This window comes from Lacerta agilis, chromosome 2, assembly GCF_009819535.1.
Source record: "Lacerta agilis isolate rLacAgi1 chromosome 2, rLacAgi1.pri, whole genome shotgun sequence".
NCBI lineage: Eukaryota > Metazoa > Chordata > Lepidosauria > Squamata > Lacertidae > Lacerta > Lacerta agilis.
Genome location: NC_046313.1, coordinates 118,030,992 through 118,435,025, shown reverse-complemented (window position 1 = coordinate 118,435,025; position 404,034 = coordinate 118,030,992). Strand labels below are relative to the sequence as shown.

Below are 404,034 nucleotides of genomic sequence, written 5' to 3'. Positions count from 1 at the left end.
GCTGGCATGAGCATTATAGTTAAGCATTTATTAGGCGAACATGAGGACAAAAGAAAGCATGCGTGCAGTCACCTCCATGTTCGGAAAACGAAAGAGAAAGTACAGACTGAGGAACGGAAGTTCCCAGCAGCACACTGGAACACTATACAGACATGTGACAAGCTCCCATCCTCAGTCTGTTGTTAAGGTGGAATGGGAATTACAACACAAATGCCATCCTTAGGCTTTTCAGAAGGAAAGGCGCTGGCTTCCTCCCGATGGCCCTAAGAGTCTTCCAGACAAAATCTCTAGCCCAACTCTTGTATGGCTCTCAATTAACCCTTCTGCTAATTTCAAGATCCTCGAAATCGTACAATCAAATTCTTAAGATCCTTATTTGGTACCCCAAAGAGTACACCTAATTCAGTGTTAAGGCAAGAGGCAGGACTCCCCAGAGTGGAATTAAAGGTATGGGAACAAGCAATATCCCTCTGGCTGAAAATCCATTACAACCCAAAGGGATTGTTACCTCACTTCCTGGCCACAGTCCCCTATCCCCCCTGGCTTATGCAAATAACTAATAAGATCAAACAAATTGGCCTAAACCCAGAATATCTTCTTAACGGAACTTTAAATAAGGCAAAAATTACTATCTTATTATCTAACTAATATCACTAATGAAGCCTATAGATGGGCCTTCTCTAGAGCCCATTTCGAGACAATGCCTTCAGCAGTGCTGTATGGCAAATTTATGACGGCTCCAATGCATGCGCGTCTCTGCCCCTGCGTGTCTAGCAAGGTAGAATCCGTTACTCACATCCTTTTATTTTGCGAATTCTATAGTGAAGAACGTGCTCGATATATTTTACCCCTTTTAACAAAATTTACACCCTTACAACACTATTTGGAATCCTCCCCCGAAATTTTACGAAAATATCTTCTGGAGGATTCTTCAAGTCTAGTATCAAATGATGTGGCTAAATTCTGCACTTTAGCTATTGAGAAGCGTAAATCTCTTTTATTGAATAACACATTGTAAACATCTTTTGTGTAATTGTTTTATCTCTGGTGACGTTGGTGCCGATTTTTCTCTGTTTGGTTTTATGATTTTTTGTACTACTGGCTTTTGCCGTAATAAAACTGACTGACTGACTGATTTGGTGACAGGAGAAATAAAAGGGGCATTTAGTGGCATAACCAGGAAAGGCTCTGTTCCCAGCTGCACGTCTTGCATGAGGAGGGAAGGGGGCACAGGGAAGAAGGGGCTGTTCCAGAGCATCTCAAAGCAATGTGCGGGGGGGGGGGGACGGGACGGTGACACAAGTGTGTGTAGAATGCTGTCCCCAAAAGACACAGGGGAGAAACAATATGGATGAGTATAATGTGGAAGGAGGTTCAGGCAGGTCCCTAACCGAGAGTGCTAAGGGTCAACTTCCTCCAAATCCACCAGCAGGAGCCACCTCTGGGCCCTGAGGGTGGGAAGCCTCCCTCCACCTTTGCAACTGGACATGCTCCTAGGAAGTCCTCCTGCCAGCAGAGCACAATGCATATTATTGAAGGGCTTCTGGCTTGCTTCTGATCTGAATGGCGGTGTGATCTGTGTTATCTTAACAAAGGCAACCGTTTTGTGGCTGTTGTCCAACCGGTTGCTGGCTGTGCCCCAATCCATAAAACAGTGTTGGGGAGGCTGTGTCTAAGTCCACACCTTTCTTTTTTGGTGGGGAGGACATAGTTGGGAGGAAAGCAATGTAATGACAAGGGACCAGCCTTTAGGGTTGTCTTAAGTTCCTGCTCTAAACCCCTTCCCGGGAAGAGGCTTTTCAGAAATTGGGGTGGTGGGGGTCGTCTTTCGCTGGCGCTGCCAGGAATTGTACCCATGAATTAATCACTAAATAAATAAATAAATAAATGGGAATACTGTATAGAGTTTGCTGGCTGGGAATTTCTGTTTGCAGGGAGGTGGGGGAGGCGGATCTCCTCCCTCTCCCCCTCCCTCTGGGTCAATGAGCTCCGCTTCCTAGAGAGGCAGGAAATTTGTTTTTTTTTTGGGGGGGGGAGACTATTTGGAGGGGAGGGGTCTCCATCCTCCTTCCCGGAAGAGAAGCGGACTTGGAGAAGAGGAGAAAGAGGTGCCGCATATTGGGGGGTTATTTGGAGTTGGGGGGGGGAGAAGGATTTGCTTTCCCTCTTCCTGAATCTACAAACAGGGCGGCTGGGAAAGGAGGCGGGAGGATGGGGGGAGGGAAAGGAAAGCAGGGAGGGGCTCCGCCCTTTAACTGTGGAAATCAGTGGGGAGGGGGGGCTGGATGCAGGCCATGCTTTTGCAAAGTGGGGTCCTCCTCCCCCAGGAGGGCTTGCATTTGAAGCGCAGAGATCAAGCGAGGCTCCCATGGTGGGGGGAGAGGAGGGGGGCGAAGGCACTTCAGACAAACAACAAAAGGGTGCCCCCCCCCCAGTGCAACTTAACTACAAAGGGATTTGCAGCCCCACCCTGTGCATGTTGACTCAGAAGTCAGTCCTTCTCAGAGTGGCAGCCCCATTTCACCTAGGGATGCTCCTCTCTGCTTAACAGCTTCCATCTCCCTTCTCACTCCTGCCCCCCTCCTCCCCCCCCCGCTCTACCTCCTGCATCAGGGGAGGGCTGAGCTCCTCCAGGACCCTGATATGCCCCCCCCTCCGAAATCTGCTGCTGAAGCCCCTGCCTCAATGGGGCGGAGATCGGGAGGGCAAGCAGGGGAGAGGAAGTGGAAGCAGCTGGAGAACAGAGTCATGTCTGGATTGGGAGAGAGGGAGGAGATTTCGAGTTGGGGGGGGGGGTGAGAGATGGACAATGTCAAGGGAAATCGGCCCCCAGAGCTTCCTGAGTAAGAAAGATGCTGATGTGAGAAGGAAGGGGGAGCCCCCCCCCCCCAGCTCCCCTTTCAGAAATCCTAGTCTGGCAGCTTGAGGTTGTTTTGTTGGGTTTCCCAAATTGTGTGGTGCAGTTGGGGAGGTATTTGTGTCCCAATACTGGAGGGAAGAGGCTCTTTTCCGATTTCCTGAAGCATGAAAAAGCACCTCATCAGTTTCCCTCCTACTTGGCAAGGGAAATGGGCCCATGGATGACAGGATTTAAATCTAATCAAGGTCTTAAAGGTTAAGGGACCCCTGACCATTAGGTCCAGTCATGTCCGACTCTGGGGTTGCGGCGCTCATCTCGCTTTACTGGCTGAGGGAGCCGGCGTACAGCTTCCGGGTCATGTGGCCAGCATGACAAAGCCACTTCTGGCGAAGCAGAGCAGTGCACGGAAACGCAGTTTACCTTTCTTGCGCTTTGACGTGGTTTCGAACTGCTAGGTTGGCAGGAGCAGGGACCGAGCAACGGGAGCTCACTCCGTCCAGGGGATTCAAACCACTGACGTTCTGAACAGCAAGCCCTAGGCTCAGTGGTTTAACCCACAGCGCCACCCACATCCCAATCAAGGTCTTAGGAGCCCTTTAAAAAGCTTCAAGGCAAAGATTGGAGAAATTAAATACATGCCCCCCCCCCCAGCTGGACTTGGGGGAAAGAGGGTGTGTGTGTGTAATTTTTTTTTATTTCTAAAAAAAGGCTTCTCCAGCTATCCTCTTGGGACTTTGTCAGAAAGGAGATTCAAAGCACCCAGGGGTGGGAGATCTGGCCTGTCTTGCAGGATTGCTGAGGGGCTTTCTCTGCTGGTGCTGCCAGCCTCACTCCTGCCTGGCCTCATCCCCATCCAGGTTGCCAGGAGGGCTTTATAATACTGTAGGTGATCCAAAGCCCACCACCTGGGCAATACTCACACAAGAACCCTGCAAGGTGAGCCAGGATGAGAGCCTGTTTCGTGTTTGGAACAGGGGTGGAGACACTTATCCAGCCTGAGGGCCACATTTGCTCCTGAGCAGCCTTCCAGGGGCCACTTTCCATTGATGAAATGGGCCAGAGGCCAGAATTGGTGGGGCTATGGAGCAGGGTGTGGAACCTCAGACCCAGGAGGCAGCTGGGAAGCATTGGAAAGAGGGCGTGGCACTTGGGGGCCAGAGAGAGAGAGAGAGAGGACTTGAGGGCCAATTTAGTCCCTGGGTCTGAGGTTCCACACCCTGCCGTTCAGGTGCTGCACTTACACCAGGGAGACCCAGTCTCACACCCCCATACTCAGGAGGGATGTGCTGTGCCCAGTTTGGACCCCCTGATTATTTCTCATCCTATCCTTCCTCTCACTGTAGGGAAGATAAAAGGGCACACACACACACAGGTTCATAAGAGGAAGGACTAGGGGGCCATAAGCCACTGAACTTCATATCTCTGTCCCCTAAACTACAATCCATAGTAGCGCATAGAGTGGGTGGCTGTTGGGAGGAAAGGAAAACCGAGGTCTGCAGAGGTACTGACCGTAATGCTTTTTGCGAAACTTTGTTAAGAGTTTTGGATGTGATCCTAGAACTTTACAAAGCAAAGCTGAATGTCCCCCTAAAAACTCAGGCAGCTTATAGTATTATAAAGTTCCTGTAGAAAGGAACCAGTACCAATGCCTTTGTAATTAGAATTTATGGGTATTAGTTTATTACTCCTGGTATTTGTAATTTGTAAAAGGAATGCTATCTGTGTAAATGTCTCCCACCCTAAATAAATCTGCCTTTCTGTGAACTGCGGTATATAAATTCAATAAAAATAATTATTATTATTATTTCTGCATTGTGCTCCTTAAAGAGCTGCTCCCTGAATTGAAGTGCATCTTGTCAACAGCTGAGAGAGTCCCAGAAGTGGCCCAGTTTACGCCTCCTCTTCCTTTGAATCGCCTAGAGCCAGCACAATGTTCTTTGAGAAAGCCTCTGAACGGTCTCTTCTTAGAGGTGGAGTGGAAAGAAGAGCCAGGCAGCTTTCTCAGGTAGTGAAAGGGCAACGGGAGGAAGAGGCACAGATGGGACAACCCAGCTTCTCTCTGTGTTGAGTCAGGATGGTGGGCATCTAAGAGAAGCTCTGTTTTCTTCCTCTTCTTCCAGGTCCTCTTGAACTTTGAGGAAGTGGCTGTGTTTTTCACGGAGGAGGAGTGGGCTCTGCTGGATCCAGGCCAAAGAGCTCTGCACAAGGAAGTCATGGAGGAGAATTATGAGATGGTGGCCTCTCTAGGTAAGGGAACATTTTTATTCCTCCTGGCTGTTAGACGTTGGAGGTGTGAATCTGCTGTTTGAGCCGTTTATTCATGTGGTGTCTTCTTCTTTGGCGAATCCTCGTAGCCAAGTCTTCCAGGAACACCATCTTAACGGTGTGTCCCTAGGTGACTGCGGAGTCCAATTCTGGATCCATACATCCTTCTACAGTGGGGACATAGCTTTCCGGGCAGTAGTTAATCACAGTGAGGTTTTGCCAAATGTGCTTTCCTCTTACCTTGTTTCTCCATTTCATCCTGAGTTTGTGCTTCTTCAAAGTTCATGACGTCTTTGATAAAGCCTATTCTCCAGTAGGAGCCAAATTTTCTGTGCTTATACTTCATTTTTATTTACTGTATTTGCCTTGAAAGCGTCTTTAAATCTCTTTTATTGTCCACCAGTATTTCACTTTCCATTCTTAAGTTGGGAATAGAGTAGTTGCTTTGGAAGATGATAATCAGGCATCCGAACAACATGACCAGTCCAACGAAGTTGATGTTGAAGATTGTAGTTTATAACAACTCTGTACTTTTGTCAGTAGGTAACGCTTCATAAACTTATATTGTGGTATGAATTTCCCCCTAAACCCCATGTAAAATCTACAGAGAGACTCACAAGTTAATAATGGTGGCATGAGCTACTATGGTATGAATTCGCAAAAAACAACAACCCTGTGTATAATATACAAAGAGGATTCATTGGGTAATAATGGTGCCATGAGGCTTCCTGGGCCATGTCATTTATTAGCTTTTAATGGGCCACCAGATAATTTGCTCTTTACATCACAAGATTAATACTTTTGAATATTTTTACAGTCACATGTGACATAAACAGCACTTCTGTTTATTTTTTTCCGCATAGCAGAGTCTCTGACACTCAAGTCTGAACTCATCTCGTCGCTTGGAAAACAAACATACAGGGATGTTGTCCTGGACCAATTGAGAGGTACATACTTCCACTTTGCTGTGAGATTGTAATTTTGTATGTCTGCTTTCAGTGTGTAGGAATATAATTAGAGCCCTTTTGGATAAAAACGTGTACAGTTGGTTGGAGGAGTGCCTGGCGTGCTCTGGTCCATGAGTAAACGACTAAACAACAACAACAACAGTTGGTTGGAATGTATCAGTGAGATATTACAGATCAAGGAAGGAGAAATCTGAACACAGAGGCATAGCAATTTCACATGAGGGGGAAGATGGGGAAAGTGTGTCTCTCCAGATGTTGCTGCAATACAACTCGCACCATCCCTGGTCATTAGCCATCTTTGCTTGGGTTGATGGTACTCCAGATGTGAGTCCAATCACATCTGGAGGGCCTCACCTCGGCATAGAAAGTTTCTCTTGGTGCTCAGGGTTACATGGGAGTTGAAGGTATAACTGGATACTAAATGCTTTTGTACTGGATACTAAGTTCTCTTGTCCCTTGAATACCTAACAATATTCTCTTTCTGTCCCACTTTAAACCAGGTGATGGAGAAGGCAATCAGAATTTTGATGGGCCATCTGTAAAGTACTTCAATGTGAGTGAACACCTTAGAACACATCTACAAACTAACACAGGAAAGAAACCCTTTAAATGCAAGGAGTGTGGAAAGAGCGTCAGTGAAATAGGAAAGCTTTTTCTACATCTACGAACTCACACAGGGGAGAAACCATTTAGATGTATGGAATGTGGAAAGAGCTTCAGGCGGTGTTCAAACCTTATTATACATCAACGGACTCACACAGGGGAGAAACCATTTAAATGCTTGGAGTGTGGAAAGAGCTTCATTTGCAATGGGAAACTCACTGTGCACAAACAAAGTCACACCGGGGAGCAACCATTTAAATGCAAGCATTGTGGGAAGGGTTTCAGTGAAGGTGGAAAGCTTAGAAGACATCAACGAACTCACACAGGGGAGAAACCATTTAAATGTATGGATTGTGGGAAGAGCTTCAATGAAGCTTCAAATCTGACAGTACATCAACGAATTCACACAGGGGAGAAACCCTTTAAATGTATGGAGTGTGGACAGAGCTTCAGTCACTATGGAATACTTTCTACGCATCAACGAACTCACACAGGTGAGAAACCATTTAAATGTATGGATTGTGGGATGTGTTTCATTCAGAGTGGAGCTCTTACAAGACATCAACGAACTCACACAGGTGAGAAACCATTTAAATGTATGGATTGTGGGAAGTGTTTCATTGAGAGTGGAGCTCTTACAAAACATAAACGAACTCATACGGGGGAGAAGCCATTTAAATGTATGGAGTGCAGAAAGAGCTTCTGGGATAGGGGAAAGCTTACTGTACATCAACGAATTCACACAGGGGAGAAACCATTCAGGTGTACGCTGTGTGGCAAGAGCTTCAATCACAATGGAAATCTTATTGTACATCAGCGAACTCATGCAGGAGAGAAACCATATAAATGTATGGACTGTGGAAAAAGCTTCAGTGAAAATAGAAAACTTACCGTACATCAACGAACTCACACAGGGGAGAAACCATATAAATGTTTGGAGTGTGGAAAAAGCTTCAGTCGGAAAGGAATTCTTACTGTACATCAACGAACACATACAGGGGAGAAACCATATAAATGTTTGGAGTGTGGAAAGAGCTTCATTTGTAGTGGGAAACTCAGTGTACACCAACAAAGTCACACCGGGGAGAAACCATTTAAATGTATGGAGTGTGGAAAAAGCTTCAGTCGGAAAGGAATACTTACAGTACATCAACGAACTCACACGGGTGAGAAACCATATAAATGTTTGGAGTGTGGAAAGAGCTTCATTTGTAGTGGGAAACTCAGTGTACATCTACGAACTCACACAGGGGAGAAACCATTTAAATGTATGGATTGTGGGAAGTGCTTTAGTAAGAGTGTAACTCTTAGGAAACATCAACTATCTCACAGAGAAGCAACTGTTTAAATGAAAGAAGTGTGGGAAATGTTTGAATTATAATGGAGTTTTTTAATATACATCATTGGAGTCTCACAAGGGAGGACCCATTTAGACATATGGAGTGTGCTTTGTTTTCAACACATATTTCACTTTGTCCCTCTTATCAATAAACTGATACAGGGAAAAATCAATTGTCAATGCATGGAGTCTATTTGATGTTCTGGTGTTTCTATGGAACATTGTACATATATGTATTAAAGCAATGAAGGTAATGTCTCATAATAATTAGTTTAATGAAAGATACAATATACTGTTGGGGATGTGCAGAATGTGACCCGTGAGTGAAGTAGAGCATGACAGTGCTGTTTAGGAAGCAGGATTGGCTCTGGAATCCTAGAACTGTCGGGTTGAAAGGGACTCCAAGGGTCATCTTGTGCAATTCCCTGTTATAAGAACAGCAGCATTAATGGTGGTTCTGTGTGAGTCGCCCAGTCAGCCTTATAATCAAAATGAATGCCTCTGCATTTAAACTACTTAACGAGCTGAATGGTGTCTCCACTTATCACCCACTTATACGCTCTCCATGTAAGACCGTAATTTCTAACTTATCCAAATGTAGTACAAGTTTGTTACCTTCCCAGTAAGGTGGTCGCTCTCAATGCATTCCCCCACACAGAAGGTTTCAACCTGGTTTCTCAGTGCAGAGGAGCCTCGGATCTAATCCATCACACTATTTCCTCTTCCAAAAACGTATGTGAACTCCCCTGGCCAGGTTGCCTGGCAATGAACCATTCCAGATCACTCTGCCAAAACTCATGTGCAGTTTGGCAAGACCGACTCCAGTGTCATTTCTATAGGAGTCTTTAGAATGTAACGGGTCAGAGAAACGTTTAGGCAAGGGGTCCTCAGTGTCCAATCCTAGCTCCCTCACAAGCTCAAGATTGCCCTTGCCCACTCTTGCATTAAAATCACCTGCCATTAACAAGTCAGTGGTGTGGGATTCCAGTTCTAATTCCTCAAGAGATAAAGTGAGTTGGTTTGAGTAGCCCAATAGTTTCTGCTTGTTAGGGCAAGGAGGAATAAATACATGAAGTATGATTAGGACTAAATCTTAAAAACCCAAAAGAAATGCCTGGGAAATGTTATCCCATGTCTGGAGGGGAGTCACTTTAAATTTAGTCTCCCTTGCACAAATAAAGGTTAATCCCTAACGGGCACATGATGTTGGATTTGTGGGCTAAAAGGGAATATGATTTTTATCCCTCCAAACAGATTTCATAATGAGCCCACCTTTCTTCTAATAATATGATATCCAGAGACTCAATAACACCAATAATAATAATAATAATAATAATAATAATAATAATAGGTGGCTCCCAACAGAATATTAAAAACATCAAACATTAAAGACTTCCCTAAACGGGGCTGCCTTATGATGTCTTCTAAACATCAGATAGTTGTTTCTTTCGTCACAGGGCAGGTGCCACTACCGAGAAGGCCCTCTGCCTGGTCCTCTGTAACTTTGCTTCTCGCAGTGAGGGAACTGCCAGAAGGCCTTCGGAGCAGGACCTGAGTGTAAAGGCTGAACAATGAGGGTGGAGACGCTTCTTCAGGTATACTAGGCCAAGGCCATTTAGGGGTTCAAAGGTCAGCACCAACTCTTTGAATTCTGCTGGGAAACGTACTGGGAGCCAATGTAGGTCTTTCAGGACCGTTGTTATATGGTCTCTGCAGCCGCTCCCAGTAAACTTCACTGGCCTTTTCCTTCCATCCTGCAATGTTCCAGGAAAGGATCTTAATCGCCTGGAACTTGGAGTCACTTGACAGTCAATCAATTTCAGTGAGCTGATCTAGACAGTTATCCATGGCATAGTAGACATTGTGTGAGAGTGTGTGAGCTTTCAGGGTGAATACATCTACATCACAGGATGACTGTTGCACTCATCCGGGACTTAAACACGGTCTCTGTGTAACGTGGTATGTATCAGGTTGCAAATCAGGTCTGTCTGTCTTCGGCTTCCAGGCAGGATGGGAGTGTTTTCTCCTAGATGGGAGCCCTTGACAATAAATCTTCCTTTTTAATGAGCCGAAGTTTGTTGTAATTGCCAGAAGTAAATACAGATGCTAGCTATTGCTTTCGTTTTCTGCTGCAAAACGCTGCTTTGAAGAAGAAAGGAAAATGACTTAAACACGCAGCTGAAGTGTGCTGGACTTTGTGTGTTTCACAGCAACAATGCCTGTGGTCATGAAGGATTTTTGCAGCTCATGACTCTGCGACGCTGCGTTGTTAACTTTAACATTAACACTGAACACGTTGCCCTTGCCCCTTTGGCTATTCCTAGCGGTCAAGAATCGAAAGTTTTTGCTACAGCACTTCTCCCCCACCAAATCAATGAGGTTATTTGCAGCAAAAGGCTGAAGTGCACTTAATTCGTGCCTTGGTTCAGTGGGTGGATCCTTATTATGCAGGGCAGTGTTGGAGGTAGCGCACACTATGAAGGGCTCCTTAGTTTGAAAGCGAGTGATGCATGTTGTAGGCGCAGCTTCTGATTGGCTGACTGGCCAAGGAAACAATGCCAACAGCCAAAGAGGACGTTCGGCTTCCAAAAAACATTCACAAACCAGAACGCTTACTTCCAAGTATGCGGCATTCAGAGGCCAATTTGTTCGTCAAATTTGGGGACCAAGGTACCACTGTCATTTTTTTTAAGGGTTGGTGTTTTCTTTTGGGTGGGGGTTGTTTTAATGTGTAGTTGTTAAAGTTTGTATTGTATTTATTTTTATTTTGGTATTTTGTTAAGTTGTTTGATTGAGGGAGGAGTGGGCCCCTGCCAGCAGAATAGCTGGGTCAGTTCCACTAGGACATCCAATCTCAGGAATCGCAGATAGGAGGAGGAGTTACGCCAGTGCCAGACCATGTCAATACCAAGGAGGCAGGTTTTGTCATTGTTTGAAGACTATCCGTACATCGTGCATGTAAGAAGGTAACAGTGTTCTGTGTCTTCATTGTTTCTTGACAACAATGGGAGTTATGGTGCTGCTGCTATAATACTAATCTGTCAGGGAGTGGGCAGAGGAACAAAGGTGGAGACTGACTCCCCAGCCTGACCCTTCCAGGGAGCAGGAAGAGGAATCCAGTATAGATTTACAACAGGGGTTTGAGGGAGGTCTCAACTCAGAGGCAGGTGAGGGGGAAAGATGGGAAATCATGGGAGAGCCAGAGCAACACCTGGCTGACACGTTGTCACTAGAAAGCATCCATGATGGTGTATCTCCCAGAACCCGGCGAGCCTTGAAAGTAGGAGAGCAGAGAGCTCAAAGACAGTGGGAGACATGGGGGCGGAGACAATGCTATTCTCCAAGAGGCTGGGTTTTATAACCCCTCTCTGTAAATACCGAATAAATAAACACACAATAGGAAATCTGCCCTTGTCTTTATACTTTCCTGGGCAACAGCCGGGAGTCGCTGACAGCATCCTGACATAATCTTACCAATCTGCTTCCAAAGCAACACTACCAGTCTCACACTAGTCTGTTGATTTAAAGTGTGAACTCGGACTGGAGCTCATTACTGTGAGTGTCCTTGTAGATTTTGTGTAGTTCTTCTGGAAGTTGTCCACATGAGCTGGAAAGCTGCCTGGCTCCCTCGACCCGAAAGTGGAGATGAGCACCACATGCCATAGTCGAATTCGGCTGGACTTAACCGCCCAGGGGTCCTTTACCTTTTACCAATATATAAATCCTGAATGCATTTCTATAGCATCCTCCACCCCTATTTCTGGCTTGCTGTACATCCATCATCACCTTCGATCTACCGTGCAGTGGAAATAAGAGCTAAAACCGGAAGCCTGAGAGATGGGAGCCTCTCCTCTCCCAGGGGGTCCAATGGTTTGATTTGGTATAATGCATAGTCCTGCATTTCCGAGGCAACAGCTGACCTGAACCATGTAGGGGGTGGGGGAAGTGGACACCCCCTTTTCAGAGATCCCTCTGTCGAAGAACTTGGAGGAGTAGCAGATTCCTCGCCAGGAGGGAGAAGCCAAGGCAGCCCCAGGATGGAGATGACACTCTAAAACTCCAAGTCTCTCTCTCTGTCTCCCCGCTGCCAAAGTCCTGCTGAGCTTCCCACCCCTCCCCGCTTGCTTCCATTCTTCCCTCAGCCCCCCAACCTCCTCATCCACCCACCCCATCTGCAGGGGCCTCCCAAGACGTTCAGGGATGGGGCAGAGAGAGGAGGGTCTCTATCCAAGCCTCTCTCCCGTCCTTTAACCCTTCCATGAACTCCCTCTCTTTCTCTCCCCCACCCAACTGGCGCCTCTACCTGACCTGAATTGCAGGATCCTGGTTCGAGTCAGGAGGGGGTCTCCCTCTCATAGCTGGGAGCCAAAAAAGGGGTACAACTGCTCTGCCACTGAGCTGCGCCCCTCCCGCCCCAGAGTGGCTGGGGTACAAATAATAAATAAATTATTATTAGCAAGCTCAAGTTCAAACACCAGCCCCTATTTTTAAAAGGCACCCGTAATGACGACAGTGGACTACCCTTTAAGGTTGTCGTAAATCACTCTTCCAAGCCCCACAAACTCCGGTCTACTTTGCAGGGCTGTTGTAACGGGGACACCTTACCCCACGGCCCTGCCCCCCCCCCAACATTGGGAAATGGGTGTGGAAATGACCGGACCCCCGCCTCCCAGCAAGGGATTAAAAGAGATAAAAGGGGGGGGGAAATGTAAGCTGTGACACTTTCGTGCCCCGGTGGACTTTTCCGGAGGTCGGAGGGGGGGGGGGCGTCTCTTTCCCTGCCGTCTCCGGGGATCGAACCTGGGACCTTCTCAGGAAAGAAACAGAATAACTGGTTTGGAAGGAGGAGGATTTGTGTCTTCTGGGAGGGAGGCGTCACTCATTCCTCCCCAAGGGTCAGTGAGCTCCGCTTCCTAGAGAGGCAGGAAAGTTTGGAGGGGGGAGGGGGGAGCCAAGGTTGGAGGGGGAGGGGCCTCCATCCACATTCCCAGAAGAGGAGCGGGTCTGCAGAGGAGGAGGAGGAGGAGGAGGAGGAGGGAGAAAAGGTGCAAAATATATCTATATAATGTGGGGGGGGGGGGAGAGAAGGATGCGCTTTTCCCACCCTTAATCTGTAAACAGGGCAGCTGGGAAGGGAGGGCAGGATTTGGGGCGAGGGGGGGGGGATGAAAGGAAGTAGGGGAGTGCTCCCCTTCCCCCTTCTTTCTGTGGGTCAGTCGAGCGGGGGAGGGGCTGATTCAGGCGCTGCTGGGACAAAGGAGCCCCTCCCGCAGAGGGGGCGCGTCCTTGGAGACCCCCCAGCCCTTTGTATTGCAGGAAAGGAGATCGGAATAGAAGAGTCATGAGATGCTCAGCTGCCCTGCTTCTTCCCCCCCCCCCGGCGCTTTTGCGGGAATGAAATGGGAGGCCCTCCCCCAAGGGCTGGACTTGAACCCAGGCCCCAGTTCCGCGCCCCTCTGCGAGTCCCGGGTTCCCCCTGGCAGGAATCCCTGGGGCGCCGCGATCCTGGCTCCGCGCCCCAAGGGTTAAAGGAGGCGAGAGAGGCCTGGATAGGGACCCCCCCTCTCCCTCCTCGCCCTCTCCCTGCTCACCTGGTGAGGCCCCTCCGGATGGAGAGGTGGGAGCCCTTGGGAGGTTCAGCCAGCCATGGGGGGGGGTGCCTCTGGACAAAGGGAGGAGGGCAGACGAAGTTGGGGGGGCCGAGGGAGGGAAGCCATCTTGGAGAAAGAGAGAGAGACTTGGGGGCTGCCTGCCTTGACTTCTCCCTCCTGCCCAGGAATCTGCTTCAGGAGTGGACCAGGGAGATCCCTGAACAGGAGGCCCGATCCACCCACCCACCCTCTCCTCCCTTGAAGCTCAGTCCTTGCCCTGCCTTAAGTCCCAGATCAGCTGCTGCATGGGGCGCTGGGGGCTGTTATAGCCAGTCTAACCATTGGGGGAAAGAGGACAGGGAGGATGCCCACTTTATTATTTCCGCCCTCTGAGGCTTTTGTCATCTACAGTCTTACTCACATGCCTGTGTTTCTGTGGAGAAGCATCGAAAGGGTTCCTGCCCAGAGATAACTGTGCCCAACTCCTTCTCTCCATTCCATCAGGATTATTGCCACTATATCAGATCTCTTAAATCTGTGGGATTTAAGGGATTGGGAAGATTGTTAGGGAAATGTGTGGGGTTCCCTTCCTCCCAGCCTGTGTAATTATTACTACAATTGTTTTTTTTATTTATTTATTGAATCTATTAGTTGCTTTCTCTTGCCCATGGCAGCCCAAACTGACGTACAACCAATTACAGGTAGGTAGCTGTGTTTGGTCTGCCAAAGTCAAAGCAAAATAAAAAAAACTAAGTTTGTTCTTGGTATGAGCTTTCATGTGCATGCATGGTATTTGAAGAAGTGTGCATACACACGAAAGCTGATACCAAGAAAAAACTTAGTTGGTCTGTAAGGTGCTACTTGAAGGAATTTCTTGTTTTTTATTTTGCTTTGACTTACAACCAGTTGTTGTTGTTGTTGTTGTTGTTGTTGTTGTTGTTGTTGTTGTTGTTGTTGTTGTAGTGTTCCACGGTGAGACTCCAAGGTCTTATTAGCCATGTTTCCTGTATTTTGGGGGCAGAGAGAAGGCTGTTCTCAGGGCCAGCTCCACCCTCCGGCAGCAGATGTAGAGAGGGGCAAGGAGGGGACTGAGCTGAGTGTCACTTGGCCAGTCCTGATTTAACCCTCTATCCTCTCCTCCAGTGGAAGGTGCTGTCCCATTGCCAGTGTCCAAGACTCAATACAGCAGCCTCTGGAAGTCAATGGTGCAGGGTGATTTGGGAATGTGAGCAGTTGGCTGGACTGCATCAGGAAGATGTTGGAGATCATGGAAGAAGGAGGAATGGAAATACAGATATTCAGCATTTTCAGAAGAGGGGGAAGAAGGGGAAAGTGCGTCCCACTAAATTAGACTCCCATAATCCCTGGCCATGGGCCATCCTTGCTCGGGCTGGTGGTAATTCGTGTCCAACCACATCTGAAGGGTCAGAGATGCCTCACCTCAGCATAGAAGGTTCCTCTAGGGCAGTGGTGGTCAACCTTTTAGAGACCTAGTGGTGGTCAACCTTTTAGAGACCTAGGATACCAAATCCCACGTATTTATCACAAAGTGTCGAATGTTTTTGACCTTTTTTGGGGTGGGTGTCACTGCAGTTCTCGCCACTGCTGCCTGCCTGCCCTGCCCATGATCTGATCCTGGTGTGGTCCTCCCTGTCTTCCTCCCTCCCTCCCTCCAGCAACGTCGCCATGGCAAATGGGTGAGGCTGGGTTGGGCCTGGCGTGCCCTCCTAGCCCAGGTGCCCTCCTAGACCAGGCAGGTGAGGCCTGCGGAGGATTGGAGTTGGGGGGGGGGAGCTGGGAACTACCACGCAGCATTGAAAAAGTGCAGGAAAAAAATCATGAGGGTCAAATAACGAACTCTGTTAAACCCAATCAGAAACAGACCAATCGCAGAACACAATCGCCGGCTACTAGCATCCACAATCGCCGGCTACTAGCATCCACTTAAAAATAAGTTCCGGATGCCTGCAGTTGCGTGGGGAGGAGCGGGAGCACAAATGGAAAAAACAACAAAACCACAGTGCCGATAGTGCAAGTGCCAGCAGTGAGGGTTACGTGTGCCCACTGTGCACGCGTGCCATAGGTTCGCCACCGCTGCTCTAGGGCTCAGTGTTATTTGGGGGTTGGTGGATCTTAAGGGCTCTTGAGAAATTTCCCAGGGATTATGATTGGTATCCTGACCATAACACTATAAATGCAAGGTGCCCACACTCAGCTGGGGGTCGAGGGTTATTGTGCAGAGCATGAAGAACTTCATGATGGACCTAGGACCCTGATGAATAGTGAGCAGGTTCAGGGACATAGAGCAGCTCCCTTTCCTGTGAGAAACCACTTTTTATAAAAAGTAAACCACACAGTTCAACCGTATCCTGAGATAATGCTGGTTCATTAACGATTATTAAGGGTTATGAAAGGCTGATGATGCATAACCATTATTTACCATTATTTCATTTGCCTTTCCTAAAAATTTGGAACATATGGAGGACCGGAGAGAATGTATGAGATGATTAATGTGTGTAATTTTCCTCTGTTCTCTTCCTAGAAAACAAATAGGATTTTCTCCCCGTTCCCCTGGTCGAAAGAAGACAATGCAGAAGGCAGTCAGAATTCTGGTGGGCCATGTTCAATAGGAATAACGAAGAAACCATTTAAATACATGGAGTGTGAAAATAGAGAGGATAAACCATTTGATAGCATGGAGTGTGGAAAGAGATTCACTGAGAGAGGAACACTTAGAAAACATCAAGAGACTCACACAGGAGAGAAACCATTTAAATGTACTGAGTGTGGAAAGAGCTTCATTCACAGTGGAACACTTAGAATTCATCAACGGACTCACACGGGGGAGAAACCATTTAAATGTATGGAGTGTGGAAAGAGCTTCATTCACAGTGGAACACTTAGAATTCATCAACGGACTCACGCAGGTGAGAAACCATTTAAATGCATGGAATGGAGAAAGCACTTCACTTATAGTGGAGACCTTAGAATTCATCAACGGACTCACACGGGGGAGAAACCATTTAAATGCATGGAGTGTGGAAAGAGCTTCACACGGAGTGGACACCTTAGAAATCATCAACGGACTCACACGGGGGAGAAACCATTTAAATGTATGGAGTGTGGAAAGTGCTATAGTCAGATTGGAACACTAAGAAAACATCAACGGACTCACACGGGGGAGAAACCATTTAAATGCATGGAGGGTGGAAAGAGCTTCATTGACAGTGGAACACTTAGAATTCATGAACGGACTCACACCGGGGAGAAACCATTTAAATGTATGGAGTGTGGAAAGTGCTATAGTCAGATTGGAACACTTAGAATTCATCAACGGACTCACACGGGGGAGAAACCATTTAAATGTATAGAGTGTGGAAAGTGCTATGGTCAGAGTGGATGCCTTAGAATTCATCAACGGACTCACACAGGGGAGAAACCATTTAAATGCATGGAGTGTGGAAAGAGCTACAGTCAGAATGGATGCCTTAGAATTCATCAACGGACTCACACAGGGGAGAAACCATTTAAATGCATGGAGTGTGGAAAGAGCTACAGTCAGAGTGGATGCCTTCGAATTCATCAACGGACTCACACAGGGGAGAAACCATTTAAATGCATGGAGTGTGGAAAATGCTTCAGTAGGAGTGGAAACCTGAATTTACATCAACGGACTCACACAGGTGAGAAACCATTTAAATGCATGGAATGTGGAAAGAGCTACAGTGAGAGTGGAACACTTAGAATTCATGAACGGACTCACACAGGGGAGAAACCATTTAAATGCATGGAGTGTGGAAAAAGCTACAGTCAGAGTGGACACCTTAGAATTCATCAACGGACTCACACGGGGGAGAAACCATTTAAATGTATGGAGTGTGGAAAGAGCTACATTCAGAGTGGCGACCTTAGAATTCATCAACGGACTCACACGGGGGAGAAACCATTTAAATGCATGGAGTGTGGAAAGTGCTTCAGTAGGAGTGGAAACCTGAATTTACATCATCAGACTCACACAGGAGAGAAACCATTTAAATGCATGGAGAGTGGAAGGAGCTTCAGAGTGGATGTCTTACAAAACTTCGACAAACTAATACAGGGGAGAAACCATATAAGTGCTAGGGAAGTAGATAGAGGCGAGGTCGGCAACCCCCGGCCCATGGGCCAGTTGCAGCCCACGGACGCCGTTTTACCCGCCCACAAGCCGTTCGCCAAATGAGCTGTCCGCTCAGCAAGCCCTCTGTGCGTGGTGTGGGGACTTTCCAAGCAGCGCCAAAAATTGATTCTGCACATGTCCAGACACAGAAAATCGCTTCTGCGCATGCACGATTTTTGGCGTCTGGGCATGCACAGAAGTGGTTTCCGGCAACACGGCATGCTCAGAAGCGATTTCTGGCATTGCGCTGGGCATGTCCAGCTCACAGACGCTCTCCGTGGGCTTGATCCGTCCCATGGCCGGATAACCTTGCCGACGCCTGAGATAGAGGTTCAGTTATAGTGGAAGTCTTAAAAACCATCAAAAGACTCTGAGGTTTAAGAGCTGTAAAGAGTGGATACTCTACTGGCCATCAATTAACTCAAAGAGGATAAATGTTTTAGAAGGAGGGTGGAATCTGCTTTGGTTATTGTGAAACGCTTTTTAGAGTGTAGAACCTGTTTCTCTCCAAGTTGACACTTTCTTTCACATCAGTAACAGGAAATCAATCTTAAATGCATGCAGCTTATGTGAGCTTTTGTTGTTTGTATGTAATGCTGTCTAGACATGTATTTCAAGTAATGAAGGTGACATTTCACCATAGTAAGCATAATATAATATTTAATATACGGTTGAAAGGGAGGAGGAGTGTGTGAGCAGGAGTGTAGGAAGGGGGGCGTAGGGGGCTTTCCGACCCAGGTTCCATAATGGAGGGGGTGGCAAATTATCAAGGAACAATTACTGCCCTACTATGGCGGTTCATAAAAAACTTTGTTTTGAAAATGCCTGCTCCAAAGGTCTTATCTTAGTATACTAGGGATTATATATCAATTTTCATGCATATTGGTTAATATCTTGACCCTCCTCCACCAAAATAGCTGTTTACTTGGCTGTTTTCCTATGTCGTGAAGGCTGAAATTTCATGGGAAGAGAGTTATATTACATTAATTCCAAAAGGTGATGCTGATTTAACATTAATGTTTTATTACAGATCAATTGCACTGCTCAACACCGATTATAAAATTTTTGCCGACATCTTGGCACAATGATTTAAAGTTATCCTCCAAGAGATAATCTACAAAGACCAGGCAGGGTTTTTACCCTGCAGTTTTAATTGAATTTTAAATTTGTATTTTAATCTGTTATTTTAAATTGATCGTTTTTATGTTTTTTGTTGTGATTTTAATTGATGTTAGCCGCCCTGAGCCCGGTTCTCTGGCTGGGAAGGGCGGGGTATAAATAAAATTATTATTATTATTATTAAGTCATTTGCACCAAAACGTACGACACATTATTAATATCATTGAATATCTTGATCTTAGGATCGACAAACCAGCTGTTCTTATGCTCCTTGACGCTGAGAAAGCGTTCGATAAGATATCTTGGACCCTTATGAAGGAGCTAATTAAACAAATGGACCTTGGTGATATATTTTGTAAATCAGTAAATGCCAACAGACAGAGGGCCTGTTTAATAATTAACAGGACAATTACGGATAGCCTCCCAATCAGTAAAGGCACCCGACAGGGATGTCCCCTTTCTCCTTTAATCTTTATTTTGATTATGGAAGTGCTAAATAAACAGCTCAGAGAGGACCCCAACATTAGGGGAATTAGAATAGGAGAAAGAAGTTACAAGATAAAAGCCTATGTGGACGACCTGATTTTAACAACTGAAAATCCAAATGCCAGTATTCCCAGAGCTATTGAAATAATAAATGAATATGGAAGTCTGGCGGGCTTTAAAATAAATAAAACACAGAAAAAGCTGTTAGGGAAGAATTTAACAGAAAAAGATATTGCGATATTAGAAAGAACTACAGGGCTTAAGATGTGTCAGAAAGCGAAATATCTAGGAATGTGGATTAGTTCAAAAAATATAAACCTATACCAAGACAATTATCCCCTAACTTGGAATAATATTAAAAAAAGCATAGTGAAATGGGACAATCTCAAATTAACATTTCTAGGTAGAGTAGCTACCATAAAGATGATGGTGATTCCTAAGCTTTTATTTTTGTTTCAAACGGTGCCAGTACTGGCTGGGGATGCAAGATTAAAGGAATGGCAGAGACATATTTCAAGATATCTGTGGCAGGGTAAGCGACCTCGAATTAAGCCCTTAACAAAGGTCCTTCCCGCATCCAGCCCAGATCCAGATGCTGTAGCTCCCCTATTGTTTTTTCACCATTAATTTCCACACTTAGCCACAAATAAAAAAGAATAAAAATAGTAAATCCCTCCCCCACCCCCAGTCCCCATACAGCAGCTTTACAGCGTCCTACGTTCTCGAAGCGACTGGCATGAGTTTGGCCAAACTGCGGGAGACTGTGGAGGATAGGGGTGCCTGGCGTGTTCTGATCCATGTGGTCACGAAGAGTCGGACACGACTGAACAACAACAACACGTTTATATTTCATAAATTCGTTGTTTTACAATACATTCTCAAGTGAAATCAGTGGAAAGTGTAATGAGCCATTTTGTTGTTGTTCAGTCGTTCAGTCGTGTCCGACTCTTCCTGACCCCATGGACCAGAGCACGCCAGGCATGCCTATCCTTCACTGCCTCCCGCAGTTTGGCCAAACTCATGTTTGTAGCTTCGAGAACACTGTCCAACCATCTCATCCTCTGTCGTCCCCTTCTCCTTGTGCCCTCCATCTTTCCCAACATCAGGGTCTTTTCCAGGGAGTCTTCTCTTCTCATGAGGTGGCCAAAGTACTGGAGCCTCAACTTCAGGATCTGTCCTTCTAGTGAGCACTCAGGGCCGATTTCCTTGAGAATGGATAGGTTTGATCTTCTTGCAGTCCATGGGACTCTCAATAGTCTCCTCCAGCACCATAATTCAAAAGCATCAATTCTTCGGCGATCAGCCTTCTTGATGGTCCAGCTCTCAGTTCCGTACATTACTACTGGGAAAACCATAGCTTTAACTATACGGACCTTTGTCGGCAAGGTGATGTCTTTGCTTTTTAAGATGCTGTCTAGGTTTGTCATTGCTATTCTCCCAAGAAGCAGGCGTCTTCTAATTTCGTGACTGCTGTCACCATCTGCAGTGATCATGGAACCCAAGAAAGTGAAATCTCTCATTGCCTCCATTTCTTCCCCTTCTATTTGCCAGGAGGTGATGGGACCAGTGGCCATGATCTTAGTTTTTTTGATGTTGAGCTTCAGACCATATTTTGCGCTTTCCTCTTTCACCCTCATTAAAAGGTTCTTCAATTCCTCCTCACTTTCTGCCATCAAGGTTGTATCATCAGCATATCTGAGATTGTTGATATTTTTTCCGGCAATCTTAATTCCGGTTTGGGATTCATCCAGCCCAGCCTTTCGCATGATGAATTCTGCATATAAGTTAAATAAGCAGGGAGACAATATACAGCCTTGTCGTACTCCTTTCCCAATTTTGAACCAATCAGTTATTCCATATCCAGTTCTAACTGTAGCTTCTTGTCCCACATAGAGATTTCTCAGGAGACGGATGAGGTGATCAGGCACACCCATTTCTTTAAGAACTTGCCATAGTTTGCTGTGGTCGACACAGTCAAATGCTTTTGCGTAGTCAATAAAGCAGAAGAAGATGTTTTTCTGGAACTCTCTAGCTTTCTCCATGATCCAGCGCATGATCCATTTTAGACTGGCTACAATATCATCAGTTACATGAAATGTTTAAAAGGGACAGGAATTTTTTTTGGGGGGTAGAAAGCTCACTATCTGAATAAAAGCTGCTACAAGATAAAAAAACAAACCTTGTGATAATGGTTGAAGACCCTATATACTCACTACCGAAAGTATTAGAAAAAATACAGGAATTTGGACAGGTATCACATTTTAAATTGAATAAAAATAAGACTAAACTCTTAGTGAATAATGTTTCAGAGGAAGACAAAAAGGAGATGCAGCATGAGGCGTGTGTGTGTTAAATATTTGGGAATATGGTTGACAGCTAAGAATATTAATGTATTTAAAGATAACTGAAAAATACATAATTCCTTCCAGTAGCACCTTAGAGACCAAATAAGTTTGTTATTGGTATGAGCTTTCGTGTGCATGCACACTTCTTCAGATACACTGAAACGGAAGTCACCAGACCCTTAAAAAGGTAAAGGGACCCCTGACCATTAGTTCCATTCGTGTCCGACTCTAGGGTTGCGGCGCTCATTTTGTGTTACTTGCCAAGGGAACCTCCGTACAGCTTCTGCGTCCTGTGGCCAGCATGACAAAGCCGCTTCTGGCAAACCAGAGCAGCGCACGGAAACGCTGTAACCTTCCCACCGGAGCGGTACCTATTTATCTACTTGCACTTTGACATGCTTTCGAACTGCTAGGTGGGCAGCAGCAGAGACCGAGCAATGGGCGCTCACCCTGTCGTGGGGATTTGAACCACCGACCTTCTGATCAGCAAGCCCTAGGCTCTGTGGTTTAACCCACAGCGCCACCCGTGTCACCACCAGACCCTTATTTGGACAGAAATAAAAAGGATATTAGAAATTTGCAGAAGGATGAATTTATCATTATATCTCAAGATTTATCTGGAGAGGGAAGAAACCAAGAATAAAACATAAATTACTAAGACTTATTAGAACAGAAAACACCATGGTGGCTTTCCCCATTAAAAGCAATATCATTGAAAAAAGTGAACATAAGGAGAGAAAACATAACAGGCTGTTACAATATTTTCAATTAAACGAAACTTTAAAAAATGATAAAAAGAAAGGATTTAGTTATGATGCATCAAAGTTTTAGAGAGAAATAGTAGAAGATAGTACAAAATTACTGTCAGAAACGTACAATCTGCTTCTGGAGTAGAGCACCAAAGAGGAATAGGACATATATGTTATGATAAAATGGGCAAAACATCTGGAACATAATAGACAAATGACAGACTGGGAAAGGCTTTGCATGAACGTTTGGACCGAAGGCTCCAAAAGACCAGAATAAATTGTTTATGTATGCTACAATGGCTGCCTGGATACTGTTAGCCCAAAGATGGAAAGAGGAAGAAGTCCCAACCAAAGAAGATTGGCAAACCAAGTTAATGGACTATGCTGAAATGGCGAAACTAACTGGAAAGCTCATAAATCAAGATGACAAGTTTAAAAAGAATGGGAAATGTTAATTATATGTTTGCAAAAGTATTGTAAACAGTTTAATATATTGGCAGGATTTTAAGAACACGTGTAATGGTAGAGATAGTATAGAAAATTTGTGGCGGGGGGGGGAGAAGAACTTGGAGTAGAAATGTTATGCAGTTGAAAAGGAAATCTAAAGAGCCAGGGGAGGGGCAGGGAGGGAAGTCACGGGATTTGGAGAATTCTATGTTATGGATTTGATATTGTTTTTGTGTATGTTTTTTTTGTTTTTGTTAATTGTTTTTACTTTTGTTATTCTTGTAGAAAACTGAATAAAAATATAAAATATAAAAAACTTTTATCTAAAATGTACAACTGCACAAGGAAGTCATGGTGGAGAATTACTCAACAAATACCTCCATGATGATGTCTTCTCTTCTCATGAGGTGGCCAAAGTATTGGAGCCTCAACTTCACGAAATTAAAAGACTCCTGCTCTTGGGAGGAAAGCAATGACAAACCTAGACAGCATCTTAAAAAGCAGAGACATCACCTTGCCGACAAAGGTCCCTATTGTTAAAGCTATGGTTTTCCCAGTAGTAATGTATGGAAGTGAGAGCTGGACCATAAAGAAGACTGATCATGGAAGAATTGATGCTTTTGAATTATGGTGCTGGAGGAGACTCTTGAGAGTCCCTTGGACTGCAAAAAGATCCATCCTTAACGAAATCAGCCCTGAGTGCTCGCTGGAAGGACAGATCCTGAAGTTGAGGCTCCAATACTTGGGCCACCTCATGAGAAGAGAAGACTCCCTGGAAAAGACCCTGATGTTGGGAAAGATGGAGAAGGGGACGACAGAGGATGAGATGCTGTGGGAGGCAGTTAAATGCAAGGAGTGTGGAAAGAGCGTCAGTGAAAGAGGAAAGCTTACTCTACATCTACGAACTCACACAGGGGAGAAACCATTTAAATGTATGGAGTGTGGAAAGGGTTTCATTGAGAGTGCAACTCCTCTTGTACATCAACAAACTCATACAGGGGAGGAACCATATAAATGCTTGAAGTGTGGAAGGAGCTTCATTTGCAATGTGAAACTCACTGTGCACAAACAAAGTCATACCGGGGAGAAACCATTTAAATGAAAGCATTGTGGGAAGGGTTTCAGTGAAGGTGGAAAGCTTACAAGACATCAACGAACTCATACAGGGGAGAAACCATATAAATGTATGGAATGTGGAAAGAGCTTCAGTGAAGCTTCAAATCTGACAGTACATCAACAAATTCACACAGGGGAGAAACACGTTAAATGTATGGAGTGTGGGCAGAGCTTCAGTCACAATGGAATACTTTCTATTCATCAACGAACTTACACAGGTGAGAAACCATTTAAATGTACAGATTGTGGAAAGTGTTTCATTGAGAGTGGAGCTCTTACAAAACATAAATGAACTCACACAGGGGAGAAACCATTTAAATGTATGGATTGTGGGAAGTGTTTCATTGAGAGTAGAGCTCTTACAAAACATAAACGAACTCATACGGAGGAGAAGCCATTTAAATGTATGGAGTGTGGAAAGAGCTTAAGTGAAAATGGAAAACTTACTGTACATAAACGAACTCACACAGGGGAGAAACACGTTAAATGTATGGAGTGTCGACAGAGCTTCAGTCACAATGGAATACTTTCTATTCATCAACAAACTCACACAGGGGAGAAACCATTTAAATGTCTGGATTGTGGGAAGTGTTTCATTGAGAGTGGAGCTCTTACAAAACATAAACGAACTCATACGGAGGAGAAGCCATTTAAATGTATGGAGTGCAGAAAGAGCTTCATTCATAAAAGAATAATTGCTGTACTTGAACAAACTCAAACGGGTGAGAAATCATTTAAATGTATGGAGTGTGTGAAGGGTTTCATCGAGAGTGGAGCTCTTACAAAACATCATCGAACTCACACATGGGAGAAACCATATAAATGTTTGGAGCAGGGCCGTCTTAAGCGGATCGGCCGCCCTGGTGCAGCTATCCCTCCGGCGCCCCGCCATGCCGCCTCTCCGCTGCCTCCCTCCCGTGCTTGCTGCCCCTTGGGAGGGGGTGGACGAGCGGGTGGATGAGGGGCGTGACGCTGGATCGGCGCGGGGCTCTGTGCGCCCTTCCAGTGCTTTCAGGACGGGAGGCGAGGGCGGCCGACATAAGGGTTATGAAAGGCTGATGATGCATTACCATTATTTAACATTATTTCATTTGCCTTTCCTAAAAATTTGGAACATATGGAGGACAGGAGAGAATGTATGAGATGATTGATGTGTGTAATATTCCTCTGTTCTCTTCCTAGAAAACAAATAGGATTTTCTCCCTGTTCCCCTGGTCGAAAGAAGACAATGCAGAAGGCAGTCAGAATTCTGGTGGGCCATGTTCAATAGAAATAACGAATAAACCATTCGTTATTCATCTGTTTCAGTGTATCTGAAGAAGTGTGCATGCACACGAAAGCTCATACCAGGAACAAACTCAGTTGGTCTCTAAGGTGCTACTAGAAAGAATTTTCGATTTTGTTTTGACTATGGCAGACCAACACGGCTACCCACCTGTAACTGAATAAACCATTGAAATACATGGAATGTGAAAATAGAGAGGCTAAACCATTTGATAGCATGGAGTGTGGAAAGAGATTCACTGAGAGAGGAACACTTAGAAAACATTAACAGACTCACACAGGAGAGAAACCATTTAAATGTATTGAGTGTGGAAAGAGCTTCATTCACAGTGGAACACTTAGAATTCATCAACGGACTCACACGGGGGAGAAACCATTTAAATGCATGGAGTGTGGAAAGAGCTTCACTGAAAGAGGAAAACTTGCAATTCATCAACGGACTCACACGGGGGAGAAACCATTTAAATGCATGAAGTGTGGAAAGCACTTTCGTGAGAATGGAGACCTTAGAATTCATCAACGGACTCACACAGGGGAGAAACCATTTAAATGTATGGAGTGTGGAAAGAGCTTCATTCGCAGTGGACACCTTAGAATTCATCAACGGACTCACACTGGGGAGAAACCATTTAAATGCATGGAGTGTGGAAAGCACTTCACTTATAGTGGAGACCTTAGAATTCATCAACGGACTCACACTGGGGAGAAACCATTTAAATGCATGGAGTGTGGAAAGAGCTTCACACGGAGTGGACACCTTAGAATTCATCAACGGACTCACACAGGGGAGAAACCATTTAAATGCATGGAGTGTGGAAAGCGCTTTCGTCAGAGTGGAGACCTTAGAAAACATCAACAGACTCACACAAGGGAGAAACCATTTAAATGCATGGAGTGTGGAAAGAGCTTCACACGGAGTGGATACCTTAGAATTCATCAACGGACTCACACAGGGGAGAAACCATTTAAATGCATGGAGTGTGGAAAGAGCTACAGTCAGAGTGGACACCTTAGAATTCATCAACGGACTCACACAGGTGAGAAACCATTTAAATGTATGGAGTGTGGAAAGAGCTTCATTGACAGTAGAACACTTAGAATTCATGAACGGACTCACACAGCGGAGAAACCATTTAAATGCATGGAGTGTGGAAAGTGCTACAGTCAGATTGGAGCACTAAGAAAACATCATCAGACTCACACAGGAGAGAAACCATTTAAATGCATGTGTGGCGATCACACAGGGTCCCCGGTCGTTTAACGGACTATTGATCCCTGTGCCACCACGGCGCTTCGCTGCCACCAACCAGGATCCCCTCCCTGGTAATAACTGTCACAGTCAGGGTGCAATTGTAAACAAAATAACAAGTGTTTATTTAAAAACTTCAACAACTTAAGATATTGGTTACAACCCTGTCCTAATCCTACGCTCACCACTCTACCTCACCACCAACCCTCACAATCAACAACCACCCACCAACCAACTCCCTCAATCAACTGCCCTTCATCAACCTCCCTCTTAACTCCCCGCTCTCTAACTCTAACTGACTCCTTCAGCTGCCCCTAGCTCCTCCCCCCTCTGTTTATTGGACAGCCTAGGGTCAGCCACTTAACCCCTTACTCACTCCTGCTCATATGTATTCCCTAGGAAGGGCAAACGCCACAGCATGTAGTGTGGAAAGAGCTTCAGAGTGGACATCTTACAAAACATTGACAAACTCATTCAGGGGATAAACCATAAGTGCTAGGGAAGTGGATAGAGGAGAGGTTGGCAACCTCTGGCCCATGGGCCAGATGTGGCCCACGAACGCCGTTTTACCGGCCCACGAGCTGTTCGCCAACTGAGCCGTCCTCTCAGCTGTGGGGACTTTCCAAGCAGCGCCGGAAATTGCATCTGCGCATGTCTAGATGCAGAAAATCGCTTCTGCGCAGGCAGCATTTTTGGCGTCTGGGCATGCACAGAAGTGGTTTCCGGTGCCACGGCATGCTCAGAAGCAATTTCCGGCATTGCGCTGTGCATGTCCAGCCCACGGACGCTCTCCGTGGGCTTGATCCGGCCCATGACCGGATAACCTTGCCGACACCTGGGATAGAGTTTCAGTTGTAGCTGAAGTCATAAAAACCATCAAAAGACTCTGAGGGGTAAGAGCTGTAAGAGTGGATACTCTACTGGCCATCAATTAACTGAAAGAAGAGAAATGTTTTAGAAGGAGGGTGGAATCTGCTTTGGTTATTGTGAAACGCTTTTTAGAGTGTAGAACCTGTTTCTCTCCAAGTTGACACTTTCTTTCACATCAGAAACAGGAAATCAATCTTAAATGCATGCAGCGTATGTGAGCTTTTGTTGTTTGTATGTAATGTTGTCTAGACATGTATTTAAAGTAATGAAGGTAACATTTCACCATCGTAAGCATAATATAATATTTAATGTACTGTTGAAAGGGAGGAGGAGTGTCTGAGCAGGGGCATAGCAAGGGGGGGCGTAGTGGGCTTTCCGACCCAGGTTCTATAATGGAGGGGGTGACAAATTATCAAGGAACAATTACTGCCCTAGTATACTAGGGATTATATATGAAATTTCATGCATATTCGTTAATATCTTGACCCTGCTCCACCAAAATTCAAGCATAGATGTGAAAATTATAGTCTTGCCAGCCTCTACAACCTGCATCATGCTCCACAATATCTATCAAACCCCTCTGTGGCAACTTTCATGTTGCAGACTGGCAAGACTATAATTTTCACATCTATGCTTGAATTTTGTCTGCCTTGGGACCTTTATCTGTTTTATGTGGATCTTGTGATACATATTGACACATGTTGATGTCATACATTTGCAGTCGAATAGTTGTACCCATGTATTATTATGTTTGAGTTCTACATTATATCTGTTTATATGTAAAAATGATGGGAAATTGAGATTACTTTATCAGCCGGTTACGATCTTTGTGTGTTAGATATATTTGGTGACAGCAACTAAGGAGGGCACAACAATCCCTGCTGATATATGGGAAGAGCATTATAATAGGTTGTTCAGGGACCAATGGTATCCCGCACCCCTTGACATTTCCTTAGATAATGATGCGCCATGGCCCCCTATATCTGAAGCTGAAATCACTTCACTAATTCTACAAATGAAATCTGGTAAAGCTCCAGGAAGTGATTTCATTGTGGTTGAACTTTTGAAAGCGCAAATAAATTGGTGGGCCCCGATCCTTGCAAACCTATTCTCATATATAGACACAACAACGCAAATCCCTAAAGATTGGGGCCTGGCCATAATTGTTCCTATATTTAAAAAGGGCAATCCCTCTGATCCATCTAACTATAGACCAATTAGTCTGCTGAATGTGATCTGCAAACTTTACACAAAACATCTATGTCTAAAACTGTGTGAATGGTTAGACCTCAATGACTTATTAGAAATTGAACAAGCAGGATTTACACCCGGACGTTCCACCATTGACCACTGCCTAGTGTTAGATTACTTTGTTTACAAATATGTGAAATATTGGAAAAAATCATTGTATGCGGCCTTTGTGGACTTAAAAGCAGCATTTGATTCTGTATCTAGGGGTAGGCTCTGGGCCAAATTGGCCAATATGGGTATTAACAGAAGGCTGTTACTTCTGATGATTAAACTTCATGAAAACAATACCCTCCAGGTAAGACTCGCACAGGATGGCAGACTCTCTAGAGAAATCCCAGTGCAAAGAGGAGTTAGACAAGGATGTTTATTAGCCCCATTTTTGTTCAACATCTATGTTAATTCCCTAATCACATGCTGCCATGAAATTGACACCCATCCCCCCGTGTTTTCCAGTGGTAGAAAAGTACCAGTTTTAATGTATGCGGATGACGCCGTCCTTCTCTCGCAAACCAAAGTGGGCTTGAAACGCGCCTTAGGGACTTAGGGAAGTTTAGCGACCAATGTAACACTGAATTGTTAACAATTAACTTTGCCAAAACCAAAATTGTACATTTCTATCGCTCCTTTAAGAAAGACAATTGGAGTATGAAGGGAAATGACATTGAACAAACTAAGATCTTCCAATATTTGGGCATAACTTTTTCTTATAATGCCAAATTGACAACACACGTGACTACATCAGCTATCTCAGCAGAGAGAAGCGCAAGTTGTTGTAATTTGTCCAGGGAAACGGGAACAACGGGCATGCTCCCTGCTGGCCCAAACACCCCCGGCCGAACTGCCGGTCGAACTTCAAAGCCCTGGAACAGCAGCAGAAAGCCAGGCACTCTTTCTATCCATTTAGCAGCAGAAGATGCACCACAGAGGCTGGCATGAGCATTATAGTTAAGCATTTATTAGGCGAACATGAGGACAAAAGAAAGCATGCGTGCAGTCACCTCCATGTTCGGAAAACGAAAGAGAAAGTACAGACTGAGGAACGGAAGTTCCCAGCAGCACACTGGAACACTATACAGACATGTGATAAGCTCCCATCCTCAGTCTGTTGTTAAGGTGGAATGGGAATTACAACATTCTCCCCCTTTCCATGTAACCTTAATCTTTGGCATTAGACACCAATTGTAATTTCCGAACATACACCTGAAGTTGTTCTCTATTAACTACCTTAGACAACAAGTCTGCAGGAATCTCATTACCTGGCATGTACGACACCTGAATGATTCCTTTTCGGATACACTCCCTTGCACGATGTAACTTAATCTGCAAGTACTTGGTTCTTTGTTTGCAACTCTCTGAATTAAGCAAAGCCAAACAAGACCTGTTGTCTTGGTATACTTGTACAGGACAAGTCACATTGACTCCGATGTCCTTGAACAGTTGTATTACCCATTCACAGTCCATGAGTGAAAATGACAGTGCATTTAGTTCTGCCTCACAAGAACTTAAACTTACTGTCGACTGCTTCTTGCACAGCCAGTCAAACAGACAGTGGTTGTACACATAGCATACTCCAGAAGTGCTTGTACCATCTGTGGTGTCACTTCCGAAACTGGCATCTGCAAAAATTTCAAGTCCTCCAGTCTTCTGACTGGTGAATCTCAATCTGTAATGCATTGTCCCTTTTAAGTAGCGAGCTACGCGTTTCAAAGCTTTCCAATCCTGGACTGACGGATTGTTAGCATGTCTGCTGAGCAGGTTAGTGCTCGCAGCAATATCAGGTCTAGTGCACCTGGCAATGAAATTTAGTTTGCCCAGAATGCATCTATACAGCGTTATGTCAGGAAACATCTCAGCCTTTTCATCTCTTTGAAAACCTGTTACCATTGGGGTATCCACAGGATTTGCATCAGTCAATTTAAGTTTGTTTAGCACATCGGTGATTTTCTGAGTTTGGTGAACCAGAAAATTACCTGTCTGGTCCTTTTCAACATGCAGAGAAAGGTAGTTGGATACCTGGCCAAGATCCTTCATCTCAAAGTGTTGTTTAAGTTGTGCTAGAGTGTTATGATATACCTTTTGATCTTTCCAAAACAACAAAAGATCGTCGACAAAACATACACAATACAGTTTGTGTTGCCCCTCCCCTTTCACGAACACACACGGATCTGCCTTTCCCTGGTGAAAACCAAGAGAGAGCAATGTCTCTGTAAGTTTGGTGTTCCAACATCTGGCACTCTGCTTCAAACCATACAGGGACTTCTTAAGTTTACAGACCATCCCTTTCTGAACTTGCACTCCATCTGGTGGAAGTAAGTAGAATTCTTCGTCTAGAATCCCATACAAAAATGCTGTATTCACGTCATGGTGGGAAACGTGAAGTTTCTCCTCTGCAGCAATATTGAGCATGAGTCTTATACTCTCATATTTGACTGTGGCGGAATAGGTTTCATTATAATCTTGACCTGGTACTTGGGAAAAACCCCTGGCAACCAACCTGGCTTTATGCCGCACAATCTTTCCATTTTGATCGGTCTTCGCCTTAAAAACCCATTTACTCCCAACCAGTCGCATCCCTGGAACTACTGGAACCAGTTCCCAAGTTTGATTCCTATCCAAAGAGTTAAGCTCATCATCTATGGCCTTAAGCCATGGCTCAGCATTCTCAGGGGAGAGTTCTTTTACCTCCTGAAAACTCGAAGGTTCCCATACCTTCTTTGAGCTACCAACTACAGCAGTAGCTGTGCTGGCCAGGGGCGTCGCTGGGGAGGGGCGGTGGGGGCGGTACGCCCCCAGTGACAGGGTGAGCAGCGGCGGGTGGGGGCGACCCCTCCCGCCACTCCCACGCGCCGCTGCGCCCTCCGTCACCCCGGGAGCAGCAGCACACGGATGGGGTGCTGCCGCCGCTTTTTTTCGGCGGGGGGGTCGACCAGCGAGGGGGGGGTGTCGCACTTGTCACCCCCTCATCGCTGGTCACCACCCCCCGCCGAAAAAAACCGCGGGGGGGGGCGGGAAAGGAAGCAGAGCAGGCGCGTTTAAGCGCCGCTCTGCTTCCTTTTCCCCTTTCCGCTGCTTTTTTTCGGCGGGGGGGCCCAACCAGCGAGGGGGGTGTCACGCTTGTCACCCCCTCCTCGCTGGTCACCCCCCCGCCGAAAAAAACCGCGGGGGGGGGGCGGGGAAAGCCTGGAAAGGAAGCAGAGCAGGCGCGTTTAAGCAACGCTCTGCTTCTTTTCCAGGCTTTCCGCCCGCTTTTTTTCGGCGGGGGGGGGCCGACCAGCGAGGGGGGCACGCTTGTCACCCCTTCCTCGCTGGTCACCACCCCCTGCCGAAAAAAAGCCTCAGAAAGGGGGAAATCCCCCTTTCTGCATACACGTGCGTCGTGACGTCACGATGACGTCACGACGCACGCGTCGTGCCCCTCCCCCAGGGGGGTGCCTCTGCGCTGCCGCCGCCCCCAGCAGCGCAGAGGCTAGCGACGCCACTGGTGCTGGCAAACTCCTCATCAAACCTTTTAGGCTGTTTGCCCTTCGTGGCGCTTTCTGATCGGCGCATCAGACGCAAGTCTTCAACCTTCACCTTCTCCTTCTCCTTCTCCTTCTTAGGAGAAACACTGCCAGTGGTGAACAGTGGTTCTTCCAATTCAGCATCAGACTCATCTGATGGTCTAATCGAGGCTTTGGCACTCTGGTAATCTGCTGTATCGCTGTCACTATCAGCAGCACCAGCACCTCCCACTGAATCGGAATCTGAAACCTGATCATCATTCTCAGTTTCCTCTGCTTTCTCAGTGTCAGGATGACTCTGAAAAATCCCCACATTGTCCCCCCACTTGGCACAATACTCCACACTCCTGGTGAATCGCACTGTTTTTGTGTCGGGCATGTAAACTCGGTATGCACCTTTCTCATACCCTACAAATATCCCATGTACACCACACTTTCCGAGCTTGCTGCTCTGTGGAGTATGTACCCACATATCAGAACCAAAGATTCTCATGTGCTTGACAAAAGGCTTCTTGCCAAACATCCTTTCATAAGGGGTACATCCTATGGGTGTAGACAGCCTCCTGTTGTAGGAATAAACAAAATGTGCTAGAGACTCTGCCCAATACGCTTCTGAAAGATTTGCATCATGCAACTGAGTCTTCATACCCTGTAGCAACGTCTGGTTTGCTCTTTCGCAAATTCCATTTTCCCATGGGGATCGTGGACAAGCGAGATCATGTTGGATTCCCTTCTCAGTCAGAAAAGCTTCAAACTGCTGAGAAGTGAATTCCCCTCCTCTGTCAGTAAAAAGACATTGTATTTGCTTTCCATGGGCATTTCTCAACCAAGCATAGAATTCCTTGAACTTGGAAAATGCATCTGACTTTTGTTTGAGCAAGTACACATGAATGAATCTAGAGTAAGAATCAATCAAAACCATAAAGTACTTTGCTCCACCAAGAGAGGGCGCTAGTGGACCAACTAGGTCTGCATGGACAATCTGGTAGGGTTTTGAAGCCTGCCTACCAGATACCTTGCCCTTAGGAGCCACCCTCACTTTGTGCTCTGCACACGATTTGCACTTCATGTAGAATTTACAGGGCTTAATGGTTAGACCCTCAACTACTTCTGGCATTTTGGTCAGCGTCTGCCAGGACATGTGACCAAATCTCCTGTGGTGAGTGTGTATACAATCTGCATGGAGAACTTTGTTAGCACTCGCAACACAACAAGAATCATCATTCTGCACATTGTCAACATCATAAGCAATTTGAAATAAATTGTTCATATAGTCAGCACGCAAGAGTTCCTCATCGTCCTTGCTGATGACGCAGAGGCCCTTCCTAAAGAGAACGTCGAAATTCTTCTCTGTGAGCTGGGGAACACTCAGTAGGTTCTCAGCTGAGTCAGGAACATACAGTACATTGGTGATAGTTGACTGCAAACTCCGGAGTTCCACCTGGCCTTCTCCAGCAATCCGGATCGAAGATCCATCGGCCTGATGTATCTTGCCATCCTGTGGCTTGCAGGAAACAAACAGTTGCCGATCTTTGCAGATGTGGCGTGTCGCTGCAGAATCCACAACAAATCTGCCTTCAGTCTTTGCAGTATCTGTTCGTGCACATTCTTTGACCTTCGGGTCCCCGTCTTCTTGCCATCTGCAGACTTTCGCTTTTGCTTGCCCTTTGCCTTGGGACAAAATCGTTGGACATGGCCTTGAATTCCACAGTTCCAGCATCTCACAGCTGATAAGGCCTTAGCGCCCCCTGGTGGCTGCAACGCTGTACCAGACGACGTGGCTGCTTGCTCCCCCTCAAGTGGGCAATCAGGAGCTGCTGCGTTGCGTCGATCATATTCATTCTGCAGGACTGCAGTTACTTTGGCTGCAGTTAGCTCTTGTGCAGGAAGGGTTGCCAACTGGCTGGCTATCGCACTGTAGCTTTGATCCAAAGAGTCCAAAATCAATACAGAAAATAAATCTTCTGGCACATTGAACCCTCTGTGCACCAATTCCTGTCTCAGTCTTAATAACTCCAAGATATGGGCTCTCACATCACCCCCTGGGTCAAGCTTTTTAGTGTGCAGCTTTCTGAAGTAGAGAAGCACAGACCCCGCCTCCTTCCTCATATGGGTGGTCCTTAAGGCTTCCCACATCTCTCGAGCAGACACTTTGCCATTTATTGTTATTAGCTCCTCCGGAGATAGTGATGAGACAATCAACCCCATTGCCTTCGAGTCAGCTGATGACCATGCAGCAGTTACAGGAGTAGGGGCTGTGTCTTTCACAGTGTGCCATACTGCATGCCGTCTTAATTGAGCTTCACAATAGACTGCCCAAGTCTGATAATTCTGTCCGTTTAATTGTGGACAGTGGTTTTCCCCCATCGCTCTATCAGAAAGATCCATTCCTGCTTTCACTGCACACTTCAGCCAGCTAGAGGCTATTTTACAGCTTCACTATCTCAGCAGATTTACGACCTGCCTTCCTCCGGCCTTAATTACGCTTGGCACAGACATCAAAGTCTTCTAGCCGCCGACCGGGATTCATGCTTGTTTCGCTCCTCCACATACCTCTGTTTCAGTGCTGTGAATCTGGGCCCGATAACCCAGTTGTCCAGGGAAACGGGAACAACGGGCATGCTCCCTGCTGGCCCAAACACCCCCGGCCGAACTGCCGGTCGAACTTCAAAGCCCTGGAACAGCAGCAGAAACCAGAGACCTAGCTTCAGAAAGCCAGGCACTCTTTCTATCCATTTAGCAGCAGAAGATGCACCACAGAGGCTGACATGAGCATTATAGTTAAGCATTTATTAGGCGAACATGAGGACAAAAGAAAGCATGCGTGCAGTCACCTCCATGTTCGGAAAACGAAAGAGAAAGTACAGACTGAGGAACGGAAGTTCCCAGCAGCACACTGGAACACTATACAGACATGTGATAAGCTCCCATCCTCAGTCTGTTGTTAAGGTGGAATGGGAATTACAACACAAATGCCATCCTTAGGCTTTTCAGAAGGAAAGGCGCTGGCTTCCTCCCGATGGCCCTAAGAGTCTTCCAGACAAAATCTCTAGCCCAACTCTTGTATGGCTCTCAAATTAACCCTTCTGCTAATTTCAAGATCCTCGAAATCGTACAATCAAAATTCTTAAGATCCTTATTTGGTACCCCAAAGAGTACACCTAATTCAGTGTTAAGGCAAGAGGCAGGACTCCCCAGAGTGGAATTAAAGGTATGGGAACAAGCAATATCCCTCTGGCTGAAAATCCATTACAACCCAAAGGGATTGTTACCTCACTTCCTGGCCACAGTCCCCTATCCCCCCTGGCTTATGCAAATAACTAATAAGATCAAACAAATTGGCCTAGACGTCCGGCGAGGACGCCATGCTGGGCGGTCGTGGGTTGTTTCGGTAGCGAGGCGACCCAGGCCAGCCCGGGGGTTGGAGCCCTGCTACCGCACAGCGGGGCTCCGATAAGCCGTGGGAAGAGCGTCCCACGGCTTGGGCTCTCCAGCGAGCCCACTATGGCGCTGAACTCTTCTCCCGATCCCCTTGTAAAAGGGGAAAAGGAGTGAAGAGTCCACAGCGTCGGGCTGTGGAGGCATTGCCCCAACCGGGCGGCGATGCGGCGGCTGCCGCCTGCATGAGCGCGTCGTTCTACCTGTTTTGCATTTAAAAGAAGGAAACTGGAGGCCGTGAGTACGAAGTTAATTGGCTTTAAAATTTATGGCATTTGGCACTCCAGGAGGATCGTAAAAAAGGAGCCCGTTCCTCCTCCCTTTGCTGATCGGAGAAGATAACATTGTTGTGAGCTGCTGCTGCAGTAGTGGATACAAAGTTTCTATGGAACTTTTAACAAGTGAGACTGGTTGAATCCCCGTTGGGGGAATTAAGAGTTCGGAAATATCTCTTTTTGGAAAATGATGGACTGCATTCTTTTTACCCTGACCCGGGGGAAAATGGCGGCTGAAAATTATAGTTGAAGATGGAAAAGTACTGAAACTTGATACCCTATGCCTACTTCTACCATGCTTGGTTTCGTTTTTAAACTGGCGTTAGACTCTGAATTGACTCATGAACAAAGGATTATTCTTTTGAAATTAGAACTGTTAAGCCAGAAATTAATTTTGCTGAACCAGGATCTTGAGGAAAAGTTATATATTACAGGAAAGACCTTTGCTAAATTGGAAAAAAATCTTGCTGGGGAACTTGAGGAAATTTTTGAGAAACAAAGTACAGTGACTGCGCAACTCCAAGAAGCTGAAAGACCCTATTGGTGTGAGAGACCTAGGGTTGGAATACAATTTATATCCAATTTCTGGGGTGGGAGCCCGGAAATGATGGGCAAAAGACTTGTGAAACTACAATTTCAAGATGAATGCAACTGTGAAATGGAGATGCTGGAAGATGAAGATATGAGTTTCCTGGAGCCCCCTGCAAGGATATTTATGGACTGTGTCTGGTCTGTTGGTTTCAAAGGAAAAGAGGACATTCTGGGTAATGTTGTGGTAAAAAGATGGAGAAATGTCGGGGAAGCGACCCCGAGATTGCGAAGGAAAATGGTTAGAAGAGGGATAGGGTGAGATTATTTAAAATATAAACAGGACGGCTCACCATGGTACCCTGAAGTCAGTGTGTTAAGAGTTTAAGATTTTGAACTAGTGAAGAGATATTGGACATGTTTATTAGCATCAGTTTAAGAAAATAAGATGTAAGATTGGAGCTAAGAAGTAATAGGTTATATCATGAAGTTAAAAATAAAAATTAAGAAGTTTGTTGGTTATTATGAACATTATATGTAATAATTGAACATTAAGAAGTTTGTTTAGATAATTTTGATGATTTTAAATTTATATATGAGAAGTTAGATGTAAGATTGGAGCTAAGAAGTAATAGGTTATATCATGAAGTTAAAAATAAATATTAAGAAGTTTGTTTGTTATTGTGAACATTATATGTAATAATTGAATATTAAGAAGTTTGTTTAGATAATTTTGATGATTCTAAATTTAAAGATGAGAAGTTATCAAAGTGGATTGGAATTGGAAACAAAGGAGAGAGGACGGGGGAAGTCATTTAGTAAGATTTGAAACAAGAAATTTTTTATTTTTTTTTAAGATGAATAAGAAATATTGGTGTTTGTTTTGTTGTATTTGTTGTTGTATTGTTGTTTTGTTTTGTTTGTATTATGTGGAAAACTAATAAATTCTTTGTAAAAAAAAAAACCACAAACAAACAAACAAACAAATTGGCCTAAACCCAGAATATCTTCTTAACGGAACTTTAAATAAGGCAAAAATTACTATTACTCAGAGACTTCATGATATCGAATTACAAGAGAAGTATAGATGTTTAAAATCTTGGCCTAACTTTGCAGCGGCCCCTTATCTAACTAATATCACTACTGAAGCCTATAGATGGGCCTTCTCTAGAGCCCGTTTCGAGACAATGCCTTCAGCAGTGCTGTATGGCAAATTTATGAAGGCTCCAATGCATGCGTGTCTCTGCCCCTGCGTGTCTAGCAAGGTAGAATCTGTTACTCGCATCCTTTTATTTTGTGAATTCTATAGTGAAGAACGTGCTCGATATATTTTACCCCTTTTAACAAAATTTACACCCTTACAACACTATTTGGAATCCTCCCCCGAAATTTTACGAAAATATCTTCTGGAGGATTCTTCAAGTCTAGTATCAAATGATGTGGCTAAATTCTGCACTTTAGCTATTGAGAAGCGTAAATCTCTTTTATTGAATAACACATTGTAAACATCTTTTGTGTAATTGTTTTATCTCTGGTGATGTTGGTGCCGATTTTTCTCTGTTTGGTTTTATGATTTTTTGTACTGCTGGCTTTTGCCGTAATAAAACTGACTGACTGACTGATTTGGTGACAGGAGAAATAAAAGGGGCATTTAGTGGCATAACCAGGAAAGGCTCTGTTCCCAGCTGCACGTCTTGCATGAGGAGGGAAGGGGGCACAGGGAAGAAGGGGCCGTTCCAGAGCATCTCAAAGCAATGTGCGGGGGGGGGGCACGGTTACACAAGTGTGTGTAGAATGCTGTCCCCAAAAAGACACAGGGGAGAAACAATATGGATGAGTATAATGTGGAAGGAGGTTCAGGCAGGTCCCCAACCGAGAGTGCTAAGGGTCAAGTTCCTCCAAATCCACCAGCAGGAGCCACCTCTGGGCCCTGAGGGTGGGAAGCCTCCCTCCACCTTGGGAACTGGACATGCTCCTAGGAAGCCCTCCTGCCAGCAGAGCACAATGGGTATTATTGAAGGGCTTCTGGTTTGCTTCTGATCTGAATGGCGGTGTGATCTGTGTTATCTTAACAAAGGCAACCGTTTTGTGGCTGTTGTCCAACCTGTTGCTGGATGTGCCCCAATCCATAAAACAGTGTTGGGGAGGCTGTGTCTAAGTCCACACCTTTCTTTTTTGGTGGTGATAGGGAAATTTACCCGCCACCACCTTCCCCCACCGCTATGCCTCCCCGGTAGCGAGTGCGGGACTCGTGAACTCACTAAAAGCCCGACGATGAGCGGGCATTCTTTCCCCCTTTTTATGTCCATCTCCCTACACTTCACATGTCGCACAAGCACCACATAAAACCCTCGTGATGAAGGGTTCCCCAAAATCCCAATTTGCGTTCCGAAAAAGCCTCTGGAAAAGCGCTTCTGTCAAACAGCGCTCCGCTGGTCTCCATTTTCTCAATGAACGGGAAACCCACCAATCAGGAGCATGCATCCAGCTCAGCCTGCAAAATGGAACGTTCAGGTCAGCTACTATGATTCAATCATCACCTTCACGCTTGACTGAACACTAAGTGGGTTTTGACAGGCTCCCTGCTGGGAGAACAATGGAATCGAAACCAAAATGTAACCAGTTGAGGAAACTATTAATTATAACTTGCAACAATGTATCAAATGGACAATTTAGACGCTGGGTGGCCCAATTTTGACAGCTCGAAGTATTTATTATTGTAAAAATCCACAACTCCTGAACGCAGTGTCCGATTTGCTTGGTTCGGGTGTCTATTTGCTCCTTGTAAAATAACCTTTTTAACCCCTCAGTCCCCGCCATCCTCCGATCATCAGAAGTATATTATTTCAATACTGCATAATTTTTGGACTCTCCACTTATTGGCTTTCATAATCCCCTAAGCAGCGAGTCACGTCCGCAGGAGGAGATGCCCCCTCCCGATAATCCAGTCAAGCACCCATCCATCAGCTACCATGGCAGCAGACATCCTCCTAGGAGCTTTCTATTGTCCTGACGCAGAAGAAACCTTCAATGTGTATTGCACCCACCCTGGATCCATTCACCGGTTCCTGCCATCCTTCCTGATATGCAAAACTTGTTTTTCCCCTATGTAAATTTTACTGTAACCTCCTCTCTCCCCTCCCATCTCTGACGTTTCTGTGATGTATTTCGCTATGTATTCTGGGCTATCGCGGGAACTTTTAAAAGTCCAGGACACCCTTTGTTCGGGGTTCGGATCCTCCTGAACCTTGTTGCGCAATAAACTCCTTTGCTTTTGCTCCAATCTCCGGCTGGTCTCCATTGCCTCCGCAGCGAACCACGGGCTTCCTCCGTAGGACCGGGAGCTGAGCCTTCTCGACCCGGTAATTTCCGTAACAGTCTTGGTGCCGAAACCCGGGATCTGCGTTCTCCCGTGGTGGCCGGGGACCCCATCGAGTCTTCAGCCGGCATCGGGACCCTCTTCTCCCGTGGAGACCCCATCGGACCTCCGGCCATCCTCCGGGCGGTAATTGCAGGTCCCAAGGGGAGCCAACCGGGGAGCAAAGGCAAAGCTCAGCCGGCTTCATCTTCAACGATCCAGCGGATCGCAGTGGAAGACGCGTAAGTATAAATCCAGTGCACTGGTGTATGTGGGAAGGGGGGAGGAAATCCTGGCAACCGCAACTCTGCTTTCTTACCTATCAATTCTTGACTGTTTCTTGGTCTGTCCAGTGGACCACTGCTCGACTCGAAAAGGGGAGTTCTGAGCTCTATCTCTTTTCCTACAATACCCAGTCAGCCGCCCCGTTAGCTGGTCTAACGAGCGCAAGGGACTGGGCTCTTTTTCTACTTTGCCAGCTGCCAAGGGGCAAAGGACTTCTCTGCACTATCCCAGACCTCAGCCGCCCCGGTCGGGCCATGTAAAACACGCTAGTCGTGCGTGAGCCCGCTTCCGAACGCAAGGGAGGTTTTTCCGGACCGTTTAAACTCTATCCAAAGGGCTGCCCGATCTGGCACTGCAGTGGCAGGCGTCCAGTAGGGCTCCCTTCCTTAGCTGTTGATGATAGGTAGGAGGTTGCCAGGCGTGGGGTTATTTTGCACGGGTGGAAATGGGAAATGAGAAATAGGAATAGTGAGAAGAAATAGTGAAAAGAGGAACACGGAAGAGAAAGGAAGAGGAAGGGAGCTCCAGAAAAAAAAGAGGAAAGGAAAGAGGTAGTTTAGTGTAGATCCCCCTGGTCAGCCGCCCCGCTAGCCGATCTAGTGAACGCAAGGGACCAGGCTAGATTATTGCAACGTTGTGTATTATTTGCTGTTAGAAAACCCCTCTGTCCCACTCCCCTTTGTGAAATTCCCGTTTTACTGAGATATCTCTCCCCTCCCTCTTTCCAAAACCCCAGGTTCCTCTTAAAACCAAGGAACAATGGGCGCCAAGGCTTCGAAGCCCAGTCGTACTTCCGCTGGGAAGAAGGCTTCTTGCAAGCCTTCTTTTGCCCAGCCGGAACCCGACTCCCCCCTCGAGTTTGTACTAGATCACTGGAAAGAGATTCCGGGCTCAGAATTATTATCTAGGCAGAAGTTGCAAGAACTCTGCGAAAACACCTGGCCATCATTTACTGAAAAAATGACATCTGAACTCCGCTGGCCACCGGAGGGATCCTTCAACCAGGATCGTTTGAATGCTCTAAAGAAGCACTTACTTGAGGAAAGACCCCGCCAATTGGACTACCTAAAGGCTTTTGAGGTCGTATACCAAATCCTCACTACTCTGAAGGATTCCCCGGCTCTCCAGATGCCTATGATAAAACCTCCTAAGAAAGCCTCTAGGAAACCCAAGGGAGGTCCTGCACCGCCCCCTTATGAGGATCCATCGGACGATGACTCTATGGATCAGGCCATGGCGCTATACTATAATAGACCCAGACAAGCACCCACAGCTCCCCCTGCACAGAATGATGTCCCTGGGCAACATAATCTCCCGGGACCCGAAAATGATGCAGACCCGAACAATCAGGCAGGAGCTCAAGGCGGGCAGCTAATAGTCCAACCCATGGACCAGGAAGAGATAGCCACAGTATCCAACGACCAAATGGAACCTGACCCGGTCTTAACGCCGGTCAGTGACCACGCTGCTTATACTCTGTCGCCCCACTCCAATCCTCTTGAGAACGTGGAGGGCATGACCACCCGCTCTATGGTGCAGACTGCTAAGGACCTTGCCATTCGCATCCAGGGTGCCTTTTCGCCATCTGCTTCCCGGCAGCCAGTAAAGGGAAAGGCTAAAGGGAGTGGGGGAATCAATCACCAGGCGACCTCCTACCAGATGCCCCTACGTGCCTTCCCCATCCCTCCTGCAACTCCGGATGGGGCCCCGCGGATGATTTACACCCACCAGCCCTTCCGGACTGCAGACTTAGTAAACTGGGCAAACGTGATGCCCTCCTTGAGGGATGACCCTGACAAGTGCCACCGGCAAATCGCTACAATCTTCTCTTCCCATCACCCTTCTTGGACGGATGTCCACGTACTCTTAAATGCCCTATTCAATGAGGCTGAGAAGGCTGACATTCTCAGTAAGGCTGAAGAAGCCCTAAACCAGGAAAACTACCAAGAAGGAAGACCTCAAGGGGTGGAGGCCCTGACACCTAGGGATCTCCGTATTGAACCCAACCCTGCTTGGGACTTCAATACCCCTAATGGCGTCTGGTGTCTGAATCTGTTTAAAAAGGCCATCTTAGACGGCATTAAAGCTTCAGGACAGCGCTCCATAAACTGGACTAAAGTTCAGACTGTGATCCAGGGTCCCAATGAACACCCGTCGGACTATTATTCGAGGTTGGTGGCGGCTATTAAAACCTGGGGCGGAATAGACCCCGAGAATCCGCACCATGATATAATAGTAAAAGGTTTTTTTAAAGATCAAGCAACGCCAGACATTCGGAAAGCCTTAAATCTCCTGGTTGGCTACGACGGAAAAACTTTTAGCGAAATATTGTCCATCGCCAAGTCCGTCTTTAATAACCGGGACGAAAAGAAAAAGAAAGACACCAAGGCTGAGGATGAGGCAGTGCTTGCTCTCAGCATGGAACCCCCTTACTTCCCAACCCCAGGATTCCCGGCAAGAGGGCGAGTCAGAGGAAGAGGAAGAGGAGGGGGACCAACCGCGAATCCAGCAATGCCACGACCTTGGGGCCCCTCTACTGGCCTTTGCTATCTGTGCTCCCAGCCAGGGCACATAAAACGAAATTGCCCATATTTGTACCCGGGGAGCCCTTGGGTTGAAGCCACCACTCGCCCAGCCCCTGAAGGAAATCCGCCCTACGCAGCCTTTCCTCAGCACCCACCTAGGCACCAAGGGTACATCAACCAACAGATGGTGCAACCTCCTCCACCAGGAAACTGGCCTCCGCAAAGTGCCCAGGGCCCAATGATCCAGCCAACTACTGGATCACAACCATCAGCACCCTTCAGTGCTCCTCTGCCAGTCCAACCAACACCCCAATCTGCTCAAACCCCTGCTTCCGAAGCTAGAAGGAACCCAGCTAACCCATATTGACAATCAACAGGGGATCTCACCCAAGCCCAAGCCATCTGTCCCGTGTTAGCTCTATCTCCAGAAGATCCCGTCTGTACTATTGAGATAGACGGACACCCCTACTCCTGTCTCTTGGACACCGGGGCTACTTATTCAACTTTAACCAGTAGCCACCTTAGACCCGGAGAAGAGACTAGGAAAGTAATGGGTTTGGATGGGATACCCCGCACCTGCCCTCTGTCACAACCAGCAAAGGTTACTTTGGGACCCTTATTGGCCGAACATACTTTCCTCCTTACCTCTAGCCCAGTTAACCTGTTGGGGCGAGACCTCTTGTGCAAACTAAATGCCACCATTACCTGTTCCCCTGATGGCATCTACTTACATATGCCAGATGAGTCAGTGGCATCTTTCCAGGGGATCTTGCAAGAGGCTAGAGATGAGCGCCAATTCCCCGACCTTCCTTTGGAATTGGAGCAGGAAATGCCACCCTGGTTGTGGGGGACCGAGTCTACCTCTGTGGGGCTTTTAAAGTCAGCAACCCCAGTGCGAATCTCCTTCAAGACTGACCAACCATATCCGTGCGCAAAACAATACCCCATACCCCCAGAAGCCATTGAAGGACTGACACCTATGATACAGGACTTTTTGGAACAAGGAATATTGGTTCCCTGTGCCTCCCCTTGCAATTCTCCGATACTCCCCATTAAAAAACCGGGAGGTGAAGGAGCCCCTGTGCGCTACCGCTTTGTACAGGACCTTCGGTTAATAAACCAATTTGTAATACCCCGGCATCCGGTGGTGGGAAATCCAAACTCCCTCCTAAATGCAGTTCCACCAGATACCACATGGTACAGTGTAGCTGACTTGTGTTCTGCATTCTTCAGCATACCTGTTGCCCCGGAGAGCCAATTCCTTTTCGCATTTACTTGGGGACCTGGCCAATTAACCTGGACCAGATTACCCCAAGGATATGTGGAATCACCGGCCATCTTTTCAGCAACCTTGCACCGCGACCTCCAGGATGTCAATCTCCCTGCAGGCTCCTCCTACTTGTTATATGTAGATGATATACTCATTTGTTCTAATAGTGAGGAGGCGTGCAGGAGAGACACTAAATACCTCCTTATACAGCTAGCCTTTAAAGGGCATAAGGTGTCCCCCAAGAAACTTCAATTCTGCAAACAGGAAGTCAAGTACCTTGGGCACATCCTTGGGATTGGAACCAGAAGCCTGGCTACCGATCGCGTGGAAGCTGTCGCCAAGATACCCTTACCCCAGACTAAGAGACAGTTGAGGGGGTTTCTAGGAATGTGTGGGTTCTGCAGAGATTTCATCGTAGGATACAGCCAAATTACCAAGCCCCTCTCTGCAATGACACGCCAGGACCACCCAGATAAACTGCAATGGTCAGAGGAAGCCTTTGCCCAATTTGAACGGCTGAAAAGGGAGCTCCGATCCGCCCCTGCTCTAGGGTTACCAGACTATCGGTTACCCTTTAATCTATTCGTCCATGAGCAAGAGGGAGTAGCTTCTGGGGTCCTAACCCAATCATTCCGGGACCGACAAAGACCTGTAGCTTATTACAGTCTCCAATTGGACACCACAGCAAAGGGATCCATTAGCTGTCTAAGGGCAATTGCTGCTGCTGCCATTTTACTCCAGAAGGCACAAGATACAGTACTAGGACATGAGATCGTTGTGCACGTCCCACATGCAGTAGCCACCCTGCTGACTCTCAAAGGAACTCACCATTTCTCAAATCCCCGCCAAAACCGGTACGAAGCTCTCCTTTTAGCCCCGTCGAATGTAACCATAAAAAGGGTTAACTCTTTAAATCCAGCTACCCTTCTCCCACTACCCGAGGATGGCACCCCGCATCACGATTGTACCCAAATAGTCAGACAGGCGGAGAAACCCCGTGAGGACTTGGACCATCTACCCCTGCAAAACCCAGACCTCATCCTATATACCGATGGGAGCTCAAAGATCGTAGAAGGGGAACGGAAGACGGGGTACTCTGTGGTGTCTGATTTCGAAGTGGTGGAGGCAGAGCCAGTAAACCCCCAGTATAGTGCTCAAGCTGCTGAGTTAATTGCACTCATCAGGGCTTGCGAGCTAGCAGAGGGACAGCGAGTGACAATCTACACCGACAGCAAGTACTGCTTTGGTCTAGTCCATACCACCGGACAAATTTGGCTTCAGCGAGGCTTTCTTACCGCCTCAGGCTCCCAAATCTCCCATGCTGCCTTAGTGGAGAGACTCCTAAATGCTATCCACTTACCAAAAGCTATAGCCGTAGTCCATTGCAAGGCACACACTAAAGGAAGGGATCCTGTCTCAAAAGGAAACAGACGGGCTGATCAGGCCGCCCAGACAGCTGCCCTTCAGGCCATAAGCGAAAGCACCCAGTTCCAATGTATCCAACTGCCTGCCGAAATTGATTTCAGCCTAATGTATGATGGTGCAGGGAAACAGGAACAGGACATGTGGGCATCCATCGGGGCAAAGCTAACCAACGGGATATGGTCCCTGCCTGATGGAAGAATCATTATTCCTAAGGCTTGGACCCCTAAATTTGTTAGAATCCTACATCAACAAACCCATTGGGGAAAGACCAGGCTCATAGACTACGTCCAAAGGTGCTGGTATGCCCCGGGAACTGCCATGGCCGCTACCGCAGCAACTAAGAATTGCCTTACATGTCAGTCCTTCAATCCCAAGAGGGAACCAAAACGTCCACCAGGGGCTAGACCATGGGCTTTTGTCCCTTTTGAGAGTCTGCAGCTCGATTTTATCGAACTACCCCCATGCCAGGGGTACAAGTATGCCCTCATCGTAGTAGACCAATTTTCCTCTTGGGTAGAAGGGTATCCGGCTAGAAGAGCCACCGCTACAGTCGTGGCAAGGGCCCTTTTGCAGGAGATTATCCCGAGGTTTGGGGTCCCACGCAGGCTGGACAGCGACAGGGGGACCCATTTCACTGCAGAAGTGGTCCAACAGATTGCCAAGGCTTTGGGAATCAAGTGGGAGCTACATACTCCTTACCATCCAGCGTCATCAGGACAGGTGGAGCGCATGAACCAGGAGGTAAAGGTACAGCTTGGAAAGTTATGCAACAGCACTGGACTCAAATGGGTGAATGCGCTGCCCTTAGTGCTCCACAACATAAGGAGTGCCCCTACAGGACCCTTAAAGCTCTCTCCTTTCGAACTATTGTTTGGTAGACCCCCCCCTGTGTACAATACACAGTTTCCCCTCTCTGAACTTGACCTGGGGGAAGCGGAACTTACCACTTATGTGATTCAATTCCAACAACAATTACGCCGCCTCCACCAGTACGCGGCTGTAGAGGGCCAGAACTTACCAGCTGATATGGCAGTACACTCCTTCCAACCTGGGGATTGGATCCTCACCAAGGTATACCCAAAAGTGCCCCTGCAACCCACCTGGGAGGGCCCCTTTCAAGTGCTCCTCGTCTCACCCACTGCTGTTAAAATTGGGGAGAAGAACTCCTGGCTACATCATACTCGATGCAAGCTAACCCAACCCCCTCCGGACAATTTTGAGAGTGGGGGGGAGGACTATACGTTTGATAAACCCCCTTCTGCTCCAGACTCCTACATCGACGACCAAGATCCCGAAGAACTACAGACCGGACCTGATTCGGAGCCACAGGATCGGGCTCTACAGACCGGACCTGATTCGGAGCCACAGGATCGGGCTCTACAGACCGGACCTGATTCGGAGCCACAGGATCGGGCTCTACAGACCGGACCTGATTCGGAGCCACCGGATCGGGCTCTACAGACCGGACCTGATTCGGAGCCACAGGATCAGGCTCTACAGTCTGGACCGGACCCCGGTGCCACCGAGTGGACATCGGAGCTCGTACCGGACGGCATCCGACTGCGCTTGAAACGCAATTGATAGATCAACGCACCCCAGCATCGCTCCCCAGTTCCTGTTCACCGCACCCCAGCATCGCTCCCCAGTTCCTGTTCACCGCACCCCAGCATCGCTCCCCAGTTCCTGTTCACCGCACCCCAGCATCGCTCCCCAGTTCCTGTTCACCGCACCCCAGCATCGCTCCCCAGTTCCTGTTCACCGCGCCCCAGCATCGCACCCCAGTTCCTGTTCGTCGTACCCCAGTTCCTGTTCACCGCGCCCCAGCATCGCACCCCAGTTCCTGTTCGTCGTACCCCAGTTCCTGTCCATCGCGCCCCAGTCCCTGTGCCACCGTTCCCAAGTCTCCAGACATCGTTCCCGCCTGTGTTTTCGGACTTGCCGCCATTGACAGCTTTTGACAGCTGTTTGACAGCTCTCCGTGTTTTCGGACTTGCCGCCATTGACAGCTTTTGACAGCTGTTTGACAGCTCTCCGTGTTTTCGGACTTGCCGCCATTGACAGCTTTTGACAGCTGTTTGACAGCTCTCCGTGTTTTCGGACTTGCCGCCATTGACAGCTTTTGACAGCTGTTTGACAGCTCTCCGTGTTTTCGGACTTGCCGCCATTGACAGCTTTTGACAGCTGGTTGACAGCTCTCCGTGTTTTCGGACTTGCCGCCATTGACAGCTTTTGACAGCTGTTTGACAGCTCTCCGTGTTTTCGGACTTACCCCATTGACAGCTTTTGACAGCTGTTTGACAGTTTTCTGCCTTTTCAGAATTGCCGCTACTGAAAGCTTCTGACAGCTATTTGACAGCTCCCCGTGTTTTTTCGAACTGGCTGTCGTTTGACAGCTTGCCTTGGACAGCTTACTTCGACAGTTTTTTTTTCCTAAAAAAAATGAACCCCATCACGATACTCTTCCTTTTCCCTTTCCTGGGCAGGCCCCTCGCTTGGACCTCTGAACACTGCCCTGGAATAATGACTGACTACCAATACCTGGACTTCCACCTTTTGGAACAGGGTGGAAAGCAAAATCCGGACCGGATTGGGGATTTTGACTTTTGCCTTCCCGAAAGCAGGACTCTGTTACGCCACTCACTGGTCCCCAAGATGAATGGGACACAGCAGTGGGAACTGTTTGTACGCTCCAAGGACTATAGGAGGCTGGGCTCAGCCTCCGTCATCCTAGATCAAGGGAGGTATCGCCTTACCTGTGTCAATGGCTCATACCTCCTCTTTAGCCATGGAGAGGTATCCAAGAGCCCTAATTGGACTGAAGTGCAGCAAGGTGGGGGCTCCCACACTTTTACTGACACTTCTTCTTCCCCCACGCAAAACCTCATTTTTGGGTTTCAATGTACCCGCCTGGTACCACCGCCTTCCAGACCCCTGATCCAAGGTATCTGCCTGAGACGTTTCTGTTGCTTATGGGACCTGGGTCCCACTAAGGACTGGAAGGGCTCTGACTACCTGGAGGGCTGGTATCACCCCATCCTGCCCTCAGACCCACCAGTTTGGGATCACACCGGACCCCTGCGATGTGGAGGAATTGCCAAGACAGCCTCCCTGTTGAACACCACTGATCCCCTTCACCCTGTTGGAACGGCTCCACGTCGCCTGGCTGCAGACTCTTCCATCCCTGAGCCAGACTTCCTCTCATCATGGGATCAAAACTCCTTCATCCAACTCCTTGGCAAGGTGGCCAAGGAGACAGAATACCCGAACTGTTGGATTTGTGCCCATGCCCCAAGCCACCTCCGGCAAGGACTTCCCCTGGTTCCTTTTGCAGTCACCCTGGAACAGCTCCGCCTAGGAAACGTGGCTTCATGGAACCTCACTGCCTTAAACCTTACCCACCAGTATCTGTATCTCACTGGTCCTACCCACGGACCCCTCTGCCGTGTTTTCTCTGGAGATGGTGCCTCAGTAGGGACTAGTTCCTGTGACACCTCTCTGGAAATTCACGAGAATGGACAAGTGACTGTTAGTACCCAATCAAAATCACATTTGGTCACTGACCTTCCCTCAGCCTGGGCACTGGCAGTAGGTGCCAATCCAGTGGACCAGACCTCGCGCCCCAACATCGCCTTCCTCCACAGCTTCGCCTCTGGCAGACTCGGGACCGACCTAGCCGGACTGTGGTGGATCTGTGCCCACCGTGCCTACCGATGGGTAAGCCCCCACATGTCTGGCTCCTGCTACCTGGGGTACATCGTCCCAGGGGTACGCGTCACCCAAGACCTACCTACTGGGAGACTGCGGAATAAGCGGGAGGAGCAAGCCCTCTCCGACCTGTCTGATGTGGCTGCAAATGGAGAGACCTGGGGAAGAGCCCTATTCCCAGCATACGGCGCCGGTTCAAACCACGTCGATATCCTGAGGCTCACCGATGTCCTCCTCAAATTCATGCGGGAGGCTGAGCAAATCACGGATTCGCTGACCACCGAACTCTCACAGGTGAGACAACTTGGAATTCAAAACCGAATTGCTACGGACTTTTTATTGTCGGCGGAGGGCGGGACTTGTGCTCTGATTGGCTCCGAGTGTTGCACATATGTGACAGATCAAACCCTGAACATTACAGGACATTTGAACAACATCCACCGTCTGACCTCCACTTTGCACGACATTCAACATGAAGGAATGTCAGACTTTGATCTTTGGAGCTGGTTGCCCAACTTGGGGTGGGCGAAACAACTTTTAAAGGGTATTTTTCTGGTCATCATAGTAATAGTGTTGTGCATGTTAGTGCTTTGTTGTATCTCTCGTTGCTGGACCCCATGCTGTTCTTTGACCCGCTGTCCCTTAAACCCACCTTCCTCCTCCATGTTTCCCCTCCGGGCTTACTATCATGGCCAGCCCACCTTCCCTGAATACGTCCAGTTAAGACACCTGGGGGAAGGTGAGTACCAAGTTACGGAGGTGTAGGTGTGGAGAAAAGGATTTGTGGTTCTGCGAACCAGATTACAAATCTTATCTCCAAGTGCGGGACTGATAGGGAAATTTACCCGCCACCACCTTCCCCCACCGCTATGCCTCCCCGGTAGCGAGTGCGGGACTCGTGAACTCACTAAAAGCCCGACGATGAGCGGGCATTCTTTCCCCCTTTTTATGTCCATCTCCCTACACTTCACATGTCGCACAAGCACCACATAAAACCCTCGTGATGAAGGGTTCCCCAAAATCCCAATTTGCGTTCCGAAAAAGCCTCTGGAAAAGCGCTTCTGTCAAACAGCGCTCCGCTGGTCTCCATTTTCTCAATGAACGGGAAACCCACCAATCAGGAGCATGCATCCAGCTCAGCCTGCAAAATGGAACGTTCAGGTCAGCTACTATGATTCAATCATCACCTTCACGCTTGACTGAACACTAAGTGGGTTTTGACAGGCTCCCTGCTGGGAGAACAATGGAATCGAAACCAAAATGTAACCAGTTGAGGAAACTATTAATTATAACTTGCAACAATGTATCAAATGGACAATTTAGACGCTGGGTGGCCCAATTTTGACAGCTCGAAGTATTTATTATTGTAAAAATCCACAACTCCTGAACGCAGTGTCCGATTTGCTTGGTTCGGGTGTCTATTTGCTCCTTGTAAAATAACCTTTTTAACCCCTCAGTCCCCGCCATCCTCCGATCATCAGAAGTATATTATTTCAATACTGCATAATTTTTGGACTCTCCACTTATTGGCTTTCATAATCCCCTAAGCAGCGAGTCACGTCCGCAGGAGGAGATGCCCCCTCCCGATAATCCAGTCAAGCACCCATCCATCAGCTACCATGGCAGCAGACATCCTCCTAGGAGCTTTCTATTGTCCTGACGCAGAAGAAACCTTCAATGTGTATTGCACCCACCCTGGATCCATTCACCGGTTCCTGCCATCCTTCCTGATATGCAAAACTTGTTTTTCCCCTATGTAAATTTTACTGTAACCTCCTCTCTCCCCTCCCATCTCTGACGTTTCTGTGATGTATTTCGCTATGTATTCTGGGCTATCGCGGGAACTTTTAAAAGTCCAGGACACCCTTTGTTCGGGGTTCGGATCCTCCTGAACCTTGTTGCGCAATAAACTCCTTTGCTTTTGCTCCAATCTCCGGCTGGTCTCCATTGCCTCCGCAGCGAACCACGGGCTTCCTCCGTAGGACCGGGAGCTGAGCCTTCTCGACCCGGTAATTTCCGTAACAGTGGGGAGAAGATAGTTGTCCCCAGGTGACTGCTCAGAGTCCCTGTAGGGCTGCTTTGGGAGGGAGGGAAGCACTCTTCTCTGGTTCCTCTCAGGCAGCAAATGTCTCCGGCTCCCCCCTCCCTCAAGGCTGCCTCCATCTCTGCGCTGCAAAAAGGGAAGAGTCCCCCCCATCAGCCCTTCTACTCTTCTGATCCACAGACGGAATGGGGAGGGAAGCCCTTCTACCTTTCTCTCACTCCCCAGCCCCCTCCCCCTGTTTAAAAAACATGTTTCCTCTCTAGAAAGCAGAGCTCATTGACCCAGGGGGAGGAATGAGTGGCCATAAAGGGATTCTTGCCACACAAACCCTCCCAGAAAACATAATTTTCCTTCCCTCCAAAGCTCTATAATTCCAATTCTTTCCTGAAAAGGTCTCAGGTTCCATCCCCGGCAGCGGCCCAGGAAAGACCCCCCATCTCTGAAAAGACTCTTCCTTGGGGCATGACACAGGCTGCCCCAGAAGCCCTTCCATGCTAGCAGCCACTATGTGCTCCATCAGCAGAAACAGTTTGCGTAAAGTTTATTTTCTCCCTGCAGCAGCCTTTGTTCAACCTTAACAAAGGTCCTTCCCGCGTCCAGCGTAGATCCAGATGCTGGAGCTCCCCTATTGTTTTTTCACCATTAATTTCCACAATTGGCCACAAATAAAAAAGAATAAAAATAGTAAATCCCTCCTCCAACACCCCCCCCCAGTCCCCATACAGCAGCTTTACAGCGTCCTACGTTCTTGAAGCGACTGGCATGAGTTTGGCCAAACTGCGGGAGGCAGTGGAGGATAGGGGTGCCTGGCGTGCTCTGGTCCATGGGGTCACGAAGAGTCGGACACGACTGAACGACTGAACAACAACAACACTTTGCTGAAAGAGAATTATATGAAAATGATGTACCAGTGGTACCTAACCCCAGTCAAATTAGCAAAAATATATAGAACAAGATCTAATAAGTTTTGGAAATGTAAAGAAACAGAGGGTACGTTTTATCATATGTGGTGGAAATGCAAGGTTGTCAAAATAAATTGGGAAATGATTAAGAATGAATTGGAAAAAATGTTTAAAGTAACCTTTGTTTAAAAACCAAAAGCCTTTTTATTAGGTATTGTAGGACAGAAGGTTCCAAAAGACCAGAATAAATTGATGGCTGCCTGGATACTGTTAGCCCAAAGATGGAAAGAGGAAGAAGTCCCAACCAAAGAAGATTGGCAAACCAAGTTAATGGATTATGCTGAAATGGCGAAACTAACTGGAAAGCTCAGAAATCAAGATGACAAGAAATTTATAAAAGAATGGGAAATGTTAATTATATATTTGCAAAAGTATTGTAAACAGTTTAATATATTGGCAGGATTTTAAGAACACGTGTAATGGTAGAGATAGTATAGAAAATTTGCAGCGGGGGGGGGGGGTGGAGAACTTGGAGTAGAAATGTTATGCAGTTGAAAAGGAAATCTAAAGAACCAGGGGAGGGGCAGGGAGGGAAGTCACGGGATTCGGAGAATCCTATGTTATGGATTTGATATTGTTTTTGTGTATGTTTTTCTTTTTTGTTTTTGTTAATTGCTTTTACTTTTGTTACTCTTGTAGAAAATTGAATAAAAATATTATAAAAAAATAAAGATAAACTTTTATCTAAAATGTACAACTGCACAAGGAAGTCATGGAGGAGAATTACTCAACAAAGACCTCCGTGATGATGATGATGATGATGATGGCATTAAGATTGTGTCAAAGGTATCCTTTTTTTGGAGATGCATTTGATTAGACACCAATGGAATGTGAGGCGTTCTGATAGATAAAGCAATGGTCCATATGTTATTAATCCAAGTCTCTATTGTTTGTGAACAGAGAGCAAATTAATTCTTTAGATTGAAGCCTAGAATATGGGGTCAAATATTGTTATATTAAGGCAAAGGCTGAAGGAGGGCGGATAGATTGTTTAGTGATTTCAGCGATCAGATAAAAAACTTTCCCCCAGAAGGTGTGGACCAGGGTACACTCCCACCAAATAGGAAACCGAGCTCCCTCTTTTTACAAAAGGTTTTGTTGTTGTTGTTCAGTCGTGTCCGACTCTTTGTGACCCCATGGACCAGAGCATGCCAGGCACACTTATCTTTCACTGCCTCCCGCAGCATCTCATCCTCTGTCGTCCCCTTCTCCTTGTGCCCTCCATCTTTCCCAACATCAGGGTCTTTCCCAGGGAGTCTTCTCTTCTCATGAGGTGGCCAAAGTACTGGAGCCTCAACTTCAGGATCTGTCCTTCCAGTGAGCACTCAGGGCTGATTTCTTTAAGGATGGATAAGTTTGATCTTTTTGCAGTCCATGGGACTCTCAAGAGTCTCCTCCAGCACCATAATTCAAAAGCATCAATTCTTCGGTGATCAGCCTTCTTTATGGTCCAGCTCTCACTTCCATACATTACTACTGGGAAAACCATAGCTTTAACTATACGGACCTTTGTCGGCAAGGTGATGTCTCTGCTTTTTAAGATGCTGTCTAGGTTTGTCATTGCTTTCCTCCCAAGAAGCAGGCGTCTCTTAATTTCGTGACTGCTGTCCCCATATTAAAAGACCCCCGCTTCTTGGGAGGAAAGCAATGTAATGACAAGGGACCAGCCTTTAGGGTTGTCTTAAGTTCCTGCTCTAAAACATTTCCCAGGAAGAGGCTTTTTCAGAAATTGGGGGGTGGGGGTGTCGTCTTTCCCTGGCGCTGCCAGGTATTGTACCCATGAATTAATCACTAAATAAATGGGAATATAGAGTTTGCTGGCTGGGAATTTCTGTTTGCAGGGAGGGGGAGGCGGATCTCCTGCCACACCCCCTCCCTCTGGGTCAATGAGATCCGCTTCCTAGAGAGGCAGGAAATTTGTTTTTTTTTTTGGGGGGGGGAGACTATTTGGAGGGGAGGGGTCTCCATCCTCCTTCCCGGAAGAGAAGCGGACTTGGAGAAGAGGAGAAAGAGGTGCCGCATATTGGGGGGTTATTTGGAGTTGGGGGTGGGAGAAGGATTTGCTTTCCCTCTTCCTGAATCTGCAAACAGGGCGGCTGGGAAAGGAGGCGGGAGGATTGGGGGGGGGGAGGAAAGCAGGGAGGGGGGGCTGGATGCAGGCCATGCTTTTGCAAAGTGGGGTCCTCCTCCCCCAGGAGGGCTTTCATTTGAAGCGCAGAGATCAAGCGAGGCTCCCATGGTGGGGGGAGGGGAGGGGGGCGAAGACACTTGAGACGAACCAGAAAAGGGGTCCCCCCCAGTGCAACTTAATTACAAAGGGATTTGCAGCCCCACCCTGTGCATGTTGACTCAGAAGTCAGTCCTTCTCCTTTCAAAGGGGTGGCAGCCTCATTCCACCTAGGGATGCTCCTCTCTGCTTAACAGCTTCCATCTCCCTTCTCACTCCTGCCCCCCCCCCAGGCTCTGCCTCCTGCATCAGGGGAGGGCTGAGCTCCTCCAGGACCCTGATCTACCCCCCCCCCTCCGAAATCTGCTTCTGAAGCCCCTGCCTCAGTGGGGCGGAGATCGGGAGGGCAAGCAGGGGAGATGAAGTGGAAGCAGCTGGAGAACAGAGTCATGTCTGGATTGGGAGAGAGGGAGGAGATTTCGAGTTGGGTGGGGGGTGAGAGATGGACAATGTCAAGGGAAATCGGCCTCCGGAGCTTCCTGAGTAAGAAAGAGGCTGATGTGAGAAGGAAGGGGGAGCCCCCCCCCCCAGCTACTCTTTCAGAAATCCTAGTCTGGCAGCTTGAGGTTGCTTTGTTGGGTTTCCAAATTGTGTGGTGCAGTTTGGGAGGTATTTGTGTCCCAATACTGGAGGGATGAGGCTCTTTTCAGATTTCCTGAAGCATGAAAAAGCACCTCATCAGTTTTCCTCCTACTTGGCAAGGGAAATGGGCCCATGGATGACAGGATTTAAATCTAATTAAGGTCTTAAAGGTAAAGGTAAAGGGACCCCTGACCATTAAGTCCAGTTGTGTCTGACTTTGGGGTTGCGGCGCTCATCTTGCTTTACTGGCTGAGGGAGCCAGCGTACAGCCTCCAGTTCGTGTGGCCAGCATGACAAAGCCACTTCTGGCGAACCAGAGCAGCGCACGGAAACGCCGTTTACCTTCCCGCCGGAGCAGTACCTATTTATCTACCTGCACTTTGACGTGTTTTCGAACTGCTAGGTTGGCAGGAGCAACTGGAGCTCACTCCGTCCCGGGATTCGAACCACTGACGTTCTGAACAGCAAGCCCTAGGCTCAGTGGTTTAACCCACAGCGCCACCCACGTACCAATCAAGGTCTTAGGAGCCCTTTAAAAAGCTTCAAGGCAAAGATTGGAGAAATTAAATACATGCCGCCCCCCCCAGCTGGACTTGGGGGAAAGAGGGTGTGTGTGTGTAATTTTTTTATTTCTAAAAAAAGGCTTCTCCAGCTATCCTCTTGGGACTTTGTCAGAAGGAGAATCAAAGCACCCAGGGGTGGGAGATCTGGCCTGTCTTGCAGGATTGCTGAGGGGCTTTCTCTGCCGGTGCTGCCAGCCTCACTCCTGCCTGGCCCCGTCCCCATCCAGGTTGCCAGGAGGGCTTTATAATACTGTAGGTGATCCAAAGCCCACCACCTGGGCAATACTCACACAAGAACCCTGCAAGGTGAGCCAGGATGAGAGCCTGTTTCGTGTTTGGAACAGGGGTGGAGACACTTATCCAGCCTGAGGGCCACATTTGCTCCTGAGCAGCCTTCCAGGGGCCACTTTCCATTGATGAAATGGGCCAGAGGCCAGAATTGGTGGGGCTATGGAGCAGGGTGTGGAACCTCAGACCCAGGAGGCAGCTGGGAAGCATTGGAAAGAGGGCGTGGCACTTGGGGGCCAGAGAGAGAGAGAGAGAGGACTTGAGGGCCAATTTAGTCCCTGGGTCTGAGGTTCCACACCCTGCCGTTCAGGTGCTGCACTTACACCAGGGAGACCCAGTCTCACACCCCCATACTCAGGAGGGATGTGCTGTGCCCAGTTTGGACCCCCTGATTATTTCTCATCCTATCCTTCCTCACAGTGTAGGGAAGATAAAAGAGTACACACACAAACACACACACACACAGGTTCCTAAGAGGAAGGACTATGAAGCACTGAACTTCATATCGCTGTCCCCTAAAGTACAATCCATGTTAGCGCATAGAGTGCTGTAAATATTTCCATCTGCTCCGCTTGGATGGGACTTCTGCACCCTGATGCACTCCAGATAGTGCTTTTCTTCCGACTGCAAATTCTGCACTTAATTTAGGAGTTTATCTTATTTTCTTTATTCTAAATATATCAAAAGGTCAGAAACTGCTTTCCTGGTTCGGAGGAAAGGAAAACCGAGGTCTGCAGAGGTACTGACCGTAATGCTTTTTGCGAAGCTTCATTAAGAGTTTTGAATTTGATCCTAGAACTTTACAAACCAAAGCTGAATGTCCCCCTAAAAACTCAAGCAGCTTATAGTGTTATAAAGTTCCTGTAGAAAGGAACCAGTACCAATGCCTTTGTAATTAGAATTTATGGGCATTAGTTTATTAGTCCTGGTATTTGTAATTTGTAAAAGGAATGCTATCTGTGTAAATGTCTCCCACCCTAAATAAATCCGCCTTTCTGTGAACTGCGGTATATAAATTCAACAACAACAGCAACATTTTCTCCATTGTTCTCCTTAAAGAGCTGCTCTCTGCATTGAAGTACATTGCAACAGCTGAGAAAGTCCCAGAAGTGGCCCAGTTTCAGCTTCCTGCTCCTCCGTCCTATCAACTGGCAACACAATGGCCTCTGAGACACCCTCTGAACAGTCCCTTCTTATCAGTGGAGTGGAAAGAGGATCCAGTCAGCTTCCTCAGGTAGGGAAAGAGCAACGGGAGCAGGGAGGAGGGAAGAGGCACAGGTGGGACCACCCAACTTCCCTCTGTGTTGAGTCAGGATGATGGGCATCTAAGAGAAGCTCTGTTTTCTTCCTCCTCTTCTTCCAGGCCCTCTTGACCTTTGAGGAGGTGGCTGTGTTTTTCACGGAGGAGGAGTGGGCTCTGCTGGATCCAGGCCAAAGAGCTCTGCACAAGGAAGTCATGGAGGAGAATCGTGAGATGGTGGCCTCTCTAGGTAAGGGAACATTTTTATTCCTCCTGGCTGTTAGACGTTGGAGGTGTGAATCTGCTGTTTGAGCCATTTATTCATGTGGTGTCTTCTTCTTTGGCGAATCCTCGTAGTCAAGCCTTCCAGGAACACCTTCTTAACGGTGTGTCCCTAGGTGACTGTGGAGTCCAATTCTGGATCCATTCATCCTTCTACAGTGGGGACATAGCTTTCCGGGTAGTAGTTAATCACAGTGAGGTTTTGCCAAATGTGCTTTTCTCTTAGCTTGTTTCTCCTTTTAGTCCTGAGTTTGTGCTTCTTCAAAGTTCATGATGCCTTTGATAAAGCATATTCTCCAGTTGGCGCTCTTGCAGGCCAGTGTTTCCCAATTTTCTGTGCTTATACTTCATTTTTTAAGATTAGCCTTGAGAACATCTTGAAACCTCTTTAGTTGTCCACCTGTATTTCCCTTTCCATTCTTAAGTTGGGAATAGAGTAGTTGCTTTGGAAGACGATAATCAGGCATCCGAACAACATGACCAGTCCAACGAAGTTGATGTTGAAGATTGTAGTTTATAGCAACACTGTACTTTTGTCAGTCGGTAACTCTTCGTAAGCTGATATTGTGGTATGAATTTCCCCCTAAAACCCATGTAAAATCTACAGAGAGACTCACAGGTTAATAATGGTGGCATGAGGTTTCCACGTCTACATCATTTATTAACTTTTAATGGTCCACCAGATACTTTGCTTCAAAATATTAATACTTTTGTATATTTTTACGGTCACATATACATAAACAGCACTTCTGTTTTACTTATTCCACATAGCAGAGTCTCTGACACTCAAGTCTGAGCTTATCTCCTTGCCTGGAACAGAAAAATACAGGGATGTTGTCCTGGACCAATTGAGAGGTAAATACTTCCACTTTGCTGTGAGACTGTTCCTTTATATGTTTCCTTCAGTGTGTAAAAGGTAAAGGGACCCCTGACCATCAGGTCCAGTCGCAGACAACTCTGGGGTTACGCGCTCATCTCATTTTATAGGCCGAGGGAGCCGGCATTTGTCCGCAGAAGCTTCCGGGTCATGTGGCCAGCATGACTAAGCCGCTTCTGGCGAACCAGAGCAGTACACAGAAATGTGGGATGAATTCCCACAGAAAACCTAAAAAGGGGAAATCTGGTCTGCATCATTAATTAGCCACCAGATACTTTGTGGCCTTTGCTTCAGAAGTTTAATATTTTTGTATATTTATAGAGTCCTATAAAGTAATATCTCTGGTTACAAACCGTCCTCCTCACGAATGCTTCAGGTTACGAGCTCCGCTAACCTGGAAGTAGGTGAACCTGGTTGCGAACTTTGCTTCAGGATTCGAGCGGAAATCGCCACGTTAGTGAAAGCGTGCCTCAGGTTAAGAACAGTTTTGAGTTGAGAACAGACCTCCAGAACAAATTAAGTTCATAACCAAAGATACCACTGTATTACTAATACGCGAGTTATGTTTTACTTATTCCTCATAGCAGAGACTCTGACACTCAAGTCTGAACTCATCTTGTTTGGAACTGAAAAATACAGGAATGTTGTCCTGGACAAATTGAGTGGTACATACTTCCACTTGGTTGTGAGACTGTACATTTGTATGTCTCCTTTCAGTGTGTCAGGATATAAAAAGAGTCCTTTGGATCAGAACGAGGGCCCATCTTTTCCAGCATCCTGGTGCAGGTTTAAGTGATGTGTACAGTTGATTGGAATGTATCAGCAAGAAATTACAGATCATGAAGAAAGGAGAAAACTGAATACAGAGGTGCAGAATTTTCACAGGATTGGGAATATGGAGAAAGTGTGTCCCTCCAGATGTTGCTGCACTACAACTTGCACCATCCCTGGTCCTTGGTCATCTTTGCTTAGAGTCCAACCACATCTGGAGGACCATAGATGCCTCACCTCAGCATAGAAGTTTTCTCTTGGTGCTCAGGGTAACATGGGAGTTGAAGGTATAACTGGATACTAAGGGTTCTTGAGGCTATTTTCAGATTTCCGTTCCTTTCCTAAAACTTTAGTACATAGGAGAGGGAGGAATGCTGGAGATGTTAAAGTAAGAGAAGGTCTTGCTGTGTGTTAAGCTCCCTGAATACCTAACAATATTTTCTCCCCCGCCCTTAAACCAGGTGGTGTAGAAGGGAATCAGAATTTTGAGGGATCATCTGTAAAGTATTTCACTGCGAGTGAACACCCTAGCACACATCTTCAAACTAACACTGGGGAGAAACCCTTTAAATGTATGGAGTGCGGAAAAAGCTTTAGTGAAAATGGAAAACTTACCATACATCAACGAATTCACACCGGGGAGAAACCATTTAGATGTATGGAGTGTGGGAAGAGCTTCAGACAGTCTTCACACCTTACTGTACATCAACGAACTCACACAGGGGAGAAACCATTTCAGTGTACGGAGTGTGGGAAGTGCTTCAGTGAGAGTGGAAGTTTTACTCTGCATCAACGAACTCATACAGGGGAGAAACCATATAAATGTATTGAGTGTGGGAAGTGTTTCAGTGAAAGTAGAAAACTTACTGTACACCAACAAATTCACACAGGGGACAAACCCTTTAAATGTATGGAGTGTGGGAAGAGTTTCAGTCAGAATGGAAGCCTTACTGTACACCAACAAATTCACAGAGAGGAAAAACCATTCAGATGTATGGAGTGCGGAAAGAGCTTCAGTCAGAGTGGAAGCCTTACTATACATCAACGCAGTCACACAGGGGAGAAACCATTCAGATGTATGGAGTGTGGGAAGGGCTTCAGTCAGTGTTCACACCTTACTAGACATCAACGGACTCACACAGGGGAGAAACCATTTAAATGTATGGAGTGTGGGAAGGGCTTCAGTCACAATGGAATACTTACTGTTCATCTACGAACTCATACAGGGGAGAAACCCTTTAGATGTATGGAGTGTGGGCAGAGCTTCAGTCACAATGGAATCCTTACTGTACATCAACGAACTCATACAGGGGAAAAACCATTTAAATGTATGGAGTGTGGGAAGGGCTTCAGTCAGTGTTCACACCTTACTATACATCAACGAACTCACACAGGGGAGAAACCATTTAAATGTATGGAGTGTGGGAAGAGCTTCAGTCACAATGGAATACTTACTGTACATCAACGAACTCATACAGGGGAGAAACCATTTAAATGTATGGATTGTGGGAAGGGTTTCAGTGAGAGTGGAGCTCTTACAAGACATCAGCAAACTCACACAGGAGAGAAACCATTTAGATGTATGGAGTGTGGAAAGAGCTTCAGACACACCTCACACCTTACTCTACATCTACGAATTCACACAGGGGAGAAACCATTTAGATGTATAGAGTGTGGAAAGAGCTTCAGTCGGTGTTCACATCTTAATATACATGTACGAACTCACACAGGGGAGAAACCATTTAAATGTATGCATTGTGGGAAGAGTTTCATTGAGAGTGGAGCTCTTACTAAACATCAACGATCTCACACAGGGGAGAAACCTTTTAAATGTATGGGTTGTGGGAAGTGCTTCAGTAAGAGTGTAACTCTTGGAAAACATCAGCAAACTCACAGAGAAACAAGTGTTTAAATGAAAGTGTTGAATCTATTTCAATTATAATGGAGTTCTTAAGCAACATCTATGAACTCTCACATGGGCGAACCCATTTAGATATAGGGAATGTTCCGAGTTTTCCCCACAGAGTTCACTTTGTGCTTCATATCAACAAATTCATATTGTGGAAAATCAGTTGCATGGAGTATATTTGATGTTCTGGTGTTTGTATGGAAAGTTGTACATATTTGTATTAAAGCAATGAAGGTAATGTTTCACAATAGTAAGTATGATAAAGATACAATGTATTGTTATGGATGTGCAGAATGCGACTCTGGAGTGCTCATTGAGAGTGAACATGTTCTGAGAGTCTGTTGATATTTGGTCATTGGCAGAGATAGTTGGGAATGGAGAGTTGTGAAAAGTGGAGCATAACAGAGGTGTTTAAGAAGCAGGATTGGCTCTGGAATCCTAGAACTGTATAGTTGAAAGGGACTCTTAAGGTCTTCTAGTCCAGTTCCCTGTTATGAGAACAGCAGAATAAACCCCATTTTTATAATTGCAATAAAGGAACAATGAAACACAAAATGACTGAAAAGTAATCATTAAACCTTGCTGCATTGTTTATATTTTATAAATTCATTGTTTTACAATACCTTCTCATTCATGGCTTCATTAATGGGAAAGGGGATAAAATCCCTGGTGGCAACCAGAATAAAGCAGGTGTTGAGGGCAACAACCAATATGGGGAGGGAAGGTGGCACAGGGAAATGTGGGCATTGCCAGTTGCAGGAGAGTCATTTCCCTGTGGAGAGAGGAATCTCTGTGCCCAAGTAATTGGCCCATCTTTCAGAAATTGAGATGATCTGGCAGATGTGCAAATCTATTATGAAGCAGCCTGCATGAGTTGGTTAAAAGAATGGATTACATTGGATAATGCAGACATACTGGACCTAGAAGGTCATAATTTAAAATTTTGCTGGCATACATGTTTATGTTATGGGGAGTTTAAACACCTTTACGGCTATCTCCTATTGAGGCTATTAACAAAAAGAGAGGTAATATGGATAGACAATGGGCAACTTACATGGGAGTGTAACTTACAGGCCCATCTTTCAGAAATCTGTAGAAAGAGCAGGTGTACAGGAGGCTGAAAGCAGAGTTCATCTGGAACTGCTCTCCCTCTGCTGGCAATGAGCATTTGCCCATGACATGATGCAGCCACAGCAGGTCCTGGAAGCGGCCCACAGTTGGACTTCACCCCCCAAAGGCCCCCCCCCCTCCATCACCTCCTGAGACAGACAGATGCCAACAAGGTCTCTTTGCCTGCCAAGATTGCACCTGGGACCTTCTTCAGCATGCAAAGCATTGAATTCGAGACCTTTAAAAAAAATCCTTTTTTTCCAAATACAGCTTTGTCCACTGCCATAACATCACAGAATGATCACTCCAATCCTCAGTCCCACATCACGGCCATGTTGGCTCTCACAATACCCTCAATAGGAACCCAACTACCGATCTGCTTGGCTATACATTTCCAATCACTATATCCCCACCATAAATACCTCCATGATGGGGATGATGATGATGGCATTAAAATATCGTGTGGTTCTTCAATAAATGGAGACCAGATTGTGTCAAAGGTATCTTTTTTGGAAATACCTTTCATTAGACACCAATGGCATGTGAGGCATTCTGATAGAGCAATGGTCCAGATGTTATTAATCCAAGCCTCTATTCTTATTTAGAGGTTTCTTTCCATCGTTGGGCAATAACTGTAGTCTAGCTGCTGTGAACAGAAAGGAAATTAATTCTTTAGATTGAAGCGTAGAATTTGGGATAAAATCTAGTTATAATGAGACAAGTGCTGGATTAGGATGGATAGATTGTTTAGTGATTTTGGAAATCTGATAAAAAAAAACTTTTCTCCAGAAGACATGGACCACGGTACACTCCCACCAAACGTGAAAATAGGAATCTTGAGACCTTCTGCATGCAAAGCAACTGCTGTACCACTGACTTGCACCTTTCCCCCCAATAACAGAGCCTAACTTTCTCCATCAGCTCCCACTTTTAAAAAAAGGAACTGTTACCCAAATTTATTGAAATTTATCAAAACCATCACAATCACTCCTGCAAATGTCCCTACAAAACATTTCATCAACCAGTTTCCCTATCTCTATTCAAAGGGCCTCCTCCGCTGCAGATTTCCAAATGTAACAATTCACTGATAAATGTATCTATGTACTGGCTCACTGGGAAAACTTTACAAAGTCATATAAAATCGCTCCAGTGTTGGATTTGCCCCATTCTGTTCAGGAAAGGAATGGGAGTCTGGGACCTGGGCAGAGGCAGCCGTAATTCCTGGAGCCTGAGACCACATACTCAGCAGTCTCCTTGCCTGGCCGATAATCGTTTGGCATTCTGGCTCCTGGGTGGTAGCCATATCAGAAACAAGGTAAACCCGACCAGAGTTTTTTAAGGATCTTGGTCAAGACAAAAGGGTGTGATTAACTTGACCGGGAGAACAAGAACATGTACATCAGGCATGTTGAACAGGTCGGTCACGATCGACCTGTCGATCGTGAGACGCCATTGGTTGATCGCTGTCAATCACGGGACTTTTAATGATCTGCACGACCCACAAAACAAAACAACAGAAAATGTCCGCGGGACCCTTAACGATTAGCAAAAAGAAAGAAAGAAAGAAAGAAAGAAAATATGCTCAACAACTTTGGTTTCCCCCCAAAAAGCTCAACAACTACCTCAACAATTTTGCCTGTCAATGACAACAGGTAGATCACAGCTAGAATTTTAGTTACAGGTAGGTAGCCGTGTTGGTCTGCCATAGTCGAAACAAAATAAAAAAAATTCTTTCCAGTAGCACCTTAGAGACCAACTGAGTTTGTTCTTGGTATGAGCTTTCGTGTGCATGCACACTTCTTCAGATACACGGAATTTTAACACTGTGAGTAGATCACTTTTTCTTGGGAGTTGGACGTACCTAATGTACATGTGCATGCACACGAAAGCTCATACCAATAACAAACTTAGTTGGCCTCTAAGGTGCTACTGGAAGGAATTTATTATTTTGTGTTGACTATGGCAGACCAACACGGCTACCTACCTGTAACTAAATAATCACCTTTGTTTTACTTAATGGGAGTGAAGTGCAGGTCAAGGGAGGGATGGAGGCAAACCTTCTGCCAGAAGACCCCTCCCAGGTTATGATACAGCTGTGATGTATGTATGTATGTATGTATGTATGTATGTTGAGTGCAAAAAGGGAAGCTTATTTAAAAAGAGAGCTTCTTCCTGCTTCTTCCATGTGGTGGGTGGAAGTCCTGTTGCAACAATAAAAATCCCAGTAGGAGGCTTTTCAGAAATCGGGGTGGGGGTGGGGGGTGTCGTCTTTCGCTGCCGCTGCAGGTAATCGAACCCATGAATTTCTCCCCAAATAAATGGGAATATAGAGCTTGCTGGCTGGGAATTCCTGTTTCCAGGGAGGGGGAGGCGGATCTCCTGCCACTCCCTCTCCCTCTGGGTCAATGAGCTCCGCTTCCTAGAGAGGCAGGAAATTTGTTTTTCTTTTTTGGGGGGGTGGGGGTGGGGGAAGACTATTTGGAGGGGAGGGGTCTCCATCCTCATTCCCGGAAGAGAAGCGGACTTGGAGAAGAGGAGAAAGAGGTGCCGCATATTGGGGGGTTATTTGGGGATGGGGGTGGGAGAAGGATTTGCTTTCCCTCTCCCTGAATCTACAAACAGGGCAGGTGGGAAAGGAGGCGGGAGGATGGGGGGGGGGGAAGAGGAATGGAAAGCAGGCTGGGGCTCCGCCCTTTAACTGTGGGGATCGGGGCAGGGGGCTGGATGCAGGCCATCCTGTTGCAAAGTGGGTTCCTCTTCCCCCAGGAGGGCTTGCATTGCAAGATACTTTTTGAAGCGCAGCGCAGAGATCAAGCCGGGCTCCTATGGTGGGGGGGGGGAGGTGGGGGGCGAAGACACTTGAGACGAACCAGAAAAGGATGCCCCCCCCCAGTGCAACCTAACTACAAAGGGATTTGCAGCCCCACCCTGTGCATGTTGACTCACAAGTCCGTCCTCCTCCGTTCAAAGGGGCGGCAGCCCCATTCCACCTAGTGATGCTCCTCTCTGTCTAACAGCTCCCATCTCCCTTCTCACTCCTGCCCCCCTCCAGCCCCCCACATCGCTCTCTCTAGGCTCTGCCTCCTGTGTCAGGGAGCCGGTCTGGGCAGGGGGGGGGGAGGCGGAGCTCTTCCAGGACCCTGATCTGCTCCCCCTCCGAAATCTGCCGCTGAAGCCCCTGCGTCAGTGGGGCTCCTAGTAGAGGCAGCTCCATGGGGGGAGATGTGGAGGGCAGGCAGTGGATGATGTGAGAAGGAGGCAAAAGGAAACAAGGATTTGCTTCTTGGGAAGGGGCTGCCCCCCCCCCATGTCGGCAGAGTGGGGAACAATGGGGGAGGGTTTTCAGTACTGTTTATGAGTCCCTGAAGTGGAGGGAAGAGGCACATTTTGGATTTTCTGGAGCTTGAAAAAAAAAACCCACACCTGATCGGTTTCCCTCCTGCTAAGCAAGGAAAATGGGTACATGAGTGGCAGGATTGAAAAGTAATAGACAGGTTCAGGTCTGTGCTCACAAGGGGCCAGTTTTGACCCTCCAGGTTATCTTTCACCCTGTCCTATCTCACAGAGTTGGGAAGATAAAAGCCAGTGTGGTGTAGTGGTTAAGAGCGGTAGACTCGTAATCTGGGGAACCGGGTTCGTGTCTCTGCTCCTCCACATGCAGCTGCTGGGTGACCTTGGGCTAGTCACACTTCTCTGAAGTCTCTCAGCCCCACTCACCTCACAGAGTGTTTGTTGTGGGGGAGGAAGGGAAAGGAGAATGTTAGCCGCTTTGAGACTCCTTCGGGAAGTGATAAAGCGGGATATCAAATCCAAACTCTTATTCTTCTTCTCCTTGCTTTGAAGTACAGCTGAGAGAGTCCCGGAAGTGGCCAACTTCACAGCTCCTCCGAATCACCTACGGGCAGCGCAATGGCCTCAGAGGCACCACCGTTTGGGCCGTCTCTTCTTATCAGTGGAGTGGAAAGAGGAGCCAGGCAGCGTCCTCAGGTAGGGAAAGAGCAATGGGAAATCAGGTAGGAGGAAAGAGAGGCAGGTGGGGCGACCCGGCCTCCCTCTGTGTTGAGTGGGGATGGTGGGCATCTAAGAGAAGCTCTGTTTTCTTCCTCCTCTTCTTCCAGGCCCTCTTGACCTTTGAGGAGGTGGCTGTGTTTTTCACGGAAGAGGAGTGGGCTCTGCTGGATCCCGGCCAAAGAGCTCTGCACAAGGAAGTCATGGAGGAGAATTATGAGATGGTGGCCTCTCTAGGTAAGGGGACATTTTTATTCCTCTTGGCTGTTAGACGTTGGAGGTGTGAATCTGCTGTTTGAGCCATTTATTCATGTCATGAAGGAGAAACATAGGAATAGATTGCTGGATTAGGCCAGTGGCCCATCTAGTCCAGCATCCTGTTCTCACACTGGCAAAGCCAGATGCCTGTGGGAAACAAGCAAACAGGATTCGAACACACCACGACCTGAAGCAGTTCGGCCAGGGAATCCTTGGTGCAGCGGGGAGGTTGGTACAGGTACATGTACTGTACTGCCCCTATTGCCCAACTTCTAGAACATGCACTCAGAAAACTGGGTCCTCCCAATAGGATGCCTGGTGCAAACTAATGACTTCCTAAAAATCACTGTAAACCCCCCTCCCCGCCCGTATGACCTGGGTTGCCGCGTGCAAGAGAAACCTGGTGGACAAGCAGCAGCAAGCCCAGGCCGATCTGCTTCATCCAACCAAGTCTCTTTTACACAAGCCAGGTCAAGTCCTCCATGCACGATCAAGTTATGGATGGCAGTGGTCTTCTCAATCAATGACCTGGCATTGCACAGCAGCGCCTTCAGGTCATATGGGTCTCCGTTGCTGATTCCAATATCCTTCTGGTCAAGACCAGACCCAGAGGCAGGAATAGTATTCAAACAATGAGTTAACCTGCCTCCTCGGTAATGACATGGTCTAAGACAGTGGTGGCGAACCTATGGCACGCGTGCCAGATCTGGCACGCAGAGCCCTCACTGCTGGCACATGCACCATCTGAGCTAAGCCCTAAGGGCACCGCACCCACCTATGTTCTGGCCTGGGGCGCCGGGCGCCTGCTCTCCACGCTGCTCCCCACGCGTGTCAGTAGTTGGGCACTTTGTGATAAATAAGTGGGTTTTGGTTTACAGTTTGGGCACTCGGTCTCTAAAAGGTTCGCCACCACTGGTCTAAGACATTACCAAGAGGAGGCAGGAGAAAATGGACTGCAGAAATCTAGCACTTTCAGAAGAGAGGGAAGAGGGAGAAAGTGTCCCCCCCCCCCAAGATGTTGCTGCACTGCAACTCCTATCATCCTGGCCATTGGACGTTCCTGCTTGGGTTGATGATAGTTTGAGTTCAACCACATCTGGAATGCCATAGGTGCCCCGCCTCAGCATAGGTGGTTTCTCTTGGTGTTCAGTGTTACATGGGAGTTCAAGGTGGAACTGGATACTAAGAGACAATTTTCTTATATATATCTCTATCTATCTATCTATCTATCTATCTATCTATCTATCTATCATCTAAATCTTATTTCCCATTTTCATTTTTACACTTGAAACAATAACAATGCTTCCAATACAAAACACATAATTGATATTGACTCACCTTCCACTCCTTCCATGGTTCATTTTGTTAATTTATTTTCCACTACAAATTCTAATCTTCCCCATATATTATTTTATCTCAGTTTTATATCTCAGTATTCTTACTGCTGAATTCATTCTTTAACTGTTATATTTTTAATGTGTTTACAGTAAGTTTCCAAAATAATCTACAAAGCATTTTCAATCTTTTTCAATCAGGGTCTCAGCCTGCGTACCAGATGGAGCTGGTAGACAGCCACCCTGGACACAGAATTAACCTGTGCCTCCATGGATAGCTGTGAGTCCAAAATGACTCCCAGGCTGCGCACCTGGTCCTTCAGGGGCACAGTTACCCCATTCAGGACCAGGGAGTCCTCCACACCCGCTCGCACCCTGTCCCCCAAAAACAGTACTTCTGTCTTGTCAGGATTCAACCTCAATCTGTTAGCCACCATCCATCCTCCAACCGACCCTACCTGCCTGTGGATTGTCTCGCCAGAGTGGTGCATGCTTTAGTTATCTCCCGCTTACACTACTGCAATGCGCTCTACATGGGGCTGCCTTTGAAGGTGACCCGGAAACTACAACTAATCCAGAATGCGGCAGCTAGACTGGTGACTGGGAGTGGCCACCGAGACCACATAACACCAGTCGTGAAAGACCTACATTGGCTCCCAGTACGTTTCCGAGCACAATTCAAAGTGTTGGTGCTGACTTTTAAAACCCTAAATGGCTTCGGTCCAGTATACCTGAAGGAGCGTCTCCACCCCCATTGTTCTGCCCGGACACTGAGATCCAGTGCCGAGGGCCTTCTGGCGATTCCCTCACTACGAGAAGCCAAGTTACAGGGAACCAGGCAGAGGGCCTTCTCGGTAGTGGCACCCATCCTGTGGAACGTCCTCCCACCAGATGTCAAAGAGAAAAACAAATACCAGACCTTTAGAAGACATCTGAAGGCAGCCCTGTTTAGAGAAGCTTTTAATGTTTAATGTTTAATAGATTATTGCATTTTAATGTTCTGTTGGAAGCCGCCAGATGGGTGGGGTATAAATAATAATAATCCTCCTCATCATCATCATCATTGAAGATTTCACTTGTTCATTCTTTATCTCCGATTCCAATAACATCGTGTACATTTCAGACATCACTTTAACATTACAACTTAACATGTCTCTCAAATTGTGATGCTTGTTCCCCTTTTTAAATATTTAATTCAAATGATGATATTGTAACCATGTTGTTAACATTCCTGGTAAATCCTTCAACTCTTTTAATTTAAATTCTCTACCCTCCTCTCTTAATAAATTTCTATAAGTTGCCCAATTTCCCATCATATTTTTCTTTTTCACCGCTATGGCTTCCAAAGGTGAAAGCGTGGTGTTTTAGTTCCCAATAAATTTTTATATCTATCCCATATTCTATACAATTTTTTCCTAATTATATGGTTTGTAAAGCCTTTATGTACTTTCACCTTTTCAATGCCACAGATAAGCATGGCAGCCAAAAATATTATCATGGCCTTCCAAATCTAAAATATGTGTATTCTTCAATAGCAACCATTCCTTCAACCAGCACAGACAAGATGCTTCATAATATAATACCCGGCAGGGAGAAACCTTCTCTATCTTTCAGTTCTATCAGTATCTTATATTCTCGTTTTCCCCCCTTGCCAGATATATTTAGAAATATTTTTTTGCCATATGTTGAAGCAATCTGTTTTGCAGATCATCAGCATTTCCAATCTTCTTCAAATACTTTTTTTTATCTTGATCTCTTATTCTATTTGTCAATCTTGCCATTTCTATATATTATATTAATTCATCTGCTATTCCTCCTTTGTTGGCATCCTCCTTCCACTTCTGAGCATACACCATATGTGCTGCTGTAGTTGGGACACATAAAAAGAGATCTATGATCCCTAGATATACTTGCATCTATTATACCTAAAAGAAAAGCTTCTGAAGTTTTAACAAAGGTGCTCTTAAACATTTTTTTCCAGCTCATTGAATATCATTTCCCAGAAGTTCTTAACCGTTTTGCATGTCGACCACATATGATAAAAAGTAACTACTTTCCCCTTACATTTCCAGCAGGTATCTGATTTAGTCTTGTACATTTTAGCTAATTTACTCAGTGTCAGCCACCACCTATATATAATTTTCATAAAATTCTCTTTTCAGTGTGCAACCTGCTGTAAATTTAAAATCTTTTTCCACATCTCTCCCAAGCACTTATCTCCACATTATGACCTATTTCTCATGCCCACCCATTATTATAATATTCTCATCCAAATAATCAAACAACTTCTCCTTAAAAACCTGTTTTTTTCTCTCTCATTTGGTGCAAAGACTCTCACCAAGAACATTCTTTCTCCTTCAGCAATTGCCTGTACCCTGATAATACTTTCTTGGTTATCTTTAAATAATTGTTATGGTTTCAAACCTTGTTCTATATGCATTAACACACTTCTCTTTTTAGTTTTTCTGAGGTTATAAACTCTTCAACAAATATTTTGTTTACTAATACTCTGCTGTGCTGAGTTGCAATATGTGTCTCCTGTGCTAAGAGACTATTTTCTGGGATTATTTCCTTTCCTAAAAATGTGGTACATAGGAGAGGGGAGATTTTTTGGAGGTGTTGAAAAAGAGAAGGTGCTGATTGGTCTTGCTGTGTGTTAAGTTCCCTTGTTCTGTTCCTTGAAATCCTAACAATATTTTCTTATCCCCCTCTTTAAACCAGGTGATGGAGAAGGCAATCAAAATTTTGAGGGGCCATCTGTAAAGTACTTCAGTGTGAGTGAACACCTTACCACACATCTACAAACTAACACAGGGGAGAAACCCTTTAAATGTATGGAGTGTGGAAAGAGTTTCAGTGAAAGAGGAAAACTTACTGTACATCAACGAATTCACACCGGGGAGAAACCATTTAGATGTATGGAGTGTGGGAAGAGCTTCAGTCAGTGTTCACACCTTACTATACATCAACGAACTCACACTGGGGAGAAACCTTTTAAATGCATGGAGTGTGGAAAGAGCTTCAGTGAGAGTGGAAAACTTACTGTACATCAACGAACTCACACAGGGGAGAAACCTTTTAAATGTATGGAGTGTGGGAAGAGCTTCAGTGTAAGTGGAAAGCTGACTATACATCAACGAACTCACACAGGAGAGAAACCCTTTAAATGTATGGAGTGTGGAAAGAGATTCAGTCAGTGTTCACAGCTTACTATACATCAACGAACTCACACAGGGGAGAAACCATTTAGCTGCATGGAGTGTGGAAAGAGCTTCAGTGTAAGTGGAAAACTTACTGAACATCAACAAACTCACACAGGAGATAAACCATTTAGATGTATGGAGTGTGGAAAGTGCTTCAGTTGTAGTGGGAGCCTTACTGTACACCAAATAACTCACAAAGGGGAGAAACCATTTAAATGTATGGTGTGTGGAAGGTTCCTCAGTAGTAGGGGAGCACTTAAAAAACATCACTTAACTCACACAACAGATAAACCATTTAAATGTATGGAGTGTGGAAAGAGCTTCAGTGAAAGTTCACAATTTTCCATACATCTACGAACTCACACAGGGGAGAAACCCTTTAAATGTTTGGAGTGTGGAAAGAGCTTCAGTACAAGTTCACAGCTTACTATACATCAGCGAACTCACACAGGGGAGAAACCTTTTAAATGTATGGAGTGTGGAAAGAGATTCATTGAAAGTGGAAAACTTACTGTACACCAACGAATTCACACAGGGGAGAAACCATTTAGATGTGTGGTGTGTGGAAAGAGCCTCAGTAGTAGTGGAGCGCTTACAAAACATCAACTAATTCATGCAGGGGAGAAACCATTTAAATGTATGGAGTGTGGAAAGTGTTTCAGTGAAAGTTCACAACTGATAATACATCTTCAAATTCACTCAGGAGATAAACCCTTTAAATGTATGGAGTGTGGAAAGAGCTTCAGTCGGAAGGGAGTCCTTATTGTGCATCAGCGAACTCATATGGGGAAGAAACCATATAAATGTTTGGAGTGTGAGAAGAGCTTCAGTTGTTGTGAAAATCTTAATTTACATCAACGAACTCACACAGGGGAGAAACCCTTTAAATGCCTGCATTGTGGAAAGAGCTTCAGTAATAGTGGAAACCTTACAAGACATCAACGAACTCACACAGGAGAGAAACCCTTTAAATGTATGGAGTGTGGAAAGTGCTTCAGTAATAGTGGAAACCTTACAAAACATCAACTAACTCACACAGGGGAGAAACCATTTAAATGTATGGAGTGTGGAAGGAGCTTCAGTGAAAGGGGGAAACTTACTGTACATCTACGAATTCACACAGGGGAGAGACCCTTTAAATGTATGGAGTGTGGAAAGAGTTTCAGCGAAAGTGGAAAACTTACTGTACATCAACGAGCTCACACAGGGGAGAAGCCATTCAGATGTCTGGTATGTGGAAAGTGCTTCAGTCGGAATGGAATCCTTACGGTACATCAACAAACTCATATACGGGAGAAATCATTTAAATGCATGGAGTGTGAAAAGAGCTTCACTAAAGGTTCACAACTGATCATACACCTACGAACTCACACAGGGGAGAAACCCTTTAAATGTTTAGAGTGTGAAAAGGGTTTCACTTGTAGAGGAAGCCTTACTGTACATCAGCGAACACACAGAGGGGAGAAACCATATAAATGTTTGGAGTGTGGAAAGAGTTTCATTCGAAGTGGGCATTTTAGAATACATCAGCGAACTCACACAGGGGAGAAACCATTTAAATGTATGGAGTGTGGGAAGTGCTTCATTGAAAGTGGAGCTCTTACAAGACATCAACGAACACACACAGGGGAGAAACCATTTAAATGTATGGAATGTGGGAAGAGTTTCAGAGAAAGGGGCAAACTTACTGTACATCAACAAATTCACACTGGGGAGAAACTGTTTAAGTGTTTGGAGTGTGGAAAGAGTTTTAGTCAAAATGGACATTTTATAAGACATCAACAAACTCACACAGGGGAGAAACCATTTAAATGTATGGAGTGTGAGATGTGCTTCAGTGAGAGTGGAACACTTACAAAACATCAAGAAGCTCACAGAGAAGAAACCATGTAAATTGAGGGAGTGTGGGCAGTGTTTCAGTTAAGGTCATCTATATACTCTCACAGGGGAAAACCTATTTAGATGTTTGGAGTGTGTCTAGTGTTTACTTTGTTCTTCACATCAACAAGCTCATATCAATTGTAAATGCGTGGAGTGTTGATGTTCTGGTTTTTGTATGGAAATTTGTACACACATGTATTAAAGTAATGAAGGTAGCTTCTCCCAATAGTAAAAATAATGAAATATGATGTACTCTTAGGGATGTGCAATGTGTGAATCTGGAGTGCCATTGGTGAGTGATGACTGGGCAATAATAGGCCCTTTAGCATCAAACAAATGTGGTCTTCTCATTTTTTTACTGGAAAATCCTCTTCAAGAACAGGATGCACTTTCTAATTTGTGCACCCTGTTCCTGATTGACAACATTCACTGCCTGGGACTGTTACAAAAATGTTAGTGATTTTGTATTAACTTTAAAACCAGGGAAGGCCAATCCTGTTCCAATAGCAGCAATCACCACACAGTCATTCCTCCCTCTTTTGTATGTGTGAAAAACCTCTTCATACACAAAACTCAGACAAATTTTGGCTGTCCTGTCCTGGTTGCTCTACAGTTCATAAACCTGGACTTTTATTGTCTTCAAGGCTGACAGCGTATGAATCAATATGGCTGACTTGACCCAACAACCCTTTCCCCTCACAGACGCAAACAAAATTCACTACAGCCCCCACTTAAGGCAACCAACCATGGCCTGGGCCACCCAACCACTCTCACCGCCAATGAAATGTTAAAAATAGAGAGAACCTACTCACGTGATGCTGACACAACAACCTTGCACATATGCTGTGTAAAAGAACCAGCGTTTACTACCCCCTCTCTCCGCCTCTTTCTCCCCCCTACTTTATACTCTATAAAACATTTAATGTCTCACATCGAGTATAATATAATATATAAATCTTTATTGCGGTCCAAAGACCCGTAACATAGATTCAGAATAAAATACAGATTGATACAGACAAGCCCCCTGGGAGAGGAAGACCGAGACGATATTTGTTCAGTCTTGAGTATGATGATCTTTGATACGTATGACTACCGAAAGAAACTTTGTGATATCATCAGACTTGTCCAGAAGATATTTATTATAGTAGGCTTCAGATTTACCTGGCTGATTTGCCAGTAGGGGTTTAATCAATAGATCTCTACCTTGCTCATATTGTCTGCAATGCAGTCCGATTTGCCTCATACAGTCGACGTCCTGAGTGTGGATTTTATCCACGTCTTGTGCCCCGACTGGGCCAGTCTAGAAGACTGGAACACCTTCAGCTCAATCCGGATAACTGGACTCACAACTGTGTGTTATGAGCACCTTCATTAACTTCAGAGGTCTAATAAATGCTGTGGCTACATTAACTTGAAACAGTTCTTCTTTATTTCTACAAGCTACAATATATACAGATTATACAGCCTGTATGGCTAAGTTCCTTCCACACATCTTATCTACAGCAGAGAGATAGAATAACAACTGTCTGTCTGACCTGTCTGAACAAGACATAGCACAGAGAAGTTAAATAGGGAGATCAAAGACTCCGTTCCCTCCCCCTTCTCTCAGACCACAAGTCATACGATTCTCACAAAGGTAAATGTAAAGGTACCCCTGACAGTTAAGTCCAGTCGCAGACGACTCTGGGGTTGCGGCGCTCATCTCGCTCTATAGGCCGAGGGAGCCGGCGTTTGTCCGCAGACAGCTTCCGGGTCATGTGGCCAGCATGACAAAGCCGCTTTCTGGCGAACCAGAGCAGCGCACGGAAACGCCGTTTACCTTCCCGCTGGAGCGGTACCTATTTATCTACTTGCACTTTGATGTGCTTTCGAACTGCTAGGTGGGCAGGAGCTGGGACCAAGCAACGGGAGCTCACCCCGTGGCAGGGATTTGAACCGCCGACCTTCTGATCAGCAAGCCCTAGACTCTGTGGTTTAACCCACAGCGCCACCTGGGTCCTCACAAAGGGAGGGGTGAAATGCTAACACCAAGAACATACACAGAGCCTATTCTGATAAGGGATGCCTCTCAGTCTGCCACTTACCACTTCTGATGGAAATACATTTAATCTGGCTTCGGTAAAAAGACGCCGATAAAAGAGAAATGGCCTCATCTGATCAGGCAAACTGAACCGGTCAGGTTAATTTGGTCAGTTCTTTTTTTCCTTGGATTTACAGTCCCTACCAACTCCATGTGTTTATGTTATCTATTTTTGAGTTATTTAGAGTGATGCAGTGGTTTCATCCTCAAACCTCAATGATGAAGTAGACTCCACATACAAGACTTGAAGATTAACATTTACTTCTCAGGGTGACAACAACTGAGCAATTTGTATTATTCATATATATATATATATATATATTAAGCCTAAAGCAATGTGTTTCTTTCCCTTGAGCCCAAGAGAGGGTTTGGTCTTTTTGCTTTCAAAAACAGCGTATTTAGTAGCAATGCATTAATCCAGAGGTTTGAGTGCTGGCTCCCTTGACCAATTTCCTTCTTTCTGTGGCTGAGGAGCTGAGTTATGCCCCACCCCTTGCCTGCAGAGCTGGTAGCCTCTCACCCCTTTTCAAACACCCTTGTGCAGTGTTCCCTCAGCCTCCTCTCCCCTCTCCTTGGGAGTCCTCTGGGCAGCTATTGCTGCTGCCAGGGGCATAACAAGGGGGGGACAAGGGGGCGGGCCGTCCCGGGTTCCATAATGGAGGGGGTGACAAATTATCAAGGAACAATTTTTTATATTTTTTAATGCCTGCTCCGAAGGTCTTAACTCACTATACTAGGGATTGTATAGCTATATATGAAATTTCATGCATATTGGTTAATATCTTGACCCTCCTCCACCAAAATAGCTGTTCACTTGGCTGTTTTCCTATGTCATGAAGGCTGAAATTTCAGTTTAGAGAACACTTACTGTTCCCAACCCTAACCCTGTGGAAAGCCATGTAATTGGACTTTAATTTGATTTTGAGATGTTTTTAGGAGGTAATTTAATTATTGTTTGGTTTTATACCAGTGTTATGTATCTGATGTTAGCCACCCTGAGCCCGACTTCAGCCAGGGAGGGCGGGATATAAATAAAAGATTTATTATTATTATTACTTGTTATTATTCCTTTGTAAGAAAATATGAAATAACGTAAAACCATTTTTGCAGGGGGGAAATCAATGGGGGGGTTGACAAGAAATTTTTCGCACCGGGTACCACCTGACCTTCCCATGCCTGGGGGGGGGTTTGACAATTATTATTTTTTTTGCCCCCGGGTACAAAGTTACCTTGCTACGCCCCTAGCTGCTGCTGCCGTCTCTGGGCTGCCCCCGCCCCCAAAATAGGTGCCTCCTCACACTGCCCCTCAGGGGCCTGGGAAGGAGGTGCTCCCAGCCTTAGTGGCCCAACAGAGACTGGCCAAAGGTGAACGTGAGGCCAGCATCTTACCTTGGGAGGCAGCAGCGGGTGCTGCTGGGCCTGCATGGCGGAAATGCTCCCCTTCAGCTCCCAGCAGGCCTTGCACACAGCAAGCACAAGAAAGGCCAGGGTGGTGCCTGCCTGTCTCCCACTTGTCTGTCCATTCCCAACCACAAGGACTGGTGGATCGGCTGGATGAGCTACCATGACTGCTTGCTTGCATGCTCTGAGGACGCCTCAGCTCCTGGTACCCAGCACCCCCTGGCCAGCCGAAGAAGCGCCATTCACCAACAGAGCTTGTAGCCAGGGCTGCTGCAACAAACAGCTGTGCAAGCCTTTGGGAGGCAGAGATGCGAGAGGGCATCAGAGGAGGGAGGGAGGGAGGGAAGGAAAGAAATAATAATAATAATAATAATAATAATAATAATAATAATAATAATAATAATAATAATATTTTATTTGTACCCTGCCCATCCAGCTGGGTTTCCGCAGCCACTCTGGGTCGATTCCAACAAAGATATTAAAGGAAGGGAGGGAGGGAGGGAGGGAGGGAGGAAAGAAAGAAAGAAAGAAAGAAAGAAAGAAAGAAAGAGGGACAGAGGCAAGCGTGGCACCCCTGACCATCCTTCAAGGCACACTGGTTGAAAACCACTATCCTAAGGAGTCTGGCCAGGCCTTCTCTCCTGACAAACTCCAACCTTCTATGCAGGAAGGAGATTGCCTCTACAGGCTCCCAAAGGAAAGATTCTCCTACCTCCTGTCTCTGCCCTCAGATGGTGCTTTTCTAGCTTGGGGCAAAATGAAGAGAAATTAATAATGATAATGATGATTAATAATAATAATAATAATAATAATAATAATAATAATAATAATAATTTATAATTTATAATTTGTTTATTTCATAAAATTCCTACACTGCTTGATTGTAAGAAGAAGCAGCACAACAACCTCAAAGCAGTACATGAAAAAGATAAAACTTTAAAATTATCAATAAGAAAAAATAACAAAAATAATGTGAAAATTTTCAAAAGTTTATATGACAATAGACCGCAAGCAGGTCAAAACTTGCATTAGCTTCCTAAGCATCTGGGCAGGCGTGTCTAAACAAGCTGAACAGTCACTGAAATAGCACAGTGCCTCATGTCACGAGGCAGGGAGTTCCAAACAAAACCTCGTAACGTAAAACAATTTCAGGCACCACAAGAGTGTTGTTTCTACACTCTGGTTTATTCTGTTCTGGTTCTTCCATGTCTAGTAAACAGTTGAGTTGCTAATGAATCTGAATCAATCTAGACTGTTTCTCCACCTGTGGATTCTTTTGTGTGAAGTAAGTTTGCTGCTCATATTTCCCTCACTTAAGAGTTAGTTATCTGGTGTGAGTTCTCAGTTGCAAAGTTAGGCCAACAATCTCACTGAACCTCATTCCACACTTCTTACGTTTTCATTGTATCTCCTTGGCATGGGTTTTTTTTTAATGTAGAGACTCTTGAGAGTCCCATGGATTGCAAAAAGATCAAACTTATCCATCCTTAAAGAAATCAGCCCTGAGTACTCACTAGAAGGACAGATCCTGAAGTTGAGGCTCCAGTACTTTGGCCACCTCATGAGAAGAGAAGACTCCCTAGAAAGAAACCCTGATGCTGGGAAAGATGGAGGGCACAAGGAGAAGGGGACGACAGAGGATGAGATGCTTGGACAGTGTTCTTGAAGCGACTGGCATGAGTTTGGCCAAACTGCAGGAGGCAGTGGAGGATAGGCGTGCCTGGCGTGCTCTGGTCCATAGGGTCACGAAGAGTCGGACACGACTGAACGACTGAACAACAAGGACACCCCCAATACAGAAGTGCTTTCCACAATGTAGGCATTCATACAGTTTCTCCCATGTGGGTTCTTTGTTGGATAGTAGGTGCACTCCTACAACTGAAGCTCTTTCTACACTCCACACATTTATGCTGTTTCTCCCTTGTATGGGTATTTTGAGGCACAGTGGTACCTCTAGTTACGAACCTAATTCATTCCGGAGGTCTGTTCTTAACTTGAAACTGTTCTTAACTAGAGGCTTGCTTTTGCTAATGGGGCCTCTTGCCAGAGCTGTCAACCTTCCTTTTTTTGCATTGGGAAACAGCCATAGCCGTCACCTTTTCCTTTTTTGCAATGGGAAATGGCGCTGGAATACAGGAATTTCCCGCAAAAAAGGGGAAGTTGACAGCCATGCCTCTTGCTGCCGCTGCACCGCTGGCTCACGATTTCCGTTCTCATCATGGGGCAAAGTTCTCAACTCGAGGTTTGTAATCTGAGGTGTTTGTAACTAGATGTACCACTGTACAGAGAGAGTGTGATAGAGACTGAAGTTCTTGCCACATACCATACATTTAGAAGACATCTGAAGGCAGCCCTGTTTAGGGAAGTTTTTAATGTGTGACATTTTAATGTACTTGTAATCTTTGTTGGAAGCTGCCCAGAGTGGCTGGGGAAACCCAGCCAGATGGGCGAGGTACAAATAAATAATAATAATAATTATAATTATAATTTAAACAGTCTTTCGCTTGTAAGGGTTGTTCAATGTGCAGTGGGTTCTTTGATGTAAAGTAAGGTGGTGATTCAGACTGAAATTCTTTGCACACACCATACAATGAAATGGTTTCTCCCCTGTGTGGGTTCTTCGATGAGCAATAAGGTTTCCGTTCTGGCTGAAGCTCTTTCCACACTCCATACATTTAAATGGTTTCTCCCTGGTGTGAGTTCTTTGATGTGCAGTTAGGTTTCCGCTCTGACTGAAGCTCTTTCCACACACCACACATTTAAATGATTTATCTGCTATGTGGGTTCTTTGATGTGCAGTAAGACTTCCGCTCTGGCTGAAACTCTTTCCACACTCCATACATTTAAATGGTTTCTCCCCAGTGTGAATTCTTTGATGTGCAGTTAGGTTTCCACTCTGACTGAAGCTCTTTCCACACTCCGTGCATTTAAATGGCTTCTCCCCGGTGTGGGTTTTTTGATGTAAAGTAAGGACACTCCTAATACGGAAGCGCTTTCCACAATCTGTGCATTCATATGGTTTCTCCCCTGTGTGGATTCGTTGATGTTCTGTAAGTGCACTCCTACAAGTGAAACTCTTTCCACACTCCATGCATTTATGCAGTTTCTCCCCTGTGTGGGTTTTTTGAAGTACAGTGAGATGGTGATAGGGACTGAAGCTCTTTCCACACACCATAGTTTTTAATGGATTCTCCCCTATGTGGGTTTTTTCATGTGCAATAAGGCTTCCACTCTGGCTGAAGCTCTTTCCACATTCTATACACTTAAATGGTTTTTCTCCTGTGTGGGTTCTTTGATGTAAAGTAAGATGGTGATTGAGACTGAACCTCTTTCTGCACACCATACATTCATATGGTTTCTCCCCTGTGTGGGTTCTTTGATGTGCAATAAGGTTTCCGCTCTGGCTGAAGCTCTTTCCACACTCCATGCATTTGAACGGTTTCGCCCCTCTGTGGGTTTTTTTATGCTTGACAAGGTTACCAGCACTGCTTAAGCTCTTTCCACACTCCATGCATTGAAACGCTTTCTCCCTTGTTTGGGTTCCTTGACGTAAACTAATGCTTCCACTCTGACTGAAGCTCTTTTCACACTCCACACTGTTAATTCTTGTGAATTCTTCCTGTGGATTCAGTGATACATGGACATCAGTGTCCTGAGTAGTAAGGGATTTGGTTTTCCAGTTCTTCAACACATTTCCTACATGCTTTTCAGGTGATTGTTGATTTACAAATGTCTCTTTCTGTGCTTCATGCCTCACATTTTCTACAGACACCACAGATGGCTCCCCATAATTCTCACTCTTCTGCCCATTACCTGTTTTGAGGGAGAAAAAGAAAATGCCATTCAAATTGCAAAGCAGAGACTCTCATTATGGATCGAGCCCTGTTATCCGCCTCTCTGAGTTTACCATTTTCAAGCATGCCCCCCTCCTTCCTTCCCTGCCCAGCTGAATCTGAAGTTAGCTCCTGAATATGCTCCTGAATATGAATAAGTTGTCTCAAGACAACAACACTAGTCCCTTCCCGCTCCTCCTCAAACTTGCTGAGCTGTGTCTGCTCATCTCTCCCCTTCCTCAGAGCCCCATCCAACTGGATCTTATCCTTCAACCCAAGTGATGAAATACAAAATAGCCAGACACTCCTAGTGCTACTGCAAAGGCAGGGAAAGGCAATATCTTATCTCTCCTGCTGAGGGATAGCAGAGGGGACACATGGACCCAACAGAATCCCCCTGGCGCCATGAAGAGGTTCTCAGCTCAGCGGCACTACAGAGGATGTTTTAATTTGGGGTGCATCTCAGCATATGGAAGGGAAACCTCAACCTGGAGGCCATCTCTGCTCTTTAGAAGAAGACCCTGTGTGGACAACATTTTGCAGTTGAGAGTGGCTTGCCTGTACGCTGTGGGGCCAGAGGCATTTACAACGAATGTAAATGCAACCTTTGGACAGGAGCAGAGTTTCCGCATACCCTTCTCTGTCCTCCACCCAGGCTGGCAAGAACCCCCATCAGAATTCAAGGAAACAACCCAGCCAGACAAAAAACACTCTAGGAAGATGGGAAGCAGGTCAGGGCCTGGGGAGAAGAGAGTCCCAAGGGCCAGTTGGGAGAGGTGTGAAGGCTGCATTTGTCCATCTGGTCCATTTAATCCAAGAGCCCCACAGGGGCCAACTAAATACTGATAGGAAGTCCAGAAGCAGGACAAAAAGGCATCAGGTGTCTCCTTCCTCTCTTCCTTGGCCCAGTATACCTGAAGGAGCATCTCCACCCCCATCGTTCAGCCCAGACATTGAGGTCCAGCGCCGAGGGCCTTCTGGCGGTTCCCTTCCTGTGAGAAGTGAGGTTACAGGGAACCAGGCAGAGGGCCTTCTCGGTGGTGGCGCCTACCCTGTGAAACACCTTCCCATCAGATGTCAAGGAGATAAACAACTACGTGACTTTTAGAAGAAATCTGAAGGTAGCCCTGTTTAGGGAATTTTTAAATGTTTGATGTTTTATTGTGTTTAATATTCTGTTGGGAGTCACCCAGAGTGGCTGGGGAAACCCATCCAGATGGGCGGGGCATAAATTATTTATTAATATTAATATTACTGGAGCACAAACACAACTAAGCCCATACCTGTTGAAGTTTCCCCTTCTTTGGGGTCCTGGAGGAATGAATCTTGTCCTTCTTCCCAACAGGAACTGAGGTCTGATTCTGCCAAGGAAAGAGTTAATATTAGCTACTTTTGGCCACAAAACATCCAGCCCTATCAAATCAATCTGTATTTTTGATCGCAAAGGCAAAGAGGAGGGATTGCCATGTGCAGATCCTATAAAGACACACAACATGCGCAAGAGTGGGCCTTGTGGTTCCCACTGCCACAAGGGATGTGCGTGTGAATATATGGATGCTGCTTCAGAGAGCAAAGCTGCAAATATTGCACATACAAAAATAGAAGGACCCAGAAGGCTATTCTTAAGTTATTCCTACTCTGCATGAATAAATGGCACAAAAGAGTGGATTCACTCCTTCAATGCCTAGCAGCCAAGAGGGATAAAAATGTGCCCTTACCTAGAGAGGCCACCATCTCATAATTCTCCTCCATGACTTCCTTGTGCAGAGCTCTTTGGCCTGGATCCAGCAGAGCCCACTCCTCCTCCGTGAAAAACACAGCCACCTCCTCAAAGTTCAAGAGCGCCTGGATGGTCACCAGATTCTGGAAGAAGAAGAAAATATAACTTTTTAAAGGTCCCTTCCTTACTTGATACACAAGCAAGCGTAAACTGGGCCACTTCTGGGACTCTCTCACCTGTTGCCACGATGCACTTCAAAGCAGGGAGCAGCTCTTTGATGTGAACAATGGAGAAATACAGATTCATTTAGGGTGGGAGAAATCTAAACAGATGGCAGACCTTTGACACGTGAACAAATATTAAGCAAAGCTAGATAACATCTGGAACTGGTTAAATGTGCCTCAAATTACACATTTTCTAACGAACCAAACAGGTACTTCGCATGCCTCTAGACTAGACCATGGGTGGGCAAACTAAGGCCCGGGGGTTGGATCCAGCCCAATCGTTTTCTAAATCCGGCACACAGACGGTCCTGGAATCAGCGTGTTTTTACATGAGTGGAATGTGTGCTTTTGTTTAAAATGCATCTCTGGGTTATTTGTGGGGCCTGCCTGGTGTTTTTTACATGAGTAGAATGTGTGCTTTTAATTAAAATGCATCTTTGGGTTATTTGTGGGTCATAGGAATTCATTCATTCCCTCCCCCAAATAGTCCGACCCCCCCCGCAAGGCCTGAGGGACAGTGGACCGGCCCACGGCTGAAAAAGGTTGCTGTCCCCTGCTCTAGACCCTGGACCCTTACCTCAAAGTTGAAATTCTAATTACAGATACCAATCCAAAATCCAAACACGTATTATCAAAAAACTAAAACGATGGTGAAAACGAAACATCCTATGTACCCCAACTTTGGAATTGTTAAAAAATGTTTTTTAAAAAAGAGATAATAATGCCAATTTTGAGCTTTAAAGAACTCATCACCTTTGTTTTAGTAGCTGCTTGACAAATCATTGATCAGAATTGGAGATCTCTGGAACACTTGCAGTTATCACAATGGAAACAGAAAATCTGGACGATTGGACTTTCAGAAAAACTGACAATGGTAGCTCAGGCATTATTTGGAAAAAGTTGTGACACGTACTCTGTGTTTTCCCACAGAGACACACATTGGGAGGATGCTTTGATAGAGAGTTTTTTTATGTTTGTTATGTTCAACATTTTGAAAAAAACAAAACTTATACAATACATATATATTTATTTAAAGGGAGGGGAGAATCAGGGACCAGTCCAGGGACTGCAAGGGAGAGACAGGGAACAGGAAGAATGTCAAACTTCACATAAAAGCTTTAGAAAACCATGTCTTGGTCTTTAGGGGACATTTAGCCTGGGTTTGCCCAGTCACTTGGGTTTGTGAGGTTTCAGGATCATATCCAAAACCTCTTAATGAGGTTTCATGGAACACCTGCCTCTCTAGGAAGCAGGAGGGGGGGGTTGGCAGGAGATTTCCCCCTCCCCTCCCTGCAAACACAAATTCCCTTTCTTCCCCCCAAAAAGCTCTATTTCTCCATTTGCTTTCTGAGAAGGTCCCAGGTCCAATCCCTAGCAGAGGCAACGAAAGAGACCCCCCCTCCCAAAAAAACCTCATGTGAATGAAGGTTGCACAGTGTGACATTCCCCCATCTCTCTTAACCCCATGGGAGAAAAGACCCCTCATTATTACACCTGTTTACAAAGGGAGGCAGGGCTGTGTCTAAGGGTGTGACCCCCCCCCTTATAACAGCCCCTCAGAGCAGCAGCCTGGTGTCCTTAGGCCCGTTTTGCCAGAGGGGTTTTGAGCAGTACCTTACGACAGCCCTAAAGGGTAGTCCAGTGTCATTATTATGGACAGCTTTATTTTTATTTTTTTAAGGCAGGGTCCTGGAAGTTGGGCTATGCTATTAGGGGAGGGGGGGCGTAGCTCAAGGGCAGAGCAGCTGCTTTGCATGCAGAAGGAGGTGCCTGGTTCAGTCTCTGGTATGGAAAGGGGACCAATGGCTTCAAGTGACAAGAAAGGAGATTCCGACCAAATGCAGAGAAGACAGTGGCAGCTTGTCCGCTGGCTGGCCATCTGTCAGGGATGATTTCGCAGGGGTTGGACTAGATGACCCCCGGGGTCCCTTTCCAACCCCACGACTCCTCAGGGCCAGCCTTACCATTGGGCAGCCTCAGGTGGTTTCCTCAGAGGGCAGGATCCGGGGAAGGTGCAGCAGACTGGAGGAGAAGAGGAGCAGCAGCAGCAGCAGTCCGGGCGGAAGAAGCTGAATGACCAAGACGCAGCAGCTTCAATGGGCTTCCAGCTTCCGGCTCCCCTGATTGGCTCGCCGCCGCCTCTCGGCTCTTTTCTGATTGGTTCTCTTTTTTCGCGGGCGTCCATTCATTGTGTGTTCCCTTCCTGCAGCGGCAACGCGGAGTCACTTTTCGCTTTGCAGAGAGACGCGGGTGTTGCGATGCTTAACAGACAAACACTTACTCAGAAGTAAGCCCAGCTGCTTGCAATGGTGGCGGGGACCGGAGAGGTTTCCCAGATTTATATAGGCTTTTTTTGGAAGCAGTGCCTTTTCTCAGAAGTCAGCCCAGGTGATCGCGATGCCGTTTCGCTTCCAGGTAAAAATGCACGAGCGTAAAAGCCAGACTTGGGATGCGTGTCTCGCCGCTGGTCCCAATGAAGGGAGACTCACTGACACTTCTCGGCATTCTTCTGGTTATGGATCTCCTTTCCCAAGATTATTTTATTCCAAATCATAACGTGTTCCAATTACTGTGTCAGAAATACTTCATTTTGTTTTAGTTGGAGATCCCTGCATTGCAGGGGGTTGGACTAGATGACACTTGGGGACCCTTCCGGTTCCATGGTTCGACTAACTCCTCCAGTTAATTGGGGCGGGGGAGGGGCAGTTTCTCAACGGAGCCCCAAGAGCAAGAGGGCAAGAGGCAGCTAGTCACGTCCGGTTCCCATGCGACCACAGGCAGGAGCTGCTCTGCAGTCGTAGCTCTATGGTTAGGCAGTCTCCAGGCGGGGTGGGGTGGGGGGCTCAGAGGATGGGAAAGGAAACCAGGAAGGGGAGAAGAAGAAGAAGAAGAAGAAGAAGAAGAAGAAGAAGAAGAAGAAGAAGAAGAGTTTGGATTTGATATCCCGCTTTATCACTACCCTAAGGAGTCTCAAAGCGGCTAACATTCTCCTTTCCCTTCCTCCCCCACAACAAACACTCTGTGAGGTGAGTGGGGCTGAGAGACTTCAGAGAAGTGTGACTAGCCCAAGGTCACCCAGCAGCTGCATGTGGAGGAGCGGAGACGCGAACCCGGTTCCCCAGATTACGAGTCTACCACTCTTAACCACTACACCACACTGGCTCTCAGAGAGGACCAAGAGGTAAAGAAGCAGAGTGGTGGAAGGGCAAATATATAAAACTGCAAAATCAAGGCAGGTGTCAGTCAACACTGATGGCATTCTCCTATGACTGCCAGTAATTACGGCCAGCTGATGCATGTTTTGGCCTAACGTTGCCTGCTGTTTTGTTCCTTCTGCTTTCAGAATTTCATGTGCTTAAATCAGGCCGTTGCAGAGCCAGGCAGAGGTCCGGGCCAGGTAGATAATGTGGCCCTTTTTTCACAAAAGTTATGCTGACAAATAATTTTATTTCAAGGCTTGAACCGTATCTGCATATAAAGACAAAATGGAAAATATAGATATACAATAGTGCTTTTTTAAAAAATACATAGGGAAAAGGATTGTTTTAAGTATTTACATTTAAATAATGGTGAGCGATTGTGAATATGCTGACCGAGGCTCCCCTTTGGAATCGGAGGCCCGGGCCAAGTGGCCCATATAACACACACACACACCCCCCCCCCGTTTGGGCCTGGCTTAAATTTAGCAAATATTTTAACACCCCCCCCCCCAACAAATCTTTACATGATCAATCTGCACTTCCTTCGATTTCCCCCTCCCACTCCTTTCTGCAGTTACTTATTTTATATATTTTTTCTACTGCACCTCCAATTCAAACCCACTTATTAATTTCCCTTTATATTCCCTTTGTTCACCTCCATTTGGGGCCTTCCTTTCTTGATAATGTAATGAAACGCTAGAAGGCCACAGCCCCCATCAATTAGAAAGGAATATAATGTGGGATATTTAGGAGGAATATTGTGGCATTTTAAAGACTTGGCACATTTAAGCCCACTTTGCCAAACTGCTGTGTGCAGCTCATGAAGCCTACAAATGTTTGCTTCTTTTATGCCTTAGTAGCGTTAAGTCTGACACCTCTTTGTTGTTTAATTGTGATGAATCTCTAATATTGGAGTACCATTAGCTGAATGTTACACAGGAAAACACTCTCAAAAGGACGTGACGCCCATCAGGGGAGAGTGATCCTTACACTAATCTTTTAATATTTCAAGAGATTCTCAAATTCTGGATATTAAAAAGGAAGGTCTGTCTGGGTTGGACTGGATGGCCCTTGTGGTCTCTTCCAACTCTATGATTCTATGAAAAATGCATTGGCATTTACATAGTTTGCCAGTAGTAATGTATGGAAGTGAGAGCTGGACCATAAAGAAGACTGATCGCCGAAGAATTGATGCTTTTGAATTATGGTGCTGGAGGAGACTCTTGAGAGTCCCATGGACTGCAAAAAGATCAAACATCCATCCTATCCATTCTGAAGGAAATCAGCCCTGAGTGCTCACTGGAAGGACAGATCCTGAAGTTGAGGCTCCAGTACTTTGGCAACCTCATGAGAAGAGAAGACTCCCTGGAAAAGACCCTGATGTTGGGAAAGATGTTGAGGACCAAACTATGGTTAATACAGGCAGAAAAACCACCTCCAGGCCCAACTACAACACCAAGTCAGAGAAAAGAATCAATTGCAGAAGGGGACACAAAGTCTGAATTAACATAAATTTTATTAAAAATGAAGAAAGAGATGAGGGAAGGAATACAGAGGCTGGAACAAAAAGCGGATTTTAATACCGCAGCAGTCACAAAATTAACAACAGAAATTAAAGAATTGGAGAAAACAGGACAGTTACTATAACTGAAATCCAAAATGTAGTTAAACCAGGGAAGTCGCTGTGGAGAACTAGCCCAATGCCAGGTAGGGGTTAATTTTTCTGACAGTTAGAACCCTCAGGGGCGGGCTTAGCATGGGTATAAAACACCCCTCCCAGTGGGCAGTGAGGCAGTTAAGTGCGGGGAGTTAGAGTTGGAGTTGAGCAGTGTGAGTCAAGAGATAGAGCTGGGAGTTTAGAGTCTTAGGTGGATGTTAGCAGAGAGGATAAAGAGATTGTGAAACGCATTGTTATTGCTATTTAGTTAACATTTAGAGGTATTAGGCCGGTAACATTTTAGAGGTATTAGGCCGGTATAGGACAACTGTTATAAGCTTATTGAACAACCGTTATTTTATCAGCAACCACAAGCTTTGTACGCAATAAACATCTTTTTAGTTCACAATATCCTCGTCTGTGGTGAATGAAGTAAGCAGGATCCAGCTAGTAGTCTGAAGGGCTGCTGCTGGGAACTGTTTGTCGTTGGTGCAGCACTCATAGACCGTAAAACGTCCGGGGGTGGGCTGTATAGGGCGAAGGGCCCGCGACATTAAAGTGGTGGCAGCGTCGGGACGAAAGATAGTCTTAAAGTGGTGGTCACATTGAGATCAAAGATCTAAAGTGTTGGCAAGAAGTGCCAAGGTACAAGAAGGATTTAAGAGTGACGCATTGTGTGAAGTGTGAGGCTTAAAGAGGATTTAAGCAAACTTCAGTGAGACTCTACAATCTAGTCAGGAAGGGGATCGCATACACCTGGAAAGGGAGAAGGGGAATTCAGAGAGGAATTACCTGGCCCTAGGGTGTGGTGTGATAGCGCCTAAGACTGTGAGATTGTGAGAGAGTTACAAAGATACTTTGCGTTTGAAACTATTTCAGGCAGAAAGGTTTATAGTGAGAGGTCGGAAAAGTACGCTGGACAAAGTGCACTGAGGTAACTTTAGGCGTGACTTTGGACCTAAACTGTGGAAACTAAGCCTGGAGAAATAGTTTAACTGAAACATCCTTGATTTAAGTACAGAAATAATACCACCAAATAAATAGAAAATGCCACCTAGGAAGACGAAAACAGCTCTTAGGGACTCACAAGTAGAAAGCTCTGAAGAAGAAAATGGGGTTTCCCAGATTGAGGAAACCAGTACTGAAACAGTTAACAAAAATCCTGCTGAGGGGACTAGTTTTAAAGCCTCAGAGGAATTTGAAAAATGGAAACTTGAGAAAGAATATAATTTAAAATTCGAGCTAGCGAAATTACAAGCTGAAGCAAAAGAGAGAGAATTAAAGTTACAAGCTGAGGTAAAAGAGAGAGAATTAAATATTGAGAGAGAGAGAGAAAGAGAGGCAATGGCCCTGAAAGAGAAAGAAATGACCTTAAAGTTACAAGCTGAAGCAAAAGAGAGAGAACTGAAAGAGAAAGAAATGACCTTAAATATTGAAAGAGAGGCAATAGCACTGAAAGAGAAAGAAATGACCTTAAATATTGAGAGAGAAAGAGAACGGGAGGAAAGAGAATATTTATTAGAAATGAAAAGACTTGAATTATCAGCTGTAGATAATAGAAACAACAACAATAGTTCCACACAAAATCCTAGCAGGGTGGATTTAAAAAGATTCCCTGACTTCAAAGATAAAGACGATCCTGAAGCGTTTATCATTTCTTTTGAGAGGGCTTGCGAAGATTTTGAAGTAAAAGATGAGGAGAAAATGCAAATACTGAGAGCGCGTATTAGTGGAACATTAACAGAGATTTATTCTCAAATGCCATCTGATCAATCTAAAGATTTTGAAGCATTTAAACAGTTGGTTTATGTCAGATTCGGAATTACTGCAGAACAACTGAGACAAAAGTTTAGAACAATAAAAAAAGTGCGTGAGGAAACATTTGCTCAACTAGGAGCTAAAACTACAAATTATTTAAACAAGTGGCTAGAACAGGAGGGTGCTGATTCTGTGGCGAAAATAAAAGAGGTGATCGCATTGGAACAATTTTATGACACGATTAATAGTCATTTGAAGTATTTAATTAAAGAAAGACGCCCTAAAACCATCCTGGAAGCTGCTAACCTGGCAGATGAAATAAATGAAATCCGAGAACACGCTTATGATGCCCCAAAATATAAGGACAAACAGTGGGAAACAAATAAGTTTAAGAGAACGCAACAGCCCACAAAGTTTACCACAGAAACTGCCAAGAAAATTTTTCCCGCCAATGCAAATGTTCCCCATAACACGCCTATGACAACGGGGGGGACTGAGGGAAAAGTAAATAAATATAGTGAGGGTAAAAGGCCTGAATTAATCTGTTGGCAATGTGGGAAAAAAGGCCATAGACAACTGGACTGTAGAACTGAACTCAGAACTAGGAGTGCAAATACTATTCCTCAGAAGCAGACATATTGTGTCCAAACTGTGGAGACAGAGCCAACTGCCAACATGGTTGCCACGGCAACCGAGGCCCAGTCAGAGGCTGATGAGTTACCAGAGGCCCAAGTTGTGAGGTGCTATATAATTCAACAAGATGACATGCTATTACACAAAACAGGAGAAGAAATTTGGGTGAATGGTAAACAATATAAAGGCTTAAAAGACACAGGGTCTCAGATTAGTATTGTACATCCTGATTTGTTAAAGCCAGAAGACTTTATTAAAGGCAAAACAATCAGTTTAAAAGGAATATCAAAACAGCCAGAAATCTTGCCAGTCGCATTAGTTAATCTGACATATAAACAATGGTCTGGAAAATGGCAAGTAGCAGTTTCACCAGAAATCCCAGCTCCAATGTTAATCGGGTGGGATCTGCTTGACCATGTACAGAGTGCATTTGTAATAACTAGGGCACAAAAACTGCGACAGTTACCTCAGGAGGAAAGGCCTGATACAATTGCTGAACTGACACAAGATACAAGTATAATGCCAGTTACAAATAGTCAAGCAGCTAGTTTTGCAGCCAAGCAGAAACTAGATACAGATTTACAGAAATATTTTCAAGCCACAGCCGTGAATACAGTATTAACCCCTGAAAGCCCGGAGCGGTTTATAGTCAACAATGGGTTGCTATACAGGGAGATTCTTTTAAAGCCTAATAGAGGGGGTAATGAGATCCACAGGCAACTGATAGTACCTACTGAATTCAGAACCAAGATAATACAACATGCACATGGCAGTATCTTTGGAGGTCACTTGGGAATCACCAGAACCAAACAAAGGGTGTCCCAAAATTTCTTTTGGCCTGGGATGGGCAAGCAAATAAAGTTATTTTGTCGAACGTGCCATACTTGCCAATTACAAGGACATGGGCAAGATAAAACGAAAGCACAATTATGCCCCTTGCCTATAATTTCCCAACCCTTCCAACGCTTAGCAATAGATATTATTGGACGACTGCCAAAAGCCAGTCGCAGGGGACATCATTATTTATTGACTATTGTGGATTTTGCGACTAGGTATCCGGAAGCGATTCCATTACGAAACATAGAGACTGAAACAGTGGCTTCAGCTCTAATAAGTTATATGTGTCGGCTAGGGTTTGCAGAACAGATCGTGACAGACCTTGGAGCCTCATTTACCTCTAAACTGATGCAGCGTTTGTGGGAGAGGTGTGGGATAAAACATATCACCAGTACCGCTTATCACCCTCAGACGAACGGCTTGGCAGAACGTTTTAATGGAAGCCTGATAAGAATGCTGAGAGCATATGTAACGGAACATCCTCACGATTGGGATGACAATATACAAGCCTTATTATATGCTTATAGATCCATACCCCAGGAAAGCACGGGTTTTAGTCCCTTTGAATTATTGTTTGGGAGAAAAGTCAAGGGTCCCCTAGATTTATTAAGATTTAATTGGGAAGGACGGCCGGTTGGAGATTCGGAGAATGTAGTTGATTACCTATTTAAATTGCAAAACACTCTCAAACGATCACTAGAACTGGCAGGAGAACATTGCAAGGTTGCTCAGCACAAACAGAAAGTTTGGTATGACAAAAAGGCACGTGTGAGATCTTTTGAGCCAGGACAGGATATTTTATTAATCAGACCAGTAAAAGGGAATAAGTTACAACTGACCTGGGAAGGTCCTTTTAAAATCATTTCAAAAATGAATGATGTAAACTATATAATTCAATACGGTGAAGGCAGGCGGGTCGTGCATGTGAACATGATAAAGCCTTATTATAAAGCAGAAGGGTGGTCATTATTTGCTATTAAAGAAGATCCCCAAGACATGCCAATACCTTGTTGGGAAAGGGAGAAGAAACCCTGTCCAATAACTGACATTAAGTTGGACCCCCAACTAACGCAGTCCCAACAAGAAGATGTAAAACAAATTTTGACACACTATGCACCCACGTTCAGCAATAAACCAGGTATTGCTAAAGGGGTAATGCATCAGATTGATACGGGCGATGCCAAACCCATTGCATTGGCTCCGTACAGGATTACAGGCCATTATATAAAGACTGTAACCGAGGAAGTTCAGGAGATGTTAAAAGCAGGCATTATTGTTCCTTCGAGCAGTGCATGGGCAGCCCCTGTTCTTTTATTAGATAAGCCCGATGGAACTATAAGATTTTGTCTGGATTTTCGCCGTCTTAACCATGTGACAAAATCAGATGCCTATCCTATGCCTAGGCTCGACAATTTAATCGAGAAAATTGGAAGCTGTAAATACATATCTAGTTTGGACTTAACAAAAGGATACTATCAGATTCCAATGCACCCAAAAGATAGGGAAAAGACCGCTTTCAGAAGTCCTATCGGTTTATATGAATTTACAGTCATGGCGTTCGGTCTAAAAAACGCACCAGCCACTTTCCAACGCCTCATGGATAAAGTTTTAAATGGGTTATATGACTTTACAATTGCGTATCTTGACGATATCGCCATATTTAGTAAAACTTGGGAGGAGCATAAAGGGCACTTAAAAATAGTGCTACAAAGAATCCAAGAGGCAGGCCTAACCATCAAGGCGGCAAAATGTCACATTGGGGGCAGTTCTATCAAATATTTGGGTCATATGATTGGGGATGGGCAGATTAAACCCTTATCTGCAAAAGTAGAAGCCATTGCGACCTGGCCGAAACCCACAACCAAGAAGAAAGTGAGGGCATTCTTGGGACTGGTGGGGTATTATCGTAAATTCATCCCCAAATTTAGTGAAATAGCTGCTCCTTTGTCTAGTCTGACAGGGAAAAAAATAACAGACCCCATCACGTGGACAGCAGCCTGTCAAACTGCTTTTGACAAGCTGAAGAACGCACTGATATCCCAACCAATACTAGCTACACCTGATTTTGGCAAGCCATTTACGGTCTACACTGACGCGTCTAATGATGGACTTGGCGCTGTGTTATGCCAGCCGGGAGCTGAGGACGAACTACATCCGGTCGTCTACCTCAGCAAAAAGTTGTTGCCTCGGGAGAAACATCTGTCGACGATCGAGAAAGAGTGTTTGGCCATCATCTGGGCTCTGCAACGTTTAAAGCCGTATCTGTGGGGACGAACATTTGAACTTTGTACGGATCACTCACCGCTGATCTGGCTACGATCCATGAAGACCAACAGCAAGTTAATGAGGTGGGCATTAATCTTGCAAGACTTTGATTTCACCATCAAATCAGTAAAAGGAACCCTGAACATTGTGGCTGATGCGTTGTCTCGAAAACCAGGGAGCCACGGCTGATCCGAAGACAAGACATCACCACAACGATATTGCATGTCACTGGTACTATGTAATATTGCATGTATATAATGTTCACAACCATATGTACTTTTACTGAAGATGTAACTGTTTATGTTATAGATAGGTAATATAGGTAAGAGTTATAAAATGTATTGTTTATGTTAATGTTTAAAAATGTTGTTTGTATCAGAGGGATACTTTGGCTAGTAACTCCTCTGATACAAACCTAAAAAGGAGGGAGGTATGTGGAGAACTAGCCCAATGCCAGGTAGGGGTTAATTTTTCTGACAGTTAGAACCCTCAGGGGCGGGCTTAGCATGGGTATAAAACACCCCTCCCAGTGGGCAGTGAGGCAGTTAAGTGCGGGGAGTTAGAGTTGGAGTTGAGCAGTGTGAGTCAAGAGATAGAGCTGGGAGTTTAGAGTCTTAGGTGGATGTTAGCAGAGAGGATAAAGAGATTGTGAAACGCATTGTTATTGCTATTTAGTTAACATTTAGAGGTATTAGGCCGGTAACATTTTAGAGGTATTAGGCCGGTATAGGACAACTGTTATAAGCTTATTGAACAACCGTTATTTTATCAGCAACCACAAGCTTTGTACGCAATAAACATCTTTTTAGTTCACAATATCCTCGTCTGTGGTGAATGAAGTAAGCAGGATCCAGCTAGTAGTCTGAAGGGCTGCTGCTGGGAACTGTTTGTCGTTGGTGCAGCACTCATAGACCGTAAAACGTCCGGGGGTGGGCTGTATAGGGCGAAGGGCCCACGACAGTCGCCTGACCCCGATGGGATACCCTTTGAACTATATAAAAAAACTTGAAGAGATATTGATAACACCATTAAAAAATAGTCAATAATATTCTTAATAAAGGAAAGATGCCAGAATCTTGGAATGATGCATATGTGATTCTAAACAAGGAAGTGACTTAGAGATAACCTACAATTACCAATATCTTTGCTGAAAGGGATGCGGGTGGCGCTGTGGTCTAAACCACAGAGCTAGGGCTTGCCGATCAGAATGTCGGCGGTTCAAATCCCTGCGACGGGGTGAGCTCCCGTTGCTCAGTTCCAGCTCCTGCCAACCTAGCAGTTTAAAAACATGTCAAAGTGCAAGTAGATAATTAGGTACCGCTCTGGCGGGAAGGTAAACAGCGTTTCCGTGCGCTGCTCTGGTTTCACCAGAAGCAGCTTAGTCATGCTGGCCACATGACCCGGAAGCTGTCTGTGGAGAAACGCCGGCTCCCGCAGCCTATAGAGTGAGATAAGCGCCGCAACCCCAGAGTCATCTGCGACTGGACCTAACGGTCAGGGGTACCTTTACCTTTACCTATCTTTGCTGAAATCTATGCAGGCATTTTAGCAGATAGATTAAAAAATGTACTAAAAGATACAATTCATCCAAACCAGGTAGGATTCCTTCCAGAATGCCAGATTCAACATAGTACCAGGAACACCATCAATATATTAGAATATCTGGAGTTCAAAAATGAAAAACAAGCAGCCATGATGCTCACAGATGCCAAAAAGGCATTTGATAATATCTCATGGAGCTTTATAAAAAAAAATACTGTATATTCGGTACAGTGGTACCTCGGGTTACAGACGTTTCAGGTTACAGACTCTGCTAACCCAGAAACAGTACCTCAGGTTAAGAACTTTGCTTCAGGATGAGAACAGAAACCGTGTGGCGGCGGCACAGCAGCAGCGGGAGGCCCCATTAGCTAAAGTGGTACCTCAGGTTAAGAACTGTAGATAAACATAATGGGCTGCGGAGAAAGGTTTGAAAGAGGTATAGAATCTATCTACTCTACACAAAGGGCGAAACTAATAATCAATGGCAATATCATGGATGGCATTGAAATCAGGAAAGGTACGAGACAAGGGTTTCCCCTATCCCCCCCTTTCATTCACACTAGTGCTAGAAACCTTGCTGAATGAATTGAGAAAAGAAGAAAGAATAAAAGGTATCAGAAAAAACATACAAAATAAGAGCATATGCGGATGAAGTGATAGTGACAACCGGAAACCCCAAAGAAGGTATCCCATTGGCAATAGAGATAATTAATGAATTTGGACAATTGGCAGGACTCAAAATTAATAAAAAGAAAACCAATTTATTAGTTAAAAATATGCGTTCAGAGGAAAAATCGGAATTACAGGAAATTACTGGCTTAGAAATTAAGAAAAAAGTAAAATATATGGGAATTTGGCTGTCAAATAAATGTAATAAACTATATCAAGATAATTATGTTAAGTAAGAGGGACCTGGAAATCTGGAGTAGGCTCCATCTCTCCTTTTGGGGCAAAATTTCTGTAATTAAAACAAGTGTTTTGCCAAAATTGATGTTTTTGTTCCAAACCATCCCAATTTCGGGGGGTATGAACAGCTTTAAAAACTGGAAAAAGGATATAGCAAGATACATTTGGAATGGCAAAAAAACCCAAAAATCAAACACCAAATCTTAATATACCAAAAGGAGAGAGGATGTGGAATTGTATCACGCGGCAGCCGGGTTAGTGTGGATCAATTCTCCATTCCCAATTCTCTCTGCAAAGACCAAATATCAACGGAGTCTCAGCACATGCTCACTCACAATGAGCACTCCAGGGTCACATTCTGCACATCCCTAACAGTACAATATCTCTTTCATTATACTTACTATTGAGACATTACCTTCATTGCTTTAATACATATATGTACAACTTTCCATACAAACACCAGAATACCAAGCATACCACAAACACACTACCAGCACATATTTCCCTCTATGGGTTTGTTGATATGAAGCATAAAGTGAACTCTGTGGGAAAAACTTGGCACGCACCATACATCTAAATGGGTTCTCCCCTGTGAGAGTTCATAGGTGTTTATTAAGTGCTCCATTATAATTGAAACACATTCAACACTCCTTCTACTTAAACCATTGTTTCCCTGTGAGTTTGCTGATGTTTTCTAAGAGATACACTCTTACTGAAGCACTTCCCACAACCCATACATTTAAATGGTTTCTCCCCTGTGTGAGTTCGAAGATGTATAGTAAGGTGTGAACATCGACTGAAGCTCTTCCCACACTCTATACATCTAAATGGTTTCTCCCCTGTGTGAATCCGTAGATGTGTTGTAAGAGCTGAACTCTGAATGAAAACTTTCCCACACTCCATACATTTAAATGGTTTCTCCCCTGTGTGAGTTCGTAGGTGTAAAGTAAGGTGTGAACCGTGTCTGAAGTTCTTTCCACATTCCATACATTTAAATGGTTTCTCCCCTGTGTGACTTCGTTGATGTAAAGTAAGCTGTGAACACTGACTGAAGCACTTTCCACACTCCATACACCTAAATGGTTTCTCACCTGTGTGAGTTCTTTGATGTACAGTAAGTATTCCACTGTGATTGAAGCTCTTTCCACACTCCATACATTTAAATGGTTTCTCACCAGTGTGAGTTCGTTGATGTACAATAAGTACTCCACTCTGACTGAAGCACATCCCACAATCCATACATTCAAATGGTTTCTCCCCTGTGTGACTTCGTCGGTGCACAGTGAGTTTTGCACTACAAATGAAGCTTTGCCCACACTCAAAACATTTATATGGTTTCTCCCCTGTGTGAATTCGTTGATGTAAAATAAGGCTTCCACTTTGACTGAAACACTTCCCACACTCCATACATCTAAATGGTTTCTCCCCTGTGTGAGTTCGTTGATGAATAGTAAGTTGTGAAGACTTGCTGAAGCTATTTCCGCACTCCATACATTTAAATGGTTTCTCCCCTGTGTGAGTTTGTTGATGTCTAGTAAGGTTCCCTCTTTCTCTAAAACACTTCCCACACTCCATACATCTAAATGGTTTCTCTGCTGTGTGAGTTCGTTGATGAATAGTAAGTTGTGAAGACTTACTGAAGCTCTTTCCACACTCCATACATTTAAAGGGTTTCTCCCCTGTGTGAGTCAGTTGATGATTTCTAAGCACTGCACTATTGGTGAAGCTCTTTCCACACTCCATACATTTAACTTGTTTCTCCCTTGTGTGAGTTCGTTGATGTCTAGTAAAGTGTGAACACTGTCTGAAGCTCTTTCCACAATCCATACATTTATACGGTTTCTCCCCTGTGTGAGTTCGCTGATGTCTAGTAAGATGTGAACACCGTCTGAAGCTCTTTCCACATTCCATACATTTATACGGTTTCTCCCCTGTATGAGTTCGTTGATGTACAGTAAGTTTTCCTCTTTCACTGAAGCTCTTTCCACATTCCATACATTTATACGGTTTCTCCCCTGTGTGAATTCGTTGATGTACAGTAAGTTTTCCTCTTTCACTGAAGCTCTTTCCACACTCCTTACATTTAAAGAGTTTCTCCCCAGTATTAGTTTGTAGATGTGTGCTAAGGTGTTCACGTACACTGAAGTACTTTGATGATGGCCCTTCAATATTCTGATTGCCTTTTCCATCACCTGGTTTAAAGTGGGGGATAGGAAAATATAGTTAGGTATTCAAGGAAAGGAACAAGAGAAATTAACACACAGCAAGACCAATCAGCACTTTCTCTTCTTTTAACACCTCCTGGATTCCTTACTCTCCTACGTACCAAATTTATAGGAAAGGAAAGGAAATCTGAAAATAGCCTTAATAACCCCTATTATCCAGTTCTACCATCAATTCCCATGTAACACTGAGCACCAAGAGAAACCTTCTCTGCTGAGGTGAGGCATTTATGGCCCTCCAGACGTGGTTGGATTCTAAGTACCATCAACCCAAGCAGAGATGGCCAATGACCAGGGATGGTGGGAGTTGTAGTGCAGCAACATCTGGAGGGACAAACTTTCTCCATCTTCCCCATCCTGTGAAAATGCCATGCCTCTGTAATCAGTTTTCTCCTTCCTCCCTGATCTGTAATATCTCACTGATACATTCCAACCAACTGTACTCATCACCTAAAGCTGCATCAGGAGGCTGGAAAAGATGGACCCTCGTTCTGATCCAAAAGGGCTGTTTTTATATTCCTACACAATGAAAGGAGACACAGAAGTACAGTCTCACAGCAAAGTGGAAGTATGTACCTCTCAATTGGTCCAGGACAACATCCCTGTATTTTTCTGTTCCAAACGACGAGATGAGTTCAGACTTGAGTGTCAGAGTCCCTGCTATGTGGAATAAGTAAAACAGAAGTGTTGTTTATGTCATATGTGACTGTACAAATATTCAAAAATATTAATCTTGTCAAGTAAACAGCAAAGTATCTGGTGTCCCATTAAAAACTATTAAATGACATGGACCAGGAAACCTCATGCCATCTTTATTATCCTATGAGTCTCTGCAGAGAGCAAAACCAACCCCTGTATATGGCATTTATTGACCTAAGGCATCCGACACTGTAAATTGTAAACAGGGTTGTGTTATTGCCCCAACTCTATTCATTATTTTCATTGCTATGATCCTACACTTTGTCGAAGGGAAACTCTCCACTGGAGTAGAAATCATATATCGAACAGATGGAAAGCTCTTCAATCTAAGGAGGCTGAAAGCAAAGAGTAAGGTTAGCGTAACTTTCGTCATAGAGCTTCAGTATGCCAATGACAATGTAGTGTACGACCTCCAAACCATCCTAAAAATCTTTGCAGAAGTTTATGAAAAGCTTGGCCTATCACTCAACATCCAAAAAACCAAAGTGCTGCACCAGCAAGTATAAAATAACCCCTCTGCAGCGCCACAAATCCAACTCAATGGTGTAACGTTGGAAAATGTTGATCACTTCTCCCACCTAGGCAGTTATCTTTCCACAAGGGCCAACATTGCCTGAGCTCTGCGAGTGCAGCTTTCTCCTGATTGAAGTGCAGAGTGTTTGAGGGACCGGGACATTGTACTACCACCCTTACTATATGCTTGTGAAACATGGACCGCTTATAAACGCCATCTCCAACTCCTCAAAAGATTCCATCAATTTTTTACATATAACTTGGGAATGCAGGTGAACTAATATCAGTGTACTGGAAGAAGCAAAGATCACCAGTGTTGAAGCAATGATTCTTCAACATCAACTTCGTTGGACTGGTCATGTTGTGCGGATGCCTGATGATCGTCTTCCAAAGCAACTACTCTATTCTGAACTTAAAAATGGAAAGCGTAATGCTAGTGGTCAACAAATGAGGTTTAAAGACTGTCTCAAGGCAAATCTAAAAAAATGTAATATAAACACTGACAACTGGGAAACACGGGCCTGCGAGCGCTCCAGTTGGAGAACAGCCTTTACCAAACGTGTCATGGGCTTTGAAGACACTCGAACTCACGACGCAAGGGAGAAACATGCTAAGAGGAAGGCACGCTTGGCAAATCCACACTGTGATCAACTCCTGCCCAGAAACCAATGTCCCCACTGTGGAAGGACATGTGGATCCAGAATTGGCCTCCACAGCCACTTACGGACTCATTGTTACAACTGTGCTTATTAAAGACAATCGTACTTGGCTAAGAGTGATCGCCAAAGATGAGTCTCTTTGTATATTATACATAGGTTTTTTTTTGTGAATTCATACCACAATATCAGCTTATGAAGAGTTGCCTACTGACAAATGTACAGCATTGCCAGAAACTACATCGTCAACATCAACTTTGATGGAATGGTCATGTTGTTCGGATGCCTGATTATCATCTTCCAAAGCAACTACTACTTAAGAATGGAAAGTGAAATACCAGAGGACAATAAAAGAGGTTTCAAGATGTTCTCAAGTCAAATCTAAAACAATGCAGTATAAGAACAGAAGATTTGGAAACACTAGCCTGTGAGTGCTCCACTTGGATAACAGCCTTTACCAAAGGCTTCATGGACTTTGAAGAAGGACAAACTCAGGAGAAGAGGGAGAAACAAGCAAAGATGAAAGCACGTTTGGCAAAGGCTGACTGTAATTACCAGTAACTCCCGCCTGGAAACCTATGAACCCACTGTCAAATTATGTGTGCATTCAGAATTGGACTGGACTTCCATGTTCATGGAAGACAATCTTACTCAGCTACGAGGGGTCACCAAAGAAGAAGACACAACATGAATAAAGGCTCAAACAGCAGATTCACAACTCTAATGTCTAACAGCCAGGAGGAATAAAAATGTTCCCTTACCTAGAGAGGCCACCATCTCATAATTCTCCTCCATGACTTCCTTGTGCAGAGCCCTTTGGCCAGGATCCAGCAGAGCCCACTCTTCCTCCGTGAAAAACACAGCCACCTCCTCAAAGGTCAAGAGGGCCTGGAAGATGAAGAGGAAGAAAACAGAGCTTCTTTTAGATGCCCACCATCCCCGCTCAATACAGAGGGAAGCTGGGTTGTCCCATCTGTGCCTCCTCCCTCCTCCCTGCTCCCGTTGCTCTTTCCCTACCTGAGGCAGTTGCCTGGCTCCTCTTTCTACTACACCTCTGAGAAGAGACTGTTCAGAGGGTGTCTCAGAGGCCATTGCGTTGCCAGTGGAAAGGACGGAGGAGAAGGAGGAGGGATAAACTGGGTAACTTCTGGGACTCTTTCAGCTGTTGCCACAATGCACTTCAATGCAGGGAGCAGCTCTTTAAGGAGAACAATGCAGAAGTGATAACAACTACTACAACAACAACCCATTGAATTTATATTCCACCCTATAATTGGAGTTCTCAGGGCGGTTTACAGAAAGGGTATTTTGGGTGGGAGACGTTTACACAGATAGCATACCTTTTAGAAATTACAAATACCTGATGTACAGATGGTATATAACACCAGTGAAACTAGCTAAAATGTACAAAAAAACCCAAACAAATAATAATCAATGTTGGAAATGTAAGGAAAAAGAAGGTACGTTTTACCATATGTGGTGGGAATGTAAAAAAGTAAAAGACTTCTGGGAAATGATTTACAATGAAATTTTTAAAAAATGTTGAAATATAAATTTGCAAAAAGGCCAGAAGTTCTATTACTTGGTATTGTAGGTACAGAAATTCATAAGAATGATAAAAATTTGTTTTTATATGCGGCCACTGCAGCAAGAAAATACTAACCCAAAGATGGAATCAGGAGGATGGACTATGCCGTGTTGGCGAGACTAACGGGGAAAATTCGGAACCAGCAGGACCAGACTTTCCTGAAGGACTGGAAGAAATTTCTCATGTATCTGAAAGACAATTGTAACCAATTAACATCGCTTGTAGGGATAAGTTTTGTAAGGAAGTTTTGTAAGGAATTTTACCAATTATTGTGAAAAGGATTAAGAATAATTGATGTAGGATTTGGACTTATAGCAATAAGTATAGTGATAAACTGCAAATTTAGAAAGGATTTTAGAAAACTGTTAGAAGGGGTTGAAGGAAGTCTTAGGCTGTGATAGCCAAATATTTGTTATAATAATAATAATAATAATAATAATAATAATAATAATAACAATAATAATTTTTATTTATACCCTGCCCTTTCCAGTTTAAAAACCGGGCTCGGGGCGGCTAACAGCAAATATAAAACATTGATTAAAATGCGACTTAAAAACAACATAAAATGCAGCATCAATATCAATAAAATTCAAAAATTCAGGGGTCATGGGGGGGGGGACAAACCCAGTCAGTAGACATAAATGATCACCAGGGCTAACTGGCCAGGTTGGTCCTACTAGGGCCAGCAAGGAGACCAGGGAAGAATTTACCGGTAAATGTGGGGTCCCAGAAAGGGTTTCTTCATATTAGTGAAAAGGGAAAAGGGAAAAGAGGATCAGGCTAATTCAAATTTGTTATGATGTTTATGAGTTGTTATGCTGGAAAATATGTGTAAAATCCAATAATATTTTTTTTTTTAAAAAAGAAATTACAAATACCAATATTAGTAAACTAATACTCATAAATTCTATTACAAATGCAAAATCCAAACACATATTATGAAAAATATAGGAAATACCCCAACTTTGGGATTGTTAACCATTTTTATAGATGAAAATGCTGATTTGTGATATCAGGGATTCATTCCTGTTGTTTAGTAGCTGCTTAGCAACTCATTGCTCAAAACTGGAAAGCTTTGGAACATTTGAGATTATCACAATAGAAACAGAAAGTATTGCCTTTTGGTGTAAGTATTGTGTGTGTGTGTGTGTGTGTGTGTGTGTGTATTCTTATTACAAAGGCAGAGAACTAGAAGGGCTTAATCTTTTCTACAGGAACTTTATAATACTATAAGCTGCCTCAGTCTTTAGGGGACATTCAGCTCCGGTTTGCAAAGTTCTAGGATCAACTCCCAAAATTCTTAATGAAGCTTGGCAGAAAGAATTACGGCCAGTACCTCTGCAGACCTCGCTTTTCCTTTCCTCCAAACAGCCACCCAGGAAACCAGTTTCTGACCCTTGGATACATTTAGAATAAAGAAAATAAGGGAAACTCCTAAATTATGGGAAGAATTTGCAGTCAGAAGAAAAGCCACATCTGGAGGGCCCCAGGGTGCAGAAGTCCCATCCAAGTGGAGCAGTTGAAAATATTTACAGCACTCTATGCGCTAACATGGATTGTACTTTAGGGGACAGAGATACGAAGTTCAGTGGCTTATTGCCCCTTGGTCCTTCCTCTTAGGAACCTCTGTGTGTGTGTGTGTGTGTGTGTGTGTGTGTGTGTGTGTGTGTATGTGTGTACCATTTTATCTTCCCTACACTGTGAGGAAGGATAGGATGAGAAATAATCAGAGGGTCCAAACTGGCCACGGGGCATCCCTCCTGAGCATGGGGATGTGAGACTGGGTCTCTGGTGTAAGCCCAGCACCCGAACTGGAGGGTGGGGAACCTCAGACCCAGGGGCTAAATTGGCCCTCAAGTCCCCCATCTTTCTCTCTCTGGCCCTCAGGAATTTCCCCAGCGCCACACCCTCTTTCCAACACTTCCCAGCTGCCTCCTGGGGGGGCTTTTGTGTGGCTGGAAATAATCCCTGGAAGGCAGGAAGCTCCTGGGCAAAGCTCAGAGTCAGCTCCATAGCTCCACCAACTCTGTCCTCTGGCCCTGCCCATCAATGGAAAGTGGCCCCTGGAAGGCTGCTCAGGAGCGAATGTGGCCCTCAGGCTGGATAAGTGTCTTCACCTCTGTCCCAAACACGAAACAGGCTGTCATCCTGTCCCACCTTGCAGGGTTCTTGTGTGAGTATTGCCCAGGTGGTGGGCTTTAGAAGACCTTTAGTGTTATAAGGCCCTCCTGGCAACCTAGATGGGGACGAGGCCAGGCAGGATTGAGGCTGGCAGCACCAGCAGAGAAAGTCCCTCAGCACCTCTGCGTTGGGCCAATCCTGCAAGACAGGCCAGATCTCCCACCCCTGGGTGCTTTGAATCTCCTTTCCGACAAAGTCCCAAGAGGATATCTGGAGAAGCCTTTTTTGGGAAAGAAACAGCATCAAAATCTGCACAGGGGGGAGATATTAATCTCCTCCCCCCCTTTCCCCCAAGTCCAGCTGGGGGGGGCATTTCTTTAATTCCCCCAGTCTTTGCCTTGAAGCTTTTTAAAGGGCTCCTCAGACCTTGATTAGTTTCAAATCCTTCCATCCATGGGCTCATTTCCCTTGCCAAGCACTGATGAAGTGCTTTTTCATGTTTCAGGAAATCGAAAATGCGCCTCTTTCCTCCAGTTTTGGGGCACAAAAGCAGCACAGCAAACCCTCCCCAACTGCACCCCCCTAATATGGGAAACCCAACAAGGCTCTTTCCTTCGTGCCAAAGCAACCTCAGCCTCCCAGACTAGGAATTCCCAAGAAGCGAATTCTTTTTTCCTTTTGCTTCCTTCTCACATCAGCCTCTTTCTTACTCAGGAAGCTCCGGAAGCCGATTTCCCTTGACATTGTCCATCCCTCACCCCCCACCCAACTCGAAATCTCCTCCCTCTCTCCCAATCCAGACGCGACTCTGTTCTCCAGCTGCTTCCACTTCCTCTCCCCTGCTTGCCCTCCCGATCTCCTCCCCATTGAGGCAGGGGCTTCAGCAGCAGATTTCGGAGGGGGGGGGGTAGATCAGGGTCCTGGAGGAGCTCAGCCCTCCCCTGATGCAGGAGGTAGAGCCTGGGGGGGGGGCAGCAGTAAGAAGGGAGATGGGAGCTGTTAAACAGAGAGGAGCATCACTAGGTGGAATGGGGCTGCCACCCCTTTGAACGGAGGAGGACTGACTTCTGAGTCAACATGCACAGGGTGGGGCTGCAAATCCCTTTGTAGTTAGGGTGCACTGGTGGGGGGCACCCTTTTCTGGTTCGTCTCAAGTGTCTTCTCCCCCCCCCTACCCTCCCCCCCCACCATGGGAAGCTGCCTTGATCTCTGCTCTGCGCTTCAAAAAGGATCTTGCAATGCAAAACCTGCTGGGGGAGGAGGACCCCACATTGCAACAGGATGGTCTTTATCACGCCCCCCACTGATTCCCTCAGGGAAAGCGCGGCGCCCTTCCCTGCTTTCTTTGCACCCCCCCAATCCTCCCGCCTCCTTTCCCAGCCGCCCTGTTTGTAGATTCAGGAAGAGGGAAAGCAAATCCTTCTCCCTCCCCCCCCCATCCCCAAATAACCCCCCCAACATGCGGCACCTCTTTCTCCTCTTCTCCAAGTCCGCTTCTCTTTCTGGAATGAGGATAGAGACCCCTCTCCTCCAAATAGCCTTCCCCCCCCATAAAAATCCCCTTCCTGCCTCTCTAGGAAGCGGAGCTCATTGACCCAGAGGGAGGGGGAGTAACAGGAGATACGCCTCCTCCTCCTTGCAAACAGAAATTCCCTTCCCGGCGGGCAAGCTCTATATTCCCATTTATTTGGGGAGAAATTCATGGATTCCCAGCAGCGAAAGAGGACCCTTTAACAGCAAAAACAAAATAAAATAAAAAATTCCTTCCAGTAGCAGCTTAGAGACCAACTGAGTTTGTTCTTGGTATGAGCTTTCGTGTGCATGCACACTTCTTCAGATACACTGAAACAGAAGTCACCAGACCCTTATATATAGTGAGAGATTGGGTGAGGGGTATTACTTAGAAGGGTGGTGGGAATGGGTGATCAGCTGATAGGTGTGGAAAACCTGTAGATGACTCTTAACGGCTGCAATTAGTCTTACAGGGAAAGGCAAGGGGTGAGATGGCTAAAGATAGCTTTGTTATGTATAATGAGATAAGAATCCAATGTCTTTGTTCAGACCAGGTTTCTCCATGGTTTTAAGTTTGGTGATTAGTTGCAATTCAGCCACTTCTCTTTCCAGTCTTTTTCTGAAATTCCTTTGTATTAAGACAGCTACTTTGAGATCTGTTATAGAATGTCCTGGGAGGTTGAAGTGTTCTCCTACTGGTTTCTCTGTCTTGTGATTCCTGATACCAGATTTCTGTCCATTTATCCTTTGGCGTAGGTTTTAGCCTGTTTGTCCAATATAGAGAGCTGAAGGGCACTGTTGGCATTTGATTGTAATACACAGTGTTGGAAGATGAGCAATTAAATAGTCCTGAGATGGTATGTTTGATGTTGTTGGGGCAAGTAATGGTGTTGTCCGGGTTTATGTGGCAGCAAAGTTGGCATCTGGGTTTATTGCAGGCTCTGGTACCAGTGTCCATGTCGAGGAGTCCTGTTGTTGTATTATTGTGGGTGAGGAGTTGTTTAAGATTGGGTGGCTGTCTGTAGGCGATGAAGGGTCTTCCTCCCAGAGCTTGAGAAAGAGAACTGTCATTGTCCAGGAGAGGTTGTAGATCTCTGATGATGCGTTGTACTGTTTTAACTTGGGAGTTGTATGTGATTACTAGTGGTGTTCTGTTATTTCCTTTTTTGGGTCTGTTTTGCAGCAAGTTCTCTCTGGGTATCAGTCTGGCTCTGTTGATCTGTTGTTTAACTTCATCAGGTGAGCAACAGGACCCTTGAACGCAGGACCAAAGCCAAACCCCCAAAGATGGGCAAGGTGGGGCATTTCTCTCCAGGGAGTGTCACCCCCCTAGCTTCCTGGGATATGGCTCATGGTCAATCAATAAAAGCCCTAACACCAGGGGTGCATTTTGAGGGGTTGTTGCTGGGGTATGCTGAAGGACCAGAGTTTGACACTTGATAAAACAACAAAGGCAGAACAAAACAAAATGCACATCTCAATTATTATGGGACCTTCCTGCCAAGTGCAAAGCATAGACCCTCACTGAGAGAACGTTGCTCCCAAAGTGCCAGAATACCATAAGTAGTTTAGTAAAAGAACACAAGATGTACTATTATTGTATAATATCCCATGTCCGCCTATATAAAGTCGTACCATGGATCTCAAATGCCCTGGAACTCGGACGTTTTGTCTCTGAACACCACAAACCCGGAAGTGACTGTTCTGTTTGCAAACGTTGTTTTGGAACCTGAACGTCCGAAGGGGCTCCCAGGGCTTCTGATTGGGAAAGTTCAGCATCCACGCAGAACTAGGAGGGAGAGTGGGTTTTTCCCCCCATGGGAACTGGCGGGAGGGGGGAGAGGGAGGAGGGATGTCATTGTCTCTCTTCAAAACAAAAATAAAAAAATTCCTTTCAGTAGTGCCTTAGAGACCAACTAAGTTTGTTCTTGGTATGAGCTTTCGTGTGCATGCACACTTCTTCAGATACACTGAAACAGAAGTCGCCAGGCCTTTATATATAGTGTGAGAGAGGGGAGGGGTATTACTCAGAAGGGTGGTGGGAATGGGGGATTGGCTGATAGGTGTGGAAAACCTGTTGACGACTGTTAACGACTGCAATTGGTCTTACCGGAAAAAGCAAGGGGTGAGATGACAAAAGAAAGCTTTGTCGTGTATAATGAGATAAGAATCCAATGTCTTTGTTCAGACCAGGTCTCTCCGTGGTTTTAAGTTTGGTAATGAGTTGCAATTCAGCAACTTCTCTTTCCAGTCCCCTATTAAACCAGAATCCCTCCTATTAAGTATTGTTGTCAAAGAAGTCCCAAGCAAACTAAGAGAGGTCTTTCTGTACGCCACAGTGGCAGCACGAATTTTAATAGCAAAAAGGTGGAAAGAACCAGAACCACCTTCGATTAATAGAGTGGCAGAACAAACTGCAAGAGTTTGCCGAAATGGCTCAGTTAACTAACAGTCTGAGAGGTGGATCAAAACAAAAGTTTCAAGAAAATTGGGCTAGATATATAATATATATTATGCCAGCTTTTCAGTAAACTTGGAAGTAGAAAGAACAATATGAATTGAAAATTGGGTACCGGTTGATATAACAGTGTAATAAAGATATATAAGAAGACACTCGAATGTGTTGAACTACACTCATAGGTACGAGTGAAATATATGGTTGGGCTTGATAGGAAGTCGGATGGGTTTGGGAAATTTGCTGGTATTGTTTTTTTTTCTTAATTTTTGGTTCTTTTTGTCTTTTTCCTTTCTTTCTATGTCATTTCCCCTTTGCTTAATTATACGATATTTTTGTTTATTTTATTTGTATTATTACTGCTGTATTTGTATTTTCCTTTTACAAGTGTATTGAATTTGGAACCTGTTAGGGGTATCAACAAAATTAAGCAGATACAGTAATTGTAATTGTTTCTTATTTTTAATTTTTGTTTGTCCGGAATGTTTATTGTACATTTATGGTAAATACTGTAAATCTGATAACTGAACAATAAAAAATTTCATATTAAAAAAAGAAAAAAAATAAGAAAAACGCATTCAAATCAAGTAGCCTCACTCATTTCTAGGAATCTCTCCCTCTGAGACATAACTTAATCTCAGGAACCATGCAGTCAAAATTACAACCATCTTTGGCAGCACCTACATCTGCGAACAAACTTTTTCCCGAATGAAACATCTGAAATCTCCAACCAGATCCAGACTAACTGATGAACACATGCATCACTTGTTACGACAAGCAGTGACAAATATGAAACCGGATATTGACCATCTCATTAGCCAAAAGCAGGCCCATACTTCCCATTGAAATACTTACAATTTTACATTGATTAAAATCATTTTTCAATTTAAATATTGTATTTCCCCCCTATTTTTGTGCACTACAAATAAAATGTATGCAGTGTGCATAGGAATTCATTTATTTATTTTTCCAAATTATAGTCCGGCCCACAACAGTGGCTGAGGAACAGTGAACCGGCTCCCTGTTTAAAAAGTTTGAGGACCCCTGCTCCAGATGAGCTCTGTCTCCTATACTGCCTGCTCTTTCTACAGATTTCTGAAAGATGGGCCAATTAAGGGGGCACAGAGATTCCTCTCTCTGAAGGGAAATGACTCTCCTGAAACCACTGGCAATGCCCACAATCCCCTGTGCCACCTTCCCTCCCCATCCTGGTTGTTCCTCTCAGCACCTCCTTTATTCTGGCTGCCACCAGGGATTTTATCTACTATGCTGTTAATGTAGCCATGAATGAGAAGGTATTGTGAAGCAATGAATGCTTAAAATATAAACAACATAGGACGCTTTAAACATTACTTTCCAGTATTTCTGCGTTTTCATCGTTCCTTTATTGCAACTATAAAAATGTGATTTAAGCTGCTGTTCTTATAACAAGGATCCAGTTACAGTTAGGTAGCCGTGTTGGTCTGCCATTTTGTTGTTGTTGTTCAGTCGTTCCCAACTCTTCATGACCCCATGGACCAAAGCACGCCAGGCACGCCTATCCTCCACTGCCTCCCGCAGTTTGGCCAAACTCATGCTAGTCGCTTCAAGAACACTGTCCAACCATCTCATCCTCTGTCGTCCCCTTCTCCTTGTGCCCTCCATCTTTCCCAACATCAGGGTCTTTTCCAGAGAGTCTTCTCCTCTCATGAGGTGGCCAAAGTACTGGAGCCTCAACTTCAGGACCTGTCCTTCCAGTGAGCACTCAGGCCTGATTTCTTTAAGGATGGATAAGTTTGATCTTTTTGCAGTCCATGGGACTCTCAAGAGTCTCCTCCAGCACCATAATTCAAAAGCATCCATTCTTCGGCGATCAGTCTTCTTTATGGTCTGCCATAGTCAAAACAAAATAAAATAAGAAATTCCTTCCAGCAGCACCTTAGAGCAGTGTTTGCCAACCTTGGGCCTCCAGCTGTTTTTGGACTACAGCTCCCATCATCCCTAGCTAGCAAGGCCAGTTGTCAGGGATGATGGGAGTTGTAGGCCAAAAACACCTGGAGGCCCAAGGTTGGCGAATACTGCCTTAGAGAACAACTTCAAGAACAAACTTAGTTGGTCTCTAAGGTGCTACTAGAAGGAATTTTTTTATTTCATTTCGTTATAACAAGGAGTTGGACTTGACTTTTGGAGTCCCTTTCAACTCTACAGTTCTAGGATTCCAGAGCCAATCCTGCTTCCTAAATACCACTGTCGTGCTCCACTTTTCACAATTCTCCACTCCCAATTCTCTCTACCAAAGACCAAATATCAACAGACTCTCAGAACATGTTCACTCTCAATGAGCACTCCAGAGTCGCATTCTGCACATCCATAACAGTACATTGTATCTTTGATCATACTTACTATTGTGAAACATTGCCTTCATTGCTATAATACATATATGTACAAAATTCCATACAAACACCAGAACATCAAATATACTCCATGCATTTACAATTGATTTTTCCTTATATGAGTTTGCTGATATGAGGGACAAAGTGAACTCTGTGGGAAAAACATGGCAAACTCCATAAAACTAAATGGTTTCTCCCCCATAACAGTCTGTGGTTGCTTATTAAGAACTCCGTTATAATTGAAATACTTTCCACATTTCTTCAATTTAAACTGTTGCTTCTCTATGAGATCTTTGATGTCTTCTCAGAGTTCCATTCCCATTGAAGCACTTCCCACAATCCATACATTTAAACGGTTTCTCGCCTGTATGAGTTCGCTGGTGTCTTCTAAGAGATCCATTCTCACTGAAGGACCTCCCACAATCCACACATATATACGGTTTCTCCCCTGTGTGGGTTCTCCAATGTATAGTAATTTGTGAACACCGTCTGAAGTTCTTTCCACACTCCTTACATTTAAATGGTTTCTCCCCTGTGTGAGTTCGTTGATGAATTCTAAGATTTCCACTACAACTGAAGCTCTTTCCACACTCCATACACCTAAAAGGTTTCTCCCCTGAGTGAGTCCGTTGATGAATTCTCAGATTTCCACTACGACTGAAGCGCTTCCCACACCTCAAACATTTAAATGGTAACTCACCAGTGTGAGTTCGTACATGTGCTGCAAGATCTCCCCTCTGACTGAAGCTCTTTCCACAAATCATACACTTATATGGTTTCTCACCTGTGTGAGTTCGTTGATGTTTAGTAAGTGTTCCATTGTGACTGAAGCTCTGTCCACACTCTATACATTTAAATGGTTTCTCCCCAGTGTGTATCCGTTGATGGATTCTAAGAGTTCCACTCTCACTGAAGCTCTTTCCGCACTCCATACACTTAAAAGGCTTCTCCCCTGTGTGAGTTCGTTGATGTATAGTAAGGTGTGAAGACAGTCTGAAGTTCTTTCCACACTCCATACATCTAAATGGTTTCTGCCCTGTATGAGTTCGTTGATGTGTTGCAAGAGCTCCACTCTGACTGAAACCCTTCCCACAAATACATTTAAATGGTTTCTCCCCGGTGTGACTTTGTTGGTGCACAGTGAGTCTCCCACTACAAATGAAGCTCTTTCCACACTCCAAACATTTATATGGTTTCTCTCCTGTATGAGTTCCTTGATGCAGAGTAAGGCTTCCACTGGCACTGAAGCACTTTCCACAAACCATACACTTATATGGTTTCTCACCTGTGTGAGTTCGTTGATGTCTACTAAGGATTCCACTCTGACTGAAGCCCTTCCCACACTCCATACATTTAAATGGTTTCTCCCCAGTGTGAATCCGTTGATGTCTTCTAAGAGTTCCACTCGCACTGAAGCTCTTTCCGCACTCCATACAATTAAAGGGTTTCTCCCCGGTGTGAGTTCGTTGATGTACAGTAAGTTTTCCAGTTTCAATGAAGCTCTTTCCGCACTCCATACATTTAAAAGGTTTCTCCCCTGTGTGAATCCGTTGATGTATAGTAAGGTTTCCATTGTGACTGAAGCTCTTTCCACACTCCATACATGTAAATGGTTTGTTCCCTGTGTGAATTTGTTTATGTACGGTAAGGTTTCCATTTTTACTGAAGCTCTTTCCACACTCCATGCATTTAAAGGGTTTCTTTCCTGTGTTAGTTTGTAGATGTGTAGTAAGGTGTTCACTCACACTGAAGTACTTTGCAGATGGCCCCTCAAAATTCTGATTGCCTTCTCCATCACCTGGTTTAAAGATGGGGACAAGAAAATACTGTTAGGATTTCAAGGAACAGAACAGGAGAACTTAACATGCAGCAAGACCAATCAGCACTTTCTCTTCTTTTAACACCTCCAGCATCCCTCCCTCTCCTATGTACCACATCTTTCGGAAAGGAAAAATATGTACCTGAAAATAGTCTCAAGAACCCTTAGTATCCAGTTCTACCTTCAACTCCCATACCAATAACAAACTTAGTTGGTCTCTAAGGTGTCAGACCTACACGGCTACCTACCTGAATCTTCAACTCCCATGTAACACTAAGCACCAAGAGAAAACTTCTATGCTGAGGTGAGGCATCTATTGCCTTCCAGACGTGGTTGGATTGTAAGTACCATCAACCGAAGCAAAGATGACCAAGGACCAGGGATGGTGCAAGTTGTAGTGCAGCAACATCTGGAGGGACACACTTTCCCCATCTACCCCAGCCTGTGAAAATGCTGCACCTCTGTAATCAGTTTTCTCCTTCCTCCATGATCTGTAATATCTTGCTGCTACATTCTAACAAACTGTACACATCACATAACCTGCACCAGGATGCAGGAAAAGATGGGCCCTGTTCTGATCCAAAAGGGCTCTTTTTGTATTCCTACACACTGAAAGGAGACATGTGGGTGGTGCTGTGGTCTAAACCACAGAGCCTAGGGCTTGCTGATCAGAAGGTTGGTGGTTTGAATCCCCGTGACGGGGTGAGCTCCCATTGTTCGGTTCCAGCTCCTGCGAACCTAGCAGTTCAAAACAATACAGTGCAAGTAGATAAATAGGTACCGCTCTGGCGGGAAGGTAAACGGCATTTCTGTGCACTGCTCTGGTTTGCCAGAAGCGGCTTAGTCATGCTGGCCACATGACCTGAAAGCTATCTGCGGACAACGCCGGCTCCCTCGGCCTATAGAGCGAGATGAGCGCCGCAACCCCAGAGTCGCCCACAACAGGACCTAATGGTCACAGGTACCTTTACCTTTACCTTTTACACACTGAAGGAAACATATAAAGGAACAGTCTCACAGCAAAGTGGAAGTATGTACCTCTCAATTGGTCCAGGACAACATCCCTGTATTTTTCTGTTCCAGGCGAGGAGATGAGTTCAGACTTGAGTGTCAGAGTCTCTGCTATGTGGAATAAATAAAACAGAAGTGTTGTTTATGTCTTATGTGACTGTACAAATATTCAAAAATATTAATCTTGTGAAGTAAACAGCAAAGTATCTGGTGGCCCATTAAAAACTATTAAATGACATGGACCAGGAAAGCTCATGGCACCATAATTAACCTGTGAGTCTCTCTGTAGATATTACATAGGTTTTAGGGGGAAATTCATACCACAATATCAGCTTATGAAGAGTTACCTACTGACAAAAGTACATAGTTGTTATAAACTACAATCTTCAACATCAACTTCGTTGGACTGGTCATGTTGTTCGGATGCCTGATTATCGTCTTCCAAAGCAACTACTCTATTACCAGCTTAAGAATGGAAAGGGAAATACTGGTGGACAACTAAAGAGGTTTAGAGACACTTTCAAGGCAAATACAGTAAATAAATATGCAGTATAAGCACAGAAAATTGGGAAACACTGGCCTGCGGGCGCTCCAGTTGGAGAATAGGCTTTACTAAAGGTGTCATGGACTTTGAAGAAGCACAAACTCAGGACGAAAAGGAGAAACAAGATAAGAGGAAAGCACATTTGGCAAACCCTCACTGTGATTAATTCTCACCAAGAAACCTATGTCCCCACTGTGAAAGGATGTATGGATCCAGAATTGGACTCTACAGTCACTTAACGGACACACCGTTAAGACCGTGTTGATGGAAGACAATCTTATTCAGCTACGAGGGATCGCCAAAGAGGAAGACATGACATGAATAAATGGCTCAAACAGCAGATTCACACCTCCAACGTCTAACAGCCAGGAGGAATAAAAATGTTCTAGTTATCTCCCGCTTGGACTACTGCAATGCATTCTATGTGGGGCTACTTTTGAAGGTGACACGGAAACTGCAATTAATGCAGAATGCGGCAGCTAGACTGGTGACTGGGAGTAGCCGCCGGGACCACATAACACCGGTCCTGAGAGATCTGCATTGGCTCCCAGTACGTTTCCGACCACAATTCAAAGTGTTGGTGTTGACCTTTAAAGCCCTAAACGGCCTCGGTCCTGTATACCTGAAGGAGCGTCTCCACCCCCATCATTCAGTCCGGACACTGAGATCCAGCATCGAGGGCCTTCTGGCGGTTCCCTCACTGCGAGAAGCAAAGCTACAGGGAACCAGACAGAGGGCCTTCTCGGTAGTGGCGCCCGCCCTGTGGAACGCCCTCCCATCAGGGGTTAGAGAGATAAACAACTACCTGTCATTTAGAAAATACCTGAAGGCAGCCCTGTTTAGGGAAGTTTTTAATTTGTGACTTTGTATTGTATTTTGGTATTTGTTGGAGGCCGCCCAGAGTGGCTGGGGAGACCCGGCCAGATGGGCGGGGTATAAATAATAAATTATTATTATTATTATTATTATTATTATTATTATTATTATTATTCCCTTACCTAGAGAGGCCACCATCTCATAATTCTCCTCCATGACTTCCTTGTGCAGAGCTCTTTGGCCAGGATCCAGCAGAGCCCACTCCTCCTCCGTGAAAAACACAGCCACCTCCTCAAAGGTCAAGAGGGCCTGGAAGAAGAGGAGGAAGTAAACAGAGCTTCTCTTAGATGCCCACCATCCTGACTCAACCCAGAGAGAAGCTGGGTTGTCCCACCTGTGCCTCTTCCCTCCTCCCTGCTCCCGTTGCTCTTTCCCTACCTGAGGAAGCTGCCTGGCTCCTCTTTCCACTCCACCTCTAAGAAGAGACCGTTCAGAGGGTATCTCAGAGGCCATTGCGTTGCCTGTGGAAAAGACGGAGGAGGAGGAGGCGTAAACTGGGCCACTTCTGGGACTCTCTCAGCTGAGATGCACTTCAATTCTGGGAGCAGCTTTTTAAGGAGAACAATGCAGAGATGATGATGATGATTATAGTTTATATACCGCCCTATACCCGGATGTCTCAGAACAGTTCACAGAAAGGCAGATTTATTTAGGGTGGGAGACATTTACACAGCATTCCTTTTACAAATTACAAATACCAGGAGTAATAAACTAATACCCATAAATTCTAATTACAAAGGCATTGGTACTGGTTCCTTTCTACAGGAACTTTATAACACTATAAGCTGCTTGAGTTTTTAGGGGGACATTCAGCTTTGGTTTGTAAAGTTCTAGGATCACATCCAAAACTCTTAACAAAGTTTCGCAAAAAGCATTACGGTCAGTACCTCTGCAGACCTTGGTTTTCCTTTCCTCCGAACCAGGAAACCAGTTTCTGACCTTTTGATATATTTAGAATAAAGAAAGTAAGACAAACTCCTAAATTATGTGCAGAATTTGCAGTCGGAAGAAAAGCAACATCTGGAGTGTACCAGGGTGCAGAAGTCCCATCCAAGCGGAGCAGATGGAAATATTTAGAGCACTCTATGCGCTAACATGGATTGTACTTTAGGGGACAGAGATATGAAGTTCAGTGGCTTATGGCCCCCCTAGTCCTTCCTCTTACGAACCTGTGTGTGTGTTTTTGTGTGTACTCTTTTATCTTCGCTACACTGCGAGGAAGGATAGGAGGAGAAATAATCAGGGGGTCGAAACTGGCCACAGGGCGTCCCTCCTCTCCCTGGTGTAAACTGTTATGGAAAAATCCAAGTACGAGGCTACTCAAACTACCTGAGGAGAAATAAAAGGAGTCCAGCCAAAGATCAAGTTTATTGCGCAATAGTTTCAAGCCAAGACAGAACAAGACTGAACACCATCGTTTAGGTGACCCCCCCCCCCAATTCCATAACAAAGCCCAGCACCTGAACTGCAGGGTAGGGAACCTCAGACCCAGGGGCTAAATTGACCCTCAAGTCCTTTCTCTCTCTCTCTCTCTCTCTCTCTCTCTCTGGCCCCCAATAATTTCTCAGCGCCACACCCTCTTTCCAACACTTCCCAGCTGCTCCTGGGGGGCTTTTGTGTGGTTGGAAAAAAATCCCTGGAAGGCAGGAAGCTCCTGGGCAAAGATCAGAGTGAACTCCATACATAGCTCCACCAACTCTATCCTCTGGCCCTGCCCATTAATGCAAAGTGGCCCCTGGATGGCTGCTCAGGAGCCAATGTGGCCCTTAGGTTGGATAATGGTCTCCACCCCTGTTCCAAACACGAAACAGGCTCTCATCCTGGCTCACCTTGCAGGGTTCTTGTGTGAGCATTGCCCAGGTGGTGGGCTTTGGATCACCTAAAGCCCTCCTGGCAACCTGGATGGGGACGAGGCCAGACAGGAGTGAGGCTGGCAGCACCGGCAGAGAAAGTCCCTCAGCACCTCTGCGATGGGCCAATCCTGCAAGACAGGCCAGATCTCCCACCCCTGGGTGCTTTGAATCTCCTTTCCCCAAGAGGATATCTGGAGAAGCCTCTTTTGGAAAGAAACGGCATCAAATTTGCGCAAGGGGGAGAGATTAATCTCCTTCCCCCCTTTCCTTCAATTCCAGCTGGGGAGGGGGCATTTCTTTAATTCCTCCAGGCTTTGCCTTGAAGCTTTTAAAATGGCTCCTCAGACCTTGATCAGCTTCAAATCCTGCCACCCCTGGGCCCATTTCCCATGCCAAGCAGGAGGAAAACTGATGAGGTGCTTTTTCATGCTTCAGGAAATTGAAAATGCGCCTCTTTCCTCCAGTATTGGGGAACAAAAGCAGCACAGCAAACCCTCCCCAACTGCACCCCCCCAACATGGGAAACCCAACAAGGCTCTTTCCTTTGTGCCAAAGCAACCTCAGACTCCCAGACTAGGATTTCTGAAAGAGGAGCTGGGGGGGGGGCTCCCCCTTTCTTCTCACATCAGCCTCTTTCTTACTAAGGAAGCTCCGGAGGCCGATTTCCCTTGACATTGTCCATCTCTCACCCCCCACCCAACTCGAAATCTCCTCCCTCTCTCCCAATCCAGACGTGACTCTGTTCTCCAGCTGCTTCCACTTCCTCTCCCCTGCTTGCCCTCCCGATCTCCGCCCCACTGAGGCAGGGGCTTCAGCAGCAGATTTCGGGGGGGAGCATATCAGGGTCCTGGAGGAGCTCAGCCCTCCCCTGATGCAGGAGGTAGAGCGGGGGGGGAGGAGGGGGGCAGCAGTGAGAAGGGAGATGGAAGCTGTTAAGCAGAGATGCGCATCCCTAGGTGGAATGGGGCTGCCACCCCTTTGAACGGAGGAGGACTGACTTCTGAGTCAACATGCACAGGGTGGGGCTGCAAATCCCATTGTAATTAAGTTCCACTGGGGGGGGGGCACCCTTTTCTGGTTCGTCTCAAGTGTCTTCGCGCCCCTCCCCTCCCCCCACCATGGGAAGCTGCCTTGATCTCTGAGCTTCAAAAAGCATCTTGCAATGCAAACCCTCCTGGGGGAAAACAAAATCGAAAATTCTTTCTAGTAGCACCTTAGAGACCAACTGAGTTTGTTCCTGGTATGAGCTTTCGTGTGCATGCACACTTCTTCCTCCTGGGGGAGGAGGACCCCACTTTGCAACAGGATGGCCTGCATGATCCAGCCCCCCCACCCCATTCCTACAGGGAAAGAGCGGAGCCCCTCCCTTCTTTCATTTCCTCCTCCCCCCCCCCATCCTCCCGCCTCCTTTCCCAGCCGCCCTGTTTGTAGATTCAGGAAGAGGGAAAGCAAATCCTTCTCCCACACCCCCCAACTCCAAATAACCCCCCAATATGCGGCACCTCTTTCTCCTCTTCTCCAAGTCCGCTTCTCTTCCTGGAATGGGGATGGAGGTCCCTCCCCTCCGAATAGCCTCCCCCCACCAAAAAAAAGAAAAACAAATTTCCTGCCTCTCTAGGAAGCGGAGCTCATTGACCCAGAGGGAGGGGGAGAGGGAGGAGATCCGCCTCCCCCACCTCCCTGCAAACAGGAATTCCCAGGCAACAAGCTTTATACAGTATTCCCATTTATTTAGTGATTAATTCATGGGTTCAATTCCTGGCAGCGCCAGGGAAAGACGACCCCCACCCCACCCCCAACTTCTGAAAAGCCCCCTCCTGGAAAGCGGTTCAGAGCAGGAACTTAAGACAACCCTAAAGGCTGAACGACTGAACAACCTGCGACGAACCTTCCTGCCCGCTACCCCTCTATTACTAAGTGTATTATTTCTGGCAAATAGAAGGGGAAGAAATGGAGGCAGTGAGAGATTTCACTTTCTTGGGTTCCATGATCACTGCAGATGCTGACAGCAGTCACGAAATTAGAAGACGCCTGCTTCTTGGGAGAAAAGCAATGACAAACCTAGACAGCATCTTAAAAAGCAAAGACATCACCTTGCCGACAAAGATCCGTATAGTGAAAGCTATGGTTTTCCCAGTGGTAATGTACGGAAGTGAGAGCTGGACCATAAAGAAGGCTGATCGCCGAAGAATGGATGCTTTTGAATTATGGTGCTGGAGGAGACTCTTGAGAGTCCCATGGACTGCAAGAAGGTCAAACCTATCCATTCTCAAGGAAATCGGCCCTGAGTGCTCACTAGAAGGACAGATCCTGAAGCTGAGGCTCCAGTACTTTGGCCACCTCATGAGAAGGGAAGACTCCCTGGAAAAGACCCTGATGTTGGGAAAGATGGAGGGCACAAGGAGAAGGGGACGATAGAGGATGAGATGGTTGGACAGTGTTCTCAAAGCTACCAAGATGAGTTTGGCCAAACTGCGGGAGGCAGTGAAGGATTGTGCCTGGCGTGCTCTCGTCCATGGGGTCGGACACGACTGAACAACAAATTATTTTCTGAGGTGTTTGGGGTCACTTTTTCTATCCACCCTACCTCGATTCTTGAGGTCCGTCTGTGTGAATAATCCCCTTTTATTATAACTAGGGATAACTTAGTAACGGGGTTCTCTTGTCCAGCTGTCGTGGCCTGTTATACACACACACACACACACACACACACACACACACATATATATTGCTCTGGGCTCCTGGGTTGAGAATACCTCTCAGCTCTATACCTCTCTCTAAGAGCGGTAGACTCGTAATCTGGGGAACCGGGTTCATGTCTCCACTCCTCCACATGCAGCTGCTGGGTGACCTTGGGCTAGTCACACTTCTCTAAAGTCTCTCAGCCCCACTCACCTCACAGAGTGTTTGTTGTGGGGGAGGAAGGGAAAGGAGAATGTTAGCCGCTTTGAGACTCCTTCGGGTAGTGATAAAGCGGGATATCAAATCCAAACTCTTCTTCTTCTTCTTCACTTCCTCATGAGCATCCATATATGGCTTGACCAAATAAATGCCTCTTTTCTCTTGGCTCAACCAAAACAAGTTTCAGAACATCATGTTTCGCGTATTTCATTAGTTCATCAGCTTAGTTACATCTAGAATATAAACTCTTTCAGTATAACCGACTAATCTGCATCCTATCCTAGCCTAACCACCACTATCCTGGCCCCACACCCCTCTTCTCCCTGTCTCCACACACACCCTCCCTCTTCTCAACTGCCAAAACCGCTGTTCCCTCCTTTTAAACTGGGGATCGCCCCACCCCCAAAGGATGAACTGTCTCTCAAAATGAAGGTGGCTTAACTCTTTCTGCGCTGGGATATCATACCTCCTCCACCCCACCCTAGGGCCAATCCGTCACAGCCTCCGCCCTCCAGCCCCGCTAGCAGTGCCGCCCTCACCCACTTCTTCTCAAGCAGTGGCGCAGCACTGCCATCAAGGGAGCCCTGGCGCCAACAGGAGGCTCGCCGATGGCCTCCCCGTATCCGTAGCCTGGCCCTGCCCGGCAGAGCACGAGGGGCGCCAGAGGGATCTTCACGCCAGGGCACCAGATAGGGTTAAGACAGCCCTGTCCACACCTTCTGGGGGGAAGCTTTTTATCTGACCCCCAAAATCACTAAACAATCTATCCGTCCTCATTCAGCATTTGCCTTAATATAACAATATTTGACCCCATATTCTAGGCTTCAATCTAAAAAATTTATTTGCTTTCTGTTCACAAGCAATAGGAGCTTGGATTAATAACATATGGACCATTGCTCTATCTATCAGAACACTTCACATTCCATCGGTGTCTAATCAAAGGCATCTCCAAAAAAGATACCTTTGACACAATCTTAATGTCAGCAGCAGCAGCAGCAGCAGCAGCATCACAGAGGTATTTGTCGAGTAATTCTCCTCCATGACTTACTTGTGCAGTTGTACATTTTAGATAAAAGTTTTTCTTAATTTTTTTGTTATAATTTTTTTATTCAATTTTTCAACAAAAGTAACAAAAGAAAAAAAAAGAAAACATACACAAAAACAATATCAAATCCATAACATAGGATTGTCTAAATCCTGTGACTTGCCCCGCCCGACCCCCGGTTCTTTAGATTTCCTTTTCAACTACATAACATTTCTACTCCAAGTTCTTCTTCTTCTCCCGCCCGTTACAAGTGTTCTTATAATCCTGCCAATGTATTAACCTGTTTACAATACTTTTGCAAATATATAATTAACATTTCCCATTTTAAAAAAAATTTCTTGTCATCTTGCTTTCTGAGCTTTCCAGTTAGTTTCGCCATTTCAGCATAGTCCATTAACTTGGTTTGCCAATCTTCTTTGGTTGGGACTACTTCCTCTTTCCAACTTTGGGCTAACAGTATCCAGGCAGCCATCGTAGCATACAAAAACCATTTATTCTGGTCCTTTGGAACCTTTGGTCCTACAATCTATCTATCTATCTATCTATCTATCTATCTATATCTATCTATCTATCTATCTATCTATCTATCTATCTATCTATCTAAAAATGTTCCTATTGTGTGCGCAACGGTTACCACCTTGCTCCGTAACCGCTGGACCAAACAGCATCAAATTAGGACACAGCGTTCTCACTGCAACCCTGCTGGAAAAAAATGGATAAAGATCCAAAAAAGACAGTGGTGGGGATTACAACACAAAGAAGAAGCTCAATGGCAGAGCAAGCACAAGAACTAGACCTCCGAGAATTAATTCTGAGTCTGAAAGGCGATATTGGAGAAATAAAACAAGACATCACAGAAATTAAAAAAGAAATGAATGCGATGAATGATAGGTTTAAAGGATTGGAAGGGATGATAGAAAAAATGGAAGGGAAATTGGAAGCAAATGAAAAAGAAAAACAAGAAATTAAAGAACACTTGAAAAGAGTGGAGGAAAAGACTACACAATCTGAAAAGTGCATACAAGACATTCAAACTAAAAACCAAATAACTGAAAATGCTGTGAAAAAACTCTTCAAAGAGAAAAAAGAATGGAAAAAAGACTCAGAAAAAATAAAGAAAGAAATGGAAGAACAGAAAATGATACAGGAGGCAACACAGGATGCACTAGCTATGATACAGATGCAGTTGCGCGAAAAACTTTGAGATTTAGAAATATAGCAGAAAAGCAAAATGAAGAAATAGAGGCAAAAATAGTGTGTGAGCTGGCGAAATGGCTGGAACTAGAGGAACAAGAGGTGGAAATACGTATAGAAAAAGCCTTTAGGGTTAACTCAAAAAAAGCAAAGATGAACAATTGGCCTGGAGACTGTTTAGTGACATTTACAACTTTGTGGATGAGAAATAAAATCTTACAAACAAAAGGAAAGAGGAAATTAAAGATAGATGGAGAAGAAATAATAATCTTAAAAGAAATCCCTCCCAGGCTGATTCAAAAGAGAAGGAACTATCAGTTTTTAACTAGAGCCTTAAAAGCCAAGAGAATTTTCTTTCGTTGGGAATATCCAGAGGGACTGTTGTTCTCGTTCAAAGGAAAGAGAAGAAGGTTTGAGACTGTGTTGGAAGCAGAAAGGTTTTCAAGAACTTATGCACAGGAACTGGGGGGAGGAAAAATAAAATCTGTCAAAGAACAGCGACACAACCAGGAGGAAGAAGAAGAAGAAGGTATCGCAGAGACCGACGCAGGAGAGGAAGTAGAAGAAGAGGAAGAGGAGGGAGAGCAAAAAGACTGAACTGCACAACGCAATCACATACTCAGATCATCAATCCACACCATTAATTGAACAGTATATTTTAAAAGCTGGGTTGTCTTGTTTTTTATTTATTTATTTGTATCTATTTGAGTGAATAAACATGAAATTAAAGTCGATCTGTTGGAATGTAAACGGTTTGAACAATAAAAAGAAAAGAAATAGGATAACCCACACATTAAAAAAGGAAGGTTGGGACATCATTTGTCTCCAGGAAACGCATGTAAATAAAAAACATGAAAGAGTCTTAAAAAATGATAGATTAGGATTAGAATTTATTTCATCACACCCAAGTAAGAAAAGAGGGGTTGTGATGTATGTAAAAAGTAATTGGGAACCAGAGCTAGTCTGGAATGACAAGGAAGAACTGTAATAGTTAAAACATTAGTAGAAGGGAAAAGATGGTTCTGGGTTGGTATATATGCACCTAATGGGAGTAAAATTGCATTCTTTAAAAATCTGGAAAAACAATTAATGAATTATGTGGGAGAAAGGATAATAATTATGGGAGACCTGAATGGAGTCATCAATCCTGAATTGGACAAAACAACTTCAAAGGAAAAAAAGGAATATAAATTACCGAAAATATTCTCAGTAATGATGGGAAAACTTGATTTGGTAGACGCATGGAGGTATAAATTTCCCATAAAAAAAGAATTCACCTTCTTCTCAAATAGGCATCAAACCGCAAGCAGAATAGACGGTATTTGGATACCGAAAGAGCTGTCATTAAATATACAAAAAATAGAAATTGGACGTCAAACATTTTCAGACCATAACCCAGTAACAATGATACTGGATGAAGAAAAACAAGAGAAAAATAAAAAATGGAGCTTAAATGTGTTCTTATTAAATAACAATAAAATTAAAAAAGGAGCTCAGGAAGTCATGAAAGAATTTTTTGAATTAAACAATAATGAAGAGGTAGAATTAAAAACAGTTTGGGACGCGGGGAAAGCAGTGGCGAGGGCCTACTTTATTCAACAAAACGCCATAAACAAAAGAAATAAGGGAAAAAAACAAAGCGATTCTATTAGAAGAAATAAAAACCAAAGAAAATTTTTTATATAAAACTGGGGAAAAAGAAGTAGAGCACGAATTAAAAATTCTAAGAGCACAATACCATAAGATTATAGAGCAGGAAATGGAGCAACAAATTCAGATCTGGAAATACAGAAATTTTGAATGGGCTAATAAGCCCAGCAAATTATTGAGCTGGAAAATTAATAAGAGAAGGAACGAAAGGTTAATAAATAAGATTAAATCAGAAGGGAAAACTATAAATAAGACAAATGAGATTATGAAAGTTTTTGAAGAATATTATAAGGTTTTATATCAAAAGGAAGCATTACAGGATAGGGATATCAAGGAATTCTTGACTAAACACAAATTACCAAAATTATCACAAGAAAAAATTAACATGCTGAATAAAGAAATCACCCTATCAGAAATAAAGGAAGTAGTTAAAGACATGAAGAAAGGGAAAGCACCAGGACCAGATGGTTTACCAATGGAGTATTATAAGAATTTAGAGGAAGTGATATTAATACCAATGAAAGAATTAATGAATAACAGTCTTAGGAATGGGATAATACCAGCATCATGGGAAGAGGCATTGATAATGCTTATACCAAAACAGAACACTGATTTAGAATCCCCTCAAAATGATAGACCAATATCATTGCTAAATTGCGATTACAAAATCTTCACCAAAATATTAGCCAACAGACTAAGTAACACATTGGATGACCTAATACATAAAGATCAAGTAGGTTTTGTCAAAGGAAGACAAGCTAAAGAAAATATAAGAAACATAATAAATATAATGGAATGTCTAGAAAATAATAGAAGGAAACAAGCTGCAATACTGTCTTTGGATGCAGAAAAGGCTTTTGACAGGGTCTCATGGCAATTCATGAAGAGAGTACTCAAAGAAATAAACTTAGGAGAAAATTTTGAAAGGGCAATTGAGACTATTTATGACAATCAAAAAGCAAGGTTAATAATTAACAAGTTGACAGAAAACATAAATATAACAAGAGGGACGCGGCAAGGTTGCCCCGTCACCACTCCTATTTATAATCGTCTTAGAAATTTTACTAAAAAACAAAAGGGATGATGATAAAATAAAGGGGGTGGTGATAGGAAAAAAGAAGCACAAGATCAAGGCTTTTGCCGACGACATACTTATAACAACGGAAGACCCTTTGAATAGCATCCCAAATGCATTACAGGATATAAAAGAATACGGCAAACTTGCAGGCTTGAAAATAAATTTTGATTAAAAAAAAATGCTCGTAAAAAATTTGGAGGATAGAGAAAAGAGAGAATTACAAGAGCTATCAGGTTTAAAAATTTCTAAGAAGTTAAAGTACTTAGGCATCCAAATAATGACTAACAGCTTAGATCTGGCAAAAGAAAATTATGGGGGGAAATGGAAACAAATAAGAAATAAATTGGAACTATAGTCCAAATTAAAAATCTCATTATTAGGTAGAATATCACTTGTTAAAATGGGGGTATTATCCAAGATGAATTACTTATTTCAGAACCTACCACTGTTAGGAGGGACTGGCTACTTCAAAGAATGGAAGCAAGACATCACCAAATTTATTTGGAATGGTAAGAAGCCACAAATTAAATATAAAAACCTAATTGATCACAGGGAAAGAGGAGGGTTCGGGCTACCGGACCTAGAGCTTTATCATGATGCGGCAGCATTATATTGGATTAAAGATTGGATAGAGTTAAAGAATAATGATCTATTAGACTTGGAGAGCGATGGATTAGGTTTCAGTTGGCACTGGTATCTTATGAAAGAAAAAATAAACAAACAAAATGTATTTATGAATAATATGAATAATATTATTAGAAAAGCATTGTACAGAGTTTTGGTCCATTGTACAGAGTTTGGTCCTGTGTCCTTTTGGGGACAGCATTGTACACACACTTGTGTCACTGTGGCCCCCCCCGGCACATTGCTTTGAGATGCTCTGGAACGGCCCCTTCTTCCCTGTGCCCCCTTCCCTCCTCATGCAAGACGTGCAGCTGGAAACAGAGCCTTTCCTGGTTGTGCCACTAAATACCCCTTTTATTTCTCCTGCCACCAAATATATCTATGCACAATATATCTATAAATCAAAAGAATAGATGAGGGTTTCAAGATTGCCTTGGGCATATAAGTAGGTGCTTTCAGTCTTTCTGTGTCTTCATGGTTCCATTATTGCAATTATAACAGTGGGGGGTTATGCTGCTATCTAACAGTACATTAAATATTATATTATGCTTACTATGGTGAAATGTTACCTTCATTACTTTAAATACATGTCTAGACAACATTACATAAAAACAACAAAAGCTCACATAGGCTGCATGCAATTAAGATTGATTTCCTGTTACTGATGTAAAAGAAAGTGTCAACTTGGAGAGAAACAGGTTCTACACTCTAAAAAGCGTTTCACAATAGCCAAAGCAGATTCCACCCTCCTTCTAAACCATTTCTCCTCTTTGAGTTAATTGATGGCCAGTAGAGTATCCATTCTTACAGCTCTTACTCCTCAGAGTCTTTTGATGGTTTTTAAGACTTCCACTACAACAGAACCTTTATCCCAGGCGTCGGCAAGGTTATCCGGCCATGGGACGGATCAAGCCCACAGAGAGTGTCCGTGAGCTGGACATGCACAGCGCAATGCTGGAAATCGCTTCTGAGCATGCCGTGGCACCAGAAATCACTTGTGCCTATGCCCAGACACCGAAAATTGCGCCTGTGCAGAAGCGATTTTCTGTGTCTGGACATGCACAGATGCAATTTCCGGAGCTGCCCGGCAGGCGGGCAGCTCGTGGGCTGGTAAAATGGTCTTCTCCCCTGTGAATCCGTTGATGTTTTCTAAGGCGTCCACTCTGAAGCTCTTTCCACACTCCATGCATTTAAATGGTTTCTCTCCTGTGTGAGTCCGTTGATGTTTTCTAAGGTGTCCACTCTGACTGTAGCTCTTTCCACACTCAATACATTTAAATGGTTTCTCTCCTGTGTGAGTCCGTTGATGTTTTCTAAGGTGTCCACTCTCACTGAAGCTCTTTCCACACTCCATGCATTTAAATGGTTTCTCCCCTGTGTGAGTCGGTTGATGAATTATAAGTGCTCCACTGTCAATGAGACTCTTTCCACATTACATGCATTTAAATGGTTTCTCCCCGTGTGAGTCCGTTGATGTTTTCTAAGGTTTCCACTCTGACTGTAGCTCTTTCCACACTCCATGCATTTAAATGGTTTCTCCCCTGTGTGAGTCCGTTGATGTTTTCTAAGGTGTCCACTCTCACTGAAGCTCTTTCCACACTCAATACATTTAAATGGTTTCTCCCCTGTGTGAGTCCGTTGATGTATTCTAAGGTGTCCACTCTGACTGTAGCTCTTTCCACACTCCATGCATTTAAATGGTTTCTCCCCTGTGTGAGTCCGTTGATGTATTCTTAGTGTTCCACTAGTAGTGAAACTCTTTCCACATTCCATGCATTGAAATGGTTTCCCCCCCGTGTGAGTCCGTTGATGAATCGTAAGGTGTCCACTCTGACTGAAGCTCTTTCCACACTCAATACATTTAAATGGTTTCTCCCCTGTGTGAGTCCGTTGATGTATTCTAAGGTGTCCACTCTGACTGTAGCTCTTTCCACATTCCATGCATTTAAATGGTTTCTCACTCTTGTGAGTGCGTTGATGAATTCTAAGGTGTCCACTGTGACTGAAGGTCTTTCCACACTCAATACATTTAAATGGTTTCTCCCCTGTGTGAGTCCGTTGATGTTTTCTAAGGTTTCCACTCTGACTGTAGCTCTTTCCACACTCCATGCATTTAAATGGTTTCTCCCCTGTGTGAGTCACTTGATGAATTATAAGTGCTCCACTGTCAATGAAACTCTTTCCACATTCCATGCATTTAAATGGTTTCTCCCCTGTGTGAGTCCGTTGATGTTTTCTTAGTGTTCCACTAGTAGTGAAACTCTTTCCACACTCCATGCATTTAAATGGTTTCTCTCCTGTGTGAGTCCGTTGATGTTTTCTAAGGTGTCCACTCTCACTGAAGCTCTTTCCACACTCCATGCATTTAAATGGTTTCTCCCCTGTGTTAGTCGCTTGATGAATTATAAGTGCTCCACTGTCAATGAAACTCTTTCCACATTCCATGCATTTAAATGGTTTCTCCCCTATGTGAGTCCGTTGATGTTTTCTAAGGTGTCCACTCTCACTGAAGCTCTTTCCACACTCCATGCATTTAAATGGTTTCTCCCCTGTGTGAATCCGTTGATGTTTTCTAAGGTGTCCACTGTGACTGAAGCTCTTTCCACACTCAATACATTTAAATGGTTTCTCCCCTGTGTGAGTCCGTTGATGTATTCTAAGGTGTCCACTCTGACTGTAGCTCTTTCCACACTCCATGCATTTAAATGGTTTCTCCCCTGTGTGAGTCCGTTGATGTATTCTTAGTGTTCCACTAGTAGTGAAACTCTTTCCACATTCCATGCATTGAAATGGTTTCCCCCCCGTGTGAGTCCGTTGATGAATCGTAAGGTGTGCACTCTGACTGAAGCTCTTTCCACACTCAATACATTTAAATGGTTTCTCTCCTGTGTGAGTCAGTAGATGAATTGTAAGTCCTCCACTCTGACGGAAGCGCTTTCCACACTCTATGCATTTAAATGGTTTATCACCTGTGTGAATCCGTTGATGAATTCCAAGTTTTCCACTCTGACTGAAGCTCTTTCCACATTCCATGCATTCAAATGGTTTCTCACCTATGTGAGTTTGTTGATGAATTCTAAGTGCTCCACTTTCAATGAAACTCTTTCCACATTCCATGCATTTAAATGGTTTCTCCCCTTTGTGAGTCCGTTGATGAATTCTAAGGTGTCCACTGTGACTGAAGCTCTTTCCACACTCAATACATTTAAATGGTTTCTCCCCTGTGTGAGTCCGTTGATGTTTTCTAAGCTTTCCACTCTGACTGTAGCTCTTTCCACACTCCATGCATTTAAATGGTTTCTCCCCTGTGTGAGTCCGTTGATGTATTCTTAGTGTTCCACTAGTAGTGAAACCCTTTCCACATTCCATGCATTGAAATGGTTTCTCCCTCGTGTGAGTCCGTTGATGAATTGTAAGGTGTGCACTCTGACTGAAGCTCTTTCCACACTCAATACATTTAAATGGTTTCTCCCCTGTGTGAGTCCGTTGATGAATTGTAAGTTTTAATTTCTCAGTGAAGCTCTTTCCACATTCCATGCATTTAAATGGTTTATCCCCTGTGTGAGTCCGTTGATGCATTCTAAGGCTTCCACTTTTAGTGAAGCTCTTTCCACACTCCATGCATTTAAATGGTTTCTCCCTCGTGTGAGTCCGTTGATGAATTCTAAGGACTCCACTATAAGTGAAGCGCTTTCCACATTCCATGCATTTAAATGGTTTCTCCCCCATGTGAGTCCGTTGATGAATTCTAAGGTGTCCACTCTGACTGAAGCTCTTTCCACACTCCATGCATTTAAATGGTTTCTCCCCCATGTGAGTCCGTTGATGAATTCTAAGGTGTCCACTCTGACTGAAGCTCTTTCCACATTCCATGCATTTAAATGGTTTCTCCCCCGTATGAGTCCGTTGATGAATTGCAAGTTTTCCTCTCTCAGTGAAGCTCTTTCCACACTCCATGCAGTTAAATGGTTTCTCCCCCGTGTGAGTCCGTTGATGAATTGTAAGTCCTCCACTCTGACGGAAGCGCTTTCCACACTCTATGCATTTAAATGGTTTATCACCTGTGTGAGTCCGTTGATGAATTGTATGTTTTAATTTCTCAGTGAAGCTCTTTCCACACTCCATTCTTTCAAATTGTTTTTCCTCTCTCTTTTCACACTCCATGTATTTAAATGTTTTCTTGGTTATTCCTATTGAACATGGCCCACCAGAATTCTGACTGTCTTCTCCATTGTCTTCTTTCGACCAGGGGAAGGGGGAGAAAATCCTATTTGTTTTCTAGGAAGAGAACAGAGGAATATTACACACATCAATCAGCACCTGCTCTTATTTTAACATCTCATACATTCTCTCTTGTCCAAATACCAAAAGATTTGTTGCTAAATATACAAAAAATAGAGATTGGACCCCAAACATTTTCAGACCACAACCCAGTAATGATAACACTTGATGGAGGAAAACAAGAGAGAAACAAAAAATGGAGCTTAAATGTGTTTTTATTGAACAATAATAAAATCCAAAGAGGAGCCCAGGAAGTAATGAAAGAATTTTTTGAATTAAATAACAATGGAGAAGTAGACCTAAAAACTGTGTGGGACACGGGGAAAACAGTGGTGAGGGGGTACTTTATCCAACAAAATGGTGTAAACAAAAGAAACAGAGAAAAGTATAAAGAGACCTATTAGAAGAAATAAAAAATAAGGAAAAAACCCTATATAAAATGGGTAAAAAAGGAATAGAGCTTGAAATAAAAATTCTAAGAACACAATATCAAAATATGATAGACCAGGAAATGGAGCAACAAATCCAATTTTGGAAATATAAGAATTTTGAATGGGCCAATAAGCCCAGTAAATTATTGAGTTGACAAATAAACAAAAGAAAAAGTAACACATTGGATTAAGTAACACATTGGATGATTTAATACATAAGGACCAAGTAGGCTTTGTGAAAGGAAGACAAGCTAAAGAAAATATAATAAATATATTGGAATGCCTAGAAAATAATAGAGGAAAACAAGCAGCAATATTGTCATTAGACGCGGAAAAAGCATTTGACAGGGTCTCGTGGCAGTTTCTGATGAGATTATTAAAAGAGATAAACCTAGGAGATAAATTCGAAAGAGCAATTAAGACCATATACGAGAGTCAAACAGCAAGATTAATAATTAACAGTGAATTGACAGAAAGCATAAACATAACCAGAGGGACATGGCAAGGCTGCCCCCTGTCACCACTCCTCTTTATAATTGTCTTAGAAACTCTGCTAAAAAACATAAGAGAAGATGAAAAAATAAGGGGTGTGGTGATAGGGAAAAAGAAACATAAGATCAAGGCCTTTGCCGATGATATACTCATTACAACGGAAGACCCTTTGAATAGTATCCCGAATGCACTAAATAAAATAAATGAATATGGTAAACTCGCGGGCTTGAAAATTAATTATGATAAAACAAATATGCTTGTGAAAAATTTGGCAGATAGAGAAAAAAGGGAGCTACAACAGCTTTCTGGGCTAAAAATTTCAAAGAAAATAAAATATTTAGGCATCCAAATGACGATTATGGGCTTAGATTTGGCACAAGAAAACTACGTGGAAAAATGGAAGCAAATAAGAAACAAACTGGAGTCATGGTCTAAATTAAAAATATCCTTACTAGGCAGAATTTCAATAGTCAAAATGTCGGTATTAGCAAAAATGAATCATTTATTTCAGAATTTACCATTGTTAGGAGGGACAAGCTATTTCAAAGATTGGAAAAAAGACATCTCCAAATTTATATGCAATGGCAAGAAGCCTCAAATCAAATATAAAATATTAATTGATCACAGGGAAAGAGGTGGGTTTGGGTTACCGGACCTAGAACTGTACCACGATGCAGCAGCGTTGTCCTGCATTAAGGATTGGATGGAATTAAAAAACAATGATTTATTGGACTTGGAGAGTGATGGGCTTGGATTTCGATGGGACTGGTACCTTATGAGGGGGAAAATAAACAAGCAAAATGTGTTTATGAATAACCCCGCCCCTGCCCCAAATCCCGCCCTCCCTTCCCAGCTGCCCTGTTTGCAGATTCAGGGGGAAGAAAAGCGCAACCTTGTCTCTCCCCCCCAGAATATATATATTTCTTTTGCACATTTTTTCCCTCCTCCTCCTCTGCAGACCTGCTGAGGAGGAGGAGGGAAAAAAGGTGATGCAGTGTGATGCAGCAGCTAAAACAGTATGATGCAGCAGCTAAAAAAGCCAATGCAATTCTGGGCTGCATCAATAGCAAGGGAAGTAATAGTACCACTGTATTCTGCTCTGGTCAGACCTCACCTGGAATACTGTGTCCAGTTCTGGGCACCACAGTTCAAGAAGGATACTGACAAGCAGGAACGTGCCCAGAGGAGGGCAACAAAAATGGTCCAAGGCCTGGAAACGATGCCTTATGAGGAACGGCTTAGGGAGCTGGGTATGTTTAGCCTAGAGAAGAGAAGGTTAAGGGGTGATATGATAGCCATGTTCAAATATAGAAAAGGATGTCATATAGAGGAGGGTGAAAGGTTGTTTTCTGCTGCTCCAGAGAAGCGGACACGGAGCAATGAATTCAAACTACAAGAAAGAAGATTCCACCTAAACATTAGGAAGAACTTCCTGACAGTAAGAGCTGTTGGACAGTGGAATTTGCTACCAAGGACTGTGGTGGAGTCTCCTTCTTTGGAGGTCTTTAAGCAGAGGCTTGACAGCCATCTGTCAGGAATGCTTGGATGGTGTTTCCTGCTTGGCAGGGGGTTGGACTGGATGGCCCTTGTGGTCTCTTCCAACTCTATGATTCTATGCTCCTCTTCTGGGAATGTGGATGGAGGCCCCTCCCCCTCCAATCTTGGCTCCCCCCTCCGGGAAGAATGAGTGACGCCTCCCTCCCAGAATACATAAATCCTCCTCCTTTCAAACCAGCTCCGTTATTCTGTTTCTTTCCTGAGAAGGTCCCAGGTTCGATCCCCGGAGACGGCAGGGAAAGAGACGCCCCTGCCCCCCCACCTCCAAAAAAGTCCACCGGGGCACGAAGGTGTCACAGCTTACACCCCCCCTTTTATCTCTTTTAATCCCTTGCTGGGAGGCGGGGGTCCGGTTATTTCCACACCCATTTCCCAATGGTGGGGGGGGCCGGGCCGTGGAGTAGGGTGTCCCCGTTACAACAGCCCTGCAAAGTAGAGCGGAGTTGTGGGGCTTGGAAGAGTGATTTACGACAACCTTAAAGGGTAGTCCACTGTCGTCATTACGGGTGCCTTTTAAAAATAGGGGCTGGTGTTTGAACTTGAGCTTGCTAATAATTATTTATTTATTATTTGTACCCCAGTCACTCTGGGGCGGGAGGGGCGCAGCTCAGTGGCAAAGCAGTTGTACCCCTTTTTTTGGATCCCAGCTATGAGAGGGAGACCCCCCTCCTGACTCGAACCAGGATCCTGCAATGTGCTCTGCCAAAGCAACGTCAGCCTGCCAGACTAGGATTTCTGAAAGAGGAGCTGGGGGGGGGGGGGCTCCCCCTTCCTTCTCACATCAGCCTCTTTCTTACCCAGAAAGGGAAAAGGGTAAAACGCGGATCTAGACGGATCCTCATGGATCCTCCACATTTTTACAAATAACTCCAAAAAATTTAGTGTCAAATCACATCTAGAAGCCACGCCTACAGTCTGGAGTATAAAAAACGGGAATCCAACACTTTGCTGCACTGTAGCACCACAAAAACATAGATCTGAGGCATGGATCCACATGAATTCATATGATTTTTATATTGAAACAAAATAAAACCACCATGATACTCTACACCAAATATTAATCTATAGGCAGCACCCAAAAAATCACGTTTCCACTATTCCGTGAGGCCGCAATGGCGCAAAAACATGGTTCCAAAGCACGGATCCTCACGGATCCTCACCCTTTTTGCACTGGGCCACATCAAACTCACCGGCAAATCACACATCATAGCCAGGGGCACAGCCTGCACCAAGAAAATCTCAGATCCACTGCTTCCTGGCGACACCACGGCCCAAAAACGTGGTTCTGAAGCACGGATCCCCACGGATCCTCGCCCTTTTTGCACTGGGCCACATCAAACTCACCAGCAAATCAAACATCATAGCCAGGGGCACAGCCTGCACCACAAACATCATGGATCCACCACTTCCTGGCGACACCACGGCCCAAAAACTTTCTGAAGCGCGGATCCTCACGGATCCGCACCCTTTTTGCACTGGGCCACATCAAACTCACTGGCAAATCACACATCATAGCCAGGGGCACAGCCTGCACCACAAAAAACACGGATCCACAGCATCCTGGCGACATGGTGGATCAGAAATGTGGTTCTGAAGCACGGATCCTCACGGATCCTCACCCTTTTTGCACTGGGCCACACCAAACTCACCGGCAAATCACACATCATGTCCAGGGGCACAAAACACAGGTCCACGGCATCCTGGCAACACCATGGACCAAAAACGTTGTTTTCAAGCACGAATCCTCATGGTTTTTGCATTGGGGGACCCCAAATTCACCCTTAATTCAAATATATTGTACATAACCACAAATCTAACCACAAAATGCATGGATCTACTGCTTCGTGGTCCTGCCCAGATGCTGCCCTGGATATAATGGCCAATATTTAGGTCTGTGTGCTGGGATGCAGGAAACGGAGTCGGCTGAATCTCAATCCATTAAAGATGGGGGTCCAATGGCTTGGCCGGAATGATTTTGGTTTGGTTTGCCAGCTCCCAGCTCTTGATGGTGCACAATAGTCACCTGTACCCGCCATCAGGAGTCTGGGTGTGATCCTGGATGCTTTTGTCTCTATGGAGGCACTGGTCACAAATTTAGCCAAACTGGCATTTTAAAATCTTTACAGGTTAGGCAATTGGTACTGTACCTGTCTCTTTCCAACCTAGCCGTGGTGATCCATGAAGCAGTCACCTGCAGTCTAGACTACTTTAACTTGCTCTACGCCTGAGCCGGGGAGGGCGGAGTATAAATGTGATAGATAGATAGATAGATAGATAGATGGTAGACAGACAGACAGACAGATAGATAGATACGCAGGGCTACTCTTGAGACTACTCTAGAAACTCCAAATGGTCTAAAATGCAGGTGCATGAGTTCTTACTCGGACTTTGTGGAGAGCCCACATTCAGTTTGTGGTTCATCAGCTGGATTGGCTCCAGGTGGAGTATCAAATCAGGTTCAAGGTTTTGGTGCTAACCTTTAAAGCCTAAACAGTCTGTAACCTTTCTTATCTGAGGGAATTATCTTCCAATACACCCCCCAAAGAGCGTGACGCTTATCTAACAGCAACCTACTGGTGGTCCCTGGCCCAAAACATATCCAGCTGTCCCAACCAGAGCCAGAGCCTTTTTGGTGGAACACTTTGTCTAATGAGACCAGGGCTCAGCGCAATGTATCTCAGTTATCTCACTCGCTGGGTCATCACCTTGTAGTGGCGAGTGGGCTTGCACATTCCTATGGCCCTTGTGAGCGACGCAGGGTCACCCAAGGCAGTAAGGTCAAAGGGAAGGAGCTAGACAAAGAATGATCCAAGAAGTCCTCAACGGCAGAATAAGCGGATGTAAACAAGCGGTATGTTACAATGGCTGTGAAGGCAGATGAAGGCTGCAGCAGATAAGATCTACCAGTTTGTCATGACTACTCATGCCATTGGAACAGAGCCCTACTGCAAAGACACTGCGTTGGTCATTGTGCACTGATCTACACACATAAAACAAATTCACGCACAGGCATCTTCCAAAAACCCAACCCAAACCCCCAAAGTCCCATGGTGATTGGCAAATGGTAACGGGGGCAGGATCATGAAATCTGGAAGCCCCTAGTCATGAACTGGCACATGGGCGGTAGATACAGATTCAGTTGTTCTGACTCAAGGAACGAGGAAGTTGAGCAGCTCTGCAGCTGTATTCATGACTGAGCAGCCCTTTTAGGATCCACTCTGCTCACCCCAAAAAGGGGGAGGGGCTAGGAAAGGTGGCCTAAACATAGTCTGCTTCCCCTTTTCCCTGTCTGGATTACTGCACCCAGTGAGGTCACCACCCAGTGGTTGTAAAAGACAATCCAACTTTGGAACATGGAACATACGGACTTTGTCAGATAATACAGATAACGAGCGTCCTGAATACAGAACTGCCATCATTGCAAGAGAGCTGCAATGTTTTAACATCAATATTGCAGCGCTTCAAGAGATTCAAAGAGCAGGCGAGGGACAGCTGAAGGAAGAAAAAGGAGGCTACACATTCTTCTGGAAAGGTCTATCTGTACAAGAACCTTCAATACATGGGATAGGCTTCGCTATCAAAAACGACCTTGTGAAGCTCCTGTCAGAAGTCCCTACCAGCATTACTGAGCAACTCTCAACCCTTCAAATAAAGCTCACCAAAAACCAACAGGCTACTATTATAAGCACTCATGCACCAACACTGGATGCTGATGAAGACATGAAATAATTTTTTTACTCTCAGCTGGATACCATCCTATCAGAGACGCCTAAGGAAGATAAAATTATCCTACTGGGTGATTTTAATGCAAGAGTTGGGCGAGATTTCGATCTGTGGCCTGGGACTATTGGGAAAGAAGGAGTTGGCAACAGCAACCAGAACGGAATTTTACTTTTGATGATATGTGCAGCGCACAACCTTGTTATTACCAACACACTCTTTTGACAGAAAAATAAATGGAGGCATGAAAGTCTTCTTCACCATCGCTATCGCCACTTGGTAGGCTTGACGTTGAGCTCTAACCAGTGTCAGAATGAGTTTTCTGCCACCGACGCTCTAGCTGTCTCAGCGACCGTTTCCTCACCCTCAGCTCTGGAGAAAACCATGGGGCTGTCCGGGCTCCATGCAATCGGAGAGGGCGCTTCAGAACCAGAAAGTCGATAGCCCTGGTTAACTCCGCATTCCAGCGGGCCACCAGGAAATCAGATGAAAAGCCCTCAACATGGGATAAAGCATCCCCTACCACTCTCTGGAAACCATTTGGACCCATTAAGTGACAGGGGCGGACCATCCAAATCGGTCCCACCTCCCTGCAGAGGGGAAGGGTTGCGGAGAAGTCCAGTTGCACCAGGAAGTGATCCGACCATGGCACTTCTTTTGTTTTGCTTTTACTTAATGTCAGATCACCAGCATCCATAGAGGTGAGCACCAGATCTAAGGCATGTCCGTGACTATGAGTTGGGCCAAACTTATTCAGGGACAGCTCCATGGAGGCCATGCTTTCCACGAAGTCCCGAGCAGCCCCTTGTAAGGTCGTGTCGGCATGGATGTTAAAATCCCCTAGGACCACCAAACTAGGTGTCTCCAGGAGAACATCCGCCACGACCTGACCTGAAGCAGCTTGGGCAGGGAATCCTTGGTGCAGCGGGGAGGTCGGTACACCAAAAGGAATCCTGTACTGCCCCTATTGCCCAACTTCCAGAACATGCACTCAGAGAACTGGGTATTTCCAGTAGGACACCAGATGCAAGCTAGTGACTTCCTAAAAATCACTGCAACCCCCCCTCCCCGCCCACATGACCTGGGTTGCTGTGCATAACAGAAACCTGGTGGACAACCAGATGCTAAGACAGGCCCATCTGCTTCATCCAACCAAATCTCTGTTACACATGCCAGGTCAAGTCCTCCATCCACAATCAAGTCAGGGATGGCAGTGGTCTTATGAATCATTGGCCTAGCATTGCACAGCAGCACCTTCAGGTCGTGTGGGTTTCCCTTGTTGAGCACAAATATAACATTGAATCACAATGGTACAAAATAACTCAGCAAGCTGACATTCATAGAATCATAGAATCAGAGTTGGAAGCAGAGGTGTAGAAAGCCTCTGGGGCACTAGGGGCAGCATTGCCGTGGAGGCACCCCCTGGGGGCGGGACGTCGTGACGCTATGACGCCATGACATGATGCATGCGTCAGGACGCATGCGTCAGGACCCGCCGAGCGAACGCCAGCTCCTGTGGCTTCCCTGTCTGTGCTGCTTTAAAAATCCGGGCATGCGCAGTCCATCTCAGCCGGCGCTGCTGCTCCGGGGCGACCCGCCAAGTGAGCGCTGGCTCCTGGGGCTTCCCCACCCGTGCTGTAGCAGCACGGATGGGGGAGCCCCAAAAGCCGCCGATCTCGCAGGGCAGCCCCATAGCAGCGGCGGTGGGTGGACCCCGGATGGGCCGCAGGGCACAGCGGCTTCGCTCCGCGGCTTACTCCGCGCCACCGGCGGGGCGGGGCTGGCCCAAGTGTCACCCCTGCCCTCCCCTGGAATCTGGGGCAGACCGCCCCCCCGCCGCCCGTCTCTACGCCCCTGGTTGGAAGAGACCACAAGGGCCATCCAGTCCAACCCCCTGCCAAGCAGGATACACCATCAAAGCATTCCTGACAGATGGCTGTCAAGCCTCCGCTTAAAGACCTCCAAAGAAGGAGACTCCACCACACTCCTTGGCAGCAAATTCCACTGTCAAACAGCTCTTACTGTCAGGAAGTTCTTCCTAATGTTTAGGTGGAATCTTCTTTCTTGCAGTTTGAATCCATTGCTCCTTGTCCGCTTCTCTGGAGCAGCAGAAAACAGCCTTTCTCCCTCCTCTATGTGACATCCTTTTATATATTTGAACATGGCTATCACATCACCCCTTAACCTTCTCTTCTCCAGGCCAGCTCCCTAAGCCGTTCCTCATAAGGCATCATTTCCAAGCCTTTGACCATTTTGGTTGACCTCCTCTGGACACGTTCCAGCTTGTCAGTATCCTTCTTGAACTGTGGTGCCCAGAACTGGACACAGTACTCCAGGTGAGGTCTGACCAGAGCGGAATACAATGGTACTATTACTTCCCTTGATCTAGATGCTATACTCCTATTGATGCAGCCCAGAATTGCATTAGCTTTTTTGGCTTCTGCATCACATGGTTGACTCATGTCAAGTTTCTGGTCTACCAGGACTCCTAGATCCTTTTCACATGTACTGCTCTCAAGCCAGGTGTCACCCATCCTGTATTTGTGCCTTTCATTTTTTATTTTTTTTTGCCCAAGTGTAGTATTTTACATTTCTCCCTGTTGAAATTCATCTTGTTTGCTTTGGCCCAGTTCTCTAATCTGTTAAGGTCATTTTGAAGTGTGATCCTGTCCTCTGGGGTATTAGCCACCCCTCCCAATTTGGTGTCATCTGCAAACTTGATCAGGATGCCCTCAAGCCCATCATCCAAGTCATTGATAAAGATGTTGAATAGACTGGGCCCAAGACAGAACCCTGTCACTTCTCTCCAGGATGAAGAGGAGCCATTCATGAGCACCCTTTGGGTTCGGTCAGCCAGCCAGTTACAAATCCACTGAATGGTAGCCTTGTCCAGCCCATATTTTACCAGCTTCTTTACAAGAATATCATGGGGCACCTTGTCAAAGGCCTTGCTGAAATCAAGATAGGCTACATCCACAGCGTTCCCTTCATTTATCAGGCTTGTAATTCTGTCAAAAAATGAGATCAAGTGAGTCTGACATGACTTATTTTTCAGAAACCCATGCTGACTTTTAGTGATCACAGCGTTCCTTTCAAGGTGCTCACAGACCGTTTGCTTAATGATCTGCTCTAGAATCTTTCCTGGTATTGATGTCAGGCTGACTGGGCGGTAATTGTTTGGGTCCTCTCTTTCCCCCTTTTTGAAAATCGGGACAACATTTGCACTCCAGTCTGCTGGGACTTCGCCTGTTCTCCAGGCATTCTCAAAGATTACTGCCAGTGGTTCTGAAATCACCTCTGCCAGTTCTTTTAATACTCTTGGATGTAGTTCATCTGGCCCTGGAGACTTGAATACATCTAAACTAGCCAAGTATTCTTATATTACCTCCTTACTTATCCTGGGCTGTGTTTCCCCTGCTGAATCATCTGCTCCGTATTCTTCAGGTTGGGCATTGTTTTCTTTTTTGCAAGCAAGCCGCGGAGCGGGGCCGCTCCGCCCTGTGGCCTGCCCGGGACCCACCCACCAGCGCCACTATGGCGCGGCACGCATGTGCTGTGCGTCGCACTCAGTGATGGGCCAGCGCCAAGAAAAACCTGAAGAAGAAGAAAAAGGAAAGGAAAGCAGCACAAGCGGCTGCTTCCCTTTCTTTTTTTAGGAAGGGAGAAGAAAAGCGTGTGGCGGCCAAAGAGCAGACTGCGCTCCATAGCGCATGCGCCATGACGTCACCGTGACGTCACTATGCATACGCTACAGAGCGATGCCCCCACCCCCAGAGGGCGCCGCTTGGCTTGCCATCCCCGGCAGTCAAGCGGCTCGGTACGCCGCTGGGCATGAGGACACAGGCAGGCACACATTAGCAACTGTGTTGCTCACGCAACTTGGGGCTGGGGCTGGCCAGCCTTTATCTGCCCCGAGGCATAGGGCAGCCCTGATCCTCCGGTGACTTGCCTCTCCTTCTGGCCTGGAGGCAAGCACTCCTCCTGCAGGAACTTAACTCCCTTTGCCTCTCTGCCCTGAGCCTCTGCAGCTCAGGAGAGGCTGGTGGGTTACCGGACCCAGGGGCAGCCTCAGCTTCCCCTGACGGGGCTGAGAGTGGAGCAACTGCAGGCAATGGGTCCTCCATCCCATCAGGAGCCAGAGCAGACTCCGCTGATACCTGCACCTGAGGATCCAGTACAGGTGAGGACCCTTCAGACTCAAGCCCCAGCCCCGGCTCAGCTGATTCTGGAGACGGGGAATCCTGTGCATGCTGGGATACCACAGGTTCAGCATCCGAGTCTGAATCCCAGGCCATCACATTGGGTTGCGAATGTGATCCATGAGGGAGGCACGTTCGCAACCTGCAGCATTTGCAACCCGCAGTGCCATGTCTGCGCACGCGCGTGACGTGATTTGGTGCTTGCACATGCACGTGACGTCATTTTGTGCTTCTGTGCATGTGCAAAGCGCAATTTAGTGCTTCTGCGCATGCCCGAGCGCCAAAACCCAGGGTTCGGGGCGGTGTGCAACCTGAAATTGTGCAACCTGAAGAGGCTGTAACCCGAGGTATGACTGTACCATCAAAAGAACATTTTTGTACAGTCATACCTCATGTTACAGCTGCTTCAGGTTATGTGTTTTCAGGTTGTGGACTGCGGGAAACCCGGAAGTAACCGAACGGGTTACTTCCAGGTTTCGCTGCTCGTACATGCGCAGAAGCGCTAAATCGCACTTAATGCCTGCGCAGAAGCGCCAAATCACACCGGCGCCCGCGCAGATGCAGCGCTTCAGGATGTGAATGCTGTGGGTTGCGGACGTGCTTCCATCACGGATTGCATCCACAACCCGAGGTTCCACTGTACCAGTTTAGTTTTAGGGCTTAATTTGCAGTGGATTTTATTCCTTATTCATAATTGTTCTCATTGCCCCACTGTAACCTGTTCTTAAAATTTTTGCATCCATTTTGTCATACAAGGTTTTGCTTGTTTGGACTTGGTGTCATATTTGAGTAATAGTTTATAAATTTTACCCAAAAGGTAGACCTCTGTTATGATGGACTCAAATTTTGTCTTTTCAATGATTGAACTGTCTTTCTTGAATCTGGATATTAGTTGAGAGTAAGCAAACAGATTCATATTTCTTCTCTTCTTTAATACTTCAGCATGAATTTGATCTGTTCTTGAAGACGAACCATATCTTGGTACAATATATAGTTGTACATTCTCCTCTTGGCTCTAATAAAAATGTTCCGGTGGTCACATTAACAGTGCAGGTGAGGGTATTTTTGTGTTTAATGTGGTGCAACTCATGATTTTTGTGCTGCAGGTTGTGCCCGGGGCTATGATGTGTGATTTTCCGGTGACTTCTGGGTGGCCCAGTGCAAAAAGGGTGAGGATCCGTGAGGATCCGCACTTCAGAACCCCGTTTTTGGGCCGTGGTGTCGCCAGGAAGCAGTGGATCCGTGTTTTTTGTGGGGTAGGCTGTGCCCCTGGCTATGATGTGTGATTTGCCAGTGAGTTTGATGTGGCGCAGTGCAAAAAGTGTGCGGATCCGTGAGGATCCGCGCTTCAGAACCACGTTTTTGGGCCGTGGTGTCGCCAGGAAGCGGTGGAGCCGTGTTTTTTGTGGTGCAGGCTGTGCCCCTGGCTATGATGTTTGATTTGCCAGTGAGTTTGATGTGGCCCAGTGCAAAAAGGGTGAGGATCCATGAGGATCCGCGCTTCAGAACCCCGTTTTTGGGCCGTGGTGTCGCCAGGAAGCGGTGGAGCCGTGCTTTTTCTGGTGCAGGCTGTGCCCCTGGCTATGATGTGTGATTTGCCGGTGAGTTTGATGTGGCCCAGTGCAAAAAGGGTGAGGATCCGTGAGGATCCGTGCTTCAGAACCATGTTTTTGCGCCATTGCGGCCTCACGGAATAGTGGAAACGTGATTTTTTTTGGTGCTGCCTATAGATTAATATTTGGTCTAGAGTATCATGGTGGTTTTATTTTGTTTCAATATAAAAATTATATGAATTCATGTGGATCCATGCCTCGGATCTATGTTTTTGTGGTGCAGAACCCCGTTTTTGGGCCGTGGTGTCGCCAGGAAGCGGTGGATCCGTGTTTTTTGTGGTGCAGGCTGTGCCCCTGGCTATGATGTGTGATTTGCCGGTGAATTTGGTGTTGCCCAGTGCAAAAAGGGTGAGGATCCGTGAGGATCCGCGCTGCAGAACCACGTTTTTGATCCACGGTGTTGCCAGGATGCCATGGATCCATGTTTTTTGTGGTGCAGCCTGTGCCCCTGGACATTATGTGTGATTTGACGGTGAGTTAGGGGTGGCCCAATGCAAAAAGGGTGCGGATCCATGAGGATCCGTGCTTCAAAACCAGGTTTTTGGGTCGTGGTGTCGCGAGAAAGCCATGGATCCCAGATTTTTGTGGTGCAGGCTGTGCCCCTGGACATGATATGTGATTTGACGGTGAGTTTGGGGTGCCCCAATGCAGAAATCATGAGGATCCATGAGGATCCGTGTTTTTTAACCAAGTTTTTGCACCATTGTGGCCCCACAAAACAGTGGATGCATGGTTTTTTTGATGCTGCATATAGACTGAGATGTGGTCTACAGTATCATGGTGTTTTTTTTTTCATTTGAATGAAAAGATCATATGAATTCATGAGGATCCGTCTAGATCCACCTTTTACCCTGGACCCCCAGAAAGCTCCGGAGGCCGATTTCCCTTGACATTGTCCATCTCTCACCCCCCCCCACTCGAAATCTCCTCCCTCTCTCCCAATCCAGACGCGACTCTGTTCTCCAGCTGCTTCCACTTCATCTCCCCTGCTTGCCCTCCCGATCTCCTCCCCATTGAGGCAGGGGCTTCAGCGGCAGATTTCGGGGGGGGGGGGTAGATCAGGGTCCTGGAGGAGATCAGCCTTCCTCTGACGCAGGAGGCAGAGCCTGGGGGGGGGGCAGGAGTGAGAAGGGAGATGGAAGCTGTTAAGCAGAGAGGAGCATCCCTAGGTGGAATGGAGCTGCCACTCTGAGAAGGACTGACTTCTGAGTCAACATGCACAGGGTGGGGCTGCAAATCCCTTTGTAGTTAAATTGCACTGGGGGGGGGCACCCTTTTCTGGTTCGTCTCAAGTGTCTTCGCCCCCCCTACCCTCCCCCCCACTATGGGAGGCTTCCTTGATCTCTGAGCTTCAAAAAGGATCTTGCAATGCAAACCCTCCTGGGGGAGGAGGATCCCATTTTGCAACAGGATCCAGCCCCCCCCAATGATTCCCACAGGGAAAGGGCGGAGCCCCTCACTGCTTCCTTTGCACCCCCTATCCTCCCGCCTCCTTTCCCACCCTCCCTGTTTGTAGATTCAGGGGGAGGGAAAGCAAATCCTTCTCCCACCCCGCACCCCAAATAACCCCCCAATATGCGGCACCTCTTTCTCCTCTTCTCCAAATCCGCTTCTCTTCCGGGAATGAGGATGGAGACCCCTCCCCTCCAAATAGCCTCCCCCCACCAAAAAAAAGAAAAACAAATTTCCTGCCTCTCTAGGAAGCGGAGCTCATTGACCCAGAGGGAGGGGGGAGGGAGGAGATCCGCCTCCCCCTCCCTGCAAACAGAAATTCCCTTCCTGGCAGGCAAGCTCTATATTCCCATTTATTTAGTGATTAATTCATGGGTTCAATTCCTGGCAGTGCCAGGGAAAGACGACCCCCCCACCCCCACTTCTGAAAAGCCCCCTCCTGGAAAGCGGTTCAGAGCAGCAACTTAAAACAACCCTAAAGGCTGAACGACTGAACAACCTGCGACGAACCTTCCTGCCCGCTACCCCTCTATTACTAAGTGTATTATTTCTGGCAAATAGAAGGGGAAGAAATGGAGGCAGTGAGAGATTTCACTTTCTTGGGCTCCATGATCACTGCAGATGGCGACAGCAGTCACGAAATTAAAAGACGCCTGCTTCTTGGGAGAAAAGCAATGACAAACCTAGACAGCATCTTAAAAAGCAAAGACATCACCTTGCCGACAAAGGTCCGTATAGTTCAAGCTATGGTTTTCCCAGTGGTAATGTACGGAAGTGAGAGCTGGACCATAAAGAAGGCTGATCGCCAAAGAATTGATGCTTTTGAATTATGGTGCTGGAGGAGACTCTTGAGAGTCCCATGGACTGCAAGAAGATCAAACCTATCCATTCTCAAAGAAATCAGCCCTGAGTGCTCACTAGAAGGACAGATCCTGAAGCTGAGGCTCCAGTACTTTGGCCACCTCATGAGAAGGGAAGACTCCCTGGAAAAGACCCTGATGTTGGGAAAGATGGAGGGCACAAGGAGAAGGGGACGACAGAGGATGAGATGGTTGGACAGTGTTCTCAAAGCTACGAAGATGAGTTTGGCCAAACTGCGGGAGGCAGTGAAGGATTGTGCCTGGCGTGCTCTCGTCCATGGGGTCGGACACGACTGAACAACAAATTATTTTCTGAGGTGTTTGGGGTCACTTTTTCTATCCACCCTACCTCGATTCTTGAGGTCCGTCTGTGTGAATAATCCCCTTTTATTATAACTAGGGATAACTTAGTAACGGGGTTCTCTTGTCCAGCTGTCGTGGCCTGTTATATACATATATACATATACATACATATATATATATATATATATATATATAATATATATATATATATATAATATATATATATATATTGCTCTGGGCTCCTGGGTTGAGAATACCTCTCAGCTCTATCAGTTCTGGGGCTCTCTCTCTCTTAGATTCCCCCCCACTGCGTCAGTTAGCTAAACCCTTTTAGTAACTGTGTAGCCTTACCGAGGTTTCTGCCCTTTTGCCCCTCCTGAGTGAAACTCCAAGACACAAACTATCACCCTGCAGGTCAGTTTTGCCTTTCCCCGAGTTCACCAGTATGGTGTAGTGGTTAAGAGCGGTAGACTCGTAATCTGGGGAACCGGGTTCGTGTCTCCGCTCCTCCACATGCAGCTGCTGGGTGACCTTGGGCTAGTCACACTTCTCTAAAGTCTCTCAGCCCCACTCACCTCACAGAGTGTTTGTTGTGGGGGAGGAAGGGAAAGGAGAATGTTAGCCGCTTTGAGACTCCTTCGGGTAGTGATAAAGCGGGATATCAAATCCAAACTCTTCTTCTTCTTCTTCACTTCCTCATGAGCATCCATATATGGCTTGACCAAATAAATGCCTCTTTTCTCTTGGCTCAACCAAAACAAGTTTCAGAACATCATGTTTCGCGTATTTCATTAGTTCATCAGCTTAGTTATATCTAGAATATAAACTCTTTCAGTATAACCGACTAATCTGCATCCTATCCTAGCCTAACCACCACTATCCTGGCCCCACACCCCTCTTCTCCCTGTCTCCACACACACCCTCCCTCTTCTCAACTGCCAAAACCGCTGTTCCCTCCTTTTAAACTGGGGATCGCCCCACCCCCAAAGGATGAACTGTCTCTCAAAATGAAGGTGGCTTAACTCTTTCTGCGCTGGGATGTCATACCTCCTCCACCCTAGGGCCAATCCGTCACAGCCTCCGCCCTCCAGCCCCGCTAGCAGTGCCGCCCTCACCCACTTCTTCTCAAGCAGCGGCACAGCACTGCCATCAAGGGAGCCCTGGCGCCAACAGGAGGCTCGCCGATGGCCTCCCCGCACCCGCAGCCTGGCCCTGCCCGGCAGAGCACGAGGGGCGCCAGAGGGATCTTCACGCCAGGGCACCAGATAGGGTTAAGACAGCCCTGTCCACACCTTCTGGGGGGAAGCTTTTTATCTGACCCCCAAAATCACTAAACAATCTATCCGTCCTCATTCAGCATTTGCCTTAATATAAACAATATTTGACCCCATATTCTAGGCTTCAATCTAAAAAAATTTATTTGCTTTCTGTTCACAAGCAATAGGAGCTTGGATTAATAACATATGGACCATTGCTCTATCTATCAGAACACCTCACATTCCATCGGTGTCTAATCAAAGGCATCTCCAAAAAAGATACCTTTGACACAATCTTAATGCCATCAGCAGCAGCAGCGGCATCACAGAGGTATTGTCGAGTAATTCTCCTCCATGACTTCCTTGTGCAGTTGTACATTTTAGATAAAAGTTTTTCTTAATTTTTTGTTACAATATTTTTATTCAATTTTTCTACAAAAGTAACAAAAGTAAAAAGAAAAAGAAAAAGAAAACATACACAAAACCAATATCAAATCCATAACATAGGATTCTCTAAATCCTGTGACTTGCCCCGCCCGACTCCCGGTTCTTTAGATTTCCTTTTCAACTACATAACATTTCTAGTCCAAGTTCTTCTTCTTCTCCCGCCCATTACAAGTGTTCTTAAAATCCTGCCAATGTATTAACCTGTTTACAATACATTTGCAAATATATAATTAACATTTCCCATTTTTTAAAAGAAATCTTGTCATCTTGCTTTCTGAGCTTTCCAGTTAGTTTCGCCATTTCAGCATAGTCCATTAACTTGGTTTGCCAATCTTCTTTGGTTGGGACTTCTTCCTCTTTCCATCTTTGGGCTAACAGTATCCAGGCAGCCATCTTTTGGTCTTTTGGAACCTTCGGTCCTACTATCTATCTATCTATCTATCTATCTATCTATCTATCATCTATCTAAAAATGTCCCCATTGCGTGCGCAACGGTTACCACCTTGCTCCGTAACCGCTGGGCCAAACAGCATCTTGCTCCGTAACCGCTGGGCCAAACAGCATCAAATTAGGACACAGCGTTCCATGACCACCAGAGAAGAATCTGGCAAAATTAAATTTCAAAAAAACCACACCTGATATACCTAAAATAAAGAAAAAACGCAAAAAAATTGTCGCACACATTAGACATCACCAGCAAAACAGCGCCCTCTAGTGACAGCTATACTGGTACTGCAGATACAAAGCTAAAAATTGGCACCACTATTACATGTCACAACTGCCACTGCAGCTAATACAGCTTCCCCCTGGCAGAGCTCTGTCGGGCCATTTGCAATATCGCAAACTGGTAATTGAAAGGAGGGGGCTGAAAATAGGGTAATTGAAAATGGGGGGGTTGCCACAAGAGGGTAACTGAAAAGGGGGAGGGGGAACGGAAAAGAGGGTAATTAAAAAGGGGGGGGCGAAAAGAGGGTAATTGAAAGGGGGGAACGGAAAAAGAGGGTAATTGAAAATGGGGGCCGAACTGAGGGTAATTGAAAACGGGAGGGGGCGAAAGAGGGTAATTGAAAACGGGGGGGGGTGAGAGAAGGGGCAGACCGAAATTGAACAGATGTGAAATTGAACTGATGGTCATGGAACGCTGTGTCCTAATTTGATGCTATTTGGTCCAGCGGTTACAGAGCAAGGTGGTAACCGCCGTGCACGCAATGGGAACATTTATATATATACTAGCTGACCCTGTTCAACTTCCGTCTGCCCCTTCTCTCCCCCCCCCGTTTTCAATTACCCTCTTTTCCGCCCCCCTTTCAATGGTTTGTGAAGTTGAAGCAGAATAATATGGCAAATAAAATTTCCAAAAAACAGCACCTGACATACCTAAAATAAAGAATGAACGCCCCCCCCAAAAAACGGCACCCTATTACACGCCACCAGCAAAAGCACTGAAGGCTCCAACACCACCCAATAGAAAGGCGGATCGCCCGGCAGAGTCACAACTTGCAGCCGCCAAAACAAACGGCTCACCTCCATTTGCAGCCTCTGAGGCGGAGGCTTTCAGGCAGCTTAAAAGAAGTAAACAAAAAACACAAACACCTTCCTCAGTACCTAATTATCCTCAATTATACTATCAGTTAAAAAAAAAGAGGCTTGCGTCCGTCCGTCCCCCGCCCTCCTCCAGAGCCACAGCTTACACCCACCACAATTAAAAAAGACTGATGCTTCTCTCATGGACAATTGTATGTTGCATGCTCCAGAGTTGGAAATCCACAAAACCTACATATCTACACAAACGATGGCACTACAAAAATGTAGTCTACCATCAAGTCCTATAATACAATTAAAAAAACAACAACAAATACAAGCAACTACAAAAATATCAAATTAAAAAAAACCACAGCAACGTGTGGCCGGGTCAGCTAGTACCTAATAAAAAGGCTATTGGTTTTTAAACAAAGGTTACTTTAAACATTTTTCCCAATTCATTCTTAATCATTTCCCAATTTATTTTGACAACCTTACATTTCCACTACATATGATAAAACGTACCCTCTGTTTCTTTACATTTTCAACACTTACTAGATCTTGTTCTATATATTTTTGCTAATTTGACTGGGGTTAGGTACCACTGGTACATCATTTTCATATAATTCTCTTTCAGCAAAGTACATGCAGTAAATTTCGTATCTATCTTTCAAAGCCTTTCCTGTCTATTTTGTTCCAGATGTTTTGCCCATTTTATCATAACACATTTGTCCTATTCCTCTTTGCTGTCCTACTCCAAAAGCAGATTGTACGTTTTTGACAGTAATTTTGTCCTATCTTCTACTATTTCTCTCTGAAACTTTGATACATCATAACTAAATCCTTTCTTTTTATCATTTTTAAAAGTTTCATTTAATTGAAAATATTGTAACAGCCTGTTTCGTTTTCTCCAACATCTTCAAAACCTTTAAATTGATTACCCATTTCTGTTAACAGCTCTATATGTCGGCCAGCTTGTCCTTATGTTCATTTTTTTCAATGATGTTGAGCCACCATGGTGTTTTCTGTTCTACGAAGTCTTTGTATTTCTCCCAAACTTTTATCATGACCTTCCAAATCTAACAAATCTACATATTTTAAAGTTATCCAATCCTGGATTCAGCAAATGCAAGATGCTTCATAATATAATCTTAAATCTGGTAGAGAGAAACCTCCTCTATCTTTGACATTTATTAGTAATTTATGTTTTATTCTTGGTTTCTTCCCTCTCCAGATAAATCTTGAGATATAATGATAAATTCATCCTTCTGCAAATTTCTAATATCCTTTTTATTCTGTCCCAAATAAGGGTCTGGTGGTGACACGGGTGGGTGCTGTGGGTTAAACCACAGAGCCTAGGGCTTGCTGATCAGAAGGTTGTTGGTTCAAATCCCCGCAACAGGGGTGAGCGCCCGTTGCTTCGATCTCTGCTCCTGCTCACCTAGCAGTTCGAAAGCCTGTCAAAGTGCAAGTAGATAAATAGGTACTGCTCCGGTGGGGAAGGTAAACGGCATTTCCATGTGCTGCTCTGGTTCGCCAGAAGCGGCTTAGTCATGCTGGCCACATGACCCAGAAGCTGTACGGCGGTTCCCTCAGCCAGTAACGTGAGATGAGCGCCACAACCCTAGAGTCGGACACGACTGGACCTAATGGTCAGGGGTCCCTTTACCTTTTTAAGGGTCTGATGATTTCTGTTTCAGTGTTATCTGAAGAAGTGTGCATGCACACGAAAGCTCATACCAATAACAAACTTATTTGGTCTCTAAGGTGCTACTGGAAAGAATTTTGTTTACATAATTTTTCAGTTATCTTGAAATACATTAATATTCTTAGCTGTCAACCATATTCCCAAATATTTAACACACACACACACGTCTTATGCTGCATCTCCTTTTTGTCTTCTTCTGAAACATTATTCACTAAGAGTTTAGTCTTATTTTGATTCAATTTAAAATGTGATACCTGTCCAAATTCCTGTATTTTTTCTAATACCGCATTTTTCACTCCATAGGGCGCACCGGACCATAGGGCACACCACATTTTTAGAAGAAACCCAGAATTTTTTTTCTTCTGGTTTTCCTCCTCTAAAAGCCGTTTTTTTTTGAGGATCAGCTAAAAGTTTAGCAACTTTTTTTGCAAAGAGAAAAGCCCTGGGTTTTTTTGAGAATCAGCTAAAAGTTTTGCAGCTTTTTTGCAAAGGGGAAAAGCAAAGAGGAAAAGCCCGTTTTGGAAGGGCTGATGGGGGGGACTCTTCCTTTTTGCAGCACAGAGATGGAGGCAGCCTTGAGGGAGGGGGGAGTCGAAGACATTTGCTGCCTGAGAGGAATCAGAGAAGAGTGCTTCCCTCCCTCCCAAAGCAGCCCTACAGGGACACTGAGCAGTCACCTGGGGACAACTATGTCCTCCCCACCAAAAAAGAAAGGTGTGGACTTAGACACAGCCTCCCCAACACTGTTTTATGGATTGGGGCACATGCAGCAACAGCTTGGACAACAGCCACAAAACGGTTGCCTTTGTTAAGATAACACAGATCACACCGCCATTCAGATCAGAAGCAAACCAGAAGCCCTTCAATAATACCCATTGTGATCTGCTGGCAGGAGGGCTTCCTAGGAGCATGTCCAGTTGCAAAGGTGGAGGGAGGCTTCCCACCCTCAGGGCCCAGAGGTGGCTCCTGCTGGTGGATTTGGAGGAAGTTGACCCTTAGCACTCTCGGTTGGGGACCTGCCTGAACCTCCTTCCACATTATACTCATCCATATTGTTTCTCCCCTGTGTCCTTTTGGGGACAGCATTCTACACACACTTCCGTCACTGTGCCCCCCCCCCGCACATTGCTTTGAGATGCTCTGGAACGGCCCCTTCTTCCCTGTGCCCCCTTCCCTCCTCATGCAAGACGTGCAGCTGGGAACAGAGCCTTTCCTGGTTATGCCACTAAATGCCCCTTTTATTTCTCCTGCCACCAAATATATCTATGCACAATATATTTATAAATCAAAGGAATAGATGAGGGCTTCAAGATTGCCTTGGGCATATAAGTAGGTGCTTTCAGTCTTTCTGTGTCTTCATGGTTCCATTATGGCAATTACAACAGTGGGAGTTATGCTGCTGTTGCTACAATATTAATCTAACTCTGCTTCCAAAGCGACACCCCCAGTCTCAGCTCCACTTTGTGCAACTCTCCACCCCCAGATACAAACATTTCCACCATGCACCAAAACCAGCTCACTCTCAGTCCATCCTCATTCAGAAGCAACACTCCAGACTCACACACTCCCCCTCCCTATCTAACAGTACATTAAATATTATATTATGCTTACTATTGTGAAATGTTACCTTCATTACTTTTAATACATGTCTAGACAACATTACATACAAACAACAAAAGCTCACATACGATGCATGCATTTAAGATTGATTTCCTGTTACTGATGTGAAAGAAAGTGTCAACTTGGAGAGAAAAAGGTTCTACACTCTAAAAAGCGTTTCACAACAACCAAAGCAACTTCCACCCTCCTTCTAAACCATTTCTCTTCTTTGAGTTAATTGATGGCCAGTAGAGTATCCACTCTTACAGCTCTTACCCCTCAGAGTCCTTTGATGGTTTTTCAGACTTCCACTACAACTGAACCTCTATCCCAGGCGTCGGCAAGGTTATCCTGCCATGGGCCGGATCGAACCCACAGAGAGCGTCTGTGGGCTGGAAATGCACAGCGCAATGCCGGAAATCGCTTCTGAACATGCCGTGGTGCCAGAAATCACTTCTGCGTATGCCCAGACACTGAAAATTGCGCCTGTGCAAAAGCGATTTTCTGCGTCTGGACATGCGCAGATGCAATTTCCGGCACTGCCCGGCAGGCGGGCAGCTTGTGGGCTGGTAAAATGGCTTTCGTGGGCCACATCCGGCCCATGGGCCAGAGGTTGCCGACCTCTGCTCTATCCACTTCCCTAGCACTTATATGGTTTCTCCCCTGTATGAGTTTGTTGATGTTTTGTAAGACGTCCACTCCGACTGAAGCACTTTCCACACTCCATGCATTTTAATGGTTTCTCCCCTGTGTGAGTCCGTTGATGAATTCTAAGTTTTCCACTCTGACGGAAGCGCTTTCCACACTCCATGCATTTAAATGGTTTCTCCCCCGTGTGAGTCCGTTGATAAATTGCAAGTTTTCCTCTCTCAGTGAAGCTCTTTCCACACTCCATGGATTGAAATGGTTTCTCCCCCGTGTGAGTCCGTTGATGAATTGTAAGTTTTAATTTCTCAGTGAAGCTCTTTCCACACTCAATGCATTTAAATGGTTTCTCCCCTGTGAGTCTGTTGATGAATTCTAAGTTTTCCACTCTGACTGAAGCTCTTTCCACACTCCATGCATTGAAATGGTTTCTCCCCTGTGTGAGTCCGTTGATGAATTCTAAGTTTTCCACTCTGACGGAAGAGCTTTCCACATTCCATGCATTTAAATGGTTTCTCCCCCGTGTGAGTCCGTTGATGAATTGCAAGTTTTCCTCTCTCAGTTAAGCTCTTTCCACATTCCATGCATTTAAATGGTTTCTCCCCCGTGTGAGTCCGTTGATGAATTGTAAGTCCTCCACTCTGACGGAAGCTCTTTCCACACTCCATGCATTTAAATGGTTTCTCCCCCGTGTGACTCCGTTGATGAATTCTAAGGTGTCCACTCTGACTGTAGCTCTTTCCACACTCAATACATTTAAATGGTTTCTCCCCTGTGTGAGTCTGTTGATGTTTTCTAAGGTGTCCACTCCCAGTGAAACTCTTTCCACACTCCATGCATTTAAATGGTTTCTCCCCTGTGTGAGTCCGTTGATGAATTCTAAGATGTCCACTAGTAATGAAGCTCTTTCCACACTCCATGCATTGAAATGGTTTCTCCCCTGTGTGAGTCCGTTGATGAATTGTAAGGTATGCACTCCAACTGAAGCTCTTTCCACACTCAATACATTTAAATGGTTTCTCTCCTGTGTGAGTCAGTAGATGAATTGTAAGTCCTCCACTCTGACGGAAGCGCTTTCCACACTCTATGCATTTAAATGGTTTATCACCTGTGTGAGTCCGTTGATGAATTCTAAGGTGTCCACTCTCACTGAAGCTCTTTCCACATTCTATGCATTCAAATGGTTTCTCCCCTGTGTGAGTCCGTTGATGAATTCTAAGGTCTCCACTCTGACGGAAGAGCTTTCCACATTCCATGCATTTAAATGGTTTCTCCCCTGTGTGAGTCCGTTGATGAATTCTAAGGACTCCACTCTGACAGAAGCGCTTTCCACATTCCATGCATTTAAATGGTTTCTCCCCTGTGTGAGTCCGTTGATGAATTCTAAGGTGTCCACTCTGACTGAAGCTCTTTCCACACTCAATACATTTAAATGGTTTCTCCCCTGTGTGAGTCCGTTGATGTTTTCTAAGGTGTCCACTCTCACTGAAGCTCTTTCCACACTCCATGCATTGAAATGGTTTCTCCCCTGTGTGAGTCCGTTGATGAATTGTAAGTTTTAATTTCTCAGTGAAGCTCTTTCCACACTCCATGCATTTAAATGGTTTCTCCCCTGTGTGAGTCCGTTGATGAATTCTAAGTGCTCCACTGTCAACAAAACTCTTTCCACATTCCGTGCATTTAAATGGTTTCTCCCCTGTGTGAGTCCGTTGATGAATTTTATGGTTTCCACTAGTAGTGAAGCTCTTTCCACACTGCATGCATTTAAATGGTTTCTCCCCCGTGTGAGTCCGTTGATGAATTCTAAGGTGTCCACTCTCACTGAAGCTCTTTCCACACTCCATGCATTTAAATGGTTTCTCCCCCGTGTGAGTCCGTTGATGAATTGTAAGGTGTCCACTCTGACTGTAGCTCTTTCCACACTCCATGCATTGAAATCTTTTATCACCTGTGTGAGTCTGTTGATGAATTGTAAATTTTAATTTCTCAGTGAAGCTCTTTCCACATTCCATTCTTTCAAATTGTTTATCCTCTCTCTTTTCACACTCCATGTATTTAAATGGTTTCTTCGTTATTCCTATTGAACATGGCCCACCAGAATTCTGACTGTCTTCTCCATTGTCTTCTTTCGATCAGGGGAAGGGGGAGAAAATCCTATTTGTTTTCTAGGAAGAGAACAGAGGAATATTACACACATCAATCAGCATCTGCTCTTATTTTAACATCTCATACATTCTCTCTTGTCCTCCACATGTTCTAAATTTTTGGAAAGGCAAATGAAATTATGTTAAATAATGGTAATGCATCATCAGCCTTTCATAACCCTTAATGATTGTTAATGAAGCAGCATTATCGCAGAATATGGTTGAACAGTGGGGGTTACTTTTTTTATTAAAAGTGGTTTCTCACAGGAAAGGGAGCTGCTGTATGTCCCTGAACCTGCTCACTATTGATCAGGGTCCTAAGCTCATCATGAAGTTCTTCATCCTCTGCACAATAATCCTCGACCCCCTGCTGAGTGTGAGCACCATGGATTTATAATAAAAAAATAATTTATTATTTGTACCCCATCCATCTGGCGAAATTTCCCCAGCCACTCTCGGCGGCTCCCAAACAAATGTTAAAACAATACAGCGTTAAATATTAAAAACGTCCCTAAACAGGGCTGCCTTCAGATGTCTCTTAAAATTAGGATAGCTGCTTATTTCTGGCTACTGGTTTTGCCGTGAATCGTGTTCAGGTGTAAACTGGGAGCTGCTGAGCTGTCGGGTCAACAGCTGGAGAAAGGGGGGGCTGCGTGAGGCTAGACGCACCCCCAAACAAGGTAGGGAAGGCAATTCCTACCCGAACTGTTGGCGGCGCTGAAAAGGAACCTGGCTCAAAAGGAACCTGGCTGAGGAGGAGTCCTGAGCACTAAGACAAAGAGACGATCGTACTTACCAGTTTGGAGCCTACCCCCGGAGCGATCACGACGGTAAAATTCTGTTTTGTAATGATTTTATCTTAACCTTGAGTGGTGGTCAGAACTTAGAAAGAAGACAGAGTATAATGCTAAGAACTGCCACCTGCTGATCAAAAAGGAAACAGAAAGGTCGAACGGAGAGTGAGAAGAGGGTGCAGCGGGAAGGGGGAGAAGTAAAGCAAAATAAGGGAGAAAACAAATAAAAAGCACCTGAGAGAGGGACCTATAATACATCTTGGAAGAATAAGCTATATAGACGAAAGAATAAGGGAGCCCCCCTACAGCATTTGCAAATTACAAGCAGGCTTATAAGAATTGGGTCGGAAACGTGGTTGCCAGAGGATTATTGCTTGGAAACGCTAAAGAGGAGGAAAGTACCTGGAAGGAGATAAAAGAGGGCATATAAGAAAGAAAAGAGGGGAAAGAACCGGCAGGAAAGCGAGAAAATGGCGGAGAGTGTATAGATAGAGTGACTAAGCAAGTAGAGGGACAAAGAAATGGGAAGTGACACCTGGAAAAGGAACAGATAACAAAAAAGAAGAAAGGAGTTTAACTGTGAAATTTAACTGTGGAACTAATGACATCTAGTGGCCTCACTAAAAATTGCACATAAGAGACATATAAGTTACAAATTAAAATTGGAGCCAAGCGCCATTGTGGGGTGGAAGAGCGTATTGCAACCCTGCTGGAAAAAAATGGATAAACAGCTGAAAAAGATGAACACTGGGATTACAACACAAAGAAGAAGTTCAATGGCAGATCAAACCCAGGAATTGGACCTTTGAGAATTAATCCTGAGCTTGAAAGGCGACATTGGAGAGATAAAGCAAAACATCACAGAAATTAAGAAAGAAATGAATGAGATGAATGATAGATTTAAAAGACTAGAGGGGAAGATAGAAAAAATGGAAGGAAAATTGGAAGCAAATGAAAAAGAAAACCAAGAAATCAAAGAACACTTGAAAAAAGTGGAGGAAAAGACTATACAATCTGAAAAGGACATACAGGACATATGAATTAAGAACCAAACAACAGAAAATGCCATGAAAAAACTCTCCAAAGACAAAAAGCAAGAGAAAAGGGACTCAGAAAAAATCAAGAAGGAAATGGAGAAACAGAAAATGATACAGGAGGCAACACAAGATGCACTAGCTATGATGCAAATGCAATTGCGCGAAAAAACATTGAGATTTAGGAATATTCCAGAAAAACCAAATGAAGAGATAGAGGCAAGGATGGTGACTGAGTTGGTGAAATGGTTGGAATTAGAAGAGCAAGATGTGGAAATGTGCATAGAAAAGGCCTTCAGAGTTAACTCAAAAAAAGCAAAAATGAATAACTGGCCAGGAGATTGTCTCGTGACATTCACTATGATATGGATGAGGAATAAAATTTTACAAACAAAAGGAAAGAAGAAGCTAAAAATAGATGGAGAAGAAATAATAATTCTAAAAGAAATTCCTCCCAGACTGATTCAGAAAAGAAGAAATTACCAATTCATAACAAAAGCCTTAAAAGCCAAAAGAAGGACTGTCATTTTCTTTTAAGGGAAAGAGAAGAAAGTTCAAGACAGTGATGGAAGATGAAAGATTCCACAGGACTTATGCACAGGAACTGGGCGGAAGCAAAATAAAAACAATCAAAGATCAACGACATAACCAGGAAGAAGAAGGGAATGCTGAGTCAGGCGAAGAATACGAGGAAGAAGAGGAGGAAGAGGAGGGAGAGCAGAGAGACTGAAGAGAACCACGTGAACTACATTTCTTTGAACAGCTTATTCTTGTTTTTTTTTATATTCCTAACAAATTTAACGTATTTATATTGTAATTAATAAACATGAAACTGAAGGCTATCTGCTGGAATGTGAACGGTTTAAATAATAAGAAGAGGAGAAATAGAATAACTCATACTCTTAGGAAACAAAGTTGGGACATTATTTGTCTCCAAGAAACTCATATAAATAAAAAACATGAAAGCGTATTAAAAAATGACAAACTAGGATTAGAATTCATCTCATCCCATCAAAAAAAGAAAAGAGGGGTTGTAATGTATGTAAAGAGTAAATGGGAACCCGAACTGGTCTGGGATGATAAAGAAGGTAGAATAGTAATAGTTAAAACCGTAGCAGAAGGGAAAAGATAGATCTGGGTTGGTGTATATGTACCTAATGGGAGCAAGGTTGCATTCTTTAAAAAGCTGGAAAAACAATTAATGAACTATGTGGGCGAAAGGATAATAATTATGGGAGATTTGAACGGGGTTATTAATCCGGAATTGGATAAAACAATAGATGCAAAGGAAAAAAAGGGAAACAAACTACCAAAAATATTTTCGGAAATGATGGAAAATTTTGATTTGGTAGATGCATGGAGGCATAAATACCCTGTCAAAAATAATTTACTTCCTTTTCAACTAGGCACCAAACAGCAAGCAGAATTGATGGAATCTGGATACCAAAAGATTTGTTGCTAAATATACAAAAAATAGAGATTGGACCCCAAACATTTCAGACCACAACCCAGTAATGATAACACTTGATGGAGAAAAACAAGAGAGAAACAAAAAATGGAGCTTAAATGTGTTTTTATTGAACAATAATAAAATCCAAAGAGGAGCCCAGGAAGTAATGAAAGATTTTTTTGAATTAAATAACAACGGAGAAGTAGACCTAAAAACTGTGTGGGATGAGGGGAAAGCAGTGGTGAGGGGGTACTTTATCCAACAAAATGCTGTAAACAAAAGAAACAGAGAAAAGAATAAAGAGCACCTATTAGAAGAAATAAAAAATAAGGAAAAAACCCTATATTAAACGGGTAAAAAAGGAATAGAGCTTCAAATAAAAATTCTAAGAACACAATATCAAAATATGATAGACCAGGAAATGGAGCAACAAATCCAATTTTGGAAATATAAGAATTTTGAATGGGCCAATAAGCCCAGTAAATTATTGAGTTGACAAATAAACAAAAGAAAAAATGAAAGATTAATAAATAAGATTAATTTAGATGGGAAGATTATAAATAAAACAAATGAAATTATGAAAGTGTTCAAAGAATACTACAAATTATTATATCAAAAGGAAGTGATACAGGATAGTGATATTGACGAGTTTCTGTCAAAGTACAAATTACCTGCTTTGTCATCAGAAAAAGCCAGTATGTTGAATAAAGAAATTACCCTATTGGAAATGAAAGAGACAATCAAAGAAATGAAAAAAGGGAAAGCACCAGGCCCAGATGGGCTACCAATTGAATATTATAAGTGTTTGGAGGACATTATACTGCCACCACTAAAAGAGTTAATGAATAATAGTCTTATGAATGGCACAATACCAGCATCATGGAAAGAAGCGTTGATAACACTAATACCGAAACAGAACGCAGACCCAGAATCACCCAAAAACTACAGGCCAATATCGTTGTTAAATTGCGATTATTATTTTTTTGCCAAAATATTAGCCAATAGATTAAGTAACACATTGGATGATTTAATACATAAGGACCAAGTAGGCTTTGTGAAAGGAAGGCAAGCTAAAGAAAATATAATAAATATATTGGAATGCCTAGAAAATAATAAGAGGAAAACAAGCAGCAATATTGTCATTAGACGCGGAAAAAGCATTTGACAGGGTCTCGTGGCAGTTTCTGATGAGAGTATTAAAAGAGATAAACCTAGGAGATAAATTCAAAAGAGCAATTAAGACCATATACGAGAGTCAAACAGCAAGATTAATAATTAACAGTGAATTGACAGAAAGCATAAACATAACCAGAGGGACATGGCAAGGCTGCCCCCTGTCACCACTCCTCTTTATAATTGTCTTAGAAACTCTGCTAAAAAACATAAGAGAAGATGAAAAAATAAGGGGTGTGGTGATAGGGAAAAAGAAACATAAGATCAAGGCCTTTGCCGATGATATACTCATTACAACGGAAGACCCTTTGAATAGTATCCCGAATGCACTAAATAAAATAAATGAATATGGTAAACTCGCGGGCATGAAAATTAATTATGATAAAACAAATATGCTTGTGAAAAATTTGGCAGATAGAGAAAAAAGGGAGCTACAACAGCTTTCTGGGCTAAAAATTTCAAAGAAAATAAAATATTTAGGCATCCAAATGACGATTATGGGCTTAGATTTGGCACAAGAAAACTACGTGGAAAAATGGAAGCAAATAAGAAACAAACTGGAGTCATGGTCTAAATTAAAAATATCCTTACTAGGCAGAATTTCAATAGTCAAAATGTCGGTATTAGCAAAAATGAATCATTTATTTCAGAATTTACCATTGTTAGGAGGGACAAGCTATTTCAAAGATTGGAAAAAAGACATCTCCAAATTTATATGCAATGGCAAGAAGCCTCAAATCAAATATAAAATATTAATTGATCACAGGGAAAGAGGTGGGTTTGGGTTACCGGACCTAGAACTGTACCACGATGCAGCAGCGTTGTCCTGCATTAAGGATTGGATGGAATTAAAAAACAATGATTTATTGGACTTGGAGAGTGATGGGCTTGGATTTCGATGGGACTGGTACCTTATGAGGGGGAAAATAAACAAGCAAAATGTGTTTATGAATAACCCCGCCCCTGCCCCAAATCCCGCCCTCCCTTCCCAGCTGCCCTGTTTGCAGATTCAGGGGGAAGAAAAGCGCAACCTTGTCTCTCCCCCCCAGAATATATATATTTCTTTTGCACATTTTTTCCCTCCTCCTCCTCTGCAGACCTGCTGAGGAGGAGGAGGGAAAAAAGGTGATGCAGTGTGATGCAGCAGCTAAAACAGTATGATGCAGCAGCTAAAAAAGCCAATGCAATTCTGGGCTGCATCAATAGCAAGGGAAGTAATAGTACCACTGTATTCTGCTCTGGTCAGACCTCACCTGGAATACTGTGTCCAGTTCTGGGCACCACAGTTCAAGAAGGATACTGACAAGCAGGAACGTGCCCAGAGGAGGGCAACCAAAATGGTCCAAGGCCTGGAAACGATGCCTTATGAGGAACGGCTTAGGGAGCTGGGTATGTTTAGCCTAGAGAAGAGAAGGTTAAGGGGTGATATGATAGCCATGTTCAAATATAGAAAAGGATGTCATATAGAGGAGGGTGAAAGGTTGTTTTCTGCTGCTCCAGAGAAGCGGACACGGAGCAATGAATTCAAACTACAAGAAAGAAGATTCCACCTAAACATTAGGAAGAACTTCCTGACAGTAAGAGCTGTTGGACAGTGGAATTTGCTACCAAGGACTGTGGTGGAGTCTCCTTCTTTGGAGGTCTTTAAGCAGAGGCTTGACAGCCATCTGTCAGGAATGCTTGGATGGTGTTTCCTGCTTGGCAGGGGGTTGGACTGGATGGCCCTTGTGGTCTCTTCCAACTCTATGATTCTATGCTCCTCTTCTGGGAATGTGGATGGAGGCCCCTCCCCCTCCAATCTTGGCTCCCCCCTCCGGGAAGAATGAGTGACGCCTCCCTCCCAGAATACATAAATCCTCCTCCTTTCAAACCAGCTCCGTTATTCTGTTTCTTTCCTGAGAAGGTCCCAGGTTCGATCCCCGGAGACGGCAGGGAAAGAGACGCCCCTGCCCCCCCACCTCCAAAAAAGTCCACCGGGGCACGAAGGTGTCACAGCTTACACCCCCCTTTTATCTCTTTTAATCCCTTGCTGGGAGGCGGGGGTCCGGTTATTTCCACACCCATTTCCCAATGGTGGGGGGGGCCGGGCCGTGGAGTAGGGTGTCCCCGTTACAACAGCCCTGCAAAGTAGAGCGGAGTTGTGGGGCTTGGAAGAGTGATTTACGACAACCTTAAAGGGTAGTCCACTGTCGTCATTACGGGTGCCTTTTAAAAATAGGGGCTGGTGTTTGAACTTGAGCTTGCTAATAATTATTTATTTATTATTTGTACCCCAGCCACTCTGGGGCGGGAGGGGCGCAGCTCAGTGGCAGAGCAGTTGTACCCCTTTTTTTGGCTCCCAGCTATGAGAGGGAGACCCCCCTCCTGACTCGAACCAGGATCCTGCAATGTGCTCTGCCAAAGCAACGTCAGCCTGCCAGACTAGGATTTCTGAAAGAGGAGCTGGGGGGGGGGGGCTCCCCCTTCCTTCTCACATCAGCCTCTTTCTTACTCAGGAAGCTCCGGAGGCCGATTTCCCTTGACATTGCCCATCCCTCACCCCCCCCAAACTCGAAATCTCCTCCCTCTCTCCCAATCCAGACGTGACTCTGTTCTCCAGCTGCTTCCACTTCCCCTCCCCTGCTTGCCCTCCTGATCTCCGCCCCACTGAGGCAGGGGCTTCAGCAGCAGATTTCGGAGGGGGGGGTAGATCAGAGTCCTGGAGGAGCTCAGCCCTGCCCTGATGCAGGAGGCAGAGCCTGGGGGGGGGCAGGAGTGAGAAGGGAGATGGAAGCTGTTAAGCAGAGAGGAGCATCCCTAGGTGGAATGGGGCTGCCACCCCTTTGAACGGAGGAGGACTGACTTCTGAGTCAACATGCACAGGGTGGGGCTGCAAATCCCTTTGTAGTTAGGGTGCACTGGGGGGGGGCACCCTTTTCTGGTTCGTCTCAAGTGTCTTCGCCCCCCTCCCCTCCCCCCACCATGGGAGGCTTCCTTGATCTCTGAGCTTCAAAAAGGATCTTGCAATGCAAACCCTCCTGGGGGAGGAGGATCCCATTTTGCAACAGGATGGCCTGCATGATCCAGCCCCCCCCCCAATGATTCCCACAGGGAAAGGGCGGAGCCCCTCACTGCTTTCCTTTCCTCCCCCCCCCCAATCCTCCCGCCTCCTTTCCCAGCCGCCCTGTTTGTAGATTCAGGGGGAGGGAAAGCAAATCCTTCTCCCACCCCCAACCCCAAATAACCCCCCAATATGCGGCACCTCTTTCTCCTCTTCTCCAAGTCCGCTTCTCTTCTGGGAATGTGGATGGAGACCCCTCCCCTCCAAATAGTCTCCCCCCCCAAAAAAAGGAAAACAAATTTCCTGCCTCTCTAGGAAGCGGAGCTCATTGACCCAGAGGGAGGGAGGGGGGGAGGGAGGAGATCCGCCTCCCCCATCTCCCTGCAAACAGAAATTCCCTTCCCTGCTGGCAAGCTCTACATTCCCATTTATTTAGAGAGCTGTTGGCACTTGTTATGAGGTTACCAGATTTTTTTCAATGAACCCCGGGGACACTTTTCAACTTCACGGGATTTTGTATGGGGACTGGTTTGTAAATCCGGGGACTGTCCCCCGGGAGACGGGGACATCTGGTAATCTAAATTTGATAGCATACACAATGTTAGAAGATGAGCAATTAAATAGTCCCGAGATGGTATGTTTGATGTTGTTGGGGCCAGTAATGGTGTTGTCTGGGTTTATGTGGCAGCAAAGTTGGCATCTGGGTTTATTGCAGGCTCTGGTACCGGTGTCTGTGTTGAGTCCTGTTGTAGTATTATTGTGGGTGAGGAGTTGTTTGAGATTGGGTGGCTGTTTGTAGGCGATGAAGGGTCTTCCTCCCAGAGCTTGAGAAAGAGAACTGTCATTGTCTAGGAGAGGTTGTAGATATCTGATTATGCCTTGTACTGTTTTAACTTGGGAGTTGTATGTGATTGCTAGTGGTGTTCTGTTATTTTATTTTTGGGGTCTGCCTTGCAGCAAGTTCTCTCTGGGTATCAGTCTGGCTCTGGGAAAGGGTTTAGAGCAGTGACTGAAGACAACCCTAAAGGCTGGTTCAGTGTCATTTCAATGTGTACCTTTTGTAAAAAGCGGAAACTGATGTGGTCCACGCCATCTGGGGGAAAGTTTTTTGTCTGACCTCCAAAATTTCTAAGCAATCTATCTGTCCCAATTCAGCATTTGCCTTATAATAACCACATTTGACCCCAAATTTGGGGTCTATGCTTCAATCTAAAGAATTAATTTCCCTTCTGTTCACAGCAGCTAGACTACAGTTATTGCCCAATGATGGAAGGAAACCTCTAAAATAACAATAGAGGATTGGATTAATAATACCTGAACCACTGCTCTATAACATGGGTGGCCAACTCCCAGGAGACTGTGATCTACTCACAGGATTAAAAACTGACCTGGGGTTCAGGTCAAAGTTGGTGATCTTTTTTATGGAGGAGGGAACCCCACTTTTTTGGGGTTCAGGTCAAAGATATTTAGCTGTTTTTAGGGGAACCAAAGTTGTTGAGCTTCTTTAGGGGGAGCCAGTGATCTACCAGTGATCTGCCACAGACGTCCAGTGATCTACTGGTAGATCATGATCTATCTTCTTTCAAACTACAAGAAAGAAGATTCCACCTAAACATTAGGAAGAACTTCCTGACAGTGAGAGCTGTTCGACAGTGGGATTTGCTGCCAAGGAGTGTGGTGGAGTCTCCTTCTTTGGAGGTCTTTAAGCGGAGGCTTGACAGCCATCTGTCAGGAATGCTTTGGTGGTGTTTCCTGCTTGGCAGGGGGTTGGACTGGATGGCCCTTGGGGTCTCTTCCAACTCTAGGATTCTATGGTTCTATGATTCTACCTGTTGGACATGCCTGCTCTATAAGAACGCCTCACATACCATCTAATGGGGATAGGCAAACTAAGGCCCGGGGGCCAGATACGGTCCAATTGCCTTCTAAATCCTGCCCGTAGATGGTCCGGGAATGAGCGTGTTTTTACATGAGTAGAATGTGTCTTTTTATTTTTTTGTTTGTTTGTTTATAAAGTCTTTATTGAAAATTATATCAAAACATACAAATAAAAAACAAGCAAATAAAAATTCCAAACTTAACTAATGACAAACACGACAAAACAAATCATAAACAACCAAATACTTCTAACAAACACTCTAACAAAAGCAAATAAATCAAACTAAACAAACCAACATACATACATTCAACACTCAATCCTATCAAAATCTTAGACTTCCACTTGTCGTCCTCTCAGGTTATTTAGTTAAAACATTTCGTTACTGCTTTCCATTACCGCTAAACCTATATGTTTGGCGGATCATTTTATTATATATCCTCCTTTCTTATAAAATAAAATAAAAAATCCTTTCCAGTAGCACCTTAAGACCAACTAAGTTTGTTCTTGGTATGAGCTTTCGTGTGCATGCACACAAAAGCTCATACCAAGAACAAACTTAGTTGGTCTTAAGGTGCTACTGGAAATAATTTTTTATTTTATTTTGTTTTGACTATGGCAGACCAACACGGCTACCTACCTGTAACTCCTTTCTTATGCATCAGTAAGATACATGGATTATGGATCCAGGTCTTTAAAGTGGGGCACTTTTTTTTTCATATATTCGCCAAATTTTCCCCAACTTTGACAAAATTTCTGATTGCTACCTCCTCTAATTTGGCCAAATCTAAATAACTAAATAGTTTCTTTTTCTTCTAATAAATCTTTATACTTCCCCCAGTTACCTTCTGGATTTACCTTCTTCACTGTAATGTTTTCAATGGGTGACAACCATCTGGGTGTTTTTGGTTCGAGGAGGTTTTTGTGCTTTCCCCAGACTTTCAAGAGGGATTTTTTTTAATAAACCCTTTATGCACCTTCACTTTATCTTCCCCCAAATAGGAATGCCATCCAAATTTATTTTCGTGGCCCTCCAAATCTAATATTTCGTGCTTTTCTAGCATAATCCAGTCCTCCAGCCACAGAAAACAAGCAGCATCATGATATAGATTTAGGAGTTTGCTAACACAGCTGTTGCAAATATAGCTGTGGCTAGTAATTCAGACCAGGATTTAGAACCTGAGGTCTTCAACGGGGTACAGGGTTTGTCCTCAAAGGACACAAAACCATGCCCGAAGGTTGCAAGGGTCAACACTGTTTCCTCAGACCAAGGCAGACTTAGAGCTCTAATCCCATGGAAGGAAGGTAACCAGAGGTACGAACTCATCAATCTAGTTGCAGGGAGTTCCAAAAGTGAGTATACTATACAGGAGTATACTATGTGTATGACAACTGTTTGTTTATGTCACTTAATGCTGCCCTTACGTATGCAGCATCGGTTACCTAAAAATGCAGCCGCACAGTTGCCACACCGCACGGAAGGGGTGCCGGGCGATCGCGCCCGCCATCTTGGGTGGATATTGCGCAATCCACCCAAGATGGTGGGCGCAATCGGCCAGCACCCCTTTTGACCGGCGATTGCGCCACGCCGCGTTTTAAGGCTACAGCGGGCGAACAGCAGTTCCGGTCAGAAGCGGTGCCGGTGATCGCGGCCGCCATCTTGGGTGGACATGCGCAGTCCACCCAAGATGGCAGGCGCGATCGGCCGGCACCCCTTTCGACTGGCACCGCGCAACAGCGCGTTTTAAGGCTGCAGCCTTAAAATGCAGCGCAGCGCGGCCCGATGCCGGTCAGAAGCGGTGCTGGTGATCGTGCCCGCCATCTTGGGTGGACTGTGCATGTCCACACATGCGCAGTCCACCCAGGAGGTTGTGCACACGTGATGTCATGACACATGCGTCGTGACGTCACAACGCGCACACGGGGAGGGGTGCATTTCAAGTTTGCCGCCCCGGGCGGCAGATTGGCTCCCTCCGCCCCTGGTCTGCTTGCTACACTTTCCTGGTGACTGTTCCTCCCAACTCCATAGCCAGCTAATAAGAAGAAACCCCCAACTCTTGCAAAACAAGGGTTGAAAAAGACAGGACTTGAGAATATACAGCTTTGATGCTAGGTTCAATCCTCTAAACTCTTTGTGTAAGGCTGGGAATGCCCTCTATCTGGAGAGCTCTCAGTCAGTAGATAGTACTGAGCTACAGGGTTCAGTTTCCTGTATTCTGAGTAAGCTTCACACACACTTATCTCACCCCTTCACCTGCCCAGTATCTTGGCCCCAAATATTCTGTGGCACATGAGGTATTTTATACATCAAACTTACCAGGCACAGTGGAGTAAATAACACCACGCTGAGCCTGACTGTGATATTTACATTATTGTTAGGTAACATTGAAGGGGGTGTGAGGGAGTCACTTGGACTCTGGAAAGAATAGGCATAGATAACTGTAGTTCTGGTAATTGTTAAGGGAGAAAGTTCTCCTCTGAACTTTATGGGAGCAGGTGCAGAGTAGGGGGAAAACATGTTTACTCAATACACTGAGGTGGATCATGGAGGGAGAAAGGTGAGTTTGGCTAACTTTTATTGACATCAGAAGAGTTCTGAAACTGGATCAGACCAAGGGCCCACAAATTCCAGCTTCCAGTTCTCACAGTGACCAACTAGACGCCCCAAAGGGAAGCCAACAAGCAGGAGATGAGGACAGTGCCAATTCCATATATGTGATTCCCCAAAACCTGTACTCCTAGGAATCCTACCTCCTCGAAATTAGTCTGAACCTCTGTTTTTATTTTTAAGATTTATATACAACTTTATTGTAAACACACCCTCCAAGTGCTTTATATAAACCAACAAAAATAATGAAATTGCAATAAAAGGCAAAGTTACAGGTGGGTAGCCATGTTGGTCTGCACAAAATAAAAAACAATAAAATTCCTCCCAGTAGCACCTTAGAGACCAACTAAGTTTGTTCTTGGTATGAGCTTTCGTGTGCATGCACACTTCTTCAGATAACACTGAAACAGAAATCACCAGACCCTTATTTGGACAGAAATAAAAAGGATTTTAGAAATTTGCAGAAGGATGAATTTATCATTATATCTCAAGATTTATCTGGAGAGGGAAGAAACCAAGAATAAAACATAAATTACTAATAGATGTCAAAGATAGAGGAGGTTTCTCTCTACCGGATTTAAGATTATATTATGAAGCATCTTGCAGTTGCTGAATCCAGGATTGGATAACTTTAAAATATGTAGATTTGTTAGATTTGGAAGGTCATGATAAAAGATTTGGTTGGTATGCATATTTATGATATAAAGCTCATACCAAGAACAAACTTAGTTGGTCTCTAAGGTGCTACTGGAAGGAATTATTTATTTTTTATTTTGTAATAAAAGGCAAAGTTAGGAACAGATGCTTTTAAAAATCCAAAGTGTAATTCAAATAAAAAGTTAAGCTAAAAATGGATGTAAACACATGTCAGCTTCTACTTGTGTCCATAAGCTTCCTGGAACCGAAACAACAGTTCTATCAGTTGCTGAAAAGAATACAGTAAAGTTGTCAATAGGCAGGGGGCTCCGAAGTACATGCGCTGCCAGGGGGAAAGATCAGTGACTTACAAGTGCTGGTCTAGTATATATGGCAAGTCTAACATTGCCAGTTCCACAGTTTAAAGCAGCTGAGAGGACGTATGCAGGGCATGGCGACTGCTTAAGTTCGTGAGGTGGTGAGTCCTGGGACCCTTTTGATTACACATTCTTGCAAGGATGGTTGTCCGAAAGCAGGCACACCCCAGTTCAGTAAAGCACAAGCATATATTCCCTTCAACTGAGCGCAAGTTCCCTGCCCTGCCTCCCCATTGGTTGGGGGCATGTGAGGAATGAGCTGAAAGGGTTATACTCAGCTCAGCAGTTGCGTCCAGCCCACAGGGGAAATGACATTGTTCATTCTGTGTATGTAATGTTACTGTTGTATTTCCCAGTTATTCGTTCCGTTCTGTGTTTTCACGGAGCGGTCAGAGGCGAGGATGTCTGTTCTGAGTTTGTTCTAGACGCTTTCCAGACGCTTTTTGCAGGAGGTTGCTTCCGAAGAAGGCTGCGTATAACTCTGCTGAAATCGAAAGCAAGCTAAGCTGCGCAACAGAAGGTGCCGGACGCCATACTCCAGAGATTTATGGCTTGTGGACGTGGGGGCATGCAGGGTTCACAGCCTATCATGACGGCCTCATTAAAATACTAAAATCTTCGTCTCTGTTGACATCTCTCATTCCTCTGAATTCGGAGACCGCCATCCTTGAAGACTTTTGTCCTAATAAGGAAGCAGGTTCCTATGCTCTTACACATTTATTTAGTGATAAAGCCACATCCTTTAGGCCTACAGAGTTCTAACCCTGATGAAGCGCCACCCTCTTTTCGGGCGTTCTGACCACAAGCTTATGAAGATGGGTTTCCTGTGTTTGTATAGTTTCCTGTTGTTGTCTAGCTTCTTATGCGACCCCTTGGCCTTTTGAAAAGGCAAGTAAGCAACCTTTTGGCCCCTTGAAAAAGCAACATTTTTGTAACTATTCTTCATAATTTCCCCATGTTTTTAGTTGTCCTTATTTTTTATAAACAAACCACCTTGGATAAATTATTATTATTATTATTATTATTATTATTATTATTATTATTATTATTATTATTATTTTCCCATAAGACCTTTTACTGATATCTTTTATGTAACTAGTTTAATATCATTTTTATTCTAATTTAGCTAAGTTCATTTTGTACTTTAGCAATTCAGTTTGCAACTTCTTAAGCAGCTTATGAAATCCTGCTATGGGTCATAAACAGTTTAACTCCAGTTGAGATTGTGGCTGGGACTTCCAACTGTACAATTTTATGATATCCCTCTAGAGCTAAGGATCAAATGCCATGTTTAGTTTTTTCTTGTCAGGTGCTCCTTTGTGTTCAGATCAGGTCTCAGCACAATAATGTAGCACTTGGGGATGAAGATACATCCCAGAAGCCCAGCACTGGAGGCCAAGATGGAGAAGACCTGCACGGCTACCATGTATTTCCCCTTGGTGCTCAGGTAAGTGGGAACAAAGGACACCCAAACGCTGCAGAAGACCAGCATGCTGAAGGTGATCAGCTTGGCTTCATTGAAGGCCCCAGGCAGCTTCCTTGCTAAGAAAGCCACCGTGAAGCAGATGGCAGCCAGGAAGCCCATGTAGCCAAGGGCAATGTAAAACATGGCAACAGAACCTTCGTTGCATTGGACAATTATCTCTCCAAGCTGGGAGGTCAGGTCAAAGTCTGGGAATGGAGGAGAGATACCCAGCCAGGTGCTGCAGATGAGAACTTGGACACTGGAGCAGGAAATGACAACAGAGTTGGCCAAACTCTTCCCCAGCCATCTCCTCACCTTGTTCCCTGGCTTCGTGGCCAGGAAGGCCATGACCACAGTGATGGTTTTTGCCAAGACTGAAGAGACAGCAACTGAGAAGATGGTGCAGAAGGCTGTTTGTCGGAGAAGGCAGGTCACTTTCCTTGGCCTCCCAATGAAGAGGAAGGAGGACAAAAAGGAGAGCAGAAGAGAGATGAGGAGGATGTAGGAGAGGTCCCTGTTGTTGGCTTTGACTATTGGAGTTTCTTTGTATTTAATGAAGATTCCTAACACAAAACCTGTGGTAAAGGATAAGGAGAGAGCAAGGGAAGCTAGGAGGCTCCCCAAACATTCTTCATAGGACAGGAAGGTCAACAATTTGGGGACACATTGATCTCGGTCCTCATTTGGATGCTGATCTTCTGGACATTTGGTGCATTCATCAGCATCTGCAGAGAGGAAAACACACTTCAGTATCCTCACATCAGTCACACACCAAAATTTGCTGATATCACTATGGCATTTGATAATTGACAGGTTGGCAGCAGCACCCAGCTGCTGTTTTTCACCATGAAAAATTAAGATCTAGTGCAAAGGGCAGAAATAATGATGAACCCCTGGATTAGACAACTGCGGGTTAAATGGATCAATAGGCAGCTTCTTGTCATGTTTTAATATTGAGAAACAGATGTGTTAAGCCCCAACTTTATTCGTAATATATTGTAATAATTCTATTTTTCCTCCAAGCAACTTGGAGGAATATAATTGTGCAGTACTACCTCCATTCCCGAACTGCTGGGACGTCTCAGAAATCGTCAGGTGGTCTCCCTGGCCCAAGTGCTGACTGACTCCATGGCTGGACAACAACCCTCTGGAGGCCACAGTTTTGGTGAACCCAATACACCCTGGCTCTCTTGCCCACTTTCCCCTCATCAAGACATTCCTAAGGACTAGATTCACTGACTTGCAATACTCCCTGCAACATTGGACGTGACCTTTGAATGCCTTTGAATACTAGTTGCTGGAGATCACATGGGGGGTGGGAGGGCTGTTCTTTCTATGCAGAAAGGGCTTTCTTATATCCTTGTGTTTTCTTAGGAGTTGCTTTTTATTGATGGATGGATGGATGGTTGGATCCTATCCATCGGTAAAACTAAATGGCTGATGTACTGGAAACCAAAATGATGAATGGGAAAACAACAATATAAAAACCACAAGACAAAATTCCGTAGGGGAGCTACCATAATTAAATCCTGAAAAATTCTACAAGTCTCAGCAGATGGGCAAATTAAATTTTACATGGACAAAAAAATATTCTGGTGCTGTGGGGACATTATAGGCTGGCAATAGGTGAAACATCCTTGAAGAGGGCATTTCATTCATGGGGTGACATTTCCAGTGTTGTTGTTTTTAAAAAGAGGTGCCTGTCAGGGCATAGTCTGAATCAGCGAATTGGGGAATGCATTCTCAGGCAGATCAGCTCCTCTCTGAAGAGGGAGAGACACAGACAGTGAGCAGATTACACAAGAGTTACCTAGCTATGAGATAATGGAAAGAGAAACAGAATGGAGGGAATAGCCAGCAAGGACGTCATAAGAGAGTGTGGGGTCCCTCCCTCCCCACAAACTAGGAGGTCCGTCCATATTAGAGAACAAAGAATACAGCAAGAGTATAACTGCTCATTAATTATGGTTATTAACATCTTGGTTTGACTGGCTCAAATATTTGCCCCATCCTCCCATCAAAGGCCATTTTCTCTGAGATCCTCTCCTACCTTCCTGAGTGGAGATGGTCCCTTCTGAGCAGGGAGAACAATCATAGCAGCATGGGGGCTTCCCTTCCTGGACTTTTCTGGAATGTCCAGGGAGACAGCTTTCTGTGCATCTTGAACGAGGCACCATCTAGGCATAAAGAGAAAATTGAGCACTAAGGAGAAAGTGATAGGTGAATTTGTAATTTTGGAAACAGATACGGTAATAGAATTTTGGAAGGATCTCGGAGAGGAGATATTTGCTTCCAATAACATCAGGTGACCCCAGGCTCTATTATGGGCAGTTACATTTTTTTGCAGAGGTGCATAGCAGAGAAATCTTTCGGTGCTTCTTCTTCCCCACCCCCACTGCCTTGACATTGATATTTTATGTTTAACAACAAACAGGAGCATGGAATAAACCATAATATGCACAGCAATAAAAATCCTCCATCTGTTGCCATCACATCTGCCAGCAGAGACTTTGGTGTTGCTTCCAAAGACTGCACCTAGAGCAGAATTTAATGCCCAATTTGCTTGTGTGCCATGTCTCTGTGCCCAAGCAGATGTGTAATACCTTTCTATACTCCAGCCTTACCCAACCTGGTGCCCCTCAGATATCTTTGCACAATACTGGCTGGGTTGCATGGGAGTTATAGTCCACAATATTTGGAGGCACTAAGTTGGGGAAATGTGTTCTGCTCTGCTTTGGAAATTCTCCTATTTACTTTGAATTTAAATACATGTTTAGTCAAGAGCAGGATCCATGAAACTCAGTGGAACGTAGATTCAGGAAAGCGTCCAAATGATTGCAGACAAAGCCTCATATGTACTATTCTAAATGTTGTTCAAATACATTCAAATACATTTGAAATGTTGTTCAAATATATAAAAGGATGTCATATAGAGGAGGGTGAAAGGTTGTTTTCTGCTGCTCCAGAGAAGCGGACACGGGGCAATGGATTCAAACTACAAGAAAGAAGATTCCACCTAAACATTAGGAAGAACTTCCTGACAGTGAGAGCTGTTCAGCAGTGGAATTTGCTGCCAAGGAGTGTGGTGGAGTCTCCTTCTTTGGAGGTCTTTAAGCAGAGGCTTGACAGCCATCCGTCAGGAATGCTTTGATGGTGTTTCCTGCTTGGCAGGGGGTTGGACTGGATGGCCCTTGGGGTCTCTTCCAACTCTATGATTCTATGATTCTATGATAGCAGATGTCATAGCTAATAAAATGACAGATCCAATTTTTCCTACATTCTTGAATAACTTGGGCCATACAATTGCTTCTGGGTTAATGGTGAACTTCAGATTTGAGGACTTTAGTCTCTCTATTCTCCCAATTTTCACTCTATCATGAGAGTTATTAGGAAACAGCACCCAATTCTCAATATCGAAGTCAACGGCCAGTGCCCCATTCTCATCCAAGTACTGTCCATCAGCTGAAGTATTAGAGTAGAACTGGACTTCTTTCAAGAAAGGATGAAACTAGAATGACAGAGGAAAATCCAGCAATGAGTACGCAGGGCTGAATTATGGAACATGGTTTCATGTTCTCTCTCCATCCTAATCTTCTCTAAATAAGAACCAGCATAATTTCATATATTAGGGTCTGGAAACTAATTGGCAGCAAATGTCTTTGGACCAGGATCGATGTAATATGCTCAAAAAGTGTTGTCCCGGTGCGCAACGTGACTGCTGAATTTTGAATCTTCTGAAATTTCTGAACTGTCTTCAGAGGCAGCCCTACATATAATGCAGGTGTGTGGTTTTAATTGGAAGATAAAAGCTTGCGGGACTTCCGGTGGAGCTGCGGCCATCGTGAGGAGCGCGGAGAGACCCTTCTGGGGTCCCCGAGCGTAATTAGGAGGAAAGGGGGTCGAGCAAAGGCTGTGCGGACCCAACTACTTCAAGGGGGGCTACCTTGAAGTTCAGTGCACCCGGCAGTGTCATTTGCTGTGCTCCCAAAGCCAGGGTTTTTTGGAAAAAAGGACTTTGGAGAAGGGAGCGGAGGGCAGACACAAGACGGGGACATCGTACCCTCCTAACGACGCGAAGCCTCGAGCTCCAGATGAAAAGCAGCCCGCTTCCAAAACAGTAAGATCGGAGAAATAAAGAGTTTGGTGGGTGTTTGGAAACCCGCAGTTATAGTTTGGCATTCGGCATTTTGGTGATCGGGACAAATGTAAGAGGCGTAAAGAGGGAGTCCGTCTCTACATTAGCGTGAAAATGGCGCTCGGAAAAACTGCGCAAGATGAACTAAAGACAACGTTCCTGTGAAAGTGAGAAAAGACTCTAAAAAACTCCTCGGTAAGTTACCATCGGAGCCGGGGGGTTGTGAAGATCAAAACGGACAGTGATATTTAAAGTTTAAGTTATAAAAGGCTGCGGAGATCTCGTAGAGGGGAGGAGAAGAGCGAAAGTTTCCTTCTCGCTTAGTCATCTGTTTGATATCGGGCTTTTTAAACAAAGGCTAAAGCAGAGGAGACAAGAGGGGTCCCGATTTGGCCGAGAGACAACGAGGGGCGGACTGGTCTGTAGAGACTGTGAGAGAGCATGCTGAGAACCCCTGAAATAGCGTATTGAGGGAAAAATCTGTCTGTAAAGTTTTTCCTTGCTGGAAAGAAAACCCCCTATACAAAAAGCACTAGACGGGCGAGCGGAGGATTTAGGAGGGGAGGCATCAGCCTCGTGGATTACAAACATCGGCTGAGGATTATCAGAAAAGACTGGCGGACTTTGAGGAGACTGGCGGACTTTGAAAAATATAAAATTAGCAGCTAACCTCCGGGCGAACTGAAAGACCGAGGGAGAACGGGGGCGGAAAGAATCGGAGGCTGAGAGAAGTTAAGAAGCTAAGGAGCTGCGTGGACAAAGGGCCGGCTTATTGGGGGGGGGATCTTTCTTTGCAGGTTTGGATCATCGCTTTCTTTTCATTTTTAAAAAACGAACTGTGACTGGTAAGATTGGTAAGAACTCCTGGACTGCTAGGTTGGATTTGGGACTCGGACTTTGATTGATAAAACCTCGGAATTAGAGCGCGGAGACTGTATTTTGGAAACATAATATCGAAAAGGGAAGCCTGGTTGAAACAAAGAAAGCGAAAGTAGCGGAGGGTTTGCGAGAACAAAGAAACTGAAAGTAACGGTGTGGGAGGGCTCACCCTACTGTATATTGTATAGCGTAGAGAAGCGCCATCTATAGGGGGGGAAAGTGGTTGCACTAAAAAGTATAAGAACGGAATTGTGCAAAAGAAAGCCCCCTGGTGGGGGAAAAAATAAGTACAGGAATAATAAATAATAGATATAAATAGCAGGATGAAAGGGCATAAAGGAAGTGCAACCCCAACTGAAAGAAGGACTTCGAAACAGGAGGAAGGAAAAGAGTGGGAGGGGCTATTAACAGAAATTAAAAAGGAAATAAGGCAAAGTGAATTGAACATTGAAAAAAGGTTGGAAGATTTAAAAGAGTCAATGGATCAGAAATTTGATAAGGTGGTAGGAGAGTTAACAGAACAAGTGAAAGAGCTATCAACGAAGTCCAAAACAATAGAAAGCACAGTTAAGAGAATACAAAAAGAGGTAAATCAATCAAAGAAAGAGACAGAGAAGGTAAAAGAGGAAGTGGTGGATGTGAATAAGGTACAGGAGGAAATGTTGGATAAGTTAGCTTTGCTCGAACTCAGACAAAAACAATTGAATCTTAAATTCCGGGGAATCCCTGTGGAAGCAAATGAGAACATCAGGCAAAGGCTGGTGACAGAATTAGCAAGATGGCTGGATGTAAAACAAGAAAATTTGGAATACTCTATTCTAAATGCTTTTAGAATAGGAGTGAAATCGGCTAAGGCCAGAGCAAAGAAACTACCAGGAGATTGCCTGGTGATGTTTAATTCATTGGATATAAGAAATGAAATTTTGAGATTAAGTCACACCCAGAAATTAATAATTGGCGGAAGGGAAATCTTTATCTATAAAGAAATCCCAACGAGATTTTTACAAAAAAGAGATCCATACCGCCTATTAGCAGGAATCTTAAACAAAAAAGGAATAAGCTTCAGGTGGGAATTCCCGGAAGGATTAACTTTTTATTTCAAAAATAAAAGGTTCAACATAAGAAATGAGCAGGAGCTGAAGAAATTTACGAGAAGATACCCGAAAGAGTTAGGATTAGAGGGAGAAAAGAAGGAAAAGAAGAAAAGCAAGGAGGAATTGGAGATACCGGAAGAAGGAGCAGTGGGAGGAGAAGAAAAAGAGGAAGAGGAACAAGAACAGGAAGAAGGAGAAGAAGAAGAGGAAAGTGACCAGGAGGAGAAGGAAGAAGAAGAAAGCGAGGAACAAGCAAAGGAAGACAGTGTAAATACTTAAGTAGTTTTAACGAGAAATTTTCTCAAGGACATGACTCTAAGAATTGAGTCATGGAATGTAAACGGTTTAAACAATAAATACAAAAGAAATAAAGTAGAACACGTTTTGATTAAGAAAAATTTGGACATTGTATGTTTGCAAGAAACCCATATTTCAAAAAAACATAAGAGAGTTTTGATAAATAAGAGGTTAGGCTTGGACTTTGTAACGGCAGATCAAAAGAAAAAACGTGGGGTGGTATTTTATGTAAAACAAAAATTGGAACCTAAGCTGATCTTTAAGGACGAAGAGGGAAGAGTGGTGATGGTACAAATTATCTGGCAAGGCGAAAAAAATCCTGCTGGTGGGAATATACGCACCAAACAATAAAAAATCAAAATTTTATAAAAAATTAGAGGATAGCCTGACGGAATATTTGGACCAAAGAATTATTCTCTTGGGAGACCTAAATGGTGTAGTGGCCCCAATACTGGATAGAACAATAAGGAGACTAGGTTCCAATGAAGGCAAATTACCAAAGTCATTTTTTACATTAGTAGAAAACCTAAGTTTGAGAGATGCCTGGAGGGAGAAACACCCAAATATAAAACAATATACATACTATTCGGAGCCTAACCAGAGTTCAAGTAGAATTGATTACATCTGGGTATCAAATGCTGTAATGCTAAGAGTAAATAAGGTTGAAATCCAACCAAGAACCATGTCTGACCATAATGCCATATATATGGAGATGAAAGGAGAAGGTGTCAGGAGAAGATGGAAAATGGACGAGAGTCTGTTCTATGACCAAAAGGTGGTGGATAGAGCAAAAAGAGCAATAGCAGAATATTTTGAATTAAATGCTAATAAAGGAACGGATTCAAATGTGGTGTGGGACGCCAGTAAGGCGGTAATGAGGGGCTTTTTGACATCGCAAAATATCATTAGAAAGAAGGAGAGAGAAAAGAAAAAGAAGGAAATTATAAAAGAGCTGGAGGACAAGGAAAAACAACTGGTAAAGAAACCGAAAGATCAAGAATTAAAGCAAGATATAAAAATGTTACAAATTCAATTTGATGCGTTAATAAATCAAGAATTAGAGTGGAAATTAAAATGGTTGAAGCAAAAGAATTTTGAGTACGCTAATAAGACTGGGAAATTATTAGCGTGGCAGTTAAAAAGGAGATTAAATCAGAATATTATAAACAAAATCAAATGGAAAGATAAATTGACCGAAAACCCAAAAGAAATTAAACAAGCATTTCAAGAATTTTACGGTGAACTTTACAAAAGGGGAATCGAGGAAGAAGAGGAAATGGATTTATACTTAGAAGATAATAAACCAAAGAAAATATCAAAAGAAGACCAAGAGCAATTAGATGCAGAAATAACGGAGGAAGAATTGAAGGAAGCAATTAAAAAACTAAAGATTGGAAAAGCTCCGGGCCCCGATGGCCTAACGGCAAAATATTACAAAGATTTAGCACCACACTTGATACCTGCTATGCTGGAAGTAATGAATAAGACTCTAATGAATGGACGAATCCCAGATTCATGGAAGGAGGCATTTATTACGGTGATCCCAAAACAAGATACCGATTTGACAAATGTTAAAAATTACCGGCCAATTTCGTTGTTAAATCTTGATTATAAATTATTTACGGATATTTTAGCTCAAAGATTAAAGAAAACATTAAATAAGCTGATACACAACGACCAAACTGGCTTTTTACCCGGCCGCCAAATGAAAAATAATATAAGAATAATAGTGGATATGATTGAATATTTGGACCTAAAAATAGATAAAAAGGCGAAGTCCAAAACAATAGAAAGCACAGTTAAGAGAATACAAAAAGAGGTAAATCAATCAAAGAAAGAGACAGAGAAGGTAAAAGAGGAAGTGGTGGATGTGAATAAGGTACAGGAGGAAATGTTGGATAAGTTAGCTTTGCTCGAACTCAGACAAAAACAATTGAATCTTAAATTCCGGGGAATCCCTGTGGAAGCAAATGAGAACATCAGGCAAAGGCTGGTGACAGAATTAGCAAGATGGCTGGATGTAAAACAAGAAAATTTGGAATACTCTATTCTAAATGCTTTTAGAATAGGAGTGAAATCGGCTAAGGCCAGAGCAAAGAAACTACCAGGAGATTGCCTGGTGATGTTTAATTCATTGGATATAAGAAATGAAATTTTGAGATTAAGTCACACCCAGAAATTAATAATTGGCGGAAGGGAAATCTTTATCTATAAAGAAATCCCAACGAGATTTTTACAAAAAAGAGATCCATACCGCCTATTAGCAGGAATCTTAAACAAAAAAGGAATAAGCTTCAGGTGGGAATTCCCGGAAGGATTAACTTTTTATTTCAAAAATAAAAGGTTCAACATAAGAAATGAGCAGGAGCTGAAGAAATTTACGAGAAGATACCCGAAAGAGTTAGGATTAGAGGGAGAAAAGAAGGAAAAGAAGAAAAGCAAGGAGGAATTGGAGATACCGGAAGAAGGAGCAGTGGGAGGAGAAGAAAAAGAGGAAGAGGAACAAGAACAGGAAGAAGGAGAAGAAGAAGAGGAAAGTGACCAGGAGGAGAAGGAAGAAGAAGAAAGCGAGGAACAAGCAAAGGAAGACAGTGTAAATACTTAAGTAGTTTTAACGAGAAATTTTCTCAAGGACATGACTCTAAGAATTGAGTCATGGAATGTAAACGGTTTAAACAATAAATACAAAAGAAATAAAGTAGAACACGTTTTGATTAAGAAAAATTTGGACATTGTATGTTTGCAAGAAACCCATATTTCAAAAAAACATAAGAGAGTTTTGATAAATAAGAGGTTAGGCTTGGACTTTGTAACGGCAGATCAAAAGAAAAAACGTGGGGTGGTATTTTATGTAAAACAAAAATTGGAACCTAAGCTGATCTTTAAGGACGAAGAGGGAAGAGTGGTGATGGTACAAATTATCTGGCAAGGCGAAAAAATCCTGCTGGTGGGAATATACGCACCAAACAATAAAAAATCAAAATTTTATAAAAAATTAGAGGATAGCCTGACGGAATATTTGGACCAAAGAATTATTCTCTTGGGAGACCTAAATGGTGTAGTGGCCCCAATACTGGATAGAACAATAAGGAGACTAGGTTCCAATGAAGGCAAATTACCAAAGTCATTTTTTACATTAGTAGAAAACCTAAGTTTGAGAGATGCCTGGAGGGAGAAACACCCAAATATAAAACAATATACATACTATTCGGAGCCTAACCAGAGTTCAAGTAGAATTGATTACATCTGGGTATCAAATGCTGTAATGCTAAGAGTAAATAAGGTTGAAATCCAACCAAGAACCATGTCTGACCATAATGCCATATATATGGAGATGAAAGGAGAAGATGGAAAATGGACGAGAGTCTGTTCTATGACCAAAAGGTGGTGGATAGAGCAAAAAGAGCAATAGCAGAATATTTTGAATTAAATGCTAATAAAGGAACGGATTCAAATGTGGTGTGGGACGCCAGTAAGGCGGTAATGAGGGGCTTTTTGACATCGCAAAATATCATTAGAAAGAAGGAGAGAGAAAAGAAAAAGAAGGAAATTATAAAAGAGCTGGAGGACAAGGAAAAACAACTGGTAAAGAAACCGAAAGATCAAGAATTAAAGCAAGATATAAAAATGTTACAAATTCAATTTGATGCGTTAATAAATCAAGAATTAGAGTGGAAATTAAAATGGTTGAAGCAAAAGAATTTTGAGTACGCTAATAAGACTGGGAAATTATTAGCGTGGCAGTTAAAAAGGAGATTAAATCAGAATATTATAAACAAAATCAAATGGAAAGATAAATTGACCGAAAACCCAAAAGAAATTAAACAAGCATTTCAAGAATTTTACGGTGAACTTTACAAAAGGGGAATCGAGGAAGAAGAGGAAATGGATTTATACTTAGAAGATAATAAACCAAAGAAAATATCAAAAGAAGACCAAGAGCAATTAGATGCAGAAATAACGGAGGAAGAATTGAAGGAAGCAATTAAAAAACTAAAGATTGGAAAAGCTCCGGGCCCCGATGGCCTAACGGCAAAATATTACAAAGATTTAGCACCACACTTGATACCTGCTATGCTGGAAGTAATGAATAAGACTCTAATGAATGGACGAATCCCAGATTCATGGAAGGAGGCATTTATTACGGTGATCCCAAAACAAGATACCGATTTGACAAATGTTAAAAATTACCGGCCAATTTCGTTGTTAAATCTTGATTATAAATTATTTACGGATATTTTAGCTCAAAGATTAAAGAAAACATTAAATAAGCTGATACACAACGACCAAACTGGCTTTTTACCCGGCCGCCAAATGAAAAATAATATAAGAATAATAGTGGATATGATTGAATATTTGGACCTAAAAATAGATAAAAAGGCGACCCTGATTTTTATTGATGCAGAAAAGGCGTTCGACAACGTATCTTGGCAATTTATGTTAAAGATATTAGGAAAGATGGAATTTGGGGAAAAATTTATAAATGGAATTAAAGCCATCTATTCGGACCAATCCGCAAAATTAATTATTAATAGTGCATTAACAGAGGATGTCAAGATAACAAAGGGGACAAGACAAGGTTGTCCCATATCCCCACTTATATTTATTTTGGTTTTAGAGATCCTGGCAAATAAAATAAGAGGAGAAAAAGATATCAAAGGAATAAAAATCGGGAAGAGAGAATTTAAACTAAAGGTGTTTGCCGATGACCTTGTGATTACATTGGAGGAACCACAAAGGAGTATGGAGAAATTGTTGAAGGTGATAGAAGAATTTGGGAGATTGGCTGGTCTTAAGATAAATAAAGGGAAAACCAAAATGCTAACAAAGAACTTGAGCAAGGAGGAGACCGAAGAGTTGCAAGAAGTATATGGCATTATGGCAACTAAGAAGATTAAGTACTTGGGAATTTGGCTCACTCCAAAAAACATAAATCTGTTTGGAGACAATTATGTCCCGATATGGAGAGAAATCAAAAAAGATTTAGAAACATGGAGCAGATTAAAGTTGTCCTTTTGGGGAAGGATAGCAAGTATAAAAATGAATATTCTACCAAGAATATTATTTCTCTTCCAAATGCTACCCGTGGTTAAAGGGACAAGCCAAATCAGGGAATGGCAAAAAACATTATCAAAATTTGTCTGGCAGGGAAAACCGCCCAGGATAAAACATAAACTATTGGTGGACAAAAAGGAGAGAGGCGGTTTTGGACTGCCTGATTTGAAAATATATTATGAGGCGTCATGCTTGATTTGGATTAGGGAGTGGATGTTACTAAAAAATAAAGAAATTTTGGATTTGGAGGGATTTAACAACAGATACGGGTGGCACTCATATTTGTGGCAAAATAAAGTAAAAGTTCACAAAGAATTTTTAACTCATGTGTTTAGAAAGCCACTATATGAGGTGTGGGAGAGGTATAAAAGCTTATTAGAAAGGAAAACTCCCAGATGGTTATCCCCAACGGAAATTTTGACGTTAAAAAAAATCAACACCGAAGACAACTGGATAACATATGAAGAACTGCTAGTAGACACGGAGAAAGGATGGAAAATTAGACCTTTTCAGCAAGTGGCAGATAAATTTACAGGTTGGATTCAATACTTTCAAGTAAATAATTTATTTAATGAAGAGAAAAGAAAGGGAAATTTTGACAAAAAGAAATCTAAATTTCAGGTGGAAATACTGGAGGGAGGCGAGAAACTGTTATCTAAAATGTATAATTATTTGGTGGAGTGGTACACAAAGGACGAGGAAATAAAAGAAGTTATGATTAAATGGGCCATAGATGTAGGACATAACATCCAGATGGAAGCGTGGGAGAAATTATGGAACCACCATTTAAAATTCACTGCTTGTACGTTATTAAAAGAAAACATCATGAAAATGATGTATCGCTGGTATTTAACTCCAGTGAAACTAGCAAAAATGTACAGGAAAAATAATAAGAGGTGTTGGAAGTGTGAAAAAAAAGATGGAGAATTCTACCATATGTGGTGGGCATGTGGAAAAGTTAAAACATTTTGGGAGACCATATATAATGAGCTAAAAAAAATATTCCAATACACATTTCCAAAAAAACCGGAAGCTTTCTTGCTGGGGATGGTGGGAAATGAAATCAAAAAGAGAGATCAAAGATTTTTCCTATACGCAACCACCGCAGCAAGAATCCTGCTAGCCCAGAATTGGAAAACATCAAATTTACCAAAGGTAGAAGAGTGGAGAAGGAAGCTATTGGAATATTTAGAAATGGCTAAATTAACAAATAGAATAAGAAATCAGAGAGATCAGCAGATAGATGTGGATTGGTGTAAATTCCTAGAATATTTAAAAGACAATAGAAATGTGTAATTCACTTACAGGTGTGACGAAAACTCTTGCAAAACAGCAGAAGGGAAAAAGGAAAATTTAGAAGAAATATTTTGAATGATATAATCAGATAACATTAAAGAAAAGCGAACGAATGAGGTATCTTGGAAAACTAATGTAGAGGTGGAGGGAAGTCAAGAAACTCGGCAGAGTTTAAGCTAGTCAGCAAACCATATAATATGACAAAAGTGTATATATTTTTTGTTCATTTATGTGTTTAGTTTTGTTGTTGTTTATTTGTTTTTAAGATGCAAAACAATAAAGAAACTGTTAAAAAAAAAAAAAAAAAAAAGGAAGATAAAAGCTTGCAAGAGTATTCCTGTCTAATGATAGTCTAATGTGGCAATGTATAGTCCTAGTGTGTTTATTACATTCTGTAAAAAAAGTCAGTCCCAATATTCCTATTAGATTTAGATTCTACATGTTTAGACCTTTTGTGGATTCCCAAACTATACAGTGTAGGAGGTTGCTAAGAAGTAGTCTTTAACTGCTTTAAAGCCCTAAACGGCCTCAGTCCCGTATACTTGAAGGTACGTCTCCACCCCCATCGTTCAGCCCGGACACTGAGATCCAGCGCCGAGGGCCTTCTGGCAGTTCCCTCATTGCGAGAGGTGAGGTTACAGGGAACCAGACAGAGGGTCTTTTCGGTAGTGGCACCCACCCTGTGGAACACCCTTCCATCTGATGTCAAAGAAATAAGCAGCTATCCTATTTTTAAGAGACATCCGAAGGCAGCCCTGTTTAGGGACGTTTTTAATATCTAACACTGTATTGTTTTAACATTCATTTGGGAGCCGCCCAGAGTGGCTGGGGAAGCTCAGTCAGATGGGCGGGATACAAATAATAAATTATTATTATCATCATTATATTGAATCAGAGAATTGATCCGATGAGCTCCACATCTTTTTCTATACTTTGCTGCCTTTGAAGTCAGTCTGTAAATTGTTTCCTGCAAATTATTGGATGACACTGCTGTCTGCAGGAATATACCACACTGAATCTGTGGACTTGACCTGCCATACAGTGATGGGCCAATTCTGTTGTGCTCCACCTGTAACTTGTGTAGAATTCCCGTCACCTGGGAACCTGGATGGGAGAAGCTCTGATGGATTTCTACCAGCAGGTGAAAACAGTGTCAATGGCCAGTCAGTGGTCTGTCTCGGTGCAAGACAATTTCTGGTGACTGTGATCCCAGAGGTTTGTGTGTGGGGAGACGATGACAACAACAACAAATTGCAGTTTGCAAAATGAAAACGACATACCTGCCATGGCTGTAGCTTTTGAAGATCCAAGCTGCCTCCACCCACAATCGACATCCTCTTTGACCGGGTTGAATATGCAGCATTTAAGGCATGAGCCACAGTTTGGATACTCAAGTAGTTCACATAGCTGTCTTGGGACAGGATTCTTTCAATCTCTTCCTGGGGCAGCATCTTCACATTATCCTTCTCTCTGCATTTGGTCATACCTCTCACAGACAAGGCATGCTTTGAATATGAACAATCAAATGCTTCTTCTGAATACTGTTGACTAGTCAAGGACATTGGCTCATAGTGGTCCTTCTTCATACTTTTTTTGGTCTTCATTACAAAGGACAAAGAGCCATGGGTATACTTAAGGCAGTCAATATCACGTAACAACATTTTGTTCTGAAGAAGTGTGGTTATCCAGACTTTCCCCCCAGTTTGTATCCTTTCGAGTAAGGACTGTACCTCTATGATTATGTAAAGTCCAATTTGAGAGTCTGCAAAGTAAACAAATACATTGACTTGTCTCCACATTGCAGGTGCTTCATGGGGTATCCATAGCCAAGTTTCTCGTTGTACTCTTTGTGTGAAGGCAACACAAATTTCCCTTTTGTTCATCAGATGTGTCAAGGTACTCAGGAACCTTTCTCCATTGTCATTGTCTGGAGCAAAGAGGCCTACCCACGTCCACCTGAAATGCAGGAGAAGTTGGACTATCCCTTGGTGCTGCATTTCTTGGTTTGGGGCCATTTGGTAGACAAAAGGTGACTGGAATTTATCAGTAAGAACAAAGCCATAACTGAGCTGGTGAGAAAAAGGGAAAGAGAATGATGGCTTGTGTGTCAGGATTTTTCCATATCCCCATAATGTAATAGAGCGAAAAAGGGAACCTTACAAAAGAAACTACAACTGAACAAATAAATTTGGCATCAAGAAGGGGGATAAAAAGGAAGCCCCCTATTACTTGGTAAAAAGTACACTGCCTGGACTATCAATAAAGGAGAAGGAGGGGATGAAAGCTGAGGTTAAAGAATGAGTTAAAAAGCAAAAGACAGAGAAACCCCCTGGAGGAACAGTTAAAGTGAAACTGTGTAAGACAGCGGGTGTACTAGACACAATACAACAGAATACCCCAGAAACAATGTCCCCAGGGGGAGGAAAGAATAGGTGAAGCAAGAAAGTGATTCAACATTCTTGGGCCCAGTCTTAGTCAACATCTTCATCAATGACTTGGATGATGGGCTTGAGGGGATCCTGATCAAGTTTGCAGATGACACCAAATTTGGAGGGGTGGCTAATACCCCAGAGGACAGGATCACACTTCAAAATGACCTTAACAGACTAGAGAACTGGGCCAAAGCAAACAAGATGAATTTCAACAGGGAGAAATGTAAAGTACTACATTTGGGCAAAAAAATGAAAGGCACAAATACAGGATGGGTGACAGCTGGCTTGAGAGCAGTACATGTGAAAAGGATCTAGGAGTCTTGGTAGACCATAAACTTGACATGAGTCAACAGTGTGATGCAGCAGCTAAAAAAGCCAATGCAATTCTGGGCTGCATCAATAGGAGTATAGCATCTAGATCAAGGGAATCCTAGAATCCTAGAGTTGGAAGAGACCACAAGGGCCATCCAGTCCAACCCCCTGCCAAGCAGGAAACACCATCAAAGCATTCCCGACAGATGGCTGTCAAGCCTCCGCTTAAAGACCTCCAAAGAAGGAGACTCCACTACACTCCTTGGCAGCAAATTGCACTGTCGAACAGCTCTCACTGTCAGGAAGTTCTTCCTAATGTTTAGGTGGAATCTTCTTTCTTGTAGTTTGAATCCATTGCCCCGTGTCCGCTTCTCTGGAGCAGCAGAAAACAACTTTTCACCCTCCTCTATATGACATCCTTTTATATACAGGTGGGTAGCCGTGTTGGTCTGCCATAGTCGAAACAAAATAGAAAATTCTTTCCAGTAGCACCTTAGAGACCAACTGAGTTTGTTCTTGGTATGAGCTTTCGTGTGCATATTTTGGTATCTGAAGAAGTGTGCATGCACACGAATGCTCATACCAAGAACAAACTCAGTTGGTCTCTAAGGTGCTACTGGAAAGAATTTTCTATTTTGTTTTGATCCTTTTATATATTTGAACATGGCTATCATATCACCCCTTAACCTTCTCTTCTCCAGGCTAAACATACCCAGCTCCCTAAGCCATTCCTCATAAGGCATCGTTTCCAGGCCTTTGACCATTTTGGTCAATACCACTGTATTCTGCTCTGGTCAGACCTCACCTGGAATACTGTGTCCAGTTCTGGGCACCACAGTTCCAGAAGGATACTGACAAGCTGGAACGTGTCCAAGGAGGGCAACCAAAACACATGAAAATTGCCAGGATCATGGAAGGAGGAAGAAGAAGAAGAGTTTGGACTTGATATCCTGCTTTATCACTACCCAAAGGAGTCTCAAGGCGGCTAACATTCTCCTTTCCCTTCCTCCCCCACAACAAACACTCTGTGAGGTGAGTGGGGCTGAGAGACTTCAGAGAAGTGTGACTAGCCCAAGGTCACCCAGCAGCTGCATGTGGAGGAGCATAAGTCTGATTCCAAAGGGAACAGAATCAACAGCTAGTAAAACAGCTATTAAAAACTACAGACCCATTTCACTACTCAATAACGAAATCTTCACAGACATCTTAGCAAGTAGATTAGACTTTCCTGACAATGAGAGATTGGTTGGTCAGATTAATGGAGTATGTGGAATTGGACAAGCTGACAGGTCAGATACCGGTAAACAAAACAAAAAATTAAAAATGATTGGAATATATTCAAACAATATTTTAAAGACCATTATGGAGAATTAATTTTTTTGACTCGTTTAGAATACCTCCTGTAAGGAAAAACAAAAACAAAAAACAAAATAACAATAATTTTAAAAAGGAACTAGGTTACTGGATGAATGGCTGTATTAGGAGGGGCAGTCAATTAAATAAAATTGAGGACCCAAGTATGAAGGGGAAGGAAATCAAATATAAATGCATTACAAATGAATCAAATAAACAAGTATGCATTTTTCCTTCCCCCCCATATTAGGTTTTTAAAATATATGTTTAATTACAGCAAAATTAAGTTGTTAAAATGTGATATGATGAATACATGTCTAAAGAAACCAAAAACCAATAAAAATGAACTGGGGAGGGGACACACAGTTTTTTTTTTTTAAAAAAGCAATTTTTATACCAATTTATGGCAAAATTCTCTATGCAGTTAAGAAAGGTTCAATAAAAAACAACCAAGAAGGTAAAGCACTATAACCAAATTTAATTAAAATGCCTGCTGAAAGATAAGTGTTCAGTAGGCCTTAGAAAGAAAGGAGGAAAGGGGCTTGTCTGTCCTCAACTGCAAGGGAGTTCCATAACCCTTCATACCCTCCAACATCTGGGAGAAGAAGAAGCTAAAGAGTGAACCCGACACAAATCCTAAATCAGCTGAGTGCTGATTTGTTTGCCTCCTTCCAGCAACTCCTGCAGCCAAGCTTGGGCCAAATGTATTGTTCTGCTTTCCTTTGGAGCACAGCAGTGAGGCTGAGAGGGAGGTCTTGATGTCTTGGCAGGACCTCCATACCCACTGCTTAAGCTTGTGCACTGTGGAGGTCACTTTGATACTGCAAACACAGTGGTTTCACTTCATCCCAGAGGCTCACTCCATTGTCTTTCAAGACAGACAGATGCCAACAACAACAGAACAACAACAACTAGGTGGCTAATGTTGCCAGGTGTGTTTCACTTGAGCCAACTGATTACCTGTGGGATCTTGTAGATGCCCAACATGCTTGCAATGTGCCTTGAGATGTCAATTTCACTCTTTTCAAGAACAGCTAGCAGCCTTTTCGGTTTCCCACAACTGTAGTTTGGAATATTGATTTTCCCACCAGCAAGCAGGTCTGTCATGCACTCAGAAGTCAGTCTTCCCTTAGAATAGGTATCATAGATGCTGTAGCCCAGGGTGATGTTGGGTAAGATCCTGGGGTTGTGGTTCATATCCCGGACAGCAAGGGAGAAGGAAATAATGTGTGAGTTCTTCCTATCCACAAAGCTGTGAAATAAGTGTGTCACACAGTTATTCAGTGAAATGAAAGTCACATTATTATTATTTTTTTATTAATCAAAGCAACTAGGAAAAGAGGCGAGGAAGTAGAGCAAAGTGAGTCAGAGGTCTACCTGTACTTGTACCTGTACCTGTACCTGTGTCAGCAGAATTTTTTTCCAAGGGAGGAGGATGGAGGAAAGACCGGAACACAAATCAGCCTCATTTCTGATGACCTACCAAAATTCCCTTGAGCCAAATTGACCCCACAGCCTACATTGCAAGTGACCAAACACAGCAGACATTTACAGTTTGCAGGTGCATAGAATCTGTTGTGCATGGAGAAAAGAATTGTGTTCCCATTTTATTTACTACAGAAAACCTGCAACTCAAACACACCCCATAACACTTCCTAACCTTTAGAAAACAAGTTATGCTTTGGAGAACAGTGGAGAATATATAAAAGGATGTCATATAGAGGAGGGAGAAAGGTTGTTTTCTGCTGCTCCAGAGAAGCGGACACGGGGCAATGGATTCAAACTACAGGAAAGAAGATTCCACCTAAACATTAGGAAGAACTTCCTGACAGTAAGAGCTGTTGGACAGTGGAATTTGCTGCCAAGGAGTGTGGTGGAGTCTCCTTCTTTGGAGGTCTTTAAGCGGAGGCTTGACAGCCATCTGTCAGGAATGCTTTGATGGCGTTTCCTGCTTGGCAGTGGGTTGGACTGGATGGCCCTTGGGGTCTCTTCCAACTCTATGATTCTATGATTCTAACAGCACATATCAAAACTACTACTAATTCCATGAAACACATTATAAATTGCTTTGAAACATGGTTGCCTTCCAACTGAAAAGACACAAAGAACTCTTTGAATAAATTAATGAAATGAAATGAAAATGTTCAAGGTTATCAGAAAACAAGTGTATCATGGAAAATGGAGAGTAGGTAGGATGCAGAAATACTGCAAACTTACGACTCAAGTCTGCTGACAGGGGTGCTGGAAAAGGTGAAAGGATATTGAATATTAAAGTATCTTGGAGATGTGACTCCACTAATGAGGTAGTCTGTAAGCCGGTAAAAATTTGAAGCCAATATTTGCTCCTTGATTGGATTCAGTGGGCATTTTGCCCTCAGCTGCATCCCGTAGGTTGCTAGAGGCAGCAACACAAGCAGTGCTATCATTCTGGCTCTACCTGCTACACACCAAACACTAGCTGCTCGTTTTAATAAGCCCCAAATTCCTGCAAACCAGAGATTGCAATTAATTGACAGATACAGGGAGGTGTCTAGCTCTGGTCTCAGAGCTGAAGGGTGATGGTTCAGTGGTGGAGCATCTCTTTTGCACCAAGAAGGTGAGAGGGTGCAATCTCTGCTCCCTGTTGCAGGCAAGGCTGAGGATGTCCCCTTCCTGGAAAGCTCGTCCGTCTAAATTACTGATGTAGAAGGCAGCATCATACAGATGTACCTTCTCATTTCACCTCCTCTATGTCTTTGCCCCCAGGATTTTGTGGCACAATATATATTTTATACATCCAACCTTTCAGGCACAGTGGAATAAAAAACTTTCTGCTGCCCTTAATTACGATATTTACCTTATTGCTCCCAAAGGCAATATTCAAGTGGTAGGGGGGGGGGCTACCTGGACTCAGGAAATAATAGAAATAGATCACTGTGATTCTGATGATTGTAAAGGGAAGAAAGATCTCCCCTGACATTGCATAGGAGCAGGTGCAGAGCAGGAGAAAACATGTTTACTCAATTGGCTGCCCTGGATCATCAAGGTTAAAGGTTACGTTGGCAGAACCTGATTGACATGAAAAGAGCCCTGAGGTTGGATCAGGCCAAAGGCCCACAAAGTTCCTACCTCCAACGGAGGAGCGATTGCAAGAGGAGGTCAACCAGGATGGTCAAGGGTGTAGAAGCCGAGCCTTATGAAGAACGGTTGAAGGAGCTGTGTATGTCTAGCCTGGGAGAGAGGAGACTGAGAGGAGATATGATAGCCATCCTCAAATATCTAAAGGGCTGTTGCATAGAGGACAGAGCAACCTTGTTTTCTCCTGCAAGGTAGGACTCAAAGCAATAGCTTCAAGTTGCAGGAAAGGAGATTCCCACTAAGCAGATGGAAAAAACATTCTGACAATAAGAACTGTTTGACAGTGGAAAGGTCTCCCTCATGAGGTTGTGGGCTATCCTTCCCTGGAGGTTTTTAAGCAGAGGTCAGAGGGCCATATGTCCTGGATGCTTTAGCTGACATTCCTGCAATGCAGTGGGTTGGACTAGATGACCCTCGGATCCCTTCCAGCTCTAAGATTCTATGATTCTATGAAATAGGCCTAAACAATGAATTCCAAAACCCAACGAAAGTACTAAATCTCTCAATAAAAGACCCAGAGAGGGTGCATTGCAGCTATTTGATTAAGTCCAATGATTGTTGTAGAAGCCATTAAGTCCCAGCTGGCCCCAAAGGTAAGTTATGCATTGCTGTGGTCCTCCAAAACCATGCCAGAGACCACCTGTGCCATCTCAGTCCATGGTGCCACTGGGCAATAGTGTGGTTGATACACCATCTGCATCCCCTATAGGTCTCTCCAGCCCAACAAATAAATTCCAAAAACTAGACAAATATTCTATGGACAAGTGCAGCAACATCCAGCCCTTTGAAGCCCCATTCAAGCTTTTATACAGTATCCCAATGAATTTGGTGAGGCCCAACCATCTTACACATCCAAGTTGTTGTTTGTATACTGTCTATCATCCAAATATCACAGGGCAGCTCACAACATAAAAATCCAAAAGGGGAGTTCAAAATAAGGTGTGCCAAGTTCGACCCAACATTATGGGTGCCCACTGTGCACTGGTGATGTCACGTGTGCTTGTGATATCAAACACCATCTCCTCAAGCAGGAGGGTCCGACATCTCCAATGTTGGACCATCCTAATCTGCCCACCATTCTTCCTCCTTTGTGCTGAGGTAATGGCCACTGGTCCCATCACCTCCTGGCAAATAGAAGGAGAAGAAATGAAGGCAGTGAGAGATTTTACTTTCTTGGGCTCCATGATCACTGCAGATGGTGACAGCAGTCATGAAATTAGAAGACGCTTGCTTCTTGGAAGAAAAGCAATGACAAACATAGACAGCATCTTAAAAAGCAGAGACATCACCTTGCCGACAAAGGTCCGTATAGTTAAAGCTATGGTTTTCCCTGTAGTAACGTATGGAAGTGAGAGCTGGACCATAAAGAAGAAACAGGACGAGAGCTCAATATAAACTGACACATGGAAAGCTACAAATGCATTTCCAGAGAGACAGATTCTGCCCAGGTGCAGCTATTTCTGAAAAGGAGACAACCGGTTGACTTGAAAACACGTGGTTCTATACTTTCAAATTGCCCTTATCAAGCACAGTTTATGATATTAAATTGCTGGCAGAGTAATGAGGAAATGCCTACATGAGGCCATTATCACATGCATCCTGATATTCTACAGATGACACAAAACTTTAGCCAAGTTCTCTTATTGTCCGAGTCTGACAAATTTAATTTTCCAGAGACCACTCATCTCCTATCTGACTATCTAAAATCAATGTCCATGTCCTTCCCAAAGTTAAAACTTCAGTCATGTCATTCTGTGCGTACCTGTAGGAGTGTTTCCACCACCATCGCAACACCTGGACACTGAGGTCCTCCTCCAAAGGCCTCCTTCTGGTACCCTCACTGCCAGAAGAAAGTTACATGGGACCTTCTCAGTTGTGGCGCCTTACCTGTGGAACTGCAAGAAGATCAAACCTATCCATTCTCAAAGAAATCAGCCCTGAGTACTCACTAGAAGGACAGATCCTGAAGTTGAGGCTCCAGTACTTTGGCCACCTCATGAGAAGAGAAGAATCCCTAGAAAAGACCCTGATGTTGGGAAAGATGGAGGGCACAAGGAGAAGGGGACGACAGAGGATGAAATGGTTGGACAGTGTTCTTGAAGCTACTAACATGAGTTTGGCCAAACTGCGAGAGGCAGTGAAGGATAGGCGTGCCTGGCGTACTCTGGTCCATGGGGTCACGAAGAGTCGGACACGACTGAACGACTGAACAACAACAACCTGTGGAACACCCTCCCCGCTCGGATGTCAAGGAGTTAAAGAACAAAATAACTTTTAGAAGACAACTGAAGCAACTCGGTATTGGGAAGTTTCATGTTTTATTATGTTTCAATATCTACTGTAAGCTAGAGAAATAAATATTTTATTATTGTTGTTATTGTTATTGTTATTGTTATTGTTATTGTTATTGTTATTGTTATTGTTATTGTTATTGTTATTAGTAGTAGTGTCAGATTCCCATAAGTCCTTTTACCGATATCCCTTATGTAGCTAGATTAATACATATTTTTTTCTAATTTAGGTAAATTCATTTTGTACTTTAGCAATTCAGTTTCCTACTTCTTAAGCAGCTTATGAAATCCTGCTATAGCCAATATGCAGTTTAACTCCATATGAGATTCTGGCTGGGACTTCCAACTGTACAATTTTATGATATCCCTCTAGAGCTAAGGATCAAATGCCATGTTTAGTTTCTTCTTGTCAGGTGCTCCCTCATGTTCAAATCGGGCCTCAGTATAATGATGAAGCATTTGGGAATGAAGATGCAGCCCAGAAGCCCAGCACTGGAGGCCAAGATGGAGAAAACCTGCACGGCTACCATGAACTTCCCCTTTGCGCTCAGGTAGGTGGGAACAAAGGACACCCAAACACTGCAGAAGACCAGCATGCTGAAGGTGATCAGCTTGGCTTCATTGAAGGCCCCAGGCAGATTCCTGGCTAGGAAAGCCACTGTGAAGCAGATGGCAGCCAGGAAGCCCATGTAGCCGAGGGCACCATAGAACATGGCAACAGACCCTTCGTTACATTTCAGGATTATCTCCCCAGGCTGCATGTCAGAGTCAGGGAAAGGAGGAGATGTCCCCAGCCACATCGTGCCAATGAGAACTTGTACACTGGAACAGGAAATGACAATGGAGTTGGCCAAACTCTTCCCCAGCCTTCTTCTCACCCTGCTCCCTGGCTTAGTGGCCAGGAAGGCCAGCACCACAGTGATGGTTTTTGCCAAGACTGAAGAGACAGCAACTGAGAAGATGATGCAGAAGGCTGTTTGTCGGAGAAGGCAGGTCACTTTCCTTGGCCTCCCAATGAAGAGGAAGGAGGACAAAAAGGAGAGCAGGAGGGAGATGAGGAGGATGTAGGAGAGGTCCCTGTTGTTGGCTTTGACTATCGGAGTTTCTTTGTATTGAATGAAGATTCCTAACACAAAGCCTGTGGTTAAGGATAAGGAGAGAGCAAGGGAAGCCAGGAGGCTCCCCAAACATTCTTCATAGGACAGGAAGGTCAATAATTTGGGGACACATTGATGTCTATCTTCATTTGGATGCTTATCTTCTGGACATTTGGTGCATTCATCAGCATCTGCAGAGAGGAAAACACACTTCAGTATCCTCACATCAGTCACACACCTAAAATTTGCTGACATCACTATGGCATTTGATAATTGACAGGTTGGCAGCAGCACCCAGCTGCTGTTTTTCACCATGAAAAATTAAGAACTAGTGCAAAGGCCAGAAAAAATTGTGAACCCCTGGATTTGACAACTGCGGGTTAAATGGATCAATAGGTTGGCTCAGTATAATGGCAGCTTCTTGTCATGTTTCAATATTGAGAAACAGATGTGTTAAGCCCCAACTTTATTCATAATATATTGAAGCTAGAATAATAATTCTATTTTTCCTCCAAGCAACTTGGAGGAGTATAATTGTGTGGTACTACCTCCATTCCCGAACTGCTGGGATGTCTCAGAAATCATCAGGTGGTCTCTCTGGCCCAAGTGCTGACTGACTCCATGGCTGGACAACAACCCTCCGGAGGCCACAGTTTTGGTGAACCCAATGCACCCTGGCTCTCTTCCCCACTTTCCCCTCATCAAGATATTCCTGAGGACCAGATTCACTGACCTCCAATACTCCCTGCAACATTGGAGGTGACCTTTGAATGCCTTTGAATACTAGTTGCCGGAGATCACATGGGGGGTGGGAGGGCTGTTCTTTCTATGCAGAAACGCCTTTCTTATATCTTTGTGTTTCCTTAGGAGTTACTTTTTATTGATGGGTGGATGGATGGGTGGTTGGATTTGGAAGACGTTCCACCTATCCATCAGTAATTTAGCATCAAAATATGAGGAATTAAAAGGGATAAAGGAAAAGGAGAGAGAAAATAACTGGAAGTCATTTAAGGATTATATCAAATTACATATTGAAAAGGCTGATCTCTTGGCAGAGTTGTAAAGGCTCGAGTAAATGGGGGAAAGAAGAAATAAAAGTAGATATAAGGGCATGCACATAGAACAAGGAGCAAATACAAATTTTGTAATGGGGAAGTTGAGAAGCAACCGGGGGGGGGGAGAGAAATCTCCCAGGGAGGGGGGGAAGGGGAATGAGTGTAAAAAGGATGTGAGATGTATGTTTTTGTCTTTGTCTATGTAACTTTTGTGTAATTCTTTTTTTTTCTATTTTTGACTCTGTAAGACTAAAAAAACATAAAAGGTTTTTTTTTTTTTATTAAAAAAACCTGTATGGGTGATGTACTAGAAACTGAAATGATAAATGGGAAAACAACAATATAAAAAGCACAAGACAAAATTCTGTAGGGGAGCTACCATAATTAAATCCTGAAAAATTCTATGAGTCTCAGCGGATGGGCAAAGTAAATTTCCTTGTGCTGTGGGGACATTACAGGCTGGCAATAGGTGAACCCTCCTTGAAAGAGGGCATTTCATTCATGGGGTGACATTTCCAGTGCTATTTTCTAGAAAAAGAGGTGCCTGTCGGGGAATGGACTGAATCAGAGGATTGGGGAATGCATTCTCAGGCAGATCAGCTCCTCTCTGAAGAGGGCGAGACACAGACAGTGAGCAGATTACACAAGTTACAGGTAGGTAGCCGTGTTGGTCCGCCATAGTCAAAACAAAATAAAAAATTCCTTTCAGTAGCACCTTAGAGACCAACTAAGTTTGTTCTTGGTATGAGGTCCATCCGTATTAGAGAACAAAGAATGCAGCGAGACTATAAATTATAAACTGCTTTTTAATTATGGTTATTAACATCTTGGTTGGACTGGCTCAAATATTTGCCCCATCCTTCCGTCAAAGCCATTTTCTCTGAGATCCTCTCCTACCTTCCTGAGTGGAGATGGTCCCTTCTGAGCAGGGAGAACAATCATAGCAGCATGGGGGCTTCCCTTCCTGGGCTTTTCTGGAATATCCAGGGAGACAGCTTTCTGTGCATCTTGAACGAGGCACCATCTAGGCATGAAGAGAAAACTGAGCACTAAGGAGAAAGTGATGGGTGTATTTATGCCTTTGGACACAGATAATAGAATTTTGGAAGGATCTTGGAGAGGAGATATTTGCTTCGGATAACCTCAGGTAACCCCAGGCTCTATTATGGGCAGTTACATTTTTTTGCAGAGGTGCATAGCAGAGAAACCTTTTTCAGTGCTTCTTCTTCCCCACCCCCACTGCCTTGACATTGATATCTTACATTTAACAACAAACAGGAGCATGGAATAGACCATAATATGAACAGCAATAAAAATCCTCCATCTGTTGTCATCACATCTGCCAACAGAGACATTGGTGTTGCTACAATATTCAGATAGCACCAAGCTGAGGGAATGTGTTCTGCTCTGCTTTGGAAGGTCTCCTATATACTTTGAAGTTTTATACATGTTTACTCAAGAGCATATTCCACTAAACTCAGTGGGACTTAGCTCCAAGGAAGCATCCACAAGTTTGCAGTCAAAGCCTCATATGTACTATTCAAAATGTTATTAGAGCATAGCAGATGTCATAGTTAGTAAAATGACAGATCCAATTTTTCCTACCTTCTTAAATAGCTTGGGCCACACAATTGCTTCCGGGTTAATGGTGAACTTCAGATTTGAGGAATTTTCTCTCTCTATTCTCCCAATTTTCACTCTATCATGAGAGTTATTAGGAAACAGCACCCAGTTCACGATATCAAAGTCAACGGCCAGTGCCCCATTCTCATCCAAGTACTGCCCATCAGCTGAAGTATTAGAGTAGAACTGGACTTCTTTCAAGAAACGATGGAGCTAGAATGACAGAGGAAAATCCAGCAGTGAGTAAGCAGGGCTGAATGATTTTATGTTCTCTCTGCATCCAATTCTTCTCTGAATAAGAACCACTTTATCTCTCATTTGGAATCATCTGACCGTTCCAGATTATTAGACACCCTCAATCTGTTTCATTAATTTTGGGGGTATCGAAAATCAACATTATTACATATATTAGGAAAGGTTGATTTGGAGGATAGATCAGTGAGGCTTTGAGTTTAAACCCTACGTTGGGCAAAAGATCCCTGCATTGCAGGGGGTTGGATTAGGTGACCCTCATGGTACAGAAAGAATAGTGGTTCACAACATAAAAACACAATATAAAGGTACAAACCAAATGATAAAAAAGAACACACAACCCCCCAAAACCAGTAACAACTCTTCTCCAACCCCTCAACCAAACACATTTAAAACGGGTATAGGGCGTTAATCAGACAAGGGCCAGAATGAAGAGGAACAGTTTTGCATGGAACCAAAAGCTGAATAGTGGAGGTGCCAGCCCAACTTCCCTGAGGAGAACATTCCATGAATTGGGAGCCACTTCAGAGAAGCCCTGCTCTTGTGTTGCCACCCTCTGGAGCTCTTGAGCAGGAGGCACACAATGAAGGGTCTCAGATGATGCTCTCAGGGTCTGTGTAGGTCTATATGGAGAGAGATGGTCCTTGAGTTATTGTGGTCCTCAACCGTTTAAGGCTTTATAGGACAAAGCCAGGACTTTGAATTGGGTGTGGAAACTAATTGGACAGAAGTGTGGCTGGACCAGTATTGGTGTAATATGCTCAAACAGTGTTGTCCCAGTGAAAAATATGATGGTCGAAGTCTACATCTGTTGAATGAGAGAATTGGTCCAACGAGCTCTACATCTCTCTCTATGTGGTGCTGCCTTTGAAGTTAGTCTATAATTTGCTGCCTGCAAATTATTGGATGGTACTGCTGTCTGCAGGAATATACCACTGAATCTGTGGACTTGACCTGCCGTATAGAGATGGGCCAATTCTGTTGTGCTCCATCTGTAACTTGTGTAGAATTCCCTTCCCCTGGGAACCTGGAAGGGAGAAACTCTGATGGACTTATGCCAGCTGGTGAAAACAATGTCAATCGTCAATCAGTCAATGTAGACAATACTGACCAGTGTTCTGGTTACATAGATTCCGATGATCCTATCATGGTGATTCCAGAGCTGGGACAATGAATTGCATTTTGCAAAAGGAAAAGGACTTACCTGCCATGGTTGTAGCTTTTGAAGTTCCAAGGTGCCTCCACTCAAAATTGACATCCTCTTTGACCGGGATGAATATGCAGCATTTAAGGCCTGAGCCACAGCTTGGATACTCAAGTAGTTCACATAGCTGTCTTGGGACAGGATTCTTTCAATCTCTTCCTGGGGCAGCATCTTCACATTATCCTTCTCTCTGCATTTGGTCATACCCCTCACAGACAAGGCATGCTTTGAATATGAACAATCAAATGCTTCTTCTGAATACCGTTCACTAGCCAAAGACATTGGCCCATAGTAGTCCCTTTTCACCCTTTTTTTGGTCTTCATTACAAAGGACAAAGAACCGTGAGCATATTGGAAGCAGTGAATATCACATAAGAAAATTTTGTTCTGAAGACCTGCAGTTATCCAGACTTTCCCCCCAGTTTGTATCCTTTCGAGTAAGGACTGTACCTCTATGATTATAAAAACTCCACTTTGAGAGTCTGCAAAGTAAACAAATACGTTGACTTGTCTCCACATGGCAGGTGCTTCATGGGGTATCCATAGCCAAGTATCTTGTAGTATTCTTTGTGTGAAGGCAACACATATTTCCCTTTTGTTCATCAGAGGTGTAAAAGTACTCAGGAAGCTTTCTCCACTGTCATTGTCTGGAGCAAAGAGGCCAACCCACGTCCACCTGAAATGCAGGAGCAGTTGGACCATCCCTTGGTACTGCGTTTCTTGGTTTGGGACCATTTGGTAGACAAAAGGGGACTGGAATTTATCAGTAGGAAGAAAGCCATAACTGAGCTGGTGAGGAAAGCGAAAGAGACTGAAGGCTTGTGTTTCAGGCTTAAGATGGGATACTTCTATGTGAAAGATGCTGATAGACTTAGTGCAAACCTCGCCATTTTTTGGACGTAAAGCAATATTTATTAAACTTTAAGCAATTATTATATTGACTAATGGCAAAATTCTCTATGCAGTTAAGAAAGATTCAATAAAAAGCAATCAAGATGGTAAAACTCTATAATCAAACTTCAATTAAAATGCCTACTGTAAGAAAAGAAGAGAAGAGAGGAGAGAAGAGAAGAGAAGAGAAGAGGAAAGAAGAGAAGAGGAAAGAAGAGAGGAAGAGAGGAGCAGAGAGAAGCAAAGAGGAGAGGAGAGGAGAGGAGAGGAGAGGAGAGGAGAGGAGAGAAAAGTTTTCAGTAGGCCCTAGAAAGACAGTAGGAAAGGGACTTAATGTTCTCAACTGCAAGGGAGTTCCTTCATACCCTCCAACATCTGGGAGAAGAAAAGGCGAAGGAGTAAACCCTACACAAATCCTAAGTCATAAAATCATAGAATCATAGAGTTGGAAGAGACCCCAAGGGCCATCCAGTCCAACCCCCTGCCAAGCAGGAAACACCATCAAAGCATTCCTGACAAATGGCTGTCAAGCCTCCGCTTAAAGACCTCCAAAGAAGGAGACTCCACCACACTCCTTGGTAGCAAATTCCACTGCTGAACAGCTCTCACTGTCAGGAAGTTCTTCCTAATGTTTAGGTGGAATCTTCTTTCTTGTAGTTTGAATCCATTGCCCCGTGTTCACTTCTCTGGAGCAGCAGAAAACAACCTTTCACCCTCCTCTATGTGACATCCTTTTATATATTTGAACATGGCTATCATATCACCCCTTAACCTTCTCTTCTCCAGGCTGAGTGCTGCTTTGTTTGCCTCCTTCCAGCAACTCCTGCAGCCAAGCATGTGCCAAATGTCTTGCTCTGCTTTCCTATGATACTGCTAACACAGTGATTTGACATCATCCCAGAGGCTCACTCCATTGTCTTTCAAGACAGATAGAAGCCAACAATAACAACCAGGTGGCTAATGTTGCCAGGTGTGTTTCACTTGGACCCATTGGTTACCTGTGGGATTTTGTAGATGCCCAACATGCTTGCAATGTGTGTGGAGATGTCAAATTCAATCTTTTCAAGAACAGCTAGCAGCCTTTTCTGCTTCCCACAGCTGTAGTTTGGAATATTGATTTTCCCACCAGCAAGCAGGTCTGTCATAGAGTCAGAAGTTAATCTTCCCGCAGAATAGGTATCATAGATGCTGTAGCCGAGGGTGATGTTGGGTAAGAGACTGGGGTTATCATTAATATCCCGAACAGCAAGGGAGAAGGAAATAACATGTGAGTTCTTCTTATCCACCCAGCTGTGAAAATGAAAGCCACATACTTTTTTTGTAATAATCAAAGCAACTGGGAAAAGAGGCTAGGAGGTAGAGCAAAGTGAGACAGAGGTCTACCTGTACCTGTGTCTGCAGTATTTTTGCATGGGAGGAGAATGGAGGGAAGCAAAGTCAACATTTATAATTTGAAGTTGCATAGAATATGTTGTGCATGGGGGAATGAATTGTGTTCGCATTTTATTTACTACAAAAAAACTTGCAACTCACACCCCAAAACTGTTCCTACCCTTTAGAACTGTCGTACCCTTTAGACTGTCGTTAACAGTCATCAAGGTTTTCCACACCTATCAGCCTATCACCCATTCCCACCACCCTTCTGAGTAATACCCCTCCCCACTCCCTCACTATATATAAGGGTCTGGTGACTTCTGTTTCAGTGTATCTGAAGAAGTGTGCATGCACACGGAAGCTCATACCAAGAACATACTTAGTTGGTCTCTAAGGTGCTACTGGAAGGAATTTTTTATTTTATTTTGTTTAGAAAACAAGTTATGATTTGGAGAGCAGTACGTGTCAAAACTACTACTAATTACTTCAAATACATTATAAAATGCTTTGAAACATGGCTTTAAATTAATGAAATGAAATGAACATCTTCAAGTTTATTCAAAAAACAAGTGTATCACAGGAAATGGAGACTAGTTAGGAAACAGAAATATATCAATGCATCATTACTTACGACTGAAGTCTGCTGACGGGGGTGCTGAAAAAGGTGAAGGGAGTTTGATCACTAAAGAATCTTGGAGATGCAACTCCAGTAATGAGGTAGTCTGCTAGCCGGTAAAAATTTACTGCCAACATTTGCTCCTTGATCGGATTCAGTGGGCATTTTGCCCTCTGCTGCATCCCATTGGTTGCAAGAGGCAGCAGCAGAAGCAGTGTCATCATTCTGGGTCTATCTGCTAAGCTTTGCTTGTTACTGTTATCATTCTGGATCTACCTGCTATGCTTTTCTTGTAGCTGTTCCGCCCAACACTAGTTGCTGGTCTTAATAAGCCCCAAATTCATGCCAATCAGAGATTGCAGTGAATTGACAAATACAGGGAGGTGTCTAGCTCTGGTCTCAGAGCTGAAGGGTGATGGTTCAGTGGTGGAGCATCTCTTTTATACCAAGAAGGTGAGAGGGGGCAATCTCTGCTCCCTGTTCCAGGCAGCGCTGAGGATGACCCCTTCCAGGAAATCCAGTCAGTCAAAATTTCTGATCTAGGGGGCAGCATCACACAGATGTACCTTCCCACCTCACCTGCTCTATGTCTTGGCCCCAAGGATTTTGTGTCACAATTTATATTTTATACATCCAACCTTTCAGGCATTGTTGGGGTGGAAAAACTTCTTGCTGCCCTTAATTGCGATATTTACCCTATAAGTCCCAAAGGCAATATTCAATGGGTGGCATGCGGGCTACTCATTCTCAGGAAAGAATAAAAATACAGTAGATCACTGTGATTCTGATTATTGTTAAGGGAAGAAAGATCTCCCCTGACACTTTATCGGAGCAGGTGCAGAGCGGTAGAAAACATGTTTACTCAATTGGCTGCCACAAATCTTCAAGGGTAAAGGTGACTTTGGCAAAACATGGTTGGCCCACAAAGTACACCATCCTGTTCTCACAATGGCCAACCAGGTGACCCAAAGGGAAGCCCACAAGCCAGAGATAAGAGCAGAACTTCCCCTACATGCTATTTTCCAACAGAAGAGCAATAACATATCAATTAACTCAATTGGAAGAGAAGGTCAACTAGGATGATCAAGGGTCTAGAAGCCAAGCCTTATGAGCAGGCACCCCCAAACTCCAGATGTTTTGGGACTACAACTCCCATCATCCATAGATAACAGGACCAGTGGTCAGGGATGATGGGAATTGTAGTCCCAAAACATCTGGAGGTCAGAGTTTGGGGGTGCCTGCTTATGAGGAATGGTTGATGGAGCTGGGTATGTCTAGCCTGGGAAAGAGGAGTGAGAGGAGATACAATAGCTATCATCAAATATCTGTAGGGCTGACATATGGAGAATGGAGCAAGCTTGTTTTCTCCTGGAAGGTAGGACTCGAACCAATGGCTTCAAGTTGCAGGAAAGGAGATTCCAACTAGACATATGGAAAAACCTTCTAACAGTAAGAGCTGTTTGACAGTGGAACGGTCTCTCTCAGGAGGTTGTGGTCTCTCCTTCCCTGTAGGCTTTTAAGCAGAGGTCGGAGGGCCATCTGTCCTGGATGCTTTAGCTGACATTCCTCCATCGCTGGGGGTTGGGCTAGATGACCCTTGGGCCCCTTCCAACTGTAAGATTTGATGATTCTATGAAATAGGTCTACAGAATTAATTTCAAAAAACCAACAAATGTACTAAATCTCTCAATAAGAGACCCAAAGAGAGTACATTGCAGCAACCCAATCTTGAATTCAAGTGTGTGCCCATTTGAGTAAGTCCAACGATTGTTGTGGAAGCCATAAAGTCTTAACTGGGCCCAATGGCAATTTCTGCATGGCTATGGTCCTCCAAAACCATGCCAGAGACCACTTCTGCCAGCTCAGTCAGTGGTGCCATTGGGCAATAGCGTGGTTCATACACCATTGACATCCCCTATCTGTCTCTCCGGCCCAACAAACACATTGCAAAAACTAGAGAAATTTTTGTAAATGAAATAATGTTTCTATGGACAATTGTAGCAGCATTCAGCCCTTTGAACCCCATTCAACCTTTTATCCAGTATCCAGAAGAGTTCGATGAGGCACACCCAGCTTACGCATCCAAGCTGTTGTTGTTATTTATTACACGTAATGTTCTCAGGCAGGCAAGCAAGCCCTGAAAAGAAGTAAGGACTCTCTGGCAGTTTTATATTATATTTATTTACAAAAAAACACACCCAGAGCACGACTTCTCGCCCTCTCGCAATGACGATAGTTGGTCAGTTTGAATCTCTGCCGCTTTCACAGCAGGAAGGACGCCAAATTTCTGCCCTTCCCTTCTTGCCCTTCCGTTGTCCTCAGACCTTATCCAGTCTCCTAGAACAGGGACTGAGAGGCTGGCTTTCCCCCTCCGCACTTCCACTCGACACACTCTCAGTCCACTGCTTATCTGCTGATTGCCTAGCAAGGCTTCTTGAGAGCTAATAGTGTCTTCTTTGGGAAGAGGGGTGAAACTGCCCCTTCTCAGCTCTGTCAACCAGCTCTCATCTCCAGAGTCGGTCCCTCTCTCACTTGGCTCAGTTTCTGAGTCTGACTCTTCTCCCACACTCAATATCTCTTATGTAGCTCATCACCTTGCCGACAAAGGTCCATATAGTTAAAGCTATGGTTTTCCCAGTAGTAATGTACGGAGGTGAGAGCTGGACCATCAAGAAGGCTGATCGCTGAAGAATTGATGCTTTTGAATTATGGTGCTGGAGGAGACTCTTGAAAGTCCCATGGACTGCAAGAAGATCAAACCTATCCATTCTCAAGGAAATCAGCCCTGAGTGCTCACTAGAAGGACAGATCCTGAAGTTGAGGCTCCAGTACTTTGGCCACATCATGAGAAGAGAAGACTCCCTGGAAAAGACCCTAATGTTGGGAAAGATGTAGGGCACAAGGAGAAGGGGACGACAGAGGATGAGATGGTTGGACAGTGTTCTCGAAGCTACTAACATGAGTTTGGCCAAATTGCGGGAGGCAGTGATGGATAGGCGTGCCTGGCGTGCTCTGGTCCATGGGGTCACGAAGAGTCGGACACGACTGAACAACTGAACAACAACAACAACTTATGTAGCTAGTTTAATGTCATTTTTTGCTAATTTAGCTAAGTTCCTTTTGTACTTTAACAATTCAGTTTGCAACTTCTTAAGCACCTTATGAAATCCTGCTATGGGTAAAGAGCAGTTTAACTTCAGTTGAGATTCTGGCTGGGACTTCCAACTGTAAAATTTTATGATATCCCTAGAGCTAAGGATCAAATGTCATGTTTAGTTTTTTCTTGTCAGGTGCTCCCTCATGTTCAAATCTGGCCTCAATATAATAATGTAGCATTTGGGAATGAAAATGCATCCCAGGAGCCCAGCACTGGAGGCCAAGATAGAGAAGATCTGCACGGCTACCATGAATTTCCCCTTGGTGCTCAGGTAAGTGGGCACAAAGGACACCCAAACACTGCAGAAGACCAGCATGCTGAAGGTGATCAGCTTGGCTTCATTGAAGGCCCCAGGCAGCTTCCTGGCCAGGAAAGCCACTGAGAAGCAGATGGCAGCCAGGAAGCCCATGTAGCCAAGGGCAATGTAAAACATGGCAATAGAGCCTTCATTGCATTGGACAATGATGTGTCCAAGCTGGGAGGTCAGGTCAAAGTCTGGGAATGGAGGAGAGATCCCCAGCCAGGTGCTGCAGATGAGAACCTGGACACTGGAGCAGGAAAAGACAATGGAGTGGGACAAACTCTGCCCCAGCCATCTCCTCACTCTGTTCCCTGGCTTTGTGGCCAGGAAGGCCAGTACCACAGTGATGGTTTTGGCCAAGACAGAAGAGACAGCAACTGAGAAGATGATGCAGAAGGATGTTTGTCGGAGAAGGCAGGTCACTTTCCTTGGCCTTCCAATGAAGAGGGAGGAGCACCAAAAGGAGAGCAGAAGAGAGATGAGGAGGATGTAGGAGAGGTCCCTGTTGTTGGCTTTGACTATCGGAGTTTCTTTGTATTTAATGAAGATTCCTAACACAAAGCCTGTGGTTAAGGATAAGGAGAGAGCAAGGGAAGCCAGGAGGCTCCCCAAACATTCTTCATAGGACAGGAAGGTCAATAATTTGGGGACACATTGATCTCGGTCCTCATTTGGATGCTGATCTTCTGGACATTTGGTGCATTCATCAGCATCTGCAGAGAGGAAAACACACTTCAGTATCCTAACATCAGTCACACACCTAAAATTTGCTGACATCACTATTGCGTTTGGTGATAGACATTTTGGCAGCAGCACCCAGCTGCTGTTTTTCACCTTGAAAAATTAAGGTATAGTGCAAAGGCCAGAAACAATTATGTACCCCTGGATTAGACGACTGTGGGATCAGCTCCTCTCTGAATAGGGAGAGACACAGACACCAAGCAGATTACACAAGAGTTACCTAGCTACCAGATAATGGAAAGTGAAACAGAAGGGAGAGAACAGCCAGCAATGACGTAATCTGAGAGTGGGGGGGCCCTCCCTCCCCACAAACTAGGAGGTCCATCTGTATTAGAGAACAAAGGATGCAAAGGATGCAGAGAGGAGGAGGAACTTCCCATTGGCGCCAGGATGTTGTGCGGGGTAGAAGGGGGAGGATTTAGAGTAGCCAACTGCTCTCCTTGTGGAAGGATGTGGATCTTTGCTTGCAACCAGATGGCTAAATAAAAAGAGTATAAATTATAAACTGCTCATAAATTCTTGTCTGTGAAGTTACCAAAGGGAAGAGAGGACTGTCCACACCTGACAGTGCCGGAACTCACCATGAATGCCTCCATTGTTTTCTGAGAATGCCAATGGTGCCCACATGACAGAACTGGCTATTACCAACATCATGTTTGCACAGGCACAAATATTTGCCCCATCCTCCCATCAAAGGCCATTTTCTCTGAGATCCTCTCCTACCTTCCTGAGTGGAGATGGTCCCTTCTGAGCAGGGAGAACAATCATAGCAGCATGGGGGCTTCCCTTCCTGGGCTTTTCTGGAATATCCAGGGAGACAGCTTTCTGTGCATCTTGAACGAGGCACGGTCTAGGCATGAAGAGAAAATTGAGCACTAAGGAGAAAGTGATAGGTGAATACAATAGTATTACAAATGGCAATAGTAGGATAACAGTTAACAACAAACAGGAGCACGGCATAAACCATCACACGAAGATCAAGTCCTCCATCTGTTGCCATCACATCTGCCAATGGAGACATTGGTGTTGCTTCCAAAGACTGCTCCTAGTGCAGACTTTGGTGCCCACTTTGCTTGTGTGCCATGTCTCTGTGCCCAAAGAGATGTGGAATACCTTTCTATACACCAGCCTTACCCAACCTGGTGCCCTTCAGATATCTTTGCACAATGCTGGCTGGGCTGCATGGGAGTTGTAGACCACATTATTTGGAGGGCACCAAGGTGAAGAAATGTGTTCTGCTCTGCTTTGGAAAGTCTCCTATATACTTTGACATTTTATACATGTTTACTCAAGAGCATATTCCACTAAACTCAGTGGAACTTAGCTCCAAGGAAGCATGCACAGGATTGCAGTCAAAGCCTCATATGTACTATTCAAAATGTTGAAACAAAATAAAAAATTCTTTCCAGTAGCACCTTAGAGACCAACTGAGTTGGTTCTTGGTATGAGCTTTCATGTGCATGCACACTTCTTCAGATACCTGAAGGAGTCTCAAAGCGGCTAACATTCTCCTTTCCCCTTCCTCCCCCACAACAAACACTCTGTGATGTGAGTGGGGCTGAGAGACTTCAGAGAAGTGTGACTAGCCCAAGGTCACCCAGCAGCTGCATGTGGAGGAGCGGGGATGCGAACCCAGTTCACCAGATTACGAGTCTACCTCTCTTAACCACTACACCACACTGGCAGATGTCATAGCAAATAGAATGACAGATCCAATCTTTCCTACCTTCTTAAATAGCTTGGGCCACACAATAGCTTCTGGGTTAATGGTGAACTTCAGATCTGAGGACTTTTGTCTCTCTATTCTCCCAATTTTCACTCTATCATGAGAGTTATTAGGAAACAGCACCCAATTCACGATATCAAAGTCAATGGCCAGTGCCCCATTCTCATCCAAGTACTGTCCATCAGCTGAACTATTAGAGTAGAACTGGACTTTTTTCAAGAAACGATGAAGCTAGAAGGACAGAGGAAAATCCAGCAGTGAGTAAGCAGGGCTGAATTACGTAACATGGTTTCATGTTCCCTCTGGATCCTAATCTTCTCTGAATGAGAACCACTGTATCTCTCATTTGGAACCATCTGACCATTCTAGATTATCAGACACCATCACTCTGCTTCAAAATTTTGGGGGGTGACGAAAATCAACATTATTACATATACAGGTAGGTAGCCGTGTTGGTCTGCCATAGTTAAAACAAAATAAAATAAAAAAATCTTTCCAGTAGCACCTTAGAGACCAACTAAGTTTGTTCTTGGTATGAGTTTCCGTGTGCATGCACACTTCTTCAGGGATCCTATCATGGTGATTCCAGATATGGGACAACGAATTGCATTTTGCAAAAGGAAAAGGACATACCTGCCATGGCTGTAGCTTTTGAAGTTCCAAGGTGCCTCCACCCACAATCGACATCCTCTTTGACCGGGTTGAATATGCAGCATTTAAGGCCTGAGCCACAGTTTGGATACTCAAGTAGTTCACATAGTTGTCTTGGGACAGGATTCTTTCAATCTCTTCCTGGGGCAGCATCTTCTCATTATCCTTCTCTCTGCATTTGGTCATACCTCTCACAGACAAGGCATGCTTTGAATATGAACAATCAAATGCTTCTTCTGAATACTGTTGACTAGCCAAGGACATTGGCCCATAATAGTCCTTCTTCATCCTTTTTTTGGTCTTCATTACAAAGGACAAAGAGCCATGAGCATATTGGAAGCAGTGAATATCACATAAGAAAATTTTGTTCTGAAGACCTGCGGTTATCCAGACTTTCCCCCCAGTTTGTATCCTTTCAAGTAAGGACTGTACCTCTATGATTATAAAAACTCCACTTTGGGAGTCTGCAAAGTAAACAAATACGTGGGCTTGTCTCCACATGGCAGGTGGGTCATGGGGTATCCATAGCCAAGTATCTTGTAGTATTCTTTGTGTGAAGGCAACACATATTTCCCTTTTGTTCATCAGAGGTGTAAAAGTACTCAAGAAGCTTTCTCCACTGTCATTGTCTGGAGCAAAGAGGCCGACCCACGTCCACCTGAAATGCAGGAGGAGTTGGACCATCCCTTGGTACTGCGTTTCTTGGTTTGGGACCATTTGGTAGACAAAAGGGGACTGGAATTTATCAGTAGGAAGAAAGCCATAACTGAGCTGGTGAGGAAAGCGAAAGAGACTGAAGGCTTGTGTTTCAGGATTAAGATGGGATACTTCCATGTGAAAGATGCTGACAGATTTAGTGGAAACCTCGCCAATTTTTTTGGAAGTAATCTTATTAAAAAATGAGCAATTATACAGATTAATGGCAAAATTCTCTATGCAGTTAAGAAAGATTTTTTAAAAATCAAGAAGGTAGACCTCTATAATCAAACTTCTGCCTGCTGTAAGAAAAGTAAAGAAGAGAAAAGAGGAGAAAAGACAAGACAAGACAAGACAAGACAAGACAAGACAAGACAAGACAAGAGAAGAGAAGAGAAGAGAAGAGAAGAGAAGAGAAGAGAAGAGAGGAGGAGAGGAGAGGAGAGGAGAGGAAAGTTTTCAGAAGGCCTTAGAAAGACAGTAGGAAAGGGGACTTAATGTTCTCAACTGCAAGGGAGTTCCATAACCCTTCATACCCTCCAACATCTGGGTGAAGGTGTAAACCCTTCACAAATCCTAAATCAGCTGAGTGCTTCTTTGTTTGCCTCCTTCCAGCAACTCCTGCAGCCAAGCTTGTGCCAAATGTATTGCTCTGCTTTCCTTTGGAGGACATCAGTGAGGATTAGAGGGAGGTCTTGTCGTCAGGCCAGCACAGGACCAACGTACCCACTGCCTAGGCTTGTGCACTGTGGACGTCATTTTGATACTGTCAACACAGTGGTTACACATCATCCCAGAGGCTCACTCCATTGTCTTTCAAGACGGACAGATGCCAACAACGACAACCAGGTGGCTAGTGTTGCCAGGTGTGTTTCACTTGGACCCATTGGTTACCTGTGGGATCTTGTAGATGCCCAACATGCTTGCAATGTGTGTGGAGATGTCAAATTCACTCTTTTCAAGAACAGCTAGCAGCCTTTTCTGTTTCCCACAGCTGTAGTTTGGAATATTGATTTTCCCACCTGCAAGCAGGTCTGTCATGGAGTCAGAAGTCAGTCTTCCCTCAGAATAGGTATCATATAGGCTGTAGCCCAGGGTGATGTTGGGTAAGAGACTGGGGTTGTGGTTAATATCCCGAACAGCAAGGGAGAAGGAAATAACATGTGAGTTTTTCTTATCCACCCAGCTGCGAAAAGAGTGTGCCACACAGTCACCCTCAATTCAGTGAAAATCAAAGTCACATTTTTTTTTGTATTACTCAAATAAACTAGGAAGAGAGGTCAAGAAGTAGAGCAAAGTGAGACAGAGGTCTACCTGTACCTGTGTCTGCAGTATTTTTGCAAGGGAGGAGTATGGATAGAAGACCAAAACACAAATCAGCCTCATTTCTGGTGACCTACCAAAAGTCCCTTGAGCCAAATTGACCCCCAGGCTGCATTGCAAGTGACTAAGCACAGCAGACATTTACGGTTTGCAGTTGCATAGATTTTGTTGTGTACGGGGGAAAGAATTGTGTTCCCATTTTATTTACTACAGAAAGCTTGCAACTCAAAAACACCGCACAACATTTCCTACCCTTTGGAAAACAAGTTATGCTTTGGAGAGCAGTACATGTCAAAACTACTACTAATTACTTAAAACACCTTATAAAACACTTTGAAACGTGGCTTTTCACCAACTGAACAGACACAAAGAACTCTTTAAATGAATTAATGAAATGAAAATTTTCAAGGATATCGGAAAACAACTGTATCACGGTAAATGGAGTGTAGTTAGGACGCAAAAATACATCGATGCGTCATTACTTACATCTCTAGTCTGCTGACAGGGGTGCTGGAAAAGATGAAAGGAGGTTGATCATTATAGAGTCTTGGAGATGTGACTCCACTAATGAGATGGTCTGCCAGCCAGTAAAAATTTGCAGGCAATATTTGCTCCTTGATCGGATTCAGTTGGCATTTTGCCCTCAACTGCATCCCGTAGGTTGCTAGGGGCAGCAACAAAAACAGTGTTATCATTCTGGGTCTACCTGCTACGCTTTCCTTTTAGCTGCTCCACCAAACACTAGCTGCTGGATTTAATAAGCCCCAAATTCTTGCAAATCAGAGGTTGCAATTAATTGACAAATACAGGGAGGTGTCTAGCTCTGGTCTCAGAGCTGAAGGGTGATGGTTCAGTGGTGGAGCGTCTATTTTGCACCAAGAAGGTGTGAGGCTGCAATCTCTGCTTCCTGTTCCAGACAGGGCTGAGGATGTCCCCTTCCTGGAAAGCCAGTTAGTCTAAATTACTGATCTAGGAGGCAGCATCATACAGATGTACCTTCCTCATTTCACCTCCTCTTTGTCTTGGCCCCCAGGATTTTGTGGCACAATATATATTTTATACATCCAACCTTTCAGGCAGCGTGGAATAAAAAACAACTTCCTGCTGCCCTTAATTGCAATATTTACCTTATTGGTCCCAAAGGCAATATTCAAGTGGAGGGGTGGGGGCTACTTGGACTTAGGAAAGAATAAAAATAGATCACTGTGATTCTGATGATTGTAAAGGGAAGAAAGATCTCCCCTGCAACTTTGTAGGAGCAGGTGCAGAGCAGGAGAAAACATGTTTACTCAATAGGCTGCCACAGATCATCAAAGGTAAAGGTGAGTTTGGCAAAACATGGTTGGCATCAGAAAAGCCCTTAGGTTGGATCAGACTGAAAGGTGGTCCTGAGGTATTGTGGTCCTCAGCCATTTAAGGTTTTATAGGTCAAAGCCAGGACTTTGAATTGGGTCTATGCCACAACACCAGCAAGAATTTTGATAGCTAAAAACTGGAAGACAGAAGAATTACCATCGATAGAAGAATGGCAGATGAAAATGATGGACTATGTGGAGCTCGCTGAGATGACCGGGAAACTTCGTGACCAGAGGGACGACGCGGTGGAAGAAGAGTGGAAGAAATTTAAATTGTATTAAAAAAAAATCATTGTATGATTGAAAATTAGATATAATTTGGAAGAAAAGTTAAACTGTAGATTTAGAGTTTGGTTAAGTCTTTAGGAAGTGTGAGAGAATGAGTTAAGATATTAGTTAAGATTAATGAGTAGGTATTTTTATAGTAAAATAAGATTTTGCAAGGTGTATAGAAATTACTAAAGATGATTGACAAGGAACGCAAGAAGGGGAGATGTGAGGAAGTCAATATACAGTGTAAAGGATAGAAGTTAATGATAGTAATAAGTTTTTTGTTGTTTTTATTGTAGGTTTGTTTTCTGTATGGTTGTATTGTTTTGTATGTTTGATTTTGTTGTTGTTATTTATAAAATTTAATAAAAAATTTTTTTAAAAAAAGACTGAATTGGGTCTGGAAGGACGCTTAGTGGTTGCTCATGAGTAACACTCCAAGGCAAAGAACTTCTAAAAACTATGTTCTTTATTGTGCAAGCTATGTACAGCAAAGCAAAGTCTCAAGCGTCCATCTCAGTGCTCAGCAGTGTCCAGGAATGAACTCTTCCGGTTTTTCTTCCAGCAGAAAAGCCTCGGAACTCTAAAACCCCTCCTCCTTCCCTCCTGTGACCGACCACGTAGCGTGGGAACCTGACCTCTATCTCTGCTTTCCCTGTGGTGTTGAGGCTCTCTGACCCCTTCTGAGCCCCTGCATCGCCTTCCTGTCTCCCCCTCTCCTTCCCCGCCTGAGGAATGCGAAGGGACGTGGATCCCTGTACTCTAAATGCTCCTGCGACGGCGGCCGTAGTGGGGAGGGGGTTTTCCTGACAGACTGAATTGGGTCTGGAAACTAATTGGCAGCAGGTGTGATTGGGCCAGGATCAGTGTCTTATCTTTGCACCCGTGCAAACAATCCAGCTTCACAGCCCGAGTTTCATCCTACATGCAGAAACTTACAAAGATAGTTTTCTGAAAACAAATGTCCAATAACCCCAACGGGGGGGTGGGGATATGAAATTTAATTAGGATTAACAAAGAAACATTATAAAGACGAGACAAGCTGCAGATAACATCAGGCTGGTAGTGGATTTGATATATTTAAACAGGAACAGTGAAGATTTAGCTATAATATCTCTAGATGCGGAAAAAGCTTTTGATAAGGTCCACAAACTATATATGGAAAAAGTAGTACAAATATTTGGTTTTCTATTAGACTTTATAAAATGGATAAACATATTATATTGCTCCCCTACATCTAGTGTTAAGACAAACCTTTCACATTATCCAGAGGTATTAGGCAAGGCTGTCCACTTTCGCATTTGCTTTTTAATATCTGTTTTGAGCCCCTGGCATGTACTATTAGACAACATAAGGAAATCTTTGGTGTAATTCATAACTCACTTGAAAAAAAATTGGTAATGTTTGCAGGTGATATTCTTCTGTTTATCACGAAATCTCAAAGTTCTGTTCCAATATTAATGCAAAACTGGTCCAACTTGGAGTTGAAGTTAATAGGAAATATCTTTTTGGTTCAACCGTTTAAACCAGGCATTGGCAACCTCCGGCCCATGGGCCGGATGCAGCCCACGAAGGCAGTTTATCCAGCCCACGAGCCGCCCAGTCACCAAGCCGCCCACTTGGCAAGTCCCCCGTGCGCTGTGCTAAACCGGCACGGCACAGGGACTCGCCGAGTGGCGCTGGAGACCCCGAAAATCACTTCTGCGCATGCGTCTGGGCTTGCGCAGAAGCGATTTCCAGCACCGGGAACATTTGCTAATAAAGAAATTATGACTGAGGAGGCCCCCCCCTTGTGACATGTGTGGCATGTGGACTCCATGGCACCCTCAGAAACCCTCCTTAGCACCCACCAAGGCCCCCTGACCCTCCAATTTTTAAAAAGTTTCCCCCAAATCTGTAAGTTTTTAGAGTGTTTGTTTTGGCAGTTGAGGGGTTGTTATTATTTATTTATTTGGCCCTTTATTTTTCACCACTGTAAATTTGTTATTTAGATCAATCCATATAGCTCACAGAGTACACATTTGTTATTTTTTAAAAAAAATGCTCCTTTATACCTTATGGGGTATCCATCAGCCCGTATAGAGTCCTTATGCAGGTAGGAGAAAATAAGAGGCCAACCAGAGAATATTGAGAAGCAAAGCAGCTAGTAACCCTGATCTTCCCCTTCATGGATCACTGCCTTGTCGTGGCGAAGGGGCTTGAATTACTCAGGGAAGCTATGGACAGGTCAAGATGGACAGGTCATAGTGGAGAGTTTGGACCAAACGTGATCCACCTGGAGAAGGAACTGGCAAGCCGCTCCAGTATCCCTGCCAAGAAAACTCCATGGACAAAGACAACAGGCATATAAAAGATATGACGCTGGAAGATGAGCCCCTCAGGTCGGAAGGCGTCCAACATGCTACTGGGGAAGAGCGGAGGACAAGTACAAGTAGATCCAGAGCTGATGAAGCGGCTGGGCCAAAGCCGAAAGGACGCTCAGTTGCGGATATGCCTGGAAGCGAAAGGAAAGTCCAATGCTGTAAAGAAAAGTATTGCATAGGAACCTGGAATGTAAGAACCATGAACCTTGGTAAGCTGGATGTGGTCAAAAATGAGATGGCAAGAATAAACATTGACATCCTGGGCATCAGTGAACTAAAATGGACGGGAATGGGCGAATTCAGTTCGGATGACTTTCATATCTACTACTGTGGGCAGGAATCCCGTAAAAGAAATGGAGTGGCCCTCATAGTCAACAAAAGAGTGGCGAAAGCTGTACTGGGATGCAATTTCAAAAATGATAGAATGATCTCCATACGAATCCAAGGCAGACCTTTTAACATCACAGTAATCTACATCTCTGGGGTGTCAGGGCTCCTGTTGCAGCCCACCTGGGATCAGGATGCGACCCACCAGTTGAACACCAGTGACACAGGACATGTCCTAAAAAGCCCAGGGAAGGCGTCAATGCTTTGGGGGATCTTTATCTGGTGTTTCCCCTCCTCCCCCTATTCTGTGTGTTCCTTGTAGAAAGAGTCGTCCAGCTCTTCCTCCCCTTGGCAAGAGTCTCCAGGAGGGAAATGACCCCCCAGAGTGGGGTTTGGGAGAGGCGTCCCTTCTGGGGCCAAGGCTTGTGCAGGGACATCTCAGGGACTGAGAGACAAGGCCCAGCCTGCTGTGTAATATTATACCTGACAGTTGTCAAGGTATCTTTAGAAAAGAGATAGTAAAACAGGATATTAAAATGTTGTAAATGCAGTTTTCAAAGATAATAAATCAAGAAATAGAGCGGAAAATTAAATATTTAAAACAGAAACCATTTGAGCAGGCTAATATCTAGTGAAATGGGGTAATTTAGATGAAATGAAAAGATACCTAGAGGGCAGTGGTATTAGATAAAATGACAATTTTCAATGCACCAGTGACAATGACAGAATCACAACAAGCAATCTCATACGCAAAACCTTTGAAAGCACCTGGGCCTGATGGTCTCTTAGCAATATATTATAAGAAGTTGCAGGATTAGCTAATACAACTATTAAAGGACATTATGAAAAATGACTTTAAATACAAACAAGCTGCCAGAATCCTAGGAGAATGCTTATAATGATCTCATTATAATAATTTATTAGTTATTTTCCCCCCTCCAAATCTCGCTGGGTTTCCTAGTTTATATAACTTTGATTTCTAAACAAAATCGAAAATTCTTTCTAGTAGCACCTTAGAGACCTTAGAGACCAACTGAGTTTGTTCCTGGTATGAGCTTTCGTGTGCATGCACACTTCTTCAGATACCAAAATATGCACACGAAAGCTCATACCAAGAACAAACTCAGTTGGTCTCTAAGGTGCTACTGGAAAGAATTTTCTATTTTGTTTTCGACTATGGCAGACCAACACGGCATGCACACGAAATCATTTCTGATTTCTAAACAAGACAGGGATCCTGAGCAGCTTTAAAATTATTGATCTATATCTTTGGTGAACAATGATTATAACCTTTTTGAAAACATATTAGCAAATAGGTTGAAACTGGTATTACAGGAGGTAATCCATCATGACCAGGCTGGATTATTGCCAAAAAGACAAATGAAAGATATGGAGAGGTTTGGCAGTGGCTGAAATAATAGCAATATTGGACCAGATCCAGTGCAGATACTGCTGAGCTGGATGGGCTCAGTCTAAGGCAGCTTCCGGTGACCCCTTTCCCCCAGGTGAAGGGCAGCTCATCCGGGGGAGCTGGGGGGAGGAAGTGGGTGTGGGGAACCTTCTCCAGCAGAAGGACCACTTTCTATTCTGGGGAACCTTCTGGGGGCCACATGCCCATGGTGGGCAGGAGCAGAGCATCAAATACCAGTGTAATGTTTTCGCAGGAGACTAGTCTTTGCACAAGCTCACCCTCCCCTCTCCATCCTCCATCAAAGCAAGCAAGAAACATGATTGAAGGACAAATCCCAGCAGGGCAAAGACTCTGAAGGAAGGGGCAACACAAGGCTGGGAAGAGTCCCAGGGGCCACATGGAAAGGTTTGGGAGGCCACATGTGAACCCTCCTCAATCCAGCTCTCAGGCTCCCCCTCAGGGCTTGAAGGACCAGCATGCAGCCCTTGCAGTCTGACGAGATTCATGGTTTTTCCCAGGGGCAACTCAGGCTCCTCCAGGGAGACTCAAAACACAAATTCTCCAGCACAGAGGTGCAAAGAAGTAAAACCAGGTTGCCATAACTTGCAATCAATAAGCGGAAAGGGAAACACAAAAAGAAACTTTCCCCAAATGACAAACAGAGGTGGCACACTGTTGTTCTTGATCTGTGACTCCTCCCATCCACCTTCCAAGGAGGTTTCCACCCTCTGAGCATGGGCAGAGGGCAACTGGCAGGAAGAACAGAGCTTCTCCACATCCCAGGATCCTGATGGAGCAGCCAAGTCTAACTGATGAGTCCTGCAGGCAGAGGAGAGAGAGACAAGCCCATCACTGTGGGTTGAGGAATGGGGAGAAAGGGGGAGAAGAATCCCTGGCAAGATTTGGGGTGGGGGACACTCTATATAGAGCCGCCATCAGAGATTGTGAACTACAATTCCCATCGCCACCAGTTATGGGACTGGCAGGGGGGTCACTGAGGAGGGAAGGAGGCAGCGAGAGGGAGACTTGGCTGGCTTTGGCAGTGGAGAAGAGGAGGTTCAGAAGAGACCAAGGAGATCTGCCTTGCTCAGATATTTGGAACCACGGACCCTGGACGAAAAGTAGCCCCCAGACCAAATGCCAGCCCTGGTCTCTTCCCTTGGTCTCTGCTAAGGAACTTTGCTTGACAGTCTCCCAGGTGGGACATTCCCCTTGAGACCCACTTCCAGGACATGGCATTGGAGTGTGTGCATCAGGGGATGGATTTATTCATAGAAAGCCCCCTCCCCTCTCTTCCAAAGGGTCTGTGGCTGAAATTAAGCCATGGTGGGGGGCACAGCAAGCAGCCAGGAGAAGGGGGTTGGGGGAGAAGGAGGAGGATGGAAGAGCAGAGAGGAAAGTTACCTGTAGGCTGAGGAACAGTTCGCCCTGGGAGAGAGAGAAAAAGAATAGAAAGATTCAGTCAGCATCAGATATCCCCTGACATAGTTTCTTTGGGAACAAGCCCCCCCCCCCCCGATCAAGATAACACACACAAGGCACAGCTAGGTAACCCACCCACCCCTCATTCTGTTTTATGGAGTATGAGGGGAGAAAGAAGAAAATAAAAGGAATTAAATGTTTTGCAGTAAGTAATTGTATGTTTTGCAGTAAGCTCGGAGTTTCTTATCTGTTTAGTATGGTGTGTGAATATGGTCTAGGACCGTAATAAATCCAATTCAATATGAATCCTTACTCTGCTCAAAGGCTTCACAGCCAGAGATGTTTTTGAATTTCTCCCTCATATGTTGGAAGGAGGTTTAGGTCTTAATCTACAGATTTAAACCTCAGACCATCTCCATAAAAGCTGAGGCTCCATTTGAGACACCAAGAGGGACCTCCTAGGAGTGGAGAAGGAACAGACCCCTCTCCAGAGCCTCTGCCTAAGAAGAGGAGGGGAGCCTGGAGCCCAATCCAGCCCCTCTCAACCGTCCCTCTCCCCCCGGCACCCATCCTCACCTTTCTTGTTCTTCAGGTAAAGGGCGAGTCCCGTGGCCCCAAAGACCAGCCCCAGCACAATCCCCACAATCCCCGTCCACATCTTGCTCCTGGCAGAGTCCGACTGGGGCTCTGAAGGAAGAAAAACAATTCAATGAGGAAAAGCAGGCCTGGGATCAGCCCCCGGAGGGGGGAGCAACCTTGACCCAGGCATGTCCCCCCACTCCCTTGGACAAGAGATGGGGAAGGTGGGTCAGGGCTGGGAAGGCGTCCTACCCCATTGCACCGTGACGGGGCCTTCGAAGCTGGCGTGCTCCACCTGGCAGGTGTAGACGTCTCCACGTTCCGGCTTTGTCTCCAGCATCACCTCAATGTGGAAGGTCCAGTCCCCGTTCCGGATGAGGTCCGTGGTCCACACTTTGGGCTCCTCCTTCCCGTTCTTGAACCACTTGATCTCGATCCCCGCAGGGAAGAAGCGGCCCACGTTGCAAATCAGCAGAGTGTTGTGTGGTGAAGATTCATCGTTGTCTGTGGGGGTGATCTTCACCTTGGGCTGGACTGGGGGAGGGAGGCAAGGGAGATTGGGAAGGAAGGCCAGAGATTTAGGCAGGGAGGGACCTAGAGGCTTCAAGTGAGGGAGGAGAGGCGAAGGAGGGACCCTCTCCCGCCATCCCACTAGACAGTCCAGGTCTGTAGTTAACTGGACTAGCCAGGGTCTTAGCCCTGAGTGAAGCGGGGGGGGGGGGAGGCCTTCCTCCGACCACAGCTCCCCTTCCCCTTTCCCCCGTCTGGTCTGTTTTTGGAACTGTGTGAAAGAGAAAAAGTTTGCTCTCCAAAGAAAGTTGAAAAATGAATGTTTTCTTTCTTTCTCTTTTTCTTCCCTCAATGCCTCAGAGATAAATTAAAAGTGGTGCTTGTATGTTCTCGTTCTCTTTCTCTCTCTCTCTCTCTCTCTCTCTCTGTGTGTGTGTGTGTGTGTTTGGAGCTAAAGGACAACATACATGGTTACATGTGAATACATAAGGACGGCACTGCTGCACACAATCAGCTACAAAAACTGAGTCCTCTTTATACTGAAAACAAAATACCTGCAATGAAAGAAATGTGATGCTGACACACAAAGCACTTTGTATTTATCCCTTCCTGCACAGTGGTACTTTGGGTTACAGACACTTTTATTTCATTATTTAAAGCCTTAAACTGCAAGCCTTTACTACTCAGAAGTCCCAATGAATTCAATGGAGCTTACTCCCAGGTAACTGTGTAAAGATTCTGCGGTCTTATACAGTGGTACCTCCGGTTACGAACTAAATCCATTCCAGAGGTCCGTTCTTAACCCAAAATCATTCTTAACTTGAGGATACGTTTTCACTAATGGGGCCTCCTGCTTCCCCCTCGCATCCCGGGGCAAAGTTCACTACCAGGAGCAGCTACTTCCGGGTTAGCGCAGCTCGCGTTCGTAAGGACAGTACATTACCTGAGGTTCCACTGTACTGCAATCTTAAGCATCTTTACTCAGAAGTAAGTCCCACTGAGTTAGCACTTACTCTATAGTATGTGCCTGATCATTATCACAGTTTCCATTATTTTTATTATTCTTATTATATACAGTCATTATATTTCTTATTATATACAGTCATTATATTTCTTCTTCATTATAAACTTAGAGTTTTTTTCCTTTTTTCCTAGCAAACAGGATGCTATCCAGAATTTGCTGTACAGTATCCTTTACTTACAGTATAATGGTCTACTCAGTGTTTTCCAAACTTGGGTTGCCAACTGTTTTTGGACTATAATTCCGATCCTCCCTGACCACTGGCCCTGCTCGCTAGGGATGATGGAAGTTGCACAAAAACAGCTGAGGTTCTTGTGCCTTTTAGTGCTGAGTGGCAGGCAGAAATTCAACAGGTTAAGCCCTTTTTCTCCTATGGAAATGCAATTATTGGGAAAGTTTCACCTGTCAGACATTTGTGTGTGTGTGTGTGTGAGAGAGAGAGAGACCGCCAATTTATTTTTGGGCCCTTCACTCCAACTGAAAAACAGCACATCAATTTGTGCATGATATAGAGCAGATGTTATGCAAATCCATACACACACAACCTGCCCAGCACCAAGTGATTATAGTAATTTTTATTTCAATATGTTTTTGATTTAGGGATGATCCCTGGAGAACGGGGGATGGGGGAGCTGGAGGGGGTGCCTGGCAGCTGAAAATAGTAATGAGTTGGTAGGAGGGAAATGGACTCTGTTTATAATAATTATTATTTAATCCTTCATGTATTTGATTTGGAGATTGTGGGGTTAATTTCTTACCATATTCCCCAAAGTTAAAATCCGGACAAAGTTGGGGTTTTTTGGAGGGAACATATCCCACCCAAAATTAAGTTCTTAGGCTTTTTTGGGATTTTAAAAGCATTAAAAAAATCACCCTACTTGCCATGCACCCAGATTTTTCCAGACATTTTGCTGATTCGGACCATTTTGCACCATTTAAACATCCCAATTCCCCAGGCATGTCTGGGAAAACCCAGACGTGTGGCAGCTCTACCTGAATCCATGTCAGGTGTGCAAGAAATATGCTAAGGTGTCACAGTTAAAAATTGAGTGATGTCCAAATAAGATCATTTTGTTCTTTTGAAAAGTTCAGGGTTTCTGTTGGAATCGCGCTCTCTCTCCTCCCCCTGAAAGGCTGCCAATTCCCCCTTGCAGCCCCCCACTCTAATGTAGTCCAGTGCTGGACTGTGTCCTGGGTTCAAATCCCCCCTGGGCCGTGAGGCTCACTGGGTGTCCCTGGCCAGCCCCTGCCCCTCAGCCTGGCCCCCCTCACAGGGTTGTTGTGGGGATGGGATGAGCAGAGGGAGAACCACGGACAGAACACCATCTCCAGCTCCTTGGGGGAAATGGTGGGAATGCACAGGCAGTAAATGAAATAAATACTGCCATTCTGTGTTGTAAGCCGCCCTAAGACCTACAGGTATAGGGTGGGATACAATATTAACTAATAATTAAAAAATACATAAATACATAAATAAACTAAGGCAGACACCCTCCACATTGCAATAGACGAAATGGTTTATGATGCTTCCAGGGACCACAGTGATAGGGAAAAGTCACAGCCGTCACCTTCCCCCACCGCGAGGCCTCCCTGCTAGCGAGTGCGGGACCATGGAATCGACGGAACCCCCCGACGATGAGCGGGCACCCCTTCACCCTGTTCTGGACTTCCCCACACACACAAGTTGCACAAGCACCCACATAAACCCTCGCAATAAAGGGTTCCCCCCAAAAGTCCCGATTTATGCTGTAAAAAGCCTCCGAGAACGCTCCTGTCAACGCGTTACTCGCGCGGGCCATTTTCCTCAATGAATGGCAACCCTCCAATCAGAAGCATGCATTCCAGTCTGCAAAATGGAACGTTCAGCTCAGCTACTCAACACCTTCACGCTTGACTGCACGCTAAGTGGATATTGACAGGCTCCCTGCTGCGAGAACAATGGAACCGAAACTACATTGTATCCAGCAAGGGAAGTTATTAATTATGACTGGATACAATGTAGCGACTGGACAATTTAGACTCTCGGGTGGTCTGTTTGACAGTACAAATGTATATTATTGTAAAAATCCATATCTTTGGAACGCAATGTCCGATTCGCTCGATTCTAGTGTCTACCATCTTCTCCTTAGGAGAAGACCTCTCTATCCCCTCAGTCCCCTCCATCCTCCGATCATCGGAAGATTATTATTCTGATACTATATGATTTTCTGACTTCCACCTCAGTAGCTTTCATAATCCCTTAGGCGAGCAACCATGTACGCATCCAGGTGCAAGAGGAAATGCCCCCACCCGAGTAATCCACCCAAGCACCCACCGATCAGTTGCCATGGTAGCAGACATCCTCTCAGGAGTTTCCCTATTGTTCTCTCCCAGTGGAAAATCTGAATGTATATTGTACCCACCCCAAACCCATTCACCGGTTCCTGCCATCCTTCCTGATATGTAAAACTTGTTTACCTGTATGTAAATCTTACTAGGACCTCCTCACTCCCCCTCCCTTCCCTGACGTATCTGTGATGTATTTTGCAATGTATTCTGGGCAATTGCGGGAAGTTTTAAAAGTCCATGACACGCTTTGTTCGGGGTTCGGATCCTCCTGAACCTTGTTGCGCAATAAACTCCTTTGCTTTTGCTCCAATCTCAGGCTGGTCTCCATTGCCTCCGCAGCGAACCACGGGCTTCCTCCGTAGGACCGGGAGCTGAGCAGCCTCTGCCCGGTAATTTCTGTAACAACAGAAACTCCTCCTGCCTCTGCCTCTGGAGTGGGGCACCAGGAAAGCCCCCCCTTCCTCTCTCTGAAAAGAGGGGGGAGGGGGAGCAGGCAGCGACAGGGGCTGGGAGGAGGGGAAGTCCTGGGTCCACCCCACGCCCCCCATTTTGGGATCTTCCGGGGCCCCGTTTCCCATGGCGCCCCGCCTCCCCGATTCCGGACTCACCGCGCCGGGCCTTGGAGAGGGGCTCGAGGACCCCGTAGTTGTTCCGGCAGAAGAGATCCACGTAGGACATCTGGCCCCGAAGGAAGTCCTTGTCCTTGTTCCAGCTCTCGACTTGGGACTCCGCCAGTTCAGCCACCGCCACGTACTTCCCTAAGTCGCTGTCGAAGTAGGTGAGCTCCTGCCGGTCGAAGAACTGCCTTTCTAGGTAGCGGATCCGCTGCGTCCCGTTGGAGAAGTGGCACTCGCCCTTCCCCTGGTACAGGAAATGCTCTGGGGGGGGGGGGGAGAATGAAAATGGGGAGACTTCCGGTACCCAGTTGCCTTAAAAGGAACAGCTCCCCTGATAGCCAGCTGCCGGGAAGGAGAGAGATGGTCTGTCTCTCTCGCATTTTCTCTCTCTCTCTCGTGTCACGTGATCCCATGGCGGGGAGGGGGGCGGAGGCTGAGCAGGGAGACCCCCCCCTTCACCTCCTCCCAAAGGAAAGAGAGAGCGGCAGGAAGGCCATTGTGGAGAGGGAGCCACAACCTCCAAGACCCTGGACCCCAAAAACGTAGCCAAGATTAGGGGGGGGAGAACCGAGCTATATGCTAATTTAATTTATTTATTTAGGGGGGGCTGCTGCTCATCGCCCCCGATGGCTACTCCCATGCTTATCTCCAGTTTTTAAAAAACGTAACCCTCCCTCCCCCAGTTTATTGCCCTGCGGCTGAAAGAGGAAATGGTGGGGGGTGGGAGAGAGACCAGGAAAAGGGTGAGGTGCCCAGGAGGGAGGGAGACGCTTCTCTGCTCTGAAGGGGACTTCAGTGCAACCCCCCCCCCAACGAGACTCTCCCTCTGCGGGGGACCCGGTTTCACTTTCGCTTTCCCTGCCAGAGCGCAGGAAGCGACGCCTGTTCACGCAAGAGCCCATTTCAGCACCCTGAAGACCCCCCCAAGGCAGGGTGGGCAGTGGGCAATGGGAGAGGGGACCTGACACGAGGGGGGGGGAGTTCAGGGTCCCCAGAGCAGGGAGGCCTTTGCCCCAGTTTCGCTCCTAGTTTCATGGGCTGCCCCCCCCACCAATAAACATCAATAAAAATACATAGCAAACTGAGGTTCTCCTCCTCCTAACAAAAGGCTGCCCCTCCATAACAAAAACCCTGGCTATGCCCATGCCTGGGTTTCTTACTGATGAGAAGAAGCAGAGGAAAGGTATTTTTATGTGTTATGTGGAGTCATTTATAGAGTTAATAATTGGTGATGGGATCTCTTGGAAATGATGGGAGATAAATGGACTAATAATCATGAGGAAGTTTTTGAGAAGCAGCTGAGGAAGCACTCAGGGGCAGATTCAGCTGTGCTACCCGCTCGCCCCCCAAAAAGTCCCCTAGGGCTGCCCGCCCTCAGCTGTCCTGCAGGAAGACTATTGAATGTGTTAATATTGTGGTTTTATTTAAAAAAATCAATTGAATGTTATTTGTAAGCTGCTGGGTAGAATTTTAATCCTGAAAGGTAGGATATAATTAGAATCATAGAGTTGGAAGAGACCACAAGGGCCATCCAGTCCAACCCCCTGCCAAGCAGGAAACACCATATAGAATCATAGAATCATAATTAAGAAGAATCACCCCCGTGGAAACAATTATTCTTCAACATCAACTTCACTGAACTAAACCATAACTTAGTTGGTCTCTAAGGTGCTACTGGAAGGAATTTTTTTATTTTTTATTTTGTTTTGACTATGGCAGACCAACACGTCTACCTCCCTGTAAACGGCTACCCACCTGTAACTGAACTAAAAATGGAGAGCATAATGCTGGTGGTCAACAAAAGAGGTTTAAAGACTCTCTCAAGGCAAATCTTAAAAAATGCAATATAAACACGGACAACTGGGAGAACAGCCTTTACCAAAGGCGTCATGGACTTTGAAGACACCCGAACCCCCCCCCCAAACCTATGTCCCCACTGTGGAAGGAGGTGTGGGTCCAGAATTTGCCTCCACAGTCACGGACTCACTGCTAATACCGTGTCCATGGAAGCCAATCCACGAGGGATCGTCAAAGGAGCCCCACCGATGGGGGTCCCGCTAAGCGGAGTCCCCTCTTCCTTCTCCCCCATTGCAGGATCTTTGCTCACCTGGAGGCTCCTCCACGCCCAGCCCCTCCGAAGCGGAGACCACCAGCGCCCCCATCCACAACAGGAGCCCCCAAAAGGCCAAAGGCGCAGCACCGGAGCCCCCCATCCTTCTCTCTCCTTCGCCCCCTGAAGACTCCGAAATGGGACTTTCTCCGCTCAGCCCCGGGGGAAACTCCTGCCCAAGCCCCGCCCACTCCACCTCTCCGCCTTGCGAGCGTCCAATCCGCTTCCGAGATGAGGCAGCGTCATCAGTCGCCAGGCAAGAAACTCCTGGAAAAGATCATTATCTCGGGTTCTTGATAGATCTGCAAGTTCCTCTTTGCCTTCTCAGCTTCTGATGTCTCCATCCTCACGTGGAAATAAATATCTTTCCGGAAGCCGCCCGGAAAATGGGGGGGACTGCAGTATTTTTGCAAGGGAGGAGTATGGATTGAAGACCAGAACACAAATCAGCCTCATTTCTGGTGACCTACCAACAGTCCCTTGAGCCAAATTGACCCCCAGGCTGCATTGCAAGAGACTAAGCACAGCAGACATTTACGGCAGTGTTTTTCAACCTTTTTTGGGCAAAGGCACACTTGTTTCATGAAAAAAAATCACGAGGCACACCACCATTAGAAAATGTTAAAAAATTAACTCTGTGCCTATATTGACTATATATAAAGTAATTTTTCAATTTTTCCCACGGCACACCAGGCAACATCTCGCGGCACACTAGTGTGCCACGGAACAGTGGTTGAAAAACACTGATTTACGGTTTGCAGTTGCATAGATTTTGTTGTGTACGGGGGAAAGAATTGTGTTCCCATTTTATTTACTACAGAAAGCTTGCAACTCAAACACACCCCACAACACGTCCTACCCTTTAGAAAACAAGTTATGCTTTGGAGAGCAGTACATGTCAAAACTACTACTAATTACTTAAAACACATTATAAAATAATAATAATAATAATATTTATTATTTGTACCCCGCCCATCTGGCTGGATTTCCCCAGCCACTCTGGGCGGCTTCCAACAGAAATCAAATACAAAAATATCAAACATTAAAAACTTCCCTAAAAAGGGCTGCCTTCAGTTTTTTTCTGAATGTCAGGTAGTTTTTTATTTCCCTGACCTGTGATGGGAGGGCGTTCCACAGGGCGGGCGCCACTACCGAGAAGGCCCTCTGCCTGGTTCCCTGTAGTTTTGCTTCTCGTAGTGAGGGAACCAACAGAAGGCCCTCGGCGCTGGATCTCAGTGTCCGGGCTGAATGATGGGGGTGGAGACGCTCCTTCAGGTATACAGGGCCGAGGCCATTTAGGGCTTTAAAGGTCAGCACCAACACTTTGAATTGTGTTCGGAAACATGGCTTTTCACCAACTGAACGTCTGTTTAAATAAATTAATGAAACGAAAATTTTCAAGGATATCGGAAAACAAGTGTATCCCGGTAAATGGAGAGTAGTTAGGATGCAGAAATACATCAATGCATCAATAGGAGTATAGCATCTAGATCAAGGGAAGTAATAGTACCACTGTATTCCGCTCTAGTCAGACCTCACCTGGAATACTGTGTCCAGTTCTGGGCACCACAGTTCAAGAAGGATACTGACAAGCTGGAACGTGTCCAGAGGAGGGCAACCAAAATGGTCAAAGGCCTGGAAACGATGCCTATAGATGGCACTTTACCCCAGAGAAGTTGGCAAAAATATATGGAACAAATTCGGGTAAGTGCTGGAAATGTCAAAATGAAGAAATGGGATTTTGATGGAACCATGCTCCACTAGCCCCTATCCAGGCAAAACAGCCTCCAGCAAAGTGCAGAGCAGACCTATGGATCCCAGCATGTATCTATATGGGAGTTGGAAGTGCGTCTGCATATGAAATGGTTTGAATTTTATTAGGTTCATTAGCAAAAAAAAAAAAACCCTTTCACTGCAGAGTCCCAAGGTCGGCTACAGCAATAAAATACCGGTATGCACCTTTAAAGCAAATTAAAACTGTTCCAACCATAAATATGTGGATAAAAACCTTTCCCAATATATAAACAACGTAATGCGGAATTGTTGTACTTTATAATCATATAACTGTGTCCAGTTCTGGGCACCACAGTTCAAGAAGGATACTGACAAGCTGGAACGTGTCCAGAGGAGGGCAACCAAAATGTCAAAGGCCAAAAAATGATGCCTTATGAGGAACGGCTTAGGGAGCTGGGTATGTTTAGCCTGGAGAAGAGAAGGTTAAGGGGTGATATGATAGCCATGTTCAAATATATAAAAGGATGTCATCTAGAGGAGGGAGAAAGGTTGTTTTCTGCTGCTCCAGAGAAGCGGACACGGGGCAATGGATTCAAACTACAAAAAAGAAGATTCCACCTAAACATTAGGAAGAACTTCCTGACAGTGAGAGCTGTCCAACAGTGGAATTTGCTGCCAAGGAGTGTGGTGGAGTCTCCTTCTTTGGAGGTCTTTAAGCGGAGGCTTGACAGCCATCTGTCAGGAATGCTTTGATGGTGTTTCCTGCTTGGCAGGGGGTTGGACTGGATGGCCCTGTGGTCTCTTCCAACTCTATGATTCTATGATAACTGTAGATTTCGAAGGGACCACAACGGTTGTATGGGAAGGGAGTAGTAGGTCTTTTAGCGGGCGGATGCTGAACTCATATTGAAGCCCTTTCCACACACCAGACATTTAAACAGTTTATCCGCTGTGTGAGTTTGTTGGTGCTTTCTAAGAGTTCCACTTTCAGTGAAGCCCTTTCAACATTTGGTACATATAAAAAAAGCTTGGTTTCTCCTGCTCTGGAGTGTAGGAGCTGAAAGAAGGGGGGGGGGGACATTTCTCAATACAAAATTATAGAACTACAAAAACATCAGAGGGATACACAATTAAAATAGGACAGCACTAGTAAACCTCATAAAGGAGGGAGAAAGGTTGTTTTCTGCTGCTCCAGAGAAGCGGATACGGAGCAATGGATTCAAACTACAAGAAAGAAGATTCCACCTAAACATTAGGAAGAACTTCCTGACAGTAAGAGCTGTCCAACAGTGGAATTTGCTGCCAAGGAGTGTGGTGGAGTCTCCTTCTTTGGAGGTCTTTAAGCAGAGGCTTGACAGCCATCTGTCAGGAATGCTTTGATGGCGTTTCCTGCTTGGCAGGGGGTTGGACTGGATGGCCCTTGTGGTCTCTTCCAACTCTAGGATTCTATGATTCTATTCTGCCTTGGTTAGACCACACCTGGACTACTGTGTCCAATTCTGGGCACCCCAATTTAAAAAGGACATTGACAAGCTGGAATGTGTGCAGAGGAGGGCAACTAGGTTAATCAAGGGTCTAGAACAGGGGTCCCCAAACTACGGTCCGTGGGCCGGATAAGGCCCAGAGGACTTGTTTATGCAGCCCATGGCAACCCCCGCCACCTGTTGCCGCTGCCCACTCTTACCGGCGCTGTGCGGCTGCCCCCTTCCGGGACAGAGGAGTACCAGAAATAGCTTGTGCGCATGTGCGTTATTTCCAGTGCACATCTGGGTCGGAGGAGGCCTGTGCACATGCGCACAAGCTATTTCCAGTGCTCCTCTGACCCCCAAGTGAGCCGGAAATAGCGTGTGCGCACGTGTATGGGCGCGTGCTCCCCCGCCCTCCGTGCGATCGGCGCTGGAGACACCAGCCCGAGGCGTGGTAAGTTTGCTTTCCCCTGGTCTAGAAGATAAGCTTCATGAGGAACGGTTGAAGATGGTTTTTAAAATATATATATATTAAATTTTATTAAAAAAACCAACAATCAACAAAAACCAACAAACAAATACAAAACCATACAGAAAACAAACCTACAATAAAAACAACAAAAAACTTATTACTATCATTAACTTCTATTCTTTACATTATATGTTGACTTCCTCTCATCTCCCCTTCCTGCGTTCCTTGTCAATCCTCTTTAGTTATTTCTTTACATCTTAAAAAATCTTATTCTACTATAAAAAATATCTAATCATTAATCTTTTCTAATATGTTAACGCATTCTCTCACAATTCCTAAACACATAACCAAACTCTAAATCACCAGTGTAACTTTTCTTCCAAGTTATATCTAATTTTCAATCATACAATAATTTTTTTAATACAATTTAAATTTCTTCCACTCTTCTTCCACCGTGTCATCCCTCTGGTCACGAAGATTCCCAGTCATCTCAGCGAGCTCCATATAGTCCATCATTTTCATCTGCCATTCTTCAATCGTTGGTATTTCTTCTGTCTTCCAGTTTTTAGCTATTAAAAGGTTGAAGGAGATGGTTAAGCCTGGAAAAGAGGAGACTAGGAAGAGATATGATAGCCTTTTATAAATATCTGAAGGACTGTCACATGGAGGATGGAGCAAGCTTCTTTTCTCCTGCTCTGGAAGGTAGGACTCGAACCAATGTCTTCAAGTTGAAAGAAAGGAGATTCCAACTTGGCATACGAAAAAACTTTCCGACAGCAAGAGTTGTTCGACAGTGGAAGTCTCCCACGGGAGGTTGTGGATTCTCCTTCTTCGGATATTTTTAAGCAGAGGATGGGTGGCCATCTGTCATGGATGCATTAGCTGAGATTCCTGCATTACAGGGAATTGGACTACATGACTCTTGGGGTCACTTCCAACTATACATTTTTTTTATTCTATTGTCTGTGTGAATTCGTTGATGTCTTCTAAGTGATCTACTTTGAGTGAAGCTCTTTCCACATTCCATAAATTTAAATGGTTTCCCCCCATGTGAGTATGTTGATGTCTTCAAAGTTTTGTATTCATGGAGAAACTCTTTCCACATTCCAAACATTTATATGGTTTTTCAACACTGTGAGTTTGTTGATGTAGTCTAAACTTTCCATTTTTGTGAAGGCCTTTCCACACTCCAAACATTTAAAGGGTTATTACCTTGTGTGAAAGGGACGCGGGTGGTGCTGTGGGTTAAACCACAGAGCCTAGGGCTTGCTGATCAGAAGGTTGGCGGTTCGAATCCCCGCAACGGGGTGAGCTCCCATTGCTCGGTCCCAGCTCCTGCCCACCTAGCAGTTCGAAAGCATGTCAAAGTGCAAGTAGATAAATAGGGACCGCTCTGGCGGGAAGGTAAACGGTGTTTCCGTGCACTGCTCTGGTTTGCCAGAAGTGGCTTTGTCATGCTGGCCACATGACTCGGAAGCTATATGCCGGCTCCCTCGGCCAGTAACGCGAGATGAGCACCGCAACTCTAGAGTCATCCACGACTGGACCTAATGGTCAGGTAGTCCCTTTACCTTTTTTTACCTTGTGTGAATCTGTTGATGCTTTCTAAGATTTCCACTAGTAGTGAAGCTCTTTCCACACTCCAGACATTTAAAAGGTTTCTCGCCTGTGTGAGTTCGATGATGTACCCTGAGGTCTCCACTCAGACTGAAGCTCTTTCCACACTCCATACATTTATATGGTTTCCCCCCTGTGTGCGTTTTTTGGTGTCTTGTAAGCTTTCCACTTTGACTGAAGCTCTTTCCACATTCCATACATTTAAATGGCGTCTCCCCTGTGTGAGTTCGCTGATGTGAAGTAAGGTGGGCACTCTGACCAAAGCTCTTTCCACACTCCATACATTTAAATGGTTTTTCCCCTGTGTGAGTTCGTTGGTGTCTTCTAAGCATTCCACTACTAGAGAAGTTCTTTCCACAATCCATACATTCAAAGGGTTTCTCACCCGTGTGAATTCGATGATGTACCCTGAGGTCTCCACTCAGACTGAAGTTCTTTCCACACTCCATACATTTATATGGCTTTTCCCCTGTGTGAGTCTGTTGGTGATTTCTAAGATTTTCACTAGTAGTGAGGCTCTTTCCACACTCCAGACATTTAAAGGGTTCCTCACCTGTGTGAACTCTATGATGTGTATTAAGCTGTGAACCCGTAAGGAACCTCTTTCCACACTCCATACACTTAAATGGTTTTTCCCCTGTGTGAATAAGTTGATGTCTTTCAAGTTTTGTATCCGTGGAGAAGTTCTTTCCACACTCAATGCATTTAAAGGCTATCTCACCCGTGTGATTTTGTTGATGTTTATCAAACATCCCACAGTCACTGAAGCTCTTTCCTCTCTCCATAACTTTAAATGGTGTCTCCTCTGTGTCAGTTCAGTGATATGAATGTTAGTTCACTGACTAAAACACTCTCTGCATTCCGCACATTGAAATGGTTTCTTTGTTATTCCTAAGGACATTTCAGATGCCTCCACCCCCCAAGTCTTCTCCATTGCTTGCTTCACAGTGGGGGGGGGGGGAATCCTGTTAGGGTTTCAAAGAAGAGAACAAAGGAATGTTACACACATCAAGTGCAAATTGTTAAGGTCTCTATGTTCTAAATTCTTAGGAAATGAAATGGAATAATGTCAAATACAGTGGTACCTCTGGTTAAGTACTTAATTCGTTCCGAAGGTCAGTTCTTAACCTGAAATTGTTCTTAATCTGAAGCACCACTTTAGCTAATGGGACCTCCCGCTGCCGCTGTGCTGCCAGAGCACGATTTCTGTTCTTAACCTGAAGTGTTATTTCTGGGTTAGAAGGGTTCTTAACCTGAAGCACATGTAACCTGAGGTACCACTGTAATACTAATGCATCATCACTCTTTTATAATCTTCAATCTCCATTAATAAAGGAGCATTGATTTAGAATGCAGTTGTATTGGGGTTGCCTTTTTAAACAGATAGGAAAGGGATCTGCTCTCTGTCTATGAATATGCTCTTTATTTCTCAGGTGCAGAATTGCTAATGACATTCTTTATCCTCTGCATAATAATCTTCCACTCCTAGGTCACCTTTAAACCCTTTCAACCTCTAGACCTTTATTAATCACCTGCAGTGTCTCCATGGACGTACCCAGGGGGGTAGGGGGGGAACTGCCCCCCCCCGAAGCAAAAAAAATTAAATGGTTATCGGCAGCCTAAAAGGAAACAAAAGCTCTCCTCCTGAAAAAAAGCTCAACAACTGCTCTTTCTCCCCCTCCCAAAATCTCAATAACAATTGAGCTCTTGCCTGAAGCGCAGCTAGCCACTGTGTGTGTGTGTGTGTGTGTGTGTGTTGCGCCGGCTGTTTCCCCCTCCCTCATGCCGACCATAGCTGTCAAGTTTCAGATTTGAAAATAAGGGATCAGCAGTCTCACCTATCCCGGGGACAGTCACATGTCAGTGATGGGCGGAGCCAGAAGCAAAAGTGGGCGGAGCAGCAATGTAAACTCCAAGCGGGCTGGGGCTCGGAGCGGAGCAAAGAGGAGGGCAGCCAGCAAAGAGGAGGGCAGGCATGTGCTCCGCGTGATGGAGCCCCATCGTCTTCTTGTCTGATCCCATCAAAACAGGACAGGAAGCAGCAGCTGCTCAAAGGCAGCCGGGCTCCGCCCGCCAGCTAACCGTATTGGCCGGCTGAGGGGCTCGGCGGCAACAGATAGGGGCTGATGCAGGGGGGGGGAATACACCCCCCTGTAAGCACAGGAAGCGGCTCCCACTTGCTTTGAGGGCTGAGGCTTTTCTCTCCAAGTAGGCGAGGTCTTCCCACCCAGTCCCTGGCCAGCAGGGGAGGAGCTGCTTCCATTAAAAAGGGGAAATTTAAGGGAAATAAAAAATAAGGGAGAGCAGCGGGAAACTGCTTGAAATAAGGGAGAATCCTGGGGAAAACGGGATACTTGACAGCACTGATGCCGACAAAGAGCTAGCGTGCCTATCAGAGATTGTGCTGGCAAGTTTCTGAATTTGCCGGGAATCATCGTTGCAAGGGAGCTTGGGAAACTGAGTTCCCTTGCATGGTGAGTAGTTCCTTTGTGAGGGCTGAGGATCCTGGGAAACTGAGTTTTTCAGCCATTTGGGGCTTTCTGTTTGGGGGGGGAGTTTTTCTGTTTTTTTGAAGCTGTTTTTGTTTGCTGTTTACATAATGTGGTCAGTAATCAAATAATTCAGGATTTTGTGTGCTCTTGCTTTCCAGTGCTACTGCTTAGAAAATTAATTAAAAGGAATAAATATTTTTTAAAATAATCATTGTGCATTTTATGTTATCAAAGAGGGTAATTGAGCCATTGGTGCTTCAGCTTGTCCCAGGTTCCTTTTGTGGGGCAGGTTCCAGCCTCCATTGGGGGTGGCACTGTTTTGCAGCAAGGTTTGATTTCTAGGTGGTTTGCCTGCTTTTGTTTTAAGTTCAGTTCTGAGGTTTGCTACTGCATTTGCTTTTAGCTTTTTGGTTTACTTTGGAGGTAGTGTGGTGTGGGTACAGTTGTTTGGGCGCCATATGTGAAATCGAAGGCCTAGCACGCATCAACTGGCTCCTCAGATCTGTGTAAACTAGTTAGCTGAGTTGGTTTTCCTTGTCTGGGTGTTTTGTACCTCAAAGGTTGTCACACTTTACAAAGCAGGCAGTCTTCTGTCTTGCTGAGTTAGTTTTTAAATCAATTATTTCAGAAGGTCTAGACCCTAAAAAAAGCTCAAAAACTAAAAACGAACCGAACCCCAAAAAAGGTCAACAACTTTGAGCTGATACCCCCAAAAACGGGGGTAGGTCACTGCCAGATTTTAATTCTGAAAGTAGATCACAGTCTCTTGGGAGTTGGCCACCCCTGGTATAAGACATGTAACTAGAATAAAAAATTAAGAAAAAATTCAAGCAAATAATTGTAATAACTACCGTAATAAAGCACTGCTATAATTATATATAATTTCCCTAAAATTTTGGTTTCATTCGCCTTTCCGTGCTGAAATGTCACAACCTGAACGACCATGGCTTGCCCCCCCCCCCCCCAGTTTTGATCCTGGGTATGCCCCTGAGTGTCTCAACTGGCCTCAGAAGGTCCATAGACTCCATTTTGGAAGCCCAATCCATTCTAGGGACTGTCGTATGGCCTTTTCACAGAACCAGTGACAAGGCTTGTTGACTGCGGGCAGCAGGATGTGTCTCCTGGTGCTCCAACAAGGCCACTCATAACTCTGAGGTAAAACCAGGGATATTTCCACCAGAACAGATTGGAAACGTAATTGTAAAGAAGAAACCAATCTTCAAACCAGGTTGATTTTCCCTGGTTCCATTTCTGAGCCTGTATTGTGACTCAGAACCATAGCCACACTCCTTTCTGGAATATCCCCTAGAAATCTTCTGGAATATAAAGCCAGACACTTACAGATAAATCATCCAGACCTTCATTTAGTGTGGGAACCTTGAATTTTGGTTAATAGCTGTACACAACTCTCCCAGATTTGGAGATACTGTAAGATCATCTCTAACTTGTTTTTTGCGGAATTTTTGAAGGGCCTCAGCAGCTACGGGGGAGTTGCGGTTAAGGAGACAAGGTGAGGATCCAGCGAGTGGGGGAGGCGCACCAATCAGGTAAGCGAGCAAGGGAGCCCATTGAAGAAGTTGGGGGGGGGGCGATTCAAGAAATCCAGCCGCAAAGTGGAGTCTGCCCTGCAACACAGGGTTTGCATTGCATGGCCCACTTTGAAGTGCAGAATCCAGCTGGGGGGGGGAGGCAGAGACATTTCGCTGCCTGAGAAGAACCAGAGAAGGGCTCTCTCTCGCCCCCCCCCCTTAATCTTAGATGCAGATGCAGCCTCTCAGTCAATGTGTTATGTATTTGTGCACAATGAGAAGCGGGATCGACTCTGCACCAGGGGTGTAGCAAGAGGGGCGAGGGGCCGCCCTGGGCAGTGCCCTGCTGGGGGTGACACTTCGGGTGGTGGCCCTGCAACCCTGGGGGGCTTTAAATTTAAAAAAAAAAATCATTTTTTTTTAAAAGGCTATTTTCGGTACTGCCGGGGTGGAGCCACAGGGGTGGCCAGCGAGGAGGGGTGTCACCTCCCCTCGCTGGCCACCCCTGCGGCTCCGCCCCGGCAGTGCCCAAAATAGTCCCCCCCCTTCCAGCGGCTTTTTTCACCATTGGCTGGCTTGTGGAGCCGGGGCAAGGAGAGGGGTGAGCCAGCGAGGAGGGGTGACCCTCTCCCTGCCCCGACTTGCGCTCCGCCGAGGGAGCCCAGGCGGCGGCTTCGGGTGTCTCATGACGCAGGCACACGCCGCGATGCCCCGCCCCCGGGGGCGCCTCTTGGCTTCCCGCCCCGGGGCAGCCGAGGGGCTAGAAACGCCCCTGCTCTGCACCGCCATGGAAGCCGATGGGATTCGCAGCCCCATCCTATGCACGTTTCCTCGGAAGTCAGTCCTACTCGGCTCAAAGGGACTGCAGCTTGCCCCCCCCTCCCCAAACAAACCTTTGTTCTTCGTTTAGCCGATGGCCTCTTTCTGAGCGTCCCCTCCAGGACACCTTTGCTCACGAGAAAGGCGCTTTTCGCCTGCCTGCCCCCACGCAACGCCCTATAAGCAACTCCTGAATTTTGGAAATCGCCGTCTGAGAGAGAGAGAGAGAGAGAGAGAGAGCTTGGAGACGCTTTGCATTTTGGGCACATATGATAGCAACCTTATTATTGGAAACATTCAACATCTCCTTCTTTGGAGGTCTTTAAGCGGAGGCTTGACAGCCATCTGTCAGGAATGCTTTGATGGTGTTTCCCGCTTGGCAGGGGGTTGGACTGGATGGCCCTTGTGGTCTCTTCCAACTCTAGGATTCTATGAGTCTATGCTATGAGCTGCATCAGGAGAGAGGCGGGTTCAGGAGCCTACCTTTACCATCGAGGGGGGGGGGGGGCGCGAAACAGCTGCACCCCCACCTCCCTTCATTTTGGGGGCGGGGGCGAGACTTCCGCCCGTCACCTGTCCAGCAGCAGCTTCCTTTCCTGCTCTCTACCCAAGCCCCCAACCCACTTGGCATTGCATCCCTCTCCCCCCCCCGAAAAAGGGCGCTGCCTGCACCCTAAGGCGCTTTGCACTCACCCGACGGCTTGCAGGAGGAAGAGCGGGGCGCGGCGGGAAGGGGCGGGCCACTCGGGCTGCTTAAGCCACGCACCCCTACCCTAAGGAAGTGGTTGGGCAGAGGGGAGGGTCAGTATCCAGCATCGCCTGCTCTCTTGCCCCGTAGCTCTAGGCGCTTGCAATCCGTGGCTTTAACCCTCTAGGCAACAAGTCTGCAAATTCGGCTCCGGGGACGCGTCTCTCTTATTTGCATTGCAAGGGCCGTCTGAATGAAAATGAAATGCAAGCCTACTAGGCTAGTTTTCTCTTAATGCGCGCGGATGCGCCGTGCATGTAAAACTGCGCGTCGGGGCAGCGACGGCTGCAGCAGAGGAGGACGCGCGGAGCTCGTCCAAGTGGCCAGCGGTTCCCCTGGCCAAGACGTCCAACAGCCGCGTGTGAGTGAGGGACGATGGACGACAAGCACCACATTGGTTTGTCACAGAAGCAGTAGTCCTGGGGTTGCCACCCTGGAAGAAGATGGGGGCCCCCATCTAGGGGTCCCTGGCGGTCGAAAAGGGAACCCGAAGTGCTGCGACTAAACGCGTGGAAAGTCCCCCGGGTTTGGGGTACGGGGAGCAAAAAGACCCCACGGGTGGTTTCAGAAAGGGGAGGAGGAGGAGCCTGCGGAAATGACCGGGAGAATCCTTAATCTGAGAGAGGACGCGGTGGAGAAAGAATGGGGAAAATTTAAATTATATTTAAAAAAGTATTGTAATATTTAAAATTCATTGTTTGTAAAAGAAGGATAGGCTGTCAAAGTACAATTTGAAGTAAATAATAAAATTTTTTAGGAGATTATAAGGTAGAGAAATAGATTTAGAAATTGTTTTAGATATAGTTTTTTGTAGATTTAAAGTGATTAATTAGAAGAATGAATAGTGTTTATAAAATATGTGATAAATGTTAAATTTGGAAGTTACGTGAAATATTCTTAAGGGACGTAAATAAGGGGAAACAGGAGGAAGTCCGTAAAGATGATAAGAAAATAGAGATTGTTAGCAGGATGAAATATTTTTTGTAGTTATTTTTATAGATTTTTTTTCTTTTTTTTTCTTTGTTATTGTTGTATGGTTTTGCTTTTTGTTTTTTCTTTGTTGAGTGTGTATTTGTTGTTGGTTTTGGAAAAATACAATAAATATTATTTGGGGGGGGGAAACAGAAATGGGAGGAGGAGGAGCATGATCCGTGGGCAACGACCCCTTCCCCTCCCATTCCCCGCCTTTAAAATGCGGAAAGCAGTGAGGGAATAAAGAGGTAAACATGCCAGGATGGCGGGGAGGGGGGAGGGAAGTGCAAGGGACCCACCCCACCCCCCACCCCGGCCGCAGACCCCTAAAAAGCTCCTTTCCTGGGACCCACCGGCAGGGGCCCTTCATGCAGAGTCAGGCCATTGGAGAGGAAAGAGCAGGAAGGAAGTTCTGGAGGGGACCTTTGTTTCTGGAATCTCCTTCCACGAAGTAGCCAGAACCTCTTCCCCCCCCCTTCTATTTAAGTGTAATTTCATGAGTATCACAGAACCGTAGAGTTGGAAGGGAGCCTGAGCATCATCTGTTCCAACCTTATATTCAGTTGCCCCTTCTTCTTTGTCGACCCCTCTTAACCGAGGAAGATGGTCTTCCATAAACCCGGTCTTACCGGTGTGTTTTGTAAGTGACTGTGGAGGCCAGTTCTGGATTCACACATCCTTCGTAATCTGGGGAACCGGGTTCGCTTCCCCGCTCCTCCGCATGCAGCTGCTGGGTGACCTTGGGCTAGTCACACTTCTCTGAAGTCTCTCAGCCCCACTCAACTCACAGAGTGTTTGTTGTGGGGGAGGAAGGGAGACTCCTTCAGGTATTGATAAAGCGGGATATCAAATCCAAACTCTTCTTCTTCTTCCATAGTGTGGACATAGGTTTTCAAGCAGGAGTTGATCACGGTGAGGGTTTGCCAAATGTGCCTTTCCTCCCTGAGTTCGAGCATTTTCATAGTTGTCCCATATGGGGACCGAACTTGGGATCTTGGCATTTTCAGCACAACCCTCTAACCCAGTGTTTTTCAACCTTTTTTGGGCAAAGGCACACTTGTTTCATGAAAAAAATCACGAGGCACACCACCATTAGAAAATGTTAAAAAATTTAACTCTGTGCCTATATTGACTATATATAAAGTAATTCTCTTGAATTTTTCCATTTTTCCCACGGCACACCAGGCAACATCTCGCGGCACACTAGTGTGCCGCGGAACAGTGGTTGAAAAACACTGCTCTAACCAATGGAGACGGAGTCGGAGAGAGATGCTGCATCAGTCCAGAAATATGGGCGAATGTTGTCCTGGAATTCCTTTCCAGATTTACTGTATATATATTAGAACGTATGTCTACCTGCGCTTATACAATTGGTTAGAATGCGCCTGGCAACCTAAGATGTGTTGAACCCAATACATAACAGTTGGAAAGGTGTAAATCCGTCACTGGAGTGATTTTATATGAATTTCTAAACGTGTTCCCATGGAGCCAATACATAGATGCATTTATCAGTGAACAGTTACAGGTAAAACAAAATAAAAAATTTTTTAAAATCCTTCCAGTAGCGCCTTAGAGACCAACTAAGTTTGTTCTTGGTCAAAACAAAATAAAATAAAAAATTCTTTCCAGTAGCGCCTTAGAGACCAACTAAGTTTGTTCTTGGTCAAAACAAAATAAAATAAAAAATTCTTTCCAGTAGCACCTTAGAGACCAACTAAGTTTGTTCTTGGTCAAAACAAAATAAAATAAAAAATTCTTTCCAGTAGCACCTTAGAGACCAACTAAGTTTGTTCTTGGTCAAAACAAAATAAAATAAAAAATTCTTTCCAGTAGCACCTTAGAGACCAACTAAGTTTGTTCTTGGTATGAGCTTTCGTGTGCATGCACACTTCTTCAGATACAGGTAGGTAGCCGTGTTGGTCTGCCATAGTCAAAACAAAATAAAAAATAAAAAGAATTCCTTCCAGTAGAACCTTAGAGCAAACTTAGAACAAACTTACCCTGTTTCTCCTAAAATAAGACATAGCCATAAAATAAGCCATAGCAGGATTTCTATGCATTTGCGAAATATAAGCCGTTCCCCAAAAATAAGCCATACCCCGAAAATAAGCCATAGTGATGCGGCACCTCCCATTAAAACAGCCTGGAGAGGCGTGGCTATGCAGCGTACCGATGCGACATGGTTAAAATAAGACATCCCCTGAAAATAAGCCATACTGTGTTTTGTTGAGCGAAAAAAAATATAAGACGGTGTCTTATTTTAGGAGAAACACGGTAGTTGGGCTCTAAGGTGCTGCTGGAATTATTTTTTTTATTTTTTATTTTGTTTTATCAGTGAACACAGTTACATTTGAGAATGTGCAGCTGAGACTCTCTGTCTTTGTCTCATTTACAGGTGGGTAGCCGTGTTGGTCTGCCATAGTCGAAACAAAATAGAAAATTCTTTCCCGTAGCACCTTAGAGACCAACTGAGTTTGTTCTTGGTATGAGCTTCCGTGTGCATGCACACTTCCCACCAGGTTATACTCCCTCACTATATTTAAGGATCTGGTGACTTCTGTTTCCGTGTATCTGAAGAAGTGTGCATGCACACGAAAGCTCATACCAGGAACAAACTCAGTTGGTCTCTAAGGTGCTACTGGAAAGAATTTCCTATTTTGTTTTGTCTCATTGTGCGCTGTAAATAAAACACGCTCTATTTACAAGCAAAATATTTAAATAGCTACCTTTCTACCAGCTGGATGGGGGGGGTGCTCGGAAAAAGGCTAAAGGACACTGGACTCCATGTTCCGGGGGGGGGGGGAGTCCCTTCCCACTATATTTCTAGGTCTCTGCTTGCAGGGAGAGCAGGGGGCAATCTCCTGTCCCTGTTCCTCCCCCTGGGTCAATGAACTCTCTTCCTAGAGAGGCAGGAAGTGACGGAGGAGGGCGGGAGGGGGCAATGTTGGAGGGGTGGGGTCTCCATGCGCATCCCCGGAAGAGAAGGAGGCCTGCAAAGGAGAAGGAAAAAGGTGCAACATTTGGGGGGGGGTTGATTTGGGGTGCAGGGAGAGAGAATAATTTGATTTGCCTCCCCTTGAATCTACAAACAGGGCAGCAGGGAGGATGGGGGGCATGAAAGCAAGCAAGGAAGGTCTCCCACCTTTCCCTCTGGGAACCAGGAGAAGCAATCTGCAAGGGGGGGCTCCTCTCCCCCAAACAATTTTTGCATTGCAGGATGAACCCCAGACCCCTGATCTGCAGCCCCCTGCCTCAGTCGGGATCATGAAAGCATGGGAGACAACTCATAGGGTCCCATGCCACCCCCCAGGATATTTGGGGAGGCTGCCCCCAAAATTTTATTCAAGTTGGCATCCCTGTATGGGGGGGGAGATATGGAGGGTGGGAGGGAGTCTGCCTTGGTGCAGGGGAAACTGCCTTATATTAAGGGGGGGGGGTTGCTGTGTGACTTTTTTTTACCCCCAGAGCTTGAGAACAGAGTCTTCTCTGGATTGGGAGAGAGGGAGGAGATTTCGAATTGGGGGGGTGAAAGATGGACAATGTCAAGGGAAAATCGGCCTCCAAAGCTTCCTTAGTAGTATTGTAGTAGTAGTAGTAGTCGTAGTAGTAATTTTTTATTTCTACAACGCCCATCTGCCTGGGTTTCCCCAGACACTCTGGGCGGCTTCCAACAAACGATTAAAAATACATTAAAACATCTGATCTGCCGCCCCCTGCCTCATTCGGGATCATGAAAGCATGGGAGCCAACTCAAAAGGGGCCCGAGGGGTCTGATGGATTAATCCATATATCCGTACTTATATTCATATGTATGAATTTATGGGGAATTAAAGGCTGACCACGGAACTCCGATACCAGAGGGAAAACGGACTATGAGAATGGAAGAAATATTTAGGTAGTTGTTAAAATGTGTTGTTTTTTTATATATTTGAAATTGGAATCGGAAGAAATATAGGCCACAGCACAACAAAGTTAAGCGAAGATAATAATAATAATATTTATTATTTGTACCCCGCCCATCTGGCTGGATAAAATAGGTTGAGATGTGTAATTTGATGTTTTATTTGATAAAAATAAGATTTTAGATTCAAGATATGTTGATAAGAATAAGATTTAAGGTATAACTGTAAGATTAAGATTAGATGTAAGAAAGTAGATTTTACAATGTTAGAAAGTTACTAAGGAAGATTAGAAATGAACGCGCAAAAGAGAGGATGTGAGCAAGTCCCAAGTTTAGGATTATAAAGAAGATTAGGATGAGGAATTAATTGTTTTGTCTGTGTGTATTTTGTGGAGCTTGTGTAGTGTTTGTATTTTGTGTATTTTTATTTTGAAAATCCAATAAATTCTTATTTTTTAAAAATAATTAAAAAAATAATCCATATATCCGGACTCACAACTGCTAGCTGTGAGCACCAATAAACAGATGAAGTTCAGCTCCAGAGGTTTGGAAGCAATCCTTTTATTTATAAGCCATATATATATATATATATATATATATATATATATATATATATATATATATATATATATATATATAGACTGTGTGAGTTTCAGTCACCTAGCAGAGATGAGAACGCATTTTATCTCAGAATACTCTCCTCAGAACTGACAGTTAAGAACAGTTAGGAATAACAGTTACCAAGTAAGCTCCTCCCCCTCTCCCTCCACTGAGTCAGGAGATTGACAGAAAGGGAGGGATGAAAATGCTAACAGGGTCTCCCCCTCCCCATAAGATATTTGGAAGAGCTGCCCCCAATATTTTATTAAATTGGCATCCCTGCATGTGAGGGGGGAGAGATATGGAGGGTGGGAGGGAGACTGCTTTGGTGCAGGGGAAGCAGCTGGAGAACAGAGTCATGTCTGGAATGGGGGAGAGGGAGATTTCGAGTTGGGTGGGGGGTGAGAGATGGACAATGTCAAGGGAAATCGGCCTCCGGAGCTTCCTGAGTAGCAGTAGTAGTAATTATTATTATTATTACTGTATTATTTCTATGGTATTTATTTATTTATTTATTTCTACCCCACCCGTCTACCTGGGTTTCCCCCAGCCACTCTGGATGGCTTCCAACAAAAGATTAAAAATACATTAAAACTCCCCTAAACAGGGAAAGAGGCTGATGTGAGAAGGAAGCAAAAGGAAACAAGAAGTTGCTTCTTGGGAAGGGGGAGCCGCCCCCCCCCCCCAGCTCCCCTTTCAGAAATCTTAGCCTGGCCAGCTGAGGTTGCTTTGGCACAAAGGAAAGAGCCTTGTTGGGTTTCCCATGTTGGGGGGTGCAGTTGGGGAGGGTTTGCTGTGCTGCTTTTGTGCCCCAAAACCTTAGGAAAGAAACGCATTTTCGATTTCCCAATGCTTGAAAAAGCACCTCGTCAGTTTCCCTCCTGCTCGGCAAGGGAAATGGGCCCAGGGACGGCAGGATTTGAAACTGATCAAGGTCTCAGGAGCACTTTAAAAAGCTTCAAGGCAAAGACTGGAGGAATTAAATAAATGCCCCGTCCCCAGCTGGACTTGGGGGAAAGAGAGGGGGGGATCAGTTTTTGATGCTGCTTGTTTCCAAAAAGCGGCTTCTCCAGATATCCTCTTGGAACTTTGTCGGAAAGGAGATTCAAAGCACTCAGGGGTGGGAGATCTGGCCTGTCTTGCAGGATTGGCCCAGCGCAGAGGTGCTGAGGGACTTTCTCTGCTAGTGCTGCCAGCCTCACTCCTGCCTGGCCTGGTCCCCATCTATGTTGCCAGGAGGGTCTTATAACACTACAGGTCATGGGTCGGTAAACTAAGGCCTGCGGGCCGGATAAGTCGGCAAACTAAGGCCCAAGGACCCTGCCTGAGGAACCTGCCGCCTGCTCAGTCCGTCTCCACACTAAACCAGCCCAGTGCGGTGCAGCGTGGCGGCGCACTGGCGTGCGGGGACTGACTTCCGCAACAGGCATGCTGGCGGCTTCTGATTGGCTCCAGGAAGCTCCCGCAGTCAATACGAAGCCGCGGACGCCTCTAGGCGGGCAGCTACGCTAGCCAATGCAAAGCCGCGCCGGATTTCCTCAGCATGCGTGCTCCGGGGCTTTGGATTGGCCAGCGTCACGACCCTGGAGGGTGAGAGAAAGAGAGAGAGGACTTGAGGGCAAATATAGCCCCTGGGATTGGGTTCCGCAGCCTGCAGTTCGGGAGCTGGGATTACACCTGGGAGACCTGATTATTTCTCACTATACCTGATCTAAAGCCCACCACCTGGGCAATGCTCACACAAGAACCCTGTAAGGTGGGCCAGGATGACAGCCAATTTAGTGTTTGGAACAGGGGTTGAAGGGGGGTGACTTTAGGGGCAATTTAACCTCTAGGTCTGATGTTCCCCACCCTGCAGTTCGGGTGCTGGGCTTACACCAGGGAGACCCAGTCTTACATCACAATGCTCAGGAGGGATACCCTGTGGCCATTTTCGACCCCCTGATTATTTTTCATTCCGTCCTTCCTCACAGTGTTGTTGTTTAGTCGTTCAGTCGTGTCCGACTCTTTGTGACCCCATGGACCAGAGCACGCCAGGCACGCCTATCCTTCACTGCCTCTCGCAGTTTGGCCAAACTCATGTTGGTAGCTTTGAGAACACTGTCCAACCATCTCGTCCTCTGTCGTCCCCTTCTCCTTGTGCCCTCAATCCTTCTCAACATCCGGGTCTTTTCCAGGGAGTCCTGCTGTGTTGCTCAGCAGCTACTAAAACAAAGGGAATGAGTTCTTAATATCTCAAATCAGTGTTTTAATGTATCAAAATGGTTAACAATTCCAAATTTGGGGTGCATGGTACATTTTTTTACTAACAATTTCATATATTTTTCATAATATGTGGATAATATATGGATTTTGCATTTGTAACTAGAATTTATATTAGTTTATTAGTATCGGTATTTCTAATTTGTAAAAGATATGCTATCTTTGTAAATGTCTCCCACTCTAAATAAATCGGCCTTTCAATGAGCTGCTCTCAGACCTCCAGGTATAGGGTGGCATATAAATTCAATCAATAATAATAATAATAATAATTTCTGCATTGTTCTCCATAAAGAGCAGTTCCCTGCTTTGAAGTGCTTCGTGGCAACAGCTGAGAGAGTCCCAGAAGTGGCCCAGTTCACGCCTCCTCTTCCTCTGCCTACTCCTTTCCACTGGCAACGCAATGGCCTGTGAGACACCCTCTGAATGGTCTCTTCTCAGAGGTGTAGTAGAAAGAGGAGCCAGGCAACTGCCTCAGGTAGGGAAAGAGCAACGGGAGCAGGGAGGAGGGAAGAGGCACAGATGGGACAACCCAGCTTCCTTCTGTGTTGAGTGGGGATGATGCGGATCTAAGAGAAGCTCTGTCTTCTTCTTCTTCTTCTTCTTCTTCTTCTTCTTCTTCTTCTTCCAGGCCCTCTTAACCTTTGAGGATGTGGCTGTGTTTTTCACAGAGGAGGAGTGGGCTCTGCTGGATCCAGGCCAAAGAGCTCTGCACAAGGAAGTCATGGAGGAGAATTATGAGATGGTGGCCTCTCTAGGTAAGGGCACATTCCCCCCCCCTTGGCTGTTAGACATTGAAAGAGTCAATCTGCTGTTTGAGCCATTTATTCATGTTGTGTCTTCTTCTTTGGCTAACCCTTCTATGTTTTCCACGAACACGGTCTTAACGGTACATTCGTAAGTGACTGCGGAGTCCAATTCTGGGTCCACAAATCCTTCTATGTTGTGGACATAGTTTTCTGGGCTGGTTATTCCCTTCCATCCTGAGTTTGTGTTTCTTCAGGTTGTAGTTTATAGCTGCGCCGTACTTTTGTCCATGCAGTGGTACCTCTGGTTACGTACTTAATTCGTTCCGGAGGTCCGTACTTAACCTGAAACTGTTCTTAACCTGAAGCCCCACTTTAACTAATGGGGCCTCCTGCTGCCGCTGTGCCGCCAGAGCACGATTTCTCTTCTTATCCTGAAGCAAAGTTCTTGTAAGGTTTTCAATTATTGCTCATGAGTAACCAGTCTGACGCTGTGGTTTCTAAAACTAGGCTTCTTTATTGTGCAGATATATACAGTGTAGCTCCAAAAGTACGCCTAACTCATCCTTCGGCAGAGTCCTGGAATGGCCCCTTCCGGTTCTTTGCCCAGCATAAAAGCTGTGGGATGCGGAACCCCCGCCTTCCCCCTCTGCGTCCTCCTCCCCCTGCACAAGTGGGGAGACGGAAGAGGTGTCTCACCTCCAGTCCCTGCTTGGTGCGAGGGCTCTCCTTCCCTATCAGAGCCCTGACTCCTACTTCTCCCTCCCGTCTCTCCCTCCCCACTAGAGGGATCACTGCCTTCCTCAATGGATGAAGATGAATTGCTAAGCAGTTGGGGCGGGGGCTCGCGATAGTGAGAAAGCCCTGGCAACCCTTTTCCTTGAGGTGAGGGCAGCTCCCAGACAGTTCTTAACCTGAAGCATTATTTCTGGGTTAGCGATGTAACCTGAAGCGTATGTAACCTGAGGTACCACTGTAGGTAACTCTTCAGAAGCTGATATTGTGGTATGAAGTACCCCAAAAAACCTACAAAAAAAATCTACAAAGATAATCACAGGCTAATAATGGTGGCATGAGGTTTCCTGGTCAACGTCATTTATTAGCTTTTGATGGGCCACCAGATACTTTGCTGTCTTTGTTTCACAAGGTTAATATTTTTGAATGTTTTTACAGTCACATATGACATAAACCACTTCTGTTTTACTTATTCCACATAACAGAGACTCTAATACTCAAGTCTGAGCTCATTTCGCTTGGAACAGAAACATACAGGGATGTTATCCTGGACCAATTGACAGGTAGATACTTCCACTTTACTCTGAGACTGTACCTTTTATGACTCCTTTCTGTGTGTTGGAATATAAAAAGAGCCCTTTTGGGTCAGAACAAGGGCCCATCTTTTCCAGCATCCTGGTGCAGGTATGGTGATGTGTATAGTTGGTTAGAATGTAGCAGCAAGATATTACAGATCAGGAAGAAAGAAAAATGAATACAGAGGCGTGGCATTTTCACTGGGGGGGGAGAGGTGCTGCACCACAACTTCCATCATCCCTGGCCAACTTTGCTTGGGTGGATGGTACTTAGAGTCCAACCACATCTGGAGGGCCATAGATGCCTCACCTCAGCATAGAAGGTGCTCAGTGTTACATGGGAGTTGAAGGTAGAACGGGATACTAAAGGTTCTTGAGCCTATTTTCAGATTTACTTTCCTTTCCTAAAAATGTAGTACAGTGGTACCTCGGGTTAAGAACTTAAATCGTTCTGGAGATCCGTTCTTAACCTGAAATTGTTCTTAACCTGAAGCACCACTTTAGCTAATGGGGCCCCCCCGCTGCCGCTGCGCCGCCAGAGCACGATTTCTGTTCTTATCCTGAAGCAAAGTTCTTAACCTGAAGCATTACTTCTGGGTTAGCGGAGTATGTAACCTGAAGCGTATGTAACCTGAGGTACCACTGTACATAGCAGATTGGTCTTGCTGTGTGTTAATTTCTCTTTGTTCTCTTCCTTCAATACCTAACAATATTTTCTTTCCCCCAACTTTTAACCAGGTGATGGAGGAGGCAATCAGAATATTGAAGGACCATCTGCAAAGTACTTCAGTGTGAGTGAACACCTTAGTACGCGTCTACAAACTAACACAGGGGATAAACCTTTTAAATGTATGGAGTGCGGAAAGAGCTTCAGTCAGAGTGCAAGCCTTACTAGACATCAACAGATTCACACAGGGGAGAAACCATTTAAATGCATGGAGTGTGGAAAGAACTTCAGACGGTATTCAAACCTTACTAGACATCAACAGACTCATTCGGGGGAGAAACCCTTTAAATGCATGGAGTGCGGAAAAAGTTTCGCTTATACTTACAGCCTTAGAAATCATCAGATAACTCACAAACGGGAGAAACCATATAAATGTATGGATTGTGGAAAGGGTTTCAGTAATAGTAGAAATCTTAGAAGACATCTACGAACTCATACCGGGGAGAAAGCCTTTAAATGTATGGATTGTGGAAAGAACTTCACTGGGATTGGAGTGCTTAGAAATCATCAACGGACTCACACAGGGGAGAAACCATATAAATGTTTAGAGTGTGGAAAGAGCTTCAGACAATGTTCACACCTTACTATACATCTACGAACTCACACAGGGGAGAAACCTTTTAAATGTATGGAGTGCGGAAAGAGCTTCAGTGAAAATGGAAAACTTACTATACATCAACGGACTCACACAGGGGAGAAACCTTTTAAATGTATGGAGTGCGGAAAGAGCTTCAGTGAAAATGGAAAACTTACTATACATCAACGGACTCACACAGGGGAGAAACCCTTTAAATGTATGGAATGCGGAAAGAGCTTCATTGAAAATAGAAACCTTACCGTACATAAACAAATTCACACAGGGAACAAACCATTTAGATGTATGGAGTGTGGAAAGAGCTTCAGTCACAATGGAAACCTTACCATACATCAACGAACTCACACTGGGGAGAAACCCTTTAAATGTATGGATTGTGGAAAGAGCTTCACCGGTATTGGAGTGCTTAGAAATCATCAACGGACTCACACAGGGGAGAAACCATATAAATGTTTGGAGTGTGGAAAGAGCTTCAGACAATGTTCACACCTTACTATACACCTACGAACTCACACAGGGGAGAAACCTTTTAAATGTATGGAGTGCGGAAAGAGCTTCAGTGAAAATGGAAAACTTACTATACATCAAAGGACTCACACCGGGGAGAAAACCATATAAATGTTTGGAGTGTGGAAAGAGCTTCAGTGAAAATGGAAGTCTTACTGTACATCAACAAATACACAACAGGGATAAACTATTTAAATGTATTTCTGGGATGTGTTTCAGTCAGAGTGGAGCTTTTGCAACACATCAACAAACTCATACACTGGAGAAACCTTTTAAATGTATGGTGTGTGGGAAGGGCTTCAGTCACAATGGAATACTTACTGTTCATCTACGAACTCACACAGGGGAGAAACCCTTTAAATGTATGGAGTGCGGAAAGAGCTTCAGTCACAATGGAACACTTACTGGACATCAACGGACTCACACAGGGGAGAAACCCTTTAAATGTATGGAATGTGGAAAAAGCTTCAGTCAGAATGCAACACTTACTAGACATCGACGAACTCACACAGGGGAGAAACCCTTTAAATGTATGCAGTGTGAAAAGAGCTTCAGTCAGAGTGCACACCTTACTATACATCAACGAATTCACACAGGGGAGAAACCATTTAGATGTATAGAGTGTGGGAAGGGTTTCATTGAGAGTAGAGCTCTTTCAAAACATCAACGAATTCACACAGGTGAGAAACCATTTAGATGTTTAGAGTGTGGGAAAAGTTTCATTGAGAGTAGAGCTCTTAGAAATCACCAACGAACTCACATGGGAAAAACCATTTAAATTGTATCATGTTGATTATGCTGTTTTAAATGTGTATTTTATATTTTACTTCACTTAGGAATGTTTTTATAAATGTTTTAAGATCATTATTTTGGGTTAACTTTGTGTTAAGTATGTATGCTGTAGTTGACCTGCTTTTGAAATCTTTAAGATAATATTTTCGTTTCCTGTTAATAACAACGTCTGGAGTGTTAGAAAACATCAGCAAGCTCACAGAGAAGTAACTGTTTAAATGTAAAGAGTGTGGAAAGTATTTCAATTATAATGGAGTTCTTAATAAGCACCTACATACTGTTACGGGAGGGACGCGGGTGGCGCTGTGGGTTAAACCACAGAGCCTAGGGCTTGCCGATCAGAAGTTTGGCGGTTTCGATTTTCCCGCGACGGGGCGAGCTCCTGTTGCTCGTTCACAGCTCCTGCCCACCTAGCAGTTTGAAAGCACGTCAAAAGTGCAAGTAGATAAATAGGTACCGCTCCGGCGGGAAGGTAAATGGCGTTTCCATGTGCTGCTCTGGTTCGCCAGAAGCGGCTTTTTCATGCTGGCCACATGACCTGGAAGCTGTATGCCGGCTCCCTTGGCCAGTAACATGAGATGAGCGCCGCAACACCAGAGTCGGACACGACTGGACCTAATGGTCAGGGGTCCCTTTACCTTTACCTTACTGTTACGGGGGACAACCCATTTAGATGTATGGAGTGTGCCATGCTTTCCCCCCAGAGTTCACTTTGTCCCTCATGTCAGCAAACCCAGATAGGGAAATATCAATTTTAAATGCATGGAGTATATTTGATGTTCTGGTGTTTGTATGGAATGTTGTACATATATGTATTAAAGCAATGAAGCTAATGTCTCATAATAGTAAGTATAATGAAAGATACAATGTACTGTTAGGGATGTGCAGAATGTGACTCTCGAGGGCTCATTGAGAGTGAACATGTGCTGAGAGTCCATTGATATTTGGTCTTTGGCAGAGAGAATTGGGAATCAAGAGTTGGGAAAAGTGGAGCACAACAATGGTGTTTAGGAAGCAGGGTTGGGCATATGTGGTGGCATTGTGAAGAAATTGAAAAAAATTGGAATAAAGTCTTTGAAGGAATTAAAAAAATCATATAATATAATATAGGAAAAAAATCCGGAACTCTTTTTATTAGGGATAATGGATGAACAAATAACAAACAGGACGAGAAATTATTTTTATACATGATTGCTCCGGCGAGAATCCTGATTGCCATGTAATGGAAAAGAAAGAAATATCAAAATTGAAGAATGGCAGGAAAAAATATTTATTTTTATATATCTAGCTAAATTAACAGATTCAATCAGGGGACACAGCAACCAAAAATTTCAGAAAAAATTGGGGGAAATTCGGAGGTTATTTGAAAAAACAATGCCCCAAATTGAAGTCGTGGATGCATTTCTAAATATTCTGTACTGAGAATAATTAAGTAGTAGTAATAATAGTTGGAAGAGAGAATATGGATATAAGAATTATTACAGTAGCAAAGATAGAAGATCTAATAACCTGAGAGGACGGCAAGCGGAAGTCAGTGGTTAGGATTGGAGGAGATAAGCGTGGAAAGACTTGCAAGAGAGATGTAGGAGAGTCGACATAAATTTAGAAGGAGTGGGATCGTGAATATAGGTCAAAAATTGTTTATATGTTTTAATTTATTTGTAAGCTAATGGCTTCATTGATTTTTGATGTGTTTTATAGATTTGGATGTCTTGTTTTTTATTTCATGTCAATAAAGAAAATTATTTTTAAAAAATAAAAAAAGGAAGCAGGATTGGCTGGAATCCTAGAACTGTAGAGTTGAAAGGGGACTCCAAGGGTCAAGTCCAGACTCCTTGTTATAAGGAACAGCAGCTTAAATCACATTTTTAATAGTTGCAATAAAGGAACAAACGAAAACACAGAAATAGCTGGAAAGTAATGTTTAAAGCATCCTCTGTTGTTTATATTTTAAGCGTGTCATTGCTTCACAATACCTTCTCATTCGTGGCTTCATTAATGGCGGAGGGGATAAAATCCCTGGTGGCAGCCAGGAAGTAAAGGAGGTGCTGAGAGGAAACAACCATATGGGGAGGGAAGGTGGGCACAGGGGAATGTGGGCATTGCCAGTGGTTTCAGGAGAAGCCATTTCCCTGCAGAGAGAGGTGTTGGGTATTAAGCAGTAACACAGGCAAGATGTTTAATATAGAGTATTGTGTTGTATTCAGACCTTCTTTGAATGTACAAGTTACAGCGGGAACTGCAATCCTCTGCCGGATTGGTTTCCATGGGAGGGAATCCGTGCCATTGGTTCCCGCCAAAATGTATCTACTCCCTACTAGATGACTGTTATTATATAAACCCCCAGTTTTCTCCATTCCTTGCTGGCTCTTCCCTGTTTCCGAAATAAAGAGATGTTGTACCTGATTCTTGTGGTTGTCGTTCAGATCGTGTCCGACTCTTCGTGACCCCATGGACCAGAGCACGCCAGCACGCCTATTCTTCACTGCCTCTCACAGGTTTGGCCAACTCATGCTAGTAGCTTCGAGACCACTGTCCCAACCATCTCATCCTCTGTCGTCCCCTTCTCCTTGTGCCCTCCATCTTTCCCAACATCAGGGTCTTTTCCAGGGAGTCTTCTCTTCTCATGAGGTGGCCAAAGTATTGGAGCCTCAACTTCAGGATCTGTCCTTCTAGTGAGCACTCAGGGCTGATTTCCTTCAGAATGGATAGGTTTGATCTTCTTTCAGTCCACGGGACTCTCAAGAGTCTCCTCCAGCACCAGAATTCAAAAGCATTAATTCTTCGGCGATCAGCCTTCTTGATGGTCTTGCCTGATTCTTGCCTCCAGTTATTAACAACACAACAAGAGGAATGTCTGTACGCCTGTAGGAGGCTGGGTTGATTTCTTCGCGCAAAGTGTATCTTGAAATGCAAACCTGTTTTTAGAGGAGGGGAGACAACTCCCCCCCCCCCATTGAAGCTGGATTCCCTGGATCAAGCTGCCCCACCTGCAGATCCCCAGAGTAAAGTGTGGGGAGGGGAGACTTTTCATGTCTTCATCTCATCCCCACTCCCAACCAAATCTCCCCTCCCGGTGGTTGAATGTTGTGCAACCTTACACCCCTCGCCTCTTTATCACTGCACCCAGAGAGGCCCCCCCCCGTGTCTCCCACCCCCCTTTTGGCTGTGGGGAGAAGACCACTGTGAAGAATAATATCTGCAGCAGAAATTCTCCAGCAGAGACTTTGCCTCTTAGGGGCGGGGTGAGGAGGTCTCTCTCCCCCCTTCCAATTTGCGGTAACTCAGTGGATGTATAAATAAAAACTATAAACAAACGTGCTCTATTTACAAGCAAAAACATTTAATAGCTACCTTTCTATGGCAGGACAAGGGGTGGGGAGGGGGTCATGGTCGGGAAAAATTGAGGGACATTGGGCTCCATGATCTTGGGGGTGGGGGGAGTCCCTTCCCACTATATTTCTAGGTCTCTGGCTTGCAGGGAGAGCAGGGGGCAATCTCCTGTACCTCCCCCTCCCCTGGGTTCAATGAACTCGCTTCCGAGAGAGGCAGGAAGTGACGGAGGATGGCGGGGGGGAGGTAATGTTGGAGGGGTGGGTCTCCATGCACCTTCCCCGAAGAGAAGGAAGTCCTGCAAAGGAAGAGGGGGAAAGGTGCGACGTTTCTTTTTTGGCGGCGGGGGGGGGGGCAGATTTGGGGTGCAGGGAGGGGGGGTTGCTTTCCCTCCCCCTGAACCTACCAGCAGGGCAGGAGGGAGTGGGGAAGGATGGGGGGAGATGAAAGGAAGGGAAGGGCTCCCCCCTTTCCCTCTGGGATCCAGGAGAGGCCAATCTGCAAGCGGCTGCAAGGAGGGGGGGCGCCTCTCCCCCAAACAGGGATTGCTTGCAGGATTGACCCCAGACCCCTGATCTGCAGCCCCCTGCCTCAGTCGGGAATCATGAAAGCATGGGCGCCAACTCAAAAGGGGCCGTGAATTTCAGTTACCTAGCAGACATGAGAACGCATTTTACCTCAGAATACTCTCCTCAGGAACTGACAGTTAAGAAAAGTTAGGAATAACAGTTACCAAGGAAGCTCCTTCCCCCTCTCTCTCCACTGAGTCAGGAGATTGACAGAAAGGGGAGGGATGAAAATGCTAACAGGGTCTCACCCTCCCCATAAGATATTTGGAAGAGCTGCCCCCAATATTTTATTAATTGGCATCCCTGCATGTGAGGGGGGGAGAGATATGGAGGGTGGGAGGGAGTCTGCTTTGGTGCAGGGGAAGCAGCTGGAGAACAGAGGCGCCTCTGGATTGGGGAGAGTGAGGAGATTTCGAAGTGGGGTGGGGGGAGAGATGGACGAAGTCAAGGAAATCGGCCTCCGGAGCTTCCTTAGTAGCAGAAGTAGTAGTAATTTTTATTTCTACAACGCCTGGGTTTCCCAGCCACTCTGGACGGCTTCCAACAAAAGATTAAAAATACATTAAAACATCAGTCATTAAAACTTCCCTAAACAGGAAAGAAGCCGGTGTGAGAAGGAAGCAAAAGGAAACAAGAAATTGCTACTTGGGAAGAAATTGCTACTTGGAAAGCTCCCCTTTCAGAAATCCTAGTCTGGCAGGTTGAGGTTGCTTTGGCACAAAGGAAAGAGCCTTGTTGGGTTTCCCATGTTGGAGGGGGGTGCAGTTGGGGAGGGTTTGCTGTGTTGCTTTTGTGACCCCAAACTTTAGGGAAGAAGTACATTTTCAATTTCCCCTGCTGTGTTTCCACCGCTGAATCATCTGCTCCATATTCTTCAGGTCGGGCATTGTTTTATTTCTTGGAGAACTGAGACAAAGAAGGCATTGAGGAGTTCTGCCCTTTCTCTGTCCCTGTTCGCATTTCACCATCTTCTCCTCTAAGTGACCCCACTGTTTCCTTGTTCTTCCTTTTGCTACGGACATACCCATAAAAGCCCTTTTTATTGCTTTTAACCTCTCTAGCAAGCCTGAGTTCATTCTGTGCTTTAGCTTTTCTGACTTTGTCTCTACACGTGCTGGCTATTTGTTTGAATTCCTCTCTGGTGGTTTCCCTCTTTTTTTTTTTGTACATATCCCTTTTAAATCTTAACTCAATTAAAAGTTCTTTAGATAGCCACCCTGGCTTCTTTAGGCACCTTCCATGTTTCCGTCTCACTGGTATTTTCTGAAGTTGTGCATTTAATATCTCCCTTTTAACAAGCTCCCAACCATCATGAACTCCCTTCCCTTTTAGTCCATGGGATTTCACCCAGCATTTCCCTAAGTTTTCTGAAGTCTGCTTTCTTAAAGTCTAGAATTTGAGTCTTATTATGCTTGGTTGCTCCTTTCCGCTGTATAATAAACTCCAGTAGAGTATGGTCACTCACACACTTAGAGAAGCTCTGTTTTCTTCTTCTCTTCTTTCTTCTTCTTCTTCTTCTTCTTCTTCTCTTCCAGGTCCTCTTGACCTTTGAGGAGGTGGCTGTGTTTTTCACGGAGGAGGAGTGGACTCTGCTGGATCCAGGCCAAAGAGCTCTGCACAAGGAAGTCATGGAGGAGAATTATGAGATGGTGGCCTCTCTAGGTAAGGATGCATTTTTATTCCTCCTAGCTGTTAGATGTTGGAGGTGGTACATTTGTAAGTGACTGTAGATTCGAATTCTGGATCCACAAATCCTTCTATGTTGGAGACATACCGTAGTTTTCTGGGCTGGTTTTGCCCTTTCGTCCTGAGTTTGTGTTTCTTCAGGTTGTAGTTTATAGCAGCGCTGTACTTTTGTCCATAGGTAACTCTCCTTAAGCTGATACTGTGGTATGAAGTACCCCCCAAAACCTACAAAGCTTTTAATGGGGCGTCAGAAACTTTGATGTCTTTGTTTCACAAGATTAATATTTTTGAATATTTTTACAGTCACATATGACATAAACCACGCCCATTTAACTCATTCCACATAGCAGAGACTCTGATACACAAGTCTGAGCTCATCTCCTCGCTTAGAACAGAAAAATACAGGGATGTTGTCCTGGACCAATTGCTCTCCACTTTGCTCTGAGACTGTACCTTTTATGACTCCTTTCAGTGTGTAGGGATATAGAAACAGCCCTTTCGGATCAGAACGAGGGCCCATATTTTCCAGCATCCTGGTGCAGGTTTAGGTATGTGTACAGTTGGTTGGAATGTAGCAGCAAGATATTACAGATGAGGGAAGAAGGAGAAAAATGAATCCAGAGGTGTGGCATTTTCATGGGGGGGGGAGGTGGCGAAAGTGTGTCACTCCAGATTTGGCTGCACTATAACTTGCACCATCCCTGATCATTGGCCATCTTTGCTTGGGTTGATGGTACTTAGAGTCCAACCACATCTGGAGGGCCATAAATGCCTCACCTCAGCATAGAAGGTGCTCAGTGTTACATGGGAGAACTGGATACTAAAGGTTATTGAGCCTATTTTCAGATTTACTGTACTTTCCTTTCCTAAAAAGGTAGTACAAAGCAGATTGGTCTTGCTATATGTTAATTTCTCATTGTTCTCCTCCTTCAATACCTAATATTTTCTTTCCCCCAACTTTCAACCAGGTGATGGAGGAGGCAATCAGAATATTGAAGGGCCATCGGCAAAGTACTTCAGTGTGAGTGAACACCTTAGTACATGTCTACAACCTGACACAGGGGAGAAACCTTTTAAATGTATGGAGTGTGGAAAGAACTTCAGATGGCGTTCAAAACTTAGTAGACATCAACAGATTCACACAGGGGAGAAACCCTTTAAATGCATGGAGTGCGGAAAGAGCTTCAGTCAGAGTTCAGGCATTACAAGACACCAACTGATTCACACAGGGGAGAAACCCTTTAAATGCATGAAGTGTGGAAAGAACTTCAGACGGTGTTCAAACCTTACTAAACATCAACAGATCCACACAGGGGAGAAACCCTTTAAATGCATGGAGTGCGGAAAGAGCTTCAGTGACAGTGCAAGCCTTACAAGACATCAACAGATTCACACAGCGGAGAAACCATTTAAATGCATGGAGTGCGGAAAGAGCTTCAGACAGTGTTCAAAACTTACTAGACATCAACGGACTCACACAGCGGAGAAACCTTTTCAATGTATGGAGTGCGGAAGGAGATTCATTGAAAATAGAAACCTTACCATACATAAACAAATTCACACCGGGAACAAACCATTTAGATGTATGGAGTGTGGAAAGAGCTTCAGTCAACATGGAAGCCTTACAGTACATCAACGAACTCACACCGGGGAGAAACCCTTTAAATGTATGGATTGTGGAAAGAGCTTCACTGCGATTGGAATGCTTCAAAATCATCAACGGACTCACACAGGGGAGAAACCATATAAATGTTTGGAGTGTGGAAAGAGCTTCAGACAATGTTCACACTTTACTATACACCTACAAACTCACACAGGGGAGAAACCTTTTAAATGTATGGAGTGCGGAAAGAGCTTCAGTGAAAATGGAAAACTTACTATACATCAACGGACTCACACAGGGGAGAAAACATATAAATGTTTGGAGTGTGGAAAGAGCTTCAGTCACAGTGGAAGCCTTAGAATTCATCAACGGACTCACACAGGGGAGAAACCCTTTAAATGTATGGAGTGTGGAAAGAGCTTCAGTCGCAGTGGACATGTTAGAATTCATCAACGGACTCACACAGGGGAGAACCCTTTAAATGTATGGAGTGTGGGAAGAGCTTCAGTCAGAGTGCACACCTTGCTGTACATCAACGAATTCACACAGGGGAGAAAACATTTAGATTTATGGAGTGTGGGAAGGGTTTCATTGAGAGTAGAGCTGGTGGTGCTGGAGGAGACTCTTGAGAGTCCCATGGACTGCAAGAAGATCAAACCTATCCATTCTCAAAGAAATCAGCCCTGAGTGCTCACTAGAAGGACAGATCCTGAAGTTGAGGCTACAGTACTTTGGCCACCTCATGAGAAGAGAAGACTCCCTAGAAAAGACTCTGATGTTGGGAAAGATGGAGGGCACAAGGAGAAGCGGACAACAGAGGATGAGATGGTTGGACAGTGTTCTCGAAGCTACTAACATGAGTTTGCCCAAACTGCGAGAGGCAGTGAAGGATAGGCGTGCCTGGCGTGCTCTGGTCCATGGGGTCATGAAGAGTCGGACGCAACTGAACGACTGAACAACAACAACAACAAGAGCTCTTAGAAATCACAAACGAACTCACACGGGAAAGACCATTTAAATATTATCATGCTTATGATAATATTTTATTCTTTTAATTATGCTGTTTTAAATGTGTATTTTATATTTTACTTAGCTTAGGAATGTTTTTAAAAATGTTTTAAGATCCTTATTTTGTGTTAACTTTGTGTTAAATATATTCAGTAGTTGACCTCCTTTTGAAATCTTTAAGATATATTTTTAAAAGGTAAAGGTAAAAGGACCCCTGACCATCAGGTCCAGTCATGTCCGACTCTGGGGTTGCGACGCTCATCTTGCTCTATAGGCCAAGGGACACAGACAGCTTCTGGGTCATGTGGCCAGCATGACTAAGCCACTTCTGGTGAACCAGAGCAGCGCACGGAAATGCTTTTTATCTTCCCACCAGAGCGGTCCCTATTTATCTACTTTCACTTTGGCGTGCTTTCGAGCTGCTAGGTTGGCAGGAGCTGGGACCGAGCAACAGGAGCTCACCCTGTCACTGGGATTCGAACCGCTGACATTCTGATCAGCAAGCCCTAGACTCTGTGGTTTAACCCACAGCGCCACCTGGGTCCCTTAGTTTCCTGTTAATTATGTTGCTTTGACTGTATACTTTATATTTGTCTTTTTTCAGAAATGTTTGATTCTGGATTGTATCATTGATGTTTTAATATGCTGTAAACTGCTTTGACATTTTTCTTAAAATGTAAAGCAGTATAGAAATGAAATAAGCAACAACAATAACAACAACAACAACAACACAACAACAACAACAACAATGTATATTTGATGTTCTGGTGTTTGTATAGAATGTTGTACATAAATGTATTAAAGCAATGAATGTAATGTCTCATAATAATAAGTATAATGAAAGATAAAATGTAGTGTTAGGGATGTGTGGAATGTGACTCTCGAGGGCTCGTTGAGATATTTGGTCTTTGGCAGAGAGAATTGGGAATGGAGAATGGAAATGGGAATATGGAGCACAACAGTGGTCTTTTGGAAGCAGGATTGGCTCTGGAATCCTAGAACTGTAGAGCAGCATAAAGCCCATTTTTATAATTGTAATAAAGGAACATTGAAAACACAGAAAGACTGGGAAGTAATATTTAATCTACCCTGTGTTGTTTAATTTTATAAAGTCATTGTTTCACAGTAGCTTCTCTTTTTTATAATATTTTATTAATTTTCCAAAAATAAAACAACCACAATACAAATTCATAACCAGACATAGAAAAAATGACTTCCCTCTAGCCCCTTCCCTGGTTCCATTATTTATCATCATACCACATGTCCACTGTAAATTTTAAAAAGAACTGAAATTACTTGTTGCCCATTCATAATATTACAATTCTAGAATCCTGCTAATGTATTAACCTGTTTACATTGCTTCTGTAGTTATGCAATAAAGTCCTTCCAATGTTCCTTCAATTCATTCTTCCTCTTAGTTTCATTGTAAACTTTGCCACTTACCGGTAATCATATTCCATTAGTTGGATTTGCCTTTCCAATGTTGTGCTAGCAATATTCATGCGGCCGTAGTTGCATAAATAAAGAAGTCCTTTTGTAGTCCTGGTATGTCCACTCCAATAATACCTAGTAGGAAAGCTGGTTTTTTCAACAAAAGTTATTTTAAACTTTAAATTTTTGAGAATTCTAAGGAAAAACCATCTTCCGCAAAAGCTGCTGCTTGCCTTCTATCACTGTGCCATTGAGAGCGTGCTGACATATGGTTTATGTGTGTGGTACGGAAGCTGTGCTTCTCAGGATAGGGGGTTATGCAGAAATAATACAGCAGAGAGCATTATTGGCTGCTCACTCGCCACCTTAGAGCAAATGTATAGCACCAGGTGCCACAGAAAGGCACTGGACATAGTAGGAGATCCATCGCACCCTGGTCACTTTTTCTTTGAGCTCCTGCCATCAGGATAGAGATACAGGACAATGAAGGTGAGAACAAGCCATCTCAGGAACAGTTCTTCTCCAGAGCAATTTAAGCCTTGAATGGAAAGTCTGTACTTTGAAGTCATTTTATTTTACTTGTTATATTGTATTGTACTTTTTTAATTAGTGTTTTGTAGTTATTTTAAATTTATGTGGAGAGCCTTATCTGAGTGGATAGAGCAAGCAAGTAATTTCGTTGTCCCCGCAAGGGGACAATGACAATAAATATTATCTATCTATCTATCTATCTATCTATCTAAACATCTTCATTTCATTATAAATCATTTCCCAATATTTCTTTACAATTTTACAATCCCACCAAATATTGAAAAATGTCCCTTCTGCTGATTTACATTTCCAACACTTAATGTCTTTATTTGTGTACATTTTTGCTATTTTTACTGGAGTTAGATACCATCTATACATCATTTTCATAGAATTTTCTTTAATCGTCACACATGCTGTAAAATTCTATCAGTCTTCCATAATTTTTCCCTTTCCTCCTGCATATTGTGTCCCACATCTTAATCATAACTGACTTAACCTCTTCATCTTTCATTTCTAATTCCAGCAACAGATTGTACGTTTTCGATGTTAATTTCCTATCATTTTCTGTTATTTCTCTCTGAAATGTTGAAGTTTCATACTGAAATCCTTTCTTTTTATCATTCTTAAATCTTTTTTTTTTCAAATACAGCTTTGTCCACTGCCATAATATCACAAAATGAGCACTCCAATCCTCAATCCCACATCATGGTCATGTTGGCTCTCCCAATACCCTCAATAGTAACCCAACTACCCATCTGCTTGGCTGGACTTTTCCAATCACTGTATCCCCACCATAAATACCTCCATGAGATGATGATGATGATGATGCCATTAAAATACCCTATTCTTCATTCAAGGGGGACCAGATGGTGTCAAAGGTGTCTTTTTTAGAGATGTCTTTAATTAGACACAGATGGAGTGTGAGGCGTTCTGTACGGTTCTCCACCTCCTTTTTCTTCCTCTCAACAACCATCCTGTGAGGTAGGCTGGGCTGAGATGCAGGGACTGGCCCAAGGTCTCCCATGACGGGATCTGAACACAGGTCTCCCCGGTGCAACACAGGAGCCACTGCAGCACCTTGACTTGTGATTAAGATGTTTTGATAGGCTTCCCAAGTCCAACCTTTTCTCGAAAAGCGCAGAACAGCAGCCCCAATGCACAGGAAGATGCTTTCTGGTGCTGTCAGGTCTTTGGTCCATCAAGGCCAGGTTTGTCTTCACTGCTGACAAACATGAACTTTGTGCATGCTCTGTTTTTGGGGAGAACCCATATTTGTAATGATTTGGGTGGTCTCTCAGTTATGACGCCTGAAGTTTTAAAAGGGCTCCTGTCCTCCTTGCAGGGGCAGAGAGACTGCTTGCAACAGATGCAACGAAGACCAGCATGCCTTGCTTTCTGTAACCTGCTTTGCTTTCCAGCTGACCATAGCAGACCTTCCAAGGGGGTTTGGCTGCAAAGCCAACCCAACACTTTTACAACAACTGCGTGTAATAGTATCCCTTCTCATGTGAGCAAGCCAGCCGAGATACAGCCCCTTAGGCTCTTTTCTGCTCCAAAGCAAATTTCCAGTCATGCCTCAGAGTGCACAGGCACATTTTAGAGGGCCCCCCCCCAAAAAAAATTCAGTGTACAATCAACAATTATACTTAACAGGGAAGAGCCTTTTTCTGGTTCCTCTCCGGTAGCAAAATATCTTCGCCCAGCTTTCCCTCACCCAACGTGAGGCTGGGTTGATTTCCTTGCTTCAAAGAGGATCTTGAAATGTGTTTAGAGGAGGGGGAGATCCCCCCATTGCAGATGGATTCCCTGGATCAACCTGCCCCACACTGCAGACCCCCCAGAGGTAAGTGTGGGGAGGGGAGACTTTTCATGTCTTCATCTCACCCCCACTCCCAATCAAATGTCGTGCAACTTTACACCCCTCCCCTCTATCATTGCACCCAGAGCCCCCCCCCCGCCTCCCACCCCCCTTTTGGCTCTCTGCTGTGGGGAGGAGACCACTGTGATTATTAGTATCTGCAGCAGAAGTTCTCTCTCTGATCTGGCCGGCAGATACTCCTTGCCTCGTAGGTTGGGGGGGGGTGAGGTCTTTCTCCCCCCTTCCAATTTCCGGCAACTCGGTGGATTTATAAATAAAAACTATAAATGAAACATGCTCTATTTACAAGCAAAACATTTAAATAGCTACCTTTCTACTGTCAGGAGGGTGGGGGGAGGGCACAGGACGATATAAGGTCGGGGGGGGTGATGGTCGGAAAAGGCTGAGGACACTGGGCTCCATGATCCTGGGGGGGGGAGTCCCTTCCCATTATATTTCTAGGTCTCTCTTGCAGGGAGAGCAGGGGCATAGCTGTCAACTTTCCCCCTTTTTAAGGGAAATTCCCTTAGGATCAGAAAAGGGAAAAGTTGACAGCTATGACAGGGGGCAATCTCCTGTCCCTGTCCCTCCCCCTGGGTCAATGAACTCTCTTTCTAGAGAAGCAGGAAGTGACGGAGGAGGGCGGGAGGGGGTAGGGGCAACGTTGGGGGTGGGGTCTCCATGCACACCCCCGGAAGAGAAGTCTGCAAAGGAGGAGGGAAAAGGTGCAACATGTTTTTTTTTGGGGGGGAGATTTGGGGTGCAGGGAGGGAGAAGAATTTGCTTTCCCTCCCCCTGAATCTACAAACAGGGCAGCAGGGAGTGGGGAAGGATGGGGGGGTGAAAGCAAGGAAGGTCTCCCCCCTCTTTCCCTCTGGGATCCAGGAGAGGCAATCTGCAAGCGGCTGCAAGGAGGGGGGCGCCTCTCCCCAAACAAAATTTGCATTGCAGGATGAACCCCCCCCTGATCAGCCGACCCCTGCCTCAGTCGGATGAATGAATGAATGAATAGTCTGTATTACGGTCAGAGACCAGAAAACCTCAGTCGGGATGGTGAAAGCATGGGAGACAACTCATAGCAGCCCCAGGGGTCTTCTCTCCCCTTCCCATAAGATATTTGGAAGAGCTGCCCCCAATATTTTATTAAATTGGCATCCCTGCATGGGGGGGGGAGATATTGAGGGTGGGAGGGAGACTGCTTTGGTGCAGGGAACAGAGTCGCCTCTGGATTGGGAGAGAGGGAGGAGATTTCGAGTTGGGGGGGGTGAGAAGTGGACAGTGTCAAGGGAATGGTCTCCGGAGCTTCCTTAGTAAGAAAGAGACTGATGTGAGAAGGAAGGGAGGCCCCCCCCCAGCTCCCCTTTCAGAAATCTTAGTCTGGCAGGCTGAGGTTGCTTTGTTGGGTTTCCCATGTTGGGGGGGGGGTTGCAGTTCGGGGGTGGGGTTTGCTGTGCTGCTTTTGTGCCCCAAACTCGAGGGAAGAGGTGCATTTTCGGTTTCCCGAAGCATGAAAAATCACCTCGACAGTTTCCCTCCTGCTTGGCAAGGGAAATGAGCCCATGGATGGAGGATTTGAAGCTGATCAGGTCTAGGAGCCCTTTAAAAAGCTTCAAGGCAAAGACTGGAGGAATTAAAGAAATGCCCCCTCCCCAGCTGGACTTGGGGGAAAGTGGGGGGAAGGAGATTAATCCCCCCTCCGGCGCAGATTTTGGTACTGTTTCTTTCCAAAAAGAGGCTTCTCCAGATATCCTCTTGGGACTTTGTCGGAAAGGAGATTCAAAGCACCCAGGGGTGGGAGATCTGGCCTGTCTTGCAGGATTGGCCCAGCGCAGAGGTGCTGAGGGACTTTCTCTGCCGGTGCTGCCAGCCTCAATCCTGCCTGGCCTCGTCCCCATCCAGGTTGCCAGGAGGGCTTTAATAATGTAGGTGATCCAAAGCCCAGCACCTGGGCAATGCACCACAAAAACCATGCAAGGTGGGCCAGGATGACAGTCAGTTTAGTGCTTGGATCAGGGGTGGACACCATATCCAGCCTGAGGGCCACTTCGCTCCTAGCCTTCCAGGGGCCACTTTCCATTGGGCAGGGCCAGAGGACAGAGTTGGTGGAGCTATGGAGCTGACTCTGAGCTTTGCCCAGGAGCTTCCTGCCTTCCAGGGATTTTTTCCAGCCACACAATTCCTTCCAGGAGGCAGCTGGGAAGTGATGGAAAGAGGGTGTGGTGCTGGGAAATTCCTGAGGGCCAGAGAGAAAGATGGGGACTTGAGGGCCAATTTAGCCCCTGGGTCTGAGGTTCCCCACCCTGCAGTTTGGGTGCTGGGCTTACACCAGGGAACCCAGTCTCACATCCCCATGCTCAGGAGGGATGCCCTGTGGCCAGTTTGGACCCCTTCATTTTTCTCATCCTCACAGTGTAGGGGCAATTAAAGGGTACACACACACATGCACACACACACACACACAGGTTGCTAAGAGGAAGCACTAGGGGGCCATAAGCCACTGAACTTTGTACCTCTGTCCTGTAAATTACAATCCGTGCTAGCACATTGAGTTCTCTAAATATTTCCATCTGCTCCGCTGGTGTAGAGCTTCTGTACCGTGGTGCCCTTCAGATGTTGCTTTTCTTCTGACTGCAAATTATGCCCATAATTTAGGAGTTTCCCTTATTTTCTTTATTCTAAAAGTATCAAAAGGTCAGAAACTGGTTTCCTGGATGGCTGTTCGAAGGAAGAAAAAGCGAGGTCTGCAGAAGTACTGACCATAATGCTTTCTGGAAGCTTCATTAAGAGTTCAGGATTTGATCCTAGAACTTTACAAACCGGAGCTGAATGTCCCCTAAAGACTGAGGCAGCTTATAGTATTATAAAGTTCTTGTAGAAAGGATTACATCCTTCCAGTTCTGTGCCTTTGTAATTAGAATGTATGTGTATTAGTTTATTAGTATTGATAGTTGTAATTTGTAAAAGGTATGCTATCTGTGTAAATGTATCCCACCCTAATTAAATCCATCTTTCTGTGAACCGCCCTGAGACCTCCGGGTATAGAGCAGTATATAAATAACAACAACAACAACAATAATAGTAATAATAATTTTTGCATTGTTCTCCTTAAGAGCTGCTCCCTGAATTGAAGTGCTTCTTGTCAACACCTGAGAGAGTCCCAGACGTGGCCCAGTTTATGCTTCCTCCTCCTCCGTCCTTTCCACTGGCAACGCAATGGCCTCTGAGACACCCTCTGAACAGTCTCTTCTTAAGGGTGGAGTGGAAAGAGGAGCCAGGCAGCTTCCTCAGGTAGGGAAAAGAGCAACGGGGGCAGGGAGGAGGGAAGAGGCACAGGTGGGACAACCCAACTTCCCTCTGTGTTGAGTGTGGGGTGATGGGAATCTAAGAGAAGCTCTGTTTTCTCTTCTCTTCTTCTTTCTCTTCTTCTTCTTCTTCTTCTTCTTTCTTCTTCTTCTTTCTTCTTCTTCTTCCTTCTTCTTCTTCCAGGCCCTCTTGACCTTTGGGTGGCTGTGTTTTTCAACGGAGGAGGAGTGGGCTCTGCTGGATCCAGGCCAAAGAGCTCTGCACAAGGAAGTCATGGGGAGAATTATGAGATGGTGGCCTCTCTAGGTAAGGGCACATTTTTCTCCTCTTGGCTGTTAGACGTTGGAGGTGTGAATCTGCTGTTTGAGCCATTTATTCATGCTGTGTCTTCCTCTTTGGCAACCCCCGTAGCCAGGTAAGGTGTCTTCCATGAACATGATCTTAACGTGTGTCCAATTCTGGAGCCACACATCCTTCCACAGTGAGGACATAGGTTTCCAGGTGAGAGTTAATCACAGTGAGGGTTTGCCAGACGTTTTTCCTCTTGCCTGAGTAGGTGCTTCTTTCAATGTCATTGATGCCTTTGGTAAAGGTTATTTTCCAATTGGAGCGCTTGCTGGCTAGTGTTTCCCAATTTCTGGTGCTTATACTGCATTTTTTTTAGATTTGCCTTGAGACCCCGCCTTGAAACCTCTTTGGTTTTTTGTTAAGATTTTCTCGATTTACAAAAGGTGTTGGCATGTCTCTCTCGTATTTTTTTCCGTGTAGCATTTTACAAATCAGATTTGGTTGTTGAGACATCAGGGAGGAACGGAGGAAAGGAGGTGGGTGGGATGGGGGGGATGAGAGAGGTGGGGTTACGATTTTTCTATTTTCCTTGATATGTGTAGGGTTTGGTGTCAGCGTTGATTGTGTAAGTTCTCTGTTGTTCGCTTGAAACCTCTTTTGTTGTCCGCTGGTATATAATTTCCATTCTTAAGTTGCCAATAGAATAGTTGCTTTGGAAGACATAATGAGGATCCAAACAACAGGACCAGTCCAACGAAAGTTGATGTTGAAGCTTGTAGTTTAAAGCAACACTTGCCAGGGATGTCACGTCCCTCCCCAGAGTGACTCCAGGGAAGAAGGTGGGGGGGCAGGATAGGGAGGGTAGAGTCTTGAATCCTGCCTCACACTGAGAGTGATGGAAGTCTCTCCCATCCTGGAATGCAGGCTATAAAATTCCCAAGACAGCACAGGGCAGGCAGAGCCTGCTTCAGAGCAACTCCCACTGTAAGATTCGGCTCAAGAGGAGAAGGAGGGGCAGGCTGTCCCCGAGTCTCCTCGGAGGTAGGCAGAAGAGTAGAGTAGAGGCGCAATGCCAGCCAAACAGGAGGTGGGTCAACCGGTGGAGGATATCCTGCTGGCATCGACAATGTCATCAGGTGGGTCCAACTGTCTCATCGGAGAGGACTGAGCTGGCAGGCTCGGACTGAGCTACTGTGTAAAAACTCAATAAATATAAGAGTAATAAACCTGCTTCTGCTTTACATATTCCACATAGCAGAGACTCTGATACTGAAGTCTGATCTCATCTCCCTCGCTTGGAACAGAAAAATACAGGGCTGTTGCCTGGACCAATTGAGAGGTACATACTTCCACTGTGAGACTGTACCTTTGTAGGATCAGAACGAGGGCCCATCTTTTCCAGCATCTTGGTGCAAGTTTAGGTGATGTGTACATTTGGTTGGAATGTATCAGCAAGATATTGCCGATCAGGGAGGAAGGAGAAAACTCAATACAGACGCAAAGCATTTTCACTTGGGGGAGAGATGGAGAATGGGCCATAGATGCCTCATCTCTACATAGAAGGCTTTTCTTGGTGTTCAGTGTTACGTGGCAGTTGAAGGTAGATCTGAATACTAAGGTGTGGGAATACATTCCGTGGGTATCTTTGAACCCGCAATTATTTGTATTGGGTTAATATCAATAATGTGCACTATTTAATGTATTCTTCCAAATAGAACTGAAGTGAAAGCAGGGCTCAGTAGGCGTCTTGCCACTGAGATCCTCCGCTTAGAACTTTTTGGCTTCAAAGGTTTGAACTTGTTATTGATCAGTTAATCTGCTTCCCGCCTTTTTTAAGGGCAGCAACAGCAATTGTGATTGGTACAAGTATTGATCAGACGTTGCTCCTTCGTTGTCAATAAAAGGCTGCGGTCCCCGCTTTAGGCAGATAGTCAGGATTGATCAGTTGTTAGGTAGTCAGGTTTTTGGGAACGGGTGGTTGGGTTGGTTGGGTTGGAAGCGCGTGCAGAAGGTAGAGAGGTTAGCTTGTGGAAGATTTGGCGGTAAAGGTTTAGTTAGCTTTAGCTTTAGAATAGGATAGTATTGCGGAAGAATTGGCGGTAAAGGTTTAGTTAGTTATAGCATTGCGGAAGATTTGCGGGTATAGAGTCAGCTAGCTTAGCTAGTCTTAGGAAGTAATAGCCTATGCGGGTTAGCCAAAGACATCAAAAGAAACAGTGGTTGTCTGTCTTTTATTTGGGTCTTTAATTTAATTTTTCGTAGTTTACTAGCACTCTTGCTTGGCCGTAGTTTTGACCACCTTATTTTGGGTACAGTACTTAAGCGAACAACTTAGGAGGTCGCAAGTGCCTGCAGGTACATCTACGAGGCACCTTTTTGTCCGAACTACTCCACGCACCTTCAGAATCTAGCCTGGCGGACAACGGCGCGGCGGTGTGAGTTTAAGCTCCGGAATTATCGGCCATCCCGCTCGCAGGCTTGGCGGCGCCCATGCAAGGACGCATGTGAGGCGCTGGCCGCAGACCCCCAGCAACTGGTATCCCGTGTGTAGTTGACCCTGCCCTACACGCGGGAGGCTCCAGCAAAGAATCCACTAAGGGTTTCAGGCTATTTTCCGATTTCCCTTCCTTTCCTGAAACTAGTACATAGGAGAGGGGAGGGATGCTGGAAGTGTTAAGATAAGAGAAAGTGTTGATTGGTTTTGCTGTGTGTTAAGTTCTCTTGTTCTCTTCCTTCAATACCTAACAATATTTTCTATCCCCCACTTTAAACCAGGTGATGAAGGAGGCAATCAGAATTTTGAGGGGCCATCTGCAAAGTACTTCAGTGTGAGTGAACACCTTAGCACACGTCTACAAACTAACACAGGAGAGAAACCCTTTAAATGCATGGAGTGTGGAAAGAGCTTCAGTAAAAATGGAAACCTTACTGTACATAAACAGATTCACACAGGGAACAAACCATTTAGATGTGTGGAGTGTGGAAAGAGCTTCAGACAATGTTCACACCTTACTATACATCTACGAACTCACACAGGGGAGAAAACCTTTTAAATGTATGGAGTGTGGAAAGAGCTTCAGTGAGAGTGGAAAACTTACGATACATCAACGACTTCACACAGGGGAGAAACCATTTAAATGTATGGATTGTGGAAAGAGCTTCACCGAGAGTGGAGGGCTTAGAAATCATCAACGGACTCACACAGGGGAGAAACCCTTTAAATGTTTGGAGTGTGGAAAGAGCTTCATTCGTAGTGGGAAGCTCACTCTACACCAACAAAGTCACACTGGGGAGAAACCATTTAAATGTATGTGTGGAAAGGGTTTCAGTCATAGTGGAGCTCTTGCAACACATCAACGAACTCATACAGGGGAGAAAACCATTTTAAATGTATTGAAATGTGGAAAGGACTTCAGCGAAGCTTCAAAACTGACCATACACCTACGAACTCACACAGGGGAGAAACCCTTTCAATGTTTAGAGTGTGGACAGAGTTTCAGTCACAATGGAACACTTACTAGACATCAACGAACTCACACGGGTGAGAAACCATATAAATGTACGGTTTGTGGAAAGTGCTTCAATGCCAGTGGAAGCCTTACTTTGCATCAACGAACTCATACAGGAGAGAAACCATATAAATGTTTGGACTGTGGAAAGAGCTTCGTTTGTAGTGGAAGACTCACTGTGCACCAACAAAGTCACACCGGGAAGAAACCATTTAAATGTATTTGTGGGAAGGGTTTCAGTCAGAGTGGAGCTCTTGCAACACATCAGCGAATTCACACAGGAGAGAAACCATTTAAATGTATGGATTGTGGGAAGGGTTTCAGTGATAGTAGAACTCTCAGAAGACACCAACGATCTCACACAGAGGAGAAACCATTTAAATGTATAGAGTGTGGAAAGGGCTTCAATGGAAATGGAACTCTTAGAAGACATCAAAGATCTCACAGAGAAGCAACTGTTTAAATGGAAGGAGTGTGGAAAGTATTTCAATTATAATGAAGTTCTTAATAAGCACCTACATATTGTTATGAGGGTGAACCCATTTAGTTTTGTGGAGTGAGCCATATTTTCCCCAGAGAGTTCACTTTGTCCCTCATATCAACAAACTCATATAGGGGAAAACCAGTTGTAAATGCATGGAGTATATTTGATTTTCTGATGTTTGTATGGAAAGTTGTACATATATGTATTAAGGCAATGAAGGTAATGTCTCATAATAGTAAGTATAATGAAAGATACAATGTACTGTTAGGGATGTGTGGAATGTGACTCGATGGTTCATTGAGAGTGAACATGTGCTGAGAGTCTGTCTTTGGCAGAGAGAAATGGCAATCAAGAGTTGGGAAAAGTGGAGCACAACAGTGGAATTTAGGAAGCAGGATTGGCTCTGGAATCCTAGAACTGTGAAGTTGAAAGGGAGTCCAAGGTCTTCTAGTCTAACTCCCTGTAAAAAGAAGAGAATAAATTCTATTTTTATAGATGCAATAAAGGAACAATGAAAACACAGAAAGACTGGAAGTAATCTTTAAACTATCCTACGTTTTACAATAGATTCTCTTTTTATAACATTTTACTAATTTCCCCAAAATAACAAAAAGAAAACAACCATAATATAAGTTTCATAGAAAAAATGACTTCTCTCTAGTCCCTTCCCTGGTTCCATTATTTATCATCATACCACATGTCCCATTGTAAATTTAAAAATCATTGAGATTACTTAATGCCCACTCATATCATTACAAGTAGTTCTAGAATCCTGCTAATGTATTAACCTGTGTACATTGCTTCTGTATTTATGCAATAAAGTCCTTAAATTCATTGTCATCTCTTCCTCTTAATTTCAATACAAAATAAAATAAAAAATTCCTTCCAGTAGCACCTTAGAGAACAACTAAGTTTGTTCTTGGTATGAGCTTTCGTGTGCATGTACACCTCTTCAGATACACGAAACCTCATACCAAGAACAAACTTAGTTGGTCTCTAAGGTGCTACTGGAAGGAATTTTTTATTTGTTTTGTTTTGTTTTGACCATGGCAGACCAACACGGCTACCTACCTGTAATCTTAATTTCAATGTCAATTTTGCAATTTCAGCATATTCCATTAGTTTGACTGCTAGGACTCCTTTCCAATGTTGTGCTAGCAATATTTGTGTGGTCGTAGTTGCATAAATAAAGAAGTCCTTTTGTAGTCCTGGTATATCCACTCCTATAATGTTGTTGTTCAGTCGTTCAGTCGTGTCCAACTCTTCGTGACCCCATGGACCAGAGCACGCCAGGCACGCCCATCTTTCACTGCCTCCTGCAGTTTGGCCAAACTCATGCCAAAGGAACCGGCAAGCCATTCCAGTATTCCTGCCAAGAAAACTCAACGGACAAAGACAACAGGCATATCCACTCCTATAATACATAGTAGGAAAGCTTCTGGTTTTTTAACAGAAGTTATGTTAAATATCTTCATTTCATTATAAATCATTTCCCAATATTTCTTTACAATTTTTCAATCCCACACATATGGAAAAATGTCCCTTCTGCTGATTTACATTTCCAACAGTTACTTTATTTGTGAACATTTTTGCTAATTTTACTGGTTAGATACCATCTATACATCATTTTCTTGAATCGCCACACATGCTGTAAATTTTATCTGTCTTCCATAAATTTTCCCATTCCTCCATCTGCATATTGTGTCCCACATCTTGTACCCATTTAATCACAACTGGTTTAATCTCTTCATCTTTCATTCTAGCAACAGATCGTACATTTTCAATTTTAATTTCCTATCATTTTCTGTTATTTCTCTTTGAAAAGTTGACGTTTCATACTGAAATCCTTTTTTTATCATTCTTAAATATTTCATTTAACTGAAAATATTGCAACCAATCTGTTACTTTCTCTCTATACGTAGCCCATTCAGTGTTCATATTTAATTTTCCCCCTGATACTGCCTCTAATGGGGAGAGCCACCATGGTGTTCTTTGTTCCAATAATCCTTTATACTGTATTCTTGCCTTTTCATACCGTAAGTATGCATGCCAACCGAATCTATTGTCATGCTCTTCCACATCTAATAAACCTGTATTTTTTAATTTTATCCATTCCTGATTCCAACAAATGCATGAGGCTTCATAATATAACTTCAGGTCTGACTGAGAAGCTTCCCCTCTGTTTGATGTCCGTTAATAATTTGTATTTTATTCTTGGCTTCTTGCCCTGTCATATAAATTTCAAAATATCCTTTTGCCAATCATTGAAATGTGCCATATTATTACCGGGATTGAATGGAATAAAAACAACATTTTGGGCAGTACCTTCATCTTAATAACTCATATTCTTCCTAACAAAGAAAAGTTCATCCTATTTATTTATTTCCAGGTTTTTTCATGTATATATATATTCCTTGGTGTTAATCAAATCCCAATTTATTTGACTTTGTTGTGAATATACCTATTTCTTGTTGAATTTTTTATTTATCATGTTTCAGGATATTTTTAACTATAAATTTTGTCATGTTTTTATTGTGTTTGAAACCAGCAAGTTGTTCAAACTCTTATGTATAACCTATTTGAGTTACTCCAAGGGTCTTCTAGTCCAACTCCCTTTTAAAAGAACAGCATAAAACCCATTTTTATTATTGCAATAAAGGAACAATGAAAACACAGAAAGGCAGGAAAGTAATCCTTAAACTATTCTACGTTGTTTATATTTTATAAATTCACTAGCTGACCCGGCGATGCATTGCTGTGGCTCATTTTGTGAAATGTAAAAGGAAGATGTAAAAGAGAAAGCGCATGCCTCACCACAGCTTCTCCTGTTGAACTCCTGTGGTGTGATTTGTTTGCCACCCCCTCACTCTCCCTGGTCACCCCGAAACTCTGTTGCTTACTGTTGTATAATTGCAAATGGCGCAGCCTGAGGCAAGGAGTTGTCATGGCAGCGGCAGTTGAAGTGTGTTCTGGCCACTCCCCCGCCAGCAGCCTATTGGCTGAGCTGACCTCAAGTTCCGCTCCCCCTCCCTCCCTGTCTATTGTTCTATAGTGTGCTGCATTTTACGCCCACTGGAGGGCGCTATGTTTCTGTACAAAATCGCATTTTTAGCTTTGATAGGTGTGGTTTTTCTTCAATGTAAGTACATAAGATCCTTCCCATATGCCCAAGGAATGTTGTGTCCAAATTTGAACGGAATTGGTCAAGCGGTTACGGAGCAAGGCTGTCGCATTCATGCACCCAGCTTGAATATATATATTCAAGGGGAACAACCAATATGGGGAGGGGAACAACCAATATGGGGAGGGGAGGTGGCACAGGGAAATGTGGGCATTGCCAGTGGTTTCAGGGGAGCCATTTCCCTGTGGGGAGAGAAATCTCTGTGCCCCCATAATTGGCCCATCTTTCAGAAATCCGTGGAAAAAGCAGGCAGTATAGGAGGCTGGGTTGATTTCTTTGCTTCAAAGAGGATCTTGAAATGCAAACCTGTGTTTAAAGCAGGGGGAGACACCCCCCACCTTTGCAGTTGGATTCCCTGGATCAACCTGCCCCACACTGCAGACCCCCAGAGGTAAGGTGTGGGGAGGGGAGACTTTTCATGTCTTCATCTCATCCCCATCCCAACCAAATCTCCCCTCCCTTCTGGTAGTTGAATGTTGTGCAACTTTGCACCCCTCCCCTCTTCATCATTGCACCCAGAGGCCCCCCCCACCTCCCACCCACCCCCTTTTGGCTCCCTGCTGTGGGGAAGAGACCATTGTGAATTATTAGTATCTGCAGCAGAAGTTCTCTCTCTGATCTGGCCGGCAGAGACTCTTTGCCTCGTAGGTTGGGGTCTGCAGTTGAGGTCTCTTCCTCCCCTTCCAATTTCCGGTAACTCAGTGGATTTATAAATAAAAACCATAAATGAAACATGCTCTATTTACAAGCAAAACATTTAAATAGCTACCTTTCTACTGTCAGGATGGGGGGGGAAGGGCACAGGACGGATATAAGGTCGGGGGGGGGGTTATGGTCGGGAAAAGGCTGAGGGACACTGGGCTCCATGATCCTGGGGGGTGGGGGGAGTCCCTTCCCACTATATTTCTAGGTCTCTGCTTGCAGGGAGAACAGGGGGCAATCTCTTGTCCCTGTCCCTCCCCCTGGGTCAATGAACTCTCTTGCTAGAGAGGCAGGAAGTGACGGAGATGGGGGGGGAGAGGCAAATGTTGGAGGGTTGGGGTCTCCATGCACACCCCCGGAAGAGAAGGAGGCCTGCAAAGGAAGAGGGAAAAGGTGCAACATTTTTTTGGGGGGGAGGGGTGATTTGGGATGCAGGGAGGGAGAAGAATTTGCTTTCCCTCCTCCTGAATCTACAATCAGGGCAGGAGGAAGGGGGGAAGGATTGGGGGGGGGTGAAAGCAAGGAAGGGCTGCCCCCTTTCCCTCTGGAACCTGGAGAGGGAATCTGCAATCGTCTGCGAAAGGGGGGGGGTTCCTCTCCCCCAAACAAGGTTTGCATTGCAGGATCCTCTTGGAAGCATAGAGATCAACCAGACTCCGGTGGGGGTGGGAGAGACATTTTGCTTCCCAAGAAGTACTATCAAGGGAAGTAATAGTACCACTGTATTCTGCTCTGGTCAGAACTCACCTGGAATACTGTGTCCAGTTCTGGGCACCACAGTTCAAGAAGGATACTGACAAGCTGGAAGGTGTCCAGAGGAGGGCAACCAAAATGGTCCAAGGCCTGGAGACGATGCCTTATGAGGAACGGCTTAGGGAGCTGGGTATGTTTAGCCTGGAGAAGAGAAGGGTAAGGGGTGATATGATAGCCATGTTCAAATATATCAAAGGATGTCATATAGAGGAGGGTGAAAGGTTGTTTTCTGCTGCTCCAGAGAAGCGGACACGGGGCAATGGATTCAAACTACAAGAAAGAAGATTCCACCTAAACATTAGGAAGAACTTCCTGACAGTGAGAGCTGTTTGGCAGTGGAATTTGCTGCCAAGGAGTGTGGTGGAGTCTCCTTCTTTGGAGGTCTTTAAGCGGAGGCTTGACAGCCTTGATCTGTCCTTCTAGTGAGTACTCAGGGCTGATTTCTTTGAGATCAAGATGGTAAAACTCTATAACCAAACTTCAATTAAAATGCCTGCTATAAAAGAAGAGAAGAGAAGAGAAGAGGAGAGGAGAGGAGAGGAGAGGAAAGTTTTCAGTAGGCCCTAGAAAGACAGTAGGAAAGGGACTTAATGTTCTCAACTGCAAGGGAGTGCTCTAAATATTTCTATCTGCTCCGCTTGGATGGGGCTTCTGCACACTGGTGCCCTGAAAATTCTGCCCATAATTTAGGAGTTTCCCTTATTTTCTTTATTCCAAATGTATCCAAGGGTCAGAACTGGTTTCCTGGGCGGCTGTTTGGAGGAAAGGAAAAGCGAGGTCTGCAGAGGTACTGACCGTAATGCTTTCTGTGAAGCTTCATTAAGAGTTTGGGAGTTGATCCTAGAACTTTACAAACCGGAGCTGAATGTCCCCTAAAGACTGAGGCAACTTATAGTTTTATAACGTTCCTGTAGAAAGGATTGCATCCTGCCAGTTCCGTGCGTTTGTAATTAGAATTTATTAGTATTAGTTTATTAGTATTGATGTTTGTAATTTGTAAAAGGTATTCTATCTGTGTAAATGTCTCCTACCCTAATTAAATCCATCTTTCTGTGAACCGCCCTGAGACCACCTGGTATAGGGTGGTATATAAATTCAATCAGTAATAATAATAATAATAATAATAATAATAATTTCTGCATTATTCTCCTTAAAGAGCTGCTCCTTGCATTGAAGTACATCGTGGCAACAGCTGAGAGAGTCCCAGAAGTGGCCCAGTTTCCTCCTCCTCCTCCTCCTCCTCCTCCTCCTCCTCCTCCTCCTCCTCCTCTTCCGTCCTTTCTACTAGCAACGCAATGGCCTATGAGACACCTTCTGAACAGTCTCTTCTTAAGGGTGGAGTGGAAAGAGGAGCCAGGCAGCTTCCTCAGGTAGGGAAAGAGCAACAGGGCAGGGAGGAGGGAAGAGGCACAGATGGGACAACCCGGCCTCCCTCTGTGTTGAGTCAGGATGGTGGGCATCTAAGAGAAGCTCTGTCTTCTTCCTCTTCATCTTCCAGGCCCTCTTGACCTTTGAGGAGGTGGCTGTGTTTTTCACGGAGGAGGAGTGGGCTCTGCTGGATCCTGGCCAAAGAGCTCTGCACAAAGAAGTCATGGAGGAGAATTATGAGATGGTGGCCTCTTTAGGTAAGGGCACGTTTTTATTCCTCCTGGCTGCTAGACGTTGGAGGTGTGAATCTGCTGTTGGAAGTGAGAGCTGGACCATAAAGAAGGCTGATCACTGAAGAATTGATGTTTTAGAATTATGATGCTGGAGGAGACCCTGAGAGTCCCATGGACTGCAAGAAGATCAAACCAGAGAGCCAGTGTGGTGTAGTGGTTATGTACAGTTGATTGGAATGTATCAGAATTCCCTGTGGAACATCCTCCCAGCAGATATCAAGGAAATAAGCAACTACTATACTTTCAGATGTCATCTGAAGGCAGCCCTGTTTAGAGAAGTTTTTAATGTTTAATGCTATGTTTTTTATTTGGTTGGAAGCCACCCAGAGTGGCTGGGGAAACCCAGCCAAATGGGTGGGGTATTATTATTATTATTATTATTATTATTATTATATTATTATTATTATTATCAAGGGAGGGAGGAGAAATCTCAATATAGAGGAGTAGCATTTTCACAGGAGGGGGAAGAAGGAGAAAGTGTGTCCCTACAGATGTTGCTGCACTACAGCACCCATCATTCCTGTTCATTGGCCATCTTTGCTTGGGTTGAGGGTACTTAGAGTCCAACCACATCTGGAGGGCCATAGATGCCTCACGTCAGCAGAGAAGGTTTCTCTTGGTGTTCAGTGTTACACAAGAGATGAAGGTAGAGCTGGGTACCAAGGGTTCTTGAGATTATTTTCAGATTTCCTTTCCTTTCTCTTTTAAGTTCTCTTGTTCTCTTCCTTGAATACCTAACAATATTTCCTTATCCCCTACTTTAAACTAGGTGATGGAGAAGGCAATCAGAATACTGTAAAGTACTTAAGTGTGAGTGAACACCTTAGAACACACCTACAAACTAAAACAGGAGAGAAACCCTTTAAATGTATGGAGTGCGGAAATTGCTTCAGTCAGAGTGCAAGCCTTACTAGACATCTACAAAGTAACACCGGAGAGAAACCATTTGGATATATGGATTGTGGGAAGAGCTTCAGACAAAGTTCAGACCTTACTGTACATCAACGAACTCACACAGCGGAGAAACCATTTAAATGTATAGAGTGTGGAAAGGGCTTCAGAGATAATGGAAGTCTTACCATACATCAACGAACTCATACGGGGGAGAAACCATTTAAATGTATGGAGTGTGGAAAGGGTTTCATTGAGAGTGGAGCTCTTAGAAAACATCAACAAATTCACACAGGGGAGAAACCATTTAAATGTATGGAATGTGGGAAGGGTTTCATTGAGAGTGGAGCTCTAACAAAACATCAACGAATTCACACAGGCGAGAAACCATTTAAATGTATGGAGTGCGGAAGGAGCTTCAGTGAAAATGGAACTCTTACAAAACATAAACGAATTCACACAGGGGAGAAACCATTTAGATGTATGGATTGTGGAAAGAGGTTCAGGGATAGGGGAAAGCTTACTGTACATCAACGAATTCACACCGGGGAGAAACCATACAGATGTATGGGGTGTGGAAAGAGCTTCAGACTTTGTTCACACCTTACTATACATCAGAGAACTCACACAGGGGAGAAACCATATAAATGTATGGAGTGTGGAAAGAGCTTCAGTGAAAATGGAAGTCTTACCGTACATCAACGAACTCACACGGGTGAGAAACCATTTAAATGTATGGAGTGTGGGAAGGGTTTCAGGCAGTGTTCATACCTTACTATACATCAAAGATCTCATACAGGGGAGAAACCTTATAAATGTTTGAAGTGTGGAAAGAGCTTCGTGCGTAGTTGGCAACTCATCGTGCACCATCAAAGTCACACCGGGGAGAAACCATTTAATTGTAAGGATTGTGGGAAGGGTTTCAGTGAAGGTAGAAAACTTACAATACATCTAAGAACTCACACAGGGGAGAAACCATTTAAATGTGTGGAGTGTGGAAAGAGCTTCATTTGTAGTGGGAAACTCACTGTACACCAACAAAGTCACACTGGGGAGAAACCATTTAAATGTTTTTGTGGGAAAGGTTTCATTGAGAGTGGAGCTCTTAGAAGACATCAGCGAACTCACACAGGAGAGAAACTATTTAAATGTCTGGAGTGTGGAAAGAGCTTCAGTGAAGCTTCAAAATTAACCATACATCTACGAACTCACACAGGGAAGAAACCCTTTAAATGTATAGAGTGTGGACAGAGCTTCAGTCACAATGGAACACTTACTAGACATCAACGAACTCACACGGGTGAGAAACCCTATAAGTGTATGTTTTGTGGAAAGTGCTTCAGACAGTGTTCTGACCTTACTCTACATCAACGAAGTCATACAGGGGAGAAACCCTTTAAATGTAAGGATTGTGGGAAGGGTTTCAGTGAAGGTAGAAAACTTACAGTACATAAACGAACTCACACAGGGGAAAAACCATTTAGATGTTTGGAGTGTGGAAAGAGCTTCAGTCAGAGTGCAAGCCTTACTAGACATCAACGAACTCACACGGGGGAGAAACCATATAAATGTATGGAGTGTGGGAAGGGCTTCAGTGAAGGTGGAAAACTTACAAGACATCAAAAATCTCACAGAGAAGCAATTGCTTAAATGAAAGGAGTGTGGAAAGTTTCAATTAGAAGAGAGTTCTCAATTTACACCTACTGTCTGTCACATTATGCAATGTGCCAAGTTTTTCTCATAGAGTTCACTTTGTCCCTCATATCAAGAAACTCATAGGGAACAATAAATTGTAAATGCATGGAAAGTATTTCATGTTCTGGTGTTTGTATGAAAAGTTGTACATATGTATTAAAGCAAATAAAATGTCTTATAATAGTAAGTATGATGAAAGATAATGTACTGTTAGGGATGTGCAGAATGTGACTCTGGGGGTGCTCATTGTGAGTGAACATGTGCTGATATTCCGTTGATATGTGGTCTTTGGCAGAGAGAGTTGGGAATTGTGAGTTGTGAAAAGTGGAGTGTGACGGAAAGTTTGTTTTGCTGGGCAGGTGGGGTCACCAAGTGTTTTCTTTTTCCCTGCCAGCAAATGGTTAACGAATGACTGCTCCTGCTTGGCCAGGGTTCCAGGAGAGGGAGTTGAAAAGGTGAGGTTTTAGAGAAACTGGTTTCAGGTGGGGAGATAGGTTGGGTATTGGGAATGAGAGGAGAGAGTTGGTTCTGGGTAGAAACATCCACTCTGAGGAATATTTCACAAGCTAGAGAAAGAAGTCTCTGAGCTTAGGGTGAAGGACAGTGTGTGGTGTCCTGTGAGAGTAATAGGCCAAGAATTAACTGGGGGCTGAGCCAGGAGAAGTAGAAGCTGGAAAGATACAGTCATTTTGTTGTTCAGTCGTGTCCGATTCTTCGTGACCCCATGGACCAGAGCACGCCAAGCACACCTATCCTCCACTGCCTCCCACAGTTTGGCCAAACTCATGCCAGTCGCTTCGAGAACACTGTCCAACCATCTCATCCTCTGTCGTCCCCTTCTCCTTGTGCCCTCCATCTTTCCCAACATCAGGGTCTTTTCCAGGGAGTCTTCTCTTCTCATGAGGTGGCCAAAGTACTGGAGCCTACTTAGGTCTCATTCCAGTCTACTTAGGTCTCATTCCAGTCAGGAGGGGAGATTTTTCTATAAAAAGAGAAGTGTCTCAAACCATTTAAGAGGGGTGTGGAGATGCCTTGGGTCTGTTGCTTGGAGTACCTCAGGGATAGGGTTGTCAAAGGAGTGTGTACCACCTTGTTTAAGAACCAAGGTACTTAAGTCCAAATAAACCAAAGGTTTGATTTAGACAAGAGAGAAGGCCTGGCAAAAGAAACATCTAAATTTGAAAAAGAGCTGACTCAATAAAGGAAAATATACTTCATGAATATACAGCTACTTATTAGAATGGGAAGCGAAAGAGCGAGTTAAAGCTGTAATGGTGAGATGGGCACAAGACCTTGGATATAATATCTACATGGAACAATAAGAAAGATTATGGAGGGAGGATATCAAATTCACGGCGTGCTATGACCTCAGGAAAAGCGTTATGCAAATGCTATATAGATGGCACCGCACTCCAGCAAAACATGCTAAAATGTACAAAGGTAGATCGCCAACCTGCTGGAAATGTAAAAAAGATACAGGATCATATCTGCACATGTGGTGGAACTGTATAGTCAGTCATCCGTAATTTTGGGATAAACTATATAATGAATTTAATTATTTAAATTTACATTCAAAAAAAGACCAGGAGCCTTCCTTTTAGGAATAATGTCAACGGAAATTTTAAAATATATAAGAGCGTTGCTCGTGTATGGGACAATGGCAGCCAGAATATTAGTGGCAAGGAATTGGAAAAATGAAACAGCGCCCACGATAACAGAATGGCAGACGCTTATGATAGAATACCTCCAGCTGGCTAAGATGATGGGGAGAGTAAGAGGGCTTTCCAATCAGAAAGTACCGGTATATAAAGAATGGAGTATATTCAATGATTATATAAAAACTTATTGTTCAAATAAAAATCTCCTCGCAGAACTAAATTGATTCTTGTAAAGTACAATGCATAAATGTTTACCTATTGGAGTGTATGAAGATAAATCAAGATAATAGACGACGGTGCGTTAAAGTGTAAATAATAACATTAATACAATGAGAAGAATTGGGAGTCTTTTTATTCAAAATTTAATATCTGATTGTATAACAATGCAAACTTTTTTCTTTATATTTTTTCTTCTCATTTCCTTTGTTCGCCTTCTCCCTTTTTCTTACTTCTATGTATGTATATATATTTGTGTTTTAATCCAATAAATTTGGATAATTGTGCTTAAAAAAGAAAGAACCAAAGTACTAAGCGGCAACAGCTGTGCAACAACTGAGAAAGAACTGAAGTGAAATAACTGGAAATAAACTGAGCATTTACCATTTAGTCGAAAAATCTGTGACATCTACCTGAAGTGAAGCAACCGAACATAAGCAACTGAAGTTTAAAAGAAGCTGCGCTTGATTAGAAGTCCACAACATCAGTTTGATTTAGTATAAATATGATTAGGTGAACGGTTACCTGAAATAACATGATAACCTGAAGTAACCGTTGTTTTAACCCCTTTGTGTCATAAACTTCCTTTGTTTAATAAAACCTTTCTTGTTTGTTTGAGCAAATGCTGACTGAGCTGTTTAGGAAGCAGGATTGGCTCTGGAATCCTAGAACTGTAGAGTTGAAAGGGACTCCAAGGGTCATCCAGTCCATCTCCCTGTTATAAATTCATTGTTTTACCTTACCTTCTCATTCATGGCTACGTTAACGGCAAAGTGGATAAAATCTGTGTTGGCAGCCGAAATAAAGGAGGTGCTGTGGAGAACAACCAACATGGGGCGGGAAGGTGGCACAGGGAAATGTGGGCATTGCCAGTGGTTTCAGGAGAGCCATTTCCCTAAAGAGAGAGGAATCTCTGCGCCCACGTAATTGGCCCATCTTTCAGAAATCTGTAGAAAGAGCAGGCAGTACAGTGGTACCTCTGGTTGTGAACAGGGTCCATTCCAGAGCCCCGTTCGCAACCTGAAGTGTCGTATCTGCGCATGTGCACGATTTGGCACTTCTGCGCATGCGCGTGATGTCATTTTGCGCGTCTGCGCATGTTGCGAATTGCCGAACCAAGAAGTAACCCGTTCCGGTACTTCCGGGTTCGGCACGTTCGTATCTCATGATGAACGCAACCTGAAGCGATCATAACCAGAGGTACGACTGTATACCAGGCCGAAAGCAGAGTTCATTTGGAGCTGCTCCTCACTCTGCCGGCATTGCGCATTTGCCCATGGCATGATGCAGCCACAGCAGGTGCTGCAAGCTGCCCACAGTTGGACTTCACCCCCAAAGGCCCAGCTCCTGCCAACCTAGCAGTTCTAAAGCACACCAGTGCAAGTAGATAAACAGGTACTGCTGTGGCGAGAAGGTACATGGCGTTTCCGTGCGCTGTGGCTTCCGCCACATGACCCAGATAGCTGTCTGCAGACAAACGCCGGCTCCCTCAGCCTGAAAGCAACCCCATAGTCACCTTTGTCTGGACTTTACTGTCCCGGGGTCCTTATTTTTTACATATGCAAATGTTTCAATGGGTTTTACACATGCAACTCTCCCAGGCAAATTTTGTTGCATTCTGAGTCGCTTTGGAATGCCTAATTATTTGGAATGCCTAATTATAAATGAATTATGAAAACAATTCATAATTCAGCCCCCTACCCCTGCAACCTTTTGCACCCCATTAATTATATGCAGTCATTAATAGGCCCATCCCCTGCTCCACTGCATCTGGAAGCAACTCCAGCCAGTGTAGACCATACCAGATGAATCACTCAGCCCGCTTCAGCCCACTCAGAGGCCCAAGATGAGCCGAGGAGCGATTTTTGAGAAAGATTTGGCCGCAGAAGCAGACGACATCACATGGTTTAATTCAGCATTATTGCACAAAACTGACAACGCAGAGAGGTTCTGTTTTGTTTTGTTTTTTGTTTTAGTTGAAAGGAAATGCTCTTGATACATGCCAGGCACCGTATATAATATCGCGTCCTAATATGGACCCTTGCTGTCCTGCAAAACCCACCTTCACCAGGCATCTACACCTCTCCTCCATGTAGCAGGATTCGAACTCACTGGAAGTCTATTCATTACGGGCGACCTGTTATTATTACGGAGGTGGCGGACTCTCCTTCGCTGGAGGTTTCTGAACATAGGTTGGAAGGTCTACCTGTCACGGATTCTTTAGTTGAAATTCCTGCATTGCAGGGGGTGGACTGGATGACTCTGGGTGTACCTTCCAGCTCTATGATTCTATGGTCCTTTTATTAAATCCAAGGTGCCAGCTCCGATCGGAATTTGTTGCCCACGCTCAGCTCCACCAGTGATGGGACACACACGTTCTGAGCATCACCGCAGTTGGTCCTTTCATGGAAACTCTGGTATTTATTCCTTTAATTCAGCAATTTAGTTAATGTGGGAACAGCTGCAGTTTCTAAGAAGTGTTGTCTAGGGTTGGTCAAAGAAGCTGTTTTGACACTGGAACGGAACCCCTCGGAAGGTGGTGGACTCTCCTCTCTTGGACAATGGCTCGATGACCCATCTGTAGCAAATTCCTTGGCAAGGGATTGGACTAGATGATTTCTGGGGTCCCTTCCAACTCTAAACTTCTGCTTATTTAATTAGTTCATCTGTAGTTCTCTGGGAGGTTCAACAACATAAATTAGAGGGAGCCGTGTGCTTTTCTCCCAAAATGAAGCAAGGGGTTGGGGCTCAGGACTCGCAGGATCCTACCCCGTGTTGATGATCTGGTGCCGTTTAAGCTGGATGCTCTGATAGACGGGATCCTGACCCGTGTGGATGATCTGGTGCCTCTTCAGCTGGATGCTCTGATTGAAGCACACCCCGCACTGGGAACACTTGTACGGCTTCTCCCCCGTGTGGATTCTCTGGTGTTTGATAAGGTTGGAGCACTGGCTGAAGCTCCTCCCGCACTCGGAGCAGCCGAAGGGCTTCTCCCCGGTGTGGATCCGGAGGTGCACTTTGAGGCTCCTGCTGTGGCTGAAGCTCTTGGGGCAAACCGAGCACTTGTAGGGCTTCTCGCCCGTGTGGATTACCTGGTGTGAGCTGAGGCTCCTGCCGTGGCTGAAGGTCTTCCCACACTGCAGGCACTTGTAGGGCTTCTCCCCCGTGTGGATCTTCTGGTGGGAGCTGAGGTAGGAGCTGTGGCTGAACTGCTTCCCGCACTCGGCACACCGGTAGGTTTCCTCCACCATGTGGGTCCTCTGGTGCTTGAGGAGGTGGACCTGGTGGTTGAAGCTCTTTCCGCACTCGGAGCATTTCAAGGGCTTCTCTCTGCTGTGGACGTAGCGGCGCTTCCCTTCAGGACAGGATCCCTCCAGGATCGGGGTCTCATCCGCCTCGCCCCCTTCGAACGCAAAGGCTTTGGCCCCCCACTTCTGCTTCTCTTCGGCTGCCCTTCTCTGCCCTTTGCACTCTTGGCGGTCCTCTTGCCCGTTACCTGAGGGAACCAAAACCAGAAATTCAGTCAGGGAAGAGAGCCTGATGCTTAACACTGTTTAGATCAACAGAGCAGAAAACATTTAATGGGGAGGCAGAGCCAGTGTGGTGTAGTGGTAGACTCGTAATCTGGTGAACGGGGTTCGCGTCTCCGCTCCTCCACATGCAGCTGCTGGGTGACCTTGGGCTAGTCACACTTCTTTGAAGTCTCTCAGCCCCACTCACCTCACAGAGTGTTTGTTGTGGGGGAGGAAGGGAAAGGAGAATGTTTAGTGATAAAGCGGGATATCAAATCCAAACTCTTCCTCTTAAAAAGGGGGGGGAATGTGGCTTTTTTGGGGGGTGTGTTATTGGGTTATTGTTTTTGGTTTGTTTTTATATGGTGTGGTCTTGTTTGTGAACCACCCCGAGACCTCTGGGTATAGGGCAGCGTATAAATCAAATTATTAAAAAATAATATAACATAACATAACATAACATAACATAACATAACATAACATAACATAACATAACATAACATAACATAACATAACATAACATAACATAACATAACATAACATAACATAACATAACATAACATAAATAGACTTGGAAGGGACCCCATGGGTCATCTAGTCTAGCCCCCTGCTATGCAGGAATCTCAGCTAAAGCATCAATGACAGATGGCACTCCAACCTCTGCATAAAAACCTCCAAGGAAGGAGCATCGCCCCCCCCCAAAAGTCGTCCATTCCAGTGTTGAACAGCTCTTACTGTCAGAAAGTTATTCCTGATGCTTAGTTGGAATCTCTTTTCTTGTAACTTGAAGTTTGAGTCCTACCCTCTGAAGCAGGAGAAAACAAGCTTTCTCCGTCTTCCATGTGACAGTCCTTGAGATACTTGAACCATACAGATTCAAATCATACATACTGAATCGTACAGATAGCTCAATTAGTAGAGCATGAGACCCCTCAATCTCAGGGTCATGGGTTTGAGTCCCACGTTGGGTGAAAGATTCCTGCCTTGCAGGGTGTTGGACTAGATGACCCTTGCGGCCACCTCCAACTCTAAACATACCCAGCTCCCTAAGCCGTTCCTCATAAGGCATCGTTTCCAGGCCTTTGACCATTTTGTTTGCCCTCCTCTGGACACGTTCCAGCTTGTCAGTATCCTTCTTGAACTGTGGTGCCCAGAACTGGACACAGTATTCTGGAATACTGTATTCTGGAATACCACAGTTCAAGAAGGATACTGACAAACTGGAACGTGTCCAGAGGAGGGCAACCAAAATGGTACAAGGCCTGGAAACGATGCCTTATGAGGAACGGCTTAGGGAGCTGGGTATGTTTAGCCTGGAGAAGAGAAGGTTAAGGGGTGATATGATAGCCATGTTCAAATATATAAAAGGAGGTCATATAGAGGAGGGAGAAAGGTTGTTTTCTGCTGCTCCAGAGAAGCGGACACGGGGCAATGGATTCAAACAACAAGAAAGAAGATTCCACCTAAACATTAGGAAGAACTTCCTGACAATAAGAGCTGTTGGACAGTGGAATTTGCTGCCAAGGAGTGTGGTGGAGTCTCCTTCTTTGGAGGTCTTTAAGCGGAGGCTTGACAGCCATCTGTCAGGAATGCTTTGATGGTGTTTCCTGCTTGGCAGGGGGTTGGACTGGATGGCCCTTGTGGTCTCTTCCAACTCTAGGATTCCATGATTCTACAATTCTATTATGCTATGGTCTCCTCTCAGTCTCTCCTCTTCCAGGCTCATAGCTCAGTGATCAAGGCACCTGCTTGGCATGCAGAGGGTCCCAGGTTGAATCCCCAAGGACATATCCATGGAAAGGCAGGGAGACACTCCCAACCTGAAATCCTGTTTTGAGGGTTTCCCAGAGGCACCTGGTTGATCACTGTGAGAACAGGATGCTGAACTAGTTGGGCCACTGGCCTGATCTAATTCCATGTCTCTTCTTATGTTCCTATGCATTTGTCGTTCATGGAAGTTGAAGACATTATTGAGGCAGGGCTTCCTTTTGCAGAAGCCGTGCTGATTCATCAGCAAGGCTTGTCCTTCGGTGTGCCTGATAAAAATTACTTTTACTCCATTCCTCAAAGTCCGTTCCTAAGATTGAAAAGCTTAGTCCTGAAAACAGCAGGGCCCAACTCACAAAATGCTGGAGCTGCAGTGAGATTTTCCAATCTCAGCGACAGATTTTGAGGATCTGGGGCAAATGGTGTTATACTATGCCTGTAGAAGGACCAGTCTTGCTGATGAATCAACGCGGCTTCTGCAGAAGTAAATCCCGACATCTACGAACAGCTAACGTATCGGAACATAAACGGGGGCTTGAAACTTGGTCAGTGAATGAACTGGATCAATGAACAAGGCAAAGAAGGGGCCTCACCCAGAGAGACCAGATTCCCAGTGTTCTCCTCCACGGATCCCCTGTGCAGAGACGCCTGGCCTGGTTCTGGAAGAGTCCTCTCCTCCCCCATGAAATGAACGGACATCTTCTCCAAGGGTGCCGGACCCTGATTTAAAAAGAGAGAAATAAATAAATTCAGAAGATAATGCAATTGCCTACAAACAGATAGCGAAGGTGGAGGGCGGCTGGACTTTCTCCTGCAGAATCTGTGGTTTCAAAGAAAGACAATGCTATTTCCTCCAGGCCCAGAGAGGTGTGAGGAGACTGAGGTGAGAGGGTGTCCTTGCCCCCCCCCCCAAATCCAACCCCATACCTACCTGTCCTGGTAACACAGGAGCCACTTCCAGCCAGCTGCAAAGAGAAGGCGTCAGAGGAGGAACCCCCAGCGCCGTCTCCCCGTCTCTGAGAACGGTTGCACTTTCTACGGGGAAGACGTTAAAACGTTAGAGCCTAAGGATGGAATCCTGATCTCACAGCAAGCGACCCTACCTGAATCCTGGGAGAGACGCTGTCAGTCAGTGCAGACACTACTGAACTACCATATTTTTCGCTCCATAGGGCGCACTGGACCATAGGGCGCACCTCGTTTTTAGAGGAGGAAACAAGAAAAAAAAATTTTTTTCTGGTTTTCCTCCTCTAAAAGCCCTGTGTGTGTGTTTTTTTTAGGATCAGCTAAAAGTTTTGCAGCTTTTTTTGCAAAGGGGAAAGCCCTGTTTTTTTGAGGATCAGCTAAAAGTTTTGTAGCTTTTTTGCAAAGGGAAAAGGCCTGTTTTTTTGAGGATCAGCTAAAAGTTTTGCAGCTTTTTTTGCAAAGGGGGAAAAGCAAAGAGGAAAAGCCCCATTTTTATGGGGTTCAACTCACATTTCTGAAAAATCTTAAGGAAAGGGAGCCGTTTCTACAGTTTCCAGACAGATAATCTAATCAGCCAGTCACATGTTGCTGGGGAAACAAACAACCTCCCTCTGCAGCACATTCAACAATGGAGGGTGGGGCTGAAAGGGAGCCGGGACTCTTATCTCTCTCCCGATCTCTTGCTGATCAGCTGCTGAGCGGGTCCTTTCAACACCCCCTTTTCTCTTTGTAAAATAAAAAGCACAATCTGCTTTTGGCCCCTGGGAAATTCAGCTCCAGGGACCACCATTCGTTCCATAAGAAGCACAGATATGTCCCCTTACTTTTTAGGAGGAAAAAAGTGTGTCTTATGGAGCGAAAAATACGGTACATGGACCAAGTCGTGATAAGACAGCTTCCGTTTTTCTTTCTATTTGGAAAGGCTCAGTGGGAGAGCATCTGTTTGCATGCGGGAGGCCCAAGGTCTGATACCTGGCTGTGGCAAAGTTCCCTAAAACCACCAAGAGCTGCTGCCAGTCAGAGTAGACAGTTCTGACCAGGGGAAACTTGGCAGGAGGCAGCTTTGCGCGTTCAACAGAACTGTCTCTCCTCCTACGAAAATCAAGGGGAGCATTTGTAGCAGTTCATGTGAGTCAGGAACAACCAAGGAGGGGGTCATCCATGGGGGGGTCCTTACCCAGGGAGGGGGGCCCTCCGTCTCCCTCCTGCTTGATCCACCTGAAGAGCAGTCTCTGTGCGGTCTCCGGCGGATGCTCCTTGGTCCCTGGGAAATCTGTGGCCCCTTTGGCTAGCAACCCCTGCAGCTGAAAAGGGCAACGAGCCCGGGGGGAGAGAAGGGGCAGGGGAGGGGAGAGAGATTTGGAAAGGGAAAAAAAATATTTATTTAGTTATTTATGAAAAATATGTACCCACCACCACTATTGATCAGAATTGCACGTCAAACCGTAACAAAAATGCCGACATCAGCTAACTAGCGTAGAAGTCTGTAATTCTTAGCTTGCCTTCCTAGGCCTGGTGGAACAGAGGATTTTCAAGCAAATGTTTTAAGAGTTGAAATGGGAAGCAGCCTGCTGACTCTCCAGTGGCAGAGAGTTCCACAGGCACTCATCCGGTGACGCTAAAGGCTCGTGTTTTTGTTGTTTTCAAATGAGCCTCACCAACTGGAGGGATGACCAGTGATGCTGCTGCAGATGACGTCAGTGATGGAGCTGAGATATAAGGGTTCAGAAGGTGATCTCTAAGGTTTGGGCTTTGTAAATTAACACAGGGAACTTGAACCTGCCTTGGTAGTAGATGGGCAGCCAGTACTCACAGAATAGTGGAGCTGGGAGGGACCTCGAGGTCCGTGTAGTCTCCCCTACAAAGCATGAATCTCAACAAATGGTTCCCCATCCAATTTGAAACCATGCCGGACCCTGCTTAGCTTTGCAAATGTGCTAGCAGATTTCTTGCGGTGCCACTGAGGATTTTATTATTATTAAAAGGAATGACACGCTGTCTTTCAAATATGAAGACAGTTAAGTATGACATTCAGGCAGAACGAGGATAAAAGACTTATTCTTGATTATCAATTGCAATTCATATTTATTCTTATTATATGAAAACCACCCTGAGATCTTTTGATGAAGGCTGGTATAAACAATAAATATTATTATTTTTATATACTTTTCAAATTTATACATTTCATTAGTTTTATAATCCATTTAACATTTCAAAATTTGACTTCCTTCCACCTCTTTCCATGGTTCCTTAAATTTATTTTTTAATATCATCTGCATATCCAATTTCATTTAACTTGTTCATTTAATTATCTACTGTAAATATATACTCTTATATAACTGCAGGTTATTACAATAATCCTGCTAATGTTTTTATCTGTTTACAATTTATCTGTAAATACTCAATCAACCATTTCCATTCTTTTATTTAAAAGTTTGTTATCTTGATTTCTTATTCTTCCCACAAGTTTCGCCATTTCTGCATATCCCATAAGTTTTTGTATCCATTCTTCCTTTACTGGGACTTCTGCTTCTTTCTATTTTGGGGCAAGTGAAAGAGATTTCACTTTCTTGGGTTCCATGATCACTGCAGATGGTGACAGCAGTCACAAAATTAAGAGACGCCTGCTTCTTGGGAGCAAAGCAATGACAAACCTAGACAGCATCTTAAAAAGCAAAGACATCACCTTGCCAACAAAGGTCCGTATAGTTAAAGCTATGGTCTTCCCAGTAGTAATGTACGGAAGTGAGAGCTGGACCATCAAGAAGGCTGATCGCCGAAGAATTGATGCTTTTGAATTATGGTGCTGGAGGAGACTCTTGAGAGTCCCATGGACTGCAAGAAGATCAAACCTATCCATTCTCAAAAAAATCAGCCCTGAGTGCTCACTAGAAGGACAGATCCTGAAGTTGAGGCTCCAGTACTTTGGCCACCTCATGAGAAGAGAAGAATCCCTAGAAAACACCCTGATGTTGGGAAAGATGGAGGGCACAAAGAGAAGGGGACGACAGAGGATGAGATGGTTGGACAGTGTTCTCGAAGCTACTAACATGAGTTTGGCCAAACTGCGAGAGGCAGTGAAGGATAGGCGTGCCTGGCGTGCTCTGGTCCATGGGGTCACGAAGAGTCGGACACGACTGAACGACTGAACAACAACAACAAACATTCTTGCTGCTGTAGTTGCATACATAAATAAATTTCTATACAATTTATGTAGTTCTGTCCCTATAATTCTCAAAAGAAAAACTTCTGGTTTTTTTGAAGAAAAGTTATTTTGAACATCCTTTTCAATTCATTATATATCATTTCCCCTTCCAGCCACAAGCCTCACCTGCGTGTCTTCCTGCTTTCTGTCCTCTGCCTGGCTCAGGAGGAAACCTTCTGCCAGGGCCACCGCCTGGGAACTGGTCTCTGCTCCACACTCCCTGACCCAGCTCTCCATCTCCGGGGGGAGGACAGCCAGGAACTGCTCCAGGACCACCAGGTCAATTATCTGGGCTTTTGTATTCCTTTCTGGCTTCAGCCACTGATAGCACAGTGAGCGGAGCTGGCCGCAGATCTCTCTCGGACCCTCAGCTTCCTGGTAGCACAACTCCCGGAAGCACTTCTGCGGCAGGTCCCCCCAGACGGCCCCACCGCTCCCAATCTGGATGATGCGGGGACCTTCTCCCTCCTCAGGCCCAGCTGAGTCTTGCTCCTCCATCCTTGAGCTCCACAACAGCTTGGCCTCCCACACAGAAACTCCACCACTGCCTTCTTTCTGGAGGGTAGGAGTGTGTGACTTTGGGGCAGGGTGAGGAGGAGATTAGGGTCTTGCAATTAGCATATGTCCCCCCAAAACTGGAAGATGCCTTGAAAGTAGCAATGGAGGAAACTGGGTAAACACCGAGGTCTGCAGCCTGCAAGGAAAGGCAGGTGAGGTTTAGGGCACGGAAGGACACCAGGGGGAAGCAGATAAGTTGGGAATTCCTTCTCCTAGGAGGCAGAGAAGAAGAAAAAGAGTTTGGATTTGATATCCCGCTTTTTCACTACCCGAAGGAGTCTCAAAGCGGCTAACGTTCTCCTTTCCCTTCCTCCCCCACAACAAACACTCTGTGAGGTGAGTGGGGCTGAGAGACTTCAGAGAAGTGTGACTAGCCCAAGGTCACCCAGCAGCTGCATGTGGAGGAGGGGAGACACGAACCCGGTTCACCAGATAACGAGTCTACCGCTCTTAACCACTACACCACACTGGCTCACAGGTCCCCCCAGAGACCCAAATCTGGACCGAGAAAAGGGGATGGAGGATCTCTAGCTAGGGATCAACCCAAGCTCCTTCTGCCCGCTGACCAGAAAAGACATATCTGTTCCACCCTCCCCCACCAAAAAAGCCTTTCCTCTCGCGCTCTCCAATCTTACAAGGGCAAACTCCTATTGTGCAAAGGTGGGCTGCAGAACTTCTAACAAAATTTTGCTTCAAAAAAGAAATAATTGCGGTGGTTCCTCACAAGTGAGGTCCATAGACCATAGACTCACAGAGTTGGAAGGGACCAAGTCCAACTTTCCTGCAATGCAGGAATCTTTTGGGCAAGGTGGGGCTCGAACCCACAACCCTGAGAGCCTCGTGCTCTACCAACTGAGCTATCCCAGGACTCAAGATAAAATTCAGCCGGTAGGATTGCACACGGTGAATCGTAGGGTGGTGCTGTGGTCTAAACCACTGATCCTCTTGGGATTGCCAGCTCCTGCCAACCTAGCAGTTCGGAAGCAGGCCAGTGCAAGTACCTTTTTACACGGCGAATCAGGAGCGAATGCTTTGTTTGAATATATTACCTCAAGTTATTTGGATGCTTCCAAATGCACTGAACAAGTGATATTATTATTATTATTATTATTATTATTATTATTATTATTATTATTATTTCCCAGCAACTTCAGGTGGCTTCCAGCAAAATACAAAAACATGTATCAAACATTAAAAACTTCCTGATCCTGCTTCTTTGAGAGAAGGTGAAAATTTAGGATATCAACTTATTACAGTGGTACCTCAGGTTAAGTACTTAATTCATTCGGGAGGTCCGTTCTTAACCTGAAGCGTACTTAACCTGAAGCACCACTTTAGCTAATGGGACCTCCTGCTGCCGTTGTGCCGCCAGAACACAATTTCTGGAAATGATGCCTTATGAGGAACGGCTTGGGGAGCTGGGTATGTTTAGCCTGGAGAAGAGAAGGTTAAGGGGTGATAGGATAGCCATGTTCAAGTATATCAAAGGATGTCATATAGAGGAGGGAGAAAGGTTGTTTTCTTCTGCTCCAGAGAAGCGGACACGGGGCAATGGATTCAAACTACAAGAAAGAAGATTCCACCTAAACGTTAGGAAGAACTTCCTGACAGTGAGAGCTGTTGGACAGTGGAATTTGCTGCCAAGGAGTGTGGTGGAGTCTCCTTCTTTGTAGGTCTTTAAGCGGAGGCTTGACAGCCACCTGTCAGGAATGCTTTGATGGTGTTTCCTGCTTGGCAGGGGGTTGGACTGGATGGCCCTTGGGGTCTCTTCCAACTCTAGGATTCTGTTCCTAAGCGGAGTTCTTAACCTGAAGCGTACTTAACCTGAGGCACCACTGTATTCTGTATGAACTCAACTTATTCTATATCAACTCAATGACAGGGAACTAGGCAGAGGGCCCGCCCTGTGGAATGCGCTCCCGTCAGATGTCAAGGAAATAAACATCTATCTGACTTTTAGAAGACACATTCTGTTGGGAGCCACTCAGAGTGGCTGGGGGGCAACCCAGTCTGATGGGCGGCATATAAATGATATCATCATCATCATTATTAAATTGTTATGGAAGCCACCCGAGGGGAGAGATGCTCTTGGGCTCCAATTCTTCTTTCCAGGCTTGGCCGCCGTAAGGAACACAGTGCTGAGATTCCTGCCTTGCAGAGAGAGGGGGGTTGGACTAGATTGCTCTCAGGGTCCCTTTCCAACTCTACGATTCTAACAGGATGCTGGACTAGATGGGCCGTGTTGGCCTAATGCAGTGTTTTTCAACCTTTTTTCGGCAAGGGCACACTTGTTTTATGAAAAAAATCATGAGGCACACCACCATTAGAAAATGTTAAAAAATTTAACTCTGTGCCTATATTGACTATATATAAAGTAATTCTCTTGAATAGGAATCAAATAAACACAATTTTTCCCACGGCACACCAGGCAACATCTCGCGGCACACTAGTGTGCCGCGGAACAGTGGTTGAAAAACACTGGCCTAATGAAACTACAGGGTTCTTCACGTGATCTGTGTGTGTGTGCATGCAGACACACGTGTGTGAGTGAATGAGAGAGAGAGAGCGCACCTTCAGGGAGAAACCCCTGTCTCTTTTATGCAACGAGGATGAATCAGCTGCAAACCCCCCCCCCCTCGTAGCTTCCCTGCCTGCTCTCTCTCCAACCCCACCCTCAATTCCACGGGTATTGCATTGCATTGCATTGCATTGCGCGCACACAAACACACACACACCCCCCGAAGCTTGCTGCACCCCAAGGCGCTTTGCACTCACCGTACTCCTTGCAGGGCAAGGGCGGCTCGCGATGGCAGAGGGGGCGGGCCAGCTGTTCTGCTTAAGCCACGCCCCCTTTCCCAAGGGAAGAGGTTGGGCGGAGCGCGCGGGGGGGGGGGGTCAGTATCCAGCATCCCCTTCTCTCTCTCTTTTTCTCTCTAGCAGCTTGCACTCTCTGGCTTTAACCCTTAAGGCAACTTCGTTGGGGGGGGGGAAAGGGATGGAAAGTCCCCACCCCCCAAGTTTGCAGAAAGCTCCTCTTCTCCTTTTGCAAGGCTAGTCTGCGGCAGCGCCTCTGCGTGCCTAGAAAAGGAAACAAAATGCAAAGCCTGAGCTGCTCTTCCTTGGATATACAGGTGGAACTCGAAAAATCAGAATATCGCGGGAAAGTTCATTTATGTAAGCAACTGTTTTCATTAGCTACTGGAGATGAATATATGTATGAGGTAGACTCATGTCATGCAAAGCGAGATATGTCAAGCCTTTATTTGTTGTAATTGTGATGGTTATGGCGCACAGCTGATGAAAAGCCCAAAGTTGAGATTAATTTGGGGTTCTCATCAGCTGCACGCCATAATCATCACGATTATAACAAATAAAGGCTTGACACATATCTCGCTTTGCATGTCATGAGTCTATCTCATATATTGTTGTTGTTCAGTCGTTCAGTCGTGTCCGACCCTTCGTGACCCCATGGACCAGAGCACGCCAGGCACGCCTATCCTTCACTGCCTCCCGCAGTTTGGCCAAACTCATACCAGTCGCTTCAATAACACTGTCCAACCATCTCGTCCTCTGTCGTCCCCTTCTCCTTGTGCCCTCCATCTTTCCCAACATCAGGGTCTTTTCCAGGGAGTCTTCTCTTCTCATGAGGTGGCCAAAGTACTGGAGCCTCAACTTCAGGATCTGTCCTTCCAGTGAGCACTCAGGGCTGATTTCTTTGAGAATGGATAGGTTTGATCTTCTTGCAGTCCATGGGACTCTCAAGAGTCTCCTCCAGCACCATCATTCAAAAGCATCAATTCTTCGGCGATCAGCCTTCTTTATGGTCCAGCTCTCACTTCCGTACATTACTACTGGGAAAACCATAGCTTTAACTATACGGACCTTTGTCGGCAAGGTATCTCATATATTAGTTTCACCTTTTAAGTTGAATTACTGAAAGAAATGAACCTTTCCACGATATTCTAATTTTTCGAGTTTCACCTGCATGTACCGTGCATGCAAAAGCGAGGGGGATAGGAACTCAGCAGAGGCTTTTCAAGTGGCGGGCGGTTCCACTGGCCAAGACACGTCTGTTGGGAGAGTCTGAATGGTAGTAAAACGAAGACCATCTGCCCCTGTGGGGAAGGGGTACTCACTGAGTGCAAATAACATTTGCTTTTTAGGGGGGTTGGGCTAGATGACCCTCCCATACCCTCAATTCTTCATAGTAATCCCGGGCCGCAGGGTTGGCCTTTTAACAAAACGCACCGATCCCAAGTCCTTTAAAACACATTCTTTCCTTCAAAGAATATTGAGAACTGTAGTTTACCCACCACAGCGCTACAGTTCCCAGCAGCCTTCACAAACTACAGTGGTACCTCAGGTTACGTACCCGATCCGTTCTAGGGTGCCGTTCGCACCCCAAAAAGTACGTAACCCAAGCGTCCATTTTGCGCATGCGCAAAGCGTGATATCGCGCTTCTGCGCATGCTCGAACTGTGCAGAACGTTTCTGCGCATGCCAAAAAATGCTTCCAGGTTACTGGAGTACGTAACCCGAAAATACGTAAGCCGAAGCAGACATAACCTGAGGTACGACTGTACCGTCGTCAGGATTCATTTTCTTAAAGAAAGGAAGAAATAATATTTAAATGTGCAACTGGACACACACAGCCACCACCAACAGTGTCGCCCCACCCACCCACCCACAAGCCTCCTGTATTACTTGGCAGCCAGAGTGGATTTTCTTCTTGCAATGTGGTTAAATGTGGTGTCTCGTTTCTGATGGCTGATGCAATGTCCCTTTCCACAGAGTCTATCATCTGGTACAAAGTGGGGTGTTGCAGGTTTGGTTTATTAAAACCTGGTGGACCTGGACCTTTCTTCTACCATCTGTGATTGGATTAAAGACTTTCTGAGGGATTGCACACAAATAGTGAGGATTGGGCCTGTTACATCTACCTCTGTGAACCTCTGCACTGGCACCCCGCAGGGATGCGTGCTGAGTCCCTACCTGGGCTCATTGTACAGTGGCACCTCTGGTTACGTACTTAATTCGTTCCGGAGGTCCGTTCTTAACCTGAAAAACATTCTTAACCTGAAGCACTACTTTAGCTAATGGGACCTCCTGCTGCCGCTGTGCTGCCAAAGCCCGATTTCTGTTCTCATCCTGAAGCCAAGTTCTTAACCTGAAGCATTATTTCTGGGTTAGCGGCGTCTGTAACCTGAAGCGTATGTAACCTGAAGCGTATGTAACCTGAAGCGTATGTTACCCGAGGTACTACTATATACATATGACTGTATTTCATCCGATCCATCCACTGTAATTATTAAGTTTGCAGATGATACCACCATAATGGGTCTAATTACAACAAAATAGGAAATTCCTTCCAGTAGCACCTTAGAGACCAACTGAGTTTGTTCTTGGTATGAGCTTTCGTGTGCATGCACACTTCTTCAGATACACTGAAACAGAAGTCACCAGATCCTTAAATATAGTGAGGGAGTGGGGAAGGGTATTACTCAGAAGGGTGGTGGGAATGGGTGATCAGCTGATACCCCTCCCCACTCCCTCACTATATTTAAGGATCTGGTGACTTCTGTTTCAGTGTATCTGAAGAAGTGTGCATGCACATGAAAGCTCATACCAAGAACAAACTCAGTTGGTCTCTAAGGTGCTACTAGAAAGAATTTTCTATTTTGTTTCGACTATGGTAGACCAACACGGCTACCCACCTGTAACTGGGTCTAATTACAGGTGGAGATGAATCAGCGTATGAGGAGGAGGTTCAAAAAGTCTCAACATGGTGCCTAGAGAACAACTTAAATATCAGTAAGGCAAAGGAGATGGTGTTGGACTTTCGGAGGAAGAGAGGGGAACTAGCCCCGTTGTATATGGGGTAGGGGCTGTGTGGAGAGTGTCTCTTTCTTCAAATTGCTGGGAGTTTACCTTAGTGAAGACCTCACTTGGAAAATCAATACAACCCAGATGGTTAGGAAGGCCCAAGAGAGACTCCATTTCCTTAGGGTCTTGCGTAAGCAAAAATTGCAATAAAAAGGGTCCTTTCATACTGTATTACAGTGTGGTATGCTGTTTGACAGCAACGAACAGAAAGTCCCTACAGAGGGTGGTGAATACAGCACATGGTATCATTGCCCTGTGTCCGCTTCTCTGGAGCAGCAGAAAACAACCTTTCTCCCTCCTCTATATGACATCCTTTTATATATTTGAACATGGCTATCATATCACTCCTTAACCTTCTCTTCTCCAGGCTAAACATACCCAGCTCCCTAAGTCGTTCCTCATAAGGCATCATTTCCAGGCCTTTGACCATTTTGGTTGACCTCCTCTGGACACGTTCCAGCTTGTCAGTATCCTTCTTGAACTGTGGTGCCCAGAACTGGACACAGTATTCCAGGTGAAGTCTGACCAGAGCAGAATATAGTGGTACTATTACTTCCCTTGATCTAGACGCTATACTCCTCTTGATGCAGCCCAGAATTGCATCGGCTTTTTTAGCTGCTGCATCACACGGTTGACTCATGTCAAGTTTATGGTCTACCAAGACTCCTAGATCCTTTTCACATGTACTGCTCTCAAGCCAGGTGTCACCCATCCTGTATTTGTGCCTTTCATTTTTTTTGCCCAAGTGTAGTACTTTACATTTCTCCCTGTTAAAATTCATCTTGTTTGCTTTGGCTCAGTTCTCTAATCTGTTAAGGTCATTTTGAAGTATGATCCTGTCCTCTGGGGTATTAGCCACCCCTCCCAATTTGGTGTCATCCGCAAACTTGATCAGGATGCCACTCTGGGCGGCTTCCAACAAAACATTAAAATACAATAATCAATCAAATATTAAAAGCTTCCCTAAACACACAGAGCGAGCACAATGGATGTCCACAAAACCACCGTTAGCCACGCTTTATGTCCCCCCCCCTGCAGTGATGGCGCCTACACAAAGCCCACAGCCCCACTCCTTGGTCTCAAAACCCTGGCATTTCAAGGAAGGAGAGACTGTGCCCCCACTGGTGGGTCCTGACTTTCTTCCTTCACAGTCCCCCTGAGCGATTTACACAACCTCCCAATACTGGTTACAGGTAGGTAGCCGTGTTGGTCTGCCATAGTCAAAACAAAACAAAATTAAAAAATTCCTTCCAGTAGCACCTTAGAGACCAACTAAGTTTGTTCTTGGTATGAGCTTTTGTGTGCATGCACACTTCTTCAGATACATTGAAACAGAAGTTTTTAAGGATCTGGTGACTTCTGTTTCAGTGTATCTGAAGAAGTGTGCATGCACACGAAAGCTCATACTAAGAACAAACTTAGTTGGTCTCTAAGGTGCTACTGGAAGGAATTTTTTATTTTATATTGTTTCCCAATACTGGAATACTCCGCTTTGCACCAGCTGATAAGACTCTGGGGAAGCTGGAACGTGTCCAGAGGAGGGCAACCAAAATGGTCCAAGGCCTGGAAACGATGCCTTATGAGGAACGGCTTAGGGAGCTGGGTATGTTTAGCCTGGAGAAGAGAAGGTTAAGGGGTGATATGATAGCCATGTTCAAATATATCAAAGGATGTCATATAGAGGAGGGCGAAAGGTTGTTTTCTGCTGCTCCAGAGAAGCGGACACGGGGCAATGGATTCAAACTACAAGAAAGAAGATTCCACCTAAACATTAGGAAGAACTTCTTGACAGTGTGAGCTGTTTGACAGTGGAATTTGCTGCCAAGGAGTGTGGTGGAGTCTCCTTCTTTGGAGGTCTTTAAGCGGAGGCTTGACAGCCATCTGTCAGGAATGCTTTGATGGTGTTTCCTGCTTGGCAGGGGGTTGGACTGGATGGCCCTTGTGGTCTCTTCCAACTCTAGGATTCTATGATTCTAAAGGGACGTTGCATCAGCCGTCAAGGCAGGAAATCCACTCGGGCTGCCAAGTGATACAGGAGGCTTGTGTGTGTCGGGTTTAGACATTGTTTAAAACCGATATCCAGAGGAAAATCGTGATAACCTTACATATCTATCTATATATAAAAAGACCTGGCAATTTATCGTGCATCAAGCCCGGTATTGGGAAAGCTGAATGAAGGCTTTGCTTCCTGCCGGGCAGAAAATTGCTAACTCCTCCTAAGCTCCACCCTGAGAATCCGAAGAAGCGCTGGGGTTTCTGGCTGAAAGCATGGAGGAAGGAACCACGTGCAGCGTTTCCTCCGCCTCCAGGTTTTTGCCTCGCCTCCAGCAGCTGCAGAGCTCTGGAGAGAGCAGGCTGGCAAAAGGAAAATCGGAATCTCTCCGCAGCAAATCTGGTAGGTTGCTTAAGAAGGCTGGCCCAGGGCTGGCTCCTTGCAAGTCGTGGCTTCCGGAAGGAACCCATTTCCTCCTGCTGCTCTCCCCCTAAAAACATGAGCAAACAAAGCCCCCCATTTGAACCTCTTCCTCTTCCCCCACCATCTCTGTGTGTGTTTGTCCCCCTGTCTCTGTCTCTTGCCCCTCCCCGGGTTTTGCTTCTGCGAAGGAAAGCAGCTCTGGGCCTCACCGGTTTTATTATTAACCAAGCGGACAGATCCAGCCCCTCCAAGCGGACAGATCCAGCCCCTTCGCTGTGCAGCGTTATCACCGTCACTGCCGCCGGATCTGAAGAAGTGTGCATGCACACGAAAGCTCATACCAAGAACAAACTTAGTTGGTCTCTAAGGTGCAACTGGAAGGAATTTTTTTTCCCTTTTTTATTTTGTTTTGCTGCAGGATTGCTTTTCATAGTTAAAAGGAGAGACAGACTGGGCTCTGCGTTTCTGACACTACTCATCCCTACCCCCCATCTGTCTCTCTCTCTCCCCCCTCCCTCTCATTATGCTTCCCATTTTCTCCTCCAGTCCCACTCCCTCTCAGTTCTCCCCACAACCATTTTGAATTCTCATACATTGGTTCCTGCCAACCTAGCAGTTCGAAAGCACCCAAGTGTGAGCAGATAAATAGTTGCCGCTGCCGCGGGAAGGTAAACGGTGTTTCCGTGTGCCCTGGCTTCCGTTGTGGTGTCCTGTTGCGCCAGAAGCGGTTTAGTCCTGCTGGCCACATGACCCAGAAAGCTGTCTATAATAATAATAATAACAACAACAACAACAACAACAACAACAATAATTTATTTGTACCCTGCTAATCTGGCTGGGCTTCCCCAGCCACCCTGGGCAGCTTCCAACAAATGTTAAATGTCATAGAATCATAGAATCATAGAGTTGGAGGAGACCCCAAGGGCCATCCAGTCCAACCCCCTGCCAAGCAGGAAACACCATCAAAGCATTCCTGACAGATGGCTGTCAAGCCTCCGCTTAAAGACCTCCAAAGAAGGAGACTCCACCACACTCCTTGGCAGCAAATTCCACTGTCAAACAGCTCTTACTGTCAGGAAGTTCTTCCTAATGTTTAGGTGGAATCTTCTTTCTTGTTGTTTGAATCCATTGCCCCGTGTCCGCTTCTCTGGAGCAGCAGAAAACAACCTTTCTCCCTCCTCTATATGACATCCTTTGATATATTTGAACATGGCTATCATATCACCCCTTCACCTTCTCTTCTCCAGGCTAAACATACCCAGCTCCCTAAGCCGTTCCTCATAAGGCATCGTTTCCAGGCCTTGGACCATTTTGGTTGCCCTCTTCTGGATACGTTCCAGCTTGTCAGTATCCTTCTTGAACTGTGGTGCCCAGAACTGGACACAGTATTCCAGGTGAGGTCTGACCAGAGCAGAATATAATGGTACTATTACCTCCCTCGATCTAGACGCTATACTCCTATTGATGCAGCCCAGAATTGCATTGGCTTTTTTAGCTGCTGCTAAAAAATGTCAGCGGAGAAATGCCTGCTTCCTTGGCCTGAAAAGTGAGATGAGCGCTGCAACCCCATAGTTGCCTTTGATTGGTCTTGACCGTCCAGGGTTCCTTTACCTTTAACCTTTTACATGTGTTGTACAGACATTAATATAATATTAATAACAAATTAATATATCAACATTGATATATTGCCCTGTAACGGTATAGTTGAAGCATGCTGTACCTCTCTTTTACATCGGAACCAGTGAAGGCGGTGAAGGTCCTGTGTGAGTGTCTGGAGGCGGTTGGTGGCTAACAGATTGAGGTTGAATCCCGACAAGACAGAAGTACTGTTTTTGGGGGACAGGAGGTGGGCAGGTGTGGAGGACTCCCTGGTCCTGAATGGGGTAACTGTGTCCCTGAAGGACCAGGTGTGCAGCCTGGGAGTCATTCTGGACTCACAGCTGTCCATGGAGGCACAGGTCAATTCTGTGTCTAGGGCAGCTGTCTAGCCACTCCATCTGGTGCACAGGCTGAGACCCTACCTGCCCGCAAGACTGTCTCACCAGATACAGGTAGGTAGCCGTGTTGGTCTGCCATAGTCAAAACAAAATAAAATAAAAAATTCCTTCCAGTAGCACCTTAGAGACCAACTAAGTTTGTTCTTGGTATGAGCTTTCGTGTGCATGCACACTTCTTTAGATACCTTGGTATGAGCTTTTGTGTGCATGCACACGAAAGCTCATACTAAGAACAAACTTAGTTGGTCTCTAAGGTGCTACTGGAAGGAATTTTTTATTTTATTTTGTTTTGTCTCACCAGAGTGGTGAATACCGTGGTTATCTCCCACTTGGACTACTGCAATGTGCTCTATGTGGGGCTACCTTTGAAGGTGACTCAAAATCTACAATTAATCCAGAATATGGCAGCTGGACTGGTGACTGGGAGTGGCCGCCGAGACCATACAACACAGGTCCTAAAGGATCTTCACTGGCTCCCAGTATGTTTCTGGGCACAATTCACAGTGTTGGTGATGATGTTTAAAGCCCTAAACAGCCTCAGTCCAGTATACCTGAAGGAGCATCTCCACCCCCATCGTCCAGCCCGGACACTGAGGTCCACCTCCGAGGGTCTTCTGCTGGTTCCCTCACTGCGAGAAGCAAAGTTACAGGGAACCAGGCAGAGGGCCTTCTTGGTAGTGGCGCCTGCCCTGTGGAACACCCTCCCAGCAGATGTCAAGGAAATAAAGAACTACATAACTTTTAGAAGACATCTGAAGGCAGCCCTCTTTAGGGAAGTTTTTGATGTTTCATATTTTACTATGTTTTATAGAATCATAAAATCATAGAGTTGCAAGAGACCAGTCCAACCCCCTGCCCAGCATATTTTTGCTGGAAGCAGCCCAAAGTGGCTGGGGAAACCCAGCCAGATGGGCAGGGTATAAATATTATTATTATTATTATTATTATTATTATTATTATTATTATTCTATCATTGTGTAAATTTTCATACAATTAAATGCATCAGACTTAAGAGTTTTATTGTTGTTCAATGTTTCCCCAGATTATTTCTCTTCGGTATGCCTCGTCATCACCGTGCTGTCGATATCCCCAAATACCACCACTTGGTAGGCAAACGAAAAACCAAGAGCCCCGTCTGGATGCATTTTGGGTTGCCTGCTGATGAGAACGGCCGTGTTTTGACTGACAATGGCGCCATTTGCAAAATATGTTTGCATTCGGTATCGGCAAAAGGCGGAAACACCTCCAACCTAAGCAGCCACCTCAAGTTTCACCACCCTCTGAAATTCAGGGAGTTGTCCGCCCCCGTGGCGCTACCTTCCTCATCAAGAGGCATTTCTGTTTCTTCACGTACTGCTGCTAATTCTGACGATCCTCCGGCTGTAACGGCGACAACAGCCAGAGCTGCTGAGCCGGCAGGAACTGATAGGGAAAGTCCTAGGGGACAGCAAAAAGCAGCATTGGATTCCCAGTTGCTCCCTTCTAAGACCTCAAGGACTTGCACTCAGGCGATCGCGCAGTTCCTGGCTACGTGCATGCAGCCGTACAACATTGTAGAGCACCCAAAATTTATCCACATGGTGAACACTCTAAACCCGAGGTATCAGTTGCCTGGTAGGAAATACTTCACAACCACGGGCGTTCCAAAACTGTACAGCGACACCGTGGAGAAAATGAAGAGAGAAATCCAGCGGCTAAACGAGAGAGAAATGGCCATCACTACGGACAGCTGGACGTCAGTGGCAGGCACTCCCTTTGTGGCCGTGACGGTACATTTCATTTCCGACGAGTGGAAGTTGACAAGCGCTTGCTTGGCCTGTAAGCATTTTTTGGAGGACCACACCGCAGATCACCTTTGCGAAATGCTCACAGACACCTTATCGGAGTGGGACCTCGACGTGAAGAACGTATTTTGCAGCACAACGGACAACGGCTCAAATATTCTGAAAGCGGTCGGGCAGCTTGGCTTCGAACACATCTCCTGCTTTGCCCACAATGTAAACGTCGGGGTTAACCGAGCTCTAAGCCTGACGCCGTTGAAAAGGGCGATTGGGAAACTGAAAACTCTGCAAAATAGCATCTGCTGCAGTTGGAAGATGAGGAGAGACCTCGCCAGAGCTCAAGAGCTGCTTCAGATGGGCCAAGTCGGTTTGCCAAGCGCTTGCCCCTCAAGATGGCGGAGCACGCTTCAGCTGTGCCAAAGATTTCTCGAAAACCAAGTTCCACTCTGCAAGGTCCTTACGGAGCATCCATCTAAAAGACTCTTGATGTTGGAAGGGGGCGACGTCTCAGCCGTGCAGGACTTTGTGTCTGCAACTACTCTGCTGGAGGACATCACCACGACTCTAAGTGGAAGCAATTACGTCGGCGCTTCAACCGTCCTGCCGCTTTATAGCCAAATTAAGAGGAGCCTCCAGCCTGATGAGGGAGACAGTGTGCTGCTGAAGGACATTAAACGTGCAATTTTAGGTGCGCTGTCGGAAAAGTACGACAGCGCTCCCACGGCAACCACTTTAGGCCTGGCCTCGTTGTGCGACCCGAGGTTTCGCCTGCGTTTCTTGGAGGCTCCAGAGGCTGTCAGGCAGAAGGCCGTAAAGAAGATGACAGACTTGCAGGGGAGTTTGTGTTCTGCTTCTACGGAGCCAAACACTTGCCCTGCTCCACCCAAAAGGAAAAGGGGGCTGGCGAAAATTTTTGATTTGGAGGAAGAAGAGGAGGACCTAGCAGTGGCAGATGATGAGTCAAAAGCAGAGAAAGAGCTAAAGGAGTATATGGCTATGCCAAGAGTGGACATTGATGGGTGCCCTCTGACATGGTGGAAGGCACACGAGACTTCCTTCCCAATGTTGAAGGTGCTGGCAAAGAGGTTTTTGGCTATCCCAGGGACGAGTGTGCCATCTGAAAGTGTGTTCAGCACGGCTGGCAACGTTTTTCAAAGACAAAGGTCATCCCTATTGCCAGAGAATGCTGAAATGCAAATTTTCCTTGCAAAAAATACAGATTTCATGCAATAATTTTTTATTCTGTAAAATTTTGTCCATTCTTTCTAGTTTGGCCTGGTTTATAAAAGAAATGCACATTTTCCTTGCAATTTTTTTATATATTTTGTTTAATTTTGTTTTGTGAAATGTTATCCATTCTTTCTAGTTTGGCCCAGTTTGTAAAATAAACGAATATTTTCCTATCTATCTATCTATCTATCTATCTATCTAGATAGATTAATATTTTTTCTGTAAAATTTTAATCATTCTTTCTGGTTTGGCCTGGTTTATAAAAGAAATGCACATTCTTTGGCAATAAAAATATTGTTTAACAAATTTTTGTTCTCTTAAAATTTATCCTTTCCCTTCTTTCTATTTTGGCCTAGTTTAGAAAAGAAAATTAACAAACAATCAAATAACTGGTGGGATGTATACACGTTCAATTAAGACTCAATAGTGAATTATATTTGAATATCTAAAAGTGTGAGGCTGAATTGGCTTTTTCTTGCTTAGTAATGTAATTAAATTTTTAGGGAACATTATCTCACCTCACCTTTTGATATCTATGCTGCTGATTATTTCTACAGTTTAATTTTAGAGAAAATGTGCTAATTCAAACATTACTGGTATGGTAGTACCATAACACAACAGTTGTAACAATATTTTAAAGGTTAGCAAAAATTCATCAGTTTTAAAGTTAGACCCGTAAGTAATAGCAGTTGCCAGGTCATTACCATGTTCAGCTCTATGTAGTCCCAGCCTTATTTCAGATATCGTGATATAGTCATACCTTGGTTCCTGAACTTCATAGTTGTCTAATAAATTGGCTCCCGAATTTCACAAACTTGGAAGTGAACGTTTTTTGTGAACTTTTTTTGGAAGCTGAACGTCCAACGTGGCTTCTGATTGGCTGCAAGAAGCTCCTGCAACCAATCGGAAGCCGCGCTTTGGTTTTCGAACCGTTTTGGGAGTCGAATGGACTCCCAGAATGAATTAAATTCGAGAACCAAGGTACGACTGTATACCGAAATGCCACGATGTTTAGCTGGCGACGTATCGCGATGTTGAGAATAAGCTATGGCCCAGCCCTAGCTGAACTGCATTCGTACAATATATTCAAAACACTCCCCACCCCACAAGAAAATGAATACTGACAACTGTAGTTTGCTCAGGGTGCTGGGAAATGTAATTCTGTTGTGGGTAAACTATAGTTCTCAAGATACCTCTCCAGGGCATGCTCCTGGCTGGAATGTTTCCTTGCACTGTGATAACTTCTCTTGCTTGCCTGAAGGAAGTGCACGGGCCTCTAGGTATCAAATGGACTTCAACATCCTTGACAACTTAGCCTGGCTGGGGCTGATGGGAACCGAAGCTGCAACACAACTCAGCTGGTAAGAGTATGAGACTCTTGATCTCAGGGTCATGGGTTCGAGTCCCAAGTTGCACAAAAGATTTCTGCATTGCAGGGGGGTGGACTGGATGACCCTTGGCAATCCCTACCAGCTCTACAATTCTACGATTCTATGAATCTGGTATCAAGGTTATAGGATCCAGAACAAACAGGAACGACGAAAATTATTGCAAGCTATGTGGGGGAACACTAGCTTGTCCCTTTATACTCTCCTGCTGTCATATTCTAAAGAAAAACAACTTTCCTTAGTTTGGTGGGACATAAACTTCTTGCTCTGCGGTTTCTAGAAGAATCAGGATTTCACCTCTGCATTTTCCACTGTGGAACGCCCTCCCACCAGATGTCAAAGAGAACAACTACTACCAGACTTTTAGAAGACATCTGAAGGCAGCCCTGTTTAGGGAAGCTTTTAATGTTTGACGGACCATTGTATTTTAATATTTTGGTGGAAGCCGCCCAGAGTTGCTGGGGAAACCCAGCCAGATGGTCAGTGTATAAATAAATTATTATTATTATTATTATAAGCCATCACATTTGTGAAACACTTTCACGTGATTTGTGGTGATTGTCCATGACTGACACTCCTTGTGAGGAAATCCTGATATCATAAAGTCAAATGGAATTACCTATAAGATATTGTGACCCAGATATGTAGTGTGTTGAGCTACAACTACAGCTGTACCTCGGCTCCCGAATGCCTTGGGAACGATTAAAAACCAGAAGCGAGTGTTCTGATTTTCAAACTTTCTTGTCCTAACAGGGCTTCCATGGCTTCCGATTGGCTGCAGGAACTTCCTGCAGCCAATCCGAAGTCACACTTTGGAAGTCAAACGAAGTCTGCTCTCCAGGTGGACCAATGGGCTGGGCTTAGTATCTTCTTATTCTTTGGCGATCACTTGTAGCCGAGTAAGATTGTCTTCCATAAACACAGTTTTAACAATGAGTCATTAATCGACTGTGGAGGCCAATTCTGGATCCACACGTACTTCCACAGTGGGGACATTGGTTTCCAGGACGGAGTTGATCACGGTGTGGATTTGCCAAGCGTGTCTTCCTCTTAGCACATTTCAGATTCCCCTTGGCCTCGTCCTCTCCATCTCCCGGTTTACTGAGGGAGTGTCCCCCCTGAGTTTCCCTCTTGGCTGCTCCCCTTGCCAGCTTCTCCTTCATTGCTCCTTCCTTCTCTTGCTGTCCCCCCCCCCCAGTTGTTTGGGGGCAGCTGGATTCCCTCACCCCAATGGCCAGACAGGCCCACATGTCTGCACACTACAGGAAAAGAGTCCTAAAGCCATTTTGACTCTTTCAGTCACCTCAAATGGAAAAGCACCCCCCCAACTGTCTTTGTTCACAAATCCTGTCTTAAGAGTATCCTATCTTAAGGGTGTGTCTGTGTATGCATAGGGTGGGCCTATGACATGGATTCAAGAATTAAGTAGTTATCATCACGAAACAAAATAAAAAGATCCCTTCCAGTAGCACCGTAAAGGTAAAGGGACCCCTGACCATTAGGTCCAGTTATGTCCGACTCTGGAGTTGCGGCGCTCATCTCTACTGGCCATAGCTGTCAAGTTTTGGATTTGAAAATAAGAGATCAGCAGCCTCACCTATCCCGGGGACAGTCACATGGCAGTGGTGGGCGGAGCCAGAAGCAAAAGTGGGCGGCACTGGTGTGAACGCGCACAGTAGGCTTACTGTATTTTGGAAACGCTGCCCGTGGGCTACGGCACCTGTAAGCACGGGAAATGGCTCCCGCTTGCTTTGAGGCTGCAAGGAGGTGAGGTCTTCCCAGTCCCTGGCCAGCAGGGGGAGGGAGAGGAGCTGCTTCCTTTGAAAAAAACGGGAAATTAAAGGGATATAAAAAATAAGGGATAGCAGCGGGAAACTGCTTGAAATAAGGGAGATTCCCGGGGAAAAGGGGATACTTGACAGCACTGCTACTGGCCGAGGAAGCCGGCATACAGCTTCTGGGTCATGTGGCCAGCATGACAAAGCCGCTTCTGGCGAACCAGAGCAGCGCACAGAAACGCCGTTTACCTTCCCGCCAGAGTGGTACCTATTTATCTACTTGCACGTTTGATGTGCTTTCAAACTGCTAGGTGGGCAGGAGCTGGGACCGAGCAACGGGAACTCACCCCATCGCGGGGATTCGAACAGCCGACCTTCTGATCAACAGGCCCGCGTCCCTGTAGCACCTTAGAGACCAACTAAGTTTGTTCTTGGTATAAGCTTCCGTGTGCATGCATTCCGTGTATCTGAAGAAGTGTGCATGCACACGAAAGCTCATACCAATAACAAACTTAGTTGGTCTCTAAGATGCTACTGGAAGGAATTTTTTTATTTTTTATTTTGTTTCTACTACGGCAGACCAACGTGGCTACCTACCTGTAACTATCATCACAAGAGTGGCCAAATGGCCCAGGTAATACAATCAGGTAACCTGGCAGACAGGAGAAAAAACAACACTCAGATTTCTGCTGTAGACCGCCCCTTCTCTGATGTATGTATGATGTATTGGGGTGGTGGCCTTCGGCTCCAGGGTGGGCAATTTCAAATGACTATATAAGGGCCTGCGCAACATTGTTCGGGGTCCCTCCTACCTCCTGCGTGTGGTGCTGGGCACCCTGTCGCAACAGTTAATAAAGATCCGGCTTACTAGCTGCTTTGCTTCTCAATATTCCCTGGTTGGCCTCTTGTTGTTTTCTCCCACTGATAGAGAACCTACAAAAGGACTCTATATGGGCTCTTAGGTACCCCATAAGGGAAAAGGAGCAGTCTTTTTCTTATAACATTGGCCCAATGGAGGAGGCCTCTCCATTGGGAGATGCCAGGCAAGTGGCCTTGGGGGATTTGCCTGGTTCTGCGCCAGGACAGGCGAAGGGGGCGAGGAGGGGAAGGCCCTCTCTGTCTCTGAGGCCAAAGGGGAATAACAACAAGGGCTTTTATCCCCTCCGAAGTGGAGGCTTCCCTCAGCGGAGTTTGACCAGTTTCCTTCATCGCCCCAAGAGTCAGTTCTAGGAGAAGGGCTCCACCTGCAGGCACAGGGGAAAGGGGGGTGCTTCCCCAGATAAGGCTGGAGGCTCCCCTTCTTGGCCCCCCGGGATCCCAGGAGTCCTTTCTGATGGCCCTTGCTTGCCACCCAAACGGGCTAAGACATCTGTTCCTCCTCAGGTGGTAGTTCAACAGAAGTTAGAATCATAGAATAGAATCATTTGGAAGAGACCACAAGGGCCATCCAGTCCAACCCCCTGCCAAGCAGGGAACACCCTCAAAGCATTCCTGACAGATGGCTGTCAAGCCTCCGCTTAAAGACCTCCAAAGAAGGAGACTCCACCACACTCCTTGGCAGCAAATTCCACTGTCAAACAGCTCTTACCGTCAGGAAGTTCTTCCTAATGTTTAGGTGGAATCTTCTTTCCTGTAGTTTGAATCCATTGCCCCATGTCCGCTTCTCTAGAGCAGCAGAAAACACCTTTCTCCTTCCTCTATATGACATCCTTTTATATATTTGAACATGGCTATCATATCACCCCTTAACCGTCTCTTCTCCAGGCTAAACATACCCAGCTCCCTAAGCCGTTCCTCATAAGGCATTGTTTCCAGGCCTTTGACCATTTTGGCTGCCCTCCTCTGGACACGTTCCAGCTTGTCAGTATCCTTCTTGAACTGTGGTGCCCAGAACTGGACACAGTATTCCAGGTGAGGTCTGACCAGAGCGGAATACAGTGGTAGTATTACTTCCCTTGATCTAGATGCTATACTCCTATTGATGCAGCCCAGAATTGCATTGGCTTTTTTAGCTGCTGCATCACACTGTTGACTCATGTCAAGTTTATGGTCTACCAAGATCCTAGATCCTTTTCACATGTACTGCTCTCAAGCCAGGTGTCACCCATCCTGTATTTGTGCCTTTCAAAAAATTTTTGCCCAAGTGTAGTACTTTACATTTATCCCTGTTAAAATTCATCTTGTTTGCCTTGGCCCAGTTCTCTAATCTGTTAAGGTCATTTTGAAGTGTGATCTTGTCCTCTGGGGATGTGATCCTGTCCTCTGGGGACAGTTGCTCCCCTCTGGATCCCTGTGGGTCTCAGGGGGCCACTGGAGCCCAGTGGGGGGACTCTGGGGAAGTGGCAGAACTGGGGTCCTCCCAGTCCAGCCCAGACAAGAGAGGGAGCTCTCAGAAGAGGAAGCCATTGCAGAGAAGAACCGAACTTGGCAATTCTGTGCCGAGGGTCTACTGCCTTTCTGAAAAGGCATCCTGGGAACTGCCATGGCCAGAGGAAGAGACAGCCCTCCCCCCCTGAATCCCCTGCAGGGCCATTGGAAGCAACCAAAGCTCTTCCTCTTGCCATAGCTCAGCCTGGCTCAGTTTCCTTCCCCAAGACCTTGGTGGAACCTTGGGGTGCGGAGTGAGGACTTGGGCTCCTGGCAAATGGGGAAAGGAACATGACATGGCACTTTCCAGATGAGCCGAGAAATCGCCTCCAAGGTCCAGGGATTGATTGGCTTCCAGCTCGGAGGTCCCTTCAGAAGGATAAGGGTTCCCAGGTCTCCATGGGGGAAATCGTCCTTGAGGTGTTCGAGGCCAATGCTTTTGCCTTTCAGGCTCCGGCCACCTTCTCCATGGTGTTTATGTGAGCTGTAGAGATGGGATCACATGCAGACATTCCCAAGTTTAAACAAAATAAAAAATAAAAATCCTTCCAGTAGCACCTTAGAGACCAACTAAGTTTGTACTTGGTATGAGCTTTCGTGTGCATGCACATTTCATAATAAGATCCCTTGAAAAAGATGGGCTCTGCTTCGGCATGTTGTGCCCGCCCAAACTGAACTTCACAGTAAGAAAAAATTCTGTTTTAAAATGTATTGCTGGTTCATTTTCTGAATGTTTTAAATAGTTGTTTCTACCAATATTTATATTCAGTCTCATTATAAATCACTTCCAATTTTTTATTTTATTTTTTAAAATCTTGTCATGTATACGTAGTAGAAATTCAAAAAGAGGTTGCCAGACTGGAGGTTACCCACAGAGAAACCCAAAAGACCAGAGGGACGACGCGGCGGAAGAAGAATGGAAGAAATTTAAACTGTATTAAAAAAATTATTGTATGATTGATAATTAGATATAATTTGGAAGAAAAGTTAGACTGTAGACGTAGAGTTAGGTTAAGGGTTTAAGATAGATGAAATACGAGTTAAGATAACAGTTAAGATTAAAAAGTAGGTATTTTTTTATAGTAAATAAGGTTTTGCAAGATGTTTAGAAATTACTAAAGATGATAGACAAGGAACGCAGGAAGAGGAGATAGGAGGAAGTCAACATACAATGTGAAGGACAGTTGATAGTGATTATAAATAAGATTTTTTGTTTTTATTGTAGGTTTGTGTTTAAATAATTGTATTGTTGTGTTTATGTTTGATTATGTTGTTGTTTTTTGTTTTACAAAATTTAATAAAGATATTTTTTAAAAAAGAAACCCAAAAGAAAAGGAGGAAGTCTCCAAGTGGAAAGATAGGCCTTTATTGAAATTGCATGTCATTCCTTTATTTTTAATTAAAACACATACATTTACACAGTACATATACACACTACCTTATTTTCATAACATAAAGCATACCTACATTACTCTATATTATACCTACCTATACTATACATAGCAACATACCTACACAGCTACCCCACACGAACACCCACAAAGTGACTTGACTTCCAGACATTCTTGTTACACTACTTTATTTTTCCAATTGGCTTAAACGCATTTCGTTATTTCTTTAATCTCTACTTCTGTCTTAACTTTACTCTCCTTTCACTTTAATCATTTTCTAGATTCACTCAATATCTGTCAAAAGTTCTACTTTTTTCCACATAGCTTTTGATGTATTCCTTAAAGATAGCCCACTCCTTATTCAGTTTTTGTACCATTATCTCCTCTTATCCTCCCTATTAATTCAGCAATATGAAAGTATTCCATCATTTTAGATAGCCAGTCTGTTTTAGTTGGGACGCTAAAGGGGGGCACCCAGGGGAGAGCTGGGGGAGCCTGCCTTTCTATGTGTTGACAAATGATATGATATGATCCAAATGTGATAAAGGGTATTTTTAGTTATTCTCCCCCACCCTTTCTATTTTCTATACAAATGTGTTTTGTAAGGGTTAATAATGTTTGCTTTATTATTTTTTCCTTTTTGGTTTTCCCTCTGTATGGATTCTTTGATGGTAAGTTAGACTGTCCCTGCGATTGAAGCTCTTTCCACATTCCAAGCACTTATAGGGTTTCTCCCCTGTATGAATTGTTTGATGGATCATGAGATGGGCGCTTTGACTGAAGTTTTTCCCACATTCACGGCACTGATATGGTTTCTGACCTGTATGAGTTCTTTGATGGATCATGAGATAGGAATTGTGACCGAATCTCTTTCCACACTCATTGCATTGAAAAGGTTTCTCCCCTGTATGAATTCTTTGATGGCAAGTGAGACTTGAACTGTGACGAAAGCTCTTTCCACACTCATGGCATTGATAGGGTTTCGCCCCTGTATGAATTCTTTGATGGGAAGTGAGCTTGGTTCTCTCTCGGAAGCTCTTTCCACATTCCAAACACTGATATGGTTTCTCCCCGGTATGAATTCTTTGATGGGTAGTGAGATTGTGCCTGAGACTGAAGCACTTTCCACATTCCAAGCACTGATAGGGTTTACTTCCTGTATGAATTTTTTGGTGCACAGTGAGACTCTGCCTGAGACTGAATCGCTTCTCACATTTTAAGCATTGATATGGCTTTTCCCCTGTATGACTTCTTTGATGGGAAGTGAGATGGACCCCCTGGCTGAAGCTCTTTCCACATTCGAAGCATTGATAGGGTTTCTCCCCCGTATGAACTTTTTGATGCAAATCAAGACTCTGCCTGTAACTGAAGCTCTTTCCACATTCCAAGCACTGATAGGGTTTCTCCCCTGTATGAATTCTGTTATGGGAAGTGAGCTGCCCCCTCTTACCGAAGCTCCTTCCACATTCCAAGCACTGATATGGTTTCTCCCCTGTATGGACTCTTTGATGCAAAGTGAGACCACCTCTCTGACGAAAGCTCTTTCCACATTCCAGGCATGGATACGGTTTCTCCCCTGTATGAATTCTTTGATGGCAAGTGAGCTGCCCCCTCTTACCGAAGCTCCTTCCACATTCTAAGCACTGATAGGGTTTCTCCCCTGTATGAATTCCTTGATGGGAAGTGAGATGTACACGTTGACTAAAGCACTTTCCACATTCCAAGCACTGATAGGGTTTCTCCCCTGTATGAATTCTTTGATGGGAAGCGAGACTCTGTTTGTGACTGAAGTTCTTCCCACATTTCAAGCACTGATAGGATTTCTCCCGTGTATGAACTCCACGATGCACAGTTAGATTCGAACTGCAACTGAAGCTCTTTCCGCATTCTAAGCACTGATAGGGTTTCTCCCCTGTATGAATTCCTTGATGGCAAGTGAGGCTGGTACTGTGACGAAAGCTCTTTCCACACTCAAGGCATTGAAAAGGTTTCTCCCCTGTATGAATTCTTTGATGGGAAATGAGACCATCCTTCCGAATGAAGCTCATTCCACATTTCAAGCATTGATAGGGTTTCTCCCCGATATGAATTCTTTGATGTGAAGTGAGACTGTGCCTGTGACTGAAGCTCTTTCCACACTCCAAGCACTGATAGGGTTTCTCCTTTGTATGAATTCTTTGATGGGATGCGAGACCATCCTTCCGATTGAAGTTCTTTCCACACTTCAAGCACTGATAGGGTTTCTCCCCTGTATGAATTCTTTGATGGGAAGTGAGATGTTTCTTCTGACTGAAGTTCCTTCCACATTCCAAGCACTGATAGGGTTTCTCCCCTGTATGAATTCTTTGATGGCAAGTGAGATTCTGACGGTGATTGAAGCTCTTCCCACATTCTTTGCACTGATACCCTTTATCTCCGCTGTTAGGTCTTTCACATGAAGAGATTCTATCCCTCCGAACAAAGCTCCTTCCTTGATGTGAGGTGGACTGGGAGCTCTGACGGATGTTCTCTCCACATTTATATGACTTCTCCGCTATGTGGATTCTGTTGTGGTCCTCCTTGTTCCTCCCTTCCAATTCATCGCCATCTGCAAAGAAGAGCGAAGCTAATTAGAGCCTCAGGAAGAACAAAGTTAATGAATGTTTGTGATAGAGGAAGAGAGTTAGACGTGAGGCCTTACTATAGTTTTCACTGCCTTTGTTGGCTATGTTGTTAACTGACATATTGCTTGGCTTTTATCTGGGATAGGTTTTCTTTGGCTCAACCCTGGAATCCACTCCATCTCCAATTTCCCTTAAAGCTCTGAGGCTGCCATTAAGAAGGCCTGGGCAATTCAAACAACCTAGTCATTGCTTTAAAAGGCATTAGACAAAAAATATCTGCAAACGTATCCCTCCATTCAGGGTTCACGGTGGGGATGTGAGAATCCCAAACGCTGTTAGTCTCCATCCAAACAGTGGAGGTTCATCACATAGAGGTATATATGGAATTTCAAAAACTAAGTTACTTGCTTAATTTCAAAACAGATATTATGATCCAACAGGAAGCGTTACCAAGAGGGTCCATGACCCCACGATTCTCCTCCTTGACTTCCTTATGCAGAGCTCTCTGGTCAAGATCCATCAAATTGTCTGTGAAACAAGCAGCTACATCTTCCCCTGCGCACTGCCCACCAGCAGTTATCTCAATCTGGTTGGTCTAAATTTTAATTTATACGTAAATCGCTTTCTTCACTTTGAACCTCCCTCCCATGTCCAAGAGTAGACTAACTCTGTATTGTTTCATTGGTGACAGAAGAGGAAAAGTGACTATAACTCACACTTAATCTAAACAAAACGGCCACAAGAGCTCCTCACTAGGAATTTGGCTATGTGATGTTGAATGTTCCCCCCCTTTCCCTTTTTTTCCTTTCAATTTAAACCAATTCATGAACCCAGAACTCATACACTGACCACTAATGGTGAACCACATGTTATAGATACTTGGACTACATATTTGTCTATTAGTCCTATGATCCTTGTTTTTAAAAGCAAATAAAAAGTTATTCCAAAGAGAAAAGAAAAAGGCAACACATGGAGGCCCCATCTGCGGTCAATCTGCAAAGCAGGATCAGGTTATTTTAAAGAGTCGGGGCTTCTAGTGGTGTCCGATGGATCGGTAAGTTGTCTGACATTGGTAAGGAATAGGAATAGGAATAATTTATTATTGGCCAAGTACATTTTCCAACATACTTGGAATTTGTTTCAGCTACATTGCAATGTAAACATACAGACACTGTTCCTCTCACAATACAAAGAAGCAAGGAAACCCCACCCATAATTTACCCCCCCTTCAGCTATACAACTACGAATTTAACAATTTAATGGCACAAGGGAAAAAACTATTCTTGTGCCTGGCCGATTTTGTATATGAAGTCCTGTAGCGACGCCCAGATGGAAGTAAATCAAGCAGATGATGACCGGGATGTAAAGGATCTGCTACAATTCTCTCTGCTCTCTTCCTAACTCGGGTAGCATAAATTGTCTCTATTGAAGGCAAGCTAGCACCAATTACCCTTTCTGCAATTCTTACAGCTCGTTGGAGCCTTTTCTTGTCTCTCTTGGAGGCTGCACCAATCATTCAATCATGGTACTGGTTTTAGACATTTTGAGCTGCCAATACGTTGGGGTGGCCAGGGAGCTGTGATGTATTCCTAGCTCAAATTGCCTGCAGGTGACAAAGGCGCAGGCAGGCAGGTGGAGGAGGCCCAAAATGTGCTCACCTTCTCAATCTCCATCTGGCTGCCTGCCTGCTTCCCCCCACTCCCAAGGTGAGCAAGCCCTGATATCTCTCCAGCTCCATCCCTCCATGTCCCCATCTCCACTCCCCTGGAACTCACCAGATCTCTCAGAAGTCCCTGGGAGGGAACGCTCGGAGGCTGTGAGGAGGGATGCAGGAGACAACCTGACCAGGTCAACAGTCCATCTTCCTCCTTCCATCCTCACTAGCTTTGCAGGATCCATCTGTTTCGTCCTTCCTGAAGAGTCAAGGAGCCACAACAAGCTGCAGGGTCCTGGGAGAGAGGAAGAAGCAAAGGGAGCCTCAGAGGACCTGCAGGGATTCTCCTGCCCTAGATATTCCCCTGCCCCTGGAGAAGTAGAAATGGGGCAGCCCCTTCCCAACAGAAACCCCATTTTAATCTTTGAGCTCTCTCATCACAAGCCAGGCAGATGTTGTGGCCGTATCTGTCAGGGGTTGCATGGGGACCAAATCTGTATCTGGAAGCAGAGGAGGTGGTGATGCCACATTTTTGAAATATCATGAGACTAATACACCCCTCCTCTTTAGATATCGTCTGTGCTTATACACCATCTTTGCAAGTCTCCAGTCTCAAAATGTGGCCCCCACCCTGGCATGGAAGCCATCAAAGTATAGATCTTCCACATGTCCTAAATCTGTAGCGTTCTTAAGAACACCAGGCATGTATACCCTTCAAAAACTCCAGAGGTGAGCTTTACGCTCCTCCTGTGACAAGATTCCCAAAGGCTTAGGGTAGCTTGATAGAACTACAGTGGTACCTTTGGTTGCGTACTCAATTCGTTCCTTAGGTCTGTTCTTAACCTGAAGCACCACTTTAGCTAATGGGGCCTCCCACTGCTGCTGCGCCGCCAGAGCATGATTTCTGTTCTTATCCTGAAGCAAAGTTCTTAACCTGAAGCGTTATTTCTGGGTTACGGGAGTCTGTAACCTGAAGCATCTGTAACCTGAAGCGTTTGTAACCCGAGATACCACTGTAGTCTATTTTGAGATAGCACCAATTTCCATTTATTGTTTATCAAAACCCACAGACTCTCTGCTAGAATTGTTCCTAAAGGTTTTACAAGGACCTATCAGGACATGACTGGTAATCCCTCTTTTGTCCCAGAAGTCTGGGGACATCTGGTACAGAGTATCAAATCTGGCATCACAACACAAGCTGAAACCATAAAGCTACAGACTTTAAATAAAACAGTTGAAATCTAGCTCTTAATTCAAACCCCCTGAATGTGTGGATTTGAATAAATAAATCAACCTAGTTTCTTGTTGTTGCAATAACCTCTCGTAATCTTTCCTGATCCCACATTTTCTCTGGTTGACCCATAGAACCATCTATAAATCTGTGTCTGAATGATGGTATTTGATAAAGTGTTCAACTAGGGGTGACTCCATTACTTACACGGGATCGATGTTCACCTATATGAACACCAACCGCTTGTATGGTGGATCCAATGTACAATAAATTGCAAGGACATCTAATTAAATAAGATCCCATGACACGAGTATTAGACAATGTTGGTATAAGTAAGTGAGCTCTGATCCACAAGTATTAAATTTACCTGTATGGATATTCTTTCTAATATTCTTTGGTATATATTCCTCATTTATTATTTGTTCATTATTTAATATGCAGGTTGCTCTGTATTATTTTTGTTGGCATTCATTGTATGTAATGTATTCAATTTCATCATCAGCTGATGAAGATATACTGTCTTGGACATCATCCATTGAAAGGCGCCGTGGTGTTCCCCACCAGCAATCCATTACATTGACTACTTCTTGATTATAGACTGATATATATATATTATTTTGAAGTTCATGATTTTAACATAATTATCTTGAAATATATTGGGGTTGTTGTTGTTTGTGCTGTTAACTGTAAGAGCTGTCCGACAGTGGAATTTGCTGCCAAGGAGTGTGGTGGAGTCTCCTTCTTTGGAGGTCTTTAAGCGGAGGCTTGACAGCCATCTGTCAGGAATGCTTTGATGGTGTTTCCTGCTTGGCAGGGGGTTGGACTGGATGGCCCTTGGGGTCTCTTCCAACTCTAGGATTCTATGATTCTAACTATACTCCAATATATTACACTTTATTCTTTATCACCAAGCCACCCACTCTCTGTAATTCGTTTTTTGACTGTGCATCCATGTTTTTCACTAACACCTTAGTTTTTCCTCTATTTATTTTAAAACCTGCAGCATTTCCAAGCAGCTTCTAATACACTACTAAGAGGTTCCTCTAAAGATAATACCACATCATCTGCAGTGGTCTTCAGTTTGTAGTTTTGTTGCCCCAGCCTGACCTCCTTTTGTATCTAGAGTTTTCCTTATTCTTCATGATAATACATAAATAATAGCAGTGAAAGAGGGCATGTTCCCTTCTGTATCTTACATTTTTCTAAGAGAGTATTATTCACAATCATGCTTCCCATGTGTTCCATATAGATTGTCTTATTTCCCTTTAGAAAAGTCTCTGCAATCCCTGGATCCAGCGGGAGGGAGTTCCAGTTTTACCTACACACCGTGAAAGTTATATGTTTAATGTAAATAAAGCAATCTGCAATTGAGATAAAGACTGGTGTTTCTCTTTTGGGAAGGGATCGGCGACCTGGTGCCTCCAAAGGCTATGGGCTTGAAAGCTCACTCTGGGATCAGATTACAGGTAGGTAGAAAAGACTCCCTAGAAAAGACCCTGATGTTGGGAAAGATAGAGGGCACAAGAAGAAGAAGAAGAAGAGTTTGGATTTGATATCCCGCTTTTCACTACCCGAAGGAGTCTCAAAGCGGCTAACATTCTCCTTTCCCTTCCTCCCCCACAACAAACACTCTGTGGGGTGAGTGGGGCTGAGAGACTTCAGAGAAGTGTGACTAGCCCAAGGTCACCCAGCAGCTGCATGTGGAGGAGTGGAGACACGAACCCGGTTCCCCAGATTACGAGTCTACCGCTCTTAACCACTACACCACACTGGCTCTCAAGGAGAAGGGGGACGACAGAGGATGAGATGGTTGGACAGTGTTCTCGAAACTACTAACATGAGTTTGGCCAAACTTCAAGAGGCAGTGGAGGATAGGTGTGCCTGGCGTGCTCTGGTCCATGGGGTCACGAAGAGTCGGACACGACTGAACGACTGAACAACAACAACAACAGCCGTGTTGGTCTGCCATAGTCAAAACAAAATAAAATATTAAATATTAAAAAAATTCCTTCCAGTAGCACCTGGGATCAGAGAGAGAAAAATTTACAGACTTGCCACCCAGAGCTCTCTCCTTCTCCTCCCTGCACTGCCTCATCCCCTTAAGGACAAGATCCTGGAGGACTTAAAGCGTCTTTCCATCCTCTCCTCTCAAGGAATGCAGCTCAGCTCCTTTGAACCGTGGCAAGGAGAGGGCAGTCAGCTCAGCCCTCTCCTATTCTCCATGGAGAGCAGCAGCCCAGGAAAAGCCACATGCATTGCACCTGCCCAGAGAGGCTTCCCTTGAGGCTCTGGGCTGGAGACCTGAGCTGATCTGGAGGAGGATCTGGAAAGGGGAAAGGAGGGTCTGGCAGGGGCTCCCCCATTGCAAGGGGGATTCTGGGGGCATGCCCTTCTCCCCTCCCCCCCCAGACCCAAAGAGGTAGCAGCGCCTGGATGCAAAGGAGGAACAGAGCTGCAGACCTCCTGAAAACTCGCCCCCTCCCTGGCTTGGCAGAGAAGAATTGGGGGGGCAGGACCCTCTTCTCCCAGACTTGGGGGTCTCCCCCTGCCATTCAGAAGCAGAACACCCCCCCCCCTTGCAGCCCTGGGACCCCCTTCTCCCAGAGATATCCCAAGGGGGAATACAGAGGAGACTCACCGGATTCTTCCCAGGAGGGAAACCGAGGCAGCACGTGGAGGAGACAACAGACAACATATGCACGGAGGGAGGGGATTCTGCTCTGGAGGACCCGCCCCGGCTCTCTACTTCCTGTCCTCTCTAGGACTCCAGCTCTGTTCTATTTAACCCTTCGCAAGCTGGCTAGCTGGATGTCCCCCTTCCCTCCCAGAATCATAGCTGTCGACTTTTCCCTTTTCTTGGGAGGAATCCTATTCGGAATAAGGGAATTTCCCTTTTTTTTAAAAGGGTAAAGTCGACAGCTATGCCCAGAATCTGGGTGGTCCAGGGCATGTGCAGAGTTCTGGCTCAGAGGCCCTCAAGACAGCAGCTTCGTGCCCTGCCCCCAGATGGGTGTGGTTTAAAAATAATAATAATAATAATAATAATAATAATAATAATAATAATAATACTTTCCCTGCTCACCAGCAGACTGAAAGTCTGTTGCAATATTAAGAGGGTACTTGAGAGAGACACTCCTCCCTTTGCAGCAAACGGCTCCGCTGGTAAAGCAAGAGACTCTCGATTTCAGGGTCCTGGGTTCGAGCCCCACTTTAGGCATTGCAAAAGGTTGGACTTGGATGACCCTCGACCATTCTGTAAATCTATTTAATTTAAAAAAACCAAAACCAGTACACTCCCCATGTTGGAGAACTCGCTCCAAACTTAGAAAGTGTACTTCAATGGGGACAAATGTCGGGTTCTGCAGTAAGGCAGGAAGAATCAGAGGCACAAATATCAGACAGGGCCGTCCCGCCTCGTTTCCAAATTCTGGAGGCTTGTTGGAGGCAGCTTGTTTCCTGCTGTTTCAGATTCAACTTGAGGATCTTAGAATTTAGAGAATCGTAGAATTATGGAGTTGGAAGGGACCCCTGAGTGTCATCTAATCCAGGCGGGGGAAGACTGGTAGGAAGAGTTGTTGGGGAGGTGCCAGAGGTGGGGAGGGCATGGGGAGAAGGGGAATTTGACCCAGAATAGTCCATCCATAGTCAAGCGTGCCTTCCTCTTAGCACATTTCTCCCTCTCGTCCTGAGTTCGAGTGTATTCAAAGAAGGAGTTGCTGTTCTTTCAGAACGGGTCGCAACTCTCTCTCCGAATGGGGGACATGATAGGGAAACAGGAGGTTCTCCAAGCAAGATGATCCACTGGGATGCAGCGGATGACAACGAGGACCCCTCTCCAGAGGTTCCTGAAGCCCCTCCACATGTTCCCCCACACTGTCTCACAAGCAGCACACTGATCTCCCCCCAAAACCCCCCGAAAAGGCTGTTCATAAAGCCTTGCAAGCCCCGTATCGCGCCCTCCTGTCAAACTGTATCTTCCACTGAGGCGCGCTTTAGCCAATCAAATCATTGCATCGTTTGGAACGTTCAGCTACCGCTCTGCACGCCTCATTTAACTTACTGACAAGGTGATGACAGCTCAACAATGGAATCGAAACTATAATGTACTCAGGACGGGAAGTTATTAATTATAACTTGCTACTTTGTAACAACTAGACAATTTAGACACAAAGGTGGTCCTTTTGGTTTTGTACAGCTTTATTCATCTAAAAATCATATCTCCATAACGCCTTGTCCAATTTTCTTCGTTCGGGTGTCTATCTTCTCCTTGGGAGATGGTCTTTCTGGCCCCACGGTCCCCGCCATTCCCTGACCATCGGAAGGCTATGATTTTCTCTGCTTATGCTTTTCGCCTCCTAAAATGAATTTCATTTCAGTGGCATCCATAATCCTTTAGGCGAGCTGACACGTACAAACCAGGTGCTGAGGAAATTCCCCCACCCAAGTAATCCCTTCAAGTACCTCTCCATCAGTTACCAGGGTAACAGACATCCTCTGCAGTGTTTCCCCATTGTTCTGGATCTGTATGTATATTGCACCCACCCTTAAACCATTTACCTGTTCCTGCCACCCTTCCTGATATGCTAAACTTGTTTATCCCATATGTAAATCTTGCAAGCCCCTTCCCTCACTGTCAATCTTCTAACGTTTTTACCCATGTGATAATGGCATTCCTGAAGTGTATGCTGGGATGTTTTGTAAAGTTTTAAAAGTTCATGTCACCCTGTCTGAGGGGTTCAGATTTTCTGGAACCTTATTGCGCAATAAACTTTGTGCTTTGCTTTGCTCTGTGGCTGCTGGACTCCCTTAGTTCCGCAACGTCCGCAGGCTTCTGCCCGACGATCCAGGTGGCTGGGTAACTTCACCCTTGGACCTTAGATTTCCGTAACAAACTTCAGGATCTGTCCTTCTAGTGAGCACTCAGGGCTGATTTCCTTGAGAATGGATAGGCTTGATCTTCTTGCAGTCCATGGGACTCTCAAGGGCATCAATTCAAAAGCATCAATTCTTTGGCGATCAGCCTTCTTGATGGTCCAGCTCTAGTTAGTAATGTACCAAGCAAATAAGGCCACATGTCTGAAAACAACAGACAAAGACAGGCCTCACTCCATTTTGTCTCCTAGCTGGCCAAGTGTTTGGCCCTCTGCAGGGAGGGGGGTGAGAAGTCTCTGCCTGAGGATGGGCCATTTCCCTCACAAAGGACAGCCATTAGCCCTACAGGCCAGGGAGGAAACCTTTTGTTTTGCAGAAATGTGTGTCTGGGAGCGGTCAAGGAGAGATGGCACAGGTGTGGAAAATTCCCAAGTTACCTCCTCTGACTCCCCCCCCCAATTTGTGATGTAGCTCTGATGTATCTGGGGTGGTGGTGGTCTTGGGATAACCTCTTCTGTGATTGGATGCTGTTTCTGGCGGTGGGCTAGACTCCAGGAGGGATTTTGAAATGTCTTTATAAGAACATGCCTGCATTGTTCTGGATCTTTTTCCCTGAAAATCACCACTGTTGCAACAGCTTCAATAAAGATCAAGCTTACTAGCTGCTTTGCTTCTCAATCTTCTCTGGTTGGCCTCTGTTTTTTACTCCTACCAATGGAGAACCTGCAGAGGACTTTGCAAGGGCTCTTGTGTTCCCCATAAGGGAATAAGGGCAGATTTGTTTTCTTACAACAGACTCATTGGGGATTCTCCTGTTCTGCCCCCACCCCATTCCGTCCCCATCCATTTTTGGCGTGGGGATGCCTGTTTTGCTTTTTACTAGCGCTTGCTAAATTTAAGCGCATGAAACTCTGGAAGCAGAAGGAACAAAACAGCAGGCAACGTTAGGCCAAAACATGCATCAGCTGGCCGTAATTGCTGGCAGACATAGGAGAATGCCATCAGTGATGACGGACACCTGCCTTGATTTTGCAGTTTAGGAGACTTTTGAGAGTCCCATGGACTGCAAAAAGATCAAACTTATCCATCCTTAAAGAAATCAGCCCTGAGTGCTCACTGGAAGGGCAGATCCTGAAGCTGAGGCTCCAGTACTTTGGCCACCTCATGAGAAGAGAAGGCTCCCTGGAAAAGACCCTGATGTTGGGAAAGATGGAGGGCACAAGGAGAAGGGGACAACAGAGGAAGAGATGGTTGGACAGTGTTCTCGAAGCTACTAACATGAGTTTGGCCAAACTGCGGGAGGCAGTGAAGGATAGGCGTGCCTGGCGTGCTCTGGTCCATGGGGTCACGAAGAGACGGACACGACTGAACGAATGAACAACAAAGTACATTCATGATGAGGAATATCTTTATTAAGCTGAAAGGACAAATATATTCTATCTCCCCTTGTCCTCCCTTCATACCTGTGGGATTTTGTAGATGGCTGTGCCTGGCGTGTTCTGGTCCATGGGGTCACGAGGAGTCAGGAACGACTGAACAACCACTCAGCAAAACCAATTTGCCCTTCCACCACTCTGCATCTTTACCTCTTTGTCCTCTCTTGGCAATCAGCCCTCCCCTTCCTGATTTCATTTCCCATCCACTGACGCCCCCCACCCCACCCCGCCTGGAGACTGCCTAACCATAGAGCTATGACAACAGAGCAGCTCCTGCCTGTGGTCGCATGGGAGCCGGACGTGACGAGCTGCCTCTTGCCCTCTTGCTCTTGGGGCTCCGTTGAGAAACTGCCCCTCCCCCGCCCCAATTAACTGGAGGAGTCAGTCGAACCGTGGAGCCGGAAGGGTCCCCAAGTGTCATCTAGTCCAACCCCCTGCAATGCAGGGATCTCCAACTAAAACAAAATGAAATATTTCTGACACAGTTTGGAACACGTTATGATTTGGAATAAAATAATCTTGGGAAAGGATATCCATAACCAGAAGAATGCCGAGAAGCGCCAGTTATTCTCCCTTCATCGGGACCAGCGGCGAGACACGCATCCCAAGTCTGGCTTTTACGCTCGTGCACTTTTACCTGGAAGCGAAACAGCATCGCGATCACCTGGGCTGACTTCTGAGAAAAGGCGCTGCTTCCAAAAAAAAGCCTATATGAATCTAGGACACGCTGCCTCCCCGGTCCCCGCCACCATTGCAAGCAGCTGGGCTTACTTCTGAGTAAGTGTTTGTTTGTTAAGCATCGCAACACCCGCGCCTCTCTGCAAAGCGAAAAGTGACTCCGCGTTGCCGCTGCAGGAAGGGAACACACAATGAATGGACGCCCGCGAAAAAGAGAACCAATCAGAAAAGAGCCGAGAGGCGGCGGCGAGCCAATCAGGGGAGCCGGAAGCTGGAAGCCCATTGAAACTGTTGCGTCTTGGTCATTCAGCTTCTTCCGCCCGGACTGTTGCTGCTGCTGCTGCTGCTGCTGCTGCTGCTGCTGCTGCTGCTGCTGCTGCTGCTGCTGCTCTTCTCCTCCAGTCTGCTGCACCTTCCCCGGATCCTGCCCTCTGAGGAAACCACCTGAGGCTGCCCAATGGTAAGGCTGGCCCTGAGGAGTCGTGGGGTTGGAAAGGGACCCCGGGGGTCATCTAGTCCAACCCCTGCGAAACCATCCCTGACAGATGGCCAGCCAGCGGACAAGCTCCCACTGTCTTCTCTGCATTTGGTCGGAATCTCCTTTCTTGTCACTTGAAGCCATTGGTCCTCTTTCCATACCAGAGACTGAACCAGGCACCTCCTTCTGCATGCAAAGCAGCTGCTCTGCCCTTGAGCTACGCCCCCCCCCCTAATAGCATAGCCCAACTTCCAGGACCCTGCCTTGAAAAAAAATAAAAATAAAGCTGTCCATAATAATGACACTGGACTACCCTTTAGGGTTGTCGTAAGGTAGTGCTCAAAATCCCTCTAGCAAAACGGGCCTAAGGACACCAGGCTGCTCTGAGGGGCTGCTATAAGGGGGGGGACACACCCTCAGACACAGCCCTGCCTCCCTTTGTAAACAGGTGTAATAATGAGGGGTCTTTTCTCCCATGGGGTTAAGAGAGATGGGGGAATGTCACACTGTGCAACCTTCATTCACATGAGGTTTTTTTTGGGAGGGGGGGGGTCTCTTTCGTTGCCTCTGCCAGGGATTGGATCTGGAACCTTCTCAGAAAGCAAATGGGGAAATAGAGCTTTTGGGGGGGGGAGAAAGGGAATTTATGTTTGCAGGGAGGGGAGGGGGAAATCTCCTGCCAACCCCCCCCCTCCTCCTGCTTCCTAGAGAGGCAGGTGTTCCATGAAACCTCATTAAGAGTTACAGGTGGGTAGCCGTGTTGGTCTGCCATAGTCAAAACAAAATCGAAAATTCTTTCTAGTAGCACCTTAGAGACCAACTGAGTTTGTTCCTGGTATGAGCTTTCGTATGCATGCACACTTCTTCAGATACCAGCACCTTAGAGACCAACTGAGTTTGTTCCTGGTATGAGCTTTCGTATGCATGCACACTTCTTCAGATACCAGGTATCTGAAGAAGTGTGCATGCATACGAAAGCTCATACCAGGAACAAACTCAGTTGGTCTCTAAGGTGCTACTAGAAAGAATTTTCGATTTTGTTTTGACCTCATTAAGAGGTTTTGGATATGATCCTAAAACCTCACAAACCCAAGTGACTGGGCAAACCCAGGCTAAATGTCCCCTAAAGACCAAGATATGGTTTTCCAAAGCTTTTATGTGAAGTTTGACATTCTTCCTGTTCCCTGTCTCTCCCTTGCAGTCCCTGAACTGGTCCCTGATTCTCCCCTCCCTTTAAATAAATATATATGTATTGTATAAGTTTTGTTTTTTCAAAATGTTGAACATAACAAACATAAAAAAACAACTCTCTTTCAAAGCATCCTCCCAATGTGTGTCTCTGTGGGAAAACACAGAGTACGTGTCACAACTTTCTCCAAATAATGCTTGAGCTACCATTGTCAGTTTTTCTGAAAGTGCATTCGTCCAGATTTTCTGTTTCCATTGTGATAACTGCAAGTGTTCCAGAGATCTCCAATTCTGATCAATGATTTGTCGAGCAGCTACTAAAACAAAGGTGATGAGTTCTTTAAAGCTCAAAATTGGCATTATTATCTCTTTTTAAAAATATATTTTTTAAGAATTCCAAAGTTGGGGTACATAGGATGTTTCGTTTTCACCATCGTTTTAGTTTTTTGATAATACGTGTTTGGATTTTGGATTGGTATCTGTAATTAGAATTTCAACTTTGAGGTAAGGGTCCAGGGTCTATTGCAGGGGTCAGCAACCTTTTTCAGCTGTGGGCCGGTCCACTCTTGTGGGGGGCCGGACTATATTTTGAAGGGGGGAAATGAACAAATTCCTATGCCCCACAAATAACCCAGAGATAAATTTTAAATAAAAACACACGTTCTACTCATGTAAAAACATGCTGATTCCTGGACCGTCAGCAGGCTGGATTTAGGAGGTGAGTGGGCTGGATCCGGCCCCTGGGCCTTAGTTTGCCTACCCATGGTCTAGAGCAGGCATTTCCAACAGGCGGATCATGATCTATCGGTAGATCACTGGATGTCTGTGGTAGATCACCGGTAGATCACCGGCTCCCCCCAAAGAAGTTCAACAAGTTTGGCTGCCCTAAAAAAAGCTCAACAACTTTGACCTGAACCCCCTCCCAAATGGGCTTCCCTCCTACCCCCCAAAAGCTCACCCCAACTTCGTCCTGAACTGCAAGAAAACGGGGCTTTCCTCCTCCCTAAAAAAAGCTGAACAACTTTGACCTGAACCCCCCCAAAAGGAGGTAGATCATTGCCAGTTGTTAACTCTGTGAGTAGATCGCAGTCTCTTGGGAGTTGGCCACCTCTGGTCTAGAGGCATGTGCAGTAACTGTTTGGTTTGTTAGAAAATGTGTAATTTTATTTTTATTTTTTTAAAGAAGAAAGAAAGAAAGAAAGAATAGAAAATGTGTAATTTGAGGCACATTTAGCCAGTTCCAGATGTTGTCTAGCTTTGCTTAGTATTTCTTTGCCAGTCAAAGGTCTGCCATCCATGTAAATGTCTCCGACCCTAAATGAATCTGCATTTCTCCATTGTTCACATCAAAGAGCTGCTCCCTGCTTTGAAGTGCATCGTGGCAACAGGTGAGAGAGTCCCAGAAGTGGCCCAGTTTACGCTAGCTTGTGTATCAAGTAAGGAAGGGACCTTTAAAAAGTTATATTTTCTTCTTCTTCCAGAATCTGGTGACCATCCAGGCGCTCTTGAACTTTGAGGAGGTGGCTGTGTTTTTCACAGAGGAGGAGTGGGCTCTGCTGGATCCAGGCCAAAGAGCTTTGCACAAGGAAGTCATGGAGGAGAATTATGAGATGCTGGCCTCTCTAGGTAAGGAAACATTTTTATGCCTCTGGACTGCTAGATGTTGAAGGTGTGAATCCACTCTTTTGTGCCATTTATTCATGCAGAGTAGGAATAGCCTGCTGGGTCCCTCTATTTGTGTATGTGCAATATTTGCAGCTTTGCTCTCTGAAGCAGCATCCATATATTCACACGCACACCCCTTGTGGCAGTGGGAACCACAAGGCCCTCTCTTGCGCATGTTGTGTGTCTTTATAGGATCTGCATATGGCAATCCCTCCTCTTTGCCTTTGCGATCAAAAATACAGATTGATTTGATAGGGCTGGATGTTTTGTGGCCAAAAGTAGCTAATATTAACTCTTTCTTTGGCAGAATCAGACCTCAGTTCCTGTTGGGAAGAAGGACAAGATTCATTCCTCCAGGACCCCAAAGAAGGGGAAACCTCCACAGGTATGCGCTTAGTTGTGTTTGTGCTCCAGTAATAAATAATTTATACCCCGCCCATCTGGCTGGGTTTCCCCAGCTACTCTGGGCGGTTCCCAACAGAATATTAAACACAATAAAACATCAAACATTAAAAAATTCCCTAAACAGGGCTACCTTCAGATTTCTTCTAAAAGTCAGGTAGTTGTTTATCTCCTTGACATCTGATGGGAGGGTGTTTCACAGGGATGGTGCCACCACCGAGAAGGCCCTCTGCCTGGTTCCCTGTAACCTCACTTCTCGCAGGGAGATAACCGCCAGAAGGCCCTCGGCGCTGGACCTCAGTGTCTGGGCTGAACGATGGGGGTGGAGATGCTCCTTCAGGTATACTGGGCCAAGGAAGAGAGGAAGGAGATGCCTGATGCCTTTTTGTCCTGCTTCTGGACTTCCTATCAGTATTTAGTTGGCCCCTGTGGGGCTCTTGGATTAAATGGACCAGATGGACAAATGCAGCCTTCACACCTCTCCCAACTGGCCCTTGGGACTCTCTTCTCCCCAGGCCCTGACCTGCTTCCCATCTTCCTAGAGTGTTTTTTGTCTGGTTGGGTTGTTTCCTTGAATTCTGATGGGGGTTCTTGCCAGCCTGGGTGGAGGACAGAGAAGGGTATGCGGAAGCTCTGCCCCTGTCCAACGGTTGCATTTACATTCGTTGTAAATGCCTCTGGCCCCACAGCGTACAGGCAAGCCACTCTCAACTGCAAAATGTTGCCCACACAGGGTCTTCTTCTAAAGAGCAGAGACGGACTCCAGGCTGAGGTTTCCCTTCCATGTGCTGAGATGCACCCCAAATTAAAACATCCTCTGTAGTGCCGCTGAGCTGAGAACCTCTTCACGGCGCCAGGGGGATTCTGTTGGGTCCATGTGTCCCCTCTGCTATCCCTCAGCAGGAGAGTTAAGATCTTGCCTTTCCCTGCTTTTGGGAAGAGAGCCATGGCAGTAGTAGCACTAGGAGTATCTGGCTATTTTGTATTTCATCACTTGGGTTGAAGGATAAGATCCAGTTGGATGGGGCTCTGAGGAAGGGGAGAGATGAGCAGACACAGCTCAGCAAGTTTGAGGAGGAGCGGGAAGGGACTTGTGTTGTTGTCTTGAGACAACATATTCATATTCAGAAGCACATTCAGAAGCTAACTTCAGATTCAGCTTGAAAATGGTAAACTCAGAGAAGCGGATAACAGGGCTTGATCCATAATGAGAGTCTCTGCTTTGCAATTTGAATGGCATTTTCTTTTTCTCCCTCAAAACAGGTAATGGGCAGAAGAGTGAGAAATATGGGGAGCCATCTGTGGTGTCTGTAGAAAATGCGGGGCATGAAGCACAGAAAGAGACATTTGCAAATCAACGATCACCTGAAAAGCATGTAGGAAATGTGTTGAAGAACTGGAAAACCAAATCCCTTACTATTCAGGACACTGATGTCCATGTATCACTGAATCCACAGGAAGAATTCACAAGAATTAACAGTGTGGAGTGTGAAAAGAGCTTCAGTCAGAGTGGAAGCATTAGTTTACGTCAAGGAACCCAAACAGGGGAGAAAGCGTTTCAATGCATGGAGTGTGGAAAGAGCATAAGTAGTGCTGGTAACCTTGTCAAGCATAAAAAAACCCACACAGGGGAGAAACCGTTCAAATGCATGGAGTGTGGAAAGAGCTTCAGCCAGAGCGGAAACCTTATTGCACATCAAAGAACCCACACAGGGGAGAAACCATATGAATGTATGATGTGCAGAAAGAGGTTCAGTCTCAATCACCATCTTACTTTACATCAAAGAACCCACACAGGAGAAAAACCATTTAAATGTATAGAGTGTGGAAAGAACTTCAGCCACAGCAGAAACCTTATTGCACATCAAAAAACACACATAGGGGAGAAACCATTAAAAACTATGGAGTGTGGAAAGAGCTTCAATCTCAATTACCATCTTACTTTACATCAAAGAAACTGCACAGGGGTGAAACCGTATGAATGCATAGATTGTGGAAAGCGCTTCCGTATTAGGAGTGTCCTTACTTTACATCAAAAAACCCACACCGGGGAGAAGCCATATAAATGCACGGAGTGTGGAAAGAGCTTCAGTCAGAATGGAAACCTAACTGTACATCAAAGAATTCACACTGGGGAGAAACCATTTAAATGTATGGCATGTGGAAAGAGCTTCAGCCAGAGTGGAAGCCTTACTGCACATCAAAGAACCCACACAGGAGAAAAACCATTTAAATGTATAGAGTGTGGAAAGAACTTCAGCCACAGCAGAAACCTTATTGCACATCAAAAAACACACATAGGGGAGAAACCATTAAAAACTATGGAGTGTGGAAAGAGCTTCAATCTCAATTACCATCTTACTTTACATCAAAGAAACTGCACAGGGGTAAAACCGTATGAATGCATAGATTGTGGAAAGCGCTTCCGTATTAGGAGTGTCCTTACTTTACATCAAAAAACCCACACCGGGGAGAAGCCATATAAATGCACGGAGTGTGGAAAGAGCTTCAGTCAGAGTGGAAACCTAACTGTACATCAAAGAATTCACACTGGGGAGAAACCATTTAAATGTATGGCATGTGGAAAGAGCTTCAGCCAGAGTGGAAGCCTTACTGCACATCAAAGAACCCACACAGCAGAAAAATCATTTAAATGTGTGGTGTGTGGAAAGAGCTTCAGTCATAACGGAAACCTTACTGCACATCGAAGAATTCATACTGGGGTTAAACCATTTAAATGTATGAAGTGTGGAAAGAGCTTCAGTCAGAGCGGAAACCTTACTTTACATCAAAGAACTCACACCAGGGAGAAACCATTTAAATGTATGGAGTGTGGAAAGAGTTTCAGTCTCAAACACCACCTTACTTTACATCAAAGAAACAACTGCACATCAAAGAACCCTTACAGGCAAAGTGAACATGAGAAGTAACTGGCCGACACAGAGAGTTGCTAACCGAAGTGGAAAATCAGTTAAAATGAAAAGATTTTGAAGAGATAAGGGAACTAGTAACAGGTTGGTTACAGTATTTTCAATTGAATGATAACTTCAAGATAGACAAAAACAGAGGTTTTAGTTATGAGATATCAAGATTCCAAAAAGAACTTCTACAAAATATTAAAACTGTCAAAAATGTATAACTTGCTCCTAGAACGGCATACAAAGGATAAACAGGTTAAATCAGCTATGATAAACTGGACATAATATACAAATAGCAGATTGGGAAAGGCCATGGAGAACAGATTTGAAATTCACAGCATGTACACTGAAAGAAAATTATATGGAAATGGTATCTGACTCCACACCTATCAGCCAGTCACCCATCCCCACCACCCTCCTGAGTAATACCCCTCCCCACCCTCTCACTATACATAAGGGTCTGGTGACATCTGTTTCAGTGTATCTGAAGAAGTGTGCATGCACACGAAAGCTCATACCAAGAACAAACTTAGTTGGTCTCTAAGATGCTGCTGGAAGGATTTTTTTAAAATTTTACTTGGGAGACCATTGTAAACAAACAAAAACATTAGCTGGACTTTAAAAATAACTTGTAAAGTCACAAGATTCAGAAAATCTCATATATGGATACGTTAAAAGTTTTTTTCTCTTTGTCTCCTGGGAATAATGTCTCCTGGGAATTTATGAAAGGACAAATCGAGAAAATTGGACTGAAGGAAAATATGAAAAGAGCTATAGAAGTAATCTATAAACACCAAAGAGCAAGGCTAATAATATATGGGAGTTACAGGTGGGTAGCCGTGTTGGTCTGCCATAGTCAAAACAAAATCGAAAATTCTTTCTAGTAGCACCTTAGAGACCAACTGAGTTTGTTCCTGGTATGAGCTTTCGTGTGCATGCACACTTCTTCAGATACACTGAAACAGAAGTCACCAGATCCTTAAATATAGTGAGGGAGTGGGGAGGGGTATTGCTCAGAAGGGTGGTGGGAATGGGTGATCAGCTGATAGGTGTGGAAAACCTGTTGACGACTCTTAACGGCTGTAATTAGTCTTGCAGGGAAAGCCAAGTGGTGAGATGGCTAAAGATAGCTTTGTTATGTATAATGATAGCTTTGTTATGTATAATATATGGGAGTGTAACAGATAGCTTCCCAATAACCAAAGGAGCAAGACAAGGGTGTCCTCTTTCACCCTTGCTCTTTGTACTGGTACTAGAAATTCTTTTAAATAACATCAGAAAGGAAAGAAAATTAAAAGGGATAGTAATCGGGAAGAATATTTATAAAATAAGAGCGTTCGCAGACGACCTAATCATAACAACACAAGAACCTAAATAAAATATACCTGTAGCATTAGACATAATTAAAGAATACGGCAAAGTGGCAGGATTGAAAATAAATTACCAAAAAAAACGACATTAATAACTAAAAATCTAGATAAAAAGAGGAATTACATCAACTGACAGGAATAGAAATTAAAAACAAAGCAAAGTATCTAGGAATCCATATAACACCAAAAAGTATTAACCTATTTGAGGATAATTATAAAAAGGCATGGAAGGAAATCACAACAAATATGGAAACATGGAATAAACATTCAAAAAGAGGCCGGAATTGTTCCTGTTAAGTATTTTACCAGAGGAGATCAAAAAAACAGAAAGAGTACTGTGTATGTATGGTCTAGCAGCAGCGAGAATGCTAGTGGCAAGAAATTGGAAAAATAAAGTTGCACCAACCATAGTAGATTGGCAAAATCTAATGATAGAATACTTGCAACTAGCCAAAACAACGGGTAAAATAAGACAACTGACCCAAGAAGTATGGAAAGAATGGAGGATATTTAAAGAATACTTAAGGAATAATGGTATAAATGGAATCCTAGTGGCAGATGTAGACTGAACCCTTAAATAAGAAATTAGAAATTTAAAGATGAAAAAATGAAATAGAAATAGAAATTATAACTGTACGCTATACAAATACAATTCTACAAAATACCATGAGGATAATTGGAGGTACGAGAAGGTGTGTGTGTAAATGTGGATGGTAGTTATGTATGTAAATATTTAAACCTGAAGAAGTTGATATATGTGATGTATGTGCTTATTTTGTGTGCTTTTGTGTGCTTTTAAACAATAAAGAGAGAATTTGAAAAAAAAAAGTTATTTAAAATTTGTTATTGTAAAAACCAATAAAAAATATTTCAAGAAAAAGAAGAAGAACCCGTACAGGCGAAAAACTGTTTAAATGTATGGTGTGTGGAAAGAGTTTCAGTCTCTATCACCATCTTAAAGGTAAAGGTACCTCTGACCGTTACGTCAAGTCATGGACGACTCTGGGGTTGCGGCGCTCATCTTGCTCTATAGGCCGAGGGAGCTGGCATTTGTCCGCAAACAGCTTCCTGGTCATGTGGCCAGCATGACTAAGCCGCTTCTGGCGAGCCAGAGCAGCGCATGGAAACGCCATTTACCTTCCCGCTGGAGCGGTACCTATTTATCTACTTGCACTTTGACGTGCTTTCAAACTGCTAGGTGGGCAGGAGCTGGGACTGAACAAAGGGAGTTTGCCCCGTCGCGGGGATTCGAACCGCCGACCTTCCGATCGGCAAGCCCTAGGCTCAGTGGTTTAAACCTCAAAAAACCCGCACAGGGGAGAAATTGCGTAAATGCGTGGAGTTTGGAAAGAGCTTCACTTACTGTCCAAGAAAGAATCCACACAGGGGAAAAACTGTATGAATGCATAGATTGTGGAAAGCGCATCCATACCGGCGGTGTCCTTACTTTACATCAAAGAACCCACACCAAGGAGAAACCATTAGAACGTATGGAGTGTGGAATGAGTTTCAGTGGGACTGATGGTCTGAGAACACACACCAGATAACTAACTCAATAAGTGAATGAAATATGAAAAGAGCTGCAGTGGGACCAGCAAACTTACTTCCCACAAAAGAATCCACAATCTAGATTCATGTCAGGCTTCAGGGACGCGGCTCCCCACCATCTCGAAATGACGGTGTTCCCAATTAAAGGTTATGCCCACTTCCCCCTAGATCAGGGGTCAGCAACCTTTTTCAGCCGTGGGCTGGTCCACTGTCTCTCAGACCTTGTGGGGGGCTGGACTATATTTTGAAAAAAAAATATGAACAAATTCTTATGCCCCACAAATAACCCAGAGATGCATTTTAAATAAAAGGACACATTCTACTCACGTAAAAACACCAGGCAGGCCCCACAAATAACCCAGAGATGCATTTTAAATAAAAGGACACATTCTACTCATGTAAAAACACCAGGCAGGCCCCACAAATAACCCAGAGATGCATTTTAAATAAAAGGACACATTCTACTCACGTAAAAACACCAGGCAGGCCCCACAAATAACCCAGAGATGCATTTTAAATAAAAGGACACATTCTACTCATGTAAAAACACCAGGCAGGCCCCACAAATAACCCAGAGATGCATTTTAAATAAAAGGACACATTCTACTCACGTAAAAACACCAGGCAGGCCCCACAAATAACCCAGAGATGCATTTTAAATAAAAGGACACATTCTACTCATGTAAAAACATGCTGATTCCCGGACCGTCCGCGGGCCGGATTGAGAGGGCAATTGGGCTGCATCCGGCCCACGGGCCTTAGGTTGCCTATCCCTGCCCTAGATACTCTCATCACTTCTGTGTCCGGCAATACGATCTCTTCCCCCACCTAGCTTTTCATTCGCTGACCTTATCTGATCTCCATGACCTTGGACTGAGAGGCTGGATGCTTTCCAGAGAGGGAGAGCTGGTTCACTCTCTGTGTTTGCCTTTGTCTTTTCCCTCCCCCTCCTCTTGCCTACTGTGTCCCTCCACAAACCATTGTTCTGAATCAGTACTGCTCTCCTCCTGTGCAGTTTCAGGATCCTGGCCAGGAGCAGAGCTGTACTCCTCTGCCTGGTCTCTGACAATTCATTCAGTGTGAACACCACTTCATTAAAACAAAACAAAATAAAAAAATTCCTTAGCACCTTAGAGACCAACTAAGTTAGTTCTTGATATGAGCTTTCGTGTGCATGCACACTTCTTCAGATACATGCACAAGTGTGCATGCACACGGAAGCTCATACCAAGAACAAACTTAGTTGGTCTCTAAGGTGCTAAGGAATTTTTTATTTTATTTTGTTTTGACTATGGCGGACCAACACGGCTACCTACCTGTAACCACTTCATTAGCAACTGAAGCCTTTACTGCATAAGCAAGGAGCAAAACGGGGAAGAAACCAGAGTGTAGAAACAACAATTTTGTGGTGGGTGCCTGAAAATGTTTTATGATACAAGGTCTTGTTTGGAACTCGCTGCCTCATGACATGAGACACTGGGCTCTTTTCAGTGACTGTTTAGCTTAGCTTGTTTAGACAAGTCTACCCAGATGCTTAATGCGAGTTTTGACCTGCTTTCAGCCTATTGTTATATAAACTTTTGGAAATTTTCACATTATTTTTTGTTATTTTTTCTTATTGATAATTTTATCATTTTATCTTTCTCGTGTACTGCTTTGAGGTTCTTCCACTTCTTCCTTTTACAATCAGGCAGTGTAGGAATTTTATGAAAATTACTACTACTACTACTACTACTACTACTACTATACTACTACTACAGTGGTACCGCAGGTTACAGACGCTTCAGGTTACAGACTCAGCTAACCCAGAAATAACGCTTCAGGTTAAGAACTTTGCTTCAGGATAAGAACAGAAATCGTGCTCTGGCGGCGCAGTGGCAGCAGGAGGCCCCATTAGCTAAAGTGGTGCTTCAGGTTAAGAACAGTTTCAGGTTAAGAACGGACCTCCGGAACGAATTAAGTACGTAACCAGAGGTACCACTGTACTACTTTTTATCTTCATTTTGCCCCCACCAGCTAGAAAAGCACAATCTGAGGGCAGAGAAGGAGGTGGAAAAGTTCTCCTTTGGGAGCCTGTAGAGGCAATCTTCCTGTTAAAATCAGAGGATCTTCTGGGCATCCCAGTTCAAGGAGGATACTGACAAGCTGGAACATGTCCAGAAGAGGGCAACCAAAATGGTCAAAGGCCTGGAAATGTTGCCTTATGAGGAACGGCTTATGGAGCTGGGTATGTTTAGCCTGGAGAAGAGAAGGTTAAGGGGTGGTATGATAGCCATGTTCAAATATATAAAAGGATGTCATATAGAGGAGGGAGAAAGGTTGTTTTCTGCTGCTCCAGAGAAGCGGACACAGAGCAATGGATTCAAACTACAAGAAAGAAGATTCCACCTAAACATTAGGAAGAACTTCCTGACAGTGAGAGCTGTTGGACAGTGGAATTTGCTACCAAGGAGTGTGGTGGAGTCTCCTTCTTTGGAGGTCTTTAAGCGGAGGCTTGACAGCCATCTGTCGGGAATGCTTTGATGGTGTTTCCTGCTTGGCAGGGGGTTGGACTGGATGGCCCTTTTGGTCTCTTCCAACTCTATGATTCTATGATTTCTTAAAGTAGTGGTTTTCAACCAGCGTGCCGTGGCGCCCTGGGGTGCCTTGAATGATGCTCAGGGGTGCTGCAAGCAACACTGGCCTCTAGTCTTCTTTCTTTCTTTCCTTCCCTCCCTCCTCTTGCATCACTGCCTCCCAAAGGCTGTTTGTTGCAGCAGCCCTGGCTATAAGCTCTCCAGGCGAATGGTGCTGGCCAGGGGGTGCTGGGTACCAGGAGCTGAGGCAGCTTTGGAGTAAGCAAGCGAGGGAGGGAGGGAGGGGGGGAGCCCAGGCGCAGTCAGCCAGTCTGCCAGCTCTTGCTGTTGGGAAGGCAAGTGGGAGACAGGCAGGCACCATCCTGGCCTTTCTTGTGCTTGTTGTGTGCAAGGCCTGCTGGGAGCTGTGTGCCCTGTGCTGAAGGGGAGCCTTTCCGCCATGCAGGCCCAGCAGCACCCGCTGCTTCCTCCCAAGGTAAGATGCTGGCCTCATGCTCACCTTTGGCCAGTCTTTGTTAGGCCACTAAGGCTGGGAGCATCTTCGTCCCAGGCCCCTGTGGGGGCAGTGTGAGGAGGCACCTCTTTGGGGGGCCAGAGCATAGCTGTCAAGTTACGGATTTGAAAATAGGGGATCAGCAGCCTCACCTATCCCAGGGACAGTCACATGGCAGTGGTGGGCGGAGCCAGAAGCAAAAGTGGGCGGCACTGGTGTGAACGCGCGCAGTAGGCTTACTGTATTTTGGAAACGCTGCCCGTGGGCTACGACGCCTGTAAGCGCGGGAAATGGCTCCCACTTGCTTTGAGGCTGCAAGGAGGCGAGGTCTTCCCAGCCCCTGGCCAGCAGGGGGAGGGGGAGGAGCTGCTTCCTTAGAAAAAACGAGAAATTAAAGGGATATAAAAAATAAGGGGTAGCAGCGGGAAACTGCTTGAAATAAGGGAGATTCCCGGGGAAAACGGGATACTTGACAGCACTGGGCCAGAGACGGCAGCAGCAATAGCTACCCAGAGGACTCCCAAGGAGGCTGAGGGAACACTGCACAAGGGTGTTTGAAAAGGGGTGAGAGGCTACCAGCTCTGCAGGCAAGGGGGGGCATAATTGGGCTCCTCAGCCCCACAGGGGAGCCACAGAAAGAAGGAAATTGGTGAAGGGAACCTTCAGTACTTTAATACAGGCACCCCCAAACTCGGCCCTCCAGATGTTTTGGGACTACAATTCCTATCCACTGGCGGAGGAAGAGGAGTGCGGGTTGAGCGCACCGCCCCTGGTAGCGTGATCCCGGTAGGGTGCCATCACGGCTGCCCCCCATGTGCTGGGCGCCATGCCCCTGCAGGCGGTGCACCCCAGCCCCGGGACGTGCCCCAGCCCCAGCCCACCTGCTCTCTGACACACACACACCCCGTGCCGGAGCGTGAAGCTCCGCCACTGCTCCTATCATCCCTAGCTAACAGGACCAGTGGTCAGGGATGATGGGAATTGTAGTCACAAAACATCTGGAGAGCCAAGTTTGGGGATGCCTGCTTTAATACATATGTGTAAAACTTTCCATACAAACACCAGAACATAAAATACCCTCCATGCATTTACAACTGATATGAGTTTGTTGATGTGAAGAACGAAGTGAACACTAGACACACTCCATACATCTAAATGGGTTTCCCCCTGTGAGAGTACAGTAGTACCTCCGGTTATGAACTTAATTCATTCCGGAGGTCCGTTCTTAACCTGAGACGCGCTTTCGCCAAGGGGCCTCCGGCTGCGTGCAGGCAAAGTTCGTTTCCAGGATCACCTACTTCCGGGTTAGAGGAGCTCATTACCCGAAACGTTCGCAAGCAAGACGGTACGTAACCAGAGGTGTTACTATACATAGATGAACTTAACTGAAGCACTATCAACACTCCTTTGATTTCTCTCCTCAGGGAAATGACTCTCCTGAAATGACTGGCAATGCCCACATTTCTTCCGGCTGCCACCAGGCATTTTGTCCACTTTGCAGTTTAGTGTCACTGGCTGGTCTGAATCAAGAGGATTGGGGAATGCAATTGCAGGAAGATCAGCTTCTAACAGAAGAGGAGAGGGAAGATTGCCACCCTCCTTCCAGAGTTTCATGAAGCAGAGGCAGGCAGATTCAGAGACTGCACAGTTGAGACAGGAGCTACCCAACTTCGAGATAGTAGCTAGGCAACAGGAAGGAGGGAGGCACCTAGCCAATACATCGGAGTGGGGGGGGACTTCTGATTCCCCCCAACTCTCTGAGATATGTGCCTGTCAGAGAACAAAGGAGAAGTGGGGGGGGGACCATCCCGTTGGATGTGGGTAAGAAACGCTATTGGCTTCGGTCCAGTATACCTGAAGGAGCATTTCCTCCCCCATCATTTTGTCTGGACACTGAGGTCCAGCACCGAGGGCCTTCTGGCGGTTCCCTCACTGCGAGAAGCCAAGTTACAGGGAACCAGGCAGAGGGCCTTCTCGCTAGTGACACCCGCCCTGTGGAACGTCCTCCCATCAAAGAGAAAAACAGCTACCAGACTTTCAGAAGAGGGCCATTCCATGAAAAATGAGCCTGATAAGAATGCTAGATGAGCGCTGGACTTTGGTGAGGAAGATTCCAAACGTGCAGTCTAACCATTTTTTTAAAGCTAAAGACAAAAGAAGTTTAGTTTATGGACCTCCTTTTCAAAAGTCCACCCACGTAGTCTTCACAGAAGCGTTCAAGTTAAAAGTTTTCTGATTGTCCCACCCGTTGCAGCATTTTCCCCTAATTTTGTATCGTTAAATTTCTTAAACTTAATTTCTGATTGCATAGTTGTAACCAATAAACATTGATTTAAACAGATATGCTGAGTTTATCACTGATTCATCTCCCAACTCACAGTTTTTCCATAAATCAAACTTATCTCAAGCCCCATGTCCTTTTTTTGTCCCACCCGTGACAATAGTTTAACATTTAATAAAACTGTCAAAAATATCCATAAAAATAATAAAAAAATTAGTAAAATGTTCAGTATCTTATTAAAAACGTAGTTTAAATTTTGGTTGTTAACTTTTACATTGTTACACGTGTGAATACCAAAAAAACATGGTCCAAGTGTCCCACCCGTGACAATGGAATGGCCCAAGACATCTGAAGGCAGCCCTGTTTAGGGAAGCTTTTAATGTTTAACATACTGTTATATTTTGATGTTTTGTTGGAAGCCAGATGGGCGGGGTATGAATATATTGTTGTTGTTGTGAAGGGGTTAATTAGCTAACCTGTATATATTTACCTGAATGTACTGTTAGTCCAGAAGTATAAAAGAACTGTTTCTTATGGAGGCTTTTGCTGTGAACTTTGATCTGCATTGCACTCCTTACTGTGTAAGCTATGACTAAGAGTCTGGAGATAACAGTAGAAGATCAACCTTGCACAGAGAGGAACTGTCTAGGTCAGAGACAGATAGGATGGCCTTGCTGAAGTGTGCATGCTAGCACAGGAACCAACTCGGGCTAAATGTCCCTTTGCCTTATATGTATAACAGGAAATGTTCCTTAAATGGACAAGGATGTACAAGAGGCAGATTCCTGGAGTGGGGAGAGCCAGAGAACTGTCTATAAGAACTGTCTGAAAATTGACTAGTTTTGTACTTGCTTGGATATCTGAACACCGCAAGTGCCTCTGCATGCAGAAATAAATATTTCTCTCTCTGAAGCCAGCAGCCTGTCTATTGACTGCTTCCATTTTCTCACCGGGCGCAATTTGAGGAACCCCGTTGGGGCAAATAAGGCTCCAGTTGTTGTTATATCATCCTTGCGATAAGTTGCCTCTTTGTGCTAGCAACATGATACAGTAATAAAAAGACTAGAAATCTACCAACTGCTCATTAATTCTCATCGGTGAGCTACCAAAAGGGAGGGGGGAACTCCCAAAAATGACATGCACCCATGAGTGAGAAGGTATTGTAAAACAATGAATTCATAAAATATAAACATGTAGGACGGTTTAAGAATTACTTTGTGCACACAAGACTATGCATTTCACTCTTTCTGCTTTTTCATTGTTCCTTTATTGCAACTATGAAAATGAGATTTATGCTGTTGTTCTTATAACAAGGAGTTGGACTAGAAGACCCTTGGAGTCCCTTTCAACTCTACAGTTCTAGTTACAGGTAGGTAGCCGTGTTGGTCTGCCGCAGTCGAATCAAAATTTTAAAAAAATCCTTCCAGTGGCACCTTAAGAGACCAACCAAGTTTGTTATTGGTATGAGCTTTCGTATCTGAAGTAGTGTGCATGCACACGAAAGCTCATAGAATCCTAGAGTTGGAAGAGACCCCAAGGACCATCCAGTCCAACCCCCTGCCAAGCAGGAAACACCACCAAAGCATTCCTGACAGATGGCTGTCAAGCCTCCGCTTAAAGACCTCCAAAGAAGGAGACTCCACCACACTCCTTGGCAGCAAATTCCACTGTCCAACAGCTCTTACTGTCAGGAAGTTCTTCCTAATGTTTAGGTGAAATCTTCTTTCTTGTAGTTTGAATCCATTGCTCCGTGTCCGCTTCTCTGGAGCAGCAGAAAACAACCTTTCTCCCTCCTCTATATGACATCCTTTGATATATTTGAACATGGCTATCATATCATACCAATAACAAACTTAGTTGGTCTCTAAGGTGCTACTGGAAGGAATTTTTTAATTGTTTCGACTACAGTTCTAGGATTCCAGAGCCAATCCTGCTTCCTAAACACCACTGTTCCACTTTGCACAACTCTCCATTCCCAACTCTCTCTGCCAAAGATCAAATATCAACGGACTCTCAGCACATGTTTAGTCACAATGAGCACTCCAGGGTCACATTTTGCACATCCCTTACAGTACATTGTATCTTTAATTACACTTACTGTTGTGAGACATTACCTTCATTGTCTTAATACATATATGTACAACTTTCCATACAAACACCAGAACATCAAGCACACTCCATGCATTTACAAATGTTTTTCCCCCTATATGGGTTTGTTGATATGAGGGACAAAGTGAACTCTGGAAAAAAAACTTGTAACACTCCATACATGTAAATGAGTTCTTCCCTGTGAGAATAGGTGTTAATTGATAACTCCATTATAATTGAAACACTTTCCACACTTTTTCCACTTAAACAGTTGCTTCTCTGTGAGATCGCTGATGTCTTGTAAGAGTTCCACTCTCACTGAAGCTCTTTCCGCACTCCATACATTTAAATGGTTTCTCCCCTGTGTGAATTCGTTGGTGTACGGTAAGTCTTCCATTTTGACTGAAGCTCTTTCCGCACTTCATACATTTAAAGGGTTTCTCCCCTGTGTGAGATCGTTGATGTGTTGCAAGAGCTCCTCTCTCAACGAAACCCTTCCCACACTCCATACATTTAAATGGTTTCTCCCCTGTATGAGTTTGTAGATGTCTTGTAAGTTTTCCACCTTCACTGAAGCCCTTCCCACAATCCTTACATTTAAATGGTTTCTCCCCAGTATGAGTTTGTCGGTGTACGATGAGTTTCCTAGTACAAATGAAGGACTCGCCACACTCCAAACATTTATATGGTTTCTCCCCTGTGTGAGTCCGTCGATGTACAGTAAGTTTTCCCCCTTGACTGAAACCCTTCCCACACTCCATACATTTATATGGTTTCTCCCCTGTGTGAGTTCGTTGATGTTTTGTAAGTGACCCACTTTCCGTGTAGCTCTTTCCACACTCCATACATTTATATGGTTTCTCCCCTGTGTGAGTTCGTTGATGTTTTGAAAGAGCTCCACTCTCAATGAAACCTGTCCCACATTCCATACATTTATATGGTTTCTCCCCTGTGTGAGTTCTCCGATGTATATTAATGTGTGAATACTGACTGAAGCTCTTCCCACACTCCATACATCTAAATGGTTTCTCCCCTGTGTGAATACGTTGATGTACAGTAAGCTTTCCCTTATCTCTGAAGCTCTTCCCACACTCCATACATTTAAATGGTTTCTCCCCTGTATGAGTTCGTTGATGTCGGGCAAGACTTCCATTTTCACTGAAGCTGCTTCCGCACTCCATACATTGAAATGGTTTCTCCCCTGTGTGAGTTCGTTGATGTCTTGTCAGAGCCCCACTATCAATGAAGCCCTTCCCGCAATCCATACATTTATATGGTTTCTCCCCTGTGTGAATTCGTTGGTGTGCGATAAGATTTCTATTTTTACTGAAGCTCTTTCCACACTCCATACATTTAAAGGGTTTCCCCTCTGTGCTAGTTTGTAGATGTGTGGTAAGGTGTTCACTCGCACTGAAGTAATTCACAGATGGCTGCTCAAAATTCTGATTCCCTTCTCCATCACCTGGTTTTAAGGGGGGAGAAGAAAATATTGTTAGGTATTCAAGGAAGAGAACAAAACCAATCAGCACCTTCTCTTATCTTATCAACACCTCCTGCATTCCTCCCTCTCCTATGTACATTTTTAGGAAAGGAAATGAAATCTGAAAATGGTCTCAAGAACCCTTAGTATCCAGTTCTACCTTAAAATCCCACGTAACACTGAGCACCAAGAGAAACCTTCTCTGCTGAGGTGAGGCATCTATGGCCCTCCAGATTTGGTTGGACTCGTAAGTACCCAAAACCCAAGCAAAGATGGCCAATGACCAGGGATGATGGGTGTTGTAGTGCAGCGACGTCTGAAAGGACACATTTTCTCCATCTCCCCCTCCCCCTGTGAAAATCCCATGCATCTGTATTCATTTTTCTCCTTCCTCCCTGATTTGTGATACATTCCAACCAACTGTACACATCACCTAAACCTGCACCAGGAGGCTGGAAAAGATGGACCCTCGTTCTGATCCAAAAGGGCTCTTTTATATCCCTACACACTGAAAGGAGACATACAAAGGTACAGTCTCACAGCAAAGTCGAAGTATGTAGCTCTCACTTGGTCCAGGACAACATCCCTGTATTTTTATGTTCAAAGCGAGGAGATGAGCTCAGACCTGAGTATCAGAGTCTCTGCTATGTGGAATACGTAAAACATAAGTGCTGTTTACGTTCATACGAGACTGTAAAAATATTCAAAAATATTAATCTTGTGAAACAGAGACAGTAATGTATCTGGACCAGGAAACCTCATGCCACCATTATTACCCTGTGAGTCTCTCTGTAGATTTTTTGGGGGGAATTCATATCACAATATCAGCTTATGAAGGAATTTCAGAAATAGACTGGAAAGAGAAGTTGCTGAATTGCAACTACCGTATTTGTCGCTCCATAGGGCGCACTGGACCATAGGGCGCACCTCGTTTTTAGAGGAGGAAACCCAGATTTTTTTTTCTGGTTTTCCTCCTCTAAAAGCCCTGTTTTTTTGAGGATGAGGTAAAAGTTTAGCAACTTTTTTTGCAAAGGGAAAAACCCTGTTTTTTTGAGGATCAGCTAAAAGTTTTGCAGCTTTTTTTGCAAAGGGAGAAAAGCAAAGCTCCTTTTGCAAAGGGGGAAAAGCAAAGAGGAAAAGCCCCGTTTTTATGGGGTTCAACTCACATTTCTGCAGCTTCTAAAGGAAAGGGAGCCTTTTCTACAGTTTCCAGACAGATAATCTAATTAGCCAGTCACATGTCACTGGGGAAACAAACAACCACCCTCTGCAGCACATTCAACAAAGGAGGGCGTGGCAAGAGGACGGGGCTGAAAGGGAGCCAGGACTCTTATCTCTCTCCCGATCCCTTGCTGATCAGCTGCTGAGCGGGGTCCTTTCAACACCCCCTTTTGTCTTTGTAAAATAAAAAGCACAATCCTCTTTTGGCCCCTGGGAAATTCAGCTCCAGGGACCACCATTCGCTCCATAAGACGCACAGATATTTCCCCTTACTTTTTAGGAGGAAAAAAATGCGTCTTATGGAGCAAAAAATACGGTAATTACCAAACTGAAAACCATGGAGAGACCTGGTCTGAACAAAGACATTGGATTCTTATCTCATTATACATGAAAAAGCTATTTTTAGCCATCTCACCCCTTGCTTTTTCCTGTAAGACCAATTGCAGTCGTTAAGTCGTCAACAGGTTTTCCACACCTATCAGCCAATCACCCATTCCCACCACCCTTCTGAGTCATACACCTCCCCACTCTCTCACTATATATTAGGGTCTGGTGACTTTTCAGTGTATCTGAAGAAGTGTGCATGCACACGAAAGCTCATACCAAAAACAAACATAGTTGGTCTCTTAGGTGCTACTGGAAGGAATTTTTTTATTTTTTGTTTTAGCTTATGAAGAATTACCTACTGACAAAAGTAAAAAGTTGCTATAAACTATGATCTTCAACATCAACTTCGTTGGACTGGTCATGTTGTTCGGATGCCTGATTATCGTCTTTGAAAGCAACTACTCTATCCCCAACTTAAGAATGGAAATTGATATACCAGTGGACAACAAAAGAGGTTTCAAAACACTCTCAAGGCAAATCCAAAAATATGCAGTATAAGCACAGAAACACTGGCTTGGGAGCGCTCCAATTGGAGAATAGCCTTTACCAAAGGCGTCATGGACTTTGAAGAAGCATAAACTCAGGACTAAAGGAAGAAGTTAAGAGGAAACACGTTTGGCAAACCCTCACTATGATTAACTCCCGCCTGGAAATCTATGTCCCCACTGTAGAAGGATGTGTGGCTCCAGAATTGGACTCCACAGTCACTTACAGACACACCGTTAAGACCGCGTACATGGAAGACAATCTTACTCGGCTACGAGGGGTCGCCGAATAGGAAGACACCACATGAATAAATGGCTCAAACAGCAGATTCACACCTCCAACGTCTAACAGCCAAGAGGAATAAAAATGTGACCTTACCTAGAGAGGCCACCATCTCATAATTCTCCTCCATGACTTCCTTGTGCAGAGCTCTTTGGCCTGGATCCAGCAGAGCCCACTCCTCCTCCGTGAAAAACACAGCCACCTCCTCAAAGGTCAAGAGGGCCTGGAAGAAGAGGAAGAAAACAGAGCTTCTCTTAGATTCCCATCACCCCCACTCAACACAGAGGGAGGCTGGGTTGTCCCATCTGTGCCTCTTCCCTCCTCCCTGCTCCCGTTGCTCTTTCGCTACCTGAGGAAGCTGCCTGGCTCCTCTTTCCACTCCACCTTTAAGAAGAGACTGTTCAGAGGGGGTCTCGCAGGCCATTGCGTTGCCAGTACAAAGGACAGAGGAGTAGGAAGAGGAAGAGGAGGCGTGAACTGGGCCACTTCTGGGACTCTCTCAGCTGTTGCCACGAAGCACTTCAAAGCAGGGAACAGCTCTTTATGGAGAACAATGCAGAAATTATTATTATTACGATTGAATTTATATACCAGCCTATACCTGGAGGTCTGAGAGCAGCTCATAGAAAGGTGGATTTATTTAGAGTGGGAGACATTTACAAAGATAGCATACTTTTTACAAATACTGTACAAATGCCAATAATAATAAATTAATACTCCCAAATTCTAATTACAAAAGCTCTGGAACACTTGAGATTATCACAACAGAAACTTTTGACTTTTGGTGTATTTGTGTATCTCTCTCTCTCCCCCCCCCTCCCACCCAGACTGGCTACCTGACCCAGGAGTATGAGGGAGTGGGCTGTATTCCAGGCTGAGTGTGAATAAATACATAAGGATGGGTTAGGTGGCCGGGTCTAAGATGGGGGGGGGGCTTCACCTGGCGACTTTCAGTGCACAGGTGCCAGCTCCCTGGGTCCCTGGGCACCCACCCAATTCCCCATAAAGGGGCCGGGCGCCCACAAATTTCAGTGTCAGGGCAATGCACGCTGCATGGCACCCACAACCCCGGGGACCCATGGGCGTGGGGTGAAACTGGCACAACTGGTTCAGTGTGGCATAGGGGGTGGGGGAGGAGCGCCCTTCTCTGGTTCGTCTCAGGCGGCAAATATCTCCCCCTCCCCCACAAGGAGGCTGGTTGATCCAAGAGGATCCTGCAATGCAAACCTTGTTTGGGGAAAGAGGATCACACACACACACACACCCCTTTGCAGCAGATTGCAGATTACCTCTCCTGGTTGCCAAAGGGAAAGGGGGGGGGGAGACCTTCCTTGCTGTAATGCCCCCTTCACCTTTCCCCCCCTCCCGCCCTGTTTGTGGATTCAGGAGGAGGGAAAGCAAATTATTCCCCCTCCCTGCACCCTAAATTACCCCCCACCCGAAATGTTGCACCTTTTTTCCCTCCTCTTTTGCAGGCCTCCTTCTCTTCCGGGGATGTGCATGGAGACCCCACCCCTCCAACATTGCCTCTACCTCCCCCCCCCGCGCCCTCCTCCGTCACTTCCTGCCTCTCTAGGAAGCGAGTTAACTTACTTAGGGGGAGGGGGAGGGATCCTCCCTGGAAGCAGAGTCATAGGAATGTCTTGGGAAAAGAACCCCCCCCCCCCGTCATGGAGCCCAGTGTCCCCTTAGCCTTTTCCAGAACATGGCCCCCTTCATATCTTATTTCCTTCCTGTGCCCCCCTCCTACATTAGGTCCAGTCCTGGACGACTCTGGGGTTGCATGGAAGGAATGAAAGCCTTTGCAAAACAGGGTCTTCTCCTTGCCCCTGAATTCTGCAAACAGGCCACACGTCTGAGGCAGACAGGTCTCACACCATTTTGACTCTCAAAATGACCAAATGTTTACCAAATGGGTCTCTGCAAGGAAGGAGGGGTGAGGGATTTAATTGTTCCAGGAATTAAAGAAGATTAAGATCTCAAAGGAATGGCCAGGCTACTGAGAAGAGGCATCAGATAATGCCTTTTTGTGTGGTGTAGGTGTGATGCATCTGGGTGATGAGTTTGGGTTACACCTCTTCCGTGATTGATGTTTCTGGGGGTGGGCTAGACTCCAGGGGGATTTTGAAGTGTCTTTATAAGAGCATGCTGGCTTTGTTCTGGGTCTTTTCCCCTGAAAAGCACCGCTGTTGCAACAGCTTCAATAAAGATCAAGCTTACTAGCTGCTTTGCTTCTCAGTTTTCTCTGGTTGGCCTCTGTCATTTACTCCTACCAATGGAGAACCTGCAGAGGACTTTGCAAGGGCTCTTGTGTACCCCATAAGGGAATAAGGGCAGATTTTCTCTTACAACAATTCAGACAGCCTTGCCTCGAGAAAGACATTGGAAGCAGAGCAAGGAGAGGACTGTGGGTCCTGTCAGAGGTAGGAGAGCAAGCCTCAGCCAGCCCTGAAGCAGGAAGAGGCCCTGGTGTCACTTGAGTTTGCAAGGAGCTGAGGATTGTGGGAAGGAACCGTGCAGAAGATCTTGGGTGCGCATAAGATCTTGGGAGACTCCAGTGTCTCTGCCACCAGTGACTGAAGCCAGAAAGGCCCAGATGCTTGACCTGGTGGTGCTGGAGCAGTTCCTGGCTGTTCTCCCCCTGGAGATGGAGAGCTGGGTCAGGGAGTGCGGAGCGGAGACCAGTTTTATTTCTGTCTCACTGTGCAGTCCTTGAAACCTCCATGGTTCTAAACACCTCATTTGCCCTCACGGTGCATCTTCCTTGAAGTGGGTTCATCTGAGATCAGGTGTTCCCTGGAAGTTATTTTGTGCAAAAACTACTAAGCACTAAGTGTGGGTGAATAATACTCCCCTTGTCACCCAACTGCCTCTCAGTTGTATTTAATGGATTTTTGATATTTTGATCTTCGTATTTCTAGTGACCTTCTCAGACTCCTTAGCCAAAAACTCCTGGTTTTAGGAATGGGAACCATTCGCTATTTCTGTTTGGAAAATTCTGCAGTTTCTCAGATCCACAACCCACCTGAATAACGACAAGACCTGCTATAAACTAAACATGTTTAATAGCACATCGCCTGGAGAGAGAGAAGAGAAAGCAGTAATTTTCACCAGATTTGTGTGTTTTGATAAGAAAAATAAAAACTTAAGCAGAGAATTAAGGCACAAGGAAACAAGTAAGTTGACCAGTGACCTTTCACAAGTGGCAAGACACAAAACATACATTAATGCCTAGGAGATATTATTACACATCCAAAGTAAATATTTATCAGCCCTACTCTCACTTGTGAAAGGAGGCTGATCACCCTCAAGGCCCACTAGCATCAACTTATTTCTAAATCGATACTGACGCTTCCCGCCACCCCAACTTTTTACTGAGGAAGGAAAGAAGGATCTTTCCACAGTAGGGCTTTAGAGGCACTGAGTACTAAAAAGGTTATGTTGCCACCAGCACCCGTATCTCAAAATAAAAACAATCCTAAAAGTTTAAAATAAAATAAATAAAACACAAGGTTCATCGCAACACATGACAGGATCTGATTTCCTTGCATTGTTTTGATTCATGTTCAGAATCATAGTTCAGAGTTGGAAGGGACCCAAGGGTCATCTAGTCCAACCCCCTGCAATGGTGGGGTTGAGTAATAAAAATAGAAAAACCGGGGGGAAGAGTGTGGGGTGGAAGGAAGTCTTAACAAAGTTCTGGTTTTCTCATGCTTAGTTCGATGTTTTGTTTTGTTTTTCAAATATCGAAATGTCAAGTTCTTGTAGGTTTTTTTAACGCTACACTACACTGGTGCCTTTAGCACATGCCCAGTCTGCTTATGGGATAACACAGCCCTGCTACAGAGTGACTCCTCTAATGAGGGATGATTTCTCACTAAATCTCACAAATCGTATTCTTGTGCAAATTCCCTGAGGGGGCGCAAAACTGGCGCGCCACCCGAATCCACATCAACGCTCCAAGACATGATGGACAAATCTTCCCCTCTGTGAGTTTGCTGGTGCCTCTTCAGTGTACACTTATCAAAAAATCTCTTTTCGCACTCCATGCACTGATGCGGTTTTTCTCCCGAGTGGATCTTCTGGTGCCTGGTGAGATTCTTCCTCTGGCTGAAGTTTTTCCCACACTCCGGGCACTGATACGGCTTCTCCTCCGTGTGAACTTTTTGATGGGAACTCAGGCTCGAGCTTTGGCCGAAGCTCTTTCCGCACTCCAAGCACTGATACGGCTTCTCGCCGGTGTGGATTCTCTGGTGTGTGAGAAGGTGGTGCTTATCGTAAAAGCTCTTGCTGCACTCCAGGCAGCTGTAGGGTTTCTCTCCCGTATGGGTCCTCTGATGAGAAGCAAGGTTCGTATGATGCCTGAAGTCTTTCCCGCACTCCGGGCAGCTGTAGGGTTTCTCCCCAGTGTGCATTCTTTGGTGTATAAGGAGGTGTGATTTGTAGTAAAATCTCTTGCTGCATTCGGAACAGTTATAGGGCCTCTCCCCAGCGTGGATTCTCTGATGTGAGGTAAGATTGGAACTTCGATGGAAACTCTTTCCGCACACGGAGCATTTATACGGTTTCTCCCCCGTGTGGATTCCTTCGTGGGAAGTAAGTTGCGACCGCCGAATGAAGCTCTTGCCACATGCCAAACATTTGTGTGGCTTATCCCTTGAGTGAATCAACTGGTGGAGATTGAAGACGGATTTATCGCAGAAGCTCCGACTGCATATCGAGCAGTTATATGGTTTCTCCCCGGTGTGCTTTCTCAGGTGGGAAGTGAGGTTCGTGCTCCTGTTGAAACTCTTCCCACACTCCAAACACTGATACGGCCTTTCCCCTGTGTGGATTCTCTGATGGGAAGTAAAGTTTGCGCTCTCCCTGAAACTCTTGCCGCAGTCCAGGCATTTATAGGGTTTCTCTCCCGTGTGGATTCTCTGATGGGAAGTAAGGTTTGAGCTCCTGTTAAAGCTCTTCCCGCACTCCAGGCATTTGTAGGGTTTCTCTCCCGTGTGGATTCTCCTGTGAGCATTAAGGTCCGATTTCTGGCTGAAGATTTTCCCGCACACTAGGCAGATGTTCCTTTCCTTTCCTTTTGGTTGAACTAGGTTTTTACAGCAGTTGCCATCCAGCCAGGAGGTCTTCTTCCCCGTTTCTGTTGGGTTTCCCTCCTGCTTCGTTGGTTCCTCTTGATTTCCGACGTTCTCTTCCATCTCTTGAAACTTGTTCCTCTCCAATGATGGCAACATGCATGGTCCATCATCTTCCCGATTGTCCCACCCATCGCCTGCTGGAATAGAGATAGAAATCTGGTAACAGCAGGGATAATAATAATAACAATATCGAAAATTCTTTCTAGTAGCACCTTAGAGACCAACTGAGTTTGTTCCTGGTATGAGCTTTCGTGTGCATGCACACTTCTTCAGATACCTTAACAATAATAATTACCAGGAACAAACTCAGTTGGTCTCTAAGGTGCTACTAGAAAGAATTTTCGATTTTGTTTTGACTATGGCAGACCAACACGGCTACCCACCTGTAACTGGAACAATAATAATATTTATTATTTGTACCCCGCCCATCTGGCTGGATTTCCCCAGCCACTCTGGGCGGCTTCCAACAAAAATCAGATACAAAAATATCACACATTAAAAACTTCCCTAAAAAGGGCTGCCTTCAGGTATTTTCTGAATGTCAGGTAGTTGTTTATCTCCTTGACCTGTGATGGGAGGGCGTTCCACAGGGCGGGCGCCACTACCGAGAAGGCCCTCTGCCTGGTTCCCTGTAGTTTTGCTTCTCGCAGTGAGGGAACTGACAGAAGGCCCTCGGCGCTGGATCTCAGTGTCCGGGCTGAATGATGGGGGTGGAGACGCTCCTTCAGGTATACAGGACCGAGGCCGTTTAGGGCTTTAAAGGTCAGCACCAACACTTTGAATTGTGCTCGGAAACGTACTGGGAGCCAATGCAGATCTCTCAGGACCGGTGTTATGTGGTCCTGGCAGGTAGGGTCTCAGCCTGTATACCAGATGGAGCTGGTAGACAGCTGCCCTGGACACAGAATTAACCTGCACCTCCATGGACAGCTGTGAGTCCAAAATGACTCCCAGGCTGCGCACCTGGTCCTTCAGGGACACAGTTACCCCACTCAGGACCAGGGAATCCTTTAATCAATGCCCACCCAGTTCAGTGCTATGCTGGTTGGAGCTGATGGGAGTTGTAGTCCAACAAAATCTGGAGGGCACCAGGCTGGCTGGTGAAGGCCAAGTTATAGCTTAGCCATCTTCCCAGAATTTTAGTTATTTTTACTCAAATATCGGAAGAACGAAGATATTTGTCGCTTCCGGCTGATTACCCAACCTATCTAGAGATACCATCACACAGAAGGGCCAGTTTCACTCTGGCCAGGTTCCATATCCTGCCGTCAGCAGTTCTATATGGGAAGTATAGGCAAGTCCCCTTAGAAGACAGACTCTGTTTGTGCAATTCTGGAGAAACAGAGACCATCGCCCACGTATTTTTTCATTGTTCCCTTTATAGAGACCTCCGAAATGAATCTACCCTAAAGATATTTGACGAATTACCTGGACGATCTGAAGAACTGCAAATTAAATGGCTCCTTTCAGACTCCAACCCAAAGGTCATCGCTATGGTGGCAAGATTCTGCGCCAATGCTATCAGAATTCGATGCGCTTACACAGGAGGTACTTAAAATCAACTCCTGATCAGAGCCAGACAGACTCCGTTTTAATTTATAGTGTTTAGTAAATAACTAATATATAAAATAAGGATCAAAGGATGACTGATCCCTTTTAGACAAGTTATTTTAGTTTATTTCAAAATTTTAAATATTGAGGTTGTAATGCAATTTACTATGCTGGCCAGTGACCGTAATAAAGAATACTACTACTACTTTACTCAAACGTAAGATGAGCGCAGCTGGATCAGGCCTATGGACCATCTAATCCAGCACACTGTTCTCACAGTGGCCAGCCAGATGCCTGTAGGAAACCAGAGAGCAGGATCTGACCATTCTCCTGGTTCCCCCCCCCCCCAGCAACTGATATTCAGAAGCACTGCTACTTCCAATAGCAGAGCCATCATGGCTGGCAGCCATCAACAGCCCTCTCCTCCTTAAGATTGGTTGGCGGCCATCCCTGCCTCCTGCGGGAGTGAGTTCCATAGATGTGTGAAGAGGCACTTTCTTTTATCTAAATTGAATTTCCTGGCATTCAACTTCACTGCATGCCCACATGTTCCAGTGTTACGAAAGAGGGAGAAAAGCTTTCGTCTATTGGCCCAGTAAACCTGAAGGAGCGTCTCCACCCCCATCGTTCAGCCTGGACACTGAGGTCCAGCTCCAAGGCCTTCTGGCGGTTCCCTCACTGCGAGAAGTGAGGTTACAGGGAACCAGGCAGAGGGCTTTCTCGGTGGTGGCACCCGCCCTGTGGAATGCCCTCCCGTCAGATGTCAAGGAACTACTAAACAACTATCTGACTTTTAGAAGACACCTGAAGGCAGCCCTGTTTAGGGAAGTTTTTAAAGTTTTATTATGTTTTTATATGTGCTGGGTAGGGACGCGGGTGGCGCTGTGGGTTAAACCACAGAGCCTAGGGCTTGCCGATCAGAAGGTTGGCGGTTCCAATCCCCGCAACAGGGTGAGCTCCTGTTGCTCGGTCCCAGCTCCTGCCTACCTAGCAGTTCGAAAGCACGTCCAAGTGCAAGTAGATAAATAGGTACCGCTCCAGCGGGAAGGTAAACGGCGTTTCCGTGCGCTGCTCTGGTTCGCCAGAGGTGGCTTAGTCATGCTGGCCACATGACCCGGAAGCTGTACGCCGGCTCTCTTAGCCAGTAAAGCGAGATGAGCGCCGCAACCCCAGAGTCATCCGTGACTGGACCTAACGGTCAGGGGTCCCTTTACCTTTACCTTTATGTGCTGGAAGTAGCCCAGAGTGGCTGGGGAAATCTAGCCAGATGGGTGGGGTATGAATAATAAAAAATATTATTATGATTGTGATTTTTATGATTATCCACTTTCCCCATGGCATGCATAATCTTATAAACTTCTATCATGTTTCTTCTTAGTCACCTTTTCTCTAAATTAAAAAATCCCAAATGCTGCCACCTTTACATACAGAATCATAGGATCTTAGAGTTGGAAGGGATCTCTGAGGGTCTGATCCAGTCCAACCCCCTGCAATGCCGGAAACTCAGCTAAGCATCCATGACAGATGGCCATCCAACCTCTGCTTAAAAACCACCAAGGAAGGAGAGTTAGCTCCACCCCATTGACCAATTTGTTCACCCTTTTCCTGAACCTAACTGTCTCAACTCAGAGGGGGGAGTCCTACCAAGAGAGGCCACGCTCCTGGAGTTCTCCAGCATGACTTCCCTGTGGAGGGCTTTCTGTCCGGCCCCCAGCAGCGCCCACTCCTCGTTGGTGAAATAGACGGCCACTTCCTCGAAGGTCACAGCGGCTGGATCCTGAGAGGAGGAAGGGGAAAGATCCGCTGTAAAAACAAGAGAAGCCCAGGAAGTGTGTTCAGGTGCTCAGCTCACAAGAACCCCCCCCCCCCCCCCCGCCCGGAGGAGATGTTTGCAATGGAGCAAGCGAGCTCTTCCCAGCAAGGTCCAGAACTTTGCGTGATAAGAAGAAGAGTTTGGATTTGATATCCCGCTTTATCACTACCCGAAGGAGTCTCAAAGCGGCTAACATTCTCATTTCCCTTCCTCCCCCACAACAAACACTCTGTGGGGTGAGTGGGGCTGAGAGACTTCGGAGAAATGTGACTAGCCCAAGGTCACCCAGCAGCTGCATATGGAGGAGCGGGGACGCGAACCCGGTTCCCCAGATTACGAGTCTACCGCTCTTAACCACTACACCACACTTGCCACAAAACAGGCTAGAGCTCACGGCTTCTGTCTAACGAGTGGCCAAAAGCTTTATTAACTTTGGCCAACTCGAGGTTTGTTATTGTTTGAGGGCAATCTAATAAGAGCCTCCTGGATCAGGCCAGTGAAGATCCCTTATGTCAGGGATTGCCCGGCTCCTCACGAGGAAAGGGAGAGGAGAGGCCCTACTCGGGAGGAGAGCCGGGGCAAGCGTATTCCTTGGGAGGAACAAGGGGAGAGAGGTCCACCTCTCGAGGAAGAGAGGGACAGGAGGACTACTCGAGAGGAGGGGCTGGTTGGAGGTCCTGCTCAAGAGGAGGACTGGGAGAGCAGCTCTTTGTGAGGGCTCTCTACACTACAGGGAACCCCAGTCCACAGACTCCTCCTCTAGCCTCTCGCCTGAGCTCTCTCCAAGGGAGGGGGATCTGCGAAGGCTTGGAGACTCTGGGCAAAGACCCAGCACCACCAGCCAGAGAGGATCCGAGGAAGAATGGCCGCTTCCGGCACCGGCACAGCATCGGGGGTTCAGGGGGCACCGCAGACGTCGTTTTAGGGTGCCGAGACTTTGGTGTTGGGTGGCAAACAGGAGAGGGTCACTTCCGGATTCTGCAACTGACTGAGCGGTCATGTTTTGAACTAGCTCTACACTGTACATAGTTATGCACATTAAATAGTCTTAGCTACTGAAGGCTCTGTCGTTACTCATGAGCAACACTTGGGAAGATCCTGACACCTTAGGACCGGTGTTATATGGTCCTGGCAGAAGAAGAAGAAGAAGAAGAGTTTGGATTTGATACCCCGCTTTATCACTACCCGAAGGAGTCTCAAAGCGGCTAACATTCTCCTTTCCCTTCCTCCCCCACAACAAACACTCTGTGAGGTGAGTGGGGCTGAGAGACTTCAGAGAAGGGTGACTAGCCCAAGGTCACCCAGCAGCTGCATGTGGAGGAGCGGAGACACAAACCCGGTTCACCAGATTACGAGTCTACCGCTCTTAACCACTACACCACACTGGCAGCCGCTCCCAGTCATCAGTTCAGCTGCCGCATTCTGGATTAGCTGCATTTTCCAAGTCACCTTCAAAGGTAGCCCCACCTAGAGCACATTGCAGTAGTCCAAGTGGGAGATAACTAGAGCATACACCACTCTGGGGAGACAGTCTGCCGGCAGGTATTCTCAACAGCTCCCTCCATTTACAGCCCCATGGAGATGGAGCTCAGCCTCTCCAATCTTGAGGGGGACGAGGAGACCTGGTGGTAAGTCATACGAGGCCACAGGAAGTCTCCTGAGAACCAGTGTGGTGTAGTGGTTAAGAGCGGTAGACTTGTAATCTGGGGAACCGGGTTCGCATCTCCGCTCTTCCACATGCAGCTGCTGAGTGACCTTGGGCTAGTCACGCTTCTCTGAAGTCTCTCAGCCCCACTCACCTCACAGAGTGTTTGTTGTGGGGGAGGAAGGGAGAGGAGAATGTTAGCCGCTTTGAGACTCCTCCGGGTCGTGAAAAGCGGGATATCAAATCCAAACTCTTCTTCCTGACCCGGCACAGCCTGGTGGGATGTCGCCCTGGGCCACACAGACCAGTGCAGCCCGGCAGGCAAATGTCTCACCGGGAGAAGGCCCGGTCGGCTTCCTCCCAACGCAACAATCGTCACACATGCAACATGCATGCTGCTGTTGCTTCTTTGGGGCACCTGGTTAGCCACTGTCCAGGACTTGTTCTCCTCGCACGGTCCTCTCCCTACCTGAGCAGGCAGTCCAGCAGCCGTTTCCGACCCACCGGAAAGAAATCTTTCAAAGAGCATCGGTGACGTCCTCTCGTTCTCTGTGAGGTGGTGGTGGGAAGAAACATTGAAATTGTTGAAACAAAATAAAATAAAAAATTCCTTCCAGTAGCACCTTAGAGACCAACTAAGTTTGTTCTTGGTATGAGCTTCCGTGTGCATTGAAATTGAAATTGAAATTGTTGTGAAGCACCCTGAGTTCTGCAGGTGGAAGGTGGTATACAAATCTAATGATTTTTTTTAAAATTGTGCATTAATGAACTCTGCATAAGGCTGGACACAATAATAATATAAATTTATTATTTAGAAGACTTTTAGAAGACATCTGAAAGCAGCCCTGTTTAGGGAAGCTTTTAATGTTCAATATATTGTATTTTAATATTCTGTTGGAAGCTGCCTAGAGTGGCTGGGGAAATCCAGCCAGATGGGCAGGGTATAAATAAAAATATATTATTAATTATTATTATTATTATTATTACTACTACTACTACTATTTATATCCTGCCCAACTGGATGGGTTTCCCCAGCCACTCTGGGCGGCTCCCAACAAAATATAAAAAACATGAAAAAACCTCAAAAATTTCCCTAAACAGTGGGGTGTTCATAATGCCAAGGTTGCAGGTTTGATCCCTGCACGGGACACCTGCCTATTCCTGCATTGCAGGGGGTTGGACTAGATGACCCTCGGGGTCCCTTCCAACTCTGTGACCCCTCTGCACAAACACACAGCGGGGTGTGGGGTCAGTCAGCGAAGCATATAAACAGCTCATTACGTTCCAGGTGCCCAAGGAGAGACTCGGTGGTCTTGGAGCAGTTCCTGTAGGAATTTCTCCTGGGAACGTGTAGAATCGTAGAATTATAGAGCTGGAAGAGCCCCAAACGGTCATCTAGTCCAACCCCCCTTGCAATGCAGGAACCCCAACTTCACACAATTAGGAAGAAAGGCATCCTCTCTTACCCAGCGAAACGCCCCGACTTCGAATCTCGTGGGCGACGCCAACGGAGAGCAGCTTCTGACAGGGATTGGATGGGGCGTTCTCCAACTCTGAGGAGGTGACCCCTAGGAGTGGGCCTTGCACCTGAAACAGAAGCAAGGATTCCCATGGAGGGGAACAGGTCAAGAGGAACAATCCATGTGGATCATCAAGAAAGGAACCGAAAACGAAAATCACAATGCCGTCATACAACTCTATGGTGCGATTGCATTTGGAATTCTGTGGAGAGTTCTGGTCGGCTCGCCTAGGAAAGGATACTGTCGAGTTGGAAGTGGCTCAGAAGTTTAAAAAATTATGCGGCGGCATGGAGAAAAGGGGAAGGAAAAGTTTATTTCTCATTCTCTCGTAACACTAGAAGTCGTGGACACCCCAGGAAGCTGAATGTTGGAAGATTCGGAACAGATAAAATGAAGGACTTTGTCACCCAGTATGTAGCTAAACTACCGTATTTTTCACCCCATAAGACGCACTTTTTTCCTCCTAAGGGAATATATCTGTGTCTTATGGAGCGAATGGTGGTCCCTGGAGCCAAATTGCCCAGGGGCCAAAAGCAGATAGTGCTTTTTATTTTACAAAGAGAAAAAGGGGTGTTGAAAGGACCCCGCTCAGCAGCTGATCAGCAAGAGATCGGGAGAGAGATAAGAGTCCCGGCTCCCTTTCAGCCCCGCCCTCCTTTGTTGAATGTGCTGCAGAGGGAGGTTGTTTGTTTCCCCAGCAACATGTGACTGGCTGATTAGATTATCTGTCTGGAAACTGTAGAAATGGCTCCCTTTCCTTCAGAAGCTGCAGAAATGTCAGTTGAACCCCATAAAAAACGGGGCTTTTCCTCTTTGCTTTTCCCCCTTTGCAAAAGAAGCTTTGCTTTTCTCCCTTTGCAAAAAAGGTACAAAACTTTTAGCTGATCCTCAAAAAAACCAGGGCTTTTCCCTTTGCAAAAAAGCTGCAAAACTTTTAGCTGATCCTAAAAACAAACAAACAAACAGGGCTTTTCCCTTTACAAAAAAGCTGCAAAACTTTTAGCTGATCCTCAAAAAACAGGGCTTTTCCCTTTGCAAAAAAGCTGCAAAACTTTTAGCTGATCCTCAAAAAAACAGGGCTTTTAGAGGAGGAAAACCAGAAAAAAAAAATTCTTGTTTCCTCCTCTAAAAACGAGGTGCACCCTATGGTCCGGTGCGCCCTATGGAGCGAAAAATACGGTATGAAGGAAATTCTCCACCCCCATCATTCTGCCCGGACGCTGAAGTCCAGCTCCGAGGGCTTTCTGGCAGTTCCCTCCCTGCGAGAAGTGAGGTTACAGGGAACCAGGGGGTTCGACTAGATGGCCCTTGGGGTGTCCCTTCCAACTCTATGTTTCTATGAGTCGGTGATAAATACCGGGAAGGGACATGCGAACTCAAGTGTGACAAATCTGGCACCTCACGGACAGACCAATCTGCCTACATACATCGTGAAATATCTCTCTTTGGACAAGTCCCAGAACGGGCTGCTAGCAGCTGGGCATGTCAGAATAAAATCTTCTTGCATGCATTTTCCAACTCTCCAAACTACTTGGATGAAAAGACAGCTCTCTCTCTCTCACACCCGTTTCTCCTCTCCCTGCTTCTTTCCTACCTCCTGGCTCAGGAGGAAGCCTTCTGCCAGGGCCACCGCCTGGGAGCTGGTCTCGGCTCCGCATTCCCTCACCCAGCTCTCCATCTCCGGGGGGAGGACAGCCAGGAACTGCTCCAGGACCACCAGGTCCAGGATCTGAGCCTTAGTGAGCCTTTCCGGCTTCAGCCACCGACGGCAGAGACTGTGGAGTCGGCTGCAAACCTCTCGGGGCCCCTCGGCTTCCTGGTAGCAAAATTCCCTGAACCGCTGGCGCTGAGGGTCTGCGCTGGTATCCGCCTCATCCGGGATCCTCTGCACGGTCCCTTCCCAGCATCTCCCACTGCATCCAGACTGCATGGGGTCTTTTCCTGCTTGCTCCGCTTCCTGGCTGGGCACTTCCATTGTGGAACTGAAGGAAGAGGCAATGCCTCAGTCCCACAAGGGCATTCTCCTGCAGGAAAGAAAGCACCCCCCCCCCCAGAATCAGGGAAGGCCACAGGCCAGGTGATTTTGCACCGTTCCCTTCCCTTAGAAGCATTTACCTGTCGCTCTCTTAATAATAATAATAATAATAATAATAATAATAATAATAATAATAAATTTTTATTTATACCCCGCCCTTCCCAGCCAAAAACCGGGTTCAGGGTGGCTAACACTAATTAAAATCACAGCAAAAACATAAACGCAATCAATTTAAAATAACAGATTAAAATACAAAGTTAAAAATTCAATATTAAAACTGCAGTCTCAATTTTCAAATAGCCCACCAATAAAAGAATGAAGCATAAGTATCACACAGAAACCAACCCAAAGGCCAGGTGGAGCAGCTCCGTCTTGCAGGCCCTGCGGAAAGATGCCAAATCCCGCAGGGCCCTGGTCTCTTGTGATAGGCTGTTCCACCAAGTCGGGGCCAATACTGAGAAGGCCCTGGCCCTAGTTGAGGCCAACCTAGCATCTTTGTTGCTCGGGACCTCCAAAAGATTATTATTTGAGGACCTTAAGGTCCTACACAGGACATACCAGGAGAGGCGGTCCCTTAGGTACGAGGGTCCTAAGCCGCATAGGGCTTTAAAGGTCAAAACCAGCACCTTAAACCTGATCCTGTACTCCACCGGGAGCCAGTGCAGCTGGTAGAGCACTGGATGAATGTGGTCCCGCGGCAAAGACCCGGTAAGGAGCCTCGCCGCGGCATTCTTCTCACCAGGTGTGCTTTCTTCATTTTCTTTTTTAAATCAAAAATTTATTGGTTTTTACAATTTTAAGCACATTTCATAAGAGTTAAATTTTCCATACTCCCCCCTCTCCCACCGAGGGGAGCAATTATCCAAACCCCCCTCTCACAGGAGCACATACTAATACATTTCAAATTTAACAAATCAACATACTGAAAATCGTTGCTTGAGCCGGGCCCTTCTCCTAGGCCAAGCATTCTTGCTTTTCTCAATTTCATTATCGATTGACTTCCTCAGACCCCCCCCCCACTGAATTCATAAACAAACCTATTTACCAGATTTTCAAATTCATAGTCAATTCTAATTTTACATCACAATAAAAAAATTCCTTATCTTTTTAAACAAAATCATACATCAAACTTAATTCCTAAAATTTTTTACCCAACCTCAGCCTCTAAATACTTCTGAACCTTTCGAAAACCCTTATCAAATTTTACCTATTCAAACTAATTTTATAAACCTTAATTTTTTTTCTACCCCCTTCCCTCCCTCCACTCTAAACTTTTTTGGCTAATAATTCTTAACATTTCTCCATTGCACCAGCATCCAAGTCTATCCGTCTAAAAATGGTCCAAGGCCTGGAAACGATGCCTTATGAGGAACGGCTTAGGGAGCTGGGTAGGTTTAGCCTGGAGAAGAGAAGGTTAAGGGGTGATATGATAGTCATGTTCAAATATATCAAAGGATGTCCTATAGAGGAGGGAGAAAGGTTGTTTTCTGCTGCTCCAGAGAAGCGGACATGGGGCAATGGATTCAAACTACAAGAAAGAAGATTCCACCTAAACATTAGGAAGAACTTCCTGACAGTGAGAGCTGTTGGACAGTGGAATTTGCTGCCAAGGAGTGTGGTGGAGTCTCCTTCTTTGGAGGTCTTTAAGCAGAGGCTTGACAGCCATCTGTCAGGAATGCTTTGGTGGTGTTTCCTGCTTGGCAGGGGGTTGGACTGGATGGCCCTTGGGGTCTCTTCCAACTCTAGGATTCTAGGATTCTAAACCATATAGAGAGAAATATATCAAAAACATGTCCTTTTTAACCCCCTCCAACCCTCCCAAAAACCTGGACCCAAAAGTTAAAACATGCTATCTTCTGTTTTTGTCTTGTCTCTTGCAAAGCAATCTTCCATGTGGCATTCTCATAACAGAGTATAAACCAAAGTGATTGCACCTCTTTTCTTTTCTTCTGAAATATAAAGCTTCCATTGTCCATTTCGTTTACATCATCTTCCTATTTTTGAAACATTCCTTTTGGATCAACATCAACATTCTTTAGCAGGGGGTCTTAGCTGGTTTTTCCTCTTAGACTTTCTCCTCCTTAATTAGTACTGGTCAGATGTGCTTTCTTCAGTGTATGTATTTTTCGCTCCATAGGGCACACTGGACGGGTCCCAGGGCGGGTTACAACATTAAAGCACAATACTGAGAACAGTTTTAAAGCCAGGTCCCTGAGTTTACACCAGACCAGACTATGTCAAAACACACACAAGGTCTAGGAACTCTGTGCATCCCCAGAGGAGCCACAGAATGACAGGGAATGGCCTTCCCAAGGAAACCCGCACCTGGGGAGTGGAGTTTGGATGATGGTGGGATTCTCCTGCTCTCTGCCCTCTCCACCCCCCCCTCCCCGCTCTCTAGGAGCATCAGACTTTCGGGGTGGGGGGCTTCTGTGGACCACCTGAACCTTTCTGCATGCAAAACCCCGGAAACATAAAATAAAAAATATTTAAATACCAGTTGCTTGGGGAGGGGGACAGACTGCTAGCTCCTGACCAGGACAGTCCTCCCGCCTTCCCCCCCCCCACTGGCAGCGGCTCTCCCCCTGCCCCGCACATAGCTGCATGGCTGTCAACTCCCCCCCCCCATTTTAAGGGAAATTCCCTTATTCCGAATAGGATTCCTCGCAAGAAAAAGGAAAAGATGACAGCTATGCATAGCTGGGCCTTTGCCTCAGAGTCTTGCCTGCCCCCTCCCCAAACTTTTAGCAGGAGGGGGATCCTGGGGACCTGATTGAGTTCTGTGCAGCCGTGGGTCGCCCCCACCACAATTGAATGAATGCATGCATGCATGCATGCACCCAGCCGTGCATGCACCCCCGCCCACAGCACATCTCCTTACCTCTCTGCAAAAACCTCCTCTCTCCACCATCCCAAAATTGGAGGAGGAAGTTGCTCCCCGACCCTCAGACAAGGGCCCCTCTAGGAATGCAAAACAAGCCAGTTTCTCTCTGTCTCTCTCTGCAATTTTTTTTTTAAGGCCACCAGGAGTCGTCCTGGGGATTGGAGAGGTTTCGGGGAAGGTGGGGCATTGCATTGCAACGCTGCCTTTCCCAGCCCTCAACCCTCCCTCTTCAAGACAGGCTGCCTGCTCCACAGGGGTGTTGTTTTCCTCTTTACGCAAGGGTCCAAAGCAAACAAGATGAATTTTAACAGGGAGAAATGTAAAGTACTACACTTGCGTAAAAAAATAAATGAAAGGCACAAATACAGGATGGGTGACACCTGGCTTGAGAGCAGTACATGTGAAAAGGATCTAGGAGTCTTGGTAGACCATAAACTTGACATGAGTCAACAGTGTGATGCAGCAGCTAAAAAAGCCAATGCAATTCTGGGCTGCATCAATAGGAGTATAGCGTCTAGATCAAGGGAGGTAATAGTACCACTGTATTCCGCTCTGGTCAGACCTCACCTGGAATACTGTGTCCAGTTCTGGGCACCACAGTTCAAGAAGGATACTGACAAGCTGGAACATGTCCAGAGGAGGGCAACCAAAATGGTCCAAGGCCTGGAAATGATGCCTTATGAGGAACAGCTTAGGGAGCTGGGTATGTTTAGCCTGGAGAAGAGAAGGTTCAGGGGTGATATGATGTTGTTGTTCAGTCATTCAGTCGTGTCCGACTCTTCGTGACCCCATGGACCAGAGCACACCAGGCACGCCTATCCTTCACTGCCTCCCGCAGTTTGGCCAAACTCATGCCAGTCGCTTCGAGAACACTGTCCAACCATCTCATCCTCTATCGTCCCCTTCTCCTTGTGCCCTCCATCTTTCCCAACATCAGGGTCTTTTCCAGGCAGTCTTCTCTTCTCACGAGGTGGCCAAAGTACTGAAGCCTCAACTTCAGGATCTGTCCTTCTAGTGAGCACCCAGGGCTGATTTCTTTGAGAATGGATAGGTTTGATCTTCTTGCAGTCCATGGGACTCTCAAGAGTCTCCTCCAGCACCATAATTCAAAAGCATCAATTCTTCGGCTATCAGCCTTCTTTATGGTCCTGGGATAGGGTTGCCAGGTCTGCTTCCAAAAAATAGTGGACAAGCAGGGGGGGGTGTTAAGGTAAATTAAATTATATATTTTCTTACAAACATTTTAACACATATTAAAATACCATTTCATCATAAAGCTTTTGAATAAAAAAAGTTCCACTATTTTATGAAAAAAATAGTGAACATAATGTGAAAAATTATGGTGCTGGAGGAGACTCTTGAGAGTCCCATGGACTGCAAGAAGATCAAATCTATCCATTCTGAAAAATGTGAAAAAGTGGACTGTCCACTCAAATAGTGGACACCTGGCAACCCTATACCTGGGAACATAGAATCATAGAATCCTAGAGTTGGAAGAGACCACAAGGGCCACCCAGTCCAAGCCCCTGCCAACCAGGAAACACCATCAAAGCATTCCTGACAGACAGCTGTCAAGCCTCCGCTTAAAGACCTCCAAAGAAGGAGACTCCACCACACTCCTTGGCAGCAAATTCCACTGTCAAACATTATAAACTTCCCTAAACAGGACTGCCTTCAGATGTCTTTCGAAAGTCAGATAGTTGCTTATCTCCTTGACACGTGAAGGGAGGGTGTTCCACAGGGCAGGCGCCACTACTGAGAAGGCCCTCTGCCTGGTTTCCTGTAACTTCGCTTCTTGCAGTGAGGGAACCACCAGAAGGCCCTCGGAGCTGGACCTCATTGACTGGGCTGAGTGACGGGGATGGAGATGCTCCTTCAGGTATACTGGGCCAAGACTGCTTAGGGCTTTAAAGGTCGGCACCAACACTTTGAATTGTGATCGGAAACATACTGGGAGCCAATGTAGGTCTTTCAAGACCGGTGTTATGTGGTCTCAGTGGCCACTCCCTGTCACCAGTCTAGCTGCCGCATTCTGGATTAGTTGTAGCTTCCAAGTCACCTTCAAAGGTAGAGTGCATTGCAGTAGTCCAAAGGTGATCTAGCCCGTGGTGAGGGATAACTGAGCACATTGGGCAAAGCTATGAAGATGTTATTGACACTCCCAACTCCCTTCAGCCTTTGTTACCAAAGTCGCTTTAAAAATGCAGACAGAGCCCAGACAGGAATTCTGATTAACACTGTACTGAGTCAAATTGAGCAAAAACAGCATATAATTTGAGGAGAAAGGAACAAGGGAAGTTTTGTCTTTTTTTAGGGCAGGCCTCGTACATAGGAGGAAGACATTCAATAATAATAATAATAATTTTTTGTTTGTACCCCGCCCATCTGGCTGGGTCTCCCCAGCCACTCTGGGCGGCTTCCATCAAATATTAAAATACATTAAAAATATCACAGATTAAAAACTTCCCTAAACAGGGCTGCTTTCAGGTATTTTCTGCATGTCAGGTAGTTGTTTATTCCCTTGACTTCTGATGGGAGGGCGTTCCACAGGGCGGGCGCCACTACCGAGAAGGCCCTCTGCCTGGTTCCCTGTAGCTTTGCTTCTTGCAGTGAGGGAACCACCAGAAGGCCCTCGGCGCTGGATCTCAGTGTCCGGGCTGAATGATGGGGGTGGAGACGCTCCTTCAGGTATACAGGACCGAGGCCGTTTAGGGCTTTAAAGGTCAGCACCAACACTTTTAATTGTGCTCGGAAACGTATTGGGAGCCAATGCAGATCTCTCAGGACCGGTGTTATGTGGTCCCGGCGGCCACTCCCAGTCACCAGTCTAGCTGCCGCATTCTGGATTAATTGCAGTTTCCGGGTCACCTTCAAAGGTAGCCCCACATAGAGCGCATTGCAGTAATCCAAGTGAGATATAACTAGAGCATGCACCACTCTGGCGAGACAGTCTGCGGGCAGGTAGGGTCTCAGCCTGCGTACCAGATGGAGCTGGTGGACAGCCGCCCTGGACACAGAATTAACCTGCGCCTCCATGGACAGCTATGAGTCCAACTAAACACAGAGGGAAAACTGCCTCAGACTATACTGCCAGCATCTCTGACTTGATATAAGATACAGCAGAATGGTAGCTAGGGTCAGAAAATGAATGTCGTTCTTGATATCTGTTTCCCAAAGTGTTCATAATTAATAAATGCATATGACTCATACAAAAAACAAACAAACTACACAACCAATCAAAGAATGTGTACCTCAATGAAGATCATGCAATACTATCTGGTCTCTAAGCAGCAGCAGCAGCAGCAGTACCCCTCTTAGCTAATGTAATAACATTAGCAGAATTAACCCTTAAGTTGCAAACTGTATGATCCCTGCTGCTGCACTGCCAATACCCCTGGCCATTGGGCATGCTGTGACTGGGGTGGGGTGGGGAGATGCACTTCAGCAATGTCTTTGGGGGGGGGGAACGCGACAAAGTTAATTTACAGTGAGCAAAGCAAACACAACATTGCTAACAAAATATTTGTAAAATATCCAACAGTACTGCTCTACTTTACATGAGGAGAGGAGAATTAGGAGGTCAGAATTCTACGGCAGGGCACATGTTTGGCGAACATAATCGTAGAGTTTGGGGTGTCGGGGTGGGGGCTTCATAAGCTGTCTAAATCCAACCCCCTTGCTCGAGGCAAGACATCTTGAGCCACGGAACCCCCCAAAATATTGTTATGAAAACTTCCCGCGGGGGCAAGTAGAGACTGACCCCCAAGGCGGACGAAGCCTCCGTGCCCTCTGGCTACTGGAGTCCAGGGGCACTTTGATAATATGTGATTGTTTCCCAGCTTGAAAAACAACACACACAAGCCAGTAAGGCTAAAAACCTACTTTATTGTAGATAAAGTACAGAGTCTGTCTCTGCGCAGCAGCTCATTATTGCAGAGCTGTCTGTAAAAGCGTCCAGCATCTCCTGACGCAGGACTGAAAGTAAAGTACATCAGTAAATTACAATGACATCACCCCTGTGGGAAGACTGGTGGATTTCCCACAGGGTGAAATATGACTCTTAGTCAAGTCAAGTGACCTCGCTTCTTGCAGCTCGGTCTGTACTAATATCACAACAAATATTGGGTGAACTGGACTTCGCTGGCAGGCCTCAGGTCCAATCTTCTATGTCCTAGAAAGCAGGGTTGGAAAATTCTCCAGAGCCGCTTCCAAAGGAGACTATGAAAGGTGAGACTTTGGAGCTGTGATCCACGTTCCAACGCCCACAAAGGGGCACTGTTGCAGACACCAGCCCCGTAGCCTTTGGCCTCCCCAGCAGGACGACTCCATTGATTACCAGGTATTTTGCCATTGGTCATCTGCTGTTCTTCAAACCAACTCAATCTGTGTATGTGGAGAAGCCAGCCTTAAATCTCTTAGCCATCAACAGGTCTGCTCTTCAAGAATTTGCCTACTCTCTTTCTAATAATACCCCGTTCTGCATTAGTAAGACCTCCATCTCTGTAATCACGTCTCTCATGAGTTGCAGCTGCCTATAATTGTTCCCTGCATCTCTCAGCTCTACGCTCTACAGCTGGGAAGAGAGCATAACTGTCAAGTTTCGGATTTGAAAATAAGGGATCAGCAGCCTCACCTATCCCGGGGACAGTCACATGGCAGTGGTGGGTGGAGCCAGAAGCAAAAGTGGGCGGCACTGGTGTGAACGCGCGCAGTAGGCTTACTGTATTTTGGGAACGCTGCCCGTGGGCTACGACGCCTGTAAGCGCGGGAAATGGCTCCCGCTTGATTTGAGGCTGCTAGCAGGCCAGCAGGGGGAGGGAGAGGAGCTGCTTCCTTTGAAAAAACGGGAAATTAAAGGGATATAAAAAATAAGGGATAGCAGCGGGAAACTGCTTGAAATAAGGGAGATTCCCGGGGGAAATGGGATACTTGACAGCACTGGAAGGGAGGAGGAGAGGGGCCCTGCCGGTTTCTCTCCTCACAAGGGCCTGATTCTGTCTCGACTTCTTCCTCCTCCTGTTCTGGTCTTTCCCCCTCTCCATCTGACTCTTCCTCTTCCGAGGAGTGCCGCCACCAGTCTACTCCAGGTATGAACTCCTCCATTTCCCCAGGTTCTTCCGTGGGTGCAGCCTCGCCTCATCTGGCTCAACCCTGACAGCAGGAACCACTGTCATGGCGTGACAATGTCACATTAAAGCCTTGATGGCATTGCATTGCAGAGAACGATATCACAGCTAGAAAATAGCTGGTGGCTGAAAGATACGTTTCTCCCTCTCTTTCTGATTAATGGTTACTTGTTAGTATCCATCTACCCCTCTGGTGGCTTGGCTAGAATATTTGCTAGGAGGACAGATTTATTTGATAAAATGGACTGGGGGGGGGGAAAGCATAACAAAACTAAAGTCATTCAGTTTTTTCTACATTTTCCCCAAGCTTAAGTTTCTCCCCTTTATGGATTCTCTCTTAAAACCAGAGAAGCTCCACTCTGCTTGTAATGCGTTGCCTCCGTGTGGATCACTGGAGAGGAAAGTCATCCTCATATCTTTCTCATGTGCCTTCCACATCCCAAAGATGTCTCTGCCCTTCTCAGGATGCCCTCCCTTTGTGCACTCTCTGATGTCTAATAAGATTTATCTTCTGGCTGAAACTCTTTCCGCACTCTGGGCATTCGTGGGGTTTCTCCCCCGTGTGGATTCTCTGATGGTAATTGAAGTTGGTGAGTTGGCTGAAGCTCTTCCCGCACTCGGCACACTTGTACGGCTTCTCTCCGGTGTGGATTCTCTGGTGGGCACTAAGGCTCGAGCCGTCGCTGAACCTCTTCCCGCACTCCGAACATCGATACGGTTTCTCCCCTGTATGTACCCTCTGATGCCTTGCAAGGTTTATCTTCTGACTGAACCTCTTCTCGCACTCAGAGCACTCGTACGGTTTCTCCCCTGTGTGGATTCTCTGATGCTCATTGAGGTTTGAGCAATGGCTGAAGCTTTTCCCGCACTCAGGGCATTGGTATGGTTTCCCTCTAGAGTGAAGTCTCTGGTGGTAAGCAAAGCTGGTGGTCTGGCTGAAGCTCTTCCCACACTCGGAGCATTTGTATGGCTTCTCCCCCGTGTGGATTCTCTGATGATCCTTGAGGCTTGAGCTGTGGCTGAAGCTCTTTCCACACTCGGGGCATTTGTAGGGTTTCTCTTTCGCGTGTGCTCTTTGATGCCTGGTGAGATTTATCTTCTGGCGGAAGCTATTCCCGCATTCTGAGCATGTGTACGGTTTCTCCCCCATGTGGATTCTCTGATGTATTTTCAGGGTCGTCCTCTGACTGAAGCTCTTCCCACACGCTGAGCACTCATGGGGTTTATCCCTCGTGTGCACTCTCTGATGTCGCGTAAGGTTCATCTTCTGGCTGAAGCTCTTCCCGCACTCAGAGCATTTAAACGGCTTCTCTCCCGTGTGGATCCGTTGGTGCCGAGTCAGGTTTGTGCTCCGGTTGAAGCTCTTCCCACACTCCGAGCATATCAAGAGCGTCTCCCCTTCATGGATCATCTGATCTGTGCTAAAGATAGACTGCTTTGAACACAGGGTATTTCCTTTTTCTCTTCCGTGATATACTTGTGGGAGTGGGATTTCTTGGGAACAGACAGAATTCATCTTCCCTGGCTGTTCTGATCCAGCTTTCCTTCTCCCTTGACTTTCCCGTCCACCATCTGCAGGAATAAAGAAAGATAACCAGAGATAATCAGAGACTCAGATTGTCAAGTAGCTATTGTGCAATTTACACTACAGCTGTCTTTTTGTAAGGTGTTTCAGATTTTGCTTTTTGTGCCTCAAGATCATGGGTAGGCAAACAAAGACGCGGGGCCGGATCTGGCCCAATCGCCTTCTAAATCCGGCCCACAGACGGTCCGGGAATCAGTGTGTTTTTACATGAGTAGAATGTGTGCTTTTATTTAAAATGCATCTCTGGGTTATTTGTGGGGCTTAGGAATTAGTTCATTATTTTTTTCAAGATATAGTCCGGCCCCCCGCAAGGTCTGGGGGACAATGGACCGGCCCCCTGCTGAAAAAGTCTGCTGACCCCTGCTCAAGATACTCCAGACGGGGCGATCCATAATAAATAATAATGAAAAACTGCAAGGAAAGGGCCAAAACTGTCACGACTAATTTCTTTCAGGGAAGAAACTGGAAAGTGCTAGAAAGTGCTGGAAGATTCTGGAAGCTTCCAGCAGGTTAATTTCTAATACAGATATTGTTTTGATCACGACAAGGTCATGCTGAGCCAGGAGAGATAAATTCCTGTACTCAGCAAGCTGCTCTCTCTCTCTCTCTCTTTGCTTGTACATTGCATGTAACGAAGGTGGGGTTTTTTTTTTGCCTCAGTGAAGTTCTTCCTTTTACTGTGGATCTTCTGATTCCGCGTGGTTCTTTTTGTTTATTGCAAGACACCTTGCAGTTCTTGCAGATTGAGACAGGAGGATGCAACGATGCCTCGCTGTTAAAAAGAGAGTTTAAAACAACTCACAGAAATTAGGTGGGTCCTAAAAACCTAAGGGACGCGGGTGGCGCTGTGGGCTAAACCACAGAGCCTAGGGCTTGTTGCTCAGAAGGTTGGCGGTTCAAATCCCCACCACGGGGTGAGCTCCCGTTGCTCGGTCCCAGCTCCTGCCCACCTAGCAGTTCGAAAGCACGTCAAAAGTGCAAGTAGATAAATAGGTACCACTCCAGCAGGAAGGTAAACGGCATTTCCGTGAGCTGCTCTGGTTCGCCAGAAGCGGCTTAGTCATGCTGGCCACATGACCCGGAAGCAGGTGGTGTACGCCAGCTCCCTCAGCCAGTAATGCGAGATGAGCGCCGCAACCCCAGAGTCGGACACGACTGGACCTAATGGTCAGGGGTCCCTTTACCTTTTAAAAACACACACCTCTAGTGTCAAAAGCCTTTTCTGGGAGCTGTATAATGAAGGTGCCCGACACACCTCTCTGTGCACAAGAGGTTCCACAGCTTAGGGGGCCACACCACCTTTGATTGTGGAGGAACTACCAAGCGGGTCCCCTCTGACGGTATCGGCAACCGAGAGGGTCTTTAGGGAAGGAGGTGGTCTCTCCCGTACAGTGGTACCTCGGGTTACATACGCTTCAGGTTACATACGCTTCAGGTTACAAACCCAGAAATAACGCTTCAGGTTAAGAACTTTGCTTCAGGATAAGAACAGAAATTGTGCTCTGGCGGCGCAGTGGCAGCGGGAGGCTCCATTAGCTAAAGTGGTGCTTCAGGTTAAGAACAGTTTCAGGACCTCCAGAACAAATTAAGTACTTAACCCGAGGTACCACTGTATTTGCAACCTGAATTGTTTAGGGCTTATAAGCATTAACACGAGAATGCTTTGATGGTGTTTCCTGCTTGGCAGGGGGTTGGACTGGATGGCCCTTGTGGTCTCTTCCAACTCTGTGATTCTATGACTCTACTTTTTTTCTATGACCTTCAACTAGACCCAGAAATGAACTGGTCATGAATACAGCTGTTTTAAAACAGGGGTTATATGAGCTCTGCAGGTAGGGTATAGGATAAAGGACCCCTGGACAGTTGAGTCCAGTCAAAGGCGACTATGGGGTTGCAGCGCTCATCTCGTTTCAGGCCGAGAGAGCCGCCGTTTGTCCGCAGACAGCTTTCCGGGTCATGTGGCCAGCACGACTAAACTGATTCTGGAGCAACAGGACACCGTGACAGAAACCAGAGCGCATGGAAATGCCGTTTATCTTCCCACCACCGTGGTACCTATTTATCTACTTGCACTGGTGTGCTTTCAAACTGCTAGGTTGGCAGGAGCTGGGACAGAGGAATGGGAGCTCACTCTGTCACAGGGATTTGAACCACCATCCTTCTGATTGGCAAGCCCAAGAGGCTCAGTGGTTTAGACCACAGCGCCACCCACTCCCCTAAGATCTGTGGGTGACCCCAGCCACTAATCTGGCTGCTGCATTTGGGGCCAAGTAAAGTCTCTGTGTCGTCTTCAAGGGCAGCCCCCCGTAGATCGCATTGCAATAATCCAACTGGGAACTAACCAAGCGCATGGGGTACTGTGGTCAGCTGCATAAGTATCTTAATTTAAAATAAAAATAGAGCACACTGCTGTCGTTCTGCTCAAACAGAGCAATGAGTGAAGAGGGAAAAGAGTGGCTGAAATTCCTCCTTTCTGTGTCTGTCTGCTAGGGGAGAGCAGCGAGCTTTACACAGAAAGTTCAGATTCCCGTAATTCTCCTCCATGACTTCCCTGTGCAGGGCTCTCTGGGCCGGATCCAGCAGAGCCCACTCCTCCTCCGTGAAATGCACAGCCACCTCCTCAAAGGTCACCGGGCCCTGAAAGGCAAAGGAAACGGGTTGTCCTACTGGATAGCACAAGAATTCAGAGGGGAAAGACAGTAAAAGGTGGAGGAGAGGTTCTCCTCCAGGATCTGGAGGTTGGTCAGTGGTAGTCAAAAGTCTTCCGAACAGGCAGTTTTCATGGGAGCAAAGAGCATAAGAAGAACGTGCTGGATCAGGCCAATGGCCCATAAACCCCAACATTCTGTTCTTGCAGTGGCCAACTAGGTGTCTCAAACAGTGGGGTAGGAGAGCTGAAAATAACGCCAAACTACCGTATTTTTCGCTCCATAGGATGCACTTTTTTCCTCCTAAAAATTAAGGGGAAATATCTGTGCGTCTTATGGAGCGGATGGTGGTCCCTGGAGCCGAATTGCCCAGGGGCCAAAAGCAGATAGTGCTTTTTATTTTACAGAGAGAAAAAGGGGGTGTTGAAAGGACCCCGCTCAGCAGCTGATCAGCAAGAGATCAGGAGAGAGAAAAGAGTCCCGGCTCCCTTTCAGCTCCGCCCTCCATTGTTGAATGTGCTGCAGAAGGAGGTTGTTTGTTCCCCCCCATGACATGTGACTGGCTGATTAGATTACCTGTCTGGAAACTATAGAAATGGCTCCCTTTCCTTCAGAAGCTGCAGAAATGTGAGTTGAACCCCATAAAAACGGGGCTTTTCCTCTTTGATTTTCTCCCTTTGCAAAAAAGCTGCAAAACTTTTAGCTGATCCTAAAAAAAACAGGGCTTTTAGAGGAGGAAAACCAGAAATATATATATATATATTTCTTGTTTCCTCCTCTAAAAATGAGGTGCGCCCTATGGTCCGGTGCGCCCTATGGAGCGAAAAATACAGTATTTCACATCTAGCATCCAATGTGCCCTTTTGGTTTCAGATGGGTAGACGAGTCTAAAAAGCCCAGGACACAAGTTTCCATGGCCCTCCAGTGGCTAATTGTCCAGAAGTAATGTATTCAGTGTTAACTCTGGGAGAGTGCACTCGATTCTCACCCAACTTAGCCTCCTGGAATATATTGTGCTCATGTCTATGCGCGGTACCCGGGACCTCAACCTCGGCATAAGTGGGGCGGTCGCCTGTAAATGGAATTAAACAAATCTCTGCAACGATTACCTGATCCGGTGGAGAGTGTGCCACTTCCATTTCCACTCGGGCAGGAAGAGAATGAAGTCCTTTTGCCATCCCAGCACCTGGGGAAGAGAAAGGATGTGAGGATGTGGCATTTGTCCTTTCCTTCTAGAAAATACATAAATAAATAAATCCATAAATTTGGCGCTTTAGTTTGTGGGCTGAAGTAAAAATCTGTCTCCACGTTTGCTTTGGGCCTAGTTCAAGATGGCTGCTTTAGATTTCGGGCCTTGCGCCTCCAGGCCTCTGGAATCAGTAGCCAGCCAAAATCAGGCCCCCAGCATCATGGGGCTGGATCCAAAATGCTGATCCTACTTAGAGGAAGAAATGAACGCATCCGAGTTGAGCCACATTCACAATATACGTCGAGAGCGGCATTACACCGCTTTAAACAGCTTCCCGCAAAGGTTTCTGGGAACTGTAGCTGAAGGGTGCTGTGAGTTGTTAGGATGCCCTCACGGCACTACAATTCCCGGAGTACCCTGTGTAGACGGGATGGAATGTTAAACCACTCTGGGAATCGTAGCTCCGTGAGGGGAAGGGGGTGTCTCCGAACCAATCTCAGCACCGTCCTGAACTACAGTTCCCACAATTCTTTGAGGGAAGCCATGACTGTGCAAAGTGGTATCATAGCACTTTAAATGTTAGGATGTGAATGTGCCCTTAGGCGGGTCCATGAACTTCAATGGGTCTACTCTGAGTAGGATTAGCACCCAATACAAGTCCATGATGTCGAGGTTCTGCGTCCTGAAGCCTTTTTTTTTGTTGCGGTTTAAGAAGGGTTTCCCTGAGGAGTGACCCTCCTGGTCTGTCGGAATACGCTGCACGGATCCGCTATAGGATCCGCATTTGTTCATTTGTTTTAATGAGGTTTCGGGAACTACTTTTGGTATTATTACGCGCAAAAGCAAAAGTGAAAGTAAGAATGAATAGTTTGGTTTACCAATAAGATTAATCCGCCTTTATTTTGTAGTCCCGGTTATGTTCAAAGTTATCAATGAGCGTTAAACCTGCTTCCCGCCTTTTTGAAGGGCAGCAACAGTAATTTTATTGGTTGAGGCATTGATCATGATGTCACGTTTGTTCCTTAATAAAAGGCTGAGGCTCCCCCGCTTGGGCACGTTTTCCTGGGTTCTTTTGGTTTAGTCAGACGACGTTTTTCCTTAGTTCTTTCAGTTTAAGTTCAGGGTTTAGTTTAAGGGTATTGGGAGCGGGCTGGACGGGTTGGATGGATTTTTCCTTTAGTTAGAGTTAGCTCGCGGAAGATCTATTCGGTTTAGTTTTAGTTAGATTCTTTAGGTTTAGCCTAGGGTTAGGCTTGCGGAAGACATTTTCGGTTTAGTGTTATTTAGTTAGCCTCGCGGAAGATTGGGCGCGCAGGGACTGAGAGCTTAGGAGAACTTAGCTTAGGGGACGAGCCTACGCGGGTTCTGCCAAAGCCACTAAAGATATAACCGGTGTCTGTCTTTCTTTGGGGGAAAAGGGGTAAAAAAGGTTTAAATAATTTTTTTAGCTTCCTTGGTTTGATCTATCTAATTCAGATTCAGGGTATCCGATTATTCTCGAGGCAATATTCTAGTTAGAAGGCAACTAAGAACTCATGCACCTTCGGAGTCATTATCCGGCTTACTCAGCTTCCTTCGGATTGTGAGACTTGGCCGGCGCCCGTGCTCAAAAGCACGCGGAACGCTGGCCGCTTTTCCCGCTACTGGTACCTCGTGCATGGGCAGCCTAAGTTTGTGCACGAGGAGCTCCAGCACCCGAACCCCGACACTGGTCATTTATGGACATTAACTGTAAGGCTGTAAGAACAGTTTTAATTGTTCTTAATAGTTTTTGTGTATTTAATTTCACCTTGTACATGGCTCCGACGGCCTCAGGCTGGGAAGCGGTTTATTAACTTTTAAAATAAAAGATATGAACCCAAAGTCCCAAAAAAATAAGAGCGGGGGGGGGGGGGGACGACGACGACGACGACGACGACTGATTTAGATCCAAGAAATGAAATGCTACATGTATTTACAAAAAAACTTTTATTCATTTTTAATTTATGAGATTTATATAACCGCCACCCACCGAAAGACTATTTTTCAAAATTACTGTTTATCAAATTTGTATAACACCCTTCATCCGTAGATATCAAGGGGGGGGGGGTGTGGTTTGCAGCATTAAAAAAACAGGACAAAAACACAAAATACAGAGAGAATAATATAATCGTAGGGATGGAAGGGACCGCAAGGGTCATCTGGCCAAACCCCCAGCCATGCAGCCACCTCACCTAACTCCCTCCCCAATCCCACCCCTCTGGCCAACTTGAAATACATCCCCTTGACTCTTACCAGGAAAGGTAGTCCCTCCGTCCACCTTCTGCTGGGTCCCCCCTAACATTGACCTCAGTCCAGTGTCCGATGGGGTTTCTTCTACCCCAGAGAAATCTGTCATGGCTGCTATGGCTGAAGTCCCCTCCACCTGAAATGGAACCCCAGGCAGAGAAGATGCAGGTGAGAAGATCTGCTTCCAAGCCTCCTACCTTGAACCCATGGAGATTTCTAAATCTTTGTGGTTGTCTGTCCGTCTCTGAGCCCAATTCCAAGTGCTGGCTTGGGACCTATAAAGGGACGGGACCCCAATCTTTCATAGAATGATAGAGTTGGAAGAGACCACAAGGGCCATCCAGTCCAACCCCCTGCCAAGCAGGAAACACCATCAAAGCATTCCTGACAGATGGCTGTCAAGCCTCCGCTTAAAGACCTCCAAAGAAGGAGACTCCACCACACTCCTTGGCAGCAAATTCCACTGTCCAACAGCTCTTACTGTCAGGAAGTTCTTCCTAATGTTTAGGTGGAATCTTCGTTCTTGTAGTTTGAATCCATTGCTCCGTGTCCGCTTCTCTGGAGCAGCAGAAAACAACCTTTCACCCTCCTCTATATGACATCCTTTTATATATTTGAACATGGCTATCATATCACCCCTTAACCTTCTCTTCTCCAGGCTAAACATACCCAGCTCCCTAAGCCGTTCCTCATAAGGCATCGTTTCCAGGCCTTGGACCATTTTGGTTGCCCTCCTCTGGACACGTTCCAGCTTGTCAATATCCTTCTTGAACTGTGGTGCCCAGAACTGGACACAGTATTCCAGGTGAGGTCTGACCAGAGCGGAATACAGTGGTACTATTACTTCCCTTGATCTAGATGCTATACTCCTATTGATGCAGCCCAGAATTGCATTGGCTTTTTTAGCTGCTGCATCACACTGTTGACTCATGTCAAGTTTGTGGTCTACCAAGACTCCTAGATCCTTTTCACATGTACTGCTCTCAAGCCAGGTGTCACCCATCCTATATTTGTGCCTTTCAATTTTTTTGTCCAAGTGTAGTACTTTACATTTCTCCCTGTTAAAATTCATCTTGTTTGCTTTGGCCCAGTTCTCTAATCTGTTAAGGTCATTTTGAAGTGTGATCCTGTCCTCTGGGGTATTAGCCACCCCTCCCAATTTGGTGTCATCTGCAAACTTGATCAGGATGCCCTCAAGCCCATCATCCAAGTCATTGATGAAGATGTTGAATAAGACTGGGCCCAAGACAGAACCCTGTGGCACCCCACTAGTCACTTCTCTTCAGGATGAAGAGCAGCCGTTAATGAGTACCCTTTGGGTTCGGTCAGTCAGCCAGTTACAAATCCACTGAATGCTAGCATTGTCCACTGAATGGTAGCATTCCTGGAATGCCTCCCCCTATACCAGACCCTCCGAACCACCTGCCATTTGCAACCACCAAGATTTAACCCTCTCACCTGCTTCCCCTCTTCCTGCTTCTTCCCCTCTGCCTGGCTCAGGAGGAAGCCTTCCGCCAGGGCCACAGCCTGGGAGCTGGTCTCCGCTCCGCACTCCCTCACCCAGCTCTCCATCTCCGGGGGGAGGACAGCCAGGAACTGCTCCAGGACCACCAGGTCCAGCATCTGGGCCTTTGTGTGCCTTTCCGGCTTCAGCCACTGGCGGTAAATGTGATGGAGGCGGCTGCAGACCATTCTGGGACCCTCAGCTTCCCAGTAGCAAAGCTGAGCATCCAAGTGGGCATTTTTTCCACCTAGGGTCTTCTGCCCTGTTTTCTCCCATAATGCCCCGCTGCTTCCAGCCTGGGTGGCCTGAATGTCCTTTCCTGTTGCCTCGTTGCCTGGGGAGATTCCGGGCACCTCCATTTTCTCTCTGTGCTCAGAAAGGTCCCTCAAATACATTCATGTATGAAAAGTTCTTTTCATTCCCAAGGCAAGGAGGATGCAAGGCGGTTACTGGCTGGCTTTACAAGGCGGTCTGTTCCAAACAGCTTTCTCTGGGAAATACTTCACTGGTGAAAGGCAATCAGTTCGAACGTCTACCTGAAGGGGGGGAGGACAAGGGAAACACTGATAGTCAGAAAGAGCCACGGAATCATAATTATCACAATCACAATAATTTATTTATACCGTGCCCATCTGGCTGGTTTTCCCCAGCCACTCTGGGTGGCTCTCACAGAGCATTAAAAACAGAATAAAACTTCAAACATTAAAAGCTTCCCTAAACAGAGCTGCCTTCAGATGTCTTCTAAAAGTCAGATAGTTGTTTATTTCCTGGACATCTCATAGCTGTCAACTTTTCCCTTTTCTTGCAAGGAATCCTATTCGGTATAAGGGAATTTCCCTTAAAAAAAAAAAAAGGGAAAAGTCGACAGCTATGCATCTGGTGGGAGGGCGTTCCACAGGGCAGGCGCCACCACCGAGAAGGCCCTCTGCCTCTGTCCTCCTCAGTCAGAAATATTCCCTTCATCGTTATTGCTGTTAATAGCTAAAATTTGACAAGAATGGCAAGAGAATTCCTGAGCCGGATCAGACCAAAGGGGTCTAATTTAGTCCAGCGTTCTGTTCTCACAGAGTCCAACCAAAGGGAAGATCTTAGGCAGGATTCGAGCACCAAACCTGAAAGAACTAAATGGGGAATCAGGAAAGGTTGGACTGAAGGGAGCTAAGGCTAAAGTAATAGTTGAATAAGAGAACGATATATACAATTAGAAAATAAAGGAACAGAGCAAGTCAAAGGATGTGTCAATTTAGGACAAAGAACAGGGAAGAGAAAATCAACCGGAGGAAGAATAAAACAATCGGGGGCACCCTTTGCAAAAACTCAGATCATGACGAAAAGAAAAACACACACATGTCATTAGACTTGAAAGATGAAGTGTCCAGCGCATGCATATAATCCAGGGGTCAGCAAACTTTTTCAGCAGGTGGCCAGTCCGCTGTCCCTCAGACCTTGTGGGGGGCCGGATTATATTTTTGGAAAAAAAAAATGAACTAATTCCTATGCCCCACAAATAACCCAGAGATGCATTTTAAATAAAAGGACACATTCTACTCATGTAAAAACATGCTGATTCCCGGACTGTGCGCGGGCCGGATTTAGAAGGCGATTGTGCCGCATCCAGCCCCCGGGCCTTAGTTTGGGGACGCCTGACATAATCTATTTATCATTCATTAATTTATTTATTTCAGCAGCAAGGTCCACATGGGTGCAGGAAGCAAACAGCGGAGAACCATGGAGAGAACTCGAAGATGCAGAAGAGATGCAGAAGAGGAAAGACTATTACTTTAAGATGCCCAGGAGCCCTGAAGATGCTTTAAGATGCTTTTAAAGATACTTTAAGATGCCCAGGAATATCTGAAGAAGTGTGCATGCATGTGAAAGCTCATACCAAGAACAAACTTTGTTGGTCTCTAAGGTGCTACTGGAAGGAATTTTTATTTTATTTTGTTTTTGACTATGGCAGACCAACACGGCTACCTACCTGTAACAGGAGCCCTGTGTAACTCTAAAGCTCTGCAGAGTCCAAGGAGGGTGTTGTTTCCCTAGACCTGGGTCCACCGGTCTGCTCCCCCCTGCCAGAGCGCAGGCCTGTCACCCTATTGCTAGCAACCCATGCATCCAGCTCAGAATTGCCCACACTGACTGGCAGCAGCGGCTCTCCTGGGTTTCCGACTCGGGGCTCCCTCCCCCAACCCTACCTAGAAAGGTCACCAGGGTCTGAACCTGAGAACCTTCTTCACGCCAAGCAGGCGATCTCCCCCACATCAGCCTGGGCACCCTTCCTTATGACGCCATCACTGCAGAGGGTTAGTCTGGATCAGTGTTTTTCAACCTTTTTTGGGCAAAGGCACACTTGTTTCATGAAAAAAATCTCAAGGCACACCACCATTAGAAAATGTTAAAAAATTTAACTCTGTGCCTATATTGACTATATATAAAGTAATTTTTCAATTTTTCCCACGGCACACCAGGCAACATCTCGCGGCACACTAGTGTGCCGCAGAACAGTGGTTGAAAAACACTGGACTAACTATCTTATGGTATATAATTGTAGAGTTTGAAGGGACCCTAAGGGTCATCCAGTCCATACCCCCTGCAATGCAGGAATCCTGCCTCCTGCTGTCCCTAGGTGAGCTCGAATTCAGTGGGGCTTAATCCCAAGTAGGGATGAGGGAGAAATTCGGTTCAGCTTACATTCAGAGATGGATTTATCTGGATGACCCACAAGGTCCCTTCCAACGCTGCAAGTCTACGATCCTAACTGCACCGCAAGGAACCAAGCGGCTCAAAGACGATCCCCCCATCTAGGCTGCTTCAGTCTTTGGGCTCCGAAAGAGGGGATCTCTCCTCGCCTCTTTTATTGAAAAAGACCCAGATGCGTTTTGCAGGCGCGGTGGACCTTAGCTTGGCGTTGGGTGGTGGGTGGTGGGTGGTGGGGGGTCCAGCAGGCAGAGAAAGAGAGGGGGGGAGCAGACTTCTGCATGCAAGATTCCTGGGATGCACCCCTCCCCATCCAGACCCCCTACCACAAGACCTCCGCCCCACACTCACCCAGGAGCGCAAACCCTCCTCACTTCCCAAACAATGCCTGGGAGCGGAGAGGGGTGCGAGCAGGAAGCGATCTGCAGAGGGAGATCCATCCAAGGGGAGGGGGTCCGGATCTTTAACCCCACACCCCCCAAAGGCGCAAGGGAAGGAAGAGAAGGAGAGCCCCGCGCCAGAGAGCAGCGGCGCCCCTATGCGCCCCCAGCCTCAAAGTCCTCTTGCAGGCGCGGCTGCTGTCCGGGCTTTTGCAAAGGGATACCGGGGGTGGGTGGGGGGCGATGGGGAGGGAGGTCCTCTCTGTGTGGGTCCGCGGCGAGGAAGGGGTTAAAGCCAGCGAGGCTGGGTTCCTGGAGAGGCGTGCAAGGAGGAGGGCAGGGTGGCACCGGAGGAAGGGAGGGGGGGGCGCACAGAGCATCAAACGAGCCTGAGATCTCTCCCCCCTCCAAAATAATAATAATCCAACAAAATAATCAGGGCGCTATTGCAATAGGCAGCTGCTGACTCACCTTGCGGGCACGAAAGGGTTAACCGGAGCCCTGAGCTCAAGTTTCCCATGTGGGCGGGGCTTAGCAGGTTCCCTCCCTCTTCTCGCTGCCTTGTAGGAAGAAGGAGGGGAGGAAGCAGAACCAGGAATGAAATCTCTCCAAAGGGAGATATTCCCCTGCCAAGTTCCTTTATAATTCCTTTTTCCTTCTTCGCTCTTTTTTTTTTTTTACTGCCTTGTTCGCTGCAGCCCCTGAAACACTTGTGAGTAGAAATATATAATCTCCGCTTGTTTGTGGGGGGGGGGAATGTGATGGGGGCGGGGGGGGGATCCGTCCAGGTTTTAATGGTCTGCGTTGGGATTAACTCTGCCAAGAGAGAGAGATGGGGAAGAATCACTTTTGGGATTTATCTGGGATTTTCTGCTGCTCCAGAGAAGCGGACACGGGGCAATGGATTCAAACTGCAAGAAAGAAGATTCCACCTAAACATTAGGAAGAACTTCCTGACAGTGAGAGGTGTTCGGCAGTGGGATTTGCTGCCAAGGAGTGTGGTGGAGTCTCCTTCTTTGGAGGTCTTTAAGCGGAGGCTTGACAGCCATCTGTCAGGAATGCTTGATGGTGTTTCCTGCTTGGCAGGGGGTTGGACTGGATGGCCCTTGGGGTCTCTTCCAACTCTATGATTCTATGATGTGTTTTTAGTATTCTGTTGGGAGCTGCCCAGTGTGGCTGGGGAAATCCAGCCTGATGGGTGTGGTATGAATAGTAAATTATTTCTTCTTCTTCTTCTTCTTCTTCTTCTTCTTCTTCTCTCTTCTTCTTCTTTCCATGTTCAAGCCCAACACTCTAACCACTACACCACACTGCCTCCACTTCTCCCCCATGTCTCTTGGCTGTTTATAAGTCTCTACCATCTTTTACAGGTCCCAGCCGGGGTCACCCTTCGCTCCTAGCAAGCATCTTTCCCATAGAATCATAGAGTTTGAATCCATTGCTCCCTGTCCGCTTCTCGGAGCAGCAGAAAACAACCTTTCTCCCTCCTCTATATGACATCCTTTGATATATTTGACCATGGCTATCATAAGATTGTGAAACTTTGCCAGACCTTGACCCATCCCCCCTCCATCTCTGATCAAATTCCAGCAGCCTTTGGTTTGGGAACAAAATTGTCCGTGGAGCAAGGCAATCCTTGTATTCCTTCTAGGAACTTTGGGAGATGGAAAAAGCCAGACTCAGCGGCTCCCTGGGGAGGAAAGGACCCCCACGTCACCCATACTGGGAGCACTGGGGAGGTCTGGGAAAGGAACGTGCAGCAGATCCTGGGTGAGGGCAATGCCAGCTCAGACGTCCAGCGCCAACACTTCCGGGCGTTTTGCTACCAGGAGGCCGAGGGGGCCCCGCGAGGTCTGCAGCCGACTGCACCACCTTTACCGCCAGTGGCTGAAGCCAGAAAAGCACACCAAGGCCCAGATGCTGGACCTGGTGGTCTTCGAGCAGTTCCTGACTATCCTCCCCCCGGACATGGAGAGCTGGGTCAGGGAGTGCGGAGCGGAGACCAGCTCCCAGGCCGTGGCCCCTGGCAGAAGGCTTCCTCCTGAGCCAGGTGGAAGAGAAGCGGCAGGAAGAGAAGGAGCAGGTGAGAGCGCTTTTCTTTAAATCATGGGAGTTGGGAAGGAGCCAAATAGTAGGGTGGATAAAAATCATTTTTTTTGAAAAAATAAAAAATCAGATTTTTTAAAATTTGAATCAGATCTTCAATTTAAAAGCCTTTGGAGGAAAAATCTTTCTAAAGATAGTTTTCTATTTCAGTATCAGTTAACAAACATGCCATAATGTATTGTTTTCGTTAAATAGTTTAGTTAAATAAATTGTTTATTTTTTATTTCCCCCCCAAAAAAATTTATTGGTGTTTCCACATAAAAATAACAGATAAAAGAAAACAACAATAAAGACATTCAATCAACATATAAAACAAATACAATAAACAATACTAATAACAATAAAATAAAAAAAACTTATACATACCTTATACAACACAGAAACACAGGAATCTATTAATTAAATTCTTATTTCGAATCTTATTTAGGGGGACTTCCCCATTCTCTCCTCTGCGTTCAATTTCTAATCTACTTTAGTAACTTTGTAACTAGTTTAACAATCATTCACCATACTTATTAATCTTCAAATGAACGTCTTATACAACTTATATCATTCAACTTATTATTATCACATAAAATCATATTTCAAATCTTAACTTTTTATATCCTTTTTTCTCTTAACTTAGTAAAACTATTGCTGTTTAATTGTTTAAATTGTTAAGTGCAGCAGAAAAGTTGTCCAATATGTTAAACTTACTAAACCTCGCAATAATTTCATAATTATCTGTCTGTGTATTTCTAATAGTATAACCAAATCAGTATTTTTGATATAACTGTAAAAACTACTCTGAAAATTTATTATTCTAAAAACGAAACCTTCATCTGGTTGTAAATATTAAGATTATACCAGCAAGAATGAGTCTTTCTGTAAGAAAATGATTTAAATCAAGTCTTACTGACTAGTGATTTAAATCCATTTGATTTAAATCAAATCCACCCTGCCAAAGAGTCATCAGGCATAGGCAAGATGTTTTTGCCTACAACTCCCATGATCCTTAGCTAACAGGACCAGTGGTCAGGGATGATGGGAGGCTGTAGTCCCAAAACATCTGGAGGGCTGAATTTGGAGATAGTCCAACCCCCTGGAATTCCTACCCCCCCCCCCATTAATGTGTTTCAATAAAAGAAATAAAGTTTAATAACAGGTGCCAAATTGGAAAAAGGAGCAAATTTCCACACCAGAATCAAAGCATTACACTTTTATGCCAAATCCCATTTCGACAGTCCAGTGGAGTTTCCCCGTCTGAAATCTCTTTCCCAGCCATTTTGGTATGAATTCATTGTAAGAGCTAAACTCCCCAAGGGGAGAACAGAATGTGGAAATGTTTGGTGTGTGTGTGTGTGTGTGTGTGTCCCCTGTGATGAAATCAGGGCACCTCTTCCTAATCCCCTTCCCGGCGTGGGGATCCCCATTTTAATTTCAGGTACGGAGGCTGAAAAATGGGGGGGCTTCCATTTTACGACACAGAGAAGGTCCCGCTGGCCACCAGGAGGAGGCAGCTGTTCTGGAGAGCCATTCCGGAGGGCAGTGGAATGGAGGCTTCCCCTTCGCCGGGTAAGGAGGAATTGGGCAGTTCGGACTGCGAACCGGGGCAGGTGACAGGAGAAGAATTCTTCCTTCTTCCTTCTTTTCTTTTACTCATAGGCAGCCAAACCCCTCTTCCAGATCATCCCAGCCTTTCCTTACTATGTGACGAAGAAGAAATGGTGTTCGTTCAGTTGCCTGGTCAGGTAGGAAATGGAAAAAACCTTAGGACCTGGGAAGTGGTGTTAGCTGGTACTTGAAAGGATCTGCTCCTTGATCCCTTTCCAAGGATCTCTGCTTCCTTCGTAGAATCGCAACAGATGGAAAGGGACCTGTGTTAAGGCAGTGTTTTTCAACCTTTTTTGGGCAAAGGCACACTTGTTTCATGAAAAAAATCACGAGGCACACCACCATTAGAAAATGTTAAAAAATTTAACTCTGTGCCTATATTGACTATATATAAAGTAATTCTCTTGAATAGGAATCAAATAAACAATTTTTTCCCACGGCACACCAGGCAACATCTCGCGGCACACTAGTGTGCCGCGGAACAGTGGTTGAAAAACACTGTGTTAAGGAAATGGTTTGTTCTGACCAAGCGGAATGTAAAAGATTCCCCTTTCCCCCCCCAAGATTGCAGCTGCAGGGAGTCCCAAGTCTCACAGCAGGGCGACTTTTTGTTCTACATTATTTATTGAAAAATAAAAAGTACAATGCACAGAGAGAGAGAGCCAGTGTGGTGTAGTGGTTAAGAGTGGTAGACTTGTAATCTGGTGAACCGGGTTCGTGTCTCCGCTCCTCCACATGCAGCTGCTGGGTGACCTTGGGCCAGTCCACACTTCTTTAAAGTCTCTCAGCCCCACTCACCTCACAGAGTGTTGTTTTTTGGGGAGGAAGGAAAAGGAGATTGTTAGCTGCTTTGAGACTCCTTCGGGTAGTGAAAAGCGGGATATCAAATCCAAACTCTTCTTCTTCTTCTTCTTCAGAGTCATAAGATAAGACATGAAGAAGAAGTGTACATTACAAAAAGGGGTGGGGTGGGGAATTGTTAGTGTAGTTAACCAGACCTTAACCTAATATCTATATATATAAAAATGTTCCCATTGCGTGCGCGTGCGACACCACCTTGCTCCGTAACTGCTGCACCAAACAGCATCAAATTAGGACAAAGCGTAACATGACCATCGAGGAAGGATCTAGCATAATAATTTTTTAAAAAAAACCACACCTGTCGTGCCTAAAATATAGAATTAAGGCAAAAAAAAAAAATAGGCGCACACATTACGTGTCACCAGCAACAGAACTGAAGACTCCAACAGCATCCAATCGAAAGGCGGATTGCCTGTTGACGTCATCAGACCTGCGCCAAAAAGAAAACCCCGTCCACCATTTTATAAACTGCCATCTGTAAGCACCCAAGGACTTTCTGACACAAACTGCTTAGTGGAAATGTGGAAAAAAGACGGAGCAGGAGGCAGGGCAGTTGCGGAAGAGAGGGGGGAGGAAAAAAAATGCGGGGAGCGAAATAAGCCAAAGGTTGCCTGAGAGGTCGCAGGGAGTAAGACCGGCTCTGAGGGGATTTTGTCGCTGGGGTGCGCAATTTTGGGACTGGGTTGAGGGAGAATGCTCTTTTTAATGGCGTAGAGCATGGGGCCAGTTAATTGTGAGGAGGGGGTATTTGTGGGGTGGTGGTGTATGTGTGTGTGTGTGAATATGCGAACAGACCACTGAACAGGAATGTTATAGGAAAGAGAGGAGATGAAGAAGTGCTTGCTGCGAGAGAGATTTGTGTAAGATTCACAGAGAGAGACTCAAGAGCAAACTGTTGAGCTTTAAAAACAGTCTAGAAGCTTAGAGATACCATCTTGTTTTTTTCGTGAAAGAAGGCACCAGGGTGGCACTGTGGTCTAAACCACTGAGCCTCTCGGGCTTGCTGATTGAAGGTCGGCGGTTTGAATACCCGCGACGGGGTGAGCTCCCGTTGCTCCGTCCCAGCTCCTGCCAACCTAGCAGTTTGAAGGCATGCCAGTGCAAGTAGATAAATAGGTACCACTGCAGCAGTGGTTTCCATGCACTCTGGCATCGTCACAGTCCTCCCTGTGCCAGTAGCGGTTTAGTCATGCTGGCCACATGACCTCGAAAACTGTCTGTGCACAAATGCCTGCTCCCTTGGCCTGAAGCGAGATGAGCGCTGCAACCCCATAGTCCCTTTGACTGGACTTACCATATTTTCCGCTCCATAGGGCATCACCGGACCATAGGGCACACCTTGTTTTTAGAGGCAGAACAAGGAAAAAAAATATTTTTTCTGGTTTTCCTCTTCTAAAAGCCCTGGTTTTTTGAGGATCAGCTAAAGGTTTTGCAGCTTTTTTGCAAAGGGAAAAGCCCTGTTTTTTTGAGGATCAGCTAAAGTTTTGCAGCTTTTTTTGCAAAGGGAAAAAACCCTCTTTTTTTGAGTATCAGCTAAATTATTTGCAGCTTTTTTTGCAAAGGGGAAAAGCAAAGCTCCTTTTGCAAAGGGGGGAAAACAAAGAGGAAAAGACCCTTTTTAATGGGGTTCAACTCACATTTCTGCAGCTTCTAAAGGAAATGAAACCTTTCCTACAGTTTCCAGACAGATAATCTAATCAGGCAGTCACATGTTGCTGGGGAAACAAACAACCCTCCCTGCTGCAGCACATTCAACAATGGAGGGTGGGGCTGAAAGGGAACTGGGATTTCTTGCTGATCAGCTGCTGAGCGGGGTCCTTTCAACACTCCCTTTTCTCTTTGTAAATAAAAAGCATAATCCTCTTTTGGCCCCTGGGCAATCAGCTCCAGGGACCACCATTCGCTCCATAAGATGCACAGATATTTCTCCTTACTTTTTAGGAGGAAAAAAGTGCATCTTATGGAGCAAAAAATACGGTAACCACCCGGGGTATATTACTACATGTGTGGAGGCAACATTCGGTGAATAGTTCTAAATCTCCATATTGGAGGTTGGCCCTCAGTCATGGAAGCTTAAATTGAGATTCCTGGATCGAGGACCCTTGGGGAGGTCCCATTCAAGTCTACAATTCCATGGGGCTATGATTCCACGATGTGCTCTTATTGCTTCACTGGAGTTCTGCCCGCATAAACCCAGCAACCCAAACAGGTCATTGTGCAATGCCAGAATCACAGCTCTCTTTACGTCAGTTGCAAGGAGCAATATTTTCTAACCCTTTTTTTTCTCCCTAGGGCCCACTGACTTTTGAGGAGGTGGCTGTGTTTTTCACAGAGGAGGAGTGGGCTCTGCTGGATCCAGGCCAAAGAGCCCTGCATTGGGAGGTCACGATGGAGAATTATGGGAACTTGGTCTCTCTGCGTAAGGACCCCCTCTTCCCTGGTTAAGAGAAACTGTGCGGCGCAGAGATGGTCAACAGTTGTCAGGCTATCCCAGACCCAGAAGCTCATAGAAAGTCTTCTGTAGCATCCTTTGGTGTCAGCTTGCCCTCTTGGTTACCGGAATTTTGAGTTCCTTTTTTGTTCTCTTCATTTGGGCAAGACTTCAATTTTTGAAGGAACCCTTCTTGCCTCTATAATAATAATAATAATTTATTTATTTATTTATACATACCAGCCACTCTGGGCGGCTTCAAACAGAATGTTAAAATACAGTAATCTATTAAACATTAAAAGCTTCCCTAAACAGGGCTGCTTTCAGATGTCTCCTAAAAGTCTGGTAGTTGGTTTTCTCTTTGACATCTGGTGGGAGGGTGTTTCACAGGGCGGGTGCCACTACTGAGAAGGCCCTCTGCCTGGTTCCCTGTAACTTGGCTTCTTGCAGCGAGGGAACCGCCAGAAGGCCCTCGGCACTGGACCTCAGTATCCGGGGCACAACGATGGGGGTAGAGACGCTCCTTCAGGTATATTGGACCGAGGCCGTTTAGGGCTTTAAATATTTTCATTGACCTGCTGACTAACCATATCAAGTGTCCTCTTGGGTTTCTGAGAGGGATACCTCCAGTCTATGAACCTCTCTTTTTAAAATTTCTCCCAACAACAGCAAGAGGGAGGTGGAGCAGGAAAGGACTTGTGCGGTTGTCCTGAGACTGTAGCATATGCAGAAGCTAACCTCAGATTCAGCAGGGCTTGGGGAGAAGGAAGGGAGACGCTTGAAAACGATAGAATCGGAGAAGCAGAGAACTGGGCTCTCTTAAGATTTAGTGTCAGGAATATAACGTAGTCCTGGACACAGCAGAGTGAAACCGCAGGTTTTCTGGAAGCTTCTGGCTGTTGAGCATTAACTGGACAGCACAACACAGGAACTCAGCAAACTCACTTGGATAACTATATACAGTATTTATTGAAGCAACTAGTATCCATAAGTTACTATGTACAGACTTTACAAATAAAAGAAACAAACATAAAATCCTCTCCTCTCTGTCTCTCTCTCAACCTTCAGTACACCACTAACAACCAACAACCAACCAACCCAACACACAGCTCTCACACAGAGCTCATTCTTTAGGAACTCATTGACCAATCACAGGTCGTTGCTAAGGGTCTGGAGAGAGAGCAGATCTTGGCTTTCTGCCAACTGGTAATTGCTACAGATGAAAAGCTGACTTTCTGCACGTAGGCACTTGAAATCTCTAACAAGCTCGATCCATAAGGAGAATCTGCTTTTGCCTTGCAATTGAAACACATTTTCTTTTTCTTCCCTCCCCCAAAACAGGTAATAGGCCAGAATAATGAGAATAATGGTGAGGTATCCATGGTGACATCAGAGAATGAAGCATGGAAAGAGATGTTTGCCAATCAAGAAGCACCCCAAAAGTCAATGAATGGGGAAGAGAGATCCTCCACAACTCCGGACATTGATGTCCGTCTAACTCTGATTCACAGGATCAGAAGGAACAGCAGGAAGACCTGTCCAGTACGTGGTGAACCGTATAAGTATCAATCACAATCTAATACATGTTACGGCATCCACACAGAGGAGAAAGCATATAAATGTTTAGAATGTGGAAAGAGCTTCAGTCGCGGTGGGGATCTAAATGTGCACCAAAGAACTCACACAGGGGAGAAACCATTTACATGCATGGAGGGTGGACAGAGCTTCAGTCGACGTGACCATCTTACTTTACATCAGAGAACCCCACACAGGGAGAAACCGTTTAAATGTATGGTATGTGAAAAGAGTTTCAAACATGGTAAAAGCCTTACTGCGCATCAAAGAACACACACATGGAATAAATCGTTTATATGCATTGAGTGTGGGAAAAGCTTCCGTGAGACTGGTGACCTTACTGAGCACCAGAGAACCCACACAGGAGTGAACCGTACAAATGTATGGAGTGTGGAAAGAGCTTTAGCCAGAGCGGAGGCCTTGCTGCACATCGAAGAACGACACGTGGGCAAAACCGTTTAAATGCATGGAGTGTGGCAGAGCTTCCATAGGAACATGTGACCTAACTGTGCATCATAGAACCCACACAGGAGTGAAACCTCACAAGTGCATGGAGTGTGGAAAGAGCTTTTGCCAGAGTGGAGGCCTTGCTGCACACGCGGAGACACCCCACACAGGGGAAAAACCCTTTAAATGTTTGGAGTGTGGAAAAAGCTTTAGTCGCAATTACCACCTTACTTACACAAAAGAAACCCCACCAAGGAAGAAACCGATCAATGGACGGCGTGTGGAGAAAGCTTTAGAGGAAGTGAATGGCTGACTGTGCATCTGGGAACACACGCTGTGGACAAACCCTCTTAAGTGAATGTGAAAAAACGCTGTAAACTTACTTCATACAAGAGAATTCTTTGCTGTGTGAGTGTTGTGTGTGTTTTCCCCTTAAACTGGGGGTTAATTGAATACTGTTTGAGCTCCTTAGCCTGTGGTGGCAGCTCCAGGTTTGAATCCAAAGGAAGTCAAACTGAGTAGGAGAGGCAGACCATTTGATACGACCCAGCCAAGGCATGTGGCCCCGATCCACAGGTTCCGCCTCCTTCATCAAATCCTTTCGGTCTGGTGACCTCACCTGATTGAGTGATTTGCCTAAAACCCTTTGTGTGTTGATGCCCAAAGAAATTGGGGCTCACTTGAGAGCAAGTCCCTTAACCCGAGTTTCCTTTGCAAGAAGCTAGGTTCCCCGGTCAGAGGAAAAATAAAAAGGAAGGCAACCGAAATCCAAAGCAGAGTGGACTATTAAGCCTTTGACTGTTATTTGTCATGACAAATATTCAACCTCTCTAAAAAGCAAAGAAGGGAGAACCTGCGAAAGAGCAAGAAAATCCCGCCTCACAAACACCAGTGGTAATTAGTAATTAGGAGGGGTAGCAATATGTCAATCAGAACATTTGGGAATTGCGGGTCTTTTTTAAAAAAAATTATACTTTTCATATATATACATTTCCCTGATTTTACAATAATTTTGACATTTTAAAACTTGACTTCCTTCCCCCTCTTCTACGGTTCCTTAATTTTTTTTTTTTAAATATCTTCTACATATCCAAATTCACTTAACTTACTCATTGTTTATCTTCTTTAAATATGTAACTGCAGGTTATTACAATAACCCTGCCAGTGTTTTTATCGTTTACAATTTATTTGTAAATATTCAATAAATCATTTCCGCTCTTTTATAAAAAGTTTGTTATCTTGATTTCTTATTCTTCCGGTAAGTTTTGCCTTTTCTGTATATTCCACAAGTTTTTGTGTCCATTCTTCCTTTGCTGGGATTCCTTCTTTCCATTTTTGGGCAAGTAACATTCTTCCCACTGTAGTCGCATACATGAACAAGTTTATATGCAATTTAGGTAGTTCTGCCACTATAATTCCCGAGAGAAAGGCTTCTGGGTTGTTTTTTTTACAAACATTGTTTTGAACATCTTTTTCATTTCAGGGAATTGTGGGTCTTACACCTTTCCAGGTAGAATTTACATGCAGCATTGTTGTTGCAAGCTACATTGGGATGGCAACAAGAGCAGTCCATGTTCAATAATAATAATAATAATAATAATAATAATAAATTTTTATACCCCGCCCTTCCCAGCCAAAAACCGGGCTCAGGGCGGCTAACACTAATTAAAATCACAGCAAAAACATAAACACAATCAATTTAAAATAACAGATTAAAATACAAATTTAAAAATTCAATATTAAAACTGCAGTCTCCTTTTCAAATAACCCATCAATAAAAGAATGAAGCATAAATATCAAACAGAAACCAACCAAAGGCCAGGTGGAACAGCTCCGTCTTGCAGGCCCTGCAGAAAGATGCCAAATCCCGCAGGGCCTTGGTCTCTTGTGATAGACTCTTGTGATAGTCTATTCATCACAGACACATGCAGACATTCGCCATTACATCTCATCCATCGCTCAGTGTATCTGAAGAAGTGCATGCACATGAAAGCTCATACCAAGAATAAATTAGTTTGTCTCTAAGATGCAACTGGAAGAATTCCCCCCCCCCCACTACAGCAGACCAACATGGCTACCTACCTGTAATGAATACTTAGATGTCTGCACATGGAATATTTCAGGGTGGGGGGGTATCATTAGGCCAACGAGGCAGAAGCTCATTACACCAACCTCAGAAAGGCCCCAGTACTGACCCTTATCCAGCTCCCACATATATCAAGGATTGGCCCTAAAGCTGAGGAACGTTGTCAGAGGTGCCAATAACTGTAGTGGCCATTCAAAGGAAGAGGGCCATTCATCTCTTCCTGTACCTGGAAAATGCCTTGACTCACTGGCAGCACCCTGACACTTACAACAGCAGGGGGAGCGCCTCAGGAAATCCTCCAAGAGGACACATGGTCAACAGACCCTAGACACCTTCCACCAGACATTCAATGACTTTCACCCTACCATCAACCTAACAATGAACCAATCTATGCAAGAAATATACTTTTTGGACACTACTATAAAAATACAGGATGGACACATAGACACCACCTTATACCGTAAGCCAACTGACCAACAAACATATCTACATGCTTCTAGCTACCATCCCAAACATACCAAACAATCTATTGTATATAGCCAGGCCCTACGTACAGCCGCATCTGTTCCACTCTACAGACAGAGACTCTCACCTAAGAGATCTACAGCAACCTTTTTAGAACTAAAATATCCACCTGATGAAGTTAAACAACAGATCAACAGAGCCAGACTGATACCCAGAGAGAACTTGCTGCAAGACAGACCTAAAAAAGAAAATAACAGAACACCACTAGTAATCACATACAACTCCCAAATTAAAACAGTACAACGCATCATCAGAGATCTACAACCTCTCCTAGACAATGACAGTTCTCTTTCTCAAGCTCTGGGAGGAAGACCCTTCATCGCCTACAGACAGCCACCCAATCTCAAACAGCTCCTCACCCACAATAATACAACAACAGGACTCAACATGGACACTGGTACCAGAGCCTGCAATAAACCCAGATGCCAACTTTGCTGCCACATAAACCCGGACAACACCATTACTGGTCCCAACAACATCAAACATACCATCCAGGACTATTAATTGCTCATCTTCCAACATTGTGTATGCAATCAAATGCCAACAGTGCCCTTCAGCTCTCTATATTGGACAAACAGGCCAAACCCTACGCCAAAGAATAAATGGACATAAATCTGATATCAGGAATCACAAGACAGAGAAACCCAGTAGGAGAACACTTCAATCTCCCAGGACATTCTATAAGATCTCACAGTAGCTGTCTTAATACAAAGAAATTTCAGAAATAGACTGGAAAGAGAAGTGGCTGAATTGCAACCTACAGTGGTACCCCGCTAGACGAATGCCTCGCAAGACGAAAAACTCGCTAGACGAAGGCATTCGTCTAGCGGAAGACTGCCCCGCAAGACGAAAAAGTCTATGGGGCTGCCTCGCAAGACGAAAATTTTCGTCTTTTTTTTTTTCCCCGTTTTGCGGAGCGCGGCTGTCATTGCCGCTACGCAAGACGAAAAACCCGCTAGACGAAAATTTTCGCAGAACGAATTATTTTCGTCTAGCGGGGCACCACTGTAATCACCAAACTTAAAACCATGGAAAAACCTGGTTTGAACAAAGACATTGGATTCTTATCTCATTATACATAACAAAGCCATCTTTAGCCATCTCACCCCTTGCCTTTCCCTGCAAGACTAATTGCAGCCCTTAAGAGTGGTCAACAGGTTTTCCACACCTGTCAGCTGATCACCCATTCCACCACCCTTCTGAGTAATACCCTTCCCCACTCCCTCACTATATTTAAGGATCTGGTGACTTCTGTTTCAGTGTATCTGAAGAAGTGTGCATGCACACGAAAGCTCATACCAAGAACAAACTCAGTTGGTCTCTAAGCTGCTACTGGAAGAATTTTCTATTTGGTTTATTCAACATCTTCATCAATGACTTGGATGATGGGCTTGAGGGCATCCTGATCAAGTTTGCAGATGACACCAAATTAGGAGGGGTGGCTAATACCCCAGAGGACAGGATCACACTTCAAAATGACCTTAACAGATTAGAGAACTGGGCCAGAGCAAACAAGATGAATTTTAACAGGGAGAAATGCAAAGTACTACACTTGGGCAAAAAAATTGAAAGGCACAAATACAGGATGGGTGACACCTGGCTTGAGAGCAGTACATGTGAAAAGGATCTAGGAGTCTTGGTGGACCACAAACCTGACATGAGTCAACAGTGTGATGCAGCAGCTAAAAAAGCCAATGCAATTCTGGGCTGCATCAATAGGAGTATAGCGTCTAGATAAAGGGAGGTAATAGTACCACTATATTCTGCTCTGGTCAGACCTCACCTGGAATACTGTGTCCAGTTCTGGGCACCACAGTTCAAGAAGGATACTGACAAGCTGGAACGTGTCCAGAAGAGGGCAACCAAAATGGTCAGAGGCCTGGAAACGATGCCTTATGAGGAACGGCTTAGGGAGCTGGGTATGTTTAGCAAAAGATGACTTAGTACTTGGTGGCAAAACCCTTGTTGGCAATTACAGAGGTCAGACATTTCTTGTAGGTGGCCACCAGGTTTGCACACATCTCAGGAGGTATTTTGTCCCACTCCTCCTTGCAGATCCTCTCCAAGTCAGTAAGATTTCAAAGCTGATGTGTAGCTACTCAAACCTTCAGCTCCCTCCACAGATTTTCGATGGGATTAAGGTCTGGAGACTGGCTAGGCCACTCCAGGACCTTAATGTGCTTCTTCCTGAGCCACTCATTTCTTGTCTTGGCTGTGTGTTTTGGGTCACTGTCATGCTGGAATATAAGGTGGTCTCAGTCTGATGGCAGTGCCTGAAACCCAACGGGAACAAATGCAGTCCAAATGGTCCATATCCTCCAGATATGCCTGGGTTTATTCTGCAACCAAACAAACATTTATACGGTTTTTCCCATGTGAGTTTGCTGGTGTCTTCTAAGCATTCCACTATTGGTGAAGCTCTTTCCACAATCCACGCATTTAAAAGGTTTCTCTCCTGTGTGAGTTTGTAGATGTACATTAAGGTTTCCTCTGTGACCGAAGCACTTTCCACACTCCATACATTTATATGGTTTCTCTCCTGTGTGAGTTTGTAGATGTTCATTAAAGTTTCCACTCAGACTGAAGCATTTTCCACACTCAAAACATTTATATGGTTTATCTCCTGTATGATTATATTGATGCATTCTTAGCGATTCTCTATGACGGAAGCATGTTCCACACTCCATGCATTTAAATGGTTTTTCTCCTGTGTGAATTCGTAGATGTATGGTAAGTTTTGCCCTTTCACGGAAGGTCTTTCCACACTCCATACATTCAAATGATTTTTCCCCTGTGTGAGTTCGTTGATGCTTTGTAAGGTTTCCACTACAATTGAAGCTCTTTTCACACACTATGCATTAAATGGCTTCTCTTCTGTGTGAGTTCGTTCATGCTTTGTAAGGTTTCCACTATCAATGAAGCTCTTTCCACAATCCACGCATTTAAAAGGTTTCTCTCCTGTGTGAGTTTGTAGATGTACATTAAGGTTTCCTCTGTGACCGAAGCACTTTCCACACTCCATACATTTATATGGTTTCTCTCCTGTGTGAGTTTGTAGATGGTCATTAAAGTTTCCACTCAGACTGAAGCATTTTCCACACTCAAAACATTTATATGGTTTATCTCCTGTATGATTATATTGATGCATTCTTAGCGATTCTCTATGACGGAAGCATGTTCCACACTCCATGCATTTAAATGGTTTTTCTCCTGTGTGAATTCGTAGATGTATGGTAAGTTTTGCCCTTTCACGGAAGGTCTTTCCACACTCCATACATTCAAATGATTTTTCCCCTGTGTGAGTTCGTTGATGCTTTGTAAGGTTTCCACTATCACTGAAGCTCTTACCACATTCTATGCAATTAAATGGTTTCTCCCCGGTGTGAGTTCGCTGATGTCTTTTAAAGCCTTCACTGTGACTGAAGGTCCTTCCGCACTCCATACAACTAAATGGTTTCTCCCCTGTGTGAGTTCGCTGATGGATTCTTAGCGTTCCGCGATCACTGTAGCTCTTTCACCACTCCATACATTTAAATGGTCTCACTCCTGTGTGAATACCTTGATGTCTTGTAAGGTGTCCTTTCTGACTGAAGCTCTTTTCACACTCCATGCATTTAAATGTATTTTTCAATGAAATTCTAGGTGGCTTCTTGGAATTCTGACTACTGTTTACACCACCTGCTTGGGGAGGAAAGAAAATCCTGTTAGGCTTCCAAGGAAGAGGAATAAGTAACATAACAATCATCTGGTACAAATAGCACCTCTTATTTCAATATCTCTTACGTTTTCCCTTCTCCTTTTTATATTCCATTTTTTAAAGGAATTTAGGTATATTATTATTAAAAATTGTCCAGTAGCACCTTAGAGACCAACTAAGTTTGTTCTTGGTATAAGCTTTTGTGTGTACATGTATCTGATGAAGTGTGCATGCACATGAAAGCTTATACCAAGAACAAACTTACCGGTAGTTGGTCTCCAAGGTTTTACTGGACAATTTTTTATTTTTTAAATATATTTCAACTGCGTCAGACCAACACAGCTACCTGCCTGAATCTATTATTATTATTAAAACAAAATCGAAAATTCTTTCCAGTAGCACCTTAGAGACCAACTGAGTTTGTTCTTGGTATGAGCTTTCGTGTGCACAGGGGCGTTTCTAGCCCCCTGGCTGCCAGGGGCGGCAAGCCAAGAGGCACCCCTGGGGGCGGGGCATTGCGGCATGTGCATGCGTCATGACGCACGTGCACAGCGCGATGCCACGCCCCTGGGGATGCCCCCGCAGGGGGAAAAAAGGAAAGCAAAGCGGGCGCTTGAACGCGCCTGCTTTGCTTCCTTTTCTCTCCCTTTTGGTGCCCAAAGGAGCGGCCGAAAGGGGGGGGGAGAAGCAAACAGGCGCGTTTAAGCGGCCGTTTGCTCCCCCCCCTTTCCCTTTTGGACGCTTCTTTCGGCGCTGGCTGGGCTGCGCCTCTGCAGCCCAGCCGGCACCGAAAGAAGCAACCGAAAGGGGAGAAAAGCGGCCGTTTGCTTCCCCCCCCCCTTTTCATTTTCGGACGCTTCCAGAGGCGCAGCCCAGCCAGCGCCGAAAGAAGCGTCCGAAAATGAAAAGGGGGGGGGAAGCAAACGGCCGCTTTTCTCCCCTTTCGGCTGCTTAAACGCGCCTGTTTGCTTCTCCCCCCCCCCTTTCGGCCGCCCCTTTCGGCTCCGCAGCCCAGCCAGCGCTGAAAGGGGCGGCCGAAAGGGGGGGGGGAGAAGCAAAGCTGGCGCGTTTAAGCAGCCGAAAGGGGAGAAAAGCGCCCGTTTGCTCCCCCCTTTCCCTTTTGCCGCCGTTCGTTCCGTCGCCCCAGGAGCAGCAGCACCGCACACACTGTGCGCTGCTGCTCCCACGGCGACGGAGCGAGCGGCGGTGAGCAGGGTGAGCAGCGGCGGGTGGGGGTGTCAAGCGGCGGCCCCTCCCACCACTCCCCACGCACCACCGGTCACCCCGGGAGGAGCAGCGCTGCACGGACGGGGTGCTCGCTCGGCCGAGCGAGCACCCCGTCCGTGCAGCGCTGCTGCTCCCGGGGTGACGGAGGGAGCGGCGGCGTGTGGGAGTGACGGGAGGGGCCGCCGCTTGACACCCCCACCCGCCGCTGCTCACCCTGTCACTGGGGGCGTACCGCCCCTACCCGCCCCTCCCTAGCGACGCCCCTGCGTGTGCATGCAGTGTATCTGAAGAAGTGTGCTTGCACACGAAAGCTCATACCAGGAACAAACTAAGTTGGTCTCTAAGGTGCTACTGGAAAGAATTTATTATTATTAGTTATTGTTGTTTTTGTTGTTATGGGGGGGTACTGTTTTGGTGTTACGATGTTATGTATTATTCTGTTATTATATTGTAGTCTGCACGGTAATGCTTAGATGAAGGGTAGGATATGAGCAATTCTATGTAGACTTGGAAGATAACCCGAGGGTCCTCTTGTGCAATACCCTGCAGTGGAAATAGCACCTAAAATACAAAAGCCTGGCCGGTGGTTTTCCTCTTTACCATCCATTTAGCGATCCATCTATGTCCCCATCTCCATTCCCCTGGAACTCACCAGATGTCTCTGAGGGCCCTGGGAGAAAAGGCCCAGAGGTTTTGGGGAGGGATGCAGGAGGCAGTCTGATAAGGTCAACTGTCCATCTTCCTCCTTCCATCCTTGCTAGGTTTGCAGGTTCAGCCGCTTTCATCCTTCCTGTGGAGCTCAGAAGATGCAGGTTCCTGGGAGGGAGGAAGAAGGAAAGGGAGCCTCAGAGGCCCTGCATGGATTGTCCTGCCCAAAACATTCTGCTGCCCCTAAAGAAGCCCAAATGGGGTACCCCCTTCCCAACAGGAGCCCCATTTTTAAAGGTTTTTTGTGATACCAATTCAATCTGTCCTCTCTCTGCCTTATGAGTAAATCTGCACAGGTCTGCTCTGCATATTGCTCCTCTTCTGACACCCAGAAACATGCACCAGGTGAGAGACTTTGGAGAAGACTGCTCCCCTCCCTCCCTCCAGCCAGGGCTTTTTTGAATTTTGTGCTGGGGGGGGGGAGAGGTCATTTCCCCCTCCAGCTCCCATCCATTTTCTCCTTCTCCACCCACAACCCCCTGGAATTCAGCACACCACTCCCAGCCTTGGATAGTGATGATGATATCTAGGATTGCTGATGCAGCCTCTTTTAAACTATTTTGCAGAGCTCAAAGTTTAAACAAGCTGTGGCGTCCTGTGAGGGAGGGAGAAGCAAAGGCAGCCCCAGACCCCTGCAGAGATTTCCCTCCCTAAGTAGCACCCCAGCAACTCCACCTACAGGAAAAGAAGAGTGGCTTCCTCCGTCCTGAACCCCAGCAGAGTCATGCCTGAAAGAGGCTCTCCTTCACTCCACCATTAAAAAACACTCCTTTCCTTCGGACTTCCCTTTTTTCTGCCATCTTGCAGATCTTGCCTCCCGGAGATTTCCCTGCCAGCACTAAAGATGGAGCCCTTTCTTACAAAGGCCCCCCCTTCTCTCTCCACCCCAGGGGTGCAAACTTGAATTAAATATTTGGGGGGTGGGGTGGGGTGGCGACAAGCCATACAGTGCACACACACACACACACACACACACACACCCCAGCCCCCTCAAGTATTTTACTGTGGGGACCAAACCCCCCCCCCGGCCCCATGGAGTTGACTCCTATGCTCCACCCCCCAGAACCATAGAACTGTGGAGTTGCAAGGGACCCTGAGGGTCATCTAGTCCAACCCTCTAGGAGGCCACCCCCCCTCCAACCCAGGGGTGCAAACTTGAATTAAATATTGTGGTGGGTGGCAGCAATCCCCGCTCCATATAACGTCACATGATACAGTGCACACACACACACCCCAGCCCCCTCAAGTGTTTTACTGTGGGGACCAAACCCGGCCCCAAATGTGGAGTTGCAAGGGACCCTGAGGGTCATCTAGTCCAACCCCCAGCAATGCAGGGGTCGCAAGGAAAGCATCGCCCAAGATGGATGCCCACCCTCTTTTCCCCACTTGGAGTCTCCTCTTCTCAAGGGGCACCCACTTCTGAGCCCCCCCCCAAAGAGCCCCCCCCGGAGGGGGTTGTGGGTGGGAGGGTGCTGGGACCTCAGAGGCCTTGAGTCTCATGGATTCCCTTCCCCCCCACCCAGCGGATCCCCCCCATTCATCTGTCAGCCCCCCAACAGCCTCCTCTGCACCCCCCGTCGCCCCACAGCCTCCCCTTCGCCCAAAGGACTCACCGCCCCAGAGGCCTCCGAAGACAAGCATGGAGAGGAGGCAAGAGGAGGAGAGGAGAGTCTTTTCGCAGGCCTCTCTAGGCAGCTGGGCTCTCTCGCTCCCCTTAACCCCTGCGTACCCTCACCGCTCCGGGATTCCTTTCCCAGGGAAAAAAAGTTGGCGAGGCACCGGGAGGGATCCGGATCCCGTCGTGAGATCCCGCCAGTTTTAGGAGGACATGACTCAGCAAGGCTCGACTAGGCTTCCATGCTGGGAAAGGGGCATACTGTTACGGAAATTATGGGGGGGGGTCACCTAAGCAAAGTCTCCTCCTGAGTAAACTCATTTGGGGTATGGAGTGATGCCCTTAAGGGGACCCATCTCTCTGCCATGATCCAGTAGGCGAGAGACCACGTACACAGGGAAATGCCTCAGCAGGTAATCTCTGGGGGCTTCAGGCTAATATCCCTCAACCGGAATCCCATTGTTCTCTCCCAGATAAGTGCTCAAGGTATCCTTGCCAATACTTAACACCCATTCACACTTCTCAGGGCTATCTCCCGGATATTGCTCTGTTTCCCCCATATGCTAATCTTGTCTTTCCTGTTTTTCCTATATGTCAATCCTGTATAACCCTTCCCTTTCGTGATGTAGTGATGATGTAGTAATGATGTTTTTCAAACTGTATTCTGGATATGATAGGGGGTTTTAAAAGTTCTTCTAACACTGCTCTGGGTGTGCAGTTTGACTGTAACCTATTGCGCAATAAACCCTGTCTTGTCCTTGCTCCAGTGGCTGGACTTCTTTTATTTAACTCCGCAGAAACCAGTGGGCTTATCCCCAAGGGCCAGGTGCCTGGGCAGTTCCACACCTGGGATTTTTCCATAACAATACATAGGGGCCCAAGCCCCTTGGGGTGGGGAATGACATATCGGAGGGGCGATGGGTGGGATGGCTCAGTGGGTACAGCCCGAGGTTCTTCATCTCAGGGTTACGGGTTCGAGACTCATGTTGGGCGAAAGAGCCCTGCATTGCAGGGGGTTGGACTAGATGACCCTCGGGTCCCCTTCCAACTCTACGATTCTAAGATCCGCAGGGGAGGCCAGGGACAGGCTGCATGACCTCTGGCCCAACAGGGGGCTGGTTGGCTTACAATAAGGGAATGGGGGGAGGTTGCCAGGAGAGACGGCCTCCACCTGCCAGTCTGCACCCACCTGGTCCGCCGAGGATGCCATGCGCGGCCCCCTTTCAAAGCAAGAACTTCTCTCCCCGGGGGGAGCGGGTGGGATGGAGGAAGTCAATATTCCCAATACAGTATAGCAGGGGTGGCCAACTTCCAAGAGACTGCGATCTACTCACAGAGTTAAAAACTGGTTGTGATCTAGCCCCTTTTTTGGGGGTTCAGGTCAAAGTTGTTGAGCTTTTTTTAAGGAAGGAAAGCCCTCTTTTTTGGGGTTCACGTACAAGTTGTTGAGCTTCTTTAGGGAGGAGGAAAGCGGCATTGAGCTTGTGTTAGGAAGGAAAGCCCTGTTTTTGGTGGGTCGGGTCATTTTAGGGGTGGAGGGCAAAGATGTTGAGTTTTTTTTAGAGGAGCCAAAGGTTTTTTAGCTTCTTTGGGGGGAGCCACTGATCTACCAGTGATCTACCACAGATGTCCAGTGATCTACCAGTAGATCACGGTCTACCTGTTGGACATGTCTGCAGTATAGGAATAAAGGAACGTGCGCTTCCTTTATTCCTATATTGGGGAGGAGAGAAGGACTGGGGAAAGCATGGGCAGGCGGAGCAGAGGAAAGCTTCCATGAAGCAGAAACCTAGTTCATCAGATGCACGCTTGTGATGGTGAAATGAAGTGGAGTCCAGGCAGAGTGACGCCCTCAGGAATTAGCCATTACAATATGTACTACTTCTTTGCCATTTGCTTTATGCCTAATAATACTAATACTAATATATCACTTACAGGTAGGTAGCCGTGTGTTGGTCTGCCGTAGTCAAAACAAAATAAAAAATAAATATTCCTCCCAGTAGCAACTTTGTTGTTGTTCAGTCGTTCAGTCGTGTCCGACTCTTCGTGACCCCATGGACCAGAGCACATCTTCACTGCCTCCCGCAGTTTGGCCAAACTCATGCTAGTCGCTTCAAGAACACTGTCCCAACCATCTCATCAAAACAAAATAAAATAAAAAATTCCTTCCAGTAGCACCTTAGAGACCAACTAAGTTAGTTCTTGGTATGAGCTTTCGTGTACGAAGTTAGGTCATACCAAGAACTAACTTAGTTGGTCTCTAAGGTGCTACTGGAAGGAATTTTTTATTTTATTTCGTTTTCACTATGGCAGACCAACATGGCTACCTATATCTAACAGCAACCATCTCATCCTCTGTAATCCCCTTCTCCTTGTGCCCTCCATCTTTCCCAACATCAGGGTCTTTTCCAGGGAGTCTTCTCCTCTCATAAGGTGGCCAAAGTACAAACTTAGTTGGTCTCTAAGGTGCTACTGGAAGGAATTATTATTATTATTATTATTATTATTGTTTTGACTAATATATCAAAATGACATGTGACGGGCAGCAGTCTGGTGATGCAGTTCCTTTGAAATTCCACCAGAGGGCCGGAGCTTCTCACTGATTGGCTCCCCAGACAGACAGACAGAAGGGGCGGAGCCAGCACTTTTGGAGGGAAAATAAAAGGAGACTTTTCTGAGGTAGAGAGTTGGAAAAGGGCTTGACTTGAGACGTTAGACGGGGCTCAGGTTGAGGGACAGAGCTTGATTTGAGAGGAGAGACAGGCTGGATTGGAGAAGAGGGAGAGGGATTATTTGGACGGTGGAGTTAGGGAGGAGGATAGGATTTGTCTGAGGGAGAACTGGTTCTGGTTTGAGTTGAACATCCACACTGAGGAGACTGTTCATAGTGAAAGGAAAGACCCTCCCAGCTTGGATAGGAGGTTGGGGGTCTGGGGAAGGTCTACCGACAGAAGTGTCCTAGGAGGGCTGACTCTGAGGCAGAAGCAGATCCTGGGGGAATTCAGGCTCCCCTGAGTCTCCTTCCAGTCCGGAGGGGGCAGTTCGTGTGGGGAGAGTAAACCCCCAAGGAAGGGGGTCCCCTGGTTCTGTTACACCATTTTGGAATTACCTCAGGAGTGGGATTGCTTAGGGGGGAGGCGTAAGGAAAAGTGCCCCTCATGAACCAGGGCATTGATCAGGGAAGGAAGCTGTGTTGTATTATTTACCTGAACCACCTCTCATAAGTAAGTATAGGAAACGGAAACGGAAATATAACAACTTTTTTTTTAGTGAAGCTGTGACTGTAACACTGAGGGGAAGGGGACAGAGGGAGGGTCCATTTCCAGGCCTCTTTTGGCAGCTGGGCTCTCTCACTTTAACATTTATGTGGGGTCCCACTCTCCCTCCAAAAGGGACCCATGCAGCCAGACAAAGGGCACCATGAATATAGATTTAAAGCCCGGTCTTACTTCAAAGGATATGCTTTCCTTTGGAGAATGGAAGATACGGCGGAGACTGTTGTGGCTTTAAGAAGTGTGGTTTATTCACGTTATTTACACCTTCAATCGGCTTGGAGGGAGTCCAGATCTTAGAGCATGGCCTTTTCAAGTGTGGCTTCTATCCCACAGCAATGCAGCTCTGGAATCCAAGGCATCTCTACACAAAGATGGATCCTGGCTCGTCTTCCTGCTTCTTCTTCCCGGCAAACCCGTTCCCAGACTCCTTCCCCCTGTCACCTCAAACACAGTTACTTTAGAACCTCTGAATCTGCAGCCCAAAAGATTCCTCTCTGATGGCTCATCAACCCATTTTGTCATGTTAACAGGTTTTCTCTTTCCTAAGACAGCTGGGAATTCCTGTCTAGCACAGCTCTGCAGCTTCTACTTTAAATCATATTCTAATCAATCAAAACTCTGGCATTTATTCCAGAACTTCACATAAATTTCATGCACTTACAACTGAATTCCTCCCCCTACGGGAGTATGTAGATGTTTTGTGAGCACTCCATTATAAGTGAAGCTCTTTCCATACTCCTTCTATTTAAACGGTTTTCTCCTGTTTGTTTTGTTGGTACATAAGTAACATACACATCTTGTGCAAATACAGCGAGGGGGGAAAGTATTTGATCCCCTGCTAAATTTGCCCGTTTGCCCTCTGACGAAGAAATGACCAGTCCATAATTTAATGGTAGTTTACTGTAGCTGTGAGAGACAGAATAACAACAGGAAAAACCCCAGAAACCCAGAAGACAAAAGTCATCGAGATTGATGTGCATTATAATGAGTGAAATAAGCATTTGATCCCTTTGCAAAAGATGACTTCGTACTTGGTGGCAAAACCCTTGTTGGCAATTACAGAGGTCAGACATTTCTTGTAGGTGGCCACCAGGTTTGCACACATCTCAGGAGGTATTTTGTCCCACTCCTCCTTGCAGATCCTCTCCAAGTCAGTAAGATTTCAAAGCTGATGTGTAGCTACTCAAACCTTCAGCTCCCTCCACAGATTTTCGATGGGATTAAGGTCTGGAGACTGGCTAGGCCACTCCAGGACCTTAATGTGCTTCTTCCTGAGCCACTCATTTCTTGTCTTGGCTTTGTGTTTTGGGTCACTGTCATGCTGGAATATAAGGTGGTCTCAGTCTGATGGCAGTGCCTGAAACCCAACGGGAACAAATGCAGTCCAAATGGTCCATATCCTCCAGATATGCCTGGGTTTATTCTGCAACCAAACAAACATTTATACGGTTTTTCCCATGTGAGTTTGCTGGTGTCTTCTAAGCATTCCACTATTAGTGAAGCTCTTTCCACAATCCACGCATTTAAAAGGTTTCTCTCCTGTGTGAGTTTGTAGATGTACATTAAGGTTTCCTCTGTGACCGAAGCACTTTCCACACTCCATACATTTATATGGTTTCTCTCCTGTGTGAGTTTGTAGATGTTCATTAAAGTTTCCACTCAGACTGAAGCATTTTCCACACTCAAACATTTATATGGTTTATCTCCTGTATGATTATATTGATGCATTCTTAGCGATTCTCTATGACGGAAGCATGTTCCACACTCCATGCATTTAAATGGTTTTTCTCCTGTGTGAATTCGTAGATGTATGGTAAGTTTTGCCCTTTCACGGAAGGTCTTTCCACACTCTGTGCATTTAAATGATTTCGCCCCTGTATGAATTCGCTCATGTTTTCTAAGGTTTCCACTACAATTGAAGCTCTTTTCACACACTATGCATTTAAATGGCTTCTCTTCTGTGTGAGTTCGTTCATGCTTTGTAAGGTTTCCACTATCAATGAAGCTCTTTCCACAATCCACGCATTTAAAAGGTTTCTCTCCTGTGTGAGTTTGTAGATGTACATTAAGGTTTCCTCTGTGACCGAAGCACTTTCCACACTCCATACATTTATATGGTTTCTCTCCTGTGTGAGTTTGTAGATGTTCATTAAAGTTTCCACTCAGACTGAAGCATTTTCCACACTCAAAACATTTATATGGTTTATCTCCTGTATGATTATATTGATGCATTCTTAGCGATTCTCTATGACGGAAGCATGTTCCACACTCCATGCATTTAAATGGTTTTTCTCCTGTGTGAATTCGTAGATGTATGGTAAGTTTTGCCCTTTCACGGAAGGTCTTTCCACACTCCATACATTCAAATGATTTTTCCCCTGTGTGAATTCGCTTATGTCTTCTAAGGTTTCCACTACAATTGAAGCTCCTTTCACACACTATGCATTTAAATGGCTTCTCTTCTGTGTGAGTTCGTTGATGCTTTGTAAGGTTTCCACTATCACTGAAGCTCTTACCACATTCTATGCAATTAAATGGTTTCTCCCCGGTGTGAGTTCGCTGATGTCTTTTAAAGCCTTCACTGTGACTGAAGGTCCTTCCGCACTCCATACAACTAAATGGTTTCTCCCCTGTGTGAGTTCGCTGATGGATTCTTAGCGTTCCGCGATCACTGTAGCTCTTTCCACACTCCATACATTTAAATGGTCTCACTCCTGTGTGAATACCTTGATGTCTTGTAAGGTGTCCTTTCTGACTGAAGCTCTTTTCACACTCCATGCATTTAAATGTATTTTTCAATGAAATTCTAGGTGGCTTCTTGGAATTCTGACTACTGTTTACAACCACCTGCTTGGAGAGGAAAGAAAATCCTGTTAGGCTTCCAAGGAAGAGGAATAAGTAACATAACAATCATCTGGTACAAATAGCACCTCTTATTTCAATATCTCTTACGTTTTCCCTTCTCCTTTTTATATTCCATTTTTTAAAGGAATTTAGGTATATTATTATTATTATTATTATTAAAAATTGTCCAGTAGCACCTTAGAGACCAACTAAGTTTGTTCTTGGTATAAGCTTTTGTGTGTACATGTATCTGATGAAGTGTGCATGCACATGAAGCTTATACCAAGAACAAACTTACCGATAGTTGGTCTCCAAGGTTTTACTGGACAATTTTTTATTTTTAAAATATATTTCAACTGCGTCAGACCAACACGGCTACCTGCCTGATCTATTATTATTATTAAAACAAAATCGAAAATTCTTTCCAGTAGCACCTTAGAGACCAACTGAGTTTGTTCTTGGTATGAGCTTTCGTGTGCATGCAGTGTATCTGAAGAAGTGTGCTTGCACACGAAAGCTCATACCAGGAACAAACTCAGTTGGTCTCTAAGGTGCTACTGGAAAGAATTTATTATTTAGTTATTGTTGTTATGGGGGGGTACTGTTTTGGTGTTACGATGTTATGTATTATTCTGTTATTATATTGTAATCTGCACGGTAATGCTTAGATGAAGGGTAGGATATGAGCAATTCTATGTAGACTTGGAAGATAACCCGAGGGTCCTCTTGTGCAATACCCTGCAGTGGAAATAGCACCTAAAATACAAAAGCCTGGCCGGTGGTTTTCCTCTTTACCATCCATTTAGCGATCCATCTATGTCCCCATCTCCACTCCCCTGGAACTCACCAGATGTCTCTGAGGGCCCTGGGAGAAAAGGCCCAGAGGTTTTGGGGAGGGATGCAGGAGGCAGTCTGATAAGGTCAACTGTCCATCTTCCTCCTTCCATCCTTGCTAGGTTTGCAGGTTCAGCCGCTTTCATCCTTCCTGTGGAGCTCAGAAGATGCAGGTTCCTGGGAGGGAGGAAGAAGGAAAGGGAACCTCAGAGGCCCTGCATGGATTGTCCTGCCCAAAACATTCTGCTGCCCCTAAAGAAGCCCAAATGGGGTACCCCCTTCCCAACAGGAGCCCCATTTTTAAAGGTTTTTTTGTGATACCAATTCAATCTGTCCTCTCTCTGCCTTATGAGTAAATCTGCAAAGGTCTGCTCTGCATATTGCTCCTCTTCTGACACCCAGAAACATGCACCAGGTGAGAGACTTTGGAGAAGACTGCTCCCCTCCCTCCCTCCAGCCAGGGCTTTTTTGAATTTTGTGCTGGGGGGGGGAGAGGTCATTTCCCCCTCCAGCTCCCATCCATTTTCTCCTTCTCCACCCACACACCCCTTGGAATTCAGCACACCACTCCCAGCCTTGGATAGTGATGATGATATGTAGGATTGCTGATGCAGCCTCTTTTAAACTATTTTGCAGAGCTCAAAGTTTAAACAAGCTGTGGCGTCCTGTGAGGGAGGGAGAAGCAAAGGCAGCCCCAGACCCCTGCAGAGATTTCCCTCCCTAAGTAGCACCCCAGCAACTCCACCTACAGGAAAAGAAGAGTGGCTTCCTCCGTCCTGAACCCCAGCAGAGTCATGCCTGAAAGAGGCTCTCCTTCACTCCACCATTAAAAAACACTCCTTTCCTTCGGACTTCCCTTTTTTTCTGCCATCTTGCAGATCTTGCCTCCCGGAGATTTCCCTGCCAGCACTAAAGATGGAGCCCTTTCTTACAAAGGCCCCCCCCTTCTCTCTCCACCCCAGGGGTGCAAACTTGAATTAAATATTTGGGGGGGGGCGGCAAGCCATACAGTGCATACACACACACCCCAGCCCCCTCAAGTATTTTACTGTGGGGACCAAACTCCTCCAGGCCCCATGGAGTTGGCTCCTATGCTCCACCCCCCAGAACCATAGAACTGTGGAGTTGCAAGGGACCCTGAGGGTCATCTAGTCCAACCCTCTAGGAGGCCACCCCCCCTCCAACCCAGGGGTGCAAACTTGAATTAAATATTGTGGTGGGTGGCAGCAATCCCCGCTCCATATAACGTCACATGATACAGTGCACACACAGACACACCAGCCCCCTCAAGTGTTTTACTGTGGGGACCAAACCCGGCCCCAAATGTGGAGTTGCAAGGGACCCTGAGGGTCATCTAGTCCAACCCCCAGCAATGCAGGGGTCGCAAGGAAAGCATCGCCCAAGATGGATGCCCACCCTCTTTTCCCCACTTGGAGTCTCCTCTTCTCAAGGGGCACCCACTTCTGAGCCCCCCCCCAAAGAGCCCCCCCCGGAGGGGGTTGTGGGTGGGAGGGTGCTGGGACCTCAGAGGCCTTGAGTCTCATGGATTCCCTTCCCCCCCACCCAGCGGATCCCCCCCATTCATCTGTTCAGCCCCCAACAGCCTCCTCTGCACCCCCCGTCGCCCCACAGCCTCCCCTTCGCCCAAAGGACTCACCGCCCCAGAGGCCTCCGAAGATAAGCATGGAGAGGAGGCAAGACGAGGAGAGGAGAGTCTTTTTTGCAGGCCTCTCTAGGAAGCAGGGCTCTCTCGCCCCAGAGGCCTCCGAAGACAAGCATGGAGAGGAGGCAAGACGAGGAGAGGAGAGTCTTTTCGCAGGCCTCTCTAGGCAGCTGGGCTCTCTCGCCCAGAGGCCTCCGAAGATAAGCATGGAGAGGAGGCAAGACGAGGAGAGGAGAGTCTTTTTTGCAGGCCTCTCTAGGAAGCAGGGCTCTCTCGCCCCAGAGGCCTCCGAAGACAAGCATGGAGAGGAGGCAAGACGAGGAGAGGAGAGTCTTTTCGCAGGCCTCTCTAGGCAGCTGGGCTCTCTCGCCCAGAGGCCATCCGAAGACAAGCATGGAGAGGGAGGCAAGACGAGGAGAGGAGAGTCTTTTCGCATGGCCTCTCTAGGCAGCTGGGCTCTCTCGCTCCCCTTAACCCCTGCGTACCCTCACCGCTCCGGGATTCCTTTCCAGGGGAAAAAAGTTGGCGAGGCACCGGGAGGGATCCGGATCCCGTCGTGAGATCCCGCCAGGTTCAGGACATGACTCGGCAAGGCACGACTAGGCTTCCATGCTGGGAAAGGGGCATACATAGGGGCCCAAGCCCCTTGGGGTGGGGAATGACATATTGGGGGGGGGGCGATGAGTGGGATGGCTCAGGGGGTAAAGCCCGAGGCTCTTCATCTCAGGGTTACGGGTTCGAGACTCATGTTGGGCGAAAGAGCCCTGCATTGCAGGGGGTTGGACTAGATGACCCTCGGGTCCCCTTCCAACTCTACGATTCTAAGATCCGCAGAAGAAGAGTTTGGATTTGACATCCCGCTTTATCACTACCCGAAGGAGTCTCAAAGCGGCTCACATTCTCCTTTCCTTCCTCCCCCACAACAAACACTCTGTGAGGTGAGTGGGGCTGAGAGACTTCAGAGAAGTGTGACTAGCCCAAGGTCACCCAGCAGCTGCATGTGGAGGAGCGGAGACACGAACCCGGTTCCCCAGATTACGAGTCCACCGCTCTTAACCACTACACCACACTGGCTCACAGGGGAGGCCAGGGCCAGGCTGCAAGACCTCTGGCCCAATAGGGGGCTGGTTGCTTACAATAAGAGAATCGGGGAATGGGGGGAGGTTGCCACGAGACACGGCCTCCACCTGCCAGTCTGCACCCACCTGGCCCGCCCAGGATGCCATGCGCGGCCCCCTTTCAAAGCAGAACTTCTCTCCCGGGGAGAGCGGGTGGGATGGAGGAAGTCAATATTCCCAATGCAGTATAGGAATAAAGGAACGTGCGCTTCCTTTATTCCTATATTGGGGGGGAGAGAAGGACTGGGGAAAGCAGTGGCAGGCGGAGGAGAGGAAAGCTTCCATCTAGTTCAGTGTTTTTCAACCACTGTTCCTGGTGTGCCGTGGGAAAAATTGTGTTTATTTGATTCCTATTCAAGAGAATTACTTTATATATAGTCAATATGTTGTTGTTGTTCAGTCGTTCAGTCAGTGTCCGACTCTTCGTGACCCCATGGACCAGAGCACGCCAGGCACGCCTATCCTTCACATAGTCAATATAGGCACAGAGTTAATTTTTTTACATTTCTAATGGTGGTGTGCCTCGTGATTTTTTTTCATAAAACAAGTGTGCCCTTGCCCAAAAAGGTTGAAAAACACTGATCTAGTTCATCAGATGCACGCTGTGATGGTGAAATGAAGTGGAGTCCAGGCAGACTGAGGCCCTCAGGAATTAGCCATTTCAGTATGCACTACTTTTGCCATTTGCTTTATGCCTAATAATACTAATACTAATATATCAGTTACAGGTAGGTAGCCGTGTTGGTCTGCGGTAGTCAAAACAAAATAAAATGCTGTGAAATGCTGGCTCATTTCTAAGTACTCTGTATTGGGAGCTAAAGTTAGCAAGGAAAATACAAGAATATAAAATAGAAGAATTACACAAGAGTACTAAAGTAGTAAACTAGAAGAGACAGATTGACAACCTAGGATGAAGACAAGTGGAAGCCGTAAGGGAAGGGAAGTAACAGATAGTAGAAATAGACAAGTATGGACAGAAGTAAGGAAGAAAGAAGTATTACTAAAGGTTAATAGAATTGATTTAAATGAAATATAGAATTGGATGTTATGTTTTGCTTTGTATTATTTACAACTGAATTTTTGGGAATATAGGAAGACATCAATTGAATGCATTTTGTGGTTTGTTTTAGTAAGAATTTAACATGTAATTTTTACATTGTTATTCTTTGGTCATTGTTTGTTTGTTCTTTTATTCAATGTTCTTTTTCTTTTGTATAGTTGTAATAAAGTAAATAAAAAAAACAAAAGAAAAAAACAAACAAAACAAAATAAAAACATTCCTTCCAGTAGCACCTTTGTTGTTGTTCAGTCGTTCAGTCATGTCCGACTCTTTGTGACCCCATGGACCAGAGCACATCTTTCACTGCCTCCCGCAGTTTGCCAAACTCATGCTAGTGCGCTTCAAGAACACGGTCCAACCATCTCATCAAAACAAAACAAAACAAAAATTCCTTCCGTAGCACCTTAGAGACCAACTAAGTTAGTTCTGGTATGAGCTTTCGTGTACAAAGTTTAGCTCATACCAAGAACTAACTTAGTTGGTCTTAAGGTGCTACTGGAAGGATTTTTTTTGATTTTATTTCGTTTTCACTATGGCAGACCAACATGGCTACCTACATCTAACAGCAACCATCTCATCCTCTGTAATCCCCTTCCTCCTTGTGCCCTCCCTCTTTCCCAACTCAGGGGTCTTTTCCAGGGAGTCTTCTCCTCTCATGAGGTGCCAAAGTAAAAACTTAGTTGGTCTCTAAGGTGCTTCTGGAAGGAATTTTTTTTATTTTTTATTTTGTTTGACTATATATCCAAATGACATGTGACGGGCAGCAGAGTCTAGTGTTGCAGTTCCTCTGAAATTCCACCAGAGGGCCGGAGCTTCTCTCTGATTGGGTCCCCAGACAGACAGACGGACAGAAGGGGCGGAGCCAGCACTTTTGGAGGGAAAATAAAAGGAGACTTTTCTGAGGTAGAGAGTTGGAAAAGGGCTTGACTTGAGAAGTTAGACGGGGCTCAGGTTGAGGGACAGAGGCTGATTTGAGAGGAGAGACAGGGGCTGGATTGGAGAAGAGGGAGAGGGATTATTTGGACGGTGGAGTTAGGGAGGAGGATAGGATTTGTCTGAGGGAGAACTGGTTTCGGTTTGAGTTGAACATCCACACTGAGGAGACTGTTCATAGTGAAAGGAAAGACCCTCCTAGCTTGGATAGGAGGTTGTGGGGTCTGGGGAAGGTCTACCAACAGGAGTGTCCTAGGAGGGCTGCCTCTGAGGCAGAAGCAGATCCTGGGGAATTCAGGCTCCCCCTGAGTCTCCTTCCAGTCCGGAGGGGGCAGTTCGTGTGGGGAGAGTAAACCCCCAAGGAAGGGGGTCCCCTGGTTCTGTTACACCATTTTGGAATTAACTCAGGAGTGGGATTGCTTGGGGGGGGGGCTGAGGAAAAGTGCCCCTCATGAACCAGGGCATTGATCAGGGAAGGTAAGCTGTGTTGTATTATTTAACTGAACCACCTCTCATAAGTAAGTATAGGAAACGGAACTGAAATATAACAACTGATTTTTTTTTTTAGTGAAGCTGTGACTGTAACACTGAGGGGAAGGGGACAGAGGGAGGGTCCATTTCAGGCCTCTTTTGGCAGCTGGGCTCTCTCACTTTAACATTTATGTGGGGTCCCCACTCTCCCTCCAAAAGGGACCCATGCGAGCCGGACAAAGGGCACCATGAATATAGATTTAAAGCCCGGGTCTTACATCAAAGGATATGCTTTCCTTTGGAGAATGGAAGATACGGCGGAGACTGTTGTGGCTTTAAGAAGTGTGGTTATTCACGTTATTTACACCTTCAGTCGGCTTGGAGGGAGACCAGATCTTAGAGCATGGTCTTTTCAAGAGTGGCTTCTATCCCACAGCAATGCAGCTCTGGAATCCAAGGCATCTCTACACAAAGATGGATCCTGGCTCGTCTTCCTGCTTCTTCTTCCCGGCAACACCGTTCCCAGACTCCTTCCCCCTGTCACTCAAACACACAGTTACTTTAGAACCTCTGAATCCGCAGCCCAAAAAGATTCCTCTCTGATGGCTCATCAACCCATTTTGTCATGTTAACAGGTTTTCTCTTTCCTAAGACAGCTGGGATTCCCGTCTAGCACAGCTCTGCAGCTTTCTACTTTAAATCATATTCCAATCAATCAAAACTCTGGCATTTATTCCAGAACTTCACATAAATTTCATGCACTTACAACTGATTCCTCCCCTACGGGAGTATGTAGATGTTTTTGTGAGCACTCCATTATAAGTGAAGCTCTTTCCATACTCCTTCTATGTAAACGGTTTTCTCCTGTTTGGTTTTGGTTGGTACATAAGTAACATAACACATCTTGTGCAAATACAGCGAGGGGGGAAAGTATTTGATCCCCTGCTAAATTTGCCCGTTTGCCCTCTGACGAAGAAATGACCAGTCCATAATTTTAATGGTAGGTTTACTGTAGCTGTGAGAGACAGAATAACAACAGGGAAACCCAGAAACCCAGAAGACAAAAGTCATTGAGATTGATGTGCATTATAATGATGGAAATAAGTATATGATCCCTTTGCAAAAGATGACTTAATACTTGGTGGCAAAACCCTTGTTGGCAATTACAGAGGTCAGACATTTCTTGTAGGTGGCCACCAGGTTTGCACACATCTCAGGAGGTATTTTGTCCCACTCCTCCTTGCAGATCCTCTCCAAGTCAGTAAGATTTCAAGGCTGATGTGTAGCTACTCAAACCTTCAGCTCCCTCCACAGATTTTCAATGGGATTAAGGTCTGGAGACTGGCTAGGCCACTCCAGGACCTTAATGTGCTTCTTCCTGAGCCACCCATTTCTTGTCTTGGCCCTGTGTTTTGGGTCACTGTCATGCTGGAATATAAGGCAGTCTCAGTCTGATGCAGGGCCTGAAACCCAACGGGAACAAATGCAGTCCAAATGTCCATATCCTCCAGATATGCCTGGATTTATTCTGCAACCAAACATACATTTAAATGGTTTTTCCCGTGTGCGTTTGCTGGTGTCTTCTAAATGTTCCACTATTAATGAAGCTCTTTCCACAATCCGTGCATTTCTCTCCTGTGTGAGTTTGTAGATGTTCATTAAAGTTTCCACTCAGACTGAAGCATTTTCCACACTCAAAACATTTATATGGTTTATCTCCTGTATGATTATATTGATGCATTCTTAGCGATTCTCTATGACGGAAGCATGTTCCACACTCCATGCATTTAAATGGTTTTTTCTCCTGTGTGACTTCGTAGATGTATGGTAAGTTTTGCCCTTTCACGGAAGGTCTTTCCACACTCTGTGCATTTAAATGATTTCGCCCCTGTATGAATTCGCTCATGTTTTCTAAGGTTTCCACTACAATTGAAGCTCTTTCACACACTATGCATTTAAATGGCTTCTCTTCTGTGTGAGTTCGTTCATGCTTTGTAAGGTTTCCACTATCAATGAAGCTCTTCCACAATCCACGCATTTAAAAGGTTTCTCTCCTGTGTGAGTTTGTAGATGTACATTAAGGTTTCCTCTGTGACCGAAGCACTTTCCACACTCCATACATTTATATGGTTTCTTCTCTCTGTGTGAGTTTGTAGATGTTCATTAAAGTTTCCACTCAGACTGAAGCATTTTCCACACTCAAACATTTATATGGTTTATCTCCTGTATGATTATATTGATGCATTCTTAGCGATTCTCTATGACGGAAGCATGTTCCACACTCCATGCATTCAAATGGTTTTTCCCCTGTGTGAATTCGCTTATGTCTTCTAAGGTTTGCACTACAATTGAAGCCTCCTTTCACACACTATGCATTTAAATGGCTTCTCTCCTGTGTGAGTTCGTTGATGGATTCTTAGCGTCTGCTATCACTGAAGCTCTTTCCACACTCCATACATTCAA

The 404,034-nt window shown here is 45.3% G+C and overlaps 13 protein-coding genes, 2 long non-coding RNA genes and 2 pseudogenes across 24 annotated transcripts; 6 read left to right on the top strand and 11 right to left on the bottom strand.

The window, feature by feature from the left end:
- Positions 1-2,048: 2,048 nt before the first annotated feature.
- Positions 2,049-46,883, top strand: LOC117042596 (annotated as a pseudogene).
- Positions 46,884-53,952: 7,069 nt separating this feature from the next.
- LOC117042199 (zinc finger protein 420-like) lies at positions 53,953-72,719 on the top strand. 3 transcript variants are annotated; one of them, XM_033141724.1, is made up of 4 exons: positions 53,953-54,026; positions 56,733-56,931; positions 65,981-66,107; positions 70,196-72,719. In XM_033141724.1, the coding sequence occupies exons 2-4, from the start codon at positions 56,833-56,835 to the stop codon at positions 72,556-72,558; spliced, it is 2,589 nt and encodes an 862-aa protein (XP_032997615.1). In that variant the 5' UTR covers positions 53,953-54,026; positions 56,733-56,832; the 3' UTR covers positions 72,559-72,719. The 3 variants fall into 3 exon arrangements, with proteins under 3 accessions (XP_032997615.1, XP_032997613.1, XP_032997612.1); XM_033141722.1 differs by having other exon boundaries at positions 56,733-56,907; positions 70,184-72,715; XM_033141721.1 differs by lacking the exons at positions 53,953-54,026; positions 56,733-56,931 and adding an exon at positions 65,742-65,849 and having other exon boundaries at positions 70,184-72,715.
- Positions 57,069-60,862, top strand: LOC117042216 (zinc finger protein OZF-like). Its single transcript, XM_033141745.1, has 3 exons — positions 57,069-57,163; positions 57,967-58,050; positions 59,305-60,862. The coding sequence occupies exons 1-3, from the start codon at positions 57,130-57,132 to the stop codon at positions 60,753-60,755; spliced, it is 1,569 nt and encodes a 522-aa protein (XP_032997636.1). The 5' UTR covers positions 57,069-57,129; the 3' UTR covers positions 60,756-60,862.
- A 5,796-nt stretch (positions 72,720-78,515) lies between the features above and the next one.
- Positions 78,516-337,054, bottom strand: LOC117042595 (zinc finger protein 91-like). Its single transcript, XM_033142132.1, has 5 exons — positions 336,845-337,054; positions 99,454-99,580; positions 95,266-96,794; positions 81,639-81,723; positions 78,516-79,840 (listed from the first exon to the last, which is right to left on the bottom strand). The coding sequence occupies exons 1-5, from the start codon at positions 336,941-336,943 to the stop codon at positions 78,516-78,518; spliced, it is 3,165 nt and encodes a 1,054-aa protein (XP_032998023.1). The 5' UTR covers positions 336,944-337,054.
- On the bottom strand, positions 81,574-83,840 carry LOC117042242. Its single transcript, XR_004426058.1, has 2 exons — positions 83,769-83,840; positions 81,574-81,723 (listed from the first exon to the last, which is right to left on the bottom strand). It is a non-coding gene; the product is annotated as an uncharacterized LOC117042242 (long non-coding RNA).
- Positions 124,661-127,091, bottom strand: LOC117042202 (oocyte zinc finger protein XlCOF6-like). Its single transcript, XM_033141727.1, has one exon. It carries the CDS (start codon positions 127,062-127,064, stop codon positions 124,731-124,733), a length of 2,334 nt encoding a protein of 777 aa, XP_032997618.1. The 5' UTR covers positions 127,065-127,091; the 3' UTR covers positions 124,661-124,730.
- Positions 149,655-151,368, bottom strand: LOC117042226 (annotated as a pseudogene).
- LOC117042213 (vomeronasal type-2 receptor 26-like) lies at positions 165,843-180,787 on the bottom strand. Its single transcript, XM_033141742.1, has 3 exons — positions 180,053-180,787; positions 168,067-168,193; positions 165,843-166,741 (listed from the first exon to the last, which is right to left on the bottom strand). The coding sequence occupies exons 1-3, from the start codon at positions 180,785-180,787 to the stop codon at positions 165,843-165,845; spliced, it is 1,761 nt and encodes a 586-aa protein (XP_032997633.1).
- LOC117042235 (H-2 class II histocompatibility antigen, E-S beta chain-like) lies at positions 211,396-219,400 on the bottom strand. Its single transcript, XM_033141764.1, has 5 exons — positions 219,295-219,400; positions 217,179-217,448; positions 212,964-213,245; positions 212,709-212,819; positions 211,396-211,529 (listed from the first exon to the last, which is right to left on the bottom strand). Exons 1-5 carry the CDS (start codon positions 219,398-219,400, stop codon positions 211,516-211,518), a joined length of 783 nt encoding a protein of 260 aa, XP_032997655.1. The 3' UTR covers positions 211,396-211,515.
- On the bottom strand, positions 224,160-225,489 carry LOC117042231 (gastrula zinc finger protein XlCGF49.1-like). The gene is made up of 2 exons (XM_033141758.1): positions 224,551-225,489; positions 224,160-224,181 (listed from the first exon to the last, which is right to left on the bottom strand). The coding sequence occupies exons 1-2, from the start codon at positions 225,369-225,371 to the stop codon at positions 224,178-224,180; spliced, it is 825 nt and encodes a 274-aa protein (XP_032997649.1). The 5' UTR covers positions 225,372-225,489; the 3' UTR covers positions 224,160-224,177.
- Positions 258,121-322,563, top strand: LOC117042208 (zinc finger protein 420-like). Of its 5 annotated transcripts, none has more exons than XM_033141733.1 (4): positions 268,099-268,192; positions 268,321-268,447; positions 319,295-319,372; positions 320,653-322,563. In XM_033141733.1, the coding sequence occupies exons 1-4, from the start codon at positions 268,118-268,120 to the stop codon at positions 322,317-322,319; spliced, it is 1,947 nt and encodes a 648-aa protein (XP_032997624.1). In that variant the 5' UTR covers positions 268,099-268,117; the 3' UTR covers positions 322,320-322,563. The 5 variants fall into 5 exon arrangements, with proteins under 5 accessions (XP_032997628.1, XP_032997627.1, XP_032997624.1 ...); XM_033141735.1 differs by lacking the exons at positions 268,099-268,192; positions 268,321-268,447 and adding exons at positions 316,045-316,116; positions 318,804-318,948; XM_033141737.1 differs by lacking the exons at positions 268,099-268,192; positions 268,321-268,447 and adding an exon at positions 258,121-258,211.
- LOC117042207 (zinc finger protein 287-like) lies at positions 275,556-285,784 on the bottom strand. Of its 2 annotated transcripts, none has more exons than XM_033141730.1 (6): positions 285,727-285,784; positions 282,520-283,087; positions 280,366-280,492; positions 279,154-279,257; positions 278,816-278,942; positions 275,556-276,439 (listed from the first exon to the last, which is right to left on the bottom strand). In XM_033141730.1, exons 2-6 carry the CDS (start codon positions 282,889-282,891, stop codon positions 275,709-275,711), a joined length of 1,461 nt encoding a protein of 486 aa, XP_032997621.1. In that variant the 5' UTR covers positions 282,892-283,087; positions 285,727-285,784; the 3' UTR covers positions 275,556-275,708. The 2 variants fall into 2 exon arrangements, with proteins under 2 accessions (XP_032997621.1, XP_032997622.1); XM_033141731.1 differs by having other exon boundaries at positions 280,366-280,486.
- On the bottom strand, positions 306,173-311,369 carry LOC117042245. Its single transcript, XR_004426061.1, has 3 exons — positions 311,309-311,369; positions 307,561-307,734; positions 306,173-306,313 (listed from the first exon to the last, which is right to left on the bottom strand). It is a non-coding gene; the product is annotated as an uncharacterized LOC117042245 (long non-coding RNA).
- Positions 337,055-340,187: 3,133 nt separating the features above from the next.
- Positions 340,188-366,063, bottom strand: LOC117042222 (zinc finger protein 501-like). 2 transcript variants are annotated; one of them, XM_033141749.1, is made up of 5 exons: positions 365,928-366,063; positions 363,574-363,650; positions 362,327-362,453; positions 358,714-359,803; positions 340,188-341,523 (listed from the first exon to the last, which is right to left on the bottom strand). In XM_033141749.1, the coding sequence occupies exons 1-5, from the start codon at positions 366,028-366,030 to the stop codon at positions 340,404-340,406; spliced, it is 2,517 nt and encodes an 838-aa protein (XP_032997640.1). In that variant the 5' UTR covers positions 366,031-366,063; the 3' UTR covers positions 340,188-340,403. The 2 variants fall into 2 exon arrangements, with proteins under 2 accessions (XP_032997640.1, XP_032997639.1); XM_033141748.1 differs by lacking the exon at positions 340,188-341,523 and having other exon boundaries at positions 358,489-359,803; positions 365,981-366,057.
- Positions 366,064-370,925: 4,862 nt separating this feature from the next.
- On the top strand, positions 370,926-374,044 carry LOC117042594 (zinc finger protein 75D-like). The gene is given in 5 exon segments (XM_033142131.1): positions 370,926-371,214; positions 372,154-372,340; positions 372,342-372,524; positions 372,526-372,614; positions 374,032-374,044. Coding segments are annotated over 5 exon segments (666 nt in total). The 5' UTR covers positions 370,926-371,020.
- LOC117042237 (oocyte zinc finger protein XlCOF19-like) lies at positions 374,043-379,774 on the top strand. Of its 2 annotated transcripts, XM_033141766.1 has the most exons (4): positions 374,043-374,162; positions 374,253-374,338; positions 377,355-377,481; positions 378,835-379,774. In XM_033141766.1, exons 1-4 carry the CDS (start codon positions 374,048-374,050, stop codon positions 378,849-378,851), a joined length of 345 nt encoding a protein of 114 aa, XP_032997657.1. In that variant the 5' UTR covers positions 374,043-374,047; the 3' UTR covers positions 378,852-379,774. The 2 variants fall into 2 exon arrangements, with proteins under 2 accessions (XP_032997657.1, XP_032997658.1); XM_033141767.1 differs by lacking the exons at positions 374,043-374,162; positions 374,253-374,338 and having other exon boundaries at positions 377,365-377,481.
- Positions 379,775-394,307: 14,533 nt separating this feature from the next.
- LOC117042593 (zinc finger protein 470-like) lies at positions 394,308-395,478 on the bottom strand. Its single transcript, XM_033142130.1, has one exon. The coding sequence runs from the start codon at positions 395,424-395,426 to the stop codon at positions 394,308-394,310; it is 1,119 nt and encodes a 372-aa protein (XP_032998021.1). The 5' UTR covers positions 395,427-395,478.
- Positions 395,479-404,034: the final 8,556 nt, after the last annotated feature.

Excerpts from the sequence above, each read along its gene's own strand:
- LOC117042199 (XM_033141724.1), top strand. The coding sequence starts at position 56,833 with ATGGCCTCTGAGACACCCTCTGAACAGTCCCTTCTTATCAGTGGAGTG. Across the intron at positions 56,932-65,980 it reads GGAAAGAGCAACGGGAGCAG|GCCCTCTTGACCTTTGAGGA; the intron begins GGAGGAGGGAAG and ends CTCTTCTTCCAG. Across the intron at positions 66,108-70,195 it reads TGAGATGGTGGCCTCTCTAG|GCAATCAAAATTTTGAGGGG; the intron begins GTAAGGGGACAT and ends GTGATGGAGAAG.
- LOC117042216 (XM_033141745.1), top strand. The coding sequence starts at position 57,130 with ATGGAGGAGAATCGTGAGATGGTGGCCTCTCTAG. Across the intron at positions 57,164-57,966 it reads TGAGATGGTGGCCTCTCTAG|CAGAGTCTCTGACACTCAAG; the intron begins GTAAGGGAACAT and ends TATTCCACATAG. Across the intron at positions 58,051-59,304 it reads TGTCCTGGACCAATTGAGAG|GTGGTGTAGAAGGGAATCAG; the intron begins GTAAATACTTCC and ends CCCTTAAACCAG.
- LOC117042202 (XM_033141727.1), bottom strand. The coding sequence starts at position 127,064 with ATGGGGGAGAAACCATTTAAATGCATGGAATGTGGAAAGCGCTTCACT.
- LOC117042213 (XM_033141742.1), bottom strand. The coding sequence starts at position 180,787 with ATGGCCCCAAACCAAGAAATGCAGCACCAAGGGATAGTCCAACTTCTC. Across the intron at positions 168,194-180,052 it reads AAAAGCTACAGCCATGGCAG|ATGGTGCCTCGTTCAAGATG; the intron begins GTATGTCGTTTT and ends CTTTATGCCTAG. Across the intron at positions 166,742-168,066 it reads GACCATCTCCACTCAGGAAG|ATGCTGATGAATGCACCAAA; the intron begins GTAGGAGAGGAT and ends TCCTCTCTGCAG.
- LOC117042235 (XM_033141764.1), bottom strand. The coding sequence starts at position 219,400 with ATGGGGGGCTCCGGTGCTGCGCCTTTGGCCTTTTGGGGGCTCCTGTTG. Across the intron at positions 213,246-217,178 it reads CCTCTCCAAGGCCCGGCGCG|TCCAGCCCAAGGTGAAGATC; the intron begins GTGAGTCCGGAA and ends TCCCTCCCCCAG. Across the intron at positions 212,820-212,963 it reads CCCCGTCACGGTGCAATGGG|AGCCCCAGTCGGACTCTGCC; the intron begins GTAGGACGCCTT and ends TTCTTCCTTCAG.
- LOC117042231 (XM_033141758.1), bottom strand. The coding sequence starts at position 225,371 with ATGGAGAGAGGAAAGAGCTTCAGTGACTGTGGGATGTTTGATAAACAT.
- LOC117042208 (XM_033141732.1), top strand. The coding sequence starts at position 268,118 with ATGGCCTATGAGACACCTTCTGAACAGTCTCTTCTTAAGGGTGGAGTG. Across the intron at positions 268,193-268,320 it reads GAGCCAGGCAGCTTCCTCAG|GCCCTCTTGACCTTTGAGGA; the intron begins GTAGGGAAAGAG and ends TTCATCTTCCAG. Across the intron at positions 268,448-269,252 it reads TGAGATGGTGGCCTCTTTAG|GTGATGGAGAAGGCAATCAG; the intron begins GTAAGGGCACGT and ends ACTTTAAACTAG.
- LOC117042207 (XM_033141730.1), bottom strand. The coding sequence starts at position 282,891 with ATGGAGGAGCAAGACTCAGCTGGGCCTGAGGAGGGAGAAGGTCCCCGC. Across the intron at positions 278,943-279,153 it reads CTCCTGTGTTACCAGGACAG|GGTCCGGCACCCTTGGAGAA; the intron begins GTAGGTATGGGG and ends TTTTTAAATCAG. Across the intron at positions 276,440-278,815 it reads TGGGAATCTGGTCTCTCTGG|GTAACGGGCAAGAGGACCGC; the intron begins GTGAGGCCCCTT and ends TGGTTCCCTCAG.
- LOC117042595 (XM_033142132.1), bottom strand. The coding sequence starts at position 336,943 with ATGGCCTGCGAGACCCCCTCTGAACAGTCTCTTCTTAAAGGTGGAGTG. Across the intron at positions 99,581-336,844 it reads CGAAAGAGCAACGGGAGCAG|GCCCTCTTGACCTTTGAGGA; the intron begins GGAGGAGGGAAG and ends TTCATCTTCCAG. Across the intron at positions 79,841-81,638 it reads GTGGGCTCTGCTGGATCCAG|GTAATGGGCAGAAGAGTGAG; the intron begins GCCAAAGAGCTC and ends CCCTCAAAACAG.
- LOC117042222 (XM_033141749.1), bottom strand. The coding sequence starts at position 366,030 with ATGACAGATTTCTCTGGGGTAGAAGAAACCCCATCGGACACTGGACTG. Across the intron at positions 363,651-365,927 it reads CGGAGGGACTACCTTTCCTG|GTGCTGGGATGGCAAAAGGA; the intron begins GTAAGAGTCAAG and ends TCTCTTCCCCAG. Across the intron at positions 362,454-363,573 it reads CACACTCTCCACCGGATCAG|GGCCCGGTGACCTTTGAGGA; the intron begins GTAATCGTTGCA and ends TTTGCCTTTCAG.
- LOC117042237 (XM_033141767.1), top strand. The coding sequence starts at position 377,461 with ATGGGAACTTGGTCTCTCTGC. Across the intron at positions 377,482-378,834 it reads TGGGAACTTGGTCTCTCTGC|GTAATAGGCCAGAATAATGA; the intron begins GTAAGGACCCCC and ends CCCCCAAAACAG.
- LOC117042593 (XM_033142130.1), bottom strand. The coding sequence starts at position 395,426 with ATGGAGTGTGAAAAGAGCTTCAGTCAGAAAGGACACCTTACAAGACAT.